Source organism: Papio anubis, chromosome 1 (genome assembly GCF_008728515.1).
Source record: "Papio anubis isolate 15944 chromosome 1, Panubis1.0, whole genome shotgun sequence".
Classification (NCBI taxonomy): domain Eukaryota; kingdom Metazoa; phylum Chordata; class Mammalia; order Primates; family Cercopithecidae; genus Papio; species Papio anubis.
In genome coordinates this window covers 202,323,491-202,900,206 of record NC_044976.1, presented here as the reverse complement: position 1 = coordinate 202,900,206, position 576,716 = coordinate 202,323,491, and the positions used below count along the sequence as shown (strand labels likewise).

General features: G+C 41.3%; 3 protein-coding genes, 1 long non-coding RNA gene, 1 other non-coding gene and 2 pseudogenes across 7 annotated transcripts; 4 read left to right on the top strand and 3 right to left on the bottom strand.

Annotated features, from left to right (window-relative positions):
• Nucleotides 1–31,620: 31,620 nt before the first annotated feature.
• Nucleotides 31,621–85,452, bottom strand: MAP3K21 (mitogen-activated protein kinase kinase kinase 21). Its single transcript, XM_003893755.5, has 10 exons — nt 84,335–85,452; nt 66,792–66,972; nt 63,511–63,659; nt 61,493–61,668; nt 54,511–54,751; nt 44,224–44,346; nt 40,332–40,482; nt 39,866–39,963; nt 36,664–37,443; nt 31,621–34,454 (listed from the first exon to the last, which is right to left on the bottom strand). The coding sequence occupies exons 1-10, from the start codon at nt 85,149–85,151 to the stop codon at nt 34,048–34,050; spliced, it is 3,123 nt and encodes a 1,040-aa protein (XP_003893804.2). The 5' UTR covers nt 85,152–85,452; the 3' UTR covers nt 31,621–34,047.
• A 30,267-nt stretch (nt 85,453–115,719) lies between these two features.
• Nucleotides 115,720–420,416, top strand: PCNX2 (pecanex 2). 3 transcript variants are annotated; one of them, XM_021931429.2, is made up of 34 exons: nt 115,720–116,135; nt 145,458–145,663; nt 146,423–146,543; nt 147,258–147,294; nt 149,249–150,565; nt 155,824–155,971; nt 156,119–156,264; nt 157,799–157,892; nt 171,453–171,588; nt 181,203–181,348; nt 189,975–190,128; nt 190,228–190,260; nt 199,438–199,609; nt 208,838–208,948; nt 210,077–210,168; nt 229,835–229,944; nt 231,118–231,214; nt 245,896–245,988; nt 246,833–246,983; nt 265,437–265,578; nt 270,105–270,282; nt 307,796–307,904; nt 313,459–313,588; nt 341,084–341,142; nt 343,876–344,091; nt 374,902–375,155; nt 382,402–382,635; nt 384,782–384,894; nt 400,741–400,900; nt 401,886–402,116; nt 403,040–403,314; nt 403,994–404,181; nt 416,648–417,096; nt 419,394–420,416. In XM_021931429.2, exons 1-34 carry the CDS (start codon nt 115,983–115,985, stop codon nt 419,565–419,567), a joined length of 6,429 nt encoding a protein of 2,142 aa, XP_021787121.2. In that variant the 5' UTR covers nt 115,720–115,982; the 3' UTR covers nt 419,568–420,416. The 3 variants fall into 3 exon arrangements, with proteins under 3 accessions (XP_021787121.2, XP_017809223.2, XP_021787126.2); XM_021931434.2 differs by having other exon boundaries at nt 115,742–116,135; nt 400,756–400,900; nt 419,394–419,760; XM_017953734.3 differs by lacking the exons at nt 403,994–404,181; nt 416,648–417,096; nt 419,394–420,416 and adding an exon at nt 403,549–403,826.
• On the bottom strand, nt 147,176–149,571 carry LOC103880725. Its single transcript, XR_641914.4, has 3 exons — nt 149,531–149,571; nt 148,174–148,274; nt 147,176–147,287 (listed from the first exon to the last, which is right to left on the bottom strand). It is a non-coding gene; the product is annotated as an uncharacterized LOC103880725 (long non-coding RNA).
• On the top strand, nt 272,991–280,511 carry LOC116273764 (annotated as a pseudogene).
• LOC108583638 lies at nt 370,144–374,891 on the top strand (annotated as a pseudogene).
• A 4,669-nt stretch (nt 420,417–425,085) lies between the features above and the next one.
• Nucleotides 425,086–453,804, bottom strand: NTPCR (nucleoside-triphosphatase, cancer-related). Its single transcript, XM_003893760.4, has 5 exons — nt 453,599–453,804; nt 448,596–448,758; nt 447,362–447,458; nt 433,651–433,860; nt 425,086–425,733 (listed from the first exon to the last, which is right to left on the bottom strand). The coding sequence occupies exons 1-5, from the start codon at nt 453,630–453,632 to the stop codon at nt 425,665–425,667; spliced, it is 573 nt and encodes a 190-aa protein (XP_003893809.3). The 5' UTR covers nt 453,633–453,804; the 3' UTR covers nt 425,086–425,664.
• Nucleotides 453,805–567,973: 114,169 nt separating this feature from the next.
• Nucleotides 567,974–568,139, top strand: LOC116271835. Its single transcript, XR_004180595.1, has one exon. It is a non-coding gene; the product is annotated as a U1 spliceosomal RNA (small nuclear RNA).
• The last annotated feature ends 8,577 nt before the right edge of the window (nt 568,140–576,716 follow it).

The window sequence follows — 576,716 nt, the reverse complement described above, 5'->3', positions numbered from 1 at the left end:
TTTAAAAGCACTAAATATGCAGCTATCATATGACTCAGCCATTACACTCCTGGATATTTACCCCCCAACATTAAAACACGTGTTCATGTAAAAACCTAAACACAGTTGCATATAGCAGTTTTATTAATAATAGTCAAAACCTGGAGGCTGGGCACAGTGGCTCACACCTGTAATCCCAACATTTTGGGAGGCCGAGGCAGGCAGATCATCTGAAATCAGGAGTTCGAGACCAGCCTGGCCAACAAGGTAAATCCCCATCTCTACTAAAAGTACAAAAATTAGCTGGGTATGGTGGCAGGTGCCTGTAATCCCAGCTACTCAGGAGGCTGAGGCAGGAGAATCGCTTGAACCTGGGAGGTGGAGGTTGCAGTGAGCCGAGATCACACCACTGTACTCCAGCCTGGGTAACAGAGCAAGACCCTGCCTCAAAAAAAAAAAAAAATTTGGAGACCATCTGGATTTCCTTCAATTGGTGAATGTTTAAACAAACTGTGATATCACCATATTATGGAATACTACTCAGAAAAGGAAAGGAATCAAGTCCTGATACACACAAACCACTGAAATATGCTGAGTGTAAACAAAGTTAATCCTAGAAGGCAGCATCATGTTGTATGATTCCACTTGTATTACATTTTTAAAATGAAAAAACTGTACAAATGGAAAATAGATAATTGGTTGCCAGGGGTAAGGATGGGGGGAAGAGGAGATGCAGAGAGGAGCGAGTGTGTTTATAAAAGAACAATATTAGAAATCCTTGCAGTGATGGAAATGCTGTTTCTTGAATGGGTCAATGTCAGTATCCTGCTTGTTATATTATACTGTAGTTTTGCAATATGTTATTACTAAGGGAAAATGGAATATGTCCTTACAATGAAGGATTATCAGGTCCAGAATGTCAGTAGTGCCAAGGCTGAAAAACCATGGTTTAAAGAGTGCCTTTCTGTAATCTCATGCTTATTGATTCTAAGCTTGGACCTTTCCACTGACCTTTACTATAGTAACCCAAACTACTCATTTCCTTCTTGTTTTATATCTGATAAAGTTCACCACTTTGGCTCCTCTAATTCCCAGAAAGTTCTGCTGCTTATCAGTTTATCCTTTCCTCTTGTGAAAACCCAGTTTCCACCAGGGATGTCATGGCCCATCACTACGTGTTTCTTTGAAACATGATAATTGGATATGAGAGTTCATGCAGATGAGACAAGTCAGAAGAAGAACTTATTTATTTCTGTGCACAGGGTCACAAAATTTCAGAATTGGAAGGAATCTTAGAGAATGTCTCAACTCGCATGCTCACATTAGATTCTAGAAAATGGAAACCCAGAGAGGCAAATTAACTCCTTCAGAGCTATCTCTTTCTTTTTTCTTTTTTCTTTTTTTTTTTTTTTTTTTTTTTTTTTTTGAGATAGAGTCTCACTCTGTCCCCCAGGCTGGAGTGCAGTGGCACGATCTTGGTTCACTGCAAGCTTCGCCTCCCAGGTTCACACCATTCTCCTGCCTCAGTCTCCCGAGTAGCTGGGACTACAGGCGCCCGCCACCATGACCAGCTAATTTTTTTTGTATTTTTAGTAGAGACGGGGTTTCACCATGTTAGCCAGTATGGTCTCGATCTCCTGACCTCGTGATCCGCCCACCTCGGCCTCCCAAACTGCTGGGATTACAGGCGTGAGCCACCGCGCCCAGCCAGAGCTATCTATTTCTATGCTAAAATTCTATCTAATAGCATTCACAGGACTTGTCAAAGCTCCTACCTTATTCCAGGATAGAATGTTCCTGAATAGAAGACTAAACCAAAGATAGAAAAAGGTATTTTTTCCCAATGCCAAGCCCACTCTTCTGGTCATTTAACCCCCAATATATCTTAACTCTGGATTGATTTGGCTTTGAGAAGTATGTTTTTCATACTCTTTGGGCTAGACACGCCTCAGGACAGAATGATAGAGAAGTCCAGGGGCTTAAAATGTCATATTCAGGCCTTGCCAGCTCTTCTCCCAAGAGAATCTGTAAGAAACCTAAGATTAAGCTCTGAATTTTTTTATCTTGTCCAAATTCCTATATAAGGGGTCTGGGGAGTCATGCCCTACAAATCACAAATTCTCATCAGATGGGTTTTATTTAACCCTATATATCATGACTTACTTTCCGACCTGACTCTGGCATAATATTATGAGACAAGGAAGAAAATCCAAATATTTTACCCCCAAAACATGTTTATTTGCCATATTTTGAAATGGTCCTGCAAAGTTGCTCATTGTGGGGGAAAATTTACAACTGTAAAGAATCTCTATTAACGTAGCTAGATCTTTTTCTTTCACACCCTCCCAATCCTGAAGAGATTAATGAAGATCTGAATAGGAAACATTTGTCATCTGTCTCTAATGGCAGCCACTATAAGAACTTCAGTCTCCACAATTTTTATATTAACCTGAACACTCGCCTCTATCAATCCCAAGTCTTTAGACAAACTCAACCAATTGTCAATCAGAAAATGTTTAAATTCACCTGTAACCTGGAGCCCCCGCCCCCCCCCCCCCCCCCCCCCATCCACCCATCTCCACTTTTAGTTGTCCGGCCTTTGTGGACCAAACCAATGTATTTCTTAAAGGTATTTGATTGATGTCTCATGCCTCCCCCAGGATCTTGCTTCAAGTGCCGGAAATCTGGCCACTGGGCCAAGGAATGCCCGCAGCACGGGATTCCTCCTAAGCAGTGTCCCATCTGTGAGGGACCCCACTGGAAACTGGACTGTCCAACTAGGCCCAAGGCTCTGACTGACTCCTTCACAGATCTTCTCGACTTAGCGGCTGAAGACTGACGCTACCCCATTGCCTCGGAAGCCTCCTGGACCATCACGGACGCTTTGGGTAACTCTTACAGTGGAGGGTAAGTCCGCCCCCTTCTTAATCAATATGCAGGCTACCCACTCCACATTACCTTCTTTTCAATGGCATGTTTCCCTTGCCTCCATAACTGTTGTGGGTATTGACGGCCAGGCTCCTAAACCTCTTAAAACTCCCCAACTCTGGTGCCAACTTGGACAACATTCTTTTATGTACTCCTTTTTAGTTATCCCCACCTGCCCAGCTCCCTTATTAGGTCGAGACATTTTAACTAAATTATCTGTTTCCCTGACTATTCTTGGGCTACAGGCACACCTCATTGCCACCTTTTACCCCAGTTCAAAGCCTCCTTCACATCCTCCCCTTGTATCTCCCCACCTTAAACCAATAGAGGCGTCTGTTGCCTCTATTCCCTCCTTGGCGACTGATCATGCACCCCTTACTATCCCATTAAAACCTAATCACCCTTACCCTGCTCAACGCCAATATCCCATCCCACAGCACACTCTAAAAGGATTAAAGCCTGTTATCACTCACCTGTTACAGCATGGCCTTTTAAAGCCTGTAAACTCTCCTTACAACTCCCCCGTTTTACCTGTCCAAAAACTGGACAAGTCTTACAGGTTAGTTCAGGATCTGCGCGTTATCAACCAAATTGTCTTGTCAATCCACCCTGTGGTGCCAAACCCATGTACTCTCCTATCATCAATACCTCCCTCCACAACATCTCCACAACCCAGTATTCTGTTCTGGATTTCAAACGTGCTTTCTTTACTATTCCTTTGCATACTTCACCCCAGCCTCTCTTCGCTTTCACTTGGACTGACCCTAACACCCATCAGGTTCAACAAATTACCTGGGCTGTATGGCCACAAGGCTTCGTGGACAGCCCCCATTACTTCAGTGAAGCCCAGATTTCTTCCTCATCTGTTACCTATCTCGGCATAATTCTTCATGAAAACAAACCTGCTCTCCCTGCTGATCATGTCTGGCTAATCTCCCAAACCCGAACCCCTTCTACAAAACAATTCCTTTCTTTCCTAGGCATGGTTAGCTACTTCTGCCTTTGGATACCTAGTTTTACCATACTGAGTAAACCATTATGTAAGCTCACAACACCAAACTTAACTGACCCCATAGATCCTAAATCCTTTCACCACTCCTCTTTCCGTTCCTTAATAACAGCCCCCACACTAACTCCCTAACTTCGTCCCGACCCTTTTCATTACACACAGCCAAAGTGCAGGGCTATGCAGTCGGGGTTCTTACACAAAAGCCAGGACTGCGCCCTGTAGACTTTCTGTCCAAACAACTTGACCTTACTGTTTTAGCCCAGCCCTCATGTCTGTGTGCGGTGGCTGCTGCCGCCCTAATACTTTTAGAGGCCTTCAAAATCACAAACTATGCTCAACTCACTCTCTACAGTTCTCATAACTTCCAAAATCTATTTTCTTCTTCACACCTGACACATATACTTTCTGCTGCCTGGCTCCTTCAGCTGTACTCACTCTTTTTGGAGTCTCCCACAGTTACCATTGTTCCTGGCCCGGACTTCAATCCGGTCTCCCACATTATTCCAGATACCACAGCTGACCCCTATGACTGTATCTCTCTGATCCACCTGACATTCACTCCATTTCCCCACGTTTCCTTCTTTCCTGTGCCTCAACCTGATCACATCTATCATTGAGGCTACTGCTCTGCTCCCCTCCACTACCTCTCAGCAAGCCGAACTCATTGCCTTAACTCAGGCCCTCACTCTTGCAAAGGGACTACACATCAATATTTATAATGACCCCATATCCTGCACCACCATGCTGTTTTATGGGCTGAAAGGTTTCCTCACTATGCAAGGGCCCTCCATAATTAATGCGTCTTTAATAAAAACTCTTCTCAAAGCCGGAGTCATTCACTTCCAAAGGAAGCTGGAGTCATTCACTGCAAACGTCATCAAAAGGCATCAGATCCCATCGCTCAGGGGCAAGGCTTATGCTGATAAGGTAGCTAAAAAAGCAGCTAGTGTTCCAACTTCTATCCCTCTCGGCAGCTTTTCTCCTTCTCATCTGGCCACTCCCACTTACTCCCTCACTGAAACTTCCACCTATCTCTTCCCACACGAGGCAAATGGTTCTTGGACCAAGGAAAATATCTCCTTCCAGTCTCACAGGCCCATTCTATTCTATTCTCTTCATTTCATAACCTCTTCATGTAGGTTACAAGCCGCTAGCCCGCCTCTTAGAACCTCTCATTTCCTTTCCATCATGGAAATCTATCCTCAAGGAAATCACTTCTCAGCGTTCCATTTGCTATTCTACTACTCCTCAGAGAGGGTTCAGGCCCCCTCCCTTCCCTACACACCAAGCTAGGGGATTTGCCCCTGCCCAGGACAGGCAAATTGACTTTACTCACATGCCTCGAGTCAGGAAACTAAAATACCTTTTGGTCTGGGTAGACACTTTCACTGGATGGGTAGAGGCCTTTCCTACAGGGTCTGAGAAGGCCACCGCGGTCATTTCTTCCCTTCTGTCAGACATAATTCCTCAGTTTGGCCTTCCCACCTCTATACAGTCTGACAACGGACCGGCCTTTATTAGTCAAATCACCCAAGCAGTTTCTCAGGCTCTTGGTATTTAGTGGCTCCTGGTTTTACTGCAAATCACCACCCTTAAGTCTCTCTTGAAGTGGATAGAAGATCTTCAGTGGCAAGGTACCCTCCAATACTTTCACCCTGATGAAGTCCTATTCTTCACTTTTATACTTACTCTTATTCCGGTTCCTGTTCTTATGCCACCCTCTACCTCTCCCCAGCTATCTCCACCACACTATCAATCTCACTCTCTCCTAGCTGTTTCTAATCCTTAACAAACAGTTGCTGTTTTGCATTTCTCTTTCCTCCAAAATCTCAGAGGCCTCAACTTACTGCTAAAAGAAGGGGAGACTGTACTATTTTTAAATGAGGAGTGCTATTTTTACCTAAATCAATCTGGCATGGTATATGACAACATAAAAAAACACAAGGATAGAGCCTAAACTTGTGCCAACCAAGCAAGTAATTATGCTGAACCCCCTTGGACACGCTATAATTGGATGTCCTGGGTACTCCCAATTCTTGGTCCTTTAATACCTGTTTTTCTCCTTCTCTTATTTGGACCTTGTGTCTTTCGTTTAGTTTCTCAATTCATACAAAACCACATCCAGGCCATCACCAATAATTATATATGACAAATGCTCCTTCTAACAACCCCACAATATCATGCCTCACCCCAAAATCTTTCTTCAGTTTAATCTCTCCCACTCTAGGTTCCCATGCTGCCCCAATCCCGCTTGAAGCAGCCCTGAGAAACATCACCCATTATCTCTCCATACCACCCCCAAAACTTTTTGCCACCTCAACACTTCACCACCATTTTGTTTTATTTTTCTTATTAATCTAAGAAGACAGGAATGTCAGGCCTCTGAGCCCAAGCTAAGCCATCATAATCCCAGTGGCCTGCACATATATATCCAGATGGCCTGAAGCAACTGAAGATCCACCAAAGAAGTGAAATTAGCCTTAACTGATGACATTCCACCATTGTGATTTGTTTCTGCCCTACCCTAACTGATCAATGTACTTTGTAATCTCCCCTACCCTTAAGAAGGTTCTTTATGATCTCCCCCATCCTTCCTTCTTTGTAATTCTCCCCACCCTTAAGAATGTACTTTGTGAGATCCACCCCTGCCCCAAAAATATTGCTCTTAACTCTACCGCCTATCCCAAAACCTGTAAGAACTAATGATAATCCCACCACCCTTGCTGACTCCTTTTTCAAACTCAGCCCACCTGCACCCAGGTGAAATAAACAGCCTTGTTGCTCACACAAAGCCTGTTTGGGGGTCTCTTCATACGGATACATGAGACAGTCACCACACCTGGCCTTTTGTAATTTTAAAGGAATATTTTACTAGTAATGTTAACACAAAAGGGGCCAAAAGAATAAGAACTGAAAAGGGAATAAAGGTCTTTGCAATCAAGAGATCATTCATTTCCTCATAACTACAATTTCCGTGGAGTGGGGAGAAGCCAGATTTGTAAAGGATCCAAAACCTAGCGTTTAGCAAATGGGATTGTGGCCACAGACCACTGACACCTAAGATAGAGAATGAATCAAAAAATGAAGATGATGACGAGAGGTGGCACTGGGGTCCAATAAAATTATACATTTGTTTCTGGTTTTTTGTTTTGTTTTCTTTTGGTAAGAAGCAACAAGACTCACTCATTTTTCTTTTCTTTATTTTTTTCAATATAGAAAATGACCCTGTATTAGATAAATCAAAAGAGTTTTATTATAAGGGATTAGCTCATGAGATTATGGAAGCTAAGTCCCAAGACTTTCAGGGTGAGTTGCAAGCTAGAAACCCAGGAGAGCTGATGACATAATTTCAGTCCATAGGCCTGCAGGCTTGAGACTCAGGCCAAAGTGATGTTTTAGTTTGAGTTTCAAGGGAAGGAATAAAAATAATGCCCCAGCTTGAAGGCCATCATGAAGGAAGAGTTCCCTCTTCTCAGCCTTTTTGTTCTACTCAGATCTCAGTTGGTTGGATTGGGCCCCCGGACCTCCACATCAGGGAGAGAATGTGCTTTGCTCATCCAGAAACACCTGCACAGAAACACCCAAGATGATGTCCAGCCCAGTGCCTAGGCACCCCTGGCCCAGTTAAGTTAACATGAAATTAACCATTATAGACTCAATCGATAGAAATACACTGAATAAGGAGAGAAAGATTGGTTCGATGACACGAAGTTTTGGCAAAGAAGGGAAATCACAGAACTGAGCATCAACAGGTTAAGGCAGATTATTAAGACAGGAGCCACTCACAGAGATAACTCTAGCACAGAGGTGGGAAGCTATGGCACATTCAAGGGAATAAATAACTTTTCATATTTCAAGATAAAAAAGTTAGTATTTTTAGGGATGGAAACCCACTAAATCCAATTCTTCTGAGTGAAAAAGAAATGTGTTTGTTTGAACATTCATTTGGAAAGTGGCTACCAAAATCACAAATCAATTGTTAAATTTCTTAATTTTAGTCTGTGTCTGAATACCCTAAAGAGTAAACAAATTATTGGTCTCCTTGGGTCTGTGTCTTATATTGCCATTTTCATTTTAATCAAATTTTATTAAATTATATTAAATGCATTGTATTAGTCAGGGTTCTCTAGAGGGATAGGACTAATCGGATATCTGTATGTGTGAAAGGGAGTTTATTAAGGAGAATTGACTCACACGATCACAAAGTTAAGTCCCACAATAGGCCATTTGCAAGCTGAAGAGCAAAGAAGCCAGTCCGAGTCCCAGATCCTCAGAAGTAGAGAAGCTGAGACTGCAGCCTTCAGTCTGTGGCTGAAGGCCCAAGAACCCCTGGCAAATCACTGGTGTAAATCCAAGAGTCTAAAAGCTAAAGAGTCTGATGTTTGAAGGCAGGAAGCCTCCAGCACGGGAGAAAGATGAATGTCGGAAGACTTAGCCAATCTAGTCCTTCCACGTTCTTCTGCTTGCTTAATTCTAGCTGTGCTGGCAACTGATTACGTGGCACCCACCCAGATTAAGGGTAAGTCTGCCCCTCCCGGTCCACTGACTCATATATTAATGTCCTTTGGCAACAACCTCACAGACACACTCAGGAACAATACTTTGCATCCTTCAATCCAATCAAGTTGACACTCAGTATTAACCATGACATGCATTTAATGATTTATTTAATTAAATATTATTTAAAACTAAAGCCTGAAGTTTCTGTTAAAATTTATCCCTAAAGCAGATCCAGGATTCACAAATCACAACTCCAGTGCCCTGATTATCGCTGCCGCGGAAAAAGTTAATACCAAGGATTGCAAAAGTGTGAAGGTTCTTTTTTTATTTTGGTAGAAAGACTTAGAAACATTTTTATACAAGACAGAAAGTTCATAACCAAGACTGCTTTAAAGAATCCTATCAAATTATCCACATGGAATATGAGAGAGCACAGCATTGAGATGCTTCTTTCTACTCAATTATTATAAACATGCAATTTCTTTCTGTAAGTAATTGCAAGCCTTCTGCTATAACTTGCAGTGGAGTTCTCCATAGATCATTCATCTTGCTCACAGCTCTCTTCCAATTAAGAAAGAAGCCTATGCTTTATTTCCCTTTTGATTTTTATGTATTTGTCTATTGACTAGGGGTGGATAATAAACACTGTTTTGAGAGGATTAATGAATTCAGAGAGCATATGAAAACCACAGGGGCTGGAACAGGTCTCTCATCTCTATATTGGCATGTTTAGACTCAGCATATAGAGGTTGGGCTCCTGTTTATATACACAATTTTATTTTTTTTTAATGTATTGCAAAGTTCTTGAGCTCATATGAGGTATACTGATTTATTAATGAAGATTTAGAATGATGTTTATTGTTCTATTTGTGAACATGAAGATTCTTTGTAGTGTCTGGCCATCATTTCTTCTTGTACAGGTCTATAGCTATCATTTTATTACTATGTTCTTTGTTGTTAAATGTGTCATTCGTGGCTCATTTTATAGCTCCAATCATCAAGAAAGAAGTAGCAATGCTGTTATTGCTCACAATGCCATGGCTCTTTGAAGCTGTTGTGTTGAAGCGATATCACCCTTCCTGCTTCTGCAGTTCCCTAATAGCATGTATTTAATGCTGCGTATATCATCATTCCCGACACTGCTCCGCCCACCATGTCACTTATGATTACTGGTGTCAGTAGTTCTCACCAAGGTTGCTGTCATGCTCCATGATAATAACTACTAAATGCAATTCTTACCTGCAGGAAAATCTGAATTAAAATTCTTTTTTTTTTTTTTTTTTTGGTCATGTTAAATGTATTGTTTGGAATTTTTTAGCATAGATGTAGAACAATAAAACTTCCAACTGTGTCTTATTTTCAACTCTGTAGGCCATCCAAGCGGGGTGCATTCCTAGGATGTGACTTATTTTAGTGTGGATTAAACCCTGCCTTCTACCCACCAACACCAGCAAGGAAGTATAGAAGACCAGTATCATTTACTCATGGAATGTCCATCTTTCATTTGGAATGCCTTAAGACTTCCGGGGAGAGCATGCTATCACTACATCAATTGGAGGCAAGAGAGGACATCAGTTGGAGGGGACTGTTAGCTTATGGACAATGATGTTGAAAGCCTTGAGAAGGTGCAGAAAATATAGGTAAGACCATCCCCAGAAAACTGCCTGATATGGTATGGAGTCTGCAGAGGGCAGAAGGGGACTGCCCTGGGTCCCTGCCATGGGGGAGTGGGAGTACAGGGTAAAGGATACCTACCAACACCCCCTCCCCAGTGCCTTGGGGCTATAGATTAGAAGGGCCTGCGGTCAGTTGGAAGTCAACAGATTGGCCCAAACTTGGCTCAATATGCAAAAGTAGGCAGTGGACTGTTGAAATCCAAATCCCTGCACTCCTCACTTCCAGTGTGACTCACCCCAAACCAACTACTGTTCTTACAGTCCAATTTTACACAATCCCACAAAAGAAATACCATGCTGGCCAACAGGAACTATGTGTTTAGGGCAGGAGGGAAAGGAATACAGAGTAGGCACTGAATGCAGCCTTAGGAAATTTCTAGGAAGACACTTTCAGCAACCAGGACCCACACATGACCAAGTCCCGGGCACTGGAGAGGGTATTTCTTCAAGGAAGATACTCCAATGCATTGGGGGTGGGTGGTCCTCAGACACAAGACCTGGACAGGAGGCAAGCTTTCCTGGGTCCAAGAGTGGCACTAAGATGTGTGGTCAAATGCAGGGTTTGGAAGGAGTTGGAAGGAAACCTGGAGCCCTGATTTTCTAGCCATCTTATAGTCACCAATAAAGAATATTAATTCTTTATTAATATTAAAAACTGTGCATATGTGTGTGTGTGTGCACTTGTATATACACTAGGGTGAGTGGGGACGGGAAAGCAAGAGAAAATGCAAATGTATTGATTTGAGTGCATAACAGTGTATCAAATATTACCATCATTCCAACAAACTTCTATAAAACTAAAGACATCAAAACTTAGCTTCTGGTTTTACCATTCCAAACATCTACAATAGCTTACACTTATACAATTTTCCAGTGGAAGTTAGAAATAAAAGGTGTTTTCTACCAAACATCCAATGTGCCTTTTAGCCACTCTTTCTGATTTTCAGCTATGCCTGAATCAATAGCTTCACCATTTTGATAAAGTCTGTCTAGGTGCCAATGCAAACTTTGACTAAAAGAGAAGAGAGTCTGTTAATCCTTCTTTCTCTAAAATAATTTTTCATATTGTCATGATCTCCCTCAGTGTCCACAGATTCTATCCTAATTCCCTAGTTAAGAGGTTGTGTTATTTTTTCCTTGGGTAGTAAAATTTTAGTCAGCTTCAACAAAGTGTCATCTCATCTGCACCTCCACCACCTCACTATGATGCTGATTTCCAAACTCATGCTGAACATTAAGACGGTCTCCATGGTGGCAGGCTGGAGTCGATTTCTGAAGCAGCAGGGAGTAGGTAGGTTCACATGACTGGACTCCAGGGTTTTCAATCAGGTAGGAAGGGTGAGATTAAGTTTCAGATGAGAAGTAAAACCATTATGGTAGATTCTAAAACTAGAGCTCTGGACCCAGAGAAAAACAACCAAAATAGAAACCAAGCAAAAGTAAATATAAAAGCTGACAACAGGCACATTCTTGGAAAATATGAGAAAATGCTAGCAGAAAACTGGCAAATATTTGTTTTTACTTTTTTCTCCTATAATCAGCACAAGTAGATTTTCCTACCAGAGAGTGTGACTACACTGAGAAGAGGAACCAGGAAATGATTTTTAAAGAGGTGGTAGTCAGCATTAACAGCAGAAAATTAGCTGCTGCTACAAAATTTTTCAGAGCTACTCACCCAATTACTTTACAATTGAGAAGAATTATTTCAAAATAATCAGCTATGTATTCAATAGCAAATCTACCAATAGAATTGGGACCATTACTAGAAGAAAAAGGTGAATGGATTAAAATAAGAGTAGTTAATAAAGTATTCTTACATTCTACAAGTGTTTTTTTTTTAATTACGTGTTAAGAGTATACAATTTTATACAATTAAAAGCAAAACAGGAAACACACATAGAGTGAGGGCTTTGTCAGCAAGATCAATGACTACACAAGTGACTGCATGTATCAAGGATGTGAGACAGAAGCATAAATGTTAAAAGAAGAAAGACACAGATTGTATTCACACTATATTTAAAATAAAAACTACCAAAGGCATTAAAGATAAAAAGAGGAAAATAAACTACCAAAGGCATTAAAGATAAAAAGAGGAAAATAAAAAGGCTCATATTTCAGGGTAGAAGTTTAAATATTTTGGTATTTGCCTTCTCTCTCTCTTTTTTTTTTTGAAGGAGCCCGAGGTCACCGGCTCTGTCCTGGGCTGGAGTGCAGTGGCGGTTTCTGGCTCGCGGCTCTCCCAGGTTTATGCCATTCTCCTGCCTCAGCCTCCGGTAGCTGGGACTACAGAGCACCTCGCCCGGCTAATTTTTTGTATTTTTTAGTAGAGACGGGGTTTCACCGTGTTAGCCAGAATGGTCTTGATCTCCTTACCTCGTGATCCGCCCGTCTCGGCCTCCCAAAGTGCTGGGATTACGGGCTTGAGCCACCGCGCCCAGCCTGTATTTGCCTTCTCAATGATGCACTCGGTATTAATCCATTTTCACACCACTATAAAGAAATGCCAGAGACTGGATAATTTTTAAAGGAAAAAGGTTTAATTGACTCACAGTTCCACGTGGTTGGAAGGGCCTCAGGAAACTTACAATCATGGTGAAAGACAAAGCAGGCCCATCTTACATGGTTGCAGGCAAAAGTGAGCAAAGAGCAAAGTGGGAAGAGCCCCTTATAAAACCATCAGATTTCATGAGAATTCACTCACTACTATGAGAACAGCATGGGGAAACCATCTCCATGATCAAATCACCTCCCTTCATTGACACATGGGGATTACAATTCTAGATGAGATTTGTGTGGGGACACAGAGGCAAACCATATCATGCTCTAAGCAAAAAGTAACTATAGTAACAAAAATTGTGGTGAAGGAATGTAATATATTGAAAAAGCCAGGGTTGTTTTTACTAAGATTTGTGCTATAAATAAAAAATTCTGGCCAGAAGAAGAAAAACAAATACCTACAGATACTTAGAAAATAAAATAAAAAACAGATCTTGCTACCTTTTTTCTGTACTGATTTCCTTAATTTCATATTGTTACTTTTAACCCCTGTACATTGTAAAATGTTTCTGAGGAGATGACTTGGTTTGAAGGCTGCTCCTGGCTGTCATAGTTGAGTATTTATTTATAATCTCCTTCCTTAATTCCTGAGACATCAAGTTTTTAATTCATGCAGGAAAGAAAACATTCTTTGCATTTTTTTTTCTTTTTTTTGAGATGAAGTCTCACTCTGTCTCCCAGGCTGGAGTGCACTGGCACAATCTTGGCTCACTGCAAGCTCTGCCTCCCAGGTTCATGCCATTCTCCTTCCTCAGCCTCCCAAGTAGCTGGGACTAGAAGCACCTGCCACCATGCCCAGCTACTTCTTTGGTATTTTTAGTAGAGATGGGGTTTCACCATGTTAGCCAGGATGGTCTCCATCTCCTGACTTCGTGATCCGCCTGCCTCTGCCTCCCAAAGTGCTGGGATTACAGGCTTGAGCCACCACGCCCGGCCCTGAAACCATATTCTAACCCAAGTTCACAAAGGTCATAGGCATCTCTAAGTTTTATTATCTTAAGTCTCACATTTAGGTTTGTCATTCATTTTGAGTCAGTTTTTGTATGTGGTGTGAGGTAGGGTCTAAATATATTCATTTCGGTATTGCTAAAAAGAAAAACTTCTGACAAATTAAATGTAACACAGTTTGATTGAGCAAAGAACAATTCATGAATTGGGAAGTCCCCAGAACCAGAATAGGTTCAGAGAAACTTCAGAGCTGCCACATGATCAGATGCTATTTATAGACAGAAAAAGGAAAGTGACTTACAGAAAATGGAAATGAGGTACAGCTCAGAGTCTGCCTTATTTTAACTTGGTTTGAAGAGTTGGCTGCATGTGATTGACAGAAGAGACTCAGCTACTTGTTATAAGAATAGGTTATAGTCTCTTTACACATCAAGTTGGATTACAACTCATTATGTATGGAGAAACCTTTAGGCTGTACTTAAAGTAAGTAAGCAAACAGCTTTAGGCCCAACTTAATTTAACAGTGTGGATAGTCAATTGTTCCAGCACCATCTGTTGAAAAGGCTATTCTTTTCCTATTGAATCATTTTGTAATTCTAGTAAAAAACAATTGACCATCAATGTAAGGATTTATTTCTGAACTTCAATTACATTCCCTCAACCTACATGTTTATCTTTATAACATACTACAATGTCTGGATAGTTATAGTTTGTAGTTTTAGAATTAGCCATATCATTATAAGAGAAGGGAAAATTAATACTTCATAAACAGAGGAAGCCATCATAGTTTGACTTAAACCTTATAGGCAATGTGGTTTCTCTTTAACCACATTAGCACAGAGATTATTATCATAAGTGGAAAACAGTGATATTGGTCAAATTTGACTTATTAACAGAAGCATGGCAGAAGATACATAAGGAATTTAAAATTTAATGCACTATTTTATATTTCTCAAATTTCATGTGTTTATCACTGCATGTAATGACATTTTATGCTCACTTGGAGGGGAACGTGTCTTCAAGAACTATCATTTTAATAAAAATAAAATGTTTGTGGATGTTTGATTGGTGCCTTTACAAGTGATCTGAATTCCCACAAAAATCAAATAATCATAGATCCTTTGGCCTCTACCCATACTTAAACCTGCACCAGATGTGTTGGGAAGAGGAGATACAAGTCAACATTTCGAAGGTCAGCAGTCTCAATAATTTTAACATTCTTGAGATAGGCTATTGCCCACACACAAATCTATAAGCTTTAAAAAATTTTCTTTTTCTCCCAATAATTGGTAAAAGACCATTAGTATAGCTGGGTGTCTGTTTAGAAATAATTTTCCTTTAAAAATGTTTTTCAGCAATGAGTATTGTTACCACAGCTTCTCTGTGTAGGTGGGAAACATAACTGAGATGAATCATTTAAGTGATCCCTCTTATTTATTGGTTGGAAATCAGTCATCATTGCCCTAGGGATAACATGCAGAAAGGCCTTTTGGGATCTGAACTCTTTCAAAACTACTTTGCTGATACCTCTCAGTATATGCTGATCACTGGGAAAGAAGGAGGGAAATTTTCCTTCAGGACCAATAGACCTCCCGGTAATAATCAACCCTTCTCTTAGAAGAGGCTGGAGATGTTCCTGGCAGAAGTGAGTGGGTTGGCAGGAAACACCACAGGCCTCCCCAAGAGGGAACTCATCACAGTTGTCCCTGCTGAAGCCACCATTTGTCACTCACAGTTCTAAATTCTCCAACCTCAAAGGGTATCTGAGTTTTGGTTTCAGACAAGGTATGGAAAAGTAGAAATAACTACCCAATCCCTAGGCACTATTAAGTCCCAAGGTCAAGGGCAGCTAAGGCCAAGCCAAGAACACTATTTATTTAGATTGCATGTTTATTCGAGATGATTTTGATGAGGTGTAGATAAGACAGGAAACACCAGTTCTCCTCTGGCCCTTCATTCTTAGGTGGTACATTGGAGGGGCACAAAACAAGACCTGCTAATTTCTGAGATCCTTTTGTTTGTTTGTTTGTTTTTTTGAGGTGGAGTCTAGCTCTGTCTGTCAGGCTGGAGTGCAGAGGTGCAATCTTGGTTCACTGAAACTTCCACCTCCCGAGTTCAAACGATTCTCCTGCCTCAGCCTCCCGAGTAGCCAGGATTACAGGCGCGTGTGCCAACACACCCAGCTAATTTTTGTATGTTTAGTAGAGATGGGGTTTTGCCATCGAACTCCTGACCTCAAGTCATCCACCCCCTCGGCCTCCCAAAGTGCTGGGATTACAGGCGTGAGCCACTGCACCTGCCCACCATAGACTTTTGAACACTTTGTTTTTTGGAGCAGTAGGAAATTTCTGAAACTTATTTTCAATTATCAAGAGAACAAAATGTTCAAAACCCTGATTTCCTTGTAAAGAAAATGTGTCATTCCACCACATGAGTGACAACAAGCAGCATTTAAATATTTCATCTAAAGAATGAGAATTATCTGAATTAGCCAGAATGAAAGTACTCAGAACACAATGTTGTAGAATTTCAAAAGAATGACATCACACATATATCTATAGGCTCTTGTGTTACACATTTAGTTATTCAGCAGGAAACTCACTGGCTACATTAAGTGTTAAAGATTCCTTCTGTGATGAGAATATAAATTGCATACCAGAAAACAATGTTTCCCCTCAAGACACAGGGTCACTGAATTAAATATGTTTTGGTATTAAAAGTCCACCAAGAGTTATGATAGACAAAAGCTAGACGAAGAATGAATTTTTCACAATGTGTACACCAATGAAAGAGAAATATTCATCATTACTAGGCAACTTGAGCCAGTAGCTGGTAAATATCAGCAGGAATTCAGAATCTGATGTTAGAGCAGTAAATACCGCGAGTACATCTGCCTGGTGCACAGGATCTTGCCTACAGAGTAAGCATGAAGAGTTTAGCATATGGTTTTAGGTTGCATTCTCAGGATGCTTTGAAGGTTCTGCCTGTTTCAAAATGAAGTTTTAAAAATCACTTTACTGAGATAAGAAGCAGAAAAGCAGCCTCTGATCCTGGGAGCCAGCCTGGTACTCACCTCCAGGTCTTAGTGTAGCTGTGAGCAGACATGCACTCAAAGGTAAGCCTTGGTTAAGCCTGACATCAACATCAGACAAGGCTACTGTGTGACTGGGGTGGATCAAGACATAAACCAGACAATTTCATAATCATGTTTGAACACATGCAAAGCATGCACACTGCTCAGGCCACAAAAATAGAATTACTCCAGCTGCCCGATACTATACTCTCCAGGGCAAACTCTGCTTCCTTAAACCCTCCCCAAAACCACCTAATGCAAGCCCAAATCCTATATGCTCTTTCTAATGGCCTCTTTCAGAGACACCCCACAGTCCCTATGCTGTGGGTTCTCCCTTGCTACAATGAACAATAAACCTAACTTTTTCAACTGCATGTGTGCTTTTGGAACAAAGAATATTGATTGAGATACAATTTACGTTCGATAAAATGCATATATTTTAAACATGAAGCTCAATGGATTTTGACAAATATGTACAGCTATATAACCCCCCACCAAAATATAAAAATGGAACATGTCTATCACTTTTGTCACTTTCCAGTCAAACTTCATATCACCTCCAGCCCCAGGCAATTCAAATGACTTGCTAACTGTCTTCTTGGAGGTCTAAATACAGCATGTACTGCCTGGCTTTTTTCTCTCAGTTTATGTTATGTTAATGCAGGCAGGTTTTGTTTTTTGTTTTTTGTTTTTTTGCTTTTCCCCAGTAGGTGTGTAGTCTGCTTCATTTCTTTGTCAAATTGCCCAATTTGGACCTCCTAGGCAAGTGATGAGAGTGAACATCTTTGTGTTCTTAATACTGATCTTAGACTCATGGATTCAGTCTTTCACTATTAACTGTGATATGGGCTGTAGATTTTGCATAGATTCCCACTATCAGGTTGAGAAAGTTCTCTTCTTTTCCTAACTTGCTTAGAGTTTTGATTATTTAGAAGTGCTAAACTTCATCAAATGCTTTTTATGCATCTGTTGGGGTGATCATATAGGTGTGTTTTAAAAATCTTCCATTCAGTGAGTTACAGTCACTGATTTCTTAATGTTACACTAACCTTAGAATTCTAGGATAAATCCCACATGATTCAAGTGATCCCACTTGGATAGGTTTGATCCTATCGATATTTAGCTGGGTCAGATTTGCTAACACTTTGTTAAAGAATTTTGTGGGCCGGGCGCGGTGGCTCAAGCCTGTAATCCCAGCACTTTGGGAGGCCGAGACGGGCGGATCATGAGGTCAGGAGATTGAGACCATCCTGGCTAACCCGGTGAAACCCCGTCTCTACTAAAAAATACAGAAAACTAGCCAGGCGAGGTGGTGGGCACCTGTAGTCCCAGCTACTCCGGAGGCTGAGGCAGGAGAATGGCGTGAACCCGGGAGGCGGAGCTTGCAGTGAGCTGAGATCCGGCCACTGCACTCCAGCCTGGGCGACAGTGCCAGACTCTGTCTCAAAAAAAAAAAAAAAAGATTTTTGTGTTGATATTAGTGAGGGATATCAGTGCATAGTTTGCTTTTCTTATCTTTGGCTATTGTATGAGAAGATGTTGGTCATATAAAATGAATTGGAAAGTGTTTCTTATTCTTTCGTTTTATTTTTTAAAATATTTGTGTAGAATTGATAATGCCGCATTCTTGAATGTTTGATAAAATTCACCAGCAAAGCCATCTGAATCTGCAGTTAATGTGTTGTAAGGTTTTAACTACGAATTTGATTTACTTAATTTATGTAGAGCAGGTTTTCAATTTCTCCTTGAGTCAATTTTGGTAATTGTGACTTTCAAAAAATTTGTCCCTTTCATCTAGCTTATCATTGGCATAAAGCCATTCATAATATTTTCTTATTATGCATTTAATACCTGTCAGAAATATAATCACATCCTGTAGTTCATTCATGATATTGGTAATTTTCTTATTCTAAAGAGGCTCACCAATTTTATTTATTGTTTCAAATAACTGGCTTTGGTTTCCACTTTCTGACCTTCTCTAGGTGATTGATTTCCACTCTTTTTTATTATTTTCTTCCTTGGCTCTTATTATTCTCGCTTCCTGTGGTAGAAACTGAGGTCACTGATTTCAGATTTTTTGTCCTATAATATGTATTTAAGGCTACAAATTTCACTTTGTAGCTGCATCCCATAAATTTTCATATATTCATTCCATTTTCATGTTCATTCCATTCAAACTATTTTTCACTTTTTGTGATTTATTGTGATAAATAATACTTATTTATTTAGGTATGGATTATTTGGATGTGTTGCTTCATTTCCAAATATCTGGGGATTGTTTAAATATCTTTCTGCTGCAATTTTTTTTAATTGTGTTGTGGTCAGAAATCAATATATAATTTCAATTCTTTTAAATATTTTGGGACTTGTTTCATGTTACAGAATATCGTCTATCTTGATGAATGTTTCACATGCAATTGTAAAGAATGTGTAGTTTCTGGTTTGGATTCAAATTTTATATAAATGTTAGGCCAAGTCAAATGATAAGCCTTCTATATCCTTATTAAAATTTCTGCCTACTTTTTCTGTCAAGGATTGAGAGAGGGTTGAAATCTCTGACTATAATTGTGGATTTGTCTATTTCTCTTTTAATTCTATCAATTTTTGCTTCATGAGTTTGAAGTTCTGTTACCAGGTTGTCTTAATTCGTTTGTGTTGCTATACAGAAATATGTAAGGCTGGGTAATTTATAAAGAAAAGAAGAGTATTTGGCTCACAGTTCTGCAGGCTGTACAAGAAGCATGGCGTCAGCGTCTGCTTCTGGGGAGAGCTTCAGGCTGCTTCCACTCATGGTGGAAAGTGAAGGGGAGCAAGCATCACATGGAGAGAGAGAGAGGTAGAGAGATGGGGGAGGAGATGCCAGGTTCTTTTCAACAACCTGTTCTCGTGGAAGTGAATCGAGTGGGAACTCACTCATTACCACAAGGTGGCACGAACTTATTCCTGAGGGATCCACCCCCATGACCCAAACAGCTCCCATCAGGCACCAACTCTAACACTGGGGATCCAATTTCAACGTGAGTTTTGGAGGGGACAGATATTCAAAGAATATCAAAGACACATATGTAATTAGTATGTTTATGTCTTTTTCATGAACTGTTTCCTTTATTATTATGGAATGTCTCCCTTCATTCCTGGTAACATCCCTTGTTTCATTTTATTTATTTATTTTGAGATGGAGTTTCACTCTTGTCACTCAGGCTGGAGTACAGTGGTACGATCTTGGCTCACTGCAATCGCCACCTCCCAGGTTCAAGTTATTCTCCTGTCTCAGCCTCCCGAGTAGCTGGGCTTACAGGTGCCCACTGCCATGCCCAGCTAATTTTTGTGTTGTTGCTGTTGTTTTAGTAGAGACTGGGTTTCACTATGTGGTCTAGGCTGATCTCGAACTCCTGACCTCGAGTGATCCATCCCCCCCGGCCTCCCAGAGTGCTGGGATTACAGGTGTGAGCCACCACACCCAGCCATAACCCTTGTTTTAAAGCTTACTTTGCCAGTATTATTGTAGTCCCTCCAGCATACTTATGTTTGCGTGACAGATCTTTATTCAACTGGGTTCCTTTCAGAAAGACTTACTTTTTAAAATCCAGACTAACACTCTCTGTTTCTAATATGTTTTGAATATTTCTATTTATTGCAAATATCAGTATGGTTAAAATAAGTCTGTATTCTCTTCCTTTTTATGTTTTTTTTTCTTTTTCTGCCTTCTTTTGAATTAATTGATTGATATTTAGTGTTCGACTTTATCGCGGCTATTGTCTTATTAGTTTTACCTCGTTTTACTTTCATAATGATAACTGCATGGTTAGCTATATGCATGTTTAATTTATCACAGTCTATAATTAAATAATATTATACCCCTTCACATTTAATCTAAACACTTTATAACTTTATAATTCCATTTCTTCTTGTAATCCTTTGCACTATCATTGTTATACATTTCACTTCTATATGTTTTGTGAAACCTTTACAAAACATGTAGAAGTGAAATGTGTAACTAAAACATTTTAAAACAAAACAAAACTTTATTATTTTGCTGTAAATAGTAAATAACCTTTCAAAAGTTTTTTTGAATAGGAAAAATGTTTCTAATATATGGGTTATTTACAATGGACTTACTATCTTTGATGCTCTTCATATCTTTCTAAAGATTTATCTTTCACTCTTCGTAATAAATCTTGCTGCTGCTCACCCTTTGGGTCCGCATTACCTTTATGAGCTGTAACACTCACTGAGAAGGTCTGCCACTTCACTCCTCAAGTCACGGAGACCAGGAACCCACCGGGAGGAACAAACAACTCCAGATGCGCCACCTTTAAGAGCTGTAACACTCACTGTGAAGGTCTGCGGCTTCATGCCTGAAGTCAGCGAGACCACGAACCCACCGGAAGGAAGAAACTCCAGACACATCTGAACATCTGAAGGCACGAGCTCCAGACACACCATCTTTAAGAACTGTAACACTCACCAGACCAATTCCGTACACGTTGCTACTAAGTAAATAGCTTGTTGTGAGTGTGTATTGTGTGCTCCCAGTGTCCTGTATAAGACACAGCCTGTGACCAGTTTTCATTGATTAAATGACTATTAGAGGACATTTCCTAAGCAGGTACTGTTTTTAGATGGGTCGTTGAGTGCAGCAGAGAAGTCCGCTTTCATCCTGTGTCTGAGGGTGATGGGCCACCTACTACTTCAAGCATTTTGGTTCAATTCCACCTAGGCTGAATTTGGAGATCTGACCTAGCTAGGAACGCCTTCCTTACTTGGAGCAGATGTACAGAAAAGATACGTGTATAAACACCTCCTTGCTGTTTCTGTGTAACTATTACTGAAAAACCACTTCCTTTGCTCCCCTCATCTTTCCAGTATCTTTCTAAATCACATCCACTATTATTATGCTCTTTTCTTCTAAGGCTATAACTTCGGCATAATCCAGTGTTGGGTCTCCTTATCCGTGAAGTAATATGGATAGAGTGCCATCTAGTGATCAGAAAGAAGACAGCAGAAACCCAGCCCGAAGGGTTCCACAGGAGTCTTCCATGTTTGCAAACAGACATGTTGAGTTTGGGCAATAAAGAGATGGGAGGAACAATTATTACCAAATTCACAAAATCATGTTTGCCCTTCTATAAAATACCTGCCTGTTTCAGAGAAAAAGACTTGGCTATTTGAAATATTCAATACCTGTTAAGCAATAAGACATAAACGTTTTTCCAGTTTTACACAACTATGGCTCACATGATCAAATATAAGTAAAAAACTTTTTGTTCTTGTGACAGAATATTTTTTTCAAACAAATAACATTTTCCTATAGATTTATGCAATACATTTAGATTTGTATTTTCTGTAGAAAACATTTCTTAATAGAATACATTAAAACTTTTTGGAGAGGGTACATTAGAATATGTTCTGACTTTTTGACATCTAGAGTGATAAAATTGTACCTCCTGGATCCTTGTCAGTAGTCTGGATTTTGGCTACCTTTATAGATGTGATGTAGCAGTATCTCTTGCTGCTAAGTAACCAGTGCCAGGCTAGACTAACACCAGGAGGGACATGACATTGCTGACAGAGATCCTGTAGCCATCTGTAGGCAGCAGATGGGGCAAGGTGGCCACTGAGGCCTGGAAAATTAATCACTATGTCTGAGGTCAAATGATGATCAAATATAATATTGGTTCTCTGGCCTACAGTTTTGGGAAATGCGGAACTTTTAAATATGGTGTGTGCACTATGCTCGCTCTCTCTGTACCTGTGAGAAAAGAACAGGAAGGAGGAAAAGTAAGGAGTGGTGGCATGGTCTAAGTCATGGTATGTATTTCTGAATTGACATTGCCCCCTTGGGATTTTGTAGGCAGGTGGAGCTTCACAGGGCTGCTGCTTTTAATAAACCCGATGCACACCCAGCTTCTCTCCCCACTTCCACTTAGTGGGGACGTAAGTGCTGATAGCTCCAGGGAGAGCCATAATTCTTAGATAATATTAGTCCAAAAAGTTTTGTTATGAATTAAGTGTTTGAGAAGTTTGATGTGATCTTCATTGCTTTCTATTTTCTGAGTCTTTCTTACCCATAAGTTATCCTTCCTCTTTGCATCTCCTCTGGTTCTTTTTACTCTTTCCAAAAGAGCTTTCCTCAGTGTTTTTCTCTTTACATTCTTTCCCTGAATGTAACATCTTCAACTATCACCAAAATTCCAATGACTCCAGAATCTCTGTCCAACTCCGATGTCTGTCTCAAATTCCAGCTCCACCTACTTGTTGGATACCTCTCACTTTTTCCACCATTCAGAACTGCAGACGTTGCCTTCCAAAACCAAGCACCAATCTCCTCATGTGTCCTTTCCTCTGGGTGGCCCACAGTCTCCCAACTGACTCGGCGTTCTGCCCTAATGAACCTCTTGTTCTTTGCTTTCCACAGCCAGTTGTGCTGTTTGGAGGTTGAGCGCTTCCTCTCACATATCCCCGTCCTCTTTATTCTTGCTAGAAAAGCTGATTTAAAAAAATTTCTCCTCAATGGCTCCAGTTTTCCCTTCTCAGATCTACTTGACATACTAAATAATATGGCACTCTGTTATGGGCTACGTTGTTTTTTATGGACTAAGTTGTGTCCCCCTCAAATTTATATGTTGAAGTCCTAACACCCAGCCTCTCAGAACAGGACTGTATTTGGAGATAGGGCCTTTACAGAGGTGATATGGAAAAATGAGGTCTTATGGGTGGGCTGATATGACTTCATTTTACTTTAATTACCTCGTAAGAGGAAATGTAGACACAGACACATACAGAAGGGAGACTATATGTGGACACAGTACAAGACAGGGAGAAAGGCCTCAGGAGAAACCAGCCCTGCAGACACCTTGATCTGGTTGATCTTGGATCTCTCACCTCCAGACTGCCTTTGGACTCCATCTGCAACAGCAACTCTTCTCTGGGTCTGCAGCCTACTGCCCTGCCCTGCACAATTCAGACTTGCCAGGCTCCACAAGCATGTGAGCTAATTTCTCTCCTTTGTTTTCTTTCTTTCTTTCTTCCTATCTTTCTTTCTGTCTTTCTTTCTTTCTTCCTTCTTTCCTTCCTTCTTTCCTTCCCTCCCTCCCTCTTTCTTCCCTCCCTCCCTCCCTCCCTCCTTTCTTTCTTTCTTTCTTTCTTTCTTTCTTTCTCTCTCTCTCTCTCTTTCTTTCTTTCTTTCTTTCTCTCTCTCTCTTTCCCTCCTTCCTTCCTTCCCTCTTTCCTTCCTTCCTTCCTTTCTTCCATTATTTTTGTTCTTTTTTTTTGAGACAGAGTCTCGCTGTGTCACCCAGGCTGGAGTGCAGTGGCACGATCTTGGCTCACTGCAACTTCCACCTCCCAGGTTCAAGTAGTTCTTTGCCTCAGCCTCCTGAGTAGCTGGGATTACAGGTGCTCACCACCACGGTGGCTAATTTTTTTTGTATATGTGTGTGTGTGTGTTTGTGTATGTGTGTGTGTATATATATATTAGTAGAGACAGGGTTTCACCATGTTGGCCAGGGTGGTCTTGAACTCCTGAAGGCGAAGGAGAAGGAAAAGGGGAATGGGGAGGGGAAGGAGAAGGGGAAGGAGAGGAGGAGGAGAAGAAGAGGAAGATAAGAAGAAGTAGAAGAACAAGGAGGAAGAGGAGGAGAAAAAAGAAGAAGAAGAAAAGGAAGAAGGAGGAGAAGGAGAAGAAAAATAATGAAGAAGAAGAAGGAGGAGAAGAAAGATACTACTACTACTACTACTAATAATAATAATAATAATAATAATTGCTGTTCAGGCTGGATTCAAATCCAGCAATTTCTTTGATCTCCCTAAGCTTCCATTTCATCATCTATAAAATGGGAATAATTCATTCAATCATTCTACAAAAACTTACTGAAGAATTCTTAATGATACAAATACATTCATGATGTTGCAAATTCAGAGTGGCTTAGTAAAGGGAGACCTGTAATTTCTAGATGCTGTTGCTCTTTACTAAGAAGATTGAAGGAAGAGAAAATTCACTGGAGGGAGCGAATCCAGAACTTCATCTGGGCCATGTCCAGGTTGAGATGTCCCTTAGATATTCAAGAAGAGGCAACAGCAAAGCAGCGGGATATACACAAGTGGAGTCCTAAGAATAGGATGGGTCTAGAGAGAGAAATTTGGGGAAAAAAATGTATTTACAGCCATGGGATTAAAAAAAACGTGAATTTAGATGTGTGGTGTTAACACGGGCCAATCAGAAAAAAAACTTCAAAAAGAAATTTGTGATCAGCTTTGTGAAATATTACCAACTTACAAGATGGCAGTGTGAGGAACTCTGAACCCACTCTCCTGGGAAACAAGCATAACTCGTTAAGGAAAAAAAAAAAAAACTATTTGGAAAAACGAACACATTTAAAGCCTATGGAAATTGTCTTAAGGACATACAGCAAAAGAAGACATTTTTATTTATTTTTTAAACCTACTAAATCTTGGTAAAAACAGCAAGAGTCCATGACATTTGAGCTATGTTCTACTCCCTGTGTCCCTGCATACAACCCCTAAACTCCTTGCAATCTTCCTCACTACATCCCCACCCCCAATCCCAACTCGGCTTGGCAGAAACTCCACTCCAGACAGGTTTGGACAAAAAGACAGGACTTTCTCTTCCCTCAGCTTGCAACCATGGGATATGGTATTTCACTGGGTGACACAGGACACCAGCATTTCTTATCTCTTCCAACTCCACATTTAAGAGGCTAAATTTCTGGTGAGTGTGACCAAGAGGTCAAAGTCTCCTTTCCATCACCCAGGTTCTACTCACAGTGTGGAGGCTCTATCCCAGGAGGAATCCTGGGTTCCCAGCTGTCCTCACATGAGCTCACTTGGAGAGCAGAGATTGCACTCTGGGAGAGGCAAGCCAAGGAGATTAGAAGTTGCTATCCCACCCAACCCTCCATGTATGGCTCAAATATTTTGGCTAGAGAGAAAGATGTTTCACAGGAACAGAGAGTTCCAAAGATGTCACCAAAGCAACTGATTTTATGTGAAAGTGTGGTGAAGTTCAAGCCTCAGAACAGTCTCAAAAACCATGCTGTTCAGTAAGAGCAACAAGCTAAACCATAGGCCATGGAGTTTATCAGAGAGAATTATGAAAAGAGACAGCTAACAAGAGCCCTCCTGGGTCAGAACAAGCCTTAAAGACAGTCCCCAAACTACCCCTGCCTGAAATTAATGGGAGTAGACTGTGGAGCAAGGTATGCCCCAGGGCATAAGCAAAAATAATAGAGCAATCAGCCAGCAATTACTGGGTGTGATGTGAAATGAAGCAGACAGCTTATTAGAGAAATGAGGGAAAGAAGAGACAGTTAAAGAGAGCTGTGCTAAAACCATGTCATCCCAGGGGGTTGTGTGCAAGGCCAAGTCTGAACCTTCTAAGGTATGACACCAAAGGCTTCAATGGCTTCACTTGGTAAAGGAACTATATTTCATTAAAATAGTCTAGCAAATCACCATACAAGTGAGCAAACAGCAACAAAAACAAGACCTGGAGAGAGGGTGAAGGGTATTAGTATCCACAGCTGCTACATTATACAGTTGGCCCTTGAATAACATGAAGGTTAGGAGCACCAATACCCAACACTGTTGAAAATCCACACAAGACTTTTGACTCCTCAAAAACTTAACTACTAATGGCCTACTGTTGACTGAAAGCCTTGTTGATAGCGTAAAAAGCTGATTAACACATATTGTGTGTGTTATATGTATCTTATACTATATTCTTACAATAAAGTAAGCTAGAGGAAAATGTTAAGAAAATCATAAGGCAGAGAAAATGTCTTTGCTGTTCATTAAGTGGAAGTAGACCATCATAAAGGTCTTCATCCTCATCGTCTTCGTACTGAATAGGCTGGAAAGGAGGAGGAAGAAGAGCAGTTGGTCTTGCTGTGTCAGAGATGGCAGAGGCAGAACAGGTGGAGGAGGTGGAAGGGGAGGAAGGAGAGGCAGGTGCACTAGGTATTACCTTTACTGAAAACTATCTGAGCATAAGTGGACCTGCGCAGTTCAAACTTGTGTTGTTCAAGGGTCAACTGTGTTACTGAGTGGAAGAAACAAATTCAGTTTTTTCTACTGTGCACTCACAACATGCTTCTGACACCAGATGGACCTTGGAGGGCTTTTCTCACACATCGAGCAAGTAATCATTTCTGCTGCAGACACCAGATGTGTGTCCTCTAATTCAGCCCAATTCTGCCACTATCTACCTGGAAATAGCGTCAGATCCCATAGGTCGAGGGCTCAGTCTCACAACACTGCTCCCTAATTTTGGTGCCAATAGCAAGCTCCAGGGTTTTTTCACCTGTGCTTCTGGCCTAGGAGCTGTAAATCAGGGTTTCCAGGACCTCCTCCTTGGGTTCAATTAATTTGCTAGAGCTGCTCACAGAGCTTAGAAAAACACTTTCTGTTTACTGTAAAGGGTGTTACAAAAGAGAGATATGAAGACGTGTTTAAGGTGAGGTCAGGGGAGAGGCTTGTGGAGCTTCCATGCTCTCCCTGGGTGTGTCACCCTCCAGAAACCTTCACATGTTCAGCTTTCTGGAAGCTCCTAAACTCTGTCCTTTTGGGATTACATGGAGGTTTCATTACATAGACATAATTGATTCAATCATTGACCACCAGCAACCAACTTAACCTTCAGCACTAGTGATGGGTGGTGAGGCCTCAACCCTCAAATCATGCCTTGGTCTTTCCAGTGACCAGCCCCCATCTTGAAGCCATCTAGGAGCTGACAGCCACTAGCCAACTCATTAGCATACAAAAAAGCGGTTAACATTTTGGAGACTGCAAGGATTTTAAAAGTTGTATGCAGGGAGACAGGGATGCAGAACAAATATATATTTCACAATATCACAATCACCTAAAGTGTTCAGTCTTCAGCAAAAAATGTGAGGCATACAAAGAAACAGGAAAGCATAACCTGTACACCAGGAGAAAAAGCAAACAAATAGCCTGTGAGAGGGCCCAGATTTCAGATTTAATAGCAAAGACTTCCAAGCAGCCATTATCAATTTGTTCAGTTTACTAGAGGAAAACATGTTTAAAGAAGTACAGGAAGGTCTGATGACAATGTCTCATCCAATAGAGAAATATCAATACAGAGATAAAAGAGAATCATATGGAAATCATGGAGGTGAAAATATAATAGCCCAAATGAAAAATTTAGTTTTGACACTAAATTTGAACTAAAGAATCAGAGTTTGAAGAGAGATCAATACAGATCATATGATCTGGAAAAAGAAAAAGAATGAATGAAAAGAAGCAGAGCCACAGACAAATGCTAGATTCACTAAGTACACCAGTATGTGTAGTGGGGGTAGCAGAAGAAGAGAGGAAAAAGAGATGAAAAAGTATTTGAAGATAAATGGCTGAAAACTTCTTAAATGTGCTGAAAACATGAATCTACACTTTCAAGAAATTCAACAAACTCCATGAAGTACATACGCAAAGAGATCCATAACCAGATGTGTCATGGCAAAGATGCTAAGAGCCAGAAACAAAGAGAAAATATGGAATGCAGCACAAGAAAAATGACCCAGGACTTTTGACAAGCTAGCAACTCTGTACAGAGCATCCCTCATCCAGTGGACATCCTGGCTTCCTCAGACACTTCCCTGACACCCACCACCTACCCAAGATTAGATGAACTCCTTTAATGCCATCAAAGCTCCACCTTTTATAACACTCCCTTCACTTGTTGTCAGGATTGGCTGCATAACTTGTGGGGGCCCATGCAAAATAAAAATGAGGGCTTCCTCTTTAAAAATTATTAAAAATTTCAAGATGATGTTCTCAGAGCACTAAAGTCAGGCTCAGGGACTAGCTGAGTGAGAGGCTCTGTGTGACTGGACAAGTCACATGATGTCCATGAAGTTGCCCTGAGCACAGTTTCTCATTAAAACCATCCAGGCAGGGGACAAGCCTCATGTTCCTTGCTCTCTGCTAATCTGGTGTCTCTTTCATGGTGCCTAACGCAGTAGCCACTGAATGAGTTTGTCAGTGTATGGAAGCTCCTTAATCTAAACTACTTACAGTAAGTCCTCACTTAACATTGTATATAGGTATTTGGAAACTGTGACTTTAAGCAAAACAAGGTAACACAAAACCAATTTCACAGTAGGTAAATTAATAAAAACAGCAGTTAAGTTCCTAGGGTATATTTCTGGTCACGAAAACACCACTAAATCTCTAAAGACCACAAACACTTCTAATACTAAACATTTAAATAAATGTGATCTATACATACATCTAAGATTAACAAAAACCATTTAAAGTAATTATATACCCAATGACTCTGGTTCAGGGTTGCAAGTGGCCGGAGCCCATGCCAGCAGCTCAGGGCACAAAGTGGAATCAACCCCATTCTATGGCAGGGCACACTCACACACACACACTCACACTCTCACACTCACACAATTGAGACACACCAGTTAACCTGGCATGAATGTCTTCGGGTTGTGGGAGGAAACCAGAGTCCCCTGAGAAAACCCACACAGACATGGGGAGAAAGTGCACACCCCACAGACAGCAGCCCCAGCTGGGAATCAGTTTTTCTTCCTCATTAATATTATAACAAAATGACATTGAAGGAAACAATGTTATGTGTGGACCTGCTATATTTTGCTTGGTCGTAAAAACAATAGCTAGTTTTTGTTCCACTCTATGGTACCGATTGCATTGTTTCATTCACAAATACTTCATCTTTCACTATGTTTCAGCATGTTGATCTTTCCAGAAGTAAAAAATAGAGACAGCTTAAGCCCAATTAAATTATTTTATGTGTCTATTGCAGTTCTTACATAATTTCACCATATTTATTGTCTTAGTCCATCTGGGCTGTTATAACAAAATAACATAAAGTAGGTGGCTTCTAAACAACACACATTTATTGCTCACAGTTCTGGAGGCTGGGAAGTCCAAGATGAAGGTGCTGGCAGACTCTGTGTCTGCTGTGGGCCTGTTTCCTAGTGTATATATAGCAACTTCTCACTGTGTCCTCACATGGTGTAAGGGGAAAACAGGTTCTTTCAGGCCTCTTTTAAAATGGCATTAACCCCATTCATGAGAATTCATGGTCTAATCACCACCCACCTCTTAATTCCAAAACTTTGAGGGTTAGGATTTCAACATAGGAATTTTGAGGGACATATTCAGAACATGGCATTTATGAACCTATTGAACGGATTACCTCATTTCTCTGAGTTGATCTATCAGATATGCATATTTTACTCCTTTCTATTGCATTTTACACTTACTTAGTAAGTTTTCCATTGTATAAACTGTTGTTAGCTAATATAGTGTTTTATTTTTAAATAAGTACTGTGAAAGTTAATAATACAAATTGGGTAATTCTTGCCATACATACTCAATTAAATCAGAGTTGAGGGGCCAGGGAGGAAAACACACTTGGGGGACATAGCACCTACTCCACGAATTTATTTTCTACAAGCACAGTGGCTGAAATGGCCTGCTGTCACCCCAGGGCCAGTTTTACCCAGTAGCTGCTGAAGCAACCAGTTGTGACTCTAAGACTTGTTTTATTCCTGCCGTCACTCACCAACCAGAGCTTGCCAGAGTCCAAAAGCTTCTCTAGTGCCAATGAGCTTTGTTTCAAAACAGTATGTAACAATTCTCTAATAAAACTCCCAACTGTCTCTTTGTTCTTTGGACATACCGAAGACTGCCTGGTCTCTGTGTATGCCCTGAATTGCAATTCTTGCTTCCTAAATAAAACATTTCAAATTTCAATATTCATCTCTATATCTTATTTGACGTCAACAGTACTCATACATTTTTAGATTTCTTAACTTTTTGATGAGAGAGAAACTACCTTAGCTTTAAATAACATTTACAAAGCTCATTCGCAAGATGTCCTCATCTTCTACACCATGCTTACAACTATTAACCACAGGTATGAACAGGTAGATGGTGATCATTTGACTCAGACTGGGTCTTTAGAAATTTACCAAACCTTTCTGTGTCTGTTTCATATCTAAGGAAATAGGAGTAGTATTACTTATCTCATAATTTTTGCTTGTTTGTTTGTTTGTTTGCACTTTTGTTTTGAGGCAAAGTCTCGCTCTGTCACCAGGCTGCAGTGCAGTGGCGTGATCCCGGACCACTGCAACCGCCACTTCCCAGGTTCAAGCGATTCTTCTGCCTCAGACTCCTGAGTAACTGGGATTACAGGCACACACCATCACGCCAGGCTAATTTTTTCCATTTTTAAGAGAGATGGGGTTTCACCATGTTGGCCAGGATGGACTCAATCTCTTGACTTCTCGATCCACCCGCCTTGGCCTCCCAAAGTGCTGGGATTACAGGCGTGAGCCAATGTGCCCGGCCTTATCTCACAATTTTTAATAAAGAGAATTACAGGAGGTGTCTTCTATAGCCATCTAGGAGGGTTCCCCATACTTAGCAGATATTCAATGCATGTTACGTTTCGCTCCCTCCCATATGGTGGGGTAATGCTATGATCTGCACGAAGTCCTGTGATCTGCTTTCCTCATTCACTCAAGCTTTTATCACTTAGTAAGAATTTCTACATGTTAGGTGGTGTTCGAAATTCTTGATTTAAATATAAAATTAAACAATAAAATCAGCATGTCTCATTAATCACTGAGAATTTTTTCACATCCTAGTTTCACTGTGCAAAAGTGTGTCTTCTGAAAAGCTGGACTTGCAAAAGGCTCACCGTGAAATACAACCTCTCAATGCATATGTAAACCAAAAAAATTTTAAATAAAACATTTCATTCTACCTTTTTTGATGTATTTAATTGAATGACTCATTTAGTGATTTTCAATCTAATAAATTTAGCAGGTTAATACCTGGCTTATTAAACAATAATCTTTATTAACATAATTTTTCTTATTGAATACAAAATAAACCATTGCAAACTATAGTCACAATAATCAGATGATCAAAGCTACTGAGCAAATAGACCAGCTATAAAAGTTTATTAAAAAAATAGACAACATATGTAAACATATTTTTCAGTCACAAGGCTTCATAATACAGCACATTAGGCCCAGGCCTTAAATCTCTGCAGTGGGAGCACCTTAATTTTTTACTAACAGTAATTGACTTATCTTTCAGTGAACATTAAGCCTACGCAAAAATAAATAACCAGATTCTGCTAAGTTTACTAACACAGAAAATTGCAAATGTACAATAGATTGCAGCAAAAGTGAACTATCTGCAGTAACATGAGAGATTGAATTGTTATACTGCAATTATTTTAATACAGCTTCATTTTGAAATTCATCATAATGTAGAGTTGACTAAAATAAAGCTAAAGAGGAATGACAGAGATAAACACCCAGATCACATACACTCCCCAACACACACGTGCAAATACACATTTACTAATATGCACACACATCCAAACACACATGCACACACATACAGGAGATATTTTGGTAGAAGCAAAACTGAGGACATAGTTTCTATCCTTTTTCTTTCATGTATTGATCATTTTAGGTATATATTTCCTCTACCCTTGAGCTGGAAGCTACGTGCTCCAAAAGGACTGAATACAAAGCAATCATAGTTTCAAACATGATAACATGTTGGGAAAACCAAATCTCTGTTACATAATTCAATAACCACCCAAAGTGAAGCTGAATCATAGAATGGATGATAAAATAAGAAAATGTATTAAGTACCTGAGACTTTACTGCAAGAATCCAGAATGCTACGTAGTTTTGCTAGGGGCAAAACTCACCATGTTAATACAATCCTTTCATACTGTTTCTCGTCTGCTGGATATACCTGTTAAGCAACCACAATGCTTCAAAATTGCCAACGAATATGATTTTCCTTTTCTTCTATTATAGGTGATATTTTATCACATATGATTGAATTTATTTTAAATTGCTGACATATCAGTTATTCAGTAAACCTTTAGCAAGCTGTAAGTTTGAATGAAACATCAAGCGATGTTTTTAATTTAGTTTTTCATTGTTTGGAAAAACTTAAATATCGATTGTCCGTCTTCTAAAGAGCCATATTCTAGAGGCAGAAGGGAAGCACAATACATTTAACGTAAGAAGCCCAGGCAAATTTACCGAGCCCTCGGGTAGCCATTTCTGCACCAATAACTCCAGGTTTGTGTCATATATGTATGACCATAAAAGTGATTCATAAATAATTTTATTATTTAAATCCTGATCTGCTATTCAAAGGTCCATTTCTGAAAATAATTCATAATATAGTTGCCATTTCCACCATATAAGCTTATTTCAACAGATGTCTAACATTTATCAACAATTAAATGAAATGTGAAATAACAACAACATATTTAACTTCTAACAGTACTGTACTGCTATTCCTTGAGTTGTCAGTGTCTTTGGGATTATTAGGATAATTATGCATTTAATAGAGAAAAATAAAATTAAAACACACGACTGTTTACAATACATGATATCTGTGAAGAGCTAGGTATCTGTAACAATTTTTAAAAGTCCTACTGGAGAATGAAAAAGCTTTCCACTTCTGAATGTCAAATAAATGGCTACGGATGAAGGAAAAATGTTTTCTATAGGAAAAATGGAAAGATTAGCCTCGCTCAGGGGCACACCATGTGGTCTCAGCCAAATGGCAAGGATTGAACTTTGAACATCTATTTTGGAGTTCTAATGAATAAAATACTTATAACTTAAATTCAGTAAGGCTTTTATAAGTTACATTCCATATAATTTCCTCAGGGAGAAATATCATTGCATAATGTAAGTGAGAACTGGACATATTTATGCATTGTCGGCCCACAGCCAAGGTTAGGTAGTTTAAACAGGACTCTATACCTATTCCAGTCATCAGACTTTTAAAAACCTTTACTTACTAATATCACATTATTCTTACCAAGAAACTAAAGCTCTTTCTTGGCTTTTTGTTGCACAAATGACAATTAAGAAAAGAAACTAAAAGAAAAGAAAAAAACAAGAAACAAGACAAGAAAAAGGAAAGAAAGGGAAAAAGAAAAAAAGGAAAGAAACAACAATAGTGAAGCTCATTACAATTTCTGTTGTGTACAAATGGACAAAGACACAAATGAGAACAAAAACATTAACATTGTGCTGAAGGTAATTCCACCCAGCATAGTTTTCACTGGTGCACATCTCTTGTTTTACACTTTTGTATATTCCAAGTTATAAGAAAAGAATCCAGAGGAAAAACAATCGACATGGCTAACAGCAATCATATACATTTTTTGAGAAGTTGGATATACCTTACTAATTTAGTAACATGGCCACAGCTTTTGAAAACACAGCAGCATGAAACAGTTCAAAGGTAGATACATTGTGTTCATTTGTTCACCTTAAAAAAAATGCTTAAACAACAGTAAGGCACTTAATTTAAGATAGGAATTCTTTCTCCAGTTCATATATAGATGGCCGGCTGGTTTTGCTCCTCATTCTGCACAGAGGCACAGTGTAGTCCCTGCTCTGACCTTCCACGTCAGCATCCAGTAATGAAGGCACATGGGATTTAGTCCTCTCCTTGGTAGCAAGGAACTGGGTGGGATGTGGTCCTGGGCGACCCACTACACAGGCAGCCTGTGCCAGCTGAGACACTGCTGCCTGTGGGTGAGCCTGAGGCGGATCTGAGCGGCTTCTCAGGGAGGCAGGGCGAGGCTGAGGCACGATATGGACAGTGCTGTGCTTCTTGGGTGAGACCTCCCTTGGCAGGTGACTGTGAGGAGCAGGTGAGGGGCACAGTGGCAGTGCAGAGGCTCCAGTGATTGAGATAATAGCTGCACCAGCTGGTTGAGAAAGCCAAGACAGTATGCAGTTAGAAAGAAACTTGATCGTCAACATGATTAAACTTCACTGTAGATTATGATTTGACAAAACTGATGAAAATGGAAAAGTGGTTGGACTTTTACATGTTGCCCCTTTTCTTGTTTGTACTGAAGAACTGACTAATGTCATTACCACTTTAGCAAATAATTATTGGCTTATAAGTTAGAGAAAAATACGCTTTCATATGGGATTACTGTGCTAGAATTTTTCCTTGTGCAATTATAAATTACCAATACTTACCGACCTACAGAAAGATAATAAACCAATTTATCTAAAGGTGATGAACAATAATATGGCAAACATAATATCCAGATGTAATATTTAAAAAGAAGAGAACAATAAAAAGAATGGAAGCAGTTTGTCTTAATATAGCTTTATAACCAATGCTAGCATAGCATTTTAAAATTTAAAAAACATTTTTTGTATATATTACCTCACTTAATATTCATGACAAGTATATAAGGTTATTGTAATTATGTTCACCTACAAAATAAATAATACTCAAGCTCTACAGAGCACTTAGTGTGCCATTTGACTTTTACCACAATCTCAATTGTAGAGATTAGGTAAGTATAGTATTAGATATATACATTGTTGTTATTGGCCCCATTTTATAGATGAAGAAACTGAGGCACAAAATGTTTAAGTGATTTGCCCAAATTCACTCAGCATATAAGTGGCAGAGCAGAGATCTGAGCCCAGATAGCTTCCATACCATTAACCACGGCACTACAATGTTTTTTAAGATATTCAAACAAGAAAGCAGTCTACATAATTTTCCCAGCATCACAAACTTACCAAATGGTACAACTAGAACTTGAACCTTTGTCCTATGACTCAAAATCCCACATTCTTCCAAAGTACCCATATTATCTCCTCAAATGTCGTATTTAAGTGCCACTTAACCCCAGAAATCTCAAAGCTGAGTACGTTCTAGCACATGATGGTGTGATCCAGTCACGTCAATCCTCACTGAATTTTAGGAATGGAAAAAACAGTGCATTGAGGAGGAGTGAGACACTGTGATACAGCAGAAAGATCCCAGGTTTAAATTCTGACACCACTACTTCCTAATTGTGCAATCTTGAATAACATTAATTTTCCATAAGCTTGAATTCTCTTGCATAAAATACTGTTGCCATAAAAACTAAGAGACAATTTACGTCCAAGGGCTTTAACATCTATAAAGTGCTGTGGAAATACCACTGGTTGCCTTCTGCCCAAGTCCCTGTTGTTGGATAGACTAAAAAAACTATTTAAAAATGTGATTTTCTTTTCTTTCAGAGCTTCCATATCTGGATATACACCTCATGGAACTGTCTGGTATAACATACATCAACAGGGTAATACTTGCTGTCATGAGGTGAACTGTGTCCCCACAAAATTCCTAAGCAGAAGCCCTAGCCCTTAGTCCCTCAGATGTGACTGTATGTGGAATAGGGTCTGTACAGAGGTGATTAAGGTAAAATGAGGTCATTAGGGTGGACCTTAATCCAGTGTGACTGATGTCCTAAGAAGAGATTAGGACACAGATGCACTCAGAGTGAAGACTGTGTGAGAACACAGGGAGAAGATGGCTGTCTAGAAGTCAAGAAGCCAGGCTGAGCTCAGAAGGAACCAACCTTGTAGACACCTTGATATGACTTCCAGCCTGCAGAACTGTTGGACAATGAGTTTCTGCTGAACATCCCCCCAGGCTGTGGTACTCTGTTATGGCAGCCCTAGCAAGCTGATACACCTGCTACACGCAGTTCCAACAGAAACTGAGCGATGATGTGTGCAGCAGTGGAGCAGACAAGGCCTGTGGGAGGCGAGAGGCCAGTTTCAGTTCCAGCCCTCCCACTCACCCGTGGTTCTAACTGGGGCAGCTGGCTTGTCTTTTTCGTAATGCAAGGGGGCTGGGTGCTTATTCTCCACGTGTTCTTTCTGCTTTGATATGCTATTATAGGTTTCAGTTACTGAACTTCAATTACACTTTTCCCAGAATCTCAATCACAGTTAAATTAAAATCAAATAAGAGAAGGGTAAGACTCTAAGATCTACATGAACAGTAAAAACAAATTATTAAATGTCATCCCCAGGAAAAGATAAAAATCATAAATCCATGCTGTTTCACATACTCATCTCTACAGCAGTGTTTTATGCTTTTACCTAATTCATGCAACCTACTTGGGGTCGGATTCCCATCAGACATGGTCCGTCTGTGATGTGATGGTCTATCTTTTGAAGAAGCCCAGTAAGGTACATTCCCACATGTCTGCTCTAGGAAGGAAGAGGGCAAGTTTCCTGATACACTACGAGCAGTGTCAAGTCTTGGCATGAGGGCTGGCTCACGACCACTTCCTGGAGCAGTGGGAGAAAAATCCGGAGTGAGCATCTCAGAGTCACAAGTGACAGGTGTACCGCCCGTCAGGGGATCTTCACTGTCTATCTGCAGCAGGCACTTTCTGGAGAGAGACGGCGTGGAGAGGATGCCCAGGGCACTTGTCCGTGGCAGGGACAGTGGGCTGCTGGCCTCCCTACCAGTGGGCGGCAGCCTTGTGGGAGGACTGGCGCTTCTGCGGGACTTGGAAGCCCGCTGGAAGATTCCCTCTCGTTTCTTCTTCTCTTCCTTGGGCAATGGTTCTTCAGCAGCCTGTGCTTTATGAAGCTCTCTGAGGTCCAGTCCCAGAGCCACTGATGCCAGCAGGACGGTGCACCCGTACAGAGCCGACTCCGTTTTCTTTCTCTGGGGGGATCTACTCAGATTATTCATAGGAGTCACCTCAGTGGAGACTGTGGCAGCATTCGCAGAGGCTGCCTCTTCCCAGCTTTCAGCTTCTGCAGGATTCTCTCTCTGAGCATCTTTCCCAAGAGGTAGATCAATGTAGGCCTGACTGGGCAATTTTATTTGCTTCGGTTTTCTGTGTTCTAATCCATCAGGGGAAAGTTTTGGCTCTTCACAGGACCCTAAATTAAGGTATAAGTACACACACTGTAGTATCATTTTACTGTAAAAGTCATTTAAACAAGATTGTAAAGTAAAGCTAAAATATAATAAATACATATTTTAAATTAAAACACATGCAGCCCTTTCCATTTTTGCAAATGATTTATCTAGGAGGGCTCCACGGAACAAGTCTCCAGGGCCCTATAACTTAAGGTTCCCTGCAGATGAACCAGCAAGCTAGCCATCTCCTGTTTCCTGTGCTTCGGGAAGCTCTTCTTCATCATTATCAATATTAGACACTATCGTAGAAACAGTCATCAAAACACAAAAATGCACAACCATAGGCACGTAATCACTAAATATGTCACCAAATGTGCTCTTTTCCTCACTTCACCTAAATACATGTGTCAGGCTCCATTATCTACAGCTTTCCTGCGTGTAAACTAATGGTTCTGTAGCAGATCGGCGGTTCTCAAAGTGTGTGGCCTGGACTGGCAGCATCTGCATCCCCTGGGAATTTGTAGAAATGTAAATCATTGGCCCACCCCAGACTATGGAATCAGAAATTCTGGAGAATGGAGTCCAGCGGTCTGTGTTTCAGCAAGACTTTACTGAAGTTTGGGGACCATTAAAATAGAAGATTCTCCCAAGAGGTTACACAATCTCAAAGGTTACAAATTATACCCGCTTAAGAGGAAGCCAACATTCTTATCACGTATGTGCTTAACAGTGCCTAATTAAACAACAAACTCATTAATCTGATTTCCAAATAACATCTGTAATTTTTTCCAACATTACATCCTAGTATATCTAAACGTGCCTGATGATCTAGACCAGGGGTCCCTGAACCCCAGGCCATGGACTGATACCATGGCCTGTTAGGAACCAGACGGCACAGCAGGTAGTGAGCAGCAGGTGAGCGAGTGAAGCTTCTTCTGTATTGACAGCCAATGCCTATTGCTCACATGACCACCTGAGCTCCACCCCATGTCAGTTCAGCAGTGGCATTAGATCCTCACAGGGCGTGAACCCCACTGTGAACGGCACATACGAGGGATCTAGGTTGCTCCTTATGGGAATCTAGCGTCTGAAGATCTGTCGCCATCTCCCATCACTCCCAGATAGGACCATCTAGTTGCAGGAAAACAAGCTCAGGCCTTCCACTGATTCTACATTATGGAGAGTGGTAGAATTATTTAATTATGAATTACAATGTAATAATAATAGAAATACAGTGCACAATAAATGTAATGCGCTTGAATCATCCTGAAACCATCCCCACCCCACTGGTCCATGGAAAAACTGTCTTCCACGAAACTGGTCTCTGGTGCCATAAAGGCTGGGGACTGCTGATCTAAACAATTTGAGATGCCAGCTTTCTTTCTCCAAAGAACCCTGTGCTCTTCCCTGTGGTAGCTTTTGTTTGGGGTGCCCTCTTTTTCCTCCATTCCTACTCCTTCCACTCCCCGACGTTGCTGACCCAAGCTCCCTTTTCCTTCATAAAGGAGAACCTTCAGAAGGAGAAGCTGAACCTAGGCAGTGAGTGCAAAGGTGCTTGTGAAATTGAGCACAGTACCAATAACGAATTCAAGAAATTTACATTGTGTCTTGCTAAAGCATCCTTACTTTGATCAAAGTACTAAAGAGTCTTCCTAAATGATCAAGTATAAAGACCAATTTTATTTTCTGTTAGTAATCGTGCTTAAGTTTTTCAATGATTTCCATCTCTTCAATCTTTTAAACCTGAATATTGAACACAAATATTGAATATCTAAAGTAAATCATTATGATTCATTTAAATTAAATAGAAATTCCAATGTAAAACTCTCCAAGCAGTTGTTTTTCTTATTTATTTATTTATTTATTTAGAGATGGAATCTCATTCACTCTGTCGCCCAGGCTGGTGTGCAGTGGTGCAATCTAGGCTCACTGCCACCTCTGGCTCCCAGGTGCAAATGATTCTCCTGCCTCAGCCTCCTGAGTAGCTGGGATTACAAGCAAGCACCATCATGCCGGCTAGTTTTTGTGAGTTTTTCATAGTTAATCTGCTTCATTGAATTTCATCATGTCAACAGGTGGCACTATAGCAAGGAGGGATACCCCTTAATCTCAGCAGAACTTTCAGGGGGGGTCTGTATTTTTACATCTAATATTTCCTATACTGAATTAATTTGGTTTTACATAATTAATTATGATAATAACGTTTCTGGTAAGGAAGAGGAGTTACAAATTCCCAAAACCACGTGAAGCCTAATTACTTCCTGCCATAAAGACTTGATGGAAAATAACTTCTGAATTTAAGTAAAGCTGTAAGAAATGCCATTACTTGCTAATCTCCCCTCTGCTACTTTAATGACCACATAAGACTATAAAAGCAAAGCTTCAGCGCAATCAGATGCCAAGGACGGCTCAAGCAAATCCTACCTCCTGAAACACATTTACCTGACTGGTCCACAAACAATGAAGCCAAGGGCATGGGTTTCTGATTTTTTATTAAGATAGTTGACCAAGGACTGTTGCCATCGGAGAGAGGTCTTATCCTACAAGAGAAAAATGTTTCTTTTCGTAAGACAGCAGCACACAGCACACCAATTAGGTTTTGGTGGATACAGGCCAACAATATTTTTAAGGTAGCAAAGAGAACACATTTGTACTCAGTTTTGAAGGGCTGACAAAGTACAAATAATACCCGAAAGTGAGACAGGAAAAAAAATCTCAGAAATATTCTAACTGCTTAACTAAATACTAGTTAATGTGGCATGATAAATTCATCCTAGAAAATTAAGTTGATATTTGTAAATCTCTGTATTAATTTACTTGCTTTTTGAAAGTCTGGCTGATGTGATATTAACACAGGAATGGATTTGTCACATTATACGATGAATACCACCAGATACCACACACCCACCTTTCTTTGCAATCTGCTCTTTCTTTCACTTGAATGGAATTTGGTCCCCAGGTACAACCTTTTTTCTTAAAATTCCTTTTTACGTCCTCAAATTCTTCTTGTCGAAAGACTGTGTTCCTGCCCCAAGTTTTATTGCTTTCATCTGAAGTCACTAAAAAGAATATTATTAACAATATTAACCACAAGGATCATATTAACCAATATTGGCTTTGTTAAAAAAGCTAAATGAATCATATCAGTTGTGAAACTACCTTACTCAAAACATGAAAACAATGAGAAAATTATTTATTTCACGCAATCTCTGGTAAGTTTCTTTCTCTGATCATAAAAAACATCAAGAAAAGTGGAGTAAGTTAACAGAAAAGATACAAATTCGAGATAAATTAGCAGCAAAGATTTGATTACTTTTTAATCTATTTATTTAGCATTTTGCAACAATTAGGATTTCATTGTAATTGGGGGAGGGGACACCAAACTAAACATGTAACTTAAAACGAACTTAGTACTCTAATTTTTTAACCAAATCAGTTAAAGTTTGGAACTAGAGACACAAACATCATATATTTTTAAATTGTAATTTCAACTAATTTTTCACTGGTCGTCACAATTTATTTATTTATTTTTTGGTCTTCACAATTTCGCTCAGTCATGACAACACTTTGGTTACAGTTGTCTTTTAAAACTTGAAAATATTTAACAGTTTTCCATGTCTTGCTTTTTTCACTACCTCACAGGATGATGTATATTTATTTTTAATATCCACATTTTACTAAACACTTACATACCACCCCTCTAATTTAAGTGCACTTGAAAGCGATTTGCAGTCGGGCGCCGTGGCTCATGCTTGTAATCCCAGCAGTTTGGGAGGCCGAGGTGGGCGAATCACAAGGTCAGGACTTCAAGACCAGCCTGGCAAACATGGTGAAACCCCATCTCTACTACAAATACAAAAAATTAGCTGGGCGTGGTGGCAGGCGCCTGTAATCCCAGCTACTCAGGAGGCTGAGGCAGGAGAATTGCTTGAACCCGAGCGGCGGAGGTTGCAGTGAGCCGAGATCACGCCATTGCACTCCAGCTCAGGCGCAGTGCCAGGCTCCGTTTCAAAAAAAAAAAAAAGTGATTTGGAAATCACTGGGGAAAATTGCTGTTATTACCACACACTTAGGGGAAAAATATCTGAAACATACTAGATGTTCTAAAAACAGTTTGAAATATTTTGATATACAGTGGAATACTCTGTGACTATAATAAAAATGAGGTATAGATAATGATATATAATGTTTATATTATATTTAATATTACCTATAATCCATTTTCATTAAAAATTATGTGTTTATGGATGCCTGTATATACACACATACATACACAGAGGAGAAATTACTAAACACAGATACCAAACTTACTAAAGTGTTTAAATTTAATAGAGAGGATTGCTATGTAGAGGGAAATTTAGCTCCTTTATATCACTTTGTAAAATTAGACACATTGTGGATGATGTTTGGTTACTTATGTGTGTTTCTATATTTTCCAAATTTTAAAATATACATATATGTGTGTATATACAAGTGTCTGTGCATATAAATGTGCTTAGGCCAGGCACGGTGGCTCACGCCTGTAATCCCAGCACTTCAGGAGGCCGAGGCAGGTGGATCACGAGGTCAGGAGTTCAAGACCAGCCTGGCCAAGGTGGTGAAACCCTGTCTCTACTAAAAGTACAAAAATTAGCTGCGCGTGGTGGCAGGCACCTGTAATCCCAGCTACTCGGGAGGCTGAGGCAGGAGAATTGCTTGAACCCGGGAGGCAGAGGTTGCAGTGAGCCGAGATGGCACCACTCCAGCCTGGGTGACAGAGTGAGACTCCATCTCAAAGAAAAAAAAAAAAAAACGTGGATGCATGCCTAAATGTATATGTGTGTGTGTAACAATCTTGAATCAGTTGTTCATTCTTTTTATTAAAATAGTTTTACAGTAGAATGAGCGATAAACAGATGAGCAGTTTTCATTTAAGTGAAGGCAGCAGAACCGGAAAAGCTTTCAGCTGGGGGTTATTAGACCGGAGTTTATCTCAGCTATAGGACTGACTGACTGATCTACACTCCCAGAGCTATCTACACTCTCAGTTTTAGCCTCCTCACCTTCCTCCCACTTCCTATTTTCCTTCCCCTCTTGATTTGCTCCTCTTGTTTCTCTTTTGTTTCCATATTGATTGAACTTTTCCTGTACTAAGAGGCCAGAAATGGATGGTGAACTCTACACTCAGAAGATGGGTCTGAATCCAGCTTCACCACTTAGTAGCTACCAACTTGGGCCAGTTTAATGGTAACTTCTATGTCCCTTATTTGGGGATCATAAAAGGGTCCACTCGATGAGGCTGTCAGAATTGAATGGGGGTGTGCACAGACACGAAGACAGCCCCAGTGAAGACGAGCAGCATCCGGGCTGGAGAATTTGAGCCAACGGCTGCCACACACAGAGCTGGTCCTGTGTGGAAGGCTGGATTAGAACCTTTCCACCATGTGACTTCTGAGAAGGAGCACCAAGGATGCACCTCCCTAAGCTGGCTGCATTTCAGCTTTAGAGGATTGGAATTCATTTGAAATCCCAAATTATTTGCTTTAACTGGTACACATCTTGGGCCCATCCTGGCCTGCCCAGTACCACTTCCTAGCTTCTGTGAGGTGGTTTTCCCCAGAGCAGGTGAAGACACAGGAAAGAGGGCAGAGGAGTGGCCACGCAAAAGCGGGGTTGGCACGGTGTCCCATCTGCTCGTTCCTTTGTGGAGCTGGGAGAACAGCCTGGGAGCCCTTTCTGCCTCCGTTAATTAGGCCTTTGCCTAAGCAAAGGCAAGGTTTGAGGTATGGCTTTATGCAGAATGCATTCTCAGAGAAACGAATCAGTTATAATAAATGACGGTCCTTTAAGTTCTAAAACTACAGCCTCATTTAGATCCTGTTTCTCTGTGGGGATCCTGGTGTCCAGGAACTTGCAAAAGAAATCTCTGCCAGTGCCAAGGTTTTCATTATCAAAAGAGGAAAAAAAAAAAAAAAAAAAGAGATTCCACGCAAGCCTCATTAGACAAAATTTTCTTTTGGATTTTTTTTTTCTCCAAATAAGGATGGGTAAACAGCAGGGAATTAAGTCTGGTGGAGAAAAGAGAGGATCTAAATGCATGGTTTAACACAAACTTAGGCTAATTACCACATTACTTACAGACACACGCATTAATCACATTCTTCTTTTGCTTAGCCTACTTTCAGGGGTTTATTTGGACTCACCTTTGAAAAAAATTAGTGATTTTATTTCATCCACTAAACTCTGATTCATAGCCTCACTGAAACTCTCACAATGCAAAGGTGCCAGGCACATCAGCTGTCTGTACTCTCCCCTCCAGGATGAATGCCTGTTCTAAAACCAAAATACTACCAGGAATTTTTAAGTATTAGGTTGGTCAAACCTAAAGTGAATTAAAGTTGAATCCTGAAAGGCAACAATTTTTTCCCCTCACAAAACAAAGAAAGAAATGGAAGTAATCCTGAAGTCCTGATTTCATTTTTCAAAGTATCCTGACACAAATGGCTGGTGATATAATCAGGCTATGCTAACGCTGCATGCAAGTATTTAACAAAATGTCTCGAGATGTGGTATTTCACTTTCTACTCCAGGGCCAGGTCGCATCACCAACTGCCTAGCATCTAAAATTCATTTGTTGTGAGTAGAAATTAGACTAAGGAACCTATGCTCAAACTTTGTTTCTCTAATAGTCGTGGCACCTATGAAATGTCCCACGCTCATTTACAACCTGCTATGAAAACACATCTGCTCAATTTGAATCCAAGTCAAGTCAAAGGAAAGAAATCAACACAGGAGCCCCCGCGGCAGTGCAGAAAGCTTACACTGTATGGCTCGGAGCCGGGGCATCATTGTAGGACTGCTCGGGGGACTGGAACTGCTGCTGTTCAGGCTCCGCCGTTTGTCCAAGTTGGGAGAGGCCTGCACGGTTATCTTGTGCTGGAAATCTGTTGGATGCAAAAAGAGAAAACTGATATTTCATGGTTTTCCATTATCTTCATAGCCATGTCTTTGGCGCACAGCAATCAAAACAAAAATGGTCAGACCCTAACTGCAAAATATATTGCAGAATCGATTTCTTATTTTGGTTTCTTACTTCTCGGGATTTAAGTAATAAATAATGATTCAGAACTTATGTGTTGGGTATAGTCACACACACACACACACACACACACAAACACAGGAAAATATGAAAGTCACGAATCATTGAAGAATTTATAACCTGGGAAAAAAGAGTTATCTGCATTCAGTCTGAGATAGTTAAAAATAAAATTAAGGCTGAGCGTGGTGGCTCACACCTGAAAACCCAATACTTTGGGAGGCTGAGGTGGGCAGATCACTTGAGGCTAGGAGTTTGAGACCAGTCTGTTCAACACAGCAAAACCCCATCTCTACTAAAACCACAAAAATTAGTCAGGCATGGTGGCACACACCTGTAATCCCAGCTACTTGGGAGGCTGAGACAGAAGAATCACTTGAACCTGGGAGATGGACATTGCAGTGAGCTGAGATCGCACCACTGCACTCCAGCCTGGGCAACAGAGCGAGACGCTGTCTCAAATAAATACATAAATAAATTAATTAAATTAAATTGAAATGGCCCTGGATTTAAATGAGTCCTGGTTCTCATAATATAACAAGCTATGGACCTCAAACCAGTAAGCAACTACCCTGGGCCTGTTTCTTCACCTGCTAAAGTGAGCAACGATATTTCACATGGTTGTGGTGGTGGCGAATAAAACAGAAAATGTAAATTAAAAGCATTTTGTACTCTAGGCATTCTACAAATGCTGACTCTTATTATCTAGCTGTAATACGGTAGGGATAGACCAAGATCTATAGGTTCATATGGAAGAGAAAGCAATATTGCCAGAGGAAAGAGGTGTGTCAGGGAAAACTTTATAAACTATCAGGAAAATCATTAACACCTTGGAAGGAGGTAAATGACATTACTGGATATTCTTTCAGTGCAGAGCTGAGCTTAACCTTTGATTGATTGTTTTTCTATTGACTGAGTTATTTTTATAACTAGGTGAGAGCAGAGGTTAACTTGTAGATTTTGTCTGGTGATGATGCAAATAACTTCTGTCTGGAGAAAAAGACAATCCCAAATGGTTTATTGCCATATTAGACCTCAACCAGGTTTGCTTTTAACCCAGCAATCGAATCCTGCATTCCTCTATTAATTTGCCCATAAATACCTCACTCTTCAAATTCTCATTTGAATTGGTTTTACCTGGTTCCTCAATGATTAATGAGTTTAATAAAAATCTTTGACATATGCCCATTTCATATTTGCTAGAGACCTATAACTTACCTTTTTGGAAGTTATACTTTAAAGAACTTTAATGAACGAACTGCTATGAGATGAAACGGATTAGAAAGTTGGTAGGCAAAGACAGGTATCCAGTTATTCATACTAGAAATCTGAATACTTTTCTTGATATTGTCTTTTCTGTTACCCCACATATCCACCAAGCACAAAATATCAGGTAAATTCTGTGCTATATATTTTTCTTGTAGTAGAGAAATTTATATTCCAGGTTATGGAGTTAGCAAACTTGGATCTGAATCCCATTTCTACCACAGCCATATGAATTTTGAGAAAGTAACTGAAGGTCTTGAAGTCTCAGTATCTTTACTGACAAAAATGGAAAAGAACCAATTATTACTATTTCACAGGACTGGTATGAAAAATTCAGTGCAAAGAAGTATAAAAAGTACTTACCACAGGGCTTGGGACATAATAAATGCTAAATAAATGGTTTTTGGGTTTTTTTTCCTCTTCATCTGCACGGCCATCACCATGTCATGCCTAGCCTGCTACAACGCCTTGTGTCCATCTTCCTGCATCCACATTTGGCCCCCCAAGTCTACCTCACAGCAGCCAGATGCATTTTTAATATGCCTAACCGTCATTCCCCTGCTTAAAATCCTTCGAAGGCATCTCATGATTCTTAAGTTATAGATTAAAATTATAACACATTCTGTAAGTCCCTGCAAACCTGAGTCTGAGTTCTTCTTTCTGCTCCAGCCTCATCTTGCCCTTTTCTCCTCTCACTTGTCGTGGTCTAGAAGAGGGGTCAGCACACTCCTTCTGCAAAATGCCCCATTTTAGGCTCCGTGAGCTGCACAGTCTCTGTAACAACTGCCTGATTCCACCGACGTGAGAGAAAGCAGGCACGGTCAACACAAAGATGAATGTGTCCCAGTAAAACGATCTTTATGGATATTGAAATTTCATATCAGTTTCATATCATGTCAGGTACAATGATGTATTCTTCTTCCTCTTTGATTTTTTCCAAGCATTTAAAAGTGTAAAACCCATTCTGAGCTCATGGCTGTACAAAGCAGGTAGAGGCGGGATTGGGTCCATAGGGCAGTGTGCTGAGCCCTGTTCAAACCACACTGAACTTTTTTCAATTCCTGGAAGAAACCAAGTTTCTTCCACATGTGCTCCCAGCCTATTCTCTTTCTTCACGTTCTGTATTTGGTAAATTCCTGTATCGAGTCTCAATCTAAATGTTACTTCTTCTTTTGGAGATGGAGTCTTGCTCTGTCGCCCAGGCTGGAGTGCAATGGCACAGTCTAGGCACACCGCAACCTCCACCTCCCGGGTTTAAGCAATCCTCCTGCCTCAACCTCCTGAGTAGCTGGGATTACAGGCACACACTGCCACACCTGGCTAATTTTTTTTTTTTTTTTTTGTATTTTACTAGAGACAGGGTTTCACTGTGTTACCCAGGCTGGTTTTCAACTCCGTTAGGAAGCCTTCTGTGATCACCTTAGACCAGGTTACATCTCTGCACTAATCACTGTCATGTGACTTTTTCCCCACAGCAGCTAATATTATAGAAAGCAAACAAGTATTTAATTATTAGCTTCAGTTCTGCCCCCTCCCTCAATATAAGGTAAGTGCCCTATGGGCAGAGACCATGACAGTCTCCGTGACTTCAGACTGGCACGGTGCCTTGCACATTACAGGTACTTAGCAAACTTTGCTGAATGAATACTTTCTCTGTGAGAGACATGAGTGCAGAGACTGCATATATATTTTATCATCACCCCTAGTATTGGGGACACAGCAGATCCTCAAGCGTTTGTTGACGGAGAAAGTTACGCAGGGTCCATCTGCAGGATCAGGCTGGTGCTTGAAGTGAGTTGCTGAGGAATACACAGCAGGATAGGGGAGATTTGGGAGACAAACCAAACAGAAAGGAAAGACCAAATGGAAGGCTCCTCCATCTGCTGAGTCATGCTTGTTTTTTTTAAGACAAGATTTCACTCTGTTGTCCAGGCTGGAGTGCAGTGGTGCAATCTGAGTCCACCGCAGCCTTGACCTCTCCTGGATCAAGCAATTTCCCTGCCTCAGCCTTCTGAGTAGCTGGTCCTACAGGCATGCACCACCATTCCCAGCTAATTTTGGTATATTTTTGTACAAATGGGATTTCACCTTGTTGCCCAGGCTGGTCTTGAACTCCCAGGCTCAAGCAATCCACCCGCCTTGGCCTCCCAAAGTGCTGGGGATGACAGGCGTGAGTCACTGCACCTGGCCCCGAGTCATTCCTTTTGAAAGACTTGACCTGGGCAGAGCAGTTGAGGTAAAGAATTGACTAGACTAGGTGGTGGTAGTTAGGGGAAAGAGGTGGACAAAGAAAAAAATATTCTTAACCATAGAAAGGAAACAGTTTAGACTAAAGTCATTTATAAATGTTCATCTAGCCACCTGATTGCTATAACACGATAGAAACAAATGCTGAGAACTTTTACAGCAAGAGGAGCCCTCCTGTCAATAGCAGAAGAAAAGCCAAGAACCAAGCCACAAGATTTGACTGACAAGTTATTTGGAACAAATGATGGGACAATAAATGCTAAGTACAGATCAGGAAATCAACATGGAACACGTGGAAAGCCACAAGTGAGCCGTAAAGATAAAAGGCTGCCTAACAACGCCTAACATTCAGAGTGCTTCCAAGCTTCCAAAAGCACCTGAATACTTCCACTTAAAAAGCACGCTTTATGTTGTAACCAAAAAGAAAATATTCTTTGTTGTTGTTGTTGTTGTTGTTGTTGAGACAGAGTCTTGCTCTTGTCGCCCAGGCTGGAGTGCAGTTGCGAGATCTCAGCTCACTGCAACCTCGCCTCCTGGGTTCAACCAATTCTTCTGCCTCAGCCTCCTGAGTAGCTGGGATTACAGGTGCCCACCACCATGCCCATCTAATTTTTGTACTTTTAATAGAGATGGGGTTTCCCCATGTTGGCCAGGCTGGTCTCGAACTCCTAACCTCAGGTGATCCACCCGCCTTGGCCTCCCAAAGTGCTGGGATTACAGGTGTGAGCCACCATGCCCAGTCACCATTCTTTATCATAAACATCCTTGTCCCTTTGAAGCAGGGAAAGGTTGAGTCTGTGCCAGCTAAACATTTAGGAAAACTAAAGCTGAATTGTTAAAATGCCTGTGGCCCATGCTCAGATTTTCTTTGTACTCACTAGAATAATGGTTCTAAAAATGCCTGGTCATAGCAGCTATAGTTCAAGCACAGGTTTGAGTAAAACCTATCCTAGTATTTTTGCTGGTAATATGAACATTTCACTAACAAAGCTAATACTGCCTCAGTGGGAGGCTTCCATTTGCAGATGAAAAGCAGTGTATTCTCTAACTAGCCGGGCGAGGTGGTGGGCGCCTATAGTCCCAGCTACTCAGGAGGCTGAGGCAGGAGAATGGCGGGAACCCGGGAGGCGGAGCTTGCAGTGAGCTGAGATCCGGCCACTGCGCTCCAGCCTGGGCAACAGAGCCAGACTCCGTCTCAAAAAAAAAAAAAAAAAGAAAAGCAGTGTATTCTCTAAAGAATCCAGGTGAGGTTATATGCTCGCTCCCATCCACCCTTCTACTCACTCACATACCTGTGAGGTGGATGGTTTTGGCAGGCTGTGGGCACTTCTGAAGCAAAGTTAGAATGCCACTGCTTTAGCGACATACCAACATTTGGAGGCTTTAATGCTTTTGTCTTGTAATAACGTGTCCACAAAACACAACTTCAGTTAAAAATAAACATAAACAGAAGCAGCAATCAATATAGAGTACTCACAAAATAAAAAGACCCACTGCGACCATGCTTTTTTCTCTTGCAAATTCCAAGAAAAATACTACACAATCACAAAGTATTGTCTTAAAATTATTATCCTAGATTATTACTGTCTTTTTAAGTATTAATCCTCCTTATTTGGTAGCCAGCCATGAAGAAATTCCAGGAGGAAAAAAAATCAAATTTGAGGTTTCCATCACTAAGTCACCATAGCTATAAATACCCATAAGATTAAAAATAATCAGCAGTAATTCTCAAGGACAAGGTTACAAGAGAACGTAATTATTCATATTTAATACCAAATTTGTGAAAGAGCTGCAGGCACAAATATTAAAGGTCAGCTTGAAGGACTCTTGAATATGTTTCGGAGAAATTCTCTAAGCTTGTTATACAAAGGGAAAAATCGTGCAAAAGGTGTTCAAGAAGTTGGTAACTCCATGAAAGGACAGCATCGCTGTTCCATTTACCACTTATCAGATGTTTCTCCCTGAACAGTGTGCCATTTAACAGTATTAGAATTTGTTTCTCTTCGTCTTTTTGTTGACCCATAAAAATTATACATATTTATGGGGTACAGACTGATACTTTGGTACTTGTTTACAACATATAATGATCAAGTCAGGGTAATTAGCATATGTATCACTTTGGGTATTGATCATTTCTTTGTGTTGTGAACATTCAATATCCTCTCTTCCGGCTTTTTGAAAATATACAATAAATTATAGTTAACTGTATTCACCCTACAAAGTTGCAGAATACCAGAACTCATTCCTCCTACCTAGCTGTAATTTGGTATCCATTAACTAACCTCTCTCCAACCTCCCCTCCCCTCAAGCCTTTCCCACCCCTAACAACCACAATTCTACTGTCTATTTCCATGGGCTCCATTTTTTTTTTCACTCCCACATATATGTGAGAACATGCAGTATTTATTTTCTTGTGCTGACTTACTTCACTTAACATAATGTCATCCAGGCTCATCCATGTTGCCACAAAAGATAGAATTTGATTCTTTTTTATGGCTGAATAGTGTTCCATCAGGTAAACACACCACATTTTCTTAATTCGTTCATCCACTGATGGACACTCAGGTTGATTCCTGGTCTTCGCCTTTGTGAACAGTGTTGCCATAAACATGGGATTGCAGATATCCCTTTGATATACAGATCTCCTTTCCTTTGAGGAAATACCTGGTAGTGGCATTCCTGGATCACACAGTAGTTCTATTTTTAGGGTTTTTTTGAGACCTCCGTGCTGTTTTCCACAATGGCTGTACTAATTTACACTTCCAATAGCTATAAATAGCCATAAGATTTAAAATGATGAGTAATAACTCTCAAGGAAAAAATTATGAGAGAATGTGTATAGGAGTTCCTTTTTCTCCACATCCTCACCAACAATTACTATTTTTCATCTTTTTGATAATAGCCATTCTAACTAAGGTGAAATAGCTCATTGTGATTTTCATTAGCATTTCCCTGAGGATTAGTGATGCTAAGCATTTTTTCATATGCTTGCTGGCCATTTTTATGTCTTCTTTTGAGAAATGTCTATTCAGTTCCTTTGCCCAATTTTAAATCAAATTATTTGTGTTTTTGCCATTGAGTTATTCGAGTTCTTTGTATATTCTGCGCTAGTCCCTTGTCAGATGAATAATTTGCTAATATCTTCTCCCATTCTACGGGTTGTCTCTTCACTCTGTTGATTGTTTCCTTTGCTGTGCACAAGCTTTTGGGTTTAATATAGTCCCAATTATCTATTTTTGTTTTTTGTTGCCTGAGCTTTTGAAGTCTTAGTCATAAAATTTTTGCCTAGGCCCATGTCCTGAATTGTTTCCCCTATTAAACAGTACTAACTTAAAGAATTTCTAGCAGATAATATTGAATGCAACTAACTCCCTTGATTTTAAGTTACATATGCTTGCTTTCTCTTCTATACTAAGGGGAATTCTTCAAGAAAAAATAATTATTATTTTTATAGTTATCATTTCCCTTTTTTGATGTCTGTCCCATTCTAAGATGTTGTACAGGTAAATATGTGTGCACGTGTGTGTGTTTAGGGTTGGAGCATCCTAAGGAAAGTTTCCATATTGGTACCAGTATTATTATTAAGATGAAATCTAGTGCCATCTTGTGGGCAGAAGAGGTAACTGACATGCTAAAAATTCCAGAAACCAAATTTCATTCCTTGGTGTTGAGTCAGAATTATAGCAGATTTCTTGGTTATGTTTTAACTGGGAATCTTTCATTAAATGCCAAAAAGTAAATAAATGTGTAACTAAAGTTTCCCCTCTCTTCTCAGAAAAAGAAAAGCTAGATTTTAAAGCTGGATTTTACTAGATTTTTAAAAAATCTAGTAAAAATAGTCATATACTATTCAGTCTGCTTTGAATAAACTCAGGGTATTAGCCAAGGAACATTTGAGAAGAAAAGCAAGAGTGAAAATCTGACCTCAGAAATGCTAAGATTTTGATTTAATCATTTTATCACTGAAGAGTAAAGAATCACTGGGATGATTTTCATTTTTTCTTCCAAATTTACTTCCCCTTCCACCAGATTCTTAATCCTTTCCACCTCCCCCAAAGTTTCCCAAGGGAAACAATAAATATTAATTTTGATAACATAATCAAATCACAGCTAGAAGAAAACTGACATAGCTGAAAAATGGAGAAGAAAACTCACATCTAGTGCACCTCTGGATTTTTCTTTCATCTATGTGTGAAGGCAGAAGCCTCATCATAAAAATAGTGTATTCTCTAATTATGGCTGACTGACACATAAGACAGACCAGTCAGTGACCCTGCCAGCAACCCTCCAGCTAAGAGAAAACGTCAGAAGACAGCCTGGAAAAGGACCTTCCCCGACCCCCAACCCCAGAGAGGTTGAAGGTAAAAGTGATAAGCATCCACAGTCTATTCTCACCTCATCAAACCAAATAATCAATAACATATACTGGATTCTCATCATGACCACATCATACTAGCAATTTTTTTTCTTTCTTTTTTTTTTTTTTTTTTTTTTTGAGACAGAGTCTCACTCTGTTGCCCAGACTGGAGTGCAATGGCACAATTTTGGCTTACCGCAACTTCCAGCTCTCGGGTTCAGGAGATTCCCCTGCCTCACCTCCCAAGTAGCTGGGATTACAGGCACCCGCCCCCACACCCAGCTAACTTTTTTTTTTTTTTTGTATTTTAGTACAGACAGGGTTTTACCGTGTTGCCCAGTTTGGTTTCAAACTCCAGAGCTCAGGCAACCCGCCCCTTTAGGCCTCCCAAAGTGTTAGGATTACAGGTGTGAGCCACCACGCCCAGCCTTCTTTCTTTTTTATTTTGAGACAGAGTTTCGCTCTCGTCACCCAGGCTGGAGTGCAATGGTGTGATCTCGGCTCACTGCAACTTCCATCTCCCAGGTTTAAGCGATTCTCCCGCCTCAGCCTCCCGAGTGGCTGGGACTACAGGCACCCACCACCACGTATTTTTAGTAGAAATGGAGGGGGGTTCACCATGTTGGCCAGGCTAGTCTCGAACTCCTCACCTCAGGTGATCCACCCACCTCAGCCCCCCCAAAGTCCCGGGATTACAGGCGTGAGCCACTGCACCCAGCCGTCATACTAGCAATTTTCTGATCAACTGAGGACACCTGCAATAACCTAAATGAGTCACAGGATGCTGCAAGGTTTCCAGTGTTTCATAACACATATTTTATAAGACAATTTATACACACTTGACAGAAAACTGTCACTGTTGCACTTTAAATCAAATTACCATGCCATTAACAAACATCTGAGGAAAACACTAGAATCCATCCGAGCACTCTAATACATAATACATATACCCATAGACAGGTATAGACGTTGACATAGAGATATTTTGTACAGATTCTATAAAAGTGAAATCTGCATTGCTCGGTCATCATCCTGCTCTGGCACTAGAAAGAATCACTAAATACCGTGGAGGTATTTGTTTTTTCCTTACAACAAGTAGACTACATAATATTAAAGAACTTAATTTAGTGAATCAATATATGTCTGCTATTATTGATCGATATATTTTCATTATCAGTCAATAATATCTATATGTATTGATTGATTGACATATTGATTGATTTTCTATTCCCTTTAGTTTCTCCTAACACATTACTAAAATGATTTAGTCATCCTTGTATGTTGTTATCACAATGTTTTAAAAAGCTTCCCTAGATTTACTGGGTGATTTTTGTGTCTGAAGGATTTTAAACCTTCATGGGAAAGTACCTCAGGGGACTTGATACATTTTGTTGAAAGTGCTGACAACAATATCAGTGTCCCAGATAGCGGATGACATCATAGATCCCTGTGGAAGCAATGAACTTAACGATGAAATATTAACAGTTTTGTTGTTTTGGATCTTCACAATGCCACGTGATGTTGGTTCAGTACGCTCAGCTAAAATACGACTCTGCCTCAATTTCAAAAGGAGTCAATCAGTTAATCCATCAATAAAGTACGCTGAGAGTTAGATCCCTGTGTGCTGTGACTACGATGTGCTCCTAACGCTGTTTTCTACATGGAATCTCATTAGGCCATTACATTAGAACCATGAATCTAAGCCCACAACTGAAGATACTCATTCATTCACTGTTTTACAAAGTTACTTCCCCATCTCTTTCCCGGTTCTGATAAACAAAGAAAACTGATTAACAAACCATCATTCTGAGCAAACTATCGCCAAAGGACAGAAAACCAAACACCGCATGTTCTCACTCATAGGTGGGAATTGAACAGTGAGAACACTCAGACACAGGGTGGGGAACATCACGCACCAGGGCCGGTCGTGGGGTAGGGGGAAGGGGGAGGGATAGCATTAGGAGAAATACCTAATGTAAATGACGAGTTAATAGGTGCAGCACACCAACAGGGCACATGTATACATACGTAACAAACCTGCACGTTGTGCACATGTACCCTAGAACTTAAAGTATAATTTAAAAAAAAAAGAAAAAAAAGGACACACAAAAATCTTTCAAAAACATGAAAACAGGATCATACCTGAAGGCAAACTGATTCGATGTCCATCTTTGAGCTTTAAACGACTTCTCTTAAACTTCCCCTTCCTCTTCTTCACTTTGGGCTTCTCCTGGTTCAGCTGGAATATCAGAATGTTAAGTTCCCGCTCCAGCACGTCGATCTCGCGCTCTGCCAGCTGCTGCTCACGCCGCTTTAGCAGCTCCTCCTGAGACTTCTGCTGCAGAGCGGCCCGAGTCAGCTCCTCTTCCCGGGATCGCAGCTCCTGCGACAAAGATTCACACCTATCGGACTCATTTCCAGTAGGAAGAATGGAATTCCGTCTATGACACTACACCGGCAACCCCTCGGCCACGGGCACCCCTGTGCACAAGGAGAAGCTGAAATTCCTTCTTCCTCTGCTCAAGCCCTTGTCACTCAGGTCCTCACGGGAGGAAGGTCTTTGGAGTCAGGACAATCCCAGCTGAAACCTTTTCAGCGGATTCTTCACTTAAATGAAAGCCCGAGCCTCTGCGCAAACGTCATCCTCCTCTGTTAGTTTTATGATCCTAAAAGAGGCATCATAAATGTTCTACACTTGGTTTTTAACATTTCTCCCTCTTCATCTCTCACCTGACCCACAAAATAGACATTAACAAAGGGCAACAAAGTGCAGATGTGAATGACCCATTTCAAAATAAAGCCAAAAGTTCAAGCTCAATTAACTAAAGCATAATTATTTTAGTTACACAAGACTGCAGTTCGGACGACTTAGAACTTCCTTAGGGTATTTACAACTTTGCTTAGGGAATAAAACATCTTGGTGGAGAATTCAAGCTAAGGTGTTAGGAGTCTGTTGAAGGCCTGTTGGAAATGAAAATGAAGCTACCTCTAAAATTGCAAGCCAAAGGAAAATACATTCCGTATACAAAGAACTTTTCAGATCCCACTGATACATGGAAATTATCACTTTATTACAGCTCTCAGGAGTTAGCTAATAAAAGTTCCTTTCTGACGATACCGATTAAAGTTAGACCTCCTCTTGGTTTTGGTTTTTGAAATATTGAACTTCTGAGAAAGAGAAAATCGAAGAACTAAAAATACTTTTATTCCTATTAGGAAAAATTATTACACAGTAAAACTGAGAACTCTACAAAGTTTTCAAATCATATCCCCATTTGTATTTCATTTCTATGAAGTGTTCTGTTCTTTACCAGAGACAGAAATATTCTTTGTAGTGCTGACCTACTTTCTTTTCTAAATTACTCTGCTAAGAAATCAAGCACTCACATAAAAATCAAAGCATCTGCAAGCTTTTATTTCCACTGCTCCAGACAAATTTCATCTGAGAATACCCTAATACCATCATCTTTGTTAGAAACTGCAGAGGCCTTCTCAGGTGGAGCTTTGGGCTGTGAGCTTTGAGAGCTATGAGTACTGTGCAAACATTTCCTACTTTACATAAACAGGCCACACTTTAAATAGGCCCACCTCAGCAATGCTGATCCATGAAAAACACAGTAAGATTGGGGCTCCTGGAAGAAACTAGACCCAAACCAAGGGACTAGGATGCAACTCAAATCTACTAATGATTTGGACTTTTTACAGACGGACTCAAGGAGTAATCTGAGCCTATCAGTACAATTATCATAAAGAAAATAAACATGGAAGACCGTCCTCCCACAAATAAGTGAGACAATATCACGAAGAGACTAGGGAGTGCTAATAAGAAAGAAATGTATTTATTCAGATCAAACTGATTATGAATTTGGGGTAATTCTACCAAAGTGGACTGAAATTCAGTCCTGAAACTTTCTTTAAATTTATTTTTTCAAACAAATTTCGCAAGCAAAACTGCAGGGTAAATGATTTATTTTAGACCACATGGTGTTTAAATCACTTCAGCTAATATATGTCAGTTGGTTTTTATTTATACAGCAGATGAGTACTTCTTCATTACACTGTGTCAGATATAAATTATTATTTACTACTTGAAAAAAAGGGGAAAATGTTACATGTTAAAAAATCTGCAATCCATTTTTTAACTAGTGACTTCTGTTCAACTAGTTTGTCCAAATTGGACATTTTACTATAGTGTATTTGGAGGCAGAGGACAATTTCCAGTCACTTTTCAATTTCTAACTCATTAAAACTTTTTGTTAAGATATTACTTTTCAGTGGTGTTGATACCATTCCAATTAGCTATTGCTAAATGAGATGGCATGAGAAAGCAATCAGAACAGCAAATCCAATTAGGTTGTGTGTTGCTACGATAGTAATTGAATAAAAAAACAATTTTAATTCCAGGTACCAAGTGAAATCATGAATCCCTGTGAACAACTTTGTAAATAATAAACAAGAAATCACTTGCCTAAGACTTCAGAAGACAAAAAAAATAAGATTGAAGAGAAAGCAGCAAAAGTACTCTTCCTTCTGAATACATTTTAACACATTCAAAAGTAAATTTTAAAACTGGGGTATGAGAACCCTTTGACTACTTCGAAAGTATGAAGCACAAAAACGTTCTTTTGGTTGATGAGATTACTAGCAGTAATATTTGTTGAATTGCTTGGCACAGGCCACTCTGGTAATGGCAAATCCAGGTCCCTGGCAGTGGCTGTTAATCATTAACGGTGGCATGCCTCCGTGTGGGGGGTTCACAGACAGGTGCATGCACAAAATGCACAAATACAGACACACAGAGATAAGGAGCCAGGAGTTTAGGGAGGGCCCAGTATCTACGGAGGCTACGGCTTACTGAATAACACAGACCACAGTCAAGTTACTGACCATTAATTCCAAGTCTCATGCCTCCTACCTTAAGCAATCCGCGGACAAGAAAGGCAGATAGGGCACGTACACTATGCTTTTTACTTCATCAAAAAAGATGCAGCTGGAAACTTTTAAGCCAAAAAAAAAGTATTATATATTCTTTAATTGTAAATCCAAAGGCTTACAGGATACCATAAATGCTGTATTTCAAGGAGCAATGCACAAAGATAAAATACAAAGTAAAAACAGACACCACTACATGATAGCTCAAAAATCAACCAAAAAATAAATTACTATAAATCCCAAAGTAGAGAAAGAGCTGACATCCACCCTGGAAGCATGCTTTTATTTTAATACAACATATAATTAAGAACTCACTGAAGATGCCTATATCTTCCAGTTTTATAAACAGTTGTCAATAATTAAAATAGGTTAAAATAAGGCCGGGCCTGGTGGCTCATGCCTGTAATCCCAGCACTTTGGGAGGCCAATGCGGGAGGATCACCTGAGATCTGGAGTTTGAGACCAGCCTGGCCAACATGGTGAAACCCCTTCTCTACTAAAAATACAAAAAAAAAAAAAATACCTGGTTGTGGTGGTGGGTGCCTGTAATCCCAGCTACTCGGGAGGCTGAGGCAGGAGAATCACTTGAACTCAGGAGGTGGAGGTTGCAGTGAACCAAGACTGCACCACTGCACTGCAGCCTGGGTGACAGAGTGAGACTCTGTCTCCAGATAATAACAATAATAATAATAATTTTTTTTTTTTTTGAGACAGGGTCTTGCTCTGTTGCCCAGGCTGGAGTGCAGCAGTGTAGTCATAGCTCACTGCAGCCTCAGCTTACCAGGTTCAAGCAGTCCTCTCACCTCGGCCCTAAACAAAGTGCTGGGACTGCAGCTGCAAGCCATCACACCTAGCCAGTAACTAATCGTGAGTAATGTCACTTCCAAATTTTAGATTCTAGGATTTGAAGCTTTATTTCTTTCTCAAAGTCTTCTCCTGCTCTTCAAAATCTTTTTCATTTTTGTAATTAAACACCTAATTTTAGAATTCCTGAAAACAATTTGGGGACGTCTTAAAAAAAAAAAAAAAAAAAAGAGTCTTTCCTATATCATTTTAAGTCAACAAAGTACATAAAAGTTTCCAAGAAACATGTCAATGATATCATCGGTAGTAATATTTCAAAGAACTGCAGGATGTCAAACCTATTCCAGTCAGTGGCTTTCCAGCCAGTTTTCCAAGAACGCCTGGGCTAGGGAAACTCAGCTTCTGTGAAACGTCACCACTTTCTTTTTTGTTTTCTGAGACTGATACTTATTTAGCACTTACTAAGAGGCAGGGCTCTGGCGGTTTTGCATACAGTACTCACTTAAGCCCCGCCCCAGCCCTGAAGGACACAGCGTTGCAGTGATGGCTCCAGTGATGAGGAGGTACAGAGTAACAAAGTCAAAGGCCTCAAAACCATCAGGCCCAAGAGCCCGAATGCCAACAGGGCTGTCTGGCTCAGAGTTCCTGGTCTTTACCACTACACTAGGCTGCTATTCTGGCATTCACAAAAGACTTAATATTTTTAAAAAGGGTTGGTGGTGGCTGGCAGGGGGTGGGGGGGGCCTATCATATTTTTCAGAATCCCATAGAGACTTCCCATTCAGTCCCGTCCTGGAGAAGGGAAACAGGCGGTCATCCAAGCAGTCTATTTCTCCACCAGCCAGCTCCAAGGGCTAGCAAGTCGTTGACTTGGAGACCAGCTTGCCATCCCTGCAGCATTCACCCAGAATCCTACTGTGCACCTCTGGAATAACATGCAACTGGTGTCTTCTTTCCCTACTTGAAAGTCCTCCCCACGCATGGGCAGCCCCAGCGGTCCCCACCCCCTTGTGTGCTGCGTGTCCTTCCTGGGTTTAGACTCCCAGGCTTCCCCATCCTCTCCCATGCCACGCCAGGAGGCTCCTTAAGACTTGATGCTCGCAGTCAGATGTCACTCTGTCGGTCTGAGCAGAACAGGGCAGATGGGATTGCTGTTTCTCCTTGATGAACTCCAAGTACTCATTAGTGGTGTCACGGTCTTGGGTTGCATTTACCTGTTGTGCATTTTTCAGTGTAACCCAATACTGAAAAATCTCAGGGACAGAGTGAATTATCTGTATGTCTACTTAAAAAATGACTTTAAAAGAAATTGATTAGAAGAAGGCTGGTCTCAAACTCCTGACCTCAGGTGATCCACCCGCCTCGACCTCCCAAGGCACTGGGATTACAGGCGGGAGCCACCACGCCTGGCCATTAGTCTTTCTGAAATGTTATGTATAGCTCACATTTGTTTCAATGTTTAATATTAGAAGGGCTTTGTTCTTTAATTCGAAGTTTGGAGATGTGTTTGCAACCAGAAATATGCTGTGGGAACTTAACTCTTTTCTATCAATCAGCCTATGGTAAAATTGGTTTCATTATACATCATTTCATTTATAGTCACAGTTTCCTAGAGCCTATCCACAACATTGAGTGAGGACTTACTGAACTATACATTTTCCCATTGCATAAGAATACAATAGTTTAGGCATCTATTCCCCTGTTAATGGATATCTGGGTTGTTTTAAGCTTTGCAGTATTACAAATGATGCCTAAGTGAACAACTTTAAGCATGTTTCCTTGAGCACATGTGTGAGTTTCTGAAGAATCTATAAGCGGAAGTGGAGCAGCTGAGTCACATGCCTCTATTACGGCATAAGATTCATAACAGGAATATGTATACACTTTAAAATTCATTGCTCACTTTCAACAACAACAATGACAATAATAATAATTGCTCATTAAAACAGTAATAATTGCCACTATCTCAATGATTAAATTAGATATCAGGAGTATATTAACAAATTGTACTTAGGTTTATTTAATACCTGCCATGTGCTGAGTCCTGTGTTCAATGCTGTGTATGCAAATGAACAAGAATGTAAAAGCATAGTTCATGAATTTATTATCTTATTATCTAGCAGAAAGGACAGACCAAGAACAATTACATCAGCAAGTATTAATACAGTATGACTTATGCCATGATAAGTGAAGCACAAGACATTCTGATCACCCACAGTTTACCCGGTGGAGTAGAGTAGGGGAGGGAGCTATCAGGGACTGAGAACGGAGGGCCCACCACTCATGAAGTGGGCACAGAAGCTAGGGAGTAAACAGGATCTTCAGCAGAGGAAAGAACATGTGCCAAGGTTACAGGCCAGGAGCAAGACATCATGGGGACTGGAAGAAATTCAGTACGGCTGGGGACAGAGGCAGTGGAAATTTAAGGCAAAATATGTAAGGAGGAAGGGAGTGAACGTGGCAAAAAAAAGTGGGCAATGGAAGCAAGGCTGATCAGATTTGCATTTTAGAAGGAGAAGGGGGCAGATGAGGGGAGCAAGGCTGGACAGAAAGTGCCCAGTAAGGATGCTCCAGCAGCCGTGCTGGTGATGAGTGGGGTTGGCAGGGATTAGGGCAGAAAATTGCCCCTGAGGGTCTTTGTCACACAGAAGACCACGGGAACATTGTAAAAAGACCCTTGAGACTGGGTACCTGGGAGAACAGTGATCCCATTATCACAAATAAGGGAAAGAAGGAGAGAAGGCACGGGGAAGTGGGAGGAGCTTCTGCTTCAATGTCTGGCTTCAAGAGATTACATGGAGCCCCTTTTGAAAACTTGTCAACAAGGTCAAAATCACTAGCCTGGCATTCAAAGGATCATTCAAGGGTACAAACGCCATATCCATCTCCGAGTCCTAGGACTGTGGCACTATTCTAGCCTGTAGTAAGAAAGACAGCCTAACACTGAAACTCAAAACAATCTCCCACAGACGGGTTCTGAAATCACATTTTTAAGAAAATATTCTGCATTTCAGGGAATGCCTATGACACACCTGTTATTAATTTCTATGCCAGCACGCCAAGAGATAATGGGGAAGGGAGACAAATAAAATGATAAAATAATGACAAAAAATGAGGTTGATTAATGCCTACAAAGTGTCTCTTATGCTATTCGTTCTCTCTCTCTTTTTTACTTTGAAAATTCCTCTAATAAAAAGGTATTTTCCCCAATTATACATATTGAGTACACTTCTGTTTTGTTTTTGTTTTATTTTTAACCTGAAAGTGAGAATCAACAAATATTGATATCTAAAAATATTTTAGATAATGCTAACAGTGCTTCTCGCCTCATATTTTCCACAATTTTCATAAATTTGAGTACATTATGCTATTTAAAAATTTCTCTCACCTTTTCCTTTGTTCTCAACTCATCAAACATTTGCTGAATTTCTAGTTTCCAGTCATCTTGCATGGAATGAAAAGATTCTTGAGGCATTTCAGTCATCACTGCCCCTTCAATAGCAGTCAGCTGTTCAAGAATTAAGGCAAATGATGGACGAATATGAGGGTCTTGTTCCCAGCATTCTAAAATAAACAAGAATCACATTAATTCCATCTCTCAACACAATTCAGATTATCCCCAAGACATCAGAGTTGCTAAGAAATGTTTTACACGGAAGTGTATTTCAACTTAACATTTGTCATTCCAAACTGGAAGCCTCCATTTATAGTATCTGCTCCTGGAGATATTAAGAATCCATTGGTAATAGTTTGAATGGTTTATTTTACACAGTGTTCATGTCACAGGCATGCAGAATAATGACTATTAGAGGAGGCTGTTGCTGTCTATACGATACCACATTTAATAAATGGATGTGTGCTTCCCATGCTTTACTACATGATACCATGTTTCGGGGGTTAAGCCACCACAACCAGATGATTTACTGATATGGAGTCATGTAACTCAAACAAAGTCTCTAAAATGCTATATCCACATGAGAAGTTCTAAAAAATAGCCTAACAATGAAGGAAGGTAACTTGAGGCTTACAAAAAGAGTTAGTTAACAATTTCTAAAAGATAAGGATCAAATAGACATGGTCCTGGCAAAATCATGCCTGTTAAGACCATAAGGCATTTCTGTTCACTAAGTCAAATTTAAAATAGCAGATGTGGGGCCAATTCAATACTGTTTTTGAACTCTACTCACGTACTTAGTGAAAACATTTTTACTATTCAGTTGAGTTTTATACATTAAATAAGTCACTGATAAAACTGGATTGTATTTAAGCTACTTAGTCCATTAAAACTTTACCAGACATTCTAGATCAAAGACTAGGTTTCTGATTCTTTTTTTTTTTTTTTTGACAGAGTTTCACTCTTGTGGCTCAGGCTGGAGTGCAGTGGCATGATCTCGGCTGACAGCAACCTCCACCACCCAGGTTCAAGCGATTCTCCTGCCTCAGCGTCCCAAATAGTTGGGATTACAGGTGTGCACCACCACGCCCGGCTAATTTTTGTATTTTTGGTAGAGACGGGGTTTCGCCATGTTGGCCAGGCTGGTCTCAAACTCCTGACCTCAGGTGATCCGCACACCTCGGCCTCCCAAAGTGCTGGGATTACAGGCATAAGCCACTGTGCCCGGCCTCTAATTCTTCAAATACTAGGGTTACTTAAAAGTATTTGAAAATTAGAGTCACAGAAATTGCTTTTTTTACTTTTATTTTTATTATTTATTATTTTATTTATTTATTTATTTATTTATTTTCTAGAAGGAGTCTCGCTCTGTCGCCCAGGCTGGAGTGCAGTGGCGTGATCTCGGCTCACTGCAAGCCCCGCCTCCCAGGTTCACGCCTCTATTCTCCTGCCTCAGTATCCGAGTAGCTGGGACTCAGGCGCCTGCCACCACACTGGGCTAATTTTTTTTTTGTATTTTCAGTAGAGACGGGTTTCACTGTTAGCCAGGATGGTCTCCATCTCCTGACCTGCGGATCCACCTCCACTCGCCTCCCAAAGTGCTGGATTACAGGTGAGACGGCGCCTAGACTTGTTTTTTGTAAAGGGATATTCCAGGCCGGGCGCTGTGGCTCAAGCCTAATCCCAGCAGACTTTGAGGCCGAGACGGGTGGATCACGAGGTCAGGAGATCGGTGACCATCCTGGCTAAATACAGTGAAACCCCATTCTACTAAAAAATACAAAAAATCCAGCCGGGCGAGGTGGCGGGCAACGCAGTCCCAGCCACCGGAGGCGGAGGCGCGCGGAGAATGAAGTGGGATCCCGGAGTAGCAGAGCTTGCAGTGAGCGGGAGATCCAGCCACTGCACCAGCCTGGCTTATTGTGAGCGAGAGACTGGGCTTCCCCAAAAAAAAAAAAAAGGATATTCCAATGAGAAATTCTTGCCCCCACAAAGACACACACACAAAATACCTTTCATGAGCTTGGCAAACGGCTCAGGGCAGGTGGATGGAATGGGCAAAGTGAGTTTATTGACTGCTACCCCATAAGCCACGGCGAGGCCATCAATGCCCCGATAGGGCACTTCTCCCGTGAGCAGTTCCCACAGCAGCACTCCATAGCTAGAAAGCAAGAATTTCATATGTTCAATGGGCTAGATGGTGTCTTTTCCTTATGACACACTTAGTGAGATAAACACTTCGGTACCTTCATTCACTCCTAATAGGACACTCTTTTCCAGAAAAGCCTCTAAGTGGCTGACATCCCAAAGTGGGAGATGGATTCTTCCCGTCAACAATTCAAACACATGCAAATACATTCCATCCCAGAAATCAAGTATGCATTCATTTCTAGGAATTTAAACTACTTAATGAATAGGAAAGCGTAACAGTAGTACACAATTGAATTAAACAGGGTCCAGAACCAGGTCACACTTTAGGAGTAAGGTGGCTATTTTGCTGTTTCTCTTTCTATCTCATTTTTCCCACACGTAAATAAAACCTCTTGAGGATTATTAGGACACCGAAGAGCACAGCCCCACGGAGATCTCATGGTGCATGTCACAGGGCTGACACGGAATCATGTTGATTAACTATTTTTAAATAGTTTTTTGAAACTGTTTATCTTCCTGCCTCTCTCTTTATATTTAGGTGTGTTACTAATGTTTCTATCATATTGCTGAACAGTGAAGAACAGAAAGACATCAGTGTGGGCCGCCTTGCACCTGCTGGCAGGACATACGTCTCTTTTTTGTAATAGAGGAAGCCAGGGTGAAATGGAAATAAAAAGCAAGGCACAACTACAGTCCCTGAGTTCTCCAAAGCATCATCACATGGGATGCAGATGCAGCCACAAACAAGAACAAGCAAAGGCACAGAAGAGGATTTCTAAATGAATGTTTACCATGAAGGGTTGAATTTCACTACACTTCCATACCACAGACTGAGATACCCCAAATTCAATTTAGTACACAGGGACATAGGCATGAGCCTTCTGCATTGTATATATTTATTCTCTTCTGCTATCCAAGTCAGTACCTTGATTTTCCCTTATTCTTCCTCAAAACATAAAGTACACACAGATATCTTTTGTTAAGTAAATTTAAAGAATGAGAGTCACTCCATATGATGCACTTGACTTCAAATTGAAACACATAAGCATATAAGTAACACTGTCTTGTCAAAAGACACAAAATTGCCGGGCACAGTGGCTCACACCTGTAATCCCAGCACTTTGGGAGGCCAAGGCAGGTGAATCACCAGAGGTCAGGAGCACAAGACCAGCTTGGCCAGCATGGTGAAACCCTGTTTCTACTAAAAATACAAAAATGAGCCAGGTGTGGTGGCGTGTGCGCCTGTAGTCCCAACGACTCAGGAGGCTGAGGCAGGAGAATCGCTTGAACCTCAGAGGCAGTGGTTGCAGTGAGCCGAGATCATGCCACTGCACTCCAGCCTGGGTGATAGAGCAAGACTCAAAAAAAAAAAAGTAAAAGAAAAGACACAAAATTACAGCCAGATACTAGGAATAAGTACCTAAGTACCCCTGTTTTAACGCACTGTAGAATGGCTACAGTTAGCAATAATACATAGTTTCAGATAGCTAGAAAAGAGGATGTTCCTAACACAAACAAATGATAAATGTTTGAGATGAAGGATATGCTAATTACCCTGATCTGATCACCATACATTGTATGTATTGGAACATCACTATGTACCCCATGAATATGTATGATTATGTCATTTGAAAAATAAAAATAGCTGGGCATGGCAGTTCACACCTGTAATTCTAGCATTTGGGGAGGGTGAGGCAGGCAGAATGCTTGAGCCCAGGAGTTCGAGACCAGCCTGGGCAACATGGTAAAACTCATCTCTAAAAAAATACAAAAATTAGCTGGGCATAGTGGCAGGTGCTTATAGTCCCAGCTACTCAGAAGGCTGAGGTGGGAAAATCACTTGGGCCCAGTTGGATGAGGCTGCAGTGAGCTGTGATGGCACCGCTGCACTCCAGCATGGGCAGCAGAGCAAGACCCTGTTTCAAAACTCAATAAATAAAATAAAAATTAATTAAAAGGAACAGTCATATTTGGTTTCCTTTTAAATTCTACTAATAGAACTAGTGAAGCTCTATTCACTTTCCTAATCTTTTAAAACCTCGTTAGATTTAACTTTTTTAAAAATGTGAAATTTAGAGGCCACTGAATTATTTTATATGTGTTGGTTATATATAAACTTTTTTTTTTTTTTTAGATGGAGTTTCACTCTGTCGCCCAGGCTGCAGTGCAGTGGCACAATCTCGGCTCACTGTAACCTCCGCCACCTCCTAGGTTCAAGGGATTCTCCTGCCTCAGCATCCTGAGTAGCTGGGACTACAGGCGTCCGCCACCATGCCCAACTAATCTTTGTATTTTTATTAGAGATGGGGTTTCACCATATTGGCCAGACTGGTCTCGAACTCCTGATCTTGTGATCCACCGCCTCGGCCTCCAAAAGTGCTGGTATTACTGCTCACTAGCTATTTCTCCACTCACAAGGCCCTTAAAGCTGATCTTCAGTGAACTCTTCTATCAAATAATAGTGAGATCCGCTCTACCATCTCAAAATATTGTTTTATTTCAAAAAGGAAACATGTAATATATATAATATAATATATATAATGTACTACTTGTAAATTATACAATGCTAATTTGTTTGACCCTACAACTAAGCAGCTCCAAGAATGGGTAGTTTCTCAGTTTTTTTCATAATACAGTCAACTCTCGACATCCGCAGTTCAAGCAACCACGTATGGAAAATATTCAGAAAAAATCCAACAATAAGAAATAACAATACAACACACACACACAAATTAGCCAGGCACGGTAGTGCACACCTGTGGTCCTAGCTACGCAGGAAGCTGAGGCGGGAAGATCACTTGAGCCTGGGAGGTTGAGGCTACAATGAGCCATGATTGCATCACAGAAAACTCACTGGCACATCCTACAAAATCTTGGGCATTTGGTGTTAATTCAAATTATAACCAGTTTTAACTAAACTTGCGATTTAACAAGAAAGTTCTCCTCTGAAATGCAGTCATATGACAATACAAACGTCAAATTATCTGTTCCGTTGTCATTACAATCATTTTGATCAAAACCATAAAAATTAATTCAAAAATGCCTAGACTATTTATGTTGAGAATTACTGAATACTTTGGGACTCACTGAAATAAAGCATAGGAAGCACTTTCTGCAGATGTTTGCAAAAGGAAAAGCTCACCTCCAGATGTCACTTCCCTTAGAAAACAAGGAAGACTTGATCACTTCGGGGGCCATCCAGGCATAGGTGCCTGCTGCGCTCATTTTGGTGGTCCTGTGCCATTCCCTCGCCAACCCAAAATCTGTAATCTTCAATGTTTTATTGCAGATGTCATCATGCTCTATCTTCTCAAGTAGCAAAACTAAAGAAAAATCAAAAGTGAGAGACATTTGCACATTCTTTTAATTTTTCTGTCACAATTTTTCTATGGCATGTAAAACACAATCTTCACTGCAGTTGGCAGAATAAACAAGAATAAACTGGTATTTTACCATTTTACTTACAGCACACCTATTATAGTCTTTACTGGGTTATTTGTACCTGAAGTTACAAGTTATTTTAAGATACAATTTAATGCTCTTTATGAGTAGTTCTCTTTCTGAGAAAGTAAATGATTTCTAAGAGCAAGAAACATTTCCTGAGATATCACAAGTAGGATCAGCAGTCTGTAAAAATTTACCTGATATGAAAAAATATATTATTTTCTGACCTAAGTACAGAATCTTTTCTACGGAAATGGAGAATATTGAAATTAGATGATATATTACCATAGCTCATTATTATCAAACATTATCTTACATTAAATTTGGAAAGGGCTTACAGATTCTTTAACTGATAAAGATAATGTAGGAGATATGATTGCTTTACTGGAGCTCAAAATATAGCAAAAAGTAAACACAGCGGTCATCCAGTTGCTGGTTTTCCCAATGCCAGCCTCCTGCCAATGTAGAGGATGCACAAGGGCAACTCCCAGGAGTGAAGCTGATGCCAGCATCTGTCCTGAGCTCCTGTGTAGCTCTGCAGCTGCAATAAATGTGCTTTCTTTATCATTATTATTATTATTATACTTTAAGTTCTAGGGTACATGTGCACAACATGCAGGTTTGATACATAGGTACACATGTGCCATGTTGGTTTGCTGCACCCATTAACTTGTCATTTACATTAGGTATTTCTCCTAATGCTATCCCTCCCCCTGCCCCCCATCCCATGACAGGCCCCTGTTTGTGATGTTCCCCACCCTATGTCCAATTCTTCTCATTGTTCAATTCCCACCTATGAGTGAGAACATGCAGTGTTTGGTTTTCTGTCCTTGTAATAGTTTGCTCAGAGTGATGGTTTCCAGCTTCATCCATGTCCCTGCAAAGGACATGAACTCATCCTTTTTTATGGCTGCATAGTATTCCATGTTGTATATGTGCCACGTTTTCTTAATCCAGTCTATCGTTGATGGACATTTGGGTTGGTTCCAAGTTTTTGTGATTGTGAATAGTGCTGCAATAAACATACGTGTGCATGTGTCTTTATAGCAGCATGATTTATAATCCTTTGGGTATATACCCAGTAATGCGGTGTTCCTATTTCTCCACATCCTCTCCAGCATCTGTTGTTTCCTGACTTTTTAATGGTCACCATTCTAACTGGTGTGAGATGGTATCTCATTGTGGTTTTGATTTGCATTTCTCTGATGACCAGTGATGATGAGCATTTTTTCATGTGTCTGTTGGCTGCAAAAATGTCTTCTTTTGGGAAGTGTCTGTTCACATCCTTTGCCCACTTTTTGATGGGGTTGCTTGATTTTTTTCTTGGAAATTTGTTTAATTTCCTTGTAGATTCTAGATATTAGCCCTTTGTCACATGGGTAGATGGCAAAAATTTTCTCCCATTCTGTAGGTTGCCTGTTTCCAGTACCACGCTGTTTTGGTTACTGTAGGCTTGTAGTATAGTTTTGAAGTCAGGTAGTGTGATGCCTCCAGCTTTGTTCTTTTTGCTTAGGATTGTCTTGGCAATGTGGGCTCTTTTGTGGTTCCATATGAACTTTAAAGTAGTTTTTTCCAATTCTGTGAAGAAAGTCATTGGTAGCTTGATGGGGATGGCATTGAATCTATAAATTACTTTGGGCAGTATGGCCATTTTCACGATATTGATTCTTTGTATCCATGAGCATTTCATTCACACCTCACCTGCACCCTCCTCCCTGGCCCTTCCCAGCACCTTCAGCTTACTCCCTTTTGCTGATCTGCCTCTGCCTAGACCCACGCAGAAATGTTCCCTAGGTTTTCCACGAGGCTCTAATGTAGCTGGAGGCTGCCACTCTTTCCTCTGGCTAATCCCTTCTATAGAGACAGGAGAGGGTATCTGATTAGTAGAACATAATAATAAAGAGGCTCATTTTTTTTTTTCAAATGTTAGTTTTAGTAAAAACTAACACTTCTGAGTATATTCTACTTGTCAGGTGAGGTTATAGGTATTTTAATTACATAACCCATACGACAGTGCTATAGGTCGATACTATTATCTCCACTGTATACATAAAGACACCGAGGAACAGAGATGTTGAGTAATCTGTCCAGGGTCACAGAGCTAAGGAGCAGTGAAGTTCAAGTAGTCTGACTCCAGAGCCTATGGTCCTAACCACTGTGTACACATGTAGTTGATAGCTTTTACTAATTTTTCACAAGATCTTTCTTTATCCGTTGGAAATCTCTCTCTACTCAGGTGCCCATTCTCCTCCCTTTTGATTTCCTGTCATTGGTCAATTATTAACTGATCTAAACAGAGGCGGTGTAGAGTGGCGATGAACTGCAAGCCCTCTAGGGCCACCTGCTTGGATCCCATGTGCTTCTGCTTCCTTGCCTGTCTTGTGAATTACAATAGTACCTATATCATAAGATTGTAGGGATGAGTAAATGAATACATATAAAGTGCTCAGAACAGTGGCTGAGACACAGTAAGCAATCTGTAAGAACTTCACACACACACACACTTTCATCAATGGGTTTGAAAGTATTTTTAGCAAGTCTTCAAAATCAATTTCATGAACTTCAGGAAATCCTGCCTCTTTTTCAAGGCTTGAGATTTCACAGTGGATGTGCATTTTGATTGGATTGGATTGTCGAACATTTACAATATCAGGCAGTCATAGGAGCTAAGGTAATTGGAGGGAACCCAATTGGCAGAAACCAACACTAGGTTTAAATGTGGAGGGTTATTTGAGTAGGGGCTTATTAGATAAACAATCAATACTGAATAAATACTGTTATGTTATAACTTTTTTCTCCGTGTCATCTTGCAACCGAACTTTAGAGAGCAAGAACCATCTGTTCTATTCTTATTTCCATTATAGATATGAAGAATCCGATTTAGGATGGCTATATGCCCATGGTTATACAGTGGTTAGACAGTAAGGTCAACACGCTACCATTCCTACTCTTAATGCTGTACTACATAGGGAGAGATGGAGAAAAGGAGGGTGAGAGAGGCAGAGAGGAGAGAAATCAGAGACCCACTTCCATTTGAAATAGCCTTTCATTCTTCCTATCCATCTATACTGTCCTGATTTTCAAGGACCAGCTTCCTTAGAAAAACCCCCTAAACATCGCACAAAATTGTGAATGATTTTATCTTCCCTATCATTTGTTACTCACATATGACATTATTTTGTCAGTTATCTTTTTACCTAAGACTTCTCTACCTGTTATGTACAAGCTACTTAATCTCAGGAACTGTATTTTATAGCATTCTGTGAATCCTCCATATCGCCTAACATAGTGCCTTGTACATCACAATGTTCAATGGAATATCTTTTGTTAATGATAATTATCACCGATTCAAATAATAAGAATATTGCCAACCATTTACCAACTCTTGGCTATGCAGAGTTGTTTCCACACATTTAATATTTCACTTGATCGTGACACTAGTCTATGAGGCAGGAATATAATCTCCAGCTCAGAGCCTAGAAATGTTATCTAAGATCAAAGAGCTAAAACACAGAGCTGGAGTTCATCCCCAGCCCTCTTCTGTGCTGCTCAGAAGCTATTGGCTATAAGAAGAGGGCAAAGCAACCAGAAATCTCATTTTGTGAGATTAATTTTTGAATGTTCCATCCACATCAGCTAAAGGCATATTTGTTTCTCGGTCCTTATTCCCTATGAGTATAAAGAAAAAAAATACCTACAGAAAAAGAGATTTAGGTCCCCAATCCTTTAAACCCATGTACTTAAACTACAGAAAGAAGCTGAAACAATAACAAAAGAATACAGGGGAATTAATTAGCTTTTTTTTCATCAGCTGCATTATCTTTTCCTTCTAGAAATACCATTAATTTCACCTTTAAACAATAATTGTTCCTGCCACCAAAAGACCCCAAATTAACGATCAAAATGGCTTGCAGTTCTATAAAACTTTGTTTGTCAAAGCACTTTTATACACATTATCTCCCCATTCTTACAAACCTCCAGACAGGCAGACATGAGGAAAGGACTGATGAAAATAGGCTTCAAAACACTTCCTTGCCTCCTGATCCACACCCCAGACCCCAAGTAAGGGCTGGCAGCCCTTGCGATGCAAAGGTCAAAGAAAGTCTGCTCTAAATAATGAAAACAGCGTCAAAAGTGAGAACTAAAAACCAAACACTAACAAACTTCATTCCCAAATAAATGTGATGGCAGCGTATGATATTAGCAGGCTTGGTTCTGACAGTTTCAGAACAGCAGCCCCTATTCCTCGGTCCAAAGTTTCCACAGGAGCCAGGCACCTCCACACTGTGGGCTCACAGAAAAGAAGTTCAAATCACACTCCAAATGTCAACCCTTTAGGGTTCCATGAAAGGCCCATTGTTCTGGATGCCATTTCAGAGGTGTTCAGCAGAATTCCTGGAATGCCATATCTTTTGGGCAATGTGACTGAAACCAAAAATAGCCCGTCCCACAACAGGTAACATAATGGGGCACACTGCCAGGTTTCAGCCTAAAGACACGTGGTTGGCAGCCAACTTCCGCTTCCTGTCATTCACGCAGGCAGAACCACGGTGCACTAGCTGGTCACCACTGATTTTAATGTACAAACCAGGCAAACCAACTTTTTTGGCCACAGAAATGGTAAATTCTTGTAAGTATCCTAGCAACAACTGTTTGAGCACCCTTTCCTGTGACTTCAGTCAAGATTTTTGACCCTCGTTAGCCCCATTCTTTAACAACTGGCCTTTACAACCTTGTACTTAGCCTACTTATTCAACCATGAGGCACTGAATTTTTTTCAGCTCCTTTGAAGTTTCACATTGGTATTTTCAGAATTATAGTATATAACGTATATTTTTTTAAAAAGCAATTACTATGTACACCATGTTCTCAACGTTGATGGGATCACTGTGTCCAAATTCCATTTAATGAGTCAAATGAGTTTCAATTAATCTTTAACTGGAAATGTATTATCCAAAAAAATGTCATAAGCAAGAAAACAAGTTGAGAAAAGCAATAATGTGAAAGAATATATTAACAAAAAACTTTACCAAACTTTATAAATTTCAACTTTGAGGACAATCCACAATTTATATGGAATGAATGATAATTTTCTAAATTGACATATAGCATAGAATATTTCTCATATTTCTTTCCACCCATTCCCCAGCAGCACCAGTTCCCCTTCACCCCAGCACCATCTGCCTCCCCCCCTTCCCCCAACTTCTACCCCAGACACATACCCCCCACTCACTATCCAGCCTATGGAATAAAGCCCACACTTTCATTTTGGCCTCCGTCCCTTCTCAATCTTATTCTATAAAACTTTGTTTCTCAAAGCACTTTTATACACATTATCTCCCCATTCTTACAAACCTCCAGACAGGCAGACATGGGAAAGGACTGATGAAAATAGGCTTCAAAACACTTCCTTGCCTCCTGATTCACACCCTGGACCCCAAGTAATCTTTCCAGCTCTCTTTTGTACTCTCCCAAATGAACCCGATATTCTAACAATTCCGTGTGCCATTTCCCAAAACTACAGCATTGCCTTTTTCTGTCTCCTCACCTCCCTGTGCCTCCTTACAGAATGGAATGCCTTCCTCTTCTGCCCTCTATAAAACTCACACTTCCTACTGGACCTTCCACTCAATCAGGGCACCAGCACTGAGCTTTTAGTCCAGACCTCCATGGCATTAACTGTGAAGTCACTTACAAGTCCATTGGCCTTTGGAATCGCAACACTTCCTGCTCCAATATTAGATGAGTCTTTAAGCAACATCTTCCCATTGCCTTTTGCCTAACCTCAGCTACTTCTCTGCATTCTAATACATTTAGACGGTACCTTGCCCATTACACTTAAATCCTGTCTTGTCTTCCTTGTTACAATCTCATCTTATTAAATTGTAAGCAGCTTGAGGATAGAACTTGTGCCTAATTAATCTTTTTTTAATACGGCACAGCAACTGGCATTTTAACAAGCTCAAGTGTTTGTTGAATGAATGAGGAAATTAATAATGAATACTCTTAGGGGAAGAATGAATATGAAGAAGACAAATTATTATAAGCTTTTTCTTTCATGCTAAGTCAGCTGCTAATTACAAAAAATCGATTCACCTCTAACCTCCTAAAGAAGTATTAGGATCCTGGACATTAAGAAATGAAGACTGTTGGCCAGATGCGGTGGCTCAGGCCTGTAATTCCAGCACTTTGGGAGGCTAAGGTGGGAAGATCACTTGAGCCCAGGAGGTCAAGACCAATCTGGGCAATACAGTGAGAACTCCTACAAAAGAATTTAAAAATTGGCTGGGCATCATGGCACTCGCCTGTATAGTCTCAGCTATTTGGGTGGTTGAGGTAGGAGTATGACTTGAGCCCAGGAGGTTAAGGCTGTCCTGGACTGTGATAGCACTGCTGCACTCCAGCCTGGGCAACAGAGCAAGACCCTGTCTCAAAAAAAAGAAGATGAAAGAAGAAAGAAGGAAGAAGGAAGAAGGAGGAGAAGGAGAAGGAGGAGGAGGAGGAGGAGGAGGAGGAGGGAGGAGGAGGAGGAGGAGGAGGGAGGAGGAGAGGAGAAGGAGAAGGAGAAGGAGAAGAAGAAGAAGAAGAAGAAGAAGAAGAAGAAGAAGAAGAAGAAGAAGAAAAGGAAGAAGAAATGAAGATTGTTTTAAAAATAATTATAGCAAAACAGTTATTTGAATATTGATCTATCAGTGAGATCTGACATAGCTGATCATTCTTCCCTGATACACTTTCTTCACTGGTCTCCACACTTCTGATTTTCCCCTTTACTTCTAGCTATTCCTGGGTCCTCCCTATCTCCCTGACCTCTAAAGACTGGAGACTACTAGGACTCAGTCCTTGGACCTCTGTCTAGTTTTTTCTTATTTACACTCACTCCCTAGATAATCTCAGTCAATCTCAGGGCTTCACATATCTTCTCATGCTGATGACTCTCACATTCATATTTCTAACCTGGTTCCCCTTCATCTAATTTCAAAACTGCTGCCAGTATAGTCCTGTTAATATGTAAATCAGACCACAGCTCTCCTCTGTTCAAAAGTCTCTTGTGTCGTAGTAAAAGTCAAAGACCCTGTAGGCCCCGAGGACTGCATAGTCTGAGGGATCCCTGCTTCTCCCTCATGTCCTGCTGTTCTGCCCACCTTCACTTTTCTCCCAGCACACTGGCCTCCTGTTTTAGAAATCTTGCAATTTCTGTTCCCTGTAACAAGCATGTTCTTTCCCAGATAACCCACTTCCTCACTTACTTAGATTCTACTGAAAATCCATCTTCTCTGCAAGACTTGGCTTAGACACGCAATCTTTGACTGCTTAACTCAACATTTCCATCCTTCTTTGCAACTTTAATTTTTATACTGAGCACCTACCACTCTGCAAGATACTACACATGTTATTATTTATTTTGCTTAATGTCTGTCTCAATCACTAGAATGCAAGATCCTTAAGGGAGGAATTTGTGTCTGCTTTGTTCACTACTCAATACCAAGCGCCTAGGAGAGCTCTGTACATAGTATATGATCAACAGGTAACTATTGTATAAATGAATGAGCTAGCATACTAAATACAAGAAGAAAGGCTTCTGTAAAGAAAAAACAGATGTGGTAAGCTAAAACAGAACTTTACATTGCTCGTATACTGAAATAAAATCCATCTTTCATGGGACAAGCCTTTTCATGGACACATAGTATACACAGTTCTAATGAGAAAATCACTTACATTTCATTGTATGTAAAGTCTAGCTCTAAATTTCTATCATGTTAGCATTTTAATAGTCAAGGTACATAATAAAGCAAACTGAGGCAGAAATCTTCCATAATATTCTACATTAAGATATTAGTAAGAACGTAACATATTTAATACAACCGATGCATTATTTACAGAAAACCTGAAACAAAATAAACCACTTAAAATCACGTGAAGCCAGATCTTCAGAAGTAATAATTCAAACATCCTATATGCCATCAAGATACTTTCCAAAATGGAATATGATTTGCTCTTTTTCCAATAGCTTAAAAAATGCACAAACCAGTAATGAACCCTGGTAGTGAAACAGTTACAAGAGCAATTTAATACTTTATGCCTCCACCTTGACCCAACTTATCAACCCAAGTCACAAGCAGGCCTGCCAAAGTGTACAGATCTCAGCGCACCTGCAGCGAACAAGGCTCTGAACTGTTTCCTCATACTGCAGGCTGCCTGGAATCACCCAAGTTAGCCAAATTAAAAAGACTCTCATCTCCAACTAAAATGAACAAATACCTGATTAAGCGACACCTGATTTTGCAGAATGAATAAAAATAATAATGTTATTAGGCTGCAAAGAGTTGTAGAAAATGTTTAGATATCAATGAGTTCACATACACACATTAGGAAATATTTGAAGCATAAATATTTTAAATGTAAAACACTTTGAAGTGTTTCTAAGTAAAATATTAAAATGAATATAGTCGACAGCTTGCATTTACATTTTGTCTTACAGTTTACCAAATTCTGTGACATTTATGAGGAATTGGCAAACTAGAGCCCACAGGCTAAATCCAGCACAATGCCTCTTTTGTAAATAAAGTTTTATTGGAACACTGCCACACTCATTTGTTTACATATTGTCAAGGATGTTTTTGGCTACAACAGCAGAATTACATAGTTGCAAACAGAGACCATATGGGCTGCAAAATCAAAAAGATTTACTATCTGGCCCTATACAGGAGAAATTTGCCAACCCCAGACTTACACTATCTCACTTAATCGTCACGTCACCCTATTCAGAAAGCTAGTGGAGTCAGACAGAGCTCAAACCTTCTACCACAACAACACTATTTGTCCTCAAATGTGAAAAGAACAAATGCTCTGAGATGTACCTTTTCTCAGAGTCATAACAGCAGAATATATCAGGCATACTGTCACCTGGCTCCTGCTACGACTCACCATACACTTATCAGCAGACAGTTACTTGATTTGGATATAGTCTATAGCCAATGGAAGAATTTCTATATCAACCCAGATAACATATAAGAAGGCATCCACAAATCTGGTCCTCAGAACTGCAGCTTTCAAACTTTACTCTATATCTGAACCATCTGGAATCGTCAAAGAAAAATTACTGTCTCATCAGAAGGTAACATAGATTAATGGATGCCTAAGGGTTAAATCTATGTTAAAGCAAATTAGTAAAATGTTAATGGTAGAATCTAGGCAGTGGGATTATAAGTGAAATAATTTTTGTAAGTGAATAATTTTAAGGGAATTATTTTATTTATTTATTTATTTATTGACAGCATCTGGCTCTATCACCCAGGCTGGAGAACAATGGCACGATTTCAGCTCACTGCAACCTCCACCTCCTCAGTTCAAGCAATTCTCCTGCTTAGCCTCCCAAGTAGCTGAGATTACAGGCATCCACCACCACGTCTGGCTAATTTCTGTACTTTTAGTAGAGACAGGGTTTCACCATGTTGGCCAGGCTGGTCTCGAACTCCTGACCTCAAGTGATCCACCCACCTCAGCCTCTCAAAGTACTGGAATTACAGTGTGAACCACTGTACCCAGCCTTAAGTAAAATTTTAATTTTCACTTAAAATGATTTCTGTTCTATATATTCCAAGATTTTCAAAATAAAATATTAGGGGAAAAAATGCATTGCTTATTCCTAAGGTTCACTGAAGCAGAATATCCCAAAATGAGACAGAACATGTGATTTTTGAAAAGTTCTCAGGGAGATTCTGATGCCACAATAGGTGTGGGAACTACTGCTAAAGAGTGTCAGTCTGTATCAACAGAACTAATCATTTAGCCTACAGGTTCTCAAAGTATGGTCTAGGGATCCCCAGGGTTCCCTAAGATGGCAACAGTGTGAATGCAGAAGCAGATATGAACATCCATCTGTCTTCTCTCACAGTCTGGCATGAAAGTGAACTCCACAAGTGCAAAGAAATGCCACCATCCTCATTAAATTTGTTTTGGAAAATATGGGAGTTTTCCCATCACAAATGCCATGTTAAGATGTAATGGAGTCTACGTTATATTCATATTATTAAACATTTTTAAAATTTATCATTTTAAATTTCTAATATGATAAATATCAATTGATATAAAGCAAAGCTCTTTGGGAGTCCTGAAAGCAAATATACGAGAACTGTTAATCCAGGCAATATACAGAGACAATAAAACACAAGTTCCAGGATCAGAGGTCCCAGATTCAATTCTTAGTTCCACCTTTTGATGGGCTGAATGACTTTGATCAAGTCAACTAACCATTGAGTTCAGTTTTTTTTTTTTTTTAACCTGTAAGTTGGGGATAATTAGAGTGTCACCTCAAAAGGTTGTAGTGACAAATAAATGAGGATAAATTGTGAGTAGTGCTCAGCATCTAGTATGCCCTAAATAAATGTTAACAACTAATCTTGTTACTATTAGGTTGGTGCACAGGTAATTGTGGTTTTTGCAATGATTAATACTATCATTTAGTTAAAAGCACTCAACATGAAGCAATATTTGGAGAAGATGAATTTTAAAAACTAAATTTACACTGCCTAGCGGTCAACTGTACAAATTTAAGTTTCAGGCTCCAAAATAAAGCCATCACAGCTCTCCCAGGTCCCCCACAAAACCTTCTGCCTGTTAAAATTCCTTCATTGGGGTGCTTTTACTTTTCGGGAGCCCTGGATTACCTCAGAGGGTTTGGGGAGCCTCAGAGGGTTTGGGGACAGTCATTAACATTTGGAGTTAAGATCATCGGCCTGACATGGTAAAGCTAGAGAATATTTTCTAATTTTGGAGGGAGTTAGAAATCAGAGAGAAAATGTGGTCTAAATTAATTCAGTAAACAAACTGCGATGCTAAAAAGTAGGCTTGGATTGTAAATGATAAACAATGTGGTCAAACCAATGTCTAAGTAAATTATTTTAGTTTTTATTATTGCCATTCTGACAATCTATGATAGTACAGTCATAAAGCAAATGACACCAAGCTTATGTTTCTCTGTCTGTAGATGTGTCTTCTCGCAGCAGACCATACTACACTACTCCTCAATAACCATCAATGGCTCTCCCTTGTCTCTTAAATAGTCCATACATCTTAGCATGGCATCCATGACACTCATTGCCTGACCACATGCTAAATGCCTGTTTCCTTCCCCCACAAAAAACCCTTTCTCCACTTTTCATTCTAGTTACACTTAACGACTCATTGTTCCCTGAAAAAGCCATATGTTTTCATGCCAGTATTTACCTAATTGCCTCTAATGGGTTAGGAAACATTAAACAGATTTTTCCTACAGGACTTCTGACAAATCTCCCAAGAAACGAATACAGTATCAGAAATCAAGACAATCAGGCTCAATGAAGTTATATAACTTGCTCAAGGTCACACAGCTAGTAAATGAGGATACTGATATTCAAATCCAGATCTGACTGATTTTAAAGGCAATGCTAGATAGAGCCAGAGGTGGTGGCTCTTACATGTAATCCCAGCACTTTGGGAGGCTGAGGAGGAAGGATGATGGCTTGAGTCCAGGAGTTTGAGACCAGCCTGGGCTACATAGCAAGACTTTTTATTACCAAAAAAAAAAAAAAAGCCAATGCTCTTTCCCTTAGCTGCACTATTCTGGTAAGTTTAGCACTTAAATGCTAGTGTGAGAAAGCAGGGCTTACAAATGACCTTCTTAAATGGGTAGAGTAGATAAAATACTTTCCTCTGTCTCCTTTACCCTGCTTTGATATACTTGCCAATGATTACAAAACTGATCAAATATGGATAGTTTGCATAATTCAGAACTAACTAGCTATACCCCTCACAACTACAAAAAATAAGGCATTGCCTATTTTTTAAAACATTTTAAAATTTGTAGTCCAGGGTGTCACTATGTTCCCCAAACTGGTCTCGAACTCCTGGGCTCAAGCAATCCTCCCACCTTGGCCTCCCAAAATGCCAGGATTATAGATAGGTATGAGCCACCACACCTGGCCAGCTACTTACTTTTTAATATGCAAGCATGAAAATGATGGGGGAAGATGTGGTGACCCTTTTGTGATTGCTATTCTTCTAAAAGTCTAACCTTTTGCTAACTTTGTTTCAAAAGCAGATGTAGATCTCAGTTACGATTGGGACATCTGGACTGACTTCTCTGTGCCTCCTGGAACAGGAAGCAGCTATAGCATGAAGCTACGTGTCCTGAGTATAACAACAGAAGAGAGAAGGGGACTTATGTCTTATAACTGATAATAGTGAAATTAATAGCTTCCCCAAATCACCCTGATGAGCTATTTAAACATCTTACTTGGAGATTACATTTTCCATAATTTTCTCAGATAGTTCTTTTATTTACACAGTACTAATGAAAAAAAGCTAAAGCAAAATTTATATTCCTTTTGCAGTTTGTCATAGTAAGAGCTCCAAATGGCATTTCATAATAAATACAACTATTGTAGATATAGTTGTAGTTGTAAATAATACTGTAGATAGATAATAATTATTCCCGAAAGACTAAAAACATTGAGATAATAAATACTTAATCATTGAAATAAAAAAGTATAAAAGTAAGTAGCTACCATAATTTGTGGCTCAGTTCCCCATGGAAAGCTTATTTCCTCTCAAGAAAAAAGAAAATAGAACACAATAAGCAATATCACAAAAGAAAAAGGAAACCATAAATGATGCCACATAATTTTTTTTTTTTTTTTTTTTTTGAGACAGAGTCTCACTCTGTCGCCCAGGCTGGCGTGCAGTGGTGCGGTCTCGGCTCACTGCAACCTCCGCCTTCTGGGTTCAAGCAATTCTCTGCCTCAGCCTCCCAAGTAGCTGGGATTACAGGCACCTGCCACCACACCCGGCTAACTTTTTGTATTTTAGGTAGAGACGGGGTTTCACCATCTTGGCCAGGCTGGTCTCGAACTCCTGACCTCGTGATCCACCTGCCTCGGCTCGTGAATGATGCCACACAATCCTATTTCAATCCTGCACTTCTGCAGTTTTTGTTTAAAACTCTTAAATGAAATTCTAATATTTCAAACCATCCTTAGTAATTCTTACATTGCAGATTTTATCTTCACTGCCCCCTGGGAACCTCTCTGCAAAATACTCCCATTGCTACCACTCTGGGCAGAGTCGGTGCCCCCTCTCATACAGACAACCTTGAAAGCCATCACTTGAGCCCACTGCAGTCCCTTCTCCACAGAGGCCAGTACCGTCACTCAGAGTGAAACCTCCATGTGCACAGCAGAGGGAGGCCTGCCAGGCCCGCCCCATGCGTGCCTTTCCTCACCAGCCTTCTCCTCACACCTCCAATATGGAAGGCTCATTTTTGCTTCCTCTTTCCTTTGCCTGGGTGTTTGCTTGACTAATTCGTGGTCCCTCCTCGCAGTACCTTCCCTGGAGAGCCACTGTGTGAAACAGCACCCCCATCCTCCACGCTACCACTCTCCACCCCTTACCATGCTTAATTTTCTTGACGGCACTTACTAATCTATTTGTGATTACGTGACTGCCATCTATCTTCCCCGTTAGACTAGGCTCTATGATGGCAGATTTGTTGTCATTGATGTCTGGCTTGCCATGTGTTCCTGAGGCCCAGAAGTGACTGGCACAGGGTGGGCATTCCAAAAGTGTTAAATGAGTTCCAGCTCTCCACAATGTTTTTCTCTTCTGCAAATGCATATAACACCGATGATTTTCACAGTAACCTGAAGTTGCTTTTTATTGTTCTCTGGGGGATGCATATAGGTAGACTTATATAAAGTATTTTCCACTTATTTTGCATCCAGGAGGGAGTTACAGGGCCTAGTATTTATTTAAAACATAAATGATGCTTAAAGCTTGCTAACTTGGCACAACTTTCAATCTGTTGCTACCTGTTAGAAAAAGGACAAAGTTGTTTATATCATTCGCAACATATCAGCTATTATCTAGACATAGATATTCCCCCACAAGATATGATAAAACTTAAGAAGATCTACTAGAAAAGATAAAAGAAAATCTGTCAAGAATAACATATTCTCCAGACAAATTTAAAAGTTTGTTTAAAACAGTGATTTCCGGCCTGGCCCGGTGGCTCACGCCTGTAATCCCAGCACTTTGGGAGACCGAGGTGGGCGGATCACGAGGTCAGGAGATCGAGACCATCCTGGCTAACACAGTGAAACCCCATCTCTACTAAAAAAAAAAAATACAAAAAACTAGCCGGGCGTGGTGGCGGGCGCCTGTTGTCCTAACTACTCGGGAGGCTGAGCCAGGAGAATGGCGTGAACCTGGGAGACGAAGCTTGCAGTGAGCAGAGATTGTGCCACTGTACTCCAGCCTGGGCGACAAAGCAAGACTCCGTCTCAAAAAAAAAAAAAAAAAAGTGATTTCCACTGAATTTGGCTCCAAGTAGTCTTCTATTAGCTCTTTGGTACATGAGTACACTTTGGAGTGAAAATGAAATTCAATATTGATTTTTAAAACCTTGTTTACGTTATCACTAACTCACTACCACCATTAGCAAATATCCAATAAAGTCAAACAAAACATGCTGAAATTGAGTATCTGTTATACTCAAAAGTCATATAACTTTTATATGACTTTTTTTTTGTATGACTTGTTTTTATATAAACAAGAAGTTAGAGCTTCATATACAGCAGAGAATGTCAACTCTGCATTTATTCATTGAACAAATAAAATCAGACATTCAGGATAAAGACCATGTGTGAGGTACCATGGTTTGCACATTCTAGACCCCAGTCACACTTTTCACTTTATAGTAATTGAATAACTATGATAATGGTCATATTGTAACAAATACTTGGCCAGGCTAGTGACTAGCTAATTAAGTCTTTTATAAGAGTGCAACAATTTAAAGCAAAGGGAATCTTGCCTGACAATTATAGAAATTAAAATACTCCACGAAGTTTGGCAATTTATTCTGAGACTGAAAAGTCTTTCAAAAACTAAGTAGCAGCATGTAATCACCTTCAAATTATGTAATATTTACTGAATATACAGTAGTCTATACTCCACTATACAAGTTTTTCTGGTGTCAGTAAAGACTGTTTGGCCATAGTTATTGTTCCAGGGTCATGTTAGTTCTTTTTACCATTTAATAATATTAGGAGTTCTTTAAACATTTATCTTTTATAGAACTTTATAAAAATTTACTATTTGCATTAATTGCTATGGATTGTTGTTTGATCCATAAATCCTATGGATTGTTAATCCATAGGAATGGATCAACATTTTTTAAAACATGCTTTAAAAGCACTAGCAAACATTCTCTACCCTGTGTGGTGTGAACTTCGAAAAGTATTGCAACCAAACAAAACTAAGTACAATGTAAAAGTTAAAGGGCCTATGCCCTTTAACTTTTTAGCCTAAGGACCAGTACCACCCAAGTGTTTGTTTGTGTTGATGATTTGGATACATTTGTAAAATGTTGGGTTCTGTGTTGTCACAGAGTTGCTGCAACTACCAAGAGGCAGGGGAAGGAATGAATGGTGCTGTTGATGTCCTTAAAATACCTGGTTCTGCAGAAAACTCCCAGCAGTCACAGGCTTTCAGGACACCACTGGAAAGAGGGCATATGGGACACGTGGACAAGTCACCCATTCTATGGCAGCACCTGGTCAGACATTTCTTTTATTGAAAAAAATTACATTATTGAAAGAAAAGTGTATTTTAGGAAATTGCACTCTGTTTTTACTATAACATAGTTCAAAAGCAAGCAATGCTATAGTCCTTCACGTGGTCTGTCAAAGTACTAAGAATACACCACTACCACTACCACTACCACTAATAACATATTTTGTTAGACTTTGCTCTCATCGCCTAAGCAGATGCAATCTAAGTTATAGAGAGACTTGGGGGGAAGGAGGATCATGAAATAATGCCTAATGCTTATGCTTAGCTATAATATTCCAATTATTTACAATTCCCAGCGAAAATGCTACATTAGTAATTTTCAAGTAAATTTCTTCTTGTCACTCTTCTTTAGGGACAATGTTTTCACTTGAGCTAGCTCCTGTCCTAGCAGGTTTCACAGGATTGAAAGACTCCAGCTATTGTAGGCCAATGCCAGTTCTGGCTGCATCCTTAAACCTTTCAAGGGATTTCATCTCATTCTAAGAATATGAAGTGATCTTCAATATTAAAGAACCAACATCAAACAGCTATTCTATAAGGTTCTTTTATACAGCAAAGTTTCATAGGATTTGCATTTAAGTCATTTGTCAGTTCTTTACTGACATCTGGAAAATCCACCCTGATTTATAAATAAAATCAATGACACTGGCCAGGTCTTCAGGGTTTCAAGTACCTGTGCAAGGACAATGCACTTGTTATTAACCCAAAAGTGCATTACGGTGCACACCATGCCTCTTGTCTGGAGAAAAGAAGTCATTGAACCAATAATAAAATCATATTTCACGTAGAGACACTTTTTTTTTTTTTTTTTTTTTGAGACAGAGTCTCACTCTATCTCCTAGGCTGGAGTGCAATGGCACGATCTTGGCTCACTGCCACTTCCGCCTCCCGGGTTCAAGTGATTCTCATGCCTCAGCCTCCCAAGTAGCTGGGATTACAGGCGACTGCCACTACACTGGGCTAATTTTTGTACTTTTAGTAGAGAAAGGGTTTCGCCATGTTGGCCAGGCTGGTCTCAAACTCCTGACCTCTGGTGATTCGCCCGCCTTGGCCTCCCAAAGTGCTGGGATTACAGGTATGAGCCACACGCCCGGTCCATAGAGAGACATTTGAATGAAAAAAGTCTTTGGAAAAGGTAAGAGACATAAAGTCATATTTTGGATAGGCAAACAGTAACCTCAATACAGCACTTGTAAAGTTGACGTCCCCGAGTGCATTCGAGGACTTTGATGGAGGCCACTGGGCGAGGACCGTCATGGGTTCCATATAATCTGCAGAAGGCCTCGGTTTGCAAAGTCCTACCCAGATGAATCACCTCTGGTATTGAAAGGCCTGACTGCCCCCTGAGGTTTCTAGGAGATCCAGGTATTTTACAAATGTTTCATCTACAAGCAAGTCTGGTCTGAGCTTCTTTAAAAAGCACCCAAAGGCAAGTCAAGGTTAAGCGTGTCACCAGCCCCAAAGCAAGTAACCAAGGACTAGCTGGACCTCCAAGCCCTGAAGGCCTGGACATGAGCTGCTGCTGGCGCCCTAAGGCTGACTCCCGCCTCTTTCCATCTGGTACTATGTCCTGTGGAGCCCGCCCTAGGCTGGCACGAAGGTAGTCTTCCCCCACCTCCCCCTAGCCCCACTTACTGTTGCTGGACTTGAGGTCCCGGTGCAGGATGGGCACGAAGGCCTCTTCGTGCAGGTAGAGCATGCCCCGCGCTATCTGCACGGCCCAGTTGACCAGCACGTGCGGAGGGATGCGGCGCGCGCGGCGGGAGCCGGGCGCGCGCGGGTCCGGGGCGGCGTTGGCAGCGGCCAGGGCACGGTTGAGCGCTCCGCCGCGGGCGAACTCCAGCACCAGGCAGAGGTGCGGCTGCTGCAGGCACACGCCGCGCAGCTCGATGATGTTTGGGTGCCGCAGCATGGCGAAGAGCCGAGCCTCGCGCCGCACGCTCTCGGCTGCCGCCGCAGCGTCCTGCTCCGGGTCCCGGCGCGCCGCCTTCACCGCCACCTCCTGGCCCTGCCAGGTGGCGCGGTACACCTGCCCGAAGCCCCCCGCGCCGATGAGCTCCTTCAGCTCCAGGCGCTCGAAGGCGACGTGCACCGGGGAGCTGGGCCGCGGGGGCGGCGGCGCAGGCGGCGGCGCGGGGCTGGCTGCCGGGCGGCAGGGAGCCACGTAGTTGGCGGGGAAGATGCCGAGGCGCCGCTGCACCTGGCCTGCCCACCAGCCCTCGTCGCCCGACACGGCGGCGTCCTGCGACAGCACCTCCACCAGCTGGCCGCGCCGCAGGCTCAGCTCGTCCTCGCCGCGAGCCTCGTAGTCATAGAGAGCGGCCCACAGCCCCGCGCCAGCCGAGGCCGAGCCTCCCGAGGAGGTGGACGACGAGGACGCTGAGCCGCCTGGGGCTCCCCGGGCCGAGGACACCGGGGTGTCGGCCGCGCACTCGGCGCCCGGCAAAGCCATGGGGGTAGCCGTGCGGGGAAGGCGGAGCGGGAGGCTGGGCTCAGCCTCCCGGGCGGCCCCGGGCGCGCATCGTCCGGCGGGGTGGCAATCGGCGCCGGGGGAAGGCGAGGGGGAAGGAATCGCGATCGGTGACGGCAGCGATCACGGGCTTGCTGCCCAAAGGGCCCGGCCTCGGCCCGCGTTCCTGCCCAGCCGCCTCTCCTTCCGCAGAGGTCCTCGCAGCCGCGGGCGATGTCCCACCATGGTCGTGCCCAGGGCCTGCGGCCCGCCCGCCGCGCGCTCCTTAGCCCGATCCCAGGACGCCCCACCCTACCCCAGCCGCGCCAGGGCCGCCCCGCCCCCTCCGGGTCCATTCCGCGCTGCTCCCCCCCCCCCGCCCCCCCCCCCCCCCCCCGCCCCCCGGGCCTTCCCGCCCCTCCCCCAGCCGCCCCGCCCTCTCCAGGTTCATTCCGCCCTCCTTGACCCGTCCCGGGCGCTCAGTCTGCGCCCGCCCAATGGGCCCGCCTTCCTGGGTTCGCCCCACCTTTCCCCACCGACTCCACCAGCCCGCCCCGCCCTCGCCAGGTTCACTTCCCTTTTCTGTGCCAGTCCCCAGAGCCTCGTCCCGCCCCTGGCGCCCGGGCCCGTCCCCCACCACCTTGGGCGGGTCCCGCCCCCTGGGCCTGCCTGGCTGGTCCCGCCCCGCCTCCGCCGCAGGTGCCCGGGAGCAATGGTGAGCCGCGCCCACTTGGCCTGGGAGGCGGGGTCGGCCGTCATCCGCTATACATTTTCGGGAGAGTTTAAATTAAGCCAAAGAAAGACTGAGAGAGTGGACGCTTCTCCAAGAAGCGGTGGGAGAGGGTTGAGAAGATGTGGGGCTTTAGGGTGTGGCGGGGGGAGGGAGAGTTGCAGTTCTGGGAGAGTGACAGGGAATCTCAGAACGGGCTGCAGAAGAAATTGTAGCGCAGTGCCAGATCTGGGCCAGTGCGTGTGGCAAGTCACCAAGCTAAGCGCGTTTGAGCCACCGTGCATCTCAGAACTGACTAGGTTACAGATTGCAGCGCAGAGTGACCCGTGATCAGTATAGTCCCAGAAGCTCCATGATGGTCAATCCCTTGCTTATCTGTACTGTCTACTCAGATGGAACATGCCCCAGTCTCCCTGGAAAGCCACAGTTTTGGGTTTAGGAGGCATTGGCAATGGTTGGGTGCCAGAGGTTGACAGGTTACTGTGGCAGGTGATGAGGTTAAAAAGAAGCGTTTTATTATTAAAATTCTAAAATATTAGATTATCCTGTGGTAGGCCAGAATTTCCTAACGTGTGGATCTTGTACTTCCAATAACAGGAGGGACAATTTTAGATATTACGAGGATAGGGCATACAGTAATATTCTGAGTTACATAAAGAGAGATTTATTGCCTTTTCAGTTTTCTTTCAGTCTCTCAGATCAAACTACTTATTGGCTGTGTGACCTTGAGCAAGTTTCTTTATTTCTCTGTGACTCAGTTTTCTCATCTATAAAATGGGAATAATAAAAAATAGTACCTACTTTATAGTGTTTTTAGGAAGACTAAATGAATTAATAGTTTTACAGTTGGTCTTCTGCATCTGCAGAATCAACCAACAGCTGGTCAAAAATGTTTTTTAAAAAACCAAAAAATAGCAATACAATACAAATAATACAAATAAAATACAGCATAACAACTATTTACATCGCATTTGCATTATAGTAGGCATTATTATTTTATATTATGTTAGGTATATTTTATATTACATTTTATATTATATATTATTTTATATTATATTAGGTTAGGTATATTAGGTAATCTAAGTATTTAAAGTATGGGCATGCTTTGGAGATATTGCAAGCTTGGTTCCAGATTGCTGCAATAAAGCAAGTGACATGAATTTTTTGATTTCCCAGTGCATATAAAAGTTATGTTTCCAGTATACTGTAATTATAAGTGTGCAATAGCATTGTGTCTGAAGAATGCTTATACCTTAACTTTAAGTACTTTATAGGTAAAGTGTGCTAATGATCATCTGAACCTTCAGCAAGTCATAATCTTTTAGCTGGCGGAGGGTCTTGCCTCTATGTTGATAGCTGCTGACTGATCAAGGCAGTGGTTGCATAAAAGTTGGAGTGGCTGTGGCAAATTCTTAAGGCAACAATGAAGTTTGTCACATGGATTGACTTTACCTTTCTCAGAAGACTTCTCCGTAGCATGGGAAGCTGTTTGATACCATTTTAACAACAATAGAACTTCTTTCAAACTTTGAGTGATCCTTCTTAAACCCTGCTGCTGTTTTACCAACCAAGTTTGTGATATTCAAAATCCTTTTTGTCATTTCAAAGTGTTCATAGCATCTCCTCTGGGAGTAGATTCCATCTCAAGAAACTCTTTTTTTTTTTTTTTTTTTTTTGCCTATCCATAAGAAGCAACTCTACTCCTCCTCTGTTCAAGTTTGATCATGAGATTGTAGTAATTCAGTCACATTTTCAGTCTCCACTTCTAATTCCAGTTCTCTTGCTATTTTCACCACATCTGCAGTTCCTTTCTCCACTGAAGTCGTGAACTTCTCAGTCATTCATGAGGGTTAGAATCAACTTCCAAACTCCTGTTAATGTTGATATTTTGACCTCCTCTCCTGTCGCCCAGGCTGGAGTGCAGTGGCGCCATCTCAGCTCACTGCAAGCTCTGCCTCCTGGGTTCACACCATTCTCCTGCCTCAGCCACCCAAGTAGCTGGAAATACAGGCGCTCGCCAACACGCCCGGCTAATTTTTTGTATTTTTAGTATAGACGGGGTCTCACCATGTTAGCCAGGATGGTCTCCATCTCCTGACCTCATGATCCGCCCGCCTCGGCCTCCCAAAGTGCAGGGATTACAGGCGTGAGCCACCGTGCCCGGCCAAAATGTATTTCTTAAATAATAAGACTTAGAAGTCAAAGTGACTTTGTAATCCATGGGTTACTGAATGGGTGTTGTGTTAGCAGGCATAGAAACAACATTCATCTCCTTGTACATCTCTATCAGAGCTCTTGGGTGACCAGGTGCATTGTCAATGAGTAGTAATATTTTGAAAAGAATCATTTTTTTCTGAGCAATAGGTCTTAGCAGTGGGCTTAAAATATTCAATAAACTGGCTGGGTGTGGTAGCTCACACCTGTAATCCCAGCCCTTTGGGAGGCCGAGGTGGGCAGATCACCTGAGGTCAGGAGTTTGAGACCAGCCTGGCCAACAATCTCTACTAAAAATACAAAAATTGGCCAGGTGTGGTGGTGCACACCTGTAATCCCAGCTACGCAGCAGGCTGAGTCAGGAGAATCATTTGAACCCGGGAGGTGGAGGTTGCAGTGAGCCGAGATTGCACCACTGCACTCTAGCATAGGCGACAGAGCAAGACTCCGTCTCAAAAAAACAAAACAAAACAAAAATTCAGTAAACCATCCTGTAAACAGATGTGCTGTCATTGTCATCCAGGCTTTGTTGTGCCATTGATATGGCACAAGCAGAGTAGATTCAGCATAATTCTTAAGGGCCCTAGCATTTTCAGAATGGTAAATAAGCATTGGTTTCAACTTAGTTACTGGCTGCATTAGTCCTTAACAAGAGAGTCAGCCTGTCCTTTAAAGCCAGGTCTGGACTTCTCCTCTCTAGTTATGAAAGTCCTAGATGGCATCTTCTTCCAATAGAAGACTGTTTTATCTACACTGAAAATCCACTGTTTAGTGTATCCACCTTCGTCAATTATCTTAGCTAGATGTTCTGGATAACTAGTTGTAGCTTCTACATTAGCACTTGCTGCTTTGCCATGCACTTTTACGTTGAGATGACTTCTTTACTTAAACCTCATAATCCAACCTCTACTAGCTTTCCAACTTTCTCACCTCTCTCAGCCTTTCTAGAATTGAAGAGAGTTAAGGCCTTGCTTTGGATTAGGCTTTGGCTTAAGGGAATGTTGTAGCTGGTTTGATCTTCTCTCCAGACTGGTAAAATTTTCTTCATATCAGCAATAAGCTTGTTTGACTTTCTTATTCATGCATTTATTGGAGTAGCACTTTTACTTTTCTTCAAGAACTTTTGCATTCATGACTTGGCTAACTGGCGCAAGAGGCTTAGCTTTCAGCCTATCTTGGCTTTTCACGTGCCTTCCTCACTACGCTTAATAATTTTTAGCTTTTGCTTTAAAGGGAGATAGGTGTGACTTTTCCTTTCACTTGAACACTCAGAGGTCATTGTAGACTTATTAACTGTCCTAATTTCAGTATTGTCCTGTCTCAGAATAGGGAGGCCTGAGGAGAAGGGAAAGGGACAGGGAATAGCCAGTCAGTGGAGCCAGCCATTTATCACATTTATTAAGTCCACCGTCTGACATAGCTGTGGTTTGTGGTGCTCCAAAACAATGGCAATTAGTAACATCAAAGATCCCCGATCACAGATCACCATAACACATATAATAATAATGAAATTGTTTGAAATGTTGTGATAATTGCCAAAATATGATACAGAGACACAAAGTGAGCAAATGCTGTTGGAAAAGATGGCGCCAAGACACTTGCTCATTGGAGTGTTACCACACACCCTCAATTTGTAAAAAATGCAGTGTCTGCAAACCACGATAATTTGAAGCATGCCTGTATACAGGAGGATGTGCATAGGTTATAGGCAAATACTATACCGGTTTACATATGGGACTTGAGCATCTGAAGATTTTAGAATTTGGGGGATTTTAATATGATAGTACGCAAGGAAACATTAACACTTTCCCCAGTGGGGTATGAGCAGCACCCTATAGTCAAACACGTTAATATTTCTGCCCTGAAATGTAAGAATAGTCTCAGCAAGTGGAATAAATAAACACCACAAACAGCCTTATGTCATTTCAAGTCAAGTTTTGATGCCAAATGAGTTTTGATGCCACCTTCCAAAAGCAAGTTTTATTTTCAGAGCTTCTTGGATTTTAGAATTGTGGATGTTTATGGGAAGTGTTCAAGATAATTCCTCCCAGGTTTTTAGCCTAGGCAACTAGGTGGATAGTAATGATATGAAATGACCCAGAATATTGTTTTAGGGAAAAGGTAATTTATTGATGTGTTGCTCTGAGGCAACTGATTATAAAGATGGAACGGGAGAGAACCAGGAACTCAGAAAGGTGAGGAAGGGTAGAGGAAATCACATTTTGGAAGAAGTGTCCTAAGCAGCATGTCAGGTACTGAAGCAAACTGCGCTCTTGAGTCATGCAGAGATCAAGGGGGCGGGGAGTGCTGGGGCAGGGTGGGGGTGCCTTTGACTTAGAACATCCATCTAAAACTATATCAGTTCCATTCATGCTGGCTGACTCTTTGTGTTCTGCCCTTCTGCTGCCTGCCAAAACAAAGCTCATCAAGTTCCAGAGGAATCCAGTCTGCAGAATCTTCTAGCTTATGTAGACTTCACCCCTCTCTTGAGTCACACACCTGGTACTAGGAGGAGTGCCAAGTGTCTATAACCCTCCACACCACGACTCAGACTCCTCCTTCTTAATCAGGGACCAGTGTGATTCTCTGGGACCTGTTCCCCATCTGGTACCTCTGAGCAGGAAGCTGTCCCAGATGAGAGTCTGTCTTGGGCTTGATTATCCTAAAATGTATCATTTGTTGCTTCAGTGCCATTATGTAACCCCCCAAATCTGACATTTGGAGAAAAGCATTGGTGTCGTGCCCTACTCATAGGCATGTACTGTAATCACATCTGCTCTTTCGAGCCCAGCACCAAGGACGTCTATTGCAACACAAGAACAGAGAGCTAAGACAGAAATTGGGTGGCAAATGTGTATTTAAACAGATGGTGGCAAGAATGAGAACCAAGGAAATAGTTTAAAAGAATCAGACAAAGAGGACAAAAGGTTAGTGTTCAGGAAAGAAGGAATGGCTGTATGGGGTTGCTGTCTTTATACATGTATTTGAATTCTCCAATGCTGGTCTTGAAAGGAGAATCAACCCTTAAGAATCACCTTCTCTTTGGGAATCTTTAATTACTACTGCACTTATTATCTTAGCTCAGCAGTTCTCAGTGTGGTCAGAGGCCCCTGAGAGACCCCTGAGATCTTTTCAGGGGGTCTACAAGGTCAAAATTGTTTTCATAATTCTAGGAAAATGTTATTTGCTTTTATTCACTCTGTTGACATTTGTACTGATGACGCAAAAAGCAAGGATGAGTTGCACAAACCAAGGCAGTGGCTTCAAACTGTAGTATTCTTCAGTGTCACGCACATGCAGTATAAGAAAAATGCCAGGTTCACTTTAAAATGTCCTTGACAAAGTGGTAAAAAATACCAATTTTATTTACTCTCAAATCTTCAGTACAGGTGATTAATATTCTATATGACAAATGAGAAATGCATATAAAGCAATTCTGCACACCCAAGTATGATGACATTTTAAAGAAAAAGCACTTGACTGGGTGTGGTGGCTCAGGCCGGCAATCCCAGCACTTTGGGAGGCTGGGGTGGGCGGATCACTTGAGGTCAGGAGTTTGAGACCAGCCTGGACAACATGGTGAAACCCCATCTCTACTAAAAATACAAAAATTAGTCAGGCATGGTGGCTCCAGCCTGTAATCCCAGCTACTCAGGAGGTTGACGCAGGAGAATCACTTGAACCTGGGAGGCAGAGGTTGCAGTGGGCTGAGATCGCGTCACTGCACTCCAACCTGGGTGAAAGAGTGAGACGCCGTCTCAAAAAAAAAAAAGAAAAACAAGAAAGAAGGAAGGAAGGAAGGAGAAAGGAAGGAAAGGGAAGGGAAGGGAAGGGAAGGAAAGAGCACTTGGGTGATTCTTTGAGTTGTACATTGATCTCATCCTCCCCTTTTTTTTTTTTTTTTTTTTTTTTTTTTCGGGGGCCCACCCTGTAGTGCAGTGGCCGGATCTCAGCTCACTGCAAGCTCCGCCTCCCGGGTTCATGCCATTCTCCTGCCTCAGTCTCCTGAGTAGCTGGGACTACAGGCGCCTGCCACCTCGCCCGGCTAGTTTTTTGTATGGAACACCATTTTTACTTGAAAGAATGATTGATAGACTAATTATAATTTTTCAGACTTGGATACTAAGAAGATATTTTCTTGAAAATGAACAAAGTAAATCTCTTATTCCATGGAAAACCACTGGCAGTATTTGTTATCAGTGTTAAAATTTGAGCTTCCAAGCAACAACCAGGATTTTGAAAAGCTTTTAGCTGCTAATGTGAGCTCAACAACTTTTCAAATACTTAAAAGGCTTTCTTGATAAGGTTGGTAGTGATGTCAATTAATGAGATTTTTGATATTGGATAATGAGATGTGGCAACATTTGGAAAATCTAAATAGCTCAGAGAACCAATATGTTTCAAAAGACCAATGTCATTTTGGTATCTCCAGAGTGTGCAAAAAGATCCATTCAAAGTGTATTAAAGAAAAGTTCATTGACAATGGTTTCACATTCCACATTGCAACTAATCTTTAAGCGACTACTACTTTTTTTAAGCTTTGGTGTGGTATCAAAGAATATCCATGGTTACCGAAAAGGCTATTAAAGATACATCTGCCTTAGAAAAGATTAGTGGTTATCAGGAGTTAGAGAGGTGGGGAAGGAGAAAGGGAGAAAGGGAACAGGTATAAAAACAGTAGCATGAGAGACCTGTGGGATGGAACTGTACTGTGTCTTGACCATATGTGATAAAATCACACAGAACTAAATATACACACACACACATACACACAAGTTAATGTATGTAGGACTGGTGGAATCGGAATAAAGTCATCGGATTTTATCAATATTGACTTCTTAGTTGTGATATTGTACAGTAATTATGTATGATTATTGCATAATTGTTGCATAATAATTATGCATAATTCCATTGGAGAAAATCAGGTGAAGGGTTTTAGGATTCCTCTGTATTATTTCTTACAATTGCATGTAAATCTACAGTTCCATCCAAACAAAAAGTTAAAAAAATGCTTTGCCTTTTGCAAATACATATCTGTGTGAGGCCAGAATTTCTCCATATACTTCAGCCAGAACAATATATTGCAACATGTTGAATGCAGAAACATATAAGACAATGCAGCTGTCTTCTATTAACCCAGGCATAAAGAAAATTTATAAACATATGAAACAATACCAGTCAAATTACCTATATGTTTTAGTTTGGGGAAAATGATTATTTCTAAAAATATATTTAATGTTACCATGTAATGGATTTATTGATGTTATCTTTAAAATAAAGCTATAAATAAATATTTTACACATGTCTCTTTTAATTTCCAATATAGAAATGGTTGATAGTTATGAAGCACATACACAAAAACTCTTTGAGGTTTTTAATCATTTTTTAAGCATGTTAAGAGGTCCTGAGATCAAAAAAATTTGAGAATTGTCCACAAAGGGAAATAAACTCTGCTGATAAAGCATTTGTTCAAGTGAGGGCATAAGACCCTTTGTTCAATACCTTGTGATAACAAGGGCAGTACAGACAAAGCTGGGGCGTTTAAGCAAGATGTTACCAAAGGTAAATGAGACTACAAAATGGAATTCAGCCCTCACATTAACCCAGAACACCTGGCTTTCTCTCTTGGGTTCCACTTAGACCATAAGCTCAGAGCGTGATTATGCTTTTCCTCTCCTGTTGCACCTGCTTTGACTTCAGTTTCCTGTCTGAAAGGCGCCTCAAGTAGCTAATACCAGAAAAGATCATCCCTTTCATAGGAGATCTAATCTGCCTGCAGGAGCAGTCATGACCCTAGAGAGGAAGAAGAGGAAAAAGTTGCCACGGGAATTGGTGGTGAAGAAACCTCTGACGTTTAAAAATTCAGCTTCGGTAGTACAAAACTGGGGGTGTGGTTTACAGTGAAAAAATGAGGGATGAGGAAGTGGAGATGGTGGACATTAATCCAGAGCTGTCCTTTCCATTGAGGGTCTTACAGAGTCAAGATAAGCCAGTATAAGGAGATAGCAACCCGAGAGAGGGACAGGCTTTGTGGAATGGATGGAGTTGTGGAGCAACTGAAAGACGGTGGGCATCAGTGAGGAGGGTTGTGTGAGGTGACCAAATGTCCTGGATTCCTGGCCACAGGACATTCAGTCCTGAAGTCTTGGGATGGCTGGTCACCCTCAGTAAGAGAGAGTCTTGCAGATGAAACGTAAGTGGGGACTTTCTGGGTGGGTAGGAGTAGGTCAGTGAAAAGGGATGAGATTGGCTGAGCGCAGTGGCTAACGCCTGTAATCCCAGCACTTTGGGAGGCTGAGGTGGGCAGATCGTCACTTGAGGTCGGGAGTTTGAGACCAGCCTGGCCAACATGGTGGAACCCCGTCTCTACTAAAAATACAAAACTTAGCCAGGCATGATGGCAGGCACCTGTAATCTCAGATGCTCAGGAGGCTGAAGCAGGAGAATCGCTTGAACCTGGGTGGGGCGGAGGTTGCAGTGAGCTGAGATCACATTACTGCACTCTAGCTTGGGCAACAGAGTGAGACTCTGTCTCCAAAAAAAAAAAAAAAAAAAAAAAGAGGTGGCAGGAGAGTGATGGGATCATGAGGAGATGGAAGAAGAAAGTATTCATAGAGACACAGAACAATGATTATGGGTTCATCAGCCATTGAGGTCACTCAACTAGAGAAAAGGATGTTTTCTTGGAAGGAGCTGAGAAAGGAAATCAGATTAGAAAGGACTTAAAAATGGACTGAGATATCTGGATATGAGGAGAGATGAAAAACTCTGCAGCGGTTAGAGGGAGGGGTGAGGAAAAATACTCCCTCAGAAACTGTATGTGAATGCTTTAAAAAAGGGAAAACTTTTTGGGATATAAAATGTTTTCCCCAACTTTTAGTTATTTTCCCCCAAACCTTTCCATTTCTAGATGTAAAATGCACAATTTTAGAGATTATTAATAGCTCAATAGGATTGCCCGTATTGGGTCCCATGCCAAACATCTTGAGACAAAAAGCATCTGGATTGGTATCCTGAAACTTTGGAAATGCCAGCTGTCATACTTACGGTGGATTACATTTGGGAGATAGGGCATGTGTGTATGTATGTGTGTTTTACCTGGGTGGTATAATCTGGTATAGCCCACCATCAATTGCTGAGCAATACAAGGGAATATAACACTGCGATTAACAGCAAGCATATGCAGGAAGACATAGATTCCAACCCTGGCTTTGCCTTTGTTACTTGAAACCTCCTCTTTATTCCCCTTTGTAAAATGGTGGAACAATAGTATCTGCCCTGTGGTGTTGTTTTGAGGATTCATTGAGCTAATGCATTAAAACATAGCATTTAACTAGTGCTAATACATGTTAGCTGTTATTTTAATACTAGATATTGTTTATGAAGGACTTATTAAAACAGAAAATTCAATAGAAGGCATATTTATTCCTTCTCCCCCTATCCCACATTTGGTATGTTTTCCTATGCCAAAGATCAATTTCACTGTGCCAAAAAAATTTAAACAATTTCCTTAGGATAATCAGAATTAAAAGTTGGACTAGTAACTTCCAAGACTCTTGAGTATATCACATCTAAAAACATAATGCTTTCTGAGCAAACCAAATTATACGTATAAGAGACTAATTGTAACCTTTATCCTGTTGTCATCATTTTTGTTTGTTTGTTTGTTTGTTTGTTTTTGAGATGGAATCTCACTCTGTTGCCCAGGCTGGTGTACAGTTGCACGATCTCAGTTCACTGCAACTTTTGCCTCCCAGGTTCAAGTAATTCTCCTGCCTCAGCCTCCGGAGTAGCTGGGATTACAGGCACCCACCACCACGCCCAGCTAATTTTTGCATTTTCAGTAGAGACAGGATTTCACCATGTTGGCCAAGCTGGTCTTGAACTCCTGACCTCAGGTGATTCGCCTGCCTCAGCCTCCCAAAGTGCTGGGATTACAAGTTTGAGCCTTTGTGCCCAGCCCTGTTGTCATCAGTATTCTGACTTACTCATCATGAACAACACTGCAATAAATCCAAGTAATAAGTATATTCATTTGGTTTGTAAAACAGATTGGACAAAATATACAGAAAGAATAGATTCATCATTTGATACCTATTTTTGTGAACGTCAAGCGTTAATCTAGTTATTTGGAATACAATGGTGAATAAAACAAAGTTGCCTGTTACCATAGACCTTATATTTTAGCAGGATTAAGTGAAAAATAGACAGGATAAATAAGTAAATTATGTAGTATGTTAGAATTTGATACCTTCTGTATAAAAAGTAAAAGGAGTGTAAGAAAAGATGGGTAAGATGGGCCAGGAATGGGGATGGGAGGTGGCCTGGTATTCAGTAGGGAGGACAGGGTAGCCTCATTGAGAAGATAAGATTTGAGCGAAGACTTGAGGGACAAGAGGGGTTTGGCAAGCAATTATCTGGAGAAAGTTTAAGTGAACAAATACTACAAGGGAGTGTCTCGACTTTCACATTCTCTGAAGGCCCAGTTCATTACATCAGTATTACAGTTGAGTAATTATAAATGAAGGAGGTGTTAGTAAAAAGTAGCATGAAGTTCTTTTTGAAGGTCTTGTGAACTTGTAAATTAGCTTTTTTCCCTTGAGTCTGGTTCTCTGGTTCATTTTCATGCATTTGAAGATGTGGGGTCTTGAGCTTCAGTTTAGTGACAAGTTAAAACAAACAAGTGAAAAAAAAAAAAAAGATGTGCGATTAAACAAGTAAGAATAATGACCACAATGCTGATGGTGCTGATGATACAGGAACAATAATAAGTTAACATTTATTGGCATCTGTTGTGTCAAAGCTTTGAATTCAGCCTGTGTTAGGTTACTCTTTATTCTCACAGCTTCAGCTGCCTTTCAGCTATTTAAACAGAGTAATTGTGATTTTTTAGAATTTCTGTAACTTTAATCAGTGGACAGGACTGGAGCCCTGCCTGTTCATGCTTAGAGTGACAGATTACAGCAAGCGCTGCTGAAATGGACAATGAGCTACTTCATTCAATAATGCAACAATGTAAAAACCTGAGTGGTTCCAGAAAGCCCAGGTCTTTTGTAAACCCTTGAAGATATCCTTTCTGAAGTAAACTATCAAGCTCCTGACCTTGAACCGGAGATAGGAAGGCTGCCATTCTACCCTGAGTTGCCGTTTTTGTACATTTGTCTGATGAAAATTGGTTTTATTGTATTTACAATTCACTGGACTCTTTTCAAACATAATGAGTAATTCTTCACAACCTGCTAGAAATATTAAACAAAGGACACAGAGGACAAAGATTATTTTTTTGAAAAGGCTAGTCATCCTTCTAAGGTCACAGAGAATAAATCATAGAGAAATTGGTTTATACTTGTTGTGTTTGTTTTTTAAATGCCAAAAGTTGGTCATACTACCTGTTTTTGTGAGTTAACTTTCCTTCCCTGCACAAATTTACCCTGTAGTGCCTTATATCTTATTTGTTCTATGGAAGTGATGGTTTTCTGGATATCAGGTCTAGTTTTGGGAGGTGTAACTTCCTTAAAGTGGAATGTGACATTCATTAAAAGCTGAACTTACACCACTGACCATTTTAGAGACCTTGAGATTTTGTTCAGTTCTCCAAATTTTTCATCCACATATAAAATTAGACTAGTATTAACATACCCCTTTAAGAACACTATATAATGACTATAATGAGCAGTAATGAGATGATAAAATTGAACAGCTCTTTTGAAATTCTCAGAAAAGAAAGACTAAATAAATCCAATCATTTATTTCCAGTTACTGCATGAAGCGTACGCTAACTTAGCACAATCTATGTAGTTCCAGTTTCTTTCATGAAATAATCTCTGTTTTTTCCGCAGTATTTTAAAATATTTTCTGACATTTCCAAAGCACTCTTAAATTAACTTATCTAACCTTTTCTTCTCTTATATGTGAATGCGGAACATACCAGTTATGACTGCTCTGTTTGAATCCATTCCCATTGCTGCTTTATCTAACCTCCTGGTTATCACTTATTCTGTGTAAGAATTTTCAGTGCCCAAAGACATAGAATCTGCGTTAGGATGTGGCCTTCCGGAATTTTCGGGATGTTGTTGTTACCCTATAGGGTGTCTTTGTTATCCTGAAGGCACTGGTGAACGTGAAGTACTTTGAAAACTATAATGTGTCATATAAATGTGAAGTATTATTTGTGGTTGCTACTTAATAACAAGGTCATTTGAAGTCTTCCTAATCTTTTACAATGTCACTTGACAAAGTTGAGGGTTCAGTGAGTGAAAGTTTCCAGTAAGTATCTCTTTCAGGGGTATTTCCTTACCTGACAATTCTCTTGGACAAACTGGTTTTCTGTAATAATGTAAGAATATATTTTAAAAAAAAAATGCCCCCAGCCTAATGCAAAGATTTCAAATTAAACATCTCGAAAAATATTGACAAATTATGGTTTTGAGCCACAGCTTCCATTTATACACAATATTGATTCTCCTTCATATTAACTTTGGTACTGAAAACTTTATTTTTCCTACTTAGATGGATTCTAACCCTACTTCTGAAAGCAAAGTTAATATTCTCTTAGCTGTTAATTATTCTCTTGATTAGTTGCCTCCATCTTTTAAAATGTTTTCCATGTAGAAGTAACCTAGAAAAACTTGGATGTGTGTTCTCTAATTATTTTTATACACATATCTTTAAATAAAATGGAATAAAATACACGTTTTGAAAAGGTCATATACACAAAAGGATAATTTGAAAAGTTAAAATTCTCTCCCATACTCTTTACTCCCCAGCCATCCATTTTCTTGCTTAAGAATTTAATTTGTATCTTTCCAGAAATAGATGTACACAATACATCCAGAGATAGATGTATGCATCTCTCTGTCTATATATATGTGTGTGTGTGTGTGTGTGTGTGTGTGTGTGTATATATGTGAGATTGCACGTTTTTTCCTATGTTTGGGTCATTTAATTACCCTTACTGTGAACTGTTATTTCTCTTTGTCCATTTTTGGTTGGTCTTTTCTTATTGATGCTTAGGAGGTCTGTGTATACTAAATAACTTTATATGTCTTGGTCATGAGGTTCACATATTTTTCCTGATTTGTCTAGATTTTTTCTTTTTCTTTCTTTCCTCTCTCTTTCTTTCTTCATTCCCTCCGCACTTTCTCTCTTTCTGTCTTGCTTGCTTGTTTTCTTGCTTTTACTTCTACATAGTTGAATCTGTTGTTGAATCTGTTCCTTTATGGTTTCTAAGTCGTAGTACAAATAGTCTTTCCCACTTACTGAAAATTATTTTTCATAGGTTTTCTTCTATTCCATACCACTTCCTGGTTCTCTGTCCCATCTCACTGACAAGTCTGTCTACCCCTCCCTCCGTGCCACAATATTATAGTGTCTGCTAGGACTAATCGTCACTAATATTTTTTTCTAGAATTTTCCTGACAATTCTTCTTTGCTTAATCATTCATACTGAATACAAACTACACTCATGCCTGTGAGCAGTTCACAGATCAAGGAGCAGAGCATTGCCAGAAGCCCAGAAACTCCCTGTGTTTCCTTCTAATTGCTGGCCTGTCATAGCAAATTAGGTTTGCCTGTTTTCTAATTTCATATAAATGGAATCATATACTCCTTTGAGCTTATTGAGATCAACATTTTATTTCTAAGATCCATCTGTGTTGTGATGTGTAATTTTAGTTTCTTCCTGTGGGTTTTCAAAATCGAGATAATGTTAGAGTTATACGTCAGTTTAGCAAGAATTAGTATATTTATGACACTGAATCTTCTGGGTACACAGTGTCTATGCCTTTCCATTTGCTTAGTCTTTTTTGTTTCTTTCAGTTACATTTTAAGGTTTTCTTCACAGGAATTTTTTTTCTAATCCATTGACCGATGGCCCAGAACAATATAAATAGTAGTCTTCCTAATGGACATCCAAAATTTCCCTATTTTACTAGGCATCCTTTATGTTTTGACCATCCTTGTACTCCAGGGATGAACCCTCTTCGGGTTTTTATGTGTTGCTACATTTGTTTCTAATACCTAATTTGGATTTTTACATCATCATTCATAATTGGGATTGAGTGTATTTATGGATTTTTATTGAATTTTTGGAATGTATTATGCTACCTTCATACAGAGAATTTAGAAGGATTTTTCCTCTTGTTTAGTGTTCTGAAATAGCTTAAGTTACATTGGAATTACCTATTTCATAAAGCTGATATAAAAATCTGCTGTGAAATAACTTGGGCCTGGTGCTTCTTGAAATTATAGTTTTGTAATAATATTCTCTATTTCTTCTACAAATCGTTTTTCTCTTATTTCAATACATAAAGATTTTCAGTATCTTCTGGGGCATGATTTCACAATTTATATTTTTCTAGATGATTATCCAATTTATACCTAGGTTCAACTTTTATTTGAGTACTCAAGAGCAAACTATTCTCTTAAGATTTTTTAATTTCTTCTTTTTCTATTTGTTTTCTCCTTTTCATTTCCTTTGTGCCTATTTGTCCTTTACCCTTTGTTTCTGCTTAGGTTGGCTATTAATTTATCTATGTTATTGTTTCCTGTGCCCACCCCCCACCAGCTTTGTAATTACTATTGTTATTATTACTATTATTATTTTTTTGAGACAGAGTCTTGCTCTGTAGCCCAGGCTAGAGTACAGTGGTGCAGTCTCAGCTCACTGCAACCTCCACCTCCTAGGTTCAATCTATTCTCCCTGTCTCAGCCTCCCGAGTAGCTGGGACTACAGGTGCCCGCCACCACACCTGGCTAATTTTTGTATATGTAGTAGAGACGGGGTTTTGCCATGTTGGCCAGGCTAGTCTCGAAGTCCTGACCTCAGGTGATCCACCTACTTCGGCCTCCCAAAGTGCTGGGATTACAGGCATGATCCACCACACCCGGCTGTAATTATTTTTAAGTTCTATTTATTTTTGTATTTTCTATTGCAGTTATAGTTATCCGTACATTCCATCTGCCTTCCCTGGGTTAATTGTTATTATTTTTCTTAATTCTTGCTTTCAATGTCTAATTTGTTTATTTTTATTGCTTCTTGTATTAATTAGGATAGGCTAAGCTGCAGTAACAAATGGATCCCCCAAATTTTGGTGACTTAATGCAGTAAAAATTAATTTATTTCTATTGCAATTTATTTCCATGTAAGAAGCAGATATTTGTGCCTATTACTCAGTTTTTCTATGCTGAAGTTATTCAAGGCTTTGGTGTTCTGCTTTGAAACTTGAATTCTTTCTTCTTATAATTTGCAAAATGGAGCCAAGAACTGGCAACACATATAAACAAACATTTTTTTTTCCACCTCTGGAGCCATGGGTTTGCTGGTAGTTGGTAAGTCCTCCAAATTCCTGAAGGTGAGTTTTGCAAAGTCTTTGATCACCTCATAACTTGGGTCTCCATCTTTCCAGGCAGGCTGCCATGCCTCCTTGTTCCTCAGTTGTTAAACAACTGCTCAGGCAATGTTGGCTCTTTTAGGTTTTATTATATTAGTACACTATTTCCAGGTAATAGCCTCTGTGTTCAGTATGGTAGGTAATACTATGGTAACAAACAAATCCCTACAATTTAGTTGCTTAACACAATAAAAAATGTTATCTGGCTTATTAGAACACCTGGGCAGGAACTCAGTTCAGCCATGTGGATGTCCTCCTCATAGTCAGAGACCCAGGCTGAACATAACTTGTGGCTTCCTGCTATGGTTTGGATATGTGTGTTTGGCTTCACCAAGTCTCATTTTGAAAGTTGATCCCGCCGGGCGCGGTGGCTCACACCTGTAATCCCAGCACTTTGGGAGGCCGAGACAGGCAGATCATGAGCTCAGGAGATCGAGACCATCCTGGCTAACACGGTGAAACGCTGTCTCTACTGAAAATACAAAAAATTAGCCGGACGTGGTGGTGGGCGCCTGTAGTCCCAGCTACTTGGAGGCTGAGGCAGGAGAATGGCGTGAACCTGGGAGGCGGAGCTTGCAGTGAGCCGAGATCGCGCCACTGCACTCCAGCCTGTGCGACAGAGCGAGACTCCGTCTCAAAAAAAAAAAAAAAGAAAGTTGATCCCAATGTCAGAGGTATTTGGGTCATAAGGGCAGATCCCTGGTGAACAGCCTGGTGCCCTCCTTGTGGTAATGAGTGAGTTCTCACTGTATTAGTTTCTAGAAGAGCTGATTAAAAAGAGCTGGGGATCTCCCTCCTCTCTCTTTTGCCTTCTCTCCTGCCATGTGACCTGCACACACCAGCTCCCTTTTGCCTTCCACCATGAGTGGAAGCTGCCTGAGGCCCTCACCAGAAGCAAATACGGATGCCATGCTTCTTGTTCAGCCTGCAGAATCGTGAGCCGAATAAACCTCTTTTCTTTATAAACGACCCAGCCTCAGGTATTCCTTTACAGCAATACACATGGACAGAGACACTTCATAGCAACTTTACTGTCACGAGCACCCAGCCAGCAGAAGGACCTGGAAGAACATCTGGGAAGCTGAATGTGCTGGGCCTGACAGGATACAGACGTCTCTCCCACTACTGTTCCAGAACTCAGTTGCATGGCTGCAACTCCCCAAAAGATATTCTGGGAAATGTGGTGTGCATTATTCTTCAAGAAGGGGACAGTGGTTTCTGGTAGACAACCAGTGGTCTCCTCTACATATTTTTGATAGCATAATTATTTGGGTCTGTATATTTTCCTTTGAGAGCTAATATTTTTTCCCTTTTTGGATCCTATTGGTACTGATATACTATCAGTTTTCAATAAGATACGTTAGATATTTCATTATTTTGATCTTTACTTATTTTTTGAACCAACAGGTTTTGAGCAAACATTTTTAAAAATTCTGGATGATAGATATTGGTTTCTTTCCTAGTTGGCTATTAGCCTCTAATTTTATTAAATTATGATCAGAAAATACTATTTGTATTGTTTTTCCTCTTGTGAGTTCTTTGAGATTTTCTTTTATGAATATAGACTCAGATTCTGTGAGTGCTCTGAGAATGTTTGAAATGATGGTACATTCTATATAAATGGAGTTCATAGTTGACATACACATATCAATTATGTTATTCAGGAATTATTAATAACTTTATTATTTATTTGATGTGTAATGGGCAGAAAAAGGAGAATTGAATCCTTCTTTAGGTTGTTTCTTATTTATTCCAAAAATGCTTATTATTTTTACTCTTTTAAAAATTTTGAGATGGAGTCTCAGTCTGTCGCCTAGGCTGGAGTACAGTGGTGCAATCTCAGCTCACTGCAACCGCTACCTCCCAGGCCCAAGCGATTCTCACAACTCAGCCTCCTGAGTAGCTGGGACTACAGGTGCCCTCCACCATGCCTGGCTACTTTTTGTATTTTTAATAGAAATGGGATTTCATCATGTTGGCCAGGCTGGTCTTGAACTCCTGACCTCAGGGGATCCACCCACCTCAGCCTCCCAAAGTGCCAGGATTACAGGTGTGAGCCACTGCGCTCAGCCAAATTAAGTTATATATATATTTTTAAATTTTATTATTATTATTATTATTATTATTATTTTGAAGGAGTGTCACTCTGTTGCCCAGGCTGGAATACAGTGGCATGATCTTGGCTCACTGCATCCTTTGCTTCCTGGGTTCAAGGGATTCTCCTGCCTTAGCCTCCAGAGTAGCTGAGATTATAGAAGCCTGCCACCACACCCGGCTAATTTTTGTATCTTAGTATAGATGGGGTTTCACCATGTTGATCAGGCTGGTCTTGAACTCCTGACCTCAAATGATCCACCTGCCTTGGCCTCCCAAAGCGATGGGATTATAGGCATGAGCCACTGCACCTGGACATATTCCAAATATTTTAACTGATAAATGTTGGTGCTATTTTCTTTTGATCATGGATATACATAACTTCAAATTTTGTATTGTGAATTTCTTTCTTTATGAAGATTGTCTCATTTAATAATTTGATTTCATTAATTTTATTTGATAAGATTTTGAGCTTCCCTTATCACACACCCACCTACCATTTGTTCCCCGTTTGTCTGAGGAGCTTTTGCCTATTTTTATTACTTTCAGTTTGTCTGAGACACTCTTTCATAGGTGTATCTCCTATAAACAACCAATTCTTGGATTTTCTCTAAGATTCATTTGGATTCCTTTTGTCCTTTAATAGGTAAGTTAAAGCCATTTACACTTATCGATATTACCAACATATTTTGTGCCATTTTTTTAATCACATTTTGTGTTTCATTTGTTTCTTTTACTTTAAAAACAATCTTTCACTATGTAGTTTGTGTTTTTTTACTATTTTGTTTTATGCAGCTTCTGAAAATTTGGAAGAATTATAGTTTTTGGCTTTAGAGGTATCTTTTAAAATTTAACATGTTAATTTAATCTTTTTTAGATGTTCTCTATTGATTTCTTACTATAAACAGGGTTAAAAATAGTTTATTTTTACTTCTTTTTCTTTTCTTCTGCTCCTCTACCACTCAGCTTTATCTGGTAAGTTTATGTTTCTTAGGATTTACTCCTATACCATTAAATATCTTTATACATCTATTATTTGGTGTGTCAGAATTAAATGTCTTCGGGCTTCTTACCTTCTCTCTTCTCCTATTTCTTTTTCTTTCTTTCTTTTTTTTGAAACAGAGTCTTGCTCTGTCGCCTAGGCTGGAGTGCAGTGGCACCATCTCGGCTCACTGCAACCTCCGTCTCCTGGGTTCAAGCAATTGTCCTGACTCAGCCTTCCAAGTAGCTGGGATTGCAGGCATCCACCACTATGCCCTGGCTAATTTTTTTTGTATTTTTAGAAGAGACAGGGTTTTGTCATGTTGGCCAGGCTGGTTTTGAACTCCTGACCTCAAATGATCCGCCCCTCTTGGCCTCCCAAAGTGCTGGGATTACAGGCATGAGCCATTACGCCCAGCTTCTTCTCCCATTTCTTTTGATAGCTTTAGTTAGTTGTATCATTTCTTCATGTACGGATTTGGTATCATTTGTGTCTTGCTCTATATCATAAGCAGTACCTTTGTTTTAGTCTTATTTATACTAAATGGACTCAGTCTCACATCTGGTTTTTTGTCAGTTTCTCAATTCATTAGTTGGTTAACAGAAGTTCATCCTTTGGTAACCCCTTCCAAGAAGACTCGTGCGAATGTTGTCTTCTGAATTCTTACACGTTACATGGCCTTCATGCTTAAATGACTGTTTTGCTTAGAGGTAATGCAGTGGTTCAGATGCAGCTCTGGAGCGTGGGCTTGGAACTCACTGTGCTGAGGTTTGAAACTGGCCGCGATCCCTTAGCACACAGACAATTTACTTAACCTCTCTGTGCTTGTTTTCTTGCTTGTAAAATGGGAATGATTATAGCACCTTCCTCAGAGAGTGGTGTTGTGGACTAAAAGAGTGAATAGATGTGGAATGCTAATAATAGTGCCAGGCACAGAGAGATTATTCAATGGAAGCTACCACTATCTCTTACAAAAATTTTTAGATCCACCATAATAACAGTGCCTTAGTCTTTTTGTGTTGCTGTAAAGGAATACCTGAGGCTGGGTAATTTATAAAGAAAAGTGGTTTATTTGGCTCACAGTTCTGCTGGCTGTACAAGAAGCATGGCACTAGCATGTGCTTCTGGGGAGGGCTTCAGGCTGCTTCCACTCACGACAGAAAGCAAACGGGAGCTGGTGTGTCACATGGCAAGAGAGAGCACGAGAGAGAGGAGGGAGGTGCCGGGTTATTTTCAACAATCAGTTCTCCCAGGAACTAAGAGTGAGAACTCCCTCTCTCTGAGAATGGCACCAAGCCATTCATGAGGGATCTGCCTTCGGGACCCAAACACCTCCCACTACGCCCACCTGCACAGATGGGGATCAGATTTCAACATGAGATTTGGAAGGAACAAATATCCAAAGTATATCAAGTAGCAAAAATGTACATTGATCTTTCACAGAGGGTTTTGTAACCATAATTTCATCAACTTCTCACATTATATAAATCTGAAGAAAATTTTGAGGTCAAGCTACCACTTTCCTTTTATAGGTAACTTTATTTATTTACCTATTTTTTTATCGGATTACCCAACAGATTCCTTATCTTCAAATTTTGGTAACTTTACCAGAATATATATCTTTTTAAAAATCACTATTTTATTTTAAGGTAGAGTACTTGCGGAGAAAAATGCATAAAACATATATACACAGCTTAATAAATTTTTATAAAGCAAATACTCTTGTAATCATGAGCCAGGTAAACATACAGAATATTTTCATATTCCAGAAGCCCTCTAAGTGTCCTTCCTAATCACAACATTCTCAGAATAAATTGGCCCTTCAGAACTGGTAAACCCACAAGGGAAAAATCAAATCTTAAAATCTAAATTGAATAATTCTTCACTATCATGTGAAGGAGTCAGATACCTTCAAGCACATATTTTGGTTTATTTGTTTTTTGAATACAGCTTTATTGAGGTATAATTCACATGCCATACAATTCAGCCACTTAACATGTATATTTCCCAACCCAATAAAAATATTTCTGTGCTCTGTTGAGCCTTTTCAGACTTGCTAAAAGACGTGCCCTGCTTTCCCCAGATAGATTCATTAAGTGAGTAATAAGTGTTTTTAGAACCTTGTGTTGTTTGTGTGATGTCACTAGTGTTGACATCCAAACCAAATTTTAGATGGTGCTCCATGCTACCAGTACAGGATATCTACATGTTGTTGCCCAAGATTTCTATTTCCTTGTTAATCTTCTGCCTAGTTGTTTGATACATTATTGAAAGTCAGGATATTAAAGTCTCCAACTATTGTTGTTGGATTATTAACCTTTAATTCTGTCAGTTTTTGTTCTTTACGTTTTGAGGTTCTGTTGTTGGGCACATGTAGGTTTATAACTATTTTATCTTCTTAATGAATTGACCCTTTAATCATTATAAAATGCTTTTCTTAGTAAAAACTTTTGTTTCAAAGTCTACTTTGTCAGATATTAGTACAAATAAATAATAATAGTCACCCACAAAACACTCTAACTCTCTTGGTTTACTTCTTCTACCCTTTTACTTTCCACCTGTTTATATCCTTGAATCTAAAGTATGTCTTTTCTAGCATTTGATCATATCGTTTGATCATGTTTTTAAATTCATCCTGGCAAACTTTACCTTTTGATTTTAGTGTTTAACCCATTTTCATTTAGTATAATTGCTGATAAGGTGAATTTATATCTCATTTGGATACTTGTTTTTATGTCATGTGTGTTTTTCTTTTTCTCTTCCTCCATCACTGCCTCTTCTGTTGTTAAGTGGATATTTTCTAGTTCATTCCTTTTGTGTTTCCTTTACTGTATTTTAAAATTTAATTTCTAGGCTGGGCATAATAATGGCTCGTGCCCATAATCCCCATACTTTGTGAGGCCAAGGTGGGTGGATCATTTGAGCCCAGGGGATTCAAACCAGTCTGTGCAACATAGTGGAATCCTGTCTCTACAAAAAATATAAAAAATTTAAAAATTAACTGCGTGTGGGAGTACATGCCTGTAGTCTCAGCTACTTGGGAGGCTGAGTGGGGAAGGATCACTACAGCCGGGGAGGTCAAGGCTGCATGGGCTGTAATTGTACCACTTCATTCCAGCCGGGGTGATGGAGTGAGACTCTGTCTCAAAAGAATAAATAAAATAAAAATAAAATGAAATTTAATATTTTAGTGATTGCCCTAGAGATTACAATTAGCATATTAAAACAATTTAATTCAGATTAATATTAGCTTCATTTCAATATTACATAAAAACTAACAATATAACTCTATTTTATCTCATTTCCTTTGTGCTATTCTTTTTATACAAATTGTATCTTTATATATTATAAGTCCTTCAACATAGTTTTGTAATTCTTGCTTTATGATTTGTCTTTTAAAACAGATATGAGAATAAAGGAGCTATACACAAAATATGTTTATACCATAAAGAAACTTCCTCTACTATACAGAAGTCAATTGCCCTAGAACCTTTCTTCGTGTTATTATTATCATTGTTTTTGTCATTTTGGGGATGGGGAATGATACATCTGTTTAATGTTTAGGTAAGTTAAAGACCTCTTTTGTTTCTGAAAAAGTTCTTCAATTATAACTCATAATATTCCTTAGATTCCATTATTTCTATTCTGTTATTCAGGAACACTAATTTGTGTAGAAGATTAAGGAAAAATAACCTAAAAAAAAACAGTCACACACAAAACACACATACAATATACACTGACCATACAAGATATGAAGGTGATATTCACAAAATGTAATTAGGTGAAAAGTAGAACTGTCATTTGGGTGAACAAGCTTTTTGCAATATTGAATTTGCCCTTGCTTTGCAATACCAATAATGTATTTTATTTTACTACATTCTGAGCAGGGTTCTGGTGCCGCCTAGTGCTACAAATGAGTAAAAGCCACTCTGTTTTTTCTTTTTCATCCTTTCTCCTCTGCCCACCTTTGCTTCCTTTCCCTCCCTTTATTCATCTCGTAATAACTGGCATTTTCTATTTCACATTTCACTGTCTGAATTATAATATGTGCTTAAAAGAGCCAAAAGATGTACTTTATTTTTTATGCTTACTCCTGGGTAGAGTTAAACACATGTGGGAAAATATCAAATTATCTTGGAGTAAAGGTTTAGTATTCTACCTATTAGGCATTTCTTCATTAACATAGTCTTTTTGTTGTCTGTATTTCCCTTCTTTGTGCTAACTGAATGAGGATTAGCCTACCTTTTCTCTGCCCCCTCCACCTTCTTTCAGTTCTGTTCTGTGAGATCCTCACATCATTATAAATAATCTTTGCTTTACCTCTAACTCCTACCCAAAATAATACTACCCCATGCTCATGCTCCTCTGTGTCACTTCTTCACATGTGTCCCCCATGTGCTGACACCATCCTGTCCACTGTATAATTCCACCTCCATTGGAAATGCATCACTTTATATTTCTGACCCCTTTAAACAAGTTTTAAAAGTTTATGACTTTTAAGCTGATATAAGTAAAAATGAATAATAAAAAATAGATCATTCAAAAGAAGCCAAGAGAAAGCAAAGAAAAACTGAAAAAAGACAAACTGAAAATCATGATATGATTAAATCCAGTACTATTACAACTGCATGAAATGTAACAGACTAAATATTCTAATTAAAGTCAAAGATTATCAGATCAAATAAAAACCATATCTCAATGATATGCTGCTTATAGGAAACAAACATAAAGATAGAACATAAAGATACAGAAAAGTTAAAAGTAAAATGATACAAAAAGATATAACCATATAGACACTAACTAGAAGAACCCTGGGGTGACTGCGTTAATATCAGACAGAATAGAATTTAAATTATAAAAATTCCTAGAGATATCCTGCATGATTAGAAAAGGTTCATTTCTTCAGAAAGATATAAAACTTTAATTTAACATAGTGTATATATAATATGTATATATGGTTTTATAGATATATATGTACATATATGATTTTTTGAGACAGGATCCCACTTTGTCGCCCAAGCTGGAGTACAGTGGCGTGAACATGGCTCACTGAAGCCTTGACCTCTTCTGCTCAAAGGATATTCCTACCTCAGCCCCCGCAAGCAGGTGGGACTACAGGCACATGCCACCACACCCAGCTAATTTTTGTATTTTTTTTGTAGAGACAGGATTTTGCCATGTTGCCCAGGCTAGTCTCAAACTCCTGAGCTCAAATGATCTGCTGGGACTACATATGATTTTATAATGATCTTTGATTTCTTACTTAGTTCTGTAGGAAATACTCTGAACTCTAAATAATTTTAATTATTTGAAATGTATTGAGGCTTGATTTATGTTAAATAATATGGTTCATTTGTGTGTGCATTTGTATTTGGAAAATCTTAAAAAGAATGACACCTCTGTTACTAACTGATAGAAAAGCAGACAAAAAGTCTGTAAGGATGAAGAATATTTGAGAAATTATTAGCAGATTTAACCAGTGGACATTTATAGAATACTGGACTTTTAGCATGCAGAAAAATCATTCTTTTTAAGCTGACACACACATTTACAAAACTAATCATATACTTTGCCATAAATCAAGTCTGACAGTTATTAAGAGTATGTTCTCTGGAATTAAATGAGGATATAGATTATTAGGAAGTGCTCATATATGTCTATACATACTTAGAAGCAATATATTTCCAATTAATCTATAGATCAAAGGAATCCTAATGGAAATTAGAAAATATTCTAAACTGAATGTAGTAAAATATATTGAAATTTGTAGAATGCAACTAATGTCATACTTAGAGGAAAATGTATAGATTTAACTGTGTGTGTATATATATATGAGAAAGAAGCAAAAAAACGCATGTGAAGCATCCATCTCAAGAAGGTAGAAAAATTAGAACAAATAAGGCTGAGACACAGTACAAGAGAAAGAAACATAAAGAACATAAATTGACAAAATAAAAAAAATCATTTGATAAAGAAGATGAAAAAGTTGAAATTTTTTCTTTGAGAAGACTAAATAAAATGAGAGATTCCTAATGAATAATCATGAAAGAATGAGATAGCACAAATAACTGATTTTAAGAATGAAAAGGGACAAACCACTGCATATCTTACAAACATTTTTATTAAATCACAAGAGGATAGTATGACAAACTTTCTACCAATAAAGTAGAATACTTAGATCAAATGAACAAATTCCTAGAAAAAAATATATTTATCAAAAAGATAAAAGTAGTAAAAAAATCAATTAGACCTAAAATTATTAAAGATATTACATTCAAAATTTATCTCAATGCTTCATCTGATTTGGTTATTCTCTAGGCCTGCTGTTTTGTGAACTGTTGTCCTGGAGATTGTTTTTAAATTTTCTCTCTCTCTTTTCAGTTACTTGTTCTTGGCTGGGTGCAGTGGTTCACTATAATCCCAACACTTTGGGAGGCCAAGGCAGGGGCATCACCTGAGGTCAGGAGTTTGAGACCAGACTGGTCAACATGGTGAAACCTCATCTCTACCAGAAAAAAAATATATATATAAATTAGCCAGGGGTGGTGGTGCATGCCTATAATCCCAGCTACTCAGAAGGCTGAGGCATGAGAATCACTTGAACCCAGGAGACAGAGGTTGCAGTGAGCTGAGATCACACCACTGCATTCTGCATTCTGCATTCTGGCTTGGGCGACGGAGCAAGACTCTGTAAAAAAGAAAAAAAAAAAAAAAAAAGCTTGTTCCCTTGGTCCCATGCTTTATCTTTCTTAGTATATTCATTCCTTTTAATGAAGCATATTTTCCAGTAGCTCTGAGAAAGGGTGTACAAGAATGTAGCAGGTATTTGTGGTGCCCTCCATCACACAGATTAGGGCTACCCTCATATATATGATTGATTTTTGGATGTTAAGCCAACCTTGAATTCCTGGGATGAATTCTACTTGGTCGTAGTATGTAATCCTTTTTATATGTTGCAGGACTCAGATTGCTAATATGTTTTTAAGAATTTTTGCTTTTGTTAAGGCAGGATAATACATGGCCAAGTTTTCATTTCCTGTCATGTCTTTATCTGCTTTGGTATCATATTCCCCACTCAAAACCATTCCCTTTCTGTGGCCGCTGCAAGTCCTCAAGGCTCCAGCTCTTTCTAGACTGCCCTGCCATGGATCTATCTCTTGCCACCAACCTCTGGCTTGTGGCTTCTAACAATACTACTTGTTCCCACTGTTCTTCCAGTCCTAGGAGTGGTAGGTGCATATTCTGCTTTGTATGATCCCTTGTTTGCTTTTTCAGCTTTCTTATTTCCTGTGTAAACTTATGTATGCCTTGAAAGCTAGAGAGTTGCTCCTTTCTTCCCTTCATTGATATAGAAGGTTTAGTTGGAGATACAAAATTTAGTTAGGAAGCCACTTTGATAGTTCAAGGGAGAAATTCTGAGGATTTGACTTGAATTCGTGGCAACAGGGATAGGGCAAACATATGTAGTTAATCATCATTTGGAAATAAAATTGATAAGACCTGGTCACTGACTGGATATGGTAGTGAGAGAGAGGAGGATGAGAAGACGAGGAATTTAGGTTTCCTCCTGGTTCTAAGTGACCAGGTGGATTGTGGTTTCATCAGCTGAGATCAAAATACAAAAGGCACAATGGGAGGAATCACAGTAAGGGAGAAGCCAGTGAGTTCACATTTGAATATGTTGAGGGCCTATGGGTAGAAGGGTACCCAACTGGATTTAAATCTGAAATTCAGGAAAAGGTTAGGGCTGAATATAAAGATTTTAGAGTCTCCAACATATGCATTATAGTGAAAGCTATAATGATGCCAGGAAAGCAGAGTAGTCAAGAAGAAGCATACTTAGTTTTGTTTGTTGTTGCTTTTTTTTTTTTTTTTTTTTTGAGATGGAGTCTCGCTCTGTCACCCAGGCTGGAGTGCAGTGGCATGATCCTGGCTCACTGCAACCTCCACCTCCCGGGTTCAAGTGATTCTCAGCCTCCCTAGTAGCTGGGACTACAGGCACTCACCACCACGCCCCGGCTCATTTTCGTATTTTTAGTAGAGATGGTGTTTCACCATGTTGGCCAGGCTGGTCTCGAACTCCTGACCTCAGGTGATCCACCCACCTTGGCCTCTCAAAGTGCCGGGATTACAGGCATGAGCCACCATGACTGGCCAGCATACTTAGTTTTTAATATTAAAAGCCATTCAGTCAAAACAAACACTTTCTTGACCATTGCACCTGTATTTAGATCACACTCACCTCCATGGCCAGGCTCCCCTAAGGAGTAGCTGATTTTGCCTCCCTCTACTTTTGCATTCACTACGTATTCAATCTTTTGTAATACAACACAATTAGGCACCTGCCCACTTTATCATCTTCAATCCTCAGAATGGCTGGGGCTATGTCACATTAGGTCACTCCTAATGGCTGTGTCCTAATAACAACCTTTGTACTTGGCCTCTTCTATGGCACTTGACACTATTAATTACTTCCTTCTTGAATTGTTCTTTCCCCATTTATCAGATAATATCAGATTCACCTTATTCTCCTCCTTTCCTCCCTCTTTTTGTCCTGCCTGTGTGTTTAATCCTTGTAATTCACAGCCCTCTTGGCTACATTCTTTTCTGGGACATTATCATCCCCTTTTATGGGATTATCTGCTGATCTCTCTCAAGTATAAATCTCTATTTCCAAAACCTCTCCTAAGCTTCAGAAACATTCTCTCCCCGATGGCTTGCAAAGTCCCTAAGCAACTCAAATTCACTGCAGTCATCTTTTGCTGCTAACCTTCCTATATCTTATAAATGGATTAATTTTACAGTATAGTCATCTCAACCCAAAATGGAAAATCATAACATTCCTTATCCCTTTGTCTCCACATTGAATTGATCTCTAAGCCTCAAGATCATATATGATCCCTCAACATTTTGTCCCTTCCTGCTGGTTCAGGTGTTCAGCATTTGCCCCTGTACTATTGATCATGTCACATGCACGCTTTAGCCTTCCAGTTCTTGTCCATTGCCTAGGATAAGATATGAAGAACTTTGTATGACTCAAGAGACTGACCTTTGCTTATCTCATTAAGTTTCCTACTGTTCCATTTCTCCCATTCCCAGCCCTACCTTCCAGACATGTTGGACTATCCTGACATTTTCCCCAAATTGCCATGCTCCTCTTTCCACACATACATGTTCCTGGAGAACTATTTACACTTATTAATTTCTTCTCCTGAGCACTTCCTGCACGCCTTCATTCTCCTTAAGGGCTGACCCTAGACGTTCTATTAATCTAAGCTCTACCTGGTCCTCTGGCACTGATCTTCTGTCCTCCCTGACTTTTCCTTCTCCACTCCCTGTGGAGACAGCTAGTATTTAGCTTTAAGACCCAGTTCCCTGGTGCTCATTGACACCACCCCTCCTTCACAGACTTGTACATGTCTTCTGCACTGCACAGTGCCCCAGTGCTTCTATATATCTGGAAATGTGTCCATTTGTACAATATGATAACAGGCAGCACATTTTATTGGAAGTCTTTTATTTTCCTTCCTCCTCTTGTAGTTTGTTAACTCCTTCATGGTAGGGACTATATTTGACTTACATTTGCTTTCTTAGTCTTCTGCAAAATGCTTGGCACCCAGAAGGTGTTCAGTAAATATTTGATGAATCAGGACAAGTGAACAAGGGCACAACCTCCATGTAGAAACAGACTGTTGCATGACCTTTCCTCCTGTATCCATGCACATGAAAGTGCTCCTTTAGTGTGGAGTTTATTGGTAGATTAATCCATTAAACATGTATACAACACCTGGTAGGTTATAAATATTTTGAGCAGATATACAAAAAAGCCCGTTTACAAGCTGTGTCTTTAAGAAAATTACTCTTCCAGTACAGAAAGAAGCCATATTCCATTTTGATGATTCATTCCTACTGATGAATGTAAAGTAGAAGGAAGAGTGGTTATGGCTGACGGCAGACACACCATAGTGAGGCTTTTGCTGTAACTCAGTGGCCTTTCATGTCCTGGGCCCTCTCCTCATGATGGGCCTGTCCTTACCTTGTTTCCGCCTGGGAAGGCTGGTGTGCCTTTACTGGGCCTGACTAGGGCGCCCACAAGCAAGTGCTGCTGCAGACCAGAACACGGCCAGGACACAGGCAGGCACACGAGTCAGAGGAGTGTGATGTGTTGGGACAGACCAGGTAAGGATGATGCAGGGAAGGCATGTTGGGAATCATGGAGCACTCTAATCTTTGTCTCTCCCTAAGGCCCGAGCTCACACACACAGGGCTTCCGCTCCTCATCCCAAAGGAACACAAGCTCCCTTTTATCTCTTCCCTTTCCAAAACCCACTCTCAAAAGAGAATCTGAACTGTATCCACTGTAAACGATAAAATATATAATAGCTTAAAGATTATTAATTTTTTGTCCAGTGGGTCTTCCTATCTAAACAGCATAGAGAGATTTAGATTAATGTTCTAAATAGCCAGTTAAATACCTGGGATTATGTTCTAGGAAAGAGATAAAAAACTAAAGAGCCTAACTGAAGCTCCTGAAATTTTATCAGGAAGGTGGTTATCTTCTTTCTCCACCAAGTTGGACAACAGGGAGTGGAGGAGGAAGTCAGGGAGGACAAAAGATCAGTGCCAGAGGACTAGGTAGAGCTTAGATTAATAGAACGTCTGGGGTCAGCCCTTAATTAAGGAGAACGAAGGCGTGCAGGAAGTGCTCAGGAGAAGAAATTACTTTGAGTGCTGAGTGACAGGACCTTGTATGAGGTAAATATTTGGGTGTAAAAAAGGACAAGGACAAGGAACGTGTCCTGGTCTGTGCCTTCTGCATGAGAACACCTTTGCATGTCCCCTAACAGGAGGATGGGAGAGAAGGGGAAGGGAAGGGGGGAGAGGCAAAAAAAAAAAAAAAAAAAAAAGGAAAAAAAGAGGGAGAAAGAGAGAGAGAGAGAGAGAAAGGAAGGAAGGACGGAAGGAAGGAGAGAGAAAAAAGAGAGAGGGAGGGAGGGAAGGAGGGAAGGAGGAAGGAAAAAGAGAGAGAGAAAGAAAGAGAGAAAGAAAAGGCTGGAGAGACTCAGAAAGCCTTCTGGCCCCCAGCGAAGGCTAAGGAGTGACTGGGCGGGCGCTGGGAGGAGCCTCGGAAGCATCCTCTGAGCAGCCGCCTCTGAGCACGCTGGGAAAATCCTTCCTCCCTCGGACATGGCGCTCACCTGCCCGGCGGCAGCAGCCGGCTCCGGCGCCGCGGTTCGCGGGTGCGGGCGGAAGAGCAGCTCCAGCTTCAGCCGTGGGGTGGAAGGAGGCGGCGGCGGCGACGGCGGCGGCGACGGCGGAGGCGCGGCCCGCGGGCCCGGGTGTTAGACCTGAGGGAGCCCGGGGAGCCGGCCGAGGCGCGCAGGGTGCAACGGGGCGCGCACCAGCCCCGGGACGCAGCCGGCATGGTGTCCCAGGTGCTGCAGCTGCTCCGGCAGGGCGTGTGGGCCGCGCTCACCGGGGGCTGGTACCACGACCCGGAGCAGAGCAAGTTCACCAACAGCTGCCACCTCTACCTGTGGCTGTTCCTGCTGCTGCTGCCCCTGGCCCTGCACCTGGTGAGTGGGGAGGGTCAGGTCCCGGGGAGCTGTGGGGATGGAGGGAAGGAGGAGAAAGGAACCACAGACGTGCCATCAGCCTCACGGGGTTTCAGGTTCGTAGAGATTCTTAAGAGACGGAAGGGGAAGGGCTTCAGAAATTTGGGACAGAGAACGTGCAGGGAAAGGGGGCTGTGAGGATTCACTGGAAAAGAAAAGTAGACAGGACTGCGGGGGCTCGGGGACTCATTAAGAATTGATGCCGGATGTTAGGATGAGTCACTCTCCTTGTGGCAGGGAGCTTGCAGCTTGTTTTGTAGGTGGGTAACTCTAGGCCTCAGAGCTGGGTAGCTTGGGATAATGTTTGGTGTGAAATACTGTAGATTGTAGCCAAGAGGCAAAACGAAATGTAAAAAGCAAACTCATTTCAGTTATTGGCCCCTTTTTTCCCCTCTCACCTTCTTTCTTGTTTTGCTTTGGGAAGGCAAGTTCAATTATCAATTACTCACATTGTAATTTCTACACCACTATGTATAGAATTTTGTAGGAAGATATAATAATGGATAAATCCAATGTACTTTATGCTAGACAAAGTATTACAACGTTTAGTTGGGGCTTGACATTTTAGTGGGGTTGTGGTAAGTGAGTGCTTGCTGAAAAACTACATAGATGACCTTCTTAGGTAGATTATACGTAATTAAAACAATGGTTTACCTTCTTTGAAAAGCTGTACAGGTAAGGTGTTCCACGTCTTATTAAGCTTTACATGCTAAGAATCTAATTTTGGTATGTCTGTTGGAGGACTTTATTCCTAACACATTATTAGATCATGGGTTTTTTACAGCAAAAATTGTCAGTGAGTTTGCATGACTGATGGATTCCGAGTTTGACATTTGTGATTGGGTTCTTCTTTACTCTTTTTCCGGCAGTGTATCCAAAGGGTCAGAAGTCTGGGTGTGAAGTCATGATGCCTGGGTTAAATTTTGGGTCTACTGGTTACCAGTTCTGTGACCTTGGGGAGGTTATTTACCGTCTCATTTTTCATTTTCTTATCTGTAAAATGAGAAAAGGTAAGAGTACCAGATTTACAGATTGTTTTAGGGATTAAATGAGATAGTACATATAAAGCCACAGGTCTGCCTTGACCTGAGATTGGGCTCAGACTTGGGTTTGCAGTTCTGTTCTGCTACTTATTAGCTGTTTGGTCTGATACTGAACTTTTCTAAAACTTAGTGTTCATATCATTAAAATAGATGTGATCATCATAATCACCACTTCACAGAAAAAATAATCAAAATTGTATATAAAAAGCATTAAATACGGAAACTACTTGGAAACCCTTCAATAAATGCAAGTTTCTTTATTCTTTCTGATTTTGTGCACCATTTTTCTTAACTCATTTTTCTTTAGCCTATGGGTCCCAGTGTTTTCCCTTTTCCTAGAGGGACAGCATAGCAAAGTCATGAGGAACGCAGCCCTCACCAGTGTGAAATCCTGGTTCTCCTGCTTACTAGACCTAGTATGAGCTTGAGCAAGCTTCGCCTTCCTTGTTTGTAAAGCAGGGATAATTATAGTACCTCCCTTATAGGGTGAATATGAGAACTGAGTGAATTAATAGATGGAAGTACTCTTAGTACCTGTCACACACAGAGTGCTCAGTAAGAGATGCCCCTTTTTTTTTCCTTCCCCAGCTTCTAAAATCTCTCTATCCTTATGTTTTCTGATTCCATTTAGCTAGAATTAATTTCTCTTCTTCCTTACCCTTATACCATTCTGTACTTACTATTTGTTTTACAGCATTCTGTAGTTGGACTATCAGCATTAATAGCACTTTTCGAATTCTGTCTGGTACTTAGTTGTAGGAACATGTATTTCACTTCTATGTCTAGATCATCAGCTTTTTTGAGGGCATGGGTTTTTATGTTGTTTATTCATCTTGGTTTTTCCTTGTACATAGCGGAGTGCTCTGCATTTGGTAACACTGATCTCCTATACAATTAACTTGTGTGTCTCTTTCTTTTCCAACTAGCATTAAATAGTCTACCTCACTATGCTTTTTGAATATTTCCTGATAATGAAAGCAATATATATTCCGCTTATAATCCCACTCCTCAGAAACAGCCACATTAGAATTTAATGTTGTGTTCCTGCAGACGTTTTTTTCTATGTATATGGGCTCATTTTTGTAAAACTCTACTTAAGATTTGATGTCTACGTATGGTCAGAACCCTTAATTTCTACCTAACTATGCTTTATTGAGTAGCTTGATTTAGATCTTGCGTTTGTGAGTAGGAAATTGTCCTTCGTTAACTTGCTTTTCGATGATATTTAAATGTAATTTTCAGCTAAATCTCAAAATGTTAGAAAGTAAAATCTGAGACTTAAATAATTTTACTTTTATATCAGGCTTTAAAAAGTAAAACAGATGTGCCCAAATTTTTATATCTCTATGCCAGCATGCCTTTAACTATTATAGAATAATGGTGTGTGGGTGCAGCTACTTTTTAATATGTAGCCTGTCTTATTAAAAACGCAACAGGTTATTTTTTTCTTGCTTTGGTCTTCTGGTTTCTGAAAGTGCCCTTGAAATAAAAGGCCCTTTTCCCCAGTGGAGGCTTGTTCTTCAGATCTTGGTGCTTAAACATATTTCTCTGCACTTCAGTGTTGTCTGTGATTGTTAATGTCTTTTTCAATTTGTTCATTTACAGTCATTTGTTCTAAGAAGATACCTGACTAGTTACTGACAACAGGGGCTTAGTCAAAGTTCTGTGAACTTCTCTGTTTTTTTTTTTTTTTTTTTACAATTTTGGTTTAAACATGTTTAAGAAAGTTTTGGTCGGGCATGGTGGCTCATGCCTGTAATCCCAGCACTTTGGGAGGCCAAAGTGGGTGGATCCCTTGAGATTAGGAGTACAAGACCAGCTTGGCCAACATAGTGAAACCCTGTCTTTACTAAAAATACAAAAAATTAGCTGGGCGTGGTGGTGCATGCCTGCAATCCCAGTGACTCAGGAGGCTGAGGCAGGAGAATCGCTTGAACCCTGAAGGCAGAGGTTGCAGTGAGCCAAAATCACACCACTGCACTCCAGACTGGGTGACAGAGCAAGACTCTGTCTCAAAAAAAAAAAAAGAAAAAAAAGAAAAGAAAAAGGAAAGAAAGAAAATTTCACTATTGAAAAGATCCACTTTTTAATTTAACAGATACTTCGAGTATTTTAAATATTTTTATTATTAATTATTGAGGCAAATTTCTAATCCCTAGAATGTACTTAGATCTGGGTGATAATGTGGAAAATAGTGATTTATTAGCATTTGTAAACTATGTATGTATTTGTGAGAAATGTTTGGAAATGTACAACTGAAAACAGTAAGTCAATTTGGATAACTTGGAAAGAGTTTTACTTTGGTTGATTATCAACCTCCTTTTCTTTTGGACGCGCTGAAAGATGATTTGTCTTGAGAGATATTTAAATTGTCACTATTACATGTGTTTTGTCTTTATTCTTTTGAGATGATAATTAATGGAGATTCAGAGCTGAGTTTTCTTTATAGTAGGGGCATATGGGCATGATTCTGGCCTTGTGTCAGTTCTGAGAGCATAAGCCTCATGTCAAAAGACACAGTTCCCGTTCTTCCTCTTATCAATTGTGTGGCCTTGTGCAAGTCACCTTACTTCTCCAGACCTCAGTTTTATCATCTGTAGAATGCAGATAACACCTTCATTTTATAAGTTTAGCAACTGAGGTCCAGGGAGAGTCAGCTGTTTGCCTACAGTCATCTAGATAGTCAGTGGTAAAATTCTGCGTTTAGCTGAGGTTCTGTAGCATCCAAGTCTTTGGCCCTTCCAGGACACTATGCTGCCTGACATGTACATATAAGAACACTTTGAAGTCTGTGAAACAGTGGAGCCACCTACAGTGGAATTATGATTATGCCAGTGGCATTGTGGTCAGCTCCACTGGAGAGGAAGAGTTGAGTGATGGGAAGAATGAGGTGGAACTTTCACATCCTTCCAAACCCCATGCACGGCAATATTAGACTTGATTTTCCAGGCCTGACATATGTGTTTGGATGGGCAGCCCTTTCCGCGCTTGTGGACAGAAAGCCTGTCTTTTGTTTTATGGCTGGAGCTTTCTGTTTCCTTTCCTTTAACTTTAGCCAGACTTGTTCTGTTCCCAGTTCTGCTTTTTAAAATTTAATCTTAGAGACCTTCTTTGGTAAGACCTACATCATTTCTAATTGCCGTAATTATAATTAATAGGATTATCTGTCAAGCGCTAGCGTAGTACTAGGCAAATAGTAAGCACCCAACACACTCTAATTGTTATTACAGCTAATTGGTGACATTTCTATGAGAGTCCACAGTCATTTCCCATTCTGGTATGTCATTATTTTTTCTTAGATCTTGCATTCCTCTTTTTTCAATCAATATTTTCCCAAGATTTTACTATAAAAAGTTTAAAACATACAACAAAGCTGAAATAATTTTGCTGCGTGCAGCCATATACACAGCACTTTGATTTTACTCCATGAACATTTTACTATACTTGCTTTATCACCTATCAGTCCATTTGTCCATCCTTCTATTGATCCCTTATTCTACTTTATTTTCTTGATGCATTTCAAAGTAAACTGCACACATTAGTCTATTTCTTCCTAAATACTTCACCTTGCATAATAAATGACAGTTTGATGGAAATTTAAATATACTGCATTTTAAAGAAAGTTACCATGGAGCTCTGGTTGTGGGCCCCGTGCACTAGGCATCTTGGATTATTCTACTCCTTCACATCCCTCACCCCCATAACAAGGCTTCCTGAGGCCTAAGAAATGAAGGCGCAATTGAATGTTGAGGTTTGAGAATAGAATTTAAGGTTTTGCATTTCTTTGACCACGCTTCCTTCCTTCCTTCTTTCCCTCTGCCCCCCTCCATGCTTCACCTAGACTTCCTCTCCTACTTTTAACATATAAGATGACTTTGTGCAAATTATGGAAAGGCAGCCTCTGCAAAGAGGCAGCCTTTCCTGGCCCATTTAATCCTGTCAGCAGGAGACCTTTGTGCAGGATGCAACCTGCACAGCCTTGCATAGCAGGCTTGGCCCATTCCACTTGGTGGTTGTTATTCTCTTGAACTGCTTGGCATGTCGCCGTTCCCAGAAGGTTACCTCTGTTCTAGTCAGTCCTAGCATTTATATCCAATTTCCTCAAAAGAAAGGCTTTCTCTGTTAATGAATCACATAGTCCGTGCTTTCTTTCCTTTGACTCCCAGAACCTTGATATTTGGTCCTTCCACTTCTAGGGGCCTTATTTATTCTTGCATTGAGATGCCTGATCCTTTGCACTATCTCCATGATTTACCTGAATGTCTGGCTTCCTGCCTGCTGCCCTCACCTGCCTGAAGCAGAGTTGTATTTGAGGTGAAGAGCCTGAGCATGGAGTTGCTTAAAAGGCATGCTTCCTGGGTCCTGAGCCTCCAGAAGAACTACAGACTTAGTCGCTCCAGATTTGGGCTGAATGCCAAACCATGCAGTTGTCTCTCAATTTTTGCTTCTCCAGGTGGCTCTGTGGATGGTGTGTGCAGAGGACTTGCCTGTGTGGAGGGTTCTGCTTTCCTGGAGTCCCTTCATTTGTTGCTGGGGCAGCCGTCTCCAGTCTTATCAAATTGACAGTTCTTTTATTGAGTCACAGTTACTCATCCCATTTATCCTCATCGTATGCCATTAGACACATGCATGTCTGCGGGCAGGATCTATGTCCCCAGGTTGTGTTTCTGTGTTTGTTTTTTCTTTCCATTCTGGTATGACAAGTTCATAGCAAATTTTCTAGCAGTTAAACTTATGTCTCCTGCCCCATTCCCAGCTTTCTTAAGGCTTCTTGAGATTTCCCCCCACTAGTGACTAGTTGTATTTTGAATGGTTCACTCCTCAGATATATGGCATTTTTCCCCAGGGTAATGTCTAATACTTTAATACCCTATTATTTTTGTTTTAATTGAACAATCTAATTCACTTGGTGTTACTTCTTTTGTATAGAATACTTACTAGGTGATTGTTATTTTCTGGCTTTAATCATTTGGTCTTCTAAATGGTAAATTTTAAACATTAAATATCTTATTGCTATTTCATCTTCTCTAAATGTCCTTCCTATGCTCTCTGCAAGAAGAAAATGGACTCACTTTTAATGGTATTCAGATATTTCCATACTTTTTGTCTGGTGCATTTTCTTCTTTTAACATTTACAATTGTATTATGTTACTATTATTGGAATAGGTAAGAATCACAGCCGACACTTCTGAACACATATGAGGCAGACACTTTCGTAAGAGCTTTGCAAGAAAGAAATCATCTCACCTTCCCCAGTGCCCCAGTGAGGCACCATCATTATTCCCATTTTACAGTCAATGAAACTAGCAAAAAGAGGTAGGTAAATATGCTTACAAATACATGACTGTCACGGCCTGACTAGGATTGAAGCCCAAGCATTGGAGTTCTTACCCACTCAGCCATATCGCTTCTAACGGGTCATTTTACAATGTAGGCATTTTAGTCCATTTTCATACTGCTATGAAGAAATAGCCAAGACTGAGTAGTTTATAAAGGAAAGAGGTTTAATGGTCTCACAGTTCCACATGGCTAGGGAGGCCTCACAGTCATGGCACAAGGCAAGTGAGGAGCAAAGTCAGGTCTTACATGGTGGTAGACAAGAGAGCTTGTGCAGGAGAGCTCCCCTTTATAAAACCATCAGATCTCGTGTGACTTATACATTATCATGAGAACAGAATAGGAAAGACCTGCCTCATGGCTCAATTAGCTCCCATTGGGTCCCTCCCATGACATGTGGGAATTAAGGGAGCTATAGTTTAAGATGAGATTTGGGTGGGGACACAGCCAAACCATACCAATTGGTATATATTCCTTGCGCGTTTGCATGAAGACATATGAACACTAAAAATGTACAAAAGGACACATAACAAAAATATAACTTCCCTCTCACACTTATTTCTAGTTTCCTACTTGAGATGGAACCACTATACATAGCCTCTTGTGTTTTCTTGCTCTGGCATTTCATACACATGTGAATGGAAGTTTGAATGTAAGGGGTCCTGAGTGTAATCATAAAGCAATCTTATTTGTCTTCCACTGTTCCTTTCAATTTGCCCTGGACAGGAGTTTTTTTTCCATATCCCAGATAAAAACATGGGTAAGCCCCATGACTTCAGATCACAGTTTATACACATTTTATGATGGCTTTAAGCAACAAAATACAGACTTGATTTAGATTGCAGAATGTGCAGTTCCGTGGCATAACCAAAGCTTCCATCATCCAGTCATTTCCAGGTAGGAAGGGACATGATAATGGCACAGTCTTTCCTGCTCTCCTCCTCCCTCATGCGTTGACCGATGTTTCTGATGTCCTTGGCTTTGGAGAGCAGGACGATTCTTTGTTGACTGTCATGGTGGTAAGCTGGCCTTGGGCTCTCAGAGCATGGCACATGTTCCCTAGTTGACTCTCTGGAGAGCTGCCTTCACACACCCTCAGAGACCCCGTTCTCCTTGCCAGCCTTGTCTCTCTGGCGCTTGTCTTGATGAGGGCTGCTGTGTCTTTGCCCTGTCTGGTTTCTTACTCTGTCCACCTCCAGCTTTCTTCTGCTCCAGTATCCTCTGCTCCATAGCCCGTTCACACATTGTCTAAAGCGATCTGTACAGATTCTCACATACAGAGTCCATGTCAATGTCCACGTATTCTTTTCCCCACCACATTCTAGGAGGACAGGCCAAGCTCATACCGCCATCAGAGCAGCTAGCCAGCCAGTCTCTGATCTTTCATCTTTTCTAGGAGGGAATCAGACAGCAGTCCACTGTGCCTTCTACTCCCACCCAAATGGTAGGGGACTCATAGGTTTCTCAGTGGTCCCACTGAAGGCCTTCTCTCCTGACTGAGGAAGGAGATTAGCTGTTCACCAGCAGACCTTTCCAAAAATCTTCATATGCCCTCTTTTTCTAAATTCTGTTACATCATTTTGAGTAAGGAATTTAAGATCATGTAACTCATCCTTATAGTCTATCTAGAAATGTCTGTTGTTTGTCCCAGAAATTTGTACTGGAATCCCTTATCCATCCTACCTTGGTTCCTTGGTCAACACTTCCATTAAAAATGTTATACAAATGTGTAATCATTTATGCATACATAACCTTGTTGTCCCTCTTGACAGAACATCTTGGAGATCATGACACAAAGAGCCTCCTCATTATTCATGTCTGCATAGTATTCCACTATTTCTATAAAGGGCAATTATTTGACTAGTCACTATTGAAGAATAATTAGGTTTTCAGATGATTTTTAACCTAATGCCATTGGTTGGATATGGATCAGTCAAGATGTGCTAGCTTATGCTGAAGTAATAACGAACCTAAACATGTGTTTGGCTTTACCAAGTTATTTTTTGTTATTTTTGTTTGAGATGGAGTCTCTCTCTGTTGCCCAGGCTGGAGTGCAGTGGCACGATCTCAGGTCACTGCAACCTCTGCCTCCCAGGTTCAATCAATTCTCCTACTCAGCCTTCGGAGTATCTGGGATGACAGGCATGCACCACCACGCCTGGCTAAGTTTTTGTATTTTTAGTAGAGATGGGGTTTCACCATATTGGCCAGGCTGGTCTCAAACTCCTGATCTTGTGATCTGTCTGCCTCGGCCTCCCAAAGTGCTGGGATAACAGGTGTGAGCCACCAAGCCTGCCCACCAAGTTTATTTTTAATTTTTAATTTTATTATTATTTCTTTTTACAGATAGGACTCATTGTCACTCAGGCTGGAGAACAGTGGTGTAATTGTAACTCACTGCAACCTCAAACATTTGGGCTCTTGTGTCCTCCCACCTCAGCCTCCTGAGGAGCTGGGACTGCAGGCGTGCACCACCACATCTGGCTAATTTCTTATTTTTTGTAGAGATGAGGTCTTGCTGTACTCCCCAGGCTGGTGTCAAACTCAAGCAATCCTCCCAGTTTGGCCTCCCAAAGTGTTGGGATTACAGGTGTGAACCACTGCCCCCGGCCCTATTTTTTATTTATACTACATGTCCAACATGGTTCATTGGGGTGTCAGGGGTATAGTTAGCAGGGGGTCCTGCTCATTATAGGTATTTAGGAACACGGGCTGTTTGAGTCTTCATTTTGGGGTGACTGGGTGCATTACTCGCTATCATCCCCCCTATGACCCTGGATGATTATACCAGTCACTATGGTTGAGGGACACTGAGTGGGTTTCATGGTCTGACTCTGGAGGCTCCTGCCTGGAAATGACAAGTACCTCTTGCCCTCAGACTTCTTTGTCAAGGAATGTTGCATGGCCACACCTCACTTCAAAGGGAAAGGAGAGTACAGTTCTACCCTGTGCCTGAGGGACTAACTGGACATGTTTGTTGGAGAGCACTTATGTCTATGACAACAGACTGAGTGCCAGATGTTCTGCTGGATATTGTGGAGACGTCAGGAGAACAAGGTGGATTGATGTCTTCTCCCCATGCAGTTAGCAGATAAACAGGCATGAATAACACAGTGATAATTGTTACTGTAGGGAAAGTACAGGTGCTGTACAGTAAAGGTGGGAGGTGGAATCTTGGCATGAGTACTTAAGGAAGGCTTCCCAGAGGAGGAAGTAATTTCTCATCTGAAATCTGATGAATGAGTAGGAGTTAGCCAAGCAAAGATGAGTAGAGGAGGAACAGCATTTCATGCAAGGGGAACAGCATGTATTAAAGCTCTAAGGTGTATGAGAGTCTGGCCATTTTGCTGTACCCTTTAAGAATATGTGAGAGACATCAAGACACATGACCCCTAAAAACTTCAACAGGTGTCTCTTAAGGAAAAGAACATTCTCCCACATAATTATCACACCCAGAGAAGTTATTGATATGATGGTATTGTCTAATGTATAGTTCCTATCCAAATTTCCAGTTATGCCAGTCAGTAATGTCTTAGAGAGCTGGGGTTTTTGGTTTTGTTTTTCTGTATCCAAGATTCAAACAAGGATCAAACATGCCTTTTAGTTGCCACATCTCTTGATTGTTCTTATTCTAAAATGAGTTCTCTAAGCCTCTGGGTCAGTGTTGTGTCCTTGTCGTGCATCACATCAGAGGGACAGAATTCTCCCACCTCTCCCCAACCCGCATCGTTGGTTAAGGTAGTGTCACCCAGATGTCTCTATTATAAAATGACCAGTTTTCCCCTTTGTGTTTAGTGAGTAATCTGTGGAGTGAAACCTGGAGACTGTATATATCGTATTTCTAAAAGTCTTTCCCCCAATAGTTATAGCATAAATTGATGATTCTTGACTAAAATAATTATGACAATGGTGGTTGCAAAATGGTAATATTCTAATTTTCTTCCCACCTTTATTAATTGGTACGCTTCTGTAAAGAAGATTTTTTTTTTCCCATCCTCATAGTTTTGTTGCACTTTTTAGTGTGGTCTCATAGATTCATTTTTTAATTCAGTGGGAGTATAATCTATGCCTATCATCATTCTTTTTGATGTTCAAATGATCAAAACTTTGGCAAGTGAGACCTTCTTCATGCACATGCTGAGTTTTCTTGGATATACTCTCATCAGTTTGTGAGCACGTTATTGCTTTCTGCCCAAAAAGATATTCCTGGCTTAGCTTGTACTTTCCCTGCCCCAGCCCTGGAAGAATCAGCCATTTTACCAAGGAGCCATGATCCTTGTGGTGGGGAATTACATTTGGAAACCAAAATCTAGGGCTGCAGTAGTTGCATTTGTTGCTACTAGTTGTCTTTGCCTCTAGACCCTTTCAGTAGATACAACTAGAAGATTGATCAATTTATAGGTTGAATGATTGAATAATCAATTGAAGTTTATTCTGAGACCATCAAACCAGTCCATATCAAAGGACTCTTCCTCTGCTTCCATTATTTCATATTTATATCTCCCTTCTCCCACAGTGAGAACTCTAGCTCACAACAATATCATTTGCCCAGTCCTAAAATATACGCACGAATTCCTACTCCCATAACACCGCCATAGACACATCTTTAAGGAAAAGTTCAAGACTGTTTAGAAGTTATGATTATTATTGTTTTTAGAATACGCATCACCAGTGATGTACTGCCAGAGTAGCATGCTCAAAAGTTACTTTGATGAATTCTTTTCTAATTATTTTTTGGTTCATCTTTGTGGTTATGCTATCATTTGATATATAGTTAGGTTCACTTGTAGCTATATAATTTTAGCTTTTCCTCCATCCTTGCTGATTTAATAATTTATACCAACAGGAGGTATAAAACATTAACATAGTTCACAAAACATATAAAAAGATATGCTGAATTACTTTATCAAAAGGTTTCTCTGACTGCTGGATGGAAAAGTAGATCAAAGAAAGGACAAAAATAGAAATGAGAGGTTCGGTGTCTATTTCAGTCACCCAGTCAAGGGATGGTGGTGGCAGTAAAGATGGAGAATTGTGGGTAGATTTTAATAGGATTTAATGATCAGTTCATTTTTAGGGTAGAGGAGTAAGGATGGGGGAGGAATCAAGGGAGATGCCTGATGATCTGGTTTGAGCCAGAGGTGTATGGGGTGCCATTGACTGAGATGAAGGATGAAAGATGATAGTTGGTAGGGAAACCAAACACCTAATTTTACACATAGTAGCTTGGAGTTTCCTTTTAGATATCGAAGTGGAGATATTGAGTAGATAGGTGGATATACGTGTGGGGAGTTTAAAGGAACAATCTAAGCTAGAGATACGGATTTGAAAATCATCAGCATAGAGATGACATTTACCACCAAGGGACTGGGTAAGACTTCCTAAATAGAATGTGTAGAGAGGGAAAAGAGTGCTAACGGTGAGGCCCCAGGAGCGCTACACTCAGAGGCAGGGCAAAGAGGAGGCATCGGGAGACAAGGGAAGAGCCAGGAGAGCATTTCCGCTGTGAGCACCTGTGTTGCTCGCTGCTGAGAAGACAGGAAATTGTGGTTATTTTTTGTTTTTAGAGACATTGACAAGAAACTTTCAGTGTGTATTGGGGAGTAGAAGCCACACGGCTGTGGGTTTAAGAGGCCATGGGAGGTGAAGACAGTTCTTTCAAGCAGGGAGCAGAAAAAGGGCACGCTATCTGGAGAGAGGTTTGGAGTCAAGGGAGTTTATTCCTCCCTCAAGGTCAGAAGGTCCTTGAAGGTAGGGCTATGATTTGAATCCCCATTGGTCCTTGGAGTGGTGCTTCATACACAGTGGATAATCTAATCACTCTGCATTAATGGAATCTGACTCCATAAGGGAAGGCACAGTTTTGGTAGTGCATATTACAGACTGTGGTCAGACCCATTTCAGTAGACTCACCACAAGGTTGTGGCCAGAATCCAGATCTTTAAAAATGGAGCTGAAAAACAGAGACATGACTCTTGGATTTGGCTTGCCTTAAAATTCAATTTGCCATTACTTTCCAGATAACCTTTATTATTTATGTAGCAATTATGTATTTCCTTGTGGTTCTTATATAATAATTTAATTTTTTTTTCTATCATGGGAAACTTGGACTTTAAAAAATTATAGACCATTGAAGCAGGCAAAAATAAATTTTACCTCATTTCTTGTTATTGATTGATATTAAGTATAGAAGGGAAGTATAGAAGCTTTGGACTGTGAAGGACCTTACGCATTTCTTATTCTTATCTCTTAGTCTCTGGTATGAACATTTAGATTGGATTTAGTGTGTATTTCAGTTCTTTCCCCCAAATCTTTACCACACAAGAAACACACACACATACACACACACACACATACACACACACACATACACACACACACAGATTAGCTGTGTATGGTGGCACATGCCTGTAGTCCCAGCTACCTGAGAGGCTGAGGTGGATCACTTGAGCCTGGGAGGACGAGGCTGCAGTGAGCTATGATGATGCCACTGCACCCCAGCCTGGGCAACAGAGTGAGACCTTGTCTCAAAAAAAAAAAAAAAAAAGTAGCAGTGTCATTCTGAAATCATGACTTATTTATTTTTAAAATATATATATTTTTGAGCTCTACTGAAAAACCTAGAATCAGTGATAACCCAATGAGAATGGACAGATCTAGAACTCGGATTTTAGTCTCTGAATTCCGTTTTCTTTTAAAAGAAACTAGAGCTCTTTGGAAAAAATGATTTATTCCAGGTCTGGGCAAGAAAACGAACAAGAGGAGTCTTTAAGTAAAGAAGAATTACTGAAGAATACTAGGATCATGTTAAAAAGATAGGAGAGTAAGCTTATAGATGCTGGCCAAGTATGTTCAATTTGAGCCCCAGTGAGATTATCATACAATGATATGCATTTAGGAGTGGGGTACATCCTAAAGAAAGGGGAGAAATGATACCGTAAAGGGGAAGCTAACACTGGATGCCAGAGGGCTCATCTCTGCCACCTAGAGTAGTTGGTATATTAGCAACAAGACTTTCTCACAGGTCTCCAACCAGATTGTGGTGGGCTCTGACATGGGACTGAGTGGAGTGCCAGTGTCTTCAGCTATGAGGAAAGAACTGGAGAACCAGAGCTGACACTGGGGAAGAGACATACAATCCTACTCCTGTCCCTTGCTCATCAGAAAACCTTTCTAGAAATCTCCATTCCCCTGTACAGAAATGCCCTTTCCCATCAGCAGGCACAATTCTCAAGACATTTCATTCCTCTGACTCATGAGATCAGGACTTGTGACCCCTTTTCCAACTTGGTGATAAAGCACCTCGGGAGGTGCTTGTCCCATTGACGTGATGTCACTGCTGCAGGATCCTCTGTCTCCTCCAGTGTTTGTCATCTCAAGAGTCCCCAGACAGGCCTAGCAAGCAGCAGCCCAGGTTGGGGGCCCTGATGCCTTGCCGTGAGTCAGCATCTTCTCTGCAGACTTGCCCTCCTCTTGGCTCTGTTGGCTCCTGAGGCAGGCACAGTTTGCCCTTGCCACTGTTTGTGGAACTTGAAAACAGGTAAGTGGGAGGTCAGGGCTTAACATGCTTGCTGCAGCCAAGAAAGGGCCCAATGTTGGCTGCATGTCAGGCACTGGGCACACACAAGGAGTAGATACAAAGAGTAGACTCGGGGAGTTTATCATTACTTAAAATAGAATCCATAAAAGTGTGGTAACTGTCTATGAGTGGTGCAGATAATAGCTGATTTGGATATCAGAATGCTTAACACATAGTTTACACTGAACCCTTTACTAATTAATTAATCAATAAAGAATGACAAGCGTAATCAGTAATGTTGAAAATAAGTTGGTATCCAGGCTTTCCTCATCTTTCGCTAGTCATTCATTGCTTCTTGGTGTTCTTTGCTTGGTTCCATTTCCCCTTTTCCCTTAAATATGGGTCTTCTCTTCAAGACTGTCTCTGTATTTCATGATCTCCTTTCTCCTGTGGAGAGTCCAGGCACCGTGTTGGCTTCGCCTGTTGCATGTGTGCTAACGATAGGTGCCCTCCTCCACATTCCCCTCCATGTCGTATCCAACTTCTGCACCACAGTTTAAGCCGGGGACCTCTGGAGCCTTCAACAACAGCCCCTGTTCTCTGGTTTTCTCCACCTGCTCTGAGTGGACTGCCTTGACACGAAGATAGGACAGCTTACCTGAGTGAGCCCTTCAGTTGTGTGCCCCTCTGTAGTGTTTAAATACTACTTTACCGATGTTAGTCTAATCTCCCCATTTAGGTGTTTACTCCCTGAGGCCTTGTTGGTTTGTGGCTCTGCCCATGGTAGAGGACAGCAAAGCGCACTCCTGTGATGCAACGACCAAGAACCCTGGAAGCTCAAGGGGTCTTGGCCATGAAAAGCTTTGAAACTAGCATAAGAAGTGCTGGAGAAAATTAATTGTAGGTATTTGTGTAGGGCAGTGATGTGATTAAAATGGTGCTTGAGAGACACTATCCTGAAAACTGTAGAGCAGAGGAGAGGAGACTGGCTAGCAGGCCACTCCAGGCCTCCCAGCAGGGATTGAAGGAGGACCTCAGGGGCTCAGCGGTGTGTCATCTGACCGTCCCACCTTCCCAGACTCATCCCACTCCTTTCTTCTTTTCTGCCCTCCCACCCAGGCAGTCAGCTGCACAGGCTTTCTTTGTATCTCTAATGCTGATTTGTATCTTTTGCACACTTTGACCCATTGTCTGGAATCTACCTGCTCACCTTTCTGCGTTAACTCCAGTTCACCTTCACTGCTCAAGTTCAATACTAGTTCCTTGAAGGATTATTCCCTGACACTCTAGTATAGGTTAGGTTCCCTTGGTGGGCACAAATAAATTACTTTTAAAATTAGTTGTCACTAGTGTGTGCTATATTGGAAGCTCCTTGAAGACAGATGTTTGTCTGTTGCAGTCACAACTCTACCCCAAAGTGCCATGCACAGTGCCTGGCACAGAATATGGAACAGTACTTGCTGAGCACCTGAAAGGCTAAATGAACATGGAGCTTGATCATCTTTATGATCCAGCTAACAACGTGGGACTTCTGCTCGTAGCTTACTCGGGGCAGTGAACGCATTGCGTGGATGAAATTTGGACCTGAGAGATTATTCTAGAAGGGAAATCCCGAACTTTCTGAGGAACTGGTTCTGCTTACTTCTTAACCTCCATATTCAAACAGCAGGATCCAATGTGGTGACTTGGTTGTTCATATTTCTCAGTTGAAAAATGTCATGTATAATCCGAAGTGTTATAAAATAATAATTACTTTAACAGTTGTGATAAGATGTATATAACATAAAATGTTCCATCATAACCACCTTTAAGTGTACAGTTCAGCAACATTAAGTACATCCACATTGTTGTGCAACCATCACTACCTTTCATCTCCAGAACATTTTTATCTTCCCAAACTGAAATTCCATTCCCATTAGACAATAACTCCCCATTTCTCTCTCCCCCAAGTCCCTGGCAACCACCATCCTGCTTTTTGTCTCTATGAGTTTGAATACTCTAAGTACCTCATATAAGTGGAACCATGTAGTATTTGCTTGTTTGTGATTGCCTTATTTCACTTAATATAACATCCTCAAGGTTCATTCATGTTGTAGCATGTACCAGAATTTCCCTCCTTTTTAAGGCTGAATAATATTCCATAGTATGTATAAACCACATTTTGTTTATTCAAATATTTGTTGAAGGACATTAGATTTGTTTCCACCCCTTGTCTTTTTTTTTTTTTTTTTTTTTTTGAGACAGAGTCTCGCTCAGTCGTCAGGCTGGAGTGCAGTGACACGACCTCGGCTCACTACAACCTTTGCCTCCCTGGTTCAAGAGATTCTCCTGCCTCAGCCTTCCGATTAGCTGGGATTACAGGCATATGCCACCAAGCCCTGATAAATTTTGTATTCTTTAGTAGAGACGGGATTTCACCATGTTGGCCAGGATGGTCTCGATCTCCTGACTTCGTGATCTGCCCACCTCGGCCTCACAAAGTGCTGGGATTGCAGGCGTGAGCCACCGAGCCCAACCTCAGCCCTTGTCTGTTATAAATAATGCTGCGATGTACATGGGGGTACGAGTATCTTTTTGAGACCCTGCTTTCATTTCTTTTGCATGTATACCCAAAAGTGGAATTGCCAGATCCTATATTAATTCTATTAATTTTTTGAAGAACTTCCCCACTGTTTTGTGTAAATACTTTTTAAAATAAAAATATAGCAACTTAACATGTGTTACCTCCTTTCAATATCACCTCGTAAGAGTATTCATTTATTCCAGCTGGGTGTGGTGGCTCACGCCTGTAATCCTAGCACTTTGGGAGGCCGAGGTGGGCAGATCACTTGAGGTCAGGAGTTCGAGACCAGCCTGGCCAACATGGTGAAACCCTGTCTCTACTAAAAGCACGAAAATTATCTGGGCATGGTGGCATGCACCTGTAATCCCAACTACTCAGGAGACTGAGGCAGGAGAATCGCTTGAACCCAGGAGGCAGAGGTTGCAGTGAGCTGAGATCTCGCCACACACTCCAGCCTGGGTGACAGGGCGAGACTCCGTCAAAGAGAGAGTGTTCATTTATTTCAACAATCTTGCCATTAATCCTAGTGGTCTCAGACTTTCCTTTTAGAAATGTTTTTGAAATTCTAACACTAGCATAGGATAGCAGTGGGAATAGTTTCTGTCTGCATTTATATCACACTTTACTGTTTTTGAAATGATTTGATGGAAAAATCAGTTCATGTTTCACAGTGTGCATTCACAAATGTAATTTCATCAAACGCTGCAACAATTCCATGAAACAGATTGCCCCTTCCTCGTCTCCTTATTGCTGGTCCTACTTCTATCTCCATCTGTCCATCTACATGGATGAGTTTGTAAAATGTAGATACCAACTTTTTGCTTCTATGTTTCGCTAGCCTTCTGTGCTTTTCATCATGAAGATCAAAGTCCTAAGCCTAATGTCAAGGTCTTTCATTTCTTACCACTTGGTTCCGACTTCAAATACCCCATGTCTGTGATTCCAAACTCTTTGCTCTTCCTGGAAGGCCCTTTGCTTTTCTCATGCTGTTTCCTCTGCCTGGCTTTTCTCAGGATACTTTATAGTTTTCAGATGTGTGACTTCTCCGACATGGTTTTCTTGGTCTGCAATCCCCATTCCTCAGTCTGATTTAGGCACACCTGATTTACTTGAACAACAGCACTTGCTACTCTACTTTGGAATTCTACTCTCTATACATCTACTCTCATGCTTGACTTTGAACTTGGTGTGTATAGGGACTATGTTTCTTTTGTCTCTATGCTTGGTACACTTTAATACATTTTTGAGCCAAGCAGTGATTTTCAACTGTGGAGAGGTTTGATTTTGCACCCTCTTGCATCTGGGACTTGCATCTGGGACTATCTAGAGATATTTTTGGTTGTCACCACTGGAGGGATTGCTACTGCACCTAGTATATAGAAACTAAGGATGCTATTGAATGTCCTACAGTGCATATTACCTATGTAGCCCCTCACAGCAAAAAGCTTTCTGGCCCAAGATGTCAGTAGTGAATTGAGAAGTGATTGAGAAGCAAATTGAGAAGTGATTGAGAAGCCCTGGGCTAAAGAAGGAGGGTGACTGTTCTATAATATTAATGGACAAGGTCCATGATTTTAGTGACCTTTGCTGCAGCATGTTAATGCCCACTGGTAAATATTATATTTAAGTAGGCACACTGGTTCTAGATTGGAAACAACAACTTCCCCCAAGGGACATGAACAAATTTTGTTGGGAGCATTTTTGGGTTTATCTCAATGACTTTATCACAATGTAATTTAAATTAAATGTCCTAGTAGCATTGAAACAATGGGAGCCAGAAAAGCTAAACATCTTACACAATGAGAAGTTATTAGGTTCAAAATGCCAAAAGAGGCCAGGCACGATAACTCACGCCTATAATCCCAGCACTTTGGGAGGGTGAGGCAGGCGAATCACGGGGTCAGGAGTTTGAGACCAGCCTGGCCAACATGGTGCAACCCCATCTCTACTAAAGATAAAAATAATTAGCTGGGTGTAGTGGAGGGCACCTGTAATCCCAGCTACTCAGGAGGCTGAGGCAGGAGAATCGCTTGAACCCGAGAGGCAGAGATTGCAGTGAGCCTAGATGGTGCCACTGTACTCCAGCCCTGGTGACAGAGTAAGATTCTACAAAAAAAAAAAAAAAAACCATGCCAAAAGAACTTCTATTTTCTTGAAAACCACTGAATGGGATTGAGCAGAAACCTACTGGACAATCCTTGGTAGGTATGGCCTTTGCAAGAATCAAACTAAATACTTTTGCAGTTGGGTAGAAGGAAAGAAGGATTCTGAGACATACCAACATCTAACTTCTTACTAGGATGCTGACTAGCAGACTGGGCAAGAGAAGGAGTGCAAAATCTGCAGGTGGGCATGGAGCTTCAACAGGGATCCCTTCTAGCCCAGCCTCTAAGGACTCTCCCACTTTGAGCTGTGGCTACTGCTCCTCTTGTTTGTTAAGCAGAATGTGTAAGGAAAAAATAATTAATGCAACTCATTATCATCTCACTGTTCCTTTAAAAATGATTATTACTAACTGATTTTAATACTTTATTTTTAAATTATTTTTTTTATATTCTCTCTAGTCTTTTTAATGATTAATTTCCATAGGTTTTTGGAGAACAGGTGGTGTTTGGTTAAATAAGCAAATTCTTCAGTGGTGATTTGTGAGACTTTGTGCACCTGTCATCTAAGCAGTATACACCATACTCAATTTGTTGTCTTTTATCCCTCACCCTCCTCCTACCATTTCCCCCAAATCCGAAAAGTCTATTATATCATTCTTATGCCTTTACATCCTTATAGCTTAGCTCCCACTTATGAATGAGATCATATGATATTTGGTTTTCCATTCCTAAGTTACTTCACTTAGAATAATGGTCTCCAATTCCATCCAGGTTGCTGTGAATGCAATTATTTCATTCCTTTTTTGTGGCTGAATAGTATTCCATGGTAAATATATACACCGCAATTTCTTTATCCACTCATTGATTGATGGGCATTTGGGCTGATTCCGTATTTTTGCAATTGCGAATTGTGCTGCTATAAACATGCATGTGCAAGTATCTTTTTTGTATAATGATTTCTTTTCCTCTGGTTAGATACCCAGTAGTGGGATTGCTGGATCAAATGGTAGTTCTACTTTTAGTTCTTTAAGGAATCTCCACACTGTTTTCCATAGTGGTTGTACTAGTTTACATTCCCACCAGCAGTGTAGAAGTGTTCCCTTTTCACTGCATCCCTGACAACACCTATTATTTTTTGATTTTTTGATTATGGCCATTTTTGCAGGAGTAAGGTGGTATTGCACTGTGTTTTTGATTTGCATCTCCCTGATCATTAGCAATGTTGAGCATTTTTTCATATGTTTGTTGGCCATTTGTATATCTTCTTTTGAGAATTGTCTATTCATGTTCTTAGCCCATTTTTTGATGGTTTTTTTTTTTCTTGTTAATTGTTTGAGTTCCCTATAGATTCTGGATGTTAGTCCTTTTTGGATGTATAGATTGTGAAGATTCTTTCCCATTCTGTAGGTTGTCTGTTTACTCTGCTATTGTTTCTTTTTCTGTGCAAAAACTTTTTTAGTTTACTTAAGTCCTACTTATTTACAATTGCTTTTGTTACATTTGCTTTTGGGTTCTTGGTCATGAAGTCTTTGCATAAGCCAGTGTCCAAAAGGGTTTCTCCAATGTATTCTTCAAGGATTTTTATGATTTCAGGTCTTCATTTTTTCACAGAACTAGAAAAGACAATCCTAAAATTCATATGGAACCACCAAAAAGCTCACATAGCCAAAGCAAGACTAAGCAAACAAATCTGGAGGCATCACATTACCTGATTTCAAACTATACTATAAGGCCATAGTCACCAAAACAGCATGCTACTGATAAAAAAATAGGCACATAAACCAGTGGAATAGAATAGAGAACCCAGAAATGAAGCCAAGTACTTACAGCCAACTGATCTTCAACAAAGCAAACAAAAACGTAAAGTAGGGAAAGGATGCCCTATTCAACAAGTGGTGCTGGGATAATTGGCAAGCCACATATAGAAGAATGAAACTGGATCCTCATTTCTCACCTTATACAAAAATCAACTCAAGATGGATCAAAGACTTAAATCTAAGACCTGGTTTTAATATTTTAACAAAATTGAATTTGAAGAATATTGCTTAAAATTAAATGTAATATACTTCATTAAATTTGAACATTAACTGATACAGGTTTGAAAGTTCATGACACTTGTCATTATCTGTATCATCTGGGTTTGAGGGCACTTAATAAACAGAGTCAAGGAACTTGGTGGTAATGAACTCAGACATTTTAGTAGTGAGTTGTTGACTTTGTCACGCCAAAACTATTTCCAAAATTCCTTATGAAAAATAAGTGTTCAGTCTTGATTTAGATTATATATAAAATATGGTATTGATCATTTATGGTTATATTTTATAAACCTTCATAATATTTAATTTTCATTTTTAATTCTAAGTAGCACATTTCTATTAGGAGACATGTGATATGGATTTCCAGCACAACCTCAGTACAAATTTATGATTGATTTTGTCATTGAATTGAGGTTGACATAACGTTGTCTTGTATAAACTTATTGATTCATTCTATTTAGCTCAGTGTACATTAAAAATAGAAGTATTATGTTAACTCTTACCGTGGCCATTTAAAATGAAAACAACAACGTGAGTTCAAATTTCTTGACTAAAATAACATTCGTTTACAAAGTTATGCATTCGATATTCTGTATCAGAAGAGAAGAGAGAAAGGGTTGGATAATCATAGGTGCAGCTTTTTAAATGATTTTCAAAGGGAGTAAGTCTACAATGATTCTCATTTTAATGACTCTGCTGATATGGTCAAATCTAACTTTCTAACCTTTGGCTGTTTTTTCCATCTTACCATTCCCTGTAGCACCATCCTAATGGTCCAGACACTCACCTGCCACCTCTCTATCATCAGTTTCTCTTATCAAAGCTGCACACTAAGAAAGAAGTCCAGGAGCTCAACAAAATCAGAGCAGATTTCATAAGAAACAGGCAGCAGACCCAATAAAAGTCAAATAGCAGGCCTAAGAGAAAGTGTCCTATTCTACTTTTTTGTTCATCTTACTTTTCAGGATAGACGTTCACATAGAGCTAAATTTTGAGAAACTGTCAAATGTCTTGATTCCGTCTACCTCATCATTTTTAAACAGGTATTTGCAAGGGGGGCCTACATCTAAGGCGAGCTGCATGGATACCCCCTGTCCATAACCTGTTGGGGGCAGGTTCATGTAAGTCAGGATGCATTCTGTACACATCTATGTCCAGGGGTTCTTGGCCTATATTCCTGGGATTTGAACTGCTGCTGGGCTTGTTCTAGTTTTCAACATATAATCACAAGTTCCAGATTTTCTGAGAGAAGGATAAATTTGTTTAGTTTATTTTTTCATAAAGGAAATGCATGAAATATGTAAGAAATATGATTTTGAATCTGAAAACTTATAACTCCCTTCACATATATAAATGCAAAGAAATGATAGCACTTCTCTGTCGTGTAATTTTTTTGGTATACACACCTGTCCCCAACCCCTCAAGGAATTATAACTTACTTAAATAGGACCCAAGAGTCATACTTGAATGGCACAGACAAGGTACTAACATTTACCTGTGAAAGGAATGAATGAATGAATGAATGGGGATGAATGACCAGATGGACAAAGGTGCTCTCTCTTAATTTGACAAAATGGATGAACAGAAAAGAATCTCTGTTATCTCTGAAGCAGATAAGACAACTCACATTGCTCAGTCTAAATTCTATCTTTTTGGACGAACCTGTGGTTTTCAAATAGTCGTAGAACTTGTCGGGCTTCCAGCAGCTTGAGTAGGAGGTTCTGAAGCCCACGGATGGCATAAATAACCAGACTAAGCAGTTCCCCACAGCCGGAGGAAATGCTCTGGCATACAGCACAATCATCCCAGCACTCTCGGGTGGTCATATAAATGTCAAGCTTGAGTGTGAGTGTTATGTTTGGCAGATTAATGCCTCATTTATTAGGCCACATATCTGAGTAAAATCATTTTCCAAATTACTTGAAACTTAACCTTTAGGCAGGAAAACTCAATTTACTTTAACCACATTGATGGGATAGTTTTAAATGTCCCTGCCTTCCCTAACAGTGTATTTAATATCACAGACCATTTTCTTGGTAATCCTAGATATTATGCTATTGTAATGATAGCCTCAGACATAACTGAGGTGTGTTTGTGTCTCAGAAAATAATCGTAGAAGTGCCTTTGCTTTTTGATGGGTGCATTTTCTAGTTTTACTTCTCCCATGACTTCAGCCGTCATTTATTAGGTCTTGTTACATTACTGTGCCTACTTCTGTTCATTCCTCGTTTTCCCTTTTAGTTTCTGCTGTGGGCTGGGAAACTGAGTTTATTAGGCTTATTGTGTGCCATGTAAATGAATTATGCCTAGACCAAGAGCACAGAACATCCAGTGAAGCTCTGAGCGACTCCCTTTCCGGTTAAATTCAAGAACTTTATTCATAGACTTGGTGACCCCATAGATAACACATCCTTTTCTGAGGCACTTAAGGGAGACAAAAGAGTCAAACATGTGGAGTTCAGAAGATCACCTTTAGTGTGAATGAACTGACATTTGGGAATGTGACTGATATTAATATCTGCAGGCAAGTGGACTTCCTCACTGTCCCCAGAGTGATAGAGATTTACCCATTTGGTCAGGGGCACCATGCACAGCCTTGGGCCTCTTTACTTGGGGCCTGACACTGGAGGCTTTGCAGTAGAGGAGCCACCCAGACACACCTTCTTGGCCCAACCAGCTCCCGAGAGAGAAGAAGGGGAGGGCGTGAGAAAGACATGCCCAGTTCCGGCTCCCCAAATCACTCATCAGAAGTCACTAAGGGAGGAGCAAGTCATGGGGGTGGAGAGGCTGGCTATGTAGAGAGAATCATCCCGTCTTTTGAAGCCAAGAAGTGGGGAGGAATTGTCTCCCTCTAACAGTGGTGTGTTCTGACTGCCCAGGAAGGCCACGATTTTATTACTTTCTCCTGAGTCTCTGGTTCTCAGTCAGGTCATTGAAGTTGCTAGGTAGGTAACTTCCAGAAAGGAGGAGCTCTGTGAGCTCATCAGCGCTGCAGCATGACCCACTTTACACCCAGCTTCTTCATGTGCAGAATGAATCTATTCATTTCCAGAAGACTTCTTCAAAATTAGCTTGTGAAAACCGAACGATGAAGTACTCTTATGAAGTACACATCAGTAAAGGGTGAGCCCCCAAGAGTGTCCTTCTTTATGTCTGCAAACAGAAACCTTCAGCAGCGGTTGAGTCTTACTGGGCATGGGCATTGCTTATAGCTAATCCTCACTCAGGCAGATTTTTAATCTCTCCAGGTCATTCAAGAGATGGGAGGCAATAACCCATTGGCCTGTAGTTAAAAACCAGAGTGATGTAACACAGCGCAACTGCTGTGGAAAATGATGAGGCAGTTCCTCCAAAAATTAAACATAAGCCAGGCACGGTGACGCAAGCCTGTAACCCCAGCACTTTAGGAGGCCAAGGCAAGCGGATCACCTGAGGTCAGGAGTTCGCTACCAGCCTGGCCAACATGGTGAAACCCCATCTCTACTAAAAATACAAAAATTAGCTGGGCTTGGTGGTGCACTCCTGTAGTCCCAGCTACTCATGAGGCTGAGGCAGGAGAATCGCTTCAACTCGGGATGCAGGGGTTGCAGTGAGCCAAGATTGTGCCACTGCACTCCAGCTTGAGCAACAGAGCAATACTGTCTTGGAAAAAAAAAAAATTAAACATAGAATTATCTTGTGATCCAGATATTCCTCTTTTGGGGTATATACTCAAAAGAACTGAAAGCAGGGCTTCAGATATGTGTACACCCATGTTGAGAACAGTGTTATTCACAGTAGCCAAAAGGTAGATGCAACTCAAATGTCCACCAATGGATGAAAGAATAAACAAAATGTGGTCTAGCTGTACAATGGAATATTACTCAGCCTTAAAAAAGAAGGAAATTCTGACACAGGCTACAACGTGGATGAACCTTGAACACATTATGCTAAGTGAAGTAAACCAGTCACAAAAGGTCATGTACTATATGATTCTAATTATATGATGTATCTAGAGTGGTCAGAATCATAGAGACAGAAAGTAGAACAGTGGTTTCCAGGGGATCGGGATTGGGGAGAGTGGGGAGTTGGTGTTTAATGGGTACAGTTTCAGTTTGGGAAGATGAAAATTCTGGAGATGGATGGTGGTGACAGTAGCACATAGGCAAGTGTAATTATCACTCCTGAGCTCTACATTTTAAAATGGTTATGATGGTAAATTTTATGTTATATATATTTTACCACAGTAAAGCAAAAGTTGTGTGTGTGTGTGTGTGTGTGTGTGTGTGTGTGTTTTTTTTTCTGTTTTTGTTTTGTTTTTTGAGGCGGGGTTTCACTCTTGTCCCCCAGGCTACAGTGCAATGGTGCAATCTTGGCTCACTGCAACCTCTGCTTCCCACGTTCAAGTGATTCTCCTGCCTCAGCCTCCTGAGTAACTGGGATTTCAAGCAAGCACCACCACGCCTGGCTAATTTTTGTATTTTTAGTAGACTGGGTTTCACCATGTTGGCCAGGCTGGTAGCGAACTCAGGTGATCCGCCCGCCTTGGCCTCCCAAAGTGCTGGGATTACAGGCGTGAGTTACCATGCCTGGCCACAAAAGTTTTAAAAAAAGAGAGAAAAAACAAAAACAAAAAAACAGAGCAGTGACTGTGAGGAAACCAGAGCTATGAACCTGAAGGAACAGACAGAGGTGGGTCCAATGGGAAGAACTGTAACTGCTTAGTTGGTAACAGCATGTTGTTTTACATGAAATTTTGTCATAAAACCTTGGTCAAATGAGTCATTATAATACTAATTATACTAATAGTGGGTCAGGAAACAACATAAAACTTTTCTTTGGCCAAGGATATGATGTTGAAAAATGTTGCCTCACACTGTTAACTAGAATGTGTTAAAATGAAAAGTTCATAGAAATAAGAACTTTTAATTTCCCTTAGAACAAGAAAACTGCTGTTCAGAAACATGAGTATACCTTACATCAAGGTGAAGATTTAGGAACAATTCATAACTGCTCATATATGGTGAATCCCTTCCTAAACCCTCTTTCTCTGCCTGCATTCACACCTCTAAGGAGAGCAAATACTAGAAGCTGGAGGTCTTCTGTTGCCTGAGTATAATGATGTCTGCAGTCAAATGGCCTTGCAGGTGATTTTCAGGGATGTCCCTGGGCATGTGAAATTGGAGGAGCCTGGGAAGAGCATAATTGCATGGCGTAAAAAAGGAGTGTTTGGAAAGATGCTAGATTCAATTTGGAGGGTCTACTGAAGGGAGAGGTATTAATTAATTAATTAATTATTAATAAGACAGGGTCTCTCTATGTTGTCTAGGCTGGTCTTGAACTCCTGGGCTCAAGAGATCCTCCTGCCTCAGCCGTTTGAGAAGTTGGGATTATAGGCACATGCCGCTGCACCTGGCTAGGGAGAGGTTTTCAAAGGAATTATTAGATCAGGGAGTTTGGGGAGAAACAACGTACCATGCATAGCATGCTGTAAAACATTTCTTCCAGAAAATTTTCAGTAAAATCTCTATCTCCCAGTATGGTCTGGTCAGGTCCATGGGCTGCAGATATGACAGAGTGCCAAGTGGTCCTTCATAGAGGATGAGGCAAGGGCTGGTTCTCACCTGGGTTGCCAACTAGGTGCTAGTGCTCATGGTAACTTCAAATTCTAACTTCTTGCCCTCACTTAATTTCAGTATTAACTAAGCTTACACTGTAGCCTAAATTTATGAGGATAAACTGAAAAGTAATATCTCTCTGAATATTGGGGCATGCCAGTTTTTTTTCTAAGTGAATTTTCCCAAGAGTCCTATACAATTTTTTGTCTCTCACTCTTCTTCCCTTCCATTCTTTTCTCAATGCCTTAGGGTTTTCCCAATTTATCTCTAATCTGATTTGAATGGAAGATTCCTCATGAAAATGGACCCCCCTGTTGTTAATTAAGTAATGCTAGCTTCCACAGCAGCCACAACTCCAAATCTCAGTGGTTTAATGGCTCAAAAGTTTACTTCTTATTCCTGTTACGGGCTCATCTTGGGTTTATAGGGGCCTTGCTCTGCAGAGTTACTCAGGTGCCCAGTCTGAAAGAAACTGCATCATCTTATAGACATATCATCTGGAAAACGTGTCTCCTGAGGTCACCAAGTAAAGAGGAAAAAAGTGGGATGCAGGAGGCACCTAGCTCATAATTGTCTAAGCCAGCACTTGTGCTCATTGTCCATTGGCCAAAATTAGTCATATGGCCTCAGCCTAGCTGCAAGAGAAGCTAGGAAATGAAGAGGAGAGGATGGAGTATTCAGTGAGCACTAACTCTCTTTGCTACCCTTGCTGACTAGAGTACTATGAAGCCCTAGTTACATGAAAATTCAACAAACTCTGGAATATAATTCATTTTTTTTTTATAGAGGGTCTCACTTTGTAGCACAGGCAGGAGTACAGTGGTGTGATTATAGCTCACTGTAACCTTGAACTCCTAGGCTCAAGAGATCCTCCCACCTCAGCCTCCCCAGTAGCAAGGACTATAGGTGCACACCACCACACCTGGCTAATTTTTAAAATTTTGTAGAGATGGGGAAGGGCAGGTCTCAATATGTTACCCAGGCTGCTCTTGAACTCTTGGGCTCAAGCAATCCTTCTGCCTTGGCTTCCCAAAATGCTGAGATTACAGGCATGAGCCACTATGCCTGGCTGAATATCATTTTTATATAACAATAGTCTGTTCTCGTGGATATCTGCAGGCTTTCTTTTTCCTTCTTTTATCACTTTTGTTCAAACTAACTCTCTAAATTTAGCTTAAATTTTTAAAACCCATAATAGTTAAGAAAAAGCGATAGGGACTGTTAGTAGTATTTAGTGTGCAATTAGTAGTATTAGTAGTATTTAGTATGTAAATATAAACAAGATTACTAAATACTACTAAATACTATTAGTAGTATTGTAGTATTTGAGCAGTATTTAAATTAGTAGTATTTTAATTTATTAGTAGTGTTTAGTATGTAAATATAAACAAGATTACTAAATACTACTAAATACTATTAGTAGTATTGTAGTATTTGAGCAGTATTTAAATTAGTAGTATTTTAATTTATTAGTAGTGTTTAGTATGTAAATATAAGGTTTATATTTACAGATACACCTTTTGTAAATATAAACCTTATCTGCTGCCAGGTAGTGGACAGCAGATATTATCTATCTCATAGTGTCTTATATAGTTATTCTGTCACTTATTTATTGCTTTATATTTATTTGTGGACTTTTCCCCCCATGATGTAATAAGAGTGAGTAAGTGATGGTGAAAATCTCTGACTTTATCTTTTACTTGTTGATCATCTTCCTCTTTCTTTTTTGTGCTCTTTGTTTGGCTATTGCATTTTAGGGACAGTCCAACCTAGAAGATAAGACTCTTGCATGGGACCACGGCAAACTGTACAGGGTCTGCTTAGGCGCACATGTAGACTGGGCCCTACTGTCTGCAAGCCTAGCTATGTTTAGGTTGCAGCACCGGCTACACAGATCACTGGATTTCCGATATTCTTTAGGACAGTCCATTGATAAAATGGTCTCGTGAGTCATTAAGGCTGTCCTGGATATCACCTTGGGACACTTGGGGATCTCTTTCCATCCCAAAGAATTGGAATGTAGTTTAGGAAGGCCTAGAGAACGTGTGATAGTCCATGGTCCTGGAGAGAATTAGGAAGATATATGGGAGATGCTACAGAGTAGGACAACTCCATGGGTCCCAGTGATTCCTTTTTTTTGTTTCTTGAGGGGATTGCATAGAATTGAGCTGAACCTCACTATAGTCGCCATGTTCAGATCGTTTGTCTCTGCTGGAAATATTCCTCTTCCTTTTGGAAGCAGTACCCTTTTGTGGTCCCCTGTGTGCATTACAACCCTAGGGAAATCTATGGCCTGCGGGTGTTATCACAATGGGAGGTTAAGGAGGGGAATGGCGGAGTGGTTACCCTAACCTTTCTCTCTTCTTTTTCCTTCTGTTCTCCACAAGGCTTTTTGTGTTTTGTTGATGAAAACAAATGCATCTCTGGCCTTTAAGATGAGCTGCATAGGAAGATGCATTGGATTAGGCCTTAGATAAGAGCTTATCAAACATGGAGGCTGGGTACGGTGGCTCACACCTGTAATCTCAGCACTTTGGGAGGTCGAGGTGTGCGGATCACCTGAGGTCAGGAGTTTGAGACCAGCCTGGCCAACATGATGAAATCCCGTCTCTATTAAAAATACAAAAATTAGCCAGGCTTGGTGACGAATGCCTGTAATCCCAGCCACTCAGGAGGCTGAGGCAGGATAATTGTCTGAGCCTGGGAGTGAGGCCAGGAGCCTGAGATCACGCCATTGCTCTCAAACATGGTGATAGAGGAGACTGCCCTCAAAAAAAAAAAAAAAAAAAAAAAAAGGAGAGGTTTCCTTGAATATGTCTTTTGTTCTGTGGGGTTACTGCCTGCAAATCAAATGTTGATTATCAGTGCAACTACTACAGAACCTGAGAAACAAAAAAGACTTCAAAAAATAAAAAGCCGGTTTTTTTCCTCAAGTATTTTAACCAGGAAAACTTACAAAATTAGTCAAATCTGAAGTCTTGCCTAATTTATATTCAGTATATAGTCTAAAAATGCTTCCAGATTTAAAACAGAAAGAAAATCTTAAAAGCAAATGATTTTTCTCTCTCTTTTCCCTTCTTCAGGCTTTTCCTCCAAATGCGATCATTGTATTTTTCTACTGCAGTGCAGTGACTATATTCTTCACAATAATCAAACTAGTCAGTTATCGCCTACACCTCATGTTTGACAAAGGAGAAGTAATTCAGCAAAAGCCCTCCAGAAAGGAAGAAAAGCCAAATAAAGACAAGGAGGCCAAAGGTGAACACATAACTAATCCCAAAAATCCAAGGTAATATTTCCAATCAATGTGACACTTCAAAATTTAAATGTTTTGCTCTTAAGTTTTTTATCAGTTGTTTTTGAAATCACTAGTACAGGCAGATAGAAATATGTGCATTTTTTTAATATTTCAGCATATACTTAAGCATAACATTGATATTCGTAATCGGGATGGTTTAACTGGCTATCAATATGACCTTCTCACATGATCTAGAATTCATTTGTCTTAGGCTTAGCACTGCAAAAAATTTCACTTCACTGTTTTTATGTTGTTATTTAAATGCTTAGAACATGCCAGAGTATTTTAAAGAATAGCATTTGTGTTTGTTGATATAAAAGTGATACATTACATAGAACTGAAATATTAAGAGTAATTTTTGAGTTAGCATTCTTTTCACTATTCTTGTATTATTTCTTACAGCTCCTTAAGATAGCATGTCCTCTAATTTAAAAGTAATGTTTATTATAAGGTTTATCTGCTGCACATGGTGGCTCATGCCTGTAAACTTGCATTTTGGGAGGCTGATGTGGGAGGATCACTTGAGTCCAGGAGGTTGAGGCTGCAGTGAGCCATGATCGTGCCACTGCGTTTCAGCCTACCCGGAGAGAGCGAAACCCTGTCTCTTAAAAACAACAAACACAGATTTATATATAAGGAATATAACAAAATGGACTGTAGGAAAAATAAGTTTTTAGACTAGTACTAAAAGAGTCATGCTTCTGTTTGATAATATCACTCACTGCTCTTGTGTTTCTCATGTTGGGTTAGCAATAATAGGCAGATTCACAATGGCAAAAAGGAAGAGGCCAGTCGAAACCTCTCCACGCCTCCCCTCCGCTGCAGCTCCAGAGGGCAAAGCATAACCTCTCATCACTCTTCTGGGCCATTGGTTAGTGGTCTTGTTTCCTGTTTCACCTTCTTCATGTGGTTTCGGTGTTGATCTCACCTAGAATTCAGCAGCAGTGATTGTAGCTTGCATGCTGTAATCACTGGCCCGTGTACAGTGAATATCACATCCCAGGGTCTGGAAATGGCCTGAAGGGTGCCCTTGGGACCATACGATAAATGCCCAGTCATGTGTTCAAAGCACACTCTCTGGCCTCCTCTGCCATCCACCCCCACTGCTGGGTCAACCACACTGGGCAGAGAACCAATTTGCAGGCCTTTGCTTCTTTCTGTTGTCATTCATTGAAGTCATCATATCTGCAATGCCTTCCACCTGAAATGGATATCGCCTCTGCTTTCCATTTTAAATCACACTTGTCTTTCTGGGAAGTCAATAAATTACCTTTTTTCTAGATTTACTTTATTGAGCTCCATTTGCTATAGTGTCAGTAGTGGCTTATTCCTTCTCTGTTTACTTTCTTAGTAGCAAATCTTCCTTTGTCACAGTACAGTTGTCTTGGTTGAATGTCCACACTTACGTACGTTTGTATCCATTCTGGTCCCCATTTTATAGAAGCTTAAGGAGAGTGAACACTGTATTGTCTCTTCCCTACATGCCATTTAGAAAACCAGTGACTGCTGGTCAGTTATTGCCGACTGTCTGGAAATGGACGATCAGCTGAGTCATCCATTGATTTTTGTTTCTTTCATTTGTTAGGAGTTGTCAGCACAGGAAACCGTAGAAGATCTCAAAGGTAAAATGTCATCATTCATATTTTATCCCTGCATTATCCTCAGTGAAGTGAAAAATATTTTTATAAAACAGAATGCCAGTGGATTAACTGAAAATAAGAACTATACCTAAGACTGCATAGTTATATTTTGACTTTGTTTCTTTAACTCTTAATTTTAATTTTTTCTCATCAGTATTTGTATATCAAGTCTTAATTCAAATTGTGATATTTTGTTGATCATAATTCATTGTCATTTCTCCAGTCTATGCCTCATTTCATTTGACTTATAAAGAGCAGACATGTAAGTTTTTTTATGGATGATAAATTATCATCCATATAAAAATTTGTATTATAGTACATACATCAAAAAATGACAGGATAAATTGTATAGCATTCTGCATATCTACCTTTCTTTCAAGTTACAAATTTTGTTTTGGGGGATCTTTCCTTTAACTTAAACAATTTTTGTTTTACGTTTTTACTAAGATTATTATTATTTTTTTAATCTTTTGACTACCTGCAGAAGGCTTAGAAAACATCTTTTGGAAGCCTGAATTAATTCCTTTGTTTCTCTGCAATTCTATTTTCTTTTCTACTACTACAAAGACAAATTTTATGCACTATTTCAGTTTTGAAAATGGTGTAAAATTTAATTTGTTCTAGAAAACAGCTGAAATTAGCACCATAGCCCTGAACCCCTAAAATGAAGTTTCTTTTTTCATCATTCAGCTGTATCCCATTATAACAATATGTAAAGGATTGTCCAGATTTTTTTTTGTGTTATTACTACTAAAATAAATTCACATTAGTTAGATTTCTAATATTTTGGTTGCACATACAGCTTCATAACAGTTACTTTATGTCTGTTTTATACTTACACACATACATACAAGCACATACCTTTTCCTTCATATTAAACATATTCTTCTAGATTAGGTGTGCTATAGCTCATCATCTTATGTACTTTGAATATCTGGTCTGGCCTTTTAATTTCACCATTCCTATTAAAACAATAATTTCCCATTGTTTACTTGTACTAGGAATTGCAGTAGAAGTTTTACGTACATTATTTCATTCTGAGTCATAGTATGTAAAATGTACAGGTAGCATTTAAACCCATACCTGGCGAGTAAATCCAGTGTTTCTTAGCAACACTATAGTAAAGCAAAGAATTTTGCTTTTTCCTTAGTCAAATCTTATAAAAGACACCATCTTAGTTGGTGGTGTTCTACAGTATTTTAAGGGATTTGGTTCCAGGACCCCCGTGGATACCAAAATCTGTGGATGTTGCTCACGTCTCTTATATAAAATAGCATAGTATTTGCATGTAACCTACACACATCCTCTTGTATACTTTAAATCATCTCTAAATTACTTACAATACCTAATACAATGTAAACGCTATATATATAGTTGTTATACTGTATTGCTTTTCATTTGTTTTATTTTTATTGTTGTATTTCAAGAATAATTTCACAGTGGGAATGTTATTTTAAAAAATAAGTATCCATGCAGCCATAAAAAAGAATGAGTTCATGTTCTTTGCAGGGCATGGATGAAGTTGGAAACCATCATCCTCAGCACACTAACACAGGAACAGAAAACCAAACACTGCATATTCTCACTCATAAATGGGAGTTGAACAATGAGAACGCATGGACACAGGGAGGGGAACATCACACACCAGGGCCTGTCGGAGGTTGGGGGCCAAGGGGAGGGAGAGCATTAGGAGAAATACCTAATGCATGCAGGGCTGAAAACCTAGATGATGGGTTGATAGGTGCAGCAAACAACCATGGCACATCTATACCTGTTCTGCACATGTATCCCAGAACTTAAAGTTAAAAAAAAAAGTGTCCAATTCCATTAGTTGCTGGTGCTGTTTTAGTTTTGTTATTATTCATTAGGTCTGGCTCTTGGGCATCACTCATTCATTTCCAATGCTAATAAAGTTGCCATGTGTCGTTCATTTCAGGTGTCATTCTATCAGAAGACCATCCCATAGCACCAGTGTCATCTACCTCACCTGGTATCAAAATGGAAAGTTTACCTGCTTGTCAAGCACACATGCTGGAAACCATGCCCAAGTCAGCAATACCCGTAAAACCAATTGCCACAGAAACTCTCATCAATGGTAAAGGAAAGGAAAGAGGAGGCAAGGGGCAGCCTCCTTTGCGCCACAGATCCGAGGGTGGCTTAGTGGATAAGGGACCCTTGAAGAAGTTGCCCCACCTGTCTTTGTCTCAGTATGACTTACTAGAAACAGACATTTCTTTCCAGCCATGGGGGAGTGAGAATTCAGTCCTGATTCCAGAACCTGTCAGTTGTCCTCAGGGTTCCGTAAGGGAACGGGTACAAAGCAAGTCACCCCAAGACAGCCTGAGCAGCAGCTGCCCTCAATGTGACACCATCGTGGCCAAGCCTGTGGAGGAGCCAGCAGACACATCCTGTCAGGTGGATACCTCCTGCCAGGTGGACCTGCCCTTGAACCAGGAAGTGGACTCCTCAGATAGTGAGGTAGCTGTTACTCTCATCGATACTTCTCAACCCGGGGACCCACTGAGTCTACATGAACCCATAAAAATTGTTATCACGATGAGCAGTACCCCAAACTCCATGACAGATTTGGAAAGCTCCCTCCACCTGAAGGTGGTTGGCATAGAGAAGACCGGTGTAAAGTCTGACGCTGAGCCAACTAACCCAGGGGCGGCCAGTTCTCCCAATGCCGAGCAGATCTCAATTCCGGTGATCACCCTGGACCTGCCTGAGGGTGGGGGAGGAGGTGTTCCCTGTCCTGAAGGCAATGGAAGTGAAAGGACTCCAGAGAGACTGAAGGCAAGGGTATCCACCAATCAGTGTTCTGGCTATGGATCTGGGGAGGGGGGAAGTGCCACCAAGGATCACAGCTCTTCCTCACGGGAACCCTGGGAATCAGCGTCCCGGCTTACACCTGATACAGCCTCTGAGTCTAAGGTGGGGAAGGAAGGCCTGACTAACCTTGACCCATTGTCTTGTAAGTCCAGCCATGAAAAGAGGCATGCCCGGGTGCTCAGTGTGGACAGTGGGACAGATGTCTTCTTGAGTAAAAGTTCCGCAGAAATTGTTAATGATACAGAGAAAACAATGCCAACTTCCAAATCTGACCTAGAGGCTAAGGAAGGACAAATACCAAATGAGTCCAACTTCCTGGAATTTGTCTCCTTGTTAGAATCCATTAATACTTCCAAGATGGCCGCATCCAATCAATTGAATGGCTCAGCAGAGCAGAATGAAGAAAGTGGGCTTCTCCAAGGTGCGATTCCACATCAGTTCCGTTCTGATGATGACATAGAAGGCAATATGCCTCTTTGCCATTTGCCTTCTGTGATTTGATTTTGCAAATAGTGGGACAACTCTTGGGCAATCGTTTGTTGCTTGGCTTTGTCATCAATATTTGCTGAATTACCGAGACTAAGCTCTGTGATGAACATGTGTACATATATTGTCCTACTCTACCAGGACACTTAAGGCATTATCATGATTTTTTTGCTTCCCTATTCTAGAAGGCAAGACTATTTACTCCCAGGGAAATAAGCAATTATATTTTACTACTGTGGCAAGTACTCGCAATAGATGTTTCTTCCTTTATGAAATAGATGCCTTCTGGGAAAGTTGATTCTAAGACAAATTTCTATGAAGTGAATCTACTTTTCCTGCTGAGTTCTATTATAAAATACAGAATTCACTAATTATCCCATGTTGTACCCATAATAATAACAAACTCTTCTGCAGCTCTTAATTTATGCCAGGCAGTGTTCTAATCACTTTGCATGTATTAACGAGGGTGACTGTACCTTGTGGTTTGCCTGGAAGGGTCCTCATTTACACATGGTTTTGCCAACATAATTATTAAGAGCACTGACTTTCTCTCTCAAAAGAGTCCCCAGTTTAGATGATAGATTATACAATTACTGTCATATTAACTCACTCTTTATTAACTTTATGTTATGGATATACCATTATCCTTCCTGTTCTTCGGATGAGGCTCAGAAATTTTCACTTGCTTTCCCAAGTGTCTAGTAAGTTCAGGAGGTGCTAGAACTGAGATTTGATTCCAGGCAGTCTTATTCCAGAGTCCTTGCATAAAAATTAAATGATATTTCCTATATGAAGATAAGGTAAGTTTATTTTCAGGTTACTTAATATCTCTGGGCCTCAGTTTCCTCATGGCTAAAATGGTGTTACTGGACTAGAGCTTTTATAAGGTCTTTTAGCTTTAAATTCTGTTAATGCTGTGATTCTGAGCATATCATTTCTATATAGATCTGTGTTGAGATAGCATCTGTATGGTAGGAATGCTTACTGAAAGTCGTGTTTGCATATGGTAGCTCATTTTCTGTGCTGTAGGTGGTAACGTTTCTTAGCGCTGGGATTTTTCCTCTGCTCTGTGGACAGCCAGGGGCTCCTCTGGCTCCATACTGGTGGCTCTGAGAAATTTTCTCTGATTACTTAAACTTTTTAACAGACAGGGCGGTATATAAAGCAGGAGTAACTTGAGACAAAAATGTTTCTAATAAAAGATGTGGGTGTTTATCATCTATCCAATATAGAGATTCATACCTCTAGGCTAGCACTGTCCAATAAAATTTTCTGCAGTGGTAGAAATATTCCGTATCTGCAGTCCAATATGGTAGCCAATGGCCACATGTAGCTGTTTAATACTTTAAGAGGGAGCTGTGCAGGTGAGAAGTGACATTTAAAATTTTATTACATTTTAATTCATTTAAGTAGCCATGTGGCTATTGGATGCTGTATTAGACAGTGCTAACCCAGAGCACATGAAGGCCTTCCCAGAAGCAATGTGTCCAGTGGATAGAGCACTGACTTTGGAACCAGATAGCACAAGGCCAGATTTGGTTCAGTAATACCGGCTGGTTGAGCTTGGACAATTGATCAAATCCATCTGTGTTGGAGTTTCTTCTACAAAGCAGGAATCATAATATGTTACAGATTTATTGTGAGGATTCAATTAGGATAATATGTGGAAAGTTTTGCTATTTGATCAATTTTAGTCTCTCATTTTTGTTTTCCCCTCAGGCCATATGTAAAGTTTATTTGGTTTGCCTGCTTGAGTTTTTGCTCTTCTTCATATTTTCAGCCAGCCACATTCAATCAGAACGGTTAAATTGGACATCGAGGTTGTGTGCAGGGAGATATGAGGTGGTATTCTATGGGAAGAGATAGGCTTAGATACCAAGCACTTGAAGGTACAGCAGGAAGGGAGGAATTGGAGTGAATTACATGCTTCTTTTAGGAAAGGACAGAGGATTTTAATTGAAGGAAGAAAGGACAGACTACAATGAATCTTTTAGCTCTTAGAAGGCCATCAACATCAAAGGTGGCAATTTAGATAGTTTTTCAGTGGTGTCATGTGTCTTTGAGATTGGTAATATCCTCTTATTCTTCTTTCACTGAAGTATTTGTTATTGTAATCTGAAAACCCAGTTTTTGAGTTTGTTTATAAAACAACGTGACGGTGTTTAATGATATTAGCAGCTTAGGAAATGTTCTCAAATCGTTTTCCTGCTCATCAGTAGGACAGTGCTTGAACTTGGACCTCACTAGAAAAAGATACAGGATTTTCTAGTTCTCTCTAGTGTACTCTTATTTCTAGCCCAGGTTCTCTTCAGAGGATTATTCTCAGGTCTCAGCAATATCCTAGAATTCAAGGCTATGGAAAACCACACACTTTTGAAAAACCTTTAAAGCATGTTTGTTTGCTTTTTTGTTTGACACAACTTTATTTTACTTTGTGGAAATAAATGAGGACTGCCCATATGAGAACAAGCAAAGTCTATTTATTCAGAGCTTACTTATGGTGAGGGAGTCAGCCGTCATCACTTGGGTTCACCTGAGACTTAAAGGCAACTAGAATGACAAAGCTTTATAGTGGAAAAAAGGGAAGGCTTCAGATGTGCCCTGACTGGAGGTTCTGGGCATTATGAAGCTGGAGGTGGCTAGACTAGGAGTGAGGCATCCTATGTGCTTCATTAGGGGACTATATTTGGTTTTCTTTGGGTGGTCCTAAGTTGGAAGCAGGGACACACATTAGGGAAGCTGTCAGCTGTGAATCAAGTCCTAGCCATTTCGGGCTAATTATTATGGGGGTTATTGTTTGGCTTCCTGGATTGTTTGCCAGAAACAGTGGTCTGACTTCCTGCAAGCCTGACCTGTGCATAGGATGTTGTCTTCCTGGGCTGCTTACCCTGGATAATGGGTTGATTTTCTCAGCTGGTTGCTGCAAATTATTGGTCAGAGTTCTACGTTATGAATAATTTCTGGCCATTGTCCATTCGTATATTCAGTCTCCTAACTTCTAAGAATTTCTAAGAAAAGAATCATGAATGTATATAGAAATGATCATTGAAAAATTGTCTATAATATGGAAAATGGAAACAATGTAAATTTATAGTTAGGGTCTATTTAAATTTTACCATTATCAGTATAATATATAACTACTACTTTTAGATGATGTAGATGAATATCCAATAACATTACATATTTATAGTAGTTTAAGATAAATATGATAAGTATAAAACCATACCTGTATTATGACTTCATTTTTGTAAAAAAAAAAAAAAGTGCATATATCTAGGAAAAAGAGATTGGTATGATATATATCAAATTGGCTCCAGTGGTAATATGATGGCAGGATTAGGAGTGATTCAAAGTTTTTTCTTTTGTGTAGTTTTAAATTACATACAATGAATGCGTAGTATTTTTATAAACAGAAACATTTATATAAATGTATTTTTTAAGGAAAAAAGGAAAAAAATCACCCATATGTTGATTTACGTAATGTACCCATTTAAGAGAAAAGGAGTCTAAGATATGATGAAGAGATGTGAACAAACGAATTCAAAGACTCTTAGTGTGAAACAGGAGAGCTGTGTCAATGTGCCTTTCTGCGATTTTTTATGAGGCATGATTACTGGCTAAAGCTATTTGTTATGATAGCACTTTCTTATAAATGTGTTTCTTGAAAACTGTGAAAACTTCTATCTTGACAGGCTGTCAAATGAAATGCAAACATTTTCATACCAAGGAAATTCTTATGGTAGTTTCACAGATGTGCTGAAAATGTTTATCTTCAGGACTCACAGAGAAGCCAGCATTGCTCCTCTAATTACTTGAAGTTTTAGGATGAATAACATTGTTCTAGACGCAAGGATGTGATTTATAGCCCACAGACACTAACACAATTTTGCTTTCTGAGGGCTTAGGCAGGTCTTGATAGACTTTTCTAATGGTGTGTCTTGAAAGAACTTGTAGGTTCAGGCTCAATTCTGTTCTCTCAGGCACAGGCTGTTGAGCTTAAGAGCCAATCATTTACTCAGAGTAAGTCATGGGAGTACAATGGTCCTTTTGATCTTAAAAGTGACAGTTGGAATGTGTCCGCAGAGAAGGAAGGGCTGATCCTCAGGGTCATATGCAGTCCATTTTGCATAATGGTATAACCTGAGACCCTTAGTGGTTCATTGTTTAAAGAGTCTTCAAAAAATGCAAAAAAAATAAAAACATTCTGTACGTATTGATCTTGGAATTCTCATTCACCTTAAAATGTTCTCAGGGCAAGGAATAGGTGTTGTAGCTCACTGTGTCCTACACAGTACAATAAGCATGTTGTTCAAAATCAGCTATACCAGCTATACTTGGCCAGGTGTGGTGGCTCATGCCTGTAATCCCAGTGCTTCAGGAGGCTGAGGTGGGAGGATCACTTGAGGCCAGGAGGGCAAGACCAGCCTGAACAACATAACATGCCCGTATACTTACATAAAGTTTTAAAAATTAGCTAGATGTAGTAGCATGTGCCTGTCATCCCAGCTACTTGGGAGGCAGAGGTAGGAGAATCACTTGTACCCAAGAGGTTGAAGCTGCAGTGTGCTGTGATTCCACTGTTGCACTCCCGCCTCCAGCCTTGGCAACAGGGCCAGACCCTGTCTCAAACAAACAAACAAACAAACAAAAACAACCGCCACCCCCAGCTATACTTACAAGTATTTGCTTTATGAAGGGTCCAATTCTAGCTTTAGCTTGAAAATTCAGTTTTAGAGAGTGAGTGAGAAGAAAGACTATTAAGATTTATAAATGGTAAAGGGGACCTTGCTCTGAAATAGCCAGATTTGTTTTTGTAATTTTTTAGAATCTGAGGTTATTCATTTATGAGACGTGAACCTTTCAGACCTGTGTAACCTAAATGGGTGATTTCCAGCTGGGCACATGTGTGGTCACCGAGTTATTTCAAGGGAGTCCCTCAACCTGTATATAAAATAGTAGGTGTTTATAGACGCCTAAATAACACATCTCAGACTTATACATACTTCTGTTTTTCAAATATATGTAGGTACTTCCATAATTAGGAAAATGAAAAATTATTTAAAAGTCTTTTGCATGCAGAGGAGCTGCTTAGATTTTCTTTCTATTCTTGTTTCAGTTTTGGTAACTTATTTCCCAGAGCTTTCACATTGAATTATTTTATATTATATTAACAGGTAAAGCAATGTTTTTCAGATAACACTTCCCAGGAAAAAAAGGAGGAAATCCTCGAAAATGAAAAGCCCAGTGGACACAGTCCTAAGCAAGGAAAACCAGACTTACAAAGTCAAGACCATACTAGCACCAGCCCCGCGTGCACTCGGCCTGCCAAGACTACGGCCTTGTAAGGATAAGTTACTTATTTAGTTTCACTTAGTCATAAACCATGAGACAGCCTCATTTACTGGCTTCTGCTTTTAATGCTTTATCAAGGATAAGGAAGAACTTCTAATCATTTTTTTTTTTTTTTGAAACTTTTATATGTGTTAAGTTTCCAGGGCAATAGACAAAGACAGATAATCTACAGGGTAACTTCCCAACAAGATAGTTCTGTCTTGCAAGTCATCAGTGGGCCTGAAACGTCTGTACAAGAAGAGATATCTGTGGATGCTATGCATGTCTTCATTGATGAACATGGTGAGTCTTTGGAGCTCTTTACTAATGAACAAGCAGGGAAAACTGTCAGCTTTCTCAGACTCATCGTGATATCTTAGCCTGAGCACTAGACTTGAGAACTGGAAGACTTAACGCCGTAGTTGCCCACACACTGTTCTTTGAACGGAGTGTGCTGCCTTCCATCTCAGGGTCTTTACACATGCTGTGCCCGTGTGTGCCATTGATCCTTCAGATCTTGGTCCTAATGTAAGTTTTTCAGGGACACCTTTCCTGAACTCCCCAGACTTAATCAGGTTCGTCAGTTTTTGTTCTCTTAACACCCCGTCTCTTTCCTTCTTTGATAATATTACAGCTTGTATAATAATTTGATTAATGGCATTTCCCCCTCACAGTTATCAACTTCAAGAGGGCAATGCCCAGTAGTCAGTAAATATTTGTTGGACCTGTGTTGCACACCTGACCTTGATATATTTTTCCATCGCCTTATTATAAAAAGGATTTAAAATAGTATACTTAGAGAATTATAAAGTGGCAAGTTCAAAGTTCAAAGGATAAGGGATATAGGTCCTAGTTTTTCTGGGACGGGTCTTGGTTTATGTATCATATAGCTCCAGTAGTGCTTGTTATTTTACTCTCAAAAGGATGCTGGTTTGGAGAATACATTATATGGTTACTTTATCTGGAGTTCGGTAGTTTATAGTTTTAAATGCTTTGGCATGTGCAGAAATATAAGGGACTTTTACATCATAAAGAACAACATTAGCACTTACATGAAAGCCTCCACAGGGGCTGCAGTTGTTACAGTTTCTCTTGGTGGAAAACACCTTTGAGTTGAGGGCCACCTTCCAACTGCTCACAACAGACGAGGTTAATTACGCTTCCTGTGTCAACTGAAGAAGGCACTCGTAGGAGCTCTTCTGGGCAGAAACCGTTTACATCATTAGAAAGGGAACGGATTTTCATACCTCAGTATCCTGAACTGCTTTAGTGGAGCTAATTGAACTCTGCAGATTAATTCCACCTCTTGCTTTTCCTCATTAACAGGCTGACACATCAGTCAGTGTGCTGTGGCACTGGCTCGTCTGCACATTTGGAGGCAGAGATGGTCTCATGTGGTCCACCAATCAAAACTGTACTCTTAATAAGCTGCTTTTTGCACATGACACCGAGGTATTCGTGTACAAAAAAATCCAGTTATATGCTAGCACAGATCATGCTGACACATGAAGAGAATGTATGTAAAGTGAATTAAGAGATGATACAAATAAGTCTGTCAAAAGCAATTAAATCATAAGTAACCAAGTCAAAACTTGTCTAAGTATATTAGCAGGGAAGCAGGTCAAAGAAAATTTTCTTAGTCACGTTTCTTTCAGACATCCTTCAACTTCTCATGATATACGTTCTGTGGGGAAATACAAAGAATGGATCCAGATTGTTAACAGTTATTACAACAGACCACAATAAGTTTCCTTTTAACTCTTAAATTGTATAAGTTGAAACAATTCTATGTGAATAATTATGTCATATTCTTTGCTGAAATTTTCTGATTTTACAGGGGAAATTAGATCCTGTTATTTAAAATCCGGAAATCAGAAAGAAGGTCCTTTACAGCCTCTACCATCAAACTGTGACTGTTTGTCTCAGGCTCGGTGAGTGGAGCTTTGTTTCCAGGCTTGAGAGCTGTTGCATTGCTGGGAGACACAGCGATGAAGATAAAGTGAGGATTCTGGTTTAGAAGAAATGTGTTAATCCCTCTGTAGTTGTTAAAGCATGTAGTTTTGCGTGAAAGAAAAAGAAAATCTGACATTCTGAAATAATGAAAAATAAATGAAACCATTTTAATCGTTGCTGCTTCCAAAAACGAAGATAACATGTAGGTAATATAAATAGACAGGAACCCTGTATAAACGTAATAATGTTCCCTTCAAGAAAGATGGTGATGCAGATCTCAAATACATTATTAAATTTGTCCCAAGGAGCGGACTAGAAATGTGGTTACTTCTCATTTATTCTCATTTACGGTAATGAAGGCAAACTGTTTTACAGATAGATACACATCTTTTCTATTGTACTTCAGAATGCTTTGAATAACTTTCTTAATTGTGTTGCTATTAAATTAGGTGAAGTTGATATTAAGTTAGTTTGCATATCTGGGACATATGATGATTAATAGTGTGTTGGGCAAGCTGTACATCTTGTCAGTGGCAGACAGAATTCATCCTTCATCCTGGGCTTCAAGATTCTTTGTGGATAATCCATATGGCCATGTCTCAGTTGGTTGCTCTAAGTGTGGAAGTAAATTGTTCATGTATCCTTCTTTAGAATTATACGTATATTTGAGGGCTTATGGGAGATTTTCGCGGTGTAACTGGAAAGTCTTGCGCTTCACATCTAAACCTTAATTTCAGAGCCTGTGACCCCGTGTGTCTTTCCAAGTTTAAAGTCTTCCCAAGGGTGTATGGGAAATTCAGGAGGAGGCTTCTGTGTGCTTAGAATAAAGGCTGTCTTCGTCCTTGCATTCTGGCCTCCAGGTGGAATGCTGTCGTGTGCCAGCTTCTTAGGGCATTCTCTCTTTAATGCCACTACTGTTTCTTACCTGCTTAGGAATGCTGGTGCCTGCCATTCAGGTAGGTCTGATGGGAACTGTAGGTGACGGCTCTCTCTCGCCACACAGTCCCTTCTGAGCTTTGCACTAAAGCACCCTGCATGTGCCCAAAGTCACTCGTGTGGGGAAACAGAAATACTGTTCATCCCCCACTTGCCGTCCACTCTTTCTCCTTTTCCCTCAGGTACCATGCAGCAATCCAGATGGCACAAATTTCTTCTCCTCCATCCAACAAGCATGCAGAGTCCCCACGCAAATGGACACCCAAGAGGAGAAGGAGGTTTGCTGTCCACATCTTTACTCTAACCTCCAGGACATGCTAGACGCTATGACGGTTTGATGAGTTTAGTCATCTAAGAGGGCAGCTTTCTCAGACAAAAGATGCAATTGCATGAGAACACAGCTTTGAAAACTGCCATATTATTCTGCAATTCCCAGCTAAAAGTTGAAGTTTTTCTAAGCTGAATTTAGAACAAATTCTTGTTTTATCCCAAAGTAAAGTTATAAGATTTTTGGTTTTAATTTCCCCCCCCCAGGATAAACATATGTCATTTTTCCTCTAGGTTAAATACTTGGACTGCATTTGTCAGTAATGATAGTTAGAATAAGGCCATATATCCAGAGCCTTAAAAAACTGAAAATTTACAGTATCCAAATAAAAATGAGAGAGAGGACCTATAGTGTTTTCACTAAGCCTCAGTTCCTTAGGCTCTGCCTCTTGTAGCACGACCTGCTAACTTGCTTTCTCCCCTTAAATTTCTCTCTCTTTATTAAACTTCCTCCAGCCTCTACTTTCTTTCATTTCCTCTGCATTTCCTTTCCAGATTACAGCTCTTTTATATTTAACCTGCCTTCCGTTTCCAGAGCTGCCTGGACATAGGTTTGCCACAGTGCATTCAGCCTTGGTGAAATGGCTTTTGGTGAGGTTGTGTTGGGGTGCTGCGAGGGTGTTGGACTGAGAGGCAACTGAGCAGTGTTGATGCTGAACTTTCTTGTGAGGCGTGTGGCTTAGTGGAGAGTCTCAGAATACCTGGCCCTTTCCTATGTGCCTTTTCAAGTCCATAGAACAGTCAGACCCCTTTCTGTTACACAGGAGGGAAACCCATCTCAGACAGGTTTACTCAAAGTGGGGATTTTGCGGTGATGTAACTGAACAGTCTTGAGTCCATCTGTCTTCAGGAGTGTCTAGATAAAGACATCTGTCTAGACAAAGAGGTTCAGATTGAGTCATTGGGGCCTAGTTTTGCCATTTCCATCGCTCTCTTGTTCCTCTGTTTTGACACCATTCTCAAACACCTCACCCTAGCGGTCAAAAGACAGCTGTCATTACCCTAGATCTTGTGTCTTTTCTCATCTAAGTCCAGCAAGAACAGTATGCTTCTTTCCCGTAGACCCCATGGAAGGTCTCATTGTGTCTGATTGGTTCTGACTGAGCCATATTCCCTGAGCCCAATCACTAAGACCAAGCAAGCACTTGGTCTGGGCTTACTTACACACACAGAACTGGATTCGAGGTTCCCCCTGAGACTGGATGGGGCCGGCTCTCCGAGGGATATTTGGAGTTCTGTGGACAAAAGCCAGGCAGCAAAATCAACAAGTGACCCCTGAGGACTCTGTTTCTGGTGAAATGGCAACTGAATTAATTACTGAGCTCCTGTAAAGAGAAAAACGTTCAAGTTTTTTGCAAGCGACTTTCCCCTTGAAGAAAATCTTTATTGAATGTCCCTAGTCACCCCTAGCTTTTCTCGTGTGTGAATGCTCCTATGGGCAAGGCCTTGGTCCGCCAGTCTCAGATAGCAAGTTTTGGGTCTTTGACTATCTGCTCTTTTTCCAGCATTATTTGACAGGGTGTTGGTCTTAAGAGTTCTAGAAAAGGGCTGAGCATGGTGGTTCACACCTGTAATCTCAACATTTTTTTTTTTTTTTTGAGATGGAGTTTTGCTCTTTCGCCCAGACTGGAGTACAGTGATGCAATCTCGGCTCACTGCAACTTCTGCCTTCCAGGTTCAAGTGATTCTCCTGCCTCATCCTCCCCAGTAGCTGGGATTACAGGTGCCCGCCACCATGCCTGGCTAATTTTTGTATTTTTAGTAGAGACGGGGTTTCACCATGTTGACCAGGCTCGTCTCAAAACTCCTGACCTCATGATCTGCCAGCCTTGGCCTCCCAAAGTGTTGGGATTACAGGCGTGAGCCACCATGCCTGACAATCTCAGCACTTTTGAAGGCTGAGGTGGGAAGATCACTTGAGCCCAGGAGTCTGAGACCAGCCTGGGCAACATGGCAAGACTCCATCTCTACAAAAAACAAAACAAAATGTAGCAAAAACACCAACAAACAAGAAGAGTTCTAGAAAAGAAGGACACATTGCCATGTGTAACTTCTCTTTCTTGTGCTTCAAAGATAAAGTAAAATAATACACACGGTTTGCTATTATATGTATAGTTAGTCTTTACGATAGATAATAGAGGGGACTTTGTTATGTGGTGCTGTGGCATTCAGCGGCCCATTTGGGCACGGGAGATATACAGTGCTTCCTGTCAGATGCATAAGCACAAAACTGCAGTCACTTCACTTAGCAAAATTACAGCATTGAAGCTGTTCCCTAGGTAGTTCTGGAAAAGCAGTTAAGGCGCTACCATCTGTTTAATTCGTGCTCAAGAAAAACGAGTCAGTCCTATGTCAGTCAGATGATCTTCTGGATTTAAACTGCTGTCTGACAGGCTTAGGGTGGATATTCCAATTGTCTCAAACTTCTCCCCAGACTCTGACACACGGAAAGCTGTGCTACCCATTCACGCGGGGCTAATTTCTTTGGATTTGTTATAAGCTTTGTCTTTTGCAGAAGCCCATGATGTAATGATGATTTGGGAATCTTTGAGTTGGCTATCTGAAAGAAAAATTCTCAGAAAGCAGAATAAGAACCAGCCATCTGGCTCAATTTAGATCTTTGAATTTCTGAATTAACATACTAGTGCGTGTGTGCACTCGTCTAAGCTCATGTGCACCTGGGGATGTCATCGCTGTATCTCCGTCTCTCATGGTAGAGGTAAAGAATGGAACCAGAGCAGAGCCAGTGAAGTGCCAGCAGGTCAGGATTTTGCCACATGGAAGACTGAGTGGCTTGTACCTTACCCCTTGTTCCCATGTGTACTATTACGGCAGTTCGTGGCTCTGAACGAGGCACTTGCCTGCAATAGCTCTGGTAGTAACAGCCACCATTTGTTAAACACTTATGCACTAAGCTCAATGTTAAATTACCTAATTTTATCTGCACAACAAACCGAGGCTGGTGATACTAGCTCTATTTTACAGATAAGGAAACTAAGACTGATTGTCAGAAGTGCTCAGCTTCATGTAGATAGTAAGTGGCTGGTGGACAGGTGAGTCTCCCTCCCTGCTCCCATCCCCCACAGAGGCGTCACAGGCTCAGGGTTCCTCAGCGCCCAGGCGGGTGTGATAAATAGGTGAAGGGGGCCCAGTGTGGAATGGTAGAAAGGAGTGGTGATGGCTGCAGTAAATCGGAGGGCATTTATCCCATCTGAAGGGCTGCTGCTATGTTAGTCTACTTATGATGGCTCATAAGCCCCAGGTGACAGGATTTTCCAGTTTTTTCCACAAGGAGCTAGAAATGCATATTTGTATCTAAAAGTGTATTTTGTTTCATGTTGTTGATTTTAATTTTTTTCTTTTTTTTTGAGACGGAGTCTCCCTCTGTCACCCAGTCTGGAGTGCAGTGGCGGGATCTCGGCTTACTGCAACCTCCGCCTCCTGGGTTCAAGTGATTCTCCTGCCTCCGCCTCCTGAGTAGCTGGGATTACAGGCGCGTGCCACCCGGCCTCGGCTAATGTTTTTGTATTTTTAGTAGAGACAGGGATTCACCATGTTAGCCAGGATGGTCTCAATCTCCTCACCTCGTGATCCGCCTGCCTCGGCCTCCCAAAGTGCTGGATTACAGGCGTGAGTCACCGCGCCCAGTCGATTTTAATTTTTTTTAACACCACTACAGATCACAGGTTGTGCGTGGTTGACTGTGGCCTGTGAACTACCTGTGGTCAGCCCCTGCCCTGCCTCTCCAGTGGGAAAGTGCTTGCCCTCAGCTCTTCTTGCGCACATGTGCGGCATCCAGACGCCCTTGGTGGTTCCCACTCTGCAGGCGCCTCCAACCACCTTGCCAAGGTCTCCACTCATTGCTCCCTTTTGAAACTCTCATCTTTGAAAGCTCAAGTTACAATCTGCCTCTGTTATACTTCTTTTCCTTCTCAGTCCTCCCTGTGAAAATAAATTCATCTCTTCAAGTTGCTGCCAGGAGGATGCTGATCACATTCTCCCTGGTATCTCATTTACTTGTAGAGAGTTCCCATCTCTTTTTCTAGATTGCATACATCTAAAACCAGCCTTCACTTAGCCCTTTATAGGTAGGTGCTCAATAAATGTGGGATTAAATCAAATGAATCATTGGAAGTGACAAAGATGGCCCAGTTGGAGTTCTGGGATGAAGGACAGCAGGAGAAGCTAAACAGGAGGGGCCGAGTAGGGCCCTGGGGCACATGAAACTGGTGGAGGAGTGTGGTTTGTTCTCTATGCAGCAGGAGTGATGGGAATCTATGTGCAGAGCAAAACAACCCTGATGAATGTGGGATTATCAAAACGACCTCAACAAATAAATCCCTCATCTTTGATGGGACGGTTAGAGGGAGATCCAAAGCACTAGCAGTTTGCCAGATCAACGCATTTGAACACAGAATGTGATCTCCTCCTTTTATAAGTGGGGAAGTACAGTAAAATGAAACCTGTAAAATGACCCGTTTTAAACCAATCTACATAGAAATCAGAGGTAGAGACTCAAATTAAATTTTCCAGCCCTGAGTTTTTATTATTTTTATTTTTATTTTTTTTGGGACAGGGTCTTGCTCTGTGGCCTAGGCTGGAGTGCACTGACGTGATCTTGGCTCACTGCAACTTCTGCCTCCTGGGTTCAAGCAATTCTCCTGCCTCAGCCTCTCAAGTAGCTGAGATTATAGGCACACACCACCACACATGGCTAATTTTTACTAGAGATGGGGTTTTGTCATGTTGGCGAGGCTGGTCTCGAACTCCTGGACTCAAAGTGATTTGCCCTCCTCACCCTCCCAAAGTTCTGGGATTATAGGCGTGAGCCACCGCGCCCAGTCCAGCCCTGTGTTTTATTAGTTCATAAGGAAACAATTTTCTCTGTCTGTATGAAAGCTAAAAACAGGGGAAAATCTGACATTGAGAATTTTACTTCCTTGAAATCAGAGGTTTAGTATCTAGCTATATGAACACAAATTTTGTCTCGGACTTATCTGGGTTCAAATTCCAGCGCTGATATTTACTTTTTGTTTGACATTGTGCAACTTGCTTAACCATCTTAAGTATCCATTTTCTAACAAAAAAAAATGCAGATAATACCTCTGTAATAATTCACTGGTTTGCTTTAAAAATTAAATGTGGGCCAGGCATGGTGGCTCACGCCTGTAATCCCAGCACTTTGGGAGGCCATGGCAGGCAGATCACAAGGTCAGGAGTTCAAGACCAGCCGAATCAACATAGTGAAACCGTGTCTCTAATAAAAATACAAAAATTAGCTGGGTGTGGTGGCATGCACCTGTAATCCCAGGTACTTGGGAGGCTGAGGCAGGAGAATCACTTGAACCTGGGAGGCAGAGGTTGCAGTGAGCCAAGATCACACCACTGCACTCCAGCAAGGGCAACAGAGCAAGACTACGTCTAAAAAAAAAAAAAAAAAAAAATTAAATGTGATAGTACACATGCAGCGTTTAGGACAGTGCCTGCCATAGAGGGCCCTCAGTCAATGTTGGCTGTTGTTACTATCTTTGGATAGAAGCAGAAGGACTTCAGGTAAAGTGCACTGTGACTTGATATACCAAAAGATGTTGACTTTTGTTTCTTGAGTTTTTATAACAAAACACCCGATTTTATATAACAAAAATACTTTGGGCCAGGTGGAAGCCTTTCCTCTAGTCCTTTATGAGTTGGTTTATGTGATTTGAAGGCATTCCCCTTATTAACCTGTTGTGTTCCAACATCTTGGCATGTATAATTTTAGAGTAGGTCCTTTAATATGATGTCCTTGGCTTTTAATGCAATTAGATTTTAAGTTCTTCTATTACAGTAAACATAAACTTTGATTTTGAACTTGGAAGGATGCCTACTTGGGGCTGTAAGTCATTCAGCCATGGAAGATATATTGGAAAAGCAGGCTTTTCCCTATGAGGTGACTTCAGTGGCTGGGATTGTCTCCAACTGGGCCATTAAATGACTGATTCTTATTATTGGCAAAAAAGCCATTCCTCTTAGCTATTGTTCAGCCTTGTTACCATGGGACAGTTTTATATCCCTGACTCCCAAGTATGAATAGGGAATTGTTAGTAATGTAACTTCATGTCTCTTTGGGGATTCCTGAAGGAAACCAGGAGAGGAAACAGACTTCTCTCCATGGCCTCACTGTCGCTGTGGGAACCAGTGCAGTTCTTGTGGACTGCTGCAGAAACACAGCAGCATTTTCCGCTTGTACGATAGCTGCCCATAGAGCAGGTACCTTTGGTAACATTAGCTGGCACAGTTCTGCTTTCCCCAGAAACTGGAATGAGGAAACTACAACTTGAATTGCAGCCTTTAGAATTGCTAGTAGGAAAAACTGCCAGAGGATAAATCCACTTGAGTATTTTATTACCCAGAACACAAGATTGATTCAATAGTTCAGAGCCAAAATGAACTAATTTGCCTGGAAAGTTGGAATTGCTAATCTGCCTGGAAAACCGAAGTGGAAATAGGCAATCTGCCTAGGAAGTTGGAGGTGAAGCTGCTTAGAAAGTTGAAATGTGTTTTTGAGTGCAAAGGGTTTGTTGCAGAGTGAATTATTATTACTACTCAGTAGATCTTGTAATTAAAGCTTGACGGTTTCTCTTTTTTGTTCAGCAAATATTTATATTTCTTTGTGTATAAATTAATCCAAGTAATATAGTAGAACGTTCTTCTATGAACAATCTATAACCATGTTTCCGTATGAATCTGGCTTTTCCAGTGTCATAAACAATCTAATGGAAATGCATGCAAAATGCATATCATCTGCTCCCCAGTGAAATCTGATTGGAAAGACATGATATTTACATTCATTTTGAGGATCTATAACTCATAAAGTAGGCATGGTACTCTTCTGAATGGAAGAGTCATTCTGTAGCAAATTCATTTGCAGGACTTTTTTGGGGAATTTTTTTATCAAGGATGGAACTTCAACTTGTTTTTATTTAAAAAATAGAGTAGGATGGTAATATAAATATTTATGTGAATTCACTTATTCATGGCTTTTGTTTTTGAATTATTGTAGCAAAGATTGAAGCAGATATTTTCAGTTTATAAATTAGGCTTATGTTTGAAAGCTGCCCTAAATCTCTAATCCCACTGTGTACCATACTCCAAAGGTGGACTGAAGCCCTGTACTTAATCTTTACTACCTCCTCAGAGTTCTTACTCTTTTGTTGACATTATCAGCTTCTCTGACCCTTATCTCAAAAAGACCTCTTACTTATTGGGATTAACTTTCAGGAAAGTCCTCTAAAGCCACAATATTTAATTATCTACCTGGTTCCCAGAGAAGATAAGCAGGCAGAAAGCAGCAAGAAGTAATCGTGTCTGTTTAGACTGGGTTTTTAACTTTAGTCAGAATAAATAATAGTGACACTCTGGTTTGGAATAGCTGAGCAGGAATGTGGGGCAACGAAACAAGTCAACTAGATATTCAAAATGAAGAGTAAAACGTTGTAACCTCTCTCAGTATTAGATATACCCAGTACCATGTGCCATTCAATGATAGTTTGGAAATTTCATCTTTTATTACAAATATTTGAGGTATGCATATACCTGCCTCACTCACTTAATTTGGGTAGTAGAGAGACAGATATTTGCTGCTTCAAATTTAAAAAACTTTTGCGGTTTCTTGGTGCCTTTGATCACACGGAGGTGAAAAAGATTGGCAAGAGATAGATGATCACCTGGGTCTGCCTTGGAATAGTGTCTGCCCTCCCAAATTTCCATGTCCTCTCTTTTTGGCGTTCACTCTTTACTCTTTGCTCCTTTCGCTGTCATTCTTATCTTGTTTTCTTAGACATATTAGAAAGAGATTGTACTTTCACCCAGGCATAGAGTCATAAGGACAAAAGGTTTGTGAGGTTGATTCTGGAAAGATTTTGTTCTCTGGGGCATCTTCTCTGAAAGCCTGAAAATTGGCCCTGCCACTCAGTGTGGATCTCTTCGGGTGGCCACAGCCACTGCCGCCACATGATGGCAGTCAGGTCCCATGCTCCCGGCCTTGCCTCACTTCCACGGTGTCGCTGCCTTTTTCTCTGATACTCACACAAATGTTGCTGTAACATAAAAGAAGAGTTTTTTGCCGACTGTAAAACAATTCAAAATAACAGGTTATGGTTTGCAGAACAGTGCTGCTTTAGTTAAACATCCTACATACTGAACATGTTGCTGCGACTTTCATGTCTGTGTCCCTCTGTGGGCCTCGTGCTCATGTCCCCGGAGGAAGCCTGAAAAACAAGGGAAGAGGCAGAAAAAGGGAGGCCCCCTCCCTGAGAGTGGTGGGCTGTCGTCTTTAAACTCTGGGGAAGATGAAGAATTTCAGGAAATGTTTTTCCAACATCAGTGAGACAGTGTAGAAGAAGCACATGTATTTTGACTGTCTGTTACTTGTAGAAACTCAGATGGTGAAAATCTGGGGAGTCCAGTGTGGTGGAATATCGTCATGGTCAATTTGAGACCCAACTGTTTCCATATAGGAGTCCACTCTTCTGGCCCAGGCTAGATTCTAGCCCCAGGCCCATCTTTATTACTTTCTAGTGGCAGCACTTTTAAAAGTTTCCACCATTAGTCACTATTTCTGCTATTGCTTGGAGCTCAATCTAACTTAAATAAACTTATCTCTGCTATAGCCCTGAACCAAACTAATTTACCAAAGATTCACCAGAGAATGGGATAATTGAGACCAGATGTGCTAAGTATCGTGTATTGCAGTTCACAGAATAGTTACTACAGGCTTGGGATATTTCCATTGCCATTATTGTTTTGGAAGAAGAGAAAATGCCTCTTGAAACTTAACGCTTTCACTTTATATGTATTAATGTGGGAAAATCTTTGGCTTTAAGTTACTAAGACATTGTGTTTCTGGATGATTATGATGCTTACAGTCTATAACTTCAAAAGATGCGAGAGAATAACCAGCAAATACTCGGAGAAGAGACACAAGCAAAGAACATAGACTTTGGAATTATTCAGAGATTGCACTCCTGTCCACCTGTCCATGTCAGTGATTTTTGTGGGCATCGTCGTCTCTTTGGTGCTTGGGTCGGCAGGCTGGTGTACATGGATTATAACTACACTATCAGGACATCAGAGAATTATATCACATAGGGAAACATCTCCATTTGAGCAATGCTTACTGTAAGCATGTAACCATTTCCTCCTGGCCAAATGGGGAGCCCACATACACATGACAATACAGATGACAATACAGGTTTCTGATGCAGACATATACCAGTCATGAAGCTCAGAAGAGAATCTTTCTTAATATGCTCATGCCTTGTCTAGAATACTCAAACCTTATAAAAGAGGTTAATTAAGAGGGAAGTTAATATGCTGTTTGAGACTGTCTTTATAAAATAAGGAGAATTAGGTGTGAGTTGAGGGCAAAATACTCTTCCCCCATGCCTGCTAACAGAGACACCTGAAATTAATATAGTATTTGTGTAAAAGCATAGGAGTTATGTTACTATTTAATATAAGAATAAGCAAAGTCAAGTCCTATATCAACAGAAAAGAGTAAAAAGGGTCAGGGATGGTTATGAAGTGCCTAATATATGAAAGGCAATGTTCACTGCTTTATGTACATAGTCTGGTTTAGTTTTCACAATGATCCCTATGAGGAAAATATCTACCTGATTTTATAGGGAGGATTCAAGGTAGGAAGACAACATGCTTATAGTCACACATAGTAAGTAGTAGAGAAATACTTTAACCTAGTTCTGTTTAATTCTAGAACTGACCCAAAAGATTTTAAATAGAAAATCAACTCATAGATTTTTTAAAGGATATTTAAACGACTTACATAGGAAAATGATGTTTATTATTATTATTTTACAATCAGAAATGTACTAAGAAATATGGAAAAATTAAGCTGATGTCTATTGATTGACACTTCCTTTTGTATCATGTATCCTAGCAGGACGCCTTAGTAGGAGGAAGACTGCTCTAAAACAGCCGTTCCTTACACATGATGTCGTAGTCAATTCTTAGTTTATTTCAGTTAGCAATAGAGGGTGCTGTACACCTTCTACATTTTTCACAGAAGCATACACTTCTTTTCCCACTCTTGCCTATTTACGATCATTACCTACCTTACCTACAATGTAGTTAGCTTAATCTTTTGGTTTTAGTGAAGTTCTGGCATGTGCTCCGTTTAAGATATCTCTGAATTTGTGTCAACAATGAAAGTTCAGTTCTATTGTATTTCGATGTGAAATGACAGAGTTATGTTACTCAGCGGCTTCTGTACAACGCAGAAGAGTTTGAATTAACGTTGTTTTTATAAATCTAACTAATCTTTTTCTCTGTTAGTGACGGAGATTATGCCACTAACATAGACAAGAAGGAAAAGCACTGTTTTAGGAGCAAGCATTAAATAATGGAAGCATAGGATTTTTTAAGTTTTCAAACTCCACATACTTACTCTACCCGGTTCATTTCCTAAACCCTAACCTTATCATGTTATGTTTCCTAAGTGGTTCTTTATAGGAAGACTTTATTGAATGTATTGAAGTTTTTGTTTATTTACATGTGTATATGAAAGTTGCTTTTTTTTTTTTTTTTGAGATAAGATCTTACTCTGTTCACACAGGCTGGAGTGCAGTGGCGTTATCATGGCTCACTGCAGCCTAGACCTCCCAGGCTCAAGTGGTGTCCCACCTCAGCCTCCCAAGTAGCTGGGACTATAGTGTGTGCAACCACGCCCAGCTAATTTTTTTCTATTTTTGTAGAGATTAGGTCTCACTATGTTGCCAGGGCTGGTCTTGAACTCCTGGGCTCAAGCAGTCCTCCCGCCTCAGCCTCTCAAAGTGTTGGGATTACAGGAATGAGCCACTGCACCCAGCTGTATGACAGTATTTTGAACACCATTCACACAGAATAACTATTGGTATGCTTATGAGTATGATAGGAAGGAGTTAGGAAAAAGAAAGATCCAAAAGATTGCAGAAACTTTATCATGAAAGATATAGATTATAAATCAGAAGGGAATTATGTTACTGTAACATCTGCATTCTTAAGGAGCCTGTATTAGTGTGATTTGGGCTACAAGTAACCTTATGTAACAAAATGGGCTGCACAATGAGATGTATTATGTCAGAACACAAGAAGCCCAAAGATATGGTCTGTTCAAGGTTGGTGAATTCAGAGGTTTAATGCTGTCATCAAAAAACTAGTTCCCTTCCATCACTGAGCTCTCCAGTCCTCAAGTTTTTCCTTCACGATGGCAGTATTTATTATTCATGAATCATGCAAAGGCCTGGAGAAAGACTGTCTTTTACTTTTGTTACTACTTAAGAACGATAGAAAATTTTGTCCAAGAGCTCTCTTATTCCCAGCCAACTCTTCTTTGCTCCTCAGTGACCTCTTAGAATTGTGTTTCTTTCTCATTCCAGAGCCAAGCTCTGGCCAGAGTGAATGGCTTAGAGACCAGGATTTTTCCCTGGGGCTAGGGAAGGACCTCATGTCTCTTCCAAAGCACACAGTCTTGGATGACTTAATAAGATGGAGTTATGTTAGCAGACATTCTATGAGAAATGCCTGTTGAGTAGGCAGCACCATTGTGTCCTAAAAGTTATAGGTACCCTGCTAGGAAATCAGATAGAGAAGTATGTCCTAGTTTTTGCTTTCTGAGCCAGAGGAAAAAAATGCCAGGATTGAGACTGCTTACTGTTAATTTAAGTCTTGCCAATCTGTGTGTGATTAAAGATAATAAAACTATTTTATATACAGATCACAACTAATTCCATAATGTCCTCTTGATCAATTACCCAAGACATTTCTTTTGTCTAATATGTACTTACTGTGCTTTGGGCTGTGGTGGAGAGGAGATGCAGCCAGTTAGTAGAGGTGTTAGTCTCTGTTTCTTCCTGGTTGGTGTCTGGAGAATTATCAAGCCCACTATTTGTTTTTACAAAATGTGAGGCTAGAACTTGTTACTAAGGCCTCCCCACCCATTAAATATGTAACAAATGTAAGGTTGTCGTCTGTAGAACACCAGGCATCTACCCACCTGCCCTATGACACACTGCAACCCTGGGCAGCCTGAGTAATTTCAATGTATGCAGGGTAATTGACCTTCTCCCTGAAGGTAGCCTTGTATACATAATTTTAAACTCTTAACTCTTTACGTAAGGTTGTGAAGACTCATCCAATACCTGCTTTGGGCATTCCTATTGTTCTTGTGTTTGTGTATAACAAATAGATGACTTGTGGTATCGCCAGGTAACCAAAGCTTTTGTTTTGCCCACCCTCAGAGAGATGCAGGTCAGCTCCTCCAGTACCACAACTTCTGAGAGTCAAGATCCATCTTCTGGGGACCCTGCTGTCAGTGCCCTTCAGCAACAGCTGTTACTGATGGTGGCTCGCAGGACCCAGTCAGAAACCCCACGGGTACGTACATGCCAGAATTGCTGTTTGTGAATGTTCTAGAAACAGGGGATCTTAAAACCTTTTTCCAGGTTGGATTACCTGACAGGATTAGTCAGCTCTTTCCCTGAATTTTGCATCACTGGGTTGTTGATATATCACTACAAGGCAGTCTACTGACTGAATGTGAAAAGAAATCAGAGAGATAGCAGCTAACCTTGGGTTGATATTAACAGGATTGCCACTGTCTCAGTTGCTTTTCAAATGCATTAGAAATTCATGCACATTGATCTTTGGTTGCCGGGATGCGTAAGTCTCACAGGAGCTCACTGGATTAGGTTGCCTTTTTCGCCCATGGTTTGCAAAGTATCTGTTTTTTTAAAAAAAATAGTGTATTATTGCCTTGTATATTTAATATTCAAAGATTCTTAAATATTTGACTTAAAGGGAGACTTTATTCTTGGGGCAAGTGACATTATCCTCAAGAGGTCTAAAAATGTGAAGCCTTTCATTATGTTACTAAGAGATAACTTATTAATGTTCGTTCATTTATCCAGTCAACCGTTAATAAGACTCTTGGGAGGCAGAGCCAAGGATTAAAAGCCAGAGATAACATGGGAGATTAGTGAAACACCCAGACATGAAGTTAGAGCTGCAGATTCAATTTTGGGCATTTTGGAGGGGGAATGGGGACGGCTTCTTAGAAGAAGAAATACTTGGGTTAGGCCTTGAAGAAAGATTGGTTTCCATTGGTACATATTGAGAGAAGAGGATTGTAGATGGGGTGATGTCATGTGAGTGTCAAGTTTCTTTATTTCTGTTTACCTTTTTCCTGGAAATGTTTCAGTTCATTCTAGAAAAGCTCATCTTTGAAAAAATAATTTTGTATATATATATATATGTTTTTGATTGCTTAGCCACATTTTTCCAAAGGATGCTCAACAATACAATGTGGCTGGCTGCAGTGACTCACGCCTGTAATCCCAGCACTTTGGGAGGCCAAGGTGGATGGATCACTTGAGGTCAGGAGTTCAAGACCAGCCTGGCCAACATGGCAAAACCCCATCTCTACTAAAAATACAAACATTAGCCTGGCATGGTGGCACATGCCTGTAGTCCCAGCTATTTGGAAGGCTGAAGCGCGAGAATCGCTTGAACCCCGGAGGCAGAGGTTGCAATCAGCCAAGGTCGTGCCACTGCATTCCAACCTGGGTAACAGAGCGAGACTCTGTCTCCAACAAACACACACACACACACAAAATACAATGGGTTGAAATTTATACACCATTACTCAGCTGTGCAAAGAAAATGTTGAGTTACCTTTTAGCTGACCACGTATTGCTCTGAGTTCTTATTCCTGTTGATGTGGGGAGTGTAGGGACGACTTAACTTAAAAGTGCTAATTGCCAGACACAGTGGCTCACGCCTGTAATCCCAACACTTTGGGAGGCTGAAGTGGGGGGACGGTTTGAGCCCAGGAGTTCAAGTCTGCAGTGAGCTATGACTGCACCACTGCACTCTAGCGTGGGTGGCAGAGTGAGATCTTCTCTCAAACAAAAAAAGTGCTAATTAGGGTAACTCAGCCCTTTCAGGCTTGGAGTTTCTGTGTGAACAAGTGTTTAATTTATTCAAAGAAGCAGCCTTTTGGGACTGTTTATTCTCTTCCCTTTCATGTATTCAGGCTCTCCTTCTCCTCCTTTCCAGGGCCTCTGTGTGTAAGGGATAGGATTCCTAAACCTGTGGTTGGAAGTGGACCTGGGAGGGGCCCTTCCGGGGAGGGGAGCATCCCCTCAGCCCAGTCACCGGGTGTACTGTGTGTTGTACCTGCCTGGTTTGGGTGAGGTGTTGGATCTACCATTCACTGACCACCGGAGACCCTGCCATTTGCCCTAGCCGTGTTCTGCACACACTGTCAGCCTGTATGAGGTCTGTGAGCTCTGCCCAGCTCCACCCCCAACTGCCAGAACATAGTTCTCACCCCAGCCCTAGTATGTGGGGGCCCTGTGGAACGCAGGCTTTCCTGAGAAACTTGCATTTTCCCCGTGATAGGCCCGGGGAAGCGCTCACTCCCTACTACCCTCCAGAACATTAGTGTTGAATCTTCAAGAAGGTTCCATGAAAGTATCAGGAGAGCTTGGAAAGATGTGAATGCCATTGATTTCATGAGTAGCAGAACTAGAGGAAACTAGAAACTTTAGATTATCAAAGGTATACATCTATTGATTTAATATCTCAAAAATATCCCAGTTAGAGCAGAAACTTGAAAATAAGTAAATACTGAAAGAATAAATCAGAAACAGTCCTGCCATTCCTTGTTTTACATTTGTCATCCTATAAATGGCATGATGATGCATAAAAACTCAACTCATCTGTAGTGTTTTATTGTTAGACACTTAACCAAATTCATTGCTTCAACAATTTAAACTTACTTTAAGTAAAAAATTTTAAAGTTCTATATTCTGTTGTATATGGGTATGGAAGAGGAAAAATGAAGATTGCTAACCAAGCTCATGTTTAGACCCTAAGAAAATATTTACAAAGTCTCATACTGGGAAAAAAATGTAGTTCTACTATTTGATTTCTAAATATAACTGATATCACCAGGAAATTAAATTAGGTTTCAGCCACAAAATAAAAATTAAATAGGTTTTCTACTCATTATCCAACAAATATTTGCTATAGGCTGGCTATGCCTGCAGTCCTGTGCTAGAAGCTTGGTATACAATGGTGAAAAATCTCAGTCCCTGCCTACAATAAGTTTAACAGCCAGTCAACCAATTCAACTCTGTACAACAGGAATTCTGATTAGAATAGGCTCTAGTGGTGTGGGACACAGGAGAAGCTCCAGGCCAGGAAACAGGGGATCAGAGAGGCTTCCTTAGCAAGGTGACACTTCGCTGAAATGTGGAGGATGAGTTGAAGTTAACCGAATAAAAGGAGATAAGAGTATCTAGACAGAGAAACGACCTGGCCAAAGGGACCTGGAGGTGAGGCTGAAAGCAGGTGTGCTCAGTGTTCCTGGAGCCTGGAGGCACAGGGGAGCTATTTCTCAGAAGGAGACTAGCAAAAGTAAGCTGGAGGTAAGGCTCTGAAGACAAGACTTTAATCCCTTCCTTCCCCCATTCTCCCTGCCCCTCCTTCAAGTGCAGCACATGAGCTCTGAGAGTGCTTCCCCTGCAACTTTCCGCAAGCTCTTTCTAGCAGAGGATGGAATTCTGCAGGCTCTGATGGGCGGGTGGTCAGGAGGTGAGCCAAGGCCAGAGAAAGACTTTTCTGAAATTCCTCCCTGGTACAAATACAGTATGTGTGTGGAGAATGAAGTGTCCCTGAAAGGGGAGCTCCCAGGAAGGGCTGTCACTTTTATGAAGGGCTGGTCACTTTATATATATGTGTGTGTGTGTGTGTGTGTATGTGTGTGTGTGTGTATATATATATATGGTTGGAATTGGTGAAAACCTGTTGTTTGAACTCAAGATTGGCATTCAGGGGTTTTGAATATTACCAATTAAAAATGTTGCATGAATCTATATTATAAACTTGTACTTCTCTGTCACTAAGTTTATCCATCATGTGCTTCTAACTCCACAGAGTATATTCTGTAGACTCATTACCATGGTTTTTAAAATCTTACATTGTCCCAATATGTTATGGGGCAGTACCTGAGTAATCACCTGGAAACATTTTGTTTATTACACTGCTGGTTGAGAGGCAGGTGCAGTCTCCCCAAGGGCAGCATAGGATCTGTAGGAATACAGCATTTTCTGCTTCCATTTACTTTTAACCGGATATAGTCTCCAACTCATTCAGCTTGTCTTACATTAAAAAATGAGATAGTATTGTATGTAAAAGTGTTTTGTAAACTCTAAAGCTCTGTGCAAGTCTATGATAGTGGCATTATTATTATCTTATGGATATGTGAAGGTCAAGCATTTCATTGGTCCTAACTGATGAGAACTGGTGAGAATTGCAAAGATGAGCACAGTACTAGGCCTGGCTGACTGTTATTCTAGATAAATATAAAGGCAGCATTTACATCACAATTTACTATCATTAAAACATTAACAAGAACTTATAAGAATATTGGCATTTACTAAAAGATGAAACAGTTGAAATAATTATAGAGATGAAAGAGATGAGACATCAATTATAATATCATAACATTTATTTTTCATCATATATTCATTTATTTGAAAGTATATTAATACTTTAAAAAGAAAAAGTAACATTTGCATCTTTTTCATTTATCGTGTTCAGAAGTTCATTTAAATACGGATGCTCCTCAACTTAGAATGGGTTTAGGTCCCTATAAATCCATCATAAATTGAAAATATCGTAAGTTGAAAATGCATTTAGTACATCTAACCTACTGAATATCATAGGTTACCCTGGCCTGCCTTAAACATGCTCAGAACACTTACATTAGCCAACAGTTGGGCAAAATCATCAAATACAAAGCCTGTTTTGTAATAAAGTATTGACTATCTCATATCACTTACTGATGTTCTACTGAATGCTTATCCCTTTCACAGCATTGTAAAGTTCAAAAATCATAAGTTGAATCATTGTAAGTCAGAGGCTCTCTGTAATAGGTTTAGAATCTACATGGTTTGTTATGAATTCTGGCTGCTAAACATAGCCACTGTTATAATAGTATCATTCTACTTTCAAAAAAAATATGTTTCATCCCTCAAAGTTTTGTTCACATCCAGATATAATTCACATTCCACTTGTATGTTTTGAACACAAGTTATGTGTATGGCACTGGGCTAGGTGCTGTCATATTTGATGTCATTTTATCTTTAAGGGAAGTCTTCAGGGTAGGTATTATTTCATCTGGGGGTTGAATATCTAAGGAAACTGCAGTGCAGAGAGTACTGGAACTTGGGGCATCGAAGGGACCCTGATCCAGTGTTCCTTCCTAGTTGCCCTTTTGTCACTATTAGGGCTTCCAGTGCTCACATCCCCCTTGGCAGCCACTGCTGTGATTTCTCACAATCCCACTTCTGACACCAAACAGAGTCCCTACCAACCGTTCCTTCCCAGTGCTGAGCTTGATAGCTGTTAGGAGTTACACATAGTTTCCCAAAGGACCACTTTTCTTCTGTCTACTGTTCACTCCTCTACTCCTCCCTTTTCCCTGCCCTTTCAGGTAAAATCTACAGATACCTTCTGAGAACTGGAGAACCTCTAATTTAATTTTCAATATCCCCCCACAAAAAAGAGGCCAATAATTTAAATCCATTTGTGCCTGTTCAGACTTTGGGGAGGTTCTGTAGAGCTGATCACTTACTCTCTTTCACATAACAGGGTATAATATCTATTTTAGTTTTTATTAGATATGGTTCATTCTCAAAATCACAAACCTGACTTTAAGTTTGTTTTAAATAACATATTATTTGTAATCCATTATTCCCCATCTTATTTTTGCCAGTTTCCATTTTCAAATTTGTGTTGTTAACTTGTTCTTTCACAATTAGACTATATGTATTGTCTCTTGAACTCTATTTGTTTTGCTGTGAAAGTGGCTTTCTCTTTACTGATGAGCACTGCTTGATGTGTCGATTCACCTGGGCCCCCTTAAGCACGATTGTAGAAAGAGCCCAGACTTTGGCTTCCAGCAAATCTCTTCCTAATCTGGGACCTTGGACCAGTGGCCTAATCTCTCAGAGCCTCAGTTTCTTTTAGGAAACTGAACTATTGTGATCTTTTAAGGATTAGAGATAATATATGGCATAATTATGACTTTACTAGTTGGTGGCAGTTACTAATATCATCAAAAAATCTTATTTGTTATCTGGAACTCTTGAAAGTAGCATTATTTGAGCAGTAGAATTTCTCAGGTATCTCAGAAGGCATAGTCTTTTATACTTAAATTCCAAAAATTCCGCCCAAAATATTTCTAAAAGATACACTGTCCTTCCCTGCCTTCTTAAGAAGAATATACTGACAATAATGTAAGTTGTTCTTGATAATTCAGATTCATTAAATGAACATTGGATATTATGATATAAACACTAATCCATATGAGGAGTGTATGTAAATGCAATTATCTTGCTTTTTAAAAAGAACCTAAGTTCAACTTTTTTTTTTTTTTTTTTTTTTTTGAGGCGGAGTCTTGCTCTGTCGCCCAGGCTGGAGTGCAGTGGTGCGATCTGCACTCACTGCAAGCTCCGCCTCCCGGGTTCCCACCATTCTCCTGCCTCAGCCTCCCGAGTAGCTGGGACTACAGGCGCCGCCACCACGCCCGGCTAATTTTTTTTGTATTTTTAGTAGAGACGGGGTTTCATTGTGTTAGCCAGGATGGTCTCGATCTCCTGACCTCGTGATCCGCCCGTCTCGGCCTCCCAAAGTGCTGGGATTACAGGCTTGAGCCACCGCGCCCGGCCTAAGTTCAACTTTTATCCTTTCCTTTGTCCTCCCCTTTCCTAAACTCTTTCTCAGAATCATAGAATTAAACTTGCAGGCCCAACTTACTGGGCAATGCAACATAATCATTCTTTGGCAAGGTTTAATGAATCAGAGACATAAACGTCTTTTTTTGTCAGTTTGTCCACGCATTCATTTTTTTTTCATTATTTAGATCACTTACAGTGAAAGATAAAAGTGATGAACATGAAGCTCCTTCTCAGACTCCACTGAGGGTCCGCAATTATGCGAGCCCCTTAATTGTTGATGCACTCCAGGGAATGCCCAAGACCCCTTTACTCCATGCCCTCTTCTGGGATGTCAGTCCTACACTCTCTGGTGACTCACTTCTCGCTCCAGAGATAGACACAGATGTAGATGCGTTTATGCATGTGTGATGATGTTATCATGACTGGTTTGCTCGCCTATTCCCAGAAATTTCCAAACCCCTGTAAGGTGGAAACTCTCTCTTGTTATGTTTTCAATTTTCAACATATATTACATATAGCATTTGGTTTATATAATCTACACAGTAACTATTTTGTTCGATGAGTGAAAACATGAATGATATTAAAATGATGAGAAATTGAATTTGAATTTGAATTTGGTACCAGAAAATAGTCCAAGAATAATTGCTGTTATTCACCAAAACATGTAGCTCTGGGCTTCTTGGATATCGAAGGTAAAAAATAAAATTTTATGAACCTTTTTTTCCCATAAAAGAAGTCAAATCTTTTTTTTTTTCATTAATTTTTGAGGATTTTTTTTAAGCAAGGATTTTCATTTAAGCAGCAATAAACAACACAGTATGCTGGAATCTTTAATAAGTTTTAAAAAAGATGCAGGCATAGTCTTCATGTAATTTTTTACATACTGACCTTTCCTAACAGCTAAGCATATCAAATGAAACCCCACCTTAAGAAGGCATTTTTCTTCCTATTGGAAGGAATGCTCTCATCTTAGCTGTTGCTTACCCTTGACCTGTTTATGCATCATACATGGATTCTTACATAACAAGGACAGTAAACCATGGGCTCCTGTGCACCTAATTCTTATTTACACTCTTTGTCCATGTGGCTTCAAGGAAAAGGACTCCTTTGTGGGGGGAGGTTTACTATAAACCACAAGTTCATCATCATGCAAAGAAGCTGTTCCTGCTGAGATGACACCAGGCAGTTTCCACAAAGCTCTCTTCTGTGTTGAAATAGAATTCCAGGCACAAGCAGCACTTACAATCTCAACTTTCCTGTTATCATTCAGTCCAACTCATCCTGTATATTGCCTTCATGATGGATCAACTTTCCCTGTAGATGCCTTTTGCATTAATATTTGATATCCGGAATAACTCCATTTTCCATAGGCTGAGTAAGCAGATTAGCATCTGGAAATGGAGAGATGGTAAAATTTGCTTTCTTGGAGAGTTCTGCAGTGGCCTCTAATGAAGCAGCTGCACTGCCTCCATGCATGCCAGGCACTTTGACATCAGTGACTTCCCCTAAATTAGGAGAAAACTTGTGCAGTCTGCCCATGTATAACCTTGTGCTTTGTAAGCCAAAGGGAAATGTAGGAGTCCTTTAAAAGCCGATGTCACCTCCACCGCTGCCGCTGCTCTTTGTCCCATACTCATCCCTTTCTTGTCTTTGCCCTTTTTAATCTCCTGTGTCTTATGTTTGTCGGCCTATGGGAAATCAGAACCTTAAATCCATGTTGGAAAAATGCAAGACAAAACCAAACAAAAATACAGATTAGAATAATCCAGCAATTCTATTTCTGAGTGTATATCCAAAAGAATTGAAAGCAGGAGCTGGAAGAGATATTTGCACACTTGTGCTCCTAGCAGCACTATTCACAATAGCCAAAGGGTGGAAGCAACTTCAATATCCATTGACAGATTAGTGGACAAACAAAACATGATACATACATACAAGGAGTATTATTCAGCCTTAAAAAGAAAGGGAATTCTGATACATGCTACAACGTGGATGAAGCTTGAGGACACTATGCCGAGTGAAATAAGCCCGTCACAAAAAGGTTCAACTACTATATGATCTCATTTACATGAGGCACCTAAAGTAGTCACATTCATAGGGACAGAAAGGAGAATGGTGGTTAGCAGAGGCTGGGGGGAGGGTAAATGGGGAGTTGCTAAACAGATACAGGGTTTCAGTTTTGCAGGATGAAAAGATTCCAGAGATCTGTTGCACAACAGTGTGAATATTGTTAGCGCTATTGAACTTTAAACTTAAAACGGTTATGGTGGTAAATTTTATGATATTTGTTTTTCAACCACAGTTAAAGATATATAGAGGTTAGAAATAGAAGCTCTGAAGGGGGCTGGGGTGTCTAGAGAAGGCTTAAGGATGGTAGCAAGAAGTGACAAGCAAATGGTCAAACAGTGAGGGAGGAGCTGCATGGGAGCTTTGGTTTTAACAGTTTCTGTACACGAGAACAGGAGACAAAACACAGGTGGGATGTCCAATAGGAGGCTCCCCACTTCATCTGGGACCTCACTGTTAGGATTAACTAAGCACATTCTATTACCAACATCTTCACTAGGGGGACTGCATGGAAAACTGCCTGTTCCCAACCTTGTTCCAGGCTCCTAAGAGTCCCTCAGTAAGTAGTTGATAGACAAATCAATGAAGACTAATTTTTTTTTTAAAGTGAATTCTTTTCCACTGAATTAGAGCTAATCAGAGATGAATTAGGGGTTAAAACTTTTAATATCTGGGTCTAAATTTCCCCACATTTTAGTTTGAATGATTTAGATTTTTTCAATAAATAGTTCAGTTTTTCTTATAGCCGGCTTCACCAATAGCCTAGATAGTCCCAATGAAAATCTTTTTGCTCTTAGTAAAATTTGAATATGTATCTCAACATTAACACACTTTTCAGAAATGAAGTCATTTAAGATCTTTTATTGAATTCCTACTTTTCGTAAGAACTATTTTTATAGCAGTTTCTTGGCCTTAATGAGCAGCAGCATTTTGATGTGATGAATAGCATAATTTTAATGGTACATTGTAAAGGAATTGAAGTGTGTTGGTAAGAAAAACCCTTTTTGTTGATCATTATCCTTTTCTTATTTATTTTAACTGAAATATGTTGGTTTACATTTCGGAATTTGAACATCTACTTTTTGTATTTTTAAATTATGGTGTATATATATATTTGTGGCCATGGCATGACAACATGAAACACTTTTTTCTGTTGTTTCTTTTGGTATCTGAAAGCATGTGAGTCAGGATCTGGAAGCCTCGTCATGTTCTTCAACACAAGGAAAATTTAACCGAGAGCAGTTTTACAAATTTATCATTTTCCCTGGCAAGTGGATTAAAGTCTGGTACGATCGACTGACCTTGCTGGCATTACTTGATCGGTAAGCCACTGAGCATGCACATGTGCTGTCAGAAGGCACACCGGGCACGCGACAGTGCCCACTGCATGCTTTCAAAGAGAAAATTGTCACTCGCACATTTTCAGGTTGTGCACTTCCTTTGCTGACAACCCAAAGTCAAAGCAATAAGATCCTGACAACTTAACAAATTGTAGTTTAGCAGTTACAATGAGAAATAAGAGAGTTACAATACGTAACTGTCTTATTAATAATAAATTAATGTATTAATAATAAGAAATAATGAGAAATAGTTACAATAAGAAATAAGAAGTGGTTTGTATTTAAGGTTCGTTTGGGCACAGTAGCATGCTTGGGTGTACTCATGTCTTGCCCCAGTTTTGTGGGAAAGCTTGAGGCCCATCTGTAGCACAGGGCCTGGCCTGACTGGGTGTGGGCATGGGGAGAGGAGGGAAGATGAAGTAGGGTGATTTCTGGCTCTTTCCCGGACACCTTGGATTCTAATTGCTCACTTGTGTCTGATGCACACTCGTTTGAACGTTAATTTTTCCTTTAATCCCCTTTTCTCTTTCTCACCTCCTCCTACCACTATTCCATATAGCAAAATGTTGTGGGGTTGGAGCTGTGGTTACTGGGTAGGGAGAAAGAGGAGGAGAAGTTAAGATTAGTTAAAACATGATGGAGGCTGAGCATGGTGGCGCATGCCTGTAATCCCAGCACTTTGGGAGGCTGAGGCCGGTGGATCACCCGAGGTCAGGAGTTCAAGACCAGCCTGACCAACATGGTGAAATCCCATCTCTACTAAAAGTAAAAAATTAGCTGGGTGTGGTGGTGCACGCCTGTAGTCCCAGCTACTCAGGAGGCTGAGGCTAGAGAATTGCTTGAACCCAGGAGGCAGAGGCTGCAGTGAGCCGAGATTGTGCCACTGCACTCCAGTCTGCACAACAAGAGCAAAACTTAGTCTCCCCCCAACCCCCCCCAAAAAAACATGATGGAGATGGGCCTAAGGAGTGGGAACTTCTCATTTGTATCTTTGCCTACCTAAGAATTTGCACATAACAGTTTATGATGTTCAAGGGCTGAGTAGCACTGACTACATGGTTGGCTTGAAAATTTCAGATGCTATTACTAATGCTGCCATAAGCAATTGCTGAGTTTCACGGTTTAATGCCAGCCCTTGGGGGCAGTGGAAAACCCAATTGCCTGTCTTGTTGTCATTGGTCCCCCAGTGACTGGTTGTTATAGTAATGTCTTAAATAGTGTGATCACATATGAAAAAAACTATAGTCGTGCAAAATTACAACAGTAAATTTCAGGACCCACAAGTCAGGGAATGGAGTTATAATGGTTTTCCTAACAACACTATGTTACCCAAGGGGCACACACTTAGAAGGAACATTTAATACTTAACTAATATTCCAAGATAGTATACTCTGATAAATGAGGCATTTTTGAAATATTAATTATTTTCTGTTAAAAAGAAATTATTGAAAGTTGGACTAGCTTGCATTAACCTTGCATATCAAAACAAAAATAAATATATCTATGGATTTGTTTGTTATTTTAAAATCTACTTGGTGACAAAAATTCAATGGAAATCCATTGGAGGTCTAAGAAGGATGATGAGGATGATCACACTTTTTAAAAGCTTATGTTTTTATTATTTTAATCACCTTTCTGGCAAGTCACAATGGGTTTTTTAATGTTGTGCTTAGGGATGACCTAGAAATAGCATCATTTCCTTATCCATAGATCCTTCAGCTGGTGTGAGGAATCCCTGGACTTGAGTCAGCCTTGGGAATTAAACCCGGTCCCTACGACTTATTAGTGCTGTGATCTTAGGATGGCTATGAAACCTTTCAGTGCATCAGTTTCCTGTTTGTTAAATGGGTATAATCTATATGACAGGGAGGTTGTAAAGACTAAATTAATTTAGTCATTGAAAGAATTCTTTAAATACTAATTGCTATTATTATTTGGAATGTGGCCCAGCTCCCAGAAAGAAGAAAAATTAAAAATAAATAAAATTAGGATAGCCAAAGTAGATGTTGTCAAATCCAGACACTAAAATTTAGACTGTTAGTTCATAGGCAAAATCACTTTTTTTTTTTTTTTAACTTTAAGTTCTGGGATACATGTGCAGAACGTGCAGGTTTATTACACAGGTATACATGTGCCACGCTGGTTTGCTGCACCTATCAACTCATCATCTAGGTTTTAAGCCCCACATGCATTAGGTATTTGTCCTAATGCTATCCCTCTCCTTGCCTGCCACCCCCTGACAGGCCCCGGTGTGTGATATTCTCCTCCCTGTGTCCATGTGTTCTCATTGTTCAACTCCCACTTATGAGTGAGAACATGTGGTGTTTGGTTTTCTGTTCCTGTGTTAGTTTGCTGAGAATGAGGCAATATCACTTTTTATTCAGAGCCATATAAGCCTACCTAAAGTCATCTGTTAGCAGATGATGGTGATCTGGTTTTACAGTTCAGAGTCAGTTAAAATAAGGACAGGGACTACATGAACTCACAACTCACAGTGAGGAAGGAGGAAGGAACCCAAAATACTGACCTAGAAAAACCGAGCTGTTTGGGACCTTTGCAAGGAGAGCATAATCCCCAAACAGGGCTGTGGGTCAGAATCATCTGGGAAGGTGGGTAAAAATGCGTAATATGCATAATAAAAACAAACTGTAAGGACTAGGCAGGAAGCGGAAGAAATCAGTGGGTAACAAGCACTAAAATTGCACTAATCATTGCAATAAACTCCCATAGATTAAGGCATTCTGCCTGACATTCTTCAACTTAACTCTTAGAGTCAGGCTGTTCTTCCTTAAAAATGTTTTCTTAGTCTTTGGGCAGTAGTTTCATGGTTCCTGTCATTGCAGTCCCAGCTATTTGCCTGCAGTTCTCCACCTATTCTACTCAGATGTTTCCGGACTTGTCCTATTCTTCTTATTTATATTCTCTTATTTCATATCTTGCCATTACACTTTCCTGAAAAACACTGAGGGTTTATTTTCATTTATCTAGTTGATTAGGTTAACATCTGAAATAAGAAGTTGCCCTTCTGTGCATCATTTCAACATTTCATTCATTCAACAAATATTAACCAAAGCACCTGTTCCATGCTCGGATCTGTACTGGGCACTGGGTATGGAGTGATGAATGAAACAGCCATTGTCTCTGCCCTCAGGGAACTTACTTTCTTCTGGGAGAGGGGAGAAAACTGTAATAGGTGCCATGAAGGAAACACATAAAGGCCTGAGATAGAGAGACCTGAGAGGGAAGGGCACTGATGTTCAAACTGGTAGTCGGCAAAGGCTTTTCTGAGGAGGAAACACACAAACAGATGTAAAATATGAGAGGTAGCTGGCTATATGACAAGTAAAGAGGGACTCATTCATGCTTCTCAAACTAAACTAATTGTCATCATTGTTATCGTGAGAACACACACTTACAACTCTCATCCTTAAAAATCCTCCTTAAAACCATCATTCTCAGCAAACTAATACAGGAACAGAAAACCAAACACTGCATGTTCTCACTCATAAGTGGGAGTTGAACAATGAGAACACACGGACACAGGGAGGTAAACATCACACACCAGGGCCTGTCAGAGGGTGGGGGACAAGGGGAGGGAGAGCATTAGGACAAATAGCTAATGCATGCAGGGCTTAAAACCTAGATGACAGGTTGATGGGTGCAGCAAACCACCATGGCATATGTATACCTATGTAAAAAACCTGCACGTTCTGCACATGTACCCCAGAACTTAAAGTATTTTTTAAAAAATCCTGTCTTACCCCACTTTCTTACCAGCCACTGTCCTGTTTCTGTGCTCCTCTTTGCAGCAGAACTCCTTGAAAGGTTGCCTGTGTTTGTTTCCACTTGCTCTTCTTTCATTCTCTAATAATCCTGTCCCATTCAGGCTCCCCCAACCCCAAAACTCCATTGAACCTGCCCTTGTCAGGGTCACCATTGACTCCATCTTTTACTTCTCACGTTACGAGACTCATTTAGAGTATTTGACAGAGTTAATTTCTCCTCCTGCCTGGTAGAGGTTCTCTTGGTTTCCAGTACTCAGCATTCTCTTGGTTTTCCTTCTGCCTTGCTGGTCACTGCTACGTAGGAAGGGAAGATTTACAGGTTTTTCTGCCTCCTGACCCTATAATGGTGAAGTCCCCAGTGGCTGCAAAGCTCTTAGTCTTCATTCTTTCTCTATCTGCCCTCTTTTCTTTGGTGATGGCATTCAGTCTCATGGCTTTTAATATGCCAACAACACTCAGATTTGTATCACCAACTTGGACTCATCTCCTGAATTCCAGACTTTTATATCTAACTACCAAATTGACATCTCATGATATCAGGATGACATCTCACATCCAAGACTGAGCTCTTCATCTCACCCTCACCCAAGCCTGCTCCACTTGTGGTCTTCCCCATCTCAGGTGATGACAACTCCATCCTTCTGGTTTCTCTGCTTAAATATCTTGGAGTTGTCCTTGAGTCTTCTTTCCTTTCACACCTACACTCAGTCTCTTATAGGAAGTTACTTTCATTGTTCCTTCCAAGTGTATCTATTACATCTTTTCAGTGTTAATATGACCACCTGGTCTGAGCCATTTCATCTCTCATCTGGTTACTGCAATAACATCTTCCCTGCTTATAACCATTCATTCTCTTTGTATAGCTTTTTTTTTTTTTTTTTAACTTCTCACATTACTGACTCGTTTGCCTAGACTGTTGCCTAGGCTGGTCATAAAATCCTGGGCTCAAGCGATCCTCCTGCCCCAGCCTCCCAAGTAACTGGGATCACAGGTGCCCGTCATGCTCAGCCCCTGTACAGTATTCTTAACACAACACAATAAGGCTTTTCAACGTCACTGCTTTGCTGACTGCCCAGCAACGGCTCCCCATTTCACTCAGAATGAAAATCAAAGTGCTCACAATGCCCATAAGTCCCCCATGCTGTAGCCACTAATTTGCTTTCTGGCCTGATCTCCCACTATCCCTCTGGGCTTTTCTGCATCCATACTGGCCTTCCTTTTGTCTTTCAAGCATGCCAGGCAGTCCTCCAGCTTAAAACCTTTGTACTGGCAGTTCCTGCAGCCTGGAGCATTTGTCTCCCAGACATTTGCAGTGCCAACTCCCTCACCTTTTCTCTTACCTATATTTTTAGGTATCCATCAAAATGTTATGAGCATCATGAATTTTACGGACCTGAACACACCAAATATATTGAGCACTATTAAAAGTGCATAGTGGAAAATAAAAGACACCCACAATTTCCTTTTTGCCAAATATATTTTGGTTTCCCCAGATTAAAAAAAAAAAAATTCAGGCCGGGCACGGTGGCTCAAGCCTGTAACCCCAGCACTTTGGGAGGCTGAGACAGGCGGATCACGAGGTCAGGAGATCGAGACCATCCTGGCTAGCACGGTGAAACCCCATCTCTACTAAAAATACAAAAAACTAGCCGGGCGAGGTGGCGGGCGCCTGTAGTCCCAGCTACTCGGGAGGCTGAGGCAGGAGAATGGTGTGAACCCGGGAGGCGGAGCTTGCAGTGAGCTGAGATCCGGCCACTGCACTCCAGCCTGGGCGGCAGAGCGAGACTCCGTCTCAAAACAAAAAAAAAAAATTCAGCTTGAGCCTCATGGTTATCTGAATACTCAGCCTTTCTATATATTTGTATGTTATCTTTCTACCCTACTTCTATTATTCTGTAATATATCAGCTACAGTTCAGTCAACCAAATCACCCATTGTTTTCCTTCTCCTGGCTGTTGTCCTCAGTTTCCTGTCCTTCCTTGTGTAGGAGGCCCAAGGCTATGCCTCTTGGCAGCCTCAGCTCCAGACTTATTTTATTATAGTTATTTATTTTTCTATTTCTTTGAATCTGTGAAATCTGTATACATATCTATCAATCATCTCTATAGCTATCTGTCTGAAATTATATATGAAAAGTCCCTATCAAATGATTCATGCATTTGTTCATTTCTTCAAAAGTTTTCTCTTTACTGTTTCTTACATTTTTGTTAGCTATTGAAGCATCAAGTGTCAGCGTTAGATATGGGTTCTTTTTCACTCATTTTTTCATTCGTTAAAAAATGTTCCACAGAATGGAAGAAAATATTTTAAAAGACAAAGGATTATTATCCGGTATACAAAGAACACTTAAAACTCAACAGTAAGAAAAAAGAACAACCTGAAAATGGGCTTAAGTCCCAAATAAACACCCCAACAAAGAAGATATACAGATGACAAATAAGCATATGAAAAGACCCTCAACATCAATAGTCCTTAGGGAATTGCAAATTAAAGCAACAATGAGATACCAGACATAGCTGTTAGAATGGCCAAAATCCAAAACACTGACAACACCAAATGCTGGTGAAGATGTGGAGCAACAGGAACTCTCATTCTTTGCTGGTGGGAATGCAAAATGGTACAGCTACTTTAGAAGACAATTTGGCAGTTTCTTATAAAACTAAACATATTGTTACCACACGATCTAACAATCATGCTCCTTGGTGTTTACCCAAATGGGTTGAAAACTTATGTCCACGCAAAACACTGCACATGAATGTTTATGACAACCTTATTTATAATTGCCAAAACTCAGAAGCAATCAAGATATCTGTCAAAAGGCAAATGGATAAACAAACTGTGGTATCTTCATACAGCGAGATACTATAAGAGATAAAAATAAGTGAGGCACTAAGCCACAGAGCCATGGAGGAGCACTACATGCATAGTACTTAAAGAAAGGAGCCAATATGCAAAGGCTACATACCGTATGGTTCCAACTATATGGCCCTCTGGAAAAGGCAGAACTATGGAGACAATAAAAAGATCAATTGTTGCCAGGGCTTAGGGTGGGGGAGCGATGAATAGGTGGGGCACAGAAGATTTTTAGGGCAGTGGAACTTTCACTAGAGTTCCCATTTGGTGGAGACATGCCATTATACATTTGCCAAAACCCAATGTATAACACCAAGAGTGAACTCAAATGTAAACTATGGCCTTTGGGTGATACTGATGGATAATGACGTGTTAGTGTTGGTTCATCAGTTGAGGCTGATGGTGGGGTAGGCTGTGTGTATGTGTCTGTGGGGAGGGGCTATGTGGGAACTCCATACTTTCCCCTCAGTTGTGCTGTGAATCACAAATGTCTCTCAAAAATATAGCCTATTAATTTTTTTTAAATGTTCACAATTGCCTACCTGCTAGGCACAAAGTAGTCAATTATTCCTGTCTAAAAAAGATATCAGCTTAGTGGGGTAGAAAAACAGATATATGAGCAAAAACTGGAAAGGTGAGATGTATACTCAGAATCCTTGTGAATGACCGACCCAAACACCCAGGCCCCTTGTTCCCTGACCCTGTGGTCCGTGCCATCCCCTGTGACTCCATATCTGCCACTCCCTTCCATGGCCTCACCCTGCATCTTATCCTCTCACAGAAGTCTTCCACCTCTGACATTATAATCCTGTCTCTGCTCATCCTTCGTATCTCTCTCCAACTTCCTCAAATGTTCCTCAGTCCTCTCCAGCAATTTGCCCCACCATATGTCTCTCACCTTGCAGCCCTCGCCGTCTTCAGTTTTCTTCCTATTCTACCTAGGCTACCTGATCCAGCCCTGTAGCCCCTTCCTATCTCTATCCTAAAACAGCCTTACGTTGTCCTTTGCATACCCACCTGATAACACTCCACCTCTGGATGACCCCACCTCTCGACCCTACACCTTGTATGGAGAGTCCATACAAGAGTCACCCAGCGAGACATTGTGGACCCAACACACCCCAGGGCCGGCCCTCTGCATTGTGAGGAAGTTGCAGTTCACCCTTAACTCTCCTGCTGGAGCTCTCCTGGCTCCTGAAATTTGACAGTAAACTCGGACACTAAAAGTTTTATCTGGAAATGATTGTCTGCTTAGGCCAGGTGTGAATGCATCCCCCTTACACGCCCTTCCATTGAAAGGAACCAGTGAAGCTCTTTATCTGAAACACATCATGGTCATGGATGGAATCATTAACTACATTTTGACAGTAAACCCAGTTTAGTGGCCAAGGAGATCCAATGGGATGAGATTTTATTCCCTTCAATAACAAAAATCTGGTGTTAAGTTGGATTTTGTTTATATAGCATGAGGAATAAGTAAAGAAAGATACCTTAAAATCTCATAGGGGAATAAAGTCTTGCTTAAGGTAACTACTGTGTTGTCATGGTTCATTTTTTTGGAAACATGAAGGCATTCTGTTTAAAAATGGCAAAACTGGCTGGGCACGGTGGCTCACACCTGTAATCCCAGCACTTTGGGAGGCCAAGGTAGGCAGATCACGAGATCAGGCGATCGAGACCATCCTGGCTAACATGGTGAAACCCTGTCTCTATTAAAAAAAATACAAAAAATTAGCCGGATGTGTTGGTGTGTGCCTGTAGTCCCAGCTACTCCCGAGACTGAGGCAGGAGAATCGCTTGAACTTGGGAGGCGGAGCTTGCAGTGAGCCAAGCTCACACCACTGCACTCCAGCCTGGTGGATAGAGTGAGATTCTGTCTCAAAAAATCATAAAATAAAATTTTTTAAAAAGGCAAAACTTACTTTTTTTTTTTTTTTTTTTTTTCGCTTTTATGTATATATTTTGCACAGAACTGAAGACATCAAGGAGAATGTACTGGCGATTTTACTCATTGTCCTGGTTTCCCTCCTTGGATTTCTGACCTTGAGCCAAGGCTTTTGCAAAGATATGTGGGTGCTCCTCTTCTGCCTCGTCATGGCCAGCTGCCAGTACTCCCTGCTAAAGGCAAGACCACATCTAATTCTTACCAGTAGCGTGTGCTGTCACTAATGTAGCCTTGAAATCATGAGATGATGACACAGACACTTCTGATTTGTGTTTTAGAGTGTTCAGCCTGACCCCGCCTCACCAATACACGTAAGTTTCCAAATACAGGCAAGTAGTTTTCTTGTCTGTCTGTGTTGAAGACAAGGAAAAAGCCAAAATCTAGTCAAAGGGCCAAGTCTGTACCTAGCTCTCTATATTGAATATAAAATATAAATATCAAATATATATATAAGTGCATGGTGGCCAGCTTCCGGCTAGACCTGAGAGCATGGTGTGGGTGGTACGGGCGAAGGTGTGGGGCAGGGGGTGAAGAGTGCGTGCAGAGTTTTTCCTATCCCACTGGATTCAAGTCAGCAGAGACTGAGCCATCTGGGGGGAAGATCCCACAGACGTTGCCATCAGACTGCCTGTCTTTGTGTCCTGATTCCTCCACTTGAATGCTTGACATTGAACAACCTACTGGGCCTCTTCATGCCTCATGTTCCCTATGTGTAAATAAGTCTAATGGAAATGCCTACATGCATTAAGTAATCCATGTATGTGCTATAACAGTGCCTGACACAGAGAGATTGCTCAATAAATGTTAGCTCTTTGTAGTGATATAATTATATGGGCATGAATCATTATTCTTATTTTTAAAATTTATTGTATATACTTATGGGGTACAGGGTGATGTTTTGGTGTATGTATACATTGTAGAATTATTAAATCAAGCTGTTTGACATATCTATAACCACATATAGTTATTTTTTCCTGGTGAGAACATTTAAAATCTACTCTCTTAGCAATTTTTGAGTATAACAGCGTATTATTATTAACTGTGGTCACCATACTATACAGAAGATCTTCAGAACTCCTTCTTCCTGTCCAGCTGAAACTTTGTACCCTTTAGCCAATCCTTCCTCATTCCCCATCCCACCGCCTCCTGGTAACCACCATTCTATTCTCTTTTTCTTTGGGTTCAACTTTTTTAGATGCCACATGTAAGTGACATCCTGCAGTATATTCCTTTTTATGCCTGACTTAATTCACTTAACCTAATAATATCCTCTAGATTCATCTGTGTTGTTGCAAATGACAGGATGGTCTTCTTTTTTTTAGGCTGAATGATATTCCTATTATATGTGTATACCACATCTTCGTTATCTATTCATCTGTTGATGGACATTTAGGGTTGATATCATGTCTTGGCTGTTGTGAAGAGTGTTGCAGTGAACATGGTGATGCAGATATCTCTTGGACATATTGATTTTATTTCCTTTGGATATATCTTCAGAAGTGGGGTTGCTGGATCATACTCAAAAATAGAATTAAAAATTCTATTTTTATTATTTTTTTTGAGAAATCATACTGTTTTCCATGATGGCTGTACCGATTTCCATATTCACTAGCAGTATAGAAGGGTTTCCTTTTCTCCAAATCCTTGCCAACACTTGTTATCTTTTGTCTTTTTGATTAAAGCCATCATAACAGGCATGAGGTGATAGCTCATTGTGGTTTTAACTTGCATTTTCCTGAATCATTCATTCTTTTTACATGAAGCTAATCTCTTTATTCCACATTTTCACGTATATTGTTAACTTTTCATCTCTGTAACTTGGAGCTAATTTGTAACAAAGACTCTGAGCTCACCTATGCTGATCTGTTGGTGCCCTGGCATTATTTTGTGAACTCTGAAACACACACATGTGCTTTCCTCTGAGCCTGCTGCCCCTTTGCTCATCCACAGTGGCCTACGGGGTGGGTGCTATGGGACAGGCAGTGCCCCTTGCAGGCATCTAGGCCACGTGCGTCTGTACCGAGTTCACTGCCAGGTAGACTCCCCAGCTCGCTAAGCAACTGTCTCCTTTGTTTCAACCCTCCCAATGAAAGAAAGCTTGATTTTCCCTCTGTTGTGCTTTTAAAAAAATTATATCCAGGATTTAGGACCCGTTTTTCAATCTGTGATAGCTCCTGTTTAGCTCACAGTAATTACAAAAAGCTTATAATTGGACGATCACATGGCATGCATTGCTATCTTGTTAAATTCCTCTGTTCCCCATAATTGGTTTACATGTAATACATCTTCTTTTATCCTAGAGTCTGAATGTCAAGATAAGTAGAAGCAGCATAATTAGGGTATTGAGATGTATTGTTGTGATTATCATCAGAAATCTGGGTTAGGTGGTGTGAGAGAGATGTACAGCTTTGAAGCTTTTTTGTTCAAGCCCACCCTAGATGCCACATCACCTTTCTCCTGCCTTAGTCAACTCTCCTCACTCCTAACTGTACTTTAGTGTCGCTGTCTTTCTGCATGACTCTGGGGAGGGGTGTTCTACGCTGTTCCTTTCCTGCATATCCTTTCAGAAATAATGCAGGACATGCCAGTGAAGGTGGATGGCAAGTACAGCTGCGTAATCCTTGTGGATTTGTAATGTCTGTTACTATGGCCCCTATGCCACTGCTCTAGGTTGGAATTATATTATTTAGTTCCTAGAGGACTCAATCAAGCTGCTATTCCTTTATCTGAGCAAGCATGTCATATAGTGAGACAGTAAGAAATCGCTTTTGTAAGACATAGTCAGACATTTAACTATGTTTATTGCAGTTATTAATTTGCTGACACAGATTTCTAAGTAGATTAGTCTCTGATTTGGGTTGACATTTCTCCAGTACTTCTAACGAAGAAACAAAATATGGTAGCTATAAAATATTTCCTATTGCAATCTGACTGAACCATGTGGGTATTTAGAAGACAGATTTATTATCTCCCATTCGTAGATAGAAAGCTTTAGAAAGGAGACGGTCAGGAGCGGGAACCGAGGTTTGGGACACAGAGACGGTTCTCAAGCTTGCTGCTAATTTTTATTCATAATGGGCTGTGAAAGGAACCAAACTGCTTTTCAGACTGCACTACTTTGCACCTTTGTGGAGGGTAGCTATTAATAAATTCAGCCAATTTTTGCTCTTAGAGTGATTGACAGACCTTTCTTTTTTGCTTGCTTCTAAGAGCACAGGTGGCATATTTTGAGCAAGTTGTTAAAATCAGAAGATAGTGAAATGAAAATAAAATTTTTGCATAACACTGTGTATTTCAGTTTTAAATGCAGAATTAATAATAATGGCATGACAACAGGTATGATACAGTAGCCCCTGGGGTCAAAAGAAATCAGTTTGATTCTAAAAGAAAATAGGTCTGGGAGAGCTTAGAAGGATTAGGAGTTGAATACTGTCTAACTGAAACTTTGCAATTTGAGGATCAGAGATGGCAATATGTTAATCGGGAATGAAGATATTAATTTGCTTACACAGGTGTCCATATAGGACTAACTGACAGTAACCACTAATAATAACCCAGAAAGCAAAGTTTAGTAGAATATCCAAGAGGCAGTGAAAAACTAGAGCTGTGTGCCCGGGATCACCTGGGCAAGGCAGAGGCAGAGCTCCATTTCCCGCCTCCCCTCTACTGGCTGGGACAGCACCCGGTAATCTGCATTTTTACACACTCCCAGGTCATTATGGTGGAGGCAAACACAGATCACACGTTGAGAAATATTGAGTAACCAAAAGCATACAGGGTTCATATTTGAATCCAGCCTTACCATGTGTAAGCTGTGAGAGCCTGGGAAACTTACTTCTCTCAATCATAGGCTTTTCATCTGCAAAAGAGGAATAAATAATAAAACAGGATTGCAAGAGAAGGAAACAATGTAGCATCCCTGAGTGTTTAGCACAGTATCTGGCCCTGAAGCACTTAGCAATTGTTAGCAGTATTTTTATGTTTGTGCAAAATATGGATAATCAGAATAACATCAGTTGGATTTAATAAAGAATGCACTGGGCGGCTGGGCACAGTGGCTCACGCCCGTAATCCCAGCACTTTGGGAGGCTGAGGTGGGTGGATCACAGGGTGAGGAGTTCAAGACCAGGCTTGCCCAGATGGTGAAACCCCGTCTCTACTGAAAATACAAAAATTAGCCGGGCGCAGTGGCAGGTGCCTGTAATCCCAGCTACTCGGGAGGCTGAGGCAGAAGAATCGCTTGAACCTGGGTAGCAGAGGTTGCAGTGAGCCGAGATCACATCACTACACTCCAGCCTGGGTGACAGAGTAAGACTATGTCTCAAAAAAAAAAAAAAAAAAAAAGAAGAGCGCACTGGGCAATGTATGTAGTATGCCCAGTACAGGCTTTAGCGTATACTAGAGTATACTAAGTATACTAAGTCCTCTGTAAATGTTTCCTTCCTCTTTACATATGTGTCTTGATTCCTTACAGTACAAACTGCAAAGAGTGAGGGCTACAGCTTGTTATGCATCCTATTCAATTAACTGTTGCTACTATTCAGTGAAGACATTTGGTATCTACTTCAGGTTATATAGAAAGTATTAGGAATTATTTTTTGTAAGTAAACCTTTTATTTTAGAATAGTTTTAAATCTACAGAAAAATTGGGAAAGTGGTACTGAGAATGTCTGTATACCCCGTTCCCAGTTTCACTGTATTAACTTCGTGCATTAGTCACAACATTATACATTTGTTGCAATTAATGGACCAATATTGATACATTATTATTAAAGTCCACATTTTGTTCAGATTTCCTTGGTTTTTACCTAGTATCCTTTTTCTGCTTGAGGTTCCCATCCAGGGCACCAAATTACATTATAATAGCTACCATGTCTCTGTAGGCTCCTTTTGGCTGTGATAATTTCTCAGATTTTCCTTAAGCCTGAAAAAAAATTAGTCTGATTCTAAAAGGAAACAGTTTCTGGGCAACTTAAAAATATATATAGGGTGAAGTGGATACTGGAAGAAATCCGAGGAACATAGACTGGCAATATACTAATAGCTTTTGATATCTTGACAGTTTTGAGGACTCGTCAGGTAGTTTATACATGTTTCTCAGTTGGGATTTTTCTGATGTTTATCTCATGGTAAGAATGGGATTATGGATTTCAGGAGGAAAACCACAGAGGTAACATGTTATATGGATCACATCACATCAACGGGACAAGTTATCAATATGATTTGTCTCTGCTGATGTTGACCTTGATCACCTGGCCAACGTAGGGTTTATCCGAGGAATGATTTTGAATGACATGAAATAATTTCCCAATACTCAATCCTAAGAAATAAGAAGGTCAACTTAGTTTTAGTGGATCTTGATGAAAAGTTCTCAAGTAATATTCAATTGTGTCTTTGCTCAAAATGGTACTATTTAAAACAGAAACCATTGCAAATGATACTTAATGTCTACCATTGATTAAAGGCAGAATGTAGATCACCACTCTTTCTGCTCTCTTTCACTGCCTTTGAGGGCAGTGTGAGACAGGAGGAAAATACGTGAACTAGGAGGTAGCAGAATGGAGTGCCCTGGAAGCACTTGATGAACACTTTGATGCCCATTTCACTGCCGTCTTGCCTGGACAACTGCATCTGCCATTTTGTCATGGTTCACAGATCTGAAAGTTACGAAGTTGGACCTAACATAAATTGTTCTGTAGAATTCAACGATAAACTAAGCTTAAACAATCGTATTTGCCTATTTCTTTTCAATTTTTAAAGTAGCCTATCACATTTCTGCTATATTTAAATTGACGTTGCATCTAAATATCTCAATAGTAACCGGTTGAGAATTATTTAACCCTTTGCCTGCTGCTTCTCTTCCATACGTAGAGAATTCTTTAAAATATTTCGAATTCTCTTGTATATACAAAGTGTGGATCATAAAATAGTTGCTGTTTAGGGTCGCAGTGGGGTGATGGGTGCCCACCCCCAGCTGTCCTTGTTTTCTCCACATACAAGGGGAACCAAAGAACATTACGAACGTTTAGGATGGCTCTGAATGCACAAGTGAACTGCTAAAGCTAAAGTAAAAATGAAATCATCGACAACCAGCAAAAAATAATGTTTAATTAAACTAACCGACACCATTGTGAGAAACCACAAAACACAGCAAACCCTTGTGGCAGTGATGAGACTTCAACATACGTGACCATCATGTCACAGGGCAACAGCAGAGAAACGGGCAGAGAATGTCTGGGTTTTCTACACCTTCTGCAGGTAAAGAGCCCTGTTCTCTGCCCAGAGTCCTTTGGAAAAACTGACCCCCTTAGACTATCACAGATGCTTTCCTCATTCTCTGAATTTGCTTCGCATGAGTAACGTTCACATTCTGTGTTTAAAGAGTGACGATTATGAATGAAATTTTGTGATGTCAGGCTGAGTCCTTGGGTCTGGAGAATCCAGTGCCACATGTATGCCTCCCTATGGTCGGTGGAGGAAGCCAGGCAAATGGGGCTCCAGTCCTTACTCTGCCATGCTGTTTTCTGTGCGTGAGGCCTGGGACAGTTTCTTCATCCTTATGTCTCAGTTTAGTCTTATCAAAAGGAGAATAGTATGTGCTTCTCAGGGTGTTCTGAGGGTTTTGCTACATGAATACGCTTGAAGTACGTAGGACACTCAGTGCCTGGGATGCAGGAAAGGCCAGACAAACATTAGCTGTTGTGGCTGTTGTCGTTTTACATCAGTTGTCAAAAAGAGTAGCTGGTCAGGAGAGGGAGGCAGCAGTGAGCTATGATCATGCCACTGCACTCCAGCCTGGGTGACAAAGCAAGATTTTTTCTTTTTTAAAATAAAAAAATGCTGACTGTGGGAGAGACAGGAACATCTGTCAACTCAGCAGGTGTCAGGGGCTGTCTGCTGTTCCGGGGAATGAAGCCTGGAGCTGGCACATGCAGCAGAACTGAGAGAGAGGATGGAGGCAGCCTGGCCAGGCTGTGCACAGACCTCAGGTGATTCCCCTTGAGGCTAAGCCGTGCGCCTCTACAATTTTCCCAGACACCCCAGCTCCCTTATAACAAAAACCTTTTTCCCCCCTTCACAACAACAGAACATTCGAAGCAGCTGACCCTTCCACTGTCTCTAAGAGGATAATTAGGATGGCCTCATCACTTAGCCACACACACTGCTGCTTGCCACAGGCAGGACTCCTGGAGTTTTTGTTCGAGTCTTGAACCTTGCTCCTTCTCTGCACTGAGACTAGCACTTGGGTCATGAGATGGCTTATGGAGGTAGGGCTGATGGAAAATGCAAATGTGCACAGAGATCTGCTTTTGTGCAATAGCCTTGCAAGATGCTCCACAGCTGAATTCCATTGGTGCTCCCCACAGTGTATTTTAAGGTTAAAAGCAGATGGGGACTGATGGTGTCAAGTGAGTTTTTAAGAGATTATGATCAGACTTTAGCTGGTGGAGCTACTGGAATTTTTCTATTGAAAAAATTAAAAAATCAGTCCTTAGGAGATTTGATGATTGATTCATATGTGGAAGTAGGCATTGAAGAGCAGGGACATTTTATTAGCAGGTGTTCTCAGAAATTGAGGCAAACAGAAGTAGTGACCAGGCACAGTGGCTCAGGTCTGTTATCTCAGCACTTTGGGAGGCCGAGTCGAACGGATCACCTGAGATCAGGAGTTTGAGACCAGCCTGGCCAACATAGTGAGACCCCATCTGTACTAAAAATACAAAAAATTAGCCGGGCATGGTGGCGGGTACCTGTAAAGTCCCAGCTACTCGGGAGGCTGAGGCAGGAGAAAGACCTGAACCCAGGAGATGGAGGTTGCACTGAGCCAAGATCATAACACTGTACTCTAGCCTTGGGCGACAAGTGAGACTGGGTCTCAAAAAAAAAGTGGTTTATGTGCCTTGCGTTAGCAAAATGCTTATTACGGTTTGGGGACCCAAAACACAGGATGGGAAAATGTGGTAGCGCAGGAACATGGTGATGAGGGCAGGCTCTCTGTAACAGTGCTGTAAGTTTTGTTTCATAAATTACAAATACAAAGAAAACCTCCCCATGCCCAGTAAAGTTTGACTTGGAAGATTCAAAATAATATCTCAGACTGGTTAAAGGCCAAAGACTTTTAATTTTTAGAATAATGTATTTTTAACCTTTTAATACAAGAAAAAACTCAGAGCAAGTGGAAAGTAGCTATTTAATTATATTTCCTAAACCATGCCAGTTCGAGGAAATGTCTCATTTGCATGTGTATTTGTATACTGCATCGTTATTTATACCAACAAATTTATTTTGCTATTCACTTGATGAGAAATGCATTTAGATGGAACGTGGGCTTTAGTTTCAGTTTTACAAAATGCAACCAAAGTATTCCTATACCCATTAATCTGTGACCTAGTTGGATTCAAAAGGAAATTTCATAAGAGTAGAAGTATTCTTAAGACTGAGCCTGGACTCTGGGCCAAACATAGCCAGCCTCCATGGACAGACTGTGTTTTCCTTCCTCTTAAAAGATGGTCTCAGAATAGGATGATTTCTATTATAGAAGCAGTGGCAATTTAAATTGCATTTCTAAATATAACATGTTCAAGGCAGTGACTTTAAAAATTCACATCTGAAACCATATCACTTTAATCCTTCCTTTTTACACTCGAGGCAGTTCATGAATTGCAAAAGACATTTTTCCCAATTCATTTTCATTGTGTTTTCCCCCCTGAATCTTATAAATTGTGCATTGATTTAGGAGATGTAAATTTTTTGTTGGCTTTTGCCCTGGAAAGTTGATGTTGTATCTTTTCCTTAATTTTTCTATCCATTCAAGAAAAATAAAAAATAATTCTACTTTGCCTCATAACAATAGGTATAGGGATAAGATCAGGTCTGCTAAATATTTGGTACCCCTCACAGGGAAATGCTTTGTACGCAGTATAAATAAGACATTTTTAAAGCTGAATGACTCCACTGTGCTACACTGAGACATTTTATGTAATCTCTGCAGGTATAACTTTGTACCCATATGGTCTTGCTTTCTAAGATACTAGGAAATTAAAGCCCACAAATTATAATTCTATTTCTTATTAATAGTGGCACCCAAGTGTAGAGCAAACAGTGGTTTAAATTAGTTTTGCACTTGAAATGAACAAGATGAATACAAGTTTCACTGTTAGGGAAAGCATTGAATTAGATCTAGATTTTCTCTCAGGATGGTAATTAAATTTTCAGGTAAATCTTGTTGAGATTGATAGGCATAACTTTTTTTTGATAGTCTTATTCTGGTTTGACAGAATAAGAATCAGACTTTTTTCTTTTGTTGCTGTTTTTTTTTTCTTTGTGTTTGTGTGTGTCTGTGTGTGTGTGTGTATGAATTGTGGTGGTTGGGGGAAAATGTGTTATATGGTACAAGTTATAAGATATAGTGTAAATTACTAACTATGAGGCTTTTGTCATTTAATCAAAATAAAAGGTACCATTCAGAAATTGTGTTTGTTTTCTAGGGACACAACCAAATCATAACGTATAGCAGACCAATCTATTTTTGTGTGCTGTGTGGCCTTATTTTGCTTCTTGATACAGGGGCCAAAGCCAGGCACCCTCCCAGTTACATTGTGTATGGCCTGAAGCTCTTCTCTCCAGTGTTTCTCCAATCAGCTAGGGACTACCTAATAGGTGAGTTAATTACGGGCTTGTGGGGAAGAATATGGTGGGTGGGGGTATGTCTCCCTCTTGTCTTCTGAATTTCTAAGCTTCCTTAGTTGATTATTGGGTGAAGAGATGTGTATTTTCCTCTTGGCTCACGTATCTACCGAAGACTGTCTGGGAGCCCAAGCCTCAAGGCATCCAACTATGGAATTATTTTTAAAGGATTTTGATATTTATGACCAAGAAGTTGCAGCACTATAATGTCCATTATAATAATGCCCACTTTAATAATGCCCATCTGGGCTGGGCACGGTGGCTCATGCCTATAATCCCAGCACTTTGGGAGGCTGAGGCGGGTGGATCACCTGAGGTCAGGATTTCAAGACCAGCCTGGCCAACATGGTAAAACCCCGTCTCTACTAAAAAGATACAAAAAAATTAGCAGGACATGGTGGCACATGCTGGTAATCACAGCTACTCAGGAGGCTGAGGCAGGAGAATCACTTGAACCTGGGAGGCAGAGGTTGCAGTGAGCCGAGATCATGCCATTGCACTCCAGCCTGGGCAATGAGTGAAACTGTTTCTCAAAAATAAATAAACAAATAAAAAAAATGCCCATCTGCAGAATAGTTGTTATGGTGCCTGCTGGGGATGGTTTTGCCATCGGGGTAGCAGCATGAGTGGGCATGGTTCTCAGTCCAGGCGGAGACCTGGATACTCAGATCACCCAGTCTTCCACCAATCCCTTTGCTTGACTTAAGGTTGAGGCAGTATTTGATATAAAATGCTCTGTTTAAACAAGTCACCTGCATACTATATGGTTTTGAGTCCTGACTCTGGAGCCAAACTGCTGATGGTTTGAATTCCAGCTTTGCCACTCTACTAAGTATATGACTTTGAGCAAAACTTAACTGTGATATAAAGGCAAAAATATTAGCCACCTCAGAAATTACTGAAAGTTTTCAATGAGTTGGTATACTTTGACATAGAGAGCAGTGCTGGGCACAAAGCATCAGCTGTTGTTGTCCCTATTATGCAAAGTGGTTGCTCTGGTATTGACCCGACTGCATATGCTCTGAGAGTTCTTGCAGAGACATCCAGGGGTTTGCACACCTGCCAGTTTGTTATTGTCTGTGATCACATTGACCAGCTGAGTTGATAAAGGGTAGCTTCTACCAACATCACTAGCTGGATCTCTCGCTTGCCAGCTAGAAATCTTACTCAAGAGACTGTCAAAGCCTCTGGTCCCACATCATCCTTTCCCAACCTCCGTGACAGCCCTCCTGAATCTCTCTAGTGGAACCAGGGAGATGCCCAGGTATGGTGTAAGCTTTGTTTGTGCTCCTTATAGGTGAAAACCCTGGTAGGCACTCCACCCTCCGGCTTCCTGTTCCTCTTCCTGCTGCATTGGTATTGAACTCTTCACTCTTTACTCCCCCCATGCCCAACCCACCACAAGCCCCCCTTTCTATGCATCCTCAACACATCTTTTCCTATTACATCATGTGAGAAGCAGAGTAGCTTCTTCTTTTTTTTCTTTTTTTTTTTTTCTTTTTTTTTTGAGGCAGTGTCTCACTCTGTCTCCCAAGCTGGAGTACAGTGACACAATCTTGTCTTACAGCAACCTCCACCTCCTGGATTCAAGCGATTCTCCAGCCTCAGCCTCCCAAGTATCTGGAACTACAGGCATGTGCCACCACACCTGGGTAATTTTTGTATTTTTAGAAGAGATGGGGTTCCCCATGTTGGCCAGGCTGGTCTTGAACTCCTGACCTCAAGTGATCCGCCCACCTCAGCCTCCCAAAGTGCTGGGATTACAGACGTGAGCCATCGTGCCCGGCCAGAGTAGCTTCTTAATGCCAAAGGGTTACGCACCACGCTTCGGAGAACCTGTGAGTTCAATTAGGAAACAGAAACATGTTGGGAAAAAAATAACAGATCCATAATTTGATCTCCCAGTCAGTGCCCTCCTGCCCAAGAATATTTGCTTCTATCCTTCCTGATTTTTTTAGTTTACTTTTTTTTCAGTCCTATTGGTTGGAGCAAACACATACACAAGAAAGGCCTTCTGTCATTCTTATTATTTTATAACTTAGCATGCCCATATTCCTCACTAAGTCGGCTACAATGAAGAAATCACGGTTTGAGTAGACAGAGATGCTCACTCTTGATTGCACACTTTGCAGGGCCATCCTTTCCTGCCATCTTCTTTTTGCAAACAGCAGTGTTGGAGTCCACAGCTCAAGGGCATACGAGGACCTGGAGATTAGAGAAGGAGAAAGCATAAAATAATTTTGTAAGATGTCCAAGAAACAGTTGTCTATGTCAAAATGCTGCCTTTTCTCTCTCTGCACTCCACACTCCATCTTGGGCACCCCCAGCCATCTTTTCCTGGGATCTTGAATGTGGGTTAGTGTTGGTAGAGTGCCACCTCTTACAGGTCACAGGGATCTGTGGCTTGAGCTGGAGATGTAACTACTGTGACCCCTTCTCACCTCCTTATCACACATTGTGTGGTCCCTTCTCATCTCTGTCTCACACAGTGTGTTCCTTCTATTCGGAAGCTGTTTTGCGGCCTCCCCTGTCCTTCATTATGCTGGCTTATAACACCTTATTTCCGTAAGTTTGACCCCATTGTCTGTCCTCTCACTACCCACACTTTCATAGTCCTTAGTCCATTTTCTAGCAATCTGCTCGCATTGTTAATACTGAAATAATGCCTGTCTCTCTCACTAGCTTATTTGCTCAGAAAAGGCAAGGCAGAGACCCTGCCTACTTTCTTACCACTGAATCCTTAGCAGTGTCTGGCATTTAGAGGCACTAAATAAACATCTGTTGAAAGGATGAACTAATGAATATAAAAGTCTGTGTTTTTGTTTTGTTTTGTTTTTGTTTTTTTGAGACGGGGTCCATCTCTATTGCCCAGTAGAGTTCAGTGGCCCGATCTAGGCTCACTGCAACCTCTGCCTCCTGGGTTCAAGCGAGTCTCCTGCCTCAGCCTCCCAAGTAGCTGGGATTACAGGCGCGTGCCATCATACCTAGCTAATTTTTGTATTTTTAGTAGAGATGGGGTTTTGCCATGTTGGCCAGGCTAGTTCCGAACTCCTGACCTCAGGTGATCCACCCGCCTCGGCCTCTCAAAGTGCTGGGATTACAGACGTGAGCCACCATGCCTCGCCGAAAGTCTGCTTGAAGTACTAAGGAGATTAACGTACAATAACTTTCGGAATACTTCCCATTCATAAGTCAGAGAAGGCTACAGTCCATTTGGACCGTTTAACTCAGCACTTAGAATAAGTAGGTACTTAATAAGTGCCTTTGCCAATAATCTGTAGAAAGAAGTTTGGGGGCACGAAAAGCATGATGTGTCTTCCATTTACAAATTGCTTTTATGTACATTGGTCTCTCCCTCATTCCTGGTTTTTAAAATTTTTATTTACTACTGTAAAAAAGTCAACTTTGGAGTAAGTGTAATTGTCTTGGTGTGGTAAACTTACAATGGCATTGGAATGTGAGATGTTATTAAAGCTCAAAAAGTAAGACCTTAATGTCTTAAATAATTGGTAAAAGTCTAAGATTTTACTTTTAGCAGTAACCCTTGTTCTAGAATATCCTACTAGGTAAGCATATTCTTATTTTATTTTAGTTTTTAAATCAATTTCATTAGGGATTGGAGAGAGAACATTCTTATCTTTTTCACTGGAATTCCCTTTCCCTCATTAAAGCTTCTCCCTAATACATATTTTTGTTTGCTTGTCAACAGTGACAAGTAAAAATGGCGATAAAAAATCCAGCAAGCTGATTAAATAACTTCTGGATTAAAGATAAATAGAAAAATAGAACAATAGCAATCCCTATGGAATGAATGTGTTAAACATACAAATTTGCACTGAGCAGGAAAAGGTTGCGAAACAAATTTACAACAAATGGGAGAGAAAGGAAAGAGGTAGAGGCTTACACTATTTTTCTGACTTTATGAGGGAACACAAGGGCAACTTAAAGTCATTTCTTCTTTGTGGACCTTATTCTCTTTACTCCCTCCACTAGCAAGGGATGTAAGCAGTCTAAAGCTGCTGCCCCTGCTATATGGAGGAACTGGAAAGGAGAGAAGAAAAACATCAGGAGAAAACAAAAGGTTATTAGGAGGAAAAAGAAGTGTACAGATCTAGGAAGTGTAATGCTTCCTAGAGCCGCTATAACAAAGTACTCCCCACTGGGTGGCTTGGAACAACAGAAGTTAATTGTCTTGCAGTTCTAGAAGCCAGAAGTCCAAACTCAAGGTGTTGTCCAGGCCATGCTCCCTCTGAAAGCGCTAAAGAAGGACCTGTTCCGGGCCTCTCTCCTTGGCTCGTAGATGGCATTCTTCTCCTGTGTGTTCATATGGTCTCCCCTGTATGCGTGTGTGCCTCTATGTCCAAATTTCTCCTTTTCATAAGGACACCAGTCATATTGAATTAGGGCCCAGGTGGACCCTAAGGGCCTCAGCTTAACTTAATAATCTGCAAAGACCCTATTTCCAAACAAGGTCACATTTAGAGTTACTGGGAGTTAGAACTTCCACACCTTTTATGGGAACATAATTCAGCCCATAATGAGGAGCGTTTTAAGAAAAAGGACAAGGCAGAAGGAAGAATTAAGTCCATGTGACATCGTTTCCCATGGATTTATCGTGCTTCTCATGCTGTGTTGGGTGCAAGTGGTCCTCCTCTGGCAGGTGCTAGGGAGCTTGGAGTGTTTCCTAGAGCAGTGTCTTGTTGGTGATGTTTCGGTTACCCACTGCCACTCCTGGTTTCTGCAATTAAACCATCACCCTGTCAGAGCGGTAGGAGGGGCAGAGGAGAGGGATAGACAAGGAGCAAGGCCAGTCCAGTATCAGCAGCTCCTTTTGCCTCCTTGTGCAGAAGAGATCAGATGCCTGAGCCAGTGGTATGAGAGGAGTCAGGTGGACATGGGGCAGGTGGGAAGGATGGAGAAACTCCTTGTCATGTATAATGCAGGGAGAGAAGCATCTCAAAGAAGAAGGAAACGTCAGATGATTGAAGGAGAAATTCAGGTGAATTAAGGAGGTAGAAGCACAGAATAATATTCCTACGTAATTTCTTTTTCTTTTATGATCCCTCATATATGTTCAGAATATTACTCTGTGCACTTTTGCTTTCATTATAAGAAAAAATGTTCTTTATTTTTATTCCCAGGAATAAGGTGAAAGTTATTCGTCCGCAGTCATTTCCTGTGTTCAGTCAGAGACTGGTGACCTCTGGCTGGAATTTACATTACTTTCCATTTGGGAAGCTTCAGCAAAAGCCTCTGAGTGAGACTGGCTTTGAAATTATCCTATGGGTGAGAAAGCCAAAAGGTCTCTGATTCTTAGTACCATATTTCAAAAGGAGCAGTAACAAAACTAGAGCGTGCCTGGAGGAATGTGTAGCCACATGGTCTATATGGGGTCTGGAAACTGGGTAATGGAACTGGGAATGTCCAACCCAGGGAAGAAACACTTGAGTGCTAGAGGTACCCACAATAGCTTCAGATCCTTAAAATGCTGCCGGGTTGAAGGGGAGGGATTTTATTCTCTTTTGTAGCCGTAACAACTAGTTCCAGCAGATGGCAGGTGGATTACAGCTCAGTACAGAGAAGCCAGTGAAACGGTTTGGGTTAGAGCTGCCCCACGGTAGAGTAGGTGTTGCTTAGTGAAATGAGTTCTCTGGCGTGGAAAAGCTTCAGGCAAGATGAAATGTCCATCAGTTGTAGCCCGGGTCCAAGCATTGGATGGGTTCTTTATCAAATGGCCACTGCTCTGTGTTTTTTATTTTAGTTTTTCTCAGACCTGAGAGTTTTATGTTGTATTTTTGGTCCTTAGGTTTATAAATCCCTGACAACAATCATGCATCTTCAATAATGGAGATTGTAACTTTGGAGATAAGTGGAGGTTTTAGAACCAATTACTGGATTGTACTCACCTTTCCCTAAACACCCAGACGTCCCATTTCTATGTCTTGTTTAAAGGCTCATTTCTTGGCCTCAGTCCGTATGAGGTCAATTAGTTAATACACAGATAGAGCATATTGAAGACACACAGTATATACATTCACATTGACTTCAGAGGCTTTAGTTTTATCTCTGTGCCATCTTAATTCTGCCTGCTTGCCCCTCAAACCTGCAAATATGGTAATTTATATCACTCACATTTGATAAAAATGTGATAAATCAAATCACATTTGATAAAAAGTAGCTTAAGCTACTATATTTTTATTTATGAATTTTGCTTAAAAAGAAATGGAACTGTGCCAGAAGTTCCTGCCTTGACTATAATTATTAAGGAAAATAAAAAGTTAGAAAGAAGTGAGAGAAAATTATAGACCCACTCAGTGTGCTAACAGAAAATGTTTGTTCACAGGGAAAATTATGAACAGCCACAAAGACTTTAATTTTTCACTTCTGGGGGAAAAAAAGGACAAAATAATTTCAGCAATTTCAAGTGTCATTTTCCTAAAGTCCTGGTAACATAACAAGCATTTGGCTGCTTTTTCCTTCACGTTCAGTGCAACCTGACAGATGAGACACATGGACTCCCTCTTCCTCCCATTCCACCTCCACGACATTTATTTTAAAGACTAGAGCTTTCCTCCTCCAGTATGTTTTGGAGAGGATCTAGTGCATGGGCCTCTCTGTTGACTGCTGTTCTTCCTGTATTGTTTCATTAAGTTCCAATTCTACACCCACAGCCAGAGCATCTCCGGGGATGACTTTCTGGTATTTCTTACCATTTTATCTTCCTCATGCCATTTTTCACTGTCCTCTAATTCTTCTCACTTCTTTGGGTTTTGTTGCATTGGCTAATGTATTTCTTACACAGAATACCTCTTTATCCTTGATTTACCAAATAGCTCCCAATATTTGGCTTTGTCTTTCATGTGATTCCACACCTAGACTTTTCTCTGTAGTTCTTCATTCTCAGAGTAGTTTTTGTCACACAGGCATACAACATTTTGAAAGGTAAATAATAGATCTCATTGGACCTTCCCTCTGCCCCGATCTGGAATTGGCAGATATAGCATAGCACAAAATTGTCATTGCTGGGTTTTGACCCCAAAGTAAAGAGAAGCTCTTCTCTGTTTGTTTGAAATTTTATGGAATTTTGTGGATTAAAATTTCTATGTTCATGACTATATGTTCTGTAATTAAATTTCTGTTTATTTCTCGTATCTATAGAAACTGAAAAAGAAATTATGTCTTATATAGTTATGTCTAGCATATCAGTATTTGTGCCTTTTTGTCTGCGTTGATTGAAAAATAAACTGCTCCCAGGTGCTCTACTTTTTTACAATATAGTTGAAATCTTGCCACAAAAATTATCACAACAAAATCACCACTTGTATCAAAACATGGCACCAACACCAACCACAGCCCCTACTATCATAGATAGTCATGTTCATGACATAAAATTTTTCTTTCACAAAGAGTTGGAACAGTTCCTCAGTACTCTGTTCTATGGTGAATTTTAACCAACTTTTTTTTTTTTTTTTTTTAATATAAGTTCTGGGATACATGTGCAAACCATGCAGGTTCGTTACATAGGTATACCAACTTTTAAAAAGAGAACTTCAACATCTTTTGTGGGAACAGAATTCAACCCGAAACAAGGAGCATTTCAGAAAAAGGACAAGAGAGAAGCAAGAACTAAGTCCATGCAATATTATTTACCATCTTATGGCCAAAGGTGCTATTGTGCCCGTTTTAAATAACGCAATAACATTAAGCAACTATTTTAATCAAATATTCAGAGAATGGGTTGTGCAAATGCTCTCATCCTTACAACGCCACTATGGGAAGTTAACATTTCCCATTTTTCAGAAATAGCTGAAACAGCCTCACTAGCCATCCTCCTCCCGTTGTTCACTGTGGTTTGTGCATATTTTAGGACGTAGTTCCAACGTCTAGACATATTGGATTTCAAATCAAATTTCCTTAGTTTTATTAAGGTTTACCAGTACCTAACTTCATTGACATACAACCCAATGATCAGGGACAGAAAGGAAGACAGATGTCTTATGGCACTGCTAATGGGAGTTTCTATGTTTCTCTGAAACCCAGCTTCAGTAGAATTAAGCAAGAGGCAACGGTAGGAAAGTTGCTGTAAAATGCAGCTCTACTGTAGTTTTCCTCCTCTAACAAAACAGTTCTCTGAAACATTGAATTATAACCTACACACGTTTTCTCCAGTTCTGCAATTGCATCATTCTGATGGGAGGTAGCATAAGCTGCCTCTCCTCAGCCAAGAGCACCTTCGTCTACCATGTGATCCATCTACCCTAGAATCCGTGTCACATTATCACCCAGTGCTGAGTCAGGTAGTTCCCACTTGACAGCCTTGAGCTCTGACTTAACTCTGAGTTTCCAGTTGGTATTTAGTTTGTAACAGACTCCGAGTTACCCAAGTGCTTGAGGGTACAGAAGCGCAAAGCAAGGACACTCCTTGGCCCCAATTTTTGCTCTCCTCTCGCATGCAGGAAGAGATTTCCATAATTACTATCCTGTGATTTTTTTTGTCTGAGAAGCAGTCTTGCTCTGTCGCCCAGGCTGTAGGACAGTGGCATGATCTCGGCTCACTGCAACCTCAGCCTCCTGGGTTCAAATGATTCTCCTGTCTCAGTCTCCCGAGTAGCTGGGATTATAGGCACATGCCACCACGCCCGGCTAAATTTTGTATTTGTTTTTTCAGTAGAGGTGGGGTTTCGCCATGTTGGCCAGGCTGGTCTCAAACTCCTGACCTCAGGTGATCTGCCCACCTCAGCCTCCCAAAGTGCTGGGATGACTGGTGTGAGCCACCACGCCTGGCCTGTCCTGTGTTTTTTTATGTTCCTGTAGTTTTCCTAGTTTCCTTTCTCTTACCCTCATCTCCCCTATGTCCAAGTCTACTCTTTCAAACTGAAGATGATTGTACTCTCACTTACCACCCCTGAAGTTTTTGTTCAGTCCTGGGCTGTGTGCATTCCTTTCATCAGTACGTCTTTCTCAGGATCTTTCCTCCGGGTGAGAGGAGTCTGAGATTGGTCTGTGGAGGTTGCAGTGAGCCGAGATCGTGCCACCGCACTCCAGCTTGGGTGACAGAGGGCGACTCCACTTCAAAAAAAAGATTTCCTCCAGTATTCTTGGGTGGGATGGTGTGGAAGGGGAGAGAGACAGCACTGCTGCAGGAGCTTTGGCAACACAGTTCCCACAAGCTTATCGTCAATTTTGTTTGTTCATTTTCAGTATTTTTGTATTGCTTCCCTGCTATTTCGCTCCTTGGACTCTTCCCGCAAATCAACACTTTCTGCATTTATCTTTTGGAGCAAATTGACATGCTGTTTTTTGGTGGTTCTGGTAAGTTGTTTACATTCTATTCTTCCTGTAAAGGAATCTAGAGTTCAGATAAGGACCAAATAGCCTTAGGCAGGAGACAAAAGGCTAGATAGGTTTTCTTTGTCCAGCGCATTTAAATGACTTCAGTTTGGATCAGTCTGGGTGATGATAGGTCTGTCCAGATTTTCCGTAGCCAAATTGGAAGAGGTCCACTTAGCTTGTTTGAGCATAAGCACAGAGACAAGGAAGGGTAGAATTCTCTATGATTTGGAATAGGTTTGAGGCCCTTCAAACTATTCCCTAGAAAAACACTCTCCATGTGTGTGAATGTGTGTGAGCATATGTGAGTGGATATAAAAGTGTATGTGTGTGTGTATGTGTGTATTTGAGCACATACATGCTCAAGTCTGGGGTGCATCAGTGTGAGCCTGTAGGTTGACATTGTGCTGTGTACTGTGTGTGTACCTACAGAGATAGGTGACCTGTGTCCCTAAACCATCACTGTGACCTTTTAAATGTCATACTTTAGATTCAGGCCAAGGTGGGTATAATCTCACGACATGACATAAATTGCTTAACTTTTCAGCCTACTCATCTATTCTCTAAATGGAAATAAACACGATGACCTCATAGGGTTGCTATAAAGAGTAAATGAAATCATGTGCATAATGCAATCACTGTTACCACCCCCATAACACATACACGTACACACACACACACACACGCCCTATGTGGGGACACTTGCTTGTTCCCTTTCCCGTCTCCTCTCTCCTCCTGCCTTCTCCCTCCCTCCTTCTTCTTACCATTTATTCTATTGAAATTGCTATCCAGGACCTTTTCCTTGACCAGCAGCTTTCAACTGTAAGCCATGAGGTCTCCCTACCTTCATTCTGACACATTCACATAGTCTTTTAAGAACATTGTAAAGCATTCTTTCTGAATACTTTCCTCTTGAATTTTTAGTTAAATGATAGTCTCTTTCTTGCACCTATGAGTCACCCAGTGCCTTTTGATGGATCCCATAGATGTATTCTTTACCCCTTCAGCAACATCTTATATGTGAATGTGCAACCATCTCTTCGCTGTTTTACATTTGTTGATTTTAAGAATGGCCAGTCAAGAAAAGAACTGTTGATGTTTGTGTTCCAGCTGTGTCTGGGATAACTTCGGCTGTTTACAGCGTGGCCCGGAGCTTCTTGGCTGCCGCCCTGCTCCACGCGGTCTGCTTCAGTGCAGTGAAGGTAGGTGTGAGGACCGTGGGCCCTCATCCTTCTCCTCGACTCATTGAATTATTTTTTTAAACAAATAAATGTTTTCTCCAAAATTACAAGAGAAATAGGATCTGTGCAAATCAGGGAGTGACTGTGTGGCTGCGCAAGGCCTCGGTAGTGTTAGAAGACGGGTCAGGATGCCTAGTTTGCCCTAATATGAAAGGCCCCCCCACCTCCTGGCCTGGCCTCCCCTCTGCAGACGTCTCTCTGGCAGAATCGGTTAGTGACATTGGGAGGGGCTGCTGCTAAACATGGTGGTCAGTGGAACCCATGTGTCTGCCTTCACTTCCTGAAATACCGCTCAAAAGACAATAAAGGGATACAACTGCTTAAAGCTATATGGACAAGAGGACAGAAGAGGATATGACAGCCACAAAATGTTAGAATCTAGAAAACAGACAGACTATAGACTTACCCAGAAGGGGAAAATGCAAACCTAGCCTGGCTGCAAGGGAAGCCTAAGATGATGAGAAAGCAAGATAAACACTAACTTCAGGAAGACGCAAAGTTGTGTCAGGCAAGAAACGTATCTATTGTAGGTACCTAGCTCGGCTGTGAACCATATTTATGTAGTAATCTGAGTAATCATCATGTTATATCACTAATGGAAGAATGGGGGAGGTGAAGTGTGATGGAGGAGCTCCCAATCCTGTCTTCCATATTAGAAAGTCAACAAATAACATCTAAATTGAAAAAAAAAATCAAGAAATAGCACAAAAATTATTTTATTTGAAAATATGGAGGTAAATATGGAGAAGAAACAGCAGAACCATTGCCTTCAGGAAGCAGGAGTTAGGGCAGGGGTTTGCGTAGGCCGGGACCACTACTGTTTGTTTTCAGTGTTGTAGAGCTGTGGAGTGGCCATTAAGTCTAAAAATAATAGCATACATAATGTCCTCAGGGGCATCTTCAGTCAGTAACAAATAAATTAATATTATACCTATTTCTGGACTTATGGTTTAATAGTTTAAACCACAGGTACTCCTTTATAAAACAAAAATTAAATGTAAAGGAGTAAATAAAAATAATTGATGTTCCAAAGTGTTTTTAATCTAAATCACATGACATTTCTTAACTCACATTTTTAAAAGATTAACTTAAAACTTATTAAACTGATCAGTGTCAGTGGCAGAAAGGTAATTGTTTATTTCCCTTTGTGAAAGAACGAATTCAACATTTTTCTCTTTCAACATTGCACCGTAATCAATGGAGTAATTATTTATCTTGCTCCTTCTATTCCTACCATATAGATATTTTCTTTCAGAAAAAAGGGGAAGGGCCTGGGAGGAAGGTTTCTCTATCTAATATACAAAGGTAATTTATGTGCTTGTAGTGGCCCTGTTTGTTACCACATTTATCCTATCATGTAGACCAACAATTATCTAATCAGTGTTTCTGGTGTTCTTTCTTTTGACTTATGTTCCTTTATTCAATCATAGGATCCCAGGTATACTTCATTTAGGAAGAGTACTTGGATGGGTATTTTCTGAGTCCTTGTGCTTCTGAGAACATCTTTCCACTGTCTTTTGGTGAAATGGCTGCCTATACAACTCTAGGGTCCCAAGTGTTTTTCTGCAGGCACCTTAGTATATTGCTCTGTTGTCTTCTAGAATTATTTGTTTGCTTGTTCATTAATTTTTAAAAGTCAGGTTTAAAACTCAGCTTTTAAAACTGTCCAGTTTGGTTAGTTTTAATAAATAAATAAATAAATAAAGAATCCTACAATCAAGTTATGAGACCATTTTCACCAACTCAAAAAATTTTCTCGAATTCCTTGTAGTCAGTCTCTTCCCCTACCTCCAACCTCTGGCCACCATTCATCAGATATTCTGTCTTTGAAGCTTCTTTGGAATCACATCTGTCACGGCATGGTATATATACAATAAAATCCACTAATTTCAAGTGTACAGTTAGATGTATTTTGACAACTGTGTATAGACAAGTTACCACCATCACAATCATGATACAAACCATTCCCCCATCCAGAAATATTTTTTCGTGTTCACTTGCAGTCAATCCCCTCCCCACACAATGCTTTTATTTATCCGGAGTGAATACCTGAGTGAGCTTGCTAGATCACATGGTAAGTTTTTATTTAACTTTATAAGAAATTGCCAAACTGTTGTCCAGTTTCTGTACCATTTTTCATTTCCCTACCCTCACATAATCTTTGATTTCCAAGTGTTCCAGGTTCTTGCTAAGACTTAGTACTGACAGTTTTTTTTTAAATCCATTCTCGTGTGAACCAGTATCTAATGGTAGTTTTAATTTGCATTTCTCTAATAATGAATAGTGTTCAACATCTTTTTGTATGTTTGACATTTGTATAACTTCATTGATGAAAAATTTGCTCGTCTTTTGTCCATTTAAAAATTATATGTATGTCATATTATTGAGACATAAAAGTTCTTTACATAATCTAGATACAAGTCCTTTATCAGATATATGCTGCACACATTTTTTTTTTCAGGCTGTGGCTTGTCTTCTCATTTTTTTAACAGCATATTTTGAAAAGCAGAAGTTTTTAGTTACAATGAAGTCCAATTTATCTAATATTTATTTTATGGTTTATATTTTTTTATATCTTACCTAGAAAACATTTACCTAACACTAAGTCATAAATATTTTTGTACTAGAAGTTTTATAGTTGTAGCTCTTATATTTAGATTTGAAATCTCTTTTGAGGTGATTTTTGTGTATGATGTGAAGTGAAGGTTGAGATTTACTAGTACCCTTTCTCCATTGAATTACCATGGAAACTTTGGAACCAAAAATTAATCATTTCGTTGTTCTGTATGCCTTTCTTTATGTTAGTATTACACAATTTTGATTACTGTAGCTATATAATATGCTTTGAAATCAGATGGTGTCTCCCCCAACTTTCTTCTTCTTTTTCAAAATTGTTTTTGCTATTAAAGGTCATATGTCTTTAAAAGTAAGTTTTAGACTATGTTTGTCAATTCCCACCAAAATCTGCAACATTTTCATTGGGGTTATGATGGATTTGTAGATCAATTTGGGGAGAACTGACATCTTAACAGTAACTTTTTGATCCATGGACATAGTATATTGTTTCATATACCACAATCTTTGTCTTTGTTACTTCCTCTCAGGTCAAGAATATTTTGTACCTTTCAACCTACAACTATTGCACCTTTTTGTGCATTCTATGTTATTTTAAATAGCATTGTGTTTTATAATTTAAATTTTCAATTTTTAAGTAATACTAAATACAATTTATTTTGTAATATTTCAGCTTGTATCTTGCAAGCTTGCTTAGCAGACATATTAATTCTGGTAGCTTTTTAGTAATTTCCTTGAGATTGTCTACCATAGATTGTCATGTCTGTCAATAAACACAGTTTTGTCTTCCTTTACAGCCTGTATGCCTTTGATTTTTTTTCTTGCTTTATTGTGGTGGCTGGGACCTCCACAGCAATGTTGACTAAAAGTGCTGAAATCAGACATCTTTGCCTTGCTCCCAAGTTTAGGGGAAAAGTCTTTCACCATTAAGTATGAAGTTAGCTATGGAAATTTTCCAGATGCCCTTTATTGGGCTGAGTCATTTCCCTTAGATTTCTAATTTGCTGAGAGTTGTCATCATAAATGATGTTAAATTTTGTCACTGTTTCTTTCTTCTATTGAGAAGACAATATTGATTTTTTTGAAAGTGATTAACAGGAAGGATTACATAAATTGACTGTTCAGTGTAGAACCAACATTCCATTTAAAGGATGGGACCCATTTGGTCATGCCATATTGTCTTTTTAAATCTGTTGCTCAAGTTTATTTACCAATATTTTGTTGAGAAATTTGATGTCTATGAAGTTTCTAGTTCTCTAATTTTTCTTTTTTTCTTTTTTCTTTTTTTTTTTTTTGAGATGGAATCTCACTCTGTCACCCAGGCTGGAGTGCAGTGGCGTGATCTTGGCTCACTGCAAGCTCTGCCTCCTGGGTGCATGCCATTCTTCTGCCTCAGCCTTCAGAGTAGCTGGGATTACAGGTGCCCCACCACCACACCTGGCTAATTTTTTGTACTTTTTAGTAGAGATGGGGTGTCACCATGTTAACCAGGATGATTTCAATCTCCTGACCTCGTGATCCACCCGCCTCGGCCTCCCAAAGTGCTGGGATTACAGGCATGAGCCACCAGCCCTGGCCTAATTTTTCTTTTCTTGTAATGCTTTGTCTTGTTTTGATATTATGTAATGGCTTGATAAAATGAATTGGAAAGTGTTTCTTTTTATATTCTAAAAGAGCTCATATAAAATAGCTCATGTTCTTACTGAACTTTTTTATATAGTAATATTTGGTTTTGTTGATCTCTTAGATGGAATATGTGTTCTTTTATACTCTCATTAAGCAGTCAGTTATCTCATAAAGATTTAAAAATCTTTAAAATTATGTTTCATTTACATTATTAAAAAAATAATTTCTGCAATGTACATTTCTTTGTGTAGATTCATCTTTCTGCTTGCCATCATATTTCTTCTGTCTGAAGAAATTTCTTTAAGAAATCTCATGGTGCATGTCTGCTAGTAATAAAACTTTCAGCCTTTGTCTGAAACATATCTCATTTTGCCTTCACTTTTGAAGAATATCTTCACTGTTACAGAATTCTACTTAAAAACTTTTTTCCCCTAGTACTTTCAACATGTTCTATTTTCTTTTGTCTTGTATAATTTCTGATAAAAAAATTCTGCTGTTATTCCAATATTTGTTTCTCTGTTAGTAATGTTTCTTTTTTCTCTGACTGCTTTTAAGATTTTCTCTTTGTCTTTGTTTTCAGCCATTTGACAATGCTGTTACTAAGTGTATGGCGTTTATTTTTTATTTTACTTAGGATTCTCTGAACTGTTTTGATTTGTGAGTTGTTTTGGAAAATCTTTAGCCATTCTCATTTCAAATATGTCTTCTGCCTTATTCTATTTTTCTTTTCTTCTTGGGCCTTCAATTACATACATGTTAGATCGTTTAATGTTGCCCCACATCATTTGTATGCTATAGTCTTTTTTCCACTCTTTTTTCCTTCTTTGCGTTTTAGTTTTAGTAATTTTACTGACCTATCTTGAAGTTCACCAAGTCTTTCTCCTGCTGTGTCTAGTCCGATGATAAACTCACCAAAGAAGCAACATTTCTATTTGATGTCTGTAGATAGTTTCCATTTTTCTTTTGAAATTACCCATCTGCGCATGAATGATGTCCATCTCTGTCACTAGATTCTTTGACATATTAATCACAGTCATTTTAAAGTTGAGATTTTTGTAAATTATCTGGCTTTTTCTTGTTGTCAGGCTGTGAGCAGGACACTGTGGATTTCTACATCTGAATTGTAGGCATCACTTGTCAGTGTTTAGTTTTGAAGAGAAAAACAATAGGACTAAAATTTCTTTCTTGAATGTTTGTAGAATTCTTTCCTATAGTCTGAAATTTAAAAGAAGTTAGTGGACTATGATTAGGCGTGGTTCTCTTTCTTAAGTTTTCTGGAGCACCATGCCCATTTTCACTTTTCACATTGAAGACTCTATCTAGAGGAAAAATTTCCCTCTTATGTTTTGATTAATGACATTGTCGATTCTGTTCACATAATATGATTTAATTTTTCACAGACTTTAACTTTTGGCTGTTTTTAGTGTCTCTCATTTCTTTTTCATCATTTTCCTCTCCTTATATTTTTTCTTTGAGTTCTGGTACAGTTCTAGAGTTTCTCATTTCAAGAATGATGAAACTAACAAATATTTATTGAGAAGTTATTGCGTACTAGGAATTATACTAGTTTATGTATATACTAGTTATAAAATATGATTTATAAAATATAAATTATTTAAAATGGTTTGATAAATTATAGTAACAAATAACATAAATGTTATATATTATTGAAATGTGTTAAAATAATATATAATTATATATAATATATAAGTATAAATAATAAATACAGATTAAAATGTATTTATTGTTACAGTAAGAACTCTTAACATGAAATCTATCCTTTTAACTTTTTGTGTGCAATTCAGTATTGTTATCTATAGGCATAATGTTGTACAGCAGATCTCCAGAAATTTTTTGCACTATTATATATATTTTATATCATTTACTTCACATAGCATAACTGTGAGACAAGTACTATTGTTATCCTAATTTTACAGTGATAAATTTTATTTTCTGCATTGTTTGCTATTTGTTCTAAATTGCAGTTTGAAATTTGGCATTCATATTATTTGACCTTCATAATTGGTTGCTTAGCTTTAAAGTTGAGACTTAAAATCATATTTTCCAAACATTTTTTCTTTTTGATGTAAATATGCTTTAGAAAGCTTCTGTAAGCGGTCCCTTTAAAGAGATTATCTCATTTTCAGAATGCTTTCTGTCATGTGTTTTTTTCTCATTTCGCAGTGAGAGTGTGTCTTTGGTCACCTAGTATCGTCTTTGTTAGTTCACAGACCTGTTTTGTGTTCGGCCTGTAGAATGTTTAAATTTTTTTTCCAGCCAACATTTAATATTAGGACAGTCAGTGTAAAAATATGATTCTCCTACTTCTCTTAAACAATGTGAAGATCTGGCAACACTGGGCTGACCTTCCCATTTGGTAACAACCTGCTGACACTGAATAGTAACTCACAGCTACCACAAGCTCACGGGTCTCATCGTGTCCTATATTCTTTTAGGCCTGACCCACATGTCACTTGGCTGCCCACATTGATGTTAGACTTCATGACTTCTGTCTTATAGTCAAGAAAGAATTGAACTGGTTTCTGTTAGGGAATTGTAAGACTCCTTGGCTAGATCTTTTCAGAAGTACCTCATATCTGAAACACAAGAAGAGAGGAAAATGAAACAAAGCATGTTTCAGTAATACACTGCTAGTTCAGAGATGATTTTCCCAGGGAAAATGTCTTATTGATGGAGTTTTGGGTAGTTATATCAGGAAGCTCATCACAGGCAATAGATATGAATGAAATGCCTGGGAAAGTAATTATCTCTGTTTTACTCTCCTGGCCCTAACTTCTACATCCATGACCTGATTGAATAAATCCTGCCACCTCTGCGACAGCAGGAGTTGCTGCAGACTGCCCATCCACAGACGTGCAAGGCCAAGTGGTAAAATGTCTGTTAACCCCTTGGTCTATACTCACTGCCAGCCCTTCCACCTCTCATTTAGGTGATGTTAGCAGAGGTCTTTTCCTATTTACTTCCTCAGTACACTGCTGCCTTTCAAATGGAGAGAGGAGTTGGAATCAGACCTTACAATCTTCTTTCATTCTAGACCCATCTGTAATACAAGGTCTGGCATAAATTCCTCAGGGTCTATGACTTGTACACAAGTAACTTGCTCTGGTTCCCAGTGTGGGTTCAGGCTTTTCTCTTTTTGAATATTTTATTGGACACTTAATGAGCTCTAGGAAGAGGGAGATCTAGTTCCTGGTGTTCTTGATACCATTTGGACTGGGACCCCACCACACTTTACCCTTCTTGGCAACCCTGAATAGCAAACAGCATCCGATGTAAATATCATTATACTTGATTGATGGAAGTGGAAACATGCAAGCTCTCTGTAACTGATGCAGAAGCTGAAAAGTTCGTATTCTGTGATAGTCAACACATATTTATTGTTCAGCAATGGCTCTGCCGGGTACTGTAGAGATATGGGAGGAGGAAAAGACAGTCCTTTCTCCTCAGGAACTTAACATGCATTTGACAAATGCTGAACACCCACAATTATCATCAGTTTAGATACTCTCAAAAGTAATGTGCATTCATAGATTGTTACACAACTTTTTCTTGCAAGATTCTTAAAGGGTTTTAGAAACTACTGAAGAATCTGGTATTCAAAAAATAGAGTATCTTGGGTTTTTACCTAGTTCCTGGACAGATACAGTTATTCCCTTACCTCCCCAAATGTGGCTCCATTTTCATATCCGACATTGCTAATAGATCACAGCATTTTTTTCTAACTGAGGTCTGTAGTACCTCGGGCTGCCCAGGAAATATTACAGTCAGCCAGTGCCAACTGATCAGAGCCAGCCTGAGAGATAAACTCTATTCTCTATCCTGGGCTGAGACTTTTATTTCTGTTTTCTATTCAGTTTATGGCTTGTTATAGGTGTAAGTAATTGTTGAATCAGAGTAAACAGATTCCATTTTAAAAGCACGTTGTTAACTCTGTGATGGAAAGAAATACTTCAAGGACTCTGGGGTTTACTTAGGTGTTGAAACAGGCTTTTGACCAATTGAGACTGGGGAACTTTGGGAAGGCTTATTTCATCTCAGGGAGGTATTGACTTCCCTTGCTCAGCATGGAACAAAGATCACTTGCAGTAAATAGTATAGTCTGTTGTAATAAAAAAAAGAAAAACCTTAATGTTCTAACCATGTTTTGAAACACCTTTTGGTAAAAATAGAGCAATTTGAATTTCTCCCGTTTCATTTGTAAGTCCTGAGTTTTCTAATGGTCTCAGACTGACTCTCTGCTTTAAGATGCAGCACCTATTAAATGCTGTGAATTGAATGAATGTGGTTAGCAAATTGTCAAGAGGGTCCTCAGGAAACAAGAAAAGCTCACCCATCTTCAATCTAACTCCCACTTACCCAGAGCTGTGATTCTACTTCTTGTTTAACGATGCTTTTGTTTATACCTTTTATGCTTACTCTTTGCATTGCTGGAATTGATTTTTTTTTTCCTTTCATCTCTAGTGTGTCGTGATGGATTGATGGATCCTTGTGAACCATTTCAGCATGTCAGCTGCCTTGCTAGAGATATAGTTTTCCATATGGGTCATGCTATATGTGTTTATTTCCTTAATTTTTATTATTATCACTTGGTAGAAGCAGATTCAGAGATCATGAGTTAATTTTGTCCTCTGGAATATTAATTAGGGAAAGATAATTTGATTCCTCTTTTAATTTCATATTTTCTTTGACTTGTCCAAGATAGTACCAAGTAACATATAAATGGACTCCCTCATTGACTTAAATAGTATTCAACAGTGATATACAGAAACAACCAGAATATTTGCTCCTTGGAGAAATAGTTCAGTAGTTAATTAACTGGGGTTTCTGTGTCTGGATAAACTATGATTTCTATTTTTTATTATCCTTTACAAAGAGATTCTTTTTTATTGATGGCAAGGGGATCCAGAGGTGGAAGCACATTATTATAATTTAATGTTTCCCACGTATCCTTAACAACTGCTTGCGGGAGAGTTTTTCCCATATTTCTTCTGGGTCCTACAGGATTACAGCCTAACATCGTGCTACTTTACAGGCACTCAGGATTTAAAATCTAATTGTAAATGTAAAACAAACTCACAGTTCTAGATATTATTTAATGCTGAAGTGGACCTGAGATGCCTCCTAGTCCAGTTCCTTCATTTGATTATTTAAAATGAGAAAATGAACTGCCAAAGAGAGATTTAAGTAATTTACTCCGCATCACACACCCCAGATCCCAGATCTATATCTTTTCAGTCTTCCTTTTGTGGCATCCTCACTACCACACTTGAAGTGTAAATATGTTTGTCTAGTTGAAAGAACAATTCACAGCATATAAGATCGTTGCAGATCAACGGTTCTTTAATCTACAAAATAATTTCCCAAGCGTCTTCTCATTTACCCCTTACTATATCTCTATGTAATCAATAAGGAAGATATTAACATTCGTATTTTCCAGTGGTGAACCTGAAACACACAATACTCATTTGCCTAAGTGTACATGACTAATTCACATAGTTTTTTCCATTGTAAAATGGATTAGTAGTACCTACTGCATGTGGATGTTGTAACAAGCAAATCAAATCAAATCAGTGTCTATAAAGTGCCTGGCTAAAGGTTCCAGTTAAGTGGTGTGGGAGGCTGAATTCTAAGATGGCCCCAAGACTCCTATCCCCTGGCATACATGCCTCGTACAATTTCCTCCCCTTGAGTGTGGGCAGGACCTGTGAAGGGGATGGGATGTCAGTCCTGTGATTAGGTTACATTATCTGGCAAACTTGAGATTTTGCAGATGTAGTTATGGTCCCTAATCATGTAACTTTAACTTAAATTAAAATTTAACTTAAAAGGGTGATTGCCAGGCACAGTTGCTCACGCCTGTAATCCCAGCACTTTGGGAGGCTGAGGCGGGTGGATCATGAGGTCAGGAGTTCAAGACCAGCCTGACCAACGTGGTGAAACCCCGTTTCTGCTAAAAATACAAAAATTAGCTGTGTGTCATGCACCTGTAATCCCAGCTACTTGGGAGGCTGAGGCAGGAGAATCACTTGAACCCAGGAGGCAGAGAGGTTGCAGTGAGCCAAGATCGCACCACTACACTCCAACCTGGGCGACAGAGCAAAACTCTGTCTCAAAAAAATGGGTCTGACCTAATCGGAAGAGCCTTTAAAAGGGACTCCAGAGGGCAGGGACAGAAAAAGCAGTAGAGACCCTCCCTTACTGGCCTGGAAGAAGTAAACAGCCAGGTTATTAACTGCTCATGGAAGTAGCAACATGGCAAAGATCTGGGGGCAGCCTCTAGGAGCTAGAACATGTCCCATTAAACAACCATCCAAGAAACGGAGACTGCAATGCGACAGCCAGAGGGAACTGAGCTCTGCCCACCACCAATGAGTGTGGAAGAGGACCCGGAGTGTGAGATAAGATCAGAGGTCCAGCCATCACTGACATTTCGGTCTAGGAGACCCTGGGCAGAGGACACAGCCACACTCTGCTCAAGCACCCGACCTAGGAAACTGTATCATACATTTGTGTTATTTTAAACTGCTAAGTTTGTGGTAATTTGTTACATGGCAATAGAAAGCTAATACCAATGATAACTATTATTAGCATAAATAGTTGGTGGTTATGATGACTGTAACCACAGTGCTAATAATGCTAATAGTAGTAAATTTGAAAGTAAAACCTAAGTTTTAACTCACTTTTACTTATATCAGACTTCACATTTTATTTTATGGCTAGAATTGTATCATTTCTAGCTGCAAGAGACCGGGAGTAATAAGTCTTTTGGGTGTCTGAACAAATTGCGAGGAAGTATCTACCGCTGAGGATGAAGGGGAGACCGATCTCAGCCAGCCAGCTCGTGCTTTCTGCCATGCTTCCGTTCCTCCTGGTCAGCGAAAAAGTAGAATTGACCCTCAAACCCAGTTACTGCTGGATTATTATGACCCTCAAACTTGACAGTGTCAGCTGACACTGATTTGGGGAAAAATTAGGAAGAATATTGATGGCTCAGAATAGAATTGCAATTGTTGAGTGAAGTAAAATTTGGACTTGGGGGTTTTGGTAGTAATCCCCGAGAGCATGCCAGGGTCAAATCCAGGAAATGTAGTGCCTGTTGGTGAGTGAGGGATACAGAGAGGAGAGGGTAGGTGGAAAACAGCATTCTAGGCCCAGAGTTTGAGCTGTCGTGACCCTAGTAGTGATGGAAGACAAAACTTGTTTCAGTGACACCAGCCAAAGTTTATCTTCTCTCTTCCAGAATCCAGAGGACAACATTGTCCTATTGCTGTTCATCCAATCCTTGTTTTTTTCTGTATGTAATCAATTCTATGTGAAAAATACAGATACGTACCACAATAACTAGTAAAGTAAAAGCCTCTGTTTCCTCATGTGTAAAATGGGCACTACTTTTACCTTCAGAGTGTTTTAAAAACTACGTGTGGTCGTGAATGTTAAGCAGCAAGTCAGGTTTTCACTGCCGAATGCATGGGGGCTGTTGCGGTGGTTCTTCTTGCTTGTGCACACTTTTCATTGCTCCTTGAAGTCACAGACTGTGGTTTATATATGCTTCTTTTTATGTCCTATTAGTGTGTCACATAAAAGGTATGCTCTAAAAAATCTTGGATTGAATAATTACAGATACCTTGCAAAAGGGCAATGAGAAGGAAAGTAAATGTTAATGTTTTCCCTGAAGTACACATATTTCTGTGTGTGTGTGTGTGTGTGTGTGCATCTCTATATATTTATCCATGTAGCTATAGATGGACTTGGATACATGGGACCCGTTATTCTGTCTTGCCGGGTGACAGTCTCATTTTTCTTCAGTACCTATCTCTAAAAGTGAAATACTGTCTTGATTCATAAACATACCATGTTTTTCACCAAAGTGAAAAAACAGGATGAAATAAGAAGAATCTACTCGTAGCAGATAGTGAAGTCTGACTTGCCATATGTGTTCACATAATTGTTCATTTATTTATGGGACACATATTGACCTATAATTTAGGGTCAGTGCGAGGCAGCGGGGAGCCCCTCCTGGGGTGCTCAAGGTCCACGAGGAATATGGAGAAGAGCTGCTACAGAGGGACACTCTAGGGGTTGGGGGATGCCAGAGCCTAGAAGGTGTCCATTGCACACTCACACGTGCTGGCCACATGACACTCCGCAGGCTGTGTGTGAAGTAAGAAGAGAGAGCACAGTTCAAGGACTGGGTGACACATCTTTCACTACTAAATTTCGGGAACTTTATGGGCCCAGCGCTCCTTTTACTTAAAGATGGGATTCATGTCAAAAATAGACCTAGAAATAGGACTTATGCAGAGTCAAAATGGTACAATCTCGTTCTTATTTTAGGATGTATAAAATCCTCAATCTCAAAAATGCCCTTATGTTTAATGCGATAAAAAAAATCAGTTTCTTTAAAAAGAAAGTATTTAAGCCTGATATGAAAGGCATAGCAAAGTGAGAATTTGGCCTGTTGATATTCACTTTATAACCAAACCCTCAGTTAGTCTGTCCCATAAATTCCAACATAAGAGGTGTCTAAAATGTCTAAGGAAAAAAATGCTAGAATTCAGACTGTGTTCACAGTGTGCTTTTGTACAAAGCCGAACTGCCCTATGCATTCTCATCAGATAATTCCCAAATGCATGTGACATCTGCCACAGAAATGTAGGACTGTTAGACAGTTTTATTACTACCTCATAAAAATATTTCAAACCCTGTGGGAGTTTTATGAAACCAGCACTCGTCAGTCCTTATCATTCCCAATTTTGAGACCCATGAGATGCGTCTCAGAGCAATTAGAGATGTTAATTTTGAAGCAAACTGTCACATGATAAATGCTTCATTATCTGTAGGCAATAGACCATTTAAAACTTTATCTCTTTCCAAAATCTTTATATCTTTAGATATATGTTTGTAAATTTTAAATCTTTATACAACTGATCCCTTCTTCCTCTGAGTCATTGCTCTACGTGTGTTTCAACAAGCACTGAAATAGGCAGGTAGCTCAATAGATTTCCAAACACTGTTGTGTGGATGGATGCATAAATGGATCAAACAGCCTGTAATGCTGGGAACTTGTAAGTTACAGTGATTATTAAAACATCCTAACCTTTTTTTTTTAATGAAAAGTGGTAGGATGGCTACATATTTTTTACAGTTAGCTATATACACATTTAAGGTGGTAGGGTACATGGAGCACTGAATTCAGAGCTGTGAAGGCTGGTACTGGTCTTACCACCTTGGGCAAGTCTCTTTCTTCCTGTCTCCTTGCTTGATCAATAACTTGAAGTGAGACCATCTCAGTTATGAGGTTCCTTCCAACTGTAAAGTAATCTTTCTTGAAGATGGTGGGTTTCGAAAAATGACACATGAAGGGATAACCTGCACATGAAGGGATAACCCGTGATGTTGATAATCAAGTAATCTCTCTTGTCCTTGTTTCCTTGAGAAATCAACCTCCAATCTGAGGGGTGTGTGTGTGTGTGTGTGTGTGTGTGTGTGTGTGTGTGTGTGTATTTATATATGTATACATTTGCATCAGTTGAAAAAGTGAACAGTTAACTTGGAGAATGAGGGTGTTTCCAGGAGAGACCCTCAGAAGATCCAGGTGGTTTGCTTTGTTACCATGTGTCAAAACTCAGGGAAGGTCAGTTTTTTTTCTGAGAAAAAGTTGTGTGGAAGTTTGAGGTTGGCCAAGAAAACATGAAAATTGGCACCTGGACTATGGACTCCTTAACACCCTTTATCTCACCCTTTTCTTGGAAGAATAAGTGTGCCCCGCTGGCATTACTTTGCTTTTTATTATTGAAGGACATAAACATCTTTCTTCCTGCCCCTGTGGCCACATTGCCATTTACTCCTGTTCAACAGTTTACCCCGAAGCTATTAGTTATCCTTAAAAGAAATTATATGTAATGGAAGAATGAATACAGACTTCTACTAATACAGGACAGAAACCAGAAAGAGTGTAACAGCTGTCCTTGGTGTTTTTGTTGGAAATGTTTGATTAAATATTGAAGTAGAGAGAAAATGAGAGGAGATTTAGGCAAGGAGTATTGAGGGAATAAAAGTAGGCAAACTCAATTATCAAAATATATTTAGAACCTGGACTTAATTTATTGTCAGCAAAGAACATCCATCATGGGTACCCTTTCTTTTCCAATTAATAAAAACCTAACACTGACATTCAACTTTTCTGGGGTTAAGACTGTTTTAAATCTCATTAAGAAAGGTGTTGTCATCCCCTTTTTACAGAATAGGAAGCTAAACCACCCAGAAGTTAAGTGCCTTCCACAGAACAATTCATTTCAACGATGAGTGAGCCTGGAACCAACTTCTGCCAACACTTGTTCCCTTGACCTTTTCTCTGATCCATGTCGTGAGAATTATTTATAGGGTCTTAGTTACTCATTCCTCATAGGAATTTCTTCCAGGGTATGCATACGTATGGGCTACATGTGAGAGAAAAGGTTGCACCTTCACAAAATCATGAATTAAATACACAGCGCTGGTTAGTGCAGATGAATCAATGACAAGAAATAGAAGTTAGCAGGTTCTTCTCCTTTGGAACACGTTTTGTGTAATGGTCAAGTATGAAATGAAATAAGAGAAGCCCTAGGTGGATGGACAGAGCAGGGTGGAGTCGATGTGAGGATGGAAGAGCCAGCCCTATCCGCCCTGCTTAGCGCTTCCAGAAGCCCCTGCAGCGGAAGGACCATGTTCTGCATTTCTTGTGTACAGGGATCCACTTGAATGCCATTCCCTTGACTCATGTGAGCCTCTGCTTCCTGCTGTGCAGCCCCTCGTGTGCTCTGTGAGCAGCTCATTGTCTCCTCATCTGTCATACTTGACTGCAGTTACCCATGTGTCTTTCCTTTCCAAGGCTCTCTCTGTCCTGTTCACAGTTATGCTTCTGTGTACCCGGCACATTGTAGGAATGAATGAATGTTTGATGTGTGGACTCTTTTGAAAGCATAAAACTCAAGTTTCAGAATAACTTTCCTGTTGCTGGGGGTACTGTTTGAAGGAATAATGAGAAGCACGTTGTCAAGAGATTGCCTTTTCTCTGATAATCACATCACTTCTACAGCATTTCACTGCCTGATCCACATTTGATGTAAGCTACTCAATTCCTTCATCTTCTTTTCTTGCTGAAAATTCTTGTCCACGTGAGTCATTATGAAAGCCTGAACCTTGTAGTCATCCTCACAAGGATATGTCAGTGTGCTAACATTTGTGCCAGGTACCGGGGAAAGAAACATGCAAGGCTGCCCTTTGTTGGGGGGGTCCAGTGTTTAATGGGAAGGCAGACAAGTAAACAGTGGGACTGAGTGAGAGGTGCCTAAGGTGTCGGGGGGACAGGCACACATATGAGATGCTGCTTCAGGGATGGTGATGCCAGTAGCATCTTGAAGGGGATTGTGCCATCAGGTTGCACCAGAATGTCTTTTCTAACATGGATAAAGTTGCCAGCTGCCTTTGAGTTTGAGCTAACAAGTCTTATTGCAGGTCGTCTTCATACCAAACATAATAAAAGAACATAGTAAAAGTGTTTGCACTATTAGTTCAGTGAAACATGCTGAAGATTTATTCTGTCCTTGTGACTTAGCAGATGTGTATACACAACTCCTGTGGGCAGGTGCCCTCTGATGAGGGTCAGAGCCCAGCTATGCCCCTGAAAAACAAAGGAGATATCTTAAATGCTACCCTAGGGATGTTTAAAGGTGATTTTGATGCACAGAGGAGGAGGATTCCGTTCTGCCTGGGAAGTCAGAGGAGGCAGCACTGAGCAGGTGGAACTTCTTATGCTGGGCACTGAATCATGGGTAGGAGTTCACCAGGTAGAGGGGAATGGAATGGATGGAATGGAATGGAATGGAACAGAACGGAACGGAGTCGGGGCAGAAGAGCCCTCTGTGCAGATGGAACCATGTGGGCAAAGGCAGGAGGGCAGGGAACAATTTATCTTTCGGGTTTGCTGCTGTGTACATCCTAAATGTGAGGAAGGATGCTGAAAAGGTGGGCTTATGCAGCTGCCTGTGGAGTAGATTTCATTTGGTAGGTAATGAGGAATCATTAAAGGTACTGAGTAAAGGGCACAGACATGATCCGATTAGGGTTTTGGGGAGGAGAACCACTCTGTCACTATGCAAAGGACAGCATGGGATCTGTGGGGTGGGGTTGAGTGTGGACACTGAAGGGTGAGTCCCCATTAGGAAGCATTAACGGTAGTCCTGGAACAAGACAGTGGAGGCCTTAACCAGACAGGATGCAATGGAAAGAAGAGGCAGATTAGAGTGGCACTGAAAAGGTATATTGATGGCACACAAGGATCAGGAGACTGTGAAGACGGTGGGAATGAAACAGCTCTCAGGCGTCCTTCATCAAGGGGGGGTGCATTGACCCCTCCCATGTCAAAAACTTAAAACAAATCACCTGCGTTACAGAAACGCACCCTCACAACAACCATTGAGTAGGTATTGTTTTTCTTGTTAAAGAAGAGGAACTCAGTGGTCAGAGATGTCTAGTAATTTAGCCAAGGTCACACAGCTCATGGTAAGACCTCCACTCATGGGAGGTACCCAGCTTGACAGAGACTACTGAGTCATTCACTGATGACCAGGAGTGAAATGTGGAGCTCAGACCTTCAAAAAGCTGGGATGGCACTGAAAGAAAAATGAGGAATAGTGTATGCCATAGACTGAATGTGTCCCTCAAAATTCGTGTTGAAACTTAATCCCCAATGTAATGGTATCGGAGGTGAGGGCTTTGTGAGGTAATTACAGGTATTGAGGGAGGAATCTTCATGAATCAGATTAGTGTCCTTGTAAAAGAGGCCCTAGAGTGCTCTCCTGTATCTTGTACCATGTGAGAACACAACAAAAGGGCATCATCTAGGAATCAGGAAGCAGGGCCTCCCCAGACAACAAACCTCCTTCCTGCAACTTGGGCTTTCAGCCCCCAGAACTGAGAGAAGTACATTTCTGTGGTTTATAAGCCACCTAGTCTGTGACATTTTGTTATATCAGCCCAATCAGACTAAGAGAGTACAGTAGCTTTCAAGGCCAACTGGATCAAGGGGAAGAAGGACTTTTTTTATTTGTTAAAGATGTCAGCAACTGGCTGGGTGTGGTGGCTCACACCTGTAATCCCAACACTTTGCGAGGCAGAGGCAGGCAGAACACCTGAGGTCAGGAGTTCGAGACCAGCCCGACCGACATGGTGAAACCCTGTCTTTACTATAATAAAAAATTAGCTGGGTGTGGTGGTGTGCGCCTGTAATCCCAGCTACTAGGGAAGCTGAGGTGCTTGAACCCGGCAGGTAGAGGTTGCAGTCAGCCGAGATTGCATGACTGCACTCTAGCCTGGGTGATAGAGAGTGACTCCGTCTCAAAAAAAAAAAAAAAGATGTCAACAACTTAAGCATTTTTATAGGTAGGGCAGAGGGGACCAATGAAAAGAGAGTAGGACATCCTAGTGTGAGAGGAGGGTTGGGCTCAGGAAGGAGGAAGTACACCTGTCCCTTGGACACTGGAAGGGAAGGTGTTGCTGATGAAACTCCAAAGAAAGAAGAGGTCCATGCAGAATACCTCATCACTGGGTTTGAGCTTTTCAGCAACATTGGTGGGAAATAATGAATGCAGACATGGTACCTTAGGGCGCTGGAAAAGGCACTGCACCCGACCCTCTGGGAAGCTGATCTGAAAGGCATGCAGGGCGTCCTGGTGTGGGGAGCTGTGTGGGGAGTGCATCTGGAGGCAGTGAGTCTTACTTCCTGACTTTGTAGCCATGCAGCTCAGCACCCTCAGCGAGAGTCAGCTCCCTGCAATTTGCTTTCCAGGTACTGCTTTAGGGTGTTTAGACTTCCACAATGGGGAAGATAAAATAAATACATTTTAATTTCTAGGAAAATGAAGCACGCAAAAATAAAATCACTTGCTCTATCCACTGTATCATTTGCTTTTCCAGCCTATTTTAGCAGTTACAGAGGATAACTGCTAAGCACACTTGACTCATTCATTTGTAGATTTCATTGTAAGCACAATTAACCCATCCTTAAAAAAAAATCTTGAGAGAAAAGTATTTAAGTTCTTGACTAAATTCAGCTTTCGGAAGGCATCAGTGATTCCACTGATGGTGACTGAGAAGGTTAAATATGTAGATGTTTTCTTCTTGGTGTGTGAGAGACATGTTTGTGTTGGTGGGAGCAGCAGGTGTGTGTGGAAGGAGAGCCGGAGTCCCAGGCCACCACACTGCTTGGGGTGGTAACATGTATTTCCCATGTTCTGCTCTGCCAGGCTGAGTACAATGTGTTGATAACTGACATCTATGCTTCTATCAAATTAAACCTGAAGAGCCTGTCTCTTTTCATTTCAAATAACTTTGCTCTTTCCTCAGGTGACTATCTTTAATCTTTGTTAGAAATGCTTGTTCCCTGGTGCCACAAAGAAATAGCACTCAAACGTAAATTTAATTATCTCAGCAAGGCCATTTTTGCTTTCTGCAGAAAGGGTGCCCCACACAGATGGAACAATGGCAAGAGCACACGTGAACAAAGGAAAAGCAGACATATTTATCCCTTACGCATTTGGGTCGTCCTTACTGCTGTGTCCAGCATCCATTGGCTGGAGTTGGACCTCACAGTCTTAAACTGATACCCTATTTGCTAATAGCTTATTAACACTTTCCTAAATAGGTAAGTGCAAGGGAGAACAAAGAAGAAGAGGAAGTTGCTCACGAAAGGTTTAAGGAAGCAATAACATTTCCAAACAGGGAAGCGGCATAAGCTATGAGCTAAGACTTGCCTGGGCCTCTCCAGACATGCCTGAGTAAGCCAAAGCAACTAACTGGGCTAAAGTGTAAAAACTGATAGTTGATAGGAGGCTTTAGAGTAAGAAGCTATTATTCCTAGTGTGTATTATTTTATTTTTAAACCAAGATGAGCTTTGAAGAGGAACTTTTCTACTTTCTACAATCTTTATCAAGTTTTCAGTTCGTTAGTCTATTTAATCTCTTATGTTATTTTTACACTTCTTATGCCATTTAGACAATCAATTCATAAACACTGAGAAATGCAATTATTATAATTGTTATTAATTATATTGAATTCGGAGGAGTGACACATGTTTAACACTACATTCTATAAAAAATTGTAAGCTTAATTTCAGGAAAGATTCAGTTTTATTCATATAAGTATGTACTATTAGTCAAAAAGTCCCTTATCAAACTCAATGTTTATAAACCAATAGGTGAGTTTTTTTGTGTGCCCACCAGATGCTTATATGCCCACGGGCAGGAATGGTCACAGGAATAACTCGTCCATCCAGCTGGAACTTGGGGATGTTTCTAAATGTTTGATAGAGATCCTGCTATCCATGCAGTCGTGGAGGGACTTGGCTAACTGACATATTTTCTTTAGGAACCGTGGAGCACGCAGCACATCCCGGCCCTGTTTTCAGCCTTCTGTGGCCTCTTGGTCGCCCTTTCCTACCATCTGAGCCGGCAGAGCAGTGACCCATCTGTACTCATGTGAGTGGTCTACGCCTGCGCTCTCTCATCACTGAGCTGGGGGCATGGTTCCTGCAGCTTTGCGCTGTGACTGAGGTGGGGAGACAGCAATTCACTGCCCATTGTGACTTGATTCTCATTATTAAACTAGCTGATCACTCACTAGAGGAGGGGAGGAGAAATACAGGACTAGCCAGAAACTAATAACAATTAAAAGTGAACATCTAGCAAACATTTTAGCTTTGCTCTTTTGATTTTGGAGTAAAATGCACAGTGGCAGGAACAGAAGGCCGATAACACCCAAGCCCTGTTGTGACTTTCCCTTGGGTGAGTTGGATGAGAAGCTACCACCTCAACAATACCCTCTCTAGATCCATGAAGCTGCATCCCTGCCTTTAGTCTAGGCAGTTACCCTGGGGAGACTAAACCAGCACCTCTGAAAGGAAAGATTTTGTTTGATATTATTGTTTTGTTGTTGTTGTTCTCAATCTGGTCAACGCCTTCTGGATTTAAAGTGAGATTTGCACCAAAGTGTTAGTATGTATTTAATGTAATCCTTAGTAATGTGAAAGTATACATTACAATCTTCCCTTTAATCATTATCTTTAAGTCTTTGGTAACGTGTACTCTGGCACTGGAAATCTTTCATGTGATGCCACAGTGGGTTTCAGATATTGGCAGTAGCATCTTATGTAATTTGTTTAAATTTATGAAAGATTTTAACTTAAGATAACCATAACTCTTTGAGGACCATAGACACCATAATTTTAGGCTATTAGGTTCAGCAGTATGAAAGGCATGAAAAATGGGGGAAAGAAAAGTTAAACATGGTTCACACAATTTTTAGTGTCAATTGTATTAGTGCAATGTTCACTTTCTGCTGCTAATTGTGAAGATGAAGGCCTAGTGGGCTGGGAGAGATGGAGGACCTTCCCTGTGTCCCACTGCTGACAGCAGAGGGCAATGATACTGCTAAGGTACTTGACTGCTCTCATTAGGATGAAATTTACAAATCAAAACACTATCTTTATGATCACTTGAACATGTCCCTCTTTTTATTATAAATTTTTAAATGAAGAGAGCACTTGTTTTTGTCATGTGTGGGTGTGAGATCTAAGGTGAAGTTATTTACCAAAAACACTGTCCCAGGAACATCTTTGATAAAGTAAAACCCATGTGTTTTTCCACTTTCAGGTCCTTCATCCAATGCAGACTGTTGCCTAAATTTTTACATCAAAATCTGGAAGAGTCAGCTGCTGACCCTCTCCCCAAGAAGATGAAAGATTCGGTGGTGAGACATTTGCATTGTGTAATGTAGTATAGGAGGGCCTCACCTTTCCGCAGAGATCAGTGGAGCTCTAGGCAGGTGGACAGGAGAAGGACTAGGACAGAAAGAGACACCTCGCTTGGTAACTGGCACACTGGGCTGTTGAGCTGCCTGCCAGGTGCAGCCCAGTTTGAAATGCTTGTTCTCCGGTGCCATAAAGAAATAGCACTTGAACATAAATTTAATTTACTCAGCAAGGCCATTTTTATAGTTTCTGCAGAAAGGGTACACTCGCCAGCAGTTTTGCCACGAGAGTACACCAAACAAAGGAGACAGGATCATTTATAACCCAAAGTGTCCACCCTACTGCTGTGTCCGGTTTCCATTGGCTGGAACGGGACCTCACATTCTGTATTTGTGAGCTGGCAACTTAGAACTTTTTAAAAGAGGCAAAGGCAGAGGAGAACAAAGGAAGGAGGTAGTAATTTGTGGAATGCTGAGAAAGGTAAAAACACCTTCAAATAAGGAAGAGGAACAGGCTATAACCTAATGCTTGCTTGGACCAGTATAAGCCTCCAGGGCAAATATTTAGGCTAAACTGTGGGAGCTAAGAACATAAAGTACATTGATTTCTTTATCACGGCTAGCAGATATTTAAGAATGTTAGCACAGGTCTTTGAATACATTTTGCTTCTAAGAGAAGTTACTATTTATTCCTAATTAAATGGGGAGGAAAGTCTTTGAAGAGGAACCTTTTTTTTTACAAGCCCTTTAGAGCATCTTGATGGCGGCTGTTGTGCACACATGGTGCGGGCGCTTAGGTGGCCCTCAGGTGGCTGCAGTTTGTCAGGATAGTCACATGGATCACATTCAGTCAGTTTTGCGTATTGCTGGCACCAAATAGCAGGTGGGCTCTGCACAAATGAAAGCTTGTTGATAAACGTTTAGCCAACCTGCCCTCCTGATGTGGTCCACACACAGCTGTTGTCCACATCTCCCCTAAGCACCATGCTTAGTTCAGAGCACTCTTTCAAAGTTGATGTCTGCACAGCCATTGCTTGGGGCCCTTGAGCTTTAGACTTATGGCTGGGTCACAGAGAAGGGGGTAACCACACTGGGTTGAGCACAGGAGAAGAAAAGGAAGAAGGAGAGGAAGGAGGGAACAAGAGAATCCTACAGCTATAAAATAATGATGCCATTTCCTTGTTCACCAGGAAAAGGGCTCTGGACAGCTTCAAAAATTCTTTTAGCAGATATAGTTTCTTTGGTATCAACTTACAAACATTCATACTTTGAAAAGCAATGCTCATTAATTGTGTAAGGTCTCATACATCTGAGTATTGAGCTTGGAACCATTTAATGTCCTTGACTCACACTTTTCCTGGTTTTCTTAGGAATGACAGATAAAAGGAAAAGGGAATAGTCTGTTGATCCAGCCAGGACTGTGTCTCATTTGTCTTGATATCCACAGAGCCAGTGCCTGTTGTTACAGTGGGTGCTCAGTAGAGTTCATGGAATTTAGTTGAATTTAATTGCAGCCTGCCATTTCAAGACAATGTATGGGACTCACAGCCAACAGGATAGCCTTTAAAAAAATTCATACTCAGCTTTTGTGCCTTTGAGTGTGGTCACAATTCAAGCTAATGTATTAAGGCTTTTTTTTTTTTTTTTCCATCACAAGGGAATAAAAGGACAAATCACTTAATATGAGTAAGGGCATAGTTCATGAATTTTAGGAGCAGAGATACATTTAAAAGCAGGTTAAAAGTCGAAGCAGCTGGGCCTGATGAGATAGCAGCTTAAAAAAAAGAGAAGTGTTTGACATAATCCTAGCATCCACAACCTGACCTCTAATATTTATACCAGGAGACTTACAGGGAGAAGGTCAAACTGACATTCCTACAGCATTTTCTGTAAAAGCCATAGGGTGGTCCAGAGTCTACCCAAAACTCTCCCCGTGGATATCTGAGAAAAACTATGCCCTTCAGTCTTCCTTGATTTCATGACTAATGAAGGTGCATTTCTACTTTCTGATTTATTGCAGTTAAAAATAATGTAGGAATTACAAAGAAATTTGACCAGAAATTTGCCCAGCAGAGGTTGATAGTATTTCATTGGTATAATTAGATGTGATGGGCTAGGTGTTGCCTACCTTGGTTTTCATCCCCTTTGAAATGCTTTGTACAGTGTGGAGCAATAACTTGTTAGGTGATTTAATAAGATGTTTGTGTTCATTTCTCTGAAAAGTCTCTGGCCTAATTATAATATTTTAATGGGAATATCACATTCAGCTTTTAGAGTTTGATATATAATGCCTTCTGTGACACCGTACAAGCGTAAAATCCCCCTCCTCATTGCCTCTGATTTTCTTTCTCTATATCTCTCTCCACCTTTTATTTTCTCTGTCTCGCTCTCTTTTCTTAAATTTTAGTTTGTATGAGAACCCCTCAAGGAGCCTCATTAGATTTCAGTTTTGTAGCCCTTCCCCAACATTCTGATTCATCTGGCCTGTGAAAGGATCTGAGGATCTTCATTTTAACAGGAATATTCACCCAGGTGATTCTGTTTAGGCGATCCACAGGTTGTACTTCAAGAAACATTGATCTAGAAACAGAGATATACCAATGGGCCTATACATTTGCATATGAGCAAGATAAGTTATGCACACAAAGTTTATCACCAAAATTCATTACTTAATAAAGATATAACTTTCTACTAGTGGCTTGCCTGGTTAGTCTTTCTCTATATGTCTTATTAGCACAGACTCTAAGCTTTTAACTTTCACATCTTCGTCATTGTCAACACCCTTTTTACTATGCTTAGATTTGTTCCTTTCACTGTATCAATTTTCTTCAGTTCCTAGAAGCAAAAAAAAAAGCCTATTTAATTCTTATGTGTAAAATTCAAACAGTTTTTTCCCAAATCATTGGTTATAATATCTAGATTTTTCTGGTCCCATGCTGCTAGATGTGGAATGTTGCACCAGGGGTTCTTAAGCTTCCTTTGAGAGTTGGAGTGTGAAGTACTATATAAAATGGCACAATGAGTTTAAAATGTTCAGTATATGAAGAGCTAATATATTTCTTAGTTAAACCTGCATGGATTTACCATAAGTTTATTTACCATAAATCCAAAAATTTATATATAAATTTTTCATTTTTTTCTCTTTGCAGCCTTACACTAGCCAGAACTTCTAAAACAATATTCAAAAATATTAATAGTTTGCTCTCTACTTTATATATATAAAACATAAATTATATATTACATATAATATATAATTTATAATATATTAAATATATATTTATATATAATTTTATATATAAGATAAATTAAATATAAATATATATTTATATCTATATCTTTATAAAGATATTTTATATAAGATAAATATAAAGATATTTATATCTAAGATAAAGATACAAAATAATATATAATTATAATATAAATATATATTTAATTTATATCTTAGATATATAAAATGAAAAGCAAAATAGTAAAGAGCAAAGAGAAAGAGAAAAAAATGCTGATTTATATGTGTATAGAAAACTTTTCTGTGCATACTATATAATCAACTATGATTAATAAGAGGATTCATAAATACAACCAGAGAAAATAAAATTTAGAAAAGCAAGAACTTTCTAACATACCAGAAATAACCTATGAAAATGTGATCCAACTCACAGTACCAACAAAATATCTGAATTGATAATGGAAATGATTTTAACAAGTAGTGTCACAAATAAAGTAAACTACAGCAGTTTATTAAAGTGTAAATGATGTTCTGAATAAGTGGAGATAGACATAACCTGATTTTGGATAGGAAGGCTGAGATTTATAAAATGCCACTTCTTTCTAATGAATTTGTAGGTTTCATATAATTCAAAACAGTTCCAAAGACATTATATTCCCAACATTGAGAAATGATTCTAAAGTTCCTTTAGAAAAATAGCAGTTCTTAGTTTTTAAAAACTTGAGAAAGAAGTGTAAGAAAAAGGAACTTAGCACGTTTAGATTTAAGAGTGAAGACTGGGCTGGGCACAGTGGCTCATGCCTGTAATGCCAGCACTTTTGGAGGCCGAGGCGGGTGGATCACCTGAGGTCAGGAGTTTGAAACCAGCCTGGCCAACATGGTGAAACCCCATCTCCACTAAAAATAAAAAATTAGCCAGCTGTGGTGGCACATGCCTATAGTCTCAGCTACTTGGGAGGCTGAGGCAGGAGAATCACTTGAACCTGAGAGGTGGAGGTTGCAGTGAGCCGACCTCCCACATGGGAGATTAGATACGTCTGAAGAGAGAATTAGTGAACTGAAAGATAAAGAGAAAAGAAAGTACCCAGAACGTAACACTAATTGACAAAAGAAAAAAAATCAAGAAATATGAAAGAGAAATGACTTGAAGGATAGAGTGAGAAAATCTAAAATATATCCAATCAGAATTCCTAGAAAAAGAGAGAGAGATTGAAGCATAATCAATATTTGATGAGATAATATCTGAAAGTTTACCAGAATTGATGAACGACACTTATCTTGAGATTCGGGAATTTCCGTGAATCGCAAGTATGGTAAATTAAAGAAGAAAGAATCCACACCAGACAAGCCATAGTGAAAATGCAGCATGCCAAACACACAGACCAACTTAAAGCAGGTAAACAGAATGAACAGATTACATGCAAATGAATGACAGGCTGCAAGCTGCTTTATCAAGAGCCCTCATGGAAGCCAGAAGACAGTTGTTGGATATACTTAATGATGTGTAAAGAAAGTAACTGCCAAGCTAGAACTTTATTCCTAGTGAAAATATTTTTTAAGGATAAAGGCAAAATAAATTTTAGAAAAATAAAAGCTCAGAGGCCCTCATTACATGTAATTCTGCGGGTATTTTTCAGTAGAAAGTGATCTTGTGTTAAAAGTCATTTGAGGAGAAAAGAAAAAAAAATAAAAAAAGAAAGTGATCTTGGATGGAAGATCTGATTTGCAAGGGAATAAAAAGAAAAGAAAGTGGCAGGTACATTGGCAAATCTGAATAAATATTAACTGCATAAAACCATGATAAGGCTATATAGTTGGCTTAAAAAATGTAAGGTAGAATGAAAATACACGACTATAATAACACACAAGTTTGGACGAGAGGAGAAATGAACTTCAAGTAGTCAGAGGTCTTAGTAATGTCCAAGAGAAGAATAAAGATACAGATTGAATGTCCCGAATCCAAAAATCCAACACCTGAAATGCTTTGAAATCCAAAACATTTTGAGCACCAATGTGACACTCAAAGGAAGGTAGTGTTTTGCATTTCGGATTTTCGGATGCGGGCTGCTCAGCCCGTACTGTTAACTTTGGTCTGTGATAAATTAGGTATGCATGTTGGAATGTTTTGTGCAACTACTAAAGGAAGAGAAACAAAGCATGACAGCTTCCAATTCCAAACAGAGGGAAAAATGGAAAACTGAAAAATAGAAGTTATTCACAAATAAAAGGAAATTGGACTACTATGTCACACTATACTTAAAAGTCAATTCCAGGTAAATTATAAGCCTAAATATGAGAAAATAAAACCTGAAAGCACTTAGAGTCATAATAATGGAAACTACTTTTATGCTAGCAGTGTGGGAAATAATTTTTTAAAACAACACAAAAAGATTCAAATTAATTAAAATTATGACCTTTGACTTATTTTAAATTATATATAATTATTTTAAATTATACAGAAAAGAGACTAGTGTCTAGATGAACATGAAACTCCTCTAAATCAATAAGAAAACCAAATATCTCCACTGAAAATAGGCAGAAGACTTGTACATACACTTCACAAATGAGGAAATATAAATGGCCAAAAAACATGAATATATGGACAACCTCATTAATAATCAGAAAACTCCAAATTAAAATCACACTGACTTACCATTTCAAAACTAGCAAACTAAAAAATGTAAAGTTCTCACTAAGTGTTGGCAAGTGTAGAGCAAGAGAATTCTCATGTATTGCTGGTGGGAGTGTGAATTAGTATACACATTTTGGATAAAAGTTTGGTAACATAAAGTTTAAGACATGAATAGACTGCAGCCAGCAATTCTACTCCTAGGTACTTATTCTGGAGCAAATCTTGCCCATTTGCACCAAAATACGCATATAAAATTGTTCATGATAGCATCTGTTTATGAAAGTGCCAAATGAGCAGTCTATAGCAAAGGAAATGAACTTATTACAGCTAAATGCAATGCATGAGTGAATCTTAACCACATCATGTTGAGCAAAGGAAGCAAGACACAAAATAATGCATATAGTATGGTACAATATACTGAGTGAAAATGGGCAAAATGAAACAGCTTACAGTTGCACACCTAAGTCGTAAGTAGTGAAATCATTTTTTTTTTTTTGCAAGAAAATGATTTTCACCAGTCAGGGTTGTTGATGGAAACCTCCAGGAGGCAAGAGAAGGATTTCTGATTAGATAGCGACATACAAGAAGCTTCTAGGATGCTGGAGATGTTAGATTTATTGAACTAGTTGGTGGTCATAGAGGTGTTCACTTTGTAATTATTAAATTGTACATACTTATTATATGCACTTTGTGGTTACCCGTGTCACATTTTAAAAAAGTAAAATAAATTTTCAAAAAGATATTAAATAAAGTCAAACATTTATCCAAAATATACAGAGAAAATGATTTCTCAGACATAGGATCCATAAAAGAAATAACACACACACAATACCCCGAGTTAGATTTAAGAACATAAAAATTTTAAACTTCTGTATGTAAAAAAAGGTGGCAAAATTTAAATAATTTGGTACAGTACTTGTAGCAAAGTTAGCAAAGTTAAATATCTTTCTAATACCAACAACCCTTATAATTTGATTTTTAAAACCCTATAGGCAAATTATATGTGTATCATTTGTATATAATTATATACAAATATGTATATATCTGAGCTTCAAAATGAAGACATTTGAAATGTTATATAAAATTTAGGAATGAATTATTAAGTAAATGTATGAAATAATTACTGTTATGAATTTAAAAATGCAAATTAAAATGAGATGGCATTTTTGTACACACCATTAGCACTGGAAAAATTAGTGATGTGCAATTGTATCAAGAGGGAATCTCTTAGATATCATTTGTGTTTATGTAAATTATTACAATCATCTGGAAAAGCATAATTTATCAAGGATTGTAAAATGCTTATAACCTACAATAGAGTAAATCTATTTGCTAGAGTTTTTCTAGAAAAGTAATTCAAAATATAAAAAAAATTCAGGGACATAAAGATAGTAATTTCAGCATAATTCATCATGGTAAACAATGGGAGGCAACCTGATAGTAGCAGTCAAGGGATGTTTGCACTATGAGTCATTCAATTTCATTCACTAAATTAATGTTTTGAGTGATCATAATGGCATTGTATGTGTATGACATCACAAGATGGTAAATTATTTAGCCATTAAATTATATTAGTGAGGCTATACAATTATATATGTGTATATATATATTGCTTACAAAAAAAGTACTGTACAAAAGGTAGAAAATTATTTGCACACTAAGATTAGATACTTATAAAATATGCATAGAAATATTCGTATACATAATGATTATAGCTAGAGCCTGGTTTAACATCCACAGGAAAAATACTGGCTTGGAAAACACAAAAATGCTAATACCGTTAATGTCAGGCTATAATGATTGTAAATGATTTTCCCCTCTCTTCTCTATGTTCTAGGGTGCTGCAATATTATTATGTTATTCTATAATGGGAAACTAAATTAATAAAAATTACAAAGACCTAAATTTGCATTTTTCTTCCATCTTGCAGTATATTCCCTTTCACACTCATTTTTGTAAGGTCTAACACAGTACAGTTCACTGTTAGGACATAGGACATTTATTGAAAGGAAACAGATTCTTAAACTCTTGTTTTTTAGATAAGTAATTTAACAGAGTCACAGATTTTTTTTAACCTTCAAGCATGTGAAGGAAGAGGGCAGTACCAGTAAATTCTCTTTTTATAGTATAAAACTAAGATTAAAATAAAATATACTTACCTCAAAAAACCCACACATATTTATATCTTATACAAGGTGGAAAGGTATAATAATATACATTTAAATGAGCAAAAAGTTATTTAACAGGAAAACCAACCAAAATTACAAACTTTTTAGAGCATTAAAGGCTGCTTTCACAGGACAGAGTAGCAGACTCTGAAGTTCAGTTGTGTTATAAGATTCCTTTTAAAGATATTATTTTTATTTTGCTAAAAAGAGATTTTATTGTGTATATTTAAGGTATATAACACAATGTCATGAGTTACATATAGACAGTAAAATGGTTACTATAGTGAAGTAAGTTAAAATATCCATCATCTCACTTAGTTACCCATTTTTATGTTTTTGTGGCAAGGGCAGCTAAAATCTACTTAATTTGCAGGAATCCCAAATATAGTACAGTTTTATTAACTATAGATCTCATGTACATTAGATTGCTGGAGTTTTTTATCCTACATATCTGCTACTTTGTAACTCCTAACATACATGTCCCCGTCTCTACCTACTCCACGCCCATGTTAACTACTGTTTTATTCTCTGTCTCTGAATATTTGACTCTCTCTCTCTCTCTCTCTCTCTCGACTCTACATAAAAGTGAAATCATGCAGTATTTGTCTTTCTGTGTCTGGGTTATTTCACTTAGCAAAATGTGCTCCAGGTTCATCCATGTTGTGGCAAATGGCAGGATGTCTCTTTTTATAAAGGCTGAAGAATATTCCATTTACATTTCTATTAGAATTTCTTTATCCATCATGTGTCTGTTGACAGACACTCAGGTTGTTTCCACATCTTGGCTATTGTGAACAGTGCTGCAATACATGTGGTAGCACAGATATCTTTATGGCCTGGTGATTTCATTTCCTTTGGGTATATGCCTAGAAGAGGGATTGCTGGGGCACATGGTAGTTCTGTTTTTAATATCTTTTTTTTTTTTTAATATAGAGATGGGTTCCAATTATGTTGCCCAGGCTGGTCTTGAACTTGCAACGTTAAGCAGTCTTCCCACCTCGGCCTCCCAAAGTGCTGGAATTACAGGCGCGAACCAACACACCTGGCCTATTTTTAAATTTCTTTAGAACCTCCATATTGTTTTCATAATGGGTTGCACCTATCTATATTCCCACCAAAAAAAAAAAAATATTATTTTCCAGGATAAAATTTTTGGAGCAGAATAATATCTGCTTTTTGGTGGCTTTGGGGAAAAACAACTGTTTCCTTTTGATTTTGCTGATGTTATTTTCAGCAATATTAGGAGAGCAGTCTAGTTTCATTAACTAGCATCAAGAGTAAAAAGCTCAGTAATTACCATTTGCCATCTGTATATCTCCTTTCATGAAGCGTCTGTTCAGAACCATGTGCAGCTGGGGATGTAGGAGGGTGTTGTTTGTTTATAGGTAAATGTCCTTTGTTGAATGTGGGTTTTATGAGTAGTAATTTTTTCCCCTAGTCTTTGGCTTCCCTTTTTGTAAGTGTCTTTCAAAGAGCAAAAGTTTTACATTTTTGTGATGTCCAATTTATTCAATTTTTTCTTTTATAGTTCAAACTTTTAGTGCTCCATTTAAGAAATCTTTGCCAAATCCAGGATCATTAAGATTTCCTCTTATGGTTGCTCTGAGCAGTTTGATGGTTTGTTAGGTTCATGATGTTCAGTAATTTCTGTATGTGCAGCAAAGTAAGTGTCAAGGTGTTTTGGTTATTATTTTATTTAATTTTATTTATTTATTTTGTAGATGGCTATTCCATTGTTCCAGCGCCTTTCATAGAAAAGATGATCCTTTTCCTCATTTGGGGATTTGTCATCTCACCATTGCACTTTTGTTGAAAATCAGTTGATCATATATCTGTTTTGGCCTATTTCTGGACACTTTATTCTTTTCCATTGATCTAGATGTGTATTTGTACCAATACCATCAATACCATAGTTACTGTAGCTTTATAATAAACCTTGAAACCAGGTATTGTATGTCCTCCAACTTTTTCTTTTTCAAAGTCGTTTTAGCTATTCTAGGGTCTACTGCATTTCCATATACATTTTTTAATTAGCATGTCCATTTCTAAAAAAAATTTCTGCTGGAATTTTCATTACAATTTCATTGAATTTACCAATCAGTTTTGTGAGAATTGACTTATTAACAATACTGAATCTTCAAATCCAGGAATGCAGTATATCTCCCCATTTATTTATCTAGTTTCTGTGTTTAGTTTCTGTTTCCATTTGCACATTTTTTCTCAAATTTATCCCTAAGTATACTTTTAGTGCTATCATAAATAGTACTTTAAATTAAGTACGTGAAAAGATGTTCATCATTAGTCGTTGGAAAAGGCAAATTAAAACCACAATTAGATACCACTCCATTAAGGTTTCTCAACCTCAGCACTGTTGACATTTTGAGCCTCAGAATATTTCCCTGGTTACAGGGAAGTGGGGGTTGTGGGGGGGCTGTCTTGTGCATTGTAGGATGTTTGGCTGCATCCCTGGCCTCTAGCCACCAAATGGCAGTATTTTTTTTTCCCTTCCTCAAGTTGTAAAAACCAAAATGTCTCCAGATATTGCCAAATGTGCCCTAGGAGGCATACATTCACTAGTATGGTTACAATTTAAAAAACTCTTGACAAGACTATGGAGCAAGTGGAACTCACACACGCTGCTGTTGAAAATGTAAAAGAGTTACACCTGCTTTGAAAACAGCTTGGCAGTTTCTTTTTTAAAATTTGCTTTTAATTGACAATAATTGTACACATTTATGGGGGTATGCTGTGATGTTTTCATACATGTATGCATTGTGCAATGACGAAATTATGGTATTTAAAGTATCACCTCACTTATTGATCATATCTTTGTGGTAAGAATATTGAGAATCCTGTCTTCTAGTTATTTTGAAATATACATTTTGATATTGTTACTATTGTCTTCCTACTATCCTATAGAACAACAGAATTTATTCTTTCTAACTAGAATTTTATACTCATTGAACAATCTCTCCTCCCCCTTCCTTCTCCCCTCCCCAGCCTCTACAAACCACGATTCCACTCTGTACTTCTATGAGATTGGGTTTTTAGATTCTACAAATAAGTGAACTCAGTGGTATTTGTCTTTCTGTGCCTGTCTTATTTCACTTAACATAATGTCCTCCAGGTTCATCCATGTTGCTGCTGCAAAATGACAGGATTACATTCTTTTTTATGGCTGAATAGTATTCCATGGGGCTGTGTTTGTGTATATCACATTTTCTATCTATTTTCTATATATGATATATATTTCATATATATCATGTAAAAAATGTGGTATATATAAAATGTGATTATATATATTATATATTTATTGGTTTATGGCCACTTAGGTTGATTTCATATCTTGGCTATTGTGAATAATGCTGCATTAAGCCTGGGAGTGCAGATAGCACTTCAACATACTGATTTTATTTACTTCGAATAATACACAGTAGTGGAATTGCTGGATCATATGGTAGTTCCATTTTCAATTTTTTGAGGAAAGTCCCCATACTGCTTTCTATAATGCCTGTACCAATATACATTTCCACCAACAGTGTATAAGGTTACTTTTCTTTCACTTCCATACCAGCATTTGCTGATAATAACCATTCTAATTGGGATGAGATGGTATATCATTGTGGTTTTGATTTGCATTTTACTGATGATTAGTGACATTGAATATTTTAAAATATTTTTTGGCCATTTGTGTGTCTTCTTTTGAGAAATGTCTATTCAAGTCCTTTGCCCAATTTTTTTTTTTTTTTTTTTTGAGAACGAGTCTCGCTCTGTTGCCCAGGCTGGAGTGCAGTGGCGCAATCTCGGCTCACTGCAAGCTCCGCCTCCCGAGTTCATGCCATTCTCCTGCCTCAGCCTCCCGAGTAGCTGGGACTACAGGCGCCTGCCACCATGCCCAGCTAATTTTTTTGCTTTACCCAATTTTTAATTGGATTATGGCAGTTTCTTAAGGTTTAGTTAAGACTAAACCTACCACATAAGCCAGCCATTTTTCTAGGTGTTTACACAAGAGAAAAGAAATAACATGTCCAGAGGAATATTCATGAATATTTGTTGCAGCTTTATTTAGCTGCAGATAGCCAAAAACTGGGAACAAATTCAAACATCTACCCACAGGTGAATAGATAACACATTGTGGTATGTGTTTATCTATATACAGAGGAACACTACTCAGCAATGAAAAGGAATGCACTATTGACACAGACGACATCATGGATGAATCTCAGAATAAGTACACTGAGTGAGAGAAGCCAGACCAAAAGGGTACATATTTTATGAATTTATTTATAAAACATTCTAGAAAATGAAAACAAGAAGCCAAGGCAGGAGGATCACTTAAAACAGAAAATCAAGTCTATGGTGAGAAAAGGGATAGATTAGTAAGAAGCAAAAGAGGAAATACTGGGGTGTAATGGATGTGCTAATTATCTTAATTCTGGTTATGGTTTTGTGGGGATATACATATTCCCATGATTTTTATATATATCCCCATAAAACCATAACCAGAATTATATATAATATATATTATATAATTTATAAATGTAAAAATATATATAAACTTGTAGAGTTGTATTTTTTTTTTTTTTTGATACAGAGTCTCACTCTGTCACCCAGGCTGGAGTGCAGTGGTGTGATCTCGGCTCACTGCAATCTTGGCCTCCTGGGTTCTGCAGTCTCCTGCCTCAGCCTCCCGAGCAGCTGGGACCACAGGTGTGAACCACCACAACTGGCTAGTTTTTGTATTTTAGTAGAGCAGGGGTTTCATCATGTTGGTCAGGTTGGTCTTGAACTCCTGACCTCAAGTGATCCACCTGTCTTGGCCTCCCAAGGTGCTGGGATTACAGGCGTGAGCCATAGCGCCCAGCCTAAGTTGTACACTTTAAATATATGTGGCTTTTTGGTATGTCAGTTTTATCTCAATAAGCTATTTAGAAATTATAGAAAAGAAATGGGTGGAGAGAACATTTTAATAAATAGAGAAAGGCTGTGTAATGGTCTGTATTTATACGGGATACTCATGACACTGATAGAAATCACAGTGGAATTCCCGTATGTTATCCAACTGTGAAAAAAGAGTAACAATAATTCAAGCTCATTCCTATTTCTGCTTTAAGAAACTTAGAAACGCAGCCTTCCCTCCTCCCTACTCCAGCACTCATACCACTGGCCAACTGTTTTCCCTTTACACAAAGATGTTAAACATGACACATGATTTTAAATTAGAATATTCAGGAAAATGTTTATCTTCTTTCAGATAAACATTCAGTAATTTTTAAATGACATAAAACCATGTTAATGAAAAATAGAAGAGAAAAATTAACATCTCCCCACAGCCTAAAGATGCAGTGAATTACAGACTATTCCTCTAGAAAGGTCTGGTCTTTTTGAAGCATTTGGAGTGATAAGCAATATATGGCCTGTAACTAAAGTAAATTTTTGGTGAATTTCTCTGATCATAAACATTTCATAGATTCGAAATTAAGGTCCTATGGTTATCCCTGCCCAAAAATCAGATTAACCATTAATTACTATGAATAAATCTAGGATCCCGACTTTTTCACTGTTTCTTTTTATCACTTTGGTTGATCATATGGTCAGCAAGCCAGGAAGGAGCATGACTTGCAAAAAACCCCACATTTTAATTTAAAAAACAGTGATTTAAGAGGCATAATTCCCTTCAGTATGAGAAAGGAAAGTATAAACGTATTGATGGTTTCAGAATTTTCAGGTAACAGTATGATATCTTCAAATGATCGAAAATTGTGTACTATAACTAATCCGCCTCTACAGAGAGAAAAGAAGTGATGGTTCCTCCCGGTTGCTTTAGATTGTTCAGCCAGCGGTATTGTGCTCCGTTGGAGCTAACAGACCATTCTCCATCTATCTGCATTCACGGCATTCTTAGGTTGAACTTTGCTTTATTGTCCCTAGCCCCAGCTTACACTACAATTTTGCATGGGAAAATATTAGTGAGTTACTGAACATTTCATTATCTGCATGTAATGAGTGTACCTCTTGCATATATATATATATATGTATATATACACACACACATATGTATAATTTTGAAGTGGTTTCTTTAATTCACCAGTGATCTGACTGGTAAATTAAAATGCAAAATCTGGTCTAGTCCAAAGCAATAAGAAATGTTTAAGAGGCTTCTGTTTGTTTTAGCCAGGTTTTTGGAATGTTAAAATCCAAGACACCCTAAAGCCAAGTAAAGATGATTAGCACTTTGACCTCCTTTATCAGACCTTAATAATTTAAGTCCCTTTGGGAGCTCTCTGGGAATCTTGTATCTGATCTATGTTTGTGGAAACACAGATCAGATACGAGAACCTTGTAAGAACCTCATGCCTCTTACTTGTGTAGAAAACCTTTCTTCTTTCTGTGGTTAGCACACATATACTAACTTTGCAGTGCATTATTCCTCTCCCCTGCCACTCTCCCCCAGCCCACCTCAGTCTCCCTGAAATTCCCTAAGCAGGAGCTAGTGAACAGCCCATCCAGTGTGTGCCACTGTGTGTGTCAGGTAAGTGATGGGCTGGAAAAACAGTTTAACTTGGGTCAATGTCCTGTCACTTGATTTACCTGGTCACACAGAGTTGCTGAGAGAAATGAAGAGCAGCCTTTACCGCTGGTTTTCTCTTTCCAGACGGATGTCTTAAAATGGGATCTCATCGTCTGCGCAGTGGTTGCTGTCCTCTCATTTGCAGTCAGCGCCAGCACTGTATTCCTGTCATTGCGAGTATGTATCCACCAACTTTGTACTCTTCCTGCCCCCTTGTTCTCCTTAATAACAAAGCTGTCATGGAGCTACAGGGTATTGACAAGACACGTGAGCTAGAGAAGGAAACGAAATGCCTGTTGAGAGGCTAAGGGAATGTATCCATGTGCTGTGAGCAGTTACGTCCAAGATGTGACTTGGTCCGCATCACAGATTGGGTTCAATTGCTTTGTCCTTGCCCTTTCCTGCATCGGAGGAGCTGTTTTGTTTGCAAGAGTGATGGCACGTCTTGTGGAGTCCACTGTGAGGACAGTTAATAGTGATAGGGTGGGCTGACAGTGCTCTACTGTGAGCAGAGAGGAGTCACTGTATCGGGGTGAGGCAGAGGTCATAGAGTCAAAAGGACTATGGGAAAAGGATTTTCAGTTAGAAAAACAAAGTGGGGAGCTCCAGATGGGATTCCTGGCTGTGGTTCTTACAGACAGTTGCTTTCTCTATACAAAAATATTGTCCATCCACGAACCCCCTTTTCATGAGGAAATGTCTATGAGCTACATGGGTTATTCTTCACCTCCTCATTAGAAAATTTGAAAAATGTATTCGAAGGGGCATAATTCTCTTGGCCTCTGTACTCCCACAGGCTAGTTCTCCCTCACTCTCGTAGTGGTTTCCAACACATGAACCAATTTCATGGTATAGAGAAGACATTTTCAGAGGCCTGAAACAAGAACTGGCTATCCGTTAAGAGTCTGGCTATCCGTTAAGAGGAAAAAGTGGAAGAACAATGATGTTATGTATTATTCACGGGCATTCCTCTCCCCATCCTCTAGGCTAAGTAATGAGATTCTGCCCATTTTTATTGCAGCCATTTCTCAGCATCGTGCTGTTTGCCTTGGCTGGTGCCGTGGGGTTTGTAACACATTACCTGCTCCCTCAGCTCCGCAAGCATCATCCCTGGATGTGGATTTCACACCCCATTCTCAAAAACAAAGAGTATCATCAACGGGAAGTGAGAGGTTAGTAATATATCCCTCATTTAAAAAAAAAAAAAAAGACAAAAAAGGAGGGGTAGGTATACTTTAAGCCATGTGCAACAGTCCGAATGCACTTAATGCCACAGAACTGTACACTTGAAAATGGTAGATGGTACATTATGTGTATTTTACCACAATAAAAAAGAAAAAAGGAGAATGTGTACCTTGGAGTATATGGTATTTGTTCCCAGATATTCTAGCCAACCATAAGAAGAAAGTTAAAGCCAGGTGAATCAGAAGGATGTTCTATAGAAATATTAATTGGTTATTGGTATTGTGGAAAATTGTACCATTCACACTTGAAGATTATGCTGTTCCCACCAAAACTAACTGGGGCCTAAGAAGAGTATCCCTTGACTGTGCTCCCATCCTTCATGAATTGGTGGGGATGGAGCAGGGCCTGACCAATAACTTTAAGCACTCCTGAACCCTTGCATTTTCTTTAGCTTACTTTGTTCATCTAGGCCTACATCTGTATCTACACTTGGTTGACTTAGCAGTTTCCATGGGTGTCTGTGGCCATGATCATGTAATAGCCTGGTGATCACAACCGTTTCAGAGCCTTGGAGAAGAAATAGATTTCTTCTAGATGAGAAGTCTTCTAGAAATTTTTCTGCTAGGTCTTCCCTTGCTCTGTAATTCCCTGTTCTGTGCTTGAATGGATGGAAGAAGACTGATTTATCCACAGTTTTAGACCCATCAAAGTTACTGCTCACAGATCATAACTGCAGTCGAATGCTGCTGATTCTGCATGGAGCTGTTTAGCCTATTGTAACTTCTCAGTTGTTAGCGAGTTATCTAATTGTCTATATGTCCAGGCATAAAGGTAAGTGAGGGGCACCAAGGTTTGTGGACTTAAAGTACTGAACTCAGCCAAATTTGTCACCAGCAACTTCAGTAGACTGGTGTGACAAAAGGAAAAGGGGGAGAATAATTTTTAAAATAAATATGCAAGAGTCACTGAAGATGCTGTCCAGAACAGAGAGTGCTTCCATAAGGAGCATCTCTGGGTGGGCAAAAGGAGCCGCCTTAGTTAGAAACAGCCCAAGTAGAAAAACTGGTTTGTTTAGTGGAGAAAGATGGCCTCATCGGGCTGATGAGGTTTAGAAGTACAGGGAGGGTAACTCAGAGTTCTCTCCCCTGGGAGACTTACTCTTCCCACCTACAGAATCAGGAGCTAGCATAAGGGTGGAGCTGCATAGTTTTAAATGTTCTGTACAATTTCATGTGCTACTTAAATGCAAATTATTATCAGTATTAGAAAAACTCAAAGAAGATAGACTCAGAGAAGGTTCCATCTATGATGGTTTGTATATTTTAGTCCACTTGTAGAGGAAAGTCCCTACCCCAACAGGTGACTGCTTGTGGATACATAGAGGACCCTGATGAAGAAGACCAGTTTCCATAGAACTTCTGCAGCCTTCAGGTTATATTTCCCTTTCATTCAAAAACCTCCAGAAAGACTAAGTGTTGGTGAAATTAGTGGAGTGTTTTGGGGTTATTTTGACATCCTTGGTAAGTTAGTTGATGGAGATTTGAAGTAAGAAACCTTAACTGCGTATCTATATCTATATTTATATCTATACTTGTACCTGTACCAACACCTTTACCTATACATTTCCTTATACTTTTACTTTTGTCTGTATCTATACCTATACCTGTTTGTAACCTACATATTTGCCTATACCCATACCAATACTCACTTCTATAACGTTACCTTTACTTCTCTATATATCTTTATCTTTACCTGTACCTGTATCTATACCTGTACCTTTATTTGTATCTATAACTTTCCCTGTACCAATGACTATACCTATACTTTTACCTTTACCTGCACCTGTACCTGTACCTTTCCCTACACCTATTCTTAAACTATGCCTATGCCCATGGCCATGTTTATGTGTACATATTTACATACCTTGGGGTGAGCAAAGAGAACCTGTTAAGCTGAAGGAAAGGAAAATGAGACAGATTAGACTTGGGCTTCCCTTACTGTGGCAGTTCAGAGTTTAGAATTCAACAATGAAAAACAGGAGTGGGCCATTAACAACTCGGGGTTTTTTTTTTTTTTTCTGTTTTTTGTTTGTTTGTTTTCTCCCCTGTATCTAAGATAGCCCCGTTTAAATTAAAATCATTTAGCTATTTCAAGCCTACATGGCTTTTGCTTTTTTAGTACAAGAGTCAAGAACACGTAAAATGAGCGTGTTTGTGTATCTGACTTCCTCTCTCGGAGGGTGAGTGAGTGGGTGGCACTGAGTCCCTGTGTATCCCATAGACGTAGGCTGGGAGGGGTCCACACTTGCTTACACAGTGTCAGGCAGAGGCTCTGTGGAAGGTTCTAACTTGCCTATACTCTCTATTTATAAGCAGCCTGAAATCGAGCCGGGAGTCACAGGTTGGACAAATTAGGCACATGACGAAAAACAGATTCCATTTCAAAATTAGGTGTATTAGAAGGAAAACCTATAGACACAAAATTTAAAAATGATTTAGGCCCAGTTACCCATTCTGGTGCCATCTGTGTCCTGAATCTCCTTGCCTCTTCTTCCTGGACTTCTGCCTTTTAGGTTTTAACTCTTCATTTTTTCCACCAGCAACAAAACATGTACAAGAAACTCAGGCCAGGCACACAGCTTTTCATGTGAAAGTGATGCTCCCATCTTCTTTCTCATAGGAGCACAGAATATTGTCATTGAGAAAGAAGGCAGGGCAGAGCAGGACTAGCTAGTGTGTAGCACGCTGCTGGGACACAGTGGTTCCAGGGCAGACATCACTAACTGAGAACAGAGTCCTAGAACTGGGCTGGTGGCAGACATTTCTAATCAGCTGAAACAGTAAGATAAGGCATATGTGCTGCCCCTGTCTTAGAGTTTATTATATAATCCTATCCCACCATTTTACATAGATGGAAACTGAAGCCTAGGGAACAGAAACATAACTTGGGTCCCACTGATTTTGTGGCCAGTGATTGACTAGACCCCAGGTCATTTCACTACCCGTGTTGCTGTCATTCTGAGTGGGCAATCATGTGCAGCCTGAATGTGGCTTTCAGGCTGTTTTCACAATCATCACTACCCAGAAGAGCCACATGGCTGCAGTCACAGTAGGTCCTGTAAAGTCTGACATGCCGTCTTCTCATGCCAACATTACCAGGCCTTCTTCCCTGATTTGATACAGACTTGCCACAACTGATTCTAGGCATTCTTGTGGCTTCTCAAACACAACACACTCTCTGCCTCTGCTCTCCTTACTTCTTCCTTGACTAGGGATGCCATTTCTCCAGCTTCACTAGACTGACACCAGGCTGCTCATGCTTCAAGTCTCTGGGTTTTTTTGTTTTGTTTGTTTGTTTGTTTTTTGAGACTGAGTCTCACTCTATCACCCAGGCTGGAATGCAGTGGCACAATCTTGGCTCACTGCAACCTCCGCCTCCTGGGTTCAAGTGATTCTCCTGCCTCAGCCTCCTGAGTAGCTGGGATTACAGGCGTGCGCCACCACACCCGGCTAATTTTTGTATTTTTAGTAGAGATGGGGTTTCACCGTGTTGACCAGGCTGGTCTTGAACTCCTGACCTCAAGTGATCCACCTTCCTCAGCCTCCCAAAGTTCTGGGATGACAAGCATGAGCTACCGTGCCCAGCCCAGGTCTGTTTAAAATCAGCCCCTCCAGAGAAGTCTTGCCCTGACCACCTAAACCTGACTAGATTCCCCACTGCTCCCTGAGCCTCCCTTCCATAACCACCTGTAACCACTGGTGCTTAAGGTAGACCGAGCTCCATGTCTGCTAGTGCATACTCCTCCTCCAGTTCTCACGGCAGTGCTTGGTGTAGAGAGGGAGCCTCACAAATGCTGAACTGCATTTAATTTAACCATCATCACTTTGTGGCCACTGGAACAAACTTTAAACTTGGTGTATGTACTTCCTTTTGGCTTACTTTCCTTTCTGCATACTTCGAATATGTACTTCTACTTGGTAAAATATGGAGATACCAAATTAATTTTGGTATAAAATTCAGACTGTGATGAGTGGAAATAGATATTATAACTGAAGTTGAAGACTACACATTGAAGCAAAGCTTTTTTAGTCAATTTAGTTCTTGACCTTTGAGACTAATTTTTTGAAAGTAAATATTATCTCCTCCCAACCTTGAGATGCTGTTTCACCAGTATTTGGATTAGGAGAATAAAATTCTATCACTTATAGTACAGTTCAGCATCAGATGAATCATGATGGTCATGTGGACACAACTGAGTTATGTTAATGTGTATGTGTGAAGTTGCTCTTTTTAAAAATTGCCATATTTCCCATCTAAGTTAATCATGCTGAACATGACAGAAGATAGCACTATAGGCAACAGCATATTATTCTAGCTTAGAGTTTTTGAGACTAAATGTTAAAGGAGCACTCCTATTTTTAGAAAATAAAGCAAATCAATTTTCCTGAATTATGATAATGATTCCAGACAAATGACTTTATTGATTGATCCCTGTCATAAAGAAGTACAAAGTTGGACCTTATTGAAAATTTGCTTTATCTTAAAACTTTCCAAAAGAATTATATTATTTCAAAAAGCAAATATTGGGGTTGAGTCACATTTCACTTGGTCCTCCAAGGTAATATTTCCATAATATTATAGTTCTTGGCTTTTAAGAATTAAAAAGAGTGACCTGATTTGATGACTGTACTCTAACCATAAAAATGGATTATAATGGAGTTAAAAGAGATTGAGGCAAGGAATAAGTACGGTATTGGAATTCATTTACTTACTTATTTGTTCACGTAGAAAATGCTTATGGATATACTATTCACTCATTCAGAAAATAATTATTGAGTTCCTACAAGATGCCAAGCCCTGTGAGCCAGTGACATAGGAATGACTAAGATGTAGTTTCTGTCATCAAAAAGCTTATGATCTGGTAAATAAGCCTATGGCTGTGTCACTGTAGAAGACTTGTGACTGCTACACACATACAGTAATGTGGGCTGTGACACTAGGTTCCGCCCTGCAGGAAAGACAGAGAAACAGTAGCTGGGCATGATGGTATGTGCCTGTAGTCCCAGCTACTTGGGAGGCTGAGGCAGGAAGATCGCTTGAGCCCAGGAGTTAGAGGCTGTAGTGCACTATGATAGCGCCTATTGAATAGCCACTGCACTCTCACACTGTAGCTAAAGCCACATAACAAGATTCTTTCTCTCTTTTTTCTTTTTTTTTTTTTTTGAGGTGGAGTCTCACTGTTGCCCAGGCTGGAATGCAGTGGCTCGATCTTGGCTCACTGCAACTTCTGCCCCCTGTGTTCAAGCAATTCTTGTGCCTCAGCTGCCCTACTAGCTGATGCTCTACTAACTGGAATTGCAGGTGTGCCCGGCTAATTTTTGTTCTTCTAGTAGAGATGGGGTTTTGCTATGTTGGCCAGGCTGGTCTCGAACTCCTGGTCTCAAGTGATCTGCCTGCCTCGGCCTCCCAAAGTGTTGGGGATTACAGGCGTGAGCCACTGCGCCCGGCTGAGATTCTTTCTCTTAAAAAACAAAGAAAAAGAAAGAAGTAGAAGGCTAATATATATCCTAAGTGAGGAGCTTACAGTTAATTTCATGTATCATTGCTTAAGCCTTTCCAACTTATTAATATGCATATAAAATGGAAAACCTGTGGAATTATATAATTAAATGTTACATTGATATCTGGTGCATGGCAGATATTCAGTAAACATTGGAGGAGAAAATGAATGATTAATCCTTTGTAAATTCACCAAAGGAAAGTTTTGTATAGGCTGATGAGGGCATAAAAAGCCTCTTGAAGTAACATGTAGTTTGAATGATTCGTTTGTACCTCTGTACAGTACTGAAAAGTTTAAGCTATACTTTTTGGATGCATTAGATTAAATTAATAAAGATAATATACATTATAAAACAAATAGGCTGGGCACGGTGGCCCACACCTGTAATCCCAGCACTTTGGGAGACCGAGGTGGGTGGATCGTGAGGTCAGGAAATCGAGACCATCCTGGCTAACATGGTGAAACCCTGTCTCTGCTAAAAGCTGCTTGTAGTCCCAGCTACTCAGGAGGCTGAAACAGGAGAATGACTTGAACCCGGGAAGCAGAGGTTGCAGTGAGCTGAGTCCGCACCACTGCACTCCAGCCTGGGTGATGGAACAAGACTCTCTCTTGAAACACACACACACACACACACACACACACACACATCAATTAAACATCTATTTAAATTGTAATTTTAAAAAATCCACTATTACAAAACATTCACTAATGGGTACCAAATTTGCAATTCTTAAATGAGATTTACTTTGCATTTTAGCAAATCTTGTCTATCAGTTTACAGATAGACTAGTTTCTATGTGATACTCATGATTCTGAGAGCTCTTGCTTTTTATAATGTATTTTTCACTTATATCAAAATAACACATAGTATTAAAAATCAAATAGAACAAGTTGCAATGAAAAGCAGCAGACTCCTGTCAACTCCACCCTCCTGCCCCATTTCTGATTTTCCCTGTACAGAAAAAAAATACTTTCTGCTCTTTAGGTATCTCTTCTGGTATTCTTCTAACTAACGATCATGTGCGTGTTCTGCTACTTCTTGGCATTTTAGATTTATTTATCTACTGACTTTCCATTATAAAAGATAAGAATTTATCTCTCTTATCATCCCTTATGCATTAACATTTTCACTTTCCTCCTTCTCCTAATATAGTTTTAATATTTTTGTTGAACTTCTACTCAGGCTCTTTTTTAACTCTTAAGTCTAAACGTTGTTCACTTCTGAGTCCAGTAGTATAGACCTTGATTATATTTCTTATTCAAATGTTTGCTTTTGCATTTGCTCGCCTTTCCAATAGCTTTGTAGTATATGTCTCATTCCAACTTTCCATACAGGCGAGTCTGTCAGATCATCTATTAGCTCTGTCCTCCCTCCTGGAACCTGCTGCAAGTTTCTGTTTGTTGTTTACTCCCTTTTTTGGAGTGAAGCTCATCCTCAGTTGCTCCTGAGAAGAGGCACATGAGAAGACACTTTCGAGACCTCCTCTGCTCCAAGTGTTTCATTCTACTTCATACTTCAGATGGTTGGTAGTGTGTCCCCTGCCAGGGTGTAAGCATTATTCCATCATCTTCCAGCATCCACTGCTGCTGCTAAAAAGTCTGAGGTTTTTGCACTCTTCGTCCTTTGCATGTGACTAGGTTTTTCTCTGCAGAAAGCTTGTGGGAAGTTTAGGAGAGAATTATAATGTTATGGCCCAGCCTTGGACAAGACTGGGTGGGCTCAAACCCTGGTTCTGTCACATAGGAAGTGTGCTTAGCCATTGTGATTCAGTTTTGTCATCTATAATTGGGAGTTCCTACATTAAATATAAAATCAATCCAAGAAGAAACGTAGCGCCTTTAGCATGGTCATTGGCAGACAGAAAGCTCTCCCTAAGTGCATCCTACTGCTCTTCCCAGGGTTCTGAAGTCTCATCATTTTTCACCTGACTTTGTGCCTTGTTTCACCCGTTGTGCTAGGCAGTTGGTGGCCCTTTATAATCTGGATGTACATGTCCTGCATACAGTTTTGAAATTTTCACCAATAGGTCATAGTACTATCTGAATGCCTTATTTCACAGAATTTGCACAGTAATTAAGTGGAACTCAATATATGGAAAAATCCTTTCAAATGTACCTAGTGCTAGTTAAAGGAATATGGCATGAGAGGTATTGTCTGATTTTTGGAACACAAAGGCTATGTGGGGGTCTTTGGAAAGTGGCTTTCTTTGCCATAGCTAGAGGAGGAAGGATGTATTCCTTACCTCCCCCTTTTCCCCACATAAAAAAGATGCTAGCTTCAGGAAGCAGTTAGAGACTTGGAAAACTCTCCGAAGTGTTTTTAATTCAAAATGACGAAAATCATTTGAAGCATAGTACTAGGAGAGTAACATAGTCATCGTGTGCTGTGATACTAGTGTGGGAAAGTGCATTTCAAATGCCAAGTAAATGACTTTGAGCTGAGTTTTTAGAAATCAGCCTGTCAGTTGGAAACCTGCTTTATTAATTATTCTCTCTGTTGCTATTATTTTCCTGTACCTTCTCTTCCCCTCATTTTCCCTTCCTCCCTGCCAGGCACTCTCACACTCTGGCTGATCTCTAGTCCACTGGGAAACTTACCTTCCTGTGTCAGTCTCCACAAGGCTGGAGGTGGCCGCAGGGGTTTGGCAGTGAAGCCAAGTTACACTGCAGCGGGAGGAAAAAGAAAAGTGGAATTCGGTTACCTCTGCTTGCAGCAGAGGGAGGCAGAGGGAGGTCTGGAGAAGCTCAGGCCAAACTGGGCTAGCATTAAGAAAGACAGGACTAGGCCAAGCACAGTGGCTCACGCCTGTACCCCATCTCTACTAAAAATACAAAAATTAGCCAGGCATGTAGGCAGGTGCCTGTAATTCCAGCTACTTAGGAAGCTGAGGCAGGAGAATTGCTTGAACCCGGAAGGCGGAGGTCGCAGTGAACAGAGATTGCGTCACTGCACTCCAGCCTGGACAACAAGAGTGAGACTTCGTCTCAAAAAAAAAAAAAAAAAAAAAGATAAAAAAGACAAGACTTGGGGACAGAGCTCAATGGTTAGCTGCCAGCCTCAGATTCCAGCTCTTCAGCAAGCCACAGGGTGTTTATCCAAGACCCATTAGGATTCTGTTAAACTACTGATAAACCTAATGCAATACGGAGCTACAATGAATGGTCAGTAGTGGGAGGGATACTTAAAAAACTAACACTAAAAATCAGGAAGTTTTAATATATAGCATGCAATGTATGCACGATGGTCCCACAGTGACTTTGGGCTATTAGCACAACAAACATGGGAAGGGCTAAAGAGACCATTCTGAAGAATGATGTTAGTTCTTAGCTGCAGTTGTTGTGGCCACTGTGGTGAGCCCTGACTCAGTCTCCCTAAAGTAGGTCTGTTGGAATCTTATCAGAAGGAGCTTAACCTTCATAACTCTCTATGATAGGATAATATATGGATATGCCATGGAGAAAATAGAATTGGTGTTTTTAAGTAACCTTGTAATTTAAATAACATACAAATTACACTTTCCTTGAGGGAGGATTTCTTCTGAATTGGACATTTATTGGGCACCTGCTATGTCCTAGACACTGTTCTGGGCGTTGAGGATGCAAAAGTAAGCACGTTGTCCTTGCTGTTGGCAAGACGGTTGTTCTGTCGAGAGGCTCTGTCTACCCTGTGGCCACAGTGAGAGCATTTGGAATTCTGTCCTAGCCCTCTTCATGTAAAAATGCTGGTCTGACCTTTTTCATGTAAAAAATGTACAAGTGGTTCCATTTGCTTTTTCAGTTTTAAATATTATTATTATGCTTTTGTGTTAATTGAGGACCTTTCTGTCAAGAAGAGAAGGCACATTCCACACTGATTCTGCCAAGTTTCTCCCGCTTTTTGAGGAAATGTGAAGGATACATTTTTATTCCCACCGAACTAATGAAAAAAAATCAGTGGTTTTGGGGAAATGAACACTAAAAAAATTGGAGTTAGACTTTGTATCAAATGAATTTGCAGATGTATTAAAGATTTAAAATGTTTTTAAAAATGAAGAAAGAAGAAAGAAACCAGAATAGCACTGCAACTAAGTAAAGGAAATGGAGTTAAAAAATATATATATGTATATATTTATATACATATATATTTATATATACATCTATATATTTATATACATATATATTTATATATACATCTATATATTTATATACATATATAAAAATATATAAATTGAGGTCTAAGGATAAGTGGTGGAAGAGGATTGTGGACATGGGACTGGGCCATGGGCAGCCCTGAATTCGCTTACTTAAAAAAGAAAAAATGATGGACCATGGGTTCATCCTAAACAGAGATCAAGGGCTTTGAGCAGCAAGGATGATGTGACTTCCTTTACCCTCCATTCGTGCTACTGGTTTTGTCAGTGAAGCCTATTTCTAGAGAATAAACAACATGTGTACATGTTAGTGCTAAGAACTTGACGACAGCTGAGATTTGACCCAGGAAAACAGATGAGAGTGAGAAAAGCTTACAGAAAAAAGCAATTGTCTATAATAAGGGGATGGTAACAGCACAGATGTGTTCATTCCACTTTGCAGAGTCTCTCTGCCTTAGATGCCTCAGGGGTGACACCAGGGAGAGTTGATTCAAGCTGCACCCTCATTGAAATGCATCTGGCCCATATACAGCAGGAAGCCCTGCATCCTTGCAACTTAAATCCTAATTCAAGGTTTGAATTGGTGAAGATTGTCTTTCTAAAGCTGAAAACATCCTGAGGATTTTTACTAACTTTTAATTATGGAGACGAACTTACTTTAGTAGCATAAAGAGTCTAAACAAAACACAACCCCGAAAACCCTTTAAGAAAATTTAAAGCTTTTAATTGTAATGAGTTACACATAAACTTGTAAATGGTATAATTAGTTTTCATTCTTTTTCTCAAGAGCCTAATATTCCAGAGAAAAGAGAAATAATCATGCTAAAGGATTTTTTTTTTATGGTCTCTTTGCATATTTGGGACATTACAGAAAGGCAGTTACAAAATATCATTGCGAAGATTTTCTTTTTAACTTTATTTTGTGTGAACCCTGACACAATCTGGGGATGCAGGGAGCACATTTACCATGCTGCTGCATGCGCAGTCTCTCCTTTTTCTAGCTTTTCATGGTGGTTGTATATGAAAGGAGTAAGTTTAATCTTTGAGGAATCAGAATTCTGGACTTACACTTTTGTTTTAGCTTCTTCTTACATTATGATTCATCTTTCACTGTGTCCCTTTTTACTTCCAGCTATAAACATTCAATATGAGTTCCATTTATCTGTTAAATGTTTTCCTCATCTAGAGATTGAAGCATGTCATTAGAATAAATTGCTGAGATTGGTAGGAGGATTCTAAGATAAGTAAGAATTAAAGTGAAATTAAGGCCGGGCATGGTGGCTCACACCTGTAATCCCGGCACTTTGGGAGGCTGAGGTGGGTGGATCACTTGAGGTCAGGAGTTCAAGGCCAGCCTGGCCAACATGGTGAAACACCATCTCTACTAAAAATACAAAAAATTAGCCTGGCGTAGTGGCACGCTCTTGTAATCCCAGCTACTTGGGAGACAGAGGTTGCAGTGAGCCAAGATCCTGCCACTGTACTCCAGCCTGGGCAACAGAGTGAGACTCCATCTCAAAAGAAAAGAAAAGAAAAGAAAAGAAAAGAAAAGAAAGAAAAGAAAAAAAAGTGAAATTAACATCCTGTCAATATGCCGCATTAACGGAACCTGAAATAAAAAGTTGGGGCTTGGTGATCTCTGGGATTTGTTCTCTACTCTGTCATTTCTTGATATTTATTGTAACTTGTTTCCTCACCTTTTCTCATCTCTGCTTTGGCTAGATGTTGTCCTCAACACTCACCAGGAAAACCATGCCTTGGGATGAATCTTTACCTGAAATGTTTTTTCTCATTTCTGCTTGCCGGTGTATGTTCATAGTGTAAACACATATGCTGTCCTCTTATCTAGAGATGCAGAATTAATCCATGGAAAGCATGTGGTAATTTTTATATGACATTTAGATGTCAGCAGCTGTCACTTTCATTCCTTTGAAGTACCGTGGGCAGTAAACTAGAGCTGAATTAGCAATTCAACCTGGTTTCTAACTCAGTCTTTTTTTGTGACTCTCCTGTTCCTATAAAAATAATAGTAAAGGTCTTGTAACTTATGAATTAACTGGTGTCCAGTTCCCTAGAAGATTTTTTTCCCTTCGATAGTCCAATGTAGAGCTCCTTTATAGCTGCTTTGCTTCTAAGTAGAGACTCAATTATCACCTCGTAAAGATCCCTGGCCTCAGCCCATCTCCATATGTGTTATTGTGGCCATATAGAATGCAGGGCCTGCCAACAAAATACTGTTCTAATGTCAGATAGCAGAATGGTACTTACAGTCCAAGTCTTCCTAAAGATTAAATGTTTTAATCACTTGCCTTAAAGTTGTGTCTATGATACACAGTTGACCTTGAACAACACGAACGAGTCTGAACTGTGTGGTCCTCTTAACAAATAGATTTTTTTTTTTCAGTAAGTTATACCTAGTGCTCCTGCCTCTCCTGCCTTCCCTTCCGCTTCCTCCACCTTTTCACCTCTGCCACCCCTGGGCCAGCAGGACTAACCCCTCCTCTTCCTCCTCCTCCTCCTCAGCCTATTCAAGGAGAAGATGGTGAGGATGAAGACCTTTATGGTGATCCACTTCCACTTCATGAACGGGAAATAGATTTTCTCTTGTGATTTTCTTAATAACGTTTTCTTTTCTCTAGCATGCTTTATTGTAAGAATACAGTATATAATACATATAACAGATTGAGTATGTGTTAATCATCTGTTTATGTTACCAGTGAGACTTCTGATCAACCTTAGACTACTGGTAGTAAGTTTTTGGGGACTCAAAGTTAAATTTGCACTTTTGACTGTGCAAGCGTTGGTATCTCTAACATCCCCATTGTTCAAGGGTCGACCATAGTTTCACATGCTCACACACACACCACCCCCGTAGTTCAGACGGCTAGAATCTCACTGAATAAGTATTTCACTCTCAAATATTTGGAAAGACATGGATAGTGAATTCAGAGCTTATCAGTGCTGTCTCTTTTATTTGAAATTCATTGCTTTATATGTTTCTGAGATGAGTAAACTGAAATTCTTATGAAAAACCTACTTTTGTTACCATGACCTGTGGTAAATCCTCGTAGACTGTAATGGGATTATGTCCCTCCACTCAAATCAATCTATCTCCACTCACTGGAAAATGTCATTTTCTAAAAGTAAATGTGACAAGCTTTTGAAAATCTAGTAATTACTCCCCCATCCAAATGGTGCCCAGGCTGTTCTACAGTGATGACCCAGCCACTCAAATGTTTCCTTTAATTCATATGTTTTTCTAATAGCACTGGGAAGAGATGGCTTATATTTCTCTTCATTTACATTTTTTTTGGCAGGAATCTAGCTAAGGTTGTCATGTCTCTCTGAATTGGTGACAAATGTTGATAGAACTCTGTAAATGTATTTTTATAAGCAGGCTGAATTGCATTTGATGTGATGGCCTTAATCTGACACTGTTGATCTTTTATAAATTGAGAAATCAGAACGAGTAATTTTGTACAGAAAGAAACTTAGCTGTAACTGATTGCACTTTATGAGAGATTAAAATAGGAAATGTCATTTAATAGGTTATAGTTACATTTTGTTATTTTGTGATCAGAAAAGTACTTCAAAAAGACTGTTTTTTTTTTTCCTAGACCCTCTGTTAAATGTAATTATCCAGAATTCCCTCAGCCACTAAAAATGATAAGGTAATAAACATTTACCAAACCCCAACTCTCTGGCAGACATTCTAGTAGGTACATAGTACCTACCCTTAACAAATTCAGAATCTAGTGGGAAGATTTGTATTTAAATGAATACTCTATGATGTGACACTTACTAAAATTATAGAATTCACAGGGTACAGTGATGGCATGAAGGAATTGGAACATGTTAAAATTATGTATTTCTTTTTTGTAAAAGATACTATTAAGAGAATGAAAATCTAACCATAAAATGGGAGTAGATTTTCTTCATACATATACTGGCTAAAAACTCGTATCTAGGATGTATAAAGAGCTCCCAAAAATCAATAAGGAAAAGATATATAATCCAATAGGAAAAAGAACCAAGCAACAGAATGAAGAACTCAAAAGTGTGCATCCAAATGGCCAGTAAACATGTAAAAACATACTTGTCTACATAAGTCATTAAAGAAATGTAAAATCAAACCATAATATGATACCACTCTACATGCACCAGCATGGCAAAAATTAAGAAGAGAGAAAATATTTTGGCAAAGATGTGGAACAAAAAGGAGCTCTCGTGTACCATCTGCAGGAGTGTAAATTGGCACAATACCTTTGGACAATTCTTTGTCATTGTCTACTGAAGCTTGCTATATGCACACCTGATAACCTATCAGTTTTACACCTAATTATGTACTCTGTAACTAGTTTTGATGAGAACCTGACTGGAGTAAACTTAAAAAGAAAAGAAAGATAATGTTGTTGAGAAAATGAGTGTAGCTACATTTTTAAAAAATGAAAATATTTTCCAGGTACTACCTGGAAAATAACCAGCATCTGAAGGAAAATATAGGGCCAAAAGAGGGTATTTTTTCTAATGTTTTTGAGACAGGGTCTATGCTTTGTTGTCCAGGCTGGGGTGCAGTGGTGTAATCACAGCTTATTGCAGCCTCAACCTCCTGGGCTCAAGCAATCCTCCCACTTCAGCCTCCCGAGTAACTGGGACTACAAGCAAGCACCACCACGCCCAGCTTATTTTTAAACTTTCTTTAGAAACACGGTCTCCTTATATTGCCTAGACTTGGGGCATATTTTTAATGGAAGATATTATAGCAATTTTTTTTTTCTGATGAGAATGATTCGCTAAAGAGAAAAAAACCCAAGTAATGCAGGAGAATGGGGGATCATTGCAAGAGACAAGTCCTCAAGTAGACAGATAAGAAGGATTGGAATACAGTGTACACATCTGGCTGGGTTAGGAAACAGTTTATCTGCATAAAAGAGAATTATAATTTTTTAGACAAAAGTGATTAAGAGCATAGAAGACAGAAAAGAAGGAATAGATATGCAGAGTAAGCACATGGAATCAACACAGTCCTTCAGTCCTTTAATCTCCATGTATAGAGGAAGACTTTCCAGAAAATGGTTCTCAAACTTGAGCATGTATCAGAATCATTTGTAGGACTTGTCAAAACACAGATTCCTTGCCCAGGGCCCAATCCACAGAATTTCGGACTCAGTGGGTCTAGGATTGAATCTGAGAATTTGCATTTGTAACACATTCCTAGGGGATGCTGGTACTGCTGGCTCTGCTGTTCCTCAAAGTATTCCCTGAGGTTCAGGAGTATTCACATCACCTAGAAGTTTATTAGAAATGTAGAATGTCTGGCTCCATTCTGGACCTACTGCATCAGACTCTGCATCTTAACAAGGGACTTATTTACATGTTGATGTTTGAGAATCACCATTTAGGACAGTGTTTTGCAGCTTTGCCCTGAAGTGATTTCAACGTACAGCTATGAGAAGTGAGAAGAGCTGGTTTAGGATGGGTTATTGTCTGCATGGCTAAGAGAATGCAAGAATGTATGAGGAAGAGAAGTTGTGTACAGGTCGACATCGTTCTGTTTTTGACATGTTGTATTTGAAAGTTCCTTTGGGACATCAGATGAAGCTATTCAGTTGATTATTTAGATCTGAAGTCCAGGAGAAAGATGCGATAGTGAGTTACAGATTTGAGTGTCATCAGCATGGAAGTAATAATTAAAGTTACGGGTGTTGAAGACATTAGCTCAAGAGGATAAGAAAAATAACAGGAGGAGAAGGAAAGCCGATGACCAGGGATAGGGGAAGAGGAGATGACAGAGGAAATGGGAGAAGAGTAGGGCAAAAGGTTTGAGCAAAAGGTCAGGGATGGTGGGATGGGGAAGCTAAGGGCAGAGCGAGTTTTCAAAAGACGAAAGGATTTAATGATGTTTTATGCCTCACGAAAGTCCAGTAAGAGAGACTGAGAAGCATCAGTTATTTGACCATCTGGAGGTCACAGGAGGCCCTGCCACATGCAGGTCAGGGCAAAGGTAGCCGCAAATACCCAGGGGCAGAGGTGTTCCCAGTAAGTGGGAGACACAGAAGTGGGAACATCAGATATTGACAAGCTTTCCAAGAAGCTGAGAAGTACAGAAAAGGCCAAAGTGAGCTTTAGAAGGAGGTTCAGGGTGGAAGGTGAGTTTTCCACACAGAGAAGACTGGGATCTTGTAATTTGCCTTGGGAAAGAGCTAGTGATAAGGCAGGGAGTGGCTACTGAACCAAGAAGGCAGGAGCATAGGATGCAGGACATTGGTGGAGCTTGGCTTCAGGAGGAGCCAGAAGTGGATATGAGTAGAAATGAATTCGTAGTTGGAGGGAATTTATACCTCATAGACTTTATTTTCTCTAGAAAGTAGAGGTCAAAGTCATTTGCTGGGAGGGGTCTTGAAGATTTTTTTAAATTTTCATATACTTTCACAACAGATTAAAATCCTTTAATCTATATGTAAAATGTCTAATATACCTAGGCTTTATTGTGTATAAAACATTCATTGTGAAATAACACACTTCCAAATCCACTCCAGAAAAAATTATACTCTGTCCATTAAGAATATTCAACATTGAATTCCTACCCAACATCCTTGCTCTTTGAACTTGATTCTCCTCCCACTCTTCCTCCCTGTTTCATCTGGCACTAAAATTTCTTTTTATTTTTATCTGGATGATTTCTCATTGTCTCTTCTATTTATTAAGCTGATTGTTGGAGTGTTTATTCTCCTAATACTTTATTTCCAATATCTTGAAGGACTTTCACTCTATCTATTCTCACCATTCCTAGCCCATTCGAATGAATTCTTTTCAAGTAAGATTTCTGAATGACAAATCTCTCTTCATATACACACACACACACACACACACATACATATGCGCACGTGCGCACACACACACACACATATATATATGTTATTTTTTCTGAGATGGAGTCTCGCTCTGCCACCCAGGCTGGAGTGTAGCAGCGCAATCTCGGCTCACTGCAACTTCTGCCTCCTGGGTCCAAGTGAATCTCCTGCCTCAGCCTCCAGAATAGCTGGGATTACAGGCACGTGCCACCATGCCTGGCTAACTTTTGTATTTTTAGTAGAGTCGGGATTTCGCCATGTTGTCCAGGCCGGTCTTGAACTCCTGACCTCAATTGATCTGTCCACCTTGGCCTCCCAAAGCGTTGGGATTACAGGCGTGAGCCACCGCGCCCGGTCTGTGTTAATATTTTTAATCAAATGAAAGTAGTTATGTTTTTGAGTTACAAAGATGATATATTCTTACACAGAAATATGAGCCATATCTAGTAGAAAGTAAAATAGTTTCTAGTTGTGTGTGTGTGTCTATGGTACTTCCTGTGATCCGTCATGTAGAGCCCCAGTGAAGCTGACCGGAAACAATTTGTCTGCTAATCCTGGATAAGAGAACTGGAAGGAACAGGCTGTTTTGCCAGCTTGAACTTTTTCTCTTTTGTGAGTTGTTCTTGTGCAACCCAATGTAAAAACTACATAACTCTTTTTAACTCTAGGTCATCGTAGGGTATAGTTTTTTGTTTGTTTGTTTGTTTTTTCACTATAAATTGTTGAAGAATGTGATTCCAGAAGTGTAATGGAGTTGCCTTCCACCTTGCAGATTTAGGCTTTGAGGCTTGCTGTGGACAGCATGAAGCCCACAGCAGAGATGGTTCATTTGCTGGTGGATGGGGGCCCACTGCAGCCTCCCAGTTACTGACAGACAGAGAGGAGGGGGCAGGGAATGAGAGGGGCCTACTCGAGGGCCCTGGGCCTGAACCTGCTGCGCCGTCCTCAAGGTGGGAAGCAGAGAAGAGTCCTGGCTCTCGTTCCAGATCCGAGAGGCAGGGATGAAGCATTTCCCCACCCTTGAATGTGACCTAAGCAAGTTTGTGCTCTGACCACTCAGACCAGCTGCTCCTCCTCCCCAGAGAGAAAAGCACGGTTTCCCAGATGGGCAAGCATGCATTCCTCATTAGCCCATCTCCTGCCATGAGGAGTAGGAGGCAGAAGGGACCTCCTCCCCCTCAGCAGACTCAGAGGATGGTCAGGACACAGAAAACTAAGGCTCAAAAAGATGAAGCTAATAATTCAAGGTCATTCACTAGTGGTTGGTAGAGAGTGAATGCAAATCCAGGTTGGTCTAACTTAAAACCTTTGCCCTTAATGGGAATAGACTTCAATCTTTATGGTACTTCCTTTGTTGTAAGCACTCAGAAGAAGGTAATAGATTCATAGTGGCTGGGGTTTGGGAGTCAGCTGTGTTTTATTTGCATACATTGCCCAGGGATTTGTTTGTGGTTTAAAGATTAAAAAGAGAGAAGAAAGCCCAGAAACTAGCTTCAGCCACAGAAGTGAACCCTAGCTTAAAAGGAGATAGACATATGGGATTTTTTCCAACTCTTCATCCTTCACCTTCCACCCTTACTACTCTAAGATGATGATGCTATGTGACAGCCCATTCATTGGTCTCAGTAAATTATGTATGAAGAAATCAATTGACTTGAAAAATTGGGATGCTGGCCTATATTACTATATGGATATTATTATTTATGAACTGTGTAGAAGTAAAGCTAACAGTTGCTGCCTGGAAAACAATGGTATGGTATATCATGTCTAGTATCATGAGTTCTTAATTAGCAGCTTTTGAATTAAAGGTGGGGGGATATTAGTTATTATTACCTCTACTTAAAGAAAAATACTTTGACCGGTGGTTGTTCTAAGTGGTTTTTATATTTCTTTCAGATGTCGCCCATTTAATGTGGTTTGAAAGACTCTATGTTTGGCTTCAGTGTTTTGAAAAATACATCTTGTACCCAGCGCTAATTTTGAATGCCCTCACTATTGATGCATTTTTAATAAGCAATCATCGGAGACTTGGTACCCAGTAAGTGGTTAATGGTTTATCCTCATAATGATTTGGGTCACATTTTCAATATTGAGTGAATTTTCTGTAAACAGTTTGCAGAAGAAGCCAACCTTTACCGACTGTTATTGGCCATGTAAAAATAAGCCATGGTGGTCTTTTACTCAAAACCCACTGGAGCTAGACAGTTATTGTAGAGTGACTGGGGTGCAAATGAAGTTAGATCTGCTTGAAATGATGTTGTGAGTAAATGTCAGTAGATTTGAAAATCATCCTGCAGAAGCTTAGTCAGTGAGCCTTAATAAGAAGACGGAAGCACAGTGTGAGTCCAGGATTCCTGGAGTTCTTAACATCATGCTTAGAGCTTTATGAACTGCCTCGTGTCATTTCATTTAGCAAATACTCTATCATTTTGTGCTTGTGGGAGGGGGAAATTAATCATTGTCACTGCTGTCTCTGAATTTATCAAGAGAAGCCTTGTAATTTGAACACTGGCACAGAGACTTCATACTGTCAAGATGCCCATGTCTTTCAAAGCATTAACAATGTACAGTCAAGTCACTGGTTTCATATATTAAAATTAATTCTTAATTTACAACATGGAAATCTCCTTGATAGTCTGTAGATTTGTCATTCTGATGAAAGGTGAAAGTTGCTGGTCAAAGAAGTTGTTAGAGTAGAAGGATATAAAAGAGATTCTTTCCCAGATTTGCTCATTAGTCACGTTGCTTAAACACTATGTATCCAAGTCAACCCTAATGCATAATCCCAAACGTACTAATTCAAACCTGCTCTTCCTTTCAGGATGTCATGAGGACAAATTAATTAATATTCTCCAAAGATTGAGCAGGCTAAGATAAAAGGCATTTTAATACTCTGTTGGACTTTGAGTAGATTCATAGTCACACAAAGCAGACACTAAATGAAATGATCCCATAACCTGTCCTGATTGGACTCTGCCTTCCTTCTAGTCCAGACCTGTTTCTGTTAGATCAGGGCAAGAATTCTATGTCCTTTGATACTTAAAATTCTAGACTTCAAATTCAGGGATGAGAATTACTCTCACTGGATTTAAGAAAGCAGATAGCTGGACTTAAGACCCCTTATACAGTTTAGGTGGGACCCGATCTAGGAGATGGTCAGAATTAGAACATCGTGAGCTTCTCTAGGGCAGGAATTCCCAGTGTGGTACAGTCCTAGTTGACCCTGTGACTCCCCCCAAGAACAAGGCAGAGCCTCAGTTTCTCGAATGGGGACACACATTCAAAGCCAGAGTAGCAAAGAAGGTATCAGTGCCACTCTGGAAAATCCAGCTAAAGGATTTCAAGTTTTCTGTATTCGACTTCAGGACAAGGACCTTGAGCTAAGCCTGTGGGGTTGAAGCCAAGTTGTTAGAGAAGGCAGATGCAAGGGCTAAGACTCCAGCAGAGTCAAATAAACAGTTCAGGGAGGGTCCATTTGGAAGTAATATTATTCTCCATCCCCTGTAATTTTTTCCTAGACACTAAAGTCAGAAAGGTGCACCTTACCTATATAGCTCTGAATATCCTCCACGCCCAGATGATAACATCAGCAATTGTTTCACTCAGAACCCAGAACTAGAAATCCCTTTCTATTCCTGATGCATCTGTACAATTAAAAACAGAACATTTTTTGAGGTTTCAGGCACCCTACTAGACCAACTGTTCTCAAACAGGATAGCAGGAAACCCTGTATCAGTATCACCTTGAGACCTTTTCTAAACTAGAGAAGCCTAGCCCCTCCCTGTGATTTTTGAGAACCATTGTACTAAATAGTCACAGAGTGAACTTTTCAACAGCAGGCACTGTTTCTTATTCCACTATTCAATAGCAAACCACTAGTAAGTGTTAGAAGGATGAATGCATGAACAACCAAGTAGGGGTTTGGTAAATTAATGAGTTGGTGAACTGGGGTATGTTGTTAGGTGTTTGTTAGGTGTTTCTGTTTCTTAGAGAATCTAAGAGGATTCTCTCCATCTGTTCCAGGGCATTGCTCACCAATTGTTACCTCAGCCTTTATAAAACCTTCAGCTAAGTGTGGTGTATCTTCACGTAACATCCTGGATAAGTTCTTGAAAACTGTGACTTTAATCAAAACCAATACAAAACCAAATAAAACAAATTTTACTACAGGCTAATTGATAGAAACAAGAGTTAAGTTCCATAGCATATTTCTGGTCACAAAAACATCACCAAACTTCTAAATAAAGACCAAAACACTTCTAATGTTAAACATGGAAATAAATGTGAATAATACATACATTTAGGAAAGATGAATACAAACAAGTAAGATAGTTATTTACCCAAATATTCCAATTCAGTGTATCGAGTGGCTGGAGCCTGTCCTGGCAGCTCAGGGTGCCCAGTGGGAACCCATGCTGGACAGGACGTCTCCCATTGCAGAACACACTCGCACCCACACTCACACTCACACTGGTCCACGTCAGCACATCAGAGCACCTACTGTGCACACCTTTGGGATGTGTGAGGAAACCAGAGAACTCGGAGAAAAACCCACATAGACATGAGGACAATGTACAAACTCCACACTGACAGTGGGGTCCTGGCCAGGAATCCATTTTTTTTTCCCATCGATGTTATACTGAAACAACATTGAATGAAGCAACGTTATTTGAGGACCTGCTGTATACAATGATCTATGAGCCATTAGTGGTAGCCGTTCCTATTGCAGTGTTATCAAAGTCATGCACATGAGTCCTTAAAATCTCCCTCAGCTTGAACCAGTCATCCCTACTAAATATCAAATGGATGCAGGTCATGGAACGTTGGTCACAGAAACAGAAAGTTAGATTTGCTTCTCATCTGGATTTTGCCCGAATCACCCAGAAAATCAGCAGTCTGCCCTGGAAACCAAAATATCCCTAAGTCTTCAGATACGTTATCACTGGGGTTTCTCCACAGGGCTTTGGCTATCCCACAGGGGTTTTTGTACCTTGGGCTGTTGTCAAAGGCAAATGGACCTGAAGTCATTTTTTCCTACTGTATTTTCATCCTGGGCTATTAGTTGCGCACTGGAAAAGGAAGGCCAGTTATGGAGCAGTGTTCAGCCTTGCTGCAGGAACACTGAGGGCTCTGGGTTGAGGCTAAAGACAAACTTCCCCATCTGAAGTATGCGTTGGAATCAATTGCTAGTTTTTCTCAGATGCCAAATCCAAGCCTGCCGTACAAGGCCTTGGGCAAACCTCACCTCACACATGCTGGAGCAAGGTGGAAACAGATGCAGTCCTAGGTCTGAAGGCACAAAAAACAGCAGATTGAGGCATATGGAATTTCCAACATGTTTTTATGACAAAAATGACAATTTTGTACTTCTTAAATAACCTCATTCTGAGATAAGATATTCATAATGCTGCTAAGGGTCCTGAGTCTAAGATTCTTCTAGGTTTAGGGAAATGGAGGCGTGGCCCTAGTTTTCTCTACTGAGCCAGGGAAAGAAAGCCTCTCTCTTACAAGTGCAACCATCTTCTAGAAATTTTCCCACCTCTGTCTTGCAGTTGCCAAATATCCTAGCACATTAGAATTGGAGGGAATCTGGTGAAAATGTGCAGTGCCTTTCTTCAGAAAGCCAGGCCCTTCAAGAAGGCACTTGCCTGCTCTCTGGGGCTACTTTGTGATGTGATCATTTGCCCTCCAATCTCAAGATGGATTGTTCATTGTTGACCTTATCATCTGGAGAATTGTACACATGACACATACTCCCTACGTGGGTAGATAATAACAACCTAACCCCTTAGGCAAGAGCACTCAGGACTTCAGTCCTCAAAGCAAAATCTTAGAAGGGTATTTCTTCACCTAACTGTTTTGCTGAGCTCCTTAACTGAAAAGGCCCATTCCATGGGAGAAGAAAACATTGATGATATAATTTTAAACAACAAAAAGGGAGAGCAGAAACTCTATGTTCACTAGGATGACAAATATGCTGAGAAACATTAGAAGTTAATATGTAGAAATAGAAAAGGCTTTATGAAGATACTGGATTGTTTTCTCTATTCGGAATTTCCTATCTGTTGTTATGTCACTGTTCCAGTTGGATTCTTTCCTCATGAAGGGGCATACACTGAGCTGACTCTAGCAGGGGCAGCATGTTGCCTGTTTTCTCATTTGGCACGAGGCTTTCTGGGAAATGTCCATCATCACTGCAGTAGTGAATTCAGACAAGCTCAGAAGGAGCTCTGTGCCCTTGCTGAAGAACATGAGGGACTTTGAAAAGCATGTGATGGAAAGAAAACGTCTGTTGTAATGGCAGACAATGTGCTTGAGAGTCACTCAGGACTGAATTTCTGTTTATGTTCTGCCCCTTTGAGACCTTAGACAAGTTTCTCAAATTCCTTGATGCTCAGTTTATACCCCTGTAAAATACAGACAATAACGGAGCCCCCTAGATTGACTTTTTGTGCCTGTGAAGTGCGTAATGCACCATCAGTTCTGGAGAAATGTGAGCGAATGAAGCTCACCTAGCAGTGTGCATGCTGTCATTAACTGCATCTTTTCTTTTGTTTCCAACAGCTGGGACATTTTTCTGATGATCATTGCTGGCATGAAACTGTTGCGGACTTCATTTTGCAACCCAGTTTACCAGTTTATTAACTTGAGCTTCACTGTCATCTTTTTCCACTTTGACTACAAAGATATTTCAGAGAGCTTCTTACTGGATTTCTTCATGGTGTCCATTTTATTTAGCAAGGCAAGTGAATTAGCTATTTTCTTCATTTTAACATTTTAAAGGGAGCTGTTCTCATCAAATGATTTAAGAGTTTAAAACTTATTCTTTATTAAAAAATTATGGGAGGATATGAAATTGAATTATACATGTATGTTAAACTCTGGCTGCCATTTGGGGAAAATTGCCCGTGGAATGTAAGTATGCCATGTTATTTGCTAAAAATCACTAATTAAAATGAATTAGCCATTAGTGTGACTCGAAATTTTATTACCTTCTTCTCTGTTAACAATCTTATTATAAAACTTCCCTAGATCTTAAAATGCTATGAATGAAAGATTAGCAACCAAGTTCTCTAGTCTCTCCCTCCCTCCCTCCCTCCTTTCCTTTCTGCCTCCTTTCTTTCCTTCCTTCCTTCCTGCCTGCCTGCCTGCCTGCCTTCCCACCTTCCTGCCTTCCTGCTTTCCTTCCTTTTTTCTTCTCTTTTCTTTTTGCCTCTTGAAGTAAATTTAAAGAACTGGTACGCAAGAGCAGGGTCTCTTGGAGTATTTCCAACATGCTTAGCTTGTCTGAAGTCAAGATTTCATCTGTTGAGCAAATTTATACATGGGCAATGAGAAATCCTACTTATAATTCAGGCAAATATATGGGACTTGTATCTAATGTTTAGTTAATGGGAGAGAAATAAAATCCTCTGGATACTTGGGGGTTCTCCATGACCATATCTAGCCTGATCACTGTAATGAAACCTAGATTTGTAAGCAGAAACAGAAATAAATTTGGAACAACTCTTGGTAAATAAACTCAGTGATGATACAACCTCTTTTGTGTGGTGTTCACACTCACAACCCCAGTTGAATACAGCAGCCATGGGGTTTCTTGTGGAGACTGACTTCAGCAACACCTTTCCCCTTTTAGTTAATAATCTTTTTAATTGTAAGGTTTTCTAAATTTTAAATGTTTAAAATTTTTTCACCTCTTAATCAATTCTGTTCATCTTTATTTTATTTCTATTACTTACCTTTTCCTTCTAGTGCCTTTCTCTTGGATTCTCTTAGGTAACAAAAATCAAAAACTCTTGTATCATACTAAAGATGCCTCATAAGTAATTGCCCCCACCCCATCATTGCACGTGAATTTCTTCGTTTTTTATTTTAGAGAGAGAGTCTCACTCCTTCACAAACACAATGCCACTCACAGGCTGGAGTGCAGTGGCATAATTATTGCTCACTGTAGCCTCCAACTTCTGGGCTCAAGTGATCCTCCTGCCCCATCCTCCTGAGTAATTAGGACCACAGGCATGCACCACCACGCCTGGCTAATTGTTTCAAAGACTTTTTGTAAAGATAGGGTCTTGCTATGTTGCCTAAACTTGTCTCCAACCCCTGGCCTCAAGTGATTCTCCTACCTTGGCCTCCCAAAGTGTTGGGATTACAAGCAGGAGCCACTGCACCTGGCCCCCAATTTCCTCTTATAACTCCAATTGGGCACTAATTTTCAGTCACCTACATCCCTCTTGTGTCATCTTCCATTGGTTTCTCACTATTACTTCTGCAGCCTGCCCCAATTTCTGTATTTTATTGTAGACCCTGGCCCTGGTCAAACATTTGTTTCCTGTTTGCTGAGTTCTGTTTTGTTCTGATTAACTTATTCCATTTTTCTTACTGTTCAAATCACAGACTTCCATAAGCAATTTTCCTTCCTTACGTATCAAATTCTGTTATCTCACATAATAAATGTAGCATTATATCCTATAATCTTTAAACTATTTGTGAAGTTACTAGAAATTATTTCACTGCTTGCAGGAGTAAGAGTTTATCATCAGATGTAAAATGTGGCCTGGTGCAGTGGCTCACGCCTGTAATTCCAGCACTTTGGGAGGCTGAGATGGGCAGATTGCTTGAGCTCAGGAGTTGGAGAGCAGCCTGGGCAACATGGCGAAACCCAGTCTCTACCAAAAGTACAAAAATTAGCTAAGAGTGGTGGCATGTGCCTGTTGTCTCAGCTACTCAGGAGGCTGAGGCAGGGGAATTGCTTGAACCCAGGAGGTGGAGGTTGCAGTGAGCCAAGATCTCACCACTGCACTCCAACCTGGGTGACAGGAATGAAACCCGTCTCAAAAAAATAAAAAATAAAAAAGATGTAAAATGTGCCAGAAGGAGTTCAGTCCTGACTCAGGCATTATTTACATTTTGACACAATGATGTTTATATTCCTTTCTGAGCCTCAGTTTCCTGTAAAATGGAAAATAATGCCTTTTAAAATATATATATATATTAAAATGAACAGAATGAAAGGAGCTATTTATCAATATAAATAGGAGGATTTATCAATATAACTGAAAAAAATTAAGTAGAACATACTCTCCAATAGAAGGTTGTGTTTTTAAAGCTGTATGTAAGTAGAAAAAGAGAAGTGACACACTGTGTTTGTGAAGGAATGTGGCCACTTTTCCACACTAAACTGTCAGTTTCATATCATCTTGTATTCCTGAGTGGCTCCAGGTGAACAGAAGAGGAGTGAGGTTTCTTTCTGTAAGAGTCCTAGAGCCTGGCTTCTAAATAATTCCATATCTGTGGTAAGAAGAGTGGCTTTCCTTTATGGGAGCACAGGCCATCTTTCCCCATCCTGACAGCATTCTGCACTGACAGCAGTCCACTGACAAAAATATGTGGCTTGAAGTGGGTATCTCACCCAAAGGGGCTTTCAAGGCACAAAGAAAGGGAGTAAGCATGGCTGTCAGTCATCCTTCTGGTCGGTGCAGACCCTTAGCGACACCCTTTGCAGAATGGGGAGGGTGGAACCTGACAAGGACATGATCTAGGCCCGGCACGGTAGCTCATGCCTGTAATCCCAGTACTTTGGGAGGCCGAGGAGGGTGGATTACCTGAGGTCCGGAGTTTGAGACCAGCCTGACCAACATGGTGAAACCTCATCTCTACTAAAAATAGAAAAAAAATTTAGCTGGATGTGGTGGCGGGTGCCTGTAATCCCAGCTACTCGGGAGGCTGAGGTGTTGCAGTGAGCTGAGACCCCACCACTGCACTCTAGCCTGGGCAACAGAGTGAGACTCTGTCTCACAACAAACAAACAAACAAAAAAACATGATCTAAAATGAAATGCACAAAAACTTAGTTGTGCAGGCATTTGACTCACTTTGCCATCATCTTTTTGAAGCACCAGTTAGCATATGAATAATTTCAGATAGAACCAGAGTTGCAGCTTTCTTATTTTCTCTAATTGAGGGAGCATTAGCACATAGTATTTGAATAGTCCACTCTTAGACTGGGATAATGGCTAAGTGTCAAAGAAAGAAAAGAAAAATTAGTGAGACAAAAGCTAGGAAAGTAGGCGGCAAGTCAGAAAGTTGGGGATTCTGAGTCCTGGCCAATCTCACCTCCCGCTAATGCCTGATCACTCTTCATCTTCAGAGAGCTGGTGACAATGAGTTTTCTGGAATGAGAAGCAAGATCTTATTCTCTGATGAAAAAGAATATAGTGAAAGAAAGAGAGTGTCTGTGATTTTCCTGGAAAAAAACCAGTGGATATTAGTGACAGAAGATGATTATATCAAGGAGAAGTTCACAGTTAAGGTCCCCTATAAAGATTCTGCCTGAAGGTCCTAATTGATAGCTCCTTTTCATTCTGCTCATTTTAATATATATATAAATATAAAAAAAAAGTCTCTTTGAATGTATTTCCTAGGGGCTTTCTAGACGCCTCCACTGTGGTGCTTACAGGCAATACTGCTCTCTGGGACGATTACTTGCAAAATGTGAAATGTTGCTTGCCACTAGACTCATGGAAGTCCTGCTTATGATAGGTCCTGTCGTCTGACCACTGCAGATGTCCCCCAGCCCTCCCCTCAGCCTTGCTCCTGCTTCAGTAAATAGAGAATTATTATTAGCCTGGCAGCCCCCCTCACAGAAGGGCTGTGAGGTTCTTGAAGACACATTTGGATGGGCACTCAGTTTCCTCAGAAGAAAGGAGCTGCCCAAATATAGGACACAGTATTATTTTGAGTTGGTTGCCTCTAATCCTTCGGGCTTTATGGGTAAAAAGGGAGGAGAGAAGTGATTAGTGAGAGGGTGAGATCAAAGCGCCAGGAGGCTAAGGAAGGAAACAGATGGCTTCCAAAGGGCCCAGGCCCTGCCCGCATGATATTCTCTACCTCCCTAAGCCCCCAAATCCCCCAATCCTCCTGAGGTCTGGAGAATGACTATTGCCTAGTCTCTTTAAGTCTGCCAGACCTGGTTAAAAAAAAAAAAAGGGGGGGGGGGGGGGTGGCGGGGCTGGGCGCAGTGGCTCCCTCCTGTAATCCCAGCACTTTGGGAGGCCAAGATGGACAGATCACGATATCAGGAGATGGAGACTATCCTGGCTAACACGGTGAAATCCTGTCTCTACTAAAAATACAAAAAATTAGCCGAGCATGGTGGCGGGTGCCCATAGTCCCAGCTACTTGGGAGGCTGAGGCAGGAGAATAGCAGGAACCCGGGAGGCGGAGCTTGCAGAGAACCGAGATCGCGCCACTGCACTCCAGCCTAGGTGACAAGGCAAGATTCCATCTTACAAAAAAAAAAAAAAAAAGTTTGAGGGTGGAAATACTGAGTTCCAAGGCCGGAATCCACCAGACAAGTTAAGTGCAGCCTGTGTATTGAGATGGTGGGTGGGACACTTCCTACTGAATGGCGCCCTGGGCTTGCATGTGTGTAGATACGTGGGTGGGTGTGTGTTGGGAGCAGGGGGCGGTTGGGGAGGGTAGGAGGGCAGTGAGAAAGAAGGGTCCCAGCATGTCCCTTCCTGAGATGTGTGATCCTCCAACCACACATCCTTCTTCCTCGCTCCTTCATTTCCTCCATCCAGTCCCTCTCTTTATCTTGCTTCTTCAGTCATTCCTTTCTTTTAAGAACTTTTGTTATTCATTGGTGACATTTCTGGTTGTCTTGGTCTTTAGGGTACAGTAAAACGTGCAGATGAGGATATTTGGTTGCAAGGAATATTGATTGTTACAGGAGCAAAGATGACAATACTCTTTCATGACCTCCCACTGGCCCTGAAAAAGTTCTTAAAAACCATTGTTGGCTGGGCACAGTGGCTCATGCCTGTAATCCCAGCACTTTGGGAGGCCGAGGTGGGTGGATTACCTGAGATCAGGAGTTTGAGACCAGCCTGGTCAACATGGTGAAACCCTGTCTCTACTGAAAATCCAAAAATTAGTTGGGTGTGGTGCCACATGCCTGTAATCCAGCTACTTGGGAGGCTAAGGCAGGAGAATCACTTGCACCCCAGAGGAGGAGGTTGCAATGAGCCGAGATAGTCCCATTGCACTCCAGCCTGGGCGACAGAGCACAACTCCATCTCAAACACAAACAAACAAACAAACAAAAACATTGTTTTTAAAATTGTGGTAACTTTGGGTTGTTACAGGATGTAGAAGCAGAACTTGAGAAAATCCTGCCATAGGATCATTCTGCCAGCATTTCCAGAATACATTAAACATAAAATTCTACAGGCCATTAGTTCAACATGGGACATAACACTTTTGCCACTTAGGAGATCAAAATGAATGCATGAGGTTGTATTTATGATAAAGCTGTATGAATGATCACACCAGAACCGTGATGTATGGCTTTCTCATGGACAGCCCCACTGGGGGTTCAAGTTATTTGAAATTGAAGTTTCTAAATGGCATTTTCCATATTTTGTGAGTACAGGTAGAAAGTCTTGGATTAAAATTGAGCCACTTTTTTAAAAAGTACATACTTATACAGAAGTACTTATTCAAAATACTTAGTTCAAAAAAGCAATTGTTCATTCATTGAGCACTTACTGGGTGCCTGTCAGGCACTGCACTAGGTATTATACAAAGACTATTAGTAATACAAATGATGCCAAATCTTTGTTTGGTATTTTCTGTGGGCCAGGAACTGTTCTGAACACTTTGTGCATAATAACATATGTAATCTTCACAACAGCTTTGTGGGTGGATACGCCTCATTTGACAGGTGAGAAAACTGAGGCACAGAAATTAAGTGAATTGCCAGAAAGTCTCCTAGCTATACAATGGTAGGGCAGGATTCAAAGCCAGGCAGTCTGGCTTTGAATCTGTATTTTGTGATACTGCCTTCCCTGCTTGGAGAGTTTGAAAAAAGAGGCAGACAAGTAAAGAGATGATTACAAGAAAGGATGGTAAGGGAGGTGATAGCGGTAGAGTTTCATGAGCGCTAGTGCCCACACTAACCTGAGAGAACCAAAAACGATGCTCACCTTAAGCTTTGAGGAAGAATCAGTAAGTCAGGCAAAGAAGGCAGGGAGGAGTGAGTTACGCAGAGGAAGTTGCATGTGTGAAGGCACAGAAGCAAGAGAGGAGTTGGCACATTCCAGAAACCACGAGATATTTGGGAAGTGTGAAAACCTGGAAAGGGGAGTGGATGGTTGGGAAAGTAAGAGATGAACCCAGAGGTGTCCGTGAGATGGATCTCGAAGGACCCAGCATGCCATGCTACAGAGTGTGAACTTCATTCCTACTTCGGCTGATGGCTGTTAAGCAGAGGAAAAACAGATCAGAATTGCATTTTGGAAATATCCCTTTGTGGAATTGAATAAATGATGAGAAGGCATGGAGTCTTGGAACTGAATAGGAAATTATTGCAGTCATTCAAGCAACTCATGAGGACTTGAACCGAGGTGGCAGAAGTGAGGGGAAGGAGGGAACAAATTCAGGAAGCATTTGAGAGAGAGTTGATTACATTTAGTGACCAGATAGATTCGGGAGAGAGTGCACTGCGGGTGAAAGCCGCCTCTGGGAGAGCTCTCAGCATACTTCAGTGACTAGATGAAAGGGGGTGTCATTAACTAGATTAGGGAATAATAAAAAGAGAAAGACATTTTTGGGAAAAGGATTTTTTTTTAAGACGGAGTCTTGCTCTGTCACCCAAGCTAGAGTGCAGTGGCGTGATCTCGGCTCACTACAACCTCTGCCTTCCAACTTCCAGTGATTCTCCTGTCTCAGCCTCCTGGGTAGCTGGGATTACAGGTGCCTGCCACCACACCTGGCTAATTTTTGTATTTTTAGTACAGACGGGGTTTCACCGTGTTGGCCAGGCTGGTCTTGAACTCCTGACCGCAGGTGATCTGCCTATCTCAGCCTCCCAAAGTGCTGGGATTACAGGCGTGAGCCACTGTGCCCAGCTGACAAAAGAGAATTTAACAGTTTACATAACTTATTGAATGACCCAAAGGCATTAATGATGGCATTGAAGTTCTGTTTTTATTTCTCCTTCTCTCCCATCTGTTGACTTTATAGTTAGACTTGCTGTCTCTGCGTGGTGGTAATTATGGTCACTAGCAGTTCTACATTTATAGCATTCTTATGACTAATAATCTTCACCCAAAAGAAAGAGTATCTTTCTTGATAGTTTCAGCCAAAGTCTTGGAGTGGGGGAGAAGTCTTATCGACATTTTGTGTCACATGTTCATTCTTGAACTAGGTACAATGGCAGGAGGGATATGGGTTCCCTAGCTGATGAGTCCTGGACTGCCTGCCCACCCCTGGAATTTCAACCAAACCACAGGGACTGGAAGTCAAGGGAAGCAGATGGAAGTGGCAGGTGGCCACTGCATTGGACTACACAGAAGGTCATGTTTAACATAATGGTGCCTGTGAGTGTTTTAGAAGCACAGACCGCTGGGATTGGACTTGCTGGGTCAAGATGATGCTCTTGAAAGGGTCTCAGTAGAGAATCGTTCCAAAACACATATTGCTACCAACAGGGATGACCAGCATTTAAGAAACAGGTAGAGAAAAAAGGATGTAACAAAAGATTGAGAAATGACCCATGAAACAAAATTAAGTACAGTATAATAGAAAGCGAGAAAGAAAACAGTTTTAAGAAAGAAGGAATAGTTCAGCAATGCCAGAGCCTTCAGAAATCAAAGCTCAACACTGAAATGCCACTACTAGATTTAGCAACAGAGAAGCCACTGGTTAGGTTGACAGCACAGTAGTCCTGACACCGTTAGAGTGAGTTCTTCAAGGTCAGGTACTCCGTTCTTCCTTCTTTGTATCCTCTGTGCTTTCTTTAGTGCCCTTAGTAGGGTGAGGTCTCAATACCTATTTGTAAATGACCAAGTATGTTCATTGATCACAGGTCAGTGTATTTAAATGTGGGTGTTTGGGAACTTTGTTATATGTTGTTCAGTGAGGCTGTCTTTCACGGAAAACTCGATAGTCACAACCACTTTAGGGCTGTTGATTCTTTATTGGTCCAGAAGAGGTGAATGGTGTTAAACATGATGTTTTTGTTACCTGTGAAGGATTTAGTCCATTGCCCTTGCAGGAATAAGCATGCTAAATATGTGTGATGCAAAGACTAGTCTGCAATGTGCACTTAATGACGTAATGACGCCATCTCTACATTTAAAATGCAAGCATTGACACTTTTAGTACCAGAACTGAGTCCTTAGGCATTCCTAGCCAGGAAAACCGTGAACAACAAATGTTGTTTCCTCTGGTGCCATTAATCTTAGTGTGTTTCCCTCTGCTTCCTCCAAGTTTCTGGATGATAACATCTGCACCCATCTCCTTCACAGGGTCAGTATGTGGACTAATTCTCATTATCCTGAAATAAGATGGTGGTCATAGCATCCCTACATTATGTTTTTGGTGAGATAGTTTTGATTCATGCTCCATTTTCAGTTTATTTTTAGCTCGCTTTCCCTCACTGTGCTGAAGAATGGACTTGTCAGATTTATTGATCCTGGAATTATTTATTGATCCTGGAATTTTCAGTAAGATCATTTCACAGTTTGTTCTCTGTTGGATAAGACTAACCCTCATAATAACTTCAATCCATAAGGCCTAGTGTTCTTCATACCCTACGGCATCCTATCCTTAAGAAAGTACATTTGCTCTGATAAAACTTAAATTGTCTACAGCTTTCTATGGAAAATTTGTCTGGATTACATACCAGCTGCTTGGTTGTCATTTGAAAGTATAGATAACAAAGAAATAATGAGAGAGAAAACGAGAATGAGAATGAGGAGAAGAAGGACCAGTACAGTGGAAACTTTATATTCAGGTGGTTGGTTGGTTAATTGAAAAAAATTAAGCAAGAAATAATAAATGATACCTCTGTACTTGTCTTTATTATAATAACTTAAAAACTTACACATTAACTTCCATTACCAGTATTCTGATGGAGGGCGAGGACTTCCCTTTGAGTGGGAATCTACAAAATGACTATATGGTCTTTTTCAGTGAACTATGCCCATGATACATTTTCTAGGGTGTTCAATTTCCATTTCTGTTTTTTATTCTACTTGGATTGAGATGTTAAAGGTTTTTGTCAAACAGTCTGAAAGTAGTCCACATTTTCTTTCTCCCCAAATCTCTTCTCATTCATATCTAGGTCCACAGCATTGTCTTTAGAGATTTGCCTTCATCAAATCATTAAGCATTCCACTTAGCTGTGATAGACACAACTGTCTTTCATTTGCATTCATATTACAAGAAGTTTTTTTTTTTTTTTTTTTTTTTTGAGACAGAGTCTTGCTCGTGTCACCCAGGCTGGAGTGCAATGGCACAATCTCGGCTCACTGCCACCTCTGCCTCCCGGGTTCAAGTGATTCTCCTGCCTCAGCCTCCCGAGTAGTTGGGATTACAGGCACCCACCACCACGCCCAGCTAATTTTTGTATTTTTTTAGTAGAGATGGGGGTTTCACCATGGTGGCTGGGCTCGTCTTGAACTCCTGACCTCGTGATCCGCCCACCTCGGCCTCCAAAAGTGTTGGGATTACAGGCGTGAGCCACCGTGCCCGGTCAGATTTTTTTTTTTTTTTAAATATATTTTGGCCCCTCTTTTCCTTTCTCCGCCATCGTGGTGTGTTCTTGCCTCCGCTTCTCACCGTGTCTTCTCACAAGACTTTCAAGATTAAGCAATTCCTGGCCAAGAAACAAAAGCAAAATCGTCCCATTCCCCAGTGGATTCAGATGAAAACTGGAGATAAAATCAGGTACAACTCCAAAGGAGACATTGGAGAAGAACCAAGCTGGGTCTATAAGGAATTGCACATGAGATGGCACACATATTTGTGCTGTCTGAAGGTCACGATCACATTACCATATCAAACTGAAAATGTCACCACTATCTGGAGAGTTCGACGTGTTTTCTTTCCTCTCTGAATCTATTGTGAATGCGTTGGTTGACTGGGTTCAGTAATAAACATGTGAGGCCTTTCATTTAAAAAATATATATAGAGAGAGAGAGAGAGGAATAATTCTAGATTTACAGAAAAGACATGAAGATAGTATGGAGAATTCCCATATACCCCACACCCTGTTTCCCTGTTACTGATATCTTACATTTGTATGGTACATTTGTCATAATTAATGAGCCCAAATAGTGTGTTACGATTAAAGTTCATACTGTATTCAGACATCCTGAGTTTTGTCTAATGTCCTTTCCATGTTGGAGGGTCCCATTCAGAATACATTGAGTTATCCTGCTTCCTTAGGCTCCTCTTGGCTGTGGTAGTTTCTCATGTTTTCCATGTTTGTGATGACTTGACAGTTTTGAGGAGTACTGATCAGGTATTTTACAGACTATCCCTCGACTGGGATTTGTCTGATCCTTTCCTCGTATTTATATTAGGGTTATGTGTTTTTGGGAGGAAAACCATGTAGGTCAAGTATCATTCTCATCACATTATATTAAAGATTTATGGCCAGGCACAGTAGTGCATGCCTGTAATCCCAGCACTTTGGGAGGCTGAGGTGGGTGGATCACCTGAGGTCAGGAGTTCGAGACTGGTCTGACCAACATGGTGAAACCCGTCTCTACTAACTACAAAAAATTAGCCAGGCATGGTGGCGGCCTCCTGTAATCCCAGCTACTTGGGAAGCAGAGGCAGGAGAATCACCTGAACCCAGGAGGCAGAGGTTGCAGTGAGCCAAGATGGTGCCATTGTACTCCAGCCTGGGCAACAAAAGCGAAACTACGTCTCAAAAAAACCAAAACAAAACAAAAAAAGATTTATAATATTAACATGAATCATCATATTACCATTAATGTTAAGCATGATTAACTGGCTTAAGTATTGTTCATAAACTTTTTCCACTGCAATTTACCCTTTTGTCCTCTTTTCCATCCTATATTCTTTGGAAGAAAGCCACTATGCACAGCCCACATTGAAGGAATGGGAAGTTATATTTCACTTCCTTTGGGGGAAAGTACCTAAATTACTTGAATTCTTCTGCACAGGAGATTTGTCTAAAGAGACAAATTCATTCATTCGTATCAGTATGGGCTCAGATATTTATTTTATACTTGGGTTATAATCTAATATTTATCTTGTCTCCCAAATTTTTTAAACTTTGGCTACTTGGAGCTCTTCAGTTGGCAGCTTCTGTGGTATAATCCCACTTCTCTCTCTCTCTCCCCCCCCCCCCGCTCTGTGTGTTTGTGTGTGTGTGTGTGTGTGTGTATTTTGTGTACTTTCTAACTTTCTGTCACTACAGGATGATCTAGGTTCATCCTCACATACTTCCCGTCCCAGTCCTAGAATAAGCCATTTCTCTAGGAAGCCCTGTTCTATTTTATTGGAGAACAGTATTGATCTGGGTACTAGATGTACTTATTGATACTGGGGTGTCATTGCATCTAGGCATTCTCAGCTGAAAGAGCAAGGAAATACATGTGTGTATATCATCCGTATATACACATGTCTAGAAATATGTCTGTATGTCTGTAACCACCTGTATCGGCATTAAACTAAACATGAGTTCAAATTGATGTTTTCAAATCTAATCCATTACTACATGGATCATTCTAGCCTTTTCCCCTTGTTTACTGTAACTTTCCATTCCAATAGTGAGAAACTTATTAGCTTCTACCATTTGTCATTTATTTTGTTAACTGTTCAATTCCAATACGCATGTACAGTCACCCGTTGGTATCTGTGGGGGATTGGTTCTAGAACCTTCTGCTCCATAGAATTGCCTTTCTTTTATGCCTTTAACAACAATTACTTGACCGTATTTGAATGGGTCTATTTCTTGAGTTGTTTTGCTCAATTAATATGTGTTTCTATTTTGCTAGTACCATGTTGTCTTGATAACTATCATTTTATAGTGAGCTTTGAAATAGTGTGATTTTTTCAACTTTGTTTTTCTTCTTCAATATTGTGTTGGCTATTCTGTTTGTTTATTGTTATTTTGCCTTTCATACAAATTTTAGAATCAGTTCTCTAGATCTGCAAAATATCTTGTTAGGATTTTGAATGGGTTTATGCTGGATCTGTAGATCAAGTTGTAAAGAATCAACGTTTTAACAATATTCAATCTTCCAGTCTGTGAACATGAAATATTATTCCATTTATTTAGATAGTCTTTGGTTTCTTTCTTCAGATTTCTATAGGTTTATAGAAATATAATATAATATATATATCTATATATATATAGATACTACATGTATTTTATTATATTTACACACACATATTTTGTCTTATTTGGTGCTATTGTGGAGGGTGTATTTTTTTTTTTTTTTAATTTTAAACTCCAGTTATTCCTTGCTAGCATATGAGAAAGCAGTTGACTTTTGTTTATTGACTTCGTATAGGGCAGCCTTTCTATGCTGACTTATTAGTTCCCAGACACTTTGTTCTGAATCTTTTTGTTTAGTTTCTTTGTACCAAACTTATAGTTGGTAGTTGGCTCTTTTTAAAAAAAAATTTTGTTGTTGTTGTTGTTGTTGTTTTTAAATCTACTCTAACACTTTGTTTCTTAATTTGTATATTTAGACCATTCACATTTAAATTGGTTGTTGATATAGTTAAATTAATATCTGTCATGTTTGTAACTATACTTTTGATGTTTCAAGACTGTTACGTAAGTGGAATCATACAATATATAACTTTTGGGGATTGTCTTTTTCACTCACTTTTCTAAGATTTTTTCACACAATATTATTCATCCAGGTTGTTGTGGAAATCAGTAATTCATTACTTTTCATTGTCGTAGGTAGTTCCATGCTAAATTTTTAAGGAAAATGCCAGAGTGGCTATACCATTTTATATTTCCACCAGGAATGCATGAGTGATTCATTTTCTCTGCATCCTTGTTAGCATTTTATATTCTCACTATTTTATTTTAACCACTCTGATGGATGTATAATTATATCTCATTGTGGTTTTAATTTACATTTTCATAAAGGTTAGTGATGTGGAATATTGTTTAGGTGCTTATTCTCCATTTGTATATATTCTTCTGTAAACTGACTTCATAGAGTTTTTGTATGATCTAGATTGGATTGTTTGGGTTTTTACTGTTTAATCTTGAGAATTCTTTATATACTCTATTTTTTTTCTTTTTTCTTTTTCTTTTTTCTTTCTTTCTTTCTTTCTTTTTTTTTTTTTGAAATGGAGTCTCAGTCTGTCTCCCAGGCTGGAGTGCAGTGGCATGATCTCGGCTCACTGCAACCTCTGCCTCCTGGGTTCAAGAGATTCTCCTGCCTCAGCCTCCTGAGTAGCTGGGACTACAGGCGCATGCCACCATGCCTGGCTAATTTTTGTAGTTTTAGTAGAGACAGGGTTTTACTGTGTTGGCCAGGCTGGTCTCAAACTCCTGACCTCAGGTGATCTGCCTGCCTCAGCCTCCCAAAGTGCTGGGATTACAGGACTGAGCCATTGTGCCCAGCCCTATATACTCTAGATTTGATTCCCTTGTTAGGTATGTCATCTGCAAATATTTTCTCCCACTCTGTAGCTTGTCTTTTCCTTCTCTTAATAGGGTCTTTCACAGCACAAAAAGTTTTAATTTCAGTGAAGTCTAATTTATCAGTAATTTCTTTTATTCATCATAATTTTGTGTGAAGTACAAAAATCTCTTTGCCTGGTTCTAGACCCCAAGATTTTCTCCTGTTTTTATTTTTATTTTTTTTCCTAAACCATTTTTTTTGTTTTTTGTTTTTTGAGACAAGAGTCTCACTCTGTCACCCAGGCTGGAGTGCAGTGGCAGGATCTCTGCTCACTGCAAGCTCCGCCTCCTGGGTTCACGCCATTTTCCTGCCTCAGCCTCCCGAGTAGCTGGGACTACAGGTGCCCGCCACCACGCCAGGCTAATATTTTTTTTTTTTTAATTTTTAGTAGAGACGGGATTTCACCATGTTAGCCAGGATGGTCTTGATCTCCTGACTTTGTGATCCGCCCACCTTGCCCTCCCAAAGTGTTGAGATTACAGGTGTGAGCCACCGCGCTCGGCCTTTTTTTCCTAAAAGTTTTATACTTTTCATTTTATACTTAAGTCTGTGATCTTTATTGAGCTAATATAAGTTATGATACTTAGGTAAAGGGTTGTTTGCTTTTAACTTTTTTACCTATTTATATCTAATTATTCCAGCATCATTTGTTGAAATGACTGTCTTTCCTTCCTCTAATTGCTTTTGCACCTTGGTCAAAATCAGTTGCTCATGTTTGTGTGAGTATATTTCTGAGTGCTATATTTTATTCTATTGACCCATCCATTTATTCCTCCACCAATACCAAGAAGTCTTGATTACTTTAGTTGTACTGAAAGAGTTGAAATTGGGTAGATGGATTCTTCCCACTTTATTTTTTCCCAACATTGTTTTTGCTGTTCTAGTTACCTTTGCCTTTCCTGTAAATTTTAGGTTAATTTTTACTGCATCTATAAAAAAACATACTTGCTGAGATTTCAATAGGAATTGCTTTAAACTTCTATATCAGTTTAGAGAGAATTGACATCTTTTCTATGTTGAGTCTTCCAATCTGTAACTACAGTAGCCATTTATTTATCTTTTGATTTCTTTCATTAGAGGTTTTTAACTTTTAGCTTATAAATTCTGCACAAGTTTTGTTAGATTTACAACTTACATAATCCTTTTTTTGAGTGGCTATGAATTGAATTGTATGTTCAATTTCAGAATGTATGCTTTCATTGCTGGCATATAGAGATACAATAGATTTTTGTAAGCCTGAATTTACTTACTAGTTTGGGGACGGTTTTTTGTTTGTTTGTTTTTTGTTTTTGTACGTGCCTTGGGATTTTCTCTGTAGGTAACCATGCCATCTGTAGGTAAGGATCATTTTATTTCTTCCTTTCTGATCTGTTTACATTTTACTTCCTTGTCCAGTCTTATTGCACTAGCTAACACCTCCAGCACTATGTCAAATAAGAGTGGTGAGAGTAGATCCCTACCTTCTTCCGGACATTAGAAAGAAGGCATACAACTTTCACCATTAAGTATGAGTAAGTTGTAGTTTTTTGTAGATCTTTATCCAGTCGAGAAAGTTCCCCTTCTATTCCTATTTTTCTAAGCAGTTTTACATAAACGAAAGTTCCATTTTGTCAAATGCTTTTCCTATATTGGATGATGTAACTCTGTGATTTTTATTCTTTATCCTGTTAATAGCATGGATTACATTGATCGATTTTTGAAAATTAAACCAACCTTGCATCCCTGAAACAAAACCCATTTGGTTATGGTCCATAATTCTTCTTAAATGTTTATGAATGCTATTTGTTAATATCTTGTTAAAAATTTTGGTCTATATCAGGAGAGATATTGACCTATATTTTTGTGTATGGGGTTGTGGTTTTTTTTTTTTTTTGGATGGTGTCTCGCTCTGTCGCCCAGGCAGGAGTCCAGTGGCACCATCTTGGCTCACTGCAAGCTCCGCCTCCCGGGTTCATGCCATTCTCCTGCCTCAGTCTCCTGAGTACGGCTAATTTTTTGTATTGTTAGTACAGACGGAGTTTCACCGTGTTAGCCAGGATGGTCTGGATCTCCTGACCTCGTGATCTGCCCGCCTCAGCCTCCCAAAGTGCTGGGATTACAGGCGTGAGCCCTTGCTCCCGACCGGGCGTTGTGGTCTTTTGTGTGTATTGTCTTTGTCTGGTTTTGGTATCAGGGTAATACTGACTTCATAAAGTGAATTGTAGTGTCCCTTCCTCTCCTATTTTCTGGAGAGATTTTGTGGAATTAGCATTAATTCTTTAAACATTTGTTAGAATTCTCCAATTAAGCCATCTGGTCTGGAGAATATTTTGAGGGAGTTTTTAAATTTATAAGTTAAATTTCCATAATACTTGTAGGGATATTCAAATTACCTATTCCATATTGGGTTTTCTGATAGCCATGTTTTGGAAATGATCTGTTTCTTCTAAATTGACAAATTTACTATTATTCTGTTGTACTATGTGTTGTTGTTCATAGTATCCCCTTACTGCCCTTTCTACATCTGCATATTCCTTAGCGATACCTCCTATTTCACTCCTGATATTATTAATTTGTGTTTTTCTTTGTCAGTCTTTCTAGGGATTTCTTAATTTTATTGATCTTTTCAAAGAGCTAACTCTTTGTTTCATTGATTTTATTTTTGTCTTATTTATAATTTCATAGATTTCTGCTTTTATCTTTATTATTTTCTTCTCTTGCTTGGGATTTATTTTGCTCTTCTTTTTTGGGGAGGCTCTTGAGGTGGGATATTGTTATCAATTTGAGACTTTTCTTCTTTTCTAATGTATACATTTAGTGCTATAAATTTCCTTCTGTGCACTGCTTTAGCTGTGCTCCACAGATTTTGAAGTGTTATACATTCATTTTCATTCAATTCAATGTATTTTTCTTGTTTCCCTTAAGACTTCTTCTTTGATCCATGAATTATTTAGAAGTGTGTCATTTTCCGAGGGTTTGGATATGTGTTATCTTTATATTATTCATTTCTAGGTTGATTTCTTTATGGTCTGAGTACACTGTATGATTTCATTTCTTTTCATTTTGTTGAGTTTTTTTGTTTATTTTGGTGTCTATGTGTTTGTGTGTGTGTAGCCTAGTATATGGTCTATCTTTGTATCTGTCCATGAACACTTAAAAAGACTGTGCGTTCTCCTGTTCTTAGGTGGAGTATTCAGTAAAAGTTGATCATATCCTGTTGCATTATAATGTTGTTGAGTTCTGCTGTATTTTTATTTTCTTCTGTCTAATTATTCTATCAACTGTTGAGACTGATGTGTTAAAGTTTCCAATCATAATTGTGATTTGTCTGTTTTTTCTTTCAGTTCTGTCAGTTTCTGCTTCACATATTTTGCATTTCTGTTGTTTGCTATATACACATTTAGGATTGGTAGGTCTTGGGGGATTGATCCTTTTATCATTACATAATGTCTTTTCTGGTCATTTCTTTGCTTTCTCGGAGGTTTATTTGCTAATGATGTCACTGCTCCTGTTTTTGGTTGATATTCACATAATACATATTTTCTCATCCTTTTGCTTTCAAACTGTTCATATCATTACATAGGCAGCATATAATTGAGTTATGGTTGTTATTCCATTCTGCCAATATTTGTCTTTAGTATATTTAGACCATTTCATTTAATATAATTATTGATGTGGTAGTGTTTATGTTTGCCTTTTTTATTGTTGCTGTTTTCACTTTGTTTTTTCTTTATCTTCTTTCTTGTTTCCATGGATTATTTGAACTACATTTTCCACAAGAACTCTCAAGATACTAATCATAGTTTTCTTATATCTCCTGTATGATAATTCTAACATCTATATTATGTTTGACTCTGGTTCTGAGGCTTGCTGGCTCTTTAATTCTTTAAACTATGTTTTTTCTTGCCTTTTGCTATACCCTTAATCTTTTGTTGAAAGTTGAACCTGTTGTATCAGGTAACAGAAACTGAGGTAAGAAAGCATTTGGTGTGAGAATTTATGTTACTCTAAGAGTTAGGCCATGTTACTTTAGCTGTGGATCTCAGAGGCTTCCAATTTTTCTAGTGTCCTTATTTTTGTCTCATCTTGACTTTTGGTTTCCCTTGAAGCTTCTCCTCAGCAACAGTTTATGTCTTGTAGCTCTGTTATCTGTGATCTAGTGTTATTATATTGAGTTTCTGTTGGTGTGCTGGTAAGGTGTGGGGTAGGGGGAGCATTCTATTATCTTCCAATTAAATCTATTTTTAATTGGGCCTGTGTCTCCAGGCTGTGACCTTCACAAATGTTTCCAAAGTGGTAAACTTTTTTTTTTTTTAAATGCCCTCTACTTCCTTCCCTGGTTGTAGTAGTCTCAATGTATTTCCTTGAAGCCCTGACCCCCAATGACTATGTTTCTTCCTCCCTTCCTCTTTCCAGTGAGATAAACCGGAGTAAACTGGTGTGGAAGGAAGTTCTTTCTCCCATGTGGGATCGGCTCCTGCACAGTGCTGTGCTTTGGAGGATAAGCTTGTGTGTTTTGCGTTGTTTAATCTTTCCCACCTCCTACTAGAGCTGTGAGGGGATGTTTCTTGATCTTCACCATGAGAACCTAGTGGGGTTTCTGGAAGTAAAACCCCTGAAAGTATAGGCCCTTCCCTAAGACCATAGTGCCCGTGAGTTTCTTAATCTCATGCTCGGCCACCCTCAGCCTGTAGCACTTCATGAAAATTATCGTTTAAATGTTCCTAGGAGTTTATGGCCACAGCAGCTTTTGCCCCACAGAAGCTAATCTCCGTTGTGACTTTCTGGATGCTCCTGTCGCTCCATAGTCCAGAGTGGCAGTGACTGCTGCAATATCAGTGATCTGGTGGGTCGAGATGAGCCATCAGTTTTCTGTTTATCCAGCTGCTGCTTCTTGTAAAAATAACTTCCAAGCTCTTTACATGCCACAGCAGAAACCAAACGTCTCTCAAGTCTTTCTTTCAAATCACAAGCCAGATTTTGTACCTTCTCTGTCCAAAACCCTGTAATGACTCATGACTTCATACAGAGTAAAAGTCTAACCCGTGACGCTGGCCCAGCACCAACTGGTCTCTGTTCCTACTCTGACCTCCTCTTCTGTTCTTCCTCATGCCCAACCCAGGTAGACTGGCAGTTCCTCCACTATGCCAGACGTGCTGCCACTGGAGACTCCATGCTCTGTTTCCTTTGTCTTTAAATGCTCCTCCCTTGATTTCCACTGGACTCGATCTTCTCTCGAGCCTTTGCTCAGATCTCACCTTTTCAGTCAGGTTTGCCTTGCCCACTCAGTTTCATATTGTAATTTTACCCTACTTCACCGTCCACCCCAGCTTTCCAATCCTTTCACCCTTTTATGTACTTACATTACTTTTTACCTTTTTGTCATGGCCTTCATCATCTTACAACATACTTTATAATTGTTATGATATTATAGTCTCTCCCACTATGATGTTAAGTTCCCTGAAGCAAAAGATCTTTGTCTCTTTTGGTTACTGATAGAACCCCAATTTGCAGAACACAGTCAGGCACAGAGTAGATATGAAATAAAACTCTGGAATGTTGAATATTGGTCTTTTACAATGACTGTTCACTAACATATCCTAAGTCACTTACAGCGGCTGACTTGAATTCAGTGCTATTCGAGTCTGCACAGGCTCAGGAGTAAAGACTGGTTTGCCAGAAGCTCCATGCAGCCACTGCATAGGCAAAACACATTTTCTGGGCTTTCAGGGATACATTTTCACTGTCAGCTGCCACCCAGGATGGTTCAGGGAAAGAATTTCACAAACTTTGCACTATGCCTGAAAACAAAGAACGCACCTCTGGTGCATGTGTGTTCCCAGGAAGACCGGAAATGCCTCAGTGATGAGACCACTGGTGTATTTCTTTCTTTCTTACCTTATGCAACATCTAACAAGAGGCAGGTTCATAATAATTCCTCAGCACATATTGATTGAATTCATTTGAGAGCTTCCGAGATGGAAAACTCTTTTTTGAGAAATAAACTCTTAGCTTGGATGCAGTGGTTGGGTGGCGTTTTATTATTCTAGAGACATGCTGACTCACAGTGATGGGGGAAGGGAGTAAGGGGAGAAGAAAGGCTTTTAGACTAAGCATGTGGATTACTTAGAGTTTCTCCTCTGGCTTCTCAAGGTGTATGTTTTGATTTTCTTGGCTTCTTATGAATCTTGTTCAGCTGTCTAGCTGCTGCCTGCTGTCCTGTTCACAGTGGGGGTTAGCACAGGGCCAGTAGAGCTGGCTCCTGCACTGTGAGTTTGTTCCTCTGCGCTGTCTAGTCATCAGAGTCCCTCTTGCAAAACCAAGAAGAATAAACCACAATCTGCTTCTAGCTGTAAATCTACCCTGGGGATGACAAGCTGATGTCACCCAACTGGCCAGCTCACTGCATTGTGACCACAGCCTGTGGCTGCATTCTTAGTGTTGTGTTGTGTAATTGCAGGAAAGTGCCTGCACAGACCCTACACCTCCCTTAGTTAAAGATTTACAGCCTAACGCATCCACTTTTTTGTCTTCTGCTCCCTAGGACAACACCCACACAGAATGAGGATGATTTCCCTTAACTCAACCCCTGTAAGTTACTGCCGTTCATCTCATGGGAGGGGCTGAAATACATGCTAGCAACTCCTCTTACTTCAAAATAAGAGTCAGCTTTTTCTCCCTATTTGGGACATCAAGCCTAGCATGCAAGACTGAAGATTTTTTTCTTCATTTTTGCTTAATTCTCATGCCAAAGTATACTATAATAAATATGTGAAGTTAGTTATATTGTTCAAAGATGTACACAGGCACATTTATCCCTGCTAATACATCAAAGAAGTGTTTATGAACGCCCATCTTTTTAAAAAGTTTGCATCATTCTCTGCTGAAGGAGCCTGCTCACTGGTTAAATGCTGCAGTCCCTCCGGGCAGTGATGTGCCTTCATTAATAGAACTGAAGAGCCAGAGCTGGTGAATCTTCTAAGGAGCAGGGAAGTAAGATGTGCTTAAGGGACAAAGGCTGCTTGAGTGGCTTCAGGGAATTCAAGACAGGTGACAACTCTAGACTCACTTGCTGAAAGAATTTTGAAAACCTTCCTCATTCAGCACCTGGGAGTGCCCTCTGAAAGGCCCTTCTTAAAATGCTTCCAGAATAGAGAACTCAATCTGGTGAAGAGCCAAGGAAGCCTTTTCCTTGCAAGGCTGACCACTGGCATCTGCCTTCCTGTGCTGGCTGTAGGCGTATTGTTTTATAGGATGTACATTTAGAACCTGCAGATTTCAATTCTGTACCAAGTGCTCATATTTAGGACAAGATCTTCAAGGTCACAGATTTTCCCATTCTTTCTTTCCTTGAACTGGCAGTTTTGGAAGTACTTTGAGTGGTCCAAACCATGGTGTTTCTACCTTAGGTGAAGAAAGGCTATGAATGAGACTGAGATGGTTACTATACAAATTTGAAACATCCAGGGAAGAAGAGGGGATAAATACCTGTCTTACCCAAAAAAGCAGTGACAATTATGAAGATCTGACACGTAAATGAGAATCATGAAGCAATAGGAAAAATTCCATCGAACCCAAGCTCCTGTAGCCCGTTAGCTTGATGAACTGGGACAACACCTGAGGCCTTCAGTCACTTGTTTCACTTTCTGAAAAGCATTTACTGAAATACCTACTATGAGCCTACAAATCTTCTAGAAGATAAAAGTAAAACTGTAAATAATACCAGTGTCTGCTGCCAATGACAGTGCATTCTAATGGGGGATGCCGGAGAGATAGACATATAAAAACTAATTTGGGGTTGGGTGTGGTGGCTCATGACTGTGACCCCAGCACTTTGGGTGGCCGAGGTGGGTGGATCGCTTGAGCTCAGCCATTCGAGACTAGCCTGGACAACATAAGGAGACCCCATCTCTACAAAACATTCAAAAATTAGCTAAGTGTGGTGGTGCTTCTTGGAGAGCTACTTGGGAGGCTGAGGTGGGGTGATCGCTTGAGCCTGGGAGGTTGAGGCTGCAGTGAACCATGATTATGCCACTTCACTCCAGCCTGGACAACAGGGCAAGATTCTGTCTCAAAAAATTAAAAAATGAAAAGTAAATAAATAATTTCGAAACAATCTCATAAGTGCAACCAGTAAAACAACCTGAATGTACTTACAGTGTTCTTGTTCTTAAGCTAAATATGTACATGGATGATCTCATTCAATCTTCACAATAAATTTCTGAGGTAGGTAGCATTACCAGTCTGCTGTGCAGATGAGAAAACTGAGGCTCAGTGGACTGAAACCCATCTCGCAACTAGTAAGAGGCAGACCTAACATCAGAACCTGGGTCTGTCTGGCTCCAACGCCCGTTCTTGCTGCCAAGATTCTGTACAACTTTCCGTGTGATAAAAAATTATATACCAAATATTTTAAGAGTCTCTAGAAAGAGATGTGATTAGGACAGTGGAAAGAAGGATAACAGGATAAACTTTGAGGGGATGTCACTTTGAACTACTTCTTTATTCCATTTCATTTCTTCTACTGACATATTATTTGTGCCGTTTAAAAGTCATTCTCTTATATTAGGAATATAAAAGTTAATTCATCAGTATCTGCCTTTAAAAGTATATGTGTGGTGTCGTTACACTACACAGAAAGTGGTATACTATTTAAATAATATAAATGTAAATATATATTAAATTTAAATAATATTAAATTTCAATAATATTAAATTTAATTAATATTATACCACTTTAATGTAGTGTAAGGAACTTTAACATTTCTCCTTCCCATCCTTCGTGCTATTATTGTCATATACTTATTTTTACATATGCTAAGAACACACAATCCATTGTTTACTATTCTTGCTTTAGAGCAAAATTGCTCTTTCAGAGCAGTTAAAAATTTCTAAACATGATTTTCTTTATTTCATTCCCAATGTTCTATATCTTTGTGTAGATCCAAGTTTCTGACCTACATTATTTTTCTTCTGCCTGAAGAACTTTCTGGAACAGCTCTTGAGTGTAGGTCTGTTGGCAAGGCATTCTGTCAGTTTTGTTTGCATGAGAAAGTAGTTCTCTTACATTTTTGAAATAGATTTTCGCTGGGAATGGAATTCTATGTTGATAGTTCCGCAAGATGGCAGTTCTCCCAACCACCTTAGCACTTTATGGATGTCCCTCTACGACCTGCTGGCTTGCATGTTTTCTGAGGAGTCTTTTGCAGGGCTCACCTTTGTTCTTTGTGGAATGTGTCTTTTTTCTGGCTGCCTTCAAGATTTTCTTTTTGTCGTTTGTTTTCAGCAGTTTGAGTGTATGTCTTTTGTTTCCAGCAGTTGTTGCATGTGGTTTTGTTATTTATTTATTCATTTGTTCATTTGTATATTTATGCTCCTTGGTACTATCTGATCTTCCTTTTTTTTTTTTTTTTTTTCTGTGAGACAGAGTCTCCCTCTGTCTTCAGGCTGGAGTGCAGTGGCACCATCTCAGCTCACTGTAACCTCTGCCTCGTGGGTTCAAGTGATTCTCCTGCCTCAGTCTCCTGAGTAGTTGGGATTACAGGCGTGGGCCACAACCACCCGGCAAATTTTTATATTTTTAGTAGAGATGGGGTTTCTCCCAACCTCAGGTGATCTTCCCACCTGGGCCTCGCAAAGATCTGGGATTACAGGCGTGAGCCACTGCTCCCTGCCTGAGCTTCTGAATCTGTGGTTTGCTGTCTGTCATTTTGGAAATTTTTGGCTATTATTTATTCAATATTTCTTTTGTTCTTCCCTCTTCCTCTTCTCTTTCTGAGGTTCAAAGCATGCATATGTTAGACAATTTGGTATTGCTCTGAGGGTTTTAGATACTCAGTAATGTTTCAGTTTTGAACTCAGTTGTGTTTTGTGTTTTTGTGTGGGCCATTGCTGCTGACCCGTCTTCATGTTCACTGATGATTTCCTCAACTGTGTCCAGTGTGATGAACCTGTGGAAAGAAAGCCTTCTATATCTGTGACTGTGTTTTTCACTTCTATCATTTGCACTTGACTTTTTATTTTATAGTTTCCATCTCTCTGCGGAGATTACGCATTCAACCTTTCATCCTGCGTTGTTTTCCAGTACAGCCCTTAACATATTCATCACAGTTCTTTTAAATCCCCTATCAGATAGTTCCACTCTATGTGTCATCTCTGAGTCTTTCTTTGATTATGGCTTTATCTTCTAGGAGTGAAATTTTTTTCTTGCCCTTTTGTGTGCCTCATAATTTTTGGTTGACAGCTGAATGTTTTGTGGAGGCCCATAGAGACTGAGGTAAATAGTTTTTATGCCTGAAAATGAACATACATTTCCTTCACTAGACTTCTAATATGGGGGGAGGAGTTGAATGAATCTCACTGGGGAGTGGGACAGTGTTGCGCTTCGTTGTTGCTGTGGTTATCCTCAGGGCATCGTGGACCCTGGATTCCTGGAGGGATAACTCGTGTTCAGGTTGGAGAGTGAGGCGGGATTGCCAGAATGAAATCTGCTGGGTCCCCAGCTTTCAGGCTGCACCTCAGAGTGGCTGCGTGCTCTTATACCTTTCCCTGTCCCTCTCCCATTGGTATACGTTTTACTCTTAACTTGCAACATGTTACCTTGGTGGCAGGGGGTGGGACACGGAGGACATTCTGATTAATTTTCTAATGAAACCCCTTGGTCTCAGGGATGTGTCCTCAGCTTTCCTCCCTCTCCCCCATCTGTAATCCTGGGCCCAGCAGGCGTTCCTGCCCCTTCCTCAGAAGGAGGGTTTCTTGTTTTTAAACAATCCCTTCCCCGCAGCTGCAGTGAGTTTTCATCAGTGCCCTAAAGACAACAGCATTTATTGACCTTTCCTCCAGAGATGACAATTTTTGTTCCATCGGAGATATGGGGGAAGGGCCTGGCAGAGCCGCGCACTCCTGTGCATGTCTGCCGTTTCTCCCTTCAGGTCTGTGCCACATCAGACATGTTCTTAGGGTGCCCACCAGTCTTTTCTGTGAACACCCTGTAGAATTCTGAGAGAAAGAGCCGGCAATTTCTATGGCTCCTTGAGGCTTTACACTGTCCCACCAGCCCACACGTAGCTATGTTCACCAACTCGTCAACTCCACCGGCCACAATCTTCCCCCCAGCTTTGGCTGCATCTGGCCTAGGTGAGTGAGCGCTTGTTGTCTCTTTTCCCCTTGAAGGTATCTTCCTCTCCTTAGATTTTGGACTAGCTGTGGTACAGGAAAGGATTCCCAAACCAGACCCCAAAGGAGGATTCTTGGATCTCGCGCAAGAAAGAATTTAGGGTGAGTCTGCAGTAGACAGTGAAAGCAAGTTTATTAAGAAAGTAAAAGAATAAAAGAATGGCTACCCCACAGACAGCACAGCCCAGAAGGCTGCTGGTGGCCCATTTCTATGGTTATTTCTTGAGTATATGCTAAAAAATGAGTATTCATGCCTCCCCTTTTTAGACCATATAGGGTAACTTGCTGACGTTGCCATGGCATTGGTAAACTGTCGTGGCGCTGGTGGGAGTGTAGTAGTGAGGACTACAGAGGTCACGCTCATCCCCATCTTGGTTTTCGTGGGTTTTGGCCGGCTTCTTTGCCTCAACCTGTTTTATCAGCAAAGTCTTTATGACCTGTAATTGGTGCCAACTTCCTATCTCATCCTGTGACTTTGAGTGCCTTAAGTGTCTGGGAATGCAGCCCAGTAGGTTTCAGCCTCATTTTACCCAGCTGCTATTCAAGATGCAGTTGTTCTGGTTCACATGCCTCTAAGAGCTGTCTGCTGTACAACTCAGTTCTATAATGAGCGTTTTAGAAAAGTCACATATTTGAAGTTTGTGGGTTTTTTTTTTTTTTTCATTGTAAGGATGAAAGAAACATGCTTTACAGCTTTGTATATCCCAGAGAAGAAACCAGAAGCCTTTTGAAGTATGTTAATTTAACATGAAATTTGGTATATTAGAGGTTTCTGTTGTCAAATGTCAAAAATACAACTCAAAATTGAAACTACACTGCTTCACATAGCTGGAATGTCCAAGTGTGGATCGTGATTGAGACATAGCCTTACCTAGGACAAACAATGTTAGCAGGGCTCTTTGTTTTTATGAGTCAAGGTCTCTGTCACCCAGGCTGGAATGGAGTGACTTGATCACAGCTCACTGCAGCCTGGATCTCCAGGGCTCGAGTGATTCCTCCTCAGTCTTCTGAGTAGCTGGGACTACAAATTGCACCCAACCTTGTTAATTCAAGTTAAATAAAAAGGCTGTGTAGGCCGGGCATGGTGGCTCAAGCCTGTAATCCCAGCACTTTGGGAGGCCGAGACAGGCGGATCACGAGGTCAGGAGATCGAGACCATCCTGGCTAACACGGTGAAACCCCGTCTCTACTAAAAAATACAAAAAACTAGCCAGGCGAGGTGGTGGGCGCCTGTAGTCCCAGCTACTCGGGAGGCTGAGGCAGGAGAATGGCGTAAACCCGGGAGGCAGAGCTTGAAGTGAGCTGAGATCCGGCCACTGCACTCCAGCCTGGGCGACAGAGCGAGACTCCGTCTCAAAAAAAAAAAAAAAAAGGCTGTGCGTGTTTGTGTCTGTGTGTATATAGTACATGTTCACATGCAGAAAATGCAGGAAGGATAACTGCTCAAATAGTCATTAACTGTGATTGGTACTGGAAGTGAGGTCAGAGTAAAGCAGGTAACAGAAACTTTCACTGTACACTTTGTGTAATTCTGTACTTTTTTAAAAGTGAACTCATATTATTTTGATTTAAAAAGCATAAATGTGGAAAGTTTCAGTGTTTATAAGGGAAAGATTCAGTTACATGGAAAAATCACTACATGAACCATCTCATTCCTGTATATACTAGATTGATGAAATGTTATTACAAATAGAAAAACCTCAGGACAATGTGCAAGTTAGATATCCAGAGAGGTACGCAGGAGATTCGAGGGACAGGAGGGCATTACAAAACGTTGCCTTATAGCTCATACATTAACATTGTTTATCTTGCTGAAATACCATGTGGGTAAAAGCAAGCAGCGTGTATCCTGATAGGAGGTGAATGAACTTGGCTGTCATACCCGTTTCCCAAGGGCAGGATTCGCTACACACAAGATTATAACAGACCTTTAAGAGGGAGGAAGCCTGTAATCCCAGCACTTTGGGAAACCGAGGCAGGCAGATCACGAGGTCAGGAGATCAAGACCATCCTGACTAATACAGTGAAACTCCGTCTCTACTAAAAACACAAAAAGTTAGCTGGGTGTGGTGGCACGTGCCTGCAGTCCCGGCTATTAAGGAGGCTGAGGCAGGAGAATCGCTTGAACCTGGGAGGCAGAGGTTGCAGTGAGCCAAGATTGCATCACTGCACTCCACACTGGGCGAGACTCCATCTCAAATAAAAAAGGAGGAGAGGAAGCTCCCAAAAGCAGAATCCAGGAAGCTGCTTCTCCACAAGGAAGAGAGAGCTAAATAGAATACAGTTCAAAGACGGAGAAGCTGTTTCATATATGGAATAGTTACAGGAAGACTAACATGGAATTAAAGAAGCAGGAAATTGAAAAGGAAGACAGAATGTGTGCATAAACTGTGTCATTTCTTCCACTTCACTCCAAGGTGAAATTAGCAGGATACTTAGAGAACAAAAGCATCTCTCTCACATCAGTCACTTTCATTATCTCCTGTTTCTTCCTTATTGAAGTCCACCCTTGCTTCCTTCCTCAATGGCCCACCTCCCCATACATCCTTAACCTAAAGCTCCATATCGCAACACATGCAGGAACACATAGACCCAGAATTACATTTAGTTCTGAATTCTCAGGGGTCCAGAGGAGACCTTTGAGTTTTGTGCATTCCTGCATCTTGGTAGATTGTAAAATTTCAATGTGCAATGTCTACTTCATTTGCATTTATGGATATGCTAATTAGCAGTCATGAAATATGACCTTAAAATAATGTTTTCTGTCTATTGTGTTCTCTTAAGGGTCTGAATGTGTCTGGCTGCATAAGGTCGGCTAATCAAAGAATCAGGGTTTGTTGCATTTCCTTTATTAATGCCACATTTACTTGCCTAAGTAGCCTACTCCTGCTGGATAATGTCATCCCTGCATTGTTTCTGTTTTTCTTCTTAGTTAAAATTTCCCAAACTCTACTTCACAGATGATAAACTATTACCCCAGGTTCCTTCCTCTCTGCTTATATTTTAGTCTCCCTTAGTAATTTTCTTTTCACTCTTCTATTTTAGGTTAATCAGATTCATCTTGCTTGATGCCTCTTGTCTGAATAATCCTGAGATTCTATTGCTAAGTACGGTGTTTATTGCCATATAGCTCTGGTATCCTCTATGAGGTTTAAAAATAACTCTTTTATGACTAGTTTGTAAGGGATATTTATGAATGGATGTTGAATTCATTTTTTACATCCTTTCTGCACCAATTGAGCAACATACAGTTTTTTTTTTTACTTTCTCAATTTTGTGCATTACATTAACATTTTTTCCTAATACTATATCATTATAAAGTGGACCAAATTTGATGATGGTGTGTTTTTATACATTTATTGATTCATTTTGTAAATATTTCATTCAGAGTTTTTTTTCATTTATATTCATAGATAAGAATATATTTTCTTTCTCATAATATCCTTGTCAAATTTTTACATTAGGAAATAGCCTGCCAACATGGACTGTGAAGCTTTTCTAAGATGCACATTTTAAGGCAATATCTTCTCCTCTACAGATTGCTTTACCTAGGTTCTAAAAGTTCTAATTGGTACTACTGCTTTTCATTGTCATTCATTTTAAAATATGGTCTACTTTTCATTATAATTTATTCTTAACTGTTATTTCCATTGTTTTTATTACATGCAAATCCAAAGGATTGTGATTATTACAATTATTATTTTGCCACCTTTTTATTATTGACTTCTAATTTAATTGCAAAACAGTGTGCATGATATTAATTTTTGGCATGGATCAGACTGCTTTTGTACTTTAGTAAGGCATCAATTGTTGTAAATGTACCTATGTCTGAAAATTATATTTTTTTGGTTGGTTTTAAGATTCTAATACTCATATCTCTTAGATGAAGCTTGTTAATTCTGTTGGTCAAATGTTTCATATGCTTATTTATTGTCTAATTGAACTGTCATTTTCTGAGCTAGGTATCTTAAAATCTTCCCCTATGATTATAGATTTATTAATCTTCCCTTGTAATTCTACCCATTTTTACTTCAGATATTTTTGAGACTACATGGCCAAGTGTATATATTTCAATTATTTTATCTTCCTGGTGACACTCTCCTTTCATCATTATGTACTGCCATTTATTCTATTCTGAGTAAAAGCCTCAATATTTTGCTTACTATTAAAAGAGATAAGGAAACTTTATTTTGGTAAAAATGTATTAATATTTTTTAACATTATTTTACCTAAAAGTTTTAGGTGACTTTAATATTTCTTCTAAATCTAACAAGATTTTAATTTTTAAGGCAGACTGAGAGTCTGTATTTTGATAGGCAAATTTTATCTATTTACATTTGCTGAGATTACTGATATGTTTGGACTTTTTCTACCATGGTATTTTTTGTTGGCTTTATGTTCATGATGCTTTTACTTTGGCTCTCCACCTTTTCTTTCTTACCATCTGTTGAACAAAATGAACTTTTTTGGAACTTTTTTTCCTCTAGTGCTTTGAAAATTGAATACTGTGCTTCTAGCCCTTTAGTGCAATGATTTGCAATATGTGGTGCCCAGATTGGCACCATCAGCATCTCCTGGCTTTTATCCAAAAGTCAGGTGATAACAGATGCTGGTGAGGATGTGGAGAAATGAGAACCCTTGTGCATTATTGGTGGGAATGTTAATTAGTAAACCACTATGGACAACAGTTTGGAAGTTCCTCAAAAAACTAAAAATAGAGTTTCCATATGATCCAGCAATCCCACTGCTGGCTATACGCCCCCAAAGAAGGGAAATCAGTATGTTGAAGAAATGTCTGCACTCCTATGTTTGTTGCAGCACTATTCACGATAGCCAAGATTTGGAAGCAACCGAGGTGTCCATCAATAGGTAAATGGATTTTTTAAAATGTGGTACTTATACACAATGGAGTACTATTCAGCCATAAAAAGAATTCTATCATTTGCAACAACATGGATGGAACTGGGGGTCATTATTTTAAGTAAAAAAAGCTGGGCACAGAAAGACAAACATCATATATTCTCATCTCTTTGTGGGATGTAAAAATCAAAACAATTGAACTCTTAGAGACAGAGAATAGAAGGATGGTTACCAGAGGCTGGGTTGGGGGTAGTAAGGGCACATTGGGAGGAGGTGGTGATGGTTCATTGGTATAAAAAAAATAGAAAAAGTGAATAATACCTAGAGTTTGATAGCATAACAAGGAGACAGTAGTCAATAATAAATTAATTGTACATTTAAAAGTAACTAAAAGAATGTAACTGGATTATTTATAACACAAAGGATACATGCTTGAGGTAGATACCCAATTTACCATGATGTGATTGTTACGTATTGCATGCCTATACCAAAATATCTCGTGTATCCAATAAATATGTACACCTACCATGCACTCACAAAAATTAAAAACTTAAAAACATAATAAATGATGCTGGAAAAACTGGGTATGTGTATTCAGAGGGATGAAACATCTAGTTTCATCCTATCTCTCAGCATACACAAAACTCAAATCAAAGTAGATTAATGACTTAAATATAAGACCTGAAACTATGAAACAACTAATACTAGAAGAAAACACTGGGGAAATGTTTCAGGACATTGGTCTGGGCAAAAATTTATTGAGTAAGGCCTCAAAAGCACAGACAACAAAGGCCAAAATTGGGAAATGGGATTATATCAAGCTGAAAAGCTTCTGCACAGCAAAGGAAAGAATAAACAAAGTGAAGAGACAACCCCCAAAATGGGAGATAAATCTTTGCAAAATATTCAACTGACAAGGGATTAATAACCGAAATATATAAGGAACTAAAACAACTAAATAGCAAAAAAAATTAATAATAATTTTAAAATGGGCAAAAGATCTGAATAGACATTTCTCAAAAGAAGACGTACAAATGGGCAACAAGTATATGAAGAAGTGCTCAACATCACTAATCATCAGAGCAGTAAAACTCAAAACCACAATGAGATATCTCACCCCAGTTAAAATGACAGTTATCTGAAAGTTACAAAGTCTAGCAAGTATGGGGAGAAAGGGTGGTGGGAATGCAAATGAATACAGTCACTATGGAAAACAGTATGCAGGGTCCTCAAAAAGCTAAAACTAGAACTGAAATGTGGTCTGGCCATGCCAAGGCTGGCTATCTATCCAAAAGAGAAGAAATCGCCATTATTAAAAAGATATCTGTGCTCCCATGTTTATGATAGCACTATTCACAACAGCCAAAATATGGAATCAACCTCAGTCCCCATCAGCAGAGGAATGGATAAAGAAACTGTGTATATATACACAGTGGAATTTATTCAACCATAAAACAGAATAAAATCTTGTCAGTTTGCAACAACACGATTGGAACTGGAGGACATTATGTTAAGTGAGATAAACCAGGCTCAGAAAGACAAATGTTGTGTGTTGTCACTCGTGGGAGCCAAAAAAAAAAAAAAATGGATCTCATGCATTTACTCCTGTGAGGAAGTTTTATCTTCCTCCACTACCTTTTATGTTAGTTTCTTGTTTTTAAATTTTCACCCTACTGGAATAGTTTAAATTTAAATCCCACTGCCCTGTATTATGAGGACTTGAGGTTTTGGTGTATCATGGATGACAGATTTTTATCTACTCTACAGCAGGCAGAAGGCAAACTCTGTTTTCTTTTTCCCAACACTGTAAATGAAGTTTTTTATAATTTGCTCTTTATGGACATGGAACCCATTCAAATATGCTAAAACCCAATTCCTCAGCTCCTAAGACCTAGATCCATGTCTGTGTTCCCTTTGGGTCGGCATGGTGTCAGTTCAGACTTAACCATTCTTATTTCAAATTACCTGTTTGCTTCTGACTGTTGCAGGGGCAGTGGTGGGGGGGGTGCCCCCTTTTTTGAGTTAACTATTAATTTATTTTTTTCTTACAACTTCTTTGATTATTTATATTATTTTTATAATGGATGGTATCCTTTACGCATTACCATGCTCCATGAAGCCCATCCATATTTTGCAAAGTCTAATGGATGCTATTTAATGGGCTCCCAACACATTGTCTACTGAGGTAGAATCTGCTTCTGGCCTGAAAGTCACTCTGTAATGAGTTATAACCATTGTCTGAGTAAGTTTTTTACTTTACAAAATTCTGTCTTGTATTGTCAGCTACTATTTGGAAATATTTAATATCCCCAAATTGAATGATCATATTTTCTGTTAATAACTTGTTATTCTGTAGGAGTGGTGCTTCCCCTCCCCCCAAAAATGGTGTCTTACATTTGAGATGTCACTAGCTTTGCTTTTTCTATTCCTTCTTGAACATTTTTCTACTCCCCATATCACCACCTGTGCCTCAAAATGTCTGACGGTTTTCCACAATTCCTTTGTTCCCAGCTTTTAATCCCTCAGCTGGGCTCCCACCTGAATTCATTAATGTGGTTCCCCATGAATCTCCAGATTTCTTCTCATCTCGTCTGCTCCTTTACAAGCACTCAAGAGCCTCAATTTCTTCACTGTTCTGTCACTTTGAACTCCATGCATCTTTAACTCAGCAGCCACTTTCTGCGATGCCTTTCAGCCTTGTATACCCCTTCAAGTTCAAATATTGGTAATTCCAAATTTGGGGTGAAGTTAACTGAAGCTGAGAAGGAACTAACTGAATAAAACAAAATGCAAAAAAAATGGCAAATGATAGAATGAATCTGGGAGATTAGTAAGGATGGAGCAATAGGCTAAAAGGTGATAAGTGGGATTTGGAGAGAAAATTGCACTTTAATCAAATGGATGTATAGCTTCCTAAAACAACACCCAAATATAAGAAAATTCTGTAAGTAGCCAGTTATTTCATTAAAGGAAGGACAATGTGTGTGTGGAGGGGGGTGTCTCCAGAGTGAAGATATGCCTTATTGCAGATGTATTTGCAAGGAAAAGTTTTGGGGTCACCTTTATTTGGAGACATTTCTCTCAAGCTGGTTTGTGTATTTACTATCTATAGCAGAGATATAACAGCACGTCCAGGTCTAATTGAAAAGGTATTTCCAAAATAGGTCGTTTGAAATGAGAGTATTTATGGTGGCTTTCTTTGGGAAACAGCCATTCCATTGTGATTTTCTTTTCTTTTTTTTCTTTTTTGTCGCCTAGGCTGGAGTGCAGTGGCATGATCTCAGCTCACTGAAACCTCTGCTTCCCAGGTTCAAGTGATTCTCCTGCCTCAGCCTCCTAAGTATGGGATTACAGGTGTGTGCCACCACACCTGGCTAATTTTTGTGTTTTTAGTAGAGACGGGGTTTCACCATGTTGGCCAGGCTGTTCTGGAACTCCCGACCTCTGGTGATCCACCTGCCTAGGCCTCCCAAAGTGCTGGGATTACAGGCGTGAGCCACAGTGCCAGGCCCTCATTGTGATTTTCTTTACTCTTTTCCTAGTGTTTTGAGTGGAAAAAACCCAAATGATTTTGTTTTCTCTAATATTCCAGTAACTCATAAAGTTTATTATGCATTTTAATAGGGCTGAGATTTAAGATCTTGGAAGTAGAATGTTAGGAGTGAGATAAGCTTCATAAAAACAAAGACCTCAAACTGTCTAAGGAGATGCAAGTTCATAGCTAATCTAAATGAGATTTCTATTTAAAGTACTTCAATACAATATTATAATGCTTGTGGCCATGCTTACTGGAAAGGTGTTGGTGTGGCTGTTTCCATTAAGTCTTATCTTAAATGTTTCATTATTTTATACACAATGGCCACTGTGGTGCAGGAGGTCCCTCTTCATATACTTTTCTCATTGATGATCAATATTTAGGTTTTCTTTTGTGCTTAGAAATTGCTGTTTTGATACACACTCATTTTAAATTATTTTACCTGATTTTACCCTTAAAGAGAAGGATAAAGTATAAAGGGAAAATATGAAGTTGAATCTTTTTAAACCTGGATCATGTCTCTCCACACTGTAAGAATAAAATACATGAGCCAAATCAATCTTTTTGGAGTTGTACATTCAAGAAGCACAAGTAAGCCAGCAGTCTGCCGTTTTGAGATCCCTCGAGGGTCATCAGGCTTTTTGGGTAGTATCATATTTTATTAATTAGACATTTACACTGAAAAGGATGTTCCAGGGCAGATCAGGTCCTTTTTTATTGTGTATATGAAAGAACGTGGCTGCAGCCATCATTTGTCTGAATCGTGGCTGCAGCTATAGTGTGTGATGTTCATGCTTGTGATCCTGCCCCTCTGCTGTCAGCAGGAAATCTTGGATAAAGGGGACCTTTCTGTAGCTGCTGCATGTCAGGCAGGTTCTTCCCATTGCTGTAGTTCACAGAAGGCCCATGGCCTCTAGGAGGCATGGTAAAGTTGGGTGAAAGAAATGTCACTGGATGGAGAATCAGGAACTTCGATCTCTGGTTTCAGATGGGCCAGTAACTTGCTTCTGATCTAAGCAATCCACTTAACCCCTCTGAGCCTGGTTTCTTTCTCTGAAAAATGAGAGGACCTGGACTTGGTAAGTTTCAGTTTGGGGAATAAGAGGGCTCTAAAATTACTAGGTTGTGAATAAGATATCCACTTGTCCTAACATTTATCAAACTCTTTTGTAACACTTATGTTTCCCAGGCACTGTTCTAAGTCTTTAACAAAGATGAAGCCGTTTCATCCTCAGATGACACTTTGAGGAGGTATTATTATCATCTCCAGTTTATAGATCCAGAAATGTATGACCAGAGATAGAGCTGGGATTCAAACTCAGGCAGCGTGCCCTCAAGCCCATGCTTTTAAATATTGGCACGCGTTAGCATCTGACTCATCTAGAACACATCCTTTTTCCGGTGGGCTTCATAGAGGAGCATCACAATTACTGTGTTGTGGAGGAATCATTACTACAGAAAGAAATGACATTCAGGAGATCTGGCTTCTTCAATGATTGAGAACGGTGGAGTCTGTTTTATGAGCTTCATATTGAAAAGCTTTACAAAGCACGTATTTTATTCTTCACAAAGTTCATGAAAAAAAAAAAAGGCATAGAGAGTCAAAGGAAAAGAACAAGGACACCTGGGGGTTCGGCTGCAATTAGAGCAGAAGAGTGCTTGTATCTGGAATCCTTAGATGTCTGATTACTGGTTTTGCTTATGTGTAAATAGAAGTTGCTGTGCTAAGCAGAAAATGATTGTAATAGATTCATTTAATCATAACGCAGCAAAGTTTAACTTGTTAGAGCTTCAAACTTGCAGATGAAGCTTTCCCTGGGGCAGCCAGTCTGATTGTAGTTGCTGTAACTGACCTACTTATCAGCTTTTTCAAAAGGTGGCTTAAATGCCTCCCAGGATACAGGAATACACAGAAAACCTAACAGGAGTAACTTTCCATAACTCATGATTCATTTTTAGGGCATTTGGGGGCCATGTATCTTATGAGGTAATCTTGTTCATGCTTGCAGTTTTCACCTAGACATGAGTCACAAGATTAATTCTTAATAACTCAACTAAGAATTCTTAATAGTGGGGTGACTAGAAGATTTCAAATCCAGAGGTATTTTTTCTGATAGAGTTTGGTTAGGTATATATGAGCAAGAGAGCCCACCACCACTTTTGCGCTGGTTGGTAACCCAGAAGTCATATCCTCTCTTGGGCCCTTGACGCGTTCCCCTTCTGGTTGGGTTAATGGTGGAGATAAAAGGAAATGATATTGGCTTTTAATGCAAATCGTTGTCTCTTCACAGAAGTGAGTCAAGAGTTTGAAGTTGTGTTAGAACTATCCGTTTCTTGATCTGTAGAAGTCACCTAATGATGGTAAAAAGTAAGGTGGTTGGGAAACGACTGTATTTTATGTAAACTTGTGAGACTGGACCTCAGGTTGACAGACTGAAAGGCTGCTCTTTCAATTGACAAACTCTCAAAGGCACTGGGGGCTGTGGAGTCCCATCTAGAATGGATTCAGGAGGCTGAAATCAACCCCAGGATTAAAACCAAAATGGCCTTTCTGAAATATTCTGGAAACCAATCGAGATCAATCCTCTATGGTTGATGCAAGTGAGTGAGAGCAAAGAAAGTGAAAAGTTATGAGCAAAAAACAAACTCCTCTTTTCCTTGCCTGGAATTCATATTTCCTTATAGTTCCACAAGTCTGATCACATCATCTAGTTTTTCTCTTTCATTTTTCTTTTCTTTGCTTTTTTTATCCTCCCTTTGTCTTCCCTGTTTCCCGTATTTTTTTTATTTCCCTCTCACCACTGCCACCCTCCCTATCATTCTTCCATTCTCTTCTATCTAAAATTCTTCAGCTTTCACCTAAAACTCAGTGCTAGGTTTGTAACTAGAGTCTCTGGTGGACATGTTTCTAGGTCAGGGTTTCTATACATAACCAGATGCCTGCGACTTCTTAAGGATTCTCTATGTTTGCTGTGCCTTTGAGAGACCTTTTATTCTTGGTTCATATACTATGGCCTATCTAATAATGTTTTATTCTACTTTAAAGTTTTTCTCCAAAACCAGAATATTTATGAGAATCAGTAGAGACCAGAAAAGTGAGGCAAAGATTTGGAGAGGATTCTAATTAACCTCCCTTTGCCTTATTACATTTTCATGGAACAAATCAGGGTCACCTCATCTTTTGGTTCCAAAATCACCAGGTTGGCTTTTCACAGAAGGGCTCAGTTATCTTGGTTCCTTGAATGCTTTCTTAATGGCCCCATTGCCCAATCCTTGCCCTCTTTTCATTGTGACCTTCTGTTTTATATAATGGCTATTGAGCCTAATTAAAGATTGTATTTTTTCTTCTCATTTCACATCACGGCCTTGGTGAATGTATTTTATTGTCTCAAATGCTAGCCAGTCTGGGAACAAACATGGCATGCTATTTGAAGTTTTCATTATGGAAGAAGGTCCGATGTGGATTTTGGGGAAAGAAATCCTGGTAGGATACTGACTGACCGCATCTAGAAGTGACAGCAGCAGAATTTTGCATCTGGGATTCATCAGTCACTTCTTAACACAATGCAGAGATCTGAAGCCAGAGTAGTCCATCCTTCTCTATCCTTCCCTGCACATTCATCATCTCCATCTCCAATCAAACCACTGAACAGTTCACCCTATGTGAGGTCTCTCTTCCGTATTTTCGATATCTTCCCAAAACTCGGTTTTTCCTTGTGCTGGCTTGTCTGGCCAGTGCAATAGCTTCATATACTGTCTTAGCTTTCTAAAGTAGTTTGTAACTTGCAATTCAATGGTATGGAGCTATTTTCTCCAGTAGGAGCAGCTGAAGAGGTAAAATGAAATTAACAAAAACCTTAACAATGTCAAACGATGATAGGTTTCTGTATGTACTCCCTCCAAAAGATCCAATATGAAGGAGGAAAGACCAAGCCGCAGCTGTTTTTCTGAGAAAGGCAAAGAGATACACCATATATGTAGGTTGAAATAATAAATCTGTTGAGATTAACCATGCAAGGTTTCTTCTGATCAGCCTGTTGCTGTTTTAAAATATCAATAAATGGCTGCATGGCATAAGAGATGCAGGAAGATAAGAGTGAGAAGGCAGACAGTAGTTTCATTGCCCCACTGCCCCTTCCTAACCTTGACAAATGTCCTTTAAATGACCTTGATGCAGTTACCACTGTTGTCATTGTCCTCTCTGATGAATTGTTTTTTCTTTTACTTTCAGCTCGGGGACCTGCTTCACAAGTTACAGTTTGTCCTGACGTATGTGGCTCCTTGGCAGATGGCTTGGGGTTCTTCGTTTCACGTGTTTGCTCAGCTCTTTGCCATTCCTCGTATCCTTTCTGCTTCTATTTTCACCCTCCAGCTGAGATTCACATTTTACGGAAGCAAGCTTTTCATTGACCCCTGGCAATAAAAAAATTGTAAAGTCTTTAAGATTACATTTTAATAGGGACATGAAGAGGCACTTTGGATCCCTTTAGGCCACTTAGCCTTAAAAGATACTTCTTAATTTTGAATTCTTCCTGCTTCCTAATGCATATTCAGGAGTTACTTTTATTTTTTTTCTGGTCCTTCCATTTCCCATGCCCAGATCTGCATTAAGATACCCTGTCTTTTAAATGGAAAGTTACTGCTTAAATGATTGAGTCACCTTGTGCAAAATAGTGCAAATACATTTGCTGTTATTAAACATTGTGGATAGGGTTGATGCATTCAATACATTTGGATCAAGTGTATATTATTTTATAGTATGATTATCATATTGTACTTCAGTGATGTTCAGAAACCCAAGATTAGATCCAAACAGCATTTGGAAGACTAACAACTTAACTTATGGTCTTTTAGTGGCTATTAGGCAGGAAGCCTTGGTTTCCATGTGTATTTTACAGTGTTTACATAATAATTTTAATTTACTTCATAACAAATTTTGAGATGCTCCTTCTAAACATCACTTTGACATTGATAGCTAAGTTTTATATATGTGCACATGTGGGTAAGGGGAAGCGGAGAGAGAAATTGCTTTAAAAATACTCTCGAAGAAAGAGATTAATTAAAATTTGACTCAGACCTAAAATACATCCTCAAAGGTTTTCCTTCCCACTGAATTTAGAGTTTTTAAACCTGTGTGTTTCCCAGGAAACAGGGACCACTTGCATCAGAATCCCTGGAGGAACTAATTAAACTAAGTAGATTCCTGGGCCCAGCTCATACTTTTTAAATCAAATTTCACGGGCCGGGATCCTGGAGTCTGTCTTTTCACAAGCTTTCTTGGTGATTCTTATGCCATCAGTGTGTGTGAACCACAGTTCTAAACTCTGGCAATCCATCAGGGCTGCTGTTAGCTAACTTGAATAACCACTCAGAGCTCTCTTCCATATGAAATTTACATAAGGCTCATTAAGACAATTCTTAAGGAATCTCTAGGATCTTAACTTGGTGTACAGGAATGGAAACATACTTAGGACAATCCTTGAGTAATAATATATTTTATATTTTGAAAAATGATTTCTTCCAGGCCCATAACTTTTTTTAAAAAAAAGTTAAGCATACGAAGAGTGGATCTCACAATACACATTGTTCTATGTTCCTATTCTTAGATGTGCATTAATATTTCTAAAGTGTTTCAAGGTCATTTGGCAGAACAAGCTAAGGAAAAATTATATATATATTTGCAAAGCCTGAGCTTGTGCTCCACCCTTTCCCTTTAGCTGCAGTCACTTTCTATAAAGCCAGTAATTTCAGTTTTCCAAATAGAGTCCTTTAAAACAAAAACAGGTGAAATATTGAGTTGATTTTTAATCTCTTTCTGACGTATTTCTAAAGTTTCCTTTTTAGAATTTAAAGCATGTTTATTCAATGAAAATGATTAGATTAACGCAAATTTGTTGTTGAGGAGTTGCACCAAGAATTTAAAACTTGAAGTTATAATTCCTGATGTCATAACTTTGGACTTGCATCTGTCTGTAGCATTTCTTGTTGATGTTTATGCCTTGTTAGGTGAGTTCAATATTACTTATTATTCCTTGGAGTTCCACGACTGAATTAAGACTGTTCTGGGAACCATAATTTTCAAATACTTGCCCTGTATTCGTGTTGAGGGTTCACACATGAGCACATGGTATTTGGCACTTAATAAGTCCTATAAGAATAAAGACAGCATTAGGATTTATCTCAGCTTGTGCACAGTGAGCATTAAATTTAAATACTTTCACGATGTATAGACTAATTGCCTTACAACATGGAAACATTCGAGATGCAAATTTTATTGGGCATTTGGTGGTTCCGTTTTAGAACACTCAGTGGACCCCCTTGTTTTGTTCCTAAGCCTGGCCCTGTTAGTGACACCCACTTCCACCCCTTCTGCTAAGATACAGAGCCTTCAAATTGACCTCCCTGGAGGCTGGCTACTGACAGTATCTTTACCCTCTCCCCCATACCCATGGACACCCCCTCATCCTTCCTCAGTTGTAAAGGTAGATATTTGTTCCTTGGAGTCCAACATCATGCTGTTCAAACTATAATCAGATAAATAGTTGAAAAACTGGATATACATGCCACCCAGACAAAGCTATTAAGTTATTAAGTGTCAACCATGGATCTTGGCTAATTTTGAAATGTTAATTATTTTATCACTCTATTAAGAAGCTATGGGCTCCATATCAGCATTGAAAAGGGACTAATTTGCTCTGTTTTGGAATTGAATTAGCTTTCAGGCCAGCAGGGCACTGTTTGGTAAATTGCTTTTTCTAGTACTAGCATGTTTTCTCCCTCCATAGCCTCTGTTAGCTTCTGAGCTTGTAACCTCCAGGGAAAGATGAGAATATTCACCCTTTTAATATGTGTAGAGACCATGCAAGACCATTGTCTTCTAATAATTAGATAGACTTAGCCAGATTCTCTATAGTAAACCCAGAGATTGGGAAGGCTGCTTTCTGCTTGGTGCATCCTTTTGCACTTCTAATGATTTTTTAAAATCTTTTCATAATTGATGCTTTCTGGCTGGGCACAGTGGCTCACGCCTGTAATCCCAGCACTTTGGGAGGCTGGGGAGGGCAGATCATGAGGTCAGGAGATTGAGACCATCCTGGCTAACACGGTGAAACCCCATCTCTACTAAAAATACAAAAAAATTAGCAGGACGTGGTGACAGGCGCCTGTAGTCCCAGCTATTTGGGAGGCTGAGGCAGGAGAATCACTTGAACCTGGGAGGCAGAGGTTGCAGTGAGCCGAGATGGTGCCACTACACTCCAGCCTGGGCGACAGAGCGAGACTTCATCTCAAAAAAAAAAAAAAACAAAAAACAAACAAAACAAATAATAGATGTTTGCATTTTAAGTGTGCTTTTGAAGGAGTGATCATCTACCCCTTAGGTTAATCTCTCAGCTGTTTCTCTTAGAAATAAAGTGGGCTTTATGCGCCTACTCCTCTTAGTAGCTCTTCTTTCTTGGCGCTGTCTTGCCAGTAGTAGTGACAGCCTTTCCTATTTGCCCAGAGTGTGCTATAATTCTTTACTGATCTTCCTGAAAAAACGGTCCTCTTTATTCACTGCCACCCTCCCTCTAACCTGTTAAACGTCATTTCCTTTCCTACCACATTGAACTTTATTTTTAGACTAGCACAGTTTCCTCACTTCTTAAATTTTGGATAATTGTTTCTGGCATTTAAAAAATGTACAATGTAATCTCTAGGGAAATTTTAGAATCAAAAACAAGAGCCAATCAGCCCCCCTTTTAATATGTGTAGAGACCATGCAGGACCCCTGTGTTCTAAAAATTAGACAGACTTAGCCAGATAATCACATATTAGCACATCTGCCCAGCCCTGGCTCCACTTGGTTTTGTCCTGGTTCCTCTGCAAGCCTCATCACACCCTCTGTCCCCTGATGTGGGGACTTCTCCCTCTTCCTTTCTTCTCAACACAGCCCCTCAGAAAACTCCAGCTCTGACCTCACTCTGCTTTCTAATATTTTTTTCAATACCTTCACGCAATGATATCTTCCATGCAATTCCCTTTTCTTCCAATGACAAGGAGCATAATAGCTAATATGTTGTGTTTTGTGGCAGAAGTATTTAGGTATTTTTCAGAAGAGGAAACTGATGGGTGATAATAGATATTACAGTAGCGTATTGTTCTGTAGTTCTCTATTTGAACCTAGGTCAAAATAAAAAGAATTGGATTTAAATTGCAGCACAATAGAGATCTTTTTGATACCTAAACAATTCAACATTGGAATGTATTATTAGTGGAGGATGTGACATTTTACTCCTGAAAATGCTTGGGAGTAAATAGGAAGTTTAAAAAAAAAAAAAAGTCACTCTTGAAAAAAAAAAATCATAATTTTTTTGAGACAGGGTCTCACTCTGTTGCCCAGGCTGGAGTGCAGTGGTGCAATTCTAGCTCACTGCAGCCTCAAACTCCTGGGCTCAAGAGATCCTCTCACCTCAACCTCCTGTGTGGCTGGAACTACAGGTGTGCACCACAATGCCCGGATAATTTTTTTTTAATATGATTTTAAATCTACTAAAATGTATGTGAAAGTGTGGACAGCGCAAGACTCACTCCTGTTTTATATCTTACATATAAATGGGGCTATTAGGGAATCCCTACTTCCATCCCCACCCCTTTATCACATAATTTGCTTAACGTTATGTTAAACCACTTAGAAGTCTGAGTTACTTCTATATTCTTGATAATGAAATGCAGAGTCTTCCTGTCTGTGCCAAGCATTTCCTTTTTACTCTGTGCCAGAACTTTTTGAACATGGGTTACAGAAATAAGACCCCCTTAGTTCAGCAGTGAGAGAGATACAGCTGTCAACAACTTCCCAGCAGGAAGACCAGCCTTGTAGGAGGTCAGATCAGATCTGTAGTAGAATGATCCAAGTCCTAATACCTACCCTAGGACCAGGAAGGATGTCCATATTACAGGACCTGGGCAATCTGGCTCTCCACTGACTTCTGCCACCCCCATGGATTCTGGCCAGCAGTTCTCTCTTGCGCTTCCAACCACAGGCCCCACAGAACCTCTGCGCCACAATGATGGTGAGTGATTGGCAGCTGGGAGTCTCCAGTGATGGAGTGAGACCTGAAGGGACCAGCTTGCTCAGAGAACTGTTGCTTCTGGCTCCTCGCCACTAATCACCAAAGATCCGTTGGGCTTAAGCCAAAAGCAACAGACATGCTAAGTTTAATATTGAGCAATTACCTCTTTGATCAAGCAAGGTGTGTGAAATTAACACATGCCAGTACGTGAGAAACTCATGTAAGAATGCCTATAGAAGCAACTTGGCCCACAAAACACTTACTTCATGTGCATGTGGTGTTCTTTGCTTAAAAACTAGATATGACTTGAATTGAACCAATGGTGTTCAATATACAGTATCTGTTTATCTGTGTATGCATCTACCCAGGTAGATAGATGGATAGATATTTCGAACAGTGGGAAAACATTCTTCAAGAAACAGATGCTACCTTCCCGAACAATTCTATTATTTGTTTTCAAAAAGTATCGTCTAATATTAATTATTTACAAAGCTACTTGATACTTTAGTAAATGTACCCTAGTGTGTTTTGTTCAGCTAATAATCTTAGTAAAGAGAAACTGTTCTTTTCAATCCTTAGATACTAAATCTTTGCCATGAATCCGACTAAGACCGCTGAGATTTTTATGAGAATTATTTGGTTTACATGGTGGTAAAATGAGACGTAGCAGGGTACTACTGAAAGTTTTATGTTTATAAATCTATACATAGAGAGATTAAGTGTGTGACCTTTGTTCTTTCTTTGCTGGAAAAAAATGGCTTTAGTGAAAACTCATCAAAATTTGAAATAATATTTTAAAAATATAGGAATAATAATTTTTTTTGCCTTAACTCAACATTCTCAGATTCTGCCGTGCTTTTCTTTCAGATGATTGCCACGTCAATCTTTTCTACCCCATTGAGCCCATTTCTTGGGAGTGTCATTTTCATCACATCGTATGTCAGGCCAGTGAAATTCTGGGAGAAAAACTACAAGTAAGATCCTAAAATCAGTGCTCAATTCCTTTTCTCCAGTGTGCGCTTCAGAAGGTTCCTCTGCCTTCCTCTGTTAGAGGGTCCCTGGCTCCAGGCTTCCCCCGGCTGTGGGGCCAGGCCAAACCTGTCTCTTTTGATGACTTCCTCCGTTCAGTGACTCAGCTCTTGGGTCTCAGGGATCTGGAAAGAACATGACTGATTTCAAATTAGCCAACGAATGCTAGTCCGGGTTTCACCAGTTGTGAAGGAAGAGTTATCACTGCCAAATTTTCGTAGGTGACCTAAGGGAAGGTTGTTTAACAAGCCATTGGTAATGTCCTTTGATATGCCAAGATGGTCCCTGGATGGCATCTTTTTTTCCTGTCTGTAGCATCGCTTCTATGAGCATTCTAAATAGACAGTCTTGTATAAGTGGGCAGCCATCACAGATGTATGGAAAAGAGATCACCAGTTTTTCTGGGTGCCATAAAATTTGTGGCCACTATTTGGACCTGTCATAAATTTCCTTGAGCAATTGGTGATTGACGAAGTAGGAATGTTATTCCTACGGGAAGGTTTGAAGAGAGAATTAATGGTTCACCAAGTAATCCTAAAGACCTCTTCATGATTTGTCGGGGGAGGTCTTGAGAATAGCTAGCAGGGAAGGAAAGCGTGTGTGCCCGGCAGTCTGCAGCTGGGACAGAGAACTCTGGATTGCTCCATGTGTTACAGCACGTCTTCCATTTCAATCTCCTCTGCCCTAATTTATTAACCATACTTGTGCTATTTATTACTTTTAAACCCTAATCCTTTTTCCATAATTTATTCACATTTTGCAGAGTGCTAGCATTTTACAATGTGTCTTTTATGTCTCACAGAAGCCATCATTAAGTTAGACCCGTGGTTTCACGCTTCTCCCGAGAGATGGTTTATAAAATGTGCATCCTTCTGGCACAGGTGTGTGGCTTAGGGATTAGAACACAGCCTGCCTGAGTTCACACCTCATCCCTCCCACTTAACATTGATCATTTCAGGCCTCCTTTTCCTCACCTGTAAAATGGAAGTGAAATCATAGGACCTACTTCATAGACTTGTGAAAAGAAAATGAATTAACATACATAAAACACCAAGAACAGGAGCTGCCACAAAGTAAGCACCACGTGAGCCTGGGCTAGGATGATTATTCTCTGACTGCTCCGTGGGGAAGTTCCTGTCCCAGCTTGACCCATGCTGGTAGGTGTTTACCATGACTCGGGGGGATCTCCTTCGGACAATCTCACGTTTAGGGGTGCCCTGGTGAAACTAATCAAACCAGTGAGCCCTACTTCCGGCCCGTGAGGAGTGGAGGGAGGTCCCTCAGCTTTCTGGCAGATTTCTTCTAAGAGACGTAGATTTTGCAATAAAAGTAAAGTTGTCTTGAAATTCACACATAACAAGGCTGCTCATCTGCATTTGTCTAAAGAAACATGCATATTTCCAGAGCCAGAGAGTAAAAGAAAACGACCACAGTTGGCTTCTCTTTAAGCTTTTTTAGGAGAAAACAATTTGGGGGACCTTTTAGGCGTTCTGAAAGTCACGCTTCTGGAAAGTGCAAATACTTGTAAATAAGAGGAGGGGCATTTTCTCATGCTTTCACCTAAACAGGGAAGGAAAATACAACATATTTAAAACTTGGTCAACGTATTTAAAACTTGGTGCTCAGTACAAAAGGTTTCTTTTTGCCTCCTATTCTCAGATAGGGAATCAGTCTTTCTGGCATGGGAAGATTCAATAGAAGTAAAACACCTCTCAGTTGAGTGGGAAAGGATATTAAGTGGAAAGGGGAATCTTTGTGCAGAGATGACCTTGGAGGGAGGCATCCTAATACCTGCGCAAAAGGAGTTAGGTGTTTTGTTATTTAGTCTCCTCACTTCCCAAATTCAGCCATCCTTTTTGAGTGAGATGCTTGGGTCTGAATTGTCAGTTTATGTGGGTTACTCAAATGTATGGGCTTCTAGAGCAAGATTTATGTTTATTCAGTCCCACAAAGAACTGTTTCTGCCGCGTTTATTCTTTTCATCAGTAAATAACACAGATATTAGCACTAGGCTCCCTATATATGTGTGGGGGGTGTCTGCCTCTGGATGCCCTTCTCATGGCTTGGAAGAGGGCTTGCTGCAGGGTCTAAGGGGATGTACAAGGATACCTGCCCTTGCCTAGGTCTTTCCGAAAGAGCCAAGTGGAAGGAAATTTTCAACTCCACTGCAGGAGTTGAGTCTTGGTGCCAAACCCAGTCTGCTGAAGGTCTATTGTTGCCTTTTGTGAAGGCATCAGAACGCAGCATCCTCTGGCCTGTCTGCTGAAAAGATAAGTGGAGGGAAATCACGACAGTAGAGTGGCGGGCACAAGGAAAGGAAATGACAGGAAATCTTATCTGGATCCTTACAAACACTCTGGAAATCTCATTCTATCTATTTAAAACTTTTTTTAGTTTCAAATCCTAATCAATGAGTTTTAATGCTCTGACTGGAGAGTTTCTGTGTGGCCGTTCTAATTACCATCTTTTGAGTCTGATACAAAGGACCAGTCAGGTAATGTCATTTATCCTGTTTAATGTTGTACTAGTTGTTCCATCACTTTAAAAGAGATGCCTGAAAAGATATTCTCATCTGGAGCTTTAGTGAGCACATTTACCACCATGAACTGCCGCCACCAGCCTGGGTGTGTGTGCTGGAGGCCACCTAGCAGTCCCCTCTCCTGGCTTCCTCTTTCTTTTCACCCCTGCTCCCTCACTCTCCAGTCGCTTGGCACAGATCTTTTCAAGCTGACTTGTGTTTGTGCAGGTCTCTAATGAGAGCTGCAGTGTACCAAAACAATTGTAATACTTCAAGGAAGTGGTGAATAAATCACCAGTGACCTGATAATCACAGCTAGTCCCTTTTCTCCCCGAACTGGCCTGTCCTGAAACCTGCAGACCTCCTGTGCCCTGATGCTGTGCCTCACTGGGGTGTATGACAAATGTGTCCCCTGTCTGCCTTTTTACCCTAGCCTCCTAACTAACCTGCTTGCTACTCTCTGCCCACACACAGCTCTAGGGTAGCTGTCCTAAAACACAGCTCTCAGCACGTCACTCTTCTCCTCAAAAGCTGCAGTTGCTCATTGTGCCTGAGGGACAAGGAGAAATGCCATGGAGACCAGCGCTGTCCAATAGGAAGTTCTGGATGATGGAAATGTTCTCTGTCTGTGCTCTCCAATATGGCAGGTACCAGCCACCTAGGGCTACCAAGCACTTGAAATGGGGCTAGTCTGATGGAGGAACTGAATTTTATTTTATTATTATTATTATTATTTTTTGAGATGGAGTCTCGTTCTGTTGCCCAGGCTGGAGTGCAGTGGCGCGGTCTCCGCTCACTGCAAGCTCCACCTCCCGGGTTCACGCCGTTCTCCTACCTCAGCCTCCTGAGTAGCTGGGACTACAGGCGCCCACCACCACGCCCTGCTTATTTATTTATTTATTTATTTATTTATTTATTTATTTATTTATTTATTGTATTTTTAGTAGAGACGGGGTTTCACTGTGTTAGCCAGGATGGTCTCGATCTCCTGACCTTGTGATCCACCCAGCTCGGCCTCCCAAAGTCCTGGGATTACAGGCCACCGTGGGCCACCGTGCCCGGCCGGAACTGATTTTTAAATTCCATTTACTTTTAACTCACTTAAATTTAAATAGCCACCTGTGATGAGAGGCTACCATATTGGAAAGCACAGATATAGACCCTTCTTTCTCGAACTTTCCAGCCCATCTCCCACAACACTTTCCCACACATCATATACTGTGAATTTCCATTCTGAATCTCTCCTTGGATCCTGCCCTTCATATAGAATGACCTTCCCTCCCTCAACCTCTTCATCTCCTGTTCACACCTAGTTGGCAAAACCCAACTTAAATGGCAACTCTGCCATGAAGTTGCCCTGATCACCCCAATTAAAAATTGTCTTTCCTTTCCTAAATTCCTCTAACAGTTTGCCTTTGTGTGCTTGTTATCTATTACTCAATAACAAATCTCTGTAAACCTTAGTTTTTGTCTTAAAACAACAGGAAACAATTTGTCATATCTCATGGCTTCTATGGGTCAGGAATTTGGGAAGAGCTGGGCTTAGTGGCTGTGGTTTGGGGACCCTTATGAAGGTGGTGACGGGGACTGAAATAGGAAATTGGAACTGCTGGGGACTAACTGGACATCTTTCTCTCTTTTCGTGTAGTCTCAGAACCTCTCCGTGTAATCTCTGGGTAAGTGAGAGGTTTGGCTTCCTGAGAGCATGGTGGCCTCAGGGCTTCAGCAAAAGTTTTCTAGTGAGTAAGGTATTAATAAAAGTTACATTGATTTTTCTGGCCTAATCAATTCTCTCCCATTCTATTTTCTACAAGTAAGTCACTCACCCACCCAGATTCAAAGAAAAGGGAATTATGTTCTGCCTCTTGGTGGATATATGGTAAGGTTCAAGAGTGGTTTGCAGGATGGAGAGGTACTGTAGCAGTCATGTTTGGAAAAATAAATTTGCTACTATGGCCATCAGTAAATTCTACCCAAGATTGGTGTAGTCTATATATACCTTCAATTCTGAACTTGTTTAGTTTTCATTTTTGTGTGCCTAATGGGGCCCTGCAAAAAGTAGGTGTTCTGTACATTTTTCTTTTTTTTGAGACGGTGTCTCACTCTGTCCCCCAGGCTGCAGTACAGTGGTGCGATCTCAGCTCTCTGTAACCTCCGCCTCCCGGGTTCAAGTGATTCTTCTACCTCAGCCTCCTGAGTAGCTGGAATTACAGGGGCCTGCCACCACGCCTGGCTAATTTTTGTAGTTTTAGTAGAGATGGGGTTTCACCGTGTTGTTCAGGCTGGTCTTGAACTCCTGATCTTGTGATCCACCATCTTCGGCCTCCCAAAGTGCTGAGATTACAGGCGTGAGCCACCGTGCCTGGCCTGTAAATATTTCTTAAGTGAATTAAGTCCAACAATATTATGTCAGAGGAAATAGAAATCCTAATCTGGCTTCACATTTGCTGAGGCGAGAACACTCACTGCTAGACTGAGGTGGTCTTGACTACTAACAAGGTCTTTAAAATCTGTCTTGATGAGCTCTGCCTGGTGTCTTTATTTTAATTCCAGGCAACAATAGCAAATGCAGTATGTAATAGTGCTTTGTGTTTATACATCCTCCTAATGTCAGAGGATTCTAGAAAGCTTTAGAAACACATTCTGATATTATGATTTATCATCCTGCTCTTTGTATATAAACAGTCACTAAATAACCAAACTTTGTCATTAACATGAAACAAATGTTTAGGCCAGAAATTACATGACATATGTGCCCAGTTATCTCAGCAAACATCTTTGTTCTAAAGGAGTTGACTATTTTCAGCTTTCTGAAATAATGAAAACTCCCATTAACAGGGATTTTGTTTTGATATGTCAAAAACCCTCTATAAAATGTAAAATACATTAGACCTACAACGCTAGATGAAAGGGAAATAAAGCTTTCATGTTGGTTACATTTCTAGAATTCTATCCAGATTGGTTTTAAAATGTTACATTGTTCTGGGTGTTACCCTTTACGGCAAATGTGTATTAAGCATCATCTATGCGAGTGTACTGTGCTAGGCTTTACCTAGCAGGAATCACTCTGTGACTGGTCTGCAAAAGTATCAACCCTGCATCTGTATCTTTGGACCTGCCTTTCTCAGCAAGAAGATAATTGGTTCTACTTAATCCTCAGCTGTTAACTGAGGCAGCGGTAGACCACCAGAAAGCATGAGCTTTGTGGTCGGTCCAACCACAATTAAAATCCCAGTGCATGTGCTTGGTTAGGTGTTTGGGATGTTACTTTGTCTGTGAGCCTCAGTTAACTCATCTGTAAAATGAGATGATTACTCCTCAGACGTCATACACACCAAATGAGACATGGTTCGCTTTGGTAAATGTGTAAGTCGTTTCTGTGTACAACATACCTATCCTTATTCCTGACCCCATTTCATTTTCCTTTCCTAAATTTCTATCTTTTCTCATTCAGCTTTTAATCTAGTTGTAACTAGACATATATTATGCATCCCTGCAATCTACCTGAGTCCTTTCTGAAATGGCAGAACGCAATCAAATCAACAGGGGAATCGACACATCATATAGATCGTGTACCATCACATCCACAGCCAGCCTGCTGTGAGAGGCCCAATAAATATTATTTTTCCCTTCAGGCACCATGTTTATTTTGATACCTCGGTCAGTCACTGAGCCCCAGTTCTGTTCTTCGAGCCTCACAGCCGCCTTTATGGAATAATAGGCTCTCTAAGTCCCACGGTTTTGCGTGTTATCTAACAACAAAATAAATGATAAAAATATTTTAACTAGTCTTTGGTGAGCTCTCGTGAATCTCACTGTGTTGTTTTCCAGCCCCTTGTTGGTTTGTAATATAGACATGAGTGTAGCATGGACCCTTAGAAATTACGGTATCGCCTCTGTGCTCTGGACCATCCAGCCTCTTCTCGGTGCTGGTGGAGCAGATCTTGCGCCTTGCTAGGCAGCCCTTGTGAGTGCTGTTACAGCTGTGGGCTCTTCATTGAGTTGAATCTGCTCCTTGTGATAGCACCTGGATACCCCTGCTGATGCAGCATCAAGATGCTGATTCCTACAGCTGCTGCTCTTTACCGGTTTGGAGACAGCTCTCCTTCCTTTGCCACCCTCTTTTTCAGGCTAAATGGTACAAACTGTTCCTTGTGTAAAATGGTCTAGACCTTGGAAATCCTAGTCAGCCTCCTCTAGATGTTCACTGAATTGCCCCCAACCCTCCCCACCTTACCTTGCTCCAGAGGTCATCTAATTGGTTCTCAGTAGAAGGACCTGTTACTTCGGCAACCCAGGTGTCCCACTCTCATTTGTGCCACTTAAAATCTAAAATGTCTCATTATTTCACAAAACATTTGCTGAGCTGACCCTTCATCATCCTGATCTTACGTGTGAGTGTGGTTTACTGAAAACAGGAAGTTTATGTTTTCGCTATCAACTCTCATCTTACTGGTTTTAACTCACCATTCCAGCCCGTAGAGGTCAGTTTCATTCAAGTCATCTTTCACCCCTCCAGCCCCCTCAGTTTGGCAGCAGATGGGATTATCTGTCACTATCTGGAGCTTCATTCATGATTTGCTAATGAGGGTGCACAGGATGGAGTCAGGGATGCCTGGCTTGATCAGGCAATCAAAGAAAGAAATTCTCAACTTCACAGTTTATTTTTTAACTTTTTCCAAATGAATATTGCCAAATGCTTTCTACCCACTAAGCTGTTTTAAAGGTGACTTGTAAGATCTTTGCAAAGCATTGAGCTTCTCAAAAGGCAATTTTTTTTCTTAAGTGCAAAGCAGGCGGCTTCTCTGGCTTATGGGTTAATAGTACAATGCAACCCTGTCATTAAAAGCTGTTCTTCCTTTAAAGTTATGCCAGAGAGGGATTTACATCGATCTACTTGCGGTTAAGTTACCCCATAATTTATTTGGATACATTTACAAGGTGCCTGCATGCACCATGACAAGGAACGCAACACATTTTTATTTGTCCGATGCCCTTGTTTTAGTTACTGCTGAGATAAATGTCGTGACTCTCCTTTATCAGGAATCCGAAGTCTATTAGAGCTTTCAGACCCATACTTCGGAGTAAGTTGGGCCCTGAATCTATTATTCTTAATGGTAATAATAACAGTAGTAGGAGCAGAGCAGCAGTAGTAGCAGTAACAATGGCGATCCTCATCTTCTTGTATTTATTGAACATCTGCTCGTCTTCTCTAGTATATTCATTCCAGTCCTAACATTCACTCTGGGAGCAAAGTTTCATTTTTCTCATTTGACAGATCAGAGAAAAAAAGAAACTCAAGGAAGTTAAAAAACTTGCCCAAGGTCACAGAACAAGTGAGCAGCTGAGCCAGGATATTAACCCAGGGCTGATCTTATTTCAAGCCCAGAACACACTTTCCATTATATCCTGAAGCCTCTCAGAGGACACACACACACATGCATGCACACACAAACACACACAGAATGCCAGTTGATGCATTTGCCCGTGAGAGCCTTAAAAGGAAGGCACCATCACAAGAGCCCTGTGTGGCCAGAAAGGCCTGTCTGGAAAGGAAAGGAGCTGCAGCTCTGAGCCCCGAGGCATTTGCTCAGAGTGGCAGGACAGGTCAGAACCACTGCAGGTCAGAAGCAATGCAGCTCGCCAAGACCACCCTTAGAATCATTAGGCTGAGCTTTGAGCTTTCATACTCATCACTGGACCACAAAACATTCATAGCTCAAGAGAATGGAGTGCCCGTCTTCAGGCTGCAAGAAAGCATGGTGAGTGGCCACTTTGCAAGTCATCAGCTTGCAGGTTTGTCTTTTCCTTTTCCTCAAGAGAGGCTTCCTGATGCTTCCCCATGGCCCCGGCCTGGTTCTTAGCAGCTCCAGACGCTACGCAGGGATGCGTAAGAACGGGAATGAAGCCTCAGTGACCCTCATGGATGACAAGTGACCATCTGAGATTCTGAATACAGCCTCAGGCCCAGAAAGGGGTCGAGCTAATTAATACAGGTACAACTTTTTATTTATTTATTTATTTTATTTTTGAAATGGAGTCTCGCTCTATCACCCAGGCTGGAGTGCAGTGGCGTGATCTCAGCTCACTACAACCTCCGCCTCCCGGATTCAAGCAATTCTCTGCCTCAGCCTCCCAAATAGCTGGGATTATAGGCACCTGCCACCACGCCCGGCTAATTTTTGTATTTTTAACAGAGACGCGGTTTCATCATCTTGACCAGGCTGGTCTTGAACTCCTGACCTCGTGATCCACCCGCCTTGGCCTCCCAAAGTGCTGGAATTACAGGCATGATCCACCGCACCTGGCCCAGATGAGGTGGCTTTTTAAATGGGTGATTTGAGAAATCCCTATTTGAGGCTACAACCTGCCGTTGATTTTCTAAGGTGTTAAATAACTTCACACATCTGGGAAAGGAATTTTCAAATGCTCTCATTTTAACCGGGAGCTAACAGGGAGGCTTCAGGAATCTTCCTCCCCAGGCAGAACTCAGAGTTGTCCAGATGGATAGAGAAATGAAAGTTTTGGGAAATATAAACATGCATGAGAGTCACTTAGAGGATAGCAGTGGACTGAATGTTTGTGTCCCTTCTCCCCCAGATTGAAATGCTAACCCACAATGCGATGGTATTAGGAGGTGGGGCCTTCAGGAGGTGATTAGGTCATAAGAGTGGAGCCCTTATGCTTGGAATTAGTGCCCTCATAAAAGGGACCTCAGAGAGCTCTCTAACCCCTTTTTCCTCCATGGGAGGATACTGTGAGAATTTGGCGTTCTGCAACCTGGAAGAGGCCCTTAGTAGAACCTGAGCATGCTGACACTCTCGTCTTGGACTTCCAGCCTCCAGAACCGTGAGCAACATATTTCTGTTGTTTATAAGCCACCTGGTTTATGGTATTTTTTAAATAGCAGCCTGAAGTGACTAAGATGAGATACGTGTGTGTGTGTGTATGGATGAAAATGACTTGTTTCAGCATTAACATGGTTTAGCTACTACAGGACGATGTTTGGGGAGATGGCAGGTACTGGGATTGACAGGTTACGGCCCAAGTAGGAATATGGACCAACTCTTGAACTTTCCAAAAGAAATAGAAATAAGGAGAAACCAGCCAAAAAAAACATCATAGTTATGCATGATAACATAGAAATGTCAAGACAGACTGAGGTACTGGAAAAGAGATCAAAGTTTAAAGTCAGTAAATCTCACCCAACTGACTGGGGACATATGGGCCAAACCTGGGAACTGACAGCAGGGTAGTGCCTGCCTCCTATTTCTTTTTTTTTTTTTTTTTTTTTTTTTTTGAGACGGAGTCTCGCGCTGTGTCACCCAGGCTGGAGTGCAGTGGCGCGATCTCGGCTCACTGCAAGCTCCGCCTCCGCCTGCCTCCTATTTCATTTCACTCCGGGAAGACTTACATTAGGGCACAGGCAAGTGGGAAACAAACAAGTACGTGAGATTATGGCCAAGAGGGCCAAAGCCAGAGAAAGAAAAGGTGTGAAGCCTGGCGTCCTAGAGGTCTATTGTTCTTGTCTAGCCAGAGTGAGTTCTGGGACTTTAGGGTGTCCTAAAGTATCCTAAGGTGTCCCTTCCTTCCCACCGGACTTGGTGACATGAGGTGCAAGCCTATTGCTGTTAGCAGTCCTTTGGCACCACAAAGCAAGAACTGTCCTGAGGACACAGCAAACACAAAGGAAGGCTGGGCCGAGGGACACAGAGGATGACGACACTCCCCTATCTCCTAAGTCCACCAAGGCCTAAAAGGACCTTTGAGCTTCATGAGCCACTGAATTCTGTATTTGGCTTAAGCCATTTTGAGTTGAGTTTTCTGTCACTTGAAATCAAAAGACTCCTAATAAAAGCAAGTGGTGGCTTTTATCAAAGGAATCCTTCTCTCTTACCTTTTACTTTTTTTTTCTTTTTTTTTTTTTTTTTTTTTTAGTGAGATGCAATCTCACTCTGTCGCCTGGGTGGAGTGTAATGGCATGATCTCGGCTCATTGCAACCTCCTCCTCCTGGCTTCAAGCAATACTCCTGCCTCAGCCTCCTGAGTCGCTGGGATTACAGGTGCCTGTCACCACACCCAGCTAATTTTTTGTATTTTTAGTAGGGGGGGGGGGTTTCATTCTGTTGGCCAGGCTGGTCTCGAACTCCTGACCTCGTGATCCACTCACCTCGGTCTCCCAAAGTGCTGAGATTACAGGTGTCAGCCACCACGCCTGGCCACCTTTTACTTTTAGGGAGTGATGGCACAAAAGCATACCTTTATTGCCATAATTCTGTGTCACTAAGTAGCCTAGAATGCCAGAGAAGGTGCTGGCATCCATCCCCTATTGTACCTCCAGGGTTGAGTGGCAGACAAAAGAACTTTAAGCTCCCCAAGCTCAATCACCAATGTACCCTTAACTTAGGTTGGTCCTTCCACTTCCCTTCTCTGCCTCGGATTTCCTCACCTGGAATTTATGTCTGAATGCTCTTATTTCTGAGAAGCCAAATTATGAACTTGACTCCATCCCACTGTTTTGCTGACGGATGGGAAAACTCTTACATGTAAGGTTTGACACTTGAGGTATGGAAATGAGCTGTTATACACATATATTCCAGAAAGCTGATGCTTTTGAGGAATTCCAGTATGTTGAATTTCTCAAACAGCGTTGCTTTGAGCTTATTACACATTGTGCTGTGGTGCATAATTTTACTCAGGATCCTGTTAGTTTTTGCTGAGCGGTTAAAGTATTTGAAAAGTACAGAATAGTGTAGCAGACCATGCGACTGCAGGGAGGCGTCGAACATGCCCAGCTGCTTCCCAGCTGTCTGGTGCTGCTGACGCTTCAAGGTCACCCAGGAGCGAGGCTTTGTGAGTGATTCAGGTTGATGGATGGTTTTAGGGAGTGTAAGCCTTGTACAGCAGGAGGGCAGAGCCCTGTTCTGAATCACTATAGCAAGTGAGAGGAGGATCCTTAGCTCGTCCAGCTTTTAGGAAAGTGTTAGAGATGGGACTGATTTATTCTAAACAAAGGAAGGCGGGACATACGCAGCCTTTAAATTTACATTGTCTTAAACTCTTTTACTACGTACCTCAAATAAATGTGATGCGGGAGATTTCTTAGGCAGATTTGAAGCATCTGGACAGTGAGGGTTTACTCCCCAAGGCCAAGAATCCTGAGCACTTCTAATTAAAACGTCTTCCCTGAAATCGGCCAATACGCCAAGTGACTGTCAGAGGCCACTCCACGGTATGTTCTCATTCTGTGTTATAACAGCAGACCACTGTAGGTACTGGGAGGCTTTTGCATTTGAGGCTCTGTGAGACTCATTCTGTAGGATTCTGATAATCATGTGCTTGTTTAATCTCGTTACTCTGAGCATGTTTCTAGGACTGACTCTAATCCTACTTTATTGAAAGCAAAGACCTTGCCCAGGCCTTACATAGAGTTGCTGCTTCTTGGTACACAGTGCTCTTGATTCATGAGTGGAATTAATATATAATGTGAATATACAAAACCATTCTCTTATTTTTCTTGTCACTTTGGAAGCATTCTGTCATCATCTCCACTCCATAGGGCTTACAATGCTCTTTCATGTGTGGATTGCTGTGTTGGCTCTCCCTGTAAACTCAACTAAATAGATGCTCCCTTTCATGATTTTTTAAATGAAAAGTGACTGGTAATGTCAAAATAATTATATACACGAGAATTAGAAAAAAATTACCCAGTAAAAATAAGGGCAATTTAATATATTATATTTCTTTTTATATTTTATAATATCTTAGGGTGCTTTCTAAATTGATTATTGGTTCTACAGGTTGCGTAGTTGGAGCTTATTTGCCTGTAGTCAGGGAAGACTGTGAGAGAGGCATGGGACAGATTTGGGAGAAAGGAAGGAAAGAGAGTTCTTAGTAGATGTTAAAGAAAATTGTTTGGGTAGGAAAAGTTTCAAAAAGCCTCATTTTAGGAGTAGTGCAGAGTAATAGAGCACTCACTTGATGGTTAACGTTATCACTGATAAACAGGAGCCACTGGGGAAGGTTTCTGAGGGTGTTTTTCACTGTTTTCCAAGAGCCTGTTTTAGGAAAACACCAGTGAGGGTTGAGGAGAGATGAGTGAACTCATTTTCTGTCGAATTTTGTCCCTGTGCTCCTAGAGTCAAGATTTGACACAATCTATTTTAGTATTTGAAAAATCTAATTTAAAAAGAAATGTCAAATATTGTCAGAATAAAAAATACTATTCCTCCGCCACCCCTTAAAATAAAATCTATACCCAGAGGTACTGATGCAGTGACATAAAAACTATTTCCTATTCATTCTTTGTCACTTATCCTTCACTTGGGTGACTGGTCTGCCACAAGGCTAAAGTGACTACCTGTTTAGTTTTGCAGTAGGCAGTCATAGATGCGGCTCTGTGTTTTAATTTCCTACCGAAAGCCCTATGCTATGTTTATTTGCTATTTTAGACATTCAGAAAACTGGAGGTCAGAAGAATGAGGTGATTCTCTCCTTTACACCCCTCAAATAATTTAATAAATCATAAATCAAATGAGAAACCAGAAATCCTGTTTGTTGACTTACAACTGCAAACTTGTTCTTGGGCACTCCCCTTCCCCTTACCTTATCATTAGTGCAATGTTTCCAATCCAAATTGTTTTACATGGACTACCACATCAGAAATATGCAAACATGAGATGTCAAACTTGCATATAATACATTTCTTCATTTATAAGTTTAGTCAAGGTGTAAATGACTTAACAAAGTGTCTCAAGATGATTGTAGAATAAGGAGTGTAATTTTAGTTGGATTTGATTTGGGGACAGATTTTAAGATTTAAAGCGAGTGAAGTACAGTGTTACGCTTTGGGAGTGAAGGAGATAGCAAAGGAAAAGTGAAGCTCGTCTGAGCAAGAAAGGTTGCGGTGTGATTTTATTAACACCAAATCCCTCAACTAGAAAACTGCACGTGGTATAATAGGCATTGTGTTCAGAGAATGTGTCTTCTCAAGTTGCTGCCTCTCCTGAAACAAGTGGCTACAAAAACTGAAGGACCCGAGTTAACTCATCACAACTGAGTGTGTCACTGCGCAAATTGCTGCAGTTCCATTGCCAAAGATAATAGTTTCTTTTTGCTGTATGGGGAAATGCATGACAAAAGCCCGGTTCATCTTGATCCAAATTCTGTACACACCACAGGTAACTTATGAATGAAATAAACATGTCTTCATCCCCAGGAGAAGTTTCACTCATAACTGTAAACAAAACACTCATATAAATGGCACTGAACCTCTTTTTACCAGAAGAATGTAACAGCCAGAAGTCAAAACCTTAAATCAGTCAAATTAAACTTGGGAAGAAACCCAGCAGTACCCTGATAATTTAATCTTTATGAATCACTTAAAATTGTCTGCCTCTTCATTTATTCAGTTTCCCATTTGGCTGACTCTTTGCCCGACAGCAAACAACTTGGATTTTTTTTTATTACTATTTTTATTAGTTGCATTTGCAGAAAGAGAAGAAACACTTTTCACCCCCTAAATATTTATGACTTTCCACTGAATGGTTGAATTTCATATTCTGTATTTCAAATAGTAAGTAGTCTTGGATTTTTCTTGCTGAAATGGAAGAAATAATACTAATTTAAGGTGTAAGCACGTTAGAATCAGAGATACGAATTGTACATGAATGCATGGTAGTCACATAACAAACAAACAAACAAAAAACCAGAAGATTTCCATCGCCACAGAGACCTCTCCTGTTGGAGAGCACACATTCTTCCTTCCTGCCCCCACCCCTTCTTAACTCCTGTCCACCTCTAATCTGTTCTCCATCTTTATAATTTTGTCATTCCAAGAATGTTATATAAACGGAATCCTAAACTGTTTAACCTTTTGGGGTTGCCTATTTTCACACAACATAATTCAGTGGAGATTCATCCAAGTTGTGTGTGTCAGTAGTTTATGTTATTATATTGCCGAGTAGTTCCATGGTATGTGTCAGGGTCTAATAAGTCATCCATTGAAGGACTTCTGGGTTATTTCCAGTTTGGAGCTATTATGAATAAAGCTTCTTTGGACACTTGTTTATAGGTTTTTATGTGAACATAAGTCTTCACTTCTCTGAGATAATTTCCAAGAATGCCATTGCTGTCTCATAATGTAGTATTTTTTTTTTTAGTTTTCTTTTTCTACTGTTTTGCTTTTTCTACTATTGAATTTTGAGAGTTTCTTACCTATTTCAGATACTTGTACTCTCTTGGATATATGTTTTGCAAATATTTCATTCCAGTCTGTAGCTTGTCTTTTCGTCCTCTTAACAAAATGTTTTGCAAAGCAAAAGTTTTTCAGGTACACATTCTTTTCAAGTGTACATAGACTATTCTCCATAATGGACCATCTACTAGACCATAGAACAATCCTCAATAAATTTTTAAAAACTGAAATTATACAAAGAATGTTCTCCAGCCACAATAGAATAAAATAGAAAATTAATAGCAAGAGCAAATTTGGAAATTTTCCAAATATGTATAAATTAAAACACAGAAACAACCAATGGTTCTAAGAGAAATCACAAAGAAAATTAAAAACTACTTTGAGATTAATGAAAATAAAATATAATTTATTAAAACTTATGGAAGTTAGGAAAAGCAGTTCTCAGAGGAAAATTCATAGCTTTAAATGCCTAGATTTTAAAAATAAGGCCAGACATGGTGGTGTTCACGCCTGTAACTGCAGCACTTTGGGAGACCAAGACAGAATGATCGCTCGAGGTCAAAAGTTTAATACCACCAGCCTGGGCAACATAGTGACAGATGGGTCTCTTCAAAAATTTTTTAAAAAATTAGTTGGATATGGGGGTGCACACCTGTAGTTTTAGCTATTGTAAAGGCTGAGGTTGGAGGATTGCTTGAGCCTAGAAGTTAGAGACTTCATTGAGCTATGATCATGCCACTGCACTCTAGCCTGGGTGACAGGGGCAAGACTCTGTCTCTAAAAATAAGAAGAAGAAAAAAGACATTGCCAGGTATGGTGGCCTGTGCCTGTAATCCTAGCTACTCAGAGGCTGAGGCAGGAAGATTGCTTGAGGTCAGGAATTCAAGACCAGCCTGGGCAACATAGTGAGACCTCATTTCAAAAAATATTTGTTTAAAGATCTCAAATAAATCACCTATCTTTCCACCTTAAAGAACCTTTGTCAGTCTGGCTGGAGATTTTTCAATGTTATTGATTGATATTTTCGAAGAACCAGCTCTTTGCTCTTTGATTTTCTCATCTATTTTTCAATTTCATTGGTTTTTGCTCTTTATTTCATTTATTATGCTTGCTTCAGGTTTTCTTTGCTCTTCTTTTTCTAGATTCTTGGGGTGGGACCATAGACTATGAATTTGATACTTTTTTAATGTGTATGTTTAGTGCTATAAATTTCTCTTCCAATACTGCTTTAGCTGTGTTTGACAAATCTTGATACCTTTATTTCCATTTTCTTTCAGTTCAATGTATTTCTATTTCTTTTTTTGTGTGTGTGTGTGTGTGTGTATTTCCATTTCTATTGAAACTTTATCTTTGACCCATGGTTTATTTAGAATTGTGCTGTTCAGTTTCCAAATGTTTGGATATTTTCCTATTTTCTTTGTGTTATGTATTTCTAGTTTAAGTCCATTCTGATTGGAGAACAAACTCTGTATGATTTCATTTTTTAAGAATTTGTGGAGATCATTTTATGTCCCAGAAAAATGGTCTATCTTGGTGCACTGTCTGTGGGCACTATAAAAGAATGCATCATCTACCATTGTTGGGTGGAGAGTGCAATAAATGTTGAATGGATAATGTTGGTTGATAGTGTTATTGAGTTCTCCTATATAATCATTGATTTTCTGTCTGGCCTTTTTATCAGTTGTTAAGACATGGGTGTTTAGGTCTCTATCTTTAATTGTGGATTTGTCTGCTTTTTCTGTTCTATCAGTTTTGGGTTCACATATGTTACAATTGAGTTGTTTGACTTATACATATTTAGGACTGATGTGTTTTCTTGCTGGATTAACCCTCTTATCATACAATGTTCATTTCTGTCTTTGGTAAACTTCTTTGTTATGGAGTCTACTTTATCTGATATTAGCATAGCCATTTCTGCTTTTCTTTGATTAATGTTTGCATAGTACATATATTTCATTTTTTATTTTCAGTTGGGCTATGTTACTATATTTGAAGTGTATTTCTTGTAGGCAGCATAGGTCATAGTTTTTAATCTACTTGCTAATTCAAAACAAATGTGCTGTTCAGTTTCCAAGTGTTTGGATATTTTCCTGTTTTCTTTGTGTTACGTATTTCTAGTTTAAGTCCATTCTGGTTGGAGAACAAACTCTGTATGATTTCATTTTTTAAGAATTTGTGGAGATCATTTTATGTCCCAGAAAATGGGTCTATCTTGGTGCACTGTCTGTGGGCACTATAAAAGAATGGATCACTTGAGCTCAGGAGTTCCAGACCAGTGTGGCCAACATGATGAAACCCCATCTCTATTAAAATACAAAAATTAGCTGGGTGTGGTGGCACACACCTGTAGTCCCAATTACTTGGGAGGTTGAGGTGGGAGAATCACTTGAACCCTGGAGGCAAAGGTTACAATGAGCTGAGATGGTGCCACTGCACTTCAGCCTGGATGACAGAGCAAGACTCTGTCTCAAAAAGAAAAATTAGTTATTATATTTTTCAGTTGTACAATTTCTATTTGATTCTTCTTTATTTCTTCTATTTCTTTGCCAAGGCTTTCTTTTTTTTTTTTTTTTTTGCTGAAGCTCTATTTTTTCATTGATTTCAAGTGATCTTAATTGCTCATTGAAACATTTTTATGATGGCTAATTTAAAATATTTGTCAGATAATTTCATCATCTCAATTTTGGCATGTATTGTCTTTTTAAATTCATTTCGAGATCTTCCTGTTTGTTTCTGATTATAAGTAGTTTTCTATTGAACTCTGGACATTTTGGGTGCTATTATGTATTATGAGCCTCTGGATAATATTTACACCTTTGTTTCAGCTAGCTGTTACTGACACCGTTCTGGCAGGAGAAAAGGGGCTGCTGCTTTGTTACTTTCAGATGGGGTTAGAAGTCCAGGTTCCCTACTCAGCCTCTATTGACTCCTGAGATGGGAGAGGGTAGAAAGTTTCTTGTTATTGCTTGATAGGGGGTGGGAGTTCAGATTCCCCACTAAGCCTTTATTGATACTTTCCTGAATGGGAGGGATAGCGGCACTTCATTACTGCTCCCCATGTGGCCTCTTTACCCAGGAAAATTATGAAAGTCTGAACTCAGTCTCTTTTGACACCATCTCAGCAGGAAGAGAAGGGGCACTTTATTATTGCCTGGCAAGGAAGGAAGCCTAGGTTCCTCACTCAGTCTTTGCTGGTGACACAGGATTCTTTGGGGGGGGCCACTTCACCAGGCTCTGCCCATGCAGCCCAGCAGGCTATGCTTGGTTTGTGCTACTGGCCTGGTTCCCACATCCTGGGTAGAATGGTGAGGGGTGTGTGGGCAAGTGGGTGTGAGGTCTGACCACAGTGCACAGCCAGGCACACAGGCTGCTGCAGTGGGGCCGGGCAGGCAGCTCCAGATGCCAGCACAGATGCCTCCTTCATGTGAGGCTGCAGCTGGACCAGGCATACCACAAGTAGCTTCTGCCTTAAGTGCCCTCGCTAGGTGAGTGGAGTATGGTAGCACCCAAAAACTCAGAGATGCCAGCAACCAGAAAAAGCCCCGGGAGGGTGTTATAGCTTTGTCACCGCTCTGGCTCAGGAAGCCTGGGGGTCTGGGTCCCCAGAAGGATCACAGCTCTTCTTTCCCATGGTCCAGTGAACAAGAGCATGTCATTGCCCACAGCTCAGTGAGCTGGTCAGGGATGCGTGACACCCGTCTTTTGGCAGGTCCCAGGATTTTGTCCTGTGTCTGAGAAGAATGAGGTTATGTAGACAATCAGAGACTGAACAAGGCAGAGAAGAGTTTTACTGAGTGACGGAACAGCTCTCAGCAGAGAGGGGACCCTAAGTGGGTACCCCCTACCCAAAGCTGGGTAGTCCAAAAGTGTGGCTGAGTCCAGGGTTTTTATGGGCTCGGAATGGGGGAATGCATGCTGATTGGTCAAAAAGCACCATTCAGTTGGCTGAAAGGCATGGAGGAAGTTCTCACTAAAGCTGGGGACTTTACCCAGAACTGACAGCTTGGTTTTCAGGCTTTAATTTGTCTTTGGTTTGAAGGTTGGGTTTCACCAGGGACCCACCCCTATCTGCCTAGGAATTTGTCTCCCTCCTGCTGCTGTCACTGGTACAGGTAGGCATAGGGCTATGGTTTTATCTGTGGTATTCGGCTGTTACAGAGAGGATATGACCTACAGTTTTCTGTCTTGTTAGGCTGCGCCTTTCCTGACTCTCAGGCTAGACAGATCAGGGATTTGTTGATGCTTTTTTTTTTTTTTTCTTTTGCTTCTGTAGGTGTTTCTGGGCTATATGAGGCAAAAAGAAAAACAGAGAAACTCACCACGTTGTTTTTCCTTGGATCCCATGATGCCCAGATGGTCTGCTTTTTCCTTTTACCTTTCAGAAGGTGTTTTTACTATATGTAAAATCCAGGGTTTTTGTGTACCAAGTAGAGGAATAAGGAAAAATACACCAACTCCATCTTTCCGGAAGAGTAGAGCCAATCTGCATGCATTCATTGTTCTTATTCATGCTTAGCTTTCTCTACTGCAGATTCATATGGTATGATGAAAACATAGTATTTTGGATACCAGTATTCTATAAAGGCTATTCTTTCATTGCAGGCCTCAAACAGACTTTCAGGAAATAGACTTTTACAATAACATTAGGAGGTAAGAGAATTGCTTCATGCCCATATGGCTGCCTGCGAGCACACATGTATGTTTACACAGAATCTTAGAAACTTCACCTTGAAGTAGGCTGAACACAGTGTGGTTGCTGAGCGTATTTTACAGTTTATCTATAGGAGAATAGAGGAGACCAGAGTAGCATTAAGGGAATGTAAACAGAGAGAAAAAATGTTGATTCAGACCCTGTCATGATAAGATCCTTGTGGAGAGAGTGGTATAAAACTCAGCAAGCTTTATAAACATAAAATGAAAAAAAAAATAGTTTTTTAACTTAATAATTACTTTGAAAAGTTGTATAACTAAGACTAAAACTAAAAAGTTGTATAACTAAGACTAAAACTCACAAAAACCACTAGAAGACTTCTACATAGCAACAGTGGAGTAATATGTAGTTGTGCTTCTATTTTTCAGTATGACTAACTTGTATTATCTTTTCTTTATGAAAATCTGGTTTAGAAGTTTTCAGTTCCAGAGATGTAGCAGACTAGATAATCTCAAAACTTTTCCACCTGCTAAAAGTATCAAAAAAATGATAGGTTGTAAAATTCCTCTTAGATACATGTTTGAGCATAATAATAAAGTTAGAAAATTTCCGAGGGCTAGAAAGAAAGAGGGAGCAGTAAACAGCAAAACCCAGTATCACTGCCTGGGAAGAATGGGGTGGGTGGTGGGTCGGGGTTGTGAGTCTCAGTAACATAGGGGCTGACATTTTAAAATCTATGCCAGGCTAGGTGATGAAGCGTTAGTCCTACAGAAGCAGAAAAAGGTTTCAACTAAGACTTCCACATAAAGCTGGAGCCCTGAAGGTCTGCCCATCAGTGAAGAAGTGAAACACCCAACACAGAGAAGGAACAGAACAAGGAATCTCAACTGGTCAGAGAGAGGGAAGAGTGGGAACAAGTCTCCATTGTGAATGGACATTACTAATCTTTTGTCACATGTGGGCTTGGAGTTCAAAACTATACTACTCATATTTGGAAATTGTCACGTTGAGAAGTTAACACAAAAATGGTACTGGTGTGTAATACCCCTAGAGTTGCTGATGAAGCCAATGTAAAATTACTCTTAAAGGACATGACATGTCTTCAACTAATTCCACAATAAAAACTGACTGGAAAGGAGCTCCCAATCCAGTACTACACAATACAAAAGAAAAATACTCATCATGAACAAGAACCAGGAAATAAAATAAATAGCAGATTTTGACTATCCAAAACTAAAGATAAGTAAAGAAATAATCATATATATATTTAGAATAAAAGTTGTATAAGAAGAAATAAAACTAAAAGGCCAAGATGTTCTGAAAAAATGACAAATTGGAACAAATGGCTTATAAAAATCAGTGCATACAGTCATTGAAATGTATAGTGTAATAGACAAGTTAAATAGTAAATTAAACACAGCTAAACTAGAAAGCACTCAATCTAAGAAAACTGGCCAGAATGCAGTAGAGAAAGATAAAGAATGGGAAATATTCCAGGGAAGTTAAGGGACTTAGAGGACAAAATGAAAGATGTCAACTAGAAATCTAGAAGTTCCTGGAAGAAGGCATAAAACAAACAGGGAGAAGCACAATTTTAAGAGAAAATAATAGAAATTTTTAAAAATTGATGAAAGACATAAATCCTTAGATTTAGGAATCTAAGTCATGACCATAACAAACTAAAATAAATTCACATTTCTACACAAAATAGTGAGGTTTCAGAGCACTAATATCAAAAAAGATCTTAAAAGCATTCAGAAGCAACAGAAAGAATGCATACTCATTAATAACAGTATGTATGACCAATAGAAGAATTCTACACAGCAGCAATGGAGTAATACGTCATTGTACTCCTATTTTTCAGTGTGGTTAACTTGTATTAGCTTTTCTTTTCTCTCCTCCACTCTCATTCTCTCTCCCTGCCTCTCTTTCTTCCTTCACCTTTTTTCCCTTTTTTAAAAAAATCATTCTCATCAAATACGTGTATTTTTGTATGTTTGGGTATTTATTTAACTACTGATTCTACTTGTTTAACAATTACAGGGCTATTCTTCTTTTCTTTTTCTTTCTTTGTTGTTGTTGTTGTTGTTGTTGTTGTTGTTGTTGTTGTTGTTGAGGCAGAGTCTTGCTCTGTCTCCCAGGCTGGAGTACAGTGGCACAATCTTGGCTCACTGCAGCCTCTGCCTCCCAGGTTCAAGTGATTCTCCTGCCTCTGCCTTCTGAATAGCTGGGATTACAAGGGTGTGCCACCACGTTCAGCTAATTGTCATATTTTTAGTAGAGACAGGCATTTCACTATGTTGGCCAGACTGGTCTTGAAACTCCTGACCTCAAATGATCCACCCACCTCAGCCTCCCAAATTGCTGAGATTACAGGCATGAGCCACTGTGCCCAGCCCCTTCTTTTGTTTTTATTCTGGAGTTACTTTTAGTATGTTACATCTTTATAGGAGTTTACCTATTTCATTTATGTTTTCAAATTTATTGGCACAAAGTTGTTCATTGTATTGTCTTATGATTTCTGATTCTGTAGTATTGTCTTTATCATTTTATAATCAGACTATAGTGTAATGTGTTTAAAAATCACAGAAACAATACAATTAGAAAGCATAATAATATAAAGTATGAAGATGGAATATGACCAAATACATCTGCCTGAACACCCAGCGAAAAGGCATATCTTAAATATGGTGACTTGGAAAAGCTGAAAATCAAAGAATAAGTGAAAGCATTAGGCAAGTGCAAACAAATTAAAGCTACTATTGTGGCTTAATATTGAACACAGATGTATTTGGGGCAAAAACCATTAGAATTAAAAACATTTTATAATGTCAAAGACTAAAATTCACAATGAAAATATAAGCTATGGATATCAATGCATTAAGTTACATAGTACAACTTATAAGAAAAAAAGGAAATTTTACTTAAAAACTAGAAACACAGTAGTGGTAGAAAATGTGACTCACTTTTCTTAGTTCATGACCCATCAAGTGATCAAAAATTAGATAAGGATACAGGAGAAATAAATAACATAATAATGTAACTTCAGTATATATTACAGAATATATACACACATGCATGTATACACACATGCACAAACACACATACATATAGAAAAAGAAAAAAAACCTTTTCAGGTGCCCATGGAATATGAAGAAACACTGATTATATATTAGACAATTAAAAAGGAGCTTTCATAATTCTTACAAACTACAATAGTAGTTCAATTTCTAGTAATGACATGCTGGGTATTTATAACCAATTGTCCCTAGTGAGGGCAACTAAAGAAAACTGGGTAAGATATGAAGAAAAGGGCAGGCACAGTGGCTCATGCCTATAATCCCAGCACTTTGGGAGACCGAGGTGGGTGGATCACCTGAAGTCAGGAGTTCGAGACCAGCCTGGCCAACATGGTGAAACCCTGTCCCTACTAAAAATACAGAAATTAGGTGGGAGTGGTGGTGCATGCCTATGATCCCAGCTACTCAGGAGGCTGAGGCAGGGGAATCACTTGAACCCAGGAGGCGGAGGTTGCAGTGAGCCAAGATTGCGCCACTGCACTCCAGCCTGGGCGACAGAGTAAGACTGTCTCAAAAAACAAACAAACAAAAACAAAACAACAACAACAAAAAAGAAATATAAAGAAAAGAACCAACAAAACTTTCTTAAAACTCAAAGTTGTTGGTTGCTCAAAATCTTCAAAGTACTGAAAATTCAGATCAAAATCCAGTAGAAGGAAAGCACCCAACGCTCATAGCCATTTTTATTCAAGATCATTTGCCAAACCTGAAAAAAGAAACAGCCAAACTGAGCTATGCTTTGTGGTCTTGTAGGGCAGATGTATGAAAAGTCAAAAGTCAGGCCTAGTAAGACTGGAGGTCACCTGAAGGGCCTGGCCCCAGGCAGTGCCCACCCTGACGGGTGTACGGCAGTATGTCCTCAGGAAATGTCTCATGCCAAATCATTCTGATGTTGCATGGCGACAGCAGAGTGCCACTGACTTTGCAAGAGCTAATACGATTGTTAGTGGCAGCAGCAATGAAAGGTGGAAAAACAAACCCAGGTGTACCTTGTGCATATAATCAATTTTAAAGGAAACAGTGCCCCTGTATTTAAACTCTGGCTGCCTTCTCATTGTCCAGATTTCTTTAAGGTTGCCCTGCCTATGAATAGAATCACAGTCTATTTTTAGCTCTATCTTGGATTTGCTATATGAACAGACCCCCACCAAACTTCTCACTCTGGCCAGCAACATTTCCTCACCAAAAAAATGAGACAACTTTTACCATAGACTGTGTGTACTGACAAAGGGGAATTTGAATCATTGTCAATAAAGAAAATTACTTTAAATTACTTAAGTTGCTCAGATGAAACTGAGACAGAAGGTACTTGACCTAGAGAGACTGACCAGGGGGTGGGAAGGCCAAGTTTGAAGGGAAGAAGACAGCTCTGCTCTCTGCATTTTATATTAACATAAAAGAGGGGTATTTCTCAGTAAGTCAACTTCTCTGGAGAGTCCTGTTATACCACTCTTGTTCTGTAGTGCTCAGGACACCATTGCCCAGCAATGCACAGTGACTTTGTCAGGCAAATGCTAGGAAGAGCATGCATGCAGACACATGCCTAATGTGTACCAGGATTGCATGTTCCCACTGAGATTGGGAAGTGAGCTATAAGCCCTGTTTCCTCTTTGAGCTACAGAGCTGATGTTCATTTGATTGGACAGTTAAGGCAGAAATCCAATTACTGAGCTAATTAGCACCTTTGAGGGGTAAGCACCAAATTTACAGGAGGAAAGCACTGGAGAAAACTCAAATTACCCAGCATGGCTGACAGTCCACCCTCTTAGAGAATATGTGGAGAGCCAGAGGTCCTAGGGGTGCACAGGCAGCTTAGCTTAGTTATTGCTCATCAGAATTTAGACTATGTTCTACAGGCTTCTGAAAAGATAGCTTTCCAGTGAACATAGCTTTAGAAGATGTTTTAGTTCCCTAAGGAGTTTAGCAAATGACTTTCTTTTGTCTTAATCCTCCTTTAAAAATTGTTTATTCTGCTGCTTGAGAATTCCATTTGTGGTAGGTCTTAAGGTGAAATTAAAATTCCATTTAGGGACTAACTATGCAGACATGGGATTTCAGCCTTCATTAGAAAGAATTTTGTTGTTTGCTCTATTTTCTGCTACCCTGAGATCTTTTATTTTTCAAAACTGCTGTGGGAGTATTTGTGAGGAAAACTGAAGCTGTGATAGAACAGCATGCTGGGGTTCACAGCCTTTCTGAAATGTAACACAGTGTTTCTTCTTTCCAGCCCGTCCGTAGCATCACAGAACGCAACAGGATCTTGCCTAGATGGTTCTCAAATGTCTAAGACATACAGGAAAAGAAAGAATACTTTTTTTTTTTTCTGAAGACAAGCCTTTTCATTTATTCAAATTATAGTTCCAACCAAATATCTTTTTATCTGTTTTGATTCCCAAAAGACAAGTTCAGAAAAGAAGGCTGCATTCTTAGGTTTCTTCTTAAGCACCATTTCTGACAAGTGCTTGTCATTTGTTAAATTATACAGAGTATGTCAATGATCATGTTTAAACATAAGCCACATATGCAGCGTTGACTGGCAGCTAGTCTTTCTTCTTAGCAAATATTATGGGGACAAAAACTTCAGAAGTAGCCTTATTTTTGACCATTCAATAATTTATTCTGCAAATATTTATTGAGTGACTACTATGTGCCAGTTGTGAGCAACAAACTTACTCTCATGGTACTTAGGGACTGATGTAAGAGTCAGATATAATCAGATAATTACACAAAGAGATGTATGATGTGGTGTAAAGTAAAGCCTCCTGAGCCAGCCTCCCTAGGTCATATTCTGGCTGTACCACCTGTTAGATCTGTGACCTTGAACACTCTACTTAATTTCTCTGTGCCTCTGCCTCATCTGCTGTGAGAATGGGCATAAAACTACCTCAGAGGGTAGTTTTGAGGCAATAATAAGCTAATACATATAAAGTACTTAGAACAGGCACATGATACAAGCAAGTGCTACATAAATGTTAGCTGTCATCGTTATGATTGACGTTAGCCTTGACAGGTGCTCCAAAAGAGAGGTACAGGTACAATGCATGAAAGAGAACACGACAAAGGAATCTCACGCAGCACAAGAGTCAAGGCAGCTTCCCTGAGGTGATACTTGAGCTGAGACTTGAAGGATAAGAGGAATCAATGAGGAAAAATGAGTGGGAATGGAAAGGGATCCCTAAATAGAGGGAACATTTGCAAAGGCTACTGGAGAGGAAAGAGCAACAGGACCAAGAGGTCTGGGCATGTTGAAGGGGTGGAAAAGGAAAACCAACAGGGTTGGAACAAAGAAAGCAAAGAGCAGAGTGACAGAAAAGGAAGGAACTGGCCAGGCGCAGTGGCTCACAACTGTCATCCCAGCACTTTGGGAGGCCAAGGCGGACCGAGACCATCCTGGCCAACATAGTAAAACCCCACCTCTACTAAAAATACAAAAATTAGCTGGATGTGTGGCGCGTGTCTGTAATCCCAGCTGCTCGGGAGGCTGAGGCAGGAGAATCGCTTGAACCCAGGAGGCGGAGGTTGCAGTGAGCCGAGATTGCACCACTGCACTCCAGCCTGGCAACCCAGCGAGACTCCGTCTCAAAAAAGAAAAAAAAAGAAAAAGAAAAAGTAGGAGCCGGATGTGTTCAAGACCAGGCTTTCTACAATTGTCAGTGGGACCTTTATTATGCCCAGATCTTTAAGTAAACCCTATGTGTGATACTGATGTATTTGTGGAAGTCCTTTCTTAATGGCTAATATATCAGATTTAACCATATGAAATTGCCATTTTGTAGGTGATAATAAACAGTTGACTGCCATCAATTTCATAGGCTTGATGTCAATTTCATATTTCATTCTTTAAAGACCGCCACTCAATATTGGAAATAAAAGGACAAAGGTAGGTTGGCATAGTCTCTCCAAGCAGAGCGGATGGGTGCACTTACAAAGGGTTTTGGGGATGTGTGGAGTTCAAGGACTAGTGAGGTTTTGGAGGCATACGCAGGTTGACGGCATCTGTATAGGAGGTTACTTGAAAAGCCTGTTGTTCATCAGTTGCCCCTCAGAAGTCTGCAGTGAGTCAGCTAACTCTCAGAAGCCAGGATTGTCATGGACTGGCTGCCTTGCAAAAGCTGTGCACTGAGGAGTGTTTTCATGATGGAATAGGTTCAAAGCTGGCTCTAGTGGCCACTTGTTACTATGGCTGCAGACGATCTGAGAGCTTTCATTCTCATGGTTCAACCTAAGAAAGGTCTATAAGAGTATACCCAGCTCTTGAAAGCAGGTGGTGGAGATGTTGACTACTCACCACCATTTCCTGAAATCAATTTAAAGAGAAAGATACCTACTTGGACACTGTTCTCAAGTTCTGAAAGAGGGTGGCATTATATTGGCAGTTTAAACACTTGCTTTTTTTTTTTTTTTTTTTTTTTTTTGGCAGATTCTCATTCTGTCACGCAGGCCGGAGTGCAGTGGTGCAATCTTGGCTCACTGCGACCTTGACCTCCTGGGTTCAAGCGATTCTCCTCCCTCAGCCTCCCAAGTAGCTGAGATTATAGGAGTGTACCACCACACCTGGCTAATCTTTTTTGTATTTTTAGTAGAGGTGGGGTTTTGTACTGTTTGCCAGGCTGGTACCAAGCTCCTGACTTCAAATGATCCGCCTGCCTCAGCCTCCCAAAGTGTTGGGATTACAGGCATGAGCCACCATGTTCGGCCTAAATACTTGCTTTGATTTTGCAGATCTGGGGCTTCAAATTGATTAGGACACAAGGCCATTCTCTCCAAATCGGAGAGCTACTCATCTCTCCCCTCCATGTGTTTCTTGTACTGTTCCCTCTGTTTCTTATCATGAGACTCCTCTCTTCCTGCAGTGTGGTAAAACTACAGCAATCATCTTAACCTGTGAGCTCTATCGCATTTGCATTTTCCACTCATGCAGCTGGTTCTGTAAACCAACTCTTCCGCTTGGGGGGATCTAATCATGACCTTCTACCCTTTTGTGGCCTCTTCTAGTACAAGGCGTGTGGATAATTCCAACACAAGACTGGCAGTCCAAATTGAAAGAGATCCAGGTAAGAAGATCTCTTCTCTCTTTTTAAACTATTTATTGCTGTATGGATGGATTTTCAAAAGGAAGAATTAAATACTCACTCTGTACTCATTGTGGAGACAATGCACATCTTAGTTAATATGCTGACTCTGGAATGAAACTGTGTAGGTAGACTGATCAAGCATTCTGATTTGGTCTGACAGTGTATTGCTCCACTGTTTAGAATTGATGAGGACCTTGCTCAGTATTGGATAACTCTGTTAATCAAGACATTTTAGTTTGTGTGTAGTAAACCTCAAACACAGACTATAAACCTTGAGATTCATCTTTTAGGGAAAAAAAGTTCTTTGGAAAAACATCAGCATGATAATGTCCTTGAAGGCAAACCATTCCACGATCCAGGATCTAGAAGCTTTCAAAAACTTTGGTCAGCATTAAGCTATGGGAGGATTTACCTGCTAGAAGATTATTTTACTTTTTTCTTTCCATAATCAATCTCCTTTTTTAACCATTCTATTTCTTCCTTCCTCATATTAGAATGCAAATTTTAACTGTTCTCTATTTTTATCCTCCTCACTCCCTTCTTTGTGCCCCCAAATCTGCCTAGGAACAATTGTATCATGCTCATTATCTGTATTTGAATTGCATATACATGATTAATTCGAAATCAGAATTTGAAATTTGAGATACCTGGAGAGAGAGGCTTATTTTTTGTTGAACTTCATGTCAGTACAATGAGGGAGGAGAGGTACTGATATCTCTGAGGTGCAGCTGTGGGACTGTGATGTTACAAGCCTATTGATATGAGGCAGAGGGACAGTTTCCCAAGCACATTGTGCTGTTAGTGAATCATAATTGCTGTCTCATTTTAATCTAATTATGCAGATGTGTGGTCAATGTGTTCTAAGAAGATGCCCTGAGTTGAATCTCTACTTTTAGTGATTTTAATTGTTTTGTTTTATTTAAACATTGAACAGTTTGAACAATTAAGCAAAGGCTAATTCTCTCATTCAGGCCTTTCCTTTCAAAGTGCCAGAGACTGAAAGTAATCTTTAATTAGTGTCTCAGAATGCATGCTGCTTCATCAGAGAAAATGAATATAGTGCAGGTCAAGGAGGCTTCATCTGCATAGAAGATTAAGCATACTGATACTTTATTACACTACATGGCATGACTCAGCCCACAGAACAGTTTCTTTCCATTAATCATAATTAGGTTATTGATTCAGCTTTCAACTGTCATGAGTGGTCAGCAAAGATATTCACAATTTGATAGTGTTATTCTGTAGATTTCTTAGAGGCGGATTGGTGATCTTCCTCGTGTAAGTACACTTGGGGCATATTCACCTCCTTGTACCACTCCCTGCCTTCCACACCCTGATTGTGCCCCGGTTCCCTTGGATACAAAGCAGAGATGCTCCGGTTAGATCTGCAGTCTTCATCCCTGTCCTCCCCGAATCTCCATCTCCACTCAAATAGACAATCCAGAAAGGAGTGTTGAGTTTTGCTTTAGGCATTTCCTCTTTGGGACAACTACGCCTATGGCTTTCCAGAGCCATAATTTCCTCTCCTAAAGAAAAGCTACTCCTAAAATAAAAGTCATGAATGTGAACATTTTTCCTAGGCTTCTCCCCATGCTTACTCCACCCACAGGACCACAGACCAGGAAGACTTCCCATGTTATCCAATCTGCTCTTTAAAAAATCTTATATCCCTCATCTTGAGAGATCCCTTGAAAGGAGGGAAAAGAGTCAGGGCTCAGCAGGGAGGATATAGGAAATGCACTACGCACTCCTAATTTCACCCCCACTCAACACGCACCCCTGGCTTTCCACTGGGAAGCAAGGTATTCCATCATTCCATCTCCTTTGCTGCTTCCTCCTTCACCCTTCCTTGGATGTCATTATCCACCCAATTAAAATGGCCAAAGTTAAACAAACAAGCAACAATGGACAATTCCAAGTCCTGGTAAGGATGCAGAATTAGAGCTGTCAATCGCTGCTGGGGAAATGCAAAAAGGTTACAGCTGCTTTGGAGAACAGCAGTCCCGCTCCTAAGCATTTACTCAAGAGAAACGGGGAGATTCATATTCACACAAACTCCTGTTCATGACTCTTGGTAGTGATTTTACCCATAATCACCAAAACTGGAAACAACCCAAGTGCCCTTCAGCAGATGAATGGATAAACAAACTGTAGCACATGCATACGGAGGGATACTGCTCAAAGATGAAACAGAACACACTCATATATACAGCAGATGAATGCATTATTCTAAGTGCTGGCTATGTGACTATATACATTTTTCAAGACTCATGGAATAGTACACTAAAATGGATGAATTTTACCCTACATAAATTATTCTTCAATAAACCTGAATTTTTAATGTATATATAATTTAAGAACAAATGGTATCCATTTATATATAGTATAACAACTTATATGTTATATAATATGTAAAATATATATTTGTATATAACAGATAATACTAGCAATGATTGTTTGTTATATATTATAGCACATATATATAAAATGATGCTGCTTATTGCCTGTAAATTATACAGAGAGAATATAAAGGGAAAAAAGTAGGAGGGTCCCATATAATCCACTGAAATGTGGGAGGAACAGATCTTTCCTCTTTTATGTATATAAAGAGTCTGATTTTGCCCTTAATCAGATGACAGCTCACTGTTTCCTAGGTCTGGGTACATAGCAAGAAGTAGGCATTCACTGATCATATTTCTTGTCTACCTTTAGGGAATGATGACAACAATCTCAATTCCATTTTTTATGAACACTTGACAAGGACCCTCCAGGAGTCCCTCTGTGGAGACTTAGTTCTTGGTCGTTGGGGCAACTACAGCTCTGGCGATTGCTTTATTTTGGCTTCAGATGACCTCAATGCCTTTGTTCACCTGATTGAAATTGGAAATGGTCTTGTCACCTTTCAACTTCGAGGACTGGAATTCCGAGGTAAGAATTTCTTCATTGCGGAAACTGTTGACAGTTGGTTGCTTGAGTTAGTTATCAAGCAAAACTTTAGGAAGAAGTCACTGTTAAACAGGAAAAACGTAATCTCTTCCTACTGAAAGAGAGCTTGCCGCCACTACCTTGATATAAATAAACTACAGTCATCTGAAGGAATAAAAACATCAAACATAGAATGGCATGTAAACTTGTGGATTAGCAAACCAGGACATTGGTTTATTAGCACATCAGGATATTGATTTGGGAATAAATATCCCAACGCGTTTTCCATTGGGAAAAGCTCAGAAGGCACAGGAGGTTGTGGGGAACATCGGGGCTCCAAAGGGAGTCAGCCCGACCTTTTTCTGTGGGCCACAGGTGTTGGGATCTGCTGTGTGCAAATCATTTAAAGTCTTAGAGCTTTTCTCTTCTATCTGCAAAATAATAATAATGAGAATGAGTGCCTTATAATGTTACTGTGTGGTTTGAATGAGATCATGTAGAAGGCACTTCATGAATCCTCATTGCTTTGTGGTTATTGAGTCTGCCTGAATCTTGAAAGTATAACCCCAGTTTTCCTGCGAATCAGGAGCTGGAGTTATGCAGGATGCAGAAAGTGGTATAAATGATGTATCTGTTGCCTTCTCCTGCGTTGTTTATTCCTTTACTCATTGCATGTTTTCTGAACATCTCCTCTGTATCAGGCAGTGTTCTTTTTTTTTTTTTTTTTTGAGACGGAGTCTCGCTCTGTCGCCCAGGCTGGAGTGCAGTGGCCGGATCTCAGGTCACTGCAAGCTCCGCCTCCTGGGTTTACACCATTCTCCTGCCTCAGCCTCCCGAGTAGCTGGGACTACAGGCGCCCGCCACCTCGCCCGGCTAGTTTTTTGTATTTTTAGTAGAGACGGGGTTTCACCATGTTAGCCAGGATGGTCTCGATCTCCTGACCTTGTGATCCGCCCGTCTCGGCCTCCCAAAGTGCTGGGATTACAGGCTTGAGCCACTGTGCCCGGCCAGGCAGTGTTCTAATACTAGAGATGCAATGGACACATGACATGAAAGAGTCTTATCCCGATGAAGCTTACCCCCAGTGAGAGACACCTAAAGTAAACAAGTAAACAAACAAATAAACTTATTATAGGTTGGAGCAAGTGCTATGAAGGAAGTAAATAGGGTTCTGAAACCCAAAGTCACTGCAGAGGATGGGGGTGAGGAGGTGCCACGTTCAATGGGATGGTCAAGGAAGGCCTCGAGAGGAGAGCAGGAGGAAGAAAGTCCCCAGTGCAGGAACTGATAACTGCTAAATGCATGAGTCAGGCAGCATCTCAGAGCATTCCTGGCATCTGGGAGGACTCAAGTGACTAGGGCTGACCAGCGCTCGCAGCAACTTGACATGAGGCAGCAGGAAGCCCAGTAATGTGAGATCTCCCCGCCAGTGTCAGGGACTATATGTTATTCTCTATGTTATGGGGAACTATGTAGGGACTCTGGATGAGGGAATGGTTGACCTTCTCTACGCTTTAAGAGATTGGTCTGGTGGCTGTGTGGAGAATGTACTGGGGGAAGACAAAAGTAGAAGCAGGGAAACCATTTAGGACTGCATTGTAGACACCCAAGCAGAAGATGACAGCAGAGACACGGAAGTGCCCAGAGACTGGGAGGTGGAATCAGAAGGGCTAGCTGTTAGGGGTGAGTGAGAGGGGAGGCTCTGTGTGCCCCCCAAGTTTCTAGATCGAGTGTCTGCGTGGGCAGATGTGTGTTTACTAAAACAGGGAAGCCTGAAAGAGGAATAGGACTTTTTGGTCTGGTAGTGGAAGCATTCAAGTGAATGTGCCAAGTAGCTGGTATGTACAGTCTGACAGTTATTCAGGAGATATTAATTTAGCACTGATTACATGTCATGCATTAATGTAGGTACCATGAATACAGAAGTGAAGCCCCCACCTTAAGATGCTGGGAGCCTCACAGAGAAGACAGGTATGGAAGGAGCTCATGTGAAATGAGTATCCCATGAAATGAGTATTATGACAGTGTCCTGCTAGGGCCACATTAGGGACCAGAGGAGAGGCACTGGTGTCAGGTTGGAGTCTGGGTCAGCTCAGTGGAGGAGAAAGAGGGGCAGCAGATGTGATGACAAGAAAGCACCAAGTCATCAGATGTAGTTCTCAGCAGGTAGTTTGGAAGTGGTTATAGGTAATGCTAGAAAGGTGAGCAGGAGCCAGTTCATACCTGTTCAAACCCTCACTGTGACAAAAGGACAATTGAACACCGTTGTCTAAAGATGATCAGTTATCTCGGTTCTTTGGATGAGAATTTCTAGCATTAGTTTTGTGAATATCCGTGCCTTTCCACATTCCTAAATAATGTATACAAAATGTTTTTTTCTAGAGTGGTAGGTTCCGTGTTTTAGGTGTGCCTTCTGTGCACTTTTCTGAATTTTAAGAATCTAATTTAGAGGGCTTAGTTTGCAGAAGGTTATTGAGCAGGGGAATAGTGATAAAACTCTACAGAGTAATCACAGAAAGGATATTTCCCCTACATTTAGCACAGATGCCAGAAAATGTCATGAGAGATGGTGGAAATAAGTGCCTCCAGTGCAATAATACAATAGAACTGTGCTGCTCTCTGAATTTCTGAATCTCAGCTCTTTTGAGAGCTTTTCTTTCTTTTTTTTTCAGTGTATTCCTTTTTAAATATAATTTCAACTTTGATTTTAGATTCAGAGGGTACATGTGTAGGTTTGTTACATGGATCTATTGTGTGATGCTGAGATATGACGTATGATTTGTCCCATCACTGAGGTACAGCTCATAGTACTCAACAGGTTTTCAACCCTTGTCCCCTTTGCTACCTACCACGTCTACTAGTCCCCAGTGTCTATTGTTGCCTTCTTTATGTCCATTAGTACCAAATGTTTAGCTCCCATTTATAAGTGAGAACATCTGGTATTTGGTTTCCTATTCCTGCATTAATTTGCTTAGGAAAATGGCATCCAACTGCATCCACGTTGCTGCAAAGGACATTTTTTTAATGGCTACATAGTATTCCATGGTGTGTGTGTACCCCCATTTTCTTTATCCAGTCTACTGTTGATGGGCACCTAGGTTGATTCCATGTCTTTGCTATTGTGAATAGTGCTGCAGTGAACATATGAGTGCGTGTGTCTGTTTGGTAGGTATAACAATTTATTTTATTTGAGTATATATACCCAGTAATGGGATTGCTGAGTTGAAAGGTAGTTCTGTTTTAAAGTGCTTTGAGAAATCTCCAAACTGCTTTCCACAGTGGCTAGACTAATTTACATTCCCATCAACAGTATATAAATGTTCCCTTTTCTCTGCGGCCTCGCCAGCATCTGTTTTTTTGTTTGTTTGTTTGTTTGTTTTTTTAAATAATAGCTATTCTCATTAATGTGAGATGGTATCTCATTGTGTTTCTGATTTCATTTATCTGATGATTAGTGATGTTGAGCATTTTTTTTCATGTGTTAGTCGGCCGCTTGTATGTCTTCTTTTGAGGAGTATCTGTTCATATCTTTTACCCATTTTTTAATGGGGTTATTTATTTTTTGCTTGTTTGATTGTTTAATTCCCTTATAGATTCTGGATATTAGACCTTTGTCAGTCACATAGTTTGGGAATATTATCTCCCAATCTGTAGGTTGTCTTTTATTCTATTGATAGTTTGTTTTTGTTTTTGTTTTTGTTTTTTTGTTTTGTTTTCTTTTGTTTTTTGCTATGCAGAAGATCTTTAGTTTAATTGGGTCTCATTTGCCAATTTTTGCTGTTTTTGCAATTGCTTTTGAAGACTTAGTCATAAATTCTTTCCTAAGGCCCAGGTCCAGAATAATGTTTTCTAGGTTTTCCTCCTATAGTTTGAGGTCTTACATTTAAATCTTTAATTGATCTTGGGTTAATTTTTGTATATGGTGAAAGGTAGGGGTCCAGTTTCATTCTTCTGCATATGGCTAGCCAGCTATCCCAGCACCATTTATTGAATAGGGAGCCCTTTCCCCATTGCTTATTTTTGTTGACTTTGTCAAAAATCAGATGGCTATAGGTGTGTGGCTTTTTATGGGTTTACTATTCTGTTCCATTGGTCTATGTGTCTGTTTTTGTACCAGTACCATGCTGTTTTGGTTACTATAGGCTTAGAGCATAGTTTGAAGTAGGGTAATAGATGCCTCTGGATTTGTTCCTTTTGTTTAGGATTGCTTTTGCTACTTGGGCTTTTTTTCGGTTCTATATGGATTTCAGAATAGTTTTTTTCTAGCTCTGGGAAAAATAACATTGGTAGTTTGATGGGAATAGAGTCTATAGCTGTATGGTCATTTTTTTTTTATTATACTTTAAGTTCTGGGATACATGTGCAGAACACGCAGGTTTGTTACATAGGTATACACGTGCCATGGTGGTTTGCTGCACCCATCAACCCGTCATCTACATTAGGTATTTCTCCTAATGCTATCCCTCCCCTAGCCCTGCACCCCACAACAGGCCCCGGTGTGTGATGTTCCCCTCCCTGTGTCCATGTGTTCTCATTGTTCAACTCCTATGTTGATTCTTCCAATCCATGAGCAAGGAATGTTTTCCCATTTGTTTGTGTCATCCATAATTTTTTTCAGCAGTGTTTTTGTAGTTCTTCTTGTAGAGATCTTTTACCTTTTTGGTTAGATGTATTCTTAGGTATTTGTGTGTGTGTGTGTGTGTGTGTGTGTCTGTGTGTGTGTCTATTGTAAATGAGATTGTGTTTTTGATTTGGCTCTCAGCTTGAATGTTACTAGTGTGTAGAAATGCTACTACATTTTGTACATTGATTTTGTATCCTGGAACTTTACTGAAGTTATTTTATCAATTCCAGGAGGCTTTTGGCAGAATCTTTAAGGGTTCTCTGACTATACAATCATATGATCAGTAAAGAGAGATATTTTGACTTCTTTTTCTATTTGGATGTCTTTTATTTATTTCTCTGAACTGGCTGCTCTGGCTAGGACTTCCAGTACTATGTTGAATAGGAGTGATAAGAGTGGGCATCCATGTCTTGTTCCAGTTTCAAGGGGAATGCTTCCAGCGATTTGTTTGTCATAGATGAGTCTTATTATTTTGAGGTGTATTCCTTCTATCCTTCATTTATTGAGGGTCTTTACTATGAAGGGATGTTGAATTCTATGGAAAGGTTTTTTTTTCATGTCTATTCATATGATCATATAGTTTTTGTTTTAAATTCTGTTTATGTGATGAATCACATATATTGACTTGTGTATGTTGAACCAACCTTGCATCCTAGGAATGAAGCAGACTTGATCATAGTGAATTAACTCTGATGTGCTGCCTGATTTGGTTTACTAGTAGTTTGCTAAAGATTTTTGCATCTATATTCATCAGTGATATTGGCCTTCACTTTCTTTTTTGTTGTATTTGTGCCAGGTTTTGGCATCAGGGTGATGCTAGCTTCATAGAATGCATTAGGGAGGAGTCCCTCCTCCTCAGTTTTTTGGAATACTTTCAGTAGAATTGGTACTAGATCTTCTTCTTATGTCTGGTAGAATTCTGTTGTGAACCCCTCTGGTCCAGGACTTTTTTTGATTATAGGCTTTTTATTACATATTCAGTTTCAGAAATCAATATTGGTCTGTTTAGCATTTCAGTTTCTTCCTGATTCAATCTTGGAAGAGTGTGTGTTTCCAGGAGTTTAGCCATTTCATCTAGATGTTCTCGTCTGTATGCATAGAGATAATTCATAATAGTCTCTGAAGATCTTTTGTATTCTTTTAAGATCAATTGTAATGTCATCTTTGTCATTTTTGATTGTGCTTATTTGGATCATCTCTCTTTTTCTTTGTTATTCTAGTTAGTGGTCTATCAATCTTGTTTATCCTTTCAAATCAACTTTTGATTTCGTTGAATCTTTGTATGGATTTTGGGGTCTCAATTTTGTTCAGTTCTGCTCTGATTTCAGTTATTTCCTTCCTTCTGCTAGCTTTCGGGTTAGATTGTTCTTGTTTTTCTAGTTCCTTTAGGTGTGATGTTACGTCATTAAATTGAGGTATTTCTAACTTTTAGAGGTAGGCATTTAGCACTATGAACTTTTCTGTTAACACTGCTTTTGCTGCATCCCAGAGATTTTGGTGTATTGTGTGTGTGTATGTATGTATGTATGTATGTATGTACATATATATGTATGTATAAGACAGAGTCTTGCTCTGTCGGCCAGGCTGGAGTGCAGTGGCACAATCTTGGCTCACTGCAACATCTACCTCCCAGGTTCAAGTGGTTCTCCTGCCTCAGCCTCCCAAGTAGCTGGGATTACAGGTGTGTGCCACCACACTCAGCTATTTTTTATATTTTTGGTAGAGACAGGGTTTCACCATGTTGGCCAGGGTGGTCTCGAACTCCTGACCTCAGGTGATCTGCTTGCCTTGGCCTCCCAAAGTGCTGGGATTCCAGGTGTAAGCCACCATGCCCAGCCTGTTTTTATTCATTTAAAAGGATTTTTTTTTCATTTTTGCCTTAATTTCGTTGTTTACCCAAAAGTCATTCAGGAACAAGTTGTTTAATTTCCATGTAAGTACGTGGTTTTAAGAGTTCTTCTTGGTATTGATTTCTGTTTTTATCCCACTGTGGTCCAAGAGTATGGATGATATTACTTCCTTTTTTTAAAATTTATTGAGACTTGCTTTATGGCTGAGCATGTGATGTGGTTGATCTTGCAGTATGTTCCATTTACAGATGAGAGGAATGTATATTCTGTAGTTGATGGGTGGAGTATTCTATAGATTTCTGTTAGGTCCCATTGGTTAAGTGTCAAATTTAAGTCCAGAATTTCTTTTCTTTTCTTTTTTTTTTTTTTTTTTTTGGAGACAGAGTCTTGCTCTGTTGCCCAGGCTGGAGTGCAGTGGCCGGATCTCAGCTTACTGCAAGCTCCGCCTCCCGGGTTCACGCCATTCTCCTGCCTCAGCCTCCCGAGTAGCTGGGACTACAGGCGTCCGCCATCATGCCCGGCTAGTTTTTTTGTATTTTTTAGTAGAGACGGGGTTTCACTGTGTTAGCCAGGATGGTCTCGATCTCCTGACCTCGTGATCCACCCGTCTCGGCCTCCCAAGGTGCTGGGATTATAGGCTTGAGCCACCGTGCCCGGCCCCAGAATTTCTTTGTTAGTTTTCTGCCTCAATGATCCGTCTAATGCTGCCGATGGGGTGTTCAAGTCCTCCACCGTAATTGTGTGGCTGTCTTAGTCTTTTCGTAGCTCTATAAGTACTTGTTTTATGAATCTGGGTGCTCCAATGTTGGGTGCATATATATTTAGGATAGTTAAGTCTTGTTAAATTGAACACTTTATCATTATGTAATACCCTTCCTTGTCCTGTTTTACCGTTGTTGGTTTAAAGTCTGTTTTATCCAGTGTAAGAATAGCGACCCCTGCTCCTTTTTTGATGAAAGGTTTTCAGTTTTTGCTGGAATTCAAGGGAAAATCTTTTAGAGCTAACCTAGTTGAATGTGAGTTGTAGTTTCTATCACAAGTTCTGTGCCATTTTTAGCTTCTTTAGCAAACTTAACCAATCGTTGAGTTTAAAGGGTGCAAGTTAATGAGATTTTAGAATTTTGCAGTGCTTTTTCTGTCTGTCAGCTCCTCACACAAGCAGTGCTTCTTAATCTAGCACAGTAAATGTTCTGGTCCCATCTTAGATCAATTATATCTTGAGGCGTAACTAGCCACCACAAAACTTCATGGTTTAGAATAGCAATGCTGTGCTATTTCCCACTGTTGCATGGGTTGGCCTGTGGTTCTGCTGCTGCTGTCACCTGGACCACTTGAACAGTTTCATTCAGCAGGTAGATGAGCCAGGCTGGGAGGTCTAGAGGCTGGCTGCCAAACTTGGAGCCTTGGATCTCCTCCATGGGACCACTCAGTCTCCCAGGGGCCAGACTAGGCATCTTCACAGCCAGGTGGTGTTTGGGTTTGGAAAGGGGAAATCTGAACACTTCCAGGACTCTTACGGCCCAGCTTCCCAGACAGGCACCATGTCATTTCTGCCACATTCTGGCGGTTAAAGCCATTCCCAAGGACAGCTCAGATTCTGGGGGTAGAAAAAGTGACTCTGCCACATTTACACAGTGGTATGATTACAGGGAGGCATTATTTGTCAATATTACAACATACCAGACTCCTTGAACTTCATCAGATGAAATACAGAAGGAGGCTCAGAACTGACAGATGTAGCCATCCCCAAGACAGAGGCAGAGATTACATGAGACAAGACTGCCCAGGAGGATCTCTGCTATTGCTCATTGATATCCCTTGTTCCTGCCAGCCACAGTAGGAATATAACCTGGCGATAAGAGTCACTTTGGCTCCATAACAACGTCTTGAGAAAAAAATGACAGCTCGCCTGCCCCAATACCACTCACTCTTAAACAATACATTTTTTTTTAAACCCAGTTCAATTGTAGTTGGACACAGGGACTTTAAAAGAGCACATCGCTTGACAAAACCTAAATCGTGCTTTTATTGTGGGAAGAATCCAGTTAACCTAAAATGGCTGTTCTGTTTTATGTCTCTTTGCAACATATAGTACAGTATTCCTAGGGAAGGTCTGTTTTCTTTTACCTCCTTGGACATTTTAGAGTTTTCTTTTCAGCATTTTCCTTTTCAGTTTCTTGTTTTCCAAAATAACTGGCTTTATTTTGGTCAAATTTAATCTACTTCACCCCAACCTGAGGCAGTCAAAATATAGATGGGCTTGTTCTCCCTCCTGAAGTCTACTGAAGCCATTAGTGGAAACATGAAATGTTCACAGGATAGACTCTGACTCTTTTCAGAAAATGAGAAATACACTCCAGAGGGGAGGCAGGCTCCCCAAGGCTGTAGACCAAGAAAGTATCCTGTCTTCCCCTCCCTGAAAGGGATGCATTTGTGTCAATAAGAGTTCTTGGTCATGAGCTACAAAACTCAAGTCTAGCTAACTGAAGTAGAAGGATTTGTTGGAAGATGTTGCAAAGGGCACAGACTTCTGAAAAGGCTAGCAAAGCAGGCTTTGCAGCTATTGGACAAGAGCCAAGTCTAAAATCACACTACAGCTGTGAAGGAGTCACATCTTGGTGGGTGAATCCAGACACTGGCATCATGTCATTGATACCATGAGCCTGGATACTGGACACTGCTACTGCCACCGCAGCTGCCCCCAGAAACTGGATGAACACCTCCCTTCCAGAATGCATTCCACATAACCTTGCTTCTTTGTGTCTCCAGCTCCTTAGTCAATGTCTGATGTGGGTTTAACAGATTCACAAAGCCAAGATTTCACGTGTGTGCTCTAGATGGAAGGGAGCCCGGGAAAGAAAGTGTCCGACTCTCCAGTTTCTCTGATGGGAGGTAGTGACTGCCTATCCCTGAGAGTCACAAAATGGGTAGATTAATTGAAGTAATGCTAGTTGCTGTAACTATTAGGCCCCAAATTTCAGTGGCTGATGCAACAGACGTCTGTTATACATTCATATAGAGTCCAATCAGTGAGTGGAGGTAGTTGGGGAAGGGGATGGTTTCATTCTGCACTACCAAGGATTCAGGCAAATAGAAGCTCCGCCTATTCCCTAGCACATTGCTTTCAAGTCCACCTTGGACTTCAGTACCAAGCTGGCAGTAAGTGGGAGATTGCATGGAAGATTGTTATGAGCTTGGCCTAAACCTGGGATACATTATTTCCTTGTACATTCTACTGTCCACAATTGACTTGACTACAAAAGAGGCTAGGAAATGCTATCTAGCTGAGTACCCAGGAAAAAAAGTAAAAGTCTTTGGTGAACAATTAGCTAGTTCTGGTGCAGTACATAATTGCCCAAACCTAGAATAGGGGCATAGATCTCAGATAGCCCAAAAGAATGATAAGGTTCATGGCACATCCTATTTCTGTTGTCTGGTACCATAATGAATGATTGATACAAATTCTATATCAAGAATACAAATAGGATGGGCACAGTGGCTCATGCCTGTAATCCCAGCACTTTGGGAGGCTGAGGCAGGTGGATCACCTGAGGTCAGGAGTCCGAGACCAGCCTGGCCAACATGGTGAAACCCCGTCTCTACTAAAAATACAAAAATTAGCTGGGCATGGTGGCACACGCCTGTAATCCCAGCTCCTCGGGAGGCTGAGGCAGGAGAATCACTTGAACCCAAGAAGTGGAGGTTGCAGCAAGCTGAGATCGCGCCATTGCACTCCAGCCTGGGCAACAAGAGCGAAACTCCATCTCAAAAAAAAAAGAGAGAAAGAAAGAAAGAATACAAATGAGGAAGCCCCATTTTTCTATTCTATTCTTTTGGCTTATATATTCCAGAATAGAAATAAATTATTTTCTTGTTAATGTAAGAAAACAGGATTGTGGTGCCCCTACTGCTCTTGAGTTCAGGAGTATTACTTGCATCTACCTAAACAGGGAGCCTGTCAGGAAAACATTCTAGAGTGGACAGATTAATCATTGGCTTTAAATCTAAGTCAAATTAATAGATAATGAATGTTAGAAGGCCAAAGGGGGGCACCAAGTTCAAGGGTTTTCAAAAGAAATGGAATCTGTTGAATCGTAAATCCCATTTAACCATCCTTTGTTTAGGTGGATACAGAAAGATGGGAAAGTGAGAGCTGATGATCCGTTTCTGCTCTTCTTTAGTCAGTCAAGTGACCTAGGCTGATGGGTTAGCTTATTTCTATGAGAACAGGAGAAAAATGAATGAGGAATCACCATGCTGCCAACAGCAGGAGCCAGGCAACTTGAAAATACTGTGTGAAGAGGTGAAGGATCAAGAATACGAACAGAAAGCAGAAGGCATTGGAGGGAGTTTTCTTGTGAGATGCATGTGAACTCTGGGCTAAGGAGAGTATGCAGAGAGTGTGATGGTGACAAGTACCCTCCGAAGGGGTAGTCTCATCCCTTCCTCCCACCTAACTAATGGGAAAAGCAAACCCAGAGAAATGAATAGGCTTTCCTGAGGCTTACAGCAAGTTAGAGGTAGAGCTAGTCAAACCCACATGGCTGTCTCTTAACCAGGACTTCCCCTTCCGCCTCACCATTTCACCTTCTTCTCTCATTCCTGCTTTCAGGTTTTTGTTTGGAATTTGTATCATAGTGTTTGTTTAGTTCATTAAACACGAAAAACTGGTGTATAATTCATTTCGTCACTTGCATAGACCCTTGAAAACTCCATATCTTTTTTTAGTTAGGAAAAATCCCCACTTTCTATCAGGATATACAGAGCATCGCAAGTGACTTGGCCTATCAGAACCTTGATTTCTTCCTTAGAGCCTTGATGTGATTTCTAAGTTTCTTCCAAGCTTTGACAGTTCATCAGTTCACAAGATAAAAAATAATTCCACCACAGGACATATTTAGGGGAAAGTTGAACTTCTCCCTGTTGCAGTGTGAAGATAATTCCCTCCAAGAGAGGAGATTGGATATAATTGTTGTATCTCCCAGTTTGGGAGATATACCATGGCTGGAGGCCATGGCTGGTGTCATAGAAGTTGAACAACTATTGGATCCCTGCTAGAACAAGAAAGGCCAGTGTGCCTTAGCATTAGTTTATCGGCTGGTGGCAGGACTGGGCTTCAGAAGGACCACTGCAGAGAAGAAACAGAACGGAGGAATTTTAGGCAAAAGAAAGAGGAGGGCTTGCTACAATGGCAGGTGAGGGAATCCAAAGGTCTGGGATGAGACTGGGAGGTTGAAACCCATGGTTATTCATCCACAGAAGTGGGAGAAAAGAGAGAACATACAGCACAGAGGCAGGTAGGGGCGGGTGTTACAGAGATGGAATAGGAATGGAAGAATCAAGGGAATAGGGAAATATACGAGTTGAATATTCTTTATTTGAAATACTTGGGACCAGAAGTGTTTTGGATTTTGGATTTTTTTGATTTGGAATATTTGCCTATACATAATGAAATATCTTGGGGATGGGACCCAAGTCTAAACACATACGTATTTATGTTTCTTATAAACCCTATATACATAGCTTGAAGACAATCTTATGCAAGATTTTTAATAATTCTGTGCAGGAAACAAAACTTGTGTACAATGAAGCATCAGACAGCAAAGGTGTCACCATCTCAGCCACCCATTGGGCAATCTGTGGTTGTTTGGAATCACCATCATTCCTGACTCTGATTTTATGTGCTACTGATAAGCATTTATTTTCTTATAATTGTTCACACATAAGGACTTAACAGTAAAAAAAAAAAAAGTGACACACCATTAATACCGTGAATAAATGCTGTGTTCAGGGTACCTGTGCAGCTCAGTGACATCACCAGAATACCTGGATCCGCTTCTAGGCAAGAGCAGCAGCAGACAGCTGCAGGTTCCTGGTCTCCACCCAGGGTGCTGGGTTTTGATTAAAAGGTTAATGTACACTGCATTTTATTTATTTAGGTTGGAAGAAACATGAGAAGCAGTTGAGAGACCAAGAAGTGGGTCTTCTAGGGATGAGGAGGCCTTCTGCTGTGTGACTTTTATAAATGGCCAAGAGGGTCTTTTTCTCCTTGGGGACACTGAAGAAACTGTAGGCTGTGCACCCGCATTTTGACTGTTCCCATCACAAGAGGTCAGGTGTGGAATTTTTCACTTGTGGCATCACGTCAGTGCTCAAAAGGTTTTGGATTTTGGAGCATTTAAGATTTTGGATTTTTGAATTTGGAATGCTCAACCTGTAGTACAAATGCTGGGCAGCATGAAACACTCACTTGAGGTTAGTGATCATTATTTTAAAGAGAGATCTGTAAAGATTAATAAGTGTGTGGTTTTCTCTAAGCCACATTCAATATTGTGGATGTAGGCGTGGAAGGGCAGAGTTAGAGCTAACCAGGACTGGGTTGAACCAAGTGAGTGTCATGAAGCTGAGAATGTATTTAATATGTAAGGTTGTGACAATGATTATAATACTTGGCCATGGAGTGTAAGCTGAGGATGAAGGGAAGTGAGGGTGTGAAAGAGGTAAGAAACAGGACCAATGAATCGTGGATCTGGGAAGGCTGCAAAGATTGTTGAAGTTGAAAGATTAGAGGAAATGAGCTGGAAAAATGAGGTAGTTACTGGAAAATGGGATGTTTCAAACTGATATCTTTAGAGGGAAAGCAATTTTTTTATAATCAAACTCTAGTGTTATCACCCTGGGAATGACTGGCTGAGGTTGAGGGGAAGATGAGATCTTTGCAGGGGTAGAGATTGGACTGGGCACCAGGATGTTGGAAAGAGCATCTCTATGGATATTTACATCCCCAGGAGTAATGGCAGGAGGCATGGTGGAGAGAGTGACTGAACCGGAGACACAATCTTTATGGAAGGAGTGGGAATGACCAGAGAGGCCATAGGAGATGGCAATGAGTTGGAGCATGGGATTAGGATGACAGAATGGCCTGAGAGCATCAGTGAGAAACACAAGGATGTCTTCCAGTGCTGACCAAGTGGTGAGAGGCATGTGTGAAAGGATTTTGAGATTTGGATGGGTGGAACAGTTAAGTTGGGATCAGAAAATGTGATCTATAGAGAGGCAAGGAAATTGGACTGCAGGGAATCCTGGGCTTCCCATAGCAAATGACGTGAACTGCATGCAGTAGAGCAGCATTGTCTCATGGGAGGATGAAGACGATCCTGTAGTCTAAGGCTGGGTCATCTGCATGGAAGGCTTTGAGGTGACTGAAATGAAGTTGATCTAGGCATGGAGGTATGTGTGCACAATCCTCATTAGTGTAAGGCTGCTACATGTTTCTCATGGTGAGATCTGTTTTCCAGAAATCGTCTTACAGGAGGTAGGTCTTAGGAAATAGAAAAGAGTCATCTAATAAGATGAGTTTTTGGAAAGCAGGAGAAAACAATGATACCATAAATGCATGGTGTTATATGGGCATTTGCCTTTTTAATTATTTGTGTAACTTTATTTCCTCAACTTACTCATTTCTCAGTATTTCCTTGTGATGAGTGATACAGCATTTGTATATATTTTCTACATTTCCATCAATCAAATATTTACAGTTTTTGCTCATCTAATAGTTCAAACAAAAAATAATAGAGATTACTTTGTTCTTTTATTTAAAATAAAGTTGTAATGAAAGTTATATTTGTGTTTGAGTGTTTGTGTTGATCATGAATCTCTGAGGTCAGGGCCTTGTCCTTAGTGTCAGGTATGTGACCACATGGTTGGCAATCAGTAAATGTTTTCTTGATAATAACATAATAAATAATAATTTGAAAACCAAAGCCAGTTTGTTTTCAATATCCTTACAAAGTTTATGCATTGAGGTTTTTCTATTCCTGCGTACTATGAAAAATTAACTAAGTCAGACTCCATTCGACTGTGAGCCCTTCAAAGGCCGGGGCTTCATGGCTTTTTCTTTTTTTTTTTTTTTCTTTTTTTCTTTTTTATTTATTTATTTATTTATTTTTATTGATTGATTATTATTATACTTTAAGTTCTAGGGTACATGTGCATAACGTGCAGGTTTGTTACATATGTATACTTGTGCCATGTTGGTGTGCTGCACCCATCAACTCGTCAGCACCCATCAACTCGTCATTTACATCAGGTATAACTCCCAATGCAATCCCTCCCCCTTACCCCCTCCCCATGATAGGCCCCAGTGTGTGATGTTCCCCTTCCCGAGTCCAAGTGATCTCATTGTTCAGTTCCCACCTATGAGTGAGAACATGCGGTGTTTGGTTTTCTGTTCTTGCGATAGTTTGCTGAGAATGATGGTTTCCAGCTGCATCCATGTCCCTACAAAGGACACAAACTCATCCTTTTTTATGGCTGCATAGTATTCCATGGTGTATATGTGCCACATTTTCTTAATCCAGTCTGTCACTGATGGACATTTGGGTTGATTCCAAGTCTTTGCTATTGTGAATAGTGCCGCAGTAAACATACGTGTGCATGTGTCTTTATAGCAGCACTTCATGGCTTTTTCACGTAACTCTCCCCAGTGCATTGACTGGCTCATGGTAGGATGCCCAGTAAATATTGGTTGGATGAGAAGGTAGACAGTTGCAAGTTTCTTGAACACCAAGTACATGCCAGGTACCATATTAGGTTCTTTATTTGTATTATCAAAATATTCCTTATAACAGCTCTATAAAGTAAGTAGGTTCTATTACCCAACTGTCGACATGAGAAATCTGAGCGAATGAATTTAAGTAAGGTGCCCACGGCCACACAGTCACCACTGGTAGAGGAGCATGAACACCTAGATGTGACTGACCCCAAAGTCCACGGCCTGTACAGTAGACTCTGGTGCTTGAGAGGGAAGGAACAGAGGGAGGAAGGTGGGTTAAATAAGGAGAGAATATGAAAGAAAAAAATGATTAACCATTTTAGAAAGTATTTTTGGTTGTTGAAATTAAACAAATAAAAGTTGGTTTTACCAGAATTCATTCTTAAAGGCTATTGTGGTAGCACCTTTGTAGGTCACTTCTAGCAGCTCAGCTGTTTGAATTATTGGCTGTCTTAGCAATTTTGCTTTCAATGTTCATTCTGCAAGACTTAATTAAAGTCATGAAACCTAGATGGCTCTTGTAGAATGAACATTGAAAGCAAAAGGCACAATTATCAGGATGTAGCTACACATTACCACCACGTCTGGAAAATATCAAAAAATAGGATTTATGTTTCTGTCTGTGTGAAATGTTATCAGCCATCTCATAGTTTGGCTAACACCCCATAATCACTGGCCTGTGGGGACATTTAAAAATATCTGTGTAACTGAATCTTATCTAAAGCAAATCCAACCCAAACCTTTATCTTAGCTGGCTAATCCATACAGAGGGATAGCTTTCCCACTAATCTTGGAGTTATCTAGAATTTTCTCTGCTCTATGACAACATTCAGATCATTAGCAAATGCTTAGTTCTTAGGTCTGTATAAATTGAGTAATCTGGCAAATCCCTTGGTTCCAAACTTGCCCATACGATAATGAGTTATCCATTCAGAATCCCTGACCACGTATTTTTCTTCATTGCAAATTGTGTGACCTGTTAATAGGAGAGACAAAGTCCTGTTTGTCTAGATAGCGAAACTGGGAAGAAAGAGGGCTTCTTGCTGAACGTGAACAGGGTCTGCATATCTTAACATTCAGCACTCAAAAATAAATTCACGGGAGAAAAAGAAAATAATACAACTTTGAATTAAATATTCTTTAATTAGAATATTTATTCTAGGGACTCTTCTGAGTAGAGTTGGGTGCATTAGTTTTCACATCTTTAAACGGGGCAGGAGTAGTGGGAAATCATATCACTCACAGAGATAACTATCATCTATTTCAAAGTTTCTTATTCTTATGCTTCTAAACTGCCCAGTGTGAGTTACAATGTGTACTTAGTGATTTGGTTAATTTCATTTTCTCCCATGAGCAGGTTGAAAATAAATAAATTCAGGAAACCTTGGCTTGTAATTTGTCAAGCCTCATTAGACAGTGTGTGATAAAAGAAGAATACTGATTTAAAATTCAAAAGAGCAGACCCTTCCACAAGACGAGTCTCTTTTGAGAATCAGCGCCCTGGAAATTATGTCTGCATAGCCAGGTTGATGTGTACATCAGATAAGATACTCTGAAGCATTCCTTTTTAAATTGATAAGTGTCACATAAATACATAGTGTTGTGAAATAGAAATTCTGTGAAAAACCAGTGCTGTTTCATTTAAAGGTTTAAATTTAAACATTTAAAATCTAGCTTGCCAGACAGATCTCAGAACAAATTTTATTCGTATGGGCAGATCTTAAAGAATATGAAGTTCCTTGGGTTGTAAAATTGTTACAATGTAAAATCTGTGCTAGGCTCACAAAATCAAACAAGTTATAAATTATTCAAACCTACTTTTGTCTTTTTTCTCTATTGCATACTGGGCCAATACACTTCTAGGTTCCCAGTATCACATTTAAAAGACACTGAAAGCCAAGCACGGTGGTGCATGTCTGTAATCCAAGGAGGATTATATGAGGCCAGGTGTTTGAGACCAGCCTGGGCAACATAGTGAGACCCCATCTGTAAAAAAAAAGAAGAGAAAAAAGAAAAAAAAGAAAAGAAAAGAAAAAGAAAATTAATTAGGTAGGTGTGGTTGTGCCTGCCTGAGGTCCCAGCTACTCCAGAGGCTGAGGTGGGAGAATGACTTTAACCCAGGAGTTTGAGGATACAGTGAGCTATGATTGCACCTGTGCACTCCAACCTGGGTGACAGAGGCTGACCCTGTCTGTACAAAATATAAAATAAAATTTAAAAGACACACAGGTCCAGTGTTGCTGAAGGACTAGAAACTGGAACTAGGGGAGAAGTTGCCACTAAGGTAGTAAAGAACTGAACTCATTCAGTGGCTCAACAAGCTGATCCTATTCGTTGTTTTGGTTCTTGTCTGTGGCCTTAGTCATGTAACTATACTATTAGCACTCTGTTTCCCTGCCTTTAAGATTGGATTAATCTAAACAGAATTGATTACCAAGTGAATGTGTAACACTTAGGGAATAGGAAGTGTCCAGGACAGCTTCTTAGTGATGGTAATGATGGCAGTAGTCATGGCTCATACAGTGTCTCCCAAAGAGAGAGACTCAATCTTTCTGTGTCTGGCCCTGGTGGTTTCAGGGAAGCTGAAACCTCCAAAAAGTGAGTCTTTGCTATGGCAGGGAAGCCCTATTCGTCAGAATCAGAATTAAACAGCAGTTGAGAGGATTGTCCCTTGATTTACTTTGTTGAGTAAATAAAATCATTTTTACCTCTCCCTAGGGGCTGATTTATTAGAAATTCTAGTATTTAAAACTGGAATAAGAAATTTTAAGTTTGCAACTATAATCCAATGGATAGAAAAATAAATCTTTTAAGACCTAGAAAATCTCTACATGAATTTTGTTTCTATTGCGCGACCTTAAAGGAGGCTCCTTGAAATATAAAATTCTTTTTTTTTTTTTTTTTTTTCATTTGAGACGGAGTCTTGCTCTGTTGCCCAAGCTGGAGTGCAGTGGTGCGATCTCAACTCTCTGCAGCCTCTGCCTCCTGGGTTCCAGTGATTCTCCTGCCTCAGCCTCCCAAGTAGCTGGGAATACAGGTGTGCACCACCACGCCTAGGTAATTTTTGTATTTTTAGTAGAGACGGAGTTTCACCATGTTGGCCAGGCTGGTCTTGAAATCCTGACCTCAAGTGATCCACCCACCTTAGCCTTCCAAAGTGCTGAGATTACAGGCATGAGCCACCATGCCCAGCCTGAAATATAAAATTCTTACAATTCTTTCTTTCCACAAATTAAATAGAGTGAGGTCTCACAAATACAGAGATGTCCTCTAAGAGCAGGTGGATGGGAATAGATGACCTGAATGTTCCTTCAAGCTTATGTTCTAGGATTCTGTCCCTGGAAAATGAGTGTGGGTAGAAGAGGAGCAGAGAAAGTTCCTCCCTGCCATGACATGGAAGCTGCAGGAGAAGTTTGTGGGGCAGGGAGGGAGGGTGGTGGGAATCCCACTGTGACCTTCTTAAAAATGACAATCATTCAAAAACGTTTTAAAGTCTTTTTTTTGACATTATTTCATTTGGTCACAAAGCAGCCCTTGATGTAACCAGCTGACAAGAGGCAATATAAATTTAGAATTCCAGCTTTAAGAAAAATGTTACGGGGGCCCTCGTCCTGTTAATATCTCTACCACTGTACATGCAGGAGGATATTAGAAGGGGCTATCAAGGAACCTCGCTGGGACTGAGCCCTGTCTCACACATCTTGTGTTCCCAGCTTGTAATGTGCACTCAGGGCTGTGGAAGTGAACTGCTCAGAGCTCAGCAATGGCCATATCTGATGGTCTCCTCCTTTTTGTAGCCCCGATCAATTCAGGAATAACCTTATGTGACCACAAAAGGAAATACATTTTCTAATAATCCAACATAAGTATCCCAACGTTTGTGCCTATAAGTCCCATCTGTAGTTTGAAAAGCACGGGCTAAGCTCTACCTATGTCTAAGAATGTCCACTTTGTGAGTTAGGGTCTGATTGTGCTCTATGGGTGGTTTGAGCTTTGTCCCTTGTCTAACATCCTCTGTGGTCACCTCACTGCTAGGTATATGCAGAACACCAGCCCAGTGCCTGGCATGCTGCAGTGGCTAATGAAGGCAATGATCCTTTTAAAACTCAGCTAAAATAAATATTCAGCATATTTTTAAACATTTACAATGTTTTAAATGTAATCATATTGATGAAATTTTGGATTTTTTTATGAATCCAGTTAGATTCCTTTTTGTAGAATCCAATTTGATTTTTGGGAACAAAAACTCGTATTTGTTTCTCAAAGTACTCATATCAGTTAAGAAGGGAAATTGAAGGACCAAGAAGCCCAATCTTGAAAATGTGTTGTGCATTTCGGCTTTAATCGCAGTGTTCTCACTGGAAGGTTGTAAATCATCCCAACCTTTTCTTTCAAAGCAGCTTTTCTGGTGCAGGGGACCATGTTTAACGTCCCTTCGAAGTCCCATTATCTACATGTTTCCTCTTATCTCTTGGTAAACAGCCTGCACCCTAGTTCTGGTCCCTATCACTTTGTTCCTGAAATGAGACTGTGGGTGGCTGGTTTCCCCATCACTGGTCTGTTCCTCTTAATCCCAGAAGCTTCAGGGGAATTTTCTTAAGTACAGCTGTCCTCATGTTTCCTTGGGACTTGAAAATCTCTTTTACCTGCCTGTTACTTACAGAATTAGGTTCAAATGTCTCCAGTTTGATCTAACTCTAACTTTCCTTCCACTCTCCCACTCTTTATGGATCCCGTCCTCTGGCCCAGGCCTCCTAGCCAGGAAGGTACCTCTCATGAGGCCTTTTGGGACGTAAGAGAAGGGAATATTTTGGTTTGATTTTTGGTTGCTGGACCTTCTGTTCAGGCAACCATTCTTCGGTTCCCAACTTTCCCAAGAGAATGCCAACCTTGCCTCCATCTTGGCAGGTGTGTCAACCAGCCACACAAGTTAGCTACAATCCTGTGCCTCTCAGAGAGAATATGTTAAAATTCACTGCAACTCGATACATAAGAATTGTCAAAACTAGATGGAGAGAAATTGTCTTAGTTCAGGCTGCTGCATCAACTATACCATAGACTGGGCGGCTTAGACAACAAACATTTATTTCTCACAGTTCTGGAGGCTGGGAAGTCCAAGATTGGGTGCCAGCAGATCTAGTGACTGGTGAGGGCCCATTTCCTGGTTTGCAGACAGCCATCTTTCTGCAATGTCCTCACATAGCAGAGAGAGAGCAAGCTCTCTCATGTCTATTCTCCTGAGGGCACTACTCTTATTCATGAGGGCCCCACCCTCATAACCCAATCACTTCCCAAAGGCCCCAACTTCTTGTTTGTTTGTTTGTTTTTGGGACGGATCCTCGCTCTGTTACCAGGCTGGAGGGCAGTGGCACGATCTCGGCTCATTGCAACCTCCGCTTCCCAGGTTCAAGCCATTCTCCTGCCTGAAGCCTCCCAAGAAGCTGCTACTACAGGTGCCTGCCACCACACCTGGCTAATTTTTGTATTTTTAGTGAAGATGGAGTTCACCATGTTGGCCAGGATGGTCTCAATCTCTTGACCTCATAATCCACCTGCATCAGCCTCCCAAAGTGCTGGGATTACAGATGTGAGCCACTGCACCCAGCCGGCCCCACCTTTTAATACTATCACCTTGGAGGATAGGGTTTCAATACATTAATTTGGGTGAGACACAAACATTCAGTCCATTGCAGAAATTATGCATCTCAAGGATTTCCTGAAAGGTATCCAGTTCTCCCAGTCCTCAAGAATTTCTAGAATCTACTCTTGGATGATGCCAGGCCTCTGGAGAGCCCCATATGTAAGGCTGACTTGTTTTGACTACCTATAGAAATGCTTTTGCTTTATTGCACTTCGACCATACTCTAGCATCCTGCACTGTGAAATATTAAAACAGCCTGGCAAACCTTGTGCTTGCACTTATTGTGCAATGTTATTAAGGATGTTGTTCACCATATTGCACAATGTCCTCTTTATGAGGATCCTGGGGATATCATCTCTCTGGTGTCTTTGCCAGAAATAGCTATGATCCTTCCAAGGAATTAGTTTGTTTTTGCCTTAAAGACACAAGAAACCATTTGTGTTTTCTTTCTACATTGGCTTCTGGAAAGCCCGGAGTGAAATCTGTGGATCACTATTAGTAAATGTACTGGGTATCCTAGAATGCAATTAGGACCCTTGACATTGTTTCTGTATTTGTATTTGTCTTACCTCTGATTTGCACTTAAATTTCTTCACTTGCTTTCATACTATGTATACCTTTTAGATTAAGTTTATTCCTTCTTGAAATTAGGTGGGAATAAATAAGTCTGTCTGGGCTTGGCATTGGTAGGTGTGACAAAGGTGTGACAATGCAAACACAGCCACAATTAAAGGTGCCAAGAGTCAGTTTCGATGGAAATACCAGACAGAGACAGCCTTGCCAGCTTGACATTCATCTCTGCCAGGACTGCGAAAGGTCACATTGTGTGGGCAGGTTGACCTTCAGCATTTCCTCTGGAGGGAATATGCTTCAAACCTTCTGAGTCTTCCTGAGAATATGGACCTTCATTTACATTTGGACAACACAATTAGTGCATTTTCCAAAATTACTGGGTTTTATTATTTTCATATTCTTTTTTTAATATGATCTTGAGTGTGACTCTTTCACTCCTAAGAGCAGATTATCCAAGACTCACCTGAACCAAGCTTTTCAACTGTTGGCAGCTATGATGTATCTGTCAAGTCTAAGCCATCCTTCATGGCAAACTGTTTCCTCAACTGCCCTTTCACCAATCTAGAGACACCCACATGTTCCTCATAGTCTACTGTGCTGTTTCACTCAGATGGTTAGAAATTCGAATTCTCGGCCGGGCACGGTGGCTCACGCCTGTAATCCCAGCACTTTGGGAGGCCGAGACGGGCGGATCACGAGGTCAGGAGATCGAGACCATCCTGGCTAACACGGTGAAACCCCGTCTCTACTTAAAAAATACAAAAAAACTAGCCGGGCGCGGTGGCAGCGCCTATAGTCCCAGCTACTGAGGAGGCTGAGGCAGGAGAATGGCGGGAACCCGGGAGGCGGAGCTTGCAGTGAGCTGAGATCCGGCCACTGCACTCCCGCCTGGGTGACAGAGCGAGACTCCATCTCAAAAAAAAAAAAAAAGAAATTCGAATTCTCCATCTTCTCACATACACACAGACACACACATGTGCATGCATACACAGACCACAGACTCACACATATACTCATGTAACCAGCTCTCCCAGTTTAATGAAAAGGGGGGGAAAAAAAAGCCCTGGCTTTCAGCTCAATGTGATAAATGGTAGAACAGGATAGAAGAATAAGGAAGGGGAAAATTGGAATGCACATTTTTGAGGTCTGCTGTTAAACCAGTTTTGCTAATTTCTTCAAGTGAAAATCCTCCTTTATGCTTTTTCCTTGTGTAATATATTTCTGAAAACTGTCAGCTGGGCGTGGTGGCTCACACCTGTAATCCCAGCACTTTGGGAGGCCAAGGTGGGCGGATCACCTGAGATTGGGGGTTCAAGACCAGCCTGACCAGTGCGGAGGTTTAGTATAAACCCCCGTCTCTACCAAAAATACAAAATTAGCCAAGTGGCCGAGGCATGCCTGTAATCCCAGCTTCACTTGGGAGGCTGGAAGCAGAATTGCTTAGACCAGGAGGTGGAGGAGGTTGCAGTGAGCCAAGATCGCGCCATTGCATTCCAGCCTGGGCAACAAGAGTGAAACTCCATCTCAAAAAAAAAAAGAAAAAGAAAAAGAAAAGACAGAAAGAAAACGGTCTTATTTCCTCCACTGGAAGATAATTTCTTCCTAAATTGTTATTAATGTATAGCAAGCCAGTGTTAGGGTGTCACTGTGGCAGATTGAGACCCCTCCACCCCCCGGAGCCTAGGGTCTGCAGTCCGAGAGTCCCAGTGTGCAGAGCGGTCAGGTTATGGTGGTCATTACTCTCTGGATGCCCCACTGTTTATAGTCCAGTATGCATTTCCATACATCTTCACCAGAGGGAAGAAACGCTTTGTATTGTAGAATGAGTTAAGAGACCCTTGAAATGTTTAAAAAAAAAAAAAAGAATGCTTTCAGCCAAGAGCCAAAGCGAGGAGGTCTGGCAGAAAGACAAATGGAATCCGAAGATTTGGGATCAGGCTTTAACTGTCTCCCTTTTTATGTATGCAGCCTGCTTGGCTTTTCCCCTTCCTGACCTGGACTCCTATTTCATAGACTGCTATCCTAATAGCTCTGAATGTGCATTATGATTTGAAGGTTGTAGTTTTCCATCTCTGGCATATTATGGTCATCTTACTCCTACGTTCTATATAGAGGCTTGGTCTAAACATAGCCTTTCTTTCTCTGCCACCATATGTAAGGCAATACAATATACAGCTGTGGAGTTCGTCAACTGGTGCCTGTTCAGACAGAGATCTGGAGAAGAACTGTTTTATTTGTCCATTCAATCATTGCATCAATAACTTTGTTAGCACCTACTAATTACCAGACACTGTGAATAATGATATGAGATCCCAGAAAAAGTGAATGATGAATAGGGGTGGGAGTGGGTGAAGCGAAATGTTTTGTGTTTCAATTAAGTCTCCAAAGACATGTAGAAAGATTCAAAGACATTCTTTTGGCCATGACTGAATAACCAGTACTGAAATATTCTTACTATCATAAACAATTATAAAACTGAAAAATTACATTAACCAATACTTTGCAGATATTGGACAACAGGCAGTTCAGGGCCCTTATCATTGAGAGAAAGGAAATACACAAAATGAGCTTCATAACTGCCTCCACTTTCTTTCTAGAGGTGCTTTCTTGTTCACAGTATAGGAAGCTGGAGCCCAAACAAAGCACTGTGGTCTTATTGAACTAGGGGGATAGAATCTGAGTCCTGGGCTACTGAAGTATTTGGACTTTGTAGGTCAGAGTACCAGACAGGAGTGAATTGCAAAGAGGAGCTGCAGAAATCTGCATGGAGATCCCCTTTCATGATCAGATGGATATTAACCTGCTCTTGTGTAGGCATAGCCTGACACAGAATGGTAACTGGAATGATGTGATATAAACAAAGATTATGTAGGCTATGCAGTGCTGAGAAATGTAGAGGCTCCAAATAGCTAGTGAGGACACCTTGTTGAACATCTTGGGCATTCATTTGAGACCCCCAAAAGACCAGGCTTTAGGAGTAGAGATATTATCACCCTAGAACAAGGACTACTCTGGACCTTCCCAGCCAAAGATTTAAAACAAGCTTTAAAAGGATCAAGCTGATAACCTGATGGGCAAATAAATTAACTACCTGACAGAACATGGCTCTTTTAAAAAGGAAGACAAAAAGTTCACACTGCCAGGACTATAACATCAATGATATCTAGCATATAACAAGAGTTTCTAGATATGCAGAGAAGCAGAAAAAAGGGACTCATAACCAGGAAAATGAAACTATAAATAGACACACACTCAAAGATTTTAGAGTTAACAGAAAAAAAGTTTCCACCAGGTAATCCTATGTTTAGGATTTCAAAGGAAAAATGATCATAATGAATGAACATATGGAGAATATTAATAGAGAGGAAAAGTACACCAAAAACTTAAAATTCTAGAACTGATAAAAAATACAATATCTGAAATAAAAAATTCAGTAAATGGGCTTAACAACAACAACAGAAAAGATCAATGAACTCAAGGCTATAGAGACTATCCAATCTGATGCAAATAATGAAAAGACTAAAGAAAACTATAGAGACCCAATATCTTGTGAAACAATATCAAGTATTCTAACATATGTGTAATTCGAGTCCTAAATGGAGAAGTGTGAAATAGGGGTGGAAAAGCAACTGAAGACATATTATCCAAATTTTTTTACTTGATGAAAAATGTCACTCCATAGATCCCAGGATCTCAATACATCTCAAGCAAGACAAACACAAAGAAAGCCAAACCTAAATGTGTAATAATCAAATTTCTGAAAATTAAAGGTGAAAAATTATAAGCGCATGTGAGATTTGTAATCATCATCTTACCAAGAGCATGAGAGAGTTTAAAAACAAACATACATTAAGAGAGAACCAACAGTGTGAATTTTCTCTGACTTATCAAAAGAAATAATGCAAGCCAGAAAACAATGGAATAATTTTTTAAGTGCATAAAGAAAAATCAAAAACAAAAACTATCAACTCATAATTCTACATCTAGGAAAAATATTCTTCAAGAATAAAGACAAAATTAAAATATTTTCAGATTTAAAAAAGCTGAGATAATCACCAACTGACATGCACTGTAAGAAACATTAAAAGCGTTCTTCAGGCTAAAAAACAATATTAGATGAAGAATCGATTCTACACAAAAGAATGAAGATTGTGAGAAATGGCAAATATGTGAGCAAAGATAATTTTCTTTTTAAAATCTTTTAGAATTGATTAAGCAAAAAATGATAAGAATGTATCATTGGGTTTAAATTACATGTCAAAGTAAAATGTTTGACAACAATAATGCAAATAACATGAGAGGATAAATATTCCATTGTAATGTCTTACATCATTGGAGGACTCATGAAATTGATTCATAGTAGATTGTGATAAGATAAAACACACATTATAACCCTTAGAGAAACTGCAAAAAATAAAAGAGGTATGGCTAAAAAACTGACTGAGAATAAAAAATAAAATACCCAAAGTTGCTCAATTAAAAAATAATGACCGGGCCGGGTGCAGTGGCTCACACCTGTAATCCCAGCACTTTGGGAGGCCAAGGCGGGTGGATCATGAGGTCAGGAGTTCAAGACCAGCCTGGCCAATAGGGTAAAAGCCCATCTCTACTAAAAATATGAAAAATTAGCCAGATCTGGTGGTGGGCGCCTGTAATCCCAGCTACTTGGGGGGCTGAGGCAGGAGGATGGCTTGAACCTGGGAAGCGGAGGTTGCTGTGAGCCAAGATCTCACCATTGCACTCCAGCCTGGGTGACAGAGCGAGACTCCATCTAAAAAAAAAAAAAAAAAAAAGACTAGAAAGAATACAAATTTTAAAAGTTGGAAAAATAAAAACAAATAGGAAAATAGTAGACTTTCACAACAAAAGAGAGGCGTTTTATAAATTTTTCTAGCAGATATGACATAGGACATATTATTTTAATGCAAAGCAGATGAAGAACTACCCTACTAGTCTAAACTACGCCCATTAACCTTTAATCATTTGGATCCCTTAATCCTCTAATCATTGGATTATTAACATTCAAATATCCTGGAAGACTGGCTTATCTGTATTTTAAGAGGAAGCCGGTCCTATATTTTACATCAGTTCTTTGACCATTCGTTGGAGCTCTGGTTTTCAGCCTCTTTCCGGGCTACCTTGTAGCAATTTGAGGGTCAGTCATCAGTTTCTGCTTGGTTTCAAAGATCCAGGAGAAGCTTAGTGTTGTTCAAGACGCAGATGGACCCATCACAGCAGTTTAATCCAACCTCCATCCCGGAGTCTTCACAAATGCTGACCGAAGAAAATTCTCGGGACGATTCAGGGGCCTCTGAAATCTGCTTCGAGATGTTGATAAAGAACGTTAGTAACTTAACTATCAACACTAGTAACGAATCCCCTTCCCCTCTACCAGAAGATTCACTCCATCGAGTGATAGATGGAATTGCTGCAAGAGCAACAATCCTCAGGGAAATCAGAGATGACTTGCTTTACAGGAGGAGAAGAGTAAGAACATTGTTGTCTGTGCAGAGAGAAAGGATGGCAAGATTCAGATACATGTTACTCGGCAGAGTTGGTATGCATGAAAGAATACTAACAAACACTGGGCTTAAGGGAGTTAAGAAGGAATCAAGGCCGTTCAAATGTCCCTGCAGTTTCTGCGTGTCCAATGGATGGGATCCTTCTGAGAATGCTAGAATAGGGAATTATGACACCAAGCCACTTCAGCCATAAAACTTATTCTTGCACCTTTTTCTTCTTGCTGGTAATTTTATATAGCAGGTTGTGAAAGGTACGCTATGCTAGTATAGACTATACACCAATAATATTAATGAGTTCTAAGATGTGTTTTTCTTCTTGTATCTTTTTCTTCCTACTATGATACTAGTAATTTGTAAGGGATCTGTGTAATTTGAATGTATGTGAATAACTTTAGCTCTACTGTTTGATTTGACCCAGAGATGATATAAGTATTCCCATGTGTCTTAGAAGCCCAAAGTCAGTGAGATGAAACCCAACATCAAGAAACTGAAGCAAAGTTACTTGTGGATAAAGACAGCATTAGGTAGTTTGGCTATAGCATAATAACTAGATTTTCTGGCTTTCAAAAATTTGGATTGCAATCACAGCAAACTTATTTTTACAGTTTTCAGTACAAAAAGGTGTTTATATAGAAACAATAAAGTTGACATTTGAGTACTTTTTAAAAAAAAATAGTAGACTTTCACTCAGTCATATAAATAACCACATTACGTGTAAATGGATTAATTGCTATAATTAAAAATTGGAGATCATCAGACTAGATAAAAAAGCAAGTCCTAACTACATGCTGTTTACAAGAGATGTTTTAACTATAAAGATCTGGAGAGTCTTAGGAACCCTCACACCTATTTTGCTTTGTGCTATTTAAAAATAAAAAGATAGAAAATTATATTCCTTACAAACACTAACTATAGGAAACCTGGATTAGCTTTATTAATATCAGACTTCAAGATGAGGTGTATCACCACATTAAAGAAAGATATTTCATAATAATTGAAGAGTTAATTCATCAAGAAGACATAACAGTCCTAAATGTGCATATACCTAGTAATAGAACTACAAGAAGCAAAAACTGACTGAATTAAAAGTAAAAACAGAAAAATCTACAACTATCATTGAACACATCAACACTATACCTTCAGTAAATGATAGAAAATGCACACAAAAATATTAGCATCTAGAATGTTTGAATGATACTGTCAATCATTTGAAACTAATTGACATTTATGGAACACTTCACGTAGCAACAGCAGAATACAGATATTTTCAAGAGCACTTGAAACATTCACCTAAATAGGCCATGTGCTAAGCCATCAAATAACACTCAATAAATTTCAAGAGATGGAAAAAATAAGTGTTCATTCTCCAGTAACACTGGAATTAAACTTGAAACTTACAAAAATTTGCATCATAAAAATTCCCCAATATTTGGAAAATAAGCAACACGCTTCTAAACTCATGAGTCAAAAAAGAAATAACTAAGTTAATCACAAAATAACTGAATTGAATGAAAACAAAACACAGCATATAAAAAAACACGTGGGATGTAACTGAAGCAATGTATTGAGAGAAATATACAGCTGTAAACGTTTATATTAGCAAAGAAGAAAGGTTTAAAATCGAGATGTGAGCCAGGGTTTGGCAAACTAGGGTTCGTGAGCTTACAATGGCTTTTACATTTTTAAAAGGAAGAGGGGAAGGGGAAGAGAAAGCGAAGCAGAAGGAGGAAGAGAGGCAGCTGCAACGGAGACCATATGTGGCCCACAAAGCTTAAAATATTTACTCTCTGGCCCTTTACAGAAAAAAGTTAGTGACCCCTGACATAAGTTTTCACCTCATACTAGAAAAAACTGATGATGGTAAATCCAAAGCAAGTAAAAGGAAGAAAATTTTAAAGATAAGAGTTGGACGTCTATGGTTTCTCTAGAAAATAGAGAAACAATAGAGGAAAATTAATGAAACTAAATGATGCTTCTTTGGAAAAATCAAGAATGCCAACTTTCACCACTTCTACTCAGCAGCATACAGGAGATCATAGCCTGTGCAATAAGGTGCCAAGAAAGATAATAAAGTCAAAAAGATTTTTTAAACTTCTAGAAATTGTTGCCTACATTCACCGTCTCTGCTTCTTCCCCTCCCGTTATTTCTTGAATTCACTCTCATGAGACTACCCCTCCCCCACCATTCCCCCACAACCTGTCTTGCAAAGATCACCGTACACCTCCATACTGCCAAATCTAACAGTTAATTCTTCATGTAATTTGACCTGTAAGCATCATTTGATGGAACTGATGTTCCCTCTTCCTTTAAACTCTTTTTTCACTTGTCTTTTGGGACTTCCTGGTTTTCTTTCTAACTTACTTGCCATTTCTGTTCTATCACTTTATTGGGATCTCTTCACCTGTCCAACTTTTAAATGTTGGAATGCTTAGAGTTTACTTCTCAGACCTCTTCTCCATGCTCTCTGTACACTTTCTTGCTAGCATATAGGTGATTTGAAATAGCCCCTACATGCTAATAATTCTCCTAGATTTTATAAATCTCTAGCCAGGACTTGTCCCCTGAGCTCCAGATTCCTTAATTCAGCTGCCTCCCTGACATCTCCATTTTTATATATTAGGCACTTAAAACTTAACATATGTAAACGTAAATCCCTGATCTTCCCTTCACTCCTACCCAAAGGCTGGTCCTCCTGCAATCTTCTTCTCCTCTGTAAATAGTAATTTCATTCTTCATCCTGCTCAGGACAGAAACCTGAGCATCATTCTTTTCTCATCTTTTCAATATCCCATGTCTAAATTCGTCAACAAATCTCATCAGACTGCTTTCAGATATATCCAGAATCTTATCATTTCTCACCACTTCCTCCAACCACCCAGGACCAAGTCATCATTCTCTCCCATCTGGGTTAACTAACAGCTTCACAACTGATGCCCTGGCTCCCACTCTTGTTCCCTCGACAGTCCTTTCTCTGGGCAGCAAGCCAGAGTGGTCCTCCTAAGACATAAGCCAGACTACATTTCTTTTAAGCTAAAGCCATCCAACTGTTCCTCTAACTCATTTTAAGTAGGATCTGCCCCTAGCTATCTCTCTGCTTCATTTACTGCTTTCCCACTTGTGCCCTCTACTATAGACTTTCTTGCTGCTCTGGAACATATAATAAGTATGTTCCCACCCCAAGGCCTTGGATATGATCTTCTGTCTGCCTGTAAAACCCTTCTCTCAGTTATCTGCGCTGAGTTCCCCCCGACCTCCTTCAGCTCTCTACTCAGACATCCCAGGGAGGCCTTCTCTGACCCCCTATTTAAAATAGTTATTCCCACCCTGTCATTCCAGTCCTTTTTTTGCTTTATTATTTTTTTGCCTGTCTTCTTTAACTTAAACTGATAAGCTATACAAGGATAGGGATTTTATATATTTTTTTCATTACTGTATTCACAGTGCATTGGGTACACTCAATATTTGGTGAATAAATTATTCACTAGCTCATCAATTTATTTATTTGTTTGTGTGTTTACTGAATTTCTACCTGCCAGGCATTGCCCTTAGGGAGCTCACAATCTAGTAAAAATAATAGGAACAACTACCATTTTTGTGTGGTGACTAATCACTTTGCATATGCCATTTGATTTCATCTTTACAATAGCCTATTTTACAGATGAGGAAACAAGCTTGCACCAGTTAAATAAATGGACTAAAGTCAAGTAGCTAGTATGTACTACCGTTTTCAAAACCTGTTTGTCAACTACTGCCTCCCACTGAAATGATGTTCTTCTGTGTTGACATTTAGCTCATAGCTCCATAAACATTTTTAAATGGTTTAAATATATTTTCTACAAAGACTCAGAATGAATGTGCGTGAATAAGAGAGTTCATGATTATGAGAATTATGACTTCTTTGGGGGACTTATTTGAGAATAAACAAATTTCCTGATTCCTCGACTCCCTTCAGCCTCTTCCCTTCTGATGAAGCCATGGGGAAATCCATTGAAGCGAACATTCTAGCATGCGTTCTCATCAAACTTCCTTCATGTTTGTGCTCGGCCAGGAACCTACTGCCAGCAGAGGGAGGTGGAAGCCATCATGGAGGGCGATGAGGATGACAGAGGCTGCTGCTGCTGCAAACCAGGCCACTTGCCCCACCTGCTGTCCTGCAATGCTGCCTTTCACCTCCGCTGGCTCACCTGGGAAATCACGCGGACCCAGTACATCCTGGAGGGCTACAGCATCCTGGACAACAACGCGGCCACCATGCTGCAGGTGTTTGACCTCCGAAGGATCCTCATCCGCTACTACATCAAGGTATTGCTCTGTTTCCCAAACACCTGTCTAAGGCAGAAATGCTAGGATGGCACAGGAAGCTCCGAAAGAGCTCTGTCGAAAACTAAATTTTGAGCCTCTCATCCTCAGCTTCCGAATCGGAAGCCCAGCCATCTGGGGAACTGTCACTTTTGGAAAAGTCCTAGAGGGCTTTGCCTTAACCTGAGATTTGTGCCCTGGTCATATCCTAAGCTTAGGCACCAATAGGCAGTTTGTTTTCTTATCTAGGTTTTCTTTGTCTCTTCCAGCACAGCATGATTTGCTTGTCCTGATGATGAGGACAAATTTAAATATCCTAGAACTAGGATATTTAATAGCCTCCATGTTTGAGTTATAAGAGTCAGATTAGATGCTCTGCACAGTGTCCACTTTAGAACCAGAATTATATTTTAAGTTCGTAAGGAGAACTCAAAAAGTAGCTAAACCATCCAGTCAGAATTGGCTGTGACAGCCTTTCCTCCTAACTCACATGGAGAATAACATATTTTTTCAGTTGCTCAGTGCCTACCTCTGCCCAATCTGTATTCAACCTCAGAAATCATGGCAGTTTGGAGTAAGTCTCCTGGAAAACAAGTGTGGGACCTGCCTGAGGATGTGTAGTGTTCATCGGGGCTGAGGTGTTTTCCGAAGGGGAAGGGGCAGGCGAGGGCCGTGTGGCGGAGGAGATCTTTGCTGGGGGTCCTGTGCTGGAGGTCTGGGGGGACTTGGCATGGTGGAAGTCCTGGATGGCCCACAGGTATGCGTCACATCTTAATGCTATTCAAAAAGAGGAAGCTCATCCATCGGAGACCACAAAGGCCCCTGCCAGCGTGCTGAGGCAGGTGGTCCAGCAGAAATGAGGAAACACAGAATGAAAAGATAACATGGCACCTAAAGTTTTAACCAGCTAACAAACAAAGGGCATTGAGAAATTTGGAATAAATTCAGGCATGGTGGCTCACGCCTGTAATCCCAGAGCTTTGGGAGGCCAAGGCAGCAGCAGGATTGTTTGAGCCCAGGAGTCCAAGACCAGCCTAGGCAACATAATAAGACCCCATCTCTACAACAAAAAAAAGAAAAATTAGCTAGATATGGGGTGCACACCTGTAGTCCCAGCTTCTCAGGAGGCCGAGGCAGGAGAATTGCCTGAGTCTAAGAGTTTGAGGCTGCAGTGGGCTGTGATTGCACCACTGCACTCCAGCCTGGGTAATGGGGATTCCCAAAATCCACAATAGCTGCTGAAGCTACGTGGAAACAGAAGATAGTCAGGGGGTAAGTAACTCTTAGATCTCATCCGCCTAGGTGATTGCTACACAAAATGTTTGCAAAACCCTTTTCTGTGGCAGCATATTTACAACAGATTTAGCCGTTTGTGCTTGCCATCTTTGTGTGTGCTAGAGATGCAAAACATTATATTCAAATTTCATACAAAACTACACATGTTTTGTCCAACCTAATGTAAATGGGGGAAGATTTGGGAAGCCTACCAGGGAGTTATGGCCTATCTTCTGTTTCTAAACTCTAGGCAAACTCAATATACCAGTTGTGTTCGATTTGGCAGTGAGCCATGAAATAAGAGTGGCATGCATGTTAGAGGCTTATTTCTCTCGGACTTTGAGATGGTTGATCATCAACCATCTTCCAAAATTTCAGTTCCACAATTTAAGTTACAGGCTTTAAGGGATAGAGGAAAGGACACAGAAAATGAAGACCAAGGGCACGCACCAGGTGTCTGTTAAAGAGGTTCTAGGAAGCTGCTACAGCATCCTCCCCACTGTATCCTGTCAGCCGGAACATTGTCACATGCCACCTGGAAGAGGGTCTGCAAAGTGTACTTTGGGCGGCCATGAGCCCAGAATGAAATTGTACCTTCACGGAAGAAGGAGAAAGCAGATGATCAATGGTAACTAGCCATCTCTGTTTTCTCCCTCAACAAGGAAAGTGTCGCTTGAGTATTTCCTTTCGTTTTCAGGAGGCAGGATGGGGTGGTTGCATGAACAGCTAGATCCAGGGACTGAGTAAACAAGAGGACTCACAGGCCAGTGAAGCAAGTGGCTGGAAGGGGGCAGCAAGGACTAACAGTGTAGGTCTGGACAGGCCGTGTAGATAAGCCCTGGAGTTGACATCTTCCTGTTGCCTCAAGAATTAGACTAGACTCTTTCATCTGCTACCCTGAGAACTCCACTGTTGCTACTGGCTGTGTTTCCCACCCCTCTTCCCCCATCTCTCACTGTTTTGTGTACACACTGTGCACACACTACCTGTGCTCCCTGCCCCACACGCTTGCACACTGTTCACTCCTCCTGTAGGGACCCTCCTCTCCCTCCCACATGCCCGCACCTTCTCCTCCAACCTCAGTTCCAACAGCTCTTCCTCACCAGCTGGCTGCCCAGTGCTTTCCTGCCCTTCAGGGCCATGGCCGACATTCACCGCCCCTTCCTCTGCAAACCTTTTCTGCTTCACTTTATGGTAATTCCCTAAACAGAGAAGCCACACTTGAGTCCTCTTTGGGTCCTCAGAGCTCTGTTTGATGACCTATATATTGCATGGCCCAATTTGTTTTTTTGTACTAAATGAACAAAGGTTCCAGGGAACATAGATTTGGAGTCTGGGCCATACAGTCTGGACAGAAGAGATCCTAATTCAGGCAAGGGTCTGGTGGCTTGCTACAGGCACAGGTGGTGGGAACGGGGTTCAATATTGAGCCACATCCCTGTCTTTCCATGAACCAGACATGTGGACAGGCCCGACCCATCACCATGGGGCCAGCAGATCACCGTGAGTGGGAGAGAAGGGAGGAGTAGTGACAGTGAGATGCCCTGTCTCGGTCCATCCTCCCTGGACTAACCCTGTTGGTTTTTACAGAGGCCTTGGGGGTTCCATGACTGGACCAGCTTTTTGATGCCTTCTTTCCTTGGATGGCTAGTTGATACTCACCTTTCTTTTTCCTAACTGCTGGAAATGTGCCTCCCAGTCCCCTAGATGATTTCTAAGATGACAGTTTGCCATTGGACAAATCCAGGATCATGTGCAAATGGAAGGGGGCTCAAGAGGGCCCCCCAGAACCTGCTGGGTAATAGCTGGCTTGTGGGGAAACAATGCCTTCCACTCTGTTTTTTAAGAAAGGAGAGTGAAGGCAAAATGGGAGTTGTAGGTAGGCTAGGAGAGACAGGCAGTGCACGGGTATACTACCTATCATGGCGCCTCTCACAAGCCAGAGCCAGGGCAAACCTGGAACAGACTCCCCTCCTCCCTCGTGAGCTGGATAATTACACATCCCCATGTCCTACCCACACATTCAAATGTCATGGGCCTGGGCTGGGACCCAAGGACTTTTTTTTTTGAGACGGAGCCTCACTCTATTGCCCAGACTGGAGTGCAATGGCGTGATCTCGGCTCATTGCAACCTTCACCTCCTGGGACACAAGGACTTATATTGTTTAATAAGTTTCCTAAGTGATTTGATATACAACTAGGCTTTGGAGCTACTACAGACATCATTGTGCCCCACAGAAACAAGAATTTTCTTAACTCCCAAGTCAGCACTCAGGATGGGGCTGAGATTTTTGGGCAGATGGTGCCTCACGGTGCCCTCATGTTTAATTCACTTTGGTACTGCCGGGCCTATCCTGCGAGGTTGCCTCCAAATACAGGACTCAGTGCTTTCCTGCCATTCAGCAAGGGGTGGCTCAGAACCTGCACTCATTCCCCGCTGCAGCTACTTAAGGGAAATTTCAGGAGGGCTAACTGCCTATTAGAACAGAAGAAACAGCATTTTGGGGTTAAAAAAAATTATTTTCTTCTTTGGTATGGTTGCTGGGTGAACAAAGTTGCCTTTGTAGCTCTGAATTACTTAAAGTTTCAAGAGTTTGATTTCATTCCTTTATTATTTTCTTACTGGAAAGGCAAATTAAAAGGAAGAAAAATTTGAAATAATTCCTTTACTACAAAAGGATTTTTTAAAAATATCCTAATAAACTGGGTCAGTTCCCCCACCCTCTATGAATATATTTGAAATCATTTCCTTCCTGGCGACTTGAGGTTTTCCCTCGTGCCTCCTCCATCTCTCTTCAATTTATTAGTGTTTAAAACCCTCTTAGCAGTCAAGGAATCTGCCGCTTTCTGTGTGGGCCTGGCTCTCCTGCTGCCATTGTTTCCAGGCAGTTCTTTTAGAAAGGAGACCTGCTTATCACTGGCCTTGCAGAATGAGGCGGGAACAGCCCGACAGGTTGGTTTGCCTGCCAGGCCCCCCTTCCTAGAATGAGTTGTCTGAAAGAATATGCCGATCTACAATTAAAATGAGGAACCAGGAGAATCCCTGCTGGAGGAGCCAGATATCATGAATTTATTCAGAGGGGCCCTGCCTTCAGCACAGTCTAGGTTTACCACATCAATTCATTGTCAGTGCCCCAACTTATCAGTTTTACTTAGTGTTGTATCCACTTCCTCCTGACAGATTCTGAAAGATTTTACAGTGTTCATTGACTATGTCTCCATGACAGAAGTTCTGCCTAAATTAAATGGAGATAGGGTATGACTTGTAAGCATTTGGGGTGGTTCTGTTTTCTCCTGGTGAGAAGTGTCAGTGCAGTGATTTAGAAAGCTGAGCATCAAGCTGGGTTCTGTTCTGAAGTCAGCACTGCAGGGTTTTGCCAGACGGAGAGGAGGAAGTGTTAACCTCTGGAATTCAAAGTCCTCATTAACTATTCTGACTTCATCGATTGTGGGGTTAATTCCTCCCTAGCAATGAATGAAAACATACACTTTTGTCTTTCAGTCTTTGTTTGTTATTCCTATCTGGTATGTGATTAGGCCATATTGGGGAAAAACTAGACCAGATGTTCACTAGAGCTAGATATTTAGAGAAACCAAATTTCTTTCTTCCCTTTGTAACGCTCAGCTGAGAAGCGGTGCTCGTGGACATGGGCATCGTTACTCTCTTTTGCTTGCAACTTTGGGCCGACGACTTAAACTGTCTTTAAATGATCCAGCCAGCAAGGAGACAAGAGAAAACCCTCCAGATTCAAAGTTTCTATTTGTGAATATCAGATGTGCACTCTGGTGACCACCACAGACACAACGGGTCTCCTGTCCCCTAATGCCATCCCCGTTCCCTCGCCCCTCTGCCTCAACCTCTCCTGGGCTACTGCTACTGCTGCCACTGCCTGCCTCCCCTCTGAGTCCCACGCTCATCCTGCTTGCTGGGTAGGTAAGTCACAGATGTCAAAGACATGACTGTTTTTCCACCTATACACATATCAACGGGCCAGGCCATGTGCTAAGTTCCTCATATACATTGTCTCATTCTAAACCTCAGCACAGCCATGCAACGTGGACATCATTAGCATGTCTTTCTTTCCCACCTCTGCCTTCAGCTTCCTTGACCTCTTCCTCCATCACTCCCTCTCTTCCTTCCTCCTTATGTCGAAGGCCTCCCTGAGGCTGGGATGGTTATCGCGGGGTGTTACAGAGGATGGGAGAACAGGCACGCCACTGAATTCTAGTTATTATCTGCAGATTTCATTTTTCCACTTCCTCATTTTTGGGACAGGTAGACTGTGGAGTGTAATAGAAGATGTGCCCAAAAGAAGGAAGAGCATAAGCCATGAACCACAGATGAACCTCCCCAAAGTCCAGGCTGTCCTTGGTCCTCACAGCAGAGAGCCTAAGTCATGTGTTTGCAGTTGTTTAGTGGAAATCAAAGACTGTCTGTTCACCTGCTGAAGTCCTAAAAAAAAACCTTGAAACCAGATACCCAAGTAACCTGAGGCCTTGAGCTCTGGGTTTTATTTCCCAGCCAGACGGAGGGAAGAGCCAGAGAGGGAGGGTGGGGGCTCCCCTAGAAAAGGGTTTCTCAGCCCACTCTACTTACAGGTGTCAGTCACTGAAGACTTTGTTTCCATCCACCCAATATTCGTTTTCTGCTTTCTCATTTAAAAAGAATATGTTTTTATAAACAGAGAAGAGCATCAATTAAGCGTTTGTTTATAACAGGAGCACACATCCCTGCCTCCTTGCATCAAACACTGTGAGCCCTCCAGCCCCTCATGATTTCACGATGAGATGTGCAGCCTCGTTCCAGGGGTGCCCCTCAGTCTCAATAGCCCCAAGCACCACCTGCATTTTTCTGTTATAATGGAGCAGCAGAGGCGGTGCGTGCTGGCAGGGACTCCGCAGCAGCACACCCTGATCCAAGCTATCAGGCTTGGATTTTCATTTCCTCTGTCCCATTTCTATTTCTTGAGGCCAGGTGCTAGCCTTTTTGATGGAGGAATTTATTCAAAAACTACAAAATGGCTTTCCACAAAGCTGTTACTCAGAATAATCAAGCCCAAGGGAGGCATTTTCCCCAAGTGGGACTCATAAGTACAGTGTCTGATTAAGAAGGAAACATGGGTTACTTGTGAACATATCACAGATGTCCACTGTCTGGGTGCTCAGGATTAAGTGTGTGAAGGTGACAACAATTTCACATCGTCAATACTTTCCATAAGAACTGTGTTGTTTTGACTGGGCACAGTGGATCACACCTGTAATCCTCGCACTTTGGGAGGCTGAGGCAGGGGTTCAAGACCAGACTGGGCAACAAGACTCTGTCTCTACAAAAATAAAAACTAAAATATTAGCCGGACATGGTGGCTTGTACCCGTAGCCCTAGTTACTCTAGAGGCTGAGGCAGGAGGATTGCTTGAGCTCAGGAGTTCAAGGCTTCAGTGAGCCACGACTGTGCCATTGCACTTCAGCCTGGACATCAGAGAGAGACACTGCTATCTCAAAAAACAAACAAACAAACTGAAAACCCTGTTGTTTTAGTTCATTAAATACTCTTTTGTTAAGGCTCTGGAGGAAGGTCTATCCCAGTCTCTAAGCTGAGTCAGCCTAGTCTAGGACCCACCGAAGCCTACAGCAACCCCAGCAAACGGTGCTTCTGCGTGCTTCTCTCAGAAGGGACGGGGCTGACTGCCATCTTCCTCATCACAGAAATTCTGTTCCGTTCCATTCTGTTAGCATTACGTTCTTCTCACTTTCCTCTCCCCTAAGATAACCCTGAAGAGAGGACATTTTAGAAATGTCTCAGATGAGTTCTGTGCATTACACCCAGCGGAAAATACAAATGACACCACATGTAGGGATTTCATGTCTCTTACTTTCCTGAGGTTGATTTACTTTCTAAGATTAAATTAATAAATAAAATCTTCCTGGCTTTAGAATAGCTGTAAGGGCTCAAAACCTTGCTTTTTCTCTGCAGAGTATAATATACTATATGGTAACGTCTCCCAAACTCCTCTCCTGGATCAAAAATGAGTCACTTCTGAAGTCCCTGCAACCCTTTGCCAAGTGGCATTACATTGAGCGTGACCTTGCAATGTTCAACATTAACATTGATGATGACTACGTCCCGTGTCTCCAGGGGATCACACGAGCTAGCTTCTGCAATGTTTATCTAGAATGGATTCAACACTGCGCACGGAAAACACAAGAGGTAGGTCAGGGAGGTGGGGACTGAGGCATGGACTGTAAGTTTAATAAAGAACAGTGTAATGCCCGTTCTTTCTTATATTCTATGGTAGACTTTTAACATAGAGGATAGAAAAAAAGCACTATTTGGATAATGTTTATTGAAGGTAAGCAAAATTAAATAGGAGAATCAATATGGCATGTCTCCAGTGAAGAACACTTGAAGGTATAGATCCCTTTATGCAGTGCTCAGGGCCAGCGAAGTTTTAAGCCTCTATTATAACTTTTAAACATTTGAAGCTTCTTTGTTTAAAATTACATTTTGGGATTTCCCTACCAAGTCTATCTGTGCTGAAATCGGGGGGATTTACTGAACGTATTGAATCATGGACATGAAAATTCTATTTAGCAATCAGATGGTCCAACTTAACTTCTGTCATCATTATTTTGTGTGTCTGTGCTGTTACTGCTTATGTGCTGAGAACACTTCTGGAAGTGAATCCTGCCTCTTAGAAATATAATCAAGAATTATGACAGTTTACAAAAAGAGGAGAAGGGGACAGGGGAGGAGGAGAAGGGGGAGGGAGCAAATGCAGGGAGCAGGTTTACTTTGCTTCTTAGGATTTGAAAAGCTGAGTCCACGGGTTGTTGTTGGAAAATGGGGATACAAGTTAGAAACAACTTCCTCAGCAGCTGATGCAGTATGTGGCATGTGCTAGAGAGAGTAAACCAAACCACAACGTTAGCCAAGTTCTGTGAATTTCTTATGGGTGATTAAAAACAGGTGGGAGAAGAAGCAGGTGGCAGAACCTGCTTTCTTCAGACCAACCACGAAGAAGGTGTGATAATAATCTTAACTCATGCCAGGCCTCTTTAAGCAGTTGAGATATTCAAAGAATTGATTGATGTTATCGGCGATAGCTCCATAATGGCTCTGTCCATTCCTCAGATGGTTCGTGAAATTATTTTATTTTCCTTGCAAAAGATATTTTGACTTTAAATTTCTCCTGCATCTCCCCACTCTCCCTTTTTTTCTTTTTTAAGCTGACTTTGGACAATTTTTTTTAAAAGACAGAGTCTCACTCTCCCTAGGTTGGAGTGCAGCAGAACGATCATAGCTTATTGCAGCCTCAGACTCCTGAGATCAAGTGATCCTCTTGTGTTAACCTTCCTGGTAGCTGGGACTAGAAGCACATGCCACCATGCCTGGCTAATTTATTATTTTTATGTATTTATTTTTCGAGACGGAGTCTTGCTCTGTTGCTCAGGCTAGAGTGCAGTGGTGCAATCTCAGCTCACTGCAGCCTCTGCCCCACTGTGTTCCAGCGACTCTCCTGCCTCAGCCTCCTGGGTAGCTGGGATTACAGGTGCACACCACCATGCCCGGCTAATTTTTGTATTTGTAGTAGAGGCAGGGTTTGGTTATGTTGGCCAGGCTGGTCTCGAACTCCTGACCTCAGGTGATCTGCCCACCTTGGCCTCCCAAAGTGCTGGGATTACAGGCATGAGCCACTGCACCTGGCCACCTGGCTAATATTTAAAGAATGTTTTATGGAGATGGGGTTTTGCTATGTTGCCCAAGATGGTCTTGAACTCCTGGGCTCAAGTGATCCTCCCATCTTGGCTTCCCAAAGTGCTGGGATTGCAGGTATGAGCCACCATGCCCAAGCTGAAAGATGCCTTTAATTTGGTTGTTGATTGTGGACTTACAGTCAAGCAGTCAACCCACAGGGCTCCTTGTTAGAGAACAGAGGACTGTCCTTCACACTGGATCCAAGTTCTTCTTCTCTCCCTGCTCGACCATGCCTCTCCTTTGCATTGGAGAGTGTTAAGGTGGGCACCCATTTGACTGTAATCACTGCCCATCTTTATGACCTGAAGTGCCATATTTCAAATCCCAGAAAAGCAGGTCATCAGCCCATGTTGTAGGCCCTTTTCTTTCCTAAAATAACTTTTCCACTTTACTTACTTATTTATTTATTTATTTCATGTCCAACCACAGCAGAAACTGCTTCAGGAAGCTGAGCGTTCCGTGTCTGTGAGGTCATCTTAGAGGGGACTGGATGACCACGTGGCTGACTTACAAAGCCACTGTCACTCTACATTTATGAGTCTGTGTTGGTACATATTGGAACCTGTGTGAAAGCTGAGTTAACTTCTTGCTCTTTCAGCCTTCAAAGACCCTGGACAGTGACGAGGACTCTCCCTTGGTGACCCTGTCCTTCGCCCTGTGCACCCTGGGGAGGAGAGCTCTAGGAACGGCCGCTCACAATATGGCCATCAGGTACCTGTGGGGAGAAGTTAGAATCTCTTAGGTACAGGCACCCACTTTTACATGTTTGACAGATTTTGTCAATCATTTTCTTTATTTTGAAGCTGGACTTATTATACTATTTTCAGATAGTTCTTTTCATAATAAATTATGTTGGGCCTGCAAGAACATTTTTTTGATCACTGCTCTTTTGGAGTATTTGATTTGGAAATATCATTCACATGGAAGAGTCAAGACCCAGGGAGTCTGGGTATAGGACCTTCTTTGTTACAGAGGTCCTTGCAGATTTGCTGGGAAGATTCAATGAAATCATGCCTATGAAGTGCCTAGCCCGGTACCTAACAGAGTTGGTGCTCAATCAGTGTTAGTTCCCTTTCCGCTAATTGTCTTCATAAAAGAAAATCCTCACATGTGTGCTCTAGTCCAGACCCTGCTTCACCCTGTCTCCTTGGGGCACTGTTGAATTGGATGCTCCTTCTGTTTTTCAAACCCTTTCTCTATTGGGTCTCTCCCCTCAGTGGGCAAATAGCTCATGTCTGTCTTTTTAAAGAACAAAAACAAAATCGAACTCTGCTGGCTCTCTGGCACCCTGTGTCACTCAGGTGGTGTTGTCCACCAAAGAAACAGTACTCATGCCAAACTGCTCTTAAAATTTCATCAATCAGCTTCAAATCACCCAAATCAGCGGCCACTGCGCAGATGTCCCCTTTTTCAGCACTATGGGCCGTGGTGCTGAACTCTGCCTGCCCACAAGGTGGAATCACCTTGATGAGTGGTTCTCAACCCCACGTGCGCATTACAATCTCCTGTCAGGCTTTTAAATATCCTGATTCCCAGGATATTTAATCAATCTATCAGCACGTCTGTGGGTGGGACCACAAATTCCAAGTTTCAAAAGCTCCCAGGTGATGTCAATGGGCAGCCAAGCTTGAGAACACAAACCTAGGGAGCTTAGAGAAGAAAGGGTGGCTCTACGTAGCCTCTGCCCCATCCCCGGGATGTTTTCTACTTGGACTTGCTTCATTGTGTCTATATTATATTGTTGATGGTGCTCTGCAAAAGGGGTTCTTTTGATACTGACTTGAGTGAGTTTTGTGTCGTTAGGTGGGATTATAAGCTTGTTAAGGGCAAAACCCACCTGTCTATTTGTTTAGCAACCTTCACAGTTCTGGGCTGTCAGGTAACCAAGCCCAGGGAGACTTGTTGACTATGTTTCCGAATGTCCTTCTTGAAAGGGGCAGCTGTGAATCTACACTGGTGGCAAGTTGTTGGGAGGTATCATCAAGTAAGAATTGTGAGTTGATAAAGGGTAAAGTGTTGTGGCTGCCAGTGCTTTCCATTTCCCTCTGGAGGCAGTAGCCTGGAGTCACCAAGAGGGACAGGTAAGAACCGAGGGTAGTTAGAATTTCTGACATCAACTACTCTTTCATCTCCCACGTCTCAGAATTTCATGATCCTTTTTACAGGTGAGAAATGCCAAAAGTCTGACCCTTAAAGTCTCATGTTAATGCCTATTTTAGGCCAATCTCCTGGGGAGGAGCTGGCTGGCCTCCAGTCTCTCCCTGTCCTCTTACCTGACTCAGTCCCACACTGGACTCAGGGCATTCTCTTTGTGGCCATCTGGGACTAAGCTTGATGATTACTGCGGGTCTAGCAGACGACTCCTCTGTGGGCTTCATAAAACATGATGATGTAGCCCCCAAGATCAGGCTCCTCATTAAATGGTAAGCAGAGAACAGTGTTTGAGAAGGGCTTCATAGGATCTTGCACTTAAAATCACAAAATGACTCTTGAGATATTCGTAGCACCTGGGAAAATGATTTTAAAAAGCTCTTTTGTTGGATCAATTTGAAATGTCTTATAAACTTCAAGTTGCAAATATCATTTCATATCTAAGACATTTTCTTTTTTTTTTTTTTTTTTTGAGACGGAGTCTCGCTCTGTCGCCCAGGCTGGAGTGCAATGGCGCGATCTCAGCTCACTGCAAGGTCCGCCTCCCGGGTTCCCGCCATTCTCCTGCCTCAGCCTCCCGAGTAGCTGGGACTACAGGCGCCCACAACCGCGCCCGGCTAATTTTTTGTATTTTTAGTAGAGACGGGGTTTCACCGTGGTCTCGATCTCCTGACCTTGTGATCCGCCCGCCTCGGCCTCCCAAAGTGCTGGGGTTACAGGCGTGAGCCACCGCGCCCGGCCATATCTAAGACATTTTCAAAGGCTTTTTCAGTCTTGTTCTTTGTGTAACTTGTTCAGATATTCCTGATCCAGGCGGTTCTTGTTTGGTCCGCTTTATTTCTTTTTCTTTAATTAAACGCCATGCTTACCAGCTGCTTTTTTAAACTTTGTTTTGATGGGACTTCCTTTGTTTCAGATAGTTTCTCATACTCGATGTCAACTCTACTTGCTGCAGATATGGTGATGAGGTAACTCTGGGGAGAATCCTCTTAGTATTCTAGGGAAACACTTGGTTATTTGGGTCTGGTTCACTTCACTGAGTTCACTTCACTGGTTCACTTTCACATAGAAAGATCCTCCAAGACACTTTCCTTTCAGTTTTTTTTGCTTACAAAAGACAACTTCTTTTACATCCCACCCTAAGCCCATGGTCTGCAGTCATGAAGTTCTAACCTGGTTGGATGTGCCTGGGGTTCGGGGTGGAGGATGCAGTGGGAGGGGAGGTTGGAGCCTGGCAGGGCCCCACCGCTCTTCAACCAACAGCTGGGATTTCTATTTAATCTGCTAGGGTGCCATAAATAGTTTGACTTGAAAAAAATAGTCTCCAGAGCTCAAACAAATTTTACGTGTAATTTTTATAGATACTGTTTAGGGAAAAACTCTCAAACCATGTTTTTCCTCTCTTCTCACACAAAAACAACAACACTCATCAACACAGAAGACTTCTGTGGCCCCAAAATATATGGGATTTCTCCCTGCAAGCAAGCAGCTCTGCACACTAGCTGGGTGCCCTCCAGTTCACTTCTGACACTGACCAGAGCTGGTGTCAGATCCCACAGGTTGAAGGTTGAGGCCCACAAGTCTGGGCCACCCGAACTTCTGACCGACTGGCTTCTACGTGAGGGGTCCCACAATTCCCTCTTTGGGGTCAATTAGTTTGCTAGAGCAGCTCACAGAATCCAGGGAAACACATTTACTGGTTTATTATGAAGGATATTTTAAAGGATACAAATAAACAGCCAGATGAAGAGATGCATAGGGCCAGGTCTGAAAGGGTCTTGAGCACAGGAGCTTCCATCCCTGTGAAGTTGGGGTGCGCCACTCTCCAGGCAGGTGGATGAATTCTTCTTCACCTTCCTATCTGCCTGCACGTGTTCACTCTGTAGAAGCCCCTGGAACTGTGCGTCCTTTGGGCCTGTTATGGAGCGTCATTGGTTGTCCATGACTGAAACTTGGACAGCTGTGCAGAAATATGATTGGGCACAAAGGGCTTTACCTAAACCCAGCAAGGCCGGTCTGCTCAGATTCTTCTGGGCCTCTCTGTGCATCATTCTTTTCTCCAGAATATGGGACAGGGCCCTTTCTGGAATGAGGGTCTTATGACCCACTGTCAGATTCGAGTCTTGCCTTGGCCAGGTAAAAGGAGAACAAGAGATCACAGAGAGAGATTCTGTTTCACGAGGCCTGCTTCTAAGGCTGGAAGTGCCCCCGCATTATAACAAAGGACTATAACAAGAGTTGTGGGAGTTGTAAGCCTGGAACTGTGGATGAAAACCTATCTATCTATCAAATCATAATATCATAAATAATAATCAAATAATAAAAATTTAATATATTTAATATTTAAATACAATAAAATCATTATATATATGTAAAATCATAATATCATAGATACACTCAAATTGCTCTGCTTTCCAAAAAAGCTGTTCCAACGTGCACTTTTGACAATAGTGTTTTGCCATGTGCTCACTAATGCTGGGCATTCCATTGCTTTGGATTTTTCTAGTCTCTAGGTAAATGTGTGCAATGGTGCCAAACCCCATTTTCAATGCTAAAATATTAGACTCATTCCCATTCATGTCCAGATTGTGCTGTGATAGACAGAATAATGGCCTCCAAGGATGCCCATGTCCTAATCCCTGAAACCTGTGAGTAGGAGTAAGAAATGATATCTTGTTCTTATTTGAACTTACATTTCTATTAACAGTAAGGAATAAGAATCTTTCCTCATGTTTATTGGTCATTTATATTTGGTATCTCATCATTAATTAATTAGTAAAAATTATCACTGACTTGAAGTACCACTTTTGCTAGATACTGCATCCCCGTACATAAATGGAGTACTTCTGGGTTTGCTTCTGCTAAAGTGCTCAATTTGTCTGTTCTTACAATGATGCCATACTGTTTGGTTTACTGGAGTGATACATTGTTCTGACATCTGATAAGCCAAGTCCTCCTGTCTTTACTTTCTTCTTGTCTTTTATACTTTTCTGTTGGCATGCTAGTCTTGCTCATTTTCTCTTCAAGGTAAAGTTTTAGAATTTCCATTGGAATTTTGATGGAGATTGTATTTAATACACAGATTAATTTCAGAAAACAAAATGAGCATTATTTAATAATGTGGTGTATCTTTCTGATTGCTCAGTTTTAAAACTCCTTTGGTAAAATTTTATCATTTTTGGAGATTTGTAATTTCTTAATGAGGTTATTTCTAAGTATTTTACAGTTTTGTTGTGATTGTGAACAGAACCATTTCTTCTCTCACATTTTCCAATTGGTTACTTCTAGTGTCCAGGAAGTTATTTTTTAAGATTTATCCCATTCTGAGCACTTCTACTGAACTCTGTTATTAACGTAATAATATTTCAATTAATTATCTGATTTTCTGGTGGAAAGAAAAACATCTAAAAATGGTGACAGTTTGACTCTTTTTCTTTTCAAGGTTTATAACTCCATTCTTTTTCTTAGTGGACTGGCTGAGGCCCCCAGCACCACTTTGCAGTTTGGCATCTGATGCTGCACTGCTGCTATAACAAGTTACAACACACTTGGTGGCTTAAAGCAGTATGCATTCAGTATATTTCAGTCTCAGAGGTCAGGGGTCCTAAATGGATTTCAGCAGACTACAGTCATGGTGTCTTCAAGACTGTGGAGCTTCCATCCCCTCCAGAAGGAGGCTCTGAGGGGAAAATCCGTTCCTTTTCTAGAGGCTGCTTACATCCCTATGGCCCCTTTCATCTTCAAAGCCAGCAGTGTTGCATCCTGAAATCTCTCTGACTTGAACACAGGGTTCTGCCTTCCTCGTTCGCATCCTTATGATTACATTGGACCCACCCAGATACTCTCTTCATTTTAAGATCCTCAATTTAATCACATCTACAGAATTCCTTTTGCCTTGTAAGGTAACCTACTCACAGGTTTCAGGGATTAGGACATGGGCATCCCTGGGGGCCATTATTCTGCCTACCGCAGCATCCTTGGCCTAATCCAGACATTAATGGGAATGAGCCTAATATTTGAGCATTGAAAATGGGGTTTGGCACCATTGCGCACATTTACCTGTGTAACAAACCTGCACATCCTGCACATATACCATGGAACTTAAAATTAAAATTAATTTTTAAAATGGAGTTTGGTTTAGGTTTCTATGAAACCACTGTTATGAAGGCAGGGAGTTTCTTTCTTTTCCTAGCTTGCTAAAGCTTTATCAAGAAAGGATGTTGAAGCCGAGTGCGGTGGCTCACGCCTGTAATCCCAGCACTTTGGGAGACTGAGGCAGGCGGATCACCTGAGGTCGGGAGTTCAAGACCAGCCTGACCAACATGGTGAAACCCTGTCTCTACTAAAAATACAAAAAATAGCCATGCCTGGTGGCCAGCGCCTTAGTCCCAGCTACATGGGAGGCTGAGGCAGAAGAATTGCTTGAACCTGGGAGGTGGAGGTTGCAGTGAGCCAAGATCGCGCCACTGCACTCCAGCCTGGGCGACAGAGTGAGACTCTGTCTCAAAAAAAAAAAAAAGGATGTTGAATTTGTAATTTGTATAGAATTGGGGGCCATAATTCAGATGATATTATTATTCTCCTTTAATCTATTAATGTTGTGTTACATTAGTAGATTTCCTCATGTTGAAACACCCTTACAATTCCAAGATAAATTCTACTTGGTCATATTACTGTTTTTATACAATGATGGATTCAATGTGCTAATCTTTTTTTTTTTTTTTTTTTTTTTTTTTTTTGGGTTCTCTCTTTTTCCCCCAAATTGGAGTTCCGTGGGGCGGTTTCCCCCCCCTTCAAGCTCCGCTGGGTTCACACCATTCTCCTGCCTCAGCCTCCCATGTAGCTGGGAATACAGGCGCCCACCACCGCGCCCAACTAATTTTTGTATTTTTAGCAGAGACAAGGTTTCACCATGTTAGCCAGGATGGTCTCGAACTCCTGACCTGGTGATCCGCCTGTCTTGGCCTCCAAAAGTGCTGGGATTACAGGTGTGAGCCACTGCACCCAGCCTCAATGTGCTAATCTTTTACTTAGTATGATTATATTCAAGTGCAAAGTAAGAATGGCTCATAATTGTGTATGTTTGCATAGTGCTCTATGGTTGTATAATTTTTAAATGGGGAGTATGTCCTTAGATGTACTGTAGGAGACGCAACAAGTCATTCTTACATAGTTAGTGCTAAAGGACATCAGGTGATGGTGAACGCTGGCTTCCCTGGTAGGTCTTAAAGATACACTTCACTTGACCGATTTGTTGGAGGAAATGTCTTGACTTTATAAAAGTGACATACATTTGATGGGTAGTCCTGAAGAAAGAAAAATATATGCATGCAAAATTAGGGAAGATGAGTAAATTCAAAATCATCTTAAATGAGATGCCAAATACAAGTGAGCAACAGACTACCTTTATCTAAATTGTCTTTAAATAAAATATTGATATGTTATGGAGATGGAATGGGTTCATATGGATGTGACAAGAAAACACTTATTTTTTTAGATTTAAGGTTTGAAACTTACCTTCTTGGAAAACTGTGTCTCCCACTGAAGAAATCCATCCAGATATAATGAGATGTTTTAGTAGGAAGTCAAAATAGTTTCAGTGACCACAGCGGCTATGAGATGGTTGGATTACTGTCTTCAAATACATGAAAGGCGATGAGGCGGATTCTAGCTGATGCTCCATCAATAGAGGTTAGGAGAAGATGGCTGCATTTTACAGAAGCAACAGGTTTGTTTGTAAAAAAAAATTTACTGACTCAGAGTAGAGTAAGCTTCTAAGAGGATAGAAAATTTAAGGCACATTTGATCTTGAAAAGTGATAGGGAAACAAGCCAAACCGAAGTGTGCTCTGCCAAGCCCTGGCATGCTGCCTTGTGGCAGGAGGTCACTGTTGTGGTCTGAGGTCACTCCATCTACCATCTACACACTCCTCCCACCCACAGCGTGCTGAGGAAATATTCTCTTCAGAAATCTAGGACATCATCTCAACTTCTCCTCCTGAACTTCCACTGGAGATGAGGCCTCACACTGGGGCCAGCTGTCATGTCACAGTGGATGATCTTGTAAAGGAAATTAAGGTCCATTTGCCAGACTAAGGAAACTCAGAAATCAGAATCCGATAAAGTAAACAGGATGCAAGATCTGACCTAGGAGATTAAAATCATGTTATCAGCTAAAATCACAATCTTGGAACATGAGAAAAATATCCAAGTTTAAAGCATAGGGGGAAGAAATGATAGCCTACAAAGGAGCAGAAGTTTCTGGAACCTTAAATTCCAATGCAGTGTGGCAAGGCCCCTCCCACCCCGGCCTGGCGTATGGGCTTTCCTCCAGGTTCCAGCTCCCTGCTTCTCTGAAATGTCTTGGCATCTTTAGGAGACCGCAGGTTCTCTGGTCCCGTGACTCCAAACCTCAGAATCACCGAGGGAGCTTGATCAGAATACAGACCCCAAACTCCATCACAAACCAGTGACATGGACTCTCTACATCTTGGATTTGGAAATCTGTGATTTTGAACAAGCTGCCGAGTGATTGATTCTTCTATAGCCCGCCCAGCCCTGGTCATCAGACCGGGCTTATGAAGGATTTTGCACCAGACAATAGTAGTTGGTCTGCTTGATGTGGAGCCTCCGAGCAGAGAACTATTGCTGCTAAAACATCATGAGGTGAAACATACTTTAAAAATATATTTTTAATTAAATTTTGCATTTTTGTTATTTCTCTTTTGTTAATTATTATTTCACACTTAACGATTTATTTGAAGCAATATCACCAATATCACTGAAATCCTTTAGCCAACATAATTTATTTCCAGTGATTATATGAGATTCTGCAATTCAAACGTGCTTAGTTTGAAGCCACGGTGGCCTGGATATTGACTGCTGAAATATACTAGTTCAGGGGTGAAAATAACAATAACAGTATCAGTGAACACTTACAGCGGTGCCCACTAGGTACTGGGCAGAGTGCTAATGCGAGTTAGGAGAGTTAATGCATTTCGTCTTCTCTGAAAGCATGAAAGAGGATGAGATAGGTATTATTGGCTCGATTTCACAGCTGGGATATCTGAAGCACAGAGAAGTGATTTGTGCGGGTCTCACCACAGAGTCATGCCCAGACTCCAGAGTCCTCGCTCCTACTGGCCACACTGTCCCGCTGTCCACAACATCTCCCAGCAGTTAATCTCCATCTGCTCTGCAGGAACACACCACACTCCCCCCAGCTCTGCATGGACACTTCCCTGGGGTGGCGCAGCTGCTCCAGGGCATCCACCTTCTCACCTACGCATGCTTCCTTGTGGACCTGTCCTGTGCTGGGTTGCGATGCTGAGAGCTGCTGACGGCGCCTGCTGCAGGAGTCATGGCTCTGATGCTCAGTGTGGCCTGAGCTCAGGGATGCTTCACCCCTGGGATGGCATCTTGCCCTTTCCTGCCAGCCCAGTGCCTTTCCCATAGGAGGTACTGCCACTGTGCACCCTCCATAGCCAGCTGACTTGGACACATTTACTGAGTCATTGAGGACACAGGCTTTGATCCCATAGGACAAAGTGAATGCTGGACACTGGGGTGTATTTGGAATTGTCCCACCCCCTCACCAACAGGCACCCATTGTCCGCAGACCCCACTTGTGCACTGGGTCACCCATGGAAAGAAATTCCTAGCAAGACCCTCACCAGGTCTCTAAATATGCCTGGCAGTAATTGATCATATGAGTGAACACAGAAAGAAATTGATGATAATGAGGGCAAGAGACAAGTATCAGAGCCAAGATTTAAGCTTCAGTTTGGAGCTCCTGGCTCCCATCCCTCCAACCCTGTAGGCCCATATGCTGCCTCTCAGTGCAGCACCTGAACTCTAGAGGAAGTGAAGCACCTTGGAGCTATTTGGGGGACATCACGTGTTCTTTACCGAGTGTTCTTTCTGAATGTTCTTTACCAGGTAGAAGAGAGCTGGGATCCCAATCAGAGGTGGTCCTGATTTTAGAGCCAATGGAGTAACTTCCTGGATAAAGAGTTTATGAACGCAGTATTAACACACTCTCAATTCAGGGTCTGTGCAGAGTATACACACCAATTAGGGGGGTGAGATGGGGATGAGTTCAAGAACTATACTCACAGCGCTTTCAGTGTTGTGGCTCAACTGAAGCCTTTAAAGGGATTAGTTCATTCTCACACAGCTCTGAACAGGCCTTTAAGACGTGGTGGCTCACGCCTGTAATCTCAGCACTTTGGGAGGCTGAAGCGAGTGGATCCCTTGAGGTCAGGAGTTCGAGACTAGCCTGGCCAACATGGTGAAACCCCGTCTCTACTAAAAATACAAAAAAATTTAGCCGGGCATGGTGGCAGGTGCCTGTAATCCCAGCTACTTGGGAGGCTGAGGTGCGAGAATCACTTGAACCTGGGAGGTGGAGGTTGCAGTGAGCTGAGATCACGCCATAGCACTCCAGCCTGGGCAACAGAGAGAGACTCCGTCTCAAAAAACTAAATTATAAAGAAGATGACTCTAGTTACACATTATAAAAGCAACTCCATGTTTGCTAGAGAGGTAGGTAGCCTGGAAGCAGCTGTGGGTTTTCTTCTGTGCTTCTTCAGTGTGGCATAAAACACTGAGTATTTGTTCCAACCCATCTTACTCTCTCTCTCAACTTTTTCTGGCCTGTTGCTTCTCATATGGAAGGGCTATAATAATTACATCATGCATCTGTGAGAATGAGAGGATGGACTGGAAAGCACTTAGTAACCCACAAGTCACCATACAAATGGAGAGTGTTTCCTTCTGTTTCACTTTTAGTTACTCAGAGATGGTACTAGTCATCTAGAACACTGTGCTGTGTGTGTGTGTGTGTGTGTGTGTGTGTGTGTGTTTTAAGAGACAGGACATCTCTATGTTGCCCAAGCTGGAGTACAATGGCTACTCACAGGTGCCATCAGAATGCACTACATCTTTGAACTCCCCACATCAGCCTTCCACGTCGCTGAAACTACAGGCATGTGGCACTGTACACACCTTTGGATCGTTGTTTTTGTTTGGGGAACTACAGCAGGAGAGTGTGGTCAGGAGCATGGGATTGACGTGAAACCAGTGTGTGGTTGCTGGATTCCACAGAGAGGAATAAGGCAGACATGAAGAGACCTTGCTGCAGTCCCCGAGGTGGAGATGCTATCTGAGCCTGGGACAGTGACAGGTAGACGGGCACACACACACTCTGAGTATTTCTGTTACTAATCCGTAAACATGGGACACCCAGCCAGTAAATCACACTTAATTGTTTACATATGTTCTACAAGCGTTCCGTTTATGGCAGTGCGCGGCAGCAGAAGGCGCTTCACAATGCTAATCTGTAAATAACATAGTATGTACAGGCCTGTTTGGCAATTAACTAAAATGAACAAATCAGTCATGGTGCTGGAGATCCCCCTGTGAGTCCTGCAGAAACTATCCCCACATTAGAGCTGTTTCTCTCTGCATCCCAAGGTTCATTAAGACTTAAGATAAGGACCCCATTGTCCAATACTTGGAGACTTCTCCTCCACTGCTACTCTGTCTTTCTGAAAAAGCAGGGTTTCTCAGCAGCGGCACTATGGACATTTTGAGCTATAGGGTTCTTTGTGGTGGGGGCTGTCCTGGGCATCGTGGAAATGGCGCCAGCCTCCAGCCAGAGAACAGCCATTTCCAGGAAAGTTGTAAACAACTGTGCTTTGCACTCAGGCTCCAGCCTCCCCTCTACACACATAACCACCAGCTATGTCACAGGAAGTGGGTGAGGAAGCAGAAGAACAGCAAGTGATGGATTCATTCTGCAATGAGTAGCGCAGTGTTACAGCCTACGCAATATACTCCAGCTTTTTCCAGTTAAAAAGGAAATGTACTCGAGTGATAGCTCCTCATCATCTGAAAGCATGACATTTTTCTAGTGCTGTTTTTATTTATGACAGTACTTAGCACTTCCATGGTGCCATGGAAGCTAGTGCCAGCTTATCTCAGTGCCATAGTCTTTGGTCTTCTATGTGTGAACATGCTCCCCTAACACACGATTACACATGTGCCAGGTTTTTTCAGGGCCCTGCCTGCCCTCTCTGCCCCTGTGTAATCCCACACCACTGACTTCCCAGCTGACCGACTATGATAAGATGACCTGCTTCACTGACATCCTCCACAGGGCTGGGAGTGGGGGCTGTTTTAGTCCCCAGGAAGGCCAACCTTGAATGACTCAGATGCAACACTATTTCCCAGTAATAAAAGCCCAGCTCCAGCTGTTGGCCTGAGGGTGGGAGCCTGTCATTTCTCAATAGAGCTTTGAAAAGACAGCCCTGTGAAGCTCCAACAGAAATGTGCTGCAGGTGTCCCGCAGACCTCTGCTGCCGCCCACCCCCGCTTGGCTTGTCACAGCTCGCCACCTTCCCCCTCTTCATTCTCTCGGGGGAAAAAAACCCAGGTAATGAAACACCTTCCTTTTAGGATGCCTTGATCTCTAAGGTGCTGGGGATAATATCCCCAATCTAGTGGAATTCTAACTCAGACTTTGTTTTCTACATTGAGAATCATTTCAGTAATGGAACAGCAGGAAGCACCCCAATGTCTCATTTTCTCTGAAAATAGAAATGACAGGGAAAATATCCATTGTTGGTGGCCTTCGATGGAACTCAAGCATCTTAGAAAGGCAGCCTGTGGAGCCTGCCTTTCTTCTGCTGGTGAGTGAGCAGTTGATGGCTGCTGGGCACATGCAGCTGGGCAAACACTAGGCTGATGCCTGCAATTCCTGGCTCTTCTCTTTTGTCTGTGGATGTTGCGCTGGGTGTCTGGGTGTTAATCTTCCTTTTCCACTATCCCCATCTCTACATCTGGAGACAGCTTTTTCTCTTATGCGTATGCAAGGCCATTCTGAGCAAGTATCATGCCCCTCCGAATCCTTTCCTGAATAAATCCCACCCATTTTTCAGGAGTTAGCTCTCTCATTTTGGCACGTAGCTCCTATCTGATGCTGGGAGCATTTCCAAATGTTTTCTATTGAGAGCAGGTAGTGGTCATTATTCATGTTTAGAAGCCTCCAGTCTCGGCATCAGCCTACCTGCAGCCTGACTCTGCTGTTGTAAAATAGTCTTCTTGGTGCCTCTTAGGCAGTTGCTAAAGCTCACGGCCCCAGGAAGCTTTTGATAGCTTCTTGGATCTTTTTCTGGAAGATTCCAGGCTCCTCTAGGCCACAGCACCCCGAACCCCACCTGACCAGCCCCTGGCTGTTCCTGTTTCCCACAGTCTGCTCTGAAGCCGTGAAGCCTTGGCAGCCTCTTTCTCAAGGGAGTCCTAGATATTAATGATAGTGGTACATCACACTGAAATGCTAAAATAGCAATCAGTGGAACTATTTCCCTGATGTGCAGGTCTAATGCGCTGTGTTGAATCAGAAGCCTTGCTCAGTGAGCAAACTCATTAAATCCTTAGGAGGAGCCTTCCTCAGAGACTGCGTTCACACACATGCCCTGCTCATCCTGTCCCAAGCCGACCCTGTCAGGGATGCTGTTTCTTGTACTTGCCTCATAACTACCTCTTGGGGATGTGAGAGACCAGGGTTGTAAGAGGCGGCTGCCATAGAGAATACTTACAGAAAGAAAACACAGGAAAAAAAGAAGAAACTGTTCTTCCTCTCCTAGGAATGCAGGATGAGTTGCTTTCCCAAACCTACTCCCCAGGTTCATCCAAAATTTAAAGGCCCCAGGCTCTGAGAGATTTCCCTTGGGTGATACCCCTGTTCTTCATCCTGGCAACTCTGAGTGATGTGTGGGAAATGGAAGCGAGGCAGGAAAATCCTAGGAACCTGAACACCCGAATAATCTTGAAAGATCCATCTTTTTAAAAAAATATGTAAGTGTGTGGAGCTGTAATTTTTATATAATTGAGTGTTGGCCAAATATGAAAAACAATTGAATTGAATTCTTTTTTTATTATTATTATACTTTAAGTTCTGGGATACATGTGCAGAACGTGCAGGTCTGTTACATAGTATACACATGCTGTGGTGGTTTGCTGCACCCATCAACCCGTCATCTACATTAGGTATTTCTCCTAATGCTATCCCTCCCCTAGCCCCCAGCCTCCAACAGGCCCTGGTGTGTGATGTTCCCCTCCCTGGGTCCATGTGTTCTCATTGTTCTACTCCCACTTACGAGCGAGAACATGTAGTGTTTGCTTTTCTGTTCTTGTGTTAGTTTGTTGAGAATGATGGTTTCCAGCTTTATCTAGGTCCCTGCAAAGGACATGAACTCATTCGTTTTTATGGCTGTATAGTAGTCCATGGTGTATATGTGCCACATTTTCTTTATCCAGTCTATCATTGATGGGCATTTGGGTTGGTTCCAAGTCTTTGCTATTGTGAATAGTGCTGCAGTAAACATATGTGTGCATGTATCTTTATAGTAGAATGATTTATCATCCTTTTGGGTATATACCCAGTAATGGGATTGCTGGGTCAATGGTATTTCTGGTTCTAGATCCTTGAGGAATCGCCATACTGTCTTCCACAATGGTTGAACTAATTTACACTCCCACTAACAGTGTAAAAGCATCCTTATTTCTCCATATCCTCTCCAGCATCTGTTGTTTCCTGACTTTTTAATGATTGCCATTCTAACTGGCATGAGATGGTATCTAATTGTGGTTTTGATTTGCATTTCTCTGATGACCAGTGATGATGAGCTGTTTTTCATATGTTTTTTGGCCACATGAATGTCTTCTTTTGAGAAGTGTCTCTTCATATCCTTTGCCCACTTTTTGATGGGGTTTTTTCTTGTAAATTTGTTTAAGTTCATTGTAGATTCTGGATTGTAGCCCTTTGTCAGATGGATAGATTGCAAAAATTTTCTCCCATTCTGTAGGTTGCCTGTTCACTCTGATGATAGTTTCTTTTGCTGGGCAGAAGCTCTTTAGTATAATTAGATCCCATTTGTCAATTTTGGCTTTTGTTGCCATTGCTTTTCGTGCTTTAGTCATGAAGTCTTTGCCCATGCCTATGTCCTGAATGGTATTGCCTAGGTTTTCTTCTAGGGTTTTTATGGTTTTAGGTCTAACATTTAAGTCTTTAATCCATCTTGAGTTAATTTTTGTATAAGGTGTAAGGAAGGGGTCCAGTTTCAGTTTTCTGCATATGGCTAGCCAGTTTTCCCAACACCATTTATTAAATAGGGAGTCCTTTCCCCATTGCTTGTTTTTGTCAGGTTTGTCAAAGATCAGATGGTTGTAAATGTGTGGCATTATTTCTGAGGCCTCTGTTCTGTTCCATTGGTCTATGTATCTGTTTTTGTACCAGTACCATGCTGTTTTGGTTACTGTGGCCTTGTAGTATAGTTTGAAGTCAGGTAGCGTGATGCCTCCAGCTTTGTTCTTTTTGCTTAGGATTGTATTGGCTATACGGGCTCTTTTCTGGTTCCATATGAAATTAAAATATTTTTTTCTAATTATATGAAGAAAGTCAATGGAAGCTTGACGGGGATAGCATTGAATCTATAAATTACTTTGGGCAGTATGGCCATTTTCATGATATTGATTCTCCTATCCATGAGCATGGAATGTTTTTCCATTTGTTTGTGTCCTCTCTTATTTCCTTAAGCAGTGGTTTGTAGTTCTCCTTGATGAGGTCCTTCACATCTCTTGTAAGTTGTATTCCTAGGTATTTTATTCTCTTTGCAGCAACTGTGAATGGCAGTTCACTCATTGTTTGGCTCTCTGTTTGTCTATTATTGGTATATATGAATGCTTGTGATTTTTGCATGTTGATTTTGTATCCTGAGACTTTGCTGAAGTTGCTTAATCTTTTGTTTTAAGCTTCACTCTTTTGCCTCTTCCTCTCATCATTAAAAAAAAAATGGTGGGATTGGGAAATGCATGTTCTCTGAGAACCTAAATGACCCATTTGACATTTCGTTTAGTTTTATTTCCTCTCTCCATATTGTGGTTGAATCCAATAACATAGCCCCGAAATGATATACAGAAATGCAAAGAAGAAGAATAAAGGCTCCTGCATTATTCTGCAGTTAGTATCATTATCTCTGGGGAGCTGGTAGTCTCTAGGGGATTATTGGGGTAGAAGAACCTGTGTTTTAGCACTCTAACTTTGAGTGGACATGTGAGGCCAGTTCTGACCTGAAATCTTAGTGTCACATTCAGCAATCAAGTACTTTGGTGGCTCCTAAAATGACTGAAGACAATGCCCACACCATGACACTAGCACTTATGAGGGCCCAAACATGGGCTATAGGGGTAGGCACTTGGTGCATTGGGGTGAGTCCTGTTACCTTCCTTTTCTTTCTGTATCAGCCTAAATGTTAAGATAATTCTTGGACAAATGGGAGACTCAAACCTTGCTCACAATGACAGGATTCTGAACATTCGTTCCATGTGAATTAATAGTAGTTAGGACTTTGTTTTGCAGCCTGGATTCTTTCCTATATGGCCTCCATGCCCTCTTCAAAGGTGACTTCAGAATAACAGCACGTGACGAGTGGGTATTTGCTGACATGGACCTACTGCATAAAGTTGTAGCTCCAGCTATCAGGATGTCCCTGAAACTTCACCAGGTAAAAACCTATTTATTTATTTATTTATTTTATTTTTGAGATGGAGTTTCGCTCTTGTTGCCCAGGCTGGGGTGCAATGGCATGATCTTGGCTCACCATAACCTCCACCTCCCAGGTTCAAGCGATTCTCCTGCCTCAGCCTCCCAAGTAGCTGGGATTACAGGCATGCGCCACCATGCCCAGCTAATTTTGTGTTTTTAATAGAGAGAGGGTTTCTCCATGTTGGTCAGGCTGATCTCAAACTCCCGCCCTTAGGTGATCTGCCCACCTTGGCCTCCCAAAAGTGCTGGGATTATAGGCGTGAGCCACCGTGCCTGGCCAAACCTTTTTTTTTTTTTTTTTTTTAAAGTATCACTCAGCTACTCAGGAGGTTAAGGTGGAAGGATTGCTTGAGCCCAGGAGTTTCAGGCTGCAGTGAGCTATGACTACACTACTGCACTCCAGCCTGGGTGACAGAGCAAGACCCTGTCTCTTGGGGAAAAAAAAAGAAAGAGGATCAGCCTGAAACTTTAGGGGAAAAAAATGGCCTTTGAAAAATATGGTCTCCTTTCTCTCCACAGCTCTGTAAGTGGGTTTATTACTTAGGTAACTAAGCATTGAAGCTGTCCAGATATTCTTGACTTTAGCCAATGGTGATTTGCCCTCAAGAGCAGCTAGGACGTGGTGATACTCCACTAGGAGAAAGACAGGTATTGTGCAGAGACAATAACTTAGCAAAAGTGCCCAACCTATATCTAAAACTATATGCGAAAGTCAGAGGAACCTAAGCCATGAAGCTCTTTTCTAGGCATATTCCATTGGTTAGTGCAATGAGATAAAGAGGTGTCCTCTGTGCCGAGCTCAGGATTTGGAAAAAGAACAGGAGAGAGGAAGATGAGGAAAGGGCTTAGCTTTGGAGGTCACTGGACAGTTGCCACCTGCATGCTTCCCAGGGGTGAGTTCCTCTGATCCTTGCCCAGCCCCCATCCACACTTCTTCCCACCAGGACCAGTTCACTTGCCCTGACGAGTATGAAGACCCAGCAGTCCTCTACGAGGCCATCCAGTCCTTCGAGAAGAAGGTGGTCATCTGCCATGAGGGTGACCCGGCCTGGCGGGGCGCAGTGCTGTCCAATAAGGAAGAGCTGCTCACCCTGCGGCACGTGGTGGACGAGGGCGCCGACGAGTACAAGGTCATCATGCTCCACAGAAGCTTCCTGAGCTTCAAGGTGATCAAGGTATGGCAGCCACGCTTTCTGGGTCCCCCGTTGGCTCACATCTCTCTATCTAAGAAGAAATAGAATGGTGGTGGACAGGGGGCCACTGACACAGGAGTCCCTGTGCCAGCATCCTCTGTTCAGAGGAATGTTCTGGAAGGAGCACTGGCCGGCAAGTGGGGCAGGGCATGGCATCGGGCTGGGTGCTGCGTTCCCCTGGCAGGATCACCCTCCACCTCAGAGCCAGCACACAGGCACAGACTTTGCCAAGAAGACCCAGTAGACACACATGTAGGTGAGAGTCAGGATATAGCTTATTTGTAGAGACTTTTTAATTCTCTAGAACCCACACCTGTCTCTCATAACCCGTTCCTGGCTCCAATAAGCCTTATTCCCAATGGCTCTTCTTTTCATATAGCTTCAAATCACTAAGTGAAAACAAAAACTACTTTCTTTGCATTCTCTCTCAGTTTCCCCATGAAGATGGCATCATATCCATCTTGCAGGACAGCTCTTCTGGCTTGACTGTGAAAAGAGCTTTACACCAAACTTTTGTAGTCACAGATATTCAGTCCCAGAGTCCTGCTCTCTCACTGTAGTTAAAAACCAATAGATTGGCCAAGGCGGGCGGATCACCTGAGGTCAGGAGTTCGAGACCATCCTGACCAACATGGAGAAACCCTGTCTCTACTAAAAAATACAAAATTAGCCAGGTGTGTTGGTGCATGCCTGTAAGCCCATCTACTCGGGAGGCTGAGGCAGGAGAATTGCTTGAATCCAGGAGGCGGAGGTTGCGGTGAGCCAAGATTGCGCCATTGCACTCCAGCCTGGGCAACAAGAGCGAAACTCCATCTAAAAAAAAAAAGAAAAGAAAAGAAAAGAAACCAATAGACTGGAAAACACAGGCCATCTGCCTTTCTTCCCATTCCCTCTCTGACCGGCAGGTTAACAAAGAATGCGTCCGAGGACTTTGGGCTGGACAGCAGCAGGAGCTCATATTTCTTCGCAACCGCAATCCAGAGCGCGGCAGCATCCAGAACAATAAGCAGGTCCTGCGGAACTTGATTAACTCCTCCTGCGATCAGCCCCTGGGGTACCCCATGTATGTCTCCCCACTAACCACATCCTACCTAGGGACCCACAAGCAGCTGAAGAACGTCTGGGGTGGACCCATCACTTTGGACAGAATTAGGACCTGGTTCTGGACCAAGTGGGTAAGGTAAGTTTTTACAACAAATGCCTCTATCCAGATGTTGGGGGAAGGCATGGGGGATGCAGGGAGCTCTGTACTCCTGGTTCACATTTCAGTGTCAGCCACCATTTTCTCATATGGTTAAAACTGCTACCCCCAAGTGGCATTGAATAGATCATTTGTTTCAGCAAGCAGTCTCAGATTATGAATCCGTGGGAAATCTCATACAGATGAGAATCTCTTTCCCCCACATTTGCACAGGCTGAGAATCTGCTTGAGTTCTTGCAGAGCTGCTGCCAAGGTCATGAGTCTTTAGCAGTAACCGTTCCACATCTGTTAGCAAGAACTGGAAGAACATTCCAGCACACGGTTCTCATCCAATAAGTCTTCTTACCTGGACATAGTAATCAGTTGGGATGAATTCTAAGAAGTTTTTCCGGAAGATGCAGAGCTCCCCATCGAGCCTCGGCACTAAGGGTTCCTATGGAAGGTTGAGACTGAAGCCCATTCATCCTGGTGCAGTCTGTTCATTGACCAGATGCCGAGGTTTGCGAACAACAGCCCCTCTTCCCACCAGCATGCCAGGTGGCTGCTCACCTGGAGAGCATGGTCTTCGATCCCGATTTAGGCAAGGCCATGGTGGAGCGTTTAGGGGGATTTAGAAACGTGTTGGTGAGAATCCTCAAAGGATTTCTCCCTCCCACAGGATGCGGAAGGACTGCAATGCCCGCCAGCAGAGTGGCGGCAACATTGAAGATGTGGACGGAGGAGGGGCCCCGGCGACAGGTGGCAACAATGCCCCGAGTGGTGGCAGCCAGGAGAGCAGCGCAGAACAGCCCAGAAAAGGTGGTGCTCAGCACGGGGTGTCATCCTGTGAAGGGACACAGAGAACAGGTGGGTGCAGTGGGGGCCTCCGAACTACTGATGAAGTCCTATTTGGTCCCAGTGAGCAATGCCCTGAGTTATGATGTTGTTTTGACCTCTGAGAGCACCTTCTTGCATTGGGACAATAGATGCCGGAAATTTGCAAACTCTTGTAATTTCTGCTCAGAAAAACAACTCTCCATCTGTTAGATTCAGCTTTTACCATCTATCTATCTGTCCATGACCTTGGCCAGCCATTCATCTGTCTGTCCACCTGTCCAGGGGTCGCTCTATTCCATTCCATCTCTCACTCTATGACCGTGTGATGGTGTGCCTTCTGCATCTGGCCGTGTTGTAGCTATTGACCCATGTAGTGTCTTCCTCTTCTGCCAGTGTTTGTGGGGTACACAAACAGGCCTCCTGCCTTCCCTCTCCTGCTTCTCACTGATTCTCACCTTCCTCCACTTAGACTTGACATTTCAGAGCAGAAGAAAAGAGGGGAGGAAGGGTGCCCACAGATAGGAACCTAGGAGGTAGCTGCAGCCAAGCTTGGCTGAATCTAAAATTTAAAATCATGTTTAAACTAACACGCAAATAGTTATACTCCACCAGATGGATGAAGTTCCAAAACTCCACTGGTGGTCTGTGCTGGGGAGGAGGTGGCTGGACTAGAAAAGGAGGTCCTGAGAGTTGGCAGAGGATGAGTGTCCTGGGAACGTGAGAGAGATGAATGCTCTGCCCTGGTTCCTGCTGGCCCTTGGCTTTACCCTCTGAAGCATGTTAGTGGTTTTACCTTTTGGCCTCAGTTCTTCCTCACTGTCCAGGAGCGTTTAATAAGTGCCTCTGTGCATGCTTCTCCTGCCAGCTCTGCACCAAATGAGCCAGGAGTTACAGTCCCTGCCTCCTGGGAGTGCCCAGAGCAAGGCAGAGGATTGAACAGAGACAGTAGGATGTACGCAAACATGGGCAAGACATGAGAGAGAAAAAGAGAGAGAGACACAGAGAGAGAGAGAGAGGATGTGTAAACCAAAAAGTATCTGAGACAGCTTTCAATTAATTTAGAGGTTTATTTTGCCAAGGTTAAAGATGTGCTCAGGGAAAAGGGACATGAGCGACAGACCCAACTGTGGCTACCTTTTCCAAAGAGGATTTGGGGACTTCATTATTTAAAGGGGAAAGAATGGGCAATAGGGGAAAAAGGCGGGGCGGGGGGTAGGGAAAAGGGGCATTTTGCAACCACTGCAACCAGCCTTTGAGGCTTTTGATCAACCTTCACTGAATCCACATTTTACATGTAAAAAGAGTGGGTAGAGAAATAGTCAATTGTACGTTCATCTCCAGCTCTGCAGATCTGCATTTTTACATGCAGTAAACATAGAGTTGAAGAAGGACTCATGAGTGCCTTTGTCTCAGGTGAGCAGATGGAGGACTCCTAGTCCTGTCTTTGTCCCACATTTGTAAAGATAAGCTGTTCATTTACATTGTCAGGGTGAAATTTAACAGAAGTGTTTTAGAGTAAAGATCTTGGGGCCCACAAGGAATTTCTCTGCAAGCAAATTAGAAGGGAGGCAGTTTTGTGTGTCTCGGTCCCCAGGCTTGACTTTTTCCTTTGGCATATGAGTTTGGGGAGATTTTATTTTCCTTTCACAGATGCTAGATAGGTAGATAGGGACTGATTGATAGAGGACAGAAAGAAAGGTAGGTAGGTAGGTAGATAGGTAAATAGACAAAATAGGTAGTATCAGCTGCTCAAAAGAAAGGAAAAAAGATCTCCCCCTGCCCCACCCACCCCATGCTGTTTACTCTGAGGCCCTGCAGGACGCCTGCTGGAGGCCTCCCGTGCAGCTCCCAGGCCTCCGGTATCTCATTGTTTAGTTAACATTTCATATCGCATGAAAAATGTGTTTCAGGATCACGGGAGTGACTTTCCAGATGGGAAAATGCAGAGTAGCTTCCAAACGGTGAAATGCCTAAGCATCTGTCATTTGCCAGTACTTCCAGGTGACTTGTGTAGACCAGAGAAAGTCTAGAGTCAGGGGGGTCTGGCTACGGGGTGGGCAGGGTCCGAGACAGGAGTCAGAGGTGGGGGCTCCAGAAGCGCTTCAGACCTGGTTTCTTGAGGCTTGGCAGAAAAGAAATTGGAGGCTGGGTGCTGTGGTGCACGCCTATAATCCCAGCACTTTGGGAGGCTGAGGTGGGAGGATCACTTGAGGTCAGGAGTTCCAGACCAGCCTGGCCAACATGGTGAAACCCCATCTCTACTAAAAATACAAAAAACATTTAGCCAGGTGTGGTGGTGGGTGCTTGTAATCCCAGCTACTTTGGAGGCTGACGCAGGAGAATCCCTTGAACCCAGGAGGCGGAGGTCGCAGTGAGCCGAGATCACGCCACAGCGCTCCAGCCTGGGCAGGGGGAAAAAAAAAAATGGAAACACCTTCTTCTCTTTCTTCCTAGTAAAACAGTGCCTGCAACTGGCCTTGCCTGGAAGAGCTGGTGTTTCTTCCACTCCCTGCAGTCCAAACACCATAGGCAGTGAGCATTCCTCACATTTACAGAAGCAATCACAGCTTCCCGTTTGTGGAAGATGTCAGAGCAAGATCTTTTGTTTTTAATTGGATTTTTAACTTAAAATTTAATAATCAAACTATACAATCAGCATAGTTTAAAACTCAAACAGAACTGCCTGGATTAAAACAAAAATCATGGGTTTCCCTGCTTCACCCCCCAGGAACATTCCTAATTCCCAGAGGTTACCGCTTCCAACTCTTGCAGCTGCTTTGTATTTTTTGGGCATCTACCTCCACATATTTAAATGACACGCTTACTCTGGAGCAGGACCTACTAAAGCCCAGACCAGCTATTAAATTTCTCATGAATGCTTCTTAAAACTGCTCCTGCCAAGGCCACTGCTGACTTTCTACATTTTACAAGTAAAGGTGCGTGCCTGGCAAAATATCCCACACCCCACATGCCTTGGCCACACCTGCAGCCTGACTTTGTCCCAGGCTCTGAGACCCGTTGTTGTCCTGCTAGGGGGATGGAGGGTTGGGGAGATTTATGAAGCCCTGGGCCAAGCATCAGCTGCTTTGAACTTACCCGCCTTGCTGCCACTCTGCTCTTTCTTTGCCCCCACGGCTATTCACGGCATCCTTGCTGCAGGAGATAAAATTTGGTAACAGTAACAGTTCTCAGGTGCAACTCTACCAACACCATCCTGAGTACTTTCATGTGCAAATTCACTGGATCCTCACCATGGCTCTTAGAGATGCAGGCGGTTTCACCCTCCTCATCTTGCAGATAAAGAAACTGAGTGTATTAGTCCGTTTTCACACTGCTATAAAGATACTACCTGAGACTGGGTAATTTACAAAAGAAGGAGGTTTAATTGACTCACAGTTCTGCATGGCTGGGGAGACCTCAAGAAACTTACAATTATGGTGGAAGGCGAAGGGGAAGCAAGGCACATCTTACATGGTGGCAGGAGAGAGCAAGAGTGAGGAAGTGCCACACTTTAAAACCACCAGCTCTCATGAGAACTCACTCACTATGACAAAAACAGCCTGGGGGAAACCACCCCCATGATTCAGTCACCTCTCACCAGGTCCCTCCCTCGACACATGGGGATTTTTTTGGGGTGGGGATACAGAGCTAAACCATATTATTCTGTCTCTAGTCCCTCCTAAATCTCATGCCCTTTCACATTTCAAAACCAATCATGCCTTCCCAACCATCCCCCAAAGTCTTAACTCATTCCAACATTAACTCAAAAGTCCAAATCCAAAATCTCATCTGAGACAAGACAAGTCCCTTCCACCTATGAGCCTGTAAAATCAAAAACAAGTTAGTTACTTCAAAGATACAATGGGGGAACAAGCATTGGGTAAATGTTCCGCTTCCAAATGGAAGGAATTGGCCAAAACAAAGGGGCCACAGGCCCCATGCAAGTCCAAAACCCAGCTGGGCAGTCATTAAATCTTAAAGCTCCAAAATCTCCTTCAATGCCATGTCTCACATCCAGGTCACACTGGCGCAAGAGGTGGGCTTCCAGTGCCTTGGGCAGCTCTGCATGGGTACCGTCCCCGCAGCTGCTTTCATGGGCTGGGGTTGAGTGTTTGCAGCTTTTCCAGGTGCACGGTGCAAGCTGTTGGTGTATGTACCTTTCTGGAATCTGGAGGATGGTGGCCCTCTTCTCACAGCTCCACTAGGCAGTAACCCAGTGGGACTCTGGGGGCTCCAACCACATATTTCCCTTCCACACCGCCCTAGCAGAGGTTCTCCATGAGAGCTCTGCCCCTGCAGCAGACTTTTGCCTGGATGCCCAGCATTTCTATACCTCCTCTGAAATCTAAGCAGAGGTTCCCAAAGTTCCACTCTTGTCTTCTGCACACCCTCAGGCCCAACACCACATGAAAGCAGCAAAGGCTTGGAGTTTGCACCCTCTGAAGCAATGACCCAAGCTGTACCTTGGCCCCTTTTAGCCATGTTGGAGGTGGAGTGGTTGGGATGCAGGGCACCAAATCCAGAGGCTGCACAGAATGGTGGTGTCCGTGGCCCAACCCATGAAACCATTTTTCCCTCCTAGGCCTCCAGGCCTGTGATAGGAGGGGCTTCTGTGAAGATCTCTGACATGCCCTGGAGACATTTTCCCCATTGTCTTGGCTATTAACATTCTGCTCCTTGTTACTTATGCAAATTTCTGCAGTGGGCTTGAATTCCTCCCCAGAAAATGGGCTTTTCTTTTCTCCTCCATCGTCAGGCTGCAAATTTTCCAAACCTTTATATTCTGCTTCCTTTTTAAACGTAAGTTCTACTTCCAAACCATCTCTTCATGAACAAATATGACTGAAAGCTTTCAGAATAAGTCAGGTCACCCCATGAATCCTTTGCTGCTTATACATTTCTTCCACCAGGTACCCTAAATCATCTCTCTCAAGTTCAAAGTTCCACAGATCTCTAGGGCAGGGGTAAAATGCCGCCAGTGTCTTTGCTAAAGCACAGCAAGAGTGACCTTTGTTCTAGTTCCCAAAAAGTTTCTCATCTCCATCTGAGACCACCTCAGCCTCGACTTCATTGTCCATATCACTATCAACATTTTGGTCATAACCACTGAGCAAGTCTCTAGGAAGTTCCAAACTTTCACTCATCTGCCTGTCTTCTTCTGAGCCCCCCAAACTATTCCAATCTCTGGCTATCACCCAGTTCCAAAGTTGCTTCCACATTTTCAGGTATCTTTATAGCAATACCCCACTGTGCTGGTACCAATTCTCCATAAAAGTCCATTTTCACACTGCTATAAAGATACAACCTGAGACTGGGTAATTTATAAAAATAGGTTTAAATGACTCACAGGTCCACATGGCTGGGGAGGCCTCAGGAAACTTACAATCATGGCAGGAGGTGAAGGGGAAGCAAGGTGTGTCTTACATGGCAGCAGAAGAGAGTGAGACCAAGGAAGTGCCACACTTTAAAACTATCAGCTCTCACGAGAACTCACCCGCTATCACGAGAACGGCCTGGGGAAACCACCCCCATGATCCATTCACTTCCCAGCAGGTCTGTCCCTCAAAACATGGGGATTATAATTCAAGATGAAATTTGGGTGGAGACCAGAGGCCTAGAAAACTTAGGTCACTGTCCAGTGTCACCCAGCCAGGCAGTGGCCAGTCTGAAAGTCATGCCTAGGCAAGCTGGCCGCAGAACTTGTGATCCCAACCACCTTGCACCATCCCATTGTCCTGGCCCCAGGGATGCTGCTTGTCCCCAGCCCTGGGAATGAGCTGATGGAAGCAAGCATTACTGAATACTGAGTGTGCCGCCCTTGCTTCCTGCCTTCCATCTGTGCAGCTGGCATGTCCCTGCCCAGCATGACTTTGTCCTGTCCCCAGGCTGGCAAGGGTTCCACTTATAAGTGATCTTCCTTCTGGCCTCACAAGCAGGCAAAGCTGACACCCAGTTCTTTCTGAAGCAGCCAGCAGGGGCTCCTTTACTTTCTCACTGTGGTCAGGGAGGGACAGGAGCAGAGCAAGGGACTATCTCAAGTCCCTTTCTAGCTCAAGGAGCTGACATGCTGAGGAAAGAAGGCACTGCAGCCTAGGAAGCTATGCCAAGGCTTTTATCCCCAGCAGAGGGTCAGAGAGCTAGAAGGGGACAGGGGAGATTGAACAAGGCGTGCCACCCCTTTCCTACTTAAAAGAAGGAAAAACCTCTCCTGCTATCGTCTCTCCTGCTTTTTCTCTCTGGTCTTTCATGCAGCTCTGAAACTCACAAAATCGTAAATCTCCACAAAGCAAGTCAGAGTGATTTTATTTAAACTTAAATCAGTTCACGTTGTTCTTCTGTTGAATGATGGCTTCAGCTCAGAATTTGTGAGTCTGCTTAGGCTGCCATAACAAAGTGCCATGGCTCGGGTGGCTTAAACAGCATGAGCCTGCCGTCTGCCAGTTCTGGAGGCTGCAAGTCTGAGATCCAGGTGTGGGGCAGGCTTGGTTCCCCCTGAGGGCTGGAGGGGAGTGGGGTCCAGGACCCTTCCCTAGCTTGTGGTGGTTCTTTGGCATCTTTGGCATCCCCTGGCCTGGAGAAGCACCACTGAGCTCTGGCTTCGTCTTCACATCGTGTTCTTCCTGTGTGCTTGTCTGTGTCCACACGTCCCTTTTTTATAAGGACACTGGTCATCTTGGACTCAGGGCCCATCCTACTCCAGTATGATCTTATCTTAATGAACTACATTTGCAATGACCCTGTATCAAAGTAAGGCCCCACCCTGAGGTCCTGGGGGTTAAGGCTTCAACAGAGGAATCTGGGGAGGGAACACGATTCAGCCCGGAACACCCACGCACATCCCATGCGCACCCCTCCCCTGCAGACCCCCATCTGACCTGCTGCCTCTCTGATGTCTTCTCTCAGCCCTCTCCTACAAGCCCATATCCCCAGCACACGGCCTCTTGCTGTCCCTCACCAGTGTCAAGCATTCTCCTCCTCAGGACCCCCTCAGCTGCTGCCTCCTCTGTGTCGAACGTGCCTCTCCCAGGCTTGCAGCTCCTTCATTCACTCACGCAGCCTCCCATCAAATCCCAGCTTATCCAAGAGACCCCGGCCAGCCTTCCATACAGCACTGCCGTCCCCCTGCCCCACTTTCTCTTCCCCTCCAATCCGTGCCTGATGCATGTCCCTCGTCTGTGGTCGGAATTCCCCATGAGCTGCTCACTGCCCGGCACCTAGGACAGTGCAGCCCACACTGGATGCTCAGTTGGGCAGCTGTAACTTCTGCAGAGCCTGTGACAGGAGCACACGTGAAGACCATGCCACCCTCCTCCCTGCTCTCCCCACATCCTGCCAGGTGAGGGGCTGCCTGCATACACTGGAGCCACCCATTTACATGCCCGTCTGGGGGTGCACATGCCTACAAGTAGACTCAAGGTCCGCCCTGGGAGGGGACCCTGGGGAAGAGGCCTGTGCAGGCCCCAGTTTGGGGCAGCGAATTCTGGAGTCCTAGGAACCCAGCACATGGCCAAGCAGGAATGGGTGGGAGCTGGTTGACATGCTCCCGCTCCACAGCTTCCTGGCCCTGTGGGGACACAGATGGCTGCAGGGGCCACCAGGGGAAACCTCTGAGGTGCTGAGCTGGGTAGTAAGCATGGTCTGGGCTCAGCAGACAAAGGTTGAATGAATGAGTGGATGGTTACCCCTCCTGGCCTCAGCCACTTACACTACAGCTTCCCTAGAGGGCGAGGGTGTAAGGCCCTCGGGTCTCAGACTTGCAGCTGTAGCCAGGTTCTATCACAGCCAAGAGCAGTGGAGCCAAGAGCTGCCGATCTTGTTGGCTCTCCTGAAATGTACCATCATGTCCTTGGTGCCCCAATCCCCCTGCCAGAATCCCTCCAGGATGTGACTCAGCTGTCCAGAAGGCTCTCCAGGAGACCCAGGACTGAAGGCTCCTGGTGATACTTGGTGATAGGGCTCTGAAAAGAGGGGCCCTAAGGATAGCTGATAGGCTGAGGGGAGGACTGCACCGATGGTCCCCTTCAGGTACTTCCCCAGCCCGAGAGCAGCCAGGCTGCCCTCAGATGCAGCTGAGATCCTCAAGCGGTCCCTATGAGGAACTCAAGCACTGAGGGCAGCCGCCTGTCCGGACCATTCGGACTGGAGTCCCCGAGGGGGCCCAGTGAGCTACAGGAAGGTGCGGGGCATGAGGCCCAGTGGGGAGGATATCAGGGGACAGCCCTGCCTCAGCTGCTCGAGCATCTCTGCACTCAGCCTCCGCTATGGCAGCTGCCTTCAGTGGGGCCTCCTGGGGCAACTCCTTTAAAGCTCATGACGGGGCCTGAGGCCGGCCGGCGACATCAGCAAAATGCCCACTGTGGGGATGCCAGTGGGAACAGGGCTGGAGGCCAAACTCGAATTCAGGAGGCTGGAAGGTATGTGCATGTTTGCTTCAAACCAGCATCCGGGGCCCCCAGGAAGCCTCCAGGCAGCAGGGAATTCTGAGACACCATGGGCACAGCAGGTCTCCTGGAAGAAATCCAGAGCCGCCCAAAATAGGCACAGGAAAGGGATAACTTGACGACCCCACACTCAAGACATGGACATCTCTCTTTCTTGTCCCCTGGAAAAATTAAACGTCACCTTCTTTCTACTCCCACTGTGGTTACAGCCACAGTGGGGCACGTGCCACCTTCCACTGTGGTTCACTACACTTGCTTCTTCCCCATGGGTGGTAGAAGGTCAGGAGCCATTGTCTTGTCTCAGCAGTTAGCAGCTCCCCCAACACATACACTCCTGGGCCTCATGTTGGAGCCCTTGGCCTTGGAAAAGGAGAGTACGAGTAGGTGTGAACTTCCTGAGGGCTCCTACACCCACACCATGGCACCCTCGGCACTCAATACACAGCAGATGCTAGAAGATGCCCGTGGTGTCAGTAAGAGAGAAGTTGCACCCACAGGCTCTTACCTCCTGCACCTGGCCATGCCCCTGATTCTGACCTCCTCCTTCATGGATGCAGATGGTGTGCGCATGTGGGTCTGTAGCCCTGACTGGGACCGGGAGCGCAAAGCTTTCATTCATCTCAAGACACTGCACTTGAGACCCAATGTGCAGGTAGCCCCTGGGGTTCCAAGGAGAGCAAGCCCAAGAAGGAGGCTACCACAGTGGAGGGGTGGCTCTGCCTGGCCCTGCCCGGGACACTTTGCAGAAACCACCTGCCTGCCATTCCCAGCAGGCCATCATTCCCTTCAGGCATGTGAACATAACTGGATTTGATTTCAGTCTCTGGCCTCCTTCTCACCCTCCTCCCAGTTAAGTAAAACAACCGTGCCCGTCCCAGTTGAGACACACAGCTCCCAGAAAGGAAGCCGGAGACCTGCTTGGCCAGTGCAGGGGGGTTAGAGGCCAGTCTCCAGCTATGGGGAGGACATTCCTGATCCCGGATCTTTGTACTTGACCCTGGAACAATGGAGGAATCACCTTCCTATTTTCCTAACCTTTAGCTTGCCCTCCAGTCTGCAGTGGCAGCCCCTTGGGTCTCAGCCTCTAGTCAAGATACTAATTAATTTTTTGAAATGCTTCTAATGGCCAAGTTTAAGAAACACTGTACCCACCCCGAACTTTCTGAGACCCACTGGATTTCTAATCAGGGTTTTGGCATCTGGTCTGTTTTGCAGGTTTGTCCCGTGTATCCTTTACTTACATGTTAGTGTGCTGGGTGCTGAGCTCATAGTGGTGATACAGGGCTCCTTTGCTGCAGAAAGGGCATATAGTGGAGAGGACCGTGCATCAGACAGTGACAACACAGTGTGCTGAGTGCCATTCGAGAGGTGGTCGGGGGCCTCTCAGACGGGAGGACCTGCTTCTCTGGGAAGTGCATGACAGAGACACTTAGCCAAGTAGCAAAGAGTGAGCAGTTTTGAAGGGCGAATTTGAACCAAATTCTAACAAGGGTCTTATTTTACTCACCAAGTCACCAAGACTCAACTCGCATAACTGGGGACCCAGCTGCCCCCAGCCTTCGTTGGTCCCTGCCTCAGTTCTGGCCAGGTATCCCAATCCCGAGCCCTTGCTAGAGGCTGAGCGGACTGGGCTCCCTCCTGCCTGAGACCCCACGAGCAGAACTCCTCTCCCCAGGCCGGCCACGCTGTGCATCGGCTGCTGCTGGTGCACACAGCACTTTGCACCCAGCCGCCAGGCGCTCACTATGCCAGCCTCATCTAGGGCCCGACAACCTGCAATCGGCTTGCTGGGGTAAAAAGTATATGTCACAGCTGGAAGGGGAGTTGGCCTAGCAGTGGAGGCTGGTGACCTACTTACTGGTGAGCAGTTAGGAATTCGTAACTAATCCGAATCCCAGATTGGAGAGGGAGGCTGTGTTCTCATATCACTAAGGAGCAACACCACCACTTTTCAGACAACATCAAAGACAAAGGAATTAAGCGCCACGATAATAAACCAAGGAGGGTGATTTACATATGAGGTATTTCCATTCAGCTTCTAAAAAGGTTTCCCCTAGAAACATTCATAACTTGGTAATACAGTAATTTGCAAAATAAGTTAAATTGTAAAATAATGATCCTGAGTAGCACAAATGCATTTAGCATAGTTTGCTTCCTTAGTGCTGCTCCATTTGCAAAATTAATTTTGAAAAAAAAAAAGAGCAATGAGAAAATCTGAAGCAATGAAATCAGGTGGTGGGGGAGTCCTTGTCTTGCACAGAGTACAGCAGGCCACTGCCCTTTGACACACAGTGGGTTATTTGTCCCCTTGTTCCTGGAATTCTCTGGGAAGTTCCCCACCAAGTGTGGGTGGTCTTCTTTTGAGCATCACCATCATTGACTTGTGGATCAATGTGGAGTATTTTTGGACAGTGATCAGCTTTACAGTAGAAATCGCAAACAGACGTCCGGCCCTGCCAGACGCTGAATAAACTAACAAATCGCCCCCCTTGTTTTTCATTCTGATTCATCAGGATCCCTTTCCTCCTCTCCTTTTTCTCTGTAAGAGGAACATATTCAGCTACTCAGCCGGGACCTTTCAGGCTGGCCTGGATGCATCCCTCCTGCGGCAGAGGCGGGTGGGCCCCATGCTAGGGGCTGAGCACACTCACCCTGGGGAGGGCAACCCCGTCACGTGGAAGCCCACAGCACTGTGGGGTGAGCACTCCACACCGTCACCACACGAGCAGGAGAAAGTGAGATGGGAGCACCAGTGCCCCCTGCAAATGGGCACTCGACCATCATAGCATCCAAACTGGCACTGTGGTCAACATGAGGCAGAAAGGCTCCTTCAGCCTAGGCCACAGTGGGGTGGGGTGGGGCTGGAAGGATCCCTGGAATCCCCTTCGTAATGTGTATCCCTAAGGAATTGCCTCTCACATGACGTGTCAGTTCTTGGGTTCTCCTAGGGGCAGCCACACCCGCTTCAGAATCACCAGATGCACAATGAATAATGGGCATTTCGGGTGAGGTAGAACACAAGGCAATGCATAGGACGTCCTTTCTGATACTCATGCCTCCGCCCCCTCTGTTTGTCTTGATTTAATGCCTAACTGTAGCAGCTGCAGGAGACATGCCCATGAGGCCATTCATAGAACTGTGACGTCACTAGCTGCTCCCATCAAAATGATATTTTGCAGTTAGCCCCTGGTGATCATGGATGCTCAAGTTAAGCAACCCGGTGTTCTAGCCAGCACCCGTTTCCTCAGACTGCTTAGACTGCAAAGCTGAACCACAGGCTACACAGGTCCATCATGCACAGAAGACCCCATGACGTTATCCTGCTTCCAGAAGCTTGGACACAACCACATCTTTGGGGGCAGTCCAGTCCCTTTTGTCAAAAATGGCCTTGTCTAGACAAGTCTCAGCAAAGGCTGGGGTGGCAGGGCCCCTGAGGGGCGAGGCGGTGGGCAAAGGCCCAGGCCTGGCCAGTAGTGTGCAAGCCTGTAAGGAAAGCTGTTCCGGAAAGGAGGCCACGGCATGGGCTTTCAGCTCTCCTCCCCTTTCTTCTTTTCCATGGCAAATAAAAATGACAGAACCCTGCATGTTTTCCTTTATCGCTGCTGGTCAGATGAGCATAGGAACCAAGATCCTGAGCCAGGATCACATTTGGGTTTACTTTATGAGCCCAAGTTCCGCTCCTGGCATCGTCCTGGTTTGCCTGAACCGAGCAGCTTCCAGGGATATGGAACTTTTCAGTGCTAGAACCAGGAATGTCCTGGCAAACTGGGCAGATCTGTCACCCTGGCTGCAGCTTCTCACACTGTACCCCCAACCCCAACCCCAGCCCCCACCCTTGGGTGCCCTTCGGTTGGCCCTTCAGTTCTCAGGACCTGGACTTGGCGGGAGGGAGTGGGTGAGGCAGTGGTCAGGCTTCCAGCTCTTGTCCCAGCCTTGCAGGTGGTGCACTGAGGCGGGGTCATTGGGCCCAGGCAGAGCAGGCCACCTGCTTCACCACACAGGTATCGATGTTCATGACCACCCGCTACAACTCTGTGTTCTGCTTTCTTTTAAAGGCAGGAGGAAAGGCAGGAGCCAGTCCGTGCAGGCACACTCGGCACTAAGCCAAAGGCCGCCCATGCTGAGCTCATCTGGCCCCATCTTAGAGAGCCGCCAAACATTCCTGCAGACGTCCACCTCAGTACACGAGCTGGCCCAGAGGCTCTCGGAAAGCCGGCTCTCCTTGCACACCTCAGCCACGTCCCTGCACTCGCAGCCCCCGCCTGTCACCACCACGGGCCACCTGAGCGTCCGCGAGCGGGCCGAGGCACTCATCAGGTCCAGCCTGGGCTCTTCCACCAGCTCCACCCTGAGCTTCCTCTTTGGCAAGAGGAGCTTTTCCAGCGCGCTCGTCATTTCCGGACTCTCTGCTGCGGAGGGGGGCAATACCAGTGACACCCAGTCATCCAGCAGCGTCAACATCGTGATGGGCCCCTCGGCCAGGGCTGCCAGCCAGGCCACTCGGGTAAGGGGCTGGACAGGGCTCACCAGGACGGGCTGGGGTGGTGGCATGGGCTCCTGGCCTGAGCATGGTACCTGCCTTGCATTCCCACCTTTCTGCCTGCAGAACCCCCTCCCCTCCTCTGTGGGGTTCCCAGAGTGACAAAGGACAGTGATTAGACACGAAGTGGCTTAGCTACTCTTGGAAGCAGACAAGATACAGAGCACATGTCCTGTAAATGATAAAGCCCAGGCAGACACTGAAAGGAGTCACCGGACACAGGGGTTCTGCATGAACTTCAGGCCACCCGGCCTGGGCATGCCTCACCACCACACAGTGGGACTCTTCTCACATGGTTCTGGCCTGAGGGAGAGGGTGCCCTGCCTACGAAGGAGTATCATTTTCCAATGGAAAGTTAGGAGCACTTTTCTCTCCAATGGAGTTAGAGCATCATTGCTTTTCTCCAATGGAGTTAGAGTGTCATTGCTTTTCCTCCACAGTTAGGAGTTACCATGTTTTCCTCCCAAATGGAGTTAGAGCATCATTGCTTTTCCAGAGTTATTAGAGCATCATTGCTTCTTTTCTCCAATGGAGTTAGAGCATCATTGCTTTTCCAATGGAGCGATGGTCACGTTTTCCCAATGGAGTTAGAGCATTAAGTTTTCTCCACCATAGGAGTGATCATTGCTTCTTCCAAATGGTTAGAGAGCATCATTTCTTCCAATGGAGTTAGAGTATCATTGTTTTTCTCCAATGGAGTTAGAGCATCACGTTTTTCCTCCCAATGGAGTTTGAAGACACAAGGCTTCTTCTCCAATGGAGTTAGAGCATCATTGCTTCTTCTCCAATGGAGTTGGAGCATCATTGCTTCTTCTCCAATGGAGTTGGAGTATCATTGCTTCTCAGCCAATAGATTTAACTTTAAAGCTGCTGAGACGGCCCACTGCTTTTAGGTATTTAAATACTAGACAAGGAGCGTTTTAAGGACTTCACCCAAATAAGCTCTTACTTGTCCAGAATCCCGAGCCAGCTGAGATGAAATGAATACTTGAGCTTCATCAGTGCGAAAAAAGTAAATAAATACCCGGCAGTTCTCCTTCGTAACCTGGTAGACAGAAAAATCGATGGTGTCAAGGCAAAAATGGGTCAGATTTGGAGAGGTGCCCCACTCCTTTTGAGTGTTCAGGTTTTCCTGACCATGGCTCATGCTTTCCATCAAGCACCAGAGTTGCAGCAGCTTGGCCTCTGGTTCTGGGTGAGGTTATTTGCAGGTGGAGAGAAGGGGCCACACCGTGGCTTGCTGTGGTTCTGGGTGAGGTTATTTGCAGGTGGAGAGAAGGGGCCACACCGCAGCTTGGCCTCTGGTTCTGGGTGAGGTTATTTAAAGGTGGAGAGAAGGGGCCACACCATGGCTTGGCCTCTGGTTCTAGGTGAGGTTATTTAAAGGTGGAGAGAAGGGGCCACACCGCGGCTTGGCCTCTGGTTCTGGGTGAGGTTATTTGCAGATGGAGAGAGGGGGCTGCACCTGAACATTCCTAGTGTCGCCCTCCCTCTCCTTCATGGGAAACAGCTCTCCAGGCAAGTACCTTCCTGCCAGGGGAAGCCGAGGCTGGGCCAGCCGCCCCACAAGGAGCCACAGGATTGCAGCCGTGGGTGCCATCTTCCACGGAGGGGGAGATTTATGGGCTCTCCTGGAACCCCCAGGCTGTCCTGGTGAAGAGGAAAAAGCTGGTTACTTCAGGAGTTTGACCTTAGTTAGATAACTAAAAGAATACATTTCCCCTCCCTTTTCTTTATTTCCTCAATAAAAATGCATGAAGTATCACCCTTCTCCCTGCCCCAATCTCTGTTAAAGTCAGTCTGTGGGTGTAGTTCTGCGATTCCGTCAACTTCTCCTTCCGGCTCTCCAAAACAGACAATTGTCTTGAGACCACATGCCCCCAGAATAGAATGGCCTCCGTGTTCTCCTGGAGTCAAGCCTGCTAGAACTCAGCATGCATGACAGGCTAAGTGTGCAGGAAGTGACACGAACCACAGCTGGAAAGCCAGGCGCACAAATGCCCTTTACCCCCAGGGCCGCTCTTTCCAGTGCAGTCATCCAGAGGCCCATGCGCAGAGCCCCTGTGTCTCAGATGTTGCCCGTCCTGTCCTCAGAGGCCACCGTGCTGGCCCTCCATCATTTGACCTGACTTTAGAACCTGACCTCAAGGATATGGCAGCACTAGCCTTTAGCTCCCACAGCACGGGTGGGGTGAGGCCAGTTACAAGTGGGTAGTGCACATTTGCTGAGCTGTTCACTGCTTCTCTCTTCTCTTTGGAAGCACCTCTCCGAGCCATGTGAGCCCACCGATGCCACCGAGCAGGGGCAGCTTCGTGACCGACGTCCGGCTGAGGCTGTGGCGGAGACTCTCGGGGTTGTCTGCAGGAGAGCAAGCCAGGAGGACATGGGCCTGGACGACACGGCCTCGCAGCAAAGTGTATCGGACGAACAGTGACGGGCATGCGACCGGGCGGGGAGGCCGGGTCCCCACCGCTCCCACCTGCATTGCTCTCCTTCGTGCTCCCCAAATCACAACCAACCAATACTGCGATCCATGAGGGGCTCCTCCTGTGGAAAAGGAGAGCTGTTCCAGAACACAGAACTTATCTCAGGTTTTTGAAAAAAACAAACAAACAACAAAAAAAAAACCTCACATGATGGGGAAACAAAAAAACAACAAAGAAGCCACAGCACACCTTCCCCGCCAGGCACAGCGCCACCCAGAACGGCGCACCACGGACAGCACCACACATGTTCCAGAATCTGAAATCGCAAACAAAAGCCATTTACTATTTTAAAACAACTAAACAGAGCCATGAAACAAATGCCCTGATGAAAATAAGACAACTGCATGTTACATCATTGGCACTTTATATGTTACTGTTACCATGAAAAATAAATGAACAGCAGCACGTCTGATACCATCAGCCGGTTAGATGCATTAAGGTTAAATCTAAGTGTCAGGAAAACCCTATTTCTTTATAATATTCATGCAGCTGTTAAGCGTCACATGGTGGCAGCTTCACAACAAGAACCGTGATCGTGCATGCAGTCATGTCTCCAGTATTCTGTGAAGAGCCAGGATACATTAGGATGTGAGTTTAGAAACTGAGTCCATTCGGTGCATGGAAAGCCCCCTCAGAGTCACACAATGCCCCTCACTGTAGTCTAAGCGATTTGCGGGCTGCCAGCACCCTGCGGGCTTCCCAGGGACGCGTGCTTGTTCTCCAAGCCCCGCAACCCTTACTGTGTCACACAACACTCGCACACACCTTTGTTTTTGAAATTAAAATGTTTATAGTTATTGCTGTGTCCAGTGGTTTGAGTTATATTGAAGCTTCCCGTTTCTACAAGTATATCTTTTATGGTGAGAACGACATTTGGGTAAATTCCGAGACAACTTTTCCCATCTTGAAGACCCCGAGGAGCCTGTATCCTTGCTGGGGTAGAGGTCCCAAAATGCAGTCCACAGAGTATCACTGGCCTGGTGAACCATCCGTTTTCAAAAGACAATAGTTAGAAGGAAATACTCAATTTTAAACAGTCACACAAATTTCTTCATAGCATTTAGGATTTGGAAATTTGAGGAGAGGGTTGGGGGAGGGTATTGTAGAGACTCTCTTACCCTTTGGAAAGTAAATGGTAATGCTTTTATAATTTTTTTTTTTTTTTGGTAAACTAAGAATCAGCAATTAATAAACGTGTACTCTATAATCAGAGACAGAATGCTATTATTTTCAGGCCAGTACTCCCTAGAGGTGCAAACTGTATTTAATTTAAATGCAGTTGTTTGTCTAATGGGAAGCTGGTAGGGCCTTGCTGCAGTTCTCTGAGGTGGCCAAATTAAACTTGGCTGGCAGCTCCTGTAATCCTCTTGGGCAACTTTACAGCCAAGCCCCAAAGGCTAAACGGCAGGCCTGGAGCTGAGTGTGGCCTCCCCACGGAGGGTGACTCCTTGAGTTCAGTGAGGAAAACCACAGTGCCTGGCAGTGGTCAGCCAGGAGTATGACTGGCCACTCCTTAGGCATCCAGAAATAGGAAACACAGAAAGCATTCCACAAAAAGAGCTAGAAACCCAGGCCGGAAGGAAATGGCAGCGCAGGCAAGAGGGCAAGAGTACCCTGGGCGCTCCTCCATCCCGTTTCTCTGGGGAGGTTCGTGAGGTGCTTCTTCAACTGTTGTTCTGCTCATTGCTTATCCCAGTTCACCGTTCTCTGTGGCATCTTTTTGGGGGAGGAGGGAGGATGAAAGCGACACAGTGTATCTACAACACTAAGGCCACATGAATCAGGTAAGTGCAGTGACGCTCTGCACGGTCTATGAGAGCAGGCATCTCGAGTATGCATACTGAGGCGCAGATGCACACTCGCATCCGCAGGCGACCGCACCCACAGAGGAAAGGTGGCAGTGTTGGAGTCACTAGGATTCTTGGGGGCTGTTTGCCAGCCATCAACAATGCAGCCATACTTCTTTTTCTTTTTTATTGTGGTACACAACTTTTATATTTACAACTCATGAAATTGTTAACTGGTCCTTCATCTAGGCAGCTGTGTATCAATCAGACAGGACTTCCTGCAAAATGTTATATTGTAAGCCCCCATTTAGAGGCGGCATCCCTAAACTGACAGTTCTTGCTAGAGTTGTTCAAATGTTCTGCCAGTATATAGCTAATGAGTTGTTCAAATGTTCTGCCCATATATAGCTAATGAGTTATTTTCTATCTCAAGAGTTACTTGGAGGCCGGGCGCGGTGGCTTACACCTGTAATCCCAGCACTTTTGGAGGCCGAGGCGGGCAAATCACGAGGTCAGGAGTTCAAGACCAGCTTGGCCAACATGGTGAAACCCTGTCTCTACTAAAACTACAAAAAAATTAGCTGGCGTAGTGGCAGGTGCCTGTAATCCCAGCTACTCAGGAGGTTGAGGCAGGAGAATCGCTTGAACCCAGGAGGCAGAGGTTGCAGTGAGCCAAGATTGCACCACTGCACTCCAGTTCAAGCGACAGAGTGAGACTCCGTCTCAAAAATAAAATAAAATAAGTTATTTGGACACAGATCAAAATGGTTTCTCCTCTAAAGATAATATAAAAACCATAGCACTTGGTTTTATATAAATCACGTGGCCAATTTGGCATTATTGATTCTAAATTCTGCACTATGTGTTGAAATCATCTGGCAAGTAATTTGTTAAAATCATGCGATGCTTCAACTTCTTTGCCCACAAAATGTGCAATGCAATGCCTGTTTACTTAGCCCACCCGCCTTCAGCCTCATCAGCCATGCTGTTTTGTTCCAAGTCACTGTGCTACACAAGCATCTGCCACCAGCACACACACAGGTGCGATACACAGACACAACTTTCTACAAACACGGAAATTGGCAGGAAAAGAAGAGGAGCAGGTTTGTTCCACGTTTTCCAGCCACCAGCCTTCCCACCCCCTTGATAACTGGAGGGCTGGGAACTGGGTGCCTGAACTAGCAGCTTTACTAAGATCAGTCCCTGTCGGGGCTGATCATCAAAGATGACACTCTATCCATTGAAAAGACTCTCCCATCTCCCTGAATGTGCTTACCTTCACTCAGAGGTAAGAAGAAACAATTTTTAAACTATTGTGTGTTAAGCAGCTGGCGGTATGATCTGCTAAGGAGGAAAAGGAAAGAACGATTTAGTAAACCATTCTTCCAATCAGTCCTGAGTCCTCCCATCCGACTTTGTTACTCTAGCTGAGACTATTCACACAAGCAATATACGTGAATTCTGTGCTTTTCAGAGTGAATTTTTCCTTGAGACTCACATCCAACCATCTGTTAGATATTTTTCTTTGTTTGAATAGGAGGCATTCCAAACCCAGGTATAACAGAATCCCTGACTTCAATCTGCCCTGCCGCCCCCACCCCACCATCCAGCAAGAGCTCCTCACCTCAGCCGTGGCACTGACAGGGAATCCTGGCTATGTGCAGGGAGGGGACGGTCACACGTGGAGTTCTGCCACGGCACCTCTTCTTCCTTTAAATCTCAGCATGACACTGTTGCTACAGGCTGTGCACGTTTGGCCCTGAGTTGTAGTTATTTGTGAATTCATCTTATCCTTCATTAAATTTCATTGCCTTACGATACAGGGATTGCATCTGACATCTCCATCCGTGCTCCATGATCATTCTGTTTGACTAATACAATAATCATTTCAGGACCTCGCCACAAGAGACACTAAACGTTCTTTGGATTCACAGCAATTTATCTGCTAAATGTCAACTCTGAGTCTAGGGGCACAAAATGCACTAAAAACACTAAAGCCTCAAGAAGGACTTGCGGAGCAATGAAAGAGTGAACTCTGGAGCCACGTAGACGTGGGTTCAAATCCCCTTTGTCACCACTATCACCATGCTCTTGAACGAACCACTTAAACACTCCAAGCTTGTGTCTTTACCATTAAAGGTTAAGTGTGCAGAAGATCCCGCAGCCCCAAGTGCTAGGGGCCACCCTGAATCTGTTCCACACAACTGGATACTTTCAAGTAGGCAGTGACACTCCTACCCCCACATAAGCACAATTGGCTGCAGTGATAAGCCCCTCAGACTAGCTATTTAGCTTGGAAATAACCTTCACCAGCTTGCTTTCTCATTTAAGACAAAATCAAAGTCTACAAAACAGACATGACTGAAACACCGAGCTCAAAAGGACAAGCACCAGAAAGAACATGGCCCCAAGCTCAAAAGGACAAGCACCAGAAGGAACATGGCCCCTGGTATTTCAGAGGCATGAAGGGCGGAAACGCAGAACGGCCTCCCGGGGGTGCCAGGAAAGGCTCCGTCTTGATGGAGTCTCACTCCAGCTGGGGCAGACCAGCTCCACCAGGCCTGGGTGCACACTGATGACATTTCCCCAGCCTGCCTCTCTCTCTCAGTTCTCCTGAGGGCTGTGGTGCTTTCAGATTTATGGCCAGGATCAGGTTCCCAGGCCTCTGTGGGAAGCCTCTACCCATCTCAGAGGCCGTGCCCCTCCTGGCCCACTGAGGCATGCAGCCCACACCGGTGTTCAGTAACCCTCCTGTCCTGGTGATGGTGGCTGGAAGTCACAGCCAGCCGGCCTGACTTCCTGAGCTCAGAACTCAGTCTCCCTGAACAGCCCCACCAGGCAGGGACCGCAGAAGGAGATGCCCATTTCCTCCTCCTGGGCAAGTAGCCCTTGTTGAGGGATTAGTTCATAATCTATTAGGCCTTCCTGTTGTGGTCCCTCCAAGGCTAGGCAAGTCCAGGTCAAGCTTCACAAAGCTACCTTGGAAGAAAAGCGCTGAGGAAAGACACTGATGGAGGAGCCAGTCTTGGGCTGCGCACCATTTTGGTTTCCATGCGAGTGCCTCTGCCCCATTCACTGTGCCCCAGGCCCAGCCCAGGGCACCTCACCCCCCACATGCCCGACTTGTCCACAGTTAGAGAGAAAGCACACTGCCGCTTATGCCAGTGGGTTTGTAGCCAGTGCTAATTTGTTTTTTAAAATCCTGGAAATTCATAGATCTTCACCAAAAATGACCTAAAAACACTGAACTGTTTATCACTCCACTACCATCCACCACGTGGAGGGAAGTTTTTATCCTCTATCAATTCTGGGGTTTCAGTGGTCTTTTCTACTTGCCTACTTTATTTTTATAGTACCCCTGTTGTGGGCTGAGCTCCACATTTCTACACCATTATTCCTGAAAAGCCCAGCCCCTGGCACTAGGCACTCTCCACAGTTGTGTGGAATGGTTGACGGTTTCCTTCCGTGGTTGTGACATCACTCTCCTGAGATGACAGTCACTCCCTGCTTTTCTGGAAGGGAAACTAGGCATAGAAAGATTCAAAATTGCTCCCGAGTAAACTAAGGCAAAGCAGTGCTCTTGTGCAAACCTGTGGGCCTGAGCTCTTGTCATTTGGTCGGCTGAATATCAGATGCTATCAACACTTCTAAAGGTTGTACATTCCTCCCACACAATGCCTCCTGTCTGAAACCATCAGATTTATTTTTATATTTATTAAGCAGTAAGGAAACGAACAGTAAGAGCTGGCAGAGATAACCTAAAATGGTTTTCTTTTGGAATAATATTTTTTAAAAAACCAAATTAACTGTTATCACTTTAAGTTGCATGAGACTGAAGCTACACCTGGAGAGGAATTTAATTTTCATGACATGCAAAACAGATTAGGCAGTGAACTCTTTCCTCCCCCTTCCCCTGAACACATTTATAAACTTCAACAGGGGCGAATTCCATCTAATACTCTGAAAACCATTTCTCATCTCATAATTTACCCAAATCATGTGCATGACTGCACGAGGAAATAAACGAGAAATCTTTAAGCATAAATAAGCCACAATGGATTGTTCATCTTGTACAGACAATCCAGCATTAAGGCTAATTTGATCTTTTAAACATTTTATGGAAAACAGCTGTTGAGTTTTCTCTAGAAAAGCCCACAAGGTTCCATAACCCCATAGGCATACAGCCTCGACAGGAGGGCTCCATTGGGCTCCTCTTGAACTGGGCACTCCTTCAAGGGAGGCAGGAACGCACGTGTCTTCACTTCCTGCTGCTCTGCACACACGTCACGATATCTGGCAGAAGGTGGTTTCTGTTTTCCTTGGTGACCTGTGGGAAGAAGCGAGAGAGCAGGCTTCAGAGCTCCTTTCCTCTTCTTCAGTCTTAAAGAAAAGCCTGGAAGGCTGGGAGAGGGTGAGGTATGTTTTGTCACCCAGGGAGGAGGCCCAGCTCCTCAGGAGCACTCAGAAACAGGACAGGTATCACTGAGTCCCAGCATCAGTTTCTGCCAAGTGACAGCTCGAAAAGTCAAAGTGGGTTTGGATCCCAGACAGATTTCAGCCAACCATGGGGAGAGCTGTGAAGTGAGCCCTATGAGGCATACCGGGACAGATGATGGGCACGCAGGACCGGGCAGGATGCCTGAGCCTGACCTGTCCTGAATGGAAGGAACTGAACTGTCAGAGTGAAGTGAGGAGGAGAGCCTGGGAGCCAGCGGGGCCCGGGAGAGCAGCCAGCAGAGCAGCAGCGAAGCACCCAGAATTCTGGGATGCTCAGTCATCTACTCGCCTCTCCACAAACTTCAAGTGCCCATTTGAAAGATGGAGAAGTGGAAAAGCCAGAGAAGTGAGGGTGCCTCCGTAGAGACTGTGACTCAGGCCTCCTGACCGCAGTGTGTTCTCCATCACTTACACCATTACCAAAACAAACAAAAGCAACAGAGTTCGCCGGAGTTTTACCCGATGATCTGTTTATTTTTCTTTCACTACCACACCATCCCGAGTGCCCCAGGGTGAAGGAAGGGCCATCTCTGCTCCCATCGTGGCGCCTTCCTGCTTGGCCCATATAATATCCATCCGCTCCACACACGCTGATTGGGTGGAAGGGCAAGCAGCAGCCAGGCACGGAGATGCGAATAGAGAAGTACCACAGGTAAGGACCCTGACCTCATGGAGCTCGCAGACCAGGGCGGGACAGGCATGCACGAGGACAATGAAGGAGTCTCGGGGGGGGCAGGCAGGAACAGGGGCGTGTGTGGGGGTCAGGGGCAGGAAAGTCTTCCAGGGCTGCTTATGCCTGGACGTAATTTCAACAGGTGAGCCACGGAGAAGGAGCTGAGCCAAGGTTCCTGGTAAGAATGGGGAGTGCATCTGGAAGCCTTCTGAGGTTCAGGGTGGTTGTATCTGAAGAGGGGGCCTGGCATACAGTAGGTGCCAATACATGTCCGAGGAGGAGATGCAGAGCGGACCTCGTCAATTCTGCTTCCTGGTGTCTGCTCACCCTTCTTGGAAGAATGCTCTGATTGTCTTTCGGAGACTGCCCGGTCTAGGAAACTTGCCCCCAGCCAACGAGTGGGCAAGCCAGGCCCTGGCAACCTCTCTGACATCTGCACCCCAAGAGGAGTGAGCTCACGCAGCCGGAAGCCGATCCCATTTCCACTGGTCCTGGCTGCGTCAATCCCGGGCAGCTCTGGCTCCACTTGAAATGAGGACGGTCAGCTTCTCCTTCGGTTTCACGGGACAGCTCCAAAGCCTGTAAGGCTTTTTGATGCTGTTTTCACTTAAATTAGCCAAAGTCCATTCCTGTTGTTTGCAACCAAGGAATCTACCTGAGGTAGAAAGGAGGCAACACAGAGGTGGGCACCACGGGGGCCCTTTTCGTCCACTCTGAGTTCAGCAGTGATTGCAGTAGCTGCTGACCAGCCAGGCTCTGTGAGAGTGGACGGTGACACACAGTTGGAGAATTTGCTCTGGTCTTCCATCACACAGTACGGTGACTACAGAGCAAATAACAAGGTCGTGTATATTTCAAGATAGCTACAAGAGAAGATTTTGAATGTCATCACCACAAAAAATGATAATTTAAAGTGACAGATATGGAAATTACCCTGATTTGATTATTATACAGTGTATGTATGCATTGAAACATCACACTGTACCCCATAAATATGTACAATTATATCAATTACAAATTAAAAATTAATTTGAAAATTAATGAGCAGAATACAAACACTCCAATATTAATATTTTGATACTCCCTTTGATTTCCCTAAGATTACTTCTGAAAATTATGCAGTAAGATGTTGATGTGAAACTCTCCACAGTATTCAGTTATGATATTCCCTGTATGAGGAAGGCACACTCCCAAACGCAAGAACGAGGATCACAGCATCTGCCAGCCTCAGGAGTCTTTGCCTTATGTGAAATTCTAGTCTACTTTTTATTCAACAGCCAGAATTTTGGTTGTAGAAAGTCTTTCCTGAGAGGCTAATTAGAAGAGGGAACTGGGAGCTGGGAACAGGAAAAGGAAATAAAGAACACTGCAGAAAGAAAAAGGTAATCCCAACCATTCTTTCTTTCTGCACTGGAGCCTTAAGAGAAAGAAAGGAAGCTGAGTGAACCTGAACCCCTGCACCTGCCCAGTGGCTGTAGGAGGGCCCTTGGTAAGAATTTATACTGGGCACAGTCAAGATAAGACTGTGAGCTCCATGGGGTCAGAAGCCACATCTCATTCATCCTGTGACCTCCAGATCCAATCCCTTGCTTATTAGGAATGTTGGGGGCCCTTCTCACAGTTTCAAGGAAATGCCTGTGGTTTTGTTTTGCTTTCTTGCATGTAGTTATATACTAAGAAGCATTTCTTCCCCGGCCTGTTTCATCCATGTTTTCAGGTTTGGGGTTGTCAAAGTCAGAACATAAGCAGGACCCAGTACCTCGTATTGCATCTGTGCCCAGCAGATCAGTCAAGTACTATCTCTTGCAGTACCTAGGCCAACCAGATGGGAAGCCAAACTTGTGATATCACCACCTCAACTTCTTCAACAACCAAGAAGCGGGAAGGGGAGACTGAGCAGGGCATACAGCCACTGATCATATCATACAAGTTAGAAGGCAGTGAGGTAGCATGCAAACAGCCTGGAAGACCAGATAATATCCACTCACTGCTGCCAAGAACATGTGCACCCCATGGTCTAAACAAAAGGCTTAGTCATACTATGAAGCTGCCAGCTTGAAAAAGATCTAAAGTTGTTGATAACATTGTCAATGTTATGACATTAACTAGAAGGCAGCAAAATCAATCAATGACACACTCATTGGGATACAATGGGATAAAACTCAATGGGACACAATGGTAATAACCTCTTAGAGTTCTGAAAAACAAATTATCGAAGAACCCGTTAGTCACCTGCTATGATTTGACTGTGTCCCCCAAATTTCATGTGTTGGAAACTTAACCCCCATGCAAATAGAGGTGGGGCCTTTAAAGGGTGATTAGGTCCTGGGGGCATTCCCCCATGAATGAGGCAATCCCTCATGAATGGATTAATGCCATTACAGTGGGAGGGAGGGAGTTATGGCAGGACTGGGTTACTGATAAAACGATGTCTGGTTCTCCCTCTCTTTTGTTCATTGCTACAACTCCAGTGAATAGAACAGTACCTGACATACAGTGGGTGCTCAATATTTACCGAATAGATGAATAAAAATACTCCATCACCAATTTCTTCTACTGATGCTTTACTAGGTAATAGGAGGTGCCAAAGGTTGTATCAGTGAGATTTTATTTTCCTTCTTAGGTACTGTTCTTTCTTTTCTTTTTTTCAGCTATTTTTTTTTTTAACACATGAGAGAATGTTATCATTTTGCCTCAACTGTCAAACATAATTCTTGAAAACTCAACAGAGGAAGAAACGCCCACTACACTCACTCACAGTTTCACTCTTCCCATTGTTCTTTCTTCCTTCCTGATGTTCCAGGTCTCCTTTTACAATTTCCTTTCTGATAAGAGAACTTCCTTTGGCTATTCTTTTAGAGCGGTTCTATTACAACAAATTCCCTTAGTTTTCCTTCATCTGTGAATGTCTTATAGAATTAAGAGTCGACAGTTGCTTCGACACTTGGAAAATGTTGTACCACCTCCTTCTGGCCTTCGTGGTTTCTCCTGAGAAATCTGCTGTCACTCATATTGTTTTTACCCTATAGGTAAGGTACTGCTTTCCTTTCACTGCTTTCAAGACTTTAATTTTCAGAAGTTTGACTATGGTATGTCTTGGCATGAATTTGAGTTTATCCTCTTGGGGTTCACTGAAAATGTAGGTTTATGTCTTTTGCCAAATATGACAAAAATGCAGCCATTACTTCTTCAAACACTTTTTCAGCCCCACACTCCTCTCCTGGTGCTACAATGACGTGAATGTCACGCCTTTTGTTATAGTCCTACAGGTCCCAGAAACTGTTAATTTTGTTCATTTCTTTTTCTTTTAAGTCTGCTCTTTGTCAGGTAATTTCTATTGTTCTACCTTCAAGTTCACTGATTCTTTCTTCTGCCATCTCTATTCTGCTGATGAGCCCAATCAGTGACTTTTTTATTTGGCTATTGTATTTTATAGTTCTAAAATTTTCACTTGATTCTTCTATCTTCTAGGTTTTTGCTGAAAATTTCCAGTTCTTTGCTGAGACTATTTTACATTTGTTTCATGTGCATCTGTATGTATCTGTAATTTTATGAAGCATTTTTTATGATGGCTGTTTTCAAATCCTTGCCCTATAATTCCACTATCTGAGTCATCTTGCTGTTGAGACCTACTGATGCCCTTTTCTCACTCAGGTTTAGGTATTCCTGATCCTTGGCATGACAAATGATTTTCAGTTGTGTCTGTTGTGTTGTTTCTTAGGTCCTTAGGTTGCTAGTCAGTCAGACTTTTTCTCCTCACCTTTCAAGTCTTCTTATGCTTGTATTATAAATAACATCCAAGGTTTCTGGCTGCAATTAGCAGGAAAAATAAACACAAGTGTGTCTACTCCATCTTGTCTAACACTGGAAGAGTTTTCAGGTGTTTTTGGAAAGTACTCTGTTCACCCAATGTTATGAAGAATAAGTCTAGATAATATTACTAATTCGTGTAGAATATTTCCCCCATATCATGAGCTCAGTCTTATCTTCACACTACCCATGTTCTTTGGAAAGTACTCTGTTCATCCAACATTATGAAGAATAAGTCTAGATAATATTACTAATTTGTGTGGTATATTTCCCCCTGAGCTCAATCTCATCTTCACACTATGCATGTTCAGCTGGTGGCAAGGGGAGGCTGCCTCTGACCCCTTTTCATAGCTCATTTTCTTACCTGGAATGTTCTCCCTTCTTTTTCCCATTTCCTCCTTCAAGAGCCCACTCAAGAACCCCTTCCTTTGGACACCTCTCCCCACTACCACTGCTCACACAGATCTCTCCCTTCCCTGCCCCTGGATTTTGATTGCCCCACGGTCTGTTTTTCTTGAGGGCAGAGATCATGCCTCACATGTGCCTAAACCATGGACTAAGTACTGAATGTGAAGGCCACTCTCAAAAATGGATTCGGATACTTTATCGCATGTATGTGAGCAATGGAAAGAACCCAAAAATATATCTAATCCAACTCCTAAGTTTGCAGATAAAGAAAATGAGGTTCTTGGCCAGGCACAGTGGTTCATGCCTGTAATTCCAACACTTTGGGAGGCTGAGGCAGGCGGATTGTTTCAGCTCATGAATTTGAGATCACCCTGGGCCACATGGTGAAACCTCATCTCTACAAAAAATGCAAAAATGAGCCAGGTGTGGTGGCACATGCCTGTAGTCCCAGCTTTTTGGGAGGGTGAGGTGGAGGATGGCTTCAGCCTAGGAGGCAGAGGATGCTGCAAGCCAAGAGCAGGCAGCGAGCCAAGAACATGCCACTGCACTCCAGCACGGGTGACAGAGACTAACCTTGTCTCAGAAAAAAAGAAAATGAGATTCTTGATTTATAAAACTGGAAAAGGCCAGGCACAGTAGCTCACACCTGTAATCCAGCACAGATTACTCTGGGCAACAGAGCAAGACTCTGTCCCTCTCCCTTAAAAAAATAAGCTAAATAAAAAAAATAAATAAAACTGGAACAGAAGGACCACACAAACCCCAAAGCAACAAAAAAATAACAGGGTTTGTCAGCCCCTATCTCTTACTTAATTAACTCAAAGCTAATTGTTTTATTTACAGATCATTAGAAGCAATGATTATCTTGCCTGGAGAATAATTTTGAGTCTCAGAGAGAGGAAGAAATGTGGTATGATCCTAAGACACAAAGTTTATTTCTGGGCATCACATTCAGCTCCCTTCAATCCCTCCTTAGGACTGTTAGGTGAGATTAGTTTGTAGAGCTAGCCAATTCCTGGAGTCTAACATTAGCTATTTCCCAGTCTTCCAGCCTAGAAGCTATCTGACCTGAAAACTAATTTTCTTTCATGATCTTTCATTGCCTCGATTTCCACGGAACTCTATAATCACAACCAAAAATGTAAAGTAAGAGAAGACGACATGAAACTCTGAAGAACCCCACAGACTTTTCAGGGCCCTCAAATGCCACCTCCTTGAAGAGACCTTCCCTGATCACCCTTGCTACTCCTGCCCCCAACTACCACATTGCCTGGTTTCTTTATTTTTGCTTTTATCAGTATCTGAAATTGCTTAACTTGTCTGTTCACATTTTTGGTATCCAGCTCCTCCACTCAAATGTAAGCTCCATGAGAGGAGGGACCTGGTCAGTCTCGTTCACCACAGTATCCCAAGACTTAGAATGACACCTAGCACATAGTAGGTGCTCAATCGCCATTGACCAAATGAATGAATAAATAAATAAATGAAGAAGTGCACATATTTTTCCAAGTCTGGCTGGTCTAACCTTAATGGCTGTTTACCGCCACACTCTAGGATTCTTTGGTGGCAACATGTGGATACCGCCACTTGGGCCAGTGGGCCAAGGTGACATTTTACTCAGTGATGAAAATGATCATGATGGAAGGTGCTCCCAGGTACTCACTCTCCACTCCCCCTGATAGGAGTGGCCCTGCCTGCCTGACTTGTTCACTTGGCACTTGCAGGGCCAGGGAGCTTTTCAACTAGGGGTGGGGAGTGAGGCGTGTGAGCAGAGCTCAGCCAAGAGCACAGCTATCACTGACTCAAATAAACTAAGGGCAGGGGTGGGGGAGAGGCAGTATCTGACTGAGAGGAAAACAGAGAGACAACAGGGAAGGAAAGGCAAGAATTTCGATAAAGTGCCAGCAATGCCATGAGTCTCTTACGACTGGCCCAGACACTGCCACTGGTTAACAAGCCCTAGCCCCTCATCTCTCACATGTGGTCTATAGCAGTGCTTCTCAAAGTGCAGGAGACCTAAAAACCACGGGAGAACTTGCCAAGAGAGATCATGGGGCCATCCCCCGGAGTGTGACTCCTTGGACCAGGGCAAGGCCCACTCCCTGGTGATGCCTGTGCTGCCATTCTGCAAGCCTCACATTGAGTAGCAGACCCTACAGCTGCACTGGCGAACGCAGCAGCCACACGAGGCCACAGAGCACCTTACATGTGGTCAGAGTGACTGAGAAACCGAAAGTTTAATTCAATTTAAATTTGATTATTAAATGATTAAATAAATAATTCAATTTAAATGTGATTAAATTTAAATAGCCAGATGTGGCTAGTCGCTACTGTTCTAAGCAATGTAGAGAGTACATTTCCCTCACTATGGGAAGTTCAAACTGGACAGTGCTGCTCTTCAGCACCTGGAAGCTGTGCCTCCAAACGCATCCACAGCCTCTTCTCCCCACAAGCAGAAGTGGGTCAGCTTTAAAAGGGAAACCTTTAAAACAAAAAAATTTGCCTCTGTATCCCAACCTGGCCTTTTAATCTGAGAAGAAATACGCTTAGAACAAGTACCTTAGCTCAGGCAGTTCTGTTGCCAGAGAGGTCCTAGTGTCTGGTGGGGGAGATGGAAGAGAAAAGCAACCAGAATAACTGCGACTGTCAGGAGGCTCTCCCATAAGCGAGTCTGGTTTTTTATCAAGTAGAGGTATAATTTAAGTTCTATACATTTCTAGAAAATTAGACTCACCTATATTTCTGCATGGAAGGGTACAAATGGTAACTCAAAACCAAAGATATATTTTAGAGCCATCTGCTATTTTAGATCGTCTGCTCCATTTCCACAGGTTATGGAGGACTGGCTGTACTCACATTAAACACCTTCACGTCCTTTCTGTTTCGGATTTCTTCTACAAGAGCCAGTGGCTTGCCTTTAGGAACTGGGATTGTGCCAAGGATTATAGTCCCTGGGGTAGACAGCGTCTGACGCACAGCTTGAATGAAAGGCTGACTGAAGAGCTCCATCTTCCCAATCTCGTCGATGACACACACTCTTTGCCCTGGACCACTGCTGCAGTCAGCCTGAGAATGACAAAAGACTTTCACTGGGACACCAGAGTCACCTTAACCAAAGGGCCCAAGGGTCCCACTCCCCAGTCACTCACCAACGAGGTAAAAAAGACAGAAACCTTTTTACTGGATTTCAAAAAGTGAGGTAGCATCCCACAGACCACCCTGGTACTGTGAGGGAGGAGACTGCACAAGGGGAGTCCCAGGAGCTGGGAATCATTAGGACTCTTGGCGGCTGGCAGCCACGCCTGCTACCAGTGGGATGTTCAAGGAAGTAATGGACGTAAATTGGAATAAAGTCATGAGAAAGAGAATCTGAGATCTAAAGGATGCAATTGTACTTACTTTTTTTTCCCCTTTAGCCAAGACTCGTTTCCTTTTAATTTTCACTTCTTTCCAACAATGCTTATGGACCAGATCATGAAATACACAAGCATCTGCCCAGAGCAGTTATCAGCCCCCCAGCATGTAGGGAATCTCATATGGCTCACAATGGAAAAAAGAGGCCATTATTATCACGAAAGGCTCCCATGCTTGCAGTCTCATTTCTTTTAAATCGAGGTATTTGGGTGCCACTTATTTTCTGGTTGTACATAAAGTTTGGTCTCTGTCTTGGATCCCCTCTCCCGAATCACTCACTCTGGGGGAAGAGACGTGTTATGCTGTGAGGATACTCAGGCAGCTGACGGTGAGGTCCATGTGGTGAGGCACTGAGGCCTCAGACCAACAGCCAAGAGGAAATGAACCTACCAGCAACCACATGAGCAAGTTTAGAGGCAGGGCCCTCCTAGTCAAGCCTCAGATGACCACAGCCCCAGCCAACAGCTTGCCTGCAACCTCAGAACCCCAGCTAAGCTGTACATGGATTCCTGATCCTCAGATACTGTGTACAATAATGCGCTTGTCATTTTAAGCTGCTAAATTTTGAAATAACTTGTTCCATAGCAACATATAACTAATACACATGTCCTCTATAGAAAGCCTTCCTAGAGAAAGCAGATAGGACTTTGGTTGATTCTTCCCTGGGAGGGACACAACAGGACATAATAAACATAATAAACACTTCAATGAATGGTGAATGACAAATACACCTTATATATGTTTGTATGCATGATTATTTTGAAAACTGTATGTAAAGCTGATTTACAAAGTACTCTTCACTACAGTTCTGATTCCTTAAACGATGACAGCAATACAGTCCCAGAGGGCACGTATGAGTTAAGCTAGATTTTGTTCAAATTCCAAAAGCCTAAGGACCGTATGGTACAGTGTGGCTGGTGGTAGGGATCAGTGGCAACCAGGGACAGCCAGTGACAGACGGGGCTGCGGGCCCAGATCCTAAAAGCCATGGCACACATAGAGGTGGGAATCTTCTCCCACAGCCGAAAGAGTCTAAGCCAGGGAGGATCACAAGTTGTGCTAGAAAGACTGCTGGCTGTGGAGTCAGAAACACATGTTAGACTCCTTTTGGAATACACAATATAAGACAGTGGGTGTCTAAACCCCAGTTGTGATTGCACACAAGCAGTAGAGCAGTGTTTTTCAGACTTTTAAGTAAGCGGTAGTCTATTTTCCTACTGCATATTGTACGCTTATGAAATATTTTTCCACTCATTTTATTAGCTAAAAGATCAAGAAGGAGTCCACTGTAATCACCCAAGAGAGTCTGAATAATCTCCACACTTCCGTGTTTCTGACACACTTCATTTTTGCCTCTCTATTAAGTGTATCTGTACACATGCCTAGTCTCCCCACTTAGGGCAGGTACATGGTTGTCCTCATCTGCATCCTTCCTGAGGAACTCACTGATGTACCAGAGCTGAGAAGTGGGGAGCGGAAGAGGCAATGTCAGCCTCCACTGGTGGGGTCAGGGGGAAGGGCAGACCATCTATGAAGTAAGTCACTACTTATTCCAAGTTTTTCCTCCAAAAACGAAAGCCATATTTGTGAGAAATAAAACAGCGATCAACCACCCGTCTATGATAATAAAAACAGACAACCGTACAGGAAGGTTTCTGTCTTCCTGGGAGCACGCGACTCCAACTGACCTGTTCTCAAGTACTGTGGACATTTTGTTGTCCCCAGAGATGATGAGTAATTGTGGACATCATTCCTCTGGAGGCTATCATCTAAAAGCCAAAATAAAACTTATTCTGGCACCTCAAAATGACAGTTTTGGAAGGTGCCAAATCAGACAAGAAGTGATATGAAAGAATGTGTGTATACATGCACATGTATTTATTTGACTATATACATGAGGGTAGTAAAATGCCCGTGGCCGTGTGTACATACACACGTACAGGTAGAAAGTGCGTGGCTCTTCAACAACCAGCCTTCCTGCAATTCTCTAGAACATTCACTAGTGAAAGCTCACTGACATTTATTTAAGTTTCAGCACAAAAGTATTTGGACTCACATGCATACATGACTTTCTACCAACTGGACATTGTCATTTGCAAACCTTAGCCTACATAAAATCCTCAATCTCTCCAGAATTAGGGAGTTTTATAATCCAGGAACTTCAGGAATCTCAAAAATAAATCTGTGATTTTTAATTAAAAATGCAAGCTATTCATATTCAATTGAGAGAAAGATGTCAGATGCTGGGCTACTCTGAAGCACGTAGACACTCAGCTTGCTTTTCTAAATAATACAAGATCATACACTCAAGGTCTTAAAAAAAGAACCACCATAGTGTTTAACATGGTTTTATTTCTATATAAATTCAAGCAACTTTAAAGGGAAACAAAGAAATAAGTAAGTAAACATTCACCCCCTTTCCATTGTTCTAAATTGACAGAGACGCAGACTTAGAACAATAGGGGCCCAGGTTCGAAGGTGGTCAGGAATCCCTCCCCAACGCCCCGGTGTGGGGAGAGTCCTAATGAGCTCCCAGAGAAACTCCACCTGCAGCTGCTGGAGTAAGGAGTGTGTAAAAACTGTGGGTGGCTCTCAGCCACGTGGTCATCATCACGATGTACACACCATCTGGGGTGTACACACCATCTGGGGAGCACCCTTTCCTCCCCTCACAGCCTCTCCTCAGAGGGCAACCCAGGCAGCATTGCTTCCTAGGACCACACCTCAGTCCTATGTAACACACTAGCCTTCCTGGCTGCACCCCTCACAGGCTTCCACTTCAGCTGATTACACATGTTCAGTCACGAAGCGCACTTTTAGTTCTCCTGTTCCGGGAGAGAAGCTATTTCCTTAGATAGAGTCCTAAAATTGACCAGCCAGGGATCAGAGAAGCTACAAATAATTTTATAACTTTGGTTACACTCAGCTAGTTTGCTTTCCAGAAAGATTAGAGCAACAAATATCTTCGTACAAGTTATATCAGAGACCTGAAAAGAGTGTGATTTTTTTGAGTCCTTTATTTTTATATATACTTTTAAAAATACAAAGAACATATAAACATAAAATAATTTCATTTAACCAAAATGCCAAACTGAGAGCAAGCTAATCAAAGTGGTCTTTGCCTTATTCTGAATTATCTGCATAATAGATATTTCTAGTGGTATTAATGTTAATTTTAGGAGGACTGTTTGGACTGTTTTGTTTTAATATCAGACACACAGACTAGCTCCTGAGCTCACCCATCTGGGACGGCAAGTACGGAAAGTCATGAAAGTGAATTAGAAGTGTCTGTCAGAAGGTAGGCAGCAAAACTGCAGCCCTTCCCCCAAACAGCAGCAAGTTGTGGGGAAGCAGAAAGGCAAATGGTGGTAACAGCAGCCATCTCTCAGTCAGCCCACAATTCCTCACCCACTGAACTCATTAGCAAAAAGTACAGGGCTCCGATCATATTTTATGTGTGTTTATTCCAAGCCTTCAAGTTTCATAATCCCTTTGCTGTCTGGTGGCATATGGACTGTGAGTCTCCAGGGCACAGCCAGGACAAGCTGTCTAGACTGCCCAGTGGTGCCTGATAGCCTGGCCCTTCCCCAGTCACACATACTCTGGGCAGAAGCTGCTCCCCCGGACGTGCCAGAGATCCTCACCCCGGCACACAGACTAGCTCTGAGGCTCTTCCCGGATGTCCTAAATGGCCTCTCGGGACTCAAACGGGCTTACCCACATGGTCACCTGACCAAAGAGTGCTTGAATAGTGCCCGTGAGGTTTTCCAAGCTATCTTCAGACTGAAATGACACCTACTGGCTGACAGTCAGTCCAGTGAGATGGAGAGCCCAGTACTCCTTGTCCTCCTCATGCTCTGAGCACTTGGGACTGGCCCAGACATTTGGGCTCCTGGGACTCCATGACAGATTATGACACCACTCTGGCCCCCAGCTCCCTGGCAAACACAAACCCAATTGTGATGGGAGGCTCCTCTCAAGGTACTGCCATCCATCACCTCAATTAACTCCTCAAGAAGACGATCACAGCTATTGCTCTGTTGAGCACCTCCTAGAAGCCAGGGGCCAAGGCACTTTACAAGCATTACATTCGTCTTCTCAGCAACTTCACATAGCAGGTAACAGCATCTGTTTCACAGATGAGGAAATGAAATGAGGCATTAAGGGATTTACTCAAAAATCACTGAGAGCACAGTGACAGAGCTGGAGTCAAACCAGAGATCACCTGACTTGAAAGCTCTCTTCCACACCCTGTGTGCAATACGCTTCCACACTTTCATTCTGAAATAAAGGACAGCATCTAGGAAATTGACCTAACCATGGAGAAACTGCTTTCCCCTCCAATAAGAAGGAATAGCACTCTGGTGTTCAGGGATCTACAGAGGCATATGCACAAAACCTCAATTTATTTGGAGTAATCATACCGCTCTAAATTACTCAAAAAGAACTCATATTTTGGGCCTGAGAATAGTATCACCAAAATCATTTCATCAAGTATGGATAGTGAATGGCCCACAGCAGTAGGCAGATATGATAGAAAGTAAAAGGACTTCTCTCCTCTACCAGGAGCACATCCCCGTGCAGACGGTGGAAGAGCTATGACCAGGTATCCTGATATGTCCACCTTCCTGCCATTTCTTTATCACCTGACAGTGTTTACGAAAACCAAATTTAAAAACAAAAATTCACTTCCTTAGTAAAAATTTTCATCAATATGTAAGCTTTTGGTAAATGTTTGGTATCTCTGATACCTGATATCCTTTTCATTAGAAACTGCCTAGAGGAGAAAGAACTGATTGTTTTTGTTATAATAAAATGGTGATGGCTTTTCTAATGGGGAGGTAACCAGATACAAATAGAGAGAAGTACAGCTTAGAGTGGAAAAATGCTCAGCCATTATGGCTTTTTTTTAGTTCAGCTTCAATGTATAGTAATTTTATGTTTGTTAATTACTGCTCACCTTGCTGGAGAAAGTATTTCAAAAGAGAGTAGTTAAATTTGCTTGCCAATTAAGGCCTCAAGAGAAAATTATTTTTATCTTAAGATGATCTAATAAAGTTTAGATAAAATTATAATTGGCTAGGGGCAATCTGATGAGGAGGATGTGCGTGGTCTCCACACTATCTCCCCACTCACTGCTCATTAGTGTCAAAGAAAAAAATAGTAACTATACAGTGGAGAAATAGGACAATTCCTTGATCAGGTAATCAAAATTAATATCACTAAACATCACATGCCTCCAGATGAGCTACTCGAGAAGGACGCGTCACCACTTATGGAGTATTCCAGCTGAATCTGGTCACGAGGGAACATCAGAAAAACTCCAAAAGAGAAATGTTCTATTAAATTGGAACTACATTCTTTACAAATGTCAGTGTCCTAGAAGACAAAGAATGACTGTGGAAAGGTTCCAGATTAACAGAGGTTATGGAGATGTGACAACTAAGTGTAACATCTGACAATAGACTGGACGTTGAACTGGAGGAAAAGAAATGTTACAAAGAATATTAAGTCAACTGATGAAAATAAAACACTAATGATAGATTAAAGTATTTTTTCAATGTAAGATTTACAGAGGTTGGTAACTGTATTGATTATGTAAAAGCATATCCTTATTTTTAGGAAAAATATACTGAACATTTAGGAGTAAAGTACCTTGATGATTGCAACATATTCTCATATAGTCGCCCCCTTCCAGCTTATGTATTTATACACACACACACACACACACTCACACACACACAGAGAGAGAGAGAATAAGCAAACAAGGCAAATGATAAACATAGGTGACTCTGGATAATGAGAGTATACAGGTGTTCTTGCACTATTCTTACTCTTACAACTTTCTCTAAGAGTAAAATTTTATCCAAATGAACTTAAAAAAATTATCAGTGCAAAAAAAGAAAACACACATATAGTACTTTCTCAGTACCAGATTCAAGAAAACAACCAACTCACCCCGTATGAACTTCCTCCTAATGGAGTGTGGTTTTACACTGATATGCATGGGAGGCGAGAGAGAAGAAAGTGCTGGAAATGGGACAAAGTGAGTGAGGAAAAGGGAAAACGGCAACAGTTGACACAAACTCAACCCCAGTCCAGCTTAAGGGACATGCGACTTAAGGAGCATGCAACTTTTCTGTATTTCTTGAGTAGGCTGCAAGAAGAAAGACATGAAGGTGTCATAACCCAGGGCAAAAGCTTGCTTAGCGTCTAAATCCACAGAATCTCACCAACAATCAGAAATAATAAAGTCTCAGTCTCTGCTCAATAGAAATTATGAAGATTTGCCATGACAAATCTTGCAAAATGAACTGCAGAGTCAACCGCATACTGAATTTTCACTTCATTTTCCTAAGCTGATTCACTGTAGGAATGTCCTTACTGACAATTTAAAAACTGATTTTCTGTTTGCATCAGATAGCTTTTAATTTCCCTGGCTGATCCTGCATTATGGACTTGTAATACATGAGGTAGAGAAACAGAAGCTGAGGGAGAACAAAGAATCAAATGCCACATTTGCTAACGGCAATGACGGAAATTCTAGCAATGCTGAGGCGCTTGTCAATCTTTCAAGAATAGATCCTGATAGAACTTGGTTTTTCTGCATTCTTTCTAAAGCCAAGTGGCCTGAAACACTATGGAACACTTCCAGGTCAAGAGTCTAAAAAAACAAAAACAAACACAAAATACTTTTCCCTAGACAGGAGTCCTCTCACCTTCAAAGGAAGTTTCTAAGATTTCCCAAAGCAGAGTCTATTTCAGAATCAAAAGTAGATCCTGCTCTCAAAAACAATATACTTTAAAGCCTTATTTTAATCAAAACAGGAAAATACAAGGCTCAAACTATGTTGATTTTCCCTGGATGTTCTGATTTTAGCTTACTCTTCCTTTCACAGATCTTTGTAAAAGATGGCACTGTTCGCCTGGAAAACAGGGCTCTGAGTAGATGTCCTTTGCTCTTTAAAACATTATAATCTATTGTCTCCATTTTGTGTGAGTAGGAGATATGTTGAAAATCAATAAAATGGTACATCTTACATTGCATCAAATTTTAATAAAGCATTCAGGGTAGCTGTCAAAAAGGCCATTATGAAAAAGGCCAGCATTATCTTATCAGCCTTTATCATTAGAAAAAAGAAAAAAACAATCCTAATTCCAGTCGCACCAGAAAATAGGAAGGCCCTATGAATAACCTCAGCAATAAAAATTTTAAAGAAATAAATGGAGAAAGAGAAACATATTTTTGGCTGTGGAGAATTAAGACTATCTGAAAAATGAAGAGACCCGTTATGTCAAAATAGCTATAGTTCCTATCACTCCATATGACACATTTTTTTTGATGGATAATAAACTCTTGATTCTATAGTTCGCTCCAGCTCTACCACTTATGCAATCAGTGTGTCCCTGGGCAAGTAACTTTCCATTCTATGCCTCAGTTTCCTCATCTGTAAAATAGGAATATAATGATAGTGTTCTGAGGATTAAATGAGTTCACGCCTGGCACATAGTTTGCACTCAATAATAGCTTACTACTACTAGTGCCACCATTATTACAGTTTCTGAACAAGGCCATTTTTTGAAGAAGAAAAATAAAAACGATTACCATGGTAATTAAAATACTATGGTACTGATGCAAGGATCAAACAGATCAATGGAAGAGAACAGATAACTCTGAAACACTACACATAAACACGCACACATAAATAGCTTTAATATAATTAAGCATAAAAACTAATTAGAAACGGGTTATTTAACAGTTTTAGTAAACTGGCTAAATATCTGGAAGAAAATCAGTTGAGAATCTCATAGCATATTACACTCAAGATAAATCCAAATGGATTGAAAACATAAATGTTTTTAAAAAGCATGCAGAAAAAGAAATATATAGGTAAAATTTTATATAAATTTGGAATAGGCACAGACTTTTCTCTATGTTGAAGGGAAAACAATCACCAAAGTGAAGTGCTAACCTGAGAAAAATAGAATCAATAATATAAAAAGGCTATCTGCTTTATAAAAGATCTATTTAAGCCCAAAGAAAATAAATGGGAAGAGCAATGGATGAACAATTTAAATTAAGGAAAACTTAATGAACAACTGAAAAACATTTAACCCCATTAGTAATTGAAAAATGCAAATCAAAACAAAGAGGTGTGTTGAAAATAAGCAGAGTGCTCAGGACTGGCAAAGTGCAGCAAGATAAGCACACTCACACCCTGACAGTGGGACACAAAGTCAACGCCGCACCATCAAGACCTTGAAGGTTCACACCCCACCAGCTCAGACTTCACCTTTTAGACCCTCCCCAGGGAAACAATCACGGCTACAGAAAAGGACTCATGTATAAAGGGTGCTTTGTTGCAAGTTTACTTACAATGGTGATACAGAGCCTGAATGCCCAACACTGAGGGAGTAATTGTTAAATCAAAGATGAAAACTCATATCATGAAATAGGATGAAACCACTAAAATCTCCCAGCTTTGAAGATTAGCGTGTTGTGAGACCATTCCCATGTCCCTCAATCACATTAAGGGAAACACACCAAGCCTATGAAACTATATATAACATTTTCCCTGATCTTGAATGACTGAATAAATAAACCAGGTATACAAAACGGGCAGAAACAAAATAAGCTAATATTGGCTAACTTAGTGATAAGATTATGAGTTATTCACATTGTATTTTTATTTTTATTTTACTTTTTTTATAATTTTTTTTAACCGTGAATATCTAGAACTTGAAAACTCAGGAAAATAACAAATGGTGACAAATAAGGAAAGAATTAACTCATGGAATGAAAAAAAAATTAACAGTCAACCCTACTAAAGGCTTTCCAAAAACCAAAAACCAGTCTAGAACGCTTTCCACACACACTCTATTTTTCTTTATTTCTCACGAGCGACCATGATGCTCAGGCTCCATTCCTGTCTAAAGAAACGTAACCAGGCTGGGCGCAGTGGCTCACACCTGCAATCCCAGCACTTTGGGAGGCCAAGGCCAGTGAATCACGAGGGCAGGAGTTCAAGACCAGCCTGGCCAAGATGGTGAAACCCTGTCTCTACTAAAAATACAAAAATTAGCTGGGCACAGTGGCAGGTGCCTGTAATCCCAGCTACTCAGGAGGCTGAGGCACAAGAATCGCTTGAACCCGGGATGTGAAGGTCGCAGTGAGCTGAGATGGCGCCACTGCACTCTAGCCTGGGCAACAGAGCAAGACTGTCTAAAAAAAAAAAAAAAAGACCAGAAAAGAAAAGAAAAAGAAAAAAGAAACACAACCAGAGCAGCTTTGCAAGGTGGACCTGGGTTGTGCCTGGGCCTCCCGAGCCTATCCCTCACCTGGAGCTGCTCTTCAGCTCCCGGTTTTTTTTTTTTTTTGAGGTGGAGTCTTATTCTGTCACCCAGGCTGGAATGCAATGGCGCCATCTTAGTTCACTGCAACCTCTGCCTCCGGGGTTCCAGCGATTCTCCTGCCTCAGCCTCCTGAGTAGCTGGGACTACAGGCGTGTACCACCATACCCAGCTGATTTTTGTTTTTGTTTTTGTTTTTAGTAGATACTGGGTTTCACTATATTGGCCAGGTTGGTCTCAAACTCCTGGCCTGAAGTGATCTGCTCGCCTCAGACTCCCAAAGAGCTGGGATTACAGGCATGAGCCGCTGCAACCAGTCCTAGCCACATCCTTACTTCCCCATCTGCAAACAGGCATAGCCCTGCTTGATCTAATTAGAGAAGTACTGTTTTCTTATTTTTTGTAGCATTAAAACACACACACACACACACACACACACACACACACACACCCCTCAAACTATCTTTCACTCATACATAGTGACACTTCTTACACACAATGGATATCTATTATTGGAATTTGTGTTTTCATAGATCCCAGCACTATGAACACTGTGTCCCTTTATAAAGGGTTTCTAACATTTCCAGTTTACTTGGTTGTTTTCATTGCCAGTGTCAAAAATGGTCTGTTTATACTCCCCAGTTTTGTTGCCTAATTATTTTAACTGATATTCTTTTCATTTTTTTCTTTAGTATAAAGATAAAACACTAATTCCTATTCCTTTCTTCATTCCCATAAAATATATAAGACGGGAGAAAAATTTCTGCTCCAGAAAAGAAATCCATGACCCTGACTGGGTAAGAATCCTGTATTAGTCCATTTTCACACTGCTATAACTACCTGAGACTGGATAATTTATAAACAAAAGAGGTATAATTGACTCACAGTTCCCCATGGTTGGGGACGCCTCAGGAAACTTACAATCATGGTGGAAGGCGGAGGGAAAGCAAGGATATTCTTCACATGGCAGCAGGAGAGAGAGGGAGTGCGGGGGAAACCACCACTTTTAAAACCACTGGATCTCATGAGAACTCCCTCATTATCAGGAGAACAACACAGGGGAAATCCCCCCCATAATCTAATCACCTCCTACAAGGTCCCTCCTTTCACATATGGGAATTACAAATCAAGATGAGATTTGGGTGGGGACACAGAGCCAAACCATATCAAATCCCCTGCCAGGAACTTTTTCTACATGGAATGTACACGTCTGCATTTGGCAATCAGAATATTAAAAGTTGGGAGAAGTCTGTATTTCTTTATTTTTTAATTAAAAAACAGATTCATGCTCTGATCTGGTCAGCATATGATCTCTTATATAATCTCGCAGCTAGACACTAAACACCTGTGCAAACGCTTCTCCCAGGATTTGGTCTACTCTGCCTGAGCAGGGTAAGTAAAAAATTCTTTGTATTGACCCAGTCAGCTCCTAAAAGCAGAATCTTCACTTGGTATTTCATTTGAAGTATTTCACTTGCCTTTTGAACATTTAAGTAGAGAGGAATGTATGTGACGGGAAAACAACTAAAAAGAAAAGTATCATGTTCTCTGCTCCCACACAACACAGCAGCCACAAGAGTCACCAGCACAGGAACTGAGGGAAAGTTCCAAGAGGAAGGAATTAGGGAAGAAGGAGGTGGGAGGAGGAAACAGGGTATAGGAAGAAAAGGAGAACTTGGTGGATTCCAAGAAACACAACCCCCTGCTGAAACAGACCATAAGATACCACCAGCCCTCTGAGATTACAGGATATCCTCAGAGGCTATAGCTAAAATCTTCAGCAGCCTTTGGGCAATCACCATTACATACTTCAGCTGAGCTCTGAATGTCAAGGAGCAGAGAGGCAAACAACTGGGAAGATAGTGTGCTCACCAAAAAATACGGCAAGTGCCAAGGGCCTCAGCTGGCATGTGTGGGAAGTCTGAGTGAACCCGTGTGGCTGAGGATTGGCAAGATGAGGTCAGAGGTTAGAAAGGCCAGATACCACAGGGCTACAGGGTCTTCTAGGCCATTGAAAGGACCTTGGACTTTATTCTTGGTGCCATAGAAACCTCTGGATGGTTTATAATTGGTTTTTGAGACAGGTCTGTATCATTTAATTTTCACAAATCAAAGTAGTAAGTCTATAATAGATTAAATGACACTCACATCCCTTAACATGGTCCACAGAGCCCTGCATCTCATGGCCCCCACCTCACCAAACTCACCTTCTTCACCTGCTCCTGCTCCAGGGCTCCGAGGCCTTAATGCATCTGTTCCTGCCATTCAGAATATTCTCCCTAGAGCTCCCCACCCTGACACATACGAATACCCCGACACTAACTCTCTCTCTCCAGTGCCCTCTCACCTGTTCCTTTCTGTTTAAATGTCATCTTCTCAGAACTCTTTTCTGGTTCCTTGGTCTAAAGTCAGTTCTTCCCGTCCCTCCCCACAGCACCCTGTTCTTTCCTTCACAGCATGAATGACAATGACAAGTATAAATTTACTGAGTGTCTGCCTTTCCCACTAGACAGTTTTGAGAGAGTAGAAAACATGTCTGTTTTGTTCATGACTGTATATGGAGTACTTGATAAATATCTGATAAATAGATACATAAAACAATACATCATAAAACAAAAGTTGGTTATTTGAAAAGATCATCTAAATTGACAAACTTTTAGACTGACCAAGAAAAAAATAGAAGATTTAAATAACTAAAATAAAGGATGAAAGAAGTGACAATACCACCAATCTTACCAAATAAAAAGCATGGGTGAATCTATGAACAACTGTATGTCAACAACTTAGATACTTCAGATGAAATGGACAAATTACTAAAAGGTACAAATTACCACAACTGATCAACAAAAAATACAAAATCAACAGACCTATAGGAAGAGATTGAATTGGTAATTTAAAAGCTTCTCACCAAGAAAAACCTAGCCCACATGGCTTCTCTAGTGAATTCTATCAATCATTCAAAGAAAAATCAATACCAATCATCCACAAACTCTTCCAAAAATTAGAAGAGAAGGAAACACTTCCTAACTCCATGAGACCAGTACAAACCTGATACCAAAACTAACCAACAATATCCCAAGAAAAGAAAGCTACAGACCACAACTTTTGTGAATAAAGATGCAGAAATCCTCAACAAAATATGCCTGAGTAAACTCTATACAAATAAGACATAGTTAACATCATACATAATGGTGAAAGACTAAATACTTTCTAAGATTAGGAGTAGGACAAGGATGTCTACTCTCACCACTTTTATTCAGTGTTGGACTGGAGGCTCTAGCCAGGGTAATTAGGCAAGCGAATGAAATAAAAGGCATTCCAAGTAGAAAGAAAGAAGCCGTAAGATGTCAATAGTGTTTTTCTTTTTTGAAAAAGGTAATATAATAATATAATGTGTTAACTGCTTACAGTACTTGGCAGGCATTCAATAACAACTGGCTATTATGTTCATATAATGACATTTTCTCTTCCTAAATGTTTGTTGTGCTATGAAACCAGGTTAAGATATGACTGTGAGAAGACAGAGGAAAGACCTATCTTTGGGAATTGGTACCTGGGCATTAAGAGCCTTTCCAAAATAAAATATTTATATGTACTGCACTTATAGGAATTTACTTGTAGCTCAGAGTGATAGCAAATTATGTTGTTTATCCTTATTAAGACTCAATCACCTGATGACTTTGCAACTGTAAAATGCAAAACCGGGACCTTTAAGAGCAAAAGGCATTCTGTTTCCATGGCCAGCAACTCCCACAATGCACTAGGAGCAGATGGGTTCAAAAAGCAGAAACCACGTACTCACATTCCTCAAGACGGGGAGTGCCAACTGCTCAAAAGAAGTCATGTCAACCACATACTGCCCAACTCGGCATTCACGTTTTCCAGGTGGAGGCTCCAACCTGAAGGAAAAGACATTGTGTTCTTTGTCGAAAAACTCCTGTATTGATTTCTGGTTTTTAGCTGCTCCACTGAGCCTCTGGCATTCCACATACGCTAAATCATCCTTAAAAATGAAAAACACAAAATGCGGTGGTCTGCTGCCGAGACCAGCTCGGTTGGGGAGACCCTAACCCAGCGGTGCTAGAGGAATTAAACACACACAGAAATATAGAGGTGGGGAGTGGGAAATCAGGGGTCTCACAGCCTTCAGAGCTGAGAGCCTCGAACAGAGATTTACCCACATATTTATTAACAGCAAGTCAGTGATAAGCATTGTTTCTATAGATTATAGATTAACTAAAAGTATTCCCTATGGGAAATAAAGGGATGGGCCAAAATAAAAGGATGGGCTCTGGCTAGTTATCTGCAGCAGGAGCATGTCCTTAAGACACAGATCGCTCATGCTATTGTTTGGGGTTTAAGAACGCCTTTAAGGGGTTTTCCGCTCTGGATGGGTCAGGTGTTCCTTGCCCTCATTCTGGTAAACCCACAACCTTCCAGCGTGGGCGTCATGGCCATCATGAACATGTCACAGTGCTGCAGAGATTTTGTTTATGGCCAGTTTTGGGGCCAGTTTATGGCCAGATTTGGGGGAGCCTGTTTCCAACAGTCTGCAAAGCTGATCAGGTTTTCTCTGCTTTGAACAGAGCTACCCTAAGTGTCCACACCTCCAACAATGGGCCTTGCAGTTACGGCAGGGCTCTCTCTTAAGGTCCAAGCAGCTACTACATCAAGTCTTCGAAAAGTGGCACCAGAAACAGGACTAAGAATTATAAAGTGAGAGGAGTTTATGACTTGGTGAATAAGTTTTAAGTAAAATATCACTTTCTTATACGTTTTTCATGTGATGGTTTCATTCTGTTTTCTGTCTCTGAGAAATCCCTAAAGGCCCAAGATTCTTGAGGATAGATGAGATCATTGGGCTCAACCCTGTGCCCAGGGAGAAACTCTCAGTCTAAAGGGAAAGCAGATAGGCATCCAAGGACCCAACAGAGTATCTGCTTTCGGTGAATTTAGCTCTTGTTGAAAAGCTCCCAAAGCACAGATGGAAAGGGGAGGTTAGATAATAAAACACCACAGAAATGAAAAATCAGTACCCAACTCTCGATAAAGGCCCCCGGGTGCCGGACAGCGTGACGACATCGAATCCTATTCTTCTCCCTCCCTGTCTGACTTCTTCCGTATAAAATCCATCGACAGGCACACCAGAGGATTTTAAAACCTCACTGGCTTTCTGGATCAATGTTGTTTTTCCAACCCCTAAAATAAAAAAAAAAAAAGAAGAAAAGCCCATTAGGAAACATTCCCTTACTAGAGAACACACAGCCCTTGCGGACTCTGAGACAGCAATTACGGTGGGTAGAGAAATGGGCTGTAAGTGGATTTATGAATATGAACTTCAATTTAATTTTGATTGCTCCAGGTGTTAAAAATGCTTAATTTCAAGTAGAAACAAGCATAATAAAAACAAGGATGATATCTTGAGGTTTATTTTTAAATTGTGAAACACTGTTAATTTTGTCACATACACAATCCCAGAATCAACTGAGTGGTTCCTGATGACATTCTCACGTGCCATTTGCATCCTGTGAAATGGTTTACAGTTTCCATTTTTCTGCCCGGGAAGTAACACTGGTCACACTTGAGTCAGGGGCTGGGAATTTAAGATTTCAGCTTTCAAGAGATTACAAATGGACCTACACTTAACAGTGGGAAAATCAATTTGTTCCTCCTTGGACTTACATTGCTGTAACTCCTGAAAATGTGTCTCTTAAATACCATTAGCATCCCTGTTAATGGTCACTTTCAAACTTTTTCATAACAGCAAGCCTATCAGGTTGGCAACTCCTTCCAACATCATCTTTTCCAGGGTCTGTAAGCATTTCTTCACCTTTATCCCCCACACCTTCCCCAATTTGAACCTATGCACCTCCGCCCCCTTATCCTCCCCACCTTGATCCTTCCTTTCCATCCAGCCTGGCCAGCTGACTACTCTGATGAACTCATGGGTTTATAAGCACCAACAGGTGCTACCGAATACAGTAATACTAATCACTGACATTATGGGGCCAGACACTGTTCTAGCACACTTCGGAAGCATTTTCTTGAGCACACTTCGGAAGCATTTTCTTGGTTAAGTCCTCGCAACCATCCTCGGAGGCAATTACCATGTTTATGCATATTTTACAGATGAAGAAACTGAGGCACACAGTGGTTAGGTATTTTACCCAAGGCTATACCCCTCATAAGGACCATACCTTTCAACATGGGCCTTTACCTGTCACCATGACTTTTTAAAATATGAGTCTTGCTCCCAATATGGATTTAAGTAAATGGCATCATGACTACCCTACAACGGAAAGAGAGAGAAAACTCCTAGCATGTCTGCAAGGGAGCTATTTTGAGATACTACAGAGTTGCAAATCATGCTATTTCTAAGACTACCCACTCTTTTAAACCTCCTTGACATAAAATATGATCCATTATTCTTATTTAATGTATCTATCTTCACACTTCACATTAAAATAATGGCACCTGGCTTTCTGGAACGTGAACAGCAACCCAAGAGGATTCTGGCTACAGTGAGCCACAGTGAGCATGCGGCTGGTAGAACTGTGGAGAACATAAAATGATGAAATTCTAATCCAGCCCTGGCCCTCAGTAACAACTGCCTTAGGAAAGTCACTGAAGAATCTGTTTCATGCAAGTAATGGCACTGCTGAATGTGTAAGCTGGTACTCCTTTTCTGAAGGGCAATTTCAATGTGCCTACCACAGCACCCTGCAGTTCATGACCAGGAATTCATCCTCAGGGAACAACATCAGCAGTACAAAATATGTGAAATAGGACATTCACTGCAACGTTCTTTGTAATAGCATAACACTGAAAACAACCTAAATGTTGATTAGTAAGAGAATGTTAACTCATGGCACCACGCATACAATAGCACATAAATACACAGGAATACCATGCAGCCATTAAAAAATATACCGCTTATGTGTATTTATTAGCATGGAAAATAGACCACAGTGTATGAAAATAATATATGAAAAAAGCAGGTTAATAGCAGAAACCATTCCATTATGTTTTTTTAAAAAATGGTCAAGTACGTATGTGTCTACAGAAAAAAAAAATATCAAGAATACAGAACAAAGATTTACAACGTTCATTTCTGTATGTTGAAATTCCCTGTGATTGTCACTTTCTTCCTTAAAACTTTTTTTTTTTTAATTCTTATCCTGAATGGTTCTTACTCTTATCCTAACAAAAAACGCTGTTTATATTTTGAAAAAGGTAAAATGGAGCAATGGTAACTATTCCTGTTCACAAAGGGTATACTCTGGGGACTGTATGTTGTGTAGAACATAGTACACCAATAAATAGGAAGCATTAGGGCAAAGTCCCTTTCGGCTTCTTCAGCTCTAGGAATCTTCTTTCAGTTAATTTTTTCTTCATTAATTAAGCTGCTACCCCAGTGCTGTCTGGATAAGAAATGATCTCTGCTTCAGGAGACCTCGAGATGGTAGCTGTATACCAGGCACAAACAGATCTGAAAGCTCTGGAATTATTTTGGTTCTGGTTCTCCCCTAAGCAAATCCTCAGATAAAGATTCAAGTGCAGGTAGTTTAACCTAGGCTGTGACAACATGATGAACTGGTAGGGAAGAAATTCAGAAAGGGAAGGGAAGGACACCAGCATGAGGTGCACTATCAAGCAAGTTCCACTGGGGGCAGCTGGAGCTTCATCCCACTGGGGAATCCTAAGGGACAAGTCAGGGCAAGTGGCTCAGTTATCCTGTCTGAGGAGTGAGGAAGTAGGGAATTTATCAACTAACTTTCACCAATCACCGGTTGAAGGCTAATCCCAGGGCACAGGAATTCCCTGGCTCTTCTGGCCTGCTCTGTGTGCAGGCCAACTGGGCTCCAGGGACCAGAGAAAGCCCTCCAAGATGAGTCACAGGTACAGACAGTTGGAAATCGGAAAAAATGTTAAGTGCCAGGGACACTAAGAGGATATGCAACAAAAAGTGACCTCTTTGCGAGGAGACTTTACCTGAACATGTTGAGAAGGCAGAAAGAAACTAGGCAAATAAAAATACCAGACAATAACTCCTAATGGGGAAAAAATGTTGTGTGTAAAAGGAAAAGAAAAAAAGAAAAATTTGAGGGCATGGTGGTGCATGCCTGTAGTACTAGCTACTACGAAGGCTGAGGCGGGAAGATGGTTTGAGTCTGGGAGGTGGAGGCTGCAGTGAGCCAAGATTGTGTCACTGCACTCCAACCTGGGCAACAGAGAGAGACCCTGTCTCAGTAAGAAGGAAAAGAAAGATGGGTAAGGTGGCTCACACTTATAATCCCAGTATTTTGGGAGTCCCAGGTGGGAGGATCATTTGAGGGTAGGAGTTGGAGATCAGCCTGGGCAACATAACAAGAGACAGGTCTCTACAAAAAACCAAAAATTACCTGGGTGTGGTGACATGCGCTTCTAGTCCCAGCTATTCAGGAGGTTGAAGCGCGAGGACCACTTAAGCCTAGGGAGTTTGAGAATGCAGTGAGCTATAATTGTTTCACTGCACTCCAGCCTGAGTGATAGAGCAAGATCCTGTCTCTAAAATAAATAAATAAATGGAAAATAAACGATAGATTATTATGTGGCTCTGTTGTGATTATCTTTACATGGCCATAATACTATAAACATTGACTAATATAAGTTACATTGTAACTACATTAAGAAGAGGAGGAGAAAAGACAAAGGTGTGTGAATTCGAGGACAGGTTTAAGAGAGCTACACTGTAGAATCTGAGTCTTTCAACTACGTGTAGATAAGACTTTGATAAAGAAAGCAGAAACAAGAACCACCACCAATACAATCACGGTAAGAGGACACCTCCATTATAAAACACACAGATGCCTTGAGGTCAACCTGCTAAGTATCAAACTGCATTCCAAGTTTCAAATAAAGGACCGACAAACCAACTTTCAGAAAATAGTTCTTTGCAGTACTTAGGAGTGAGTTTGGATAGCAGGCATTTCTCAAACCACCCTCCTCCTCCTCCTCACCCTCTGCTCCCCATCTCCCCCATCCAATGCCTGATAAAATTCCAAAGTCTGCAATATTAGCTGTAGTCTTTGCTACTTACGGCTAAACATAATCATTAAAATAAAGTGAAAGAGAATTCTAGATCCAGGGTTACAGCCTTTGATACCTGAACCCACAATAAACTTCAAAATTAGATTTGCCTTAAAAAGCAGCTGAAATCACTCTCTCCACTCTTAGCACGTCTTTCTTGTTTTTAGCCTATCTGATGCGACCACCACCATCCTACCTGTCCTTTTTAGTAATGCTTGATAAATGGGTCGCGCCTTGATTTAAAAGCATCTCCTCCTACACCTCTCGTCTGACCTCAACGCTATCCCACTTCTCAGATGAGAACTCCACAGGCCACAGGGTTGAGGGATCTGACAGATGTCAGGAGGGGACAGCGACAGGAATAAGCAAGAGTGTCTAAGAAGGGCTCCTGTAGGTACCAAAGCTTCTCCACCTGTGGCCTCAGCTGTGGTGGGAATTCGTGGGGATGGAGACGGGGATGGGGGTGGGGGGATGAACTCAGATGGGAAAGAAAGGTTACAACTTCAGCTTTGCTCTCCTCCAACTAAAATTTACCATGTTTTTGCACGATGAATGTAGCAAAGACCCTCAGGAAGGAAGTACCTGTGACTACCAATAGAAATCAGACATCTCCACTTCACCTCACGGTTGCTGCAAATCTCTTGAAATACCATTTGTGCAGACCACAACGTCAACACTAAAGTAAGGAGTTACCGCTGCCGCTGGCCCCTGCGGTTTCAGCCCTTCATCAAGAAGCCGGCCTAGGACCCCTCACAAGTGTGTTCTAATCCTTTAGGCCCTACGTCTTTTAAATCACGTTTTCCAGGAAGTAGTACAAACTCTTCAGACTACCAAGCCCGCCATTTAAATTGGGAACTTCAGAGGCCGGAGCCCTGGAGCCGGGGTCCGTCCCCGACAGCACAGGGTCGCCCCCAGCCCGCGCGCCCCCACCCCCTCGGCCTCTCGGAGGTGGGTATCCCCGCAGGGTTACCTGGGGGCCCTGTTAGGAACACGTGCCGGGCCATGCGGGGGCGGGGGTAGGGGTTGCGGTCAGGGTACCAGTCCGGGTTGGGGTCGCTACTCAGCTCAGGTCCGGACTAGGGTCGCGATTCAGGACCCGCCCACCGCGTGTCGCAGCCCAGTCCCCAAGCGGTACTTCGACCGGAAGCACCGCCCTCAAGACCACGCATGCGCCTTCTACCATGTCCTCGATCCGCGCCTGCGTACTCAACCCTCGGCGTTTCTGCCTCTGCGGCGGCAGTTCCTAAAAGCGGAGCGGGTTGTGCGGTCTCTAAGTTTCATCCTGGGTTCCGGGCTTTTGTGGGGTATTTGCAGAGATAAGTGCGTGAGAACGTCAGTTATTAAACTGTTGCTGCTTCAAGTGAGCGCCATCACCCAGGTTCTGCCCCTTGCCTCCGGACCTAGGAGCTGAAATTGCCCAAGGCTGCGGGGACAGCCCTTTTGTAGAAGGTTTGTGACCTGGAAGCATTCCTCAAAGGGGGATGCCATGTTAATGACTCCAACCTTGTTCTCAGCCATTCCTGCAGAATAGAATCAGCTGGGGAGTTTTAAACTTGTTCTGATGCCTGGGTTTCACCTGCAGTAACAAGGGATGTCTTCTGACAAAATTACAAGTTTAGTTTAAAGATCTAATTGGCTTATATTTAGGATCTAGAATCGGAAATAAATCATTCCATTAAAGCAAGTAGAGTGTTCCAGTAAGCTGCGCAGAGGAGGCTGGCTTTATGGGCAAAAAAAGGCTGAAGAAAAAAACAACAACGAGTGGGTATTTCAAAGTTACTTTCCTTATAGGGTTAAAACAGATTGGACTTCGTTATTGTACTGACTCAGGTTGATTAAAATCTCCTGGTTTTTGGGAAAACTGGCCTGTTTCAAAGTTCAGTTTGGTTACATGGCACTTGGCACAAGTGACTCGATTCTGGTTTGGTCTAGTCTGCTAGGGCCAGTCCAAAACAATGACCTCCCATATATCTTGTTTAACATGAGTCATTGGTCTTGGGCGAGTCCTGAGCATCTGTATTCTTTTTCTTCTTTCTAAACTCCAGGAAGTTCCTGAAGTGCGCTAGGGTTGAGAACCACTGGTGTAGGCAGACTTCCCGTCCTCAGCCATGCATGGGAAGCCTAGTTTTCCCTCTTTACCTTCACACCGAAGTGTATAAAGGTCTCTTGCAAAGAATTAAATAGCTTCTCCGTCTTACTTTACCACTGCAAGCGTTCCAGCCAACGAATGACGTGGCAGTGGCCTTGGGCCACTTTTACCTGTAAACTCTTTCAGTCTAATATGTGTACAGCTTAATTTGTGGTCAGTCATTCCCCATCCTGGCTGAGAAAGCAATTCAGTGAGTGTTCAACTTAATTGATTTCTGCCCACACGTGGACCTCCTGGTTTCCCTTTAGCCTGAGACTTATACCAGTCCAATGATTATCTAAAAAAAAAAAAGTCGGATTTGTAAAATACAGCTGTCATCACCATTTCTGCAACACTTGTAATGCTATATTATTGTAACACTATACTATTTATTATCCCAGCTGGTAATGTAGGGTCTTCCACCTTGATTTATTTTGCACTCCATGCATATTGAATACAATGAAAAGCTGATATAGTAAGGTAAATCCATAGGAGGAGCTTCCAAAAAAAAAAAAGGAAAAAGAAAGAGTATATCTCTTGTATCAAAAATATTAATTTTAAGTGTTAATCATATGGCATTTTCCATCACTGAAAAGCAGTTTGGATTTGCAAGGCTCTCCTTAAGTTGGGTTATTTTGTTTTGATGCTGTGCCTGGAATTCTGGCATCAGTTTAAATAGCTCAAAGATACATGGACTCCATATGTAGTGAATCGATGTCTCACAAAACAGAAAAAAAGACTTCATAGATGAGTGTTCTTTATCCAGGGAAAATGAATTATTTGGATGTTGGTTACATGGATATCTTCATGTTAGAAAATTCATCGATTTGATGCTTAATTTCTACAGTTTCCTGTATGCGTTATTGGGCAACAATAACAACAAATTAAATAGCTTATATCCCTTAGAGATTAACAGCAAAAGAAGATGACATAAATGGAAACAAATTTTAAAATAAATGAGATCTTAAAGTACTGTACCATACTGAATCCAACTTTTGCTTCTTATCAACATCCAATGGACGAATGTTTGTGTCTCCCCAAAGTTCTTATTGTTGAAATTCTAACCCACAAGGTGAAGGTATTAAAGTGTGGGGCCTTAGGGAAGCAATTAGGTAATCAGGTCATGAGGGTGGAGCCCTCATGAATGTGATTAGTGCCCTTACAAAAAGGAGAAACTTGCTTTCTGCTCTCTGCCATGTGAAGATGCAAGAAGACTGCTCTCTGTCAACCAAGATGAGGGCCTTCCCTAAGAACCCAATCATGTTGCCACCCTGATCTTAAACTTCAGCCTCCAGAGTTGCAAGAAGTAAATTTTTTTTGTTTTTGTTTTTGTTTGTTTGTTTGTTTGTTTAAGCCACCCATCTGTGGTACTCTGTTATGGTAGCCTGAGCTAACACACAAGGTAGAATTACCTAAGAAACAAGTGATTCCAATGATTTCTTCCTGCAACACCTGGGTGCAGCCTCACTTTTGACAGGATGCAGTGCAGTTCTTTATTAAAGCAGTTTGTAGGTACAACTCTACAGTCTCTATGGTTATAAAATACCCTAAAGTCCAAAAAACACTGTTTATTTTGTTTTCATATCTACCCTTTTCCCAGAACTGTCCTAATTTTTAAACTGCAAATTCTGTGTCTTAGAAAGCCCCTCAATCCCAAGCAAACCAGGATGAATGGTCATCAAACTGTTAAAGGAACACTTGGGAAGTAATGCAAAAGGTTTCATGTGGTTAAACAAGGTATTTCCTTCTTACAGACAAGTCAAAGGCTAATAATACTTTATTGTAAGCTGGTTGTCTTGTCAGCTGTGGGTATAGAATGAGTGTTTAATGCAGTCTGTACCTAACGTCTGAGCCATTCATACCCTGAGTTCTAATCCCTGTGCAGAACAATGTTCTATCCTGCCAGTAACCCAGTAGGACAGAAGCAGAGATGACTCTACACCCTCACCCCACCCCTTCCTGCAGCGCATGCCTGGTTGTCCCCCACGCCCAACTGCTACTGGCATCCGGTGGCATCTTCCTGGCTGGACACAGAATGAGAGTTCTGGCATATTTAGGATACGGTTTCCTAAGTACAGGAAAACTGAAAACAGAACAAATAAAAAGTATGGATGTGAAAACAACAAAGTGGGAAGAGAGACCGTTGTGTTGTTTGGTCAGCCCACTGTTCATTTTACTGTATGGAAATAGCAGCTAAATTCTCCTTTTAGGAACCCCTTTTCTCCCAGGCTCTGTGATTGAAAGGAGTGAACCTCCCTCCTCTTCTCATTCTCCAAGGGGAATACATGACCCAAGCCTGGTCAATGAGATCATTCTGTCTTCCCAGCCTCAGTAATTGACTCTGAAGAAGCACATGATCCGGGCAACACATCCACCCCTAGCCAGTGGGGATCAAAGACAGCCACCAGCCACCATGACTGAAGCAGAGGGACAAGGGGAAGTGAGAGGGGGTATAAGAGGCCTCCCCTCCCACTCTCCCCAGTCACCCCTTACTCATCCTCCAGAATGGGCTCAACTGTTACTGCTTCCCAAGCCTTTTGTGATTCTCCAGGCCCAGGCCCTGCTTCCTTGGCCTTCCCTTACAGCAGCCCCCGATTGCTGGCATCTACCTCTTCTGCCACCCAGTTACGAATTCCTCCAAAAGCAAGAATCTAGGCTGGGTGCAGTAGCTCATGCCTGTAATCCCAGCACTTTGGGAGGCCAAGGCGGGCAGATCGCTTGAGGTCTGGAGTTCCAGACTGGCCTGGCCAACAAAGTGAAACCCCTTCTCTACTAAAAATACAAAAATTAGCCAGGTGTGGTGGTGGCCACCTGTAATCCCAGCTACTTGAGAGGCTGAGGCAGGAGAATCATTCGAACCCAGGAGGCAGAAGTTGCAGTGAGCCGAGATCTCACCACTGCACTCCAGCCTGAGGAACAGAGTGGAGACTCCACCTCAAAAAAATAAAAAAAAAAAAATCTAATCTAAAGAATTTTGCGCTATTCATCTATACCCAGAATATAGCATGGTACTTATAGCACATGCATCCATCACTCTGCCAGGAAATGTTGTACATTCTGGAGATACAGCAGCAAAGAAGAGACAGTCTCTGTGCTGGTATAGCTTATATTCTGGTGGGAGACACAAACAGATACACAAGTACATAAATAAAATGTCACAGAGTGGTAAGGCCATGCAGGAAAAATAAAAGGATGGGAAATGAAAAGGGAAGTGGATGTGCTACTCCATAGAAGGTGGTCGGGGAAGATATTACTGAGAATACAGCAACTGAGCAGGGAGCTGAAGAAGCAAGTCCTGCCGGTGTCATGGGGATTGCGGTCTAGATTGGCATATGCAGAGGTCATGACGTAGGAATACGTGGCCTGAGGAGGAACCAAGCAATCCGGTGTGGCTGGAGCAGAGTAGGAGAGAGAAATGCATAGGAGATGAGGTCAGAGGAGCTGCAGGGGGCCAGATAGTTCAGCCTTATAGACCATGGTGAGGACTCTACCTTTTACTGTAACAGAGCTAGAAAGCCATTAGAGGGTTTTGACCAGAAGAATGGCATTATGTAAATTTTTTAAAAGGATCATCAGGCATGTGTGCAGGAAATAGACTACAGAAAGGCAAGGGTAGAAGCAGGAAGACCAATCTGAATGCTACTGTAATAATCCAGCTGCTACAGAAATAATGTTTGTGCATTTACTGGCACGTGCTTATCATAGGTGCTCAACTGATATTTTCTTCTGCACATGAATGAATAAATGAATGGTATCCCCATAGACAGCATCGGACTGTCAGGGAAGACAAAGAGCAGGGGCAGAGCAGCAGGAAAGTCCTACAGGCTTTCCCATCTTTAAAGGATAGGTGGTACATTGAGGTAACCATCCAATAATCATCCTCAGGTGATGTCCCCATGGGATAGGCATAAGACTTTGCTTGACCAAGCAAGTTGGGCAGGTCACTCATCTACCAGGTGTTCCCCTTCTAATAAGAATAACTGGGCCAGGCGCGGTGGCTCACACCTGTAATCCCAGCGCTCCGGGAGGCCGAGGCAGGTGGATCACGAGGTCAAGAGATCGAGACCATCCTGGCCAACATGGTGAAACCAAGTCTCTACTAAAAACACAAAAATTCGCTGGCATGATGGTGCACACCTGTAATCCCAGCTACTCAGGAGGCTGAGGCAGGAGAATCACTTTAACCCAGGAGGTGGAAGTTGCAGTGAGCCAAGATCATGCCACTGTACTCCAGCCTGGGGTTAGAGTGAGACTCCATCTTAAAAAAAAAAAAAAAACTGTGTATTAGTTGGTGCAACTTACTAAGTATTAGAGCAGCTGAGCTCCACTGGGAAGTCTCTGGTCACAATTCTGTGGTGCCACATCAAGCACACAGACACTGTCCCGTCAACCTCTCTTTACAAAGGTCACCTGAAGTTAGAGATCTAGACTAGGGGAGAGAGGACCAGCTGAAAGAATTGCTCTAAGGCATCCCCAGGGGTGCCGATGGGAGAAGCAGCAGTCCTACCCGTTTTGGGCAAACTTCTAGAATGGCATTCCACATTTCCTGCCTTTCAATCTGTATGTGCCATGCATAATTCCCAAGACTGTGAATATAATAGAAGATTCCTACTCTTGCGATTAGGTTATGTTATGTCACCTTAACTTGACTTTAAGATAGATAGATAATGCAGGTGGGCCTGACCTTACCATAAAATCTGGGCATGTTCTCTGGCTGGTGCCAGCAGAGGAAATCAGAGATTTGAAGCCTGAAGATTCAACACGTTTTTGCGAACTTAAAGGAGAGAGAGCTATGTGGCAAGGGTGCAGATGGACCTTTGGGCTGAGAGCCAGCTGATGTCAGCAAGGAAATGAGGACATCAGTCTGTCAACCACAGACACCTGAATTCAGCAGAGAATGAGGGCGAGCTTGAAAGTGAATTTTCCCCTAGATCCCCCAGATGAGAACACTCATCCATTCTGAGCAGAAAACCCAGCCACACATACCTGTGCTTCTGACCTTCAGAACTGTGACCTGATAAAGGGATGGAGTTTTGAGTTCTTACGTTAGTAGTAACTTGTGTTAACAAAAGACCATGAGATCTTCAGAGGAAAAAGGGAGAGCTTCATTTTCCATAAAAATAATAATAATTAAAAAAACCTTGCAGGTTGGGGGAGGCACAGTCTTTAATTCAAGTGAAAGTGTGCCCTTCCAAGAACAAAGGAAGGGTCCGACTTCATCAGAAAAGCTTCCTGCCTCAGTTCTCAATCAAGTCTGTTTATGCAAATGAAGGATTCAGATGTGCTCAGTTCCAATCATTGGAAATAGTTGAGGCCTGATGGGGTGGTTTTCAAGCCTGAAACCAGAAGTCTCTGACAGATGTTTCTTCTAAACATTAGGGTTGGGTGACTGGAGGGAGGGGGCATTTGGGCCACAGGTTATCTTGCTTTGGTTACAGGGACTGTTCTGGCTCAGGGGTGGAAAGTGGGATGTTTTTCAAGAGCTGCCTTTCCAAGAACACAGGAGTGTGTGACCTGTCTTCTCTCACCCTGTTATGGCCATTTGGTTCTGTTTTATAAATTTGGGTGTCTCTGTCAGCCACAGGAAGCCCGCGTCGTCTGGAGAGCTTCGGGTCTTATTTACAGCTTTATTTCACGTTGGTGATGCAACAATAAGAACCGAATATCCCACCTGCACAGCTGCACCCCCACTGGAGACCTTTCCAAGCCAAGCACAGCCCCAGGCTCTGGCACTTGATGACTATCAAAGAATTTGTGAACATGTTTTAAAACTACTACACCTTGAAATAGACCTCCCATGAAGGAAGCACTGTATGTATTTCAACCTGCTGAATTCTTATAAACCTTGCAGGGGAAATGCCCCCTAAACTCCTCTCTATAAATTAAATAAATAAATAAGTAAATAAATAAACAAACAAATAATAAATAAATAAATAAATAAAGTGAAGCCTTGGAGAAACTGAGTATCCTGCCCAAAAATGTCAGAGAACTATTAGGTGTTGAGGGTGAGACCTGAATTCACCCTTAGCATCTAATAGTAGATGCTAACTTGCACTTAGCATCTACTATTAGATGTGGTGCCTTCCAAGGTAACAGGAGTAATAATTGTGTGGATGTGTGTGTACGCATGCAAGCACACGCATGGAGGTTTACAAGTTTGGGAAATATTTTTATACATCCCACTTTATTTGACCAGTTGCTCCACACTCACACACACTGTGTTGTGGTACAGGGATGGGGAAAATGGAGTTTTGTGGAAGCTTTGGCTCATAGTAAAGACCTGGAAGATAAGTGAAAATAAAAGACACCTTTCTGACTATGGTCAGCGTCCCTTGCCCTGGGCCACACTCTGAGCTCACTTCTCTGGCGGTGTTGTGTGTACTTTTTAAAAAGCAGGCCCATTATCAGAGCAGATGTAGAAAACCTATGCAGATGCCAGTCGATCAACGTCACTGCAAGTGTCTGGTGAACCAGCCAAAATGAAGGACAGTCTCGTTAACCTTATAACAAATAATGGCAGGAAACAAACATAAGGGTGAGCCGTGAAGGACAAGCCGAGAGGTACAGGAGAAAAGGAGGCCTGTTGGCAGAGCTTCTGTTTGGCTTTATAGTCATGAGGAATCCTGACACTGTGCAGCTACGTTTTGTTCAGGTTCATATTCATTTGTTCCACTTGGATCCCATCAGTGGAGACTCTATTGTTTGCAAAATAACATGGCACTTGTTCTGGTTTGAATCTGCCTCTGATGAGTAGAGATAAAAAAAAAAATCACTGTGTCTAATGAATATTCAACAGTTGATCTAAAGAGAGCTGGATATTGAATATACCTATCTCCTTTCCTCCCTCTCTCCTTTTCTCCTTACCTCCTTCCCTCTCTCCTTTCTTTCCATCCTTTTATTCCTTCCTTTCTCCTTCCTTCCTCCCTCCTTCCCTCCCTCCTTTCCTTCCTTCCTTCTTTCCTACTTTCCTTCCTTCCTTCTTTCCTACTTTCCTTCCTTCCTCCCTTTCTCCCTCCCTCCCTCCCTTCCTTCTTTCCTTCTCTTATTTTGCTCTGGATACTGTGGTAAATAGTAGAGATCAAAGCTTCTGTAATGAGAAGGCTAAGACAGTGAAAACAAACAAACAAAACAACACTGCCTTTTATACCTGAGGTCCATTTTTGAAATAAAATGTAAATGTCCAAGAGCTGCCATTTTTTTATTATTCAAAAAGAGAATATCTTTAGTTGAGCTCCATGGGAAAGAGTTATTTTCCCACCCTTTTAGAATTAGCAGGAGAGTTGGTGTTGCATTTTAACCACCCACCTTTTAATACTTTCAAGTACTTAACAAATGATAATAACTAGCATTTTTTTTTTTTGAGATGGAGTCTCGCTCTGTGGCCCAGGCTGGAGGGCAGTGGCCGGATCTCAGCTCACTGCAAGCTCTGCCTCCCGGGTTCACGCCATTCTCCTGCCTCAGCCTCCCGAGTAGCTGGGACTACAGGCGCCCGCCACCTCGCCCGGCTAGTTTTCTTTTTTTTTTTTTGTATTTTTTAGTAGAAACGGGGTTTCATCATGTTAGCCAGGGTGATCTCGATCTCCTGACCTCGTGATCCACCCGTTTCGGCCTCCCATAGTGCTGGGATTACAGGCTTGAGCCACCGCACCCGGCCCAATAACTAGCATTTACATTGAGATTACTAACTGCCAGGCTCTGTTCTAAAAGCATTATAACTTCTATTGACTTATTTAATCATCACAACACTTCATTTTCTATATGGAGAGACCAGGGTACAGAGAAATTAAAGGACTTGTCCATGTATCCATTCACAGCCGTCCAGGCTGTATCCATTCACTTACCCATCCATCCATGCACAAGCATTTACATACACCATCACGAAGCATTGCTTCACAACAGGGATGCATTCTGAAAAATATGTCCTTTGGTGATTTTGTTGCTGTGCAAACATGGTAGAGTCTATTTATACAAACCTAGATGTGATAGCCTATTACACCTATGGATGTAATAGACTATAGGGTATAGCCTATTGCTAGGCTACAGGGTACAGGGTACAGGGCATATCCTATTGCTCCTGGGCTACAAACTTGCACAGCATGTTACTGTACTGAATACTATAGGCAATTATAGCACAATGTTAAGTATTTGTATATCTAAACATATTTAAATACAAAAAGATATGCTAAAACCACAGTATGGTGATCTTTAAGAAAAAAAAAATAGAGACAGGGTCTCACCATGTTGCCTAGGCTGGTCTTGAACTCCTGGGCTCAAGCGATCCTCCCATCTCAGCCTCCCAAAGTGCTGGGGTTATAGGCATGAGCCACCATGCCCAGTCACCTCATATATATAGTCTGTCATTGGCCAAAACGTCATTATGCAGTACATGATTGTATACGTGTGTGTGTGTGTGTTTGATATTTGCTTCAAACCCAGGCATTTGGGCACCAGAATCTTTTCTGTCATCCTCTGCACTGTACTTCTGTTCACGGTTTCAGCTTTTCAACTTTTGTCCAGAAAACCGATTGAGTGCAATATCACAAAACAAGAAGGGTCACACGAGGACTGCAGACATGGTCCACTGGTTGCTCTTCCTTCTTCTAGGAAAACAAGAATTATATCGTGGTGTGATAAAAGTTCTAAAATAGTTCTTAAAATAGCTATGAGAACAGAAATAATGGAGGACCCTCTCTGCCTAATTTTAATCTCATTCTCCCTAGGACTTTCTAGAATAATAATTACTATCACATATGTCCTCATACGAAAGCCAACTTGGAGAATCCTGGGTCAATCTGTGATCGAGTGGGCCAAGCAGACTGACCATCTCACCCGCAAGTCACTTTGGATGTGAGGCTGCAGGTCTTTGAAGGGACCCTGTCATTGTCCTTGAGCTGAAGCTGAATCGGCTACATCATGAAGTGTCTGTCTTCAGATGTAGATGTAAACTCAATGGTATTTATTCAAGGTGTGTTGTCTTGCCCTGTAAATCCTCTGCAGGGGAAACTAATTGCTTTTTAACTTGGTCAGACCGCATCATCCCCAGCATTGTTTGCACAGTGCAGTGCGGGCAAAGTGGGCTGTGGTTTAAATGAGCTCTGTGTATCCCCATAGCAACACTGGCACCCCACACGGCCTCACTTGCCCTCTCGTGTATTCCTGGTTAAGAGAATGGTTTCAGCTCCATCTGCCCAACAAGGGGATAAATGTTTTGTGACTGAAAATTAAGGGAGAACTTTAGGAATCCTTTCTTTTTCCTTTTATTGTATATTATCAGTCTTCCCAGAGAGGGCAACGTGCACTGACTCTTCTCCTGGGTCAAATTTCATCATCCTCTCTTAACACCATGTGTGGGCTCAAAACCTGTGGTGTGAATATGTGAAGCGTTAATTTGCATCTAACTAATAAATAACTTGCGGTATTTTAGGGCAGGTTCTGTTGTTCTCCCCCATGAACAACCTCTCACTGCTAGTGAGACAGGGATTCTAGATTTTTCATTTCTATCACCCCAGTGTGGACAGATAGAGAGATAGAAATCAAGTGTGTGTCGCTTATATAATAACTTGTCCCTTTGTGAGATCCCAAACTCCAAACCCCTCACCTTATTTCATAAGCAGAGTCCAAGCTGAGGCAAGGGCAGCATAAAGCGTTGCTGGGAAGAGAAGAGAACTGGTGCCTCACGCTGTTCACTGCCCCACGAACCCTTACATTTGAAGATCTAAGGATAGTTGGCTCCTGGGTGCCGTGCTTGGAAGCAGCCTAGCAGGGTGCTAAGAATGTCTCCATACAGCGTTAGTGCAGGAGAGTAGAGGTGATGGCATTGTTGTATGGGAGCACTAGGCCAATCTTTGACTTTCCTAGAGCTCCTGCTCCATATGGGGGAGATGCAGACTATTCTCATATGCCCAAGGGGATCACACTCCTCTCTGCCACAGGACCTTTGCACGTGCTGTTTCTGTCACTTCAAAGGCTCTCTCCCATATCATCTTCCCCTAGCTAACATATATGTGTCATTCCTGACCCCCCAGAACACACCAAGTGTTTCCTAGTGAACAGGTCTGTGCAAAGCTACCCCTAAAGGCCAAGGGAGCTGAAAAGCCAAAGAAAGAGGCTGACAAATCCAGTTTCCCATCAAGAAGCATTTAATAGGGTCTTAGGAACAGAAACCATGTCTCAGGTGGCTGCAATATGTGATGGTAGATCCCTGCGTGTTACCCCCAGACCCAGGGCTTATATAGCATAAGGAATTTGCCTAAGGACAGGATTTATGGTAAATATGTGTTTACAGTAACATCAAAGTTTTCTTGACCTGAGAGCATCATTCACAGTAAGTAGGTGAAACACTGAAACGAGTGTTAATCAGAAGCTGGCATGGCAGATGGATGAACATCCAAGATGGAGCTGCTTCTGCCTCCACACCAAGCTTCCTGTAGCCGCCTGAACTTCTAGTTCATTTACCTTATCATGATTGTAATTGAATGATGGGTTGTTCAAATGTATTTAATGACTTCCACTTCTGCTAAAATGAAAAAAGCTTCATAAGAGAGGAACTAAATCAGGTTTATTCACCACTCAATTCCCAGCATCTAGGTGTTCAATTAATGCTTGATAATTAAATGAATTTCTATACTCAGTAGTTTATTTTTCAGTGGAACATTTTTTAAACTCCTCCTTTGTGTTAAAGGTCTTTGGGGAAAAATTACAAATGTAGAGTAGCAGTCTACTGCACATACTAGCATTTTGAACAGATATAATTGCAGTGTCAACAATCATACTGATCACCTCTACTAAGTACAGAGTGCTTATTAGGCATTTTTAGGTAATAAAAGATGTATATGACATCTTGTCCTAAAAATACTTATAATCTAATTTCAAAAACATGTCAATGCACATAACACAATTAGTTAATGATACAAGTAAAACCTATATAAAAATCAATACTATGGATACTTCACACCCACTAGGATGGTTACTATCAAAACAAACAAACAAAACCCAGAGAATAACAAGTGTTGATGAGGATATGGAGCAATTAGGACCCTTGTGCACTGAGTTAGATCTGCTTAAGGCTCATACATTGCAAGTGGTTGATACATTTTGCATCCCTTTAATGTAAAACACTTCCTTCATCTCATTTTTTTCCTTTACAATTTCTTTGTTAAAGAAACCAGTGGTTTGTCTTGTACAGTTTTCACAGCAGATACAAACACACAGTTTTTGGTGTTCGTATCACCACGGCATTGTTTAGTTTGTCCCTCTGTTTCTGTATTTCTTCTAAACTGATCCAGTGACCTGCTCCTGAGCCTAAGAGCGCTGGTTGACTCTCCCTGATGTGTTGAGATACAAGTGAAGCTTGTAGAGTTTAATCATCTTCAAGTAGCAGCTTCTCCTTCTCTTATCATCTTTATCAAAAAAAAACTGAAAGTTTATCAGGCTCACTATCCTACATGCCACACACTGTGCTGAGCATGTATACGTATTATCTCATTCGACATTTCACAATAGTCTTATGAAATATCATAGTACAAATTTAACATTCATTTTGGCTGCCAAGCGTCTAAACCCTTTCCTATGTTTGGGGAATTGCCCACCTTATGAATAGGAGGCAGAGTTTGCTTCTTTCTGTGCCAGATAGCACATTTCCAGCCAGAGCAGAGCGACAAAGGGAGCCAAATTCCTTGTAATTGTTTGAGCCACGAATTACTCTCACCCAAAGCCAGCCCTGCCTCAGGGCGTATGAAATTATAAAGTCTTGGTATTGTTAGAGTCCTTGGCAATCAGAAAAAAAGTCTAACTGATAGGATGGAAAGATGCTTATGAAATAATGTGGAGTACACGAAACAGCATAGGATATTACATGTGCAATGTAATTACAAGTGTATAAAAATAAATTTAAAACAGTTGCATATAATCAGAAGAAAGTTATTAGAAAGAGTAATGGTCATGTGGGTGAATTGTGGGAAAATGAGTTAAATTTCATCATAGTACTTTTCTGTATGTAGCGTCTTCCAAATTATAAATAACGCTTTTGAAAATATGCACATATACACCCCCACTCCCACGCACACACACACAAAAAGACATGATGTTGTGGGATTCAGGCATGGCCAGGAATAAGGACACTCATGCCCTACACGTGCATTGTATCGGGTAAAGGAAGGACATCTTCTGGCCTGTTCTAATGCATAACTTGATTTGATTTCATTTCCCTATGTGACTACCGAGTGCTTTGCTGAAATTCAAATGTATTGAGGCATCTTTAGATCCATTACCACTGTGGCTCAGTAATTGCCCTGAAAATGGCTGTCACTAAAGAAAAGGCATAGCCATAACCCTTTACATGGGCTCTGTGCACTAAATTGGGAAAGCAGCTGAAAGTCTGCATGTGGCACAGGAGATGCTGGGTGAGCTGAGAGGAGGCCTTCTGTCATGCACAGATATGCATGCACAGACTGCACCACACTCACAACTCTGCTTAAGATAAGTCGAGGGGAGGAAAGCTTCACTGCAAATACAGTTGGCTAAAGTTCTGAAGAAAGCAAGGGAGCAAGTCATGCAGTAATCTGAGGGAACAGTATTCCCAGAAGAAGGAATAGCAAATGCAAGGTCTTTGAGGTATATTTAAGGAATGGGAAGGAGGCTAGTATAGTTGGATCAGAGTGAGCTAAAGGGAGAGTAGTAGAAGAGGATTATAAAATATTGTGTACTTTTAGAAAAATTACCTTTAGCAGATTAAAATTTATTTTATTTATTTATTTATTTATTTTTAGATGGAGTCTTGCTCTGTTGCCCAGGCTGGAGTGCCATGGTGCCATCTCAGTTCACTGCAACCTCTGCCTCCCAGGTTCCAGCAATTCTCCGGCCTCAGCCTCCTGAGTAGCTGGGATTATAGGTGCCTGCCTCCATGCCTGACTGATTTTTGTATTTTTAATAGTGATGGGGTTTCACCATGTTGGCCAGGCCTCTCTCGAACTCCTGACCTCAAGTGATCCACCTACCTCACCTCCTGAAGTGTTGGGATTACAGGCATGAGCCACCGTGCTCAACCCCAAATTAAAATTTAAAACAGAAATGCAATCCCATATAACTATGCTTTTCACAAAATGATTGCAACAATTATTCAAAATTTAATTTATAGCTTACTATGGGTGCATTAGTCAGGGTTCTCCTGAGAAGCAGAACTGATAGGATGGGGAGGGAGAAAGAGAGAGATTTGCTTTAAGAAATTGGCTCGCACAAAATCTGCAGAGTAGACCGTTAGGCTAGATAATTTATTCTTGAACGAGGAGCTAAGTCTTCATTCTATTCAGGCTTTCAACTGATTGAATGAGGCCCACCCGCATTATGAAGGGCAGTCTGTTTTACTCAAAGTCCACCAATTTAAATGTCAATCTCATCCAAAAACACCCACACCGAAGCATTTAGGAAAACGTTTGGCTAAATATCTGAGCACCTTGGCCCAGCCAAGTTGACACATACAATTAACTATCACCATGGGTGATGTGATCTGGTACCGATTTCAAGTAGCTTGTTCTGAGTTTAAGTTGTATGATATCTGTCTTCATCTTCAATTCCTGTCATTGTGTGATTGCTGTGATTGTGTGTTGGGAGAGCATTTGAGGTCAGAACCAGATGGCCTTTCTGCTCTCTTGTGTAAAGGGCCCTTCACTCACTCACACGTCCATGGACAGACGCTCTCACTCACTCTCGCTGAGGGGCCTGCCCAGGTGAAGGAGCTTAGCCAGTGCTCTGCCTCTGTGGCCTTGAAAAACCTCTCACTGCCACACAGGTTCCTTCAAGTCCATTTCCTCTCTTAAGAAATTCTCTCTATTTAAAGATGACTCCATTAATAGTCTTGCCTTCTGTGCCGGATATAGTTTGATCAGAGAAACTGAGCCTCTCTGCGTGAGAGAGTCAGGCTTTTATCATAAGGTTCACGCTTACACAGTTATGGGAGCTGGTGGGGCCAGCTTGCTTCTTGTGTCCAGTGTGGAGCCTGCTGTCCCTAAATGTCTGTCAAACTGCAGCTGGGAAGGGAAACTGTTAGAGACAATGGGGACAAGGACAGACTGGAGGCTGTTTCACACTATCTCCTGCCTCAGTGATGGGGGTGGCCTTTGGGAGATGCTGGCACCTTTGCCTCAAAGCTGCACACAGAGGTCCGGGGCCTGGAGGAGCTGAAGGAGGAGCCAAGAGTCCAGGTGTCCCCACAGCAACAAGAGAGCTGGTTGGTTGATCAGCAAAGACATGCAGAGCTGCCCCAGGCCCCTGGATTGAACTGGCTCTCCAAGGGCAAAACACACAGCTGCTCCTCTACTGCTGCCTTTAAGTCTTACACAAGATGCTTCCTGTGGCCAAAGCTAACCCAGAAGTACCACGGAGGGAATTCTGGAAAATGTAACTCCACCTTCATTAGGTTGAGACAGTCCAAAGTCATCATAGCCTGCCCAGCATCTAGGTGGCTTCGCATACACTGCACTTAACGAAACTGAATCTCCAAGTAACGATGATAGTGACATCATTCTTCTGCCCAGAATGATGCAGCAATTCCTTGTACAAAGGAAACAAACTTGCTAACCCTCCTCCCCCAAAAAGATAAAAAGTCCTTTTATCCATCTCTACTAAAAACACAAAAATTAGCTGGGTGTCTGGGTGTGGTGGCACACGCCTGTAATCCCAGCTACTCGGGAGCTTACTATGAATGCATTAGTCAGAGTTCTCCTGAGAAGCAGAACTGATAGGATTGGGGGAGAGAGAGAGAGTGACCCCACTTCCTACAGGGCAGCACAAAGAGGATCATGTGACACATGTACACACATTGGATTCCATTACAGGAACAGAACCCTGAGCTTTGGGAACCTGAGTCTTTTATAACGGGCAGTAAACGTATCTGCCCCTTGCTCCAGAAGCAGGCATCATTATTATTATACTGTACAGTACACATGCCTAACTTTTGCTCTGGAGGGAGACACTGTGTCTTTCCTCCAAGCCTAGTCACTATACAAACTTCCTTGAAAAGATGGTTCAGAACAAAGGCAGTCAGTTCTACTTGCAAGGCCTGTAGAAATATGAAAAAAAAACCCAAGTTATTTCCCAACAGTTGTTACTTTCTCTTCACCAGGGAAAAATCAGCATGATATTACCAATGTAATGGGCCAGCGTGATGTCCTGTGGAATGGAAAGTTGATAAAGTTCCCCAAGGACTAAAATATGACACAGGACTGGAGAGTGGATATAGCTCTGAGATAGGATAGTGAAGCCATGTTTCTGACCTTGCTAGTTGAAAGAAAATGGCTTTGTATGGTCCTTGATAACAGGTGTAGAGAAAAAAGCATTTGTCAGATCAATGGCTGTATACACTTGCTAGGGAAGTATTGATTTGATATGGCAAGAAAAATACACTTGGAATAATACCTGCAGTTGAAGTCATGGTATAATGAGATTTGCAATAATCACTGTCGTTCTCACAGATTCATCTGTTTTCTGTACAGGCCAAATAGGTGAGTGGAATGGAACATGATCGGAATCACTATCTTCCACCTTTCAAGTCCTTGATTAGGTGGCACGAATCTTTAAAATTCCTTCAGGAATGTAGCTGCTATCAGTTGACTACTTGCTATGTAGAGGCAGCTTTAGTGGCTGTCTCTTGGTCTTTCCTACCATAGCATGTCCACTTCACAGGTCAGGAAACCCATGTTGGGGTTTTGCCAGTTGCAGAGTATGCGTATCCCAATTTTGCAGTCCGAACTGGGGAAATCACCAAAGGATGGGTCTGATCAAGTGTATGATGAAATGGACTTACATAAAATTGTAATTGACCACCTGACCTTCACAAGCCCCTCTTCTTACGAGTGGTGTTTTTGCTCTAGAAATTAATTTCCATTTAGAGCCCGTGTTCAGTAATCCCTGAAAGGTTTAATTATTTACCCTTCCTCAACACATAGTCACTCTTGTAAATGGCCCTAGGTTCTTTTGGAGGAGGCTAGGAGGGAGATTTAGTGTAAACTTCTGCCATAAAACAGAACTTCCTCCAGAGGTCTTGGCCTCTCTTTCATTCAAGGGGTTCTGTTTGGCCTGGGACTAGGGAAAGGTAAGAGAGGGACTCTTGTACCCAACTTAAGGAGATGATTACTGTTGGGTCATGCAAGTGCATGACCCTGCCTGTGGGCACCTACATGACCCTGGAAGTGGGTGCCTTCTGAAGTTTTGCACCCCAGGTGCCTTCTTGCCTCACTCTAGTCCAGGCCCTGAATTGACTTGAGTCTGACAGTTAGACGAGAAGCTGCAACCGTCTATTGTGGTGACCCAATTTAGACTTCTATTCCCCAGATGTAAAGCTTTCTTGCCTATACAGATGAAGACTTCAGTAAGCTGCTCAACTACTTCAGTTTCAAGGACACCACGATCAACACCAAAGACACTGCAGGTCAAACTACTCTGGTGGCTGCTTGGGCCCTGCTCCCCATTACCACACATCCTCGTCTGAGATTCAGAGCTTCAGTTTGACTCCCCGGTCCACCAGGATCCCATCATCCTCAGTGAATTCAGGGAATCCATTTCCATCACAACAGTTCCCACTGTCATTCTGGTCTAAAGAACATTTCACCACCACCTCCTCTGTGTCTAACCATCAAGTGTCAAGAAATAGTCATTTTAGCAAGTCCACTACCCGGACAGGCCAGGAAAGACAGACACAGGGTCTACAAACCATTATATTTTGTGTAAGTAGAATGGCTCGTCTTTGTCCCAGAGTGCCCACTTGTAGAACAAGTCAAGTTTACAGCTCAGCAGTGTACCCTACAAATATTTGACACAAAGAGCACCGTCTCATTTACAATTGATGGTGGCTGTGTGTGATTGTTCTGCCTGCTGCCTGCTACTGTCACTCTGCTTTGCAGAGGCTCTGCCTATACATGCAATCCATGCCAGGCTGGGTTATGGAACACCTTATGTGCCTATGATGACAACCTTTGTCTCAGGACTAGTTGGCAAGACAATAAATTAATACCAACCCATAGTTGGTTCAGAGCCAGGACTAGTCTTGGGTATACCTTGGGGAGCCCATTTGTGTAAACCTCCCTACAAAAACGAAAGAAAACAAAAGTAGGAAGAAGGGATGTAGGCAGACGTTGCATGGGGTTTAGAAATAAAGAGCTCCATGAGTTTATTTCAAATTACTTTTCAAAACCACTTTTACACCAAAGAATATGGCAGAAATTTTCCCTTTTGCTCTAATCTCAGTTCTTTTGGGGTGAGGTAAACATTCTCAAGTTTCCTTTCCACATTATAAAGGGTAACTTAGTTCTCCTCTGTGTCAGAAGGTTTGAATCGTTCCAGTGGTCTCTGGGTTCAAGAGTATCTAGGCATCTGTGTAGGTTTATATGGCTATAAATTACTTTTAAGCCACCGATGAACTTTAAGCCTTGAGCCCTTTCTAGGAAACTGAAACACTTTACTAAATTACCTTACAGTCTCCTCCTGTAATTAAAAAACAATGACTTATAATTAATGCTTTTCTTGCTTTATTTAAAACATGTTTTGTTAAATTGCAAACTCAGAACATGCACATTTTGCCTATCTACTAGGTTTTACAAATAAGCAGTAGTTTAATTATACAAACAAAGACACAATTTTGAGTTAGAAAGCAAATTAATCTTTCTTTTCTTCCTATCTCTTTGAGAGAGGCTATTTTCCTTCTTCCTGCTCCCCTTAATTCATTTCCTTTGAAGCTCGTTTTTCTCTGCCCAGTTGCTTTCATAATAACTTTAGTCTTTGGGATTTGGGGAGAAGTTTTAAACAGATAGGCAACTTTTACAATACCTGTTTCTCTTTAGCTTATTATGGTTTCTATTTTGGAACCAGATGCTTCTAACATTGCTTGGGAAAATGCGTTCATTATGCATTGGGCTGTATGCTTAATGCATTACAGGCATTATCTCAGTTGATCCACATAGCAATGCCACTGAGATAGCCACTTTTTGAAATAAAGATACCTACCCTTCCATTAGTTTTGACAAATGCATATTGATACAGCATTTTTATCACCCAGGAATGTTTCCTTGTACCCCTTCTTAGACAATCCCTCGTCACACACACCCCGAACAGCCCCTGTTCTGATTTTTATCAAAATAGTTTCATTTTGCCTATTAGGGAATGTCAGGTGGTATACACTTGTGTGTATGTTTGTTTGTTTCCACTTACAACATCTTTCTTATTAATCTGTGTTGTTTTTGTGTGAGTTACAGGCTGGAGAGCCCATCTAAATGCCAAAGGCTTCTACAGAATGGTGAAGTCTCCTATCTCTTAATTCCTCATTGAATTGATGGTTCAGAGATTACTACAAAGGATCAGTCAGAAAATGCAGAGCAGACAGCATGGACCTGTTAAACTGACATAAGTTCGTCAGGCACAGAGGCTCACACCTGTAATCACAGCACTTTGGGAGGCTGAGGTGGGTGGATCACTTGAGGTCAGGGGTTCGAGACCAGCCTGGCCAACATGGTGAAACCCTGTCTCTACTAAAAATATAAAAATTAGCCAGGCATGTAGCATGCACCTATAATCCCAGCTACTCAGGAGGCTGAGGCACAAGACTCACTTGGACCTGGGAGGCGGAAGTTACAGTGAACCTAGATTGCACCACTGCACTCCAGCCTGGGCGACAGAGTGAGATTCTGTCTCAGTACTACTAATAATAATAATCTGAGGTAAGTCATTGAAAAGGGTGACTTTTTAAGTAAAAAAATATATTTTCTTCTTCCTTTTTATGTGTAACTCAGATATCTGGATTCCCAGGGACTTTTATTAAATGTTGTATATTTAATTAAATCACATATAACATGAAATTACAAATGCAATAAAAATTACAATAATTTCCAGACACCGCACTTTCAGCTTACTCCCTCTTCACATGGGATAGATTCTGTCCATTTTTGTTTGGCCACCTGTTTTTGAGGATCCACACCAGAAGCCAGTTCTCTGCGCTTCCACGTTAACACCAGTGAATGTTTGGAAGGTGCATGGTGAACGCTGCTGGGATGAAGAAGTGCTGGGTATTGCAGGGACACTTGGTACAGCATCTTCCTTGTCAAGTTTGATTCCATTTGCCTAATGGCACAATTATAGCACTGCTAGATGACAGAAAAGCTGTGTGCTGTTAGAAGACTCTTGTACCACCATGTTTCTCAAACTGGATACCTATATCTTTAAGGGAACACACAGGAAAGAACAGCTAACAAATCAAGCACTTATCGTATGCCAGGTTCTGCTCAATACACTACAACATGTATTAACTCACATGTCCTCATATGAGGAGGTGGGTCCTGTTATTACCTCTCTGTACACTCAAGGGGAGAGACCACTGTCTATCTGCCACCGGTTTCAAGTCATTGATCCTGGGCTCTCCCTCCTGCATTTCTACATAGCAAAGGGAGCTCTTGGTTTTGACACACTGCCTAGTCTGGCTGTATCCTAGGACTCAGGATAAGAGCTATTTGTAGTGGCACTCTAAAACCTTGACCTTCAATGTCCCACAGTAAATTCCTGATTAAGTTTCAAGCAAAGAGTTTGGTTTAAAAAAATCATTTAAAGAATTTATGCTGCGCATTAGCTTAGTTCAGCTTGGACAGTACATTAATTGTGCCCTTATCACATTTCCCCTCTCCTGTCACAAACTTTGCTGATTGTTCACCTTTTACTCTTGGTTCCTGTATGAACTCCTTGAGCCTTGTCACCTCCATGTATCTCAAGTTTCCTCACCTGTAAAATGAGAAAACCTTTGCTCCTCTGTGAGTCTGCAAAGGCTTTACCGGGATGCAGTCATTTCTTTAAAATGCTGAGAGAGACTAATGTGCCCAGTGAGTGTTAAAGAGCGATTACTTTCGGAGCTTGTTACCTTGAGGGCACTATAACTCTCTGTTAGCGCCCAGTTCCCCTCATGAAGGCAAGAAACTCTTGATGAACACCATCGGCCTTCAGCAACTGACCTCTGCTCTTCTCCATGGTGTCATTTTTGGCTCCATCCTCTGAAACAGCATTTGGACTTTTACAACAGGACCGCCAAGCCTCCAGGTGTTTCCTATGCAAGCCCGAGTGGTCAGAACGCCCTCTGTTCTGTCCACCCTTGCCTGACCACCTCCTGCTCTGATCACTCAGGTTCAGCTTTGACATCACCTCCTGGGATACTGATATGGTTTGACTGTGTCCCCACCGAAATCTCATCTTGAATTCCCATGTGTTGTGGGAGGGACCTGGTGGGACGTAATTGAATCACATGGGGCGGTCTTCCCCTGCTGTTCTCATGAGGTGAATAAGTCTCACGAGATCTCATGGACTTTAAAAGAGGAGATTCCTACCCCTGCATGCTCTCTGTCTCTTTGCCTGCTGCCGTCCAAGACGTGACTTGCTCCTCCTTGCCTTCCACCACAATTGTGAGGCCTCCCCAGCCACGACAGCAGAGATCCAATTAAACTGCTTTCTTTTTATGCGTGCCCGTCTCATTGTATATCAGCGGCATGAAAACAGACTGGCCACAAGACCCACCTTCTTTACACACCCCAAGTCCAGGAACCAGGGCCCTCATTGTCCTTCCTTTTATCACTGCACATCACTATCATCATAACCTCTTACATCACTATCATCATAGCTCTTACTATCATCATAACATCTTGTCACTATATCATCGCAAGCTCTTACATCACTATCATCATAACCTCTTACATCCTATCATCATAGCTCTTACATCACTATCATCGCCTCTTACATCACTATGTCGCAAGCTCTTACATCCTCACTATCATCATAACCTCTTACATCACTATCATCATAACCTCTTACATCACTATCATCATAAGCTCTTTGCTTCCCTCTATCCCTTCACTTCAATATGCATTCCAATGTTTTTATTATTGAATCTCCTGCACCTAGGACAGTGCTTGACACATAGCTAGTGTTCAATAAAGAAATAAATAAATGAGTGAATGTAAGTTTGGGAAAGGGTAAGTTCTTGCTGGTTCTCCCAAGAGAGAAAAAGGCAAAAGCTCTATAAATGTCCATTTTTATGAACCTGGAAAATTATTTGGAAGAGAAAGAGGAGGATCAGGCCTGGAGCCAAGAGAACCTGAATCATAACCTTGATGGGATTTAAACCTGGGAATCATGTGGATTTTTTTCTGAGTGACAAGGAAGAGTGAGTGGAGATCCATTGTCTAGGTGTTGCTGTGGGCAGCAGGTTATTAGTTAGAAAATCCATGCAGTCACGTATGTGAATGTGAAAAATTGTGAGCCTTGCTGCCACCTAAGAATAAGACCATCCCATCATTAATCATGTTGTTTTCATTTGCACTGGATCCCATCACAAAGGAATTAATGTCTGTGGCAGTCAGGTGGCTCTTAACTCCTTAAGAAGAGTAATAAGGCCTTACTTTTTCACAGACAAGGATGTGACACAGAAACTAATACCATCCAGTAAAGTCCAAACCAACTGCTTCCCACTAGAGAAGCTTCTCCTCTTCAGGAAAGCTTTACCCGGCCAGACCAGACTCTTTCTCCCTGGACCCATGGCAAATACAGACTGTTCATTTAGTGAATCACTCTCCCCCTTCTGTTCTCTTCTTGAAATATTTTTTCAACCTTCACGCTTTAATTCCTAGTATGTTTCGGTTCTGTCTAGCTCCTAGGTGATAAGAAAGTGGATTTATAATTATAATCCCCCCAGGAGAGCAAACTTTGCCCAGTCTTTTGCTTCTTGACCAAGGGAGGTGCTTAATGAAATATTTGTTGATCTCACCATTGATTCCTTTCTCAGTCTCAGCACACGTGTCACAATAGACAGTCACTTTTCATCTCGCATTTGACTTTCTAATAATCCTTTCTTAAAATGAGTCCATTTGCTCATGTGAAGTGCGGAGACCTGGTCAGGCATGAAGAATACAGCTTTTCCTACTGCCTTTCCAGGCTCTGGCCACGGGCCCTGCCCGAATGGCCCTCTGTCATCATGCCCCGCCAGCTCACTTCAAAGCAGTCTGGCTTTTGAACAATAGGCACAATAGGGCTAACAGAACAACCCTGCAATGTAGTTGAACATAAATGCATACGAAACACAGCTTCTCTCACTCACCATGGCATAGTGCTTTGGGGGCCTCTGGTGAGCTTGAAGAAACCCCAAGCCCCTTTCTTAGAGCTTTGATGTGCCACTGTAACAAATGCACAGGAGGACATTGCACCCTGGTTCACATTTAAGCCTTCCTGTTTAATTTGAGCAAAACTCTCCTTACAGGATAATTAAACAATAACCACATCACAGGGAGATCTTAAAGTAGCAACAAACATCTGCTGCAAGTGTAGTGACAAGCATATGGCCCTAATGGCCCGCAGCCCCCACTGAAGAAGTGCAGATGTCTGTATAAAGGATGAAGTTTGTTTATAAGGTGCTTTTGGTATGAACTTTTTCTTTGGCTCTTGTTAAATGGAGAACGTAGCAACCTATTGAAAATAAGGCATTTTGTCTCCACCCTGTAGAGCCAAATTGCTTCCTTGCTCTTCTGACTTCCTGACTGCTGAAGGAAGTCTTGGTCTATCTCAGGTAGTTAGTAAAGCATTGTCAGAACGGCCAATGGTGCATTAACCAGACCTATTTTTCCTAGTGGTCAGTGCAGTCTTTAAACACAAAGCTGGGTGTTCAGAGACATGAACGCTAGTCTTACATTGCCACGGTTAGCTGTGTGGTCCCAGGTAAGTCGCTACCCTGACTGCATGTGATTTTGCGTCTGTAGAATCAGCAGTGGTCTCTTCCAGACGTCTCATCTGGCACTTCTCTCTCATGCATTTCTCTGGGCTAGTAAATTCTTAGCAAATTTCACTCTCCCTGACATCCCCGTGAGATGGCCTCTATTCATTGGGTGGTAATGGAGGGCTCTAATAATTATCTGGGGAATGCTGTCAATGCATTATAAATCACCAGAGAGGCTTCATCAGGCTCAAAAGTGGATTTTGCTAGCTCTGAAAAGTCCATTTTTATTTTCTGGCTTAAAGACCTTCCCAAGATATTTTCCAAATATACATTTCCCTTGAGCGGTGTGGTCTCTGGGATGTTCAGGTACGACATAATCAGATGTCACAGAAATGTTAGGTCGTTCCAATTCACTGCAGTTCATCTTTGCAATTGTTGCAGGGCATGGCCCAGAAATACAGAAATGAATGAAGCAGAAGAATTTTCAGTCTCATCCTCTCTATCCTTGCTCGTGCAGACTCAGTCAGGCAGATAACTCTGTGACCTCTCACCCTGGATACTCTTGATATCCACATCACTGGGGTAAAGGCATCTCCATCTATTGTCTTGAACCAAGGATGAAAATGTTTCAAATCTTCACCCCTTCCTGATTCCAGAGGGGTCTCTTAATGGCCTAAGCAATGCCATTAAACAAACAGTCCCCATCAACATGGAAGATGGTGATTTGTGGTCAGTTTTCAGCTCATTACAACAAATGCCAAGGCCCACTCCTTGCATTGACCGACACCCAGGAGAGTCTTCAGGGCCTATAGATGAGTTCAAGATGAAAATGACTTTGAGATCAAAGTCTTCTTTGCTGCAGTGCACTGTAGGGCTTCTGAGTCCGGCCAGGCAGTGAAGGAAGAGTTCGCCGCACAGCACCTGGCTCCTCCTGCCTTTCTGAACAGGGTTTTGATTTGTTGAACAGTTTAGGAAGTAAACACGGCTTTGCTTAAGACCGCCAGCTTCCAGAGACTGAAACGGTAGATGTAACTTAGCCCAAAAGACAAAGAAAAAGAAAGCAAGATAGCACACCCTTGGGTCGGTTTCTGGCAAGCGCTAACCACATCGATGCATAAAACTATATCTGTTCCTGACTTAGCAAAGTGACAACAGTGTCACAGAATCTGATCTCATCATTAGCAGCTGCCCCTCTTTTGGAAGAGCAGTCCTTCACCTCTACTGAAAGTTCACAATAAAATGCCATCTTCCCTCCCTTTACAGCCACAGCAGGGATGTGAGCTACCAACCTAGTATCCCTTGGGTTGAGAGGAGCGCTGACATGTCGTTACTCACCCTTGTTCCCGACCCACAGTCCACTTTCAGAGGATGATTAAAGCTGAGTGAGAGTGAGTCAGGATCTCTCCAGAAGCCAAGGATCTGAAGTAGCAATTAACTGAATGGGACCAGAAGAGTGATCTGGAAGAGTTAATGAGTATTCAACATTGCTGGGCTCTACTTCCTGGTTCAGCCTTCCAGGCGGGGAGAATGAATCTGACCCAAGATTTGTCGAGTGCTTAAACATGGCATTATTTGAAATAAAAGTTCCCCCATCATCCTCTTATTGCCAAGGAAGACACTGATTTTTCAAGAAACAATAGCTAATATGCTTGCATACAGTGCAAATAGAATGTGTGACCAATCACTGGACTGACAGATTTTGCCATCATTGTGCCAAAAGATGAATTCATTTGGTCAATTAAGCCTGTAACCAATCAAAACAAGAAATTTTTGAAAATCAAACTGTTTACTTTACTAAGTGATATGGTTTTGCTGTGTCCCCACCCAAATCTCAACTGGAATTGTATCTCCCAGAATTCCCATGTGTTGTTGGGTGGTACCCAGAGGGAGATAATTGAATTATGGGGGCCAGTCTTTCCCATGCTATTCTCATGATAGTGAATAAGTTTCACAAGATCTGATGGGTTTATCAGGGCTTTCTGCTTTTGCTTCTTCCTCATTTTCTCTTGCCACCACCATGTAAGAAGTGCCTTTCACCTCCCACCATGATTCTGAGGCCTCCCCAACCATGTGGAACTATAAGTCCAATTAAACCTCTTTTTCTTCCCAGTCTTGGTATGTCTTTATCAGCAGCATGAAAATTGACTAATACACTGTCATCAGGCATATTTATTCAAAATAATCAAATTACTGTTCCTGAATAGACACATATAAGATTCCTTTGAGAATTACCAAACTCATACCTCAATATTGCCAGTAAAATTCTAAATTCTCAAAGTAAAGGTCCATATTTTTTGCTGCATTTTTAACCCTCATGTAGCATAGTATGAGATGTGTGGTACATTGTCTTAAAATGCTTCTTACTTCCTGAAAAATTAAGTCATTAATCTAAAGATTTTACCACAATATTTTATACCCAGAAAAAAACCCTAAAACTGTATCTGGATTTTATTGCAGGAAAAGTAGGCCAGATGTGGCGGCTCATGCCTGTAATTGCAGCACTTTGGGAGGCTGACTAAGCCAGGAGTATTGCTTGAGTCCAGAAGTTTGTGACTAGCTTAGGCAACATAGTGAGACCCTGTCTCTACAAAAATTTCTTTAAAAAAAATTAGCAAGTCATGGTGGTGCACACAAATGTACTCCCAGCTACTTGGGAGGCTGAAGCAGGAGGTTGAGGCTTGAGTGAAATATGTTGGTGCCACTGCCCTCTATCCTGGGTAACAGGGTAAGACCCTGTCTCTAAAAAACAAGAGAGAGAGAGAGAGATAAGTGGCAAGTAATTGTCAATTTTTACCACATCACCCCTCTTTTCCTTCAACTCTGTGAATACGTAATAATTCTCCCTTGCTAGTTTCTTATGCCTTTGAAAAACAGTATTATTTTATAATGTAATTGACACTGCCATGGACTGAATTATATTCCCCCAAAACATTGAAACCTTCACCCTAATGTGATTGTAGTTTGAGATAGGGCCTTTAGGAGGTAATTAAGGTTAAATGAGGTCACAAGGGTAGGTCTCTAATCACACAAGATCAGTGGCCTTATAAGAGGAAGAGAAAGATCTCTCTCTCCAAGTACACTCAAAGGAAAGACCATCTAAGGACACCGTGAGAAGGTGGCAATCTAGAAGCCAGGAAGAGAGCCCTCACCAGAAACCAAACAATGCTGGATTTTGATCATAGATTTTCAGCCTCCAGAACTATGCAAAATAAATATCTGTTGCTTAAGGCACTCAATCTATGACATTTTATTATGGAAGCTCAAATAGATTAATACAGGCAACTTTATTGGAAACATTATAAATCTTTCTTTTTTCCCTCAAAAGATAAATAGCTTCAATCATGAAATGGAAACCTTGTGACAAGAAACGTATCTCCTTCTCCCCTTTCTCATGTTAGGCAGCCCATTACGGAATGCGAACATGAGTCATTATATTGAGTCTGGTAATGAGTATTTTCTCCTTTCCTTTCTCTTCCAATGAAACAACATTTCTTGTGGTCCCAACCATTCACAAAAAAATATAAAAGGAGGCCAATTACAAACACAAATCATACAAGCAACTGTAGTCAACAATATCAATCTTTCACTCAAATGTATGCCAACATAATGTTGGAGCAATACACATGGCGATGACCCATTGCTGAGGATACTATTTATAGGAAGTTTCAACACTTTGAGCCTCAAACACTAACATGGCCAAGGCAGCAGCTTTCAAAATCAAGCTCATTGAGTTTTTCTTAAAATAACAGAAAGAAATCCCAAGATGGCAAAAACAGGCACATCTGTCAGTGCAGCAATTCCTTAAAATAAATCTCTCTCTCTCTCTCTCTGGATATATATATTTATGTACATATATGATATATAGAGATATATATACGATATATACACACACACACACACATTATCTCTGGATTTGCTACTTGCATTATCATGTCCCTTTGGAGTAATGACATATTTTTTTCTTCTCAATATACAAGAAATGTTGTTTCATTGGAACTCTGGAGAACTCACACATACATCATGCCCATGACTATCTACGCTATCCATGAGTAAGGCTGGACCTATCATTGATTATTGTCATCATTAGCTCTATTTGGTATGACTAATTCTGCTCATTTATTCTTTCAATAATTTTGATACCTACTATGTGCTGGGAAAACTGCTAGAGGCTGCAAGGCTTTTGTACAAACAAAAACAGCTACCCATCTTTTGGAGCCTCAATCTTAATCTATTAGTGAAAGGCACATCTTAGTTCATAGGGCTTTAATGATTCTTTTTAAAGATGAGCTATGAAATTTATTCAAATCCTCTGCTAAAAAAAGTTTTATATACTCATTAAGGAAGAGATGACAAGGAGATTTCAACTCAAACCCACTCTCTGATGAAATTATTGTGGCTGCTTGGACCACTCCCATAAGGTGCGGAGGGAAAGAGCCCCATTTGTGGCAGCTGCCTTGGGCATGTAGGAGGCTGGAAGTCCAAAATCAATGTGTTGGCAGCCCTTCTGAGGGCTGTGGGGAAGAATTTGTTCCATGTTTCTCTCCTGGCTTCTGCTGGTTTTCCGGCAATTTTTGTCATCTTTTGGCTTGTAGATGCATCACTCTGATCTCTGTCCTCATCTTCACATGGTCTTCTCTTTGCACCTGTGTGTGTGTCTCTGTGTCCAAACTTCCACCTTTTTATAAGGACACCAGTTATATTGGATTAGGGCCCACCCTAATGACCTCCTCTGAACTAATGATGTCTACAACAACCCCATTTTCTGATAAGCTCACATTTTAAGGCCCTGAGGGTTAGGACTCCAACATACAAATTTTAAAAGGAGACACCATTCAGTCCGTAACAATTGCATTGTACCATTGTCCCTAAGGTACATTCAATAAGTAAGGAGATAGAACAGGGAAAGGAGTTACAGCTCCACACATGGTCCAGCTGGGGCAAAGGGGAGCTCTCTGTTGTCTCTTCAGATTCTTTGTTGGAAATAATTTCCTTATGGTTTTTATTTTCCAGACGTAAGTGCTATCTGAAAACTCAAATCTTTCCCTAGATCTTTTCTTTAGAGATATTATCCACAGAAAGCCTGAACTGTGTAGGTTAGGCCAGCTCTGCTCTCACTCTTAATAAGAAACCCTTTCCCACTCCTTTCCTGGAAATGCTCTTCCTAATGTTTGCCTTTAGTTGATCAACAGGACTGTGATGGGGTGGAAAAAGGTGCCAGCAGGGCACCGGATGTCCTAGGCAGTGCAAAAGAATAAGGATAAAGTAAATAAAGGTTTAGAGATTGGGAAGAAACAAATATGTCATTGCTCACAAGGAACATGATAATGCATGTAGGAAATCCAAAGATAATTTTCACTAAAATATTAGAATTGAAAGAGAATTTAGCAAGGCCACTGGATATAAAATCAATTGCACATACCCAGAGTAACAGAGATGCACCTGAAAGACCTTAAATAACTTTAATCGAAAACAAATAACACACACACACACACACATATCAATTGTAGTTCTATATAACTGAAGTAAACAATTAAACTGAAAAGAAAAACCTTAAAAAGATATCATTTATAACAGTATCAAAGCAGCGCATACAAAGGAATAAATTTAATGATAGATTTACATAACTTTTATCAAGGAAAAAACATATTGTCTTAGTTCATTTGTGTTGCTACAAAGGAATACTTGAGACTGAGTAATTTACAAATAAAAGAGGTTTATTTGGCTCACTGTTCTGCAGTCTGTACAAGAAGCATGATGTCAGCATCTGCCTCTGATGAGGGCCTCAGGGAGCTGCCACTCTTGGAGCAATGTGAAGGGGAGCCACCCATTACTTGGAGAGACAGGGAAGAAGAGAAGGAGAAAAGAGATGCCAGGTTCTTTTTAACAATCAGTTGTCACAGCAACTGAGTGAGAACTCACTCACTCCTGCTATAGTGGCACCAAGTCATTCATGAAGGATCCACCCCAATGACCCAAACACCTGTCACCTAGGCCCCACCTCCAACACTGGGGATCAAATTTCAACATGAGACTTGGTGAGGCCAAATAAACTATATTCAAATCATAGCATACACATTAAGAGAAGTTAATTATAATATAAATAAATGCAGAAATAAACCAAGTTCAAGAAGTAGAAGACCCAGTTTTGTAAATATGTGAACTTTCTTTTCAAATTAATCTCTAGATTCAATGCAATTCTGGTCAACATTCCAGTAGAATTTTGTGAAGTTTTGCAAGGTGATTGTAAAATTTGTATGAAACTGCAAATGGCAAATAATAGTCAAGGAAATCTTAGAGAAGAACAAAGTGGGATGATTTTCACTGCTGGTTATCATAAATTATTATAGACTACAGTAAGTTAAAAGAGAGTGGTACCATGTGTGTACACACACACAAACACACACATACAGTTGACCCTTGAACAACATGGGTTTGAACTGCACAAGCCTATTTAAATGTGGATTTTTTTTTTTTTTTTTTTTTGTGAGATGGAGTCTCGCTCTGTTGCCCAGGCTGGAGTGCAGTGGCGTGGTCTTGGCTCACTGCAACCTCTGCCTGCTGGGTTCTAGCGATTCTCCTGCCTCAGCCTCCCAAGTAGCTGGGATTACAGGCATGCACCACCACGCCCAGCTAATTTTTGTATTTTTAGTAGAGATAGGGTTTCACTATGTTGGCCAGGCTGGTCTTGAACTCCTGACTTCGTGATCCGCCCGCCTTGGCCTCCCAAAGTGCTGGGATTACAGACATGAGCCACCATGCCTGGCCCTTAAATGTGGATTTTTAAAAATAAAAGTTACCAGTATGCTTGCCTCTCCTGCCTCCCTTTCCACCTCCCTCACTTCTTCCTCCTCTGCTACTCCTAAGACAGCAAGACCAACTCTTTATCTTCTTCCTCCTCCTCAGCCTATTCAATGTGAAGACAACAAGGATGAAGAACTTTGTAATGATCCATTTGCACTTAATCAATAGTAAATATATCTTCTTTTCCTTGTGATTTTCTTAATAACACTTTCTTTCCTCTGGCTTGCTTCATTATAAGAACACAGTATGTAATACATATACAAAATATATGTTAATGCTCCTAAGAATGAAGTTGCTTCCAAGTAGGAAAACTGAATATCATTTTGTTTCAAAAGGTTACACATCCAGTGCTTGAGAAATCAGGCAAGTGAGCAGCAGGACCAATGGAGTGGATCTGGGGGACTGTCTGCTACTCCCAATCAGTAGGCCTTAGTCTAGGAAGTCTTTTATTAGGGGCGGGGTGCTATTTACATCTTATCCTGCATATCTTCCCTTCAGCAGCTCTCAGGGCTGTTCCTTTTTCTTGAACTCTTCATGGTGATGGGCATCGGTGGCCTTCTCTTTAGCAGGACACTGGTGATTTGGAAGGGGCTGCTTAGGCTTCTTCGTGTCATCTACTCTAGGGCCAGGCCTTGGACTCTTCTTTGTTTCTCCCTATGAGGGCATCGAGCCCTTGGGATCAAATGGGTGGTATCACATATAATCACAACCATGTTGTGCACACAGGATGTCTCAATGTCTTTCTTCTTATTCTAATACCCTGCTAGCAACCAGGCTTTAGCTTCCTCGGTGGCAATGCATTCTATTTTAGCACCAGGGCAGATATCCACCTTGGGATGCACCCAGCATCAGGCAGGAAGCATCTCCTTGGCCTTCTTTGAAGAGCAAACGTGTGTTTTCTGAAAGTTCATAGAGACAGTCCTCTGCACTCTTCCATTTGCTTTTCTGTTCCTGTGGTCCAGGAGCCCTTTCCTCTGCTTTGTCTTTGTCTACATGTACTTCATCATGCTCATACCCTCCTACCTTGGGTTGGTTTCTTCAGAAAATGACATCCGTGGCTGGAGGTCTTCCTCTTTACTGATCCCATCCATGCCCTTCTCCTCCTGCCTCACACACATACTACCTGTCTTAATCTGAAGGAAATCACCCACTAGAGTGGCCTCCACTTGTACCCCCTCTCCCATCTGCAGGGCCACAGCTCTCACATGTCTAGTTTCTTCCTCAAGTCCTGCACCTCCCAGGTCTCTTCCAGCTTGAATCAAATCTCCTCTCAGTTTTGTTCATCTTCCTGCTGGCCCAGGGCGGGCTTGATGGAACTGGCCTCATGGTCTGGCCTCTGCAGTAAAGAGTTTTTTAGATACGCATGATACTGAAAAACAAAAAGAAAAACTCTCCCACATATGCTTTCTCAAGAAGCTACTGTTCGTACTCTTTGAAAACACAGGAGCAAAACTAGAAAGGCATTAACTTATATACGAGGGGCTCCAACAAGAGAGAGAGTGAAACCATCTCCAGGATGATATGAGAGAGCTCAGAAGATGGTTGTTGTACAACAGGCCCAGAGGGTAACCTCTCCATACAGGGCAAGGTGGCAGAAGGGTGCAGGAGGGAGGTCTCCATGGATAAGAAAGAAGCTGGTAGGTTTTCTCTGCTAAAGTATTGAGAGAGGGATATGCCTCCATCAGAGACATATATTACATCCAGAAAAATGCAATTTGTCCAAGAAAGAAAATATAATCAGGGTTCAATAAATAGCTCAGCCACAAATATTTATAGGATCATAATATAAACATTAAATGTAAAGATTACTGTGCAACCTAATTGGGTAGAAGGGAATATGAGTGTGGAAAGAAAAACATGTTGAGAGATATGGGAAGTAAGAGTGTGAAACCATTTTTAAAATAGTAAATGGCAATGATTTCTAAACTATTAAAACTATCAAGAAACAGCAGTGTAAGGAACAGCTAAAGTTAAGAATGTTGCCAGTCAGAAGTGAGAATTGTGAGGGGGAGGAGCATGGCAGGAGACTGCTATCTTTCTTTCTAGAATGATTTGATACTTTAAACTAGGAGCAGTTATAACTTTGAAAAATATAAATGCTAGGTACAAGCAGGTACAAGCACTACTAGTATAATTATTTAAGGCATATGCCTATGGAAGAGATACACAAAAGTGATCATAGTTGTGCTAGATTGGAGAGATTACTGGGAAAGTTTACTTTGTTGTAGTCTTAGGCACTAGCTGTAGCAAGAAAGAGTGGCAAATGCAGGCAGAGATACAGCAAGTTGGGAGGAAGTCTGGAAGGGCTCTGTCCATTGATCAAGAAGCTTGAGCCCTTGATCACAAAAGTGATCCTTTCTACCAGAAGGAATCATTGGCATAGAAAGTGAACTTGAAGTAGCCTAAGACTCAGGTAAGAATCTACATAAGAGAGGCTGCGTTACGGTCTTTTCCTTAAGGGAGCCTTTTATTTTATTTGGCCAGTGGCTGACTGGAGAACTCAGGCTACAGAATTCTTCCTGGGAAGGTGGCTATCTACTTACTAACCTACATCTGAACTAACTAGCAGAAGGCCATCATGCCCGTCCATCCAGGCAGCCATCCGGCCATGCAACATTTTTGAGCCCCGGACACTGGGCAGACATCGTGCTGAGTGCTGTGCCCCTGCTAAAGGAAATGTAAAAGCAGCCTTGAAACCCAGCTCTAAACTTCCCTCCCCTTCCCACCCTGCCAGTGTCATCTTCTTATAGGATGTAAGGCTATGAGCTATGAGATGGTGAGAATTCATATTTCCCTTTACTTTCACCTTCGTAAATATTTACTTTTCCTTTACCTGCCTTAGCTGTATGCTCAATATCAACACATTTTTTTTTAGTTCAATATGATTTTATTAAAAAATGTGTATGGTTGAAGGAGGGATCTGATCTTTGGTTAAAAGAAACCAATTTCACAGTATATGTATTTGGCCATTTTAGCTTTGTAGTGAATAATAACATAAAAAGAAGTTTCTGTTCAAGATCTTCACTCCAGGACACTCAGTCAGGTGCTTGGCAAGATGACACATTTCCTGGTCTGAAGCTCACAGCCAATCCTCTCACCCAAGTGGAACACCCATTCTCCTCCAGGCACACATAAACACGTGCTCACACACACACACACACACACACAGATACACACATGAGGTCTTATTTTCATTGCTCTACATGGGACCCTGAGAATCCTTAATTTTAAAGTTGGGAAAAACGTGAAAGGATGCCTTAACTCATTGCGACAAATCCAACTATCTTTTAACTCTTAACAACTGCAAGTATAAAATACTTAAAATGTATGAGATGCTCCATTTAATGGAACGACTCAAAAGTTTAAAAATTAGGTCAAGTAACATGCTTTAATATTTTTAAATGTGGCTTAAAACTTATTGAGCGAAGATATGCAGCACATTGTCAGTATTATAAACTCACTGACGACGGCGACGTGATGGTCAAAAACATTTTAAAAAGAGAAGAAACCGTACATATTGGTGTACAACAATGTCTGCAAGGGAATGTCATGTTTTAAATTTTGTTAACTGAAATTAAACCTGAAGAAAAAACCCAAAGGTCTACAACACCGACACCCATGTCATTTTAAATGATGAGGAAGATTGTTTCCTATGCAATAAAGTGAAGATAACAAAAAAATCCATACAACTTTCACATCCTCTTTAAAAAAAAAAAAGTTCAGGTTATAGTCACTTTCACAAACAAGACATTTATAAACTATCAATATTATAACTATATAATATATAATATATAACTGTAAAAAGTAAAGCAGATGTTCTTCTTCAAAGACTTTCCTCCCCATCTAATTAGGAATAAACAGCACCTTCTCTTAGAAGCAAAATCTATTTAAAGACCTGTGCTAACATTCTTAGATAACTGCTAGCCGTGATAAGGAAATCAACGTACTTTATGCTCTTAGCTCCCACAGTTTAGCCTAAATACTTGCCCTGGAGGCTTTTACTGGTCCAAGCAAGCATTAGGTCATAACCTGTTCCTCTTCCTAATTTGAAGGTGTTTTTACCTTTCTCAGCATTCCACGAGTTACTTCCTCCTTCCCTTGTTCTCCTCTGCCTTTGCCTCCTTTAAAAAGTTCTAAGTTTCCAGCCAGTCGGGACAAATACAGAGTGTGAGGTCCCGTTCCGGTCAATGGAAACCGGACACAGCAGTAAGGTGAATGCGTCAAGTTATAAATGACCCTGTCTCCTTTGTTCCGTGTCCTCTCGAACAAAGTGGCAAAACTGCTGGCGAGGGTACTCTTTCTGCAGAAAGTAAAAATGGCCTTGCTGAGGAAATTAAATTTATGTTCTGAGAGAACATAGGAGAATGGGTGTTCCACTTGGGTGAGAGGATTGGCTGTGAGCTTCAGACCAGGAAATGTGTCATCTTGCCAAGCACCTGACTGAGTGTCCTGGAGTGAAGATCTTGAACAGAAATTAAATTTAAATTAAATTATATTATATGGTTTAATATGTAATATTTTTATATTTATATATAAATTTAAAATATAATTTTAAATTTAAAATAAAATTAAAAATTTAATATATAAATTTAAAATATAAATTAATAAATAAAAAATTTAATATATAATATAATTTAATATATAACTATCATATCAATTTATAAATATCAACATCTTTTAATCAAGTTCTTTTCTAAATAAATGTGGATATGTCAACAGGGCCTCCCTTGGGCATTCTGTGCTCATCCCTTGAGAGATTCTTTTTAATGAGATTCCCAAGCTGTTTGGCAAAACAAGGGTAATTAACAGGGCAGCTGTTCTTCTGACACCCAATAACATCGATAACAAGAGAAGGAGCCTAATTTGGTCAAAAGAGTCTATAGGCGTGACTGGGGCCTGGGTTCTGGTCCCGTCTTCATGAACATAGTTTTTTATTATTCTCTGATTCAGTTTCCCATTCATTTTCCCTCATACAATCTATAAGAAAGTTCCTCAAGGGAATCAACATTATTTTATTGATCTTTATTTTTTCTTTGATAGCTACCAAATTGCCTACACCATTGCAAGTGTGTGTTCAAAAATATTTCTATTTTGAATTAAGGAATTGAGCAAAGTCAATCCCCCTGGCAATTATATGAATATAAAAATCCACCCCCACCTAGGTTCTGTTGGGGGACATTTGGGAGTTCCATTGTCTTTTACTAATTAAGTTATCTGTTGATTTCTACCCTTCCTGATTCCATGTCACACTCCTTCACTGTTGATTTATTTTTTTCCCCTCCTGGCTCTGCATCCATTCTTTCTTTTGAACATTGCCTTAAAGCTATAATTCTCAGCACCCAGTAATAGCTCACATTATGTAAGAGGATATTGTAAAAGTCTCTAAAAATTTCCAGAACAATAACAATTTAAATTCCCATCCATTACAAACTAAATAAATAAACCATATTTAATTTGGGTGGAGGGAACTGGAGAGGAAGTTAGGGAATCAAATAAACAACAGGATGTTGTAATTTCCAGAAAGCTGGGAAATGTCTGCCACACAGGATCAGAAAAAGCCCATGTACTTGTATTAGTCCTGGGCCCAATCATCTGTAGCAGACCCTGATAGGAATAAATCTTGTTAAAACAATACTTGCAAGGGGTGCTGCTTACCTGGTTTTGTCCATTCTGGGTACTGGAATCACGACAGTCAGAGTTCCAAAGTGGCCTCATGGGTCAGTCGGTCATTTAACAATACTCGGAAAGGTTCCTAAATTCGGTAATTCTGAAGTCAACAAAAGGTTCCTGAGAAACAACTGAGCATTTTTATGCCTAGAAATTTAGAAACTATTCATTCTACTCTTATTCTACGAGTGGTGACACTCAAGAAGTATATCAGAAACTAGCTTTTTCCTCTTTTCAACATCTGCAGTGAAACATTTTCTATCTCTTCTGCAGTTTTGTTTTTGTTGTGTGTGTGTGTGTGTGTGTGTGTGTGTGTGTGTGTGATGGGGTCTTGCTCTGTTGCCCAGGCTGGAGTGCAGTGGTGCGATCTCGGTTCATGCAGTTGTTATTTTTGAGGTGTCTCTCTTCCCTAAACTGGTAACTACTGTCCTCCCACCCCTGCTACCATGCACCCAGGAATGGGGCCACTGCAGCCGTTTACTACATGACCTTGCTGTCTGGGCAGAGCTACTTGGATATGGACAGTCCTTTTCTGGGTTTAGCCGCAGTCCCTGCCCTGTGTTTCACTCTATTTATCTGAATTTAATCTGACGAATATAATACAATCAATCAAAATTATACACAATTTTAGGCTGCTTAGCAACATCTCTTTCAATGATTATTTGATGTTTGCATCAATTATAACACAATAAATGGAATTGGTTGGGTTTAATAATTCACTTTCAGTAGCATAGGTTTAATCTCCTTAATCTGAAAGTCCGAAATCCAAAATGCTACCAAATCTGAAACTTTTTGAGTACCAACATGATGCCCAAAGGAAAAGCTATTGTAGCATTTCAGATTTCAGATTTTCAGATTAAAGAGGTTCAACCAGTAAGTATAACGCAAACATTCCAAAATCTGAAAAAAAAATCCAAAGTCCGAAAGACTAGCATCTAGGGTAAGGGATGCCCCCAACCCATATTATGTTTAACATAGTTCTCTCTCTCTTTTTAGGTCATTTAAATTTACTCATCAATTGGCCAATGTATAGAAAGAGATGACTGTTTTAAGGAGAACTTGAAGGTGGTGTGCTTTCTGGGACCTTGCATAGTTTGAGAATGTCTTTCAGTTAACATCACACATAAGTGACACTTTGGCTGGATACGGTATTCCATTGTCGGTTCACTGTTTGGGAACACGGTGCTGAAGAGAAGTCTGTTCATTCTTTGGTAGGTAACTTTTTTATTCTCTATATTTCTGTAGGCATTCCTGTGTGAACATCTACATAATTTTGAGTTTATTCTTGAAATTCAAATTCTTCTCCCAGCTACGATTAAATATTGACCTCTTAAACAATTTTTCTCTGGTGCTCGAACTGACACTACTGTCTAAACTTTCTTCCAATTATTATTTCTAACATCTACTCTCTTATCTTCTAGGATTCTCTATATTGCTTATATTTTACTTTTCAGTTTTTAAACATATTTTGTGTGGATGTGTTTGCTTTAAAATATAGTGTATTGAGACAAAGTTCGAAGTATAGTGATGCCAACAGATTAGGGTAAGATTTTGCCATTGAAAAGACAGTTCGTTATTCACAGTTCCCAGGAGGAGGGACACACCACACACCATGGGGAAGCACCAGGGTGGATCAGGAGGGTGAGGGAGATGGGGAACTGCGGACCAGAGCTTTTATTATTATTTCTGCAGGAAGGAATGGGTGAGGCAGGACAAAAAGGCTTAGGCTTTACTAGCTTGAAAAATTTCAGCAGGCTCTAGGGCATAGGAAATGTCCTCAGTGTCTGATGTCTTGCCCTGGGGTACTAGGGCGGTGGATGGATAGTGGCCCGAGTGTGGGCTTTGTATTGGTCGATGTACATATGAAGGGTGTGCTCACAGGCGAGTTGTTTACCATCTTTAGGAATTAGTTAACCTGGAGGGACAGTCCCTCTAGAGCAAGGATATTCAATCTTTTGGCTTCCCTGGGCCATACTGGAAGAAGTAGAATTGTCTTGGGCCACACAAAAAAATACACTAACACTAACGATAGCTGATGAGCTTAACAAAAAAAATTGCAAAATCTCATAATGGTTTAAGAAAGTTTACAAATTTGTGTTGGTAGATTTGTAGATGTCAAGTTCTCCTCGATCATCTTGAGGACCTGAATTTGACAATTTCCAGATTGTTCATGTTCTTTTTTTTATAATAAGTAGTGTTTTAAGAGACCTTTGTTCTAACCGCTAGGAATGTGCTTCTTAGCGTTAACTACATTATTGTTTAGCAGATCTGGTGGTTTTCTGTTTGGTCTTCCTTCTGGAGGGAGGTCTGCACCTATGTCAGTCCCAGCCTGTATCTGGATGGCTCACCGTTCAAATCTTCAGGCTCACATAAAAGGAGAAAGGAGAGAACAGATACATTTTCGGTAACTTTCCTTTGCCAGGTCAGAGACTCAAATGGGGGAGAAGGAAGGAACTAGAATTTGAGCCATTTGTTGCAGGAAATGTCACCATGGAGATGGCTTTCCTTTTGGTCTAGCGGTCAGGAATTCGCTGGGACAGTGTCCCTTCCATTTCCCCGTGTCACCCTCATTAAATCCAGCCACAACGTACCCCAGCTCTCCAGCTAGCGTTGGCTGAGAACAAGAACCACTCTTGGGAGTGAAGGGGGTAGGGACAAGGATAGACTCAGGGAGACTGGTTGAAAGTCCACTGAAGCAATGCAGGCCAGAGGGAGTGGGAGTGACCGGATTCTGGGTAGATTTTGAAGCAGAGTGGAAAGGATTTGCTGATGGTTGGGATGTGGAATATGGACTCTAGAATATTTTCATTTTTTACATGAGCAACTAGAAAGAATGAAGTTGATAAGAGAACTGAAATGTGAAGAACTGTGCAGAGAACATGTCTGTGGTAAAAATGGAGAGTTCGGCTCTGGACATGCAAAATTTGAGAGTCTATAGAATGTCAGAGGAGATGTTAAGTGTGTGAGCGTGCATTTCAGAAGGCAGGTCTAGACATTAGTATGGAAGTCTTCCTCCTGTAGATGTCTTTAAAGCCGTGGGATGGGGATGAACGTGGAAAGATCAAAGACCTCCTAAGAAGTTACTGTTTGGAAACTAGAAAGAGGAAGAGAAACCCGCAAAAGAGACTGAGACTGAGAAGGAGTAGCCCATCAAGTATTATGGAGATGCCGAGCATGAAAAAACACACTTGAAGTGTTTTGTCTATTCTCTTACTCAAAAATAATCAACACAGAAGACTTCTGTGACCCAATATGTGAGGATTTCTTCCTACCAGCAAGCGTGCAATCAATTCTGCAGCAGTTATCAGCACATTGTCCTCCAATCCAACTCCATTCTGACGATGTATACCTGGAGGTAGCATCAGATCCCATGGGTTGAGGGATCTGTCCACAAGCCTGCCTCCCATTTCCAATGCTTATGGAAAGCCCAGGTTGAGGTGCAGCTGAGTCACCCAATCTAATCCTGCTGTGGTCTTTCAGGTAACCAGCACCCAACCTGAACCTACCGAGGGGCGGCCAGCCATTAGTCAACTCATGAGCATACAAAAAGATATCGCTTTGGAGACTCCAGGGATTTTAGGATTCATATGCCACGAAGTAGGCCAAAGACCAAATATACACTTCACAATGGCACAGAGACCAAAACAGCAGGTGTCCTAGAGGCCGAGAGAAGAAAGTCTTTTGACAAGGCAGCAGTCGTTAAGACTGGGACACTGACCCCTGGATTTAGCAATGCACGGATCTGGGTATCTGGACAAGAGCAGACTGAGAAGACAGGGAGAATGAAGGCCTAGTAAGGGCGGGTTTATGGAATGATAGGAAGAGATGCAGTGGAATGGGCAGCTGTCAGTCATAACTACCACCTCAGAAATGTAGGTGAGGGAAGCAAAGAAAAGACACAGCAGTGGGAAGAGGTGGCAGGATCGGGAGGGTTTTGCTATTATCGTTGTACTGTCATAGCTGTTAGGAAGAGAGCTCTTGCCGCCCATTTATTCTCTAGGGAGGGAGAAGCCAATGACAGGAAAGATTGAAGGATGTTGTCCTGGAAACAGAGAGGCAGGCGAAGTGGGGGATTTCATAGTGGGATTTGCGGGACTTCTTCTGATGCTTCTTTTTTTCTCAGGGAAATACAGAATAAGGACAAGAGCTGAGAGTGAGGAAAGGAAGGGTCTCTCTGTGTGTCCCACGAGGGCTACCCTACTCTGCCAGCCCTGGGAAGCCTAAAATTGCCGCGGCCCCTCCTCCTTCAGGATTGTTTCTTTGCTTCTCCCTTTCCTGAAAATCAAGTCTGTATGGGTTGAGTCTTTACCACTTGGTAATTTCTAGAAAGTTCCCTTCTTGCTAATGCCCTTTGCAAATTGCTGCTGTCTACTTTATGAATTAACAGGATTTATGCTTGATGTGGCAGATTTCTTTCCTTCTGTCCCGTGCTGTCAAGGCGTGTCTTTAGAGGAAGACTTCATTCAACTCAATAACCCAAGTTGGCAAGTTTTCATGTAGTGCCATGAGCCCCACACTTCTAGCTCAGAGTCTTAGCTAACAGCAGGTGGCCCCACCCAGCACCATCACATTTTTTATGCAGCACAAGTAAATGTCCCTGGGAGAAGCAACTATCACTGATATTCTCTCCTGCACTTTATCGCTCAACCAACGCATGCCCAGGTCACCTGGGTGTCAGGAACAGTCAAAGTAGCCCGTCATTGTGCTTGGAGGGCCAGTGCCTTTGATGCAAAAAAAAAAAAAAGGAGGGAAAGAAAAATAAAGTTGGATGACTTCTCCCCATTTTGCTCCTGGTTGGTTATTCTGAAGGGTAGAAGGCTTCACTTTATATTTTAAAGAAAAATAAAACTTTAACTGCTTCCTACATTAAAACCTCTATGACAAATTTAGTCAGAGACTTAAAAAGCACCATTTAAAAAAATAGACTATAGAGATGTGATCCATGTCGGAACCTACTTACCACTGCTGGCTACCATCCAGAAAACATGAAACAGTGTCCAAATTACATTTTTAGAAAAGGCTATTCTTGATAATACATAATATATCCTTTTATTCATTATTGAGACCCAAAGGTTAAGGCATTTGAGAATGTTTCTTTTCAGTAATAGAGCAAGGGGGAGGGAGAGAAAGAAAGAGAGAGGAGAAAATACACGTTAATCTCTTTGATTAGGGGCAAAAACTTTTTAGAAGCTCTGCAAAGAAAACATACTAAGATAATAAAATAGCTGTTGGAAAAGAAATTCATTTTGATTGATTGGAAATTACTTAATTTGCTAATAAAATAGCTACAGTGTAGCTGCCATTATGATTGATACTGTTAAAAGGGAATACTTAACTTGTAGGCACTATTATTACCAGTTAAAGGTTTTTGCTTTTTTTAAAGTCAAATAACGAAAGCATGGAAGGAGCAAATTAAAGTACCAGAAAAAAGAAAATCCAATTTGTGACTAAATTTTCCACAGGATGATTCTTTCCCCACCCCCTTACTTCTTGTTCATTTTTTTTCCTTAGTATGTTTCTTTCATCCAGGTTTGTTCCAAATTAAATTGTGGTTTTTATCCATTCAAACGCAGATTCCTGAAATGCAAATAATGTGACATTAACAAAGAAGAAGAAATCCTGGCCCCGAAATTCCCTAGTGAAATTGTCTTTACTCAGGAGTGCGGGATATTGGAGGTGTAATAACACTGAATAGAACAACTCCATCATACCTCTCCGTGGCTGCTTTAGTGAGAATTGGTTGGATGTTAACTTGGGACTTGACCACGGCAAAGCAAAACCCTGTCAACAAGCACAGGCAGTATGCAGTTCCCGCACACACACCTTGTGCCATTCTGCACTGAGTTTTCATCGCCTCTGCAAGAATCTGCAAGAATCTACCACGCCTGGGACAGATGTTGGGTGGAAATGTGGAGGTGATTGACAAGACCCTAATTCCCAGCATTTCACAGTGAAGAAGGGAAGATCCATGTGTGTGCAAATGACCATAAGCAGGGACACAAATTTTAAGGGAAAAGAGAGCTCTATGAGAGAGAGAGAGATTGTGATGGGCTCCACTGGTGGAGGAGGCACAATGTGAAAAGAGCTTTGAGATGTTAGAGGGTCTTTGACAAGCACAGGTGCTCAAGACGGAAAAGTAGCCCTTCTGTGATAACTATATTTTCTAATCCTGAGCAGGTGTGTATGTGCGGGAAGGGTGCTTAAGGACCTGTCAACTGAAAAATGATGATGTTCATAAATTAGGAAACGTATTTCTCATAAATGGCTGCAGCCTGCAGGGTGGCCACCCTGACAGGCTGGGAAGCGGAGCCTCCGGCCAGGCCAGCGCAGTCCAGCCTGACACTGTGAGGAAGGGACAAAGGGAACAGAAATTGATGCTGAGTGGGGTGCCCAAATATATGTATTTCATAAGCTCTAGGAAGTGTCATGCATATCTATGAAAGGAGAAACATGCGCGTGAGCAATTGAGCTTCATGCCCCTTCATGGGTCCCAGATACAAAAAACAGCAGCACTAGCATGACCCGAGGGAGGAGTTGGCCCTCTGATGCCAAAAAGTAAAGCAAAGAGCACAAAAACATGTACTGTGGTGCGTTCTTCATAGACTAGCCAGAACCATTCCCTGGCCAGTGGTCTCTTATCAGTCAAAAAAGGAGAGGTAGCATCTGGCAGTTTGTCAGTATCAGTGGTGGAGTCTTTGGAAAGGGTTTGTTTCTGTCCAGCCCTTGGAGAAGAAAGCCTAATTGTGGTTAGTAAGGGAGTGGGTATAACAAGGTGTGTCTGAGCCTCCATCCACCATGGCAGAGAACTCAGTTTTCAAGGTTACTCTGGAGTTCTCTTGACTAGAAGATAGTCCATTTGGTCATTTGGGGGGCTTCAAGTTTTATTTTTACTTCACAGATTACTTGATTTAGCAGCCCAATTATATCAAAAGTATATCCCTCTCTCCTCTCTGTGGCTTTGAGCCAGTAGCTATATGGCTGCAGCTATTCCAGACATCATGTCTAGACCCAAGAGCTGGTGAAAAAGAGCTACGGTCTCCGCTGGAAGTGCTTTCTTAGGAGACAGAAACCCCTGGATATCTTCATCTCATTTCTTATTGTTGAGGCTGGGTCACATGTCCACTCCTGAATCAACCCTGGCAACAGGAAACGACATCATTGTCCTCACACCCAAATGGCTCTTCTTTGGAGCTAGTGGTGGAATCTGCACCTCCTGAGGCAGGAGGCTGAGCAGGGAATGGATAGACACCTGAGCGCAATTGAGGCTCTGACTGAAGGAAGGAAGAGAAAATTTGTGTTCTGTTTGCAACCAGTAGTGTCTACTAATAGGCGAATTACGACCATTTGACTTGGAAATAGGAATATCCATTCTGTCATTGAGATCAGTGGTTTCCAAATTCAGCTTCCTCTGATTCAAATGAAGACTCATGACAGAAGATGCTGACTCAGCAGGTCTCAGTGTAACTGAGCACAGGCTCGGCTGCTCGCTGTTTCCAAAGCCAGTAACAAGGATGAAGTGCAGTGAAAGGAAGGTGACTTTAGTTCCAAAGCTAGCACTGGGAGTAGCGAAATGGCCAAGGCTCATGCTCTAAAGGAACCACTTCAAAAGCCTGGATTGAGTGCAGGCGTTTAAAAAGGGAACTTTGATATGGGAGGCATGCAGGAGTTGTGTGGGCGTGTAGGGGATGTATGTCTTGTTTCAATGTCTATCTTGAGTTATGGTCCACCTGGAGCATAGGCTGGCACCATCTCAACAATGGACAGCCTTTAGAGTGTCTAATCTTCAAGTGGGGGAGAATTCCACAATGGGGCTTTTATACCTGATTTGTTTCAAATTTGCCCCTGGAATTTCTTAACAAGCATATAGTTAGATAAATGTGCATGGTATGAGTTTAACAAGCATACAGTTAGATAAATGTGCATGGGGTAATAGAGTGTATGGTGGGAAAGGGAAGAGAGGGGAATTCCAAAGTAAATGTCAAGGCTATGTTTTAAAACTAAGGGAAAAAAGCTTTCTGTAATTTGCTTCAAGGTTTCATCTTGAGACTAGGGAGAAAGGAGAAAAAGAAGAAGAAAGAAGTTTTAGAATGTGTTTTGAAGCTAACCTGCTGGATTGCATAAGAAGGGCTCAAGTCTGCTGCCTGGGTCCGTGCTCACTCATGGGCTTTGTATGCTAACAGAATGATGTGGTGGAATGACTCAGCTCTCCTCACTGCCACTGCTAACTGCAATATGAACTCACTCAGCACACAACATACAAGAGCTGGTCTGTGCAGATACTGCACAGGTGCTGGGGCTGAAAGAGAGGCACTAATGGGCCTGGGTTTTTAGGGAAACTTATGCCCAGTGAGAAGTCATTAGCCTCAATAAAATGGGATTCTACTAGAAGAGATTTATCAGTCAAGAATGGGTTATCAGTCAAGCAAGTATCAAAAAACCTGACACCAGAGCTTTGAATACAGATGGATAGTCCTAATTTTACTTACCCCATAAATGTGGAAGGAGGACATTCAAAGCTGGTGCAGCTAATCATAAGTGCCATCAAGCACCTGGGGCACACTGACATCCAAGTGATCCCATGTAGCTGAGGAAGCATGGTCTCCCAGCGGGGCAGTGCCCAGAGAGACAGAGTACAGTCCTTACCTGCCACTGTCCCCAAGGTGGGGCAGTGAGATCCTTTCCACAGTGGCTACGTCCAGGTCACACCCCACTTCTTATCAACTTCTGAAGGAGCTTGATACCTTGATATTCTATTAAAAAAAGCAAAATGGCCAGGAATGTAGGATATCTCATCATGGACTAAAATAGATGTAGCTTAGTCTAGTACAATATAATATTAATATCAGCATGCATATATATGTGTTTAGGACTATGTATAGTGAGTTCAGTCATTCATTTTATTATGGTTTTAGAGGTTTAAGTTACAGAAGCTCTCAAGCTATTACTTATATACTTCTATGTAGATGTCTGGGCACACACAATAAATCACAACATGATTTTAAAATAAAGCCTGCCTCCTTCTTCTATAGTAGTAAGGACAAGTACAGCAAAACTCCAAATAAAAATAACTTAAATAAGTCAGAAATTTTTTCTTCTCTCTCTCACTTAAACCTGAAAATAGACAGTCCAGATCTGGTGTATTTCCTCTACTTCCTAAAATCCTCAGGGACCTAGACTTGTTCTATTTTGCCACTTTATCAACTCTGGGCCTTGATCCCAAAGCCACTGCATGGTCCAATGTGGCTGCTCCAGCTCTAGTCATCACATGACTAGCTCATTTCAGACAGCAAGAGCAAGGAAAGGAGAATAAGGTAATGCCCCTGTAAACCAAAAGTAACATTCTAAGCCCACCAACCAACTGATGGATCCCCCTCTCAGCTAAGGGCATTCCAAAGTAAACCTGAAAAAGTAGTTCAGGCCACGATGGGCAGTGGGAGTCAGCCATGCATCATTGTACTCTCCTCCCTTTGGAATTAAGGCAGAACTGCCCAGCATTATCATTAAAAGATATAAGACTGACAAAACAGACTCTTTGTGGCAATAAGATAGCAAATTCCAACTAACTCTAGTATAACATCATATGACAGATAGAACAGGCCCTGAAAGAAATCAGAGTATTTTACCCCCAATATATTTCTTTGACATATTTTGCAATCGCCCTGCAAAGCTGTCTCTTGTGAAGAAAATGTACATTCTGTAGAGAATCTCCTTCCCTTTCCAGGTCTCTTCCCCGATCCAGGAGAGAATTAACCAAGAGTCTGGCACCTTTTAGATCTGATAAGAGCACTGAAGCCTGCTATCTGGAGGCTGCATCATAAGAACCTTGATCGGTCGGGCACGGTGGCTCACGTCTGTAACTTTAGCACTCTGGGAGGCTGAGGTGGATCACAAGGTCAGGAGATCGAGACCATCCTGGCTAACACGGTGAAACCCTGTCTCTACTAAAAATATAAAAAATTAGCTGGGCATGGTAGTGGGTGCCTGTAGTCCCAGCTACTCAGGAGACTGAGGCGGGAGAATGGCGTGAACCCGGGAGGCAGAGGTTGCAGTGAGCCGAGATCATGCCACTGCACTCCAGCCGGGGTGACAGAGCAAGACTCTGTCTCAAAAAAAAAAAAAAAAAAAAAAAAAAAGAACCTTGATCTCCACACCCTCTTATCTTAACTCAGACACTCCTTTCTATTGCTTCCAGATCTTTAGATAATAACTTAACTCTTCCAACCAATTGCCAATCAGAAAATCTTTAAATCCATCTATGACCAGGAAGTTTCCCCCACCCCATCAACCCCCTTCCCATTTCGAGCCAATGTACACCTTACATGTATCGATTGATGTTTGCCTGTAACTTCTGTTCCCTTAAATGGTACAATCAAGCTGTAAACCAACCACCTTGGGCACATGTTCTCACGACCTCCTGGGGCTGTGTCATGGGTCATGGTCCTCACATGTGGCTCAGAATAAATCTCTTCAAGTATTTTACAGAGCTGGACTCTTTACACTGGTACCCCAGCATTTTAAGGACCCTTTCCAGAAGTTTCCCACTACTCTTGTTATAGCCCATTGGCTAAAATCCAATCACATAACCACACTACACTGTATGGGACAGGAGAAAATGAAGTCTTTACTCTGGGTGAAACCACCATTGCAAAATTATATCTGAGACAGTAAAAGAGATCTGACCTAACCAATTCCATCTTGCTTCTAACTTCCAAGCTGTCCCTATTCATTCCTGGGTGTAGACTCAACTAACTTTGGGAGGAACTTAGTTTATAGTTTATAGTGTAAAACAAAGAAGATAACAGCCCTTTCCCAAAACAAACTCCCTTCTTGGCTGGGGACTAAACTGCCTTTGTAGGACTAACAAATTAGCCAAAAGATTATGGTTTAGGACTTATGCAGCTGGAGGCTACAAGATTCTGATCCTTCTCAAATTGTTCCTGGGGATAACTTCACTATTGTAAAGCTTCAGATCAGTGCTTGAGATACTTTGCAGACCCTGCACTTGGTGGCTCAGCTGGCACCACCCAGGTCAATAAACAGGTTCATCTGATTTTGTGGGCCCCTCCCAGGAACTGATTCAGTGTAAGACAGCTTCGACTACCTATGATTTCATCTCTGACCTGACCAATCAGCACTCCTTACTCACTGGCTGCTCCCTATCCACCAAGTTATTCTCAAAACCGCCAATCCCCGAATGCTCAGGGAGACTGATTTGAGTAATAATAAAACTCCCATCTCCCATATAGCCAGTTCTGTGTGAATTACTCTGTCTCTATTGCAGTTACTCTGTCTTATTAAATTGACTCTGTCTAGGCAGCAGGCAGAGTGAACCTGTTGGGCAGTTACATGGGTAGCCATATAGGCCAGGCTAAAATAGACAAGGACAGCTAGCAGGCTCAGCCTTCCCCTCTTGCTAAGGAATCACTGAGACCTCAAGCAAGATGTGAGAAAGTCCAGTCTAGTCCTTTCAAGATTCTATTTCTTCTCATCCCAGGTGTGTGTCCCAGCGAATCTCCTCTGTGTTCTCTGGGATAAACTTGTCTGTGCAAGTAGGCACTGAAATGATATTTTCCTATATTTTCCAGAGAGAGGGGTGTGGGGGCTGTGGTGTTTTTAAGTGACATGTTGCAGCCCCTACTTCACCGTTAGAGGCCTGCAGATTATAATGCCTGGATGGGCTAAGCGGGCTTGAAGGACCCTAGGAAGGGCAGATGCTGGTGACTTCTATTCCTAAATTAGCAGTGTAAAGTCAGTGCAATCTTGGCATCTAAGAGGATTTGCCTTTCTCGGCGCATCTCCCTAAAGTGAAAGCTGCAGGTGCTTATTACCAGGACTTGGCTTCCTGCTTTCTTTCTGTGCATTTTTTCTCTTTGCATAGTTTTAACAGTTGAGAAAATGACATGACCTGCTCTGGCATTTGACAGAAAGAGAGCAGATTCTAGGTCAGAGCACTTGAAAAGGGCTCTCCCACTTTGCTGAAGCCTTGGACTGTGACACTTGGCTGGCCCATACAATGAGATATCCCTTACCATCCTGTGAGTTTGATCTTTAATTAGTACCTGTGCATTATGTATCAATTATATGACCTCCTCCTAGCCCTCCCTTAGCTTTCTAGAATTAGCAGGGCAGACCTGGAATTCCACAGGGAACTAAAAAGGACACTGTCACAAATAAGGAAATAGATCAAATTTCTAAGTTTAGCAGCGACTTCGCCTTCACACAGAGATTCCCAGAACGCCAAGCCTCAGTGCCAGTTTCTGCGGCCTGTGTCCTCTCCTTTGAAGTTCATGTACTATGCACAGCAAGGCTGGCAGCTCACACTATTTGTAGATGGGTGATAGAAACATTACCTAGCCCTGCTTCCTTCTTGCTTTCCAACCACTAAATGGGGTGGGCTAGACCTCAGGGAGGAAGCTCCAGGAATTTCACCCCTGGCTGGGTTTCCAGAAATAATTGTGGTCAGCACCCTAATCCCTCAGGGGCTGCATTGTAAGTGGCTCCTACTATGTGTGCCCTGGGGCATAGATTCAGTCTCCTACAGGCTGGAAGGGGGTGGGGAAGGGCAGAGCTCCGAATCCTAGCTCCTGTAAATTAATATTAAGTTCTGTAAGAAAATCCTTTTTCCTCTCTGTAATTTTTACTGGGAAAAAACAAAACAAAACAAAACAAAACAAAAAACAAAAAAACCCCACCCTAGTCATTCCATAAAGCCTAGATTTCCGCAAGAGATTTAAATTCTGTTTTATTTTTCAGAGCACAGTTATTATGTTGCTACATTTCTGTATAGAAATACCTCATGGATCTATTTCTTCCATTTCCCAGGCTTATATGTTGATTACCTGAAAACCATATCAAACGACTTTTACTTCAACTCTTGCCACCAGAACTATTTCTTGGTATGTTGATCAGATTTTCTGAACCCTAAATCACGGCTCATTATCTAATGCATATTCAGACAATGAATGACTTAAATTGTGACTGACCTTGAAAATCTGGTACATTTAGTTGACAAATCCCTAGGTCCAGCTAGCCAAGACCGTGTTTTTGGGTGGTCTACCCTGTGGCATGAATAACAGCAACATTTTTGTACTTTCTATGTTCCAGGTACTGGGTTAAATGCTTCAAAGACACTCCTCAAAAGGGGCCAGAAATGCTGGTCCTGGCTTGGAATATGCAGTGCGGAATGGCTACTCACATGCCATGGCCCATTCCCTTGCCTTCCTCTACCATAATGGAGGAGCAAGGAAAGCAGCCTTCCCATCCTTCCTTGCAACTGTGGATGACCACGTGACAGACTCTGACCAATGAGATAGAAGCTGAAGTTTCTTCTCCTCTGGAGAAAACAACAAAGCCTTATTCAGAAGGCTTGGTCTTGTTTGCCTTCTTCCTGCCTGGAACTCAGACACAAAGCCCAGAGGAGCAGCATGAGAATGAAAGTTCTTTAGAAAAGGAATTTAGAAAGAACCTGAGTCCTTGAGCCTTCTGCTGAACCATTCTACCAGCCCTGGACTTTAGACCCCCAGACGCCTGGTTGTGTGAGATGAATGTCTTCCTTTTTAGTTAAGCTTGGGTTAGTCGAATGCTCCGTAACTTGCAACCATGTACTTAGCAATTGCATAGCTCTTTATCATGTAAGTGTCATAGGATCCTTTGGGTGTTGCCTTTCCAACCAGAAGCCTCTGTGGCTGGTGACGCCTTTCCCCAAGTTTTGCTAGGGCCCACTGGACTCGTTCTGCCCACTTGGTCTGGCAGGCCGCACCTGGCTCATGCTACCAGCCCAGATCCCATGCCTGCCAAGGGTGAGCCAGGCGGTGCGGTGCTGTGAGGGGTGTGTGAGTGAGTGATCACAGGGTCTGGCCACTGTGCACAGCCAGGCACGCTGGCTGTGGCAGGGAAGGCAGCTCCAGGTGCAGGTGCCCGCATGGGTACCGACTCCCTGAGAGGCTGCAGCTGGACCAGGTGTACCACAAGCGATCTCCACTGCAGGCACTGGGGAACAAAATGGTGCCCACAAGCTTGGAGATGCCAGGAACTGCTGAGCCTCAAAGAGGGTATTACGGCCCTGGCTTGGGGAGCTCCTAGGTCTAGGTTCCCCAAAGGGCTGCAGCTCTTGTCTCCTTCTCTCCTTTTTGCCCACAACAAGGTGAGCAGGGGATGTGTTTCAGCCCTATTGTGTTGTTGCATTACAGCTGTCTCAGTCCCGCCATTCAGTGGGTCATGAGTTCTTGTCTGACATCCAGGAAGAATGAGGTGTGCAGACAACTGTAGTATGAGCAAGGTGAAGAGGTGCTTTATTAAGTGACAGTACAGCTCTCAGGTGACCCAAAGTGGGTAGCTTCTATCTACAGGCAGCTCATCCCAACAAGTGTGCAGCCCTCAGCAGAGGAGAGCTGGAGTAGGTAGCTCCTGTGCTTAGGCAAGTCGTCCTGATGAGTGTGCAGCCCTCAGCAGATCAGCAGAGAGGAGACCCACAGTGGGTAGCTCCTATCTGCAGGCAGGTTGTCCTGACATCTCCCTGAGTCTGACTGAGTCCAGCTGAGTCCAAGAGTTTTTATGGGTTCAGAAGGGAGAAAGTTATGCTGATTGGTCTATGGGTGGCCCAGAAAAAGCACCAGAGGTTTCATTCCTGGCTGTGGACTCCACGTGGAACTGGCAACCCAGCCCCCAGGCTTCAGACCCTCCCTGGTTGAAGGTGGGCTTCACCACAGACCTACCCTTTTCTGCCCAGAAACCTGTCTGCCTCCTGCCACCATCTACATGTCACCCATAGTGCCCAGGCTGTTCATGCTGAGGAGTGTCTGCAGGCCCACACCAAACCACCCTCAGCACCCCCTCGGCCTCCCTCCTGTGCTCCTCAGTGCCCAAGTCCAGAGGGAGCCAAGGCAGCTGGGAGCTGGTGTGTCAGCACTACCTCAAGTGCACACACACCTGGTCAGTGGGGACAGCACCCAGGCTCAGCCACAACTTTGCTCCAAAATTGGAGTGGGTGCCGGGAGCAGGGAGAGGTCAGGCAGCAAGAGCAGGCACTTCCAAGCCTGCAGGAGCAGGGGGCCTTCTCGGGCCCCCCAGAGCACAGGGATGTCCAGGTCCACAGCCGCAGCTGGGAGACTGCAGCTATGCCCAGGAGGGTGGGGCTCCCACCCCTTCAATTCAGAAGAGGGCGTGGCTCCTGCCTGTTGCTGGCTCTGGACGGCTCCACGGAGTACGCAGCCCTAGCCGTGCCTCCCCCATTGCAACCAGCGTCTTCACAGCGGCCACCCCAGATGGGCCACCCCTGCCATCATAAAGAGTCTAGGGCAACATAGGTTATGTCACTTGTTCAGTGCCACTCAGCCTACCAGTGGTAATGCAGGTGTACCCTGAGGAAAATGACTTAGGTGAGTCTCAATCAATTTAGTGGTTCATTTTGCCAAGGTTGAGAATGCATCCAGGAAATGCAGACACAGGCCACACACACCTTGCATTTTTTCCAAAGAGGGTTTCAGGGCTTTAATATTTAAAGGGTAAAAAGCTGGCAGGAGATGAAAGAAGGAAAGACAAAAAGAGGGAGAGGATGGTCACATTCTTGTGAGATTTCTGTTAGTGCTCACTGAATCTGTGTGTTGCATGTGAAAAGGAGAGGGTAGAGAAATAGTCAATTATGCATTTGTCTCGTGCTTAGTAAATCTGTACTTTACATAGGATAAAGTAAACAGAGCAGAAGCAGAAGTTAAATACAAATTTGTCTTAGAGAGGGTGGTGTGGGAGATGATTTCCAGTCTCCTCTTGTCCCATGCCCATGGAGATAAGCTGTTAATTCACACTGTCAAGGTGAGGGAGGCCACCTGGACAGACATGTGTCCTTTTATCTTGTAGCTGTCTATTTAGGAACAAAAGACAGGTTTTTTGTGTGACTCAGCTTCCAAACTTTCCTTTTCCCTTTGGTGTATTGAGTTTGGGGTCCTGGAATTTTATTTTCCTTTCACACTGACATCTGGGTGTGTCCAACTCCAGCATCTGCGCCTGAACAGCATGCTCTCTGCCTCCGTAAGAACTAGAAATCTGGAGGTATCAGGGGCTCAGAACGCTTCTGCAGTCACTTCACCTATTCTCTCTCTGTTTCTCAAGTAGTCCTGTGAGTTCAGCTTTCAGAAATCTGGTCCAGATCTCATCAGGGTTGGCTGGGCATACCTCCCTGTCTGTGTGAGCCTGGGAAGGCACATGCCCCAGTCCCAGCTAGGCCTAGAAGGGGCAGCCTCCCAGGTGTCTTTACCAGCCCTGTGGCATACGCTTGAGTATGGCCTTCATGTAAATGTCTCTTTTCTAAAGGAGAATCCAGTTTTAGGTTCCCTTAAAAGAATTCTTAGCACGTTTCTAAAAACCCTTCAGGAATCCAGAGGGCAGCTGAACCCTTACTGATGATCTTTCTACGCTGGCAATGAAAGAAATGGGCTGGCATATCCAGACCCACAGGGCCTTGTCTTTCTGGACCTCACTAGGTAACTGGGCTGAGGAAGCCCAACCCTTGGGGGTTCGTAACCTATGAAGCTGGTCACCCAGTTTTTACAACAGGAGGTTGGTGAGACACCAGTTCACAGTATTACAGGTATCTTCACTATGTGGACTCTCTGGAGAATATCTCGAAGCCTAGTAGTAAGAGGAAATGCTCTTCTCCAGAGAAATTGGCTAAATTTTATCTCATGAACACTGGGACTCATGAAGTAGGTTATTGAGGGGGTTCAGGACATACTACCCCAGAATATGGCACCTGGGCATTTGAGGAAACAGTGGAAGCAGGAAAGTCTCTCTCACTGTCCCTCAGCCCTTCTTCCCTGATGGATGTCATAAAACCCAGGAAGGTCACTCTTCGACTTTCTTCTGCCCTTCTCCCCCGAAGCAGGTCAGAAAACCCTCATTTGAGAAGTGCCTTCCTATACCCAGAGAAAAGGAACATCCTTATTTGTGAAGACACAGGGCCAGAGATGAGTCGGAACAAAGAGGTCTTGCTAAGTTGTCCCCAGTTATCATCATTAGGTCATCTCCTTTGTCCAATTATACTTCTTCACAACTGTTCATTCTTTTTCAAAATAAATATAAAAATAGACAAGTTCACCTGTTTCTTTGGATCTTCATTTCTGAAGGTTTCAATGTCATGAAAAACTTCAATACATTTGTATGCTTTTCTATTGTTAATCTGTCTTTTGTTATAGCCATGAACCTAACAATGGAAGAGGAAAATAAATCTTTCTTCCCTGACATTATATATTCCTGATATGACCTGCCTTAAAAAAAAAAACAAAAAACCTGGTACCCAATTAGTATTTCGCTTTAGCAATTCTTTCTGCCCTATTTTCCGTTGATTCTAATTTATTTGTAAAATTCTGTTATATGTATATTTTTGGAGGCCACCTGAAACCTCCTTTTCATGGGGAGGAATGGTACGTAAATAAATAAAACTTCACTCACCCAAGAACTTCACTGACTGCTCCTATCAGATGCTCCTTTTTCCATTGCCAACTTTCCTCGAACTTGGGATGGTCCTCCCGGACCACCCAAAATCTAAAGGGTAGTGACAGCTTGTCCATCGCTTATGCAGACTGAAGAAAACCAACATCAGCTGAGAGTCCTCCTAGAAGAAGACATATGAGGCCTCCTGTCAAAAAGAAAGATGGACACAAGGTTTCTCAAATGTAATTAACTGTTTTGATGGGCAATTATTTTTCTCATTCAATCTAACTGAAACATTCAGAGTTTGGCAGTCAGGGTTCCCAGGTAAGCATTTTTTTCTTTTATCAGAGGGATGCCTTTCTGACACTAGGTGACTCCAGCCACTGGGGTAAGGCCATTAGAATGGAGCTGGCAAGTTGTACCAGACAGGATTGCTGCAGTCTGAACCCGGAAGAGGCCAGCAGCATCACCACCCTTGCCAGGTAGCCCTGCCATTGAAGTGCATTTTCAGAATGTATGGTTGTGACCCTGAGATTTTAATAGTGGATCTATATGTTAAATGGGGGAAAATAAAGAATAGAGATCTTGTTCCAGTTATCATTATTCATTATTTCAAGAGTATCTGAACTTTCCATTGTTAATGGGAACCCAGTTCTTCTCACTATAATGATATTGCAGGCATTCTCTCTGCTTTTTTTCTTCCATGTGGTGGTTATTTAGGGACAAATGTTTTTAATTGTATTTTAAGAGGCAATTTGTATTTCAGATTGATAAAACTCACCTTCAAGATGAAATATTGCTGAGAAACACTCCTTTTTCTTGGGCCAAAGTTATTTTTACTTTTAATATTACGGTGGATTGTGCAAAAGGTCATCAAGTATTCTCCTCCCTGTAATCCGCACCCTTGCACATAGCTTTGTAGCTCCTCCCATCCATAGGTGAAGTCTTTCTCCATCCCTGTGTCTGGGTTGTCTGTGTGACCTTCTTTGGCCAATGGAATAGTAGAAAATGGGATGTAAGCAAAAACTGGGGAAGCACATGTCCACTGGAACTTGTCCTATTGTTGTACTTGGAACCTTCCTGCACCACATGACTCAGCCCAAGCTGGCCTACTGGATGAGTGATGTCATGAATGTAGTCCCTTCATTCCTGTTGCTGGCCTGTGGCAACCCATTTGCAGAAACACAGCCTACAAGGTGAATGGTAGCAGACCACAGACATGTGAAGTGAGCCCAGCTAAGGTCAGCGAACAACCAGCCAGCTGAGCCCAACCCAAACTGGTAATCCACAACGTTATGAGCTAATAGATGGCTATTGTTTAAACTACTAAGTTTTGGCATAGTTCGTTATGTAGAAAAAATTAATTGATTTAAGATATCTGGCCTCGTGCATGGAGAGGAAAATTCCGGCATGAATTTCTTAACCCCATGCTAAAGGATAGCCAGATAAGCCCTTGTCATTCAGGGGCTTATCTGATAGCACAATGACAATGACTTAGAAGAGTTTTCATATTGGCTTTCAGTTCTGAACAAGTGTATACGGTCTTTTGGGCTGTGTTTACATTTTCTTTGGTGCAAAATTACATATGACTACAGTCTTCTTTAGCTCACATTAGTACAAGAACTTATGGCGGAGACTGCTAATTTTCCTCCAGTATCCGTTCTTCCCTTGCAAAGACTGCAGCCAGATTGTCTGGTGATTCAAATCTCATTTCATTACTTATTACCTATGTAAACTTGGGCAAGTTATTCATGTCTCTGTGTCTGCCTTTCCTCATTTGTTAAATAGGAATAATAATGTATCTCCCTTGTAGCATTGTTGTGATGATTAAAGGAGATAAAACAGAAAAAGCTAGCTATTTCACATCACTGAAAAAATTCAGTGATGTGAAATACAGGCCCACGTTTTTGCAAAGTTAATGAAATGACAGGGGTGAGCATGTGCAGAGAGCTGGCTGAGATTCCGAGTGACAGGGCTGTACAATGTAAATTCCTTCCAGTCCTGGCCACAATTTAGCATTACGTGATGCCATCTGATAGCTCTAGATCTTACATTTTAATGGGGACAATTTAGGTTCCTGTGGATGGCTACATTTTTCAGGGTAGTGGCAGCAATTTAGAATCTTCCACTTAATTGGTGACTGTGTCAGCCTGATCCAGAGATATTGAGCAGGGATTATTTTATTTATTTATTTATTTATTTATTTATTTATTGAGACAGAGTCTCGCTCTGTCACCCAAACTGGAGTGCGATCTCAGCTGACTGCAACTTCTGCCTCAGGGTTCAAGCAATTCTCCTGTCTCAGCCTTCTAAGTAGTTGGAATTACAGGCACATGCCACCACACCCGACTAATTTTTTGTATTTTTAGTGCAGATGGGGTTTCTCCATGTTAGCCAGGATGGTCTTGATCTCCTGACCTCGTGATCTGCCCGCCTTGGCCTCCCAACGTGCTGGGATTACAGGCGTGAGCCACCGCGCCCTGCCGAGCAGGGAGAATTTTAAGAATGCCAAGATTTGACCTCTGATCCCCGACTTCCAGAAATGGGGCTGGTTACTATTTCCCTACTTAATCTCTATCCCTTTCATGCCCTTATGAAAAAGGACAAATTCCTTTCTGCCCCCTTCACCTATTCTAGTCCAGGGTCTAATAGTGAACTACCTTCACCCATGCTGATGAGGGCTATCACCTTGAGAAATGGTAGAAAAAGAAGATAAGAGGAGCTTGGGTCCCTGTGGAACCTCACAGAACAAAGTGGAACTTTGCACCACCTGTCAGTTTGGACTTTTACATGAAAGAAGTAAATCTCTTATCTTATTTAAGCCACTGTTATTTTCATCTTTATCAGCCAAACCAATATCCTAACATAGTACTGCTCTTATAACTAATGTCAGTTTTTTGAGTAAGTAGGGAAGCTAGATGCATTAGCTTCCTATTGCTGCTGTAACAATTTACCCTACCTTAGTGGCTTAAAACAACTCATATTCATTATCTTTCAACTCTGGAGGGCAGAAGTCCTAAAATCAAAGCATTGACAGAGCTACGTTTCTCCTGGGACTTTAGGGGAAGAGTCTGTTCCCTCGCCTTTTCCAGCTTGCAGAGACTGCACACATTCCTTGGCTCATGGCCCCTTCTCCCATTGGTAAAGGCAACAACGCCAGGTTGGGTACTCTCATCACATCACTCCAACCTTACTCCCATCATCACAGGTCCCTCTGACCCTCCTCTTTTGCCTCCTTCTTCCATTTATACAGACTCTTGTGACTACATTAGACCCACTCACATAGTACAGAATAATCCCCCCTTTTCAGCATCATCAGATTCATAATTTTAGCTCCAACTGCAGCCTTCATTCTCCTTTGCTATATCACCTAACAGATTCACTGATTCCAGGACAGGGACATCTTTGCGGACCAGTATTCTGCCTATCACTCGGAATAAACCATGCCCTTGTTCTAAGAACCGCTTCTTCCTCATGTGCACTGAAGCCTGGAATTTTAATGTTGGAGAGCTATTCCTTTTTGTCAAAGTACTCTGAGGGAGATACGACTGAACCTTTAAGACCCCTGAATTATTTAGCTCCTGTAATTCTGACTTTCATATTCTAAGGTAAATGAAAGAGAATTACAACCCATACAAGTAAGTATAGATGAACTCATATCTTCCTCCAACATTCATAACCCTTCAGCCCTGGGACTTGTAAAGCTTATTTTTGTTTGTTGAGACTGTTGCAAGCTATGTACAAGCTGTGAGTCTTCAGCTCTCTTGAGTTAGTATTAGGATTCAGATCACATAACTGTCCATAGGAAGACACAAATTGAATCATGTTGCTTCTACTGAAATCGTAAGAAGTCTAACTGCATTTTTTTTTTTTAAAAAAACTTTGTTTTAATATTTTTTTCTTAATTTCATGATAGGTATTAACTGTATCTTAAAATCTATAGTGTTTGCAAGTGAGACTGTTATTGTGAAAGAAGCATGCACTTTTGGGGCTAAAAGATCTGAGTTGAAATCCCATCTCTATGATTCATTATTTGTGCAATCTTTTTCCAGTTATTTAAGCCTTCTCAACCTCAGTTTCTTCATCTGTAACATGTGTTTTGTACATACATTGTAGGGTTGTTCTGAGGACTATAGATACTATTTTAAAAACACTTCCAATAGTTCATGTTTAATAAACAGTCACGATTATTTATCCGGCAAGTATCTATGTGCACCCAACAGAGTAGGACCATCTTACAAGCTGGCGTCTGCGAGGAATACGAAGAGTGCAAAACATACCTGCCATGTGAGGCAGTTGGGACATTGTGACAAGAATTCTCAATTAAAGAAAAAAAAAAAGGAGGCTTATGATCTTGACCAGTTTTTTTTTTTTTTTTTTCTTTTTTTTTTTTTTTTCTGGGCTTTAATGTCCTAATCTAAAAAATAACAACTAGATTAGATGAGCCACAATGTTTCCTCCAGCAAAGACTTTCTGTTGTGCTAAGAAGAACCCTCACTGTTGGTATGTATGACTAACCCATGAAATAAATAGGAATTTAACCAATTGAAAATGCTAGCTATGTAGGAAACCTCGAAGTCACAGGCCAAGAATGAAAAGTTGACCCGTCTAGTGCTGACCTCATAGCTGGAGCTGAGGACCTTGCAAATGACTTTACTGTCATTCAACCACATCACTTTTAGTGCCTCCTTTGAACTTGCACTGTATCCTGGGGCCAAAAGGCACTGTGAACTGGAACAAAATGGTAGGCAGCTGATTTGAAGAGAAATTGCACACAGAACTCATAGGAGGCCGTTGCTTCAGCCGCAAAAGTACACCAAAGGCAAGCATTTAATACTATCAACTGAGTGTGGAGCTAAATTATAGCCACTGGAATGCCATCAGTGCTGAATTAGTCATCCAACACTAATGAAAATCTTCCATTTGTTCACAATATTTTCTGATACCTTTTGCTTTTTGTCCTTCTCTTTGGGAAATAATAGGACATTTTCAACTTGGGTGCTGTTGTATTTGAGACTTTCTTTCAATGTACAGTTTTCTACCAGATCACAGCAAGAGTAAATTGTATGTCAACCAATGATTTCATAACAAAGCTAATTTCCATTTGACGAAAGGAACAAAAGATGGCAATGTAGTCAAGAACATCCTCTTATGCAGAGTGACGGACACAAGTACAAAGCTTAGGAGGATCAAACCCAGAAACAGCTACGAGAGGCAGGCTGTGAATTTGAGGCTGCCTATGGTGACAACTCCCTGAGAGGATGAGAAGGGCCAGGAAGAGGGTAACTGACATTTCTTTGTGTAAGTACTAATGGGAGAGTCAGCAAACTCAAACTCCATGGAAAATAAGAGTCCATGCCTGATATACACAAATACAGAAGAGGTTGTCACACATGTGGGATTTCAACAGTTCGAGAATGCAGGGCGCTTAGTTGAGAGAGATGCACAATAAACGTTAGCTGACAAATAGTCCCTGTTTATTGAGTCAAGCCAGTTGTGTTGTCTCTTAGTGTCCCATCAGGAGGCCCTGGAATCAGAAATTACCTGCCCAGCTGGGCATGGTGGCTTAAGCCTGTAATCCCACCATTTTGGGAGGCCGAGGTGAGCAGATCACTTGAGGTCAGGAGTTCAAGATCAGCCTGGCCAACATGGTGAAACCCAGTGTCTACTAAAAATATAAAAATTAACTGGGCATGGTGGCGGGGGCCTGTAATCCCAGCTACTCAGGAGGCTGAGGCACAACACAAGAATCACTTGAACCAGGGGGCAGAAGTTGCAGTGAGCCGAGATGGCACCACTCCACTCCAGCCTGGGTGACAGACCAAGACTCCATCTCAAAAAAAAAAAAAGAAGAAGAAGAAAAAAGGAAAGAAATTACCTGCCCGATATCTGGACAAAAAATTTGGAAAATAGGGAAACATTGCTTCTCGGACTTTTGCCTAAGATCAAGTGGAAAATAGGGAACAAAGCAGCTTGTATAATTTTCCTTCTACATTTCATTCTATATATATATAGAACCTGCCTCCTGGGTTCACGCCATTCTCCTGCCTCAGCCTCCCGAATAGCTGAGACAGGCGCCCGCCACAACGCCCAGCTAATTTTTTTTTGTATTTTTAGTAGAGACGGGATTTCACTGTGTAAGCAGGATGGTCTTGATCTCCTGACCTCGTGATTCACCTGCCTCGGCCTCCCAAAGTGCTGGATTACAGGCGTGAGCCACCGCGCCTGGCTCATTCTATATCTCTTATGGCAACCAAGGATGGAGAGTTGATTAGAAACTATTTCTGAAGGGAATATTAGCCTAAGAATTAAGTGTAGAAACAACCTATATTTTCTTGATTCTGGGCTTTTGCCTCTTCTATGACCCAAGTTATCCTTTTTCATTTTTACTGAAGTGTTTCCAAAAGGAGGTTTAGAAGCAGCTTAGCATATTTTAGAGTTTACACTGAAAATAATTGCATCTTCTCTTTTCGAGTTAACAATGCCATTAGATTGTTCTAGGAGCTTATAGCTTGCCCAAGGTTGTCATGAATCAACCAAATTGGCCTTTTTATTCCTAGCTTCTTCTTTCTCAGGTCCAAAGAGATACATTTTACAATGAAGTAATCATCTTTTTTGAGGATATGTTTCTACTGAAATTTTAGATTATCTATATGATTATAATTGTTCAAAAACTCTTAAAGAAAGATACACTTGGATAAGAGTGAAATCACATTTTGAAGATTTCCTTTGCGCAAAGTCGATCACCAGTAAATGTTTATTCAATGAAAGAAAATTAGAAAGGAGAGCAAGAGAAAACAAAGAAAATAAAGAAGAAGGAAGGAAAAGGGAGGGAAGGATAAAGGGAGGGAGAAAGGAATAGAGGGAAGGAGGGAAGAACTAAGGAAATGGGAATTACCTCCCTAAATTTAACTGTTTCTAATCACTGTTAAAGTCATTTTAAGTAGCTTTAGTACCAAAGCCTTGTTCACTACTTACCTGCAGCTATCCAAAAGGAAAGCACTGATTTTCCCTGCTTGCCTTCCTTACTCACCTCCCTTCTTATCCTGTGCTCTTGATTATTATGTGTTGGGGTATGGCCAGAAGGCCATGCAAGTAAGGTTGCCAGATAAAATATAAGACACTGAGTTCAATTTGAATTTGTGATCAACAACAAATACTTTTTCAATATAAGTTGGCCCCAAATATTACATAGGGCATATTTATACTAAAAAAGTATCTGCTGGTTTTTTTTTTTTTTTTTTTTTTTTTTGAGACAGAGTCTTGCTATGTCACCAGGCTGGAGTGCAGTGGCGTGATCTTGGCTCACTCTGCCTCCTAGGTTCAAACGATTCTCCTGCCTCAGCCTCCCAAGTAGCTGGGATTACAGGCACATGTGACCATTCCCTGCTAATTTTTTGTACTCTTAGTAGAGACAGGGTTTCACCATGTTGGTCAGGCTGGTATTGAACTCCTGGCCTCAGGTGATCCACCCGCCATGGCCTCCCAAAGTGTTGGGATTACAGGCGTGAGCCACTGTGCCCAGCCTCTGCTGTTTATTGGAAAGTCAAACTGTACTGGGCTTCCTGTATTTTGACTTGCTGTCTGGCAGCTCTGCTTTCATGGCTTTGCACTTCATGCAGCTGCAGTCAGGATCGCCCTTGAGATTCTCATCTGGAATTGTTGGGTGATCAGGAACCATCCCTCAGATTCTGAAGGGGCTCCCCACATCCTTGAGGCTCTGCAACCCAGGCAAAGTTTCTTCCAGTCTGCGGAAAGAACCTCTCCTTTCTACCACCCTGCTTTTCCTGCGGAATTTCCTGCCTTTTAAAATTAGCATTTGTACAAAAGTTGCATCTCATTAAAGTGCATAATGATACACATAAATTATCACGGCTGGACTTTTTTTAATGCCGTGCTTTTTGTTTCTCCCCCCATAATCTGAATTGGAACACACAAATAAAAGTGTTTGGGCCTGTAAAGAAATATAGAGCATCTCTTTTCTGGTGTCTTTCCACTTGGAGGTGCCTAGCAGCTCTCTGCTCTACCCTGCAGCAGCCTCTGAGGATGGTTTCCACACAGCCCAAAGCACCCGTAGTTGCACAACCTCAAGCTGAGAGGAGAGAGTATCATACTCAGAGGCCCCCATGCTCTTAACTCCCGTGTGGAGGGCTGGGCCAGAGCCCGCAAGACGACCAGGCTCATCACTTTGCTGTCTTAGAGGGAAGGAATTATTGAGACATTTCATTGCTTTTTGCCAACTTAATGTCTACATAACCTACTCATTAAAAGTGACAAGATTGAAACCGTCAATAATTTGGTAATATTTATAAATCAAGAACTACACGCACATGCACACCTGCATACCCACAGACATATATACATCTGTATGACTTGCTTCGGAGATGATTCTTTCAATAGACAAAGAGATGATAACAACTTGGGGAGGCCACACAGCACCCCGCAGAGGGACACTAGGGTGTGGACGATATCCACAGAGTTACAGTCACAGACATGTAGGGAATTCTTGACAATAAAAATTAAAGAACGTTAAACGAAATGGTTTAGTGATGATGTCTTTGCAAACGGTGATGCAGGAAAAGCAGTTATCCTTGAGCTCTATCATAGCAAGTCTCGAGTCAGCCTGGAGAGAATCAGAAAAGTAGATGGAGCCCATCTGAGATGCCCCTGGAGTCAATCCCCCCGAGTGAACTACTAACAAGAGAAGTGTTAGGAGGCAGAGAAGGAGGCTGTGCAGAAGAAAGAGCAGCACAACCTCCACAGGGGGGAACCAGGCTAGACCACAGCCAGGGGAGTGGGGACAGCATGGCTTCACTGCGCTTTGCCCCTCACCCCCCAAGTCACACAGGATAGGTGGCCTTTGCTATAGTCACCAAAGTTAGGCTGGTACAAGACAAACCAAGGTGCTAGAGGGAAGAGAGTGACACCCGTAGAGTGATCCCAGGCTTGGGAGGCCAACCCATGTCTACCTTTTGGATCTACTATTTCGTAGCACCTGATAGAATCTGCAGGCTGTTGGCATCCATTTGGTCAGAGGAGCCAGGCTTCCGAACATAAGAATGATTTCGAGGAGAAAGAGCATCCAGAGAGAGAGAGACAGAAGCTGGTAAGCAGACGCTCTGTGGTTTCAAGCTGTTTGTCCTGGGACAAGTTGCTTAACTTGCAAAGCCTCGGATTCCTCACTTGCCAACAAGCTGATGAGGCTGACAACCTGCTTATTGGGAAGATTGAGTGAGGTCATGAAAGTAAAGCCCTTAGCTTAGTGCCTGGCTTCTAGGAAACTCTGAACAAAGGGAATTATGATTATGACTGTTACATAACCCAGCTAGGACAGAGCCCTTCGTTTTCCATCTCCATGCATGTAATTTAGTAGTCTATGGGAAACTATCAGAGGTAGAGGGTTGTGCAAGTTACACATTGATTCATTGAGTGAAAATGGGGCTGAAATCCAGCCAACCCACCTCTCTCCCAGAGTTTGTCATCTTCCCAGAGGGGCATCATTTTCTCAGTTTGCACAATGGCATTACATGGGTTAGTGGAGGCCCTGGAATGAGGGCAGCCTTGACCACTGCATAATGCTTTTTTGGGAGAGGAATATGTTTTTTGCCCCCAACCCCAGCCAAGGTTCCCTAAAGTAAAGATGACTGTGAGTGCTTATCCTCTTCCTGGGTGCCTCTGCCTTTATCAGTCTCCCTGGCATGGCTCTGACCTCCCATTACACCCTCAGGATCACAAATACCCAGGTGACTACAATGGAGGTAATTCAAAGTGGTCAACCTCCAAGCAGAGGCTGTAACTTGGACAAATGTAGTTGTTCCCTTATGCCACATGACAGCAGGAACCCACCACAGACTGAGTTCAGAATGGAGGGCACTCCTTAAATCTGCCTCTCTTTTGCTTTTCCATGTTAGATTCCTTTTCTTTTCTTTTCTTTTTTATAGACAGTCTCACTGTGTCACCCAGGCTGGAGTGCAATGGCACAATCAAGGCTCACCGCAGCCTTGAACTCCTGGGCTCAAGCGATCCTCCTGTATCAGCCTCCTGAGTAGCTTGGATTACAGCACACCACCATGCCTGGCTAATTTTTTTAATTTTTGGTAGAGACAGAGATCTCGCTATGTTGCCCAGACTGGTCTCAAACTCCTGCTCTGAAGTAGTCCTTCCATCTCAGCCTCCTAAAGCCCTAAGATTACAGGCATGAACCACCGAGCCCAGGCAACTATATCCTTTTTTCTACAACCCTCTCCTTCAAGTCCCTGAGGCTGGTGGCTTCAGCTCCTCCCTCAGCAAATTCCACTCTTTCCTAAAAGAGCGGGGCGGGGGGGATTCTGAAGCTCACTCCAAAGTCCCCCTGAGCCCCAGGTTTGATGCACATAATTCTCTCCCATTTCAGGCACTCTGTGCTAGGAGAGGGAGAGGGGAGGAAGAAGGGCTCTAGTCTCAGGAGTTGGAGCAAAGGTACCAATTCTACATCTGCCTCCTGACCAGCAAGTCTGGAGGCTGATTTTCTTACCAGTCTAAGAAGCAAGCACATGCCGCCAAGGCCTGCATTAATTCTCTCTGGAAGACAGCACAATCTAATTTCACAGTGGGGAAAGACTGCTTCTGTAATTCTTGTAGATGGGACCTTGCCCCTTGTGAAACAAAGACCCCAGCATTATTGGGCTAAGAAGCACTTGACTCATTCCCAGAACTGGCTTCCACTCCGAGAGAGTGCATTAGCTGAAATGATTTTCTATCTATTTGCCATCCTGGCTGAGTGGCTCTGGGCTCATAAGAGATGATATGTTTTTAATTCCATAATATTCTTCCCAGTTGATGAGTTTTTAATTTTTTTAATCTAGCTTCTTCTGCTGCTGTGATTAACAACAGTCTGTTGCTAGTCTACAGTCTATATATTAAGATTGCCCAGAAAAAATTAAAATTATTCTTTGCCCAATGGTATTATAGCGATCACCCCAGGTAAGAGGTCTTAGGTTCCATTTGTAAAATAGAGCAGAGAACTACCTCCTTTCCATCTTTCACAACATCAGAACTCATGAGGGTGAGTAGATGGAGATTTAGGGGATCCTTAGAAGGCAATGGAAATGTAAAGAATTATGGTTATTAAGCTAAAACAGGCGTGAAGAGCATGCACTGCACTCATGTGATGTTATTAGTGACACAGCAGTAGGGCAGTGGCTGGGCCAATGTATGTGCTCATAGATGAATCAGGTCTGATTTTATAACCATTCTGCAGAGAGACCTGGAATGCAGTGTATGTTGGATGAAGAGAGGAAGCCTCCTCAGGGGTTAGAGGGTGTCATTGTGGTAGACTGCTACTTCAGGGATTCCAGTGAGCCCACATTCCAATAACCTTGTCTCTACAGAGCTTCCTCCCACCCAGACTGTCACTAGCTTTGGCCGATGGGCGTCAGGAAGCATATGAAAAGCCAAGCCTTGAGTTCACCTATTCTGCTGTAAGGAAGCCTGGGTGGTCATGTCGAGAAGCCTTTGTGGAGAAACACCCAAGCCTTTGGCCATGGCCCCACCTCAGCTCCCAGAGAGTGGCTGCTGGCTCATACTGTGCCGGGGCCATGCGTCTCTGTCCTAGTACCCTAGTGGATATCACATGGGGCAGAACTGCCTGGTCAACTCGTACAGTCATGAGAAATGTAAGTGGTTGTTTTAGGGTGGGTCTTTTTTTTTTTTTTTTCTGAAACTATAGATTACTGAAGCACTCTTCTAATTCAATTGAATTGAATTAATTCAATTCAGTTACTATTTTTTGAGTGTTTACTTTGTGCAAAGCATGACTCTGGGAACTGCATGCCAACTCCCAGCAGAGGTGCCAGGCAACGGAGAACAGACAAAAATAGGGAAAGATGGAGGGCTCAGATGGAGTATTACCTAAGTCCCTGGCCCATCTAAAGGGGCAGATAAAATGACCAGCACAAGCCTCAAAGATTAAGATCTGCAGCTACAAATGGGCCATTTCCTGGACATCAAACCAGAAGTAGAAGCAGTTTTAAAGTGGGGGCAAAGCCCAAGGCAGGGTGTTAACACCAGAATTTAGGGATAGTTTTAAGGAAACTTGATGAGGCTGACAGGAGAGTCAGTCAAGATGCACACCCCTAGTGAGGCAATGTGAGCTCAGCATTGACCAGGACATCTGTGGAGCGTAAAGCTGCTCGGACTCAAGTTGTAGCTTCCTTTTGACCATTGCTGTGCTGGTGCAGCTGCCACTGGGCAATGTTCCAATGTGCACTGGGTGCAGCTTAGGGAGAAGTAGAAAAGTGTGGAGTGACCCCTCAACATTGAGGGAACTCAAGGCAGAAAGATGCTGAATTGTCCATCTTTCAAACGGGCATTAATTATACTGCTTAAGGATCTATAGGGAAACCCACGATATAAGAAGAGCTGGGTGTGGTCCCTATTCATTCATTTCAATCAATTAGCCTGTATTATTGGAAGCCCACTATATGCTGGGGACGGTTCTAGGCTCTGAGCATACAGTGGCAAAAAGAAGATGCATTCTCTTCTTCCCATAGACCTTACATTCTGTGGGAAAGGCAGATAATAAACTTTCAATCAAGCATCTAATGTAATGTCAGATAGTAAATGTGCTGTAGAGACAAATGAAGCAGGATAAACAGGTAGAGGGTAACAAGGAACTATTTGAGGTTGGACAAAAGGCTTTTCCAAAGTGCTGACATTTGAGCAGAGAGAGAGTCAGCCATACAAATCTCAGGGGTGAGGGGTAGGAAGTAAGAAACAGTAATGCAAAGGCCCTCAGGACAGCATGACTTTGTGTGTCCTTGAAGCATAGCAAAGAGGCCAGAGTGGATGGTGTGGAGTGGGCAAGAAGATGACATGTAGGACCGGGCGCAGTAGCTCACGCCTATAATCCCAGCACTTTGGGAGGCCGAGGCGGGCAGATCATGAGGTCAGGAGATTGAGACCATCCTGGCTAACACGGTGAAACCCTGTCTCTACTAAAAATACAAAAAATTAGCCGGGTGTGATGGCGGGCACCTGTAGTCCCAGCTACATGCTTAGATGTAAGATTCTGGAACTCTAGAAAGGTCTTTGCCAGAGAAATAACTTTGACATTCCTGCGTGAATAGATGGTATTTACAGCTATGATGAAGAAAAAGGATTTAGAGTGTAGAAAGAAAAGAGAAACAGACCTACGACTGTGATATTCCCAGGTCAGGAAGATGAGAAGGAACCTGCAAAGGGTCTGAGAAGTAGCTACCAGTGAGGTGGGAGGAGAACCAAGATCAAGCAGCCTCCCCGGACTAAAGTTGAGAGAAGTGGGTGGTTGCTGTGTTCAGACGCAGAGAAAAACAGGATTGGAAAACGTGGAGGTCATTGGCAATTTTGATACAAGGGTTTCATTGAAGTGATGGGTGTGGAAGTCTGGCTGGAGTGGGTTCAGGGGAAAAGTGAACTTAAACTATCAGAGAGAGCAGAGAAATGAACCAATAGCTGGAGTATGGACACAATTTTACTTAAGAGGGAAGATATTTCAGGAAATTTGCATAATAGGAATAATCTATCAGAGAAGAAGCAATGACCAAGAAACAAGAAGAGAAACTTAGGGAACAAATGGAGGAGTTGTCTTTTTAGATAAAAGCATTTAACACCATTCACTCAAGCAACTTAACCTCCTCGTGCCTCCGTTTCCTTACCTGAGAAGTAGAAATGATCATTGTATCTATTACACACGATTGTGATGAGGATTAAGTGTATTAATGCATATAAAACACTTACAACTGTATGTGAACTAGGAAGCAATCAATAAATGTTAGCCCTTTTTCTTCTTATTGTCATCCATTATAACAATACAATGAAGGGAAGACACATATCCTATGGAACCACAGGATACACGTGGATTTGGTGATGAGTGGATGAGAACATTTTCTCCCGTGAGCTTCTACTTTCCTCATGTTAAAGCAAGATCACCACGGAGAGGAGGGGTGGCAAGGAAAGGAGAGTGTAGTAGGATCTCGAAGCATGATGAGGACTTCCTGGGGCTCTGTTTTCGTAATGTTAAAGCAAGATCCATCAGCACATCCTTGTGTTTTTTTGCAACTATAGTCAGCTGCTCAGATGCAGGGGTTGGGGAAGTGGAGAGGCAGAATTAACTACATTTGGGGTTTTGACTAGTGAGGGTGACAGGGGAAGAGAAATTATGACAATGGGCCATGAAATCTAAACTAGATGGGAGGGAAGTGAGGATATTAGGAGAGGTCTGGACACACAGTGGTCTGAAGGACCAAAGGATCAGAGGTCTCAGCAGAGCAAAGAATTTTTGGAGTGAGAACCTAGGGCAGGTGAGCCCAAAAGTAAGAGAGGCTCTGGTTAGAGAATGAAATGTTGGACATCAAGGTTTTAGAGCTGATCTGGTTTGAATAATGACAAGACAGACTATGACCATGAGATGGAAGGCTGGGATGGGGGCAGAATTAAGGAGGGGAAGGATCTGAGGGGCTCGGGGTTCGGGATGCTTGTCGATGTGAATGTTGATGTTGCCAAGAAGCAGGCAGGAATTGAGGGAGAGAGAAGGCAGTGGGATAGGTATAAGATCATTAACGCATTAGGGTGCATGGCTGCAAGTTGAATGACTGAAAAGAGGAGGAGTAGTGGCAGACAGCATAATCAGATGGCATTTTCTTCCAGGATCTGGGCTGTTTCCTGTTTTGTTTTGTTTGCTTTTGTTTTCTGGTGGAGAGAAGAAGTGGTCTGCAAGGAACAATGAGGAGCAAAGAAGGCACTTGTGCCACTCCAGGTCCAAGTGCATGGAGTATAGGAGAAACAAAGCAAGCCACAGCTTAAGAGGGCTGCAGGGGGTGCTGGGCGCGGTGGCTCACGCCTGTAATCCCAACACTTTGGGAGGCCAAGACGGGCGGATCACGAGGTCAGGAGATCGAGACCATCCTGGCTAACACGATGAAACCCCGTCTCTACTAAAAAAAATACAAAAATTAGCCGGGCGCGGTGGCGGGCGCCTGTAGTCCCAGCTACACGGGAGGCTGAGGCAGGAGAATGGCGTAAACCCGGGAGGCGGAGCTTGCAGTGAGTGCAGATCGCGCCACTGCACTCCAGCCTGGGCGACAGAGCGAGACTCCGCCTCAAAAAAAAAAAAAAAAAAAAAAAAAAAGAGGGCTGCAGGGAAAGCAGAGTCCTCTGGGGGCGCTGTGTTTCAGTTGCAGCAAGAAACAGGAGAGAGATGCGATGCAGTATTGTTAACTATAGATGCCCTGCTGGGGCAACAGAACGCCAGAACTTGTTCTTCTTATCTCACTGGAACTTTGTACCCATTAACAAATCCCTCCTCATCCTTCCTTTTAATGTTCTCATCATAAGAAAATGATACATGTTTAAGGTGATGAATATGCTGAATACTCTGATTTGATCATTACACAATTTATACATGTATGGAAAATGGCACTATACCCCATAGTATAATTATTATGTGCCAATTAAAAACAACATAAAGCCTAAAATAGGAGAAAGCAACGGGAGAGAGCTTTTATTGAAGCAGTTAAGAATATAGAGGATTTAGGCCAGACGCAGTGGCTCACGCTTGTATTCCCAGCACTTTGGGAGGCTGAGGCGGGCAGATCATGAGGTCAGGAGATCGAGACCATCCTGACTAACACAGTGAAACCCTGTCTCTACTAAAAATATAGAAAAAAAAATTTGGCTGGGCCTGATGGTGGGCATATGTAGTCCCAGCTACTCGGGAGAATGGCGTGAATTTGGGAGGTGGAGCTTGCAGTGAGCCAAGATTTCACCACTGCACTCCAGCCTGGGCAACAGAGAGAGACTCCATCTCAAAAAAAATAATAAATAAAAGGATAGAGAGGATTTAAACTGATAAGAAACCAATGCTTTTATAGAGCTCAGCGCAGAGGTTTAGAGGATTGAAGAGGGCTGGGAACTTGGGTCAGATTAAGGGATGTGCAAAGAAGCCATATGGAGACAAAAGTCTAAGTATTGGTGGAAGACCCTGGAGGCTTGGACTTTGGGTGGGAAATGAGGTTAACAGGGACATAGGACATTAGGGGAAAGGTGCAGCTGGTTTCTTAGGGAGAGAATAGGAAAGTCCTCTGGAGCCTGCCATTTGCCTATTTAAAGCACCCAACAAGATACCCTGCAAATCTGCCCACGCATCCTGGAGCTCAAGCATACAAGTATCAGCTGCAATTACCAGGTGACCAGGGGAAGAACCAAACAGAGCCAAAGATAATCACTGGAGACAAGAGAGTTTGAAGTGAAGTGTGGGTTGACAGAAGCTGAAATCAAATTATCACTCAGGTAGGTGGTACAACACCTTGTGACTGAATGTTCACTTAGTCCATTCATTTTGGGCAGTCAGACGCTGGGCACAAAAGTACTGGCTGATGTCAGTTGGAAGTCCAGGAGACAGGAGAATTCTCTGATGAAGAGCGCTGTTAAACTGACTGTGGCTGAGTCCCCTCCTACTCATTCATTCATTCAACAATCACAGACAAAATGAGCCATCTTTGTTAACACACTCTTTGGAATTAAGTTTGCACAATGATCTTGTAATGGGCAGAGCATTCATTAAAGTTTACGGCAGTTACATCCCAGGATGTAACAGTGAGTTCTGTCAGAAGTAGAGTATAAAGGAAAGTTACTAGCAGAAACTAGGCATTAGGGCCAAACCCTTCTACATTTCCCTAGTCTTCAGTTCCTGATCGGGCATAACATACATCCCTATTAAGGCTGGAGAGAGATTCTAATTGCCAGGATTCTGCACCAAAATGCCAGTTTGGAGACAAGCTGCCCCCAGATTGTGTAGAACTGACAAGCTGCATTGCCATTTGGGAACCCAAGGTGCCAGATCCTTCCCTGGAGCTCCCTGGACTCTGGGGACAAGGGAGGATGACTATTTCCAGGGGCTCCCACATGGCTGATCAGGAAGGGCTTCTAATGACCGACCAGGCTTTGACTCTCAGGCTTTAGGACACATGGAGCTGCACCTCCAGGTGAAAACATCATTCCAGGTCCCGGTCCAGGCTGTGATAGTTGGATGCTGCAGATGGAGCCCTTCCCAGATGGAGAAAACAAGTTTATCCAGTAAAAAAAAAAAAAGTGGGAAAGTTTAGGGTGTGTTTGGAAGAAAGGCAGGGAGTATAGTTATGTAGCCCACTAGGTCTATGAAGGACGATATAAGTCTGAATTTGATTCCAACAGCTTGGACCATGTGGCATATCTATTTGTAATTATTACACTCTCTGATTTTCTTCCTGGTGTGAGAGGAGTCCAGGTAGGCACTGGGAGGAAAAGTGTTGAGTTGCTTCAGTTTCAGCTGTGAAGTTAATTTTCAGGTCCACTGAACAGATCTCACAACAGTGCGGTTTTTTCGGTAGTGCGGTGTGCTTGGAACTGACCTAAATCACCCTTGGTGCCATATCCACACCCATTCTGAACCAGGGCAGAGTGGGATCCCTCTTTTTATCCATGGTGAGGTCTGAATGGCAGTAGGTTCTTGGCTTTTTTTCAGAGCCAGGATGACATAAATGGAACTATCATTAGATGGGGAGAGAAATGGCAGAGAATGTAGAAATGTAAGGAAAGGCAAATGGAGAAGAAGTAAGTGACTCTAAAGGTTTTCAAGCTATTTTTAGCAGCAGAACTCTTTTTCCCAAATGAAATCTTAGGCAGAAGCTCTCTTAGTACATCTGCATTGCTATGAAGGAATACCTGAGGCTGGGTAATTTATAGAGAAAAGAGGTTTGTTTGGCTTGTGGTTCTGCATGCTGTACAGGTAGCATGGTGCCAGCATCCACTTCCGGGGAGGGCTTCAGGCTGCTTCCACTCATGGTGGAAAGCAAAGGGGAGGCGGCATGTGCAGAGATCACATGATGAGAGAGAGTGGAAGTGAGAGAGAAGTAGAGGGAAGGTGCCAGGCTCTTTTTAACAAGCAGCTCTCATGGGAACTAATAGAGCGAGAACTCACTCATGACCTTGGGGATGGTACCAAGTCATTCAGGAGAGATCTGCCCCTGTGGACCCAAACATTTCCCACCAGGCCCCACTTCCAACATGGGGGATCAAATTTCAACATGATCCTTGGAGGAGACAAGTATCCAGACTATATTAGGAACCCAGTACTGGGTGGATGAAGACAGTAGCTCTGCCTCCTCCCCTAGCCTAGTAAACCCCTACTGTCACTCAGGCAGCAGCCTCAGAGGGGTCTCAGTCCACCCATAGCATTGTCAATACCCCACTAATTTTCCCCTTAGTGAACAGAGGAAAACTTTTAGAATTTTAAGCTTTAAAATCCTATGATTTATTCATCCTTAAACAGAAAGGAAATTCTGACACATGCCATACCATGGATGAACCTTGAGGACATTATGTGAAGTGAAATAAGCCAGTCATAAAAAGGCAAATCCTGTATGATTCTACTAGTATGAGGTCTAGAGTAGTCAGGTTCATAGAGACAGAAAGTAAAATGGTGGTCTGTGGGAGGGGGAATAGGGAGTTGTTGTTAAATGGGTGTGAGTTTCTGTGTGGGATGATGAATGAGTTCTGGAGATGGATGGTGCGGATGGTCGCACCACAATGTGAATGTACTTAATGCCACTGAACTGTACACACAAAAAATAATGAATGTGGCAAATTCTATGGCATGTATGTTTTCCCATCATAGAATAAGGCAAAATTCTGTAATTAAGAGCTAGTGAAAAATACACGGGAGAAACAGCCACAGTATCACTTGAAGTTTTCCTTCTGGTGACATTTTCAAAACTGAAACTGACATCCCAGGCAATCATCTTTTTGCTGAAGAAGACCAGCCTCCTCTAAAGCTTCCAGAATAGCCTGGTTGAAAACAGAAACAGAGAAAACTCTAAGTACCATGTGTGAAGAGACCCGTGAACACCACAGTTCATCCGTTTGTTCTCTGTATCCTGCCTTGTTGGTTCCTCCTCCTGAACCGAGCCATACATCCGAAGTGACATGGGAAAGGTGTCTGGTACACACTGGGAAAGAATTGACTACAGAAGGAGCAAGTTCACACTCAAAGAAGTTCCAGGCCCCAAACTACCATGAAGATAAGAGGAGGGAGAGGTCAATTAGGCCTGGATCATGATGAGGGAAGGTTTCCAGAAGAGGAAAGAGAAGGTGTCCAGCCTGCATTGTGTGCCAGACACTTATTACAGATGTCAAGGGATTTGAAGTAGGCCCCAATGCATGAAGAGAGTTTTGGCAGATTGTCCTCTTTATTAAACCAAACGTGCGTGTAATTTTGTTGTCAGTATTGATTTGTTTTGTGAAAGCCTTTTTTTTCATAAAATATAAGCCACAGTAAAACTCAGCGGAGCCTAGATTGACTTCTCAGGTATTCCAATGTAGTGAAATCTGAATTACATATGAACATGGTGCTCGGTCATCAGGATGCAGGGGAGCCCAGGGGCCCAGGAGGTTGATGGCGGTGACTGAGCCAGGTGGAGCTGGGCTAGCAAGGAATCACCTGGGAGGCAAATGCTGAGCTGTGTCCAAATAGGGAAGGATGGAGATTGGCAGGGAGAGGCTTGGGGAACAGCCATTTGACATGGAGAAAATGACCCTGAAAAGAGGTGATGCTACAAATCCTCCTCTGCCAAGGGAAACTAATCATTTTCCCTTAAAAATGACTCTTCAGGGAATCTTCAGGTAGAGTGATTGGTAAGCTAGAAACCAGATGAATAACAACATTTCAGGCCAAGCAACTTTATTTTAGCGTCATGCTTGTCCTCTTTAGCACCCAACATGCCTGTCAATGGCTCCCAGCCCCTCTTTCTCCACCTCAGGGAGAGACTCCAGAGAGCTTATGAGCTAGAAGCAAACCAAATTGACTAACCATTTGAGTTTCTCAAAAAAACTCCAAGCCTAAACCCAGGCCAGATCCGTTCCACAGAACACTAAGGGAATTAGGCACACCAGCATTATGTATGTACAGTCCTTAGTGACAAGTGAGACTCCAGGGTCCTGGGGAACCAGCCATGTCTAGGCCCAAGAGAGTGAGAGGAGCAACCACTGAGTTTGTCTCTGGACAAAGTTGTGAAGAAGGCAGGGCTCATTCTAGTGATCTCTTGACCACTTTGCTCCTCCTAGCCTGACCAACCACCCCTATATAGCGGGGACTTTCATGTTTTTAGCACTGAAAGTTCTGCATTCAAGGAACCCCTCAGATCCAGAAAAACGAGGACAGTTGGCCACCCTACCTCCTCCTGAATTCCAGAAGCCTCCTTCTGTGAGCTCAGAAACGCGCCCTCCCCAGGTGTCTTGGGGCCCCTGCCTGGTAGGGCTTTTGCCCTGGACATTTCTACAATGCCCACCTCTATCAAAACACACCTGTCTTCTATGCCATTTAAAAAAGATGCCCTCAAATCCAATAAAAATATGGTTCGAAAACCCTAATACCAACAAGGCTGAGGAAGTCATAATAATATAAATGGGTAGAGTGGTCAAAGTTGTTTCATAAAAGCACCTTACATTGTGTTCTTTCGACATTCTCTGTTTGCATTTTAAGCTTGTATGACTGCTTGTCACTTCCTACAAGGTGATGTCTTCCTCATCTTCAGTGCAATAAACAGTGCATGTGCAGGGACAGAGAGTGGACGCATGAGCTCCACGTTGGGGAGATGGCAGAGAGGAGTAGGAACTACCCCAGCAGAGAATTCCATTCTGTGGAAAGGAGTTCCTGCAGCCCAGTGCCTGCCATTGTTGCATGTAGGAGCACGCACCCAGGGTGACCAGATTTGCTGATTCTTTGAGGTCAGGTGGAATTTGAAAATGTTATGTGAAATCCGCTTTATGTGGTAATGCACAATTGAATATATATATATTTTAAAATATACAATGTGGCTCAACTCTGTGGGGGAAAACCAAAAAATGTCCATGGGTCATACTTAGGTCACAGGCTGCCCGTTTGTACCATGTGGATTAAACTCCACAGCAATTATTAAAATTTTCCTCTCTCCCCAATCCTAAATTGTGATACTGACATCTTGACATTTTAAGTCCTGTCTACAGACACCTGCTGGTTTTCAGAAAGTGTCCCCACGGCAATCCTGAGGAGGCAAAGCTGCAGCCCTCACGCTCCCTCGGGCTCTCCCCACATTGCTGCTCCCCACATTCTGCCAGGCATGGTCCGGCTCATGCCTACATCCCTGGAGCAAGCCTCCCCTTTCATCTCCCCAGTCCTTCAACAGCTGTCAAAGGAACAAAAGAATGAGCAATGAGTCAACCACCTTGTCAGGCGGGAGATGCTGTCACTAACCATCCCATCTCACCGTCTCCTAATGATTCTCAAGAGCCATGCCATGGAGTGGGGCCCAGCCTACTTGAGATGAGAACCATCCTTCTCTTACTGAACAGGCGGCAGCATGCTTCTGGGGTAATGGCCCAGAGAGCTGCCTCAACAGGCATGAGCAGAGACACTATTTGAGGACACAGCTATTAATGTAGGGTGGGGAGGCAGTCTTATTTGCATATTTAAAAATTTTGGCTTAAGCTAGGAAAAGATGAAGGGGGTGAAAAGAAAACTCTGCACTTAAATACAGTCAAAAGAATTCCTCGTTGAAATGATCTACAGTTAATGAAGAAGGCGCTATGTCCTCTAGCAAAAATAGTAGTAATAATAATAATAAAATCTCAGTTTGGGATTGCTCAACTAATGGGCCAGCGTGATAGGCTAAACACCTGCAGATGCTTTGTAAAAATAATAATTAAAAACTCATTTCAAAGATATTATCATAATAGAAAGGATTATCTTATTAGGCTGTGTTGACTGGGATCTGTGTTTTATTAGTGGGAGCCAATAGTTACATCATGATATTTAATGAGTTAGATGTGAGAAGCAGGGATCCGCTCCCTGTGGTTGTTAATCCATTCCTATATCTGCACATCACTTTTGTTCTTAAGAGGCTAAAACCTTCTGCCAACATTATCATAGTGGTCTGGAAAAGATGACCCTGTTGTGTGGTCAGCCGTCTTGGAAGACAGAGCCCTTCCCTTACGTATCTAGAGAGACAAAGCACAGAGACTCTTATTCCAGTGGCAAGCTCTGGCAGGCACAGAGAGCAGCCTAGGTATCTTCTTGGAGGTTCACAGTCTACTCAGTCCTGCAGACTGCCATTCGAGGAGCAGTGGCCCGCTTATTCCTGAAAGTAGACTGGGCGACTGCCCATCATTTTGTCAGGTGTCCCCTTCAATTTAGGCTTCCTTCGTCAATCCCATTGAACACATCAGCTTCTCTCCATAGAAGTTATTACACAAAATTCATTCCTGACAAACTTGATCCTCTCTTGGTATTTTTTAAATGCTATATAATTCTCTCACTTGCAAGCAGCCTAATGTATCTGTCATATCTGTGACAGGTGATGGCCTGAGGGGATCAAATATTCCAAGATCTATTGAAGTCAGTGAATGTTTCTGCATGAATAGTTTTGCATTTTAAGCCACAATGACTGGAAAATTGAGCAACTGATAAATTGGACATCAGATGAATAACAATATATTGGGTCAAGCAACCCCAATTTTATGTTGGTTTCCCTCACGACAACCCAGTTTGAGAACAAACCAGGAAGGCCTTGGGCTCTGCTTTAATCTGGAGTAGGTCTTGAAAATGAACTTGGCTTTATTTCTGGTCTAGTATGCAGGCTCAAGTGTGCATGTGCATATACACCACACACACCCCCCAGACATGACACATATACACGAACAGCATACTCATACCATACAACACATACATCACATACAAACACAACACACCCACCATACACACAAACAAAAACAAGCACGCACACCACATGCATGGACTAAAACTGCTGTCCACAGGGAGGAACTGCTTGTTGTCTTTCCAGGAAAGGCATATGTCCTCTTTTAAGGCATTTCAATTGGTTAAAGTCCACCCAAGATAATCTCCCTAATTTAAAGTCAACTGATTAAGGACTTTATTTATATCTGCAAAGTCCCTTCACAGAAACACCTAGGAGAAAGTGTGCGCATGCTGCAGAATGCCTGCGGCTTCCCTTCCAACTTTTATGAGAGAGTATCTGGTATAGCCCACCCCTCCCACATACTGGGAAATTCTGGGGAATTAGCTTAGCCGAATTGACAAACCACAAAGCCATCATAACAGCATAACACACACACACACACACCCCAACACACACACACACCCCCCACATACAACGAAACAAGAAATAGCACAAGCAATGGGGCAACCAAATAAATGGAGCCTCGCACACCCCACACAATGAAATAAGAAATAGCACAGGCAATGGGACAACCAAATAAATGGAGCCTAGAATAGATGAATATGTATGTGCACACATGTGCATTTGTGATCTAGTTTCCTCTGGCCCTTGATGGACCAGTGGTCCCCTCAGTCTATGACTGAGAAGAAGGACAGAAAGAAGTACTGCTGTTCTGGCCAGTCTCAAAAGACAAAAGATGCCCCCTGAATTCCAGCTTGACCATACGAGATCCTTGCTTATAGGTAGCAGATGGTTGTCATTTTGTACAACAACAATCAATAAAATATATAGTCAACTATATTGAAAATGTCCCCAGTGGCCCCACTGGGCATGGTCTGACCAACCAAGCATGAATTTTCAAGAAAACTGAGTCTCTTTTTGATTAGAGCATGTTCACTTTGGGCCAAGGGCAGCGGGTCACGCCCATAATCCCAGTACTTTGGGAGGCCGAGGCAGGTGGATCATGAGGTCAGGAGTTCAAGACCAGCCTGGCCAAGATAGTGAAACCCCGTCTCTACTAAAAATACAAAAATTAGCCTGATGTGCTGGCAGGCGCCTGTAATCCCAGCTACTCGGGAGGCTGAGGCAGAGAATTAGTTGAACCCGGGAGGCGGAGATTGCAGTAAGCTGAGATCGCGCCGCAGCACTCCAGCCTGGGCAACAGACACTCTGTCTCAAAAATAAAAAATAAAAATAAAAATAAAACACCCTGTCTCTACTAAAAAAAAATACAAAAAAATTAGCCAGGCGTGGTGGCAGGCACCTGTATTCCCAGCTACTCGGGAGGCTGAGGCAGGAGAATGGCGTGAACCCAGGAGATGCAGCTTGCAGTGAGCCGAGATCGCACCACTGCACTCCAGCTTGGGCAACAGAGTGAGACTCCGTCTCAAAAAAAAAAAAAAAACAAAAAACAAAAAACAAAAAAAAGAAAAAGACCATGTTCACCTTGCTTTTTCTGTCAGGCCAGGGTTGGACTGTTTTTCTTCTATTAATAGGGCTCTGCTGTTGATACCAAGGGTTGTTGAAACTCAGCTCATGCTGAAACTCACATCTAAAGACCAACACTGACTTTCAGGTATTTCATAGTGCATGGCTCCTATTGCATGATTGAACACCACTGCATTCTTTGAATGAGTAACTCTATCAGGTCATGGATCTCAAATAAAACAGCCAAAAAAGGTGAGGGGTAGGGGAAAGAAACCGTGGCTTCTTGGGATAATTATTTCTTTGTATGCATTGAGTATTCTTAGTGAGAAAGTGTGGTGGGCATTACTTCTCTGCCTACTCTCGAGTTTTTGAAGCTCACCCTAACCTAATTAAATGTCTGTTTGCCCTTAGGCCTGGCACATTCACTAGATGAGGCAACAGCTGCAACACTGCCAAAAGCTACAGGAAGGGCGAAATATTTGCTGGTTGCTGCTATTTTCAGCCTTGCCAGAATCAACAATGATGGTCTTAGGCATTATCAGCTCATTTAAAAAATGTATCCTGAGAGATGCTGGTATGCTCCTCCTGAGAAGCACACATCAATTCTCATGGCCCCAAAGCAGTGGGATGGGCTTGTTAAAGAGTTCCAGTGGGAGAAGGTGTTGGAAACTGATCTATTCCAACTCAGTTAAACAGGGAGGTGTGGAGAGGGTGCATGTTTGGTCCTAGTTGGGTAAAGTACACAAAAACAATGCCCTCGGCCTTCAGTGTACACTGGTGCCACCTGTAGGAATTCATTTAAATGCAGGTTTCTGGGGCACACCCAGAGATTTTGACTTAAGTTTTGGGGGACATAGGAATATACTTCTTTTTTTTGAGACAGAGTCTCACTCTATTGCCAACCTCCACCTCCCAGGTTCAAGTGATTCTCCTGCCTCAGTCTCCCAAGTAGCTGGGACTACAGGCGTGCACCAGCTATTTTTTGTATTTTTAGTAGAGACGGGGTTTCTCCATGTTGTCCAGGATGGTCTCGATCTCTCGACCTCAGGATCCACCTGCCTTGGCCTCCCAAAGTGCTGGGATTACAGGAGTGAGCCTCTGCGTCCAGCCAGAATATACATTTTTGTGAGTATTTTACAATGTGATTCCAATGAAGGTGGTTTTAAGAGGCACTAGTGTAAAGAAGAGATTTAGAATCTTGAATAGAATCTTGAAAAGCTGTTTTAATTTTATATATAGTTTTAAAATTTAGCAAGGGGGGCAGGACCCATGGAAGCAAGCTATAAAATCTCATTGAAAAACACAAAACCAGAGCCAAAATGAACTGGGAGATTTACCTTGTGCCCAATGGGAGAACTTACCATTGAAAAACAATCTCCCTTAGTGAATTTGTATTTTCAACGTAATCTCAATCAGAATGCCAATGCATTTGGTGTTTTCTGGAACTAGTTTGGAGGGGTGGGGAACATACCTTACCAGATAAAACTATAATAACCCTAATCAAAATAGTAAGGGGTTGACAAAGAAATGGATGATTAGATCAATAAACTAGAACAGAAAGACAAGGAAGAATACCAAGAATATATAATCAATGTGACATTATTTTTAGTGAGAAAAAAGGTGTTTAATTGTATATCTGTCAGGAATAAAATATAGTAGATTTCAATTTCACTCCATGTGCAAAAACAAACCTAAGATAAATGAAAGATCTAAATGCAGCAATCAACCAATGAAAGAATCAGAAAATGTAGGCAAATATTTGTACAACCCTGGGATGAATAAAACATTCTTACACATGACAGGAAATTCAAGATTTATAAAGAAAATATAGGACATATATAATTATATGAATTTAAAATATTCTGTATAATGAAAGATATCATAGATAAAGCCAAAAATCAAATAGTAGGAAACATTATTGAACACACATATGGCAACCAAAGAGTTAATATTCTTCATAGTCAAAGCCTTCTAAATATTGATGCAAAAAGGACAAATAATGCAATAAAAAATGGGCAAACTTTAAAAAACTACTAGGTAAAATTTAAAATTTGTAATAATGTCTGTCACTGTTAAGGTTGTGGAAAAATTAGTACCTGCTTACATCGGTGAAGGAGGTACAAACTTTGGCTCCTTGGCAGTATTTGTGTATGTTACAGAAATAAGAGTGACAAAAGACAAAAGGAAAATAGCTAGATGCTTATTGCAACTTTATATATTGAGTTTCAGGAAAGAAAGAGGGAGTAGGGAGACAGGGAAGAAAGTGAGAACTACAGATACAATCTTAAGCCCCCCAACCAACAGGACAGACCCTCTATTGGCCAAGGGGACCCTAGAAAAACCTTAAAAACATGATAGGGTGGGTGGGAGGTCAGACACACCTCATTAAGTACCTTTCTTTTAGCAGTTTAGCCACAACTGACCAGCATTAATGTTAAAATAGAGATCACAGGACTTACAGAATGAACTCTCTGTGGCATACCTTCCTGTCTCACCTTTCCTCCTTCACAGCACTTGCTCATGGCCTCTGCTGGAGGCTACACTTCCCAGCCTGTCAGGATGGCCACCCTAGAGGCTCTAAGCCTTTATAAGAAATAAAATCCCCTTTCTAAATATATAAATTGTGTGATTTTTTAGTTGACAGAAGGAATAAGAAAAAGGAGGGAAGGTAAAATGTACGCACACAAGGAAAGAAAAAGAAAAAGAAACAACTGGAATATTCCTCAAGAAGAAAATGGTTGAGTTAATTATGTTACATCCAAATAATGGCTGTTGTGCAGCTTCTGAAAATAGATCTGCATACATTAACCAAGAGGAATATCCATGATATATATTTATTGAAAAAAGAACACTTCCATATTGCGCATGTGGAATACATTATGCTTTGGGCAAAAGAGGCAGAAAAAGAGAGAGAGAGGGAGGGAGGGAAAGGAACAGAGGGAGATTTGTATACATTCCATTGGGAAAGGATGAAATTGAAGGGGAAACAGGTGAGATTAATAACCTTTGACTTGGTTAACTTTAGATGATAGGCCCCATGTATTAAGATACTTTTGTCAAATTATAACATGGTTAAACAAGGCTGACCAGGATAGAGACGGGCCTGAAAGCCATGGTGCCTTCTCCATAGATGTGTGAGAATGGAGAGAGAGAGAGAATACAAAGAAAACACATAATAAACACTCAATCTTATATAGGCTTCAAGTAACTGCAAGTTTTGCCTGGAGAAGAGGTGATAATTCGAGCTTCAAACATGAGAAGAGACAGTATTAGAGTCTGTCCTCTGTCAATATTGAGTGGTGGCTGCTGGAAAGTAGGTTGCAGGTGGAAAAAAGAGAGGATTCCCAAACCCATGGAGAGGCCCTACCATGTGCCTCAGTCACCCTAACAGTCTTCCTCCGGGCTGTAGCCTGGGAGGTAGGTCCAGCCTGCTTCTAGGGCTCCTTCCAAGTCAAGTGTCACATTCAGGGTACAAGTCAAAATTAGTTGGCCAATTGGAAAATGGATCAAAGATTCCTCCCATACTTACTCATTCTGCTTGTAGTCAATCAGGGTCAAGAAAGGAGAATTAGAAGGATTCATCAGTGATTTCATGGCAAGATTTTGTGACACTTCGAATGGCAATTTTTACTGATGGTGACCTAGTTAGCACATACTGTACGATGGTGGATGGCAAAACCTCAATCTTACATGCATCGGTTTTATTATCAAAAGTCCAAAAGAATTTTGTTAATTGGGGGAGTTTGCCACCAAAAGGCTCATGAAAACGTAGCCTTAGAAAGAGTCTGGGGGGTGTTTATCTCCCACAATAGGAAAGCACTAGAGAAACAGTGTGGTTACGGGTGGCTGACATGTGTCTGTGTCGCATGGATCTGCCTTATCTTCTCTAGAAGCTGGAAAACATAACACAATGAGGTAGAGTGGGAAGAGTGGCAATTTTTAGGATCAGTTCAAGCACTGGCTCTGCAATAGGTTAGTGAGACACAATGAGTGAGTTGTCTACCTCTCCAAGCCTCAGTTTCCTTATCTGCAAAACAGGAGCGATGCTAGATTACAAAGAAAAAAGGATACAATAAACACATCCAATTCCTAGGCCATAAATAGGCACTTACTAACATTAGTTTCTTCCTACTCTCTTTTTTGATAGTGCGTTTCTGCCCACCACTATTTTCTCAGGAAATCAAAGTGGAAGATTGCAATTGCTCTGTCTGACCCCAATCTACTCTTTCCTGCGTGCTTCTTGTTGTCCTTGAGTGAGCCAGGCTTCTTCAGGGAAGCAGTGATGCGGTGCAGAAGGAACACATGCGTGCATTGCTGATGTACATTCTGTGGGAGAGACAGACGTGAGGCTATCTTTGGATTTCCATGGCTTTTATAATTGGGGTAGTCATACATCATTTACACTCACATAAAGATCCTGTTTTTAGTTTAGAAAGGGTTGTTTTAACATTTTTTTTTCCATCGTTACACAAGTAAAGCATATTTTTGGTTGAAAAATTTTAAACTACCAAAAAGCTGATAGGAGGAAATGAAATCCATCTATAATTATACCACCTAGAGAGAACTGCTTTTAATGTTTAGGTAGACATCATTTGAGATCTATATATATAGATAGAAATGTAGACACTTAAATAGGTATCTAGGTATTTAAATAGGTATATAATAATGTCTTCAGTAGATCAAAATAGATAAATAGTATATTAAAGTATCTGATAGGTATTTTAAATAGATACATAATGATAAATATATTTTATTTAAGATATAAATAGGCATCTAATAGCTATATTATACCTAACTAGGTATATAAAGATATCTGCTGTAGTAATATACTTGTGCTATTTGGAATGCATGCTGATTTAAAATTACTGCAAAAAGAAAGTGCAGACAACTTTGCCTCTGGGAAAATGTAATCTTAATGATACATGCACCTATTCTGTCTCCATTCAGTGCCTAATGTGGGTGATGACTGTGAATAAGGACATAAGGGAAATATCACCGTATGGTCTTTCAGAGGCCCGAGGAAGTAGGATTTCAAGCAACAGTTTATGGTCTTCTTCTTTTTTTTTTTTTTGAGACGGAGTTTCCGCCTGTCGCCCATGTTGGAGTGCAATGGCGTGATCTCAGCTCACTACATTCTCCACCTCCCAGGTTCAAACGATTCTCCTGCCTCCACCTCCCAAGTAGTAGGGATTACAGCTGCCAGCCACCACGCCTGGCTAATTTGTGTATTTTTAGTAGAGGTGGGGTTTCATCATGTTGGCCAGGCAGGTCTTGAACTCCTGACCTCGAGATCTGCCTGCCTTGGCCTCCCAAAGTACTGGGATTACAGGCGTGAGCCACCACGCCCGGCACAGTTTATGGTCTTCTTATTGCAGGTCTGTAAGCAACAACTTCCTTCCTGGCTCTCTAGACTCTCTAGAAGAAAGAGCAAAATTTCAGTGTTCCCTACGCGTGTTTAAGTGCATATGACAGCCCAAGAGATGTGAAGAATACCATGGAGAGTGCCAGGGGCCCATCTGCCTCCAAGCATGTTGAGATGGTTGACAGCAAGGAATAAGCATTTACAAGACGGATAGACAAATAAAATACCATGACAACATGGAGTAAGTCTGGATGGAGACACTGTCATTGATAAATAAGACCGCCTGGTTCATAGAGTCCCTTGGAGCCTAACCACAAAGATGGACCTTAGAGATCAGAATAATTAAGTGTCCGTTTTTTGTGACTAATGATAAGATGGCATATGGGCATATATCCTGTGGGATGAATATTTTATATACTTAACCTTATTAAAACAGCTTGGGTGAGTAGATTTCTTCAGGCAGTTTTAAAGCATTATGCTATCTCCAGGAAAGCAAACGTCTCTGGCTATTGTGTGAGCAGATGGGAAGTGCTGAGAAAATCTGGAGATCAGACTCTTTGGCAACCATAGCACCCTATTAAATTGGTTTGTACAATGATGGATACCCACAATAAACTAACAAGGTGGTTTCTGAAGTTGCCAGAATTTTCTCTTTTTTGTATTTCAATTATAAAAGGAGTAAAAATAATCTGTACATTTGTCTTTGGGTATATACTATAAAGGTGAGAGAAAAGATAAGGGAACTCAAAGATTTTCTTAATTCTAAGGCCACCCTTGCCCGGATTACAAGCACCCCTTTTATCGGCCCTTTGCTACCTAGCCGTTCTGCTAGCTCATACTCAAGGAGATTGTGATATATCCAGAATCCAACTTCAGAAACCAGTCGATCATTTAATTCTTATTAATTATAAGAACAGAACCATGTCATCACTGTATCTTCTTAAAGACAGAAACTGCTTTAGAACAAAATTTATCCATGTTTAGAACTTAATTCAGACAGATTTCTAATGTTTAACTATCTAACTATATAGTTTGTCAAAGATATCAAAAGTTGCTAATAAGATCTAACATGTTCAATACCATTCTATTCCATTACAAAGCCAAACTTTGATGGAAGTCAAAGCCCTGTTCAAGACGTTTCACTGAGCAGACAACTTCAAATCAGTTCATTGATTGTTCTACATTTCAATCAAGCTGTTAATTTAACTTGACTGATCCTTCCAAGTGATCATTTATATTGGAATGAGCTGTTTAGGAGGGTGGTGCAAACACAGCTTAAAAGCCTTTACAAATAGTAGAGTTGTGTTGTTGGTGGTGGTGTTGGTTGGTTGATTTCATTTTGTTTTGTTTTTGAGACAGGGTTTCACTCTGTCACCCAGGCTGAGTGCAGTGGCACAATCACAGCACACCACAGCCTCGACCTCCTGGGCTTGACCAATCCTCCCACCTCAGCCTCCTGAGTAGCTGGGACTACAGGCTTGCATCACTATGCCTAGGTAATTTTAAAACAATTTTTTTTTCTTTTTTTTTTTTTTGGAGACAGAGCCTTGCTCTGTTGCCCAGGCTGGAGTGCAGTGGCACAATCTTGGCCCACTGTAGCCTCAACCGCCTGGGCTCAGGTGATTATCCCACCCCAACCCCTTGAGTAGCTGTGATTACAGGCATACACTACCACGCTTGGTTACTTTTTTTTATTTTTAGTAGAGTGGGGGTTTATCTATGTTGCCCAGGTGGTCTCAAACTCCTGGACTCATGCAATCCGCCCACCTCAGCCTCCCGGAGTGCTGAAATTACAGGTGTGAGCCACTACACGTGGCCTAGTAGTTTTTAGAGGCCCCAGGGTGGCTTCCTAAATGATTGTGACCTTACTACATTTTATATACAACTTAGCAAAGCACGAACTCTCAGCTCTATTCCAGCTTCACAGAGCGCCAAGAAGGAGATTGTTGCTTAAATATTTGCAAGCGAAAGTTTAAAAGACCATGCAGTGTTGTTAAAATCCAACTCTCCCTGTTTCTGAGAGTTGAACCTCTGACACTTCGGCAGGTGTGGTCAATGAAAAGGATCTGCATTCAACGTGGAGAGAACAGAATTCTTGTGCTACTGGAAATCTTAAACATTAAACAATTATAAATTAAGCAGAGATTCGGCTTTTTTGGAAGAATAACATTCTTACATAGAAAATTCCTTTATTGGCCATCTAGGTATATTCCCTGGCTTGTTTAAGTAAAATCGACCTTGCGCCATTCTGCACCGACACCAACTCTGCCCAGCGGTCACCAATCACCATTAGAACAAGGCTTAGGAGTCGGAGATTTCACACATTTTTCTGTTATCCTTGAGCGTCCCTGGGCATTTTCGGTGGATAGCCACGAGGAGCATACCATCAATTTGCCACTGTATAAACTGCCAAATAAGAATCATGATATTGTACCCAGCCTGTTTGTGAAGATGCCCACAAACCCTATAGAGATTCTGCCAGCCACCTTGGGCCGCTGGTCTCCAACCCGCCTTCAGATTGTTCTCTCCCCGCTGGCTGGAACCAGGTAATTCTCACTGCAGGCTCAGCCATGTGCTTTGTCCCTGGAATCAATTTTGGTTTGAGGCAGGAGGCATTAGGCCAGTTCCTAAGGTGATATTCAAAGGATATACACATATACACACATATATATACACGCACACACACGACACACCCATACACACACATACGTATGTTGTTGCTGTTGCTGCTACTTTGACCTGATGTGGGAACCCCGTTTCTCTAATGAAGCTTCACTCCTGGGCCTCGCTTGTAGGTTCTGGTCTAGGATCCCAGCACACTGCTGTTTCTGGGTTTCTACTTATATCATCTCTGTCCCGTTTCTGGGACAAGAGCCCTGCAGCCTATTGACAGATGTCTGCTATACTGACTATCATTCAAAAAGACTGTGTACTGCACACTCTGGAGCACCCGCTCTTTGTGAGAACTTCATATTGGAAGACATTATTATGTCTTTCTGTTGCCATTTTGAACCTTTGGCTCACACTGAGCATGGATGTCTGTATTGACTGGACACTTTGCTTTCTCATCATACCACCGTTTCCCAGCACCCTCTCATCTGGGTGCTCAGGTGGGTCTTGGCCATTTCCCACTTTCCAGAAATATTTTAGAAATTACTAAGAACTCACTGGGAGTAAGAGTTGCCAGGTTTAGTAAATAAAAGTACAGGATGCCCAGTTAAATTTGAACTTCAGCTAAACAATGAATAAGGTTTTAATATAAGTATATCCCATACAATTATAAAAAGCTCTTCATTTTTTATGTGAAATATAAATTTACCCAGGCGTCCTGTGATTGACTCGGCAGCTCTATTTGAAATGCCATGTTCAGTTCACAGATGCCTTTTGAAGATTGCAGCCTCTGGGGTCTGTTTTACTACTAAAAGCTTAATGCTTGGGGCCATTCACTCCACCACGTTGCTCACGCCTCCTCCAGGAAGAACACAGTTGGCTCTGGCCAGCAGCCACCTCTATGCCGTGCAGAAATTTTGCTCTTCAAAGCTTTTCTTGCTATTGGATATGCGGAGTTCTTTGAAGTTGGTAAGACTGAAGTTCTTTGTCTGGAGGGACCACTGTCCACTGTATTTGCAAATTTCTTAAGGATTCCCTCTGCTCAAGGAATTCTAACAGTATCCAGTCTCCTGTGCTGCCTGTCTGGGCTTCAGCATGTTGGGAAAAGCAGTGCTTAGCTCTCTTTCTCACTTTGGACAGAATGTGACCATTCCTCAGTCACTCAGTCTGAAACCTCCCTTGCCCTTCTCTCTTGTGTTTCATCTTCTCTGGCCCCTTTCCACAGCCCTCATCTCTGTTCAGCCCTAGTCGGTCCCACAGGCAATTGTATTTGTGATTCTACTTCTCCAAAGTCTTTCTAATTCTCAGCTCTTTCGGAAATTGCAATTACCTGGGGAGGTTTGAGAAAATAGCTGCGCCTGGTCCGTATCCCCAAAGATACTTTTTAATTGGTATACAGTAGCTGCAGGCATTGATAGCTGCAAAGGTTCACCAGGTGATTCTACTACCATTCAGTGGAGTCTGGCCCCTGCTTTAGGACTTTCCTTCAGGACTGAGGACTCCCTGGTGCAGCTGCAGTCCAGGTGTGGGGGCAGCAGGCTGACTTGGTGTAATCAGGGGCCACATTCACCCCAGAACATTATTATCCTTCCCCAGTGCCATTGCAAGTGATTTCCTACAATACTGTCAAATGTCCTCAAATCCTTCCCAACAGAACAAAAGCAGAAAATTATAAAATTACAGTCCTTTGGGATTATTTTCTGTAAATCTCATTGTAATTTGGGTACAATTGTTCGAATTTTTTGTATGAGCTAAACAATCCATATCTCCATCCCCAATTAAAACTGAGCTTGCATATTCAGTACAGAATGTGAAATGAAATACATAATTGTATAGTAATCATTTTATTCTCAACTATATTCAATTACATGTGAAGATAAAATCTTCATAGCTCCATTCACAGTCCCCGATTGTACTTATCTTCTATTTTGCCCTCCCTCCCTCACTTTGATGCTCTCTTTCTGCCATTTTCAAACATTTCCCTTCAAAATGGTTTGAAAGAAAGTTTCTAGAGTGATGACCTGCTCCTACCCCAACTGTTCTCTTGAGTCTATTTGCTAACTATGATTTAAAATCATTCTCTTTCTCCCTATCTGCTTTTTTTTTTCTTTCAGTTAAAAAGGGTCCAGTCTTCTTCACTGCACATATCACCACCCCTTCTGTCTCTGAGGCTGAAGGATTCCTGGGTAGTTGGCTTGTGTATAGTCTTGCTCTTCTATACCAAATATTGGGTAGATAGTTGTGGAGGAAGGGAGGCAGGGAAGAAGGAAGGAAGGAAGGAAGGAAGGAAGGAAGGAAGGAAGGAGAAAAAAAGAAAGAAAAAAAAGAAAGAAAGAAAGAGAGAGAAAGACTGGAAAGAAAGAAAGACAGAAAGACAGAAAGACAGACAGACAGAAAGAAAGAAAGAAAGAGAGAGAGAGAGAAAGAAAGGGAGAGGAAGGAAGGGATGGAGAAAGGAAGGAAGGGAGAAAGAAAGAAGAAAAGAAGGAAAGAAAAGCTCACTTAGCAAAACCTGAAAATAAGTAATATGCAGTAAAATAAAATTCAGTTTTTAATGATTTCTTACATTTCGATTGTCCTAGAATTTCAGCATTCTCCAGAAAAGTATTTTCATTGAGATAAATAGAATTATCTATGTCCCATAGTTGAAAGGTTAAAAACCTTCGTTCATCTCACTAGGGAAAGTAATGGGTCTTCAGATAAATTCAGCAAAGTTAAAATCCTTACACATCTCACGCAGTCTTTGCCATACAAGTGTGAATTCAAACCAGAAATGACTTTCATTATACACCCTCATTTACAGGTCAATATATGGCACATAATAGATACTCAGTGTTTCTGAAGAAAAGAAGAAAGACTAATTGTATCTTGTCACTGCTGTTTCTTCTAATTCACCTGCTTAATGCTCAAAAACATTCCTCCAAGGATTGTCACTTTTTTACCTCCGACATTTTAACTTAAATTCTAAGAGTGTTTGTTGGATTCTTCATGCAATGTTTCTTCCTCTCTGATTTTTCTTTAGAGAATGCTTTCTGCACCATTGCATGTAATCCTGTTAACCAAGGACTTCTGCTCTTTTCCACCCAAGTGCAAGAGATGATGTATTTTCCTGAGAATTTAGAACTGGAAAGGGGTAAAGTCATCCAGTTATTCTGCCCACTCCCACCCCTGCATCCCTTCCCAAGATCTTGAAGCAAAGTTTATTTTATGCTAGCTCTGGTGAGCTAGCTGGTCCATCATCTAACCTGTTGTTCTTAATTTTTTTTTAATTTATTTATTTTGAGACAGAGTCTTGCTTTGTTGCCCAGGCTGGAGTGCAGTGGTGCGATCTTGGTTCACTGCAACTTCCGTCTGCTGAGTTCAAGCGATTCTCCTGCCTCAGCCTCCCAAGTAGCTGGAATTATAGGCACATGCCACCATACCTGGCTAATTTTTGTATTTTTAGTAGAGATGGGGTTTCACCATATTGGCCAGGCTGCTCTTGAACTCCTGACCTCAAGTGATCCACCCACCTTGGCCTCCCAGAGTGCTAGGATTACAGGCATGAGCCACTGCGCCTGGTCCTGTTGCTCTTAATTAAAGAGGAGCTATTGTTTTTGACAGCTCCCTTAGATTTGAACTTTCATACACTGTTTCAAATAGTTCCTTTGGAATGCTCTGGAGCACTCTTCTTATTGACTGTCTCTCCTCCTAGCAAAATGTCTCAGCCACTACTCTGTGTGCTGGCTGGGAGATAGCCTCTGTCTTCTCAGCTTTCCTCTCCTGATGTTGAATCTCTGCTTTACGATCAAGTTGAGATGAGTATAAAAGGACCCCAGTATTTTCAGCCTTCCCTGATTTGGGGAGAGCCTCCATTTCCTGAGAATTGACTAGATAGAGGAAGGTAGACCCTGACCTCTCAGGGGAATGAGAATTGAATGTAGCCTCTTCAACTTGAGGTTGGAGAGAATGAGAAATGATGGCAGCCTGCCCCTTCCAGTGAGATATAGCGATGCTTAACTGGAGCTAAGAGTATAGGAGGCCCTGCCTTCTTGATCCCAACCTGCCTGGAGTGCAGCTTCTGTCAAACCCACCAAACTGAAAGGAGGTGAAGGGAGAGGGAGGGAGCAGGTGGTTGTGGCTCAGATACCACAAACACACTGTTCTTCCTGAGTTTTAGTAGACTTTCTGGGATAATTATTCGTCATTTGTTGTTATACCATTAGGAAAATTTTCAGAGATTTTACATAGTTGTTTGTTTTTATTTTCGTTTCAATAATTTTGCTTTTTTTTCACTGGGGAGTGGGCCCAAGTTGCTTCTTAACGCTGTCATCTGGGAAGTACATCTTCCTGTTGAGACATTTCCTAAGAAGCTTGATTAAGGGCTTATCCTGTATCTGTAAAGGTCACAGGTTTGGGAGTCTAATGCATCTGGGTTTGATTCCAAACTCGGCCACTGAGTAGATGTGTGACTCTGGGGAGTCATTTTTACTCTCTAAGCCTTGGTTCATCCTATATAAATGGTGCTAATACAAATAGTTATTTCAAAGAGATATCCAATAGCAGAATAAAGTGCTTAATACAGTGCCTGGCACAGCCTGAGCCCTTAATACACGTCAGCCGTTATTTGTTTAAATCTTACGGGAAATGAGGAGCCACTGAAGGAGTTTAAACCAGATGGTGTTATGAGGAGATCCACATTTTAGAATGATCCCTCTCCGGGGCAGGTCAAGTGATTAGGAAACTTGCAGTGGTGCAGAGGAAAAATAATGAAGGACCACAACAAAGCTCAAAAGCTGGGAAGTGATGAGCGGAAACTGCAAAAGGAGCAGTGGGGAGGGAGTGTGGATGGGATTTGGTGCCCAGATAGATGCAGGGAGTGAGAGTGAGGAAAAGGAAGTGTGAGAGATCTGCCTTAGGTATGGATAAAGACTTCAGAATTCTCATGAATCAAATCTTCCTGCACTCCAGCCATGGCCTTCCAGGCCCTCACCCCCGAAGAGCTGGAACCAGCTTCAAATCTAGGTCCTCTATTTCCAGCCTCTAGACTTAGAGGTCTGGGGTGGTTTGTTTTTGTTTTTTGTTTTGAGACAGAGTCTCACTCTGTCACCCAGGCTGGATGTGGTGGTGCAATCTCAGCTCACCGCAACCTCCACCTCCAGGTTCAAACGATTCTCCTGCCTCAGCCTCCCGAGTAGCTGGGATTACAGGTACACACCACCACACCTGGCTAATTTTTGTATTTTTAGTAGAGACGGGTTTCACCATGTTGGCCAGGCTGGTCTCAAACTCCTGACCTTGTGATCTGCCCACCTCGACCTTCCAGAGTGCTGGGATTACAGGCATGAGCCACCATGCCTGGCCAGTTATTGTATTTTAATGCCTTAAAAGTAACTCAGCCTTTACCTTCCTACGAGATAGACTGAAATAAGAAAATAACAACAACATCAAATGTTGGTGAGGATGTGGATTAACCGATGGGTGCATAAAATGGTACGATGACTCTCAACACAGAAATCTTCTTAGGAAGTTAAATATATACCTACCCTATAACCCAGAAATTCCATTCCTAGATATTTATTCAAGAAAAATAAAATGTTCCCAAAAATATTATCCAAGAATGTTCATTGCAGCTTTATTTATAATAGCTCCAAACTAGAAACAGTACAAGAGTTCATTGACTGAAAAACAGACAAGCTCTCTGTTGCTGTATTTATATGAGAGAATATACTCCTTATCAATAAAAACAAATTACCGATACATGAAACATGCAACATGGATTAATCTCTAAGACATCATGCCAAGTGAAAGAAGCCCTACACAAAAGCATACATACTGTTTGATTTCACTTACATGATTTCTACAATAGGCAAAATGAATCTGTGGTGATAAAAATCAGATCAGTGGTTGCCTGAGAGTCAGGAGCAGGGGAATTGACTGGGAAGAGGCACAAGAAGACTTTCTGGTGTCATGGAAGTATTCTATATATTGAAAGGGATGTGAATTACGTGGGTATATCATTTGTCAAAAATGATTGAACGATAGACTTAAGATCTGTGCCTTTCACTGTTTGTAAATTATATCCTATAACAAAATTCTTAAAAATTAAGTAATATCTCATCTGCAATCTTGACACTTGCCTGCTATTCTGGTGTCACCCCAAGGCTAGCCTTGGCCTTAGTGCCAGGTACTCCATAGCATATTACTTTTTCTACCCTACCTCCAAAAAATGTAGACTTACATAGCCTTAATCCAAGTAAAAGCCAATACAAAGAAGAAAAAAAATATTCACTCTCCATTAAAAGCTAGAAGAGCTAACATAACAGTAAAAGTCCACTGAAGAATTCCCTTTCTGGGATATGGTATCCTTTCAGTAACCTTGAAATGTGGAAGTATCAGGGCCCAGAGTGGACGGGTTACCCGGCTGAAGATGCCTCCAGCGAATCCTGTCCTGTGTTGTATCCTGCCTGCTAAATCACACAGATATTACTCAGCATAAGTCCTGGAAGAGTTTGAATAACTTTTCAAAGGTCCATAGCTGTGGATTATGCATTTTATGATCCATTAGAGCGTTACTTAATTATGTTTTTCAGAAATATAGTAGAGAGAAATGGCTTGAGATTCTTCTTATCTTGTTTTATGGAATGAGAATTAAGCTTCTTTCTGACAACACTCCATGTTGCCACTGAAGCAATTAGATTTTGGGTATGATTTCTTTTTTTCTTGACTACCCCAACAAATAATAGATATTAATAACAGTGACAGCAGAAAATGAGGAACTTGCTCAGTGAGTTATGAGACACATTTCACTGCTAAAAACTATAAGCTCATGTGTTCTCCCATTAATAATGTAGACCCTTGTCCTGAAACTTGCTGATACTATTAGACTTTCTCCCTCCCTGGTGATTCAAACCCACAGCTGAACCCACTGTTGGATGATGACGTCAGTTCCTTGCAGTTGTGAACTGGTCTATGAGCCATGGATACATGGCTTCCAGTAAATCAAAATTCATTAGAGATGGTTGAGATCTGATTTCTGTTTCTTCACTTTCAAGTCATTCTTTTATCTCATGCATGGTTTAATTTCAGTCTCTCCAGCTAAAGTGGTGAATCATACATTAACCAGATGACTGGACTGTGTCGCACGACCATTCCAATTTACCTTCCATATGGGCATCATTTTAAAAACAACCACCATCCTTCCAAGCAGTACTCGTTTCCAAAAGCTGGTGAACAAGCACATTATTTACAAAGTATGTAATCAGGAAACCCAATCCAACTCATTAACTGTGTGACATCCCACTCTTTATTTAGACAGTTTACTGGCTGTGGGCTTTCATATGGGATCTGTCATTTACACTTCCTGATAATAAAATTTAATTGAAATTTCATTCCTGTACAACAAGATGCCAGTTTAACAGATGGTCTGTAATTGTTATGTCCACATATTTTATATTGGATGGTATCACACACAATTTCACACAACTGCTATTCATTTAAATGCTGGGTTCATTTAAGACATTTCTTTCATATTAAAAACCTTATTGTTTAATATTACTATAAAATATATCATTAAAATTAATTAGTTAAAATTGAAAAAATGATTAAAACAGTCCTCCTGAAACTAAAAGAATAATTAATGATTACGATCTGAACTGCATTCCCGAAGAGAGTGAAAATATTTGTACAGAAACATCTAGATTTGTGTATATAAGGCAGAAATTGACATATAAGCATGGCAGAAGATAAGGAATATGCCATATTTTAACAAATGATCTAACCAAACCTCAGCCTGTATCCTCATCTATAAAATAAGCACTTAGTTTCTGTTCTGTCTCTAAATTTCAGTGCTTCTTTGATCATTCTAAAAATCTCAATTTTGAATCCACTGACTTAGTATTCAGTACTTTGTACTCAGAAAGCCAAGAATTATCACCCTTAAAATTGGGGTGGGAAGGGGTTTGCATTAAAGAAATACATCAGAGGCACTGAATACATAGGGAAGAATTCCAAATCCTTTCATATAACCTAGGGTCATTCCATCCCAAGTGTCATATTCAGTGCAACTTGAGTACTTATCATTAAGATAATTTTAATTGTTAATGTAATTTCTGAGAGCATTTTAAAGGAACTTAGCAGTATAGTTTGAAAGTACAGGAAATTCAGTCTATTGTGAAAAGCTGACTTGCTTCTCCTTCATAATGGTGGTATCCTCAACCTCCCTTTTCCACCTCCTCCCTCAATAATTTCAGTTACCTACTGCTCACAATTTTTCTATCTTTCCCACTCAAAATCTGTTCTCAGAAAAGGTTTAAATAAACTCATTCACTTCAAGATAGAAATGACTTATAAGACTCAAAACAACAATTTCCCCAGGGGTATTTGCATTTTAGGCAGATCCCACAGCTTTCTGAAATGAAACAAGACTCTAATTACGCAGTGCCAAGCAATGATGGAGAAGAGAAGTCCTGGAGTCTCTGAAATTCTACCATCCCCTTGGTGACTTTCTTTACATATTCCTACATCTTACCCTGCATTCTATATTTAAAGAACAAACTATTTAAATAAGGAAACATGCCATCAGGCTTTTCTTTGAGGGGATGAAGAAGAAAATAAATGGAAAAGATGGGGGAATTGAAGAGACCACAGAAGGTGTGGAAAGTCCACACCAGAACTCTTGGAGAAGTAAGATACCAAGTGACGAAGGAAAAGGAAAGGAATACAGGGAAATTAGTTGAAAATGGTTTCAACCCTCATGAGCTTGCAGTATGCCAGAAGATATTCTAGCAGTATTATTTCAGTATATATCTGTTTATCCAGAATGGCTGTGAATGAGGCACTCTGGTGATTCCATTCTCATTTTCTGCTTGGATTGGAGTTACCATTTACTTTCTAAGAGGGAATGAAACCATGCTTGTCCTAGTCACCATTATAACCCCAGCGCTTAGCATAAGAAATGAATGAATAATTTAGCTGTTGTCAAAAACTTGTAATACAATAAAGGTGTCTTGAAAGAAATAGTTTTCTTTCATTAGTGTTCTTACATCTTTTGGAATGTTCTTCAGAGTTTTCAGGCATTTCTATCCCACTACTAAAATGATTGTTATTGTAAATGTACAAGTCAGAGATTTAGAAAATTGAGCTAAATCAATACCAATCCAGGTGTAGGCTGAGGCATTAACATTAAACTTCCAGACTACAGAGTCTATAAGACTTCTGCATATAATTGACCATTTGTCTGGTATTGCTATGTGAGAGAGATACCGAATTTAACCCCAGGCAGCACACCCCACTCTTGGCCCTAGGGATCTTAACTATTCCAGTTGATTTATAAACTGCAGGGCATGCGGTGGCATGGGGATACTATTCAAATATACAGACAGACAAAGAGAGCAACTTTTTTTTTTTTTTGTACACTTGGCACGTGCCGAACAGTACTAGGCTCTTATGGATAAGCAGTGAGAAAGAAAAAATCCCTGCTTTTAAGAGTTTCAAAGTTTAGACACTCTTATGACCTCCTAAGTTCAGAAAAGAAAGATTACATGATCTGTTCTTCTGCTATATACCTATGAAATTAGAGACTTGGCCTGGATTAAACTGTAAGGTTGCTGCTAATTATGACACATACAAATAAATCTTTGGGAGTGATGCAAGTAGGAATGGCCAGATAAGAACATCTGAAAATCTGTTCCTCTATCAAAGAAATAAGGACTGTAGGAAAATAATCAAATAATTTTTTTCAGAACTTTGGAAATTAATCAAAGGCTTGCAACAATCTGAGGAGCATTTATTCAAGAAAAACAGTTACATCTTAGTAAAAACAACACCTTTTGGAGTGGTGTAACTTGCTCATTTCTCAGAACCCTCTTCCCAGCCCTCTATCCACAAAAACCAACAAATGGTCAATCAAGATATTCATGAAAACCAGAAGACCAGTGGCCGCTGGAGAGGGAACGATGGGCTTCTATCTCAAGAAGAAATAGGAAATCTAAATAGATCTAGAACAAGTAAAGATAGTGAGTTATCAGCAAAAAAGACTTCATAAAAAAAGAAAAGCCCAATTTCAGATGACTTCACTGGTAAATTTTAAAAATGTTTAGAATAGACGTAACAACAATCCCTCATAAACTCTTCCAAAATTTACAAAAGCAGGGAGTGCTTTCTGAGTCATTCTCTGAAGCAAGAAGTATCCTGATAACAAAGCTAATAAAGCCATCACAAGAAAACTACAAACCAATACCTTTTATGAATACAGAGGCAAAAATTAGCCACAAAATGTAAGTAAACCAAAGCTAACAACATATGAAGATTATACAAATAATTACACACCCTAACCAAATACAATTTATCCAAGGCAGGCAAGGCTTGTTTGATATACAAAGATCAGTTAATATAATGCACCACATTAATATAATAAGATAATAACTACATAATCATCTCCATAGAAACAGAAATATTTTTTGACAAAATACAATGGCTTATAATAATAAAAATATCCAAAAACTAGGCATAAAAGAGAACTTCCCCAACCTGATAGAAGGCATCTATGAAAAACATAGCTAACATCATACTAAGTGGTAAAACACTGAATGCTTTCCTCCCGTGATTAACAAGAAGGCAAGGATGCCTGCTCTTGCCACTTCTATTCAAACATTATACTGGAGGTTCTATCCAGGACAATTTGGCAAGAAAATGAAATAAAAGACATCATGATTCATTATCTTTACTTGATAATGAAATATTTCATGTATACATACACACATATATACACACATGTATACACACACATATATACAACTAATTATATATATATACACATACACACACACACACACACACACACAACAAATTCTAAGGAACTTTTAAAAACCCAAACTATTTGAACTAATAAATAAGTTCAGTAAGGAGGCAGATATAGAATCAATACATAAAAATCTATTGTATTTCTATATATCAGCAATGAACAATCCAAAAATGAAACTAAACCATTTTATTTTACAATACCCTCAAGGAGAATACAATGTTTTGGGATAAATCTTTTAAATGAGATGCAAAACGTGTACACTGAAAACTTCAAAACATCTTTGAAATAAATTAAAGATCTAAATAAATGGAAAGACATTTTTATGTTCATGCATTGGAAGATTTGACATGGTTAAGATGGCAATGCTCTTCGAATCCAACTATAAATTCAAAGCAATGCCTAAAAAATCCCAGCTGCATTCTTTGCAGGAATTGACAAGACGATCCTAAATTTTATGTGGAAACAGAAGGAATCAACAATAACTAAAGCACTATTGAAAAAGAACACAGGAAGACTCACATTTTCTGATTTCAAACTTACTGCAAAGTTATGATAACAAGATAGTGTGTTAATGACATAAAGATAGATAAATAGTTAAATGAAATTGAATTGAGAGGTTGTAGAGAAAAACTTATATTTATGGTCAGTTGATTTCAGACAATGATGCCAAGGAAGTTCAATGGGGGGAAAGAATAGACTTTTCAACAAATAGTGCTGGGATAACTGGATAGCCACATGCAAAAAGTATGAAGCTGGACTCCTTTCTTACAGCATACACAAAAAATAACTCAAAATGAACCCTAACCCTAAATGTAAGAGCTAAGCCTATAAAACCCTTAGAAGAAAACAGAACCAAATCTTTGAGAAACTGGATTGGATAACATTTTCCTAGATATGACACCAAATGTAGAAGTTATGAAAAAGCTGGATAAGTCATACTTATCAATATGAAAAACTTTTGTGTTTCAAAGGATACCAAGAAAGTGAAGAGCCACCCTCAAAATGAGGGAAAATATTTCCTCTGTATGTACATAATATGTATTTATTTTCCTTGGCTATCTTCACATTTTTCCTCTTTGTTTTTTGTTGTCAGCAATTTGAATACAACACATCTAAGAGTGTGTGTGTGTGTGTGTGTGTATGTGTCGTATTTACATTGCTTGATTTTCTGTATGTTTCTTAGATTTGGGATTTAATATCTCTCAATGATTTGGAAAATTATCAGCCATTATCTCTTCATTACTCTTCAAATACATCTTCTATCTTCTTCTCTGTTTTTTCTCCCTGGGATTCCAATTACATGAATATTAGACTATTCAATATTATCCTATAGCTCTTGGATGTGCCATTGTTTTATTCTTTTTTTTTTTTAGTTCGCATTATTTCTAATGGCCTATCTTTAAATATACAAATTATTTCCTTGTCTGTGTCAAGTTTATGAATTGCCCATTAAAGACATTCTTCATCTCTGTTACTCTATTTTTATTTCTAAAATTTTCATTTTCTGCTTTCTTATAATTTCCATTGCTCTACTAAATTCCCCATGTCTTTGTGCATGATGTCTACGTTACTAATTACTATATTGATCATTGTTATTTTCAATTCTGTCTGATAGTTTCAATATCATGTTCGTTTCTAAGTCTGTTTCTGTTAATCAATTTGCCTCTTGTTGGTAAATTGGTGGCCAGGCTGATCTTGAATTCCTGGTCTCAAGCAATCTGTCCACCACCTCAGCCTCCCAAAGTGCTGGGATTACAGGCATGAGCTACTGGACCTGGCCACATACCTGTTTCTGCTACGTCTTTAGAGTGAAGGTTGAGACAATCTAGTCAGTCATTGAGCTGGATGTGAGTTTTATCGCTATGATTACTGTCAATGAATCATAGGTATTATTTTCTAGTAGTATTTTATGTTTAAGAATTATTCTCTACATTCTCATTTCACTCTCATCTTTAGGCTTTACCTGTGTAACTGAACCTCAGAGAGGGTTTTGTTCCGTGCTCTTGCTCCTTCCCCAGTGGTGGATTTGCTGCTAGTTGTTACTTGACATTTGCTAGCCATGGAGTGGGGGGAAGTTTTCTGTTGTTTTGATTCATCCACAGTCTTAGATAAGCCCTGTGTCATTGGGTCTCAGTGGTGGAACAATCAAATGATGCTGGCCTATTTCCTACGGCAGCCAAACTCTATCTTGTATTTTTGACATATCTTATGTGAGTTTCCTGCACCATCCTCCATGGTAGGAGATTTCTAATGATCTGAAGCTACAACAGATTGTTGTTCCCTCTCCCTCAAGTGTCAAGGGCTTTTGTCCCTTGGTTTGCCCCAGCTGAGATGTGTCTTCCTCTCTGTCCTGGGAACAAGATTGTTTGTCATCTTTCCCCCAATAGCTTAAGGAGAGATGGAGAAAACAAGTCTGGGGAAAGGGGCACTTGATGCCTTCCAATAATGGTGGCCCCCCCCGGTCTTCCAAGTGTGCGCCACTGAGGGAAGCCGTCTCGGGTTTCTGGGTCTGCCCTGAGTCTTTCTTGTGAGTACATGGTGAGGTTCATGGAGAAGAATCTGAATGAGTGCCAGCTCCCCTTGTATCTGAGACTCCCAAGGATTTTATATTCTCATGTGAGCTTATACTTAACTTTTAGCAATTTATTAAAACTTTCGGCTAAAGCCTTCTAAACTATATCAGGGATAGTGTCTCCTTCCTCTCTCACAGGTAAGCCAGGGTTATGATGACTCCTTAGAAGTGCTTGTTTTTCCTTAGATTTCAGGTATTTGGTTGCCCTGTGACCTCAGATCTCTGATAAATTCAAGAAAATTATGATTTGGGAGGTTATCTAACTCTTTCTTATTCTTAGAAAAAGAGAGGCTCTCTTTCCAGGTTTTTACATCCTCAGCAGAAGGCAGAGGTCCATCACACGTTTCTGTAAGCCTCCTCAAATGCTTTTGGAATAAAACATGATACAAAATAAATAAAGAGATAAACAAAATAGAACACCAGTGCTATCAAAGATACAAGTAATATAGGATAATCTTGATTAAAAAGTAACAAAATGGAGGCCTTTTTCTAAAAATATCAAATAGGAACTGCAAGGTAGTAAAAAGTACAAACTATGAAAAAACTTTTAAAAATTAAGATGAATTTTACTTTTTGATTTAAAAGTGTATAAACCTACATATTTCTAGAGTATGCTTTCCTATCAATATGCAAAAGATGACAATTACCAGCCGGGAGCTGCAATATTGGGCTGAAAGTTCTGGCCTCTAGGGCTACAGATTGGGAGACATAAAATAGATTTATCTTCAACACAACTCCTTTTCTCTCCAGTTCTCTGGCCTTTGAAACTCAAGGTTAAGTCAAAATTAATTTCCTTTAAATTGTTGAAGTTGCTTTTTGACTGCTTTGAGTGTTAAAATGGGGCAATGGGCCAATATATATTGAATGTCTACAGGATGCTAGACTAGGTTTTCCAACTTCAGTGGATAGCAGAATCACATGGGGATCTTGGTACAAATACAAAGAAGCTTAGCTGACCTCAGTGCAAGTGGGCCTCTGTATTCCTTATTAATCTGTATGTGATTATGATACACATCAAAGTTGAGAACCACTGTGCTAGCACTTAATATACATCCTCCTATCTAATCCGTTATTTTACTAAAGTAAATAGTCTTACACTTATTTTACTGATGGAGAAACTGAGGTTCAGAGGGACTAAATACCCAGCCCAAAGTCACAAAGCAAATTAGTGGCAGACCCAGTACTAAAACCTAGATGTGTCCACCTCCAAACTCAGGTGTCTTTAGCTCCACCTCACAAGGATCCACCTTCTCTCTCCACTTTTTCAAGAACAGTAGCAAAGGGCAATCTATCTCCCTTGAGCCTAGATAGCAAACCAACACCGCGTACCAGTTTATAAGGATTATTTTGTTTTGCCTTTTAAAAAATACAAACACAGTGGATTATAAAGGTCTTCTTTCCTAGAGGATCTATTAAGTGAAATCCCATTGCATTGCTCTCCACAAGTCTTTGAGAAAGCTGAAGAATTTTCAGAAACACATAATTAAGACCCAGAGGGGAGGCCAAGATTTAAAAAGAGCTTCCAAAGGACCAAGTAACTGCCAACAAAGCTTCTCGAGGGAATGCTCTCAGACAAACGAGGCGTGAATATAGGTGGGTTTTTTAAACCACCAGGAAGGAAGAGGAATAAGAGATCCCTGTGAGTATAAACAATGTCAATTAAGGCCAAGAAAAGAAAAGAATATATTACTGTCAGCCAGAGTCAAGGGAAGTAAGATGGCCTTTTACTGGCATGTCAGGAGTGAAATGAATACCAGAGAGGATCATTCAAAACCTATTAAGAAATGAAGGGAGAATTAGATCAACAGGCCTATTGGGAAGCTCAGGCAGAAAAACAGTTTTCTGTCTGCCAGTGGGAAGAGCAACAGAAATTAGAACAACTTACAAACATCTTTATCCAAGAGATTTGGACTGGAAGGAATTGTAAAAGTAAGACGAATCTGTGTCATTGAGAAAGAAAACTGGGAAGATGAAAAGCTTGGTGGGATTAATATTTAACCTTAAAATTCAATTCAATTCTGTCCTAGATTAGAAGGCCCGTTACATATTTTCTACCAAAATAATAATAATAATAATAACTTTCTTTTGAGCTTTCTGTCATATGCTGGCATTAATTAATTATCAAAACAACCCATTGGGTATTTAACTGATTCCCACACCTAGAATCCTCAGTAAGTTTCCTAAAAGTGCTCTGAGTTCTGTGTGTTGAGGGATATATGAGCATAACAAAGGCTCTGGCAAGTTCAAAAGGAGAATTTTCACAGTGTATCTGAGGTCACTGCACCTTTCCTCTATTTGACTAACCACATCTCCCTGGTCTGAAAGACTGGTCAGCTGCTGAGAATTTCCCGCTTTAAGTAATCCCAGCACTTTGGGAGGCCAAGGTGGGTGGATCACTTGAGGTCAGGAGTTCAAGACCAGCCTAGCCTATATGGTGAAACCCAGTATCTACTAAAAATACAAAAATTAGCCAGGCATGGTGGTGCATGCTTGTAATCCCAGCTACTCGGGAGGCTGAGACAGGAGAATAGCCTGAACCCAGGAAGCAGAGGCTGCAGTGAGCCAAGATCATGCCATTGCACTCTAGTCTGGGCCTTGCAGTGAGACAGACTCCATCTCAGAACAAAACAAAAACCCAAACAAACAAAAAAGAAAAGTCAGACTTCAATATGTCTTCAATTTATTTTTTATTTTTTTTTTATTGTGTCTCATTTGATTATAGTAATTGGTTATTTATTTTCAGAGCAATGCTTTTCAAATTGCATTTACATTAGCCAGTTATAAAGTCAATTTAGTATGTCCCAGCCAGCATTAAAAAATAAAATAGAATACAAAAAACATTCATATCATTCTTTACTCAATAGCAAATGTATTGTTTTGTGATATACTTATGTATGTGGGTATGTGTATTGTACACTAAGTCACAATATAACTTTTTTTAATTAAAAAAATTTTTTTGAGACAGGGTCTCTGTTACCTAGGCTAGAGTGCAGTGGTGCAATCATAGCTCACTGCAGCCTTGACCTCCTGGGCTCAAGCAGTCCTTCCACCTCAGCCTTGTGAGTAGCTAGGACCACAGGCACAAGCCACCATTCCTGGCTTTTTTTAAATTTTATTTTTTTGTAAAGACAGGGTCTTACTAGGTTGCCAGGGCTGGTCTCAAACTCCTGGCCTCAAGCGATACTCCCACTTCGGCCTCTCAAAGTGCTGGGATTACAGATGTGAGAAAGATATGATGCCCCGTCATATATTTCTTACTTGGACAGGAAGTTTGAAAGCCAGTACTCTATATCATGCTCCAAGAGGCTTCTCCATGGTTGTGCTATGTCTAGTTTCTTTGTCTTCCAATCTGTCCTGCACCTGACTGTAAAACTAATCTTTTTTTACAATTCTACTTTGATTATGTAATTTTTATCCAGTCATTCTTTCCTTCATTCAACAAATATTCAGCAAATATCCATTCTCTGTCAGATGCAGGGTTTGCAGAAACAAATAGCACCTTGCCCCATCCCCACCTTACACCTGCCTTCCATAAGGAGAGAGACTATAAGTGACTGCACAGGGCATATTCCAAGTTTAAGAGTCTGCACTTTATTCCTGCTACCCATTATGCCAGGATTGAACGCTTCTAATCTATCAAGATCCTCTTTGAGCGAGACCTACTCTCTCCATCCAGTCTTCTTTTTCTTTGTCAGTGGTTAGATCTAGCCAGCCTTTTCTACCAGCCTGAATGTCTCTCTGTGTGCTTTGTTAATTCGGACTCCAGTGTCCCTCCTTCCATTACTAACACTATCCTTTCTTCACTCTTCAGCAAACTCTCTGCAGGGCTCCCGGATCTCAGACCTTCCTCCTCCCTTCACAATGCACGGCCTTGCCATGGGCCACATCTGGTCCTCCTCCCATTTCCCTGCCCCCTTCTCACTCCAGTCATCAATGCAGAATTCTTCTCTGCAAAACACTTTCTAGTCCATTGTCCCTTTATTTAGAATGTCTCCAGGGATTGTGTTCCATCACTTTACTTGAAAACCTATTTCACAGTCTAGTAGGTCTCATTGTCTAGAGACTTTTTATCTTTCTCTAAAAATTTTCCTTTCTTAATTTTAATCGATTATTTCTAGTTATACCACTGATCCCAGCATTAATAATACTTCAAATTTTGACAAAAATAAAATACTTGCTTTTCCTCACTTAACCTCAGACTGTATTTAAATTAATCTTCAATCATCACTTAATCTTACTGCCCATTATTGAATTCTAGCAGTTAATCATCATATGTATTGCTGAAAACAGGACAACTCAAACTAAAAGCAGCTGCAGCCCAATAGGAGAACCATAATCTTGCTCTTGCTGGAAAAACCCAGGAATGAAAATGAACTGTATAATCTTTGGTGACCCGGCCCTATTTTATTTCCTTCTGACTTTATCATAAAAGGAAATAAAAACATTTAGGGAAAACATTTAAAAATGTGCAGGTATGGCATGTTTTCTTTTGTATGCCATCCTCCATCTGTTTCCTTTGTTAATTTGGTCACATTTATTGAGTTTCTACTCACCCCAGGCCCTTTATTAGGTGCTGAGGATCAAAGGCAAGATCAGGACCAGGCAGGGTGGCTCATGCCTGTAATCCCAACACTTTGGGAGACACTGCAGGAGGGTTCCTGGAGGTCCAGAGTTCCAGACCAGCCTGGGTATCATAGCAAGACCCTGCTTCTACAAAAGTAAAAAATAAAAATTAGCTGGGCATGGTGATGTATCCCTGAAGTCCTAGCTACTTGTGAGGCTGAAGTGGGAGGATAGCTTGAGCCCAGGAATTCAAGGTTAGAGTGAGCTGTGATCATACCACTGCTCTCCATACAGGGCAACAGAGCAAGACCCTGTTTAAAAAAAAAAAAGAAGGGTAAGACCTTCAAGCTGCTCACTGTCAGTGGAGAAATAAAGTTGTCAGCAGATAATGATAGCACAGGATCATATGACTTTAAGTGGAGTAAAAGAAATGGCTTGCTATGATGGGAAACTTCAGCTTTGGTTCTGACAGAGATGAGCAGAAATTTCTCAGATAGAAACAGAAGGAAGACTATTTTACAAGTGACAACATGTGCAAATGTAAAGAGGCTTGAAGGATGATGGGTGTCCAGAGAATAGTGAAAAGACAAGGAGGCTGGAACCTATGGTACATAACCAGGAATGATCAGAAATGACCTTGAATATCTGTGAAGGATTTAATATATGCTAAAGAGTTTACACTCATCCTGAAACAAACTGCACATCAGTGGGGGTTTTTAACAGTGGGGCATGTCCGAGTCTCATGTCAGATTGTAACCCCCAAGGTTGGAGGTGGGGCCTGGTGGGAGGTGATTGTATCATGGGGGTTGTTCATGAGTGGTTTAGCACCATCCCCTTGGCACTGTTCTTGTGATAGTGAGTGTGAGTTATCAAAAGATCTGGTTGTTTAAAAGTGTGTAGCACTCCCCCCCGCCCCTTTGCTCCTGCTCCTGCCATGTAAGCAATGCCTACTCCTGCTTCAGCTTTTGCCAGAAATGTAAGTTTCCTGAGGCTTCCCCAGAAGCTGAGCAGATGCCAGCATCATGCTTCCTGTACAGCCTGCAGAACCTTGAGCCAATTAGACCTCTTTTCTTTATAAATTACCCAGTCTCAGTTATTTTCTTATAGCAATGTGAGAATGGACTAATACAAAATAAAAATGGTAATACATTCTACAACCTTGAGTTTTATCCCAGAAATGCAAGGTTTTTAATGTTATAAAGTTACTCAATGTAATTATAAAATCAATTAATACAATATTATGGTAAATAATAACAGAATCCCAGAGTAAGAAGAAAACATAGGATTATCTCAGTAGATACAGTAAATGTATTGTAAAAATTTAACACCCATGGAAAAAAAATCCTTAGGAAACTATACAAGGAAACTTCCTAAACTTAACAAAGAACATCTATGAAAAACCTACAACTAATTTCCTCTCTAACAGCAAATGTCTGCTGTTAATGACTAGGAACAAGACATAATCAAGGACAAGGCAATGATGTCCTCTCTCATCACTACTATTCAAATATTTCTGAACTAAACCACAAAAGCACTATTCATAAAAGAAGACAAAGTTTGATAAATACAACCTTATCAAAACTTTTTAAACTTCTTACAGAGAATGAGCTAGAAATAAGAAGTTTAATGGTAAAAGATGCCACTGAGAAAACGAAAGACAAGCCAGAGTGGGGAAATGATTAACACGTTTATCTGCCAAAGGACCCATATCTAGAATACACATAGAATTCCTACAACACAGTAAGTAAAAATACAGCCCGTAAAAATAGGGGCATAGGACTTGAGCAGACTTCATACTTCACAAAAGAAGATAAACACATAGGTGATAAACTCATGAAAATATAATTAACATCATTAAGCCTCAGAGAAATGCAAATCAAACCCTGCCGATGAGCTACCACAAAACATCAAATACTGTAAGACTGTGGAGCAACTGGTATTGCAAATGAGACTGTAAAATGAGACATGCATTGCAAATGAGACTGTAAAATGGTACAACCAATTTGGAAAATATTTTGATAATGTCTTATAAACTTAAACATAGACTCCCTTTTTGACCCATCAGGTCTGACTTAACAGAAATGAAAATGTAAGTCCACAACATGACTTAAACAAGAAAGTTCAAAGAAGATATATTTATAATACTGAAAAGCTGGAAGCAGCCCAAAGGTACATAAACAGGAGACTGGATAAACGATGGTATGTCTATACAGTGGAATGCAGCTTATGGAATAAGAAGTGTAGTTTGCAAAAAAAAAAAAAAAATTGTTTTTGAGATGAAGTCTTGCTCTGTTACCCAGGATGGAGTACAATGGCAGGATCTTGGCTCACTACAACCTCCACCTCCTGGGTTGAAGCAATTCTCTTGCCTCAGACTCCCAAATAGCTGGGATTACAGGCGCACACCACCATGCCCAGCTAATTTTTTTGTTTTTCTTTTGTATTTTTACTAGATATGGGGTTTCACCACGTTGGATAGGTTGTCCTGGAACTCCTGATTGCCGAGACCAGCTCAGTCGTGGAGATCCTAATCCAGCAGTGCTGGAGGAATTAAAGACATACACACAGAAATATAGAGTGCGAAGTGGGATTCAGGGAGCTGACAGCCTTCAGAGCTGAGAGCCATGAACAGAGTTTTACCCACATATTTATTGACAGCAAACCAGTGATAAGCATTGTTTCTATAGATTACAGATTAACTAAAATGGGAAACAAAGGGATGGGCTCTGGCTAGTTATCTGCAGCAGGAACGTGTCCTTAAGGCACAGATCGCTCATGCTATTGTGTGTGGTTCAGGAACGCCTTAAGCGGTTTTCCGCCCAGGGTGGGCCAGGTGTTTCTTGCCCTCATTCCGGCAAACCAACAACCTTCAGCGTGGGCGCCAGAGCCATCACAAGCATGTCACAGTGCTGCAGAGATTTTGTTTATGGCCAGTTTTGGAGCCTGTTTATGGCCAGAATTTGGGGCCTGTTCCGAGCACCCGATCTCTGGTGATCTGCTTGCCTTGGCCTCCCAAAGTGCTGGGATTACAGGCATGAGCCACAGCGCCTGGCCCAAATTTTTTTTTTTTTTTTGCAAAATCATATCTCTATTTTCAAACAAACTTTGCACAGGATTCCAATATTAGAACACATCGGAAATGGAGCCAATACAGATGACCACGAGCCCTAATCTCTTCGTCCTTTCTCATGGCCTTTCCTGCACCACACACAGTCCCCCCCACAGCAAATCCTGAGCCACTTTCTTGGCATTCGTGGGTTTTTCAAAGACAGTATGAAGTGTTCCACATTAGAACCTGTCATTTTCCTTGGCCAAATGACTCAAAGCCAGACCTTACTGAGAGTGGTTTATAACCTTTGCATTTGAATGCAAAGGGCATAGCATCATTATTTATTCATTTAGCTGGAAGAGAGTTAAATGTTTCCAAGAGATACCTGCAGCCTGAAAGCACTTGTTAAAATATACAAAACAAAATAAATGCAGAGATGACGAAATATTAAAACGATCACCTTTTGATGTCACCCCATCAGACAAAGTCAGAAGAAGAACCTGAATCATATGCTATATTCTAAAACTCATTTCCACATACTCGTCTTTGTGTGTGTTAGATTTGCTCCTACAATGTCGCATGTCATGACCCTTAGAGATATTTTCTGCCTAGACTCTACATCATTTTGTTTTTTCATGCTAAATTCTGTATTTCTTTTAATTAAAAATTATTAGTAAGGAAAAAGCAGAACTGTGACTGATACTTACGCATATAGCTGTGATATTTAAAGAATCTAAGCCTATATGAAAATGCCTTAATAATCAGCAAAAGCAAACACAGAGAGTCAGGGATCTGGTAATCCAAATACATTTTTCTTCTTTTGTTCTACAAAATAAAAAATAAATATTTATCACATCTGTATATCTCCAAAGGGAAAATCTAAATATCTAGAAAACTAACTCAATTATTAATGTAGGCGTATTTCAAGATTTGGCAGGAAGCTAGATTTGTAAAAATGTACCCAGTTTTAACATGTTATGAGGCTAAGAAATCAATTCCAAATTCTTCCTTTTTTTTCCTCCAAATTGAGATTGCAAGATGAGTGCAACCACAATTGCATACAGACCTGTATCACTTTATACTAGAATGCACTTTGATGATTCTACTAGTTTTTTGTTTGTTTGTTTGTTTTTACTTTTTTAATTTTAGATTCAGGGAGTACATGTGCAGGCTTGTTACTTGGGTATATTATGTGATGCTGAGGTTTGGGCTTCTAATGTCCAAGTGAACACAGTACCCAATAGATAGTTTTTGACCCTTGCCCCCACCTCCTCCCACTCTTTTGGAATCCCCAGTGTTTATTGTTCCCATCTTTGTGTCTGTGTGTACCCAATGTTCAGCTCCCACTTATAAGTGAGAACATGTTGGAGTATTTGGTTTTCTGTTTTTGCTATAATTCACCTAGGATTATGGCCTCCAGCTGCATCCATGTTGCTGTAAATAATATGATTTCATTCTTTTTTATGGTTGCATAGTAGTATTCCATATTGCATATGTACCACATTTTCTTTATCCAGAACACCACTGATGGGCATCTAGGTTGAGTCCATTTCTTTGCTATTGTGAATAGTGCTGTAGTGAACATACAAGTGTAGGTATTTTTTTTGCGTGCGGGACAGAGTCTCACTCTGTTGCCCAGGCTGGAGTGCAGTGGCGCTATCTTGGCTCACTGCAACCTCCGCCTCCCGGGTTCAAGCAATTCTTCTGCCTCAGCCTCCCAAGTAGCTGGGACTACATACAGGTGCGTGCCACCACGCCCAGCTAATTTTTGTATTTTTAATAGAAACAGGGTTTCACCATCTTGGCCAGGCTGGTCTCAAGCTCCTGACGTCATGATCCGCCTGTCTCGGCCTCCCAAAGTTCAGGGATTACAGGCGTGAGCCACCGTGCCTGGCCAACAAGTGCAGTTATCTTTTGGGTAGAACAATTTATTTTCCTTTGGGGCTATACCTAGTAATGCTGAATTGCTGGGTGGAATGGTGATTCTGTGTTTAGTTCTTTGAGAAATCTCCAAGATGTTTTCCACAGGGCACTGAACTAATTTTCATTCCCACCAACAGTGTGTAAGCAGTCCCTTTTCTCTGCAACCTCGCACACCTGTTATTTTTGACTTTTTCATATTAGCCATTCCAACTGATGTGAGATGGTATCTCATTGTTGTTCCCCTTTATTCGTCAAATGTTTTGATCAAATTTGGGGATAACATGTAGACATACCTCAGGCAGTAGCTGATACTTGTAACCCTCGCTGTGTTTGTAGTAGAACTCTACTCCTTACAGAATTGTTTCCTGACCTGAGAGTGTTTATCTGGACATAACTTCCTTGAGCTGTATTAAGAACCACACCTTTCAACTCTGAATGCCTTATCAGTCTAAAGTTACAAAATAACCTAGCATATTGATTGGACGCTGTTCTACTGCTATTATATAACTCATCTACAGAGGACCCATGGAGCAAAAGACAAAGAAGATAGTTAGCTGGCAAAAGAGGATATAACAATGAGTCATAAACATATGAAAAAATGTTTCATATGTTTATGTGGTTTACACCACTAGCACAAAGGAAATGCGAAAAAAAAGATTAGATATTTTCACTTGTTATATTAGAGATTTTAAAAAATCATAATTATTGATGCTTCCAAGTTTTTGTGAGATTGATACCCTTATACACTGCTGGGGGTAAGAAGCATACATTTATATAATCTTTCTAGACAGCAATTGTGATCTATCTGGCAATATATCAAAATCTCTTAAAAATGTGTATTTCCTTGATATCCGTTTAACTTAGTAATTCTATTTGGGAGCATTTGTCCTGAGAAATTATCCAAAATATAGTAAGAGATTTATGAATCAACAGGTTCTTCATAATATATACCTTATAATAGCAAAGATTGGAAACAAATTAAATTCTCAAAACTCTCTTCCTTTGGAAGGCAACCATGACCATCTTTGTTTATTCTCTCATCCTCTGTGCTCTCTCAGTGGGCACTCTGCTAGACTAATTTGTGCTGGCTAATATGTTGTTCTATAAAAATCATTTGGTTGTTTCTTCTCTGTGTCTCCTGACTATCCCTTCTACTAAACAGATCATATGCAATTTGAAGGCAGGGTCTTTGGGTTTTTCCCCCATAAGATCTAGTATAGGGTAATCAGAAGAATCTGGAATCTGTTAGAACAACAAGACCCTGATCATTTTCCATTTAAATTCTCCATTGCAGTGGGTCCAACAGGGGCAGCATAGCCCCATGGCAAGAGAGCTTTGTCCTTTTGGTGGGGTGGGAGGGTAAGTACATTTCATGACCATGGTATGAATGGTTTGAACCATGAGCCACAAGTTAACAGTACCTTGCTCAGCCTCCATGTTTAAGAGATGCCACTCCTCTGTCCTTGTCTTGGAGTGCAATAATGTACCACAGCCTGAACCTTTCCCATAGGACTAAGAGGGTGCCCTGTTTATAGACATGGGTGTCTACAGTCCACCAAAGAGAGTGAATTGCCCCTGGTGTCATTGGCCTTGTTTTTTTGTTAGTCTTCTCACTTCTCTGCACTGAGAGCTCCTTGAAGGCAGGAGCTACATCTCTGTAGCTCCAGGATGTGGAACAGTGTGGCTTATAGCAGGAGCTGAAAATTCATTTAAGTCAAGGAGGAGAGCAGGGCAGCCAGGGTCAGCAGGTGAGGCCATGGGGTACATCCAAGTGAGACAGGAGAAGGGAAAGAATCATTTCTAAAGCAAGTTATTCTTAGGCCGATGGGAAAATACGCCTTTAGAGAAAGTACAATCACAAAAGTAGTCTAATAGGTGTTATTATGGAGGCCATAAAAAGAAACTATTTGAAATAAAACAGGATTAAGGAAGAGAAGAATGCTCATTAAGGGTCAGAAGGGATAGAGGAGACTCAAAAATGTCAAGCCAGCTGGGTGCAGTGGCTCACACTTGTAATCTCAGAGCTTTCAGAGATGGGAGGATTGCTTGAGCCCAGGAGTTTGAGACCAGCCTGGGCAACACAGTGAGACCTCATCTCAAAAAACTTAGCCAGGCATGGTGGCACAGTCGCAGCTCCTAGGGAGGCTAAGACAGGAGGATCATTTGAGCCTGGGAGGTCAAAGCTGCAGTGGGCTATGATTGTGCCACTGCACTCCAGCCTGGAAAGCTAAAGTTAACTGAAAACATACAAAAATTAAACAAACAAACAAAAGAACAACAACCACCAAAAAACCTCTATCTCAGTGAAGCAAAAGAAACGAACTACATTTTTAAACACTTCGTATTTTAGGCAACACTAGAATGTGTGGAAAGCCCTGGAATTTCGTCAAGAACGTGACAGACCGAGATTGGGACAATGTCAACGAACAGCTGTCACTGATGAACTACTAGTGTATTTCTATATTCCTGAACTATATCTATCCTTACAATCACTGACCCACAGAAAAAAACATGGTGGTAAAGAGTGTCACAGAAGGTAGAGTAGGGCTCTTTTTCTGCTCAAGACTTGGGTCTAAAACTGACAGAAAGGAGCCTCCAATTCCCTGCATTCCCAAAGAATTGCAAACAGTAGGGATGGTGTCATCTACAGGAGGGCTCTCTAAGAGATATTCCAATCAATTCTGCTCCCCTCACTGAACCTCCATTCTACCGTGCTCCTCCACAATCAACATGAGCAAAAAACTCAGAGTGGGATGAGGAGGAGGATAATGGGAGAGAGAGGAGAAACATCCATGGCTTTGCGAAGACAGCTGGGCTTTCTCTCTCTCCTCACCTCTCTCTTCTCCGGCTCCTATGTCAAACCAAATGGGGACATGCTATAGGACATGCAGTGTCAAACCTTCACAACAGACTGAGAAGGAGACTCTAAAAGAAAACGATACGTGCTTGGGAGTGGGTTTGCAATTGAAATACATGTGCCAGAGTAAACTATGTAGATCATCAGGAAGGTTGAGGCAAGGGACAGTTTTTGAAGGCAAAATGAAGAGAATGACATAAGTTGTTTTGAATCAATGATCCTTGGCTGTATGGATCAGTAACAAGGGTGGTGTCAGTCTAAGGTTGGACAAGCAGTTGCTGGACAGATGTCCTTGCAAAAGTATTTTCTGTGTAAGGTTTTGTGGCCTTTGTGCAAGGTTGTGTTTTTTGCAGTTTGTTTGTGATAGTTCTTGTTATCAGGCATACAAGCATGAGAACCCTCCCATTACAGCCTTTCCCAGTTCCAGTTCACAAGTGACTCTATTTTGATTCTGACAACTTTCACATCAGCCTGTGGGCCAAATCCAGCCCACCATCTATTTTTGTAAATAAAGTTTTATTGGAACACAGCCATGCCCATTCATTTTCATGTTGTCTGTGGCTGCTTTCTCACCCCAACTTCAAAGTTGAATAGTCAAAACAGAGACCATATGGCTCACAAAGCTGAAAATGTTTACTAACCGTTCCTTTACAAAAAACATTTTCTGACCTCTATTCTAGAAAAGTTACCTACAGAGACTACTGGTGTCAGAAAAAGGGAGAGATTGGCTTCCATCCTGGGTTGGAGCAGTAAGTTGATGATAAGATCAAAATGTTCAGCCAGACCATTTATAAAGGGGGGTTGAAAGTTCATTAAGAAGCATGAAAGGAGAATTTGGCAAAGCACAGATGAATACAGGGATTGGAAGAAATGAAATTATTTGAGATTTATAGCCCAGCTACCCAACTCTTCCCTCCAGGAATTTAGACGGTGAACTCTTTGGGTGCATTAGATTGGGTTTTATTGAATAATTTATTTTACATTTTTATTTATTTCCTTTACTAATTTTTTTAGGAGTGCTCTTATTGGGTTGAACAAAACTTGCTTTTATTTATAAACTAGAAATATTCTGTCTCTGTATGCCTAACTTTATCAATTTTGAGTGTGTAGATGCCCAATATCTGGGACCTAGGAAACAAAATGGGCTGAGCAAAATTCTGAGCTTCAATTTTAAAAGCTAAGTTTTGTTTAAAAAGAATTTCGGCAATGCTTCAAAACAATCATAGTGTGTCCTTCGTCACCAAATGCTGTACAGAATGTTAAATTATACCTGGCTTCTGCCGAGTGTTCTTAGAACAAGCGTTTATTATAGATTAGTTCTCTTTTATATTAATGGGTGTCTAGGAGAGGGAGGCAATAGCACTTGAGGCAATTTTGTTTTACTATGAAAATTATTTAAGCCTTTATAAGATGAAATTCGGGGAAATGTACTGTCTTCTCGAAAAATATGTTTTTCTAACCCCAAATATAGCAAAAGCTTTTTGAGGAAAGTCATTTTGCTTTTAGCTTCGCGAAACAGATTTTCCAACTATTAAGCAAGATAAAAGGTCATCTTGACTGATTGTTTTAGATCATTCTTTCATTCCTGGCCAGGATTTTATAAGATTAAAAGAGTGTGCTTCTGAAACAGAAAAAAAAGGGCCACAGCATTTATAAACTAGGAGGTCCCTAAATGCTAGAGATTATTCTGATTCCAGAGGGAGCGTTAAGGCAGCAATGTAAACATGTTGCTGGTAAGTGAAATTACATTTCAAGCTCTACACCTTGCCACTCCAAACCTAAATAAATGAATAAAAATTTTCTTCTAACTTGAGATATTTTCCATAGTTACTTTCTAATGTTACTTTAAAATAGTCAGCATCAAAAGCTGAAATTCAGTAAATAATATTCTGATCATGCCGTTGACTCAGCAAAAGAGAAGAATTGCCAGAAATCAAGTGCCATCCACATGTCAACTAAGGTCCCTCTGTCCCTTGGAGACCTAGCTAAAAATGACTGCAGTCCTCCATTCCGTGGCCTTTAAGATGCTTCCTTCACCACCCACCATGGTCCACCTCACCTCTCACCCCAATTCTGCAAACTCCCCTGACTTTACTTCCTCTTGCTTCTCTCTGTTCATCTTCCATATTTGCATGTGTTTCTTAGTTTGGTTCGACTCAGTCCAGATATAGAGCCTAGCCCCATCACAGTCTGTAAAAAAGCACCACTCACCTTGTACTTTACATGAGCTCAACACCTTTTTACTAAAAATCTGGAGAGCAGCGAGGAGTACCAGGACAGAACATGTGATTTTCCACTACCTCTTGGCTTCTACCCTCTGCTCTTTATGTTTCTTTCCTGTCCCTCCCACCTCCACGTACTGCCCACAAAGCAAACTGCAAAGTCATTCTCTTGTCACCCACGAAAGTTCAATCTTATCACCTTTGAATTAGGGACTTTCACCAACAACTACAGTTTTCTCAAAAAGCATTCTGACAGTTGAAAGTTTCTGTCTTGTTAAGATAGCAGGAAGCATGTTCTTGTGAGTTTTGGAGACTGAAAAACAGAATTAGTTATCTGTCTTCAGCGGCAAAATGTCAAATAAATTAAATTGATAAACATCATTGACTTTTACAAAGCCGACCTGTACAATGCTGTATAATGTCCGGAACTCCATTGATATTCCTTCCTTTAAAAGTTGGAGCCTATACTTACCTGGCAGGGGAGATACCATGATCTCAAAGGTGGTTTTCCCAGGGCAAGGCTCATCAGCCATTGCACTCCAATGTGCTGATCCCTGCAATTTCCTCAAATGTAGGAAACCCAACGGCATAATGTGTAGCAGTGGGAGACTGTGTTCACGCTTTCCTCTGTTAAAAGAAGAAAAAAACAGCCTGTAGTCCCAGCTACTTTCGGGAGGCTGAGGCAGGAGAATGGTGGCGGAACCGGGGAGGCCGAGGCCAGTGAGCTGAGATCCCGGCCTGCATCCCAGCCACACAGGTGACAGAGCGAGACTCCGTCTCAAAAAAAAAAAAAAAAAAGAAAAAAAAAACAAAAAACTGGAGCCTAATTCTCTCCATCCTCCCAAAGTGGGGCTGGACTTGATAACTTGCTTCTAATGAACACATTGTGCTGGAAGTGATTCCATGTGACATCCAAGGCTATGTCATAAAAAGGATAGCTTTCCTCTCTCTCTTTTTCTGGGGTAAGCTAGTCGGCATGTTGTGAGGACACCCAAGCAGCTGTATGGAGAAGCCCCAGGATGGAGAGACTAGCCTGGAGAAGAACCAACTTGCCAGCTATGGGAGTGGACCACCTTGAGTCCTCCAGCCTCAGCCAGGTCTTCAGTTGATTTCAGCCATGGCTGATATCTTGACTGCAAACCACCCAACTAGCTGTTCCTAAATTCTTAACCCATAGAAACTGTGAGAATAATAAATACTTGTTGTTATTTTAGCCACTAAATCCGGGGGTAGTTTACAGAGCAATATGTAACTAATACTCATAGATACTAATACAACTTTCTTGGAAAAACAATTAGTTTTTGTAAATGAATGAATGTGTGAACATTCAAATCAGAGCATTACCAAAGAAAGAGAGTTAACTAGGGGATCATTTCTTCTAGCAATGCTTTCCTGACTTCCCCAGATCCACGCTTCAGAAACTTTCACCTGTGGATGGATCATCCCGGGACTCAACTATAAATGAAGATTCTGATTCAACAGGTCTGAGAATCTGCATTTTTAGCAAGACTCCAGGTAATGTCAACACTACTGGCTGATGACTTTCTGTCGTGGCACTTACCGTGGACTCCATTCATCCTGCCACCGGGTGTTCAAGGTTATAGGTCACTTTGTGTCAGAGGCACTGGTGATATTGAACTTTCCCCAAGTTCTGTGCCTCTTGAAAACAGGGGAGATTACGAAACTACCCCTTCCCAACACACACCTTCAGTGTTCCAAAAAATGACTTCTTGCAAGGAATTCCTTTTCCCCATAAGATTTAGATAAGACCCACCGATGACCTCCTTGTTCACCTATGACAAGGTCAGACGTGGACTTTCCAATTTCCATTCTGTGTCTCATGAATGATTAGCCATTGGTCTCCACTGGCCAATGTCGACAAAATATCATCAATGTGACTTGACCAAACTCTGCTTAGCCTCCTCACCTTCCCCCAGGCCCCTGGACTGTGGTCCTTTCTTGTATGTAGGAATGCAGAAAAGCCTCTCTATAAGACCTGCTCCAGAGAATGCAATGGCCACAAACAGAGACTGAGCCACTGTTTGATCATGCCACCACCTCATCCCGCCCCTCACACGGTTCTTTGTAGCCTTCTCTACTCCCTGTGAAAGAAAGACCTTTTTCTACTGACCTCGGAGATGCACGCTGATCTCATGGTTACGGCACTCTCTACATTGCTATAGTCTCCTTCCCTAATGCTGCAGTTTCCTTTCCTAGAGCAAGAGTCTCCCTGCCTTTGTTGCAGTCATCCTTTTGGATATCATCTCTCCTTACCTGAGTTCAATTTATTTTCTCTTTGCTTTTTTTTTTTTTTGAGATGGAGTCTTGCTCTGTTGCCCAGGCTGGAGTGCAGTGGTGTGATCTCGGCTCACTGCAACCTCTGCCTCCTGGGTTCAAGAGATTCTTCTGCCTCAGCCTCCCGAGTAGCTGGAATTGCAGGCATGTGCCACCACACCCGGCTAATTTTTGTATTTTTAGTAGAGATGAGGTTTTACCATGTCGACTAGGCTGGTCTCGAACTCCTGACCTCAGGTGATCCACCTGCCTTGGCATCCCAAAGTGCTGGGATTACAGGCTCGAGCCACCATGCCTGGCCCCATTATGCTTTGAGGGATTTACCTCTTTAGGTTTGAGATGTAGATCCCTTGAAAATCTGGAATCTCTTGTCTGAATCTACAGGAAGAACTGCTTTTCCCACATGGTTGTAATCACCTCCTTAATTATCTGTGTCTCACAGTAGATTGTAAATAGGGACAACAGGGACTGTGTCCGACTTATTTCTCATGTTCCCCTAGACTTCTACAAAGCGTTCATGTGGGTAAGTGCTCTATATGTGCTGAACAAGTGAATGATTATTAGAAATATTGAGGGTAGGTGCCATGTTTTGAGAGGCTGGAATATTTTTAAATGTGCAATTTACCTACATTGTTTAGGAAATTAATATAGATAAAGTTAGCCTAGTCATTTGACCATATATCTCTCCAAATTGTCCTTTCAATAAGAGGAGTCTCATATTCAAAATAGGCTTTTTGGATAATCAGCATCTAAGCTTTGTTTCCATTCTGAATGAGTCTCCACTAAGCATGGCCTATGTCTCTGAAATAAAAGTCATTCAAACTGCAGAATCTTAGCACTAGAAAAATATTAAGAGAAAAATTTGAAAGAAATTTCCTAAACACAGTGCTAGGAAAATTCAATCACAGGAGAAATCTTTTCCCACTGAGCAGTATATTGCTATCAGAACCTAGGAAATAATAAGCAAAGTACATTTAAATGGAAAAAAAATACTCCTTTCAGTAATTCTAGCTTTTGAAGTATGTATAGAAAGAAATTCAGAGCTAATGGATCAACTTTAGTGAGCCTAAGCAAAAACCAATTTGGAAAACCCACACTTCAATTAACCTGAAATGAAAACTGGGGTGACAGAAAAAAAGATACAGCTAATAGAAGACATTAAATTAATAATTTTGGTGACCCAAGAGACAAAAGAAGAAATAAATTTATCATGATTTACCTTTCACGTAGAGGGAAAAAAATCTGAATACCTTCCAAAATATTAATTTGTTTCCAAAGTGCTTAATGATTAGATATATTCCTAAGTATTTTATTTTATTTTTTTGCAGCTATTGTAAAAGGGGTTGAGTTACTGATTTTTGTGGGGTTTTTTTGTTGTTTTGTTGATGATGATGTTGTTGTTGTTTTGAGATGAAGTCTCACTCTGTTACCCAGGCTGGAGTGCAGTGGCATGATCTCAGCTCACTGCAACCTCCACCTCCTGGGTTCAAGTGATTCTCCTGCCTCACCTTCCCAAGTAGCTGGGATTACAGACTCGCCATCACAGCCCAGCTAATTTTTGTATTTTTAGTAGAGACAGGGTTTCACCATGTTGGCCAGACTGGTCTCAAATTCCTGACCTCAGGTGATCTGCTCACCTCAGCCTCCCAAAGTGCTGAGATTACAGGCATGAGAGACCATGCCCAGCCTGAGTTGTTGATTTGATTCTCATCTTGGTCGCTGTTGGTGTATAGAAGAGTTACTGATTTGTATACGTTGATTTTGTATCCAGAAACTTTGCTGAATTCTTTTATCGGTTCCAGGAGCTTTCTGAAGGAGTCTTTAGGGTTTTCTATCTAAACAATCATATCATCGGCAAACAGCAACAGTTTGGCTTCCTCTTTACCAATTTGGTTGCCCTTTATTTCTTTCTCTTGTCTGATTGCTCTGGCTAGGACTTCCAATACTATGTTGAAAAGGAGTGGTGACAATGGGTATCTTCAAGGAAAACTACAAAACACTGCTGAAAGAAATCATAGACAACACAAACAAATGGAAACACACCCCAAGCTCATGCTCGTGGATAGGCAGAATCAATATTGTGAAACAGACCACACTGCCAAAAGCAATCTACAAATTCAATGCAATTCCCATCAAAATACCACTATCATTCTTCACAGAATTAGAAAAAACATCCTAAAATTCATATGGAACCAAAAAAGCCCACATAGCCAAAGCAAGATTAAGCAAAAAGAACAAATCTGGAGGCATTACATTACCTGATTTCAAAGTATACTATAAGGCCATAGTCACCAAAACAGTGTGGTACTGACATAAAAACAGGCACATAGACCAATGGAACAGAATAGAAAACCAAGAAATAAACCCTAATACTTACAGCTAACTGATCTTCAACAAAATAAACAAAAACGTAAAGTGGTGGAAAGACACCCTATTTAACAAATGGTGCTGGGATAAATGGCAAGTCACATGTAGAAGAATGAAACTGGATCCTCATCTCTTACATTATACAAAAATCAACTCAAGATGGATCAAGAACTTAAATCGAAGACCTGAAACTATAGAACTTCTAGAAGACAACATTGGAAAAACTCTTCTAGATATTGGCTTAGGCAAGGGTTTCATGATCTAAAACCCAAAAGCAAATGCAATAAAAACAAAGATAGTTTGGATTTAACTAACCAAAAAGCATTTGCACAGCAAAAGGAACAATCAGCAGAGTAAACAGACAACCCACAGAGTGGGAGAAATCTTCACAATCCATACACCTGACAAAGGACTAATATCCAGAATCTACAATGAACTCAAACAAATTAGCAAGAAAAAAACAAACAGTCCCATCAAAAAGTGGGCTAAGGACAATGAATAGGCAATTCTCAAAAAAGGATCTACAAATGGCCCACAAACATATGAAAAAATGCTCGACATCACTAATGATCAGGGAAATGCAAATCAAAACCACAATGCGATACCACCTTACTCCTGCAAGAATGGCCATAACAAAAAAAACAAAAATCAAAAATCAAAAATAGGCCTGGCATGGTGGCCCACACCTGTAATCCCAGCACTTTGGGAAGCCGAGGTTGGTGGATCCCCTGAGGTCAGGAATTTGAGACCAGCCTGAGCAATGTGGTGAAACCCTGTCCTGTCTCTACTAAAAAATACAAAAATTAGCCGGGCGTGGTGGTGCATGCCTATAATCCCAGCTACTCGGGAGGCTGAAGAAGGAGAATCACTTGAACCCGGGAGGCGGAAGTTGCAGTGAGCCGAGATTATGCCACTGCACTCCAGCCTGGGTGGCAGAGCAAGCCTCTGTCTCAAAAACAAAACAACACAACAACAAAAAAATAAATAAATAATAGATGTTAGCATGCATGCAGTGAACAGGGAACACTTCTACACTGTTGGTGGGAATGTAAACTAGTACAATCACTATGGAAAACAGTGTGGAGATTCCTTAAAGAACTAAAAGTACATCTACCATTTGATCCAGGAGTCTCACTGCTGGGTATCTACCAAGAGGAACATAAGTCACTATATGAAAAAGACACTTGTGCATGCATGTTTATAGCAGCACAATTTGCAATTGTAAAAACATAGAACCAACCCAAATGCCTATCCCATCAATCAACGAGTGGATAAAGAAACTGTGACATACACACACACACGCACACACACACACACACGATGGAATACTACTCAGCCATAAAAAGGAATGAATCAATGGCATTCACAGTGACCTGGATGAGTTTGGAGGCTATTATTCTAAGTGAAGTAACTCAAGAATGGAAAAACAAGCATCGTATGTTCTCACTCATGTGTGGGGGCTAAGCTATGAGGATGCAAAGACATAAGAAACACACAGTTGACTTTGGGGACTCAGGGGGAAAGGGTTGGAGGGAGGTGAGGGATGAAAGACCACAAATTGGGTGCAGTATATACTGCGTGGGTGATAGGTGTGCCAAAATCTCACAAATCACCACCGTAGAACTTATTCATGTAACCAAGCACCACCTGTTCCCCAATAACCTGTGAAAATAATTTTTTTTTTTAAAAGATGCTTAATGAGACTTTTGGTCTACTTACTGATCTAAAGAAAACATGTGGTGGTAAACGGTTTGAAAATACAGCTCAAATTATTTTTCTCCCTGTGTCTGTGCCCTTTTGCAGTGTGAGTTTGTAGCTCCTGGCAACAGAGGTATAGTTTTTTGTTTTCTTGTGTGTGTGTATTTTTCCCCACCTGTTGTATCTCAACTAGCCTATGACTTACTTTGACAAGTAGAATGAGGCACATGGGATATTGTGCCAGTTCCAAGTCTAGTATCAAGAGGCGTTGCACGTTCTGTTCATTCTCCTGGAACCATGCCACTACCATTAAACCAGCTTGGACTTTTTCTGATGATGCTGGGAGCCGTGTGGAAGAAAACCAAGGTGCCCCAGCTTGCTCACAGCCAGTTCTGGAAGCAAAAGCATCTGGCCTGCCTGCAGCAAGCCGAAGACTCACTAGTGAGCCCAGGCAACACAAGCCAAGTCAGAACCGCTTGGCTGACCCCTGGAGTAATGAATGGTTGCCTTAAGTTTTTGGGTGTTTTTCCATACAGCCATAAAAACTGATAGTTCACCCATAAAAAAGATTCACTCATTAATTGTCAAAGAAATTAAAACTAAACCAGCAAAGTCAGACCATTTATTGTCTATGAGATGGATGAAAATAAACAAGGATGTTCATTCACAGAGTTTGTAATTATATGGAAAGCTGGAAGGTGCAATTTTTTAGAAGACAATTTGGCAATGTGTATTAAATTTTCAAATGTGCCAGCTATTACTCTTCTTGGATTGTATTCTAAAAAAATCGTATAAATATGTGATGATTTATTAACCTCATTTATAATACTAATGTTAGAGAATCAATGTGAATGTTCTTCAACAAGCGATGTGTTATTCAAAAATATTATGTTATATCCATACAATGGAGTACTGAGCAGTCATTAAAAATGGTATTTATTTATGTTGACATGGAAAGACTGCCACATTATTGTCACTGCTACTAAATAATTATTAGAATAATAGGATATTTCTATTTTTAACATTTAACAAAAACACTATGAATAGAAAGTGTTTAGAACAATATGCTTTGAAATATCAGCTATTATTTCTAGGAATGAGATTAAAGGCAATTTTCATTTTCTGTTTACACATCTGAATAATTTAATTTTATTGATTGATTAGTTGATTGATTGAGACAGGGTCTCACTCTGTTGCCCAGGCTGGAGTGCATCACAGCTTGCTGCAACCTCTGCCACCTGAGTTCAAGCGCTTCTCCCTCCCAAGCAGCTGGGATTACAGGCGTGAGCCACCATACTGGACTAAATCACTTAATTTTAAACAAAAGTATTTGTCATGCGTAAATTCTGGAAAATTAAGTCTACTTTTTAAATGGTTTTAAACTCCTTTATTAGGTACAACATTAAACTAAATTGACCTGTTTAATTACAGGTCTTTATTCTGAAGAATACATTTCTTTGTGGCTGACAAAAACAAGGAAATGGTTTCTTCAGAATAAATAAATGCATTCTAATTTTAAATGAGTATAAATTTGAGGCCGGATGTGGTGGCTCACGCCTATAATCCTAGTGCTTTGGGAGGCCCAGGCAGATGGATTGCCTGAGCTCAGCAGTTCAAAACCAGCCTGGCCAACATGATGAAACCACATCTCTACTAAAATATAAAAAATTAGCTGGGTGTGGTGGTGGATGCTTGTAGTCCCAGCTACTCGAGCAGCTGAGGCATGAGAATCGCTTGAACCCGGGAGACAGAGGTTGCAGTGAGCCAAGATTGCGCTACTGCTCTCCAGCCTGGGCAAAAGTGTGAGACTGTCTCAAAAAAAAAAAAAAAAAATTAAAGATTCCTTATTTGTTTTTGTAAATAAAAGAGGGAAAGTTTCCCATACACCAGGAATGGCCTGGAAATAGCAGTATATTAATCAGTAAATTTTGGTGTTTCAAACAGAGATGTTTGATCCAGAAAAACTGAAGAACATTCATCATGACACAGATTTGTTTTTCCATTTAATCAAATCAAGAGGCCCTTTCAAGATTTTTGTAAGAGGTCTTGAAATAAAGAGGAAACTTGCACAAATTAATCAACAACGTTAATCAAGTGCCTACTGCGTACAGGAATTATTCTGGTTGCAAGTGAGAGACCTATAAATCTAAAATGGTCTTTTTTAAAAAAATGAGTTTACTCGCTAATGCAATTTAAGAGTCCAAGAATTAACTCTTTTCAGATGTATGACGTAGGACTCAACGTGACCAGGACTGTTTTTATGCTTTTCTTTCTTGGTGTTGGCTCCTCCTCAGGAAGAATCTCTCTTGTGATTGCTTCCAAGATGGGTTCCAACATACTTCATCATTCAGACCCAGTGGGAAAAAGACAATGTTCCTCCCAGAACAGTTTTAAAACATTTCCTGATGTGAAATCATGTGCCATCCAATTACTCTTCCTGGAAGAGTAAATATGCTTGCTGTTTTAAACTAGAGGTGGGATTAAGCTCATCAAATCACAATGCTCAAGAGAAGTGACTGAGGAGCTTTCTCAGAGGACAATTACAGTAAACTGTTATAGCTAAAGAAAAGTGAATGGATTCTAGGTGGTAAAATTAATAGATGTTCACCGCAGTCCTCTAGAAGATTATTTAGAGAATAAGAAGACATTTAAAATGCATTCCTAGCCGCAAAATTATCACATACAAGCAAGGAATAAACTACAGATACACAAGAAATAATTGCAATTAAAGACTCAGAATTCTAAGTGGCAAGTTAGTTGTACAAATAACAAATGCATCTCAGAGGAGAAAACATCACTGTGTGTTTCAATGATTAGCCAAATGTTATCCCTTCATTTAATGGTTTT

Coding starts and splice junctions, on each gene's coding strand:
- PCNX2 (XM_021931429.2), top strand. CDS start 115,983: ATGGTGTCCCAGGTGCTGCAGCTGCTCCGGCAGGGCGTGTGGGCCGCG. Junction 155,972..156,118: donor CCTGCCAAGACTACGGCCTT/GTAAGGATAAGT, acceptor ATATGTGTTAAG/TTTCCAGGGCAATAGACAAA. Junction 382,636..384,781: donor GCGCACGGAAAACACAAGAG/GTAGGTCAGGGA, acceptor TTGCTCTTTCAG/CCTTCAAAGACCCTGGACAG.
- NTPCR (XM_003893760.4), bottom strand. CDS start 453,632: ATGGCCCGGCACGTGTTCCTAACAGGGCCCCCAG. Junction 448,759..453,598: donor GTTCCTAACAGGGCCCCCAG/GTAACCCTGCGG, acceptor TTTTTATTTTAG/GGGTTGGAAAAACAACATTG. Junction 425,734..433,650: donor AGGACGTGAAGGTGTTTAAT/GTGAGTACAGCC, acceptor TTCTTCCCACAG/GTCACCAAGGAAAACAGAAA.
- MAP3K21 (XM_003893755.5), bottom strand. CDS start 85,151: ATGGCTTTGCCGGGCGCCGAGTGCGCGGCCGACACCCCGGTGTCCTCG. Junction 54,752..61,492: donor AGTTGAGAACAAAGGAAAAG/GTGAGAGAAATT, acceptor TCTTTGTCGCAG/GAGCTGCGATCCCGGGAAGA. Junction 37,444..39,865: donor ATTGTTTGTGGACCAGTCAG/GTAAATGTGTTT, acceptor ACCTTAATTTAG/GGTCCTGTGAAGAGCCAAAA.